This window comes from Chelonia mydas, chromosome 5 (assembly GCF_015237465.2).
Source record: "Chelonia mydas isolate rCheMyd1 chromosome 5, rCheMyd1.pri.v2, whole genome shotgun sequence".
Lineage (NCBI taxonomy): Eukaryota > Metazoa > Chordata > Testudines > Cheloniidae > Chelonia > Chelonia mydas.
The window spans coordinates 4,370,041-4,923,918 of record NC_051245.2 but is presented as its reverse complement, the minus strand read 5'-3'; the positions used below and the strand labels follow the sequence as shown (position 1 = coordinate 4,923,918).

Here is a 553,878-nt window from a genome sequence, read left to right as displayed (position 1 = left end):
AACTCCTCAGGTGTACATTCTTATACACAGGTACAAACAAATTACACATCACTCCTGACGTATTGAGGTGCAGGCCCTCTACGTAACAAGGTACAACCCCTCTGTGTGTTGGGGTGCTGCCTCTCTCCTGGTACATGTTGGTTTGAACAAACGAGTCTGTCCATCATATTATCCTTTTGACGCTGTCTTTTAGGATGGGTCATCCCTTTCCTCGTGATCTCTGTGGAATGTGTTTGTACCGGACTGTTCTGGTGCCATCCTTGTCCATGTTTATCCTATTAGTTGGTGAGCGGACAGCAGGACAGCTAGCATGGAGAGCAGCGTGGGTGGTTGGCAGAGAGGAGCGGACAACAGGGCATCTGATGGAGGGGCGTGGCTGGTGGTGAAGACTTCAGCAGAACCCTGTGGAGAGGCATAGCACTTGGCCGTCGACCTGAGAGCATGCCCCCCATACCTCCTTCCACTTCCACCCAGGCTGGGAGGTAAACTCTGCAGATAAACTCTGGTGGGCTGCACGGACCAAAGACAGAAACTGTGTGTGTAGGGGGGTGGGGGTGACAATTGGGTTGCTGACTTAAGGCCCTGAGGGGAAAAGGACATTGCTAAATTTACTTGGGGGTGGGTCTTTTGCTCATGGTTGGTGTTATGAATCCTGCTTGTGGTGTTTCCCCAACATAATGCCGCATTGTTTCCCTCCTTTATTAAAAGGCTTTTGCTACACTCAGACTCTGTGTTTGCGAGAGGGGAAGTATTGCCTCTTGGAGGCGCCCAGGGGGGTGGTATGTAATGGTCCCAGGTCACTGGGTGGGGGATCGAGCTGGTTTTGCATTGTGTTATTGAAACTGAACCCTTAGATACTGAACCTGGCCCTTGTTGCTGCCAACTCTGACGGGCAGAAGGGTTACACGTGTTTTTCCAGTCTGGTGTTGTACTCTGGCTCTTTTAGTTTGGTGACACAGATAGAAACACACTCCTAGTAGGGCAATTGCAGATATCACCTGTATCATCATTAGCAGTAGGCTGAGTGTTTTGAAATACTGGGTTAGGCATTGTTCTAGTGTGTTCCACAGTATTATGTATATGAGAAGTAAAACAGAAATTTCGAGTAGTGACACTACAAATGGGGCCTTTATATAGAAACGTCTTGTAATTAGTTAGTACCCAGTACTGTGCTTTCATGTTATGGGTTACCCTTACTGCTGATTGTCACCCTCTGGTAAGCCTTGCTGGGCAGGAAACAGGAGCGGCTAGCTTCTCTGTCCCATGGATTGCATGGCCCCATGATACACCAGTAGTTGATGTAGATCCAGTTGTTTTTATGGATGTTGTTTCTCAGAAAACCTACTGAATGGACAGTTACCAATGTATCCAGTATTGCTGTGTCAGGATTTAGTGTTGGTACCCAGCCACGGAACAGAATTGTTTTGAATAACATGTGCCTCAGTTAGGATGCAGTGTTACTGACCCCAAATTGTGACCAGTACTAACAGGGAATTTATATACCTAATTTGTAGTTACTGTGTAACAATTTTTTTTTTAACCGATTTGTTTCTCCTTGCCTTCATGCTGTTCGCTGCCAGTCATTTGCTGATTTGTACCTGTGTGTGTGTTAAGCAGTTTAGCAAGGCTCTGCACATGGTAAGTGTTGTCCAGCAGTAACACAATACAGCAATAATACAACAGTACAATGATAATTCCGTTATTTTTACACCGTAACCGAGTTGAAATTAAGTAAGAACATAAGAATGGCCAGACTGGGTCAGACCAAAGGTCCCTCCAGCCCAGTGTCCTGTCCTCTGACAGTGGCCAATGGCAGGTGCCCCAAAGGGAATTGTCAGACAGGTAATCATCAAGTGATCCATGCCCTGTCACCCAGTCCCAGCTTCTGGCCAACAGAGGCTAGGGACACCATTCCTGCCCGTCCTGGCTAATAGCCATCGATGGACCTATCCTCCATGAATCTATCTAGTTCCCTTTTGAACCCCGTTATAGTCTTGGCCTTCACAACACCCTCTGGCAAGGAGTTCCAGAGGTGGACAGTGCGTTGTGTAAAAAAATACTTTCCTATGTTTGTTTTAAACCTGCTACCTATTAATTTCATTTGGTGGCCCCTTGTTCTTGTATTATGATAAGGAGTAAATAACACTTCCTTATTTACTTTCTCCATACCACTCATGATTTTATAGACCTCTATCATATGCCCCCTTAGTCGCCTCTCTTCCAAGCTGAAAAGTCCCAGTCTTATTCATCTCTCTTCAGACGGAAGCCGTTCTATACCCCTAATCATTTTTGTTGCTCTTTTCTGAACCTTTTCCAATTCCAATATATCTTTTTTGAGATGGGGCGACCACATCTGCACACAGTATTCAAGGTGTGCATGCACCATGGATTTATACAGAGGCAACGTGATATTTTCTGTCTTATTATCTCTCCCTTTCTTGATGATTCCCAACATTCTGTTTGCTTTTTGGCAGATTATGACAGTTTATCCTGGTCCAGCTAGTGGTTTTTAGCTGATTGTTAACTTAATTGTCCATATATGGTAGATAGAGGTGTATTTGACCAGTCTCTTATTTATAAAGCACTTCATTTTTCTTTTCTTGATGCTTGGGGGGTTTCTTCACTGTATACTGATATTTTTCTGGTGTCTTTGGTCTGTGGGATGCAACTTAAACAACTTTTGTTAGTTAACATAGTAAAGTTTTTTGTTTTTGTTTTTTATTTTCAGTAACCCAAACTTAATACAAAGTTTAACTTAGTTTGTTTACAATGTAAGAGGGACAATATAATAAGGACCGAGTCTTTTATAACACCGGCTATGCTTTTGCAATTGTTGTATAGACATTCATTTTCACTTGAGGTGCATTACTAATATTTTATACTAAATGTAATGCGGTTTGAGCACTGGCCAGCTAAACCCCGGGTTGTGAGTTCAATCCTTGAGGGGGCCACTTAGGGATCTGGGGCAAAAATTGGGGCTTGGTCCTGCTTTGAGCAGGGAGTTGGACTAGATGACCTCCTGAGGTCCCTTCCAACCCTGATATTCTATGATTTTATGATTCTAATGCTTAACTGCTAAAATAAATGCTCACAATCTTCTGTGAGAAGGTGTATTGCTTTTTTTCCCCCTGCTGAACATTCTGTGTTAGCAAGAGAGTCAATAACATAATTTTTACCAAGCTTTTTAGAGTTAATTTGCTTGTGATACCACTTTCACGCTTGTTAACTGTTTAGAAGCACAAACTTTAACAACCACTGCTTCCCATTAACATAACATAACAAAAGAAAAGCATATAAAATTAAACCAACTGTACAAAATAAGGCAAACAAAAATAAAAAGGGTTAAACATTTGAACAAACAAGTTATTACCTTATTTAAAACTTTTAACAAAAATTGATAAAAAATATATTAATATTTGCCAAATGTATTGTATTAATTTGGTAACAAGGAATTTTGCATTACTTTATATTTAACATGATTTTAAAACTCTGCTGTACGGAAGTAAGAAAAGCCCATGGTTCAAATATGAGTGAGTGGTTCGGATTAGAAGCAGAGTGTGCATTTCTGTTGCTTGGCAACCATATCTTCAAGAAAGTTAGGAATAATTCCAGCTGTTGCATTCCTGAAGGGTTAAAATAATTAATTTACTGGATTTATTTAAAGTTTTTACCTTGTTTTCTTTTTGTTTCTTGTTTTGTTCTGTTTTCAATTGCTTTATCTTTTGGAGGTTTCTATAAAAACTATAAGTTAACTTTTAACACAGAGAAAGAGTTGAAGTGAGGAGAGGCAGGGAAAAAGGGGTAGGGGGAGGTGAAGAGCTACCTAGGAAGGTAGTGAGACTTGAGCCAAGAGAGACTAACTCTTAAGGTATCATTGACTATTCCATCACTGGGCTAGATGGACCTTTGGTCTGACCCAGTATGGCCATTCTTATGTTCTTATATCTTATCCATCTTGGGTATTTTACAGCCACAATTACCACAGGGTCTGAGAATGCATCACAGTCTTAATATATTTCTCCTCACAATCCCCCCATGAGGCAGTACAGTGCTGTGATGCCCCACTTCACAGATGGAGAACTGAGTCACAGAGTGATTAAGTGACTTGACCAAGGTCAAACAACATCTGTGACAGAGCAGGGAACTAAACCCTTGAATCACAGCGATAGCCACTGGACTATACTTCCTCTCTGTTGGGTGCTCTCGTTTCTCAAACTGCTTTTGGTACTAGCTAGAGTCCGATATATCACAGGAAGGTGATTCCACCGCACCCTAATGCACCAGACCAACTGTGCATGCCTCAGAGAGGTTGCAGGAAACCTTCCTGCAATCAGCTCCAGAACTCTATCATAGCTGAAGGTCACTGCAGATGTTCTTCTCCATTCAGAGATCTAGAGCTTTCTGAGTCTTGCAAATATGATATGACAGCAAAAGGAGACAAGCTGAATTTGGAGCTGCACATGCAGAGACATCAGTGACACCAGGCAAAGAGGGAACAGTCCCTCTGGAGCAGGGAGCGAAATGTTTCTCTCCATGTCCAATACTTAGAAAATGTTAGGCCCTGAAAGCATTTGCACTGACCTGCCCAGGATACATCTGGCCTGGGTGTACACTCACTTAGTGCGTATGACCAGGACTTCCTCTAATGTTTGGCTCGGATCAAGGATAAAAGCCTGGTACTTACATACGCTTACAGGAGAACTATTGTAGCTCATTTGATAAGGGGGAATGTTTTTGATGCTGAAGGTCCTGGGGTCTTTCCCTGCCAATCACGATACCGTCTGTATATCCAAGGCCATGCATTCATTACACTTTGCACATATATAATATAACGAGCCTTAAAATCACATACGTCTAATCACAATTTCCCCCCTCTCCACGTCAGTTTGGATGTGATTTGAGCCGCTCGAAGTGGCAGAGTTAGAGATTAAAGGCCTGGTTTTCAGGAAACAGGTGTGTCCACATGTATGAGTGTGTCCATGTGTGCAACTGCAAGCCTGAGTGCATTTCCATACAGGGACTAGTGGGGGTGTCTCCAGACGTGCCCATACAAAGCAGGCACAGCTACATTGCAGACCTCACAGCTGGACAAACCATTGGAAAGATGAAACACTAAGCTTCCAGTCCAGTTACACTTCTCATTTCCAGCAGTGACAATTCATGGAGAGACACTGGCCCGTAGAACTTTCACTGGCCTCTCACCTGGCACTGCTCCAGGACAGAATAGAGCAAGTCCTAGACCAAATACCTGAGAGCATTAAACTGCTTCAAACAGAAAGTTCCACGAGAGGCCCAGAAAAACAAGTTTAACATAAAGCTCGGCTATTGTTAGGGCTTTCCAGAAAGCTGACTGTTCCTATTCCTCTCCTACCCCAGAAAGGAACTTTGTCACCCTGTGTCATGTCTCCGTCATCTTAGTTCTTACTCACACATGCAGCACTGTTTAGTCGGGAAATACCTATACAGAATAATTCTGCTGCCAAGTTAGTTTATTCTGTTGTAAGAAGCTAGCTTGTTTGCAGCAGGGCCCAGTGGATAGGGCCTCTTTTAACAGGCCCTTTTCCACAGCACTTCCTGGGCTATTTCCCCAGCACTATAGGTGGAAAAACACACTCCAAATCTGACCTCTCCCAAACCAATCAACAGAGCTTGCATTATATAGTCCTGTGATCACCCGAACACCGTCACATATTCCATGGTCTGCCCACCCATCAGTCCCTCTAGACATCTCCCACAATGCCCTTGTCCTGGGTACCAGGACCTGGCTGTGACTGGACTACAAGCTCCTTTAAAGGGCCAGTGTACACCCAGCTACACTTTTTAACCCACCATAAGGAAGGGCACAAACCCAGGTTTTTAACATTCCTTTGCGGGTCTCATTCTCAGCTGCTATAAAAGATCAAGTGCACTGAACTCTCTTGGAAAGCAGAAAACCTAGGGCTAAATCTCGGTCTCCATTGACTTCACTGGAGTTACAGCACTGATGACCACTGTCTATGAAGTCAGTGGAGTTGCATGGAGGATGAAGTTGGCCCATTATCATAGAATCATAGAATATCAGGGTTGGAAGGGACCTCAGGAGGTCATCTAGTCCAACCCCCTGCTCAAACCAGGACCAACACCAACTAAATCATCCCAGCCAGGGCTTTGTCAAGCCTGACCTTAAAAACCTCAAAGAAAGGAGATTCCACCACCTCCCTAGGTAACGCATTCCAGTGCTTCACCACCCTCCTAGTGAAAAGTTTTTCCTAATATCCAACCGAAACCTCCTCCACTGCAACTTGAAACCATTACTCCTTGTTCTGTCATCTGCCACCACTGAGAACAGTCTAGATCCATCCTCTTTGGAACCCCCTTTCAGGTAGTTGAAAGCAGCTATCAAATCCCCCCTCATTCTTTTCTTCCGCAGACTAAACAATCCCAGTTCCCTCAGCCTCTCCCCATAAGTCATGTGTTCCAGTCCCCTAATCATTTTTGTTGCCCTCTGCTGGACGCTTTCCAATTTTTTCACTTCCTTCTTGTAGTGTGGGTCCCAAAACTGGACACAGTACTCCAGATGAGGCCTCACCAATGTCGAATAGAGGGGAACGATCATGTCCCTGGATCTGCTGGCAATGCCCCTACTTATACATCCCAAAATGCCATTGGCCTTCTTGGCAACGGGGGCACACTGTTGACTCATATCCAGCTTCTCGTCCACTGTAACCCCTAGGTTTTTTTCTGCAGAACTGCTACCTAGCCATTCGGTCCCTAGTCTGTAGCGGTGCATTGGATTCTTCTGTCCTAAGTGCAGGGCTCTGCGCTTGTTCTTGTTGAACCTCATCAGATTTCTTTTGGCCCAAACCTCTAATTTGTCTAGGACCCTCTGTATCCTATCCCTACCCTCCGGTGTATCTACCACTCCTCCCAGTTTAGGGTCATCTGCAAACTTGCTGAGGGTGCAATCTATGCCATCCTCTAGATCATTCATGAAGATATTGAACAAAACCGGCCCCAGGACCGACCCTTGGGGCGCTCCACTTGATACTGGCTGCCAACTAGACATGGAGCCATTGATCACTACCCGTTGAGCCCGACAATCTCGCCAACTTCTATCCACCTTATAGTCCATTCATCCAGCCCATATGTATTTATTACAGACACATCACAGGCCAGAACATAATAGAGGTCCACTAAACGTGCAGTATCAGAGAGTCTAAGCTGGGGGGAGAGGTAGATATGCTGGAGGGTAGGGATAGGGTCCAGAGTGACCTAGAGGTTTGTAAGGCCCGGCTTGACAAAGCCCTGGCTGGGATGATTTAGTTGGTGTTGGTCCTGCTTTGAGCAGGGGATTGGACTAGCTGACCTCCTGAGGTCTCTTCCAACCCTAATGTTCTATGATTCTATGATTATGTAATACCTTTCAGCCAAGGCTCTCAAAGCATTTTTCATTCATTGTACCTTTCAACACCCCTGTAAAGGAAACCAGTTATTTTTAAACCCATTTTATAGATGGAATACTGAGGCTCTGTGGGGTTATGTGATTTGCCCAAGGTAACACAGAAAATGAGTGGCAGGGCTGAGGATGGACCATAGGTGTCCTTATTCCTGTGACTGTCGGTTTCAGCACCCCAGGAGGGCGTTGTGTTGGGCGTGCTTGACTCAGCAAGGGCATTCCTGTTCAGCTTGCTTGTGCAGTTGAATTTAGCTTTCAATACACAGCTTTCTTATTTTCCTCTTTGTGTTCACTCTCATTTGGAAGCCTAACAATAACCACTGTATGTAGGGTGAGGAGTCCTAGTCTCCCCCTCCCAGATCGCTGAGTCTCAGTCTCTCCTCCTCCCGACACCCAATCCCAGGCTTCTTGCCCCGCCCGTCCCAGCTCCCCCTCCCAGATCCTCAGCTGATCTGTCTCTCTCCTACTCTCCCCGCCAGCTCCCAGGCCCAGTCTCTCTTTTCCCAGGCTCCTCGTACAATCTCAGTCTCCTACTCTCTATACTTGGCTCCTTGTCCCGGTCTTTTTGCCCAGCCACTCCCAGTTCTCCCCCCACACCCTTGATCTTGGTCAGATCTGTCACCTATTCCCCACTAGTTCCTTGTCCCAGTCTCCTGGTCCAGCCAATCCCAGTATTCCCCCTGTCCATCTCCTCGTCTGATTTCAGTGCCCCCCCCCCCCCATGCTGATGAACATTGTTTTCTGAATAAGCCATTCCACGAAGTCTTGTTTCCCTCAGTGCTGATTACTGGCTTGCTTGGCTGAAGAGGTAACCAGATTGTCCAGGTGCTAGCATTGGGCTGGCTACACATGTGGGCAGGTAACAATTCTTTTATGAGTGACATGTTTGTTTTCTTTTATGTGGTACCTCTAGAGAATTGGAACTGCTTGATTTCCCCGCTCCCTGCCATTTAATTATTTCCAAACCAAGGCCCCAATCCTGCAATCAGATCATGGCGTGGGATCCTTCTATCTACACAGAGCCACATTCACAATTCAAAGTGAGATAGTGCCTGGAATTTTTTCCCCCCAGCTTTCCCTACATGTCTGTTCAGACAGTCATTGTCTGTAGCCGGTTACACAAAACTATCCATGGGCCTTGACCACCCCGAGAAACCTCTCCCAGGCCACAAGAGAATATTAAATCAAATCACTTCAGGGTGGAAATGCTTGCCTAGTGCTGCCATCTACTGGATGTTAGAGAGACGGCAAAAATGGAACCGCCATGGCTTCAGTGCACAATCATTAATTGTTATGCCCTTGATCCAAGGTGAAACTGCGTGCTGTTGTGAAATGCTCACTGATGTCCAGAGCAGGCTATGGCCTTATGGATGGATGTTTATCAGGGCTGCTGCAAGAGTCCTAGGTTCTGGGATTTTCTCTGTATTTGCTGACTTTGTTTGCAGGACACACCAACTCAAAACAGCAGCAGATCCTGCCGGAACAACAGATGCAAACCCCAGAGACTGATTTCCGCTGCTACAATGATCAATATCACCACCACATGCCTTTCAAGGTCCAGGGGTCCCACATGTGCCTGTCACAACATGTGGTGTACCTCATTCCGGGCACTAAATGTGGGTGAAACCAGACAATCGCTAAGCTCTCAAATGAACTCACCCAGTAAAATGATCAAAAACAACCACACGTCATCCAGGTGCGAACACTTTTCACAAAGCGATCACTCCATAGCTGACCTCTCAGTCCTCATCCTCAAAGGAAACCTGCACAACGCCTTCAAAAGATGAGCCCAGGAATTTCAATTCATAACTCTGCTGGACACTAAAAGCCACGGACTCAACAGGGACACTGGTTTTACAGCTCATTACAGCAATTTGTAACTCACCCCACTGCCTGCTAACCCTCAATTGGCCGCTTTATTTTAAATGGTCTCCTGCAGAGTGTGTGAATCCCTGATACTTAACTGTCTGCCCCCCTTGTATTTAGCTCAGACATTCTGCTTTCCTTCCCCAACCTGCAGAAAATGGACAAATTGCAGAGAGTCCAGCGGAGGGCAATGAAAATGATTAGGAGTCTGGGGCACATGACTTATGAGGGAGGCTGGGGGAACTGGGGTTATTTAGTCTGCAGAAGAGAAGAGTGAGGGGGGATTTGATAGCAGCCTTCAACAACCTGAAGGGGGGCTCCAAAGAGGCTGGCGCTCTGCTGTTCTCAGTGGTGGCAGATGACAGAACAAGGAGCGATGGTCTCAGGTTGCAGTGGGGGAGGTCTAGGTTGGATATTAGGAAAAAAGATTTCACTAGGAGAGTGGTGAAGCACTGGAATGGGTTTCCTAGGGAGGTGGTGGAATCTCCATCCTTAGAGGTTTTTAAGGCCCAGCTTGACAAAGCCCTGGCTGGGATGATTTAGTTGGGGTTGGTCCTGCTTTGAGCAGGGGATTGGACTAGATGATCATAGAATCATAGAAGATTAGGGTTGGAAGAGACCTCAGGAGGTCATCTAGTCCAACCCCCTGCTCAAAGCAGGACCAAACCCCAATTTTTGCCCCAGATCCCAAATGGCCCCCTCAAGGATTGAACTCACAACCCTGGGTTTAGCATGCCAATGCTCCAACCACTGAGCTATCCCTCCCCCCCGGGTCTTCTATGATTCTATGAAAAGCTCTGTGAAGCTCCAAAGCTTGTAATTCCTATCAACAGAATTTGGTTCAATAAAAGATATTACCTCTCCCCATGTTGTCCCTTTGATTACTTAGACTTGTGGGGATTGTGGATGAGTGGGAGGGCAAGGCTGTGTCTCGGACCCTCGGATCATTTGTACCCATCAGCCCTTCTGTCGCATGTCTGCACAGTGCCTAGCACATTGGAGCCCCGAGCTTGACTGGGGCCGTGAGGCGCTTCTGTAATATGAACAACCAGATGAAAAGCATAACTTTCTTTGCCCTCTAGACCTGGTAAGCAGGTAGTCGCTTTCCCATGTATCTCCCTGTCTTCTTAGAGAGGATCCAGACTCTCCTTCCATTGGCCTGAAACTTCCCCAGCTCGGTTTAGATTAAGCAAGACTGGCATTTATCAGCAGTTTCCAGAGGGAAAACAGAAATCAAAAGGCTTGTTAGAGAATACACTGCACATGAAAGGGCTACGAAAGGCACCTTCAGACTGGCTGTGAAGTTCAAGGGACAGAAGAAGGCCAGTATTTTCAGACATGGGCACCTAAATCCATATTTTACCACCTAAGTGGATTTAATTGCTCAACTGTAGGCAGAGGTGACGCATGTGTGTGTGGGTCACATGGGGTCAAGTGCCCCCTCACCCCCCCAGATTTTCTGCTTGGCTTGTAGCGAGCAGGCTCACATGTACGGAGCATGCTCAGTAACATCTGCTGAAGCTGCTGGCCCCCCCCCCCCACTATCGGCAGGTACTGTCATCTCTGACTTTCAGCACCCAAGTGGATCATTTTGCTTGCACGGAATATTTTCCCTTGGCCTGCATGGAGCAGGGATCTCTTCACGGCCCAGCAGCCAAGGCTGTGTGTCCCCCTGCTGAAATTGCAGTCTCTCTCCCAAAGGTGTCCCTCCCAGCAAGAACGTGGGTGTCACTCTCCAGTTACTCCTGGTGACTGAGTTTACAGAACAAAGGTTCTGCTCTCCCTGAGTGACACCCGGCATGAGGGGCAGAGACACAACTGCTCGTCATCTTTGTTTTCAGCCATCTGACCTTTTGAAATCGTCCAATATCCAGCCCTGTGGCAAGCTCACCAATGCTCGTGGGTGGCACGTATCATAGGCTGGGGGCGACTGTGCCTCCCTAAACATCCCAGCGTGGCCCCGCCCCCGCGCCACCTGGAAGGCCCCCTCCTGCTTGCCCTTGGCCCCAGCTAGGGTTGCCAGCTCTGACGGAAGCTATTCCGGGAGATTTCTTTTCCTCCCAACATGACGTATTGTCATTTTCTTAATATATCCTACCAAAATCTCCTGGATTGCTTTCAGTAGTCACCGGGAGATCGATGGCGATTCCGGGAGACTCCAAGCCAATCCTGGAGGGTTGGCAACCCTAGCCCCAGCCCTGGCAGGCTGGCAGCTCCTCTTCAGGGAAGCATGCTGGGGCTGGGGCTAGGGCTAGTGTAGCTGTGGCTGGCCTGTGGCTGGGACTTGGGGCAGCTGGGGCTGCCCAGTGCTGGGGGGTCCCCGGGTGCTGGGGTTGTACCACCTGGCCAATTGGGGGCAGGGGCTGCCGATGCTGGGCCTGCCCACCCTGTGTTGGGAGGGGTTGGGGGCACTGGGGGGGCTGCATGCCACCCACCCGGCATGCTGTGGCGGGGGGGAGACTCTGGTGGGGTCAGGGGCGGGAGGGGCAGGGCCAGCTGGGGGCGAGCATCCCCAAACCGACGGGTCAACCACCGCCCATGTCAATGCTGGTTCAAAGTGCTTATTAAGGGCCAGATTCAGCCCCGCTGTGAGCTCTGTTGGCTTCAGTGACATCTCACCTGCTCGTGGCAGGGCTAGATTTGGGCTGATCATTTCCTATTACTGGTGGATACTAACCTGATTCATTCCCTCCATCTCTGTCTCATTTAAGACAAACCTTTTGCTAACCCTGCTCCAGGCAGGAAAAACAAACCAACCTTCTGGAAATCAGGACCAACCAAACTTGGGCCATCTGTAGGTCGTCACTAGCTCCCTGTACCAGCCCTCAGCATATAACCTGGGTAAAGAAACTTGTGTCTCCAAAGAGAGCTCTGGAGGAGGGGGGAAGTGGGACAGAAGCAGGATATTTTCATGCACTGATATCCGCCCCCCACGAGCAGGGTCTGGATAGATTTAAAACTGGCATGTCCACAGGACCCTGTGGTTTATGCAGCTGTCCCTTCTATTGCTGTTTCACTCTATTGTTTGGGAGGGATCTAGTGCAGCACCCAGACATAGGAATGGCCAGGCTGGATCAGACCTGAGGTCCATTTAGCCCAGTATCCTGTATCCAACAGTGGCAGCTCCAGAAGCTTCAAGGGAAGGTGAACGAAACCCAACAGCAGGCAGATATGGGTCAATCTGCTTCTCATTCAGATCTCATCCTAATCCCTAATGTCCTGAGACTGGTTTAAACCCAGAAGCATGAGGAGCTGAAGTCTTTCAAGGGGACCAGTCCTATACTATTTTAGATACTACCAGGAAAGCCATGGATCACTCTCCTAGGAGAATAGGCAGCGAAGTGTGGAGAGTGGGTATCCCTGAGCAGCCGAGCTGTGGTGTCTTGCTGCGGTTTTCAAGGACAGCTCTGTAGAAGTAGATTCTCCAGTTAGATTTGTTTCCAACTGTTTACTCCTGGGGGAATTCTGCTTCATTGCGCATGCACAGAATTCATGGCCCCACAGATTTTTTTTTGCTTACCTGCAGAAAAATGACTTCTGATGGGGAAGCAAAGGGAATCATAGAATATCAGGGTTGGAAGGGACCTCAGGAGGTCATCTAGTCCAACCCCCTGCTCAGAGCAGGACCAATCCCCAACTAAATCATCCCATCCAGGGCTTTGTCAAGCCTGACCTTAAAAACTTCTAAGGAAGGAGATTCCACCACCTCCCTAGGAAGCCGCAAGAGCAGTGCAGACAGGTCCGTTTGGGCACGCAGAGTAACCGGTAGAGAAGTAAATCACCTCCTGGTGTGTGTGTGTGTGTGTGGTGTGTGTGTGTGTGGGGGGGTGGGGGCTGGGTAGTCATGTGTGTGAGAGACACATTCTGTCCCTCTCACTTGCTTTTGCGGCACTCTCGGCATGGAGGGGCAGGGCTTTGGGGGTATTTCTGAAGAGGTAGGCATGGAGCAGGCTCTGTTCCCTCAGGCAGAGCAGAGTGTAGCAGCCTGCCTGCTTAGTGAATTGTTTCCATTGCTCTTAGTGAATTCCCCCAGGAGTATAAAAGAGGTGTAAAAATTTTAAGGCTCCTTTACATTGCCAGAGTGGTGTAAAGGAGCCTTATTGTAAAGAACAGTATGGCCTTATAAACTGCTTATGCTGCTTTAGTGATTAGAACTGGTCTAAATTTTTGAACTGAAAACATTTCCTATCAAAATGTGCTCCATGAACTGTTTACTGCTGACCTTTTCGGAGACGGTCAGTAGCCAGTATAAAATTGTGAGTTTGAGTCCCCAGCCGGCACTTGCTGTTCAGTTGCCTATGATTTAACACTGAACATATAGCTACATATATTTGCTCACTAATAACTAGAAGTAAAGGGTCAATACTAGCTACATTCCTATTAGACAGAGGGGGTTTGGTGATTTCCTCCAATGCTCCCCACTCCCATTCTCCATCCATTGTATTGTAGTTTAAATAAATTACCAAAATCATTGAAACTAGCTGGATTATATTGCATTATTTTGACAAAAAATATGCAGAATTTTAAAATATTGTGCACACAATTTTTAACTTTTTGGTGCAGAATTTTTAATTTTTTCGTGCAGAATTCCCCCCTGGAGTAAGTTGCCAGCTGACTGACATCACAGATCAGATCCATTTTGCTTCCTGACCTTATTTCTCATTATGGCGGGAGCCCAGACTGCTGACCTGAATTCAAAGCTTCCTGAATGAAGAGCCTGTTTGTTTGTTGTTTTTTATGGTCTGCCTTTCTTCCAACCAGTTTGACACAATGTCTGCTGGGGCCTGAAACTCCCTTCCTTTCTTCTTTTGTGCTGTGAAGCTGGTTTATTTCGGCTCTTCATCTTTTCATGACATCTTCAAAGGACCAGCCATCTCAGCCTCCCAGATCCTTGATGGCAAAGAATATACGGGGTGTTCTGAGCTGGGGTGATGGACACCAGTTAAAACATGATTAGAGCAACGACTGCCCTGCAGCTCAGCCAAAAACTCACTCAGCTGATTTTGCAGTGAGCCCTCCGTCCTGATGCAACTCAAGCGCTGCTTTGATGAGGGCCAGGATCTCGTGAAGCCCAGCACTGCTCACTCCTCCACTTTGTAAGCTGTAACAATACTGCAGTAGGTGGACCTACTTCGGAGCATCAGGACTGAATTCAATCCCCTAGTGTTTGCTAGGGCACTGGGCTGCTGGAAGTTGTGCTGGTCAATCAGCCAGTGATGCTTTTTCCTCTCTGCCACTTGCTTCTAGACGGTGCTGTGCATCGGGAAGGGATGTCAGCGATTCAGCCGGCAGGGAGTGGTCTATCCTGGATGCACCCCAGCAGTAGCTGAGATTGGTATTGGGAGATGCAGTGCTGCCGGAAGTGCCATCATTCAGGTGAGATGTTAAAAGTCAGTCTGGACCATTTGCAGCAGTGGCCAGAACTGGGGGAAGATGTTGGTTTTGCAATTCCTTGTGAAGCGGGTTTTGGACTGGGAAGAAAGTTCTGTTCCCAAAAAGCAATGGTTGAAGGGCATTTGGAGGACTCAGGGGCTTGATAAAGGGATATCCAGCCTTCCCACTCTAGGATGCCAGATCAAATCCAACCTAGGTCTGTAGGGATCAGGACCAAAAGTCACATCCAGCTGATGGCTGTTAAGTGTTCTCTGTGAACCGAGCTGGTGGTGTCAGTCTAAGTATCCACATCACAACGTGGCAAATTGCACCTGGCTGAGAGTCTGGGCAGAGAGGCCAAGGACAGCACGTCCAGGGAGCCTGAATTCCCATTTCCCATCTGGGTATAGCAGCAATCACTGTAGACAGCAGTGAAGCACATTGGTAGGGAGGTAGTGGAAGCAGGCACTGCCACTCCTGTTATCCCTGTTCTGGACGGACACAGGTCTGAATCTCTAGTGCTGTTGATCAGGCACATCTTTCGAGCACTGAGTTTTCTTGGAGAGGTCTGAGAGGAACAAGAAATCTCACAGCGTTCTGCTAGGAAGGGGCACAGCTCCGTTGAAGACAACCCTGCTACTTAGTAGCTGCATGGGGACACTGCGGGGAATGGTTAGTTAATGCTCACACACTGCTTTGAAATTGCAGAGCGCTCCATAAGTGCTGCGTATTGTTATTAACAGAGAGGCAGGTGTCCTTGTTCTCTGTCCTTATAGAACAGAGAGAGTCCTTGAGAATGTCTCTGCACCCTCTGTATCCACCCTATGATTTATTGCTCATGTGAAGCGCGTGGTCTTTGTAGCCTGGCAGCATCCCTTGGGATAAACTTGGCTTTCCCCCCATCCCTAGTGATCACGGATACTTATTTTATCATGTCAGCTATACACACAGGAAAGAGACTGGTGAAGAAACATGCTCCCAAATCCTTTCAATAATAAATCCCATAACATGAAGTTACGTGCCAGCCATAGCTACCTGATTTGCCAGACTGCTGTGGAAAAGTATATATGCTTTTGGCTATACTTTATATTAAGGTTCCATCTAGCACTAGTTGATAAATGGCTAATAAATTAGTAATAGCTGTTTTAATAAATGATAAATTAATTGTTATAGAGTCCAACAGACTAATAGTTTTCTTATAGCCATCTATAGCACCTCCTAGTGGAGTGTTTCCATCTATCCGGTCAGTGCTCTGTATCTAATCTGGTTATGAGGAAGTCTGAAAGATCAGCCCAGACTGTGATCCCAGAAGGAAGGGTTTGTTGCTTTGGACACCTCCCGACTGGGAGGAAGACTATGACCCACCAAACTTATTTCACTTGCACCAAGTAGCCATCAGAGCAACCGCCTGTTTGGTCACTGCCAGCCGGGGTTGGATTGGAACCAGTGGCCTCTCACCATCACCATTCTTTAACTGGTTAATGTTTGCAAGGTCCTTTGGGATGCTGAATGGAAGGGAGCATGTGTAGTTGGTCCTGCTGCTGTCCAAGCCTGTTGGTTCAAAAGGTGCCGAGTCTGTGCTCTGAGCTTCAGCATCTCTCCTTCTCCCCTCCTTCCTCTACTGCCCTGGAACTGGAGGATGGATTCCGGCAGCTGCTACAGGAAACTGCCAGCCAACCGAGACATCCCACCCATGACACCAGGACAGCAGCAGCTTGGAGAGAGCTGGCGTCCGGATCCCCGCTGACAGATGGGCACAGCTGCTGCGGGGAGATTGTCTGGGCTGTCATATGCCATGGTTGGCGCTGTCAGGATGGAAGAGGGATGGGCCCATTTGCTGTCCCCAGCAGAGCTCTCCAGCAGCTGCCCCGCGCCCCCCCTCCCTGCTGGCACGGAAAGCCTTTCGGAAGGTTTCAAGGACACAGAAATAGGGCAAATTGCAAACTCCCAGGGCGGAGGCTGATCTTTCCAATGCCAGCCCTAAGGAACAAAGGCCACTCAGGAGAAATCAGGATTGAGGGTGGAGGATGGCGCTAGGCAGACCCACAGTACAGATGTAAGCTGTGACATTTCCAGCTTGGGACCTGCCCCGGGCTCCTTCATGCACCTTGGGTCTGATTCTGATTCCATGTGCTCTGGTGCAAATCAGGAGAACCAGTGACTCCATTCACATCAATGAAGCTGCACCTGGCAAATCAGGCGCATTGTCTCTTTCTCGCTACTCCCCTCCCCACTACTCCCTCTTGCTTCCCACCTTCCTCCTTTTCCAAGAGATCCTGCTGCTGGTTCGAGAACCTCTCCTGATACAGCTCCCACCATCACCTTGATAACTAAATTGTGCTACTCACTGAGAACTGCAGGGGGCAGTGTGGAGCCACATGCAGCAGGCGCTTCTGTGACATTGTGCCCCTGGGACTATGGGGCCTGCTGCCCCAAGGATCCTGTGCCTTGCCCCCTGCCCCCACCAGGAGGGAGGGCACTGTAAGGCTGGGGTGTGAGAAGAGATGATTGAAAAGTGGAAGGGAAAAAATGTAATTGGAAATTGTGAAACATTTGTTCTGCAGGTTTTGAAAGGGGGACAAGTTTTCACTCAAAGTTTTATTGAAAACTAGTTTTGAAATTCTTCATCCCCCCCCCCTTTTTCTTTTCCCCCTTTCCCCGCTTCCCATTTCTCATCCCTTTTCCACTTTGCCACCGAAAATGGGAGGAAAGTGCATTAAAAAAAAAAAGGTGAACAGAAAAAATTAAAAAAAAGATCTTATTAAAACCACAGCACATCGTTTAGGTCACTGGGAAGCTGATCTGATGGATAGTGAAATGACCGATTGATGGCATTTTTAATGGACCTTCAAGCCGCTTAGCATTACTCTGTTGAGATTCTGATGTCATTAGGAACGACGGAAAAACACTTTGAGACACTTGTTGCGTAGCTTGATGGTCAAGCTTATTGCCTTTTCCCACCATCACCCACAAGATGTTTCTGAGGACTTGCTTCTTAACCAGACCTTCGCAAGCTGCGTTGGTAGGTCTCTTTGGAAGTCTTGTTTTGTTTTGTTCCTTTATCAATAAATTTGACAAAACATTTAAAAGGCAATAAGATAGATTTGATTTCTAAAACTCATCAGTTTTTACACAGATCAGTGAAAGTTAACCACTTAGGCCCATATCCTCAAAGGTGTTTAGGTTCCTAAACCCCACTGATTTCACAGATCCTCTCAACTGACTGAGATGATTTCACCAGAGCAAAGTAAGGGTGTGGTTTGGTGTCAGAGCACTGGACTGGGATTTAGGAAACCTGGAGTCTATTCCTAGCTGATTTGCACTGCAGTGACCAGCCGGGTATCCTTTGCTAAGTCCCTTCCCTTCTCTGTGCTTCATTGAGTATGTCTACACTGCAATTAGACACCCGCGCCTGGCCTGTGCCAGTTGACTTGGGCTTGCAGGGCTCGAGCTAAGGAGCTTGACAGTGTAGACGTCTGGGCTTGGGTATCATGTTCAGTCTTAAGAACAGCGAGAGGATATCTCACAGTCTTCAAATATGTTGAGGGCTGTTATAAAGAGATCAGTTGTTCTCCGTGTCCACAGAAGGCAGGACAAGAAGGAATGGGCTTAATGTGCAGCAAGGGAGATGTAGGTTAGATATTAGGAAATCTTTCTAACTCTAAGGGTAGCTGCACTCTGGAATAGGCTTCCAAGGGAGGTTGTAGAATCTCCATCATTGGAGGTTTTTAAGAGCTATTGGGACAAACCCCTGTCAGGGATGGTCTAGGCCAGGGTTTCTCAGCCCATGGATCGGGACCCAAAATTGGGTCACCAGAATGGTTCAAAGGGTGGCATGGCAGCTCCTGCGGCTCCTGTTGCATGGGGTGGCTGGGCTCGCCTCCCTGATCCAGGCACTGCAACCTCTGGGGTCCCAGCGCCACTCAGGTTTAGCCCAGGTGTCATGACGACGAGAGTCTGGGTAGGCCAAATTTGAGTGAGTGGCCCTGCAACCCCGTGAGCCAGGTCACAACTCCACTCACAAAATGTGGTCCAGTCAGGGCGTGTGTGGCCAAACCTGAGCGGTGCTGCAAACCCAGAGGTTGCAACACCCGGAGCGGAGAGCCAAGCCCAGCCAGCCCCACAGCACAGAAGCTGCAGAAGCCGCCACTGTGGGGTGAGTGACGTGCAGGATCAACCCCCGCAGGAGACAAGATCCGACCAAAACCACCCAAGGGCTTCCACCGCCAGACTAGTTACTGGGTTGTGAAAGGCCATAAACATTGACAAATGGGTCCTGAGCCCAAAAAGATTGAGAACCACTCGTCTAGGTTTACTTGGTCCTGTCTCAGTGCAGGGGGCAGGACTAGATGACCTCTCGAGGGCCCTTCCAGCCCGACATTTCTATGATGAACACGTTCCTTCTATTACGGCAATCCCAGTTAAAACCCCAAGTACGCTTTTGCCAGAAATCTTCCCTCCCACACTGCTCTCCTTCGAGGTTTCTGCCAAACCCTCTTTCCACTGACAGGGGGACGCACTCTCCCCTCGACCCCAGTGACTGCACCTTTTTTCACTTACCCTGGTGTAAACTGGGAGCCACTCCCCTGCAGCTAGTGGAGCTGTGCTAGTGTGAACGAATGGAGACCTGCCTCCAGCGCTGATGGAGAAGGAGACACCCTCCGGCGCTGGCAGAGCCATACGCCACTCGATGCCTACGGGGCTGACCGTGCCGGCCCCACCTGCAATTCAGCCAATCAGCAAACTGAATCTGCCCTCTGCGAACTCTCAGGCTGATGGACCTGATCTGTTCATGTCCTACAACCAACCTGCTTAAGTGCTTTGCTGAATCAGGGCCTACATGGTGAGGCTATAAATAGCTCTCTCGCGGGAGCTTGCTCCTTCCTATTTTAGCAGCTTAATGGCATTCAGTGAGCGATGTGCAGACAGACAATTAACCTCCATGCCATTAGATGGCTGTGATTACCAGGTCCCCTCAGAAATGAGGCATCACTTCTTTGTAACTGAGCCAGGGAAGTGGATGCCTAGCTGCCAGCATGCTCACATTTACTACAGCATGAGGGCAGAGAGATACGGGCAGGGTGGGGAAAATGCATCCAGGAATCTTCTTGACCAAAAGACAAGAAGCCAGAGATCATTGCGGAGCTGCGAGCCTGCATTCTCTGCTAACTGCCCTTGTTTCTCCGCAGAGCCCTGTCCGCTTCTCCCCAGTGCTCTTGCTTTGTCTCATCCCCTCCTCCCAGCTTGGCTGAGCTGAGCCACATTGCAGCCAAGAGCTCATGGGAACCTTGGCATACCCATGTCTGAGAGCATGGTATTATAATAACCCTCGCTCAGCTGCCAGTGAACAGATTGTACCAGACTGGAGCAGAACTGCAAGTGAAAGCAGAGGGAGTCTTCACCGGAGCTACAAGAGGGATGATTTGGTCCATTAGCTGGATTCATTTAGTTGATATTTGTAACATTTCACCCCTGTGCTGTGTCAGGGATCAGTGCTGGAGGACTGAATGGGTTTGGAGAGGACACTCTGACTGACTGATTCTCCTGTTTGTATTTCTCCTTGATGAACCAGAGAAGAACAACACAGTAAGAAACAAAGCTCCTGGCCACAAGGGCTTTAGGGGCTAATGGAAAATCAGCCCTTTCATCGTTTAAGAAAGAACAGGAGCTCTGAAAAGGGGAATGCCATGGGAACACGCCTGCCTGACAGCTTCACCCCAGTGAACCCGAAGCCGTCCAAGGAGCTGAAGCCAATGATCGGTGCAATAGTCGTCGGGCTCATCTTGTTCATTGCGGCGGTGGTGGCTTGGTGCTACTACACGGCGTCTCTCAGGAAGGCGGAGCGGCTAAAGACAGAATTGATGGACCTGAGGAAGGATGGGTTCATCATCAAAAACCACAACGGGGAGGTGGTCTTCAGACTGGCCTTTCAGTCGGGCACCCTCGATCTGGAGTCCTGCTCGAAAGAAGGGGAGATTTTAAGCTGCACCAGATCAGACAGAGGGAAGCTGAATTTCTTCATTCAGACAGTCAAGCCCAAGGACACGGTTATGTGCTACCGCGTCCGCTGGGAGGAGTTTGTGGTAGACACGGTGGTCGAGCACACCATGTTTTGGGAGGACGCTCATTGGTACGGGGGCTGTGAAATGAGCGTCCAGCACTGGCCAATCAGACTCCCAGGGTACCAGGAGCCCATGCCCTTTGTGACGAGCGACGTGTATTCCTTCAGGGGCAGCTTTGGAGGCATCTTGGAAAGATACTGGCTGTCCTCGAAAGCGGCGGCTATAAAAATCAACGACTCGGTGCCCTTCCACCTGGGGTTTAACGCCAGTGAACGGTCGCTCTTCTTTCAGGCCAGGTATAAGGATTCTCCCTACAGACCTCCCCTTGGGCAGCAGCCTTTCCCGGAGCTAAGCTACCGTGTCTGCGTCGGCTCGGATGTGACCTCCATTCACAAATACATGGTGCGCAGGTACTTTAACAAGCCTTCTAAGATCCCATCAGAAAACGCCTTCCGGTACCCCATCTGGTCTACATGGGCTCTGTACAAAAATCAGATTGACCAGGATAAACTTCTAGATTTTGCAGAAAAGATTAAAAAGTACCGGTTTAATTGCAGCCATATTGAAATTGATGACATGTACACACAGACTTATGGCGATTTTGACTTTGATCCGGTAAAGTTCCCTAATGTGACAGAAATGTTCAAAACGCTGAAAGAAGAGGGATTTAAAGTTACCCTGTGGACGCATCCCTTTATAAACTACAATTCGTCCAATTTTGGAGTGGGGATAGAGCAGCAGCTCTTTATCAAGGAGCCGACAGGGAAACTCCCCGCGATGGTGAAGTGGTGGAACGGCATTGGGGCCATATTGGATTTTACCAATCCCACAGCCAGGGAGTGGTTTCAGAGCCACCTGAAACAACTGCGGTCAAAGTACGGCATAGCGTCCTTTAAATTTGACGCTGGTGAGGTAAGCTACCTTCCAAAGCAGTTCAGCACCTTCAGGCCCTTGTCGGATCCCAGCATCTGGTCCAGACGGTACACGGAAATGGCCATTCCGTTCTACGAGCTCGCCGAAGTCAGGGTCGGCTACCAGTCCCAAAACATCTCGTGCTTCTTCCGCATCATCGACCGCGACTCGGTTTGGGGATATGAGCTTGGCCTCAAGTCCTTGATCCCTACCGTGCTCACCATTAGCATGCTGGGCTACCCTTTCATATTACCAGACATGATTGGAGGAAACTTTCTGCCAAACAAGACGGAAGGTGCTGTTGAAATCCCGGACCAGGAGCTGTACATCCGCTGGCTGGAGCTGTCGGCCTTCATGCCCTCCATGCAGTTCTCCATACCCCCCTGGCTCTACGACAAGTCAGTGATTGAGATTGCACAGAAATTCACAGAGCTGCATGAGTCCCTGGTTGCCCCTCTCCTGTTGGAGCTGGCTGGGAAGGTCACCGACACGGGAGACCCCATCATACGGCCCATCTGGTGGATTTCTCCCAGGGATGAATTCGCTCACAAGCTCGACTCCCAGTTCCTCATTGGGGACACCCTCATGGTGGCCCCTGTCCTGGAGCTGGGCAAGCAAGAGCGAGATGTGTACCTCCCGGCCGGCAAATGGCGCAGTTACAAAGGGGAGCTGTTTGAGAAGACCCCAGTCCTGTTAACAGACTATCCCGTTGACTTGGACGAAGTTGCTTATTTTCTTTGGGTATCATAACAAAGGTAGCCATCAGTTTTAAGCTTTGTGAATGGGTGGTAGATTGAAAAAATTAGGCAGCTCTGAGTTCCTGAGATAAATATGCCTCTCTGGGACGTTGTAAATAATGATCATGATTCCAATTGCACAGAACCATTTTTGTGGATTAATAAACAGGACATTTAAAATATCTTTGTATACATTTCATCCTTTAAAAGGTCCAGTTCCAAAGCTTGACTACTTGGTTGTGGTATTATTTATAGATCTAAGGTATAGAAACACAGAGTCCACTAGGGTTTTTCCCCCCAGTCCTATATGACACTGATGCTCTTTTTTGAAAGGGTACTTTAGATGGTTTTCTTTATTCCACACTGATTCTGTTGTTCCCATACCTGTATTTTATTTTAAAATTGCTTTGTCATTGGCTGAGGAATTGTTCACTTTTAAAGGACTACACTGCTGTGAGCCAGTGACACTCCTGTGGAGACTGGGGCCTTCAAGTTCTTGCCACCACCAGATGCGATGGCATTTGATGCAGTAGCAAAGGGTGGTAACAATCTGCTGCAGACTGATTTAGCAGAAGAAGCAAAAATGAATGTTGACACTCAGTAACATTATGGCAATAATTCTCCCCGCCCCCGGGAAATATTAGTGACTGTTACAGATACTAAAACTAAGCTAGCATACCTCTGGCCCCAGTTCAGCAAAGCACTTAAGCACACGCTTAAATCCCGTTGATGTCAAAGATTAAATCCCGAAGCCAATGCCGTGCTTAAGTGCTTTGTGGAATAGGAGCTTTTATTATTATGCAGTCTTTTTATATGGGATAGAGCACTGGATTGGAACTCAGGAAACTGAGGTTCTATTCCTGGATTAGCCACTGGCCTGCTGGGTGACCCTGGCAAGTCACTTCTCTTCCTCGTGCCTCAGGTTCTCCATCTGTAAAAGGGGGATAATGATCTGAACCCCTAAGGGCCAGGACTTAATATTATTAAAAAGTAATATACCACTCCCCTTTCCAATAACTTTGGCAGTACTCATTTAACTTCCCATTCACCACTGAGAATATCCCTCAGGAAACAAACAGACCACCTCCCCCACCCGCCAAGCCCCACTCCTGGTTTGGCTGAGCACGTAGCAGGAGGCCAAGCATCTCTTGGAAGCTCCGTCTCCAGCAGCTACGGAGCTTCTCACCTGTCCTCCCCACACTTAATCCAGCTTAATGAGTCCGTTTTATTGAGGTGCTGTGTAGGCAGGACCTCCCTGGAGTCCATTTAGTTCTGCTTCTGCCTTTTGCAATAGCTGGTTCATGCAGCAAAGTCCTCCGTCTGCAACATCTCTCACCTAAGCTTCCATGGGAGGGGAGTGAAGAACCTTAGAACCCATCAGCAAAGCCCTGCTTGCTTAGAAATCTATTCCTCACTACAAAGTAAAAGCTCTGTCCACTCTCCCAGCCTGCCTGGGAGGCGCCTACCTCCCAAGATCCAGGTTTACGTGTAGTTATGGTGAGCTCCCAACGAAGTGTCACTGGAGGAATTGGGTTGTGGGTAGGTAGCCTATGCAAATAAAGCTTTGTATGGCAGCACTTTCCCCTTTTCACCAACAGAGGGAGTAGAGAGCTCTTTCTCCTTTGGGGCTTCTGACCACATAGACTATTCACAGGCGTTGGCTACATTGATACGTTCGCAGTGTCATGGCCCTTTTCTGTTTTACACTTCAGTTTTGTTATTCCTGAAAAAATAGTAAGCAGAATGTATTGTTACAAAAGTGATGCAGGGTTTTGAACTCACCCGGTAAAGAAACAGTGTGATCTATCTATGCTACATGCCTGGCCTTCTCACCTCAGTGCCTGAGCACCTCTCAGTCTTTCGTGTATTCATCCTCACACCCGCCCAGTCTGCGAGATAGGGCCGCCTATTGTCAGCCACACAGGGAGAGGAAAGATGGTCTTGGTGGCTGGGGCATTCGCTAGGGGCTTGGGAGATCTGGGTTCGATTCCCTGTTCTGGCACAGAGCCCCTGTGTGACCTGGGGCAAGTCCTGTAATTGCTCTGTGCCTCAGTTTCCCCCCATAGAAAGGGGATAATAGCACAGCCCTTCCTCATGGGGCAGGGGGCTGTGTGTGGATAAATACATTAAAGGTTGTGAGGTGATGGTGGCCATATAAGTTCCGCAGATGGACTAATTCCTGCTCTGCCCCAGACTATCTCAACTGGGTGTCCCCCAGTCCAGGCTAGCACTCTAACCTCTGAACCAGCCTTCCTCTCCTAACACAAAAGATGAGCAGCACAGCCCTTCTCCTGCGTGATTCCCCACGCATGTGGGCCACACAGCGCTGGGGGCTGGCAGAGGAGCACGACTGATGAAATGAGCTCCGGGCTTTACAGCTAGCAGCGCCTGGTGCCTGTGTGGGTGAACGCACCTCCACAGTCTCAACCCAGGGCCGAGTTAGCGAGGTCACCCCATCGGGCAGCTCTGAGCTGCCTGCCATCAGGCCAAAGAAACCCCTGGGTGATGCCTCTTGCAACCTGCCCACTCCTCGCAAAAACCCAGAACATGCACCCCTCCCCCGTCACTGCCCCAACCCCATTCCAGCCTCTCTGTCTCCTCTCTACGCTGCTCCCACCAACCCCAGGAGAAATTCTGCCGCTCTCAAGGGCTGTTGGTCTGTCCACGCCCCTTGCCAGTGTGCCAGAAGGGGGTCTGCCTTAGCCCAGCGCCCCGCTTTTTAAGTGTGAGCAGCAAGCCTCGTAGCCACTGACGGGCTGCGTCTGACCCCGAGCCTCCTGGCTGAGTGATGCCCGGACCAGGACAAGCCCGGCCAGCTGGGGCAGTGCCTTGTGCATCGCTGCCGACTTCTGCCGCTGGTGGTGGGATTTGGGCTGGGGTCTGGGGTCTTGTCTCCCAGTGACATGGGGCAGTTGGAGCTCTCTGATTGGTTAGCTGCCCCGGTTGCTCTCTCTCCCTGCTCCCCCTTCCCAAAGCCATTCATTCTCATGGAGGGTGGGTGGGGAGGAGGCAGCTAGAGAGCCCAGCAGCTGTTCTGCCCCCCACTTCTGCTCCCCTCCTGTGAGCAATCGGGACAGGATAGTGACCCTGATCTCCCCCCCTCTCCCCTTGCAGGACCTAGCCTGGGAATGGCTGGTGGGGATGAAAAGCCTCTGGAGCTGCCCCCTGAGCCTGGAAGGGGCAGAGGAGACCCCACTGCAATCCCTTCAGGCCTGTGTGGGTCGCGTGAAGAACCCCAGGAGGACCAGAGGTGAGGCTGGGAAGGGTGCACCTGATGGGGGGCTCGGGGTGCTGAACTGATGGGGGGACTGGGCAGATGTGGGGTGGGGGGATGTACAGAACTGATGTGGGGCAGAATGATGAGGGGGCTGGGTGAGGGCTGTGAGGGGAACTGGGGGACAGGATTGACGGGAGACAGAATTAATTGCTGGGCAGGGGATGGGCAGAGGTAGACAGTGGGCAACACTAATTCTCTCTCTCTCTCTCTCACACACACACACACACACACACACACACGATGGACAGGGCAGTTCAAAAACCAAGACAGGCCAAAAACCACAGTATGATCTTTTAAAAAAATTGTATGATTTTTGGAGCCAGATTTTGGCAGAATCTGATGATTTTTGCTCTCTTGAGGGTGGCATTTCTGCAGTTCTGAACTATAGTTTGTCCCACCTCTCCTCCAGACCAGGCTCCTAAATCAAATCACCCCTTTGGACTGCCCGCCCCTCCAGCACCTTGACCGTGGGTAGCCATCACCTTGGAGGTGCCGTCTCGAGCCACTCAGATGGCAGCATGCGCCCGTGTGAGCATCTGAAAATGTTGGCCTAAAGGGGCCAGAGCAAGTCACTGTGATTGCTGGGTTTAGAACAGGGGTGGGCAAACTTTTTGGCCTGAGGGCCACATCTGGGTGGGGAAATTGCTTGCAGGGCCATGAATGTAGGGTTGGGGTGTGGGAGGGGGTTTGGTGTGCAGGAAGGGGCTCAGGACAAGGGGCTGGGGCAGAGGAGGGGTGTGGGGTGTATGAGGGGGCTCAGGGAAGGGGGTTGGGGTGCAGGAGGGGGTGCACAGTGCTGGAGGGGGATCAGGGCAGTGGTGCAGGGAGGGGTGCGGAGTGCAGGAGGGGGCTCAGGGAAGGGGTTTGGGTTTAGGGAGGGGTGCGGAGTGCAGGAGGGGGCTCAGGGAAGGGGATTGGGGTGCAGGAGGGGTGCACAGTGCTGGAGGGGGCTCAGGGCAGTGGTGCAGGGAGGGTGCGGAGTGTGGGAGGGGGCTCAGGGAAGGGGTTGGGGTGCAGGGAGGGGTGCGGAGTGCAGGAGGGGGCTCAGGGAAGGGGGTTGGGGTGCAGCAGGGGTGCACAGTGCCGGAGGGGGCTCAGGGGAGTGGTGCAGGGAGGGGTGCACAGTGCAGGAGGGGGCTCAGGGAAGAGGGTTGGGGTGCAGGAGGGGTGCACAGTGCCGGAGGGGGCTCAGGCCAGTGGTGCAGGGAGGGTGCGGAGTGCAGGAGGGGGCTCAGGGAAGGGGTTTGGGTTTAGGGAGGGGTGCGGAGTGCGGGAGGGGGCTCAGGGAAGGGGGTTGGGGTGCAGGAGGGGTGCACAGTGCCGGAGGGGGCTCAGGGCAGTGGTGCAGGGAGGGGTGCGGAGTGCGGGAGGGGGCTCAGGGAAGGGGGTTGGGGCGCAGGAGGGGTGCGGAGTGCAAGAGGGGGCTCAGGGAAGAGGGTTGGGGTGCAGGAGGGGTGCACAGTGCCGGAGGGGGCTCAGGCCAGTGGTGCAGGGAGGGGTGCGGAGTGCAGGAGGGGGCTCAGGGAAGGGGTTTGGGTTTAGGGAGGGGTGCGGAGTGCGGGAGGGGGCTCAGGGAAGGGGATTGGGGTGCAGGAGGGGTGCACAGTGCCGGAGGGGGCTCAGGGCAGTGGTGCAGGGAGGGGTGCGGAGTGCGGGAGGGGGCTCAGGGAAGGGGGTTGGGGTGCAGGAGGGGTGCGGAGTGCAAGAGGGGGCTCAGGGAAGAGGGTTGGGGTGCAGGAGGGGTGCACAGTGCCGGAGGGGGCTCAGGGTAGTGGTGCAGGGAGGGGTGCGGAGTGCAGGAGGGGGCTCAGGGAAGAGGGTTGGGGTGCAGGAGGGGTGCACAGTGCCAGAGGGGGCTCAGGGCAGTGGTGCAGGGAGGGGTGCGGAGTGCGGGAGGGGGCTCAGGGAAGGGGGCTGGGGTGCAGGAGGGGTGTGAGGTGAAGCAGGGAGCTCAGGACAAGAGGTTGGGGGGCGGGGTACAGGAGGGGTTCAGGCTCTGGCTCAGCACCACTTAGCTGGAGCGGCTCTGGGGTGGCAGCGGCTCCCGGCCTGCCCCGGCCCCCCGCTGCTCCGGGAAGTGGCCGGTGCCACGTCCCTGAGGCCCCAGGGGGAGCGGGGAAGAGGGCTCCGGGCGCTGGGTACCTCCCCCAAAGCCCCCATTGCCCCCGTTCCCTGTTCCTGGCCAATGGGCGCTGCGGGGGGAGGTACCCACAGGCGAGGGCAGCGTGCAGAGCCCTCTGCCCCCCTACCCAGGGGCCACAGGGACGTGGTGCCGGCCACTTTTCGGAGCGCCGTGGGGGTGGCAATCCCATGGGCCAGATCCAAAGCCCTGAGGGGCCAGATCCGGCCCACGGGCCGTAGTTTCCCACCCCTGGTTTAGAACCCTCTCTGCTGTCCATCCCCTGCGCATCTCTGTGGTACCTGGCTCCCTCAGCCCCTACACACCATGCTCCTCTCTCCTGTCCTACAAACTACCAACCTCTCCCAGGGGCCACCTCCCAGGGGTCTCAAACTCAAGCCAGGGTGCCGGACCGGGGGGACCCACTTTTAACAAGGGTCAGCAATGGGAGGAGGGGTCAGAGAGGAGTCAGAGGGGAGTGGGGTTTGGGGGGAAGGGCGGTGCGAGGGCAGGGCCTCAGGGGGAACGGGCAGTGGGAGGGCAGGGGCTCAGGGAGAATGGGTGGTGCAGGGCCTGGGGGACGGCATGGCTTGCGGGGGCGGGGCCACAGTTTGGGCACCTGTGGTGTCCCCACCCCACTTTTAAGGTGCTTCTGCCTCTCCTTACTCAGGCTTTGCATTAATTGCTTACAGCCAGCGGGAAAGCAGTCCGAGCCCCACTCGCTGACAAAAGGGCCAGCTAGGGACGAGGATGCGGATGCGGTATTATTTGTATTGCGGTAGTGTCTAGGGGCCGTGGACCAGCCCCCGTTACGCTAGGCACTGTACAAACACCGCCGTGTTGCGTGTTGGGGTTGGAAAGGGCAGCACAGAGCCAAGGGCAAAACATTTTTTTTCTGGGCATCGATTAAAAACAACCCTGAGCCAATTGCACACGCAGCGGGGGGAGAGGGGGGGAAATACCGAGCGAGGCCTTTTATCTGCGACCATGAAAGAAAAGCAATTCTACATAACAGAGCGAAGCTCAGGGCTAAATATAGTTCCTGTGCGTTTGATACCTACTGGACAAAGAAGGGGCTCCTACCCGCACTGCTTGAGAGGGGAATGAGGAGATATACTTCTCTTAACCCCTTTGTTGCAGGCAGCTGCGTCTGGGGGCAGAGGCTTTCCCAGCAGTAGCGTTTCTCAGGACTGGCCATTCAAGTGCAGGGAACACCAGGGGGTATCAGCTGTGCTTGGCAGGGCTAAAGGGGGGGAGCAGGATTAGGGGGATGTTTCAGTCACATGAAAGTGGTTTAAGTGGAAACCTGCGGTGTAACCCTTCTGCCAGTGGGAGTGGGCAGCAAGAAAGGCCAGGTTCATTATCTCAGGAACAATATACCCAAAACCGGCTCAGGCCCCCACCCACTAACCTGGGAAAATTTCACTTTCCCCTCTGAGCACCTCTAAGAGGCAATACTTCCCCTCTCGCAAGCACAGGGGCTGAGGTAGAAAGAGTTTCTTTAATAAAAGTAACCGAGCATTAATCTGAGCCAACAGCCCAAGCCGTATTCATAAACATAAAAGCATGAGTGCAACACACCCTCCCCAGAGTACGCTGGGCAGTGGCCTTTGCTTCAGCTTCTTGAGTCCAACACCCAAGTTCTTGAGGCGTGCCGCCCCGCAACTCGCTGTGGCTGTGCCTTGTCAGCACAGAGCCAGCGTCCATAGGTACAGCTGCAGGAATTCTCCTTGGTTGGTGCCGAGCGGCTCCGACTCACGCATGCTTGGGGCAGGCTGCATGTTGGGGGAGCAGGAGGCCAGGTGTTTGGGTGTGTGGCCAGGTATATCTGCATCTCTGGGCTCAGCACAAAGCAAAGAGAATTTTACATACCCGTGTGCATGTAGCATGAAACGGGCTCCCAGGTGCAGAGTCCCCACCCCACCAGTCACCTCCTCCCCTCTCCCACACGCACCAATGCACCAAGGCCCTCTACTCGCTGCGTCCAGGCATTTCTCCTCCCCCCATTCCATCCATCCTCTCTTCTTGCTGAGGCTCCCTGTCTCCGGGCTCCCCCATCCCAGCAGATTAGGTTGGGCTGAGCAGGCTCTACCTGCTGCTGCTGCTTCTCTCACCTTGCCCTGGGTTCCTCCCCCTGCACCCGCTGGGTACCTCACTGGAAAGTTGCGGGGAGGGCAGGTGCTGCCTGGGGGTCAGTCAGGAGCCTTAGCCCATCTCCCCATGCCCTGCCTGAATGCCAAGAAAGCTGGAGTCTCCTTGGGGAGGCCTGAAATCCAGAGTCTTTAGCCCAAAGCTGCCACAGGTTAGGCAGGTGTGCAATCAGGGCACCTTCCCTGGGCACTGCGCTAGTGCCCAGAGCCTGGGGGGACCTTTTCGAAGGGGCAGCGAGTGCGGCCGTTGAAGTATCCAGCATCCCCAGCAGCATCATGTCTGTCTCTTCCCTATGCAGTGTATCACCTGCGGCCACTCCCATGCAGGTGCCCCATCCCGCTCACCACACCTCTGTTTGTGGGTGTGGAGTGCTGGGGCAGCCTCCCGCGTGAGTGCCACCCCCTTTATGGGCTGCAGCATGAAGAATCGGGCAGTCGCTTCTCAGCCAAAGCCCCACAGATCTTTACCTTGTGAGTGATTATAATAAATCAGGATGCAAACGGAGACAACACCCTTCTAAACCCAATAGCCCTAAGATTTAACCTTCCCCTGAGTTTCCCACAGGTAAGGTGTGTTATTATTTCTGTTATCATAGCTCTTAGGTGCCCTACTTATTGACTTAGCCCTCCACTGTGCTCTATAGCCCATACCCCAAAGAGCTTACAATTTGAGTATAAGGACAGCGACAACAGCCGGGCAATAGCAGCTGGCAGCACGGACCAATCGGAGGCGGGAGCTGATATTTCAATACTGAGTAAGAGATCATGTCCATGTCACTTTGATGTCAATTTATAAATTACTTGCTGCATGGACTGGGTCTTCTTCCCTGCTCCGCGCCATACTGTAGGTGTCTCACAAACTATGAGGCTCAGCCATAGAAACAGTGACGTTTTGGATGGGAAAGCAGCCCTCTGATAGCCAGCCACTAGAGAAGGGATGGTCCCGTGGTTGGAGTGATACCTGCCACCCTAGGAGACCTGGCTTCAAGTCCCTGCTCCACCAAACTTCCTCGGGTGACTCACTTAAGAATTTCTGTTCCGGGGTCCCCATCTGCAAATTGAAGCTGAGGGCACTGTCCCACCTCGTAGTGGTGTTCAAAGGGAAATACTAGGTGAGGTGCTCTGATACCCTTTGGGACAACAGGGGCCATATAAGCACCTTTGATTGATAGTTCTCCCTCTCCTCTGGGTGTCAAGGCAGGATCATTCCCTCTTGGGCATTTAGTTTTAAGTCTCTCAAGCGATGAGGTTTCCACCCCCTCCGCAGGGAGACTGTTTCACAGCTTATGTCTCACCCCCAGAAGGGCTTTCCCTTGATACTCCACCTACATTTTCCCTTTCCTAACCTAGAATCATAGAATATCAGGGTTGGAAGGGACCTCAGGAAGTCATCTAGTCCAACCCCCTGCTCAAAGCAGGACCAATCCCCAATTTTTGCCCCATATACCTAAATGGCCCCCTCAAGGATTGAACTCACAACTGTGGGTTTAGCAGGCCAAAGCTCAAACCACTGAGCTATCCCTCCCCCCAACCTAATCCTGTTGCTTCCAGTCAGATGCCCCTGTAACAACCTCAGCGATTCCCATTCTTCTACAACCTTTGCAGCCTTCAAATATTCACCGATGATGATCATCTCCCACCCCCACTGGGCCCAGCCTCGCAGGTCTCACTCACAGGAGTGCTCCGACTGAAGTCAATGGATGATGCAGGGGAACAAGAGCTGCTGAATCAAGGCTTTAATCACCATCTCTGAGCCAAGATATATGTATTCAGCCCTTCCAACCTTTCCTCACGAGTCATTTCATTCAGCCACCGCTGTCTTTTGCTTTGCTATGCCCAAATTCCTTTCAGGTACAGTTAATGAGGTGCCCATAACAGAAGAGATGGCTGGGGCTATGGAGTAGGGCACTGGATTGGGATTTGGGAGATCTGGATTTTGTTATCAGCTCTGCTACTGTCCTATTGGGTGACCACCGGCAAGACACTATACCTCTGTGTGCCCACTCTTTGCCTGCCTCATCATTCAGCCTGTCAGCTCTTTGGGGAAGGGACCATTTCTCACTATCTACATTTGTACAGCACAATACCCCCGCACCTGGGGGCCCTATGTGCTATTGTAATACAGTAACTCCTGACTTAAAGTCATCCTGGTTATTAGCATTGTTTCGTTGCTGATCAATTAGGGAACATGCTCATTTAAAGTTACGCAATGCTCCCTTATAACGTTGTTTGGCAGCCGCCTGCTTTGTCCACTGCTTGCAGAAAGAGCAGCCCGTTGGAGCCAGCTGGTGGGGGCTTGGAACCAGGGTGGGCCGGCAGCCCCCCATCAGCTCCCCGCTCCCCAAAGTTCCCTGTGCGGCAGCCACCCAGAAGGCTATCAATTGCCGGGCAGTTCAGCTGTCCATGGGGCGGGGTGGGGAGAGACACAACAGGGCTCAGGACGGAGAGAGCTTGCTGATAGCAGCTGCTGTCTCAGCTTCCTGATCTACTTAAAAAGGCAGTGTACTTAGAGTGTGGTCAGCGTACTTAAAGGGGCAATGCGCATCTCTCTGCCTTGTCTAGTGTGAGGCTACATTAACAACAATGAGTTAACCCTTGGGGGCTCAGCCGAGCTAGTTCATCATTTAGCAGTAAGGCATTCCCTGGGAAATATCCCCCCTCTGACTTCACCTCAACCAAGCTTCACAATCATCATTGCTGTGTACAGTATTAAATTGTTTAAAACTTATACTGTATATATATATATATAATATAGTCTTTTGTCTGGTGAAAAAAATTTCCCTGGAACCTAATCCCTCCTATTTACATTAATTCTTATGGGGAAATTGGATTAGCTGAACATCATTTCGCTTAAAGTCACATTTTTCAGGAACATAACTATAATGTTAAGCGAGGAGTTACTGTCCAAAGAGAAGGTCTAGCTATACCAGATCCAGATAGAGTAGAACTTACTCCCAGCTCTGTACCATATACACAGCCCCAAATGACACCCCTCTATTCTGCAGCCACCTCATCCTTCAAACCCATCTGTAATTTACCACCCACTCTCAGCCCTGCGTCTCTTTCAGCTCCATTGCTTTCCAAGCTCATGCTTCCCATTGAAGAGCTCCAGTCTGGAGCTTGCATGGGGGTTTGTGTAACACAGACAGCTGGCTGCAGCTTTACCCTTTTCAATATAATGGCAGTTGTTCTTGGTGTACGGTGCCTCTCACACTGAAGGAAGGAGGCGAAGCAAAGGGGTTGAAAGTATCTTTTATTCAAAATGAATAGTTTGAAACATGATACATCAGTGATCATGTGACCCTCCCCCTCCAAAAAAATTAATGTTAAACAAAATGCAAACATTCCCCTCTGGTTTTGGTTAGTGGGAGTGATGTCCATTTGGAAAAAGGCAGGGCCAAGTTTCATACACACAGAAATAAGAGAAGTCAGGAGAGAAACGCTATTTGCAGCAAAGGAGCTCTGCCCAGGTTCTTAAATTAAAGTTTAATCATCATCTACTCTTCACGTAGATAGCAGTTTTGAAATTTGACAGCCAGCGTTGCAGCAGAAACATGGACTGGGGCTGGATTGGTGGCATAAGTGAATTGTGTTGTTTTGCCCCAGGTGTATGCCATGTTTTTTCCCCAGCACTCAGCTGTAAGTGAAACCTGTCATGTTAAAATAGAAAATGCACCCAGCGCTGTAAATAAGCAAGTGGTCAGGGCCCCAAGTGATTTTCTGGACTGTTATTGTGAATCAGAGAAAGAGCCTTTCTTCTTGCTTGACCAAAAATATGGCCCTCAACCGAGTAAGGTACTTCAGCCTTGGGCCTAGCTTTAAGCCAATAAATAGTCCCATTAAAGACAAGTGCATGCTTTGATACCTTGCTAAATCCTGGGCATGGTGCATTCTCTGGGCTACATTCTGTTCTCACTTTCACCAGTGCTGAATAACTCCAGCGTCAGCTGGGCTATTCCCTAGTCACACAATGGAACTGGGAGCAAAACTGCCTCTTCTTTCCCTTCGCTCTGTTGATCTTCCAAAAGAAAATGGCACAGGGAACTTCCCCTTATCCTGTGGAAGAAGGATCGTCTATAGGCCAGCCCTAAAGGTACATCTTTCCTTGTCTGCAGAGCTCACGAAGGAACAAAACCCTCCAACAAACCAAACAGATCCATGTTTTACGACGGACCATTTATACATCAAGCCCTGACCCCTGAGAAATTAGATGGGGGTGTACGGTAGGGTGGGAAGGAAAACGAGCCTGATTCTCTGAGGTTTTTACATTTTAAAAAGAGCAATTAAAAAGGCCTTGTGACTCAGATTTAATTTTATAGAACATCAGGTGTGAAAGTAACCTACAACCTACATTCATCACTGGTGATGCAATTGTTCCCACGAAGTTGTTGCAGACGGACCTAGGTAGTTAAAATTCCCTTTATCCTCCCGAAGCTGTTTCAGTTAACAGGAGTGTTGCGTTGTTTCTTCAGTAATTAAGAGAGTTAGAAAACTGGTTAAAATGAACAATAGAATCTGACTTGCAAAGGCATGTGCAGATTTATAGCATTGTGCAAAACCAATACAGTAGTGCAGGATTAAAATAAAATTATAATACAAACATAATCTGAGCCACCCCTGCATCAGGCCCAACTGCAGCTCAGCCACTCCCAGAAGTAGGGCTAGACAGACATTTGGGTGGCAAATCTGAACCAGTCCACCCAACTCCATCTCAACAGGTATTTCCTTGACCCTGGGTTTTGTGCAGTTACCCACCTTACAAGCCAAGAACAATCTATGTCACTTCATCCCTTTTAGTGGTACAGTAAGTAGAATTCAAGCTACGGGACATTCCAGTGTGGAACCCTTGCATTCGGAAAGGATCTGAATCAATCCATTCCCAGTCCCTCCTAGTTCAGAGCAGGGAAGTGGAACTTCAAGACAGACACCTTTTTGGTCCCGTTTCCTTCCCCCCCATCAGGTTGCTCGGTATCATTAAGGAGCTGAGCCACTTCCCATTTTGTTTTCGGGAGGTAGGAGAAGGCCGGCTGAGAAACGAGTTCTACGTAGCAATGCTGACGCTCCTCCGAACGCCAGTTCTGCACCGGGCGGAGGTTGCCACAGAACCTGGGGAGGTATTTGTGCTGCTGTCCAGCTGCCTGCAACACGTGTTCAACCGCTTCTTCTGTAGCTTCCTGACAGCTATTTCACTTGGTCTCCCAGCCGCTGTGGCATTTGGTGGAGAAATAAGGATGCTCTCATGTTACTAACATTTCTTCCTAATCAGTTAAATTACATAGTTCAACTTTCAATAATAAAATTCTTTCCTTTGAAGGGGAGGATGTGTCTTTAGGGAACTTGGATGTACCTAAGCTGTGATGAGTTTTCTGGCTGAGTTCCTTTGTGGCCTTCACAACAGTGACCCAGTTAAGCGTCTAAAACCATCTTTGCACAACCACTAGGATCCAGCTCCATTAAACAGACTTCACATACTATTGCTCACATTCTCACTCCCTAGTCAACCTCTACACAGCGAAGAGGAAGTTATAAAGTACCCTGGAATTCCAGCTGCTAGTTATTTCTGGGTGTTCTACCTTGAGGAGCAGCCTGTGGTTAATTGAGGTATCTGGTGACACAGGGGCCATGGTTCTACGTTTGGTCTCATTTCTGCAGCCCCATTGCTTCAATGGTGGCAGGAAACGAAAAGTGCAATAATCTTATGGAGAGGTTCAAATGTTTCCTGCCACCACGCATGAAAACTTTTCACTGAAGAGTTCCCCAGCCAGCTGGAATCTCTGGAACAGGGATTTGTGCAGCTGAAGTCTTCAGGCTCACACTGAAAGCACAGCCAGGCACGTTCTCCCCCTTTAGGATTCCCTCCCCCACCCATACCCCAGATTTTCTGCACTGGAGACAGCTGGTTTGTAGGGACACTGTCATGTCTATCACTCCTCTTGGATAAAGGGAGGGTTGGGTCATTTCACCAGTCAATATAGCCAAACCCCATGCTAGCAGAGGATGCCAAGGGATTAATGGTGCAAGGCTGCTCTGGTCAATTTGTACACAGAGACCTTATGCCCTGTACTCAGGATCTCTGATCTTATATAGATGCTGCAGCAAAGCTGCCCTCCCAAGAATCCTTCCCCAAAACTATGCATACGTCTAACCAAAGGAAACCCCCCCACAAGAGTTGAAAATGAGGCACAGTTAGGAGTCCTCCAAGACATAGCCTTGACATATTTTCAGTGCTTAAATCAGTTTGTTACGTTTCAAGTCGCACCATCAAGGAGTGGGTCTAACCTGGGGCATCCAAACTATGCAAGAGCAAGCTGCTAATGTAGCCTTTGGGATGAGCTCAGGCCGAGCACCTACATTGCACATTTAAGCTTAAACCACTTGAATTAGAGACAGAGCACACAGCATTCGTTTGCACCTGCATCTTCCTTGATAGGAGACTAGAACAAGGTGGCTGCTGGAATTCACCAGCAGCAACTCAGCTCTTGCCTTGCAGTCCCAGGGCCAAATCCTGCGAAGGATGAACTCAGGAGCCATAACTCCCATTGACTTCAATGGTGCAAGATCAAGCCCCTAGGACAACAGTGGCTGCTATCTCAGCCAACCCCCGGCACTGAACTGGGGACTTCCAGAGCTAACACCACAAGTCTCTACAGCGTGAGACAGAGAGCTAGGCTTCATAGGAGGGGCAGCGGTAGACTCACATCCTCTGTGGCTCAGGTACAGAGGACAAAGGGTAACACTCATTCACAGGTCGGTTAGAATTGCATTTTACCTTCGGGCCAAAACTTCAGATTTCCTACTTCGAGAGTGACATGGGGCCAAGTTTTCCAAAGTGCTCAGCTCTCAACGGCTTCCACTGAGCCACTTCGTTTAGGTGCCTACATGGGAGCTAGTGAGCGTTGGGCTTTTTAAAAATAGCAACAAACAGAAAAACTGACCCAAGAAACTTTAGACAAAATGGAGACCGTTAGAAGAGACTGTCCATGCAATATGAGCTTAATCGGACTAGGAATACCACAACCTTTGCTTGGAAACAATGGAGAAGCCCGATCGGCACAGCCCTGTTCAGTGCAAACGTCATTGCTTTTCACATGGATACGTAGGTCGGCAGCAAAAGTGGTGGATCTGTTTGTGTGCGGCGGGCAGGCACCTGCAGTCTCAGGGGAGTGTCACATGCACCTTTCGAGAGGTTATTTTGCTTCTGGCCATTCCTCTGACAAATAACCAAGCTGCAAGCACATCTTTAAAAGGGGAAAGAGAAGTATCGGCAGGATAGGTGTGTAACAAAGAAATCCATCTTACTCCCTTGAAAGAAAATACACCGTGTGAACGTTGTTGCTCTATGGGGAACAGTGTTAACAGCAGAGACGGTGCTCTAGGAGGAGATCCTTCCAGTAGATATTAGCAACGGGCTAGGACGCAATAATGTAGCCTGCCCGGTGAAGTAACATACAGTTAAAATACTTGCAGGTAAATCGAGTAGCCGGGCCCGCCGGGTACTCGAGAGAGTAGGGGGGTTGGGCATTTGAGTCCAGACCAATGCTGGACTAAGGAATAAAATATATAGTTTGATTTATCTTCTTAAAAAAGTCATTTTTAAATAATATTTGCCACATTATAAAATGTAAGGCTAGTTGTGCTATAGTAACCCATTGCTTCCCATGTTCTAATCTTTCCCTGTTCCCTTCCAACATTGCTTTCACCCCTGGGATCAGAGCTGTCCTCCCTTTGTTCAGCTGCAGGCCATCTTGGCAACTTGCAACAACTCCAGGACTGCATTTCACTCGCATTAAAACTGAGCCGACTGCAGCTGCCCTCGCGTTGGGGAGAGGCATGGCCCAGGAACTACGGGCCCCAGCATGCACTGCTTCCTGTTGAAGCATGCAGCCTTTCATTGAGCTCAAGATGGAGCATTGCACTATGGGATTTGGATTCATAGGCTGCACCTAGAAGAGGGGGGCCTTTGGCAAACATTGTAGGCCCCCCAGGGGCCACGTTTCTAAAGGAGAAATAAAATAATTAAAAAATACCAAAACAAATACATGCTGCACAGCTAAAAACCCAGGGGTGCGTTGACCTCTTGAACTCAGAGATTTGAAAAGGCCTCGGCTTCCTGTATGCATCTTGTGATGCTATGATTCCTCCTGCATTTATATATACACCATAGCCCAAACTGGAGCGCGTCTCATTGACAAAATAGAGGAGATTTAAAAAACAAAAGTCCTGTTAGTTTCCCATTCCCCTACAGCACCCCCCCAAAGAAACGCACTGTGCATTTAGAATTATTTGTTTTAAGATCCTAAAGTAAGGCATGGTTACCACAAAGATTAGAGTGGACGGAGGAGTCTGTTAAGATACCCAGAGGAAATAAGCAACTTCGTCCAAGTCAACGGGATAGTCTGTTAACAGGACTGGGGTCTTCTCAAACAGCTCCCCTTTGTAACTGCGCCATTTGCCGGCCGGGAGGTACACATCTCGCTCTTGCTTGCCCAGCTCCAGGACAGGGGCCACCATGAGGGTGTCCCCAATGAGGAACTGGGAGTCGATCTTGTGAGCAAATTCATCCCTGGGAGAAATCCACCAGATGGGCCGTATGATGGGGTCTCCCGTGTCGGTAACCTCCCCAGCCAGCTCCAACAGGAGAGGGGCAACCAGGGACTCATGCAGCTCTGTGAATTTCTGTGCAATCTCAATCACTGACTTGTCGTAGAGCCAGGGGGGTATGGAAAACTGCATGGAGGGCATGAAGGCCGACAGTTCCAGCCAGCGGATGTACAGCTCCTGGTCCGGGATTTCAACAGCACCTTCCGTCTTGTTGGGGAAAAAATTCCCACCGATCATGTCAGCTGAAATGAAAGGGTACCCCAGCATGCTAATGGTGAGCACGGTAGGGATCAAGGACTTGAGGCCAAGCTCATATCCCCAAACCGAGTCGCGGTCGATGATGCGGAAGAAGCACGAGATGTTTTGGGACTGGTAGCCGACCCTGACTTCGGCGAGCTCGTAGAACGGAATGGCCATTTCCGTGTACCGTCTGGACCAGATGCTGGGATCCGACAAGGGCCTGAAGGTGCTGAACTGCTTTGGAAGGTAGCTTACCTCACCAGCGTCAAATTTAAAGGACGCTATGCCGTACTTTGACCGCAGTTGTTTCAGGTGGCTCTGAAACCACTCCCTGGCTGTGGGATTGGTAAAATCCAATATGGCCCCAATGCCATTCCACCACTTCACCATCGCGGGGAGTTTCCCTGTCGGCTCCTTGATAAAGAGCTGCTGCTCTATCCCCACTCCAAAATTGGAGGAATTGTAGTTTATAAAGGGATGCGTCCACAGGGTAACTTTAAATCCCTCTTCTTTCAGCGTTTTGAACATTTCTGTCACATTAGGGAACTTTACCGGATCAAAGTCAAAATCGCCATAAGTCTGTGTGTACATGTCATCAATTTCAATATGGCTGCAATTAAACCAGTACTTTTTAATCTTTTCTGCAAAATCTAAAAGTTTATCCTGGTCAATATGATTTTTGTACAGAGCCCATGTAGACCAGATGGGGTACCGGAAGGCGTTTTCTGATGGGATCTTAGAAGGCTTGTTAAAGTACCTGCGCACCATGTATTTGTGAATGGAGGTCACATCCGAGCCGACGCAGACACGGTAGCTTAGTTCCGGGAAAGGCTGCTGCCCAAGGGGAGGTCTGTAGGGAGAATCCTTATACCTGGCCTGAAAGAAGAGCGACCGTTCACTGGCGTTAAACCCCAGGTGGAAGGGCACCGAGTCGTTGATCTTTATAGCCACCGCTTTCGAGGACAGCCAGTACCTTTCCAAGATGCCTCCAAAGCTGCCCCTGTTGGAATACACATCGCTCGTCACAAAGGGCATGGGCTCCTGGTACCCTGGGAGTCTGATTGGCCAGTGCTGGACGCTCATTTCACAGCCCCCGTACCAATGAGCGTCCTCCCAAAACATGGTGTGCTCGACCACCGTGTCTACCACAAACTCCTCCCAGCGGACGCGGTAGCACATCACCGTGTCCTTGGGCTTGACTGTCTGAATGAAGAAATTCAGCTTCCCTCTGTCTGATCTGGTGCAGCTTAAAATCTCCCCTTCTTTCGAGCAGGACTCCAGATCGAGGGTGCCCGACTGAAAGGCCAGTCTGAAGACCACCTCCCCGTTGTGGTTTTTGATGATGAACCCATCCTTCCTCAGGTCCATCAATTCCGTCTTTAGCCGCTCCGCCTTCCTGAGAGACGCCGTGTAGTAGCACCAAGCCACCACCGCCGCAATGAACAAGATGAGCCCGACGACTATTGCACCAATCATTGGCTTCAGCTCCTTGGACGGCTTCGGCTTCACCAGGTTGAAGTTTTCCGGCAGGAATGTGTACATGATGCTATTCTTTCTGAAGTGCTCGCTCCTAAACAACAACAAGACGGCTGATTTTAACAAAGCCGAAAACGCTTAGTTACTTCTGGTAGAGTCCTTGTCAGGCTTTCAAAAAAAGGAAAGGAACAGTGGTGTATGCAGCTGTGATTTCTTCTCCAGATCCCTTCAACCCCTGAACAGTGGTGTCTGAAACAGAAGGGGAAAAAATACATATAAGCATCCTCTAAGTCAGGTGTGGGCAAACTTTTTGGCCCGAGGGCCACATCGGCGTTGCAAAACTGTATGGAGGGCCAGGTAGGGAAGGCTGTGCCTCCCCAAACAGCCTGGCCCCTGCCCCCTATCCACCCCCTCCAACTTACCGACCCCTGACTGCCCCCCTCAGAACCCCTGACCCATCCAACCCCCTTGCTCCTTGTCCCCTGACTGCTCCCTCCTGGGACCCCCCACCTCTAACCGCCCCCTGGGACCCCACCCCGCCCAACCCCTCCCCCCCCCCCCCCCCCGCTCCCTGTCCCCTGACTGCCGCGCTCCCTATCCACACCCCCGCCTCCTGACAGGCCGTCCGGGACTTCCATGCCTAACCACACCCCCGCTGCTCCCTGTCCCCTGACCGCCCCGACCCATATCCAAACCCCTGCCCCTGACAGGGCCCCTGGGACACCCGCGCCTATCCAACCCCACCCCATTCCCCGTCCCATGACTGCTCCCTGCATCCAACTGCTCCCTGCCCCCTTACCATGCCAGAGCCGGCCACGCTGCCCGGCAGGAGTGGTGGGCCAGGGCACTGGCGGCGCGGCGCACTGAGGCTGCGGGGGAGGGGGGACAGCAGGGGAGGGGCCAGGGGCTAGCCTCCCCGGCCGGGAGCTCAGGAGCTGGGCAGGATGGTCCCGCGGGCCGGATGTAGCCCGTGGGCCATAGATCAGAGGTGGGTAAACTAAGTCAAATATATTACAGTAGAACGTAAAGATCAAGCAATAATGGGGCCCGTTTGCGCCAGGCACTGTACAAATGGAGTAGGAGGCAGTCCCTGTCCTGAAGAGCTAACAATCTAAAACAGACAAGGGTGGCGAAGGAGGAGAACCATCCAAGCAGAGTCAACAACGTGATGGAAGCAAATGGCATGTTAATGACACGGAGAGAGAGAGAGAGAGTGAGTGTGTGTGTGTATGTGTGTGTTTAGTTAGGAGGGGGATCAGCTAAGTGGAAAGCAAAGCGCATGGAGAGGGGACATTGAAGGAAAAGGGGGACAGGGCTGGGGAGAAGAGGGTAAGAGGGTAGATGTGGAGTGAAGTAGAGGTGAAAAGACTCTGTGGAAGGCAGAAAGGATGAGCATACAGCCAAATCAGCACAGGGCAGAGGAAGTCCCGTCAAAACTTTAGAAAATGTGCTGGATGTCCCAAGGTCCCTGCTTTGGCTGCTTCTGCTCCTACTGGCTAAAGCGGTGGTCCCCAAACTGTGGGGGTGCAGAGGAACATTTGTGGGGGGAGCATGGTGGGGCCTGGGCCAGCCCCCATGGGTGGCAGGGAGGGAGCACCACCAGCCCTGCTCCAACCCCAGCTCCTGGTTATGGCTCTGCTCCTGGCCCCGTCCCCAGCCCTGACCCCAGGCCCAGCCCCGGCTGCGGCTCCGCACCGGCTGTGGCCCTGGCTGCCGGCTTGGCCTCAGCTTCCTTCCAGCTGCGGCCCCAGCTCCACTCCCGCTCCCAGCCCTGCCCCCAGCTGCGGCCAGCCCAGGTCTCAACCTTTGGCTCCCGGCCTGGCTGCGACTCCAGCCCCAGCCTTGGCCCCCGGCCCTGACCCTGCTCCCAGCCACGGCCCCAGCCCCAGCTGTGGCCACACTTCCCAGTCCTGGGGGGCGTGAGGTAAAAAGTTTGGGAACACTGCCAAAGGCAAATGCAGTTTTCATGTCAAACTGACTCAAAACTGACCACCGCATTTCCATTCGGTTTAGCAGACCAAAACAATCTTTCGATTCGGGACTGTCAAAACATTTACCAAAAACATTACCAACGTTTCTTTTTACCAAAAATTGTCAAAACATTACCAAATATTTTTGATTCAGAAGTTTCCATTGAAATACCAATTTCTTTCATTCAATGATTCCATCCAGTTTGGGATTAAAACAAATGTTGAAACACCAGAATTTCCTGTAAAACAAAAATTCTGATTTTTGTTTAGCGGTAGCCAGACTGCATGTGTGTTGAAGGGAAGACGTTAATCAGAGAAACACGGCACTAGGCCTTTCTAGTTTTAAAGGTCTGGATTAAGGGATTAGCTTGCCTAAAACTAGAGGCCAAACTGAAAAGTTTACACACCTTTATTGGGCAGTGCTAATTAACAGCCACAGAAGAGTAAGCAGGTGATGATCTCCAAGCAACCAAACTTAATTTTATCTACGTCTAAGGGCATGGCTACACTTGCAGATGTAGAGCGCTTTGAGTTAAACCCACCTTCGGAGAGCGCAGTAGGAAAAGCGCTGCAGTCTGTCCACACTGACAGCTGCAAACACACTGGCGTGGCCACATTTGCGGCATTTGGAGTGGTGCATTATGGGCAGCTATCCCACAGAGCACCTCTTCCCATTGTGGCGCTGTGGCTTGTGGGAAGGGGGCAGGGGGTGCAAGGCATTCTGGGTCCTGTCCCAAAGCCCCATGATGCATCAGTTTGCATCCCAGCAACCCCTCTTCTTCCGTTCACAATTGGCGCCATCTTTCAACGTTTTTTGTACCATGAGCGCTGTCTTCCCTTTCGGTCTGCGGGAATGGAGCCCGAACTGCTGAGGAGTCTGCTGACGAGTCTTGCCAGCATGTCACGTTTGGCAGTTGAGTTATTCCTTAGGATCCAAAGTGACAGTGAGGACTCAGACGATGATATCGACGTGAGTAACGCATAGGACACGAGATTGCTTGTGGCATTCACGGACGTGCTCACCACCATGGAATGCCACGTTTGGGCTCGGGAAACGAGCCCTGAGTGGTGGGATCACGTCGTCAGGCAAATCTGGGATAACGAGCAGTGGCTGCAGAACTTTCGGATGAGAAAAGCCACTTTCATGGGGCTGTGTGAGGAGCTCGCCCCCACCCTGCGGCGCAAGGACACGAGATTGAGAGCTGCCCTGACAGTGGAGAAGCAGGTGGCTATTGCAATCTGGAAGCTGGCAACTCCAGACAGCTACCGATCGGTCGCTAACCAGTTTGGAGTGGGGAAGTCAACCGTTGGAATCGTATTGATGCAAGTTTGCAGGGCCATTAATTGCATCCTGCTCAAAAGAACTGTGACTCCGGGTAACGTGCATGACATTGTGGCCGGCTTTGCACCAATGGATTTCCCTAACTGCGGAGGGGCGACAGATGGGACGCATATTCCAATTCTGGCACCAGCCCGCCTAGCCTCCGAGTACGTTAATCGGAAGGGGTATTTCTCGATGGTTCTCCAGGCGCTTGTGGATCACCATGGGCATTTCATGGACATTAACACAGGCTGGCCTGGAAAGGTGCCTGACGCACGCATCTTTCGGAACACTGGCCTGTTCAGGAAGCTGCAAGCCAGGACTTTTTTCCCCGGACCAGAAGATCACCGTAGGAGAATGCCCATTGTGATCCTTGGAGACCCCGCTTACCCTTTAATGCCGTGGCTCATGAAACCCTACACAGGGAGCCTTGACAGCAGCAAGGAGCAGTTCAACAACTGGCTGAGCCGGTGCAGGATGACTGTGGAGTGTGCTTTTGGTCGTTTAAAGGGTCGCTGGTGCTCTCTGTATGGGAAGTTGGTCCTGGCTGATAACAGCATCTCTGCGGTTATATCCGCGTGCTGTACCCTCCATAACATTTGTGAAGAGAAGGGTGAAAGATTCACTCAGGCATGGAAATCGCAGATTCAACACCTGGAGGCTGAATTTGAACAGCCAGAGAGCAGAGCTACTAGAGGGGCCCAGCGCGGGGCTGCAAGGATTAGGGATGCCTTGAGGGAGCAATTTGAGGCTGAAAGCCACCAGTAATGTCTGGCGCCCTGCACGAGAGTGAAGTGCAGTGGTTCCAATGTTCGTAGGAATCTGTGTTTGCTACTCTGACTTGCAGTGCCTGTTGCTTTCCTGGGCTAAGGTATCTTTTACGTTATGCAATAATAAAGAAATTTTCAAAGCAAAAAAATCCATTTAATGAAAAGAAACAGAACTGCTTGGGAAACAGGAAAGGGCAAGGGGGTGGGGTGGGGAACGGTACAATCACAGATTTGCATATGGAGTGCTGTGCAATGCGTGCTGCACTTCAGGATGGCTATACTGCCTGGTGATGGGGGTCGAGTGCAGTGGGTAAGGGTTGTAGTTTTCAGGGCTGGGTGGTGAAGCTACAGGTGTTGAAGTCAGCTGGTGGTGGTAAGAACCCGGATGTTGGGGAAAGTGGGTTGGAGGTGACACGGGGGCACAAGGGAAAGAGTTTTGGGACAAGGGCTGCAGGGGCGGGCGGGTGCGGCAGTGCTCCACCTGCATGGCTACGAGCGCCTGGATCGAGTCCGCTTGGTGCTCCATGATGCTTATCAGCCGCTCTGTGCTTTGGTGCCAGCAATCCGTATTCTACTGGCAGACCCTCCTTTCACTCTCCCGCCACTCCTGCACTTTTTGAATTTCATTACTTGAATGCTGCATGACTTCATGCATCATGTCCTCTTTGCTTCTGCGTGGCCTCTTCCTGATTCTTTGCAGCCTCTCAGCCGGTGATAACACGGATGACTGAGATCTCTAGGTTTCATCTGTAAAGGCAAAATGCAACACTTAGCAGAGGCAGCATTGTTCACACCAGACAGAGCAATGATTCCCCCGTACTTAAGGGCAAGCACAGTCTACACAGTAGCATAATTTGCCCACCCCAAAGCAAACGCACATAACCATGGGAGCCCCAAAATGGTGAGTAAGCACAGGGTCAAGGGGGACTGATTCTTTCATGGCTGGGGTTCTATGCCTTGGGGAGAGCCAACAGCGGCAGGGGGCCCCCTATACTGAACACTGTCCCCACATTTTCCACAGGAGTTCATCCTGGAAGATATCTCACTGCTGAGGGTGACCTGGGAAGCAAGGGAGGGTCTTCTACTGCCCTGTGGCTTCTGCCCTGGCCCATATGCAGCTTGCCTGTGTGCAGCAATGGTCCCCCCCTCCCTCACGGCACAGTGGTGCGGACAAGTTAGCCTTACTGGGACAAGGACCACAGTGGCTCTCCCGAGAAACCTGCACAAGTGCATTGCCCAAGTTCTCACTGAGACCTTTGAAGAGATCATGGAGGTCGACTACTGCGATGTGAGAGAGCACATCAACGCCCTATTCCGCATCTGGGCATGCATGCAGCCCTAACTCTCCTCACCCCAAGAGCCCACACCAAATAACTTCCTTCCCAAAATAAAAACCGCTTACTGGGAACCTCCTCTGATGTTTGTCCTTCCCCAAACACTGGCCGCCGTGACTGGCCACCTTCCTCCTAGCTTGAGGACAGCTCCTGGCTGCATGCATCTAGGGATGCCAGGGTGTATTCCTCCTCCGGAGCACTCTTGCTCCCACTTTGCTCCTCCTCCTGCCTTGTTGGACTGGGCTCTGAAGTGTCCATGGTGGTACTCGGAGTGGAGGTGGGGTCGCCCCAAGTATCACGTCCAGCTCTTTGTAGAAACGGCAGGTTGCAGGGGCAGCACCGGAGCGGCTGTTTGCCTCATGGGCTTTGCGGTACGCATTCCGCAGCTCCTTCATTTTAATCCTGCACTGCTGTGCGTCCTGATCATGGCCCCTTTCCATCATGTCCCTTGATATCTGCCTGAAGGTATTGCAATTCCTACGGCTGGAGCGCAGCTGGGACTGGACTGCTTCCTCCCCCCAAACACTGATGGGGGTCCAGCACCTTGCCATTGCTCCATACTGGGGATCGCCTGGTGCGTGGAGGCATGGTCACGTGGAAAGATTTGCTGAAAGCGCTCCATGCCTGGCTGAGCAAACAGGAAAGGGATTTTCAAAATTCCCAGAGAATTTAAAGGGTGGCTCTGACGGTTGGTCACCTGAGGGCAGGGCAGTAGAGTTCAAAGTGATGACCAGAGTGGCTAGAACAGGCATTGTGGGACACTTCTGGAGGCCGATCAGAGCGCATTAACAGACCAGGGCGTCCACACTGGTGCCGCGGCGCTCCAGCGGGGTGCACAAAACGTTATTCCACTCGCCGAGGTGGAGTACCAGCAGCGCTCTAGCCACGGAGCCTTGCCAGTGTGGACGCGTCGTGAGTTAGAGCGCCCTGGGCTGCTTTAATGCGCTGTAACTCGCAAGTGTAGCCAAGCCCTAAGTCTTCGCCACACAGTTAACTCAAGTTATCTTCACTCAGTTAACAATGGTAGCATGAGAACAGCCTCACTGTGGAACACCACTCAAACCGCACAGAGTGGCTGGACTGTCAGCTAACAAATAGTGCTAACTGAAGCATTAGCCGATTCCCTCTCACCCACCTCTTGCATTCTCTCTAATGCAGCTTGAGTTCTTTGGGGCGCAGACTGCTGTCCATTACATATCTGTACAACACTTAGCACTCTGGAGCCCTGCTCCTTGATTAAGATTCCTAGGTACAGTAGAATATGAATGGTTTAGAGTAAAGGGTTCTGTTTCCAGACCGGGTTGCCCCTTGGCTGGATCTGTTGCTTTTATTTTTAGCTGCTTTGTGAGTTGCATTTTTATTATGCCAATTGCACAAGTCTGAGCCTTTATATTGGCTTTTTAGCCACCAGAAGGTCCATTTGAACTGGGATTGTGGTCCTCAAATCCTACGGACACCTTGTCAGTCTAATATCCCATCGCTCACAGCTGCTGCATGGCACGCTGCACGGGCCAGTGTCTCATTAAAGCAAAGAGAGAGATGCCAGATCTTCTGCAACAAACACTGCTGCCTACTAGAAAGGTTTCTAATGGGACTTAACTGGAGGATATAGATTTGCTGCTCTCATGTTTGAGGCTGATGGGGTGGTTACGTTGCCCACACACAAAGAGCAAATGCAGATTCTTGGGCAGATTTTCTTTTTAAGATTAAGGGGAAATTGCTTTTTTCCTTGTTTCATAGCACTTGCTCATGGAAATAATGGGAGCCCCTCTGTTACACGCTGCATGCCTTCAACGCCTACGGAGGGACAGCAATGGTTACAAGCCCCTAGTGACAATACTGCAATGGAAAGCAAGGATTCTGCATGCACTACAAGGATATGCATAAAAGCTGTAGCGGGAAGCCAGGGAGGATGTGGCAAGATTCTAGGCAGAAGCTCTACAGTGAAAGAGGAAGGCTAAGCTTGTGGCTAACACTGTGTCCCCCATTGTATGCAGTGTTGTAGCCATGTTGGTCCCAGGACATTAGAGAGACAAGGTGGGTGAGGTAATAGCTTTTATTGGACCAACTTCTGTTGGAAAGAGAGACAAGCTGCCGAGCTACACAGAGCTCTTCCTCTGGGAATGGGTCTGGGAAAGGGTCTGGGAAAGGCACTCAGTGTCACAGCCACATACAAGGTTGAACAGGTAGTTTAGCAGAAGCACATATTCTAAGGGATCATTCAACGTGAAGTGCCCAGTTAACACCCCTGTAGTCATAGGACAAAAAGGGGGATACAGATTTCATGAGTGAGCACTTTTTATTGGCGGTTAGCTAATCCCCATCCTCTTAACTGTAACCCTTATCATAGAATATCAGGGTTGGAAGGGACCCCAGAAGGTCATCTAGTCCAACCCCCTGCTCAAAGCAGGACCAATCCCCAATTAAATCATCCCAGCCAGGGCTTTGTCAAGCCTGACCTTAAAAACTTCAAAGGAAGGAGATTCCACCACCTCCCTAGGTAACGCATTCCAGTGTTTCACCACCCTCCTAGTGAAAAAGTTTTTCCTAATATCCAACCTAAACCTCCCCCACTGCAACTTGAGACCATTACTCCTTGTTCTGTCATCTGCCACCACTGAGAACAGTCTAGATCCCTCCTCTTTGGAACGCCCTTTCAGGTAGTTGAAAGCAGCTATCAAATCCCCCCTCATTCTTCTCTTCCGCAGACTATACAATCCCAGTTCCCTCAGCATCTCCTCATAAGTCATGTGCTCCAGTCCCCTAATCATTTTTGTTGCCCTCCGCTGGACGCTTTCCAATTTTTCCACATCCTTCTTGTAGTGTGGGGCCCAAAAGTGGACACAGTACTCCAGATGAAGGCTCACCAATGTCGAATAGAGGGGAACGATCACGTCCCTCGATCTGCTGGCCGTGCCCCTACGTATACATCCCAAAATGCCATTGGCCTTCTTGGCAACAAGGGCACACTGTAGACTCATATCCAGCTTCTCGTCCACTGTCACCCCTAGGTCCTTTTCTGCAGAACTGCTGCTGAGCCATTCGGTCCCTAGTCTGTAGCGGTGCATGGGATTCTTCCGTTCTAAGTGCAGGACTCTGCACTTGTCCTTCTTGAACTTCATCAGATTTCTTTTGGCCCAATCCTCTAATTTGTCTAGGGCCCTCTGTATCCTATCCCTACCCTCCAGCGCATCTACCTCTCCTCCCAGTTTAGTGTCATCTGCAAACTTGCTGAGGGTTACAGAAGTTGGTTCAATAAAATGTATTACCTCACCCACCTTGTCTCTCCTCTGTGTTCCTTATTCTAACAAAGCTCCTTGTTCAGAGATAGAAGAAAGCAAAGCTGTGTGTGATTCCTCTGCATTATAGCTAAGGCTACGATTTCGTCACAGGTATTTTTAGTAAAAGTCACGGACAGGTCACAGTCAATAACCAAAAAGTCAGGGCCAGTGATCTGTCCATGAGTTTTATGAAAAATACTCCTAACTAACTCTTACCTACTGATGGTAGTGGGGCGGTGCCCCCGCAGACGCTGCTGCTCCTGGAGGTGGGGGGTGGCCAGGGGTCCTGCCTCTGCGGCTGCTCCTGGAGGGAGGGCTGGCCCGTGGCCCCACTGCCGCTCCCCTGGGTGGGGGTGGCCCGGGGCCCTGCTGCTGCTCCTGGACCGCTGCTCCGGGGCAGCACCCAGGACCAGTTGCTTGGGGCAGTCCTGGGGTCAGCTGCACCAGCCACTGCAGCTGCAGAAATCACGGAGGTCCTGGAAAGTCACGGAATCCGTGACCTCCGTGAAAGATTCAAAGCCTTAATTATACCCTGACATACCCCATAAGGGTTACAGTTAAAAGGATGGAGGATAAGCCCCATGGAGCCAGCAGTAGAATAAGCTTCCAGGAGAAGACCAGGTGAATTCAGGGTCTGACCATCTCTAGGAAACTCTGCAAAATCTTCCTCTTCGAAACAGTTTTACCGCCACTGAATGACACCTGCAACACTGATCCCTACCCTGTCTATTCAATAAACCCTATTCAACAAAAATTTTAAACAAACAAAACCATTACTCTCAAAAGGGGGAGACGTACCAGAAACTCCATGAAATCCACTGCTGTGAAACGTGCACTTTTATCAATTTTGATATCACACCAAATGATGCTAGCATTTTATATTACCGTGCATAGATTAAAGTGTGGGAGGAAGTGATACTTTGGGAAGGAGATGGGGGTAGAGGTATCAGGGGGTGACCAAGCCACGACTGCTTTTTATAATCAGTTTAATAGATCAGGTTTTCACTTCTTCAGGAAACTTCAGAACTCCCCTCCCCCCAAATTTTCTGGTATCAACGGAAAACCAGAAACCCACACTTTTTGTAAACTCCCCCCCCCCCCCCCCCCGAAGCAACATAATTTTTAACCAACAAACAAGTGTTCAGTTTCCCATTTTTACATCAAAATACAGAATTTCAGTTTTGCTTAAACAAATAAAATGACAAGTTCTACCGGATAATAAAGACCCATGATTTTAATGTCTCACTTTCCATGCTGCTACCTAGGCATTGAGTTCCCTCATTAATTAAAATACCAGAAATCTTTGCTTTTGTTCAAGGCCTTGCTAAAAATCTTCTCTCTTTTCAACCATTATTCCCTTACTAATCACCTCAGCCTCTGCTCACAACACCCATGCCTTTGCTGTAACACTTGCTGAAAAACCAAAAGTTTTCTGTCTTAAAACTAGAACCAACAGGACTTGTGGGGAAACCTGAATATCTAACTCCATGAACTCTTATCTCAGACTTCACCTGCATTCCATCTCTGTCTGTTGGTGCTCTGACTTTGCAAGCACATTTTAAACTCTCTAGCATTGAATTCAGAGGACTACGTGTGTGTGCAAATTTCTGCCTGCCTGCAGGATTAGGGACTTGGACAGAATTCTTATCAGTGCTTAGTAAACAGTACTCCTGTAAAGCACCCTGCATACCCTTGAGCCTACGTGAACAATAGCACGCATGCAGCTAACTTGTGATGCTAAAAGCCACTTTGTAACCCTTGGCACCAACACACTCCAGCAGGAAGAAATAGCAAGTTTCCTCCTGGGGGAATTCTGTGCCAAAAAAATTAAATATTTTAAAATTCTGCTGCGCAACTGGGGTTGTCGGGTTCGGGCTGCCGTGTGTGGGGCTGATGGCTCAAGCCCGGCCATGCATGGGACTGACAGTGGGAGATCACAAATTCTGCAGGGGTAAAAATTAAATTTTGTGGGGAACATAAATTCTGCACCGTGCAGTGATGCAGAATTCCCCCCAAGAGTACAAGTTGCCATGCCTCAAATGGCGAAGGTGCCTAAAGAAGATAGGGGTTTGCTTTAGCAGCTCTGACCATTACCTGTTACTTTCCAGTCCTAATTCCTGCAATGGCCAATGTTTGCCACTTCAGAGGGAGCAGAGAAATCTCCATGTTACTCTCCTAGGAACCCATCCTACAATGACCAGGACCCACTAGGAGTGGGGCCCTGTCAGGGTTCCTTCCCCACTCTGAACTCTAGGGTACAGATGTGGGGACCCGCATGAAAGACCCCCTAAACCTTTTACCAGTTTAGGTTAAAAACTTCCTCAAGGTACAAACTTTGCCTTGGCCTTGAACAGTATGCTGCCACCACCAAGCGTGTTAAACAAAGAACAGGGAAAGAGCCCACTTGGAGACGTCTTTCCCCAAAATATCCCCCCCCCCCCCAAGCCCTATACCCCCTTTCCTGGGGAGGCTTGAGAATAATATCCTAACCAATTGGTTACAAAATCATCAAAGACCCAAACCCCTGGATCTTGGAACAATGGAAAAATCAGTCAGGTTATTAAAAGAAAGATTTTATTAAAAAAAAGAAAGGTAAAAATCACGTCTGTAAAATCAGGATGGAAAATACTTTACAGGGTATCCAGATTCAAAACACAGAGGATCCCCCTCTGGGCAAAACCTTAAAGTTACAGAAAACAGGATAAACCTTCCTCTTAACACAGGGAAAATTCACATAAAATAAAAGAAACTAATCCGCCTTGCCTGGCTTACTTACCTCTACTGGTTGCAATATTGGAGACTTGGATTAGGATGGGTTGGAGAAGATGGATTTCTGCCTGGCCTCTCTCAGTCCCAAGAGAGAACAAACACGTAAACAAAGAGCACAAACAAAAGCCTCCCCCCCACCCAAGATTTGAAAGTATCTTGTTCCCTTATTGGTCCTTAGGGTCAGGTGCCAGCCAGGTTAGCTGAGCTTCTTAACCCTTTACAGGTAACAGGATGTTGCCTCTGGCCAGGAGGGATTTTATAGCACTGTACACAGAAAGGTGGTTACCCTTCCCTTTATTTATGACAGGCCCTAATCAGGTGTGCAACGCTGTAGCGAACGGGATCCCATCCTGACTTCCTGCAGAATGAGCAATTCAGGGGTTAAACTGCAGAGACTGAAGTGCAACCACCTGATGATACAAAGCCACTTTCCACTTACCATCATCCTCGAGCCCGGGAATGAGGGAACCCAGGGCTCTGTGGCATTTGGCTGCTGTACAGCTCACTTAATTAAACCTATCGCCCATGTGGGCTAATCACCCCTTAATTCCACAACGATCCCATTATTTAAAGCAACTGAAAGGCTAGAAAGCTAAAGGCCTCTGACTGAGGGGTGAAGAGATTTGTCCAGTCCAGACTTTACAGGTGTTTTTCTCTTCATTCCGTCTCCGAATAGCAGTCGTGTCCTTTCACTTTCTCTCAAACCTCAGGTTCCCTCCAGCTCCTGACTCATTCAGTTTCTCTCTTGCTGCGTCTCAGCTCTCAGTCGCTGCTGACTCACAGAATCTCTGTGCAGTGGTGTTCTGATTGTTTCCATGAGCTGGCAGTGCCCGTGTGACTGCACTGCTAATGTGACAGGGAGATGGGATCATAGCCCATAAGGAGGGGGAAATGGGACATATACAGAATGAAAGGGCAGCGTGGGAGGGAGCATAGCATAGTGGACAGAACCAGCCTAGGCAGGTTGAACTGCCTACCTGGGTGACCGTGCACAAGTCGTTTAAGCTCCCCTGGGCCTCAGTTTCCCTTCTGAAAACAGAGCTAAAATTTCCCTACCTCACATAATCCATTAATAATTATGAGGGGCTTAGAAAACTGCAGGGAGGAGAGCCATGGAAATAGATAAAATCTATTGTGACACTGTCTCCTGCAGCCTTTGCGTTTTTAAAATCTTTTGAGCCTCTCCAAACTCTATAAACACAAATTCAGCCTCAGACAGGCCACTGACCTGGTCTCTAGTGCCCAAGGGTTTAACTTCAGCTCAGTGCAGGTGTGCTCCAGGAAAGGCTAAAACTCTTCACTTGGGAGGGCTGGGATCAGCCCAGGAGCACAGAACTAGTTAGAACTCCAGGCTCAGTAGTTCTTTATTCACTCCTTCATGTCTTGTTGGAAATGCTATTTCCTTAAGGGCTGACCGTGGCTGTGTTCTGTTTTCTCAGTTAAGTCGTCTGACCACTTTGCAGTCTCTACCTCCCTGGAAAATGGATATGTTTGGGTTCATCCTGTTTTAGAGATGGGGAAACTGAGGCATGGGAAGGGGAAATGACTTGTCCAAAGTCACACAGCAGGTCAGTGGCAGAGCAGGAAATAAAACCCAGGGGTCCGGGCTCACAAGCACTTGTGCTAGCCATTAGGCAACATTTCTCCCCTCAAACACATGAGGACCAAACTGATGAAGTGCAACTCTCCTCTGGCTGGCTGTGAAGGAGCTAATAATGAAAGCCAGAACTGATGATGACTGAAGGAATTCTTCATTGCCTATCTAGACGGGACGCCCACAGACCAGAGCACGGGTGAGCGGTGAAAATCCACGTAGATGCACTCAATCCAAGTTATCACAAGCACGACATTGCTGGAATGAAATTTTGTCCCCACTGAAGTTAAGGTCAAAACTCCCGCTGATTCCAATGGGGCCACGATTTCACCCCTGGAACTTGCAGCCTACTTGTTCAACTGAGCTGGGGCTCACCCTGGAAGCAAAACAATGGGGTCAGGCTGGAGCCTCTTGACTCAAAATAGCAGAGCTCCGAGCATCTGTGTTGGAGGCAGAACTCCCTGTAGGCTTCGGAGCTAAGGAAAAGCAGGTGGGACGCTACCCAGTAGACTCACAAGAACCCATAGGGCAAAACCCTGCTGAATTTCAAAAGCCTGCGGTAAACAGCAAAGACGTTAGAGCTGTTGTATTCATTTAGACAGAATAAGTGGTAACATATCCCAGAAACTGTGCAACATTAGACAGTGTTAAACAAAGTTTGGGGTTTGGTACACAGAGATCTCTGCCTATTTAGCACCATGGCAAACACACCAGGAAACATCCTTTTATTAAAAATAAGGAAAAGAAGGACAAACAATGAAAGCCTTTGAAATGTAAGGCATTAAATGAGGCTTTCACTTTAACAACTTTCCTTCCCTTTAGTTGTAGAGAGTTTTTTAGAAGGGAGGGGGGAAAAAAAAAACAATCACCTTGTTTGACAGACTCTCAGATGTATCAGAGATTGTCATACCTTGTCCTTGTTGGGGAAAAAGAGAAGTTAGTTGAGATGGGCTGGTGTCACGGTTGTTACAGGTTGATCCCATTTCAACCCAGGTGGTGCTGATGAAGCCAGTAGAGGTGGCGATGATGTCTGGGTCCCTCTCTCTGGCTCGGTCTGGTCAGGGAATCTCTCAGGATTAGGACAAAGAAGGTCCTGGGAGACAGTGAGGGTGGCAGCCATGATGGTGAAACTTGCTAATTTTAATCCTCTAAAGTCTCTTTCTTTAAGGACCCACAAAAAGAGTGATGGGTGGAATAGCCCATCCCCTCATTATTTTGTCCACCCGTGAGGCCTAGTTTCCAACACACCAATTTGGGTTAAGTTCTGGTTCCACTTTTCTTGTTTACAAGGCATGATATTAACACAGTCCTTGAGGTATCAGGCAGCTTTTTGGTTTGGACTCATTCAGTCTGTCTCCTGTCTGTACCTTTTCCCTTCGTCCCGCCCCTTCTCTGCTCCCCGCCCGCTGCTTGCTCCTCTCCACTCCCTTCTGGAACAGGGGGGTCGCCGTGGGGCCATGACCCCATCACTTTTTCCTGCCTTTAGCAAGCAACGGGGAGAGATGGGTAAGACAGAAAGGAGCAAGTGGAGGGTAGGGGGAGGTCTTGGGGGAAGAGGCGGAGCGGTGGCGGGAAGAGGCGGAGCGGGGGGCGGGGTCTCGGGGGAAGGGGTGGAGCAAAGCACAGGCAAGGCCATGGTCCGGGCACTGGTGGCCCCCCCCTCGCCTTCTATGGAGCTTCACTTCCGGTGCTCCAAAGGCAGTGGTGGGCCGGGATGCCTCCGGAGGGGAGCCTGCCACATCCACGGCCTTTCCCCCCTGCATGGCTGGCCTTTGGGGAGGGAGGCTTAGCCTTCCCTGGCCTCTTCAACACGCCGCCCATGAGGGGCGGGTTAGTAGAGAATCAGTGCAAGGGAGGAAAACAGTAATAGAAACAGTTCTGTAGGCTAGCTTGCAGCGGGCGAAGGTGTTTTGTCCTGCACACTAATTCTTTACCTCTCCAGAAATCATTCCAAACACTATTTATTCAGTAGAGCTGGTGGAGAGGGGGAAGTATATTTCACAAGTAACTTCCAAAAAAGCGCGTGCGTCTTTTCTGAAGTTTTCAATGGAAAAAACTTTATTCCCGGGTCAGGGAAGCAAAGAACACTCTGACTTTACATTATCACCCCACCCCCCTGCGCCCTCCCCCAGGGGGTGAAGTGAGCTGGGGAATGTTGTATTTTTCTGACCAAAACTAAACAAACAAACTCACCCCTTTTGATTTTTTTCAAAAAATGTTTGAACAAAAACTGAAATCTTGTGAGAACTTCTAATTTTGTTAATCACAAAAACTTAAAAACAAACAAACAAACAAAAAAAAACCCCACCCACCCAAACCCTGCTTTGTTGGAAAACATTTTGATTAACTCTAATGGTCAAAGAAAGATCTTCTCAGATGAGATTTGCAAAGAGACAGAGGGACACAGGGAGGGAGAGAAATATATAGGCAGATGCTTGACCATTAGGCATGTAAACTGATGGCTGCCCGGTTTCTATGGGGCCTCTTTTTCCTTGTGCTCATCTCTTGCCATTCTTGTGCTGCCTTCCAACGTTCTCTCGCCCTCTCTGCTCCCTCTCCTGTTCTTGCTTTGCGCTTTCTAGTCGTACACCCCCTGGCTGAGCCAGGCAAGCAGGCGGCCAAGTGAAAGCCGCTAGGATCTTGGCATATCCATGCTTCAAAACAGGATTATAATAACCCTCACTTGCCTGTTGCTGCCTAGAACATAACTGGCAGGAGCAGCATAGATGGGCTTTTGCCAGTTAGAAAAAGCCTTTGGTAGGGTCACTAGAACTCATTAGCAAAAAACCAAACAATCCCCCCCGTGTGTGTGTCTTTTTGTCCAAATCTAATGACTTTGCAGTGTCTCATAAGCTGCCCACTAATTATGACTAAGGCTGCGTGTCTGTCACGGAAGTCACAGATTCCATGCCTTTCTGTGACCTCCGTGACTTCTGCAGTAGCTGGCTCAGGGGCTGCTCAAGCCAAGCAGCTCTTAGGCCAGCAGCAGTTTGGGTGTGGGAGGGGGCTCAGAGCTGGAGCAGAGGGTTGGGGTGCAGGGCAGTGCTTACATCGGTGGGGGGCTCCCCAGCTCCCACCGGCATGTCCTTGCACCTCCCTAGGTGGAGGGGCCAAAGGACTTGCCAGCGCCTGCAGGCACTGCCCCCAAAGCTCCCATTGGCTGCGGTTCCCAGCCAATGGGAGCTGCGGAGCCAGCGCTTGTGGCAGGAGCAGCATGCGGAGCACCCCGGTCGCCCCTCCCCCTAGGAGCTGCAGGGACATGCTGGTCGGAGCCAGGTGGGGAGCTTGCCAGCCCCGCCGCCCAGCCTCCCTCCCCAAGCACCAGCAGGCGTCCCAGGTCATTTGCCGCCACCCGGCCCCCTCCGCCTCAGCACCAGCAGGGGTCCCAGGCTGCATGTCTCCACCCGTCCTCCCCCCCTCAGCACCAGCAAGGGTCCCAGGCCGCGCGCCGCAGCCCGCCCACCACAGCCCGCCCCCTCTCACCCCAACCAGCGCCAATAGGGGTCCCGCCCCCCTCCCCCCCAAGCACCTGCGGCTCCTCGGCCCAAGTTTTAGTTAGGGGTATATAGTAAAAAGTCATGGACAGGTCACGGGCCATGAATTTTTGTTTACTGCCCATGACCTGTCCATGACTTTTACTAAAAATACCTGAGACTAAAACTTAGCCTTACCTGTGAGACTTATCTTTCTTGTCTTCACTGCAGTTAACTCTAGTTCCATCTGTCACAATTCAGGGTAACTGCACCTGTATTCCCCCTTCAGGGTCCAGCCAGGACACTCACTCTCAGGCTTCTGGCTCCCAGCTGTCACCTTTCTTGCCTGGACACCTGCATCTCTCTCTTTCTCCTGACCATAGTATTTCTAGGCTGCACAGTTCCTTGTCTGCACTGTGAATTCCCCAGCACAATCAGATTGCCTAAGCAGACCTGCTGTACTTTTCTCCTCATAAGAGAACAGTGTAATTGCCAGAGTTATAAGTTACCACACAGCTCTTTCTAAGCAAGTACATTTATTCTTAAAGTGAAAGCGTTACTGAGAAAACGCATTAAAAACGATAATAGAAGGTACACTCATGCTAATAAGCTTACCAAAGATCACTCCAACAAGGCCTGTGGCCAGTGAACTGTTCTTAAAACAATTCTTAATACATGGGCTTCCCCTTAAGCCTGGACCAGTTTCCTCAGATGACCTTCATCTTCTTGGCATTCCAGTTGTTTCCAGCATAGGTTGGGGAGGAGAAAGGCAAAGACATGCTGTCCTTATTTTATACCCTCAATCCATATGCCTGAGACACTTGCCCAGACATGTCCTGGTGAACTTTGAGTCACAGTGATCAAGTAAACCCTCATTGTGTGGACTTGGGCAGCTGTCATTTAAATGTAAACCCCTTGATTACAAGACCCCTGCTGATGAATGGTCATGGAGCACCCTCCTGGGTGGGGATCCTTTGTATGTAATGAGCAAACTTACAGCACATTTCAGGAACAACCATAAAGCAAAAACTTCATACGCACTAATGATCTACATATTTGGACAGAACAATGGGTTTCAGCAGATCATGACCTTTCATATGGTATCTCACATCACATGCTTTGTATGGAATATCACAACCATATAGAAATGATGAATATGGGGGTTACAGGGTGCCATTCTGAGGTACGGTGTGTCATTTGCAGTCTCCTTTTCCTAAGTATTTCCTAGGACAGCCACTCAACTGAAAGTTCACTCTTGTCTGGCTTGTTATTTTAAGAGTCCTTTGAAGCTCATAACACTTTCCAGGGTTTACCTTAGTCTTGTCTTCCCCTTAAATAAATTACATACAATCCCCCAGTAACATATAAACATTTGCATTGTTAAATACAATGAACTCCCAAGATACTTAAACTTAATTCAGTAAGATTTATCCAGGATATTGCCATATCTGCCACACCATCCACACACACAAACCCTTAACTGAAGTGTGGTGCTGCTTTTAACTCCAGCTGGCTGGCCAGTCACTGGAGGCGAATGTGGTAACAATAAGATGAATAGAAATAAGCAGGGAAGAAAACTTTACACTCAAGACAGATGCAAGAGGTAATGCTCTCTGCAGGCCTTAGGCATGGGGTGGCCAGATAGCAAGTGTAAAAATTTGGGACAAGGGGTGGGGAGTAATAGGTGCCTATATAAGAAAAAGCCCCCCAAATCAGGACTGTTCCTATAAAATCGGGACATCTGGTCACCCTACTTAAGCATGGATTTCATAGATTCCAAGGCCAGAAGGGACCACTGTGATCACCTATTCTGACGTCCTGTATAACGCAGGCCATAGACCTTCCCCAAAATAATTCGTAGAGCAGATCTTTTAGAAAAAAAACATTCAGCATTGATTTAAAAATTGTCAGTGACAGAGAATCCACCACAACCCTTGGTTGATCCGCATAAGTTCATGCTATTAACCCAGCTCTCATATTAAGAGATCCTTGGGATTCTAGCAACAAACGAACGCAATAGAGCGTGAATGTAACTCCCAAAGCCAGAGAGCTCATGTGGTTTACACAGTGTGTCTTTTGATGAGGAAGTTTTTTGGGGAAGAGGGGGGATGAGTTTAAACTCAGTCTTGTCTGGTTTTCAAAATAGCACAGATCTGGGCAATTTACTTTATATTTCAGTTCACTTCTAACCTACCAGAGAGGACAAGTACTGTAGCCGGGGTGAAGACATTTGTCATAAGCATTTACACAGCATTTTCCAAATCACCTTCCCACTAAATTGGTTGTCACCAGAAGTGGGCACCTGCAAAACAAACAAAGCACACATGCAGTAGCCCTCCGAAGGGAAAGTGTCGAATGCGATGCAGGGAGATTTGGCCACACAAACCCGACAGCAGCAGTGTTTGTTAGGCCAAAAACGTACACTACCTCTGGAGGAGGAGTTTGAAATCTACACAGATGGCACTATGAAAGTGGCCAAGCGTACGGAGCACTGCAATAGCAGTCATCAGTTCCCATATGGATAGGGTGTACACCACTCCGTCTGCAATTTAGCTCTGTTCCATTAACGTTAACATCGGATTGAAAGCAAAGCCTTTGTCTTTTGCAGCACTGAGTCTCTGGCTGGCACTTATCTGTCAATAGAGGGAAGGCTTCTCAAAAGCGCTCAGTGTTAGCCTAACTCTACTCCTATGGAAATCACTGGGATTTTTACCACCAATGTCACTGGGAGCAGAGTTAGACCAATGGTGAGGGCTTTTCCGGAGCCCGCCCCATACAAACAGTCATCTGTTTTGGAGAACACATGTTTTAACATTGCAAGAGTCCCTCTGCATTCCAGCATTTGCAACCCTTTGTCTAGTTCCTTAAACGGAGATACTCATATCCTGATTTGCCAAGAGTGCCGAGTACCCAGTAGCTCCCACCAGTTTATAGATTCATAGATACTAAGGTCAGAAGGGACCATTATGATCATCTAGTCCGACCTCCTGCACAACACAGGCCACAGAATCTCACCCACCCACTCCTGCGAAAAGCCTCTGACCTATGTCTGAGCTACTGAAGTCCTCAAATCATGATTTAAAGACTTCAAGGAGTAGAGAATCCTCCAGCAAGTGACCTGTGCCCCATGCTACAGAGGAAGGTAAAAAACCTCCAGGGCCTCTTCCAATCTGCCTTGGAGGAAAATTCCTTCCCGACCCCAAATATGGCGATCAGCTAAACCCTGAGCATATGGGCAAGATTTGCCAGCCAGATACTACAGAAAATTCTTTCCTGGGTAACTCAGATCCCACCCCATCTAACATCCCATCACAGGCCATTAGGTCTATTTACCATGAATATTTAAAGATCAATTAATTACCAAAATCATGTTGTTATCCCATCATACCATCTCCTCCATAAACTTATCGAGTTTAATCTTAAAGCCAGATAGATCTTTTGCCTCCACTGCTTCCCTTGGAAGGCTATTCCAAAATTTCACTCCTCTGATGGTTAGAAACCTTCATCTAATTTCAAGTCTAAACTTCCCGATGGCCAGTTTATATCCATTTGTTCTTGTGTCCACATTGGTACTGAGCTTAAATAATTCCTGTCCCTCTCCGGTATTTATCCCTCTAATATATTTAGAGAGAGCAATCCTATCTCCCCTCAACCAGTTCGGCCGTCTATCTGAAAGCCTAGAGTTAGCCTCCTATTCATGGGAATTCTGGCCCTTGCATCCAAGCAGCGGATGCTTCTAACGTTATTTTGGATTGCCACGAACAGCGACACAACTGCCATTTACCCCCTACCCGTCACCTACTAAAGAGTCTTAGAACACTGCATGCCCTACCTCTCTGGGAAGATTTTAAAAAAACATGATCTTCCCAGAAGTAGTCTTGTTTCCTGATTCTAGACCAAGTATAGGGTTGCTCTGTATATGGAAGAAAACAACAACAGACTTTTGCAAACACGTCAGATACTCTCTATTGGGACGCAGTTTATGGGCCATCACAGTTTGCTTTGATCCTGCCAGAAAGTTTAGTTTAGTCTCCAACAATAGCATAGCACCCATTTATTTGTGACTGGATCCAAACAAAACAAACCCATAAAAAAACCTACACAAAGCCTTCCTGACTGAGGTATTTCTGTCACAGATCAAAGATGTGCTTTATATTTGTCTGATCTTAGCCTTAGCCAACACTTTGTATCTATTGGTCACAGGTAAGACCTGGACTAGATTTCTTCTGCCTGAAGTGGGATCTACCTAGAGCTCGTTGGAAAATTTTAATCAGAATAGTTTTCTCTGGAAAAACGCCAACGTATTTTGCAAAATTGTATTTGATAAAATTTCATGTGAAACTTTTTTCAATTTTTTTTTTTAAAAAGTGTCAGAACATCCCATTTTTCCACAAAGATTTGAGTTTTGTTTCAAATGTACTTATACAATTTTTTAAAGAAGGGTTGAAATCAAAATGAAACATTTTGAATTTATTCAAACAAAAATATTTTGCTCAAACTGAAATCGAGTTTTGCGAAAAGTTTTGGCTTTTCATCCGTCCTTGGAACAAAAAAATAATTTAGAAATCTCAAGATTTTTTCACAGGACAGAAAAAAAAAAAAATCTGATTTCTGATAGTTCTTTGATGAATAGAATAACCACAGCAGCAGTGCTAGCTACACTGTAGTTTTGTAATTAGGTCATTTTAAAGAGAAATTTAAAAGATGCAATTTATCTTTATCAGCAAGGTAGGATAAATCAGGTCTAAACTGCTCAGCAGACAGGGATCTCGTTTTTACATAACAGACCAGCGAGGCAACCCAGAATTCCATCCCAGGACTATGTCGCAATAGTTACACTTAAGCTACACAAAGCTTCAACAACAAATCGGCAAGTGAACTCCACCGAGTTTACGGCCAGCTTGTAAAAGTCCAGACATTTGAAACGGTAAAGGCTCATGCCCGTTAATTCAGGTGAAATGATCCCGGTGTGGAGGACCAGCCCCGAAAAGTCTGCACCACTTAAGCGCTCAAAACGTAAGCTGTGCGAATTTCACCTTAAGTGATGAGATAACCTGCTGCAGTCGATGCATGAGAAGTGTCGCCTAGGAGCTGAAGCACCGATTTGCAGGAACCAAAAGGACCCTAAGTTGGTAAGCTATTATTCCGATCTGCTCGACTGCACACGCGCTCACCTCTGCTAAGGTCACGAGGGTTAGCAGGGATGACTGGAGGACCTCAGCCTCTGGTGACCAGACGTCCCGATACTTAGTTGTTTGTCCCGTGTCCCGACTGATGTACGGTCGGGACGCCATTTGTCCCAATATTTTGCTTCGGCGGCCCAGCAGCTTTTTTTTTTTTTTTTGCTTGGGGCGGCAAAAAACCTAGAGCCGGCCCTGGTGGGGGGGTAAGCCTGTGGCTGCCCCATCATGTGTCCTGATATTTTGTTCTTGTCATCTGGCCACCCTACCTCAGCCTCACAGCTAAAAGCCACAGCCACTTGAGGTAAAGGAGCAGCTCGTTAACAGTGAATAACTATCAAACTGGGGCCAGCCACTAGAGGGAGATGTGATTGTTTGGACCAAGCCAGTGAATCACACTTGGACCTTCTGATTTCCCACAAGCACCGTCTGGTACAACTTCACAGACTGATCAGCATGGAGCCCTTCCAAGTTACCTGCAACAATCCTGATTATATTTGCATCAGGTTAGGCTCTGGTTTATCAGCTGGCCAAGACTCCCTATCCAGCAGGAATGTTGTGGGGGAAGAGGGGTTCGTCGGTCCAGTACCCTCCAGAACCTCTCTCTTATGTGCAGTGGTATCTCCCTCCCAGGTCTGCAGCTGCCAAAGTCACCAGCCAGACAAATTAGCCCACTGGTGGCTTGGTGCTGTGGAAGCCAGCTTTCCGCAGTGCCCAGCTGCTGGAGCGGAGGAAGAGGTCATGGCTCCTTCTGCCAATGGAGCACCTGGTGGCATCTCCCAGAAAGCCGGCACAGGAAGCTGGCACTTCCTCCCCACAGTCAGTGCGGTTGCACCTATGTGCAGCCGCAAGGGAGTCAGCAAATTTCTGGGGAGAGTGGTTTTGATGTGGTTATGCTGGTTTCCAGGCACCAGCCAAGTAGCGGCTGCTTCGTGCATTCTGCAGAAACACCTCTTTTGTCGAACTTTGTTGAACTTGTCGTTAACCGGCCCCTGAGCCCACGGCCCCATACAGATTGCCCCAGCCTTTCTGGCATAGCTTCACCTCACCTCCTGCGTGCATGCTGGGCTCCCTTGCACTGTGGTCCCTGGATCCAGCAGCTGCCGTAGCCACCTCCTCCTGCTGTTTTTGCCACAAGGGTCCTGGCAACATCTCACTCTCCCCATGAAACTGTAGCATGAGCCACCCAGCTTAGTACCCGCCCTTTAAAAACCTCCCCATAACTTGTCGAGCCTAGTGGTGACCCTGTCTCCACATTTCTGTGTCTGTATATTTTAAACCAGTTCAAAAATAAGCCCGGCTAAGATTCCACTTCACAGCTTAGAAAGGAATATTTCCATAAAGGAACGCAGTACTTTGCCCGGGCACATTTGACACTTCCAGCGTCTCATCTTTCTGATCACTGATTAAGCGGATGTGCTCCACTGCTACGTACTGGCAGAATCCCAAGCAAGACTATAGCAGATCCCAGTACCAGCAGAGAACATGTACTGGGAAGAGAGGAGAGACAGGTCCCTTTGCATCGGCCTATTGGGACATTAGCTTATTTTCAGGGTACGGCACCTTTAAGTTTCTTCAGACAGACAGCCTCCTGGAGACAAGCTGCCATTTTGCAAGGCAAAGCTGATCCAGCATGTTTGGGAAGGTCACAAGCCTCCTGCACTCCCAGGAAGACTTGGTTTATTCTCTTCTCCTTTCCCATACATAATGAGAATCTAAATGACAGTGTGTGTTGCCAGCTCTTGCGGTATTGGGTGTTTTTGGTAAAGCCCCAGCTCCTGCAGTCATGTGGTTATGTGAGAATCTCAGCTTTCATTTAAAAGAACAAAACCACAAATCTAGCTCTCACGGGTTTGAAGAAAAACATGCCGGGGGAAAGTCCCCAAAGGCTCAAAAATCAGAAGGCAACTCAAGAGAAGTGTTTGTAAAACTCTTACCACTTTGGGGGCCCGACTCCTGATTTTTTGAGCTCTAGAGGTTAGCAATACAGAGCTTGTGGAAATGTTGGGTGTCTGGGAAATAAGAACTTGCCACGGTGCCGGCCAGTTACTAAACAGGGACAACGTACACAGTGCTAAATAAAGACACGGAAGCCAGCAGCCATGTCCTGTAGAGGCCCATCCAAACGCCCTTTCCTTCCAGGTCTCTGCTGGCACTTGAATAAATCTGCACAAACAGACTACATATTGAAACTCTGCAGAGTTCTCTCCCAGCATAAAACCCATATCCTAGGAATTAGTGTGAACTTTATAGTCTAATCTTGCACCTCTCTAAAGGCTATTCTATGATTTGATCAAGTTTGGAATGTCCTTTTACATTACAGTCATGCCCAGACACTTGATCAGTTATGTAAGGAGTCAACTCTGCAATGGCAGAACTTGAAGGGAAATTGTCAGGTATATATATATATATATATATATATACACACATACATATATATAAATACAGGACTTCCTTATTTGAGTTCCTAACAGCACTCAGACTTACTAAAACTGAGTTTTCAAGACCGATTATGCTGTTCTCCAATAAATGCCACAGGCAGTGTTGTTGCCAACTTCCAGCATTTTAACAGGAGTCTCATAGTTTTTCTTACACCCTTATGTCCTGCAGAGATGCTATTTGAGCATTTCAGTTTTCACTGACAGCTAGTTCTAGCCCTTCTGATTGCAGCGCAAAACTTGAAAACAGGACTCCGAGAGGCTCAAGCCAGAAAGAAAAACAGCCCAAATTATGACGACTTTTTAAGTGTAATAATAACATTTAAGCAAATCTCATAGTTTTTGAATGCTTGCGGTTGGCAATACTGCCATTGACCAAGATTGAGCAAAGTACAAAAATTCGGTGTAAATGGTCACATTTACCTATTTTTAGGCCAGTTGCTCGTGAGTTTCCCTTAGCAGGGAACGGCAGATAACGCCGGGAGATGTTATTTTCCCCACTGCCTCCACATACACCCCCTTTTGTGAGACTCTCAACAGAAGCATTTCTATTGATGATCAGGTTTTATAAGGCCCTGACTGTGTCCCTTTAAGCCTCTGCCAAAGGGCAAAAAAACATTACCGTATGATTGCAATCGCCTCTCGTTGCATCTCAATCGCCTCTTTCGCTATTGCCAATTTGTCACCGAATCTGGCACCACGTGTTCTCGAGAACGATCATCCTAGATAAAACCCTTTGATGCTGATAGCAGGGTTACACTAGAAGCTTGCCAGCGTAGTAATGGCGGATAGAAATGTTGCCAAAAAGCCACACCCCTATTCCAGCAAACGTCCTAGTGGAGCTTGGAAAAAAAGACAGCTTATTTCATTCAGGGAACCAGTATAAACTACACCAGCAAAAGCACACGTTTGCCAGTATAAGCAGCATCTCCACAGGAAGGTTTGATGGTATCAGTACACCCGTCTTCAGATTTTTACGGTTGCTGTGTACTGTATACCTGGGTAGCCATATTGGCAAGACTTTGCTAGGTGAGACGTGGCCTTAGGGCAAGTTAGAGCCAGGCACGTACCAGGTGGAGCAAGCAGCCCTTCCCTCTCCCCTTCTCCAGGGGCATCACATAGGCAGTAGCTACAGCTGAGCTGCAGGGTACGGTCCAGCCAACGCTTCTGGAGGGGCGCGCCCTGCCAAGGATGTACCTACGGCCCCACCACTGCAGAACAGTATGGGAGACATACCAGGCAGGAGCTGGGAAAGCAGGATGAGGGCATGGTTTTTCTGGGAATGAAGCGGGACCTGCTTCCCAGCAGGCTCGCTAGTGCCTTCCCTAGGCATAACCCCTCCTGGCATAGCATCTCCTGGCTTGCCCCAGCACAGTCCTGCTTTGGAGAAGGCAGAGTTTTGCCCTTCAGCTATTCCAAACTGGTTCCTCGACTTCCGATGTTCCCAGTCCCGCGGGACTGGCGTTGCCAGTTCTAATAGGAGCCTGGCACAAAGGTTAGGGAAAGACCCCAAACTTCCAAGCCAGCCTTTCTCCAGTAGGCACAGCTGTCACCCAGGACAAGGGGATGGCCTGTTCTTGCCCCTGCAGCACTGTGCATTGGTGTAGAAGGAAACAGCATCACCGGCATTCTAACTGGTCATGGGAACATGGGAACTGGCTGCGGGGAGGGATAGCTCAGTGGTTTGAGCATTGGCCTACAAACCCAGGGTTGTGAGTTCAATCCTTTAGGGGGCCATTTAGGGATCTGAGGCAAAAATTGGGGATTGGTCCTGCTTTGAACAGAGGGTTGGACTAGATCACCTCCTGAGGTCCCTTCCAACCCTGATCTTCTCTGAACCTTCTAGGCTCGGACACTGAGAACCTGTCTCAACTGCACTTCAGACGTGCTTGGGCTAAGGCGCTCAGTGACTTACCATGAAACCATGCGGCTAGAGTCCTGTCCAAGAAACGCCAGTGCCTGGTTTTCAGTTCAAACGTCTTCAGCAACAGCCACGTCAGCTTGAGCGGTCAGATGCCACATTGCCAGCTAGCCTGGGAGCAAGCCAAGTGAGGGATTGGATGGGACACCACCAAAGTCAACAGAGCAAAGAATGGGGCTGGCGACTCAATTGGGAGCATCCTTTCCTCAAGGCAAGTCCTGCCCCCAGTGCTCCAGTCTGGTGTTTGGGGTGCTGTGTTTCAGCGATTCTGACCCCACAGATCCTTAAAGATCCCATAACCTTTGCCACAAGAGTAAGGTGTAATGACCTCTTGAGGGCTGGTCAAATTCAAGCTTGGGTAACGACAGTCTGGCTCCCTAAATCCTCCCTGCAGTTTTCATTGGCCCTAGCATCCTCCTTCACTTTCCTGTCATCAGCTGCTTTTTTTTTTTTTTATTGTTGCTCTGCACCATTATGAAGATGCCACACTTCGCCTCAGAGGTGGCTGCATTTTGATGGTAGGTGAAGTTAGCCCTGTGTAAAATAGCAGTGACTTAGGGCAAAATGGGGCCCAGGGCCACCAACACCTTCTGTCTCATCCCAGTCCCCAACAGTCTCTTTTCCCCAGCATTCCAGCTGGTCTTTGCCCTTGCCCATCCCCATTGAATTCTTGATCTTCTGAGGGAGGCAGCCCTACCTAACCCACCCACCCACCCACCTGCAAAGCCTGGCCGTGCTCCCATCTCATCTCCCCAGACAGCCCACTTCTGATCATGGCGCCAAGATTCCCAAGGGGCTTGCTCCAAGGTCTCCCACTGGTGTCTCATTTGCACTGAAGTGCTTTGCTCTCCATCTGCCTGAGATTTTTCAGAAGGGCTCAGCTCCCAGAGCAGGTACCAGAATGTAAGGAGAGCGGAACTCGCATTCCAGCACCTAATAAGTAGCCTGGTTTTCCAGAGAGCTCAGCATGCTGCCTGCCGAGCAATTCTGAAATCCGAGCCCCCATGAATACTGGGGGGAGAGGGGGCGTGATGTGGTGCCGCATCTGGTTCAGGGTTCCTAAGCTGAGTCTTCCACATTTAATTCTGCTGTCTTGCTCGCTGCAGCGGAGTCTCCGAGAAGTTCAGGAACGTTCTAGCTTCCAAGAACGATGAATCACACCCAAAGAGCAAGGCAGGGCACTGGCTTAAGGCCTGATGGCCACAGCACCACCGCTTCCAGTCGAGACGCTGAGGACTCGTTAAAATCCTCACTGGGACACCAAAGAGTTCAGCAGGCAGGTCTGCAGCTTGCTCATATAAAGGCGTTGGGATGGATATTAGGAATACATTCCCCTTATTCCCGCCCATCTAGAGACCTGGGTTGGCACCTACCTGCCTCCTGGCTCGTGAGCCGAGATGGCACAAAAGGCAGCCTTAAAACTGAAGAGTAAATTGGAACGCGGGGGGGGGGGAGGGTTGGTGGGGGGGAAGAAGAAAGATTCTTGTGTCTCATAAAGCTTCCATGGCTCCAAGGAGCACTTACACCTGCAGACAAGGTGATTAGCTACAAGCCAGCTACTCTTAGGCCAAACATTCACTGCTGCATAATCACATTGCCAGCTAATGTTGTCATTGCACAACATGTGTATACAGCGCTGCCAGCCCCCGCTGCTCTGCCTAAACAGACGGGGGCACATTCCCTGACCCCAGGAGTTCATGGTCCAAAGAAGATTAGCTATCAGTCATAGCTGCATGGAAAATTAGCACAGCTCCATTTAACAACTCAGAAGGATTATACACCAAGGTTGCAGACTCAATCCCCCCCCCCCCCCCCCCCCCACCAAATTCACACATACATGCTATTTCGTAAAGGACCTCACAACTACCCAGGTGTCTTTAATGCTCCCATCTCTATGACAGGTTTCAGAGTAGCAGCCATGTTAGTCTGTATCCGCAAAAAGAAAAGGGGTACTTGTGGCACCTTAGAGACCAACCAATTTATTTGAGCATAAGCTTTCGTGAGCTACAGCTCACTTCATCGGATGCATTCAGTGGAAAATACAGTGAGGAGATTTATATACACACAGAACATAACATGAAAAAATGGGTGTTACCGTACACCCATTTTTTCCATGTTCTGTGTGTATATAAATCTCCTCACTGTATTTTCCACTGAATGCATCCGATGAAGTGAGCTGTAGCTCACGAAAGCTTATGCTCAGATAAATTGGTTGGTCTCTAAGGTGCCACAAGTCCTCCTTTCCCATCTCTATGGTAGCCAAGCACAACTCACTGGCATTAGCATTTTCAATGGTCCATTAAGGGTTCCCTAATATTGCAAAGCTAGTAACAAACCAGTTCATGCTAACTCTCCCAACTCCAGATTAAGTATATTGCAGGGCAGCGAACTGGGTTTCTGCTCTCCTTCCACCCTTCAGCTGATGTGTGTGTGTTTTATAGCCCACTTATTTGGTAATTATAGTCCTAAAATGACAGCTGGTTAGTAACACGCCAGGTGCAGGGTACATCTGGAAGAGGCAGCTTGGCTTGAGGGATTAGAGGTTTCCCTGTAGTGCATCCATCCCACCCATCAAAAGTTATTATAGTAATTAAACTCTCAAGCACCGGGCCAGACAAAGAGCCCTGAGCCCGAAAGCCGTTAGTTCTAGAGTCCTGTATAAAAGACACCTGACTTGAGTGCTTTCTCCCCCATTCATAATGTTACTGCATTCCTTTATGGATCCCCTTGTCCCCACACATCAGGGTCTTTTGACTCAGCCTGGTAAATCTGAGCTGCAAACTCCAGTCCAGCCCCAGAGCTTACATTTATTTCAGGGCTCAACTCTACCAAGCACCGTTTTCCATATGATTTTTTGTTGTTGTTCACTGTTTAAAACACACTATTGTGAAGGAGCCCGTCTCCCTGAGCTCCCCAGGCACAGAATTCAGAACCCGCCCGTGAAGAATTTCAGGGCACTCTCTGTTGACCAAGGAGTCCACAGCTTCTGCTGGTGCCTGGGGGGTCGAGCCAGGAAACTTAAAGGAGCTGCCGGTTAGCCAGCAGAGCGCGGACAACGCACACGGCGAGCAGGGGGGGAACTCCCCGCCCGACTCCCCCCGTGCAGAGGCAGGATTTGGTCTTGTTTGCAACGCTTTGTGGAGGGGAGGCGGCTGCAGGCAGAGGTCTCCAACGCCACGGACGCCCGCCGTTAGACAGGGCGCCTTGCTATGAGCCAGCAAGAACAAGCCCCAGAAAAGTGTCACAAGGGGTGGGGGGGGGGGGGGTACACACTAGTACACACTGGAAAATGCAGATCCCGCAGAGGGGAGATGGCGCAGATCCCTGGCTGATTAGTCCTTGATCTCCCGCAGCCGGGCTCTCTGCAACGCGGCTTGTCCCAGCCAGGGATGGGGCTCGCCGCCTGGCAAAGCCGCGGCCGGGCAGGTGGCCCCCTCGCCAGCCGCACTGTGGGGGGGGACCCCCTTCCTTATGTGGCTGGGGTTTCCCCCTCTCCCCCAGCCCCATTTGGCCAAGGGAGAGGGACCCAGGAGAGGCGAGCGCCCTGGATCCCACAGCCCCCCTCCCCGCCCAGGACCCTCCACCCCCACGCCCAGAAACTCACCTTGGCTCAGCACCGTCCCCAGCGCGCCCCGGTGTCACTGGGGCAGGAAGCGCCGCCTGGCATTTGGGGCTGCGCTGCTTGGTTCCTCATTGGCTCTTCAGGTGTGTGTGTGCGGGGGGCGGGGGGGGGGAGGCACTGTGGGGCCGGCGGGATGCTGGGAGATGTAGTTTGCAGGCCCGGATTGGAGGGGCCGGGCGGGGGGCGCCGGGGCGGGCGGTGCGTCTCGGGGGCGCTCGGTCCTGCGCCCCGGGGAGCGGCCAGGCTGCAGCGGGCGCTCGGGGAGGGGCGCAGCCACGTCCCAGAGCCTGAGAGTCCGGGAGGGGGCAGGAGCCTTCCCTGCAGGGCACTGCCTAAGGCTGGCAAAGCCCCCCCCCCCCGCCGCCCCTCTCCCCTTGGCAGGCTGGCCACAGCCCACTGGGGAGCGACGGGGCGGGAGTGAAGCTGCCCCAAGCCCAGTCTTATAAGGCAGGCTGGGGGTCCCAGCCCGCTCACCGCTAGGCAAGTGAAATAATCCGGGGTAAACTGAGTATAGCACTGGGGAGGCAGTGGGGTAAACTGGGCCCTTGTGTGGGAGGGCATCAGAGCTTGCTCGGCTGTGTGTCACAAGCCCTCTACTGCTCACGGCGAAGGGAGGTTCTCCTTTAGCTCACGCAGGAGTAGGGTGACCAGAGAGCAACTGTGAAAAAACAGGACAGGGGGTGGGGGGTAATAGGCGCCTAGATAAGAAAAAGTCCCCCCAAAACAGGACTTTCCGTTTAAAAACGGGGCATCTGGTCACCCTACACAGAAGGTGCTTTGGAAACAGAAGGCCCCCGCCGTTGCTGGGGGTGGGGTGGGGGGCTACACGGTCTGCAGTTCTAGTAGTGGCTGAAGGCCTAGATGGTTGTGAGTTTTTTATGGGGGCAGATGGGGGTCGGGTTGAGGAAGTGGAAGAGCCACGGGATGAGGTCACTGCAGAGGAGAGTGTGGGAAGTGAATTTGCAGGCGGGGCCAGATGACTCCTGTTCTGGGTGCTGGACGTTTTATGGCCATGATACGAGGCCCCTCTGCCCAGCCCACTGGAGGGTGGCATGGAGCCCCCCTTTCCTCCCAGAGAGCTGCAGCAGTGCCATGGGGTCCCTCTCTCCCCTCCAGGAATGGCAGCAAGAACCCTCCCAGCGCTTATTCCAGCAGCCCGGGTGTCTCTGCTTGACAAGGGTGGGCTGCTGTACTTTTCTCCTCAGAGTCGCCTGTTCGGGTGGGCTTGGCAGGGTCCCCAGAGCCGTGTTGGTTGGCGATATCAGCCCATAGAGATGAATGGGCCAATTCACCCCTCTGAGGGGGATGGTGTCTGACTCCCTGCAAACTTCAGCAGCTTTCGCTGTGTCTGTTACGCTCCCCCATCTCAGAGCCATTGTTCCAGGCTCTCTACAGACCCAAGCATCAGTAACAGCCAGGTCACATTTTTGAGTTTTTCCTCCCACTAGGGTGACCAGACAGCAAGTGTGAAAAATCGGGACGGGGGTGGGGGGGTCATAGGAGCCTATATAAGAAAAAGCCCCAAATATTGGGACTGTCCTTCTAAAATCGGGACACCTGGTCACTCTACCTCCCACTCACTAGGGGGAGAAACTATTCCCCCCCCCCACTGCAGGAAACCTGAGATTCTGAAGTAATCCCAGGACTCCAGGACCTGGCGCCCTAGGCCTGAGTCTGTAGCTCAGTGTTGCCCTGTGTTGAAATTAAGGCACATTTAAGCTTGGACTCCATTGGTTCTATCTTCCAGTTTAGTGTTCTTGTGTACTTGGAGGCATGATCCCAACCAAGCATGCTTAGACATGGCCCTGGTCAGCACATCTGTAGACAGCCACGCAGCCTTCAGCCACTGATGTCTCTGCCAGCCTGTTTCTGAAGGACCAGATCCACTAAGGATGGGGAGTACAGAAGGGAGGGATAAGGGAACACGTGTCCTTTGCAGGAAGGCAGGGGAAGTTGCTTCCCAGCCTCGGGAAGTGATTAAAAGGTGCAAATAACTCAGAAAGCCTGAGTTAAACATTACCCCGTATAACCCGTTGGCCTAGACCGAAAGGCAGGGCAGCAACAGGAATGGGAACAGGCCCGGTATAAATATGCTGGAGTGACTGAAGCCCCAATTTCACTAACAGGGCTGCCTCCTGTTACATAGCTCTGTACACCCCACAGGGCCGCTCTGCCATGGTGTGAGTCGCTGACAAGTGACTAAATGGAGCTCCGGGTGATACAGTAACGCCCCCCTGACTTCCTCTTATGTGCCAGATAATCCCAACGCGGCTGCCAAACCAACAGGCTTCCTGCACTGAAAACACGTTTGAAACACGGTGGAACTGGGGCCTTTTTCATAGTTAGCTGCGCGGGATGTACTGAGAACGGGATTCATGGGCAGAGCTCTGCACCGATAGCATAGATAATGTCACCCTGGCATTTGCAGTATTCCCTGCGCCAAGGATCGGAATTACAGCAAATCCCAGGAAAACACTGAGCCACACAGACTGACCCAGTGTGTGTGTGTGTGGGGGGGGTTTCATGGATGTTCAGGGGTCTGCCCACAGGGACCGTATCAATTCATAGATTCATAGATATTTAGGTCAGAAGGGACCATTATGATCATCTAGTCTGACCTCCTGCACAACGCAGGCCATGGAATCTCACCCACCCACTCCTGCGAAAAACCTCTCACCTATATCTGAGCTACTGAAGTCCTCAAATCGTGGTTTAAAGACTTCAAGGAGCAGAGAATCCTCCAGCAAGTGACCCGTGCCCCATGCTACAGGGGAAGGCGAAAAACCTCCAGGGCCTCTTCCAATCTGCCCTGGAGGAAAATTCCTTCCCGACCCCAAATATGGCAATCAGCTAAACCCTGAGCATATGGGCAAGATTCATCAGCCAGATACTACAGAAAATTCTTTCCTGGGTAACTCAGATACCCCCCCATGTAATATCCCATCACAGGCCATTGGCCCTATTTACCATGAATATTTAACTTCCAAAACCATGTTATCCCATCATACCATCTCCTCCATAAACTTATCGAGTTTAATCTTAAAGCCAGATAGATCTTTTGCCCCCACTGCTTCCCTTGGAAGGCTGTTCCGAAACTTCACTCCTCTGATGGTTAATTGGAAAGCTTGAAGAATGACTGGGCGTGTGTTGTATGATTTCCTCTATTTTATTATTATTATTGGAGTATCAACAGAGTGCCCAGTGCTGCATACGGATCCAGTCCTGCAAAGACCCATGCACAGGCTCAGTGATCAATGGAATTGATGGTACAGTGCATAAAGGCAAGCCTGGGCTTAGGTCTTCATGGGACTGGGGCCACGATACAAAGAAAAAGACAGTCCCTACCCTAAAAAGCTTACGGTCTGCCCGCCAGAAACAGAAGAGGCAGGATGCAGTGGGACCCCTGAGGAGGGAACGCACGAGAGTGGGATTTGAAGAATTATTGTTATAATGGGCCAGATCTTTAGCCAATCAGTGTCAGAGTCAATGGCGCGAAGTCAGGGGAGCTGGGATGCTTTAGGCTAGCTGAGGATCTGGCCCAGTGACTCCAGTTGAGCTATGCCAATTTATACCAGCTGAAGCTCTGGCCCAGTGATCCCAAAGCAGCTACACCAATTGAGGCCACCTGGTCCATTGACTTCTATGAAGCTATGCTGGTTTATGTCAGCTGAGGATCTGGTCCAGGGATTGGACTGGTTCATTCCCTGAACATTGCAAAGCAGTGAAGGAGGGACTTTAATGTAGGGAGGGTGGTGGCACAAGTGTCTGAATAAATATTGTTGTGATACACTCTCCTGAAAATACTCTTGCATCAATTGCAGGCTTCACGCTGCCCTCTCCACTGGGCCACACTGCCTCTCATTAAAGGTTCCAGTTCCACAATAGCTAAATACATTTTCCGTGGGGGCAACACATTGTGTGACCACTATTAAAAATACTTCTTCCCTGCCGGGTTCCAGGACTGCCCATGCAGCCCAGCAGAGCAGGGGTCCCTGTGTGCATTCGCAACGAGCATTTGTAAGAGAACAGCTCGTTGAATACATTAATGTGTGCGCACCGAGGTTGCTGAAGCATTTTGCAGGCATCAGTCGTTCCTATAAATGGACATGTTGATTTCCCAACGGGAAGTGGGCAGCTGAGTGTGCAACAAATCCATGGTGATCAGAGGACAGGTAACCTGTGGTTAAAGCACCCTACGGTCAAATCCTGGCTCTGCCACAGGCTCCCTCTAGTTGACCTTGGAGCAGGCAAAGCTGATCAGCTGCAGCTGTGGGTTTTGTAAATTACCGGTAAACTCAATCAGGAATCGATTGCTACCCGGCTATTCCTGGAGACAGAAGGAAATGCTGAGACCGCTGCCTATCATGCTGACTCTTGTCTCATTCTTTGCTTGTACTCCCCCATCGGTCCGTCTGGATCCCTCTGTTGTCTCCTCTCTTAAATTGAAAGCTCTTTGGGGCCTGGCACAATGGGGGTCTGGTCCAGGCCTGGGGCTCCTAGGTGATACAGTAATACAAACAAATATCCAGGTCACCGCAGGGAGGACTGCTTTCCTGGCTGGTGGCTGCCTAATGAAGTGTGGAACCTGGGCGAGGACTGAGATCTTCGTGGCCAATAGGAAACGTCACTGTACAAGCAATTTTGATAGTTGTGAGTTTATTTAAATTGATGCAAATTACACACATGCAGATTAGGCGCCTGATCTGGAGAGGTGCAGAGCACCTGCAACTCCCATTAAAATGTGAGGGAGTGGCTGGTGCTGGGCACCTAGCAGGATCAGCCTGTGGGTCACACCCAAGGGAAGTTGTTACTACACTTCTGACTGTAGGGCTATAGGTGTGCGTGGTAACAAGACCCAGTCTTTCCTCTGAAGAACTTACTGTCCAAGGGCCTGATGGTGCCAGGATCATGTGAAGGTCTTTCAACACCTTGCAGGATCAGACCCTTCATTAAAAGCTGTGATTCTGTTCACGTTGATTTCAGTGGGAGCAGGCCAGAAGGTGACGACGCTGCCCTCCATACTGCGAGGTCGGCGTGGCTGGGAGAGAGCTCCCAGGGTCACTGATACATGCTCACTGTCCCCGTTGCTTCAGAGCAGAGTCGCATCCCGCCATTTGGTCTCCCTGAGCCGGTCCTGGAGGATGGTATCCTGCTCCCCAGGTAAACACGCCATCATACACACTGCCTGAGTGCTAACAGCCGGTGTCGCTCACACAGGGAGTCCAATAGCACACAGCGTGATGGAGACGCAGAAGGAGCCTGCCAGTGGCCATAAGAAATGTAGCCTGCCGGACATTAACACTTGGATGTTGCTAGGCATCTGGCCCTGAAAATCCACAATGAATGAACATCTTTATAGGATGTTCTCCAGCTTCACAGGCAGGGAGCAGAGGCCACAGCACAGCAGATGGAAATCTGACCTGTAGTCAAGTCTGTGGGCTGCCCCACAGCTCCAAATGTAGTGAAATTGTTTACCACTGAGAAGGGATGCACCTCTGTTATGCTAGGATGTAGAGGCTCTGTGGAAATAGACACAGCTCTGCCCTTCATCCAGCCCAGGGCAAACTATAAGGCACAAAAGAGACAATGCTGCTTTGTTTATTACTGTTTATGCAACGAGTCCAATATGAAGAAACTACACCAACACGGTTGCATCCCAAATAATGGTGTTTACTAAATATACAAGACATCCAAGGCCTGGGAACATACATACACTAGCTCCTGGGTGGTTTCTGGTGGCTTCTAAATCATAGACCATCGTGAGCACCATGAGTCTGCTCACCAGCTATTTAAAGGGTGACCGCTCTATTCCTATAAATTGCACACACACAAATCGCTTTCAGCCGTGTCAGACTAATACTCTTCATCGCAAGTGAATGCGTCTTTAAATGTGAAAGCCGGAAATCCACCAAAGGTTCTGTCAGTGACTGACAGTCTTGGCCTAATGGTTGGTGCAACAGTCAGGCCTACCAGTTGGAGCTGAATCCAGATGGGGTGGTGTCAAGGCTGATTCCCCACTCTGGCACTTCGAGTGCGGAAGGGGGTGGGGCCCGCAAGGATTCTAGAAATTAATGCTGGCCACTCCAGTACTGTATTAAACTCCCAAGGTCACAGCTTCTCTCTGACCTTGGATGGGTAGATGCTGCCACCACCCAAGTCCAAAAAACCCCTTTGAAACCAGAAAGGCACACTTGGGAATTCCTGCCTGTGGGGTACCCTCAAGCCCTTTCACCCCCCGCCCCCCCCGGGGGAAGAGCTGAGAAAGAAAAACAAAGGAAATCAGCTGTTGCCATCAGCTAATTAAACAACCTGTGCACAAACCTCTTAGGACACCAAAAATCCAATCCTGTTCTTAAAAAAGGTAAATTTTATTAAAAACAAAAAGAAAGAAAATACATCTGGAACTTGGGCTTTTGCAAAAATTAAGCATCAAGGTTTAGCTTGAGGTTCAGCTTAAAGGTTACAAGCAAAACAAAAGCATTTGGGATTAGCACAGAGGAGTCCACAAGCCAATAAGAAATAAAAGAAATAACCCTAATCGTGTCTTCCTAGACATTCCCTGATTTGCTTACATATTTGGGGTTGTAGATAAATCTCTGCATTAAGCATCTTCACATAACTGTGTATCATTTTCGTATGACTTTGTATTATGCCTCTTCATATAACCTTGTATTAAGTCTTTCCATATACAACCTCTATTTTCATACAACTTTGTATCAAGTCTTTTGATATAGGAACTTTGTATCAAATCCTTATATAGACACTTTGTATTGAGCCTTGGTATAATGTTATAGCCCCTAAGGATAGTTAAAGTAGAAGAAAAATGTCTTTTCGCTAGGAGTAGAATAAGATCTCCCCCCTTTTAGTCAATTGCCCTGTTGAATGAACGAGGTGTGAGCGAGTAAGGCGTGGAAGGCAAGCACCTCCGGACAGCTGCAACAGTTGGAGAAGGGATGGAAGCCAAACCCAAGAACAATAAAACTTATCAAGTGGGCTCATTAAAGAAGATTAGACATATTGATGGCCTTGGGAGTTAGAAGCGAGCACCTTCTTTTGAAAACACCCTCTTTTAAAATAAATGTGGCAGCATTAAGACACCGCTCAGAAGGAAGCGCCACAGACGACCAGCTGACTCAGACACAGATTTTGCATCCGGTTTAGATTTGCATGAGAGGGAAGCGGCTATAAATGTGAGGTGTCTTGCAGAGGATCCCGGGTCTTGTCTTGTCAACATCAGAGCATCGAGCCGGGTCGGCAGAAGCCCGGCTCCACCTCTCCCCCATCTAACTCACCTGGCAGGTGAAGTTAAGGGGAGCCACTAGTTGGTAACAACAACAAGACAGAGTGTGCTTGTGTGTGTGTGTGTGTGAGTGCATGAGTGTAATATAGATCATACGCGTATGACACAGTGTTGGTTGATACATGTATTGCCAATAAATGTGGCGTTTTGCCTTATCCCCTCTGAACAGATCCTGTGCAGTACTTTAGGTCCATCAGGGTTTTAGATAAGTAGGTCTGAGGTGTGATTTGATGCTTTTTCATACCTGGTTTTAAAGCTGCTTACACATTGCTGCTCTGTGTCTCCGGAGAACAACAACAGACACAAAGGGAAAGTTTTCCCCCCATTTTTAAATGTTTTAGCCTTCCCATTGGCTCTTTTGGTCAGGTGCCCACTCCCTTCCTTTTACCTGGGGGACTTTTAAAACCCCTTACAGGTAAAGCAAGCAGAGAACAGCCACCAGGAGGGACTTTATAGCTAACTGACTGGCTGGGTGTCCATGAAAGGGAGCTCCCCCTCGCCCTTCATTTATCACGGGCAGATTCCTGGAGCAAAGGTCAGCATCAGGAGTCAGGAGCCAAAGCCTAAGCCGAAGGGAAAGCCGGGATCGTGATCAGGAGGTGTAGCTGAGGGTCAGAGCCGGGAGTCAGAAGGCAGGACGGAGCTGGGTGCTGGGGCAGGAACAGGTACAGCTAAGACAGGGACTGGAGCAGGACTAGAGAGAGCGGAGGCCGGGACAGTACCAAGTGCAGCTGCTGGCAAGGAGCCCGTGGAGCAGCCACTGGCCACTGGACTGCTGCTGTTACTGAGCGTAAGTATCCGCCGGCCGGTCAGACCGTGCCGTCAATCAGACGCTGCGCTCCTCAGGTTGCCAGGAGACTGGCTCCATGGCAGGCTGGCCCCTGGTACAGACAGACGTCTGACGCCTTCAAAAGCAAACGCCTCCGGAAAAGACGAGCGGGTGAGTGGAATGAAGTGATAACAAATGCCGAGATTTGCCAGCCCGTGCAGCAATCCCTCATCTCTAAAGTTCCCCAGAAGAGAGCACGGCAGCGTCTGGGATGTGGTCAGACTGAAGCTAGAGTATCTGGCTGGGCAGGGGTTTCATTGGGCCACTGGAGCAGGGTGACCAGGTGTCCCGATTTTATAGGGACAGTCCTGATTTTTGGGTCTTTTTCTTATATAGACTCCTATGATCCCCCACCCCATGTCCCAATTTTTCACATTTGCTGTCTGGTCACCCTACGCTGGAGCAACACACCAACAGGGACGACTGAAAGAATTGCTCCATCACACTGTCCTCAAAGAGGGAAAAGGTCTGGGACCTAACAACATAGAGGACATGTAACAAGCTGCCCAAGATATCCAGGGCCTTGTTTGGGTCCTATGTGATGCCAGATGATGTGGGAAGGATTCAGTCTCATCTTCATGATTCACCATTCCCCAAATCCTTGAATTGCAGTAATGACAGCAAGACACGAGGCAGCAGCGGAAGGGAGTCAATCGCGGGTTTAAGGGGAGGGATGAATGAGGCAGGTTATTTATAGAATCAAGACCCTGTTGGCATGAGAGCTTTTAGGGCCAAAACCAAAGCCCATTAGACTCTGCAAAAAGACTCCCATAGCCTTCAATGGGCTTCAGTTTAGGTCCTTAATGAAGAGCACGATAGCCCGGTGCACTCTGGGAGATCATAGAAGATCAGGGTTGGAAGGGACCTCAGGTGGTCATCTAGTCCAACCCCCTTCTCAAAGCAGGACCAATCCCCAAGTAAATCATCCCAGCCAGGGCTTTGTCAAGCCTGACCTTAAAAACCTCAAATGAAGGAGATTCCACCACCTCCCTAGGTAACCCATTCCAGTGCTTCACCACCCTCCTAGCAAAAAAGTTTTTCCTAATATCCAACCTAAACCTCCCCCACTGCAACTTGAGACCATTACTCCTCGTTCTGTCATCTGCTACCACCGAGACCAGTCTAGATCCATCCTCTTTGGAACCCCCTTTTAGGTAGTTGAAAGCAGCTATCAAATCCCCCCTCATTCTTCTCTTCCGTAGACTAAACATCCCAGTTCCCTCAGCCTCTCCTCATAAGTCATGTGCTCCAGTCCCCTAATCATTTTTGTTGCCCTCTGCTGGACGCTTTCCAATTTTTCCACATCCTTCTTGTAGTGTGGGGCCCCAAACTGGACACAGTACTCCAGATGAGGCCTCACCAATGCCGAATAGAGGGGAATGATCATTTCCCTCGATCTGCTGGCAATGCCCCTACTTATACAGGCCAAAATGCTGTTAGCCTTCTTGGCAACAAGGGCACACTGTTGACTCATATCCAGCTTCTCGTCCACTGTAACCCCTAGGTCCTTTTCTGCAGAACTGCTGCCAAGCCATTCGGTCCCTAGTCTGTAGCAGTGCACGGGATTCTTCCGTCCTAAGTGCAGGACTCTGCACTTGTTGAACCTCATTTGTCTAGGTCCCTTGGTATCCTATCTCTACCCTCCAGCGTATCTACCTCTCCTCCCAGTTTAGTCATCTGCAAACTTGCTGAGGGTACAATCCACGCCATCCGCCAGATCATTTATGAAGATATTGAACAAAACCGGCCCCAGGATTGACCCTTGGGGCACTCCGCTTGATACCGGCTGCCAACTAGACATGGAGCCATTGATCACTACCCGTTGAGCCTGACAATCTAGCCAGCTTTCTATTCACCTTATAGTCCATTCATCCAGCCCATACTTCTTTAACTTGCTGGCAAGGATACTGTGGGAGACCGTATCAAAAGCTTTGCTAAAGTCAAGGAATAACACATCCACCGCTTTCCCCTCATCCACAGAGCCAGTTATCTCGTCACAGAAGGGAATTAGGTTAGTCAGGCATGACTTGCCCTTGGTGAATCCATGCTGACTGTTCCTGATCACTTTCCTCTCCTCTAAGTGCTTCAGAATTGATTCCTTGAGGACCTGCTCCATGATTTTTCCAGGGACTGAGGTGGGGCTGACTGGCCTGTAGATCCCAGGATCCTCCTTCTTCCCTCTTTTAAAGATGGGCACTACATTAGCCTTTTTCCAGTCGTCCGGGACTTCCCCCGATCGCCATGAGTTTTCAAAGATAATGGCCAGTGGCTCTGCAATCACAGCCGCCCACTCCTTTAGCACTCTCGGATGCAGTGCATCCGGCCCCATGGACTTGTGCTCATCCAGTTTTTCTAAATAGTCCCGAACCACTTCTTTCTCCACAGAGGGCTGGTCACCTCCTCCCCATGCTGTCCTGCCCAGTGCAGTAGTCTAGGAGCTGACCTTGTTCGTGAAGACAGAGGCAAACAAAGCATGGAGTATATTAGCTTTTTCCACATCCTCTGTCACTAGATTTCCTCCCTCATTCAGTAAGGGGCCCACACTTTCCTTGGCTTTCTTCTTGTTGCTAACATACCTGAAGAAACTCTTCTTGTTACTCTTAACATCTCTTGCTAGCTGCAACTCCAGGTGTGATTTGGCCTTCCTGATTTCACTCCTGCATGCCCGAGCAATTTTCTATACCCCTCCCTGGTCATTTGCCCAATCTTGCACTTCTTGTAAGCTTCTTTTTTGTGTTTAAGATCAGCAAGGATTTCACTGTTAAGCCAAGCTGGTCGCCTGCCATATTTCTTGTTAATGTGCTGGTCGCCTGCCACTATTCTTTCTACATATCAGGATGGTTTGTTCCTGCAACCTCAATAAGGATTCTTTAAAATACAGCCAGCTCTCCTGGACTCCTTTCCCCCTAATGTTATTCTCCCAGAGGATCCTGCCCATCAGTTCCCTGAGGGAGTCAAAGTCTGCTTTTCTGAAGTCCAGGGTCCGTATTCTGCTGCTCTCCTTTCTTCCTTGTGTCAGGATCCTGAACTCAACCATCTCATGGTCACTGCCTCCCATGTTCCCATCCACTTTTGCTTCCCCTACTAATTCTTCCCGGTTTGTGAGCAGCAGGTCAAGAAGAGCTCTGCCCCAGTTCGTTCCTCCAGCACTTACACCTGGAAATTGTCCCCTACACTTTCCAAAAACTTCCTGGATTGTCAAAGATGTAGTTCAGCAGGCCTCTGAGATCCACTCCCTCAGAAAAATTTCTGAAGCAGATTTTGCCTTGGGACTGTCACAGGAAAGGCTGCAAAATGCTTCCTGCCCTCTCCTGCCTCACTATGCACTGCATATGTGTATTGACTTATGTTCCTATGTGATTGATACTGCGCTCCTGTCTGGTGCTCTCTAGTTATAGGATCGGGGAAGGTTTCCAGTAGCTACTATTTTGGGGAAGTTGATCATTTTAGCTGTTTAATAACATCAAAGCATTCCCTGTTGCACCTTGGCCTCCAGCTCTTGGCTTAGAAGAGCTTTTTTCCTTACTCCATTTCAGTTGTTCGGTTCTTAGAGGCTAACTTGGCAAAAGCCAGTGAGTTATAAACAGCCCTGACTGTAAGTGACAAACGTGTTTATTGCCGGTTGGGCCGGTATCATTATCACGTCTATTTCTGGCTGGGTTAATGTGCTGTGCTCCAGGCATGTTCTTTTGCAGCCTCCTCTAGAGACCTTTGCTTGCAAAAGGTGCCAGGCTAAAGCCCCAGAAGGTGCAGTGGGTTTGCTACAGAACAGGTGCAGCCTGGGTCAGCAGCAGCATACACGAAGGGAGCCAGTGATTCTTTTACTGCCACAGTCTGCTTGCACCTTCAAACCTTTAATGTATTCTTCCTTACAATACCCTGTGAGGTACAGGATCCCCGTTTATGGGGAACTGAGGCTCAAGAGACTGAGGCCCAGATTTTAAATGTTAGGCGTTGCTCTGCTCAGCACCGGAAGGCCTTTAGGCAGCTAAATCCCATTTCCAAAAGCAACTTAAGCAACCAGGAGCCTAAGTCACTTCTAATAATGGGCCTTCGCTATCTGAGTCACGCAGACCTCGCAACACTGAATGGAGCAACGGCAAAACACCTTTAAAAATCTGGGCGTAAGTGACTTGCCCAACATAATGCGGGCAGTTTGCAACGGAACTGAATTCAGATCTCCCAAGTCGCAGGCTTTCACTTTAACCACTGGGCAATCTTCCCACCCTACATGAGCCATCAGGACTGACCCTGGGAGCGTGGAGACGGGGATGGGTCGGGGTTGGATGCTTGCTCTGCGGTTCCGTGTGCTGCGCCTGTTCTGTGGATACAGACAGCACTTCAGATGCCAGGGCTGGTAAATCCACTGTGGGGAACATACTGGCCCATGATCAGGTCAAAATTCATATTCTGCAGGCAGGCCACGGTTCCCTCCTTTGTGGAATTTCCATTATCACTGATCACGGCTTCAGAAATGTAATGTAAGAATGCTCCGATTGTCTTTGTATCAGCCGCTGCCGAGCAACCCTGGCCTGTGCCGCCCACGTCTAATTAGCAAACACTGGAGATCTTCAGAGCCACGCTGGTATTTTCCAAAAGCCCTAATTGGTGGCTCTGTACCCAGTGTTGGGGCTAGCACATTGGGGGAATATTTTTCCCCCCAACACATAATAAAAAGCAAATGGGGGGGGCCCTTTAGCTGCCCGGGGCCCCACTCAATTGCTTAGTCTGCTTATGCCTCACACCGGCTCTGAATGTACCTTTAAAAGACAGCATGGTAGAGCTCGTCTGAATCCCCTCCTTTGGGAGTGCATCAGAGGGGCTGGGAGAGACCCCTTGTGTGGCCCTATAATGAAGGCTTGTATGGGCGTGGTTCTGATCCTGCACGTGCCCTGGTCCAGCATGGAGCGGGTGCGGCCATGTGAAGAGGTCTGCAGGACCCTTGTCTGCTTGTCCTTTGGCTTCTGCCTGATGCGAGGGGCTGAGTGTATTTAAACTCCACTGGCTGCCCTCCACATGACCTCCCAGGAGCAGAAGCCCAAGCAGGGCTGCTTCTCTCGCTTCATCACAAAGTTCCCTCTGTGGCGGTCCCGTCTCAGAGCAATCGGCCAGTGAGACGCGTCAGTGCTGGAGCCCGAGCTTAGCCAATTTCCTCACATTCGTTCCCACCCCGGCTGCCTGGAACCCCAGAAGAGACGTGCTGTCTGCCCATAAAAACACCAGAGGGGCCTTGCGCATTCCTTTAATGTTTTCATGTTCCCTTAAGGACTTTATGCTGAGAGCTCTCCATGTTACTCCCCCCAGCTCCACTGGCTGATGAGGGTGCTCAGCCCCTGGCTGAATCAAGCGCTTAATAAGCAGGTATATTAACCAACCCCTTTTAGTTGCTCATCCCTGACACAGCAGGTTGATCTGAATGCTGGGCTGGGGGGTCAGGACTCCCGAGTGCCATTCCTGATAGTCCTGGACTAGTTGCTCCCCTGGCTGCACGTCTCAGTTCAATGGAATTAATACCACCCTAACTCACAATGGGCTTGGAGTAAGTGTCTTTTATGCAGAGGAAGGGGCTGTGTGGGTGTGAGGTATGAAGAAGCAGAACGTAGGCAGGGATTCTGGGGCACAGTTAAGGTTGGCTTAGCAAAGGATGACTCAGGCAACCCTGGGGCCTTCGTCAGAGCCACTTAATTGGCTGGCTCCCAGCTGCACCTTCCCCTATTCTGCACCAGCCTGGGGCTGCTGGTGCGGGGGGGGGGGGGGGGGGGGGGGGCAACCGGTTGGTGGTGTGTGGGGAATGGGAATGTATCTGGATTGCTGTGTGGGTGGAGAAAGGGAGTTAGGGACACAGTGGATGGGATTTTCCTGTTCATCCGGTGTGGGAAGCAATCTGTGATGTGCCCCAGCCAGGCCTGGGTTAAAGGGGGGAAATGCCTGATTCTCCCAGGGACAGTAACTCTGTGTATTGGAGGGGGGCGGGGACTCTTGGGGGGGCTGGGTAAAAATGAGCCTTCTACAGGCAACACACTTGTGCATTTCTAATCTGTTACTGAAATGGAGGGAGCTGGTTAATTTCAGCAAACAGCACAGAACATTTGACAGATCCCAGCAACACGAACTCAAGTCTGGTCCACATTTATCCTCAGTGCAATTTTGTTTCCCGCAGTGAAGTTACACCAGGGTTGACTTTGGCTCATTATATTTAATCTTTATTATCTGAGACCAAGATCCACCTGTTAAAGGATTGGGCCATCTGCTGAGACTTGGCCAGTCCGTTCCAGACAAGCCTACAATTCCAGAGCTAGCTTTTCTTTTCTTCCTAATTTGGAATAAATGAAGGGAGCTCTGGATCAAATGTAGACTGGCTCTGCTAGTCTGGGGTTTGGGGAGGGGAGGGGAGAGGGAAAGGAAGATACAAGCAGGGAGACTCATTTTTCAAGTTGGGTACAAACCACATATTGTCTTTTGGCATGGCTGTTACTGAATGGATTCTCATCACACTAATATTCAAGCAGTGAAAAGTAAAATGCAGTCATGAGCTGGCAAGACTGTCTGTGAACTTACCACTGTTCCCTTCTGAATGGAATCAGCACTGCTCAGCGGTGTGTCATATGCCCTGTATTGCAAACATGAAGATTCTCTTTTACCTCAAGCAGCATGGGGCCTGTACTCTCAACCTTGTTGCCATGAAATTCCAAGTGGTTATGGAGTGTGGCACAGGGATGGCTGTGAAGTTCTCACTAGGTGGCCAGCAAGTTGTTACAATATGTATCTAGCACTGCAATTGCAGCAGGATAGGGAAGGTTTAATGAGATAAAGCCATTAGCGAATCCATCACCAAATACATCTGCTGCAGGCTGGCTTGGCAACCTTGGACCTGGGGCGGGGCGGTGTGCGGGGGGAACTGGGGTTTCCTTTCCCAGATTCCCCTGGGATGTCAGTAAGCTCATCGCTGCAGGGCAGGGAGTGGCTTGTGTTCCACAGCCCCACCTTCCAGAGAACTAGACAGACTCCAAAGACAGCTCATTCGTCTGGAAGGAAGAAGGCTGCAAACTCTGGGGCTTGACAGGAGATCGAAGGGGGAGCTGGCGCCTCTGGCCTCCCTCAGGCAAGGGGAAGATCCTAATCCCTTTTCCTGCCCAACCATCTTGAGCAGCAAAGTTGCCAGCCATGCAGAGGCTTGCGGGAGGGCTCAGGGCAGCTGCACAGCAAAGTAGGTTTCCACCCTCCTCTTATCTCCCTTTGCCCCTTGTCCGATGCTGCCGCGGGGAAGGTGGGGGGGTGGATGGGTGGAGATGTTTCACAGATGGCAAGGAACGAACATGCGAAGGTTGGCAAGACCCATTTTAATGGAAGCCTGACTCTCCTCTCTACCAGCACGGCGAAGTGGGGTAGGACTCCGACACAAACTCGGGATGGATGACATAGTTATCCTTTTGCGGCCCGCCGGCCTTCTGGAAGTGACTCGTGTCCCACCTGGGAAAGGAGGAAAAACCAATGGATCGTAAGCCTCACACCCGCAGGAGGGTCCTTGGTAAACCACTTCCTGCTGGTGCTTATTAGGAGATTCCAAGGAGATTGCCAAGGGCAAGCTTTGGGAGCCCTTCTCTTTGCTGATTAACTGCAGTGATGCTTCCACATGCTCACCGTTTTTCTGCCCCGTATCAAATGCCTGGTCCTGGGATTTGGGGAGGGAGGTGGCCCGGTCAGTGGGATCTCTGGCAGATGGGTGTGGCAGGTTAGAGACAAGTGGCTAAGAGGTGCATAGAAGCCAGTGGGAGGGACGTGACATGCTCTGGGGTTATGGGAAAACCCGAGAGAATACATCTCTGCATAGCTAACTAGCCGTGCTGGTGTGTATCTTTTGTCTGCAGTGAGGCGAATACAAACAGCAGGCAGATGAAATAAAGCAGTGGTGGGCAACCTGTGGCCCACCAGGGTAATCCGCTGGTGGGCCGTGAGACAGTGTTTACATTGACTGTCTGCAGGTATGGCCACCTGCAGCATCCAATGGCTGTGGTTTGCCGTTCCCGGCCAATGGGAGCTGCGGGAAGTGGTGGCCAGCATGTCCCTGCAGCTCGCAACGCTTCCTGCAGCTCCCATTGGCCGGGAACAGTGAACTGCAGCCATTGGGAGCTGCGGGCAGCCGTGCCTGCGGATGGTCAATGTAACACTGTCTCGCGGCCCAAGAGCGGATTACCCGGATGGGCTACATGTGGCCCATGGGCTGCAGGTTGCCCACCACCGAACTAAAAGTTTGTTCTACCTTAGCCAGCTTCGGAAAACGATTTTCAATCCCAATTTTAGCTCAAATGATTCTTCCCCACCCATGTGAACACTGTTGCTAATGCGTGCACTATTTTGGTGTTTTCCTTAAAGCCCCAGCTCCTGGAGCCATGTGATTACATGAGAATCTCAGCTTTCATTTTTTAAAAATAAGTCAGTTTCTAGCCCTCCTGGTTGCAGAGAGAAGTTTGAAAATGTGACCTGAGTGGATTTGACATCAGAATGCAAATAAGAACATTTATGATTTTTTAAAAAAAATCTCACAATTTTGGGGGCCTGACCCCTGATTTTGGGCTACTTGGGGTTGAATAGAGCCAGGGGTGAAAGTAATTTAAACGATTTACCGGTACGCTGGAGTCCTGAGTGGGGGCGTGGCCTCAACAGGAAGAGGTGTGGCCTCAACCGGAAGAGGTGATTTAAAGGCCCTGGGGCTCTGGCTGGGAGCCCTGGGGCCTTTAAATCACGCCACTGCAGAGGCGGCTGGGAGCCCCGGGGCTCAGGGGTGAATTAAAGGGCCCGGGGCTCCGGCCGCCGCAGAGCTCTGGGCATTTTAAATCCCTGCTGGAGCCCTGGGGCTCCAGCAGCTCGGCTCAGGCGGGGATTTAAAGGGCCTGGTGCTCCAGCCACTGTGGGGAGACCCCGCCCGAGCCCCGCTGGCAGAGCTCCAGAGGCGCTTTAAAGGGGCTGGGGCTCCCCGCAGTGGCAGGGGAGCCCTGGGCCCTTTAAAGCGCCACCCGAGCCCCGTTGCCAAGTGAGGTGCCTATGAAAAGGTTGTGATTTGCTGGTTATGATTATGCTGTCTGTATGCACGTATCATTTTTGTATGTGAAGTTATAAGTGTTGGCTCTATGCTTGGATTTCAAATGTTTGCTCCTGGGGTAACGTCCACAAGGTAGCTCCCAGCACATCTTGGAGGGACTATTCAAATGAAGTGGCTCATCCAGAAACACTTGGCTGACAATGGATCAAGGGAGACGCCCATCTATACTGAGTGGACTGTCCTGTAAACGTACTTTCTGGAGTGTAGGTAATGGCTTCCTGCAATGACTGAGGGAAACGGGGCATGAACATGTGACTTGCCCATGTGCCTCCAAACTCCATCTTGTTGCTTTAATTTTCCACAGTAAGAACAATGGGATGCCCTCCACATGGCAAATGTTATAAAAGGCCCTGGAAACACCTCCATTTGGTCTTCAGTCCTGCTTCTTACCTCTGGAGGAACCTTGCTACAAACTGAAGTTCTGAACAAAGGACTGAATGACCCATCCCAGCAGTGGATATACTCCAGAGACTTGACTTAAGCCCGCAGTTTATTTCATCACTGCTGCAAGCCTGCACCAAGAACTTTGCCATCACTGTATGTCATTGATTCCTTCAACCAATTCTAACTCTCATCTTTCTTTTTATAAATAAACCTTTAGATTTTAGCTACTAAAGGATTGGCACCAGCATGATTTTGGGGTAAGATCTAAGTTATGTATTGACCTGAGTGTGTGGCTGGTCCTTTGGGATCAGAAGAACCTGTTATCTGATGAGAGTGGTTATAAAGAACCACTCATCTCTGAATCCTGTGGTTTTGGTGGTGATATGAGAACTGGAACACCTGAGGAAACTGTCTTTATGCTTTCCTGTTAGCCAGTGTGGGGAAACAGCAGTTTACTTTTGTGGTTGGTTCGGTCTATCTTATAAAAGAATAACCACCAGTTTTGGGTTGTGTTTGCCCTATTTCTCAGCAGTTCGTCCTGAATTTGGCATCCTCTACTGTGACCCACGGTTACACTGTGGAAACAGGGACACCGGATAACTAGGGCTCTGGGCAGATGATGATAACAAAAGCTACTGTCACAAAGGCTAGACATGGAAACCTGTTAAAAATGGCACAAAAAATAATCCCAAGCGATAGCCGCCCTACCTCAGTAGTGTTGTGAGTCTGCAGGAGTTTCAAATACTTACGTGGGGCTTTATGATTTCAAAGCACAATAGAGACATTAACTATAAATAAAGCCTCACACCCCTGCCCAGGTCGAGAAGGCTACCAGGCAGTGGCTACCCCTGTTTTGCAGGTGGGGAACTGGGGAGGTGAAGCATTGCAGCAAAAAGGGAACCAATCCATCTACGCACCTGTTTTTAGGTCTCCTTTAAACACTCCTAGTCACATTTATAGTTCTGGGGAATTGCTCTTCTGGTCCTGGGCCCGAGTCACCATCCCAGGCTCCTGGCCTCTTGCAGGTTTTGTTTTACATCAAGGTGGCCTCTTGCGACCCTTTTGGTAACAGCTTCTCTTACCCTCAGGCCAGTACCCCAGGGTGAGCAGAGCAAACACCCCTCCTTTGTTTGGTCCCTTACAGTCCTTCATTATTTTGTACCATGAATAAAAGCATGGTGCTGTCCCTTAAAAATAAGCTCCCCCACTGCAATCTCTGCCACTTGCTCTGTGACCTTTGGCAAGTCACTTGAGCTCTCTGTATTCCAGGGGTTACCATAATACATGCAGCCATTTGTCATGATTCACTTGAAACCCAAATGAGGAAAGATCTAGCCTCTGGAAAAGTCCAGGGCTGTTGCGAGGTTCCTGTTCTCCCCAGTGTAAACCATGATTTTTTAGAGCCACTGTGCCCTTCCCCCGCCACTGAACCCGGCTTTAACTTTCTTACTTAAGGTTCATATACGGGAAAGATTGCGGCGGGTTGTGCAAAGGTGCATAGCCCATCGTCTCTTGGCTGCAGTCGCAGTATGGGATATTCCTGAAACAAACGCAAGGGGTATGGTTAGCCATAGCAACAGGCTGCCGGGCTCACTCATCTCTGTTCCCTCTCGTTCTGGTGGTCAGCGAGCTTACGTGGGAAAGATCCTTCCTGTCTCCCCACAAGTGGGGCACGGTGGTGGCATCAACAGGGTCAGAGACGCAAGTGGTGGTGGTAGGAGTCTGGGATGGAGCAGTGATAACAGGGAGAGGACTGTCCGCAGCACAGGGACTAACGTCCTAAGGGCAGGTTTTAGAGGGGCCGAGCACCAGACACAGACTGCTGCTCCTGTGACCCGGGAGGCAAGGCAGGGCTGGGGCTTTGGGATGGTCTGCACACAGGAGCAGCAGACTGTGTATCGGCCGCTCTCAAGTCGGTTTGAGACCAGCTGCCCCCGGAGATTGCAGGGGTGGCATGAACCAGGTTCAGAAACCCGCTTAGTAAAAACTGTAATTTCTGTGTGGCTGGACCCCATGGGTGATGGGCACTTTATAAACACCGAGAGAGAGACAGCCCAAGCTCTGGAGTGGGTTCCTCTGTGCAGCCTCCCTGATCCAAAGCAAAATAACACCCAGAGCTGCTACTGCAACCTCTCCGCCTGCCCTTCAGTCACTAACTCCATGCTCAATGCTTTTTTTGCCTCTGTTTTCACTAACAAGGTCAGCTCCCAGACTGCTGCGCTGGGCATCACAAAATGGGGAAGAGATGGCCAGCCCTCTGTGGAGATAGAGGTGGTTAGGGACTATTTAGAAAAGCTGGACGTGCACAAGTCCATGGGGCCGGACGAGTTGCATCCGAGAGTGCTGAAGGAATTGGCTGCTGTGATTGCAGAGCCCTTGGCCATTATCTTTGAAAACTCGTGGCGAACGGGGGAAGTCCCGGATGACTGGAAAAAGGCTAATGTAGTGCCAATCTTTAAAAAAGGGAAGAAGGAGGATCCTGGGAACTACAGGCCAGTCAGCCTCACCTCAGTCCCTGGAAAAATCATGGAGCAGGTCCTCAAAGAATCAATCCTGAAGCACTTACATGAGAGGAAAGTGATCAGGAACAGTCAGCATGGATTCACCAAGGGAAGGTCATGCCTGACTAATCTAATCGCCTTTTATGATGAGATTACTGGTTCTGTGGATGAAGGGAAAGCAGTGGATGTATTGTTTCTTGACTTTAGCAAAGCTTTTGACATGGTCTCCCACAGTATTCTTGTCAGCAAGTTAAGGAAGTCTGGGCTGGATGAATGCACTATAAGGTGGGTAGAAAGCTGGCTAGATTGTCGGGCTCAACGGGTAGTGATCAATGGCTCCATGTCTAGTTGGCAGCCGGTGTCAAGTGGAGTGCCCCAGGGGTCGGTCCTGGGGCCCGTTTTGTTCAATATCTTCATAAATGATCTGGAGGATGGTGTGGATTGCACTCTCAGCAAATTTGCGGATGATACTAAACTGGGAGGAGTGGTAGATACGCTGGAGGGGAGGGATAGGATACAGAAGGACCTAGACAAATTGGAGGTTTGGGCCAAAAGAAATCTGATGAGGTTCAATAAGGATAAGTGCAGGGTCCTGCACTTAGGACGGAAGAATCCAATGCACCGCTACAGACTAGGGACCGAATGGCTAGGCAGCAGTTCTGCGGAAAAGGACCTAGGGGTGACAGTGGACGAGAAGCTGGATATGAGTCAGCAGTGTGCCCTTGTTGCCAAGAAGGCCAATGGCATTTTGGGATGTATAAGTAGGGGCATAGCGAGCAGATCGAGGGACGTGATCGTTCCCCTCTATTCGACACTGGTGAGGCCTCATCTGGAGTACTGTGTCCAGTTTTGGGCCCCACACTACAAGAAGGATGTGGATAAATTGGAGAGAGTCCAGCGAAGGGCAACAAAAATGATTAGGGGTCTAGAGCACATGACTTATGAGGAGAGGCTGAGGGAGCTGGGATTGTTTAGTCTGCAGAAGAGAAGAATGAGGGGGGATTTGATAGTTGCTTTCAACTACCTGAAAGGGGGTTCCAAAGAGGGTGGCTCTAGACTGTTCTCAATGGTAGCAGATGACAGAACGAGGAGTAATGGTCTCAAGTTGCAATGGGGGAGGTTTAGATTGGATATTAGGAAAAACTTTTTCACTAAGAGGGTGGTGAAACACTGGAATGCGTTACCTAGGGAGGTGGTAGAATCTCCTTCCTTAGAGGTTTTTAAGGTCAGGCTTGACAAAGCCCTGGCTGGGATGATTTAACTGGGACTTGGTCCTGCTTCGAGCAGGGGGTTGGACTAGATGACCTTCTGGGGTCCCTTCCAACCCTGATATTCTATGATTCTATGATTCTATGATTCCATGGGTCAGTCCTCTTCACGTTGCCCATTGCTCCAGCACCCTCTGCTGCCCCACAAGGACCCAGAGCTTTGAATATTTGGGTTTCCTGGCATGTATTTGCCAGGATTGCTCTCATCTCCTGTACGGAAGGTCCCACCCTTGGCTCACCCTGTAGCCACTTTCCGGTCACTGCCCCTGCCTCTGTGGCTACAGAGCTCCCGGCCAGGCTTGTGTATATACCGTATATATCCCTCTTTACGGTATTACCCTTACCTCTGCGGTGCCAGAGGGGATGTACCTGGCTCACAGCTCTGTCTTGGGGAGCTGCAGGGCTGCTGCTGGCTACTCAAACAAAGAGTTCTAGTGACTTCAGCTGGGCTCGCTGACAACTGCTCCCGCCATTGGGTGGAGAGGGAGGAGAGCATTGGGGTGTGTGTGGGGGGGAAGGGGCAGCGCACCAGTGGGAAGGAAAAAGGAGGACAAGAGAGCTGGGAAAGTGAGGGTGGGGGAGGCGGAGAGAGCAGGGAGGCAAAGGGGAATGAGAAATGAAAACACCCCCAGGGAAAACCCAACGGACTGAGAAAGGGGACAGGCGCCAGAGTGTTGCCAACTCTCATGGTTTTGTCATGAGTCTCAGGATAATTACTGGGTTCCTTAAAGCCCCAGCTCCTGGAGCTAGGTGGATATGTGATGACTTCAGCCTTCATTCTTAAAGAAAAAGTAAGGGCTGCGGAGAAAGCATCAACATGTGATCCCAGTGCACCCCAAAGGCTCAAAAGCAGAAGGCAAATCAACAGGACACCCAAGCTCTTCTTTTTACATCATCTCACGACTAAAAATCTGATTTTTGGTGAGCCTGACTCATGATGTTTGAACATTTGGAGGTGGCAATACGGGGAGACGAACGAGTGAGATGGGGATCTTACCCCGGGGCCGGATGGGAGGGGATGGGGGTGTGTGCCTGGAGGTGGCGGGGGGGGAAGGTGTTGATCCTTTGCAAAGGGGCGTGGAAGGGCTCTGCTTTCTCTGCACTGATCCCCACCTCAGCCTCCCCTCCTACACGCCCTGGCCTCTCCTGCTCATCTCTCATGACGTTCAGTCATCTGGGCCCAGGGTGACAGTGAAGGCGGGGGCTGAGAACACCCATGTTTCCCTGAGCGCTGCCTTTCCTTTCCCCTTGCCCCGCAATGCCCATCTGCTGGGAACAAGGGCCCGATCCTGCATGCCAAACTCTCCTTCCACCCAGGGGAGCTCTGGGTGTGACGGGCAGGATCGGGGCCGGAGTTCTGACCCCCCCGTGAGCCCTGCAGGAGCAACGAGGAAGGACGGGGCTGGATTATGCGTCCCGTAGAGCAGCTGCCCCGCGAGGGAAGTGTTATGTGTGCACTGCGTAACCCTCCGAACCTTACAATCTTCTCCACTAGCTGGTTGAGCTGCCTCTCGTTGCAGGGGGCTCCGTCCACGTAGTAATCCATCCCACGCACGCAGTAGTGGCGGCCGGTGCAGGGGCTGTAGTAGCCTTGGAAGGGCTTTCTCCCGGGGAGGGTAGACTCGTGCCGGACGGAGGGGAGCTGGCTGCGGGATAAGCTGTTCAGCATGTTGACCACCACTTCCCTTTCTGAAACAAGAGGAGCCAAAGGGTTTGGGGAAACCCCACGGCGTTGAAATCTGGACATTCGCTGCCCTGGACGGAGACCCTGGCCCTCAAGCGTCCTGGGTACAGAGCCCGTGGCAACTAGGGGAAAACCATAGCAACCAAGGTCCAAATGGGGGGTGGGGGAAGGGAGGGTGTGTGGGCTAGTGGCTAGAGCAAGTATCCCCTGCATGTGTGTGTGTGTGTCTCCCTCTCGTGGCCACATGCAGGACAACAATCTACTACTGCTGCCAGCTACTGAATTGCTTCTTTAGCTCTAGCTGCAGAGGTTTGTGCTTTGGTGCAGAAGGGCCCCGCTGGTGACCTGGGCAGGTGGGTCAACGCACAAGGGCGTGGGAGCCCTCCACAACATTTCCCAAGGGGAGTGTCCCTTTAAGAAAGCCCCCAACATCCTCCAGGATGAAGAGACTCAGCAGTACCATAAGTTACCAGTGGCAGGGATCAAGCAAGCCCACCGTGCCCCACTCCCAGCAGCCCAGGGAGGAGACACCTTCACAACCTCAGGAAGCCTGGTAACCTCAGGGGTTTCTGACCCGTGAGCTGCCTTGTGGGGTTGGTGAGTAGGGGAAGGGAGGTAGCTGAGTTGGGGGCAGTTAATCGGCAAGTCCTGGCACCATCTTCACAGCCCCAGATGACATCAACAGCAGAGCTTATGCTCCAGAATGGCTCAAGGGACTTCCTGGCCTTTTGCAGCTGAAGGGACCCGAAATGCTGCCTATAAAAACCTCCCAAGGAACTATCTCCCTGCTGCGCATTGCAGGACGCCTTGTGTTTCCAGCCCGCGAGGTGTTGCGTGGATTAAAGACTCCCCCACTGGCTCTTCTGGAATCTTTGCTCTCTCGAGGTAAGGTTATAGGAGGATCCAGTACAAGTACCGTAATTATTGAGCCGGTCGGGTTTCGGCGGGTATTGCATGGGCATCCCACGGAGAATGGTCTCCATCCCTGCTTCCTGCAAGGAAAGATTTCAGAGCCTTCATGTATGTTCAGCAAACTTGCAAAGCCCCCTGTTTGTCCCTGGATCAGGAAAGCGCAAGCCTCCCTCACCCTGCCCTGCCCTTGCCCGTGGGCGGTGAGGGCAGGCGCCATCCTTTCCTTGGCCTCTCTGCTGAGACCGCCAGTGTCGATGCTGCTTAGTGAGCCGGTGGCTTTTCTGACGTGGCGGACGCTTGCCCACTGGGAACTGGGCCAACACCGGAGTCATTCCCTAGACTCCAGCGAACCTAGAGTTACCTTGGCCGTATCCTTCTGCTTCTACTGCACAGAACTACACAGCACACGTGCCATGAAAATGCCACAGCCACGGATCCACAGGCAGCGTGGGACTCCTCCATTTGGGGAGGCTGCATGTGCCCGGACTGTGGCCCTGCCCCGAGGCCCTCACCTGATCAGTCTCCTCCCCCCGAAGCCATGTCCATGCCCCACTCGGGCACCTCCCAAAGGCCCCCCCCCCCACTGCTTGTACCTGTTCGCCCCCTCCCCCAAACCCCCATGCCTGCCCACCAGTCGGCCACCTGAGTCGGCTGGTTGCCCACCGCTTGTGTGCACCTCTTCACCCTCTCCCACGAGGCCCCCATGGGGGCAGCATGGGGATGGGAAGAGGCGGAGCTTCCGGGGAAAGTGACAAGTGGGAACAGGGCCTCGGGGCGGAGCGCAGGCTGGGCCCCGGCTGGGGCGCCCGCCCTTCCAATGGTGGCATGCTCCAAAGACAGTGGGCGGGCTGGTTGGCAAAGCTTAGCCTCCCCTGGCCTCTTATACCCACCGCGTTTGCACAGATCCTAGCTACAGCTATTTGCTGTGTCTGAAACCCTGTCTCTGAAAACACAGCTCTGCCTGCGGAGTGGGGAAAGTCTTCTTGTAGCTGGAGCGGCATCTCGCTTCCTTCGGGAGGATGGTCTAGAGCCAGACGAAGACAGGACTTCGCTTAGCGTGCAGGGGGACTGACTCCATTTTGCAGTGTTGAGCGGTTGGAGATGCCCTGCAGGAAGGCGCTAGGCAAGTGCAAAGAAGTATTACGCTGGATTTTGACCTGGGTTACTAAGGGTGAAATTTGCAAAGCAAAGAGTGGAGCGGGAGCTAGCTGTACAATTCTTATTTGAGAATAGGAGGAGACAAGGACGGACGTCCCACAGGCCGCTTTGAAAGCATAGCCCCTTCCCTGATCGTCCGCCACAACCTGCCTAGGGACGAGAAGCAGGCGCGTTCTGGAGGTCCAGGATTTACCTTTGGAAGCCTGGGGAGGTAGGTGGTATATTTATTCCACCCCGCGCTGTTGTAGGGGCCTGTCCTCCACGTTGCATACTTGTCTCCACTGACAAAAGCTGGATTGTACTTTTCTGAAATGTAAATGGACAAACAGACAAACATTTCCTACCAGGGAGGAAGAACAACGGGATTCGCAGAGTCCTAGATGGCAAGGCCAAAAAAGACACTTAGACCATCTAGTCTGACCTCCTCTATTACATGGGCCGGAGAATTTCACCCAGTTCCCCCTGTATTGAGCCCAACAACTTAAAGCATCTCTTCCAGAAAGGCGCCCGTCTTTAGGGTGACCAGACAGCAAGTGTGAAAAATCGGGACGGGGTGGGGGGTAATAGGAGCCCATATAAAAAAAAGCCCCAAATATCTGGACTGTCCCTGTAAAATCGGGACATCTGGTCACCCTACCCGTCTTGATCGGAAGACATCAAGGAATGGAGAACCCACCCCTACCCTTGATAGTTTGTGCCAGTGGTTAATCACCATCACTGTCAAAAAGTGTCATTTCTAATTGGAATTTGTCTGGCTTTAACTTCCAGCTGCTGAGGCTTGTTCTGCCTGACTCTGCTAGATTAAAGAGCCCTTGAGGGCCGGATATTTTCTCCCAATGAAGGTGCTTAGACACGGTAAATCAAGTCACCTCTTCATCTTCTTTTCAATAAGCTAAGCAGACTGAGCTTTCTCAGTGTCTCACAGTCAGGCTTCCTCCCCCTCCACCCCCCGAATCATTTTTGTGACTTTTTGCAGCACCTTGTCTGAGTTTTCAAAACCCTTTGCACCATGTGGGCACCAGAGCTGGACCTATGCTCCAATACTGGTCTCACCAATGCTGTAAACCCAGGGCAAATCACCGCCTTTCCCCTACTCACTCCTCGCACGTTTATGCGGCCCAGGATCACATTCGTCCTTTTGTCCCCTGCAAACTGATTACCGTGTAGCTAGCCAAAAGCTTCTGGGTGCGGGCTGGGTTCCTTAACAAAATCCAAGGCAAACAGCCCCGCCATCCAGACTAACTCAGCTCCAGCCTGTCCAGTGTGCGCCGTGGAATCTCAGAATGCTGGAGGGACCGGTGCTGGTGACTTCGTAGGTGCCACCGTCCCCACATGAATTAGACATTAACCAGTTCCACACCATGGTGCAAGGGATTCAGCGATGCTGGAGGTGCTCTCTTTTGGATGCAACATACAGCTGAGACCCTGACCCCTCATGGTCTTTAACGAGCCTCTGGCACTGTTTACAAGAGAAAGGATGCTAACCCCAGTGTCCTGGCTAAATTACAGCTCAGGGAGTGAATCCTGCCCACCTGAAGTCTCTCTTCAGTGTCAAGTAGATTCTTCCTCACTTCCCATCCTCCACTGTGGTCTAGTATCCCCGTACATTGTTACACAGTTGCCGTGTTCCTCACCAGAGGTGGCTGCTGTGCAGTGGTGGGTTAAGTGAGCTCTGGGCAGAATTTGTGCATCAGGTGGTTACACTGGGGGCTGGAAGGCACTACAAAAATAGACAGTGGGGCACCAGCTAATGCTGCACTTATTTCTTATTCTAAATAACTGCAGTCTCTCTGGTACCGCTGTGTGAGAACTGAGTCCAATGTGGACTTCTGAACAGCACGTGCTCTGCAGCCCCGCAGCACGGTGGGCCTTCCACTCAACAGCAGGCTTCAAGAACAGCAGCGGACAGTGCCGCTGTCCGAGGGTTGCTGTGGTGAGCAGGGCTGGAGAAACTAGAGCAAGATTTGCAACAATAGGGGCCTAGCATCAGCCTCCGAGGGCCTTATTTAGGCATGTAAGTCAGTGGCGGGAAGCTGACGTCAGTGGGAACCCAGCACTTCGGAAAAGCAGGAGCTTAAATAAGGATTTAGGAGCCTAGCATTGAGCTCCTGTGGTGGAAACTCTTGGCCTAGGTGCAACAGCAACATCCAACAACCTTGTGCTTTAGAACAGCCCTTTTGGTGCGTCAGCAGCTGGGGTGAGGAACCAAGGGAGCCTACCAGGGAGCCATGAACTGCACCTCTCCAGGGTGTTGCTGGCCTGGCCGTGAGGGCCAGAGGGAGAGAGGAACCATGCTGGGTTTTTTCAAATCAGCTTCCCTCCCTCCCCACTAGCCCTTTGCTTCTCTTCCCATTTCTAGGACGAAGATGGACCTCCCAAGCCGGGGGACGCAGCACTGACCCAGCACCTGCAGAAGCCAGGGAAGTGCAGTCCATGGTGGGGCCCCCGCCTGCCACACTGCGGGGGCCAGGGAGCCGCGCCCCGGCTGCCCAGCAAATAGGTCAAACCTGGACGCGGCAGGAAGTGAAAATGGCCATAGCCTATCTCCGCCCGGCGCAGGATTGCTCTCCGGCCACTGGGCTCCGGGGCTATGCCCAGTTCAGTTGGCAATGAGGGTCCCACTCTTCCCCTGGGAGACGATTCCACACCTTGGTATGTCTCTACCTCTGGAGGCTTTTCCTGCTGTTCGGCCTCAATCCTCCTTCAGGTAATTTCGTCCCATCGTTTTCAGTTAGACCCACTGCCCCAGCGAGCCCTTCCCGGCTGCTTGATGGTTATACCCTTCAAGTACATGCAGGTGGCTGTCCCTTCTCTGTACCCCTCGGGTGGCAGGAGCAGGCGTACAGGTGCCCACAGACAGTCCCATTTGCCCTTCCCTCCTGGGGGCAGAGTGAAGGGCCAGCTGGGAGGAGAGCAGAGGCAAGTGGACCAGCCCGGGGCTCTTCAGAGAGAACAGGGGAGCCTAGCTAGCCAGCTTGACTCCATGCCAGCTGGGGTGCTGGCTAGCCCCAGGTGAGCTCCCCTTCCCTGTCCCCTCCCACCCTGAGCCATAGTAATAGGGAGGCAGAAGGTGGGGGTGGGGGGAGGAGGGGAGTTTGCAATCAGGTAGATGGGGAAGGGGAGCACCGTGCAATGGGTATGCACCATGGGGAGGGGCAGGCCTCAGAGGAACGGGTGCAACCTCAGTGTGGGTTTTGAGGTTCCTGGAATCTAGGGCTGAGACTTTCCAAACCACCCATGGAGGTCTGGACGCTGGAATCCCATTTATTCTCATGGGAACTGGGTGTCCAAATCCTTTGGCCAGCTTGGAATATCCCGGCCTCTGCACCTGGAATCTGGGCACTGAGGCCAGCTGGCCCAGGATCCAGGGGAGGCTGGATGCATCCTGGACTGACTTGTGAATGGTCTGTGGCTGGGCCAGACCGGCCACGCCTGCTCCCTCAACGAGGTACCTGGATCTCAGCATCAGAGAACCACACAGGGAGCCCAGCCGTGAGAGAGCTGCTTCCCCACCGTCAGTGCTGAGCCAAGAGCCTGGGTCTCTGCACTGGGGAGGAAGGGTCTGTATGAAGGGAAACTGGACTGGGAAGGGTTTCTTGCAGGAGCAAAGGTCGGGATACAAAGGGTGGGGGACTGTGCTTGCTCCCGGCTGCCTTTGCTTGTACCACAGCCTCCTGGCCTGCAGCAATGGGGGGAGGGATTGCTCAGTGGTTTGAGCATTGGCCTGCTAAACCCAGGGTTGTGAGTTCAATCCTTGAGGGGGCCATTTAGGGATCTGGGGCAAAAATTGGGGATTGGTCCTGCTTTGAGCAAGGCGGTTGGACTAGATGATCTGCTGAGGTCCCTTCCAACCCTGATAGTCTATGATTCTATGAACCCAGGCAATCTGCCCCTGTTCGATAGCTTGAGGCCCACTCTTCTTTAGGAACCCCTGGGCTCTGAGTGCAGTTCTCGTCACCGGGTGGGAGCACGCTATGGACGAGCTGGAAGAAGCGGGACAGGGAGCTGGGCTGTGAGGCAGGTGGTTTAAACAATCCCGCAATACCTTCGGGTCTGGTTAACCAATACTTTTCTGGCCTATAGGCTGTTGGTTCTATCGTGTTCTTATAGGAATATTCCTGCACCGCATGCTTAATCATCTTCTCCAGATGAGCTTGGTTCACCTGATTTTCCACTCGGGGCACCGTTAACCCCTAAAGGCAACAGAAAGTTGGGAATGAAATCAGTTAAATGTTGCAATGATACCAGCTTGCCCTTTGCAAATTCCTCTGTGTTTGGGATAAAGCCAACTAAATGCAAGGCTGCAGTGAAGGGGGACAGTCCATGGGCATCAAGGCGTGTCATGGCTGTTAATATGCTCATCACCATGGCCACCCAGAATGTCACAACAAGATCAGGGCTAGAGCTGAAAACCTCATTCTCCGAAAGCCCCTGCACTTGAGTAAAAGGCAACTCACCTTCCGTAGTTAGTCATATAGGGCCTATGACACACAGCTGAGCAGTTTTGGTTACAGCCAGTAGAAGGTAGCTGTGTCCTATACCTGTTAGCTAGTTCAGTATGCAAATCTGAATGCTCTTCTTCTTCAAAGTATATAATGGCAACACCTGACGCTAACATGGTGCTTTTATCCATAGGTATCAAAGTGCTTTGTAGAGGTAGGTTCCCTACTTTTATTTTTGCAGGTGATGGAATTGGAGCCAAAAACCAAAGGAGGAATCAGTGTACTGCCAGGATTAACGTTTAGAAACTCCTAGCTTCCAGGCTTACCACTAGACCAATAGTCACATGGGCAGAAAACAGCCCCACTACCATTCACTCATGGATTCCCAGTGGCACCGTCCATGCACACAGGAATGCTTGTTCATTTGTCATATGCACATGAACGTGTACAAGAACCAGTGCCTGCAAACAGGAAGTTTAAAAGCTCACTAGAACTCAGCCACTGCCCTGGCTTGTTCTGGATATTTTTGGGCTACTCTGGGATGCCGTGGGTTAATGCTTATCGGTGTGTGTGAAGGGGAATCATAGGTACTGCTTTGGCATCCCACAACGCATGATGCTGCATCAAAATATTGTCCCGTAACAATGGAGCCTGGTGTCATTTCACCATCTCTGGAAGTGATGTAAGAACATGTGAATGTCTCCTCTGTAGGGAAGGTAGTGTGGCCTACTGGATAGGCACCAAACTAGGCTTTAGAAGAGCTGGTTCAAACCCCAGCTGTACATAAGTTCATGTCTATTTCCCTTCCCACCTTTGGGCTGTCCTGTTTATTGAGCTCTTTGAGGCAGGGATTGTCTCTTTGTCCATAACTCAGCACAAGGGGGCCTCTACATGCCAGGAAAATGTAAATAGGAATAAAAGCACTGACCTCGTAAGCAGGGTGATCTCAGAAATACCAAGTCGCACAGCAACCACAAGGATGTCGCCCACTGCACACGCAAAATGACCACCCACGCCCTCCCTCTTAAGTGCCCAGAAATGCCCCTTTAACTAAAGCCCCTGCAGTGAGTGCAGGAATAGCCCTTGTAGCTTTCCCCGGCGACACGCTCAGCTCTCTCCTAACCCACTTCGCTGAAGCTTTTCAACCATAATCCACTAAAAACATGCACAGACACGCACCACACTGCACAGCAGGCTGCCCAGGGAACGGCGGTTTGAACCGGATTGGCTGGGTCTTATTTGCATTGCATGCTGTCTGGACCCGGTACAGTGGGCCCCATCCTGCCACCACTGGGAGACTCAACATTGGCTTCAACAGAATGTCAAAAATCTCTAAACTCGTGACTGGTGTGGAGAAAGTGAATAGGGAAGTGTGATTTACCCCTTCTCATACCACAAGAACCAGGGTCACCAATTGAAATGAATAGGCAGCAGGTTTAAAACAAACAAAAGGAAGTATTTTTTCACACAACGCACAGTCAACCTGTGGAACTCCTTGCCAGAGGATGTTGTGCAGGCCAAAACTATAACAGGGTTCAAAAAAGAACTAGATAAGTTCCTGGAGGACAGGTCCATCAATCGCTATTAGCCAAGATGGTCAGGGACACAAACCCATGTCCCTAAACCTCTGACTGACAGAAGCTGGGAATGGACGACAGGGGATGGATCACTTGATAGTTGCTTATTCTGTTCATCCCCTCTGAAGCACCTGACACTGGCCACTGTCGGAAGACGGGATACTGGGCTAGACGGACCATTGGTCTGACCTATTATGGCCCTTATGTAACACAATCAGGCCCTCTAGCCTTTCAGTGCTTGTAAAGAGCTGAGTACCCCCGATCAGTAAATAAGGATGTACTTAGACACACCACCTTTACAAAAACAATTGCAGAGATTTTACAATCTCCTTTGAACTGTGGCACTGGGCACCTCAGCAGACCCTTCCTTTGGGGAGCAATTTATTAACCCTCAAGGCAGGTCATTATTATTAGCCCCACTTTACAGATGGAAAACTGAGGCACAGTGAGGGTAAATGACTTACCCAAAGTCAAACAGCAAGTCAGCAACCGAGCTGTTTAGAGAAACCAATTGTCCTGAGTGCATAGTCCCCTGCTCTGCTCACTGGAGAGCTCCCATGAATAGAACCCAGGCGTCCTGACTCAAAGTCTCCTGCTCTACTCTCTAGACAATACTGCCAGACTCCGCCTGAAAATCTCCAACTTGTTCTGTAGCGAATGAGGACGGGCAGCAGCACCAGGGTGCATCAGCAGGAATTCATGCACACCTGGATAACCTGCTCCATAGGTGGGAGGGCTTAAAGCTGATTGGTATAGCTAATCCTGTAACCAACAGCTATATGCAAACCTTTCCTTCCCTCTGCCAGTCCCCTGCCATCAAACCCCTCCCCTCTCCAAATCAACAAGGGTGGGAATCCCACACAGGAGCAATGCACAATCAAAAATAAATAACTGCAAGTCAGGCCCAGAACAAAGCAGGGTCAGGGGAACAGCTGAGGCAAGTCAAGTCGGGACCCATTTCTGCAGGCTGCAGCCTCTCTATTGTGGCCACATACGTGAGCTCGAACACTCCCCAACCCAGAAAATACTTGCCAGCCTTTCAAGGAGACATGAGGGTGATGGACAACTTTAGGAGGGGGAGCTCCTGGGAGGTGTGACCTGCAGTTCCCTAGGTTTCTTTTTAATACCAATAGGGCAGATGCTTTAATTTCACTGCAAGATCACCGCATGCCTAGCTTGCTGTGCATTCAATGGCAAAAAAGCAGAGGATCAGATATACAGCCTGGCTGGAAATGTACGAATGAGCATCAAAGTTGATGACATTTAATTCAGCACACAGTTTAATGAATGAATGCTTATCGCGCTTCGGGAGGTAGGGGTGGCGCTATGTAGCAGGGAAGTGATGCTACTATTATCGTTGTAAGATCTGGGTGCCTTCAGACACATCTGGGGCCAGAGCCACCATACCACCATGCCAAGTGGGGCTCAGAAGTCTGCTGGCTGTCAGAGAGGCAGGAAACAAATGGAGTTTGCAGGTCTTTCCCTGGGTCCGGATTTGCGCAATGCTCAGCTAGAGGGCTGCAAATGCATCGGACAGTCTGGGGGTTTGCACTCTCAGGCTGTTCAACATTTTAAAAGCAACCTTCTTGTGAGAGGGTCACCACCAAAGTGCCCCCTCATGGCATGGGTGATCCTGCAGCAGCCCTGCCTCAGTTTCCCCTCAGTGATTAGCCCTCCCGCCCATGCTCAGCTAAGCCATTAACAATAAGTCCACCCCTTCCAGGGTATACAAGCCCAAAACCAAACACAGAGTCTTCACACCAGTTTCAAATGGGGCCCGATCCCACTTTCAAAGGGGCTAGTCCATCTTCAGTAGCTCAGATGCTCTCCTGCCCGTGCTCTGGGCTCAGCTTTCATCCTTCCAGGGCTCTCTTTCATCTCTCCCACCAGCCCTTCCTGGGCTCACTGCTCCCTCCTCCCATGCCTTCTGTCTTGGAGTCTTTCCCTGCTTTGGCAGGCCATTTCCAGCCCTACCTAGCTGGAGTCTCCCCCCAGTGTCACAAGGTCTCCTACCTCCCTGCAGACCTCTGCAGACACCTCCATCTCCCCCTGCCTAGTCTTCTCCCTCATCTATCCCACAGGGCTGGTCAACTCACATGCCCCATTTTCCCCACCTGGGGAAGTGAGTTGGTGTCACAGCTGGGAACTGAGAGACCCACCCCCACTGTTAAAGGACCAGTCACCCTGTGACCTCCCAGATAGGCAGGGGAACCATCTCTCCATGTTAAGGTCCTGTCTGCCCTGCTCCTTCTGCAGCAGCGAGCACTGTGGGTAAGAGGTGCCCCAGAAAGCAGACTGCATTGCTGTGATACCGCAGTGCTTCCTGAAGGCTGGAGGAGTCGGGCAGGGCCCATATGGGTGAGGTGTGGAAAAGGCTTTCGGCTTGGGGACCGCAGGCTACGTCCAACCACAGGGCCCATGAGATCCGTACCACTGCCCGTTTTTTCAGTTTCAGTCTGGTCCCTTGCTCTGGGCCCTGTGGCTCTGTTTCCTTTGGGGGCTGTCGTGTGTGAGCACTGGTCGGAGGAGGGGGTGGGCCAGTGGTCTCGGAGAAGATGAATCCAGGCAGCTCTCAGCCAGCATTTATTTATTATGCTTTGTACTGTCAGACAAAGCACTCCCACCCCAGGCTCTTTAAAATAAAGAGCAGCCATTAAATAGACAGACACCCTTCATTGACACCAGTGCACAATACCCCAAGTCCCATCGAAGACCTCCCCCCAGTAAATCCACCAAGAGCCTCCATGCACCACCCCACCTGGCAAAGAGCCCTGCAAGCCAGGGACCAAAGACGGGCCTGGCCACAAAGGCATAAAAAGCACAATGCAAGAGAGTCAGCCAGCCAGCCGTGTCTGCTGTGTAGAATTCAGGCAAGAAAGGGAGGAATTGCTGGTCTGTTACTCGGAACAGCAGACAAGTCACGAGGCCAACAGATGTGTGTTTCCAGTGCCGCTTGCTGGATGGACCTGGGCCCATGTATGTGGCTATCATTCCTTCTTGTGCCTTAAGATCCACAGAAGATACAGGCCCAGATCCTCAAAGATATGTAGGTTCTTAACTCCCTGGGAATTAGGTACCTAAATATCTTGGAGGATCAGGGCCATGAGCCCTAGCAGATTCATCGATTTAAAGGCCAGAAGGGCTCACTGTGACCATTTAGGCTGGTCTTGTGCACAGTACAGGCCAGAGAATCTCCCCCGCTGATTCCTACATCAAGCCCATAACTTCTGGTTGAGCTACAGCATATCTTTTAGAAAGAGACACCCAGTCTTGATTTAAAGGCTTCAAGTGGTGGTGAATCCATCCAGTAAATAGTGCTACGTTCTCCTTTAACTAGGGTGTAAGAGACCTGAGCTGTAACCAAAGGTCCTGGGGTTTGTCCCTCTGTGGGGTGAGCTGCCCACAGGTGTGTCTATTGTACAATGGTGACCCCAACAGACAGGAAGGTGAAAGAGGGTCAGATCCCTCCCAGTGCCCAGGAGGAGAGAAAAAAGAGATCTGTCAATCTGAAGGGAGAGGGTGTGAATTGGCCTAAGGACAGGGGCTTGGTGAATGGAAGAATATGATACTTAGCTTATATAAAGCATTTTTCAATGGTAGATCTCAGAGTGGTTTACAAAGGACGGGAGTCTCATCCCCTTTTGCAGATGATGAGGATAGATTTTAGCTCAATTTTGACCCAGTTTAAGGGAAGCGAGTCAACCCACCTCCCAGGGAGCCTCTGGGTTGTGGAAAGGCAGGTAGGATTTAATCACAGGTGCCACTGAAAATGTGACCATGCCAAAGCATCCCCCTTCTTCCCTCCCCACAACACCCAAACATTATCAGCGTGGCGGGGGAATCTTTGCAAAGCACCGGACACGCTTCACCAGCGGACCCCCCCCACTTCCGCCAGGGCTGAGAGCAGCAGCCTTTAAACAATACAAAACAGCCGTGCGCAGCAGTTCACCACAAGCGGAATCCCGGCTCCACCTGCAGCTGCAGGGGGAATGAGTGGGAAGAAGGGGTGTAGCGGCGGTGTCAGGGATGATATCCTCCGACTTGTACCATGGGATCTTCAATCACCACAGATGGATTGACGACGATGATGATGATATTTTGCTTTGCAGGAGCGTCTAGAGGCCGCAGTGCTCTAGGTGTTAGTACACGCCCACAGTAAGAAAAGTCCCTGACCCCCAGTTTGCAGCCTAAAAGCCCCACAGCAGCCTGTGGTAAAGGGATTCGGATGCAAGCCTCGTTGGAAAGCGTACCCCGGCCACCCTCCTTCTGCACTTGCTCAACTTTCCCGCTAAGGGAAAACCCACAAAATAACCCCCCGGCCTGCAGCACTCTTCAAAATGTTTGGAAGTCTCCTGTCCCACTCCCAGCTTAGCCCAAAGCTGCTGAGTTTATGTCAGTGGTCCCCAAATTTTTCAGCTTTGCGCCCCCCACTTTACCCCTGTCCATGCCCCCTAGGACATGGACAGGGGTAAGGGGGCTGGGGGGCCACAGCTAGGGGTGGGGCTGGGGCCAAGAGTGGGGCCAGGGCTGGGGGCAGAAGCTGAGGCCATGGCTGGGGGCAGGGCTGGGACCAGGAGCGGGACCTGGTGCGGGGCCGGGGCTGGAGCAGAGCTGGGAGTGGAGTGGGGCTGGGTGTTGCTCCCTCTCCGCCCCCCATGCGGGCTGGCCTGGGACCTGCCGTGCCCCCCCCCAACATTCCTCTCTGCCCCCCTAGGGGGGCGCGCCCCACAATTTGGGGGCCTTTGGCTTATGTCATCTGACGCAGTCCGAGCCCTGGGTGCCACACTCACAGACCATCGGGAACCCATCCTTCAGCTAACAGAGCCGTAGATTAGCAGGCTTAGAAGTGGGAGATTTACCTCTGTAATAAACTTGTTTTCATCCCACAACGTAAAAGAACGTTCCCTGTACGACTGTTTCACGGTAGACGGCGACCGGTAAGATTCTGTATAGGTGCTGATGGGCGTCTTTGTTTTATGAGCAAAGAGGAACATCTCTCAAATGGGCTCTTGGAAAGGATTCCACCTTCAGTCTAAACTACGTCTCAACTGATCCCCAGTAGCCAGCAAGGGCTTTATGCCGGAAGTTAATTTCTGGAGTCTGCCACAAGCCACACTGCGGGGTGAGACTATGAAAAAGGCTCTCTGTACTATGGTAGCAAATTAAAAGTCTGTCTCCCAAATCTGACCGCCTCCCCCAGTCACCAGCCCTGCTTGCATCACCAGTGATGTCACAGTCGGTTGGGTCAACCGCATTGTAGCTAAAATGTAAAAGTGAGATCCCTGTGGATCCAGCCCCTCAGGCGGGTAGATTGTATCAAAACAGGGTCCTTTGGCAGGTGGGAAACAATTGCCCATCATATCAAAGGCAACCCCCTGGCACAGAGGTGCCGACTTTCTGATCTGAAGTGGGGTGCTTGACCCCCACTCTGCCCTAGGTCCTGCCCCTACTCTACCCCTTCTCCCACGGCCCCACCCCGCCTGCCTCTTCCTGCCCCCTCACTCTGCCCCGCCCTGCCTCTTCCCGCCCCATTCCACCTCCTCCCTCGAGCCTTCTCCTCCCTCGCTCCTCTCCTTCCCCCCAGAGCCTCCTGCATGCTGCTGAACAGCTGATCACTGGCGGGCAGGAGGCGTTGAGGGGGATGGGTGGGAGATGATTGGCGGGGCTGCAGCCCCAGAGCACCCACAGAGTCGGCGCCTATCGCCTGGCATTTTTCATCTGCCACCGTCAGTGATTTCCTAGCCACCTCCAAATCCAAGTCAAAATTGCTCCCTCTGTCTCTCTCTCTCTCCATCGACCTGGGGCTATCACTGTGGTCTATGCGAGCCCCCTGAGATAACATCTTTCACCTTTGCCCCATTACCTGCCAGGTGCTAGCTGGCATGGTATCTAGGTACCCAGGCCACCTCCTGGCTGGCTGGGGAGAAAGGCCCCGGGTCTAGTGTGCAGACAGATTGACTGGGATTCTGGTGATGGCATTTAGGATCAGACTCCCTGGGCACCATGCAACCCTACCAGTCGTCACCCCATCACAGTTCCTAACCTCTGAGCTGAGCAGAGCCTCAGGCCAGCCTGTGGAGGGGCCTAGCCATGAGGGCAGCTTAAGCAGAGACTGAGATGTGAGGGTCACATCAGAGGAGCTGGCGGAGTGTGGGGTGACTGGAGACCAAGGCGGTGGGAGGCATGAGGCACGCAGGAGTGAGCAGGGGCATCTCAGTGAGAGGGGCCCAGGATGTGAGCTGGGGCGTAGGGGTTAGGGTGGCATGAGGGAAACCTGGGTCATGAGGGGAGTAGATTGGACTATGATGCATATAGACATGTACCGATTTAATAACAAGTGCAGTAATACAGAAATAATACAACACATCGGCTGTCGGGCATTTAAATGGAGGCAGATAGGGGACAGTCAGGTACCATGGTAATCAGCAGGGTACACGGGCTGGCTGGAGAGAGAGGCAGGGTCGTTAGGAGAGATAGAGACACATCCCCATAGAACCTAGTGTGACCCCCTGCCTAGGACGTTGGCAGCAGCAATCCGACCTGAGCCTTTTAGAGCTAAAAATCCCAGCTCTAGCCCCTGGCAGGCTCCAGCAGACTGATAAACCTCTGTGTGGCCTGCCCACCCGAGGCAGACAGAGCACCGTGCTGCATTAGTAGGGGTTACAGAAATGACCCCCGCTTCTTCCATTGCCAGGTCTCCAGCATCCTTTGGAGCTCTCTCCTCCCCACCGCGGCGTCCATCCAAGGGGACGGCTTCTCGCATCTTTCTGACCATGACTGCCTAAGCGGGCTGCACAGCCTCTCCTCAGCATCTCTGTTGCAGTCTTTGCTATGTTCAGTTCATGACCAGTGGCTCCCTCCCACTAATTAGAGTGATTTGATTCTTGGCAATGGGAAGTGGATTAGATAACGAATAATTAGCTGCTGCTGGCAGTGCCTCCTGGAGTACAGCATGTCTTTCCTCCTCAGCCTGCAGCAAGCTTCAGTTGCAGTGAGCTGGCTGGCGTATGCATGCAATGCTGTCCCCATCTAGATAGCACCAGAGCTGCTTAGCTGTGTGTCATACACCCCATACGGCTAAGTGCCCAGGCTGAGCCTGCATTGCCCCGAAAGAGCCTCTCTGTGATTGTTTAGCCTCCCTTTTTTGGATGCTCTCGCTCTGCACCTCAGCTCTAAAACATTTTCTAATGGTCATTCACCAGTTCTGCCACAATCTGTACAGCAGAGGGTGCTGGGTACCATAGTCCAAGCCAAAGGACAGATGCATAGAGGGATGTAGTGGAAAGTTCATGCACAGAGAAAGAAGCTGGCTGGCTGCTCAGATACCCTGTCTGTGGGGAACATTGTGAACCTGGAGGTAGGGGAACTTTTGTATATTATGTTCAGTGTTACCCGCTGGCAAAAATTCATCATACATTTGCCTATAAGCTGTTCTGCAGGGTTTTCATCCCCAGATCTAACTCACATGGCATGTTTCAAAATCTCTCATGACAAAATTACTGTGATGAATTGTGCAGGCCTCTGCAGCTGGGAACCCTGCAACAGGCCAGTTCTAGCTTGGCCAATGCACAGAGCCTCAGACCCAAGGAGACTAACCAGGATCCACTGAAAGACATGGCAAGAGAGGCCAGTCTGTGATCTCTGGAGTGTCTTTACAAAAGTGCCCCCAAATTTTGGCAACTAATTTGGATAAAACTATGGTCCATAGAGACCATAGGGCCCAGCATGCAATGTCAGATTGAAATCTAAATGGACAGGACATATTGCATTACAGTCAACTTGTGGAACGTGTTGCCAGGGGATGTTGTGAAGGCCAAAAGAATAAAGGGTTCAGAAAAGAATTAAATAAGTTCATGGAGTCCATCAATGGCTATTAGCCAAGATAGTCAGGGACACAAGCTCATGCTCCAGCTGTCCCTAAATCTCCAGCTGCCAGAAGCTGGGAGTAGACGACAGGGGGTGGATCACTCTGTAATTGCCATTTGTTCATTCCCTCTGAAGCATCTGGAACCGGCCACTGTCAGTGACAGGATCCTGGGCTAGATGGACCATTGGTCTGACCCAGTGTGGCCGAATTTATGTTGTGACCTATATTCTCCATGGACCATCTCTGTGTATTATTTTACAGCACCTACAGCAGGTGCTTCACAGAGCTAACAATGAAATCCCTGCCCTTTAAGAGCGATGGCTGGCCCGAAGGACACTATGACTTCAGTACAGACTGTTGTTAGTGAAAACTTTCCATTTGGGACTGGCATGCAGCTCTTCTTGCACAGAGGAACATGAACAAATAAAAATATGGCCTACTGGCTCAGGCAGTAGACTGGGCCTCTGGAGACACGGGTTCTGTTCCTTTCTCTGCCACTGACCTTGGTCAAATCACTTCCCCTTGCCGTGCCTCAGTTTCCCCATCTTAAAATGGGGAGAACGATACTGGCCTCTTATGAAAAGTGCTATATAAGCACTACAGAGGCTGCATTTATTATGCCCCTCCCACAGCAGTAGTGACCAGCGCTCATTTATAAACGAGGACAATAACAGACTGTCTCTCGCTCACCAGCTGCACTTTTAGGTAGTTTAAAGCGATACCGTACCCACCAGACTGGCACGGCTGCACAATCAAACCGCTAAGTGGAAAGGGGAGACCCACATTTTATGAAGACACCCAAACCGTCATAAAAATCAGCATCTGAAGGGCTCATGGGGCTCCTCAGAAGCTGAGATGAAGAGGAACCCCATGGTGGCAGAGCTTAGGAGCACTACAGAAGCTGAGATCCTGCCTCTGATAACACCGCCTACTGGGTGAGGGGCTGGGGGGAGGGGATTTACCTCCGTCACAAACTTATTCTCGCTCCACAGAGTCATCGGAGGTTCCTGGAAGGTTTTTCTCATGCTATTCGGTGCTCTGTAGGAGTCCGTGTAGGTGCTGATGGGGGTCTTGGTTTTACGGGCGAAGAGGAACATCTTGAAACACACCCGTGCGGGGGAATCCTTCTTCAAATACACTCAGTGACTCCACAGGTCAACTTCATCGGCCAAGGGGTCTTGTGCCTCAACGTCATTAGATTAGGATTCCCCACCCCCTCAAACGTCTGTGGCTGGTGGGGAAGGGAGAGGGGCTCTGCATGCTGGGGTGTTCCTTGAATGTGACAGCCTCTCCCACTCACCAGCCCTGCTTGCATCACTGGTGATGTCACAGTAAATGAGCAGGGAGACTTCATCACCTCCACAGTCAACGCCTCTGCACTTGCTCCAAGTTCCAACCTATATGTAACATGCTCTTCTGCTATTAACACGAGGAACCAGAAAATCCACATGCCTTTTCCCAATGGTTGCCACGTTCTCCAGTGGCATTCTGTTCCGGGGGACACCATTTTGCTGTATGTCTTCTGCTCCCTTGTCCAAGCAGGAGCCATGCTATCTTATTAAGGTTATTTGGTACATGCCAGCAATGTTCTTGGTCCCACTCCAGGCATAAATGAAAACGTCTCTTGCACTAAGAAGCTTGCAATGTAAGGGCCTGATTATGCAAACTTCTCTGCGTGGGTGGAGCCTGCATCCATGTGAGCAGGTTGCAGGATCGGGGCCTTAGGGTATGTTTACCCTGCAATGTAAGCCCAGAGTTAAGAGAACTCGAGTTAGCAGACCTGGGTTTGTTAACCTAGGGCTTGAATGTCTACACTCATCTGTAACTCCAGGTTAGGAATTGTTGAACCCTGGGTCCCAACCTGGAGGTTCAGCATCTGCCCTGCATTATGCAGGCCTGAGTCCAACCACCCATATCCCAGACTTCCTAGCGCCTTCCTAAAATACTTCCCACCACAGCCCGGGCTCCCTGGGTGGCTCTTATCATGGCCCAGCTCCGGGTTCCAGTGTGGCCAGGGGTCGGGGCCATGGGGGAAGAGGAGGAGCAGGAGGAGGCATGACAGAGGAGGGTGGGGCTCCTGCATGTGTCCTGTTTTTGCATTTTGAAAAGGCGGTCACCCAAGGGCCCACACTGCACCCAGGCAGTGGGCAGACCGCTATGTTATTTGAGTTAGCAACCGCAGGTCTTGATGTTAAAGATCCCCAAAGCATGGGTGCACCCCCTGGCCGGCCCACCCTCCCTTCTCCGAGGCCTGGAGACACTCTGGGGTGACACCCCCATTTTACGTCCCTGTGCTGCTTGTGGGATCCTGAATCGCTGGAGAGGAGGGGCTGGGATGATCGAAGGGAGCTTCTGGTTATCTGGGGGTCATTTAGTTATCACTGTTTATCCCTGGTTCCTTCCTAGTCCCCTTTATATTTAGCCCTATCCTTTCCCCTTGTAGACGGACTGGTCTCTGCTTGCCATGTGCAGGTGCTGGGTTCCTTTCAGATTGTTAGATGCGGCCCATTGTCTTCAACAGAGCAACGCTGATTGAGGCCAGCTGAGGATCTGGCCCCGTGGGTTTACACTGTTGGTGAAATTCACCCCTTTGCAGAGGGCCAGTGCATGGTGTCTGCATCACACAAGTCCACGCTTAAGTGGTGCATAGCCCTTGTGCTGGCTGTGTGCACAGAGGCGAATTTCACCCATGCTGAGGCGGGTCTCACAGAGATGGGTGGGTGAGCTGGGGAATTCAGCGGGTTGCTGTTGGTGATATTCGGGAGGGAGATGTCACCTCGCCACAGTCAGGTGGGGTTTGGAATGGGTCTGCGGTGACTAAAACCAGAATGTGCTAAATAGGGGTAAAAGGAGGTGGTTGTGTTGGCTGGTTTGGAGGATGTATGTGCTTTGCAGCGTCCCGGGGAAGAACGGATGCCCAAGTTACCCACTGCCCAAGGGAGAAAGCAGGCATTGAGCTCAGGAACTGCATATGTGCACAGGGCGCCGAGCTGTTGCTTGTGTTGATGTCTGGCCCTGGGAGGGGCAAAGGAAGGGGCTGAGCCAATGAGCTGATAAGTGGGGCAAGGTGCAGAAGCTATAAAACGTCTGCAGAAAGAAAAGGAGTACTTGTGACACCTTAGAGACTAACAAACCTATAAAATGTCTCAGATTAACAAGAAACACTGGAGTTGTGAGACCAAGAGCCAGGCCAGAAACGGAACGGGAGACCAGACGAGACGGAGATTAGTGGGAACCAGCATGAGCCACTGACTGAGCTGGGAATCTGAATGGGGCAAGTAAGTGAATGTGCTGTAGTTATCCAGGGGGTAAGAGCAGAAGCTGCTACAAGAGAGGTGGGGCCCCATGTCCTCAGGCCAGCCAGCCGGAGGTCCCCAGGCTGAGAGGGTCTTGCCAGGGCTAAAATGGCTATGAGCATTTCCAAGGCCATTGCTGGAGGCAGCCATCTTGCTAGAATAGCGATGTGTCTTCCTTGGGTCGATGGGGAGGTGTGATGGAGGCCTTACGTTCCTACTGATGACACCAGCAATGTCAGTGTCATGATAAGGGCGGAGTATGGAGGAGCTGGAGGGTTGAGGGGTCTGGTTGTAACATACAGCGCCTTTCCCCTCCGGGGGTCCAATCCGAGTGAGCAGCAGAGTGTGGAGGAGGCCACTCACAAGGTATCAACCACCGAGCGATGAGCATTTCTAAGGGGAAGAAGGGATTAAAAACAGAACTAGTCAGAGCCAACAGCCACTCTGAACCCAAACTCCCTCAGGGGACACAGAAGGCCACCAGCTATGTCCAGCTGGTTCTCTCCTGCTCCATCTGCCGGGCTCTCTTCCCTCCTCGGCACGCCCGGATGGGGTTCTCCACCTGAGGGAAGGACTCTGGGGTCTTCTAACCATGAGGGGCCTTTGGAGTCTCACATGGACAGCCACCATGTGCCAGAGCCCTCCTCTGCGTCCTCTCAGCGAGTCCTGCCGTTAGCTATAGCCCTTAGAGTATCAATGATCAGAAACAGATTAGACAAGTAATAGCCAGGTGCCGTTTATGGTGTCTTGTACAACGTGGCGGATGATTATGTGATTTGGAACAGATAATTGGGTGACTGATTCATGAAAAACAAATCAGTGGCCTGCAGGAGTCCTGGCTGGCCGTCTGTCACCAGGGCAGGGTGACTCCACGGCTCAGTGAAGGACGGCCAACATTAGGTCACGTACCCAGTGCTCAAATGGTGGCTGACGATCCTTCTAACATCCAAACAAACATGGCGTGGTGGTACCTTGGGAGGAGGCACTGAAGGGCACAGCTGGACATGGACCCCGACCTAAACACTGTCCCCCATATAACTGTGTCTTAAGATGAACCATCCGATGGCCAAGGCCTGAGGCTGCGGCCAGGGGGAGTTTTGCCTGCCTGGGTCCTGCAGGAGTGGGCACTTGTTGATGGCGTTGAGTTGACATTAGGTCTCTCAGATGCACAACCCTCTCTGCCCAATTAACAGTCTGTTTCCTTAGGATGGCAACATGCCCGAAGCCATGGCCGGTTGCTGCATTCGGGAGTACCGAGTTGCGAGGCGGCGAGGAGCTTGTTTGTGGCCGGCAGGCGCGAGCATGTCCCTAAGAGCTACCCTGCGTATGCTGACGCTCCCACGGGCTCACCTGCTCCTCCTGGGTGTGCGCCTCGCGCTGTTCCTGAGCTCCGGCTCCCTCCTCCTTTCTCTGCTGGCTGCCCCTGTCCTCTTAGCTGCAGGCTGGCTTCTGATGGACTCTTACTATGTTCAGTACATAAAGCGGTGTCTCAGGGAGGACCTGTGGGACATACAGAAAACCTACATGGAGAGGGAAGATTCCCATTTCTGGGTGGCTGAGTCTGAAGGGGAAGTGGTGACCATTGTATCTGCCAAGCCCCCTCCCGTTATATAGATGGCGACTGCACGCTGGAACTGGCACGGCTGTCGGTCAGACGGAGCCATCGGAACCGGGGCATTGCCAGAGCTCTGTCCAGGACAGACCTTAGCTTCGCCCAGCAGCGTGGCTACAAGGCGGTGATCCTGGATGTTAGCACGGTGAATCTGGCGGGCCAGAGGCTGTACCGGAGCCTGGGGTTCACAGAGATCTACCTTTTCTCTTCCAAAAAGCTAGTGGGAAAGATATGCGAGGATATTACTCTTTGTTATAGATATGACATCCCAGCAGGGAGCAGCTGAGTCAATGCGGGGTCAGGTGGACGTATGCCGGAGAACGTCACTTATTCAAGATTCACTTTAGAAAAGTGTGTGTGTGTGTGTGTAGTGTGGGAAATCTGGATTTTTGCAGGGGTAGATTTCATCTTTATGCCAACAAATTTATTCATCTGGCTCTATGAATCCATCGCTGCAGCATCTGAGCACCTCCCTGGCCTCTGTGGGTTCATCCTCCCAGGCCCCCCCATGTGCCAAGGAAATTCTGTCATCCCCATGGGACAAATGAAGACTGGGAGGCCCGGTGATACCACAGTGAGGAGAATGGGATATCACCTCTACAAAATAGAGATTAAGTGACGAGGGTGTGCAAGAAATCAGTGGCATGGCTAGGAATCCAAACCCAGATCTCCTGAGCCGCAGTTCAGTGCCATAATCTTATTGTCCCATTGTTTCTTTGTACTCCCCCATCTGTCAGCCCGTGTCCATCTGTTGTCTTGTGTTTTAGACTGTGAACTCTTTGGGACAGAGACCGTCTTTTTGTTGTATGTTTGTACAGCACCTAGCGCAAGGGGGTGCTGGCCTCCTGAGTGCTACGCTACCACAACTAACTATTCAGAATAAGCAAGCACACCACCAGCCTTCCTCCATCTGAGACTCCTTCTTGCTGCTGACCGGCAGGAGGGTGGGAGCGGCACCTAAACAGAGGGTGGGCTGGGAGGAATGGTGGGGCAGGCTGCAGCGTCAGTAGGAACATTGCACTCTTGTGCTGAGATCTTCAGTGGCTGATGAAGGGGTTAACAGCCGTCCAGGAATTGCAGGAAATGGAGAAAATCTCTGCTGATCTGAAACAGTTTGTGCTTCAATCTGCACTGGATATACTGCAAACAGGCCCCCGGGGAGCAGATTTCAGAGTTAATACATTCCTGACACACTCAGCAAGGAAAATGGCTGATTGAAGACTTCAGTTAATTCAGGCTGCATTGATTTCCCACCTGAATGATCATCTCCTCTCTAACCTTAGGATCAAGGCGTTGGGGGGGAAGTATGCACCTGGGGGAGGACGGCACTGGGACACAGATGCTTTTTGTGTTTTTGTTACCTTTTCCTTCCACGTATACATGTCAGGTGGAGGGTCTGGGGCTCTCCACAGTGGTCCAGGCTCCCTGGGCAGCTCTTACCAGGGCCCTGCTCTGGCTTCTGGCCTGGCCAGGGGGCGGGACCTTGGGGAGAAGAGGAGGAGCAGGGGGCGGGGCCTCGGGGGAAGAGGAGGAGCTGCGCACTTCTACACAGGTTCTCACGCTCCTGTGGGGGCCTGCAAATTGCCTGGGGCCCCTGGGCACAAGCCCCATGGGCCTGTGTGTTAATTCACCACTGCCTCTATCTATATCTTAACTCCCGTTGGTGGTGATAGGAGCTGTGATTGCTTAGGCAAGGGCTGAATTTGGCCTTCATGTTTCCTGTAGGAATTGGACTTGTTATCGCCATGTATCTGTTTGTTCTTGTGCTTTGTGGATTCGTCTGTTTTGCCTTTTGGCCACGTTAATCCAAGTGTAATAAAAAGAAGTGTAGCCCTTCTGCCAGGTGGAGCCGGCAGCAACCAGGGCTAGGTTCAATATCGAGGGGTTCCTTTCCATTGATACAACACAGAACCGGCTGGAGATCCCACCCAGTAACCTGAGAAAATTACACATAATCCCTGGGCGCCTCAAAGAGGCAATACTTCCCTTCTTGCAAGCACAGAGTCTGAGTGTAGAAAAGAAACTTTTAATGAAAGGAGAGAAGGCACTTGACATTAATTAGGGAAAATGACGCAAGCAGGATTCAAAATCATAAAACTGTGAGCAGAAGGCCACTGTGAGCAGAAGGCCGGAGTACATTGGGCCACATCTTTTGCCTCAGGTTCTTGAGTCCAACAACCAAAAGTTCCTTTACTGTGCCCCTCCCTTCTCCCTCCACCACACACCACTCACCGTAGTTGTCCTTGGTCAGTGAAGACCTGGGAGTTCAGAGGTGCATCTGCATGAGTTCCCCTCCCACCCTGGGGGACAAGGGGAGAAGGCACCTGGCTTGTTCCGCCGTCCGAGTGCTTGCTCTGGTGTTGCTGCCTGGCTGGCCAGCCACTGCGCCGCTCTGCTGGCCACCCTGGCAGTCACTCGCTGTTCCGCAAGCTGCTCTTCCAGCCGCTCGCCGTTGCACGCCGAGGCCACCCTGCCGGCCGTCACCAATGCACACCGTCACCTTCTGCTGCTCCACGGTGACCGCTGCGGATCGGTCTCTTGAGGTTCCATCCAGCCCTCCGTGGTTTTCAGCTCTCAGTGGGGAAACTTCCCTGCTGAAGCAGGCTGGGCAGAAACGCTGCCCCGCCACAGGTGATTTCAGCTCTAGCGATCACTTAAGAAAACAAAAAGAGTCCTAATAAAGCCTTAATGAGCTCTGTCTTTGAACGGTGGGGAGGGGCAGGTTAAACGATGCCTAGGACTCTTAGGCAGGTCCCCAGCCCCTCTTACCCTTCACTGGGGTCTGGCATCCGAGCCTCCTGCTTAGCGAGTTTAGTTCAGTTTAGGATGACTCCCTCAGTCAGGACAGGCTAAGCCCAGTTCTGCTGCCCTTTACTCCTACAATAAGGATAACAACACTCTATACTATAGTGATTTGTAACCCAGCACCAGCCAAAGTCGATCACTTGGACAACACAGCTCTGTCTGCTCATACCTAGGCCGAGTGGCTGCGTTCATGTAAATACTATCTGGTCCTGAAGCCTTTCCCCCTCCCCAGCTCATCACTAGCTGTCAGGGGAGAGCTCATCCAGACTCTGCTTACAGAAGAAAAAGCAGAGTTGGGCAAGACCTATAAGTCACCTGCTGGCCTGAAGCACACAGTGCTGGAGTATCTAAACAAGTCATTTAATTGTCGCTTTGGAGCAGCTGTCCTGTATCCTTCTGCCTTTTCCACTCTTGCTCTCGGTTCAGGTCTCAGCCGAAAACATCCAGCTTCTCCTTTGCTCGTGTGCCTCTTCCTCACCCCCTGACTGTGCTCTCTGTATCAGTCAACTCTTCAAAGCATTAGGGGACACAGTCTGTATGAAAGATACCCTACAAAAGAAAGTTGTATCACCTTATGTGTAGTGCTGGGGAGGAAACGGTGGTCGTGGTACGTGTAGGTACCAGTGACATAGGGAAGGACAGGAGAGAGGTCCTGGAGGCCAGATTTAGGCTTCTGGGTAAGAGATTAAAGTCCAGGACTTCCACGATAGCATTCTCTGAAATGCTTCCAGTTCCAAGCACAGGGCCAGTTAGACAGGCAGGACTGCAGGGTCTCCAATGCATGGATGAGACGATGGTGTTGGGAGGAGGGGTTCAGATTTATTAGGAACTGGGGAACCTTTTGGGAAAGGGGGAGCCTATACCGGAAGGATGGGCTCCACCTAAACCAAAATGGAACCAGATTGCTGGCACTTAAAATTAAAAACAACGTAGAACAGTTTTTAAACTAAGGGCTGGGGGAAAGTCGGCAGGTGCAGAGGAGCATGTGGTTTGGACAGAGACATCCCTTGGGGAGGATCTATTAATGGAGATTCTCTATGTCCTAGTAAAGAAGAGAGGATGGAGGATAAAATATGGATAGGGTCTCATGAGAAACAATCAAATGAAAGAGTCCCATTCAATTACATCACGTAATAAGAGACAGCTGAAAAGTGACAGTTTTTTAAAAGAGCGTACATACAAATGCTAGAAGTCTAAATAATAAGATGGGTGAACTAGAGTGCCTCGCATGAAATGAGAATATTGATATAACAGGCATCACAGAAATTTGGTGGAATGAGGATAATCAATGGGCCACAGTAATACCGGGGTACAAAATATATCGGAAAGACAGAACAGGTCAGGCTGGTGGGGGAGTGGCACTATATGTGAAAGAAAGCGTAGAATCAAATGAAGTAAAAATTGTAAGTGAACCAAACTGTACCATAGAATCTCTATGGATAGTAATTCCATGCTCGGATAACAAGAATATAACAGTAGGGATATATTACCGACCACCTGACCAGGAAGGTGATAGTGACTGTGAAATGCTCAGGAAGATTAGAGAGGCTATAAAAGTAAAAAACTCAATAATAAAGTGGGATTTCAACTATCCCCCTATTGACTGGATACATGTCACCTCAGGACGGGATGCAGAGACGAAGTTTCCTGACACCTTAAATGACTGCTTCTTGGAGCAGCTAGTCCTGGAACCCACAAGAGGAGAGGCAATTCTTGATTTAGTCCTAAGTGGAGCACAGAATCTGGTCCAAGAGGTGAATATAACTGAACCGCTTGGTAATAGTGACCATAACATTATTAGATTTAATATCTCTGTGGTGGGAAGAACACCATAGCAGCGCGACATGGTAGCGTTTAATTTCAGAAAGGGGAACTACACAAAAATGAGGAAGTTAGTTAAACAGAAATTAAAAGGTACAGCGCCAAAAGTGAAATCCTGCAAGCTGTGTGGAAACTTTTTAAAGACACCATAATAAAGGCTCAACTTAAATGTAAAGCCCAAATTAAAAAACAGAGTAAGAGAACTAAAGAAGTGCCACCGTAGCTAAACAACAAAGTAAAAGACGCAGTAAGAGGCAAAAAGGCATCCTTTGAAAAGTGGAAGTTAAATCCTACTGAGGAAAATTGAAAGGAGCATAAACTCCGGCAAATGAAGTATCAAAATATAAGCAGGGAGGCCAAAAAAGAATCTGAAGGACAGCTAAGCAAAGACTCACAAAGTAATAGCAATTTTTTTTTAAAGTACATCATAAGCCAGAAGCCAGCTAAACAACCAGTGGGGTCACTGGATGATTGAGGTGCTAAAGGAGCACTCAAGGACGATAAGGCCATTGCAGAGATACAAATGAATTCTTTGCATTGGTCTTCATGACTGAGGATGTGAAGGAGATTCCCAAACCTAAGCCATTCTTTTTAAATGACATATCTGAGGAACTGTCCCAGATTGAGGTATCATTAGAGGTTTTGGAACAAATTGATAAACTAAACAGTAATAAGTCACCAGGACCAGATGGTATCTCCTGAGAGTTCTGAAGGAACTCAGATGTGAAATTGCAGAATTATTAACTGTGGTTTGTAACCTGTCATTTAAATCAGCTTCTGTACCAGATGACTAGAGGGTCGCTAATGTGACACCAATTTTTGAAAGAGGCTCCAGAGGTGATCCCGGCGATTACAGGCCGGCAAGTCTGAGTTCAATACTGGGCAAACTGGTTGAAACTATAGTAAAGAATCGGAGTACTTGTGGCACCTTAGAGACTAACCAATTTATTTGAGCATAAGCTTTCGTGAGCTACAGCTCACTTCCGATGAAGTGAGCTGTAGCTCACGAAAGCTTATGCTCAAATAAATTGGTTAGTCTCTAAGGTGCCACAAGTACTCCCTTTCTTTTTGCGAATACAGACTAACATGGCTGATACTCTGAAACCTATAGTAAAGAATGGAATTATCAGACACAGAGATTAACATGATTTGTTGGGGAAGAGTCAACTTGGTTTTTGTGAAGGGAAAATCATGCCTCACCAATCTACTAGAATTCTTTGAGTGGGTCAACAAACATGTGGACAAGGGGGATCCAGTGGATATAACGTACTTAGATTTTCAGAAAGCTTTTTACAAGGTCCCTCACCAAAGGCTTTTAAGCAAAGTAAGCTGCCATGGGATAAGAGGGAAGATCCTCTCATGGATCAGTAACTTGTTAAAAGATAGGAAACAAAGAGTAGGAATAAACGGTCAGTTTTCAGAATGGAGAGAGGTAAATAGTGGTGTCCCCCAGGGGTCCGTACTGGGACCAGTATTCAACATATTCAGAAATGATCTGGAAAAAGGGGTAAACAGTGAGGTGGCAAAATTTGCAGATGCTACAAAACTACTGAAGATAGTTATGTTCCAGACAGACTGCAAAGAATTACAAAGGGATCTCACAAAACTGGGTGAGTGGGAAAACATAATTAGAAAACATAATTCCAACTATACATATAAAATGTTGGGGTCTAAATTAGCTGTTACCACTCAAGAAAGAGATCTTGGAGTCACTGTGGATAGTTCTCTGAAAACATCCACTCAATGTGCAGCAGCAGTCAAAAAAGCGAACAGAATGTTGGAAATCATTAAGAAAGAGATAGATAATAAGACATAAAATTTCATATTGCCTCTATATAAATCCATGGTACGCCCACATCTTGAATACTGCGTGCAGATGTGGTCGTCCCATCTCAAAAAAGATATATTGGAATAGGAAAAGGTACAGAAAAGGGCAATAAAAATGACTAGGGATATGGAACAGCTTCCGTATGAGGAGAGATTAATAAGACTGGGACTTTTCAGCTTGGAAGAGACGACTAAGGGGGGATATGGCAGAGGTCTATAAAATCATGACTGCATGGAGAAAGTAAATAAGGAAATGTTATTTACTCCTCAAAACACAAGAACTAGGGCTCACCAAATGAAAGTAATAGGCAGCAGGTTTAATACAAACAAAAGGAAGTATTTTTTCTCCCAACGCACAGTCAACCTGTGGAACTCCTTGCCAGAGGATGTTGTGAAGGCCAAGACTATAACAGGGTTCAAAAAAGAACTAGAGAATTTAATGGAGGATAGGTCCATCAATGGCTATTAGCCAAGATGGGCAGGGATGGTGTCCTTAGCCTCTGTTTGCCAGAACCTGGAAATGGGCAACAGGGGATGGATCACTTGATGATTACCTGTTCTGTTTATTCCCTCTGAAGCACCTTCTGAAGCCACTGTCAGAAGACAGGACACTGGGCTCGATGGACCTTTGGTCTGACCCAGTATGGCCGTTCTTAGGTTCTTATGTCTCAAGCCAATCCCCCAGCTCTGTACAAGTTTATTCTCCACAGCTTTATCCAGGGTAACTTTAAGAGATGTAAGCAGTTTGGCTCCCATCCCTTCCATTCCCCTCACCATAATAATGTTTGAGTCTAATTTTTCCTTTGCTTAATTTCACACCTGGGTTCCTAGTTGGGCCACTTTACATAGTTTCTCTCAATCCAGGAAAGAGAGGAGTACGGTGGGAATGATGTGATATGCTACATGGGGCTGGGCTGAGTCCTGGGCCACACCCAGCCTCCCTCAGGGGCAGATGCAAACTCCTATGCTGGGTTTAGCTTCGGACGGCGGAGGTGAGAATGAAATAATGGGTGAAAGTTAAGTTCCTTACGTGCGGTTTTCACCATTTTAAGATGTGCCCAGCACTCATAAGAAAGGAGCGTTGGCTGGTCAATGGAGCAGATTGGTTAGAAATTCTTCAGAGGTTCTTCATTATTCAGCTCACATTTCTCTGTTGCGGGTCCCTGGCATTTTCAATCACCCTCTGTGCTCCATTATACCTGTCACAAGTCTTCACACGCGCATCGCTTGTTAACAGCAGGTTTTTTGTAGGCGTCTCATTAAAGAGATTGGAATTCTGCATGTCTTCAATCCCAAGGCTTCCTGAGGTCAGCCAGAACAGTGCTTTCATGTGCCTGGAGTTTATAAGAGCTGAGGAAACCTGTAATCACAAAGCCCGTTACTCCAGTATAAAAGCTTATGGGCCTGGCGTGAGCGAGCCATTAATGGCTGGAAATACGCGTATTCCGCAGCAGATACACAACATCTGCCTGGTGAAAGAGGCCTTAGATTAGGAACTATTTCCTCATCCTAAAGTATGAATGCTGCTTCTGGGAGACCTAAAGCCACCAAAACATTGTAGTGCTTTGCACTGAAAACACACAATGACATTTAATCAAAGATCCTACAAGTTAAGAGTGAAATCCTGGCCCCATGGAAGTCAGTGGGAAAACTCCCATTAATTTCAGTGGGGTCAGGATTTCACTTGAAGAGAGGAAAAAGTCCTAGTAGCTCATCTAGTGCATCTTCCTTCTAGCCTGAGGTTGTCTCCTACCGTTTATTCTCCAGGGCTCTGGCCCAAACTACTTTCAAATGGTTCCACCAGCAGTAGCTCATTTTATCCGCCCCGCCTTCTCGAGTTTGGACGTGGAGCATGGGTCTCTCACCTAACCCCTTTGCTTTCATTATGTAAGGTCCCGTTCCAGCACGGTGTTGGTGGCCCAGTTACAATATGGACCAGGTTCAACACAGATCCAGCTTTGTTAGGGCCTGGGATGTGAGTGATCTGGCCCAACGGTCAGGCCCCATGTCGGAGCAGCAGTCAGGAGCTGGGAAATGGAACCAGAGTCAGAGGCTGGATGCCAGCGTTGGGGTCAAGTCAGAGTCAGGGATCAGAGCCGAAGGTCAGAACTGGAGTCAGAGGCTGAATGTCAGAACTGAAGGTCATACCAGAATCAGAGCCAGGAACTGGAGCCGAGGGCTACAGCTGGGTTATCTGGAGTCAGGGAAGGCAGGAGCAGGGCTGGGTCCAAGGTAGGAGCAAGGCTGGGACAAAGCAGGAGCAGAAACTAACACAGCCACAGGCTAATGCTTTGAGCAACCAGCGCCATGCTGCTGGCTTTAAGAGCAGGTTGCATGATCCCTTCAACCAATTGGGCAGTTTGGCCAATCAGGGGGCTCACCTGGGGCCCAGGTGTGCTCATCAGACTGCCTGAGGGTTAAGCTAGCAGGTAAGCAGGCTAGGTGCGGGTCCAACTCCTCACAGGCTTGCAGCATCCGTATCCAAGGACAGGGTCTAATTGTCAAAGGTGCTGAGACCCTGCCGCTAAGACAGTGGGGTCCTGGCAACCCAGGATGGGCCCTGATTCTGCAAGGTATGTCAGCTCCTAACTTCCATTGATGTCTAAAACCCAGCGCCCGCAAAGTGGGGCGCACAAAATCACAGGCCACTTTGGAAAGTGCTGAGGACCTTTGAGTTAGGCACCCAGAAGTGGAGTCCACTGCCATGGTGGGTCAATGCAGAAACGCCTGGCTTTCTCAAGCGCTGGGCAACGCGGTCAGCCTCCCTCATCTCCAGCCACCTGTGGTAAGTGCCCTGGTCTATAGCACTACCCCAGGGCCCGTAAACTCTTATTGGCTTTTTATTCCATCCTCCTGGGAAGATCAGGTGAGTGGCTTGATACCTGGCCTGGTAGCGTTCATGGCCATGCAGCCAGACTGAGCTAAGAGCAGACGCCTTGTGAATACCCAATCATTCAAAGGCCCCATGGGGGGTGAGTGAGCGAGGGCCATTCAGAGCCCTTCCCAGCCATTCAGTGGCTGACGCTGTGTCTCTGGGGAGCTGAGATCGAGGGAGGCCGACAGGGACCAATGCAGGATCTTCCTTCCAAATGGACTTGCCCTGTCACCTCTCCTTGCCCTACAGGGACACCAGGCTGTTGCTAGGTTTCTGAGATACCATTCGGGTTTTGTGACTAAAAGCACCCACTCCAACCCCTTCCAGGGCAGGGATCCGCAGGTCCCCTTCCAGTGGGGTGCCAGGCTGCAGGGTGCAGACCAAGGTGGAGGGCTGCCAGGATGCGTTTCTCCCTCTGACACTGGTAGCAGCATTGAAGGACAATAGTAGGGCTGCCGAGATCTAGCAGCTGGAGGGCGGGATGGCAGAACCTGTTCACATCTTTCGCAAGCTGAAAACCCCAACGTACCCCTTCCCACCGCCACTACTGCAAAGTATCGGAAAAGGACGGTACAAAACCCAGCTCCCGGGTATAACCTGAGCTAGATGCAGAGCTGCACCAACCGGTGCACTCCTGAGGGGTGCGGACACCGACTAACCCAGGCTGAGGGGCTGGCACAGGACAGCCGCTGTGCTCTGCTAGGGCTGCCTTTATGGTGCCGCCTTTCTCATGCCGTCTCCTATCCTACTGACTTTAGGGTAGCGGAGAGCAATGGCGGGATCCCTCCAGACTGAAAACAGGAGCGATCAGTTCATTGGTGGCAGGGGCGTGGGTGGAGGCTGGGGCCTGGGTTGGAGGGGACTCAAGAACGGGGTTCGAATTCAGTCAAGGCCAGAAGCAACAGTCCGCACCAGTGTCACGCTGGAGGATCGGGTCGAGCCACAGTGAGCTGGAGCCAAGTGAGCCAGTCAAAGTAGGGCTCGTGGAACAGTCAGGCAAAGAAGTCAGGGGCGGGGCAAGGGACGAGTAACCGAGGCAGGGCAAGGCATCAGGGTCAGGGCAGGGGACCAGCAACCGAGGCAGAGTGAGGCATCAGGAGCAGAGCAAGGGCCCTGAAAGCAGGCCCAGGCGTGAGGCCAGGTATCAGGAGCAGGGCTGGAGTCAGGCAGCTGCCATACTGCTGAGGCGGACAGACTGGAGGAGAGCTGCGGCTGTAGACAGTGTAGGTGAGTTATTTCACCCTCACCCCACTGGTATTTCCAAGCAGCTTTGCTGCTCACTGGCGAATAGTTGGAGGTGGGTTCTCCAGGGCTCTGTGAGTGCACAGAGCTGTCAGGATGTTTTGGGGGGACATTTAAACCTATTTCTGTTGCCCCACCTCATGTGTACGCCCCCGCAGCCTGCAGCTCACAGATCGGCTGCTCTGGCTGCACTTTTCATCTGTCCACAGGACATAACCAGTCCACTTACGCAGCAGCTTCATCAGCGTTGCCTGCGTGGTGGGGAGAGTAGCTCTTTCAGGTATAACGTTACCGGTTATTTTTATTGTGCACCCAAATGGAAGCGGTCTGGAAGCTGGCCCATCCTGCCGCAGGTCAGCATGGCTCCGCCCACTGTGACATTGCCATTCAGGATCCTCCTACGTTCTTAACGAGGTCCTGCAGCAAAGTCCCTCCCACTTAAAGAAGAGGGCGGGACTCTGAGGCAGTCTTCACCACAGAGAAACAAACACAAGAGCAAACGTATCTTCCGCACGCAGCCATTCACCTTTGATACAGAGTCATCGTTGCTAGTTAAGCGCTGAGATGGTGCTTAGCACTGTACGAGTCACAAGGAGAAAGACAGGCCCTGCCTCAAATAGTGTACCGTCTAAAAGACAGAATGTGCTGGGAGACCTAGAGTGGATAGCTAACCCATACCGGCTTGGAGTGGCACTTTGTCCCCCTCTATGGCAGCTAGACCAGCTAGAGGTCGATGAATCTGCTAGAGCCTTCACTAAGAGAGAAGTGTCTTTTAGCTCATACAGTAGAAACTCCTGCATTAGGCTCCAGAGATCCCGGGTCTGTTGGTGTTACAGATACAAAAGACAAAATCTTCAGCTGGTGTAAATTGGGACAGTTCCACTGACTTCTGGGAATTTGATGATATGGCCCATAAATTTAAAAATTTACCTACTGACTGGCTCCTAATGGGCCTTACAGCAAAAATGGGGTTTTAGGAACCACTTGCATGAGGAAAGGCAGCAAACAGGATTGGGGAGGTCCCTCCATCGGGGCCATTGCAGGAGAAAGCAGGGGGACCAGAGTGGAAGGAATTAATGGTGAATGGAGGTCGGTATTGATCTGTGTGCATTCATTTCAGGCTGCCAGTGCCCTGTGATCCAGCGGGGCCTCTCTCCCTTATCATGATGACCGAATATTTATCGTCCTCGTCCAACCCTCTTTGCACACATACGCTAGGGCATCATTAACACAGTGGCTGTTAGAAGTGAAGTGGCAGAAGGAAAGGCTTCCCCAGGCAGAGTGGCGGAGGTGTCTACTTATGGAAAGGGCCCTGTGATCAGGGTGACCAGTCTTACAGACTGAGTCTCCAGTCTGCCAGGAGATGGGCTTGGGTTATGAACTGTCTCCATCAGGTCCCATTGAGAGAGGAGGGGAAAGGACCTAGTGCTGAGTTTCTTCTCCCTCTGGTCCCAGGCAGGGTGAGGCAGTGGGCGCAGGAGAGGCAAAGATTGCGTAGGATGCAGGGATGAGGCTGTGCTGGTCTGTGCGGAGAGGGGACGGTGGCACAGCTAAGTTCCATTCTCTCTCTCTCTCTGTGGCTGCTGATGGCTGCAGGAGGCGGTGCGCAGCAGAGCTGTTTTCTTTGTCTTCCTCTGTGGAAAATTTTGCTTTTTTAGCAGAAATCTGAATACCAACTTTTTTTTGGCTCCAAACCCAAAATGCCACCAGGATGCATCAAGGGAGATGTAGGTCAGGCACCTCGCATGCCCATTCTCCTCTGTAGGCCCGGTCCTCTAGTTGGACATCTCCTCCCACGGTGCATCAGAGTCTCCCCTCAGAGTAGCAGAGCTGGGGGGCAGTGCCAGGCCTGGCTTGCTCAGGGCTGGAGGTCAGGACTGACCCCTAGCTCTCTCTGTGAGAGAGAAGCCAGCTGGTTAACATCTGGCTTCAGCCTCCTTTCATGAGCTGGAAATGAGTTAAAATGCCCAGGTCTGGGTTTGCTCTTTGCAGCCTCTCTCGCTGCCATGGGCTCGGACTCTGCTCCGGGGCTCCCCTGGCAATTTACTGGTGTTTGGAGGCACCCTCAGTCGACAGCACAGGCCCAAGGCTGGCACACTGCTGGGACCTGCGGCACACACAGCTCTCACACCAGGTTCTTGTATCGGCACCACGTGCCGGGGTGTCCAAGGTGCCCGCTTTCCTGGGTGCTGGCTCACAGTCACCCGGGGGCTGCTGGACAAGATCTGAATTTACAGAAAAGGAAGAGCTGAAATAAAGAGACACATGCGTTTCCCCCTCCATCTGCTTGAGCAGCAGAGAGTACCGTCCTGTAGACGCCTCACCAATGCCCCAGGCACTCAGCCTTCCTTCTCCGCTTGCCCCGGCACTGGTTCTCTTTCCCCACAAGCAGTCAGCCGACAGCGAGAGACTCGGACCTTCGTACGACTTACAGGTTCCAGCCTCACTCAGCTTGGGCTACAGCAAGTCACCTGCCGCACAGAACAGAGGGCTGGGGCAGAGTGCCCACCCACAGTCATGGCATCTCCGACGGGCCAGATACCCAGCGCTCTTAGCAATGAGCTAATCTGCACCAGCCTGCTGCATTAAAGGGGGAATTCATAGGCTCTGGGGATTGCTTTTGTACCCCCGAGCCCACGTGCAGCACCACACAAATCAGCTGTGCCAGCCCCAGCATAAGCGGGTTTAACTGTCTCAGGGTTTGCACTGCTGCCCATCATCTTAGCATCTCATCAACTTCCATGTAAAAGGGACAGGCAACAACAGCGTCCTCAGTGGACTTCATGGCATCTCTGGCTCGTCTCTTGTATCAGGTAATAGGCAGCTCTCTTTGGGCACTTTTTAGCGGAAGGGGAGGTTGAGTGGAGGAAGAAGGTGACGGTAAACTTATCTCAACTCCTACTGCCTGTGATAGGAGCTGGGCTTAGAATCATGGAATCATCAGGCTGGAAGGGACCTCAAGACACCATCAAGTCCAGTCCCCTGCACTCATGGCAGGACTAAGTATTATCTAGGCCATCCCTGGCAGGTGTTTGTCTCACCTGCTCTTTAAAATCTCCAACAATGGAGATGCCACAACCGCCCTAGGTTTCTTAGGTAAGGGCTGAATTTGGCCTTCACGTTTCCAACAGGAACCAGGGTTTGTTCTCCCCACATCGGTGTGTTCTCATGCTCTGTGGATTTGTCCAGTTTGGCCCCGCTAATCCAAGTGTAATACAAAGAAGAAAAAGTAGAGCTGGGCCAGACAGTGTAAGTCACCTACCGGCCTTGCTGTGGGTGTTCCTGATGCCATGACACTGGAGCATTTAAGCTCGGGCCCGAGTCATTCTGGTACAGCCATCCTCTATCCTCCAGCCTTATCCACCCTCAGTTCTGAAAGCCTCCAGCTCCTCCCTGGTCTCTATTGTGACAGACAGAAGCTAGATTGAACCGGGCAGGGGAAGCCAGGGTGGCGAGGAAGGTTGGAGATGCTAGTTGAGGCCACAGGAGCCAGGTGCATGGGGCCAGGTCAGTAATGCTACTCACCTTGAGGAACAATGGCAAATTGGTGCCATTCCCCAGCGGGGCAGAAGCCAGTCTGCTTTGGTAACAGTTTAAAAGTAAAACTCATCCTATAAAGTTGCATCCCCACCCCTCCAAACACACACACGTGTCTGCTGTTATGTAGGGAGCAGAGTGATAACGTCACTATCCTTGTTCAGGAATATGCTGCCCACTTTTGCTTCCAGTTTATACCAGACTCACCAAAATAGGGATTTGGAGAAAACCCTCCAAATACACACAACAGATACACACAACAGCTAAACAGATCCTACAGCATTTCATCCTTCTCCTCACCCCATTACCCCTCCCTTGTGGGGCACACGTCACACACGGATCTCCCTGGCAGCGTGAGGGCCAGGCAGACCAGTCCTGGGGGGAGGAAGGTGGAGGTACAAAAAGCGGGAGTGATCGCCCATCGCCAAGCGTGGCCTTGGCAGCCACAGGGCTTCCAGGGGCGGGTGGTCTGTTTCATTCTGCTGAAGGGAGGGACGGAGCAGGAGCAAGCTGCAGGTTTCCTTCCAATCTGGTCTTGGGGCCGGCTCAGGAGCTGCTCAGTCATCACAGGAGCCCGGGGCGAGGGGACCCTCCAAAATGCAATGCCCCAGATGTAACAATGTGGGATTTATCGGGTGTGTGCATGTAGTGTGAGCTGCTTAGGCCCAAGGCTGTGCCTGATTTAATCAATAGTCCTCAGTTCTTCCTGGGCCCAGGCCTTACAGTCCTTTGCGGCTGCGGCGGGAATGACAGGAATTAGCACAATCAGCAGCATTCTTTTATGAAAGCCAGACGCAGCCTCAGCTGCAGGATGCTTTCAGAGGCACGACTATTTGAGCGTGTGCTCATGCGCCGCTGAGGCATCGTTTCAATGCAAAGGGCTGGCTTCCAAAATAAACCGTAATACATTAATGGCTATTACCTCCTGCCCTGCCGGGGCTAGCAGGAAGTGCTCTGCCTGTTAAGCAGCCATCACAGAGCTATGGGGCAGGGTTTCCAAGGAGACAGATAGTTCACCCCACTCGTGTCTCTGCCGCCACCACCCTTTCATCACTCCCTGTTCCTGTCCCATTTCAGTTGCCCTATCTAAACATATCTGTCCCAGGTGTCTTCCTAGCCCTCCTCTTCTCCCCGCTCTGTGCTCTCATTCACCCCCACCTTCTCCACACTCCCAAAATTGACAACTCCAGCCTAATTACGCAGAAAATACAGGCACGCAGGAGCCAAAGGCTATTTTTCTGGTTGCACCTTGGGAGCACACACCCTCACCTCTAGGGAGGCCCCCCTGCTTAAATGTGGGGTTATGGGGGGGGGGGGGACTTTGTCCCTGGCGCCCTCTACAGGGCTCTCGCTTGGACCTGCGATGGCCTCTCTCAGCCTGTGTCTTCTCCTGATTCTCCTGCTGCGTGTTCTGTGGCTTGGCCTTCCAGCCAAATCACAGAAGTCTGAACCCCTTGAGTAGCAGCACGAACAAGTGCAAATAAAAGTTCATACCAGCCTTCCACTCCCCTTAGGCTTCACTATAGTTCCCTTGTTGGCCCTACCTCAGGGCCTAACCCGCTCCTGTAGTGTTTCCCTTGTCGTATCCTGCCTGTTAAACTCTAGCCCAGGGCTGCTGTCTGGTAGAGAGACCTGTCTCCTCTGCAGTCTCTCCCAGCTGAGCTCCCTCTGTCTGGCAATTAGTTCTAGCAGAAGATGGGTGAGGTTCTGTGGCCTGTGATGTGCAGGTCAGACTCAATGATCATGGTGGTCCATTCTGGCTTTAAAGTCTATGAGTTAATCACCCCCCGCGGTGTGAAGCATGACTAACCTGGGTTCTTTCCCCTATGTTGCAGGAGATGGGGGTTAAACCCTGTCACACACCTGCCTTCTTCCCACTTGCTTATTAGTTAGCAAGTTAAATGTCCCGTCTAACCCAGGATTGTGAGCTCTGTGTCAAACTTCCCAGCGAGTCCCATAACTCGCTGGCCTACTAGGTGCTATCTCCTTCTAATGGCTGGCACCTGCAACTACAGTAGAAGGCCTACAAAAGGGAAGTCCAGCGTGTTACTTCCTTAGCTCAAGTTGGAGCTCTTTTGCTCTTTGGTGCTTACGAGCCCTTTTGTCTGACCCAGTAGGGCCATTCTTATGTTCTTATGACCCCGTGTTTAATCCGCACTGAGGAATTCTCTCTCTGATCATTACTGACCATGGTATGCCTCAAGGATAGTTGAACGACAGTGCTGTATTAAGTGTTTAACATTAACAGAGATTCCAACGTCCACCCGAACTGAGGAAGAAGAGTGGGTCCATGGGAAGGAGTGCGACTTACTCTTAGGCAGTGCAAGTTTAACTTTAAAGCTAGATCATCCCCTCTGGGTCTTACCTCAGTGCTTTGCTTCAGATGCTGGGAAGAAAGCTGGAGTCGGTGGTATTGATACAATATTAATGGATGTTAGCCTGGCCCTATCCAGTGCTGGGCTGACTGCAGACCTCTTCCATTTATCACTGTTGGCTTCTAAACCATCCGTTAATGAGTGGAAACAAAATGTTTGTACCAAGCAATCCAAGCAAGAGGAAATTGAGAAGGAAATGCAATAATTATCGACTCATTTTCAGGCTGCTCTCTACTTCCACCAAGGTTTTAGACAAATCCATGACGACTGACTTGAGTTTGCTAATGCAAATTGACGGCATTTTAATGAGTGCTTGAGCTAAATTTCACCCTAAGCACTTTTAGTGCCTGTGAAAGGTAGCAGAATAATAACTCGCCAGCCTGAAGTCCTCTATTTAAGACTCAGTAGGACCTTGTCCAGACAGTTGCGCTGTCAGCTTCCCTGACATATGCCTCCTCCCTGACCTAGTCTGACCACTTCTATGGATGAGAAGGAAGGTCAGGCTCTGTGTTGCTGACGAGGGGGTCAGTTCATGCCAATTCTGATGGTGCTTCCTGTGATCTAGTCACTCGTTCGCGGGGAAATGGGCTTAGACCTACCAATTTGTTCTACATAAGCCTTCAGATAGCCATGAGACAGCAGGAACTTCCAGTCAGGGCTGGGAATACACTGGTAGGCCCTTCCAAACTACAGCTTTCACATGTTATTCATTAGTTTGCTCCACCCGATCATTTGCTATGGATATCGGGACCATTAATTGTTAGTTTGCTGGGGTGTAAGATTAGTTTGGGTTTCTCCTGCCAATAGCAATAAGATTAAATATTACCTTAACGAGGGAAACAAATTATTTTACTAATCAGAATAATCTAAGAGCCCATCAACACCACCCCAACACTAGCCCCATTGGCTGATTCCACAACATTCCAATTTCCTGCAGCTGCCTAAATCCTATTTACTTTCAATGAGCTTGAGGCTCTTAAGTGTTTAAGTCCCTTTAGAAAGTGGGACCTGGACACTTTTGAAAATTCCACCCTAGGATTTAGAACCTAACCCAGGTCTTTGCATGGCACTGAAAAGGACTCTAACCACTAGGCCATCAGGAGTGCTGGCGAGTCACATATTAATGATCTCCATGATGCAGAGTTTCGCTTTCCCAGTGCAAAAAGTTCTTGGAGGTAGTGCAAACAATGACGCCTCCTGCAGGTGCTGAGGGGTTAGCCTGCTTTGGACTCGTAAGAACAGTCACTTGTCGTATATTCAACCGGATTACACGGTGTTTAGAGAGACAACGTAGGTAAGGTAATATCATTTATTGGAAGATATTCCCCTATCAACCGTGTCTCTCTTACATCCTGGGACCTGCATGGCTACAACAACACCGCAAACAGAGATTAGGGCAACTCTAAGATTGAGTTGGGATTGGTCCTGCTTTGAGCAGGGGGTTGGACTAGATGACCTCCTGAGGTCTCTTCCAACCCTGATCTTCTAGGATTCTATGAACACTGCTCTAGTTGTTTTATTTCTGTGCCCAAAGTAGGGGCCAATTTGGGACATGAAGCGAAGACAACTAGTCCTATCCCTGTTTTAAACCAGGACTTGGACTACTAAGGAAATGTATCCACCTATCCTTTCTAGGGGGAGAGAGTGTATTTTGCTGGAAATGTACCAAGTGATGGTTGCTGACTCAGCAAATGTATCCTGCCCATGAGATAGATGAGCAGTGACTACCCCTGCTGGGCCAAACTTCTTAATAAACACCACAAAGAAAAATTGTGTCTGTGTGGAAAAGAAAACGACAGGGTGGATTTTCTTCTCCAGAGAGAGAGCCTGTGAAGAGAAGCACTGAACACCCCCAAAGCTCTCAACCTAGGGTGACCAGACAGCAAATGTGAAAAATCGGGACGGGGTGAGGGGTAATACGAGCCTATATAAGAAAAAGACCCAAAAATCAGGACCGTCCCTATAAAATCGGGACATCTGGTCACCCTATCTCAACCAATCAGGAAACTGATCACGAGACAGACCCACTGGATCCCAAACGTGGATTCTCACTCAGTGCTTCGGAAGAAAGTGAAAATTCTGTGGTCCCTGCCAATATATCCCTGGGGGAAGTTCCTTCTTGAGCCAGAGTCTGGAGACCAGATGAATTTGTGAGTGAGCATTTCCATGGTTAGATATCTAATCCCATTTCAATCCCATTGTTCAATTCCCTCTTCTAACTCTGTCAGTAGCTCCTGGGGCAGAACACTCTGGAGAATGCTCTAACTACAGCTTTTATGGTCTGAGTTGTCTTTAGAGGCCTAAGTCTTTATTATGAGTTCTGGGTTCTCAGCACCATCAAAATCAGGCTCTAGTCATTGCTAGTGGTAGTGGGCACAACTGATATGTTTAGATACTGGGAAGCTAATGTTGTTTTAAAGAAACATATATGTCATTACCACTGTTGCTATCCTCTCACCTCTTCCAACAGCCAGCACGGTTATTTCCAATGAAGGACGCAGGTTTCATATGTATGCTTTTTAATATCGTTAATTCTGTTACACTACACACAACCAGTAACAATGATAAATACTGCAATGGAAATGTTAAAAAAATATTATACACGTTTCATGTTTTCCAAAAAACACATTTTAAAATAAATTAATGCATAAAACTGACCGTAAAAAAAAAAAAAAAAAATCACAACACAACGGATCTGTTTAAGGCAATACTCTACACAGACGGGAGTGGAAATACACCAGTGTGCTACAGGTTCTGAACAGGAAAGGAAAATTAAAACCCATTCTTTAGAAGATTCGGGCTGACACTTCCAGAGTGGAAATAAACCAAAACTAGAAAGAAACCAAATTGCCAAGTGAAGTGTGGCATTAATATGCCTGGCTGTGCCAAATGACTAGCAGTTTCTTAACGTGGAACAAGGCCAAGCTATGAAAATCATCTCTTCTTCCTAATTAATGATTGGTTAGGCTGAACCCTATACTTAATGCCATTTTGTATTTGGCAGTTTCAGCGACATTTCACTACACCCGAGAGCCAGACAGGGATGGATATTCATCTCTTGGTCTGAGACCAACGGAGAGGTCAGGAGTTCTCTCCATGAGAAGGAAATTCCATTTAACTGATCCAAAAAAGAGCTCAATTCCAGTGACCCACAAACACCTCCTGTCGTCCGCTGCCTCAGACTTCATGCAGTGAATTGATATCTTGGGAATGCTTTGACACGGTTTTTAATGCAGAGCACAAGGTTTACCTTCAGGATGGGTCTAGACACAGTAAAGAGTTGAGCTCTCCTATACTTCTGTACTCATAAACAATGGAGATCAATACAACACTGCTGAAAGCAGAGGCCTGTTTAATTCCACAGAAGGAAAAAAAACACCACTACAAACCACTGTACTTTGTGACCCATTGTATAGATACAGCCAAGGTATTTGCCATTTTGATGAATGCAAAGGCTACACACCTGCCTGGGTAGGACTCTGCCACATCAGATTAATCCTGGGTATTAATGAACCCTGCAAGTTGGCCATTTTGAGGTTAACAAATAATCTTAGTGCAAAAAAATTCCCCTCTCCTGCCACAAAATAAAAAGGAACAGTAGCCACTTTCTGCCAGCTTCTATGGGTGGATCCTCGTCAACTGTAGCATATGCAAAAAGGGCAATGCCAGATCTCACCTATATCGACCAAATACATTTTTAGTAAGGTGCATGTCCACAAGGTGCCGGTGGGCCTTCTGGAAGATGGCAAGAGACTTCTACACTACCCCTTTAAAGTACTTGAAGATGATTACCTATATATATGTGTGTGTGTGTGTGCGCGCGCGTGTGTATTCAGATAAAGAAGCTTAAAAATAGAGGGGAGAAAAAAACCCAATGAATAAACTAAAACTAGTGACGGTCAACAATTTTTTGCCGCTCAACTATCTTTGCCATCTTGGATTTGGGTGGGAAAGGAGGCAGAACTGATCTGAGAGTCATTTGGATACAACAATCTATGTCATTCATCACTAGTTCATATGAAGAAAACAAGGAGAGGTGTGAATGGAGGGTGTGTGCAATATAACAAGGCTTGCAATTCTAGAGCTAACCACTGGACACGGATACCAAAGTTTACTGGTTACAACTAGTTATATGTTTACAGTTGCTGCTGCTGTTTTCACCCCTTCTGCCCCGTTCCTTGGCTGATTCTCTGGTTTTGGGAAGCTGTAGCTGTTTCACACGATGGTCAGCATCATATCTCCTGCCCCACCCCGTCACACAGAGCACAAGGTGACTCATCTACAGTATGTACAATGAGATTTGCAAGTTGCATGTTACCGCACAGAAAGACATTGCATGCAAGATGACTCCTGCTTTCAGAATTCTTTAGAATGCTATTAAAATGGCGGTTCGTTTCCTTCTTTAAAAGGCTCAGTAATCCCTGCGCAAGGAGTAAAAATGGTTAAAAATGTGCAAAAAAACCTTTCCACTTCTTCTCCTTTATAGAGACTTAAGAGTTTTCATGAGAGCCTTCTAACCACGAAACTACAACCTTATCCAGAAGTCTGCTTTCCTTGCAGGGCACATCAAGACGGGTTATGACACAGCATAGCAAGTGGCTAATTGGTTGACCATTCACCATGCATCTCCATCATGGGACCTACGAATCCATGTGAATACCACCTGTGCTACTGAGAGAGGTAGGTCTGACTCCTGGAGTTCAGATCCGTGGTCAAACTTCCTCTGAATCCAAAGGGCTTTGGATCCTGTGCTCTGGTTCAGATCTGTCTCTAGTATTGCTTAAGAGAAAGCAACACCCCTCATTTGCACAGCAGCATCCTAAAAGTTGAAAGGCTTTTTGTGCATTTAATTTAAGGTCTCGATTAAAATCAGCATTTCAGAGCTGCCGGCTGCTACGCTGCAGAAAAGTAACCTCATCTGTGACTGGAACAATGTAAGGCCTCGATGGCCGGTAGGAGCCAGCTGCCAATATTGGTTGCTTAGTTTGATTCTTTAACCTTCTGCAGATGTTAGCTAACTCCTGCTTGGAACCTGCACTTGGGACTTTGCTCATGAGCCGGCAGTGCCTGGGCCAGCTGGATAGCACACAGCGCCCAGGGGAGGAAGCTCCCTGTATCACTCTAGTGACGTCTCGGATTTACTCCATGAACAGCCTGGAAGGGAGAGATGTACATCTCTTCTGCCCAAAGGGTGTTCTCATGACTCAGCCTTTGGGGCTGAGAGGAAAGGGAAAAATGAGTAGGAAACATCTCCCCTGCAGAGGAAAAACCTTAGCATTAAGGAAGGATGACAACTGCTTGTAATCCAACGTTCATTTTTTCCACCGCCTTCATAGCGAGAAATTCATTATCACATGAAAGTAATAATGACATGAGCCCACACCAAGAGCCGGATCCAAATCTCCCTGAACTCTGCGAAGTCTGGGTCTGGATCAGAACTTTGAAGGTTGGACCCATCTAACACAGAGCACAAACTTGGAATGCCAAGCCAAGTGGCTGCAGCAGCCGTTCATGGGAGAGGCGAGCAGGGTCCGTTTTAATGCTGTGCTTCTTTTATACATGGGGAAGTCAGACATGAAAGAACCACCAGCCTGAAACTCAAGGCCCTTTTATGCCTTGTATTTCGATTGGATCCTCTGCTTCTATAAAGCCAGTGGTGACTCTGCCTTACTCCATGGATGGGAGAGACCGATGTTCAGTTAGCCATTGTAACCATCACAACACATTACACAGGAGACATCCCCAGGGGACTGAGTTTGCTGGACGGAAATCAAACCTGGTTCCTGCCACTCCACCATCAATTTGTTTGTAGGCTCTCCCTATGGCCTAATGCCCACTTTGATTTGCCTTGATTTGCCAACTGCCAGGACTGACTACACCCCCACAAGGTATTGGATGTCAATGCACCTTGGCCATTATCTGTGTGAGCTTTTCAATACAAGTAATTTGCGATAGGTTGAGCAGAGACAGCTGGGAGGTGGGGGATGCTAAAAGCCCAAATGCACGTCAGCTGGAAAGTAACTGGTAAAAATTGATTCCTTTATCCTTTTGGAAGGAGTAGGGAGACTGAGGTGACTGGGATAGAGAGCAGGAATTCCAGTTAAATACAGTCTGGGCATCAGAACAATGCAGTATCAGGAAGAGCAGAATCAAATGAGTAACCATGGAACAAACGTCCCTATAGGGAATGGGACTTATCTCACCGCTGCACCTCCTGGGTGCTTTTGTTTTTCTGGTTTCCTGTTGTGGTGGTTTCCAGTGACATGTCTGAGACAGCCGCACTGCAATAAAGGCTGCATTGTACCTTCCCCTCGCTTGATGTAATTCCACTGCTTAGATCATAATTTGTTACTATGGAAATAGCTGCGTCACAGACCAGGGACTATCAGCAACACACACTTGTTCCAAACGCAAACCCATCTTACACTAAGGCATGTCACTAGAGGAAAAGATGGAATCGGACCTGTCACTAGCTCCCACAGGTAAATCCAACTGGATTGGGAAGATCCTGGGAGCAACTGCCACCTGCGACTGCAGGGGAAGGCTGCGACACACGTTGATGGCAAGGTGGCCAAAAGGAGCAGCCAAAATGCAGCCTGCAGCCCCCAAAGTTGCGGTGTTCTACGACTACCTTCCCTTTCGTACAAAAGTGCAGCTCCCAGGAAATCCCAGAAGTCCCCGAGTGCAATGTTCCAGCCCAATGTGATACTCTTTAGTTCGACTCATGCTGAGATCCTGCAGTCTGCACAGGCCATTGCAATCTCCTTCACTTAATCCCAATCAGCTGGCAGGCCTTTGGCCCCCCAGCAAGCGACGTTCTCAGTTGGACACAGTTCGGGTGCTGCTGTCCGATGGATGTTACAGACTCCGAGATACCAAAGAGATGGGTGCAGAGGAGAGACGCTGACACCCAGGCCTAAGGATGGTTCACTACTCTGTGTCAGCTGTGCGTGTTAGGCCTGACAAACTCACCACACCTAACACACTGTTGTCACAATCTGTATCTAAAAGTTGACATCTAAGTATACAAACTGGTAACATGCTGGTCCTGAAAATCACTGTGTGGTGTACGCACAGTAAACCCACAAAGGGCTTTATAAGACATGTGCCACAAAAGTGTTCTGAATATGTATTTGGCCTGCGGTGTTTGAGCCACGCCTGTTCCAGACAAAGGACTGTGGTTCCACTTACTTGAATGTGTCTCCAATGTCATTTAGGCAAGATGTGACCAAAGACAAGGAAAAGGACATTTACAGACAAGGTAAATAAAGCGCTCAGGAGAGCAAGTTGGACAAGATGACACTTAATCTCAACATGGGGTTGAGACAGCACCCTCCAGGAAGCCTTCCTGCCTCTTGAAGCAGGATGAATGAACTGTGGGATGACAGCCTAGCATCTACACCACGGCAGGAGAGAGAAGCTTGGGCTGCGCTGACTTTTCAAAGAACACATTTCAAAGGTTTACTGGGGCTATAAAGACAGGGTGGGTGAACTTCAAACAATAAGTAATTGAAGGAACTGATTGGGTATAATATCATTGTATTGTAAAAGTGTAGCAAGCAAGGTCTTTCAGGAAAGCCTGTGACACACTGGTGATTAATATCAGTGTGAAATGTATTCATTAGCACTACATGAGGGATTATGGATATTCACTGCCATTATCCTTTAAAGTCTGGGACCAAACACAGGGAGAAACAGGTTTTCTCCCGGACAGGAGGGAAGGTATCTGCCTGTTTCCAATGCAAATTAAGTATTATAGAATCAAAACAATGGAAGTCCTATTTACATTTGAATCAGAGACGGCATGGGAAGTCAACTGGAAGGGAAGACCAGCATGGAGAAAGCAGCAGAAACAGGAAGCCATCCTGGTAGCCACCACAGAATGTTGGATCCTTCAACCAAAGCAGCTGAAGTCCCCGAGAAACCTGCTTAGGGAAAGACTGTAACTTGCTGAAGTTCATTTTCAGTCTCAGAAGCACATTTTTACTTTCGTTTGCTTGTAACACTGAAAACTATGACTTTTTGTTTAATACACGTGTTTTACTTCTACTATAAATCCAGTTTAGTGCTGTGATTGAAAGAAGAGTGTTTGTGAAACCCCAATGAAATCGATGGGCTGCTCTTTAAAGGAGCAATGAACAATAACATCTGTGTGTCCACTGAGAGGGCTGGACACTGCAGGGGAACGTCTCTAGGGAACTCGGGAGCTGGGGTTTGCTGTTGTTACCTGCAAGGCCAGGTTTGGACTGGCAGAGTCCTGAAGAGTTTGCTGGCAAGGCAGACAAGCTGGTGTGTCAGTTGTCACACAGCTTAGCAGTAGGCAGACTCACACTTGTGGAGGCTGAGAGGGGTATCACAGTAACTCATAATTCTGGGGACCCCAGCAAATTGCCACCCTGGCGTAGTGGACACTACTGGGCAGACAATGTGGGGAACATTTGGGACTGGAGGGTGTTGGGGGGTCACCCTGCAAAAAGTAGCTGGGCACTGGAAGCCAGGGTATAACCTGCAAGCTTGTAGGCTGGCTGTTGGGATCAGGGTTGTCAAACACAGCTTTGAAGGCACCCAGCGTCGCAGGGCAGATGGTGACATAACCCGCCCCCAGAGACGTGGTTTCACATTTTTTGGAAACTGCCTTTATCACTGCAACTTACCTTACACAACACAAAGGAATGGGCTTAACGTTTGAGCTTCAGGTACCAGCTGCGCACACAGAGCCCCACAGGAAAGAGCAGATGCCCGTATCCTGTCTGTGGGAGATGCTCCCCTGTTAGTTTGTTGTAGACTGTTCCAGTTCACAGTGCTTTTAGGCTAAGCCACTGGCCTTTCTGGGTCTGGATTTGTCTGGTTATGAATGCTGTCCCTGCTGTGCTCACATTCGCCGTTCTGGGAACACAGGCCTGCTTGCCTGATGAGACACAGTTCAGAGTCTGAAGCAAACCCTCAGACGCAGGGAACCACGGCGTGAAAGAGGCCGTGCTTTCAGGGAAGGCGAGCAACAGAGTCGTTATCTCCCAGTGCCACTACGCCCTCCCACGAGGGGCACACACAGGCCTCAGCACCAGCAACTGACTGACTTCGATAGGAGTTATGGACTCGGCACTGCGTGAGCTTGTAACGTACCACACCACACCCGCACCCCAGGGGACCTTTACAGTTACTACCCTCCACTAGGCTCCTATATCACAAAAATCTAAACAATGTAACCCATACCGCCCTCCCCAAGGCCCTGCCTGGGAATCTCCATACACTGCTCTATTTATACAGGGGCCAACGGCAGGAGAAAGAAAAGCACCCTCCTGAATCCTGGTGTCCGCTCTGAAGGGAAGTCAGGGGTGGCGCAAGGATGAGTTAACTTTGAGTCAAATGCCGGGCATACGGCGATGGCCCGTATGTGCTGCAACAAGCAATGCTCAGATGAGAAGGCAAATTGACTTCTGCGTAGCAGCAGCCATATTCAGTGCGGGTTTGGAGGAAGAATGGAAGGTGAAGGGAGTGCCCAGAGAGCGAGAGCGAGCAAGCCTGAAAGCCAAGAGAGGGAGGAAAGTTTTAATTTATACTTTAAATTGTTACGTGCACAGAAAAAACAACACAGGAAGCTTCCCACGGAAACTCCCTCACAGATCTGATCTGCTGCTGTGCTGCTCATTTCCACCATTTGGTCAATTCATCCAACTTGATCTCCCCCACGCCGGTACATCCACGTGCCCTCTTCCGCGCCTTCATCCTGCTGACGATGGACCGCGCTGCCGGGCTCTCAGACATGCTCCCACGTTCCACACAGCTGGAGCAGCAGTAGCCAAGGCCTGGGCAGCCAGCTGCGCGAGTGCCAGCTGCTCCATAACCAGGAAAGGCACCCCTGCCAAACGGCTCTCCCCAGTGTGGTTTTATCTCGATTAGCCTCCACCCTGAGGCCTTCTGGCACATTGCAACATCAGAAGCCGCTACATAAAGGGACGGGGAGCTGCACCGCTGCTCTTTGTGGATTTGGATTTTTAAAAGAAATCTGACAGTTTTAAATTCACCTGTCATCTCTAGCACCTTTCGCCAAAGGATCCTAAAGCACCCGACAACGATAAATGCAGCCTCGCCACCCCTGTGAGATAGAATTATAGCCCTGGACAGAGGCAAGGTCACAGCAAGTGCGTAGCAGAGGTCAGGACACCACTCTGCTCATTAAGATTATTAGTGGATTTTCTGTAGTTAGCATCTTTCATCCCCCGTTGGCTTTCGGGTTGGTTTCCGGTGCGTGCGCAGCAAGCAAGATTTGCATCGTGCCTGTAACAGCCCCTTACTGAAGCAGATTAGTTTGGACAACCAGGACCTGCCCTAAGCTAAGAAGGCACTTGGCAGCACCCCCAATCACTGCCTCCTTTTCTCCTCCCACCAACCCAGCTGGCGCTCATCTGGGTCCTGTCCTCTTTCAAAAGCTTCTTCCTCGTTTCCGGTCAGTCATGTACAGCAGCAGCTTATTTATCAAACCTCCCAGACTCCTTTGCACTAGTGGAAATGGACCTCAGAACAGGTGCCACAACCACCATGACACAAGGATTCTGGGGAGCAACTGAGCTATGAAGGTGCAAGCCGGGATGCAGCTGAAGAGAAGCCAACACCCCCTCTGGGATGGGGGAGTTGGAGGGCAGATACAGAAGCTGAAGAGAAGCAGTCTGGCCTACCCTGTGGGTAAGCCCAACTAGCCCAGTGCTATTCTGGCAAGTCCAGTCAGTGGGGACACTGCTTCACTGCTACCCCTGCCAGACCTATTTATTCAGGCTCTAGGCAGGAACAGACAAGACAGCCAAAGTAGCACATCAGACCCAAAGGCACGTGGGCTGACAGAATAAATACGCTGGCAAAAAGGGCAGAGGAAGAGATTACAGAGACGAACCTAGCTGGAGGATACTACATCTAAAATACAATCCAGATAAGTAATGGGGCAAGCAACATACGTCAGAGAAGGACTCGGCGGGTTCTCCCTCCATGAGGATTGGCTTCATAGCTGGGAAAACATCTCATCAGACAAGCTTAGGGCCAGTGGCCTAGTTAGATGACATCAAGCTTCCTTCCTTCCAAAGATCTCCATACACGTACCTGCAATATGGAAAAAGGGCACCAGGAGGACTGAAGCAGGGCTACTGGCTACTGGACCAGGAAGCCCCCTCCGCTCCATTTTCCAGTGTGCAGTGCTAAGTTAGTGCAGTGGTTGAGAAGCTTGTGAGCCAAGCTCATTACAAGATGACAGCAGTTTGTCAATCAGCTAAGATTCCCTCTCTCCCCCCACAGCTCAACTTGACTCCCCTGCCCTCCCTTCCTGACTCAAAAACATTTCTCCACCTTTTTACTTCTTCTAAAAACCCTAAGACTTCCTGTCACACCCCCTCTTCCTTTTGAGATGGTATTTGGCTCCTCTCCAGAGCTTCATAATGCTGCTCTGATCAATAGCCTCTACAGTGCTCCTAGACCCTGATGGTCCAGGGCACTGGACATGGAGATCCTCAGAATAGGATTGCCAACTCTGACTGAAGCTATTCCAGGAGATTCCACCCTCCCCCCCGAACCTGAAAATGTCATTTTCTTAAAATATCCAATTAAAATCTCCCAAATTGTTTTCAGTAGTCACTGGGCAATTGATGCCGATTCCAGGCCAATCCTGGAAGGTTGGCAACCCTACTTCAGACTATGTGACAGTTCAGTGCATCAACTGAATTCTTCTACATGATCACTTTTGGTGACATTTAAGTGGAAGAAGAGTCAGACTAGAATGAATCTGAATCATCCCATTTTGGACACTATATTGCAAGACATTGTGCTAATGCAAGATAACTTGGTCCCAACCGGCCCTGCATCCAGTCACATACTAGGATATACAGGTGCTTAGATACAAGGATGATCAGTATAGGTGACTCACAAATACTGAGGGTAGACAGAACTTTACAGTGGGTTGGTTGAGTATATATTCCTTCAAAGGGAGCAACGCACCACACACAGACTGTTACTCGCTCATCCCAGTGTGGCAGAAATGTAGAGATTCCCTATTTATGGTGTTAATCTTCGGAAACGGGGCAGTCTTCATCCCAGACGGCGAGCCAAATCTGTACGCTGAGGCCTCACATACTCGAGTCAATATGGAAGTTAACACCTGATAGACAGGAAGGGTTGTGATCAAATTCCGTTGTTTTATGGTGACAAATTAAGAATCCCAATATGCATCAAGCAGAGGGGCTTTGATTTTAGAGGCATCAAGTGGACATAAATTTGTGGGGCCCAAGAGACAATATAAGAGAATTTTCCAAATTGTCAGGCAAACAGCATCTGTGTGATAATTTCAGCAAATGGGGACACAGGCTTTCGCCCTGTGTGGAGTTGTAATGTGGCCCTCGAGGGTTTGGGATTGGAAGATGGGACTTTTGATAAAGTCAGACTCTTCTTTAGAATGCCAGGTGGTTTAGTGGGACTAGTCACCTTGAAATAAGGGATGCATTGGGATATCAAGTGCTCTCGTTCAAGCAGTCTGCTGGCACGAGAACACTCTGGCAGGTTTATGAATATGTTCTCCAGCTGAAGTGGAAAGTGAGGGACATCCTCCTGTTTCTTCCCTCGTCTCCTGGGGCTGAGAAACAGCACCACAGAATCACCAGGTACATTGCCAGGAACTGTTGGCATAGTTTAATCCCATTTGAGTGGCATGAGATAAGAGAAACCATCCACTGAACCCAAAGTCTGGGACATGAGGCCATGTAGGGAGAGCCAGGCTTAACTAGCTATTTTTCAGATTAATACCCCTCCCCAACCTTCCACCATAGTTTTTCTTTTTTTCTTTTTTTAAAGCAACAAGTTCATATTCTGCACAAGAAACTGTAGTGGAGCAGGATTATTGGTCAACTTTCTATAATAGCCACGTGTGCATTTTCTCAATGCATTTCCTGAATCCAACCCTACATTGATAACTGCTTTTCTTTCTACCCTGTCTAGTTTATCCCCCTGGTGAAATACATGGACACAAAGCAGAGAGTGAGGAGAAGCCAAAAGTTTCCATTTTATGGATCTGTACTGATCATGCTAAGCCAGCTGTTTGTGCAACCAAACCCCTTTGCGAATGGGGAATGAAACAAACTCAGCATGTGATTTCCTTACATCTGTAGAAAGCACCCGTCATGTAGCATGGTTTGTAGATCCCATGAAAGTACTTGTAGTGTAATTAATATTTAAACATAGTCTTCACCTCCCTCCTATCTTCCCCAAACACTGAGCATCTCTCTCACGCAGATCCTAAAGGGTTAAACTGGCTTATTTCACAGCCTAAAAGGTGGTGTGCGTGTGTGTGTGTGTGTGTGTGTGTGCTGGGGGTGGAGTGGGGTGGACATTTGGGGCGGGAGGCTGAAAAAAATTTAAACCAGAAGAAATAAAAGCATTTGTTCCTGCTAACTTGGGGCAATAGTCATCACATCAGCAGGTGAAGTCTCTTCTTTAATATGGTGGGGCAGCCTAAGAAGACTATTAATCCCAGCATGCAGTGCTCCATCTTGATCTGCATACAAGCTCACGCTCGGTACAAGGACAGGGGCTTTGCATGCTGGGACCTGTAGTCTGGCACAGGCCATGTCATTGTATTTAAATACAAAGTAGGTGCAGAGCTCTGGGGCACCAGACCCCTTACAGGCAATGCTCCCAGTTGGGCAAAGTTTGAGCAGCTGTGCTTGACATGATGAACACTGCCCCAGAGGATGAATATGATGAAGATGTTGGTGTTCGTATGAATACTACACTATGTAGTCCCAGTCTATAAAGTTTTAGTCAGCAGTCTGAAAGCCTGTATTAATATAGCCCTTTAAAGGGACACTGTCAAATAATTTTAGTTCAGAATTTTACCTTTTTTTTTTTTTTTGGGTAAGATTTAGCCACATTCCCCACTCACTACGCCCAAGAATCAAAAGCCAGCTTGTCTCTACACATATTGTTTTGTGAGAGCTCCTCTACACATATTGTTTTGTGAGAGCTCCTCTTCTGCCTAGTTATTCCCAAAGTGGAGCATCATTTCTGCTGGCATCATAGATGAAATGGGCACACAACAGCTGACTATTTGTGCTTCTCTAGAAACGTTTGGGAAAACTTCCACCTCAATAGTTGCCAAGTGATTAAAAAGGGCTAGATCAATAGGGGAATATTTGGTTTCCAAAAGTCTCGGAGGATTTGCAAAGGGCAGTTAGCACTTACAGATGTAAAGTGCTATAAACAACTGCAACTTATCCTCACAATGTCCTGTGAGGTAGGTAAGTATTCTGCCATTTTACAGATTGGGAAAACACAGTTTAAGTGATTTGCTCAAGGCCACCCCAGCGAGTGGTGGAGCTGGGATCTAGAACCTAGGAGCCCCTGTGCTCTAATCCTGTGCTCTGACCACTAGATTATGCGGCATCTTGCCATACACAGAGTAAAAGCCAACAACGATTAAAGCTATTAAAAGCAGCTGACAGTGTCCTTTTAAAGATTCAGTTGACTGCATCTAACTTTTACGCAAGGATTTTATATACTCCAGGAAGATGAAATTTAAGCATATGTGTTGCATTCTGAAGGAATCCCCAGAAGAAGTTTAAACTGGAAAATGGTTTCGTTTTCCTCCAATATTTTCATCACCAAAACCTGAAGCAAGCACTAAAAGCAAGGCTGGTAGTCTCTGTCCCTCCTGACAAAGCGGAAGAATATGCAGTTTCCTGAACACGTACAGCGTTGTGCAAAGACAACTGTTCCTTCATTACTGGCACCACCGTAACACAAGCTACGGCTGGCTCAGAATAGGGCAGAGGTGGGATGACAGCAGTTTCCCTTGTGCGTCTCATGATGGGAACCTGCTCAATCCTCTTGTTGCTGGAAATTGCCTATCCTGCTAACATATGGCAACACTAAATGCACAGACGTACAGTGTCGGTAAATCTCTTCTGTAGGAACTAAGAGGCTCAAAGTCAAGATAACATGAACCTCTGTGTACTGTAAAAACCATGTGCTTTCTTCAACTCGCTTTTTTGGTACGGACGTTAAGACTGTATCATTATGATTCTTCTTAGGTATATACATATTTTTTACTAAAATGGACAAGGACTGTGATTTTTGCCAGCAGCTGGGCCCCAAAAATTCCCCTTAAACATTGGAGACAAAACCCAATAAATATGACTGGATTGAATTAATGGATATGGTATGTTTACTCCTGGGAGTAAAATGAATCCAGGAGGGGCATGGATGGATTGTGAACAGAATTGTATCTGTTTGGTGCTAATCTCATATGGAAATAACAGTAGGTTACATCAGATCTGTGACATGACAGTCCAAGTAAAGTTTGGTATTAACCCAGAATGAAATGCCACTTACATGTTCTGTTTGTGTGTAACTGATTCCTAGGGTATATTAATCCTTGCCAGCAGCACTGCCATAGTCTAGAATACTCCACTCTGTTCCTATTCATGTACAATTTTGGTTGGCACAAACTGATCAGTTTCAGTGAATGAATTAAAAATTGACCTTTCCCCAGGTTAGAAAGACCTTACATCTTAGACTCAGTTGAACTCACAGTTGGATTAGTTGTGACGGATAGGATTAACTGCAGCCACATCTGATCCTTCTCAATCCAGTACATCCACCTTACAAACCATACCCAGAGCCTGCCCAGACCCAGGGATCACTGGACCCGTTTGCATTAGCTTCCCAGACCAGCCGATTGCTCAGGCTCCAGCATGGCACTTGGAGCAGCTTATGTCTGTTAACCATAGCTTAAAATAACTCATCAATCAATCATAAAATGGAGTTTTGGTTTCTCCTGGCTCCATGAACACAAAAAGAGGTGCACGTCCTACCATAGGAGGAAGCAATGGCTGTTAAGTTTTACAGTTATAGTGGAAAGCACTGATCACTGCCTGCCGTCCTCATTACTGGATGTGGCAGGCGGTGGAGGAGGTGGCTTGGCAGCACATGCAGGTGGGGTTGACTGATTTAGGGGGGATTAGGTCGAGGTCCTCATCGTCTGGGATCTCATCTAACCGATAGCCATCCTTTAGCAGCTGGATGTTCAAGTCTTGGTTGATCTGCTGCAGACAAAGAGACAAACAGTCAAATACTTGAGACTCCCCGCCCCCCAATGGTGCAGAATGGGAGGATGTTTCCTGAACATGTGACATATTTGCCTTTCATTCCCAGCTGCCAAACATCCCAGCAGTGAAAAATATCCCACCAGAGTCACAGCTGCATCCCCAGGTGCCACACCCTTTCAATTCCCTCTCAACTCAAACAAGAGGCCTGGAACGCTTCCAAATGCCCTCCTCTCACCACCACTGGATCAAAGCAGACTTCCTTCCCAGCTGTCAGGAGTTCAATTCCAGACCCCTTTTCTGCTGCTGAAAGCCTCTCGCTTTCCCTGCCTCACCGGGTACGCCTACACTGGAGTGGGAGTGTGATTCCCAGCTGGGGCAGATATACACATACTAGCTTTGATCGAGGGAGGGTGCTAAAGACAACAGTGTAGCCACAGCAGCACGACTGGTGGCTTGGTTAGCTGCCCGAGTACGTTCTCTAGGGTCTTGGACAGGATTATACGCGGGTGGCTAGCCCATGCTGCTGCCGCTACGCTGCTATTTTTAGTGTGCTAGCTCGATCATCAAAGCCGTGCATATATGTCTCCTCGAGCTGAAAATCACTCCAGCAGCTGCAGCGTAGAGGTAGTCAGAGGCTATGTCTACACTACCGCCAGATCGATGCTCCGGCGATCGATGCACCGGGGGTTGATTTAGCAGGTCTAGTGAAAACTCGCCAAATCGACCGCAGATTGCTCTCTGGTCAACACCGGTACTCCACTACGAACGAGAAGAGTAAGGGAAGTCGACAGGAGAGTGTCTCCCATCGACCCAGTGCAGTGTAGACACCGCAGTAAGTTGACCTAAGTTACGTAGCTGGAGTAGTGTAACTTAGGTCAACTTACTGTGGTAGTGTAGACATAGCCAGAGTGATAAGTGGCCACGTGAACTTATCAAGTCTCGTGCATTACTTTAAGAGCTCCTGAGCTTCGAACTTCAAACGTGGGCCCCAGCACAGGGCTGGCTGCCTGGCAAACTGCATGGCCAGGGCAGGGAGTTCTGCACAACGAGAGAGCTGCTAATTGAGGCTGCACGATGCCACTGTATATTTTTTTCTTGGAGGAAGGGAAAAAAAGGATGAGAGGGAGGATGGCTGCCAGTGGAAAGAACTCTACTCAGTGCAATTCTGGTCCACCTGTTGGCAAGGGGGTTGCCCCCTCTGGTTCGTTAGTGCAAAGTTTAATTCTAAAATGTACCATTAAAATAAGAGTTTCCGAGGGAGATGTCCTCCTAACCCTGCTTTTAACAAAAGTTTTTTTTATTTAAAAAAGGGGGGGCTTATTGCTCAGAGCTTGCCAAGTATGAACCGAGAGTGAGTCCCTGAAGCCAACATGCGTACACGACGAGTACTGTCTCACAAGTACACCACTCTTTAGAAGAGTATGTTTGAGTTTCTCATGCAGCAATAAGGAGCCAATATTTATACTGCACCTTTCTCAAATAGTTACATGAACTATGCACAGGGGTTTATTGCAGCCATCTCTACGTGCAGCCATGTTGTGGGACAAACCGCTCTTCTTTACCAATGCACAAAAGCAACGTACAGCAGCTTAGGCCAGCAAGTGAAGAATATTGTATCGAACTGAAACTCCAGGAGATGCTTGCAATAAGGAGAGCTGGAATTGGGCCAGGACACCAGGACTCAATCCTCACCTCTTTAAGAGAGTGCGGGGGAGACCTTGTTTTTTACATCTCAGATCTTGACTATGCAGGGAAATTGATTGAAACAGCTCCCAATGTGGAGACGCCGATTCCGAACCAAGAGTGTCCACATGATTCCAGAACAGCTATAGTGCTTTAAATTCGCACCCTACGTTATTCCAGAATAACTTCCCTGTGCAGACAAGACCTTGTTTAAAAAAAGAACCTCAAGCAGCACAGCACCTCACACCAAGCAGGGGCATTGTGTTAGCATTGATCCAGAAGGAAGAGCTACTGAAATCACCACCACTACCCGTGGTCCATAGGTGTTCCTTTGAGGTCTCCCGATTCAAATACTGATCTGGCCTGGCCTTGCTTCGCTGACCAGATCTGATTGCACGACTGTAACAGTGTGCTTTGTTTGGGGACCCAGATACATTCCAGATTTCTTGACTTGACCCTAGCTCCCAGCTGTCTCTTGAAGGTTTGATTTTGGTTTGCCCAAAGAAAGGATTGAAGGAGAAGCAGTTTCCAGTGGCCTCCATGTGAAAATGGGCTGCCCAACACTCTAAGCGTAATTTGATTCTTTGGTTGGGGAAAATATGGACCAGTGGCTGAGCAATTGATTCACTACAGATGTTTGAAATGTAGTAGGAAATAATGTTGAAGAATCAACAATACTGAACTCTCAGTCTTTTCCAAAAAGGAAGAGATAGCAAGAACTTCTCTACAGGTTCTTCTTGGAATTTCCCTTGCCCCAGTTTTGTGGGGGCCTGATCACAATGCACAAAGTGACCTGACATTCACAGCACACGTCAACATTCCTCTTATATAGACAGCTCTGAACAACCACTACTGTGGCATCCCAGGGACTTCCTGCACTTGTACTCGTCAGTGGATGGCCATCAAGTCTGCCACTGCCTCCAATCTAACACGTTTGCATCTGTTGTGCCACGGCACCGTATATTGGAGGTCTGCCAGCATGGAATGCAAATTCTGACAACTATGGGATAAAACTTCAGCAGTGCTAAGATCACACGTGAGACCATCCCGTGGGGAAAATTATGCCTATCTCAAATGGATGAGTGGAGAAAGCCAGTTAGCTCAGCTAGGGGAGAAGCATCTGCCATCTTAAAAAAAAAAATGAACCTTGGAATAAAGTGTTGCTACTAAATTCTTTGCCCAGCTCCATTTTGGAGTTTCTTGCTTCGATAATTAATATCTATGGCAAGGCAGGCAGAAAAGATTGTAACTCACCTCAGCTGAAGAATATCCTGAAGAGGAATATCTGGACATGTCAAAGTCATCATCACTGTGGGGAAGACAAGATACAGCAAGGGGAAGGAAACAGTTAAAGAGCCTTGTTCTCTCTTTAGCATCTTGCCTTTCTATATTTTGTCCCTATCGTGAATCTTAACTCCAAGCACAGAGAAGTTTATATACGTATGTAGCAGCTTTCATCAACACATCTCAAAGTACTCCACCTGCCCCAGTTTTAAAAAGTCTGAAAATGAATATTTGCACACCCATTTCACATCTATGGAGACAGGCAGACAGGTTAAGAGACTTACCCAAGGTCACAGTAAGTCGGTAGAAGAACGAGCGCGAGCGGTGCAAGCAGGGGCCTGGCAGCTCAGGACTCCTGAGTTTCAACACTACACTCCTTGCAAGAAACAATGCAAGATACTGATATACAATCTAGCTGTTAATTAACACTTTTCATACCTGTCTGTATCCAGTGCTACCAGTGGCTTTTCATCTGGGCTCTGATCTAACGATGAATAGCCTTTATTGGGAACAACCAGCCTGAAAGAAGTAAAATTTTCCATTAAGCACAAAATTAAACTCAGAACCATTTAACACTTGAGAGAAAGTCCGAATGTAGCTAGGCTATTGAAGAGACCGTTCTCATTCCACAGAACGTCATTTTCTTTGAACAATCCTGTCTTGTTCATGAAGTTGTTTAGATTGAGAGTGGTAGAAAGAAATAATAGATATGCCAGTAACTCATTTTTTACCGTGAAATGGAACCAAGGTTTGTCTCTAGTTAGCTGCCAGGCCAGTTTTCGCAGACGACTGAGCTAGCCGTGTCTTGGAAGTGCACTCCTCCCACACGGAAGGATACAGCTGGTACTTTCTCGTGTTTCACTAGGATTGCTTGTGATGTACAAATGCTTTTTGGTAGCAGTAAAGGGATTTCATTAGCCAATAAGCAAATGTAATGAGGAGCCCTCAGAAGGCAGTGGCCGTCAGTACCCCTAATATTTGAAATGGGTGACTCTCTGGCCTTATGGAACTTAGCCCTTGTCCACCTGAAATGGAGATGTTTACATGAGGAAATCATTAGATAAAACCCAGGAGATTTACCAGGCCATTCATAGTAATTAATCTGCCAGGGGTTTAAGAGTTCGTATACCAACATTCAGAAACTGTCCTAGGACAATAATCCAATACTGGCCAGCAGTTTGGCAAGATATACAGGAGGGACACCTGGGGGGGAAAGATGGGTTTTAAGGCTTGGTCTGAAGGAGAGAGGTTTCTGATGGACAAGTGGAAGGCTGCTCCAAATGTTGAGGGAAGAACAAAAGGAGTAGAGATGGAACTGGAATAAGGAGACACCTAGAAACTGCTCCTTTTCACAGTGATTTTCCTTAAAACTGTTTCTTTTAGCATAATAATTAAATTGATACCATAATAATTAAATTGATTGTAGTGTAAGAACCCAAACAGACTAGAATATTTTACATTTCATTATTTTATAGTGGCTTTTGGGATCATCAGATATTTCATGAAGACTGAATACAAGTCAATATTGTTAATCAACATGAGATTTAAATAACAGAATGTAGATTCAAGATCTTCCTGGAAAGAAAGCTGGTTAATTTCCTTGGGGACTTACTGCACACAACACACAAACCACCACTCTTCTGCATAACTGAACTGCAGAACCTCGGCCTTCGTTTAAAAAACACGGCATTGCTAGCCATGCAATTGAATAGAAAATCTTAAAAAACACTGACCAAATTAAACTAATGGAGCAATAGCAATGTATGCAGAGGGCAGAAACAGGAATAGAGGTGTGAGCTGTCCCCCTTCTTTTCAGTGGTGAAACTCCGTGTTTCCTCAAGGGTGTATAAATGAAGACAGGTAGGCTTTTAACTACACATGCTGCAACTGTAGGATGGGGCCCAAGATTAGTTCAATTTTCCTGAAACGTCCAGCTTTCAAGAGTTTGGGAGGTGCAGGGTTAATCTGAGCCTAAAGAGGATAGTTAATTCTACCGGTACAAAAAGCTCCAGCTGCAAATGTTCCAGCTTCCCTCCTGGCAATTTTTTACAAAGCATGTATGGCATTGGGAATACAAATGTCTGCCATGCGCTGAAGATTGACAAAGACAGGGAAGAGTATAATACATTCTGCAAGTTTGTATCAAAGCATGCATGTGGAATCCCACACGGATTGTATTATTCATTTTCTTCCTGAATTCATTAAGAACCCCCCATTTAAAAAAAAAAAATTAATTAAAAGTTGCGCCAGAATTTCCAGTCTGCTGCACCAGTGAGCTGCAGAAAACAAGGGACCCTGGCCCTGCTGCAGGATTTAGGTCTTGTTTCCATAGCACACAAGGGGCCTTTCTACTCCTGAAAAATGTTGGAGGTAGAAGAAGCGATGATGCTTAAGGTCACTAACTGATCCTACAATCAGCTAGAGAGTCTAACTGAGCCTCAGGAAGGAGCAGAGAGAAAAGAAAGCCACGCAAATGAAACAGGAGAAAGAGAGTGTGGAAGATGGCCTGACTGAGGCAAAGGAATGAACAATCTTGACAGAAAGAGGATGACTGGATAGTGCAGGAGACTGTTTACTGGATACAGAGTACCAAAGAAATCACTTTAAGTTGTTACCATCTGATGGTTTGTTGGCCTAGGTTAAGCAAGTTGGTATTTTCAGTCCAGTCCTTAGTGGACAGATGCTTGCCACAGGGAAAACCAACCACCACTCAGCACCAGTGGTGAGCTGGAGCCGATTCGCACTGGTTCACGCGAACCGGTTGTTAAATTTTGAAGCTGGTTTAGAACCGGTTGTTAAAGGCGTGGTGAAGCTCAGGCGGGACGGACAGGATGTGGCCCGCGGGACCGTCCTATCCGTCCCGCCTGAGCTCTTGGCTGGGGAGGCTCCCATGTGAATTTTTACTTACCTGGCGCCACTCTGAGCCTTCAGCGGCACTTCGGCGGCAGGTCCTTCAATTGCTCCAGGTCTTTGGCGGCATTTCGGCGGCGGGTCCTTCAGTGCCGCCGAAGACCCGGAGGGACTGAAGGACGTGCTGCCGAAGACCCGGAGCGAGTGAAGGAACCGGTTCTTGAGCTTCTGGCAGCTCATCACTGCTCAGCACCCTTGCCAAGTCTCAGAGAGGCAAAGGCCTGACAAGACTCAATTACCCTTTCGTCCACAAAGGAGGGCTGAGACAGGGTGGTGAGGGGAGATCAAGTGTTTATAACATTCTTAAGGAAGAATAAGAAACACAGAAGAGTGAAAAGTTATAATGTGGATAAAGCAAAAGAGAAAAAAACGACTAGGTCAGGAGCAGGAGATTTGATAAAAGGGAAAAAAAATTACACCAGTCAGCAGAGAGCAACATAATCTTTTTCAGTATTTGCACTCCGCTGAGACTGAAGCAAGTTCACAGAAGAGTTAAGGAATTGTTAGACACTGGATATGGAGCAATAGCTGCAGTAAGATCATAACAGACATTAATGCAATTTTTAGCGAAAATAAGCTACTTTAACCATTTCACAGGCATTTTATGTTCCTAGGGCTTGAGTCATCAGGGCAAGGTGTGGGAAGGTAGCTCCCTGGTGGGGCTGCTGATCTTAGGGCTTTGTTCCTCAAGATCCCACAGAGTGAAGTAAGTGGAGGGGTGTGCGAGACGTAGACTAGCCGGACTGCAGGACACTGCGGCAGATGTCTGGGAGGGATAGAGTTTTCCTTGAATAGTTTCCAACGCGTCTGTCAGTAGCTGGCCCCAAACAGTTGCCCTCCCTCTCAATTTGCAGCTTTTTTGCACACTGAAGCAACCACCCACCCTGACAACATGAGTCACTAATACTACATATAGGTCCCTATGTCTGCCACCTCCCCCATCCAACCTTCCTCACTTCCAGTTTAAATCCTGACTCCAGTGCTCCATATTCTCATTTTTTTCTTAAATTTGGCAAGCAACAGGGCTTCCACCACATCCTCAGGGAAGCTAATCCACAGTCTAATATTTCAAAGTACAGGCGAGTTGCATCTTACGCAGGGGGTTAGGTTCTAAAGTCAACGCGTAAGGAGAAAATTGCATATAGTCAAAATTACCCTTGAAAATCCCTTAAATCACCCACACAGTACAGTACAGTATACTGTACATGGTTTTGTGTATGCTGTACAACCCTGTACAGCAGGGGTTGGCAACCTGCGGCACGCGAGCTGATTTTTGGCGGCACTTCGCTGCCAGCCGGGGTCCCGGCCGCCGGCCCCACTCAGCTCGCTGCCGGCCTGGGTGAACGGAACCCAGGGCCGGCAGTGGGCGGAGCGGTCCTGGCCGCTGGCGCTGCTCAGCCCGCTGCCAGTCTCGGGTTCCGGTCGCTGGCCAGTGTAAATGTAAAATGTATTATTGGCATGCCAAACCTTAAATTAATGAAGACTTGGCACGCCACTTCTCAAAGGTTGCTGACCCCTGCACTAGAATCCACTCAGCGTGGTAAGATGCTCACACTATGGGTGTGACTACACTACCCGCCGGACTGGCGGGCAGCGATCGATCCAGAGGGGATCGATTTATCGCAACTAGTCTAGACGCAATAAATCGACCCCTGAGCGCTCTCCGGTCGACTCCTGTACTCCACCGCCAGGAGAGGTACGCGGGAACGGAGACCGATTGAGGGAACAGCAGATTCACGTCTCCCATCTCACGCTCACTCCGGGACATATGCTCATTGAGTGGAATGGTGGGCGGAATTGTTCTTTTTTTTCAATTTTATTTATTTTTCTTTTTTTTGCCAAGCGCGTATAGTTGAATTTGCATAAGTTAAATGTGCGTATGATGCGACTCGCATGTAGCAGTTTTTCCCGATATCCAGCCTTGACTTGGGAAATGCTCGGATACTATGATGAAGGGTGTATAGAGACAACCCAAGTTAACTTTTCCTACATTCCATTCCACCCTAGTTACATTTGCTGCATCTCTTGCTAGCAACGAAGGGCTTTGAGACTTCTATACAGTTTTGAGCTTCCAAACAAACTAGAAACAATGTGATATGTTCTGCAGCCATCAAAGTTACTTAAAAATAAAACTCTGGCGTGATTTACAATTGCCGCTGCGGGTGCTTGAGATTTTTTTCAGCAAAGACAGGTTTCAGAGTAGCAGCCGTGTTAGTCTGTATCCGCAAAAAGAAAAGGAGGACTTGTGGCACCTTAGAGACTAACACATTTATTTGAGCATAAGCTTTCGTGAGCTACAGCTCACTTCATCAGGGTAGCTCACGAAAGCTTATGCTCAAATAAATGTGTTAGTCTCTAAGGTGCCACAAGTCCTCCTTTTCTTTTTTCAGCAAAGAATCTCTCATCAGGTGGATGTGTAGCACAGAGAGAGGATCTAACCTAAGGTTTCCATTCTATTCAACATATGGTGAACTAGACAACGTTCTCATCTGCCAGTAAGCATCCAGGTTTCACCAACATTCTGAAGTTGTCTTCACTGTAATTCTACGCTGATGATTGGCTAGGTATAAACGGCACCCTTCTGGTGGCACTCAAACTCTTCCCCTCAATGACTGTCCCCCTCCCTGATACTCAGTGGTGTTCCAACTCATTAATACTCACTGAGTGAGGTTCTACTGTACTGGACCTTGGACAGACAAAACAAAATGGGATCCAAGAAAATATACAATCATGAACTTTTTTTTTTTCCAGTTGACTAGTGCCAGCAACACAAACTAAATATTGTCAGTTATCTGTGAGCGTGAGCAGCTCTGAGAAAGTTTGGTCATGCTGTTTAGAGCCCAGAGGAAATATATGGCAAAACGCACACAGACGGGCAATTCACAGGCCTTTGTTAAGTCAACCGATATTTGGAAGCATTTGAATTCAAAAAGAGCAGCAAAATTACTGGGATAAAACCAGCCATGTCAGAGATAAGCCCTAAATCAGGGTGATGTTCTTTTGAAGCAGTACTGTGCAATCTCCTATTCATAGGATTACAAGGTGTTTTGGATTACCAGGAACATTGCAGTCAATCAGACTGGACCTCGGGTTTAGTCCTGCTTTCAATAAAGACCACCCAGTCTGCCAAGGTACCCCAGCAGCTCTCCTGGATGGCTGTACCTTGACTCTGACTCCCCAAAGCAGCACACAGAGTCTGTGGCTTGCCAGACCCTGAGAGAGCCATCATTACTGTTGTGTGAAGTCAGCTCCGCATGATGACAGTGCCAGTCCCCAGGGAAGTACACCGGGGATGGGTGGTGCACTGCATACATACTTGAACATTATGAAATCCTCTACCTTGTTCGAGCCATCACATTGTTCTTCTTGGGCTGCTGATTAACTGGGCTTCCCATGTTGCCGTTCTTCAGGGACCCCTTACGAGCTAACTCCCTCTGCTTCTCTGTATAAGGAACACAAAGGGGAAAACAAAGTTAGTAACATTATTTTCCTGGCTACCATGCAGCCGCTGAAACTGAATTCTGAGCTGGTGAAAGGTGTGGCGAGGATTAGAAGCCAGAGAGCGAAGTTCTTGATCTCCAAAGCATGGACAGCTCAAGGAACGTGACAGTTCTGTCCCTATTCTACCCCGCTCTATAAGATGCCTCATGCCTTACTCCGGTGTTGGAGTGGGGGAAGGGGCAGCTAGCCCATGAAAGCTTTGACTCTGTTGGGACTGCCAGGAAGGGGTTCAAGTCGGCACTCTCAGAAGCTGAAAATGGCAAAGAGTCTGCCACCAATGCAGGACGTTGTGCATAGTACTGGTTTTAGTGCTTGGTCCAATCTAGTTTTTGACCATTTTCCTGGGAGACAATCCCACAACCTAATAGTTTCCACTTCCTGAAGGATTATTACCTTCAAGCTCCTTTCAGTTCTAGACTGATTATTATCGTGTCCCCAGGGGTACGATCACATTCTTCCCCACACTGAATCTCATTGTTCTTTTCTGTCCTTACCCCTCATTTCTTGAGATAATTGTTTAAATGTTGATCTTTGAGCATTTTGCATGATTTTCAAACCGTACTTTAGTTTGCTCAAGGTTCTAGTGGCCAATGAGCTGGAACCTTAAAAATGCAACAGCCGGAGGATTTTTCGGAATTATAAGTGGGGATCAAAATCAGCTTTAATTAGGAAGAGACTACGACCTCTCCCTAATAAACTGCTCACCCCCAGAGCTAGGATTAGAACCCAGCTCCACAAACTTGCCTCCTTGCAGAATGAGTCCTAGGTAGGTCCTTAAGACAGTCTATGCATTATTCCTATAGCAGTAGTGACCAGAGACTCCAATAAGGATGGGAGCCCATTACACTAGGTGCTGTAGAGCCATACAGGAAGACATGATCTCAATCCAAACAAGCTAGGCATCTAATATTAGACAAAAGGCAATAAGTGGGTGCAACAAACAAGAGGGGGAAATGTGGGAAAGACAATGAAAATAACAGCAGAGGAAAACAGTCAGCCAAAAAGAAGAATTCTGCTTTCAGTAATAGAACCACCTTATGTTCGAAGGGGCAATCAGCCAACAGCGGTATTCAGATATTAAGGTGATGGGCTCTGAAACTATATAGAACAGAACATACGCAAACTGTGCACAAGTTCTTATCCCACTGACGTCAATGGTGAATAAGCTCCCATTGACATCTATAGGAACAAGATTGGGCCCATAATTCTCACTGGTATGTGCTAGAGGGAGGCAGACATTGGACAGGAGTCAACATTTCAAATCAGGGTGATTTTTCATGACGTAACCCAAACATGGATTGGTCATCTCCCCTTCAGACATCTGGTATATCTCAGTTTTCCTTGCCAAAGACATATGGGGATACAACAGGGCATTGTGGTAGAAGCTGGTTGCAACCTTGACTGCAAAAAGGCAACTGCCTCTCTGTAATGTAACGGAGGCCTCTGGCTGTGCATTCAAATGTACAGACAATACCAGCCTTGGAAAAGCATTGGCAGCTCAAAGAGGTTTCATAATTCGTAAAAGGCACCTGACTCCACATAGCTTCCGAACGCAAATAGGGAATGGCAGTGCTGTTCTGCCAGGCAAGTGTGTGGGTTGGAGTGAGCCAATGTCTCCTGTATGGCCCCTTCTCTTCCTATTTCGTGACTTGGGGTAAAATTTTCAAGAGTGCTTAATATGACACTTAGAGCATGCCTGCACTGCAAGCAGAGGGGAGACTACGGCACGTGTAGACAGACTCAGGGTAGCTTTGAACTCGCTAGCTTGAATAACCGTAGCAGCGAAGCCATGGCAGCATGGCTGGGACACTGGGTATGTAATTGAATAGCGAGCCCATGCTCCAGCAACTTCACTTCTCTGGTTGTTTGGGCTAGCGAGATTAAAGCTAGCTCGGGTATGTCGACACTTGCTGCAGTCACACCTCTGAGTTCAGCGTCGACAGACCTGCAAGTGCATATTTACAAAAAGCTGTTAGAGCACAAGTTAAAATTAAATTACTCACTATGGATAGTTTTGATCAGAGCCACCGATGCGGCCACCAAGCGTATCAGCCGCCACAGGAAGGAGCAAGACGAAGTAAGTGACCTGACGCTAAACTAGTTCAGTAAATAGCATCGTCCTGTGAAGTCTGTCAACTGTTGGCTCCATTGTGCCACCGACTGATGCAAATTCCAAAGCCACAGGCCCTCGACTGAACAAGGTCTGCTAGCAGCCCAGTAGAGTTCAGTACCACGAACCATCAGCCAGCGCAATTTTAATAGTCACAATTGTGTATAAAAGTAAAAGAATATTACTCTGAAAACCGTGGTCCCAGAACATCCAGTCCACTAGCGCAAGTATTCCCCCAAACACTGCTGCTGATAGTCACACTTCCTAAAAGGGACTGTCACCACCACCACCTGAAATCTCGTTTTAAGCTAGAGCACATCATTTTCTGAAACTCTGAAAATGTTCACCCTCGGGCAGACACTCAGCCTGGAAAATGTCATCCTGAAAGGCGAATGTTCAGCTTAAGAAGCAATGGGAACAGGCCCTACAGAATGGAAATGCTTAGGCAAGCTAAGGGAGATAGGGCAGTCTTGAAGTTAAGGCACTGGGCTTGGAAGATGGAGATCTGGGTTCTATCTCCAGCTCTAACAGGGACTTCCTCTGTGACCTCAGGCAAGTCACTCTGCCTTAGTTCCCATCTGTGAGTCAGGCAGTCATGCCTTGCCTCATCTCAAAGGCTGGGGAGAGGACGGATTAATTAACGTTTGTGCTCAGTCACTGCAGTGACAAGTACCATATTGAAGGCTACAGCTAACCTTAACTGCAGCAGCCACCACGTGTTCCAGCTACACAACAACTTCTACACAGCCAACATTCACCCAGTCAGGGTTGAGACTAGAACAGGGGATGTATTGAACAATGCACAACACAACAGTCTAGGACAGAAAGAAATGAACAGAATAATCAGCAAACCGCAAGGTGAATTCTGGTAGGCACAATACAATTACCCATGGTTGAATCTGACCAGCACACGAAAGGGCCACTTTTATAAAGAGCCATAAAACCTCCAGTCACCATTAAGGACGTTTTGTGTTTCATCCAAGAGTTGGCAGCTCCTGTATTAATATCAGAGGGAGGCAATGGCTTTAGTACTGTCAGTGGGAAGAGTTTGACCTATTGAGTTCCCTGTTTACTTGCTTGAGTTTACCCTCCAAGGACTCATCCAGATTGTTTCTGCTTAGTTTGTGAAATCTAATGGGATCATAGCAAAAGATGGTAGGGGCATAGCCTGTCCTTCATTTTTTGGTCTTACCGCTGTTGGATGCTACAAGGCTCTTCCTCTCACCCCATCCAGGACTGATCACACTGCATGTAGCATTCCCAGTACATGCAATGAACTTCTCAGGATGCAAAGCAACTTGATAGAAAATCGATCACAGCTCATAAGGAGCCGAGGCCATCAAAACCGCCAAGTGTTGAACAACTCTCAAGTGTCCGAAAACTTGGGAATTTAAGTTAATGGGAGTTCCTGATTATGTTCAGTGAGGCAAGAAGAAATCCTGAAGAAATGGGATTTCAAGAAATTTCACAGGAACAAAGGAGGAAACAGCTCACAATGAATTACAGAAAGCCATTTCCAATCTTTTATGTCTGGTGTTTTTGCTGTAGTAAAAAGCTTATGCCTCAGAAACCCAAGAGAAGATGCAAGGTTGGGGAAGACAAGACAAAACAGGGCTGTTCAGCTTTTTCTGAAATGTCACAAACAATTCAGCATAAGGACAGAATAATGATGAAATCCCACCCAAACCATGGCTACCTTGGAAGCCATTACCTAGTGTTTGAAAGGAGTCATTTAGCTTCTGCTTCACTTAGGGCTTGGCTACACTTGCGAGTTAGAGTGCATTAAAGCAGCCCCGGGCGCCCTAGCTCACTACCTGTCCACACTGGCAAGGCACGTAGAGCGCTCTGACTCCACGGCTAGAGTGCTCCTGGTACTCCACCTCGGCGAGAAGATTAATGCTTGTTGCGTAGCGGCTGAAACGCCCGGGCGTCAGTGTGAATGAGGTGTTGCATTACTGCGCTCTGATCAGCCCCCGGAAACGTCCCATAATCCCCTTAAGTGGCCACTCTTGTCATTGCTTTTGAATCGCTGCAGGAATGCGGATATGCCCTTTGAAAGCTCCGTTTCTGACAGCCGGCTGCTTATCTGCTCCGAGACAAAGCAACCATTAGTGTGGAATGCTGTGTGTGAGAGAGGGAGGCGGCGGGGAGAGGAGGGTCTGCTGTTGTCTGAACTTACGAGACAGCACGCTGACATGTTTTCAGCCCCCCAAAAACCCACCCTCTCTCCCCCCACATACACACGACACACTCCCTGTCACACTCCAACCCCCACTTGAAAAGCACGCTGCAGTCACTGGCATGCTGGGATAGCTGCCCATAATGCACCGCTCCCAATGCCGCTGCAAGTGCTGCAAATGTGGCTACGCCAGTGCGCTTGCAGCTTTCAGTGTGGACAGACTGCAGCACTTTCCCTACTGCGCTCTCCGAAGGCGGGTTTAACTCAAAGAACTCTACATCTGCAAGTGTAGCCATGCCCTTAGTTGTCATCACCTTTTTTATTTAAATGCACGTTTACAGCAGTCAGGTTTATTGTCCCATTTCCAAAACGTGACTCTGGAAGACTAGATATGTGCAATATGAACACACACGTTACACTAGGAGGAGAGCTCAACTTTGCTTAATCCCATGTTCATGCCACACTTAGGTACTTCTGCGGAAAAGCAGAATGGGCAAGTGGAGAGGGTGTGAAGTAGCCTGCTTGTGCCAATTACCATTGAGGGACCTGCTGCTGCGGATGCCCGATTAGGATTTTGAAGCTCCCGTCTCATCTTTAATAGATTATGTAGTGTTCAGCATAACGCACAAGGATCCACACTTGAGTGGATGCAAGCAGCAGTTTGGTTTCCGTTTCGGCAGATGGATCAGTGAACACAGATGGGGATATGTTTCCAGCCCAGTGCACAGGGGAATTTAGCTGCACCACTTCCATTTATGCTAATCACTGACATTATACAGGAAGGAAAACATGTAGGGCAGTGTGCACAAAAGAGGAGAGGGAGCTGGCTGCCTGTAATGCTGCAGAGCAGGTCTGAACGGCCCTGGGAAAGGGAAAGCTAGAACAGGGCCTGCCACATCATTGCACTAGCTCTCACGTTTTCTCCTTTCTTTACTGCACTATCTGGTTTCTTCAGTCTCTGCAGCATTTTAATCTTATTCACATCACATGTAGATATTTTATTAAAAAGGGTGGGCTGCACAAACAGTAGAAAAATGTGGGTAACTTACGAATAAAACCGACAATTGGCTTTTAAGGGTTTTCTCCTTGAAGCCCTAACACTTGACACTGGTTAGCCAGCTGGTGCACTGAGACGGCTGCTTACTACGCTGTCCATTAGTGTCACTGTTCTCTTTTGCGCCCCCACCCCCTCTCTCTGTGTCATACGCATCTGTTGTATCATCTCAAGTTTAGATTGCAAGCTTTGAAACCATCTCTGTGAGATGTTTGTACAGTGCCTATCACTATGTAGCCCTGGCCTATAGGCACTACTGCAATACAAATAATAATAAATCATAATAATAATGCAAACAGCATAGAGAAAGGGAGAAATTCAGCACAATGTCTCCCCTCCCCATCTCCCACGGTGAAGATCTTCATTTCTTGCTCCAAGTGCTACCCCAACAAGCACTTTGCTTGAGACAAGATAACCAATTCAGAAGCTCGCAGATATATAAGCTATAAATGATGTTGAATTAATTTATTTGGCATAAAGAAGCATAGAATAATGGGAGTTGCCAGACTGATCAAAGCTATGGTCCATCTAATCCAGGATCCTTGCAGTGATCTTTATGTATATTACAGTAGTGCCCAGAGATCTTAATCAAGATCATACCCCATCATACTAAGAGCTGAACAAAATAAATAGGAAGACAGTACCTGCCCCAAAATGCTTACATCTGGCCAGCTCCTGATGCTTTCAAGGAAGGCGCAAGAAACCTCACAGTGGACAATTACCTGCCCACAGGGGAAGTTTCTACCTAATCCTCATCAATTAATGAAGGGTTTAGGTCCTTTTTAAAAAAGACAACCCCCCCTCCCAAATACTCGCTAATGTAACTGTGGATGTTCTCATTATCCACATCAATATCTACTTTACTGAATCCAACCAAGCTCACTGCCTCAATGGAATACTGTGGCAATGAGTTCCACAGATTAGCTGCACATTGAGTAAAAAGTACTTTCTTCTGTCATTTTGAAACAGTTACCTTTCAATTTTGTTGACTGTTCCCTTGTTCTTGTATTACAAGAGAGGATGAATAAATATAGCAGATGAGCAGGTGAAATTTCCAATTTATAAAATTGGAGTTAGAAAAAAAATCTTCAGCGCTATTCCCAGTGATTTATTTCAGTCTGTTAAAAAAATCATAACCCATTTCAATGTGCTCCTGCCCTTTTTACAATGATAACACTGAACGAATAAATGTTTGTGCTTTGTTGCACTCTATAATTAAATCAGTTTTGTATGTCTTTCCTATGGTTAGTATTCAGTTTGCTTAGCATTCTGCTCAAAAAAGGCGCAGTCCTCTACAGAACTGTTGTCTTTGCAAACATGAGGCAAAACATGCAGAGTTTAAGCAGGGTGGACATCAGTTCAGGCTATGCTGAAGAGCAACACTTAAGGTTCAAATCCTACCCAATATTATTTCCTCCAAGTCCTACAATACTGCCTGTAGCTACCGAGAGATTATGCTCTGCTATAGGGAACAATCCTGCACTGGTTCATAGGATCTGAAGGATGGGGAAAGAAAGGGAAATTAGTTGCATGTGACATAGAGATAGAAAAAGACGTATTAAGTTCTATGAAATGAGATGATCAGAGATGTTTGGCTCTGTGCAGCCCCATCCCCGACCATTGCCGAGTATGGGATGAATTCCACGTCCTGATGAATTCCTACCTTCTTGGGGAAGCAGAAAATATAAATTATACAGGAAATAAAATTTCTCTGTCCATTTGCATTCTGCTGAATGATCAATGGAGTCTTGGGCGAGACTGGGAAAAAAGAGTGAAATGCTGATCACAACTCCTACTTCAGAACCAAGCCCCAGCATTACCCTCCCTCCTGTAATGCAGCTGAGGGACATTAGCATGCATCCAGCCAATAGAAAACCTTCACTAACTTTCAGCTCTGACAGAGGGTCTCCCTCAGTCAGGACTGTCGCGTCTTTACGGTACATTTTCCCTTGCAATGTGCACATCAGTGAGAGCTTTGCATGTGCACCAAACATGGGCGTATGGCAGAGCAGTAAACCAATCCACCTGTTGTGTAGCAGCACTCAGCAGAACGGTAAATTGTAACAACTGCTTTTTCTGATGAGACCTGGAAAAGGTATTGAAACCACAGGCCTGGCATTCACACTGTAAAGTGAGGCACGACTGGGCCTTTGCATGTTAGAAGCCAGGTGGCCTAGGAATGCTGCCTGCGTTGAAGAGGAAGATTAGAAATGAAAATCTTTGTCCTCAGGTAGCTCTGTTCCAGGGACGTGGGGCAGGGATTAAAGTTCATATGCCACAAAATACAACCTTGATTATTCAAAACAATATTACCTGAAACCAGGTTATGCTCCCGCCTCCTCAGTACTGTTGTGCCAGATCAGCCGCGACAGATAAATGCGCTTTAGGTAACTGAGCCATCCAGTGTCCAAGATGGGTTGGTCGGCTCAGGTCTTTTTGGCTAAAGCACCTTAAGTTTTCCTGACCTAACAAGCTACAGGTAATTGTGAGAATTGACCAGCGGTAGCATGTTCATAAATCTGCACTCAAAGGTCCTTGCTGGACCAGGGTTTTATGAATCCAGATATCTCCAGAAAAAGTCAGCTACGTTTCCTTATGAACTCCGGCTGCTGTTTCATCCCCTGGGGACTGCTAATAGCTGGCCTAACCAGGAGCAAGCTTCAGGCTGCTATCAGCTACTCAAGAGGCCTGCCAGTCAGAGCTGGCCTGTGATCTGGGGAGCACAGATGCCTTAGCTTCTAATTAAGAACCTACTGCAACAGGAAGTTTATGCTTTATATACGTGATACAGAGCTAATCCTAGATTAACCAATGGACCAAGAGTCCCCTCCTCCAAAATGCTAACCTGGAGAGGTTTCTGAAAGGTCTTTTCACCATCAGCCTGATAATACTGTTTCCTACTTTCCTTTGACTTTCAGCCAGTGGGAAGAGGTGAGTCTCTTTCAGAATAAAGAAAAGGAGTACTTGTGGCACCTTAGAGACTAACAAATTTATTTGAGCACAAGCTTTCGTGAGCTACAGCTCACTTCATCGGATCTGATGAAGTGAGCTGTAGCTCACGAAAGCTTGTGCTCACATAAATTTGTTAGTCTCTAAGGTGCCACAAGTACTCCTTTTCTTTTTGAGAATACAGACTAATATGGCTGCTACTCTGAAATCTTTCAGAATGATAGCTATTTTTGGTCATCAGATGATAATTCAGTTACCTGTGTGAAATCTAGGAGATAAGACTAAGCCACAAAATTCATATAGGGAAGTAAACTTCCCCACAACTTGGGGGTGTTTAGACCTTATAAATATGCAGGTTTTTTTTAAGTATCGGGAAGCATTCCACAATAGCAGAACAGATGGTGAAGGAAGCCTGTGGTTATGAACGTGAGAGAATAAAAGGAATGAAACTAACACTTAGCATCTATATCTATCTACATAGCATTTTGCTTTTTCACAACACTGTACAAGTCTGAACTTATCCTCACCAGCCTTGTGAATCTAGAATCCACATTTTGCTGATGGGAAACCAGTTAATTGATTTCCCCCAAGGCCACATCATGTATCTGTGGCAGCACTGAGATTCAAAATCTGGAGCTCTTGGCTCCCAGTCCTGTGCTTGCTCCAAGAAGGAGCTTCTGGCTGTGGTACAAGATATCAGAGCTAGTTTAGTAACCACTGGTTCTCTGACTGCCTAACGGTAGACAGCAATGATATCCCTACACTTTACTCTGCAACACCCTATCTCCATGAGCTCCTCGTATCTAGGCACCACTAATACCAATCCCATAAACACAAAGGAACCTTGCTGGAAGTCATTCTCCTCTAATTTCCCTCTTCGATGTTTAGTTAAGTTTGAGGTTTTTATTTTTAGTAACTGAGGGTACGTCTACACTGCAGTTAGGTATCTAGAGCTGGCCCGTGCCAGCTGACTCGGGATTGCGGGGCTCAGGCTAAGGGGCTGTTTAACTGTGGTGTAGATGTTTGGGCCTGAGCTGCAGTTTAGGCTTTAGGACCCTGCGAGGTGGGCCAGCTGCCGGTGTCTAATTGCAGTGTAGACATACTCTGGGTGTCACACAGTAGTTGCCCCCTTAAGAGGAGAGGAGTGTCAGTGTACCTGTGACAAGCTTAACTCATCTCCCCAGGTGGGCAGGATGAAGGTCATGTGACTGGTAGGCCAGGTGACCCAATCAGACCTGCTGTAGAAAAGAAAGAGGCCTGGACAGAAAAGGAATGGCACGTAAGTGTTGGCAGATGCCTGCAGAGAGCAAGAAGGCTTGTGCAGGGCCCTAAGTCAGCAGGGAGAAGGTCTATAGACATTGCCAAATTCCAGGCAAGAAGTGCTGGGAGAGCAGGAAGACGGACCCATAGGAAGGAGGGGCTGTGCCCAGCTGGGAACTGCGGTGAAGGAAAGGAACTTTAAAGAGAGGACAGATCCTCAGGGAGAAGGGGCCGGGCCCAGATGAAACTTTGAAAGATTTTGTGCAGGATTTCATAAATAGGACCCCAGAATGTTGGAACCAGTGAAGCTGGTAAGGAGTATTAATGTGTTTGTGGACTAAATAAATTGGATCCCCTTCCAGGAGGGGAATGTTTTTTTAAAACGATATGGACTGGGTGAGATATTGAGGAGACTTATAAGAATCGAGTTTAAAATGTTGAAGATTTATATTCTCACTTGCACAGCCCCAGATGAAAACAGTTTCAATTTATAACCTTGACTCTGCAGACCACTCATCCCTAATTTAGAGACTCGCTCTGTTCCCTGACACATTTTAAAAGTGAACAAAAACTGCAGTTTCACCTGGAAGCAATTTCTGCATGAGCACACATCATTTTCAACTGAAAGTTAAAGGTTATGGACAGACTCTGCCTGGCTCAGCTCTGTTGTAGCGTATCAGATAAAAAGGCACACACTATGGATAACCGCATCTCTCTCTTCATTTAAAGTGCCATGCACACTGATGGTGGAACAGTAATCTATCAGGTATATAGATTTTACATTAGTATGTGCATCACCGTTAAGTTATACGGTAGGTCCTGATGGGCTATAAAGAAATACTTAGGTTCAGTAACGCATGTAGCAAAGTTTAATATGGTGTATATTTTATTAGGACAAGTGATGCTTGTAAAGGAAAAACCTGCTTACCCTAAAGGTAGTAGGAGACATCCAGAGCTTTCAGCTGCATAGTGCCCATTGATAGCAAGAGTGTTTGAATGGAGCTTTGGGTAACTAGGTTTGCACTATGGTTGAATGTATATAATCTTACATACTTGTATGAGTCTAAAAATATGTGCTAAGTGACCACTATAAGGGGGAAAAGTATACATTTTATAACCTACAAAAGGTTTGTATTTCATTTGCTTTTAAAAGTTTATGGCTGTGAGAAAATTTAATTTGCTGGCTAGTGGCACCACTGCTGTCTGGAATATCTGAACTACTCATGTGTTATTAGATTTCCCTGTAGTAGCTAAAGCAAATAGAGGATAAAAGCTCCAATATTACTGACAGCTAATGAAGAGTATCCTTTGCCTCAAGTGGTGCTTTTGGAGCAGATCTTTGGACCTAGTATTGCCCAGACAGTATGTGGGTAGCTTAGCTGACAATCATGGATGTGTTTGTGGCCTCTGATAGAAAAGTTCGAAATATTCACTGCATTGAGTTTTACCTCCAATAGTCAGCGTGAGAATGGCATCTTCGACTCAGAGTTCCACATCAGCTGTTGATTTGTGTTCCACAACCTTAGCATTAAAACCATGAGCTTTTTGTACTTAATCAAATGAAGGGAGATGGAATAATCCAGCTAGAAGTGATTAGTGCTCATTCCAGCTGAATGGATGCTCTTCACTTTTCAATCCTTTGACAACTAGCTACTGTAGATAGATTGCCTGGGGCTTTAACACCTTCTGTATTTTCCCTGGGCAAGGAAAAAGATTGTTGCATAGCTTTTGGGTGCAGCCCTATAGACATTTTGCTGGAACAGAGCTGCTAGAACAGGGGTCAGCAACCTGCAGTACGCGAGCCGATTTTTATACGGGCACGCTGCTGCCTGCCGGAGTCCCGGCCACTGCCCCCGCCCAGCTCGCTGAGTGAACGGAACCCCAGGCTGGCAGAGGGCTGAGCGAGGCTGGTGGCCGGGACCCCGGCGGGCAGGAACTGCCGGTCTGAGGCGCTCAGCCCGCCGCCGGTCTGGGGTTCCGTCCGCTGGCGTAGTGTACTAAATCTTTCCCCGTAGGAATGTGCTACTTGCGGAGAACCAGGACTGGCCGCCGTAACTAGTACACCGTAACTAGCGCATTCCTACGGGGAGAAATTTAATGCACTACACTGGGGTAGGGAAGGCTCTGCCTCCCCAAACAGCTGGCCCACTTCCCGCCCCTGACCCATCCAACCCTGCCCCCGCCCCTTGCCCCCTGACCACCCCCTGCCCCCCAGAACCCTCCACCCATCCAAACCTCCCTGCTCCTTGTCTCCTGACCTCCCCCTCTTGGGACGCCCCACCCCTGTCCGACGCCCCCCTGAGACCCCACCCCCACCATCCAAGCCCCCTGGCTCCCTGTCCCCTGACTGCCCCGACCCCTATCCACACCTCCAACCCCCGACAGGCCCCTGGGACTCCCATGCCTATCCAACCACCCCTGTTCCCCATCCCCTTATCATGACGCTCAGAGCATCAGGACTAGCACCCGTAAGTAAGTAGCACATTCCTATAGGGAGTAATTTAATACACGACACCCAGCCCCGCACAGCCTGCTGACGGTCTGGAGTTCTTACAATATATTCTCTCACCCCTTATCAAAAATTAAACTACAATTAGCTTAAAAACTTGAAAATTTAAAAACATAATTTGTATATTACAGTAATCGTTAAAAAAATGTATAATGTTAATAAATACATAGGTTGGATGAAACAAAGTAGTTGTACTTATGTGCCCATGCTTAATTTGTGTTTTCCATGATTTACCTTCTAAAAAAATTTTTTTATTAGGACAAGGACAAAACAAAACCTCGCATGTCTCGCATTTTTTTAGACATGCGAGATTTATTAGGACAAAAATTTTTTATTAGGACAAGTGATGCTTGTAAAGGAAAAACCTACTTACCCTAAAGGTAGTAGGAGACATCCAGAGCTTTCAGCTGCATAGTGCCCATTGATAACAAGAGTGTTTGAAAAAAATCTCGCATGTCTCGCACCCCCAGAAAGGGCATCTTGCACCCCCAGGGGGTGCGTGCACCCCAGGTTAAGAACCACTGCACTAACCTGATAAGATCTGCATTTTAATTTAATTTTAAATGAAGCTTCCTAAACATTTTACAAACCTTGTTTACTTTACATACAACAACAGTTTAGTTGCATAATATAGACTTATAGAGAAAGATCTTCTAAAGACGTTAAAATGTATGACTGGCATATGAAACCTTAAATTAGAGTGAATAAATGAAGACTCGGCACACCACTTCTGAAAAGCTGCCGACCCCTGTGCTAGAAGATCCTTTCACAAGATGGATTGTCTGTTTACTATGAATCTTTCGCAGGGCGATGGGTAAACATCCTCCCCATAAAAAGACAAAAAGCAGGGGCATGTAGTAGGAAGAGAGCCTGAGACATAAGCCGTTGTATCAGAGGCCTGGGCTAAAGTAGTAGTCAAAGCTTTACTGATATAAAGCAAAAACAAACTGTAAGCAAGAGGCAGAACCTGCTCACAGAATCAGGCAAGAACAGGGCTGATATTGCAGAAATACACATTCCTAAGAAGTGCTAGACACAGAGTGACTTCACTTTGGAGTCCTTTCTATTAAATGCAAAGGTTCTGTATTATTGTGGGCCTGGATGACTGTTAATGTGGCAGACACAAATAGAATTCCTGGGAAATATTTAGGGGAGGTAAATGCAAATACCCTCCACGGGTTATTCAAAAACCCAACCTTTAGAAGCTACACCCTGAGGAGAGAACCACTGTCTGCTAGGGTTGACAACCCTCCCAATTTGGCCAGGAGTCTCCCGCAATCGGGCTCGATCTCCCAGAGACTACTGAAGCCAATCTGGGAGATTTTAGGCTGCTAGAAGTCCGGCAGCGCAGCGGAGCTAAGGCAGGCTCCCTACTGCTCCCGGAAGTGGCCGGCATATCCCTGCGGCCCCTAGGCGAAGGGGGGACCAAGGGATCTCTGCGCACTGCCCCCACCCTGAACGCCGACTCCGCAGCTCCCATTGGCGGGAATGGGGAATCGCGGCGAATGAGAACTACAGGTGCGGTGCCTGCAGATGGGGGCAGCGCACAGAGACCCCTGGCTGCCCCTGAGCCAAGGAACCGCTGCCAGACACGCGGCCGCTTCTAGGAGCTGCCTGAGGTAAGCACCTCCCGGCTGGAGCCTGCACCCAAATCCCCTCCTGGACCCCAGCCCCTTGCCCTGTCTCTTCCTGCACCCAAACTCCCTCCCAGAGTCCATACCCCTCACCCCCTCCTGCACCCAACCGCCTGCCCCAGCCCAGTGAAAGTGAGTGAATGACTGAGGGAGGAGGGTTGGAGTAAGCAGGAGGCGGGGCCTCAGAGAAGGGGCAGGACAGGGGCATGGCCTTGGGGAAGGGGTGGAGCAAAGGGTTTGTGCGATTAGACAGTTGGCAACCCTACTGTCTGCTGCTTACCTGTTCCTGCCGGTTACAAATGAAAACCCCAAGCTGTATAAAGCCACAGGTTGATCTGCACTCTGGGTGCTTGTTCTGAGCTGTTCTTGTCGCCCAGAAAAAACCCGTTATTGTTTGAAGAAGGAGTGATTCCTGCCAGAGCTCCTGCTGGAACTGGAGCGGTGGTGATGCGGGTGTGATCTCTGGTAAGCTTATTAACATGCATGGAGCCTCTATTCTTGTTTTAATAATTTTTCCTCTAATGCTTTCACCGTAAGAAGAAACGAGTTTGCTGTGTAGTAACAACTGTGGGCAGTGACCCTGTTCATAGGCACTGAAGAGAAAGCAAAGCACAGATGCTGCTCGGTTTAGGCAATCTGGCTTGCTGGGAATAACACAATGCAGGCAAGGAACAGGGCAACCTGGAAAAACGCTGGTCAGGAGGGAGAGAGACCTGGGTGAGAGACCAAGAGAGGTGATGGCTGAGGAGCTGGGAGCCTATAGTGGGTGCTCTTGCTGGATCACAGAGGGGAAATAGGGGGGCAGCGGCCCCGAATTGTGACACTTAGCAAAAAAAATTTGCCCAAAGAAGAATTAATCTGACCCATCCTGTAGAAACCAGTACTTATAGGTAAAGTTAAATATTGCTCTTTAAAAAAATATAAGTCTGATGTCAAAGGTGAGAAACAGTTTTACTACTCTTAATACACATGGGCTCCAAATCCTATGCAGGATTCCTTATTCGGTCACCTTTTATCAGGACCATGCAATTAAAGAACCGTGCCAAGAGGTGAACTCTGCTAATACAGGTAGAGTCGGCCGCTGGAGTGTCCCCCTAAGGCTGCTTCTACGCCTCAGCACGGTCACACCATGGGTCATAGACGTCCAAAGTGGCAGCAGCAATCTTCCAGCTCTAAACACAGCAGATGACCCCACTCGACAGAGCAGAACCAGGGCTAAAGCCACATCTACAGTCCAGGTGCTGCTGCGGTAAAGCTACCGCATTGCAGCTGTGTTGCTTACGACAGCGATGGAAGGGGCTCTCCCGTTGCTGTAGGCGATCCACCTCCCCGAGCAGCTGCAGCTAGGTCAGTGGAAGAATTCTCCTGTCCACCTAGCTGCGTCTACACTGCAGGTTAGGTCAGGTCAGCAGGGGTGAGAGAATTTTTCACACCCCTGAGTACCATTGCTATGTCGACCTAACTATTAAGTGTAGACCAGCTCTAAGCTCCGCAGCTGGTCTAAGCAAGGATGTGTCGTATTGCTTTGTGGGGGCTGACATCCTCTCTCCTTTGTGTAAGCAAGTCTGGGTAGGGGACAGAAGACTGCGGAAAAGGTATAAACAGAGTCTGAGGTTTGGTCACTCTGCCGCTGCTAGGGAGCCCGTGATTACACTGCAAGGACACAGCTGGCCTCCCGGCTTTAGGAAGCTTCTTGTGCATAGCCTCAGTTAGTGTCCTGATGAGAGCCCATTGACTGGCAAATCAGTCCACCTCCTCCGAACAGCAGGGCGGGGAGATTTCTGAAAATGCCTCCCAGCAGCATGCACGCTCCAGGACAGCATTAAATGAGAGCTGAGAACACTGCAGCCAGCTGCTGCTGCGGCCTGAGCCCTCATCTAAACAACCTAGTGAGGCAGAAATTCTGTCAGCCTGACATTTCTGCCACCCTCTTCCTCCCTCCTCATGGCTGGCTCTGTTCACCAAAAGGAAAGAAATTAAATCTGGATTTGCTTTTCCAGAGACCTTCTAAGAATTTTCAGCAGTGTTCCTATGATAAAGGAGGGAGAGAAGGAAATCACTCTGGGGATTATCATCATTTCCATTATGATAGCACCCAAAGTCCCCAATCAGGATTGAAGCCTCACTAGGCTGGATGCTGTGCACGCAGGCACACCCAAGAACGTAGGCTCTAAGAGATATGAGCAAAGGAATACAGTGAATAGCACAGGTTAGTTCTGTGCATTGTTGGATTTTGTAAACTGGGGGGAGGGGAATGGTAGGAAAACAGGAGTTGGTAAGAGTAAGGAAAAGAGGAGCAGTCACAGTGCATCACCTCCCTACCAGCAGGCAGCAAGCAAGGTTTCATTACCATCACTCATTCAATGTGCATGATGCTGTATACACGACACGGTCCCTGACCTGAAGAGACAATGTACAGACCATCTGTGTAGAAAGAGAAACCTAAACTTGTAAGTGCTGCAGTAAGGCATGTTTCTTGTTGGTTCCAGTTTTACTTGAAGTTACATTTCTATATGTAAATATTAATAAGACTTGGATTTGTAAGAGACTTCGCTTTGAGAAGTGGATGGCTAGAGGTGAAGAAATGCTGATGGAGTATAATGATGCAAGGGCACACAGGAACAGGGTACTGCTGGTCAGAAAACTGACACCCTCCTGGAAAACTTCACCTTTGTGTTTTTCTGGCCAAAAAACTTTCCTGTTGAAAATTGTCAACTTTCCACAAAAGCCATTTATTTATTAGTCAAACGCCCAATTTTCAGTTAAAGGTTTTGATGGAAAATTTCCAACTGGACCCATAGCAGGAACCCTATTCCAGACACAATGGGCAGTGTGGAAAGATGAGTGGGAGTAGGATCGGGGAAGGATGGTCCTGGAATGCAAGGAACTGCCAGAGTAAAGAACACAAGCGAGACTATAGTAGGAAGTGAAGGCACAGAGATAACTGGAGAAGAACTTAAGTTTGCAGAGCATAGGCTACAGAAGAATAGATCTGGAGCCAAGAACTGGTATCTTAAAAATAGGGAGATACTCTGGGGAAAAAAAGAACGTGAGATGGTAGTTAAAGAGCAGTTTGTGTAGAAAATGTTTAATTTTTCTCAAAAATGTTAGTTTTGATTGTTTATAAGTTATTTTGTATTAAAGACACAAAATTTCCCTTTACTAACCAATAGCAGGCAGGTCTAATACTGTTGAAATTTACCTCATTTAACAAATCCCCTTTCCTCTTATGTTTTTCTCTATAAAAACATCAGCAGCTTTAATGATATTGCACCTCCAGTTATTCCGGGAAAGGAGAGAAAAAGTAACAGCATCTTGGAGACTACTTCGGTATGAAGCAACATTAGATATTCTCTCTGAACCAAGAGGCTGCAGGTCTTTCCAGGAGAGTGGGGAGCAGAAGCTTAAGAAGCTCAGGCAAATGCAAGGAAGAAGAAACAGCATGGATATTTCCCTCTGCCTGGTACTTCTCTCTCAGGACTCAGATCCCTTTTTCACACACTCAATACTCTACTTACGTCAAGTCTCACATAGAAATGGTCTGAACACTGAGATTTCCTGTGGCAAAGAGTTTCCCCTGGTGACGCCAGCTCACAGAACACAAAAAAGAGTGGGAAAATCTGAGAGCGGAGAAGAGGGTGGAGGAAAATGCTCTGCTCTTTCAACAGTCCTGCGTGGCTGGTAACAGCTACAGTTGTGAGGTGAACGGAAGGGCAATAATGGGCTTCAGGGAATAACTAGACCTTTTACTTATCTCCAATTCAGCCTCAGTAAAAGGCTGGTGAAAGCCCAAGGATTGAAGGCCTCTATGCCTTTTGACATGGTGTGGTCCGTAAAGATTTTTGCATGTTGGAGATGGATTTTGTGGATCTGCCTTCATTAAACATCTCTTACTTAGGAGAGAATCACGATTTTTTTAATAGCCTGATGCAAAATGCACCAGGTCTAATGCTACGAGCCGGAACTCCAATATGCCTAGCATTGGGAAAGTCTGAAAAATAACTCAAGCCGGCATTTCTCTGTTCCATGTATCCACTCCCCATGCACCCTCAAGTCATATCTGCTCACTTCACAGGAGCCAATATCCCTATGGGAGAGTGATCTGGATTCTGCACTTCCGCCTGCATTGAAAAAGCTCTCAGTGGAGTTCTGAGTGCAGAACCTTTCTTACTGGCGATGGCAGGGAGAGGCAGTGGGACTGCTTTGATTTTCAGATCCCACGGGACGTTTTCAGCATCAGCAGGTCGAAAAAAGGCTTTTCACTTGTGAACGAAGTCAATCACACGTGAGAATCACCAAGCTGGAATAAAGATGGACCCTCACAAGGTTTCAGCAGTCCCTTTTCCAAACACAGCCCTACTTCGAAGAAGCGTGTGCCCTGCTACTTTGTGCTGATCCAGTCATTTAGCAGGACTAATGCTTTAAAATTCAGATGCTAATAAATGACTACATGTTTCCTGTGACTGGTCATCTGGGTAAGAGCAAGAGTAATACTGACAGGAATAATTAGGGTTCTAAAATACCTCCCAAACATCAGTTTTCTCAGATGGACTGAGTCACTACAATAATGAACATGCGGGTTCTCTCTCCTTACTGGATATGCTAACACACAAGTTCATCTAATTTGGTCAGCCCTACAAAAATCAATATTTAGTGCTCAGCCCTGGCTCCACAGCCGAGATCACTGTCTAGTCCCCAGGCTCGTGCTGGCACTGTTTGGCTGATGAGCTGAGTGAAATACAACTGTATACGACTCCAGCCACTAGGAGCAGAAGCAGCAAAAGCAAGAACTGTGGGGGTGGGGGGGGAGTATGAGGATAAAATAGGGCTCAACTGGGGCCACCACAGCCCCCAGCACCCGGGACTAAGAACTGAGAAGGGCAGACCCCCTCCCTTCCACTCTAGGATTAGGACCCAAGAATAAACAGGTCCATTTCAGCTAAGAAAGAATAATAAATATAGTTTATTCATGTTATAGTTCCAAATGTTGTCATGCTCTGCTTAATTTCCTAGAATGCTTTGTTCTGTGATGTCAAACACTAGGCAGTCCCACTGCTCTGCAGAGAGGGCCTATAAAGTCTGGAGAGTTGTATTTTTTGTTTTGTGGTGTACTTGAGAAGTTTTAGACCTATTCCGTAACCTTGTTACATATAAAATAAAACCCTCTGAAAGCTGTTCTTCTTTCAGAACCCCAACAGCATGAAAGAGGATTTGTTCCTCTGCATTTGCTATGCATCAGTGTTCTATTTTCCCCAGGAAAACCTCTACCTCTCTGATGGAGCCCTGAGAACTGCTCATTGTTCCTACTCCTGCCCTAAATTCCTAAGCAGAGGATCCAAACAATAATTTTCAAAGCTATTCAGTATTAGACTTCTCACCCTCCAGGGATGTTACATTAATTTTCACTTATTTTGGCTTAAAATCCGTCCCTCCTATCCTAGCCACTGACTGTACAGAATAGCAACTAATGCAGGTGCAAAAACACAAATTACAAAGGACAAATATATTTTGCAATGAACTCTTCTCTCACCATCCGTCGGTTTGGCCACTTATTTGACTGTCCTACCATCCACCTTCTTCACATCCTCCTTTCCCTCTCTTTATCCTTCATTACCTGTTGTGCATGGACTTGAGGATAGCAGACACTGTTCCAGGTTCAGACTAGGACTTATTCTAATCTTGTCTAGCAGCTGTGCTTTAGCAATCTAAATTACAGCAGACAACTCCCTCTCCACCAACCTCTGTGATTTAAATAACTTTCAGGAGGCTACCTGAACCAGTGCACGAGCCCGTAAAGAGGTCTCATTGCCTGAAGGAAGCACAAGTAAGCTGTGCAAATACTGTACATACGTCTTAAGCCTGCGTTTGTGGCTGTTGCTAATAAATCAGCTTGCTGAGATTGTCTTGGGTTTGTCTTCCTTGCCCAGGTTCCTTTGTAACAGGCTCTTGTTTGGGAGGGAAAGTAGTGAGGGGGCGGGTATAGACAGCAACCTGCTGTACGCATCCCGATTGCTGAGAATTTTTAGACAGTGGCAGGTGGTTAAAGCAACCAACAAGGAAACGCATCTTTACAAAGGAACAAATTCTGCCCTCTGGGGAATGCACAGGGCTCCACTGCAGTTAATGGGAGGTGTATCCAGCAACTAAACTTTGCTTTATAGCATGTGGATTTAGATCTCTTTACAAACAAGGAATCGGGGGGTTGTACATGTGAAGGAGATATTGCTCACTGTTGCTCTGTGTTAAATCCTAACAGTAACAGGTTTAAGATGCAGAGAAAAGTGGAATAATAGAACTGAGCTTCCATTGTTTTAAAACCATTGTTTTAATGGTTAGGGCAGGGAACTAGGAGAGAGGACTTTTATTCCCTGGAGCCTGGGTTCTAGCCCAAACCTGGACGTCACCACGGCAACTAAACAGCCCCCCAGCCCGTGAGCCCGAGTCAGCTGGCAGCGGGTTTTTAATTGCAGCACAGACATGCCCGGAGAGACCCAGCTCAAGCCAGGGAGGGACTGCAAAGCTCTCCAGGCCAGGGGGTCTGGCAGGAGGAAGAGAAACCTTGAGTTGTGTGGACTTATAAATTAACTTGGTTTTGGTGTTTGGAGTTTTATTTACAGTTCATTTTAGATTATTAAACCCAGTCCCCTCAAAGGGGTATTTTAGACCAAGAAAAAGCCTGAAGTTTTTTTGAACCATCCAAGATGGAAAACTGCAGTGTGACTCTACGCCATGAGGGGGCACCTGGGAGGCAGCTGGCCCAATTATAAAAGACATAATGCTCCCCTCTCTAATAGCCATTATAGAAAGAAAAGGAAATCTGAAAACTAACTAAAGACACAATGCAGGGTTGAGCTTGAGTTTGTATTTCTTCAGGAAAGCATAAGAATCCTTCCACTGTGCATCAGGGAAACCAATCAATAGATTGGCATTTGGGGAAGTTAAGATGTTCAATTTCACTTCATGCTTACTGCTTTTTAATTAACCACCCCAGTTAACCTGGTAAAAAAGCCACTTTCAGAAGGGATTTAGCAGAGTTCTTTCATTTTCTCCCAAACGGGTTAGGCTTTCAGAAGCTGTTCAGTCATTTGTTAGGCTGGTGTGAAGAATTCTGACAGTTTTACAACCTTGGTTTTAGCACTCCAGTAGCCTGCAGAACACGGTGCTAGATGCAATGCTCCAGCATTTCTACTGCCTCGGGGAAGCCAAGGGTCCACACAGGAGGATTCAGTCCTCAATATCTGGAAAGTAAAATATTTTACTTTGACTTGAACCTATCTAAAAGAAACGCAAATCAATAGGGAGGAGAAACAGGCTGGGACCAGTGGGGGTGAAATGACCAGTATGGGCTGCAGAAGGGAGCTTGCTGTCAACCCAGCTGTCATTCAGCATAGTTGGGCTCTATTACACACTTGGAAGTACTGACAAAGTAGTCCTTCCACTCTCCTTAACCTTCACGCTCTCCTCTGCTGGGAGGCTTATCAGATCCTGCCAGCTGACCCTGCCAAGGCAGGTGATGAGCTGACACTGTCCCCTTTCCTCTTCATTCCTTCTTGTCCACTACTCCTTCCTGCAATTCATCCATCCCTGCCCCCATTTAGACTGTAAGGTCTCTGGTGCAGAGACTTTTAATTTATATATACATATACATACATACATATATGCATACACACACACACAGCACCTAGCACAATGGGCCCCAATTCCCTCTTAGGGCCTCTAGGTGCTACAATACAAATAAAGCAAGCCACCAGTTTAAAAAGCCTTTGCAACCACCACACCTAATAAAACTGAGCTAGACAAGGCCAGGTACATTTGTAAGTTATACCTCACCTGGTCTACCCTTAATTTGCTTGTGCGTCTCCATTTGTAAGCTTTTTCCAGAACAATGGCGGCATAGCGCCCAGTACAATGGGGGCCCTGATCTTAACTGGGGTAGGGGAAATGAGTGGGCTAACTAGAAGTTTGACAGCCTGCTAGCAAAGGTGTTTGTTTTGTCCGGTGTGTAGCCAACTTGCAGGAGAGAGAACTCCATGGTGCCTAGCACAATGGAGCCCTGGGCCGTGACTAGTGCTCCGAGGCGCTACCATAAAAAAATAAAATAGATAAGTAAATAAATTAATTAAATAAAAATAATAAGAAGGAAGCCCTGGGGTAACTTCAAGCAACCCCACCACCAATTATAAATCTCTAAATCAGGTTTCTTGTTGTGTGAATACAGAGCTCCTGAAAGTGAGAAATTAGTAATCTTTAAATCAAGATTGGAGGTCTCTCTCCAAATGAGGGATGCTGTAGTTCAACCACAAATTTGGCCTGGTCCAGGAATTACTGGGGGGAAGTTCTACAGCCTATGACACGCAGGCAAGACCAGATGATGATAATGGTCCCGTCTGGCTTTGAACATCTACAGCACTGGCTAGAAGCAGGAATAATGCAGATAAAGGTCCAAGTTCCCCAACCATGTACCACTGTCAATTCAGCACCCTCGTGGCCCTAATATTTCAACCCAGAGCTGCTTCTATTCACGGAGCCCCAACAGCAGTGAGGTGTGCCGTATTGTCTCATTTTATGACGCAGCTAACCATCAGCTTGCAGGACCCAGGTCCCACACCTGCTGTGCTGGGGAGAGAACACACCTATCGCCTGTATCGTGAACCAGGTCTCTGGCAGTGAAAGGCTTCCACATTAACTTACTTCTCCCCCGGTTGCCTTTCTGGGAATGCTATCTGTGATTTCTCTCCTTTCCAATGAATGGATACAGGAGGAAAATGATTTTTAGCCAACTGATTTCGTAAAGGCGTCCCAGAAGTAAAAGGCTAGGGCTGCAGGGCAAATGAATCTTCTCTGGTGCTGGTGACCCTTTTAAGGAATTAGAAGAGAAATCTATCACATTTACTCCTCATTGGATGGGGTCGAATAGCCAGACATGGCAGATTAATTTGATCCAAACATTATGAACACCTCAACTCTGGAAAAAAAAAATCTTAGAAAAGGAAATATTGTATCAAACAAGTAATTTAAAACAAAAAAGGACAAGGATGAGAAGCTAAGACTTAATCTGGCCACATGAGAGTCTTTGGAACATGAATCTCAAGGCATACAGAACAGTGCAGACAGATGACTTTTAGCAGAGGAAGTGTTACCTTTCTTCATTTGTTATTTCCATTATCTACTTTGGCTTTACCTGACACAGTCTTCCTGCAAAAGTAACAGTTGCATCAACAAATATTTCTGCACAAGTGACAAGTAGAGCGTTAGCCCACAAATGGACCTCATCATCCTTTTTCCATTCCAACATGCATACGTTACCTCACAGGCAGAAAATGTAATTGCTTCAAGGAAATATTTGAGCATTCCTTGACATTACAGCTGTTGGGACTTTATGCACGCCAAGTGCATTCTTTGAACTGGCCGATTTGTAGTACAGAGCGTTTTTCTCTTATACAGCAATGTTAGTTATGGGATTTGGAGCCACAGAAGGCCAATGTCAGAAACAAGAAAAGTACAGTAGTGTCTCTCCTGCTTTAATTTTGGTTCAGAAATCTTACAGAGGACTTCAGGGTTTAAAACAAACATTTTATTTAAAGAGACACTTCCAAGACAAAAAGCATTAATATTGTTAGAAGCCATCTTATATGCTACTAGCATTAGCAAAGATTATAGCAAAAGGATTTTTGAAGCTTTACTTTACTCTTCACCATTTCCCTATGGGGATGAGCATAATATAAAAAACCCCTATTGGTTCATACCTTTTAACCATTTTGCACTTCACTCAGCTCAGACAATGAAATTAAAACTAGCCAATATTACTTTTGTTTAGCTGGTTACACATTCAAATTCCCATGTGCTGCCACAGTGCTGTTGGATTAGGTTTCCAAGACTGCATGTGAATGTTTAAATCCTGAGATATCTGCTTTCATTTAAAGGTGGTTATTAATTTTTAAAAGAGAGAATGTTCCTTTATCTACAGTAAATTTTAAAAAGCAACTTCACTTTTGAACTCAAGCAACCAGTACTTGACAGTGTCCCTTTAAATACAAGATGTATTCTTATCTTGGGGTCATTCAATATGTCAGACATCATGTCTTAGATAGACCCGCACAGCGTACAACTGCTTGAACTTTCGGCTTTTTCTCACACATTGCAATTCCAAGCCAATATCTACTGACTGGAATGTAAACCCCATAATTTAAAAGTCAGCTCTTCCTACTTTCAGCTCCAGCACTGAAGCGAGGAGGAGAGATGAAGTTCCAGTCTCTAGATCAAAGGCTCTCACCTTGCAACAAAGTGGCAGCCAGCAGCAGGAAGCTCCAGGATGCCCGATGTGATTGAAGCCTATTTTCAAATACGGCTCACAGTGTATTCATGGCAGGAAATACTTTTTACTCTGAACTGCAGATGACTAAGCTAGATGGGGAGAACTGTACTATTCCTTCACGAGACATCAACACTAGCTGACTTAACTGTGCCCATTTCATACAGGTGAGCAAAAACAATGCTATGGGTGAGACTATTATTGTAGGATGTACAGTTAAAGCAGCAATTATTTCAAATTTAGAACAAGAAAGAGCAAGCTTAGAAGTAAACAAAGGGGCAGGTAAAATAGGATGCTTTTTAGATAAACAATAGGCATGTTTTAGAAGATTCAAGAGGGTTTATTTATATAATGCTTCGAACAGTGCTGCTTTACAAGACAGATAGTTTAGACAATTTCCTGCCCAGAGAAGCTTAATCTATATTGATTCAGGCTGTTTTCAGAGTAGGAGACAACATGAGAAAAAGGCATGGAGTTAAGAATGGGTCCGAGGACAAAGATTACAGAAAAAGGACAGGACCGAATGCTGGGCTAGGAGGGACAGTAGGAGGAAAAACCGGGCTGAGATGTAGGTACCTACTGAGCTGTGCAGAGCCTTAAAGCAAAGGATGAATAATTTTACTCTTGTGGAAGGTAGGAGGGAGCCAATGAAGGGATCTGAAAGAGGGAATGAAATACATGGGCAGGGTGGAGGAGAAGGCTTTTAAAACTGTACCATTTTGTACAGGTTAGAGGCAGGGAGGAGTAGATGGCATTGGTTACAGTAGAAGTGAGAGAAAACCAATGCACGGTCACAGTTTTAGCAATGGGGACAGAGAAAAGGATTAGTTTTAGAGACTGTTGGTATTTTCCCCATGACCTGGGACACCAAACAGGATTTATTTGTATTTTGAGTTCACTCTTTAACCCATGTGTGTCCCCGCAACCCTAAGATAACCTAGCCAAGTTCTGAGGGAAGGGAAAAGAAACACTGTCCATCAGGTGGGTTCTTCCTAGACATCTGTTTAAAACCCAAGATCTGGAAAATATTGTTCACAATGAGAGCCTTGAGAAATTACCTATTATTTTGGCTCATCAAAGCAAAGGTTAAACAGTGACTTGATCAAACAGTCTGTATGTACATACGCAGGCAGAAGATATCAGAGCTGTTTAATCTAGTAAACAGGGGTATAAAGAGATCCAATGGTTGGAAGTTGAAGCTACAAGAAGTCAAATTGGAAATAAGGCACAGGTTTTTAACAGTGAACCTGCAAGCAGCTTAGCAACAAGTGACACGGGTCCTTCCTCCCTTGAAGCCTTTAAACAAGTCTGGATAATTTTCTAAGAGATATATTATAGTTCAGTCAGACATTATAGGGACCAGCAAAGGAATTGTCAGGTGAATTTCTATGGCTTGTGTTATGTAGTGGTCAGATTAGATGATTGTTAAAGCCAGGAGGGACCATTAAGTCTATTAATCAATTATGTCAAACCATAAGAAACAGTCAAAAGCCATGAGTCCTGCATAAACACCGAAACTACAAGGCAACCCAGAACAACTGACCTCATTGTGCCCAGGTACTGAAAGATCATCTGCTCTTCCTAAATCCTTTGCAAAACATCCAGGAGGGAAGAACAGACTGAAAACACTACCTCGGACCACACTAGCCCAGTGCAGTCATCACTTTGCAGACCACAGTGCAAATGCTTGGGGCTTAGCTGAAAAGTAAATGCTGAAGAGATGGCAAAGTAGAGTCAGAGACTGACTGGGAAAGGGCAGGCCCCTCACAGAGAACGAACTAGGAGTGTGAGAAGTATGATGCATTGTCACCAGAATAGCAACCTTCCTGTAGGAAAGCTGCACTTGGTTTTGGCACATGTGCCCTTCTGCTCAGTGGTCAATCACAACACCAAAATAGAAGTCCCATCTCGTCCATGATCTGACCCAATGAGATTTTGGGCAGAAAGTCCTGTCTGTTGGTTAACATGCTAATGAAGGAGGATCCCACGTACTTATAACGGATGAAGCTACTTCTACTGGTTGTTTGGAAGCCGTTATTACAAGACTTTATGATGCTCTCTTTTGGCCTGGTGTTTGATCATTTCTGATTGTTCCCTTTGGAAAGGGGGTGTGTGCGCAAGCGCACGCAAATGAACCTAGAGCTATTTTGCATTGTCCCGACCTGTGATGTGTCATTTTCTATGAATGACGTAATAAACACGTTCCATCAGCACAAGCTATTCAGCCTTGACCCAGATAGTAAGTGGAACCTCTTGAGAGAGCTGTGATTAACAACTTGAGGAATGGATTAATTGAGCTGAAGACTGTCCAATTACTGCAGTGATTTTATCGCTCTTTTACAAATCGTATCTCTGGTAAATATGTGGCATCCATAAGTGCTTTATTTTCTTTCAACAAGACCCAGTTCATAAAAAATTATGCCAGCTAGAAAAAAACCCCAGAGCTTTGCAAAAAGTTTGCAAGGTAGGAAAGGAAAGAAGGGAAGTAGCCAGATGGCTCACGGCTTGCACTGGCATAAAATGACTGCAGCCTATGCAGGCTGCAACAATTCTCAGACTGTGGTCCTAAGAGCTGCTTCTGTTCAATGGTAAAGCATCTGTCCATGCCTGACAGATACTTTGTTAGTCCAAGACACTTCAGTGTCCAGAGGCTTCTTTGTGTAAATGACGAACACCCCACCACCTCACTTTTTGCCCCCTGCGTGGCTGCTTCATTTCTTCTTAAATCAGTGATAAAATTTCTGATCCCAAGATTGGAGGGTGAGTAGCACACAGAAGGGCTGGACAGGACTGCAAAGTGGCCTGGAGACAGCATAGCAGAGGCAGATGCTGGCTAAAAGGAGAGAATGCAGTTCTTAGGCGCGTCTGTAATACAAATAAATAATTAAGAAGTGGTCCACCATATGAAAGGGTTAGTGCCGCTGTGACCTTGTGTAATGGCAGCTGGCTTATATCACACCTCCTTCATTTTCAGCCCAGACTAGGTACATAGGATCCTTTATGATTTCAGAGGGAGGACATGAATGTTTCTAGGGTACTGTCAGCATCGTCTTTGCCTGGGAATGGTAGTCAAGAGTCAAGAATAACAATTTCCTTTCTTTGACAAGTGCATATTATTCCTACTCAATGCAACCCTTATCTGCTGGCCCAGCATTTTGGCACCAACAGCGATGAGGGGTCGCAGGCTGCTAATAACTGAATATGCGACGTAGAGAAGGAAAAAGGAGAGAACAAATCTGATCAACTGTCAGATAGACAAAGTTTAAGACTCATCTCTCATGAACGAAATGCAGAAAACGTTTGCACTGAACAACTGAGGGTCTGCAGATGCTGTGGTCTGTTCTGGTGCCAGCTTATGTTAATTACACACAGTTCTACTGGTCTCCCTCGAGTGGTACTACTGAGAAGCTCACCTACCTAGGAAGACATTAGAAATAACACTAAGTTTACAACAGAGAAATAACAACGTCTGGTCAATTCAGGCTAAGGGGGAAACATTCCCCACGGGTGGGCTATGCAAATGTGTTGGTGCATCCTGCTTCCAAGGGAGCTCAGACCACAGAAGACAGAACAATTGGCGCTAATTTTCCCCTTCCTCCTTTTTTGTGGCAGTCTCAGCAAAGGCGCCATGGATTGAATTAAATAAATTCTCCCATCAACCCAGCTAGAGCTGCCCCTCTCCAAGTCATTGTTGATGTATACTGGGGGGAAGCCCCCGTTAAGTCTCTCCAGGATGTTTCAGCAACATTACATTTACTATATGGAAAAAAAGTAATGAGGGTAAAATAAGCCACATTACCTGCACGCTGGGTATAACTGGCATTCCTGCTCGCTACTTCTGCAGTGCTGCCAGTGGTGTTTAGTTTTCCATAGATGTGGTAAGTTTCCTCCTTGTCTGCGATTTTAATTATACTTTGCAATTATGACACCACCTTCCAGTCCTCTGCTTTAACCATTAATTAATCATTTAATTTCCTTAAGTAAAAATATATATTCCTCTACCCCGATATAACACGAATTCGGATATAACGTGGTAAAGCAGTGCTCTGGTGGGCGGGGCTGCGCGCTCTGGTGGATCAGCACATCAGGCTCCGACACGCTGCTCTGAGCGGCGTTAAGGGTGCCGGGCCAGGGCTGAGGGGTTGGATAAGGGGCAGAGGGTCTCAGGGAGCGGTCAGGGGACGGGGGGGGGGGGTTGGATGGTTCGGAGGCTCTGGGTGTGGGGTGGTCAGGGGATGGTGCGTTGGATAGGTTGTGGGAGTCCCGGGGTGGCCTGTCAGGGGGCGGGGGTGTGGATAGGGGTCAGGGAGCAGGGGGGTTGGGTAGGGGGTGGGGTCCTGGGGGTGATTAGGGATGGAGGGGGCGGTCAAGGGACAAGGAGCAGGGGGGGTTGGATGGGTCAGGGGTTCTGAGGGGTCAGTCAGGGGCCGGGAAGTGACTATTAATACCTGAAATGCTCGAGGCCAAAGAAAGTTTGATATAACGTGGTGTCACCTCTAATACGGTAAGATTTTTTGGCTCCTGAGGACCGCGTTATATCGGGGTAGAGGCGTATTTGGCTTCTCTGATTAATTTCCAAGAGTACTTGTGTAAAAAAAGGGGATTTTATGAGTGTCTTCTCCTGTGCCTGGCACATTTTTGTTCACTTGAGTCTGTGACCAACACTAAACTCCACTCACCTCCTCTTTGCTCCCCTTTATTGCTTCCTTCCAGTCTCTCCTCTCCAAGTACCCTGCAAGAGTTCTTGCATCACCACTACATTTGGAAGTGGCCTCTTTTTACCATCATATCCCCATGGTGCCAGCACGAGGCCCACTGTCCCAAAATCTATAGAGCTTTACATTCTCCCCCTCCCCACAAAGAGTCTTGAGATACTTTGCAAGAAGGATGCTACAATAAATTGTATGCACAATTTGTTACAACTGGAAAAAGTAACAACACATGAAATTATGTTTAAATAAATTCCTCTCATGCCCAGGAGGCCTCCAAGTGGGAGACTGCACTTTTATCATCATGAAGACAATCAATCGCAGTGCTATATTGCCACTTGCTTCTGCTTCCGCATTACTCATTCCCCCAGCACACAGTACAGACACAATCGGAAAGGAAATGGGAACTCCCAAGGGAAGAAAATAGCTTTGTGCACTTAAAGTAATGATGTCACTTGAGGTCACAATGCAAATGGTTACGGATATGAGATCCGCAGTTTTCTCAATAGAGCTGGAACCTTGGGAGCTAGCAGAAGAGTTGCAATTTCTTTGTTAAAAGTGCTCTTTTAATCCACCTATACAGTTTGTTCCCAGAAACAACAGCTGCTCTACCTAATTAGCATGAATCGCCCTGTCTCAGAAGAACAATTGGGAATAATACAGTATTTGAGGTACTGACAAAAGGATACATTAATGGTATTGATTTGTTCAGCCACTTACAACCTTTGCTTATTATTCTATTATCTGTATGAAGTATTTGGATCATGGAGTTCTTTTGTATAAAAAGCCAGGCAAGAGGCATCAAGGAAAAGGGACAAACAACAACAGGGTTGTACTGGCACATTCAGCTCCACAAAAGAAGTTGGATTCATAGTTAATATGCAGATGTGCCTGTTACAAACAACATATCCCAGAATGCAATTCTCCCTCTTGATCTGAGAAGGGAATGGTCAGGTGGGGACCTCGCAGTCTCTCCGTGTTGCAAATAGGGGCTGCTGCCGTTGGCCCTATTTTACATAATTTAGCTGTGACTCTTAAACTTGTGGCAAGCTGCCATGGCAACCCACAGCTGAGCAAAATTTGGACACCTGTCCTCAGTCATTACGTCCGACCCTGTGTAGAGAGTGCTGTGTCCTTGAATGCTGTCAGCAATGGGATTACGCTATTGTATGCTCTCTGTGGCTGCTCAATGCAGCGGTTTTCAAAACAATCCCACACCCACTGCATTTCCTTCGAAAAGTAAAATTAAACTGGCTATCGAAAAAGAAAAATCAGAATTTCAGGAGCACTATGGAGAGAAAGGAAGGCTACCCTCTATTGGGGCAGGGGTTAGATTGGAAATGCACAGATTTTGTTATCTTGAATGCTGAAGGCTCTGTCGTTCTCAACCAATATTGATTAGTGTTTCCTATACCTTTCCTTCCCAGCAGCAGAGCAATGCAATATCTGTCATGAATCAATGTCATTCAAGAGCTAGGCAGTAGGAGCTAATACCACGGCGTGTGCGGTCAGCCTGCCCTCTTTCCTCAATTGGATTAGTTCCTCAATTAACTTTGCTCTCCACCAAGCCACAGCCTGGAATCTAAATCCATCCTTAAAGCCAGCTCTCTAAGACGGGCTTAATGCTACCACATCAGGGGGAACATCATGCTGCATCAGCCTTGCGATGGGAATTCTGCATTAAACTGCTAGTCTTAGATCACTGGCAGAACTACATGCTCTAAATAAAGTTTATTCCGGAGAGTTGCTTGTGGTTTACAGGAATCCTGCCTGTTGGCTTACAGATGTTAATATGATAGCACAAATAAAGTTTAAGTGTTTTCTGCATTTTGAAGTAGACAACCTAAGTAACGTCTACACAGAAACCCACAAAATCAGACAGATCGGAAGGAAACAGGAAGTCTGAGTTCCTCCCTAGTAGCACAGAATAAAATCTCAGGACTCTTGTGCACAAAACAATCTAGTGGCAGAAACAAAGATGAACAATTAGCACGAGGCAGAGGTTGGGCCAGTAGCCAACAGGCCATTTTTTACATGGCCACATGAAACTCTGATTTGACTGCCTGTCCCACTCTCATTCCCTGCGTGCGACCGCTGTAGCTTGCTCAGTGGTCTCTGGAGATCATGAAAGAGTTCCCCCCCTTTGCTACTCAACCGTGAGCCCGCCGGCAGATTTAAGCAGCAGCACAGCCTCCAGCAGAGTAACATCTAGTCCTGGTCAACATCTCAGGAGAGGTGGGATTAGCAGAGGGGAAAGTGGGAGGAGAGGAGAGTCCTTAGAGATCTAACCAGGTTACTACATTTAATACAGAACATCATCAATATTTTGTCAGGGGACAGCTCCTCTCCCCCCATCTCTCTCCTTCAAATCCCACTTTTTCCCCGTGTCCCTTCTGCAGTTCAGTATCTCTTGCCTGCCCATGGTGTTGCTGTGTTTTGGGCCAGGGAAAGTGAGGCAGAGAGGGTGCCACCAGAAAGGCAGGGATGGAGTGTGGGGGCATTCATGCCTAACTTATAAATGCCCCCAGGCTCCAGGACAGGAGAATTTCCTCCCCAACAATAGACCTGCTCAAAGAGTAAACCATACAATATTTCACAGAGAAGAACAAGAAATCTCCTGAAATGCAGTTGCCAGCAGGACGGTGCTAATTAATTAATTAATTAATTCATTAATTAATTAACCCAATTAATTCATGAAATAGCTCTGCTGTTACTAGTACTAGGATGGCTCCTTGCTTCAAGAAGCAAGGACCATTTCTGACTGTGTTAGGAGATGATATAATTGAACTACTGTAGCTCACATCAAAGGCTGCTTTGTGACACTTGCTTCTCCTTATGGGGCTGTCTAGCATCAGCCACTGTATGTTTTAGAATTAAGAGAAATGTCAGCATGAGATCTAAGCTTGGAGGGAAAACAATTGCAACTAGGACAGTAGATAATTTATTTGGTGCTGCTGCAATTGAGGTCACTTCTACCATGCAGTCTTGCACTAAAAATCCGAACAAAACCAAAACCCCTCAAGACTGCACCACTGCGCACATGGATCTCCATCTGATCATCTGACACTAGGAAAACCTCTGGATTTAGCTCATTGCATCCAAATGTCTAAATGAGGGAGACTCTAAAGGGAAAAGGTTACCTGCTAAGGGAAGTGAAAAAAAGGTCTTAATTAATTACACCATCTAAGTCTCCATTAGCTTGACTTCTAAGTTTGATTCAGAGAACATACATTTTCACACCCAGAGAAATCTTTCTTATTCTAGAACCTACAGCTTCGTATATACATGTCTCCGCTCTAGGCTTCACTAAAAACTGTCGAGACATCCTCATAGCAGATCAAATTCAGAGGTCTATAGTCATCGCCCGTAATTCTGATATAGTGAAGCCTTAATAGCTGGCAGAGAATTCTATAGTACATTACTGCAACTGTGGGCTGTATCTTTGGGGACCATATTGTGTTAAGTATATGGGATAGTTTATGGATGCAACTCCAGGTAGGGAGGATTGCCACAGCTCCGCCAGAAACTAAGAATAGTGTGCTTGTGTGGGGTGATTATGGGGAAATCACTCAACTTGCAAACCATGCCCCCAGCCCTCCTGGGAGGTACCACCCCTGGGGAGGCTCGCATATGGTGGCTCAAATTGAGACCAACAGATGAAGAAAGGACTTTTGATATAAGAAGGCTGGGATTAAACTGAGTCAGGGCCTTCCTTCTAATCCAGGAAATGGACAGGCCTTTTCGTTCAAGGGGGCTCCTGACCCTTGCAGAAGGGGTTGAAAAGACTTTGGCCTACTAAGGCCTTGTAAGACTGATGGCCTCTGGAAAGCTTTCATCATGCATACAGGAACTTTTATCGTTTATCAGTTTTCGCTGTAATGCTTTTACCTTAAGAATAAAGGTGCTTGCTGAGAAAAAGCTGTATGGTAACTTGTACCTCTGTCATAGCCCTTGGAGAGACAGCAAGGCACAGGTGCTGGCCTTTAGGCAGACTGGACACAGGTGACAGCTGGAGACATGACACCTGACTGGGCACTCCTGGAGTAGACTGTAGGGGCAGTGGGTAGGAATACAGGAGCAGTTACCCTGAAACTGTGACCATTACCATCCAGTCCCTAGATGTGATGACAATTCCTAGCCAAGTATGAAATTCTGCATACCTTAACTTTTGCTTCCTTGTGGTAAGGTCGAGAGCAGGTGAAAGAAAATTTCTAAACCCTATTACATGCTCCAAATCACAACCACCAGGTGGGTGAAGGAAACCAGGGTGTATTGGAGTCAGCAAGACTCCTGTGATCTCTCACCTACCTACCTAAAGTTCCATCTTGGAACGCAAATAACTAGCTCCATTGCTAAATTTTACACAAATGCTCTATTATTTACACAACCATTTTATCTGAAACGTGGGCAGGACAAACCTAAGATACTGATGAAGATTTCAGCACAGAAAAAAGGAATTAGAAATGGGAAGTAGGTGGCCTAAGCATCATTAAAACAATACAGAATCTTGTGGGAATCACATAGGGCACTGCTCTCTTCCAATGGATATCAAACTTTGAGATTTAACCTTTGGGATTACTTTGTTCTCCTTTTTCCACCTTATCAAAGCCCTGTCTTGTTCTCATAGGCTTGAGGTACCAGCTCCATTTGTTATAGTTTCTGGTGAGGATGAGCTGGAAATACCCTATGAACGCTTAGGTGCACATACATTGACAGCAGTGTTGAAGAACACCTCATTATCAAGTTATTTACAAATAAGAGGCAAAGTCCCTGCACCGAGGAATTTACAGTCTGACACAGTGATAAAAACACAAAAGGAGCATCAGAATATATGTCAAGCAAATATAGTAGAATTAAAATCATATCAAGGCTATAATTTCATTAAGGGGTCAGGGTAATAAATCATAAGTAAATGCTTGTGGTTTGTTACCAGAACCAGGTGATAGTATTTCCACAGAACTAACTACAGCACATTTGTGTGTGTTTTTTAAAATATGGTCCCACAGTATTTTTACTTGAGAAAAAGCTAAACGTTTTACTGCACTAGCTATGTTCAAGCCAACCCCTGACTCTGAGGAATTATCGAAAACTCCAGTGCAACCAGGAGGCTCTTCCTATTTTTAACACCCATTCCTGAGCACCTACATTCCAGCTACCATGCTTCTGTCACAAGACATAATGGGACACCCTTCCAAATATGGAGGACATTCAGTGGCTGGACAGGTTAATGATTTTGAATACAATCCTGTCCCAGGATGTAGCATTCTACCCATGCAGCATTCCCAACCACTGCTCGCTTGGGAAGTAAAAGTTGTGTTCATGCTGAGTTGATATTTTAACTGAGCTCATTTGAACCAGGATTCCCAGAATGGCACGTGGTTACTATATGTCTGAATATCCATAGAGAAAACAGACAATGGATTAGTCTACTGTCAGATCAAGGGACCGAGTTTGACATTAGAATAACTGACTATGCTTTAACAACGTTAAAAAAAAAAAATTAATGCCACTATCCTTTTGCCACATCTGCAACAGGACTAGAACCCTGACCTCTAAATGGCCCATGCTGTGCGAGGACAGCTACTGAATATTTATATAGCACTATAACTTTGCCCAGAGCATTGAAAAGATTAAAAAGACAGTCCCTGCCCTGAAGAGTTCAAGACCTACACCAGTCAGAAAATGAAGGAGAGACAAGAGAAGCAGCAGGGGAATGAGGGTTGAAACAAAAAGAGGTGAGCCACACTGAACTGTGAGTACATCTTGTGAGTCTGACAGTTTTTAAAAGTAGCGGCAGTTGACAAGGATGAACAAACAGCTCCAATGGCTCAGGACATCAAGTTAGTCCCATTCTGCCCCATGTCAATTAACGTTCCTCCTAAAATTCTTGGCACAGCCAGAAGCAAAGATTGGAGTCCAAACATATGTGTTAGATAGATATAGATATCTATCTATCTATGACGGACTGTATTTCTACCAAAAAGAAAAGGGGTACTTGTGGCACCTTAGAGACTAACAAATTTATTTGAACATAAGCGTTCGTGAGCTACAGCTCACTTCATAGCTCACGAACGCTTATGTTCAAATAAATTTGTTAGTCTCTAAGGTGCCACAAGTACCCCTTTTCTTTTTGCGAATACAGACTAACACGGCTGCTACTCTGAAACCTGTATTTCTACCAAAACTCTGGTGGGAGTTCTCCTCAAATCTCTCTCAATTAGTGTGTCCGATGTGCCTGCTTAGTTAATACTCAAACTTAAGTTGTGGGAGTCCCTCCCTCTTGACCTACCAGAAAGGATGGTGTCACTTTTTGGCTCTGCAGAGTTGTATCAAGGTGAGATAAGTATTTCATGCTGATAAAATGCTATGCTTATGAAAGTCATTGGGGATGAAATCCGGCTGCTGTCTTGAACTAAGCTGATGCTTTAGCTGAACAGTGCATTCGTTTGCATATATGAACGAGCCCACCAGACACATACTTGCTTAACTAAGCAGGAACAGCGACTACTCTAGTTAAGAGCTATGTCTGAGGAGAAATTCCGCCAGAGTTATGGTAGAAATATGATCGTCAGACTTGTCAAGCGAATGCACTGCTGAGCTAAAGCCTCAGCTTAGCTCAGGACAACAGCTGGATTTCACCTCAATGACTTTTACAAGCCTAGCATTTTATCAGCACTAAATATTTATCTCATCTTGATGCACCTCTTCAGAGACAAAGGTGACACCATCCTTTTTGGAATGTCTTCTCAAGAGGGAGGGACTCCCCTAGCTTCCCTTTTAGAAGCCCCAGTGCAGTAGAAAGGAGGTCCCTCTTAAGCAACAGGTTGTCTGGGGCATGGGCAGATTTGTCAACTGTTTAACAAGTTGTCTTAACTGATTGGAGTGCTCCGGGTAGTAACAGACATGAGTGTCACAGCACAGAATCCCATAGCATACTGCACTCCTTTGGCAAGCTTTCATTTTAAAAAAAAATCATCATTCTGTGTTAACGCAGAGACTCACCTAGTTTCACTTGAAGTGGGGATGGTTTATAGTTCATGGCTACAGTCTCTCCCTCCCTTGTATCACAGTCTCTGTCTGAGATAGATGCAGCGGTTGGATCCTGTTAAAAAAAACAACCAAACAACCAACCATCAGACACGGCTTAGCACACACAGATATGCAGTCATTTCTCTAATTCGCTGCTGGTTGAGTCCACCAGCATCCAAGTTTGGTAGGACAGAGGCACAGCTTTGTGTTTTAGATCATTTAAACCCAGAGACTCTACAGAACTGTGGAAACCATTTAATAAGTTTAGGGCACTATTTGAAAAAAATCCGTTTTTAACACGCTTAGATGATAGATCGTCCAAGATAATATGGAGATTTTCTGTCACCAGTTCAAATCCAGCCCAGGTTGGTAGTAACCCAAAGTCATTACCATTTGATGGTTGTTTGGTGACCTGTGTGAAATGCCGTGGTCGTTTCAGTCAAGTTCGTAGGTGACATGTCCGTATTCATGACTAGCACTCTGGTGGCACACCCCAGGAAGGCCAAGGATTGACTGGACATGGAGGTTGAACTGCTGGTCCCTGCATGACAGGGCGTCAAGAAACCCTTACTGCCTGTGTTGTACCCATTTTGCAGACAATTGAGTAGGTCAGTCTTCAGCATCTTGCAGCTGCACTGAAATTCTCTTGGAGAACCCTGGATGTCCCATCCACCAGGCCCATTTGCAGAAAATCCAGGCGGTATTGTATGGTATAGTCTTTCCGCAAACCCCTCTAACATACAGGTTGCTTATTTGCACAATCCCAGCACTAACAAAAGATCTAAAATCCATTCACTGCAAACTTCAAAGCTGTTGAAATCATCTTTGTAGCAAAAATTGCTTTCAATAAGGTCAATTTCTTCCCATCTAGGAGCTAGAAACTAAGCTGAAGACGTATGAAAATTCCAATTTACAACAGACAGAATTACATGGGAAAACATGTGCTTAATATTAAATTCAAATATTCCAGGGATACTAAATACTGGAATATGCCATTTCAGATAAGATAGTTATTTTCATACTCTCCACTTCTTGAAATTTGCATTACGAAGTTTTGGGTTTTGTTAACCAACCCTCCCCCAAACAAAAAACCCTGCATAATTTGGCACTTTGGGGAGACTGTCAGTGGCAAAGAAAGAGGCTGGTATACTCTGCCAACAATAAAAGAAGATCCTTTAGTGAACAATTCCTTGACGCAACGGCAATAGCACTGAGCTGAATACCCACCCTTCAGCACGAGGTCTCCCTCACTGTGCGCCGAGTATGTTTTGCCTTCTGAATAAAGCACACTCATGAAATAAAAGTATGTCAGTCCATTCAGGATCAGTCTTAATAGAACTGGGACCTTCTACAAAATTTAAGGTGGCAATATTTTACCAAGACACTATTTATTTGTGTTCTCTCAGCTATCATTGCTTTTTACTACTACTAGTATTTTATGCTTACAGTACTTTTCACCCAAGGATTTCAAAATACTTTACAAATAAAGCTGTAGAACACAACTCATTTTACCTTCTGCTAATGCCACCACATCTGGGAAGGAACGTAGCAGCTGTTTAACAGCCCACAACAACAGTTTAGGACAGATAGTGAAGAAAATATTGTCTCCGGTTTAGTTAGAAATATCCAAGTGGATTTTGGGAATGACATGAAGGTTGAAAGTTCTACTCCTATGAAGAAAGACGACAGCTCTTTAATAACCTTAACTGGTCCGGGCCTGTTTTACAATCACAACTAAAAGGCCGATTATCTAGATAACTTTATAAAATAGAATTGGTCTTTAAAATCCACCTACCTACTTAATTTGGTCATGTTACAATGGAAGTTGTGTGGCAGGTCATTGACTGGAACACATGGGTTATAAAGATTACTTTTTCACAAGTCAGTTTTCCAGTGGTACTAAAAACCTATGCAAAAGGGAACATATGACAAGGGTTCTGATGAAACATTTAGATTTGTAAAGCTGCTGGAGAGTGATAGCAAATTTTTTTACATTAAAAGCAGCACCTGATCTGCTCAGCATAGAAATTAACATGCTGAGGGTGCAGGAGTTCCCCATGCGCAACCAACAACCAGTTTGCCGTTGCCACCTTGGCCTCCCCCTGGTGGAGGCTAACACTGGAAATTAGCTACCCAGCATCAAACTGGGAGGGCCACACGAGGAAATCAGTTCACAGCATGGACAAACTAAGGCTTAGACTGAAAACTTTTCCATTTGCAGTGTTTTAAGATTAGTAGGTCAATGGTAGATTGAGAAGAAAACAGGCTTATGTTATGGGGCTCTCTGTCTGAACAACAGTCACTGTCAACATCAACAGCCTCAAAGCACACGTCCAGCCTTCTCCTCTCTAAACCTAAAACTTAAGGAAAACAGTCAAAACAAGAGATAATTTTCCTAATGCGTGCGTGTGTCCAGGGCTTGTGAGAACAGAAGCATTTTAGCATTTGCATATCATTTTATACACTTTGTGCAGCAACACACAAGACACCATAGTAACAAACTGTACTAAAACCATGAAGGACTCTTCCTGGTATTTCTGTTGGAATTGTCTCTACATAAAATGGAATGCTCTGCTACTGTGCATTTTGAACAGATTACTCCATACAGCCAGAGAAGCACTGACTGGATTAATTAGCCCTTTGCTCAACAAAATACCTGCAAGCACACTGAAATACTACCACATGCATTTGCTATTCTAATGGATTTCAGGTGTGTTTGTTTTTTTACAGAATTCTATAGATCGAGACAAACATTCTATACTCCGATTTTGAAATTACAGCTATGTTGTGTAACTGATTGTAGGTCTCATGATATTATTTCGGTTTGCTGATTGAGCACAATACTTCTAAGAAGAAGGAAAACTTGAAGCCATGGCAAGAATTGTTGGCTAGTAGCAGAATTTAATTTGAAGTTTTCTCACCACACTCTCACAACATAATTGTGCGCGCATACAATTGCAGTAGCCTAATTGCGGGGTCAGATTCTTGTGAGGTTTGTTTGTTTACTTCTCTGGCAATGGGGAGGATTAGGAACCTTATCCTCTTGCTAAACTAAGCTCTGTCCTAGCCTTACAAAATATGCCATTTCTGGTTAAAAATTCATTTTGCAAGCTTTTGCGCGAGTAACCATTGCTTGAACATTCACTGAGCGCAAATACAGAAGGGGCAATGAGACTGGCTGAAACAAAGCTTTTTTCAGGTTTTTAAGGAATGCTCAGGGTTCTCTCCCCCCTCCCCAGTATTTAACCAGCTTTACTAAGAATGCAAGCTCTGCCATATCAGACCAGACCAATGATCCATTTAATGTGACATTCTGCCTCTTACTGTGGCCAATATGGAATGCTTCCGTGGGAGCTGGAGAAAAGAACTGATGAACCTCACAAATTGTGCAATCTTGTATATGGGACAACAGAACTGTGCCATGGGCATTAATATGCTATTAGGATACCTTGTAAAGTGCATTCTCCTTTCCCTCTCCTCCTCCCTTGACATCCTGCAGGCCTGAATGTCTCTCCTACCATCCAACCCATGACACCTTCAGGGGAGAGCCAGCCCGCTTTGAACGGCCCCTGCACACGGATATTAACTCCATTTGGCTGACAGAGTTCCCATCACGTTTAGCTGTCCACTTCAAATGCTGCTAACTTGTGTTTTATTTCACTTAACACTATATTTAGCTCTGTCTGCTCACGCACTCCAATCCTAAGAAGCAGCCCTATTTAAGACAGTCGAAAATGTAAACATTTCCTCGCTCTGCTCCCTTTGGTAAATATTTTGAACAATTGGGAATTTTTGATTTTGATGAGAAGATGGGGAGAACTCTCCCACCCTCAAATGATAAAGAAAGGAGTGATATGCACAGCTTTACCAATTACTTTACTCAGCAATTCAAAGATGCTAGTTTGATAATCAGAGGCTGATTCATTGTGACCCAGTTGCTTATTAATGTCACGCAGATCGTTTCCACCTAAAAATAGCTGGATGTGCTTGCATACAAGACACTCTGCCAGCATATTGTAAGCAATTTCACATTTGTTTCCATGAGCGACCAGTGAAACAGAGAGCCTCTTTGCTTCCAAAGGCTGTTCTCCTGGGCTCATACACTCTGAAAACACACACAAGGAGGGACAGGTGAACACATTTTGCTTAGCTTTAAAACCATTCAAACACAGAGTCTGAAAATTCAGCAGATGTTATCAGCTCCTGGCTCTTTGTTTAGGAGAGAATGAAAAAATGGGCAGAATGGCAAAGAAAAAAACCCAGTATGTACCCCATATACAGGGTGCCCACTTATGCCAGCTCAGGTTTCAACAAGCAAAGGAGTTTCTGCCATACTGATTGTCTCACACAAGGTTCTTTTGAGCTAGAAAATAACCCCCCTATGAACATCTGTGCCTTCTGCTATTCTGCTCCGTATGCTTAGAATGCCCTTCCCAAACTCATTTGCTAAGCACCCACCCATGCAACTTTCAAATCCTCCTAAAAATCAATTTCTGCAGCATTATATGGAAAGCTCTTTGGGGGCAGAGACTCTTCGGGGTGTGTGCACACATATGGATAGTGCTTCACACAATGCGCCTCTCAGTATTACTGCAATACCAGTATCAAATGTATTGAAAAACGGAGCGTTCACACTGTAAGAACTCCGGACCTACCATGATGTACATCTGTCTAAATGAATAACTTCCCTTCCTGAGGCAGGTTACCTCTTTTCTTGCTTGTCAAGTCTGCCATTTAGATTTTAAGTACTTTGGGACAAAGAAAAGAACTGTCTGTTTTCTGTGAAGCACCTAGTACACGTGGGGCAATAACCCCCCCCAAATAACTTATCCTTAGAAACAACCATGGGATTAAGTGACAGGAAAAAGATTCAAGAATTCATGCTATAAATTTGTGAAGCCAAGTTCTAGCTTTAAAAAGCTTCTCAAACCATAGGCAATTCACTAATCTCCACTAGCAAGTGTTCAAACCGTCATATACTCTCAGGCAGGGGTAATCTATTTTTTGTCAAGGTCCAGATTTCTTGGTCAAGGTATTGTCAAGGTCCAAACTCCAGAGAAAATAATACAAAAACAATAATAATACTGATAATAAGTAGTAAATAAAAAGATGTTTTGGTCCATTCAAAAGCATCTGGCCTTCCAGATTTGGCCCACAAGCTGCCTATTGACTATCCCTGCTCTGGGGAATCACAAGCAAATACTTCCTGGCCAAGAGACAAGCCTTCCACCTCTAACCAAATGAAATCCAGATCAGGCCAGCAATTTCTGTAAGCCTGTGACATCAGGCAGTCTGTCTGGTTTGAAGTGAACAGACATTCAAACGATTAACCAACTGGCACTCTTGTTGGCGGAGTCAGGCGTGCCACAGAAATGCCTCAGAGCACGGGAGGTATTGGCAGGGTGGAGTCAAGAAAGCGTGAACTGCAAAGGCCCATGCTGTGGGTAAAGAAAGGACTTCAGCTTTCAGAGCTTCTCCACCTGGCAGGTTTCAAATTCTTTTGTATAAATATCAAGTGGATGATACTGGCCAGGATATTAGGGTTACCCCAGAGCTTGGAAAAAAAATTCAACACTGGCCTTAAGGCTAAGCCTACGAGCTCAGGTGAAGGCAGTCATGCTGCAATGCCTCTTCCTCCTCCCTGTGCTTATTTAAGTTTACATTGGTACATCTTGACTTCCTCCTAAAAACCAAACTCTGCCCCCAATTAATGCTCCTTCAACTCCCCAATACATCTATTAATGCTGAGTTTCTCTACTGCTGTTGCCCCTGCTATCCCCCTTGAACCCTGCTCCTCTTCATGCACCCAGCTCCATTCCTCATTCCCAGCCTGTGAAAACAGCAACAACCCTGGGATGCTCTGTAATGCCCCCAGCCACTGTTCCCTCTTTGCCCCACTCCAGAAAGAGCCAATGGCTCCTAGCTCTACTCACCCAAGCAAAATTTCAGCTTACCCTGGGACAGTCAAGTTTTTCAAACCCTGCATTAACCTCCTGTAGCGAGGTAGAGTGGCCACTACACTCCCCTAGGTGGGCAGAGTTAAATCTGTCCCCCCCTCACTGGAAGTCCTGGGGCAGGACAGGAAGTATAAAAGGAGTGCCAGGAGCTCAGTTAGGGCTGAAGCACTGGAGGGAGCAGATGTCTCTTCCAGGGAGTTGGGATCTCAACAGGATCCTGGACTAGAGACTGAGTGGAGCTGCACCCTGTGGCTGGGGAAGACAGACGAGTACCCCGAGGAGCTGCCGGGACCGCCGTCAGACGAATGCCCTGAGGAGATGTGGGGACTGCCAGCAGCCGAGGAGATGGAGGACCTTTGGACTACATGGCCCTGCACACAGACTGCGGTAGGAAGTAGCCCAGGGGAATCAGACTCTGGTCCAGTTCTGCTGCTGGAGCGCGAGTCCGAGTACTGCGGTGGGATTCTCCGCTGACCCAGTGCCTGAACACTCCTCCTCTGTTAGGGCCCTGGGCTGGGGCGCGGTGGAACTGGCTGGGCCCGGGTCCCCCTACCACCTCACCCCTGGGGTGGCAGCCTTCCTACCTGTCAGCTCAGAGGTCTGCATTTGTCGACTGTCTGCTAGAGTAAGGGCGCCTGACTGTTTGGTCCCTCCCCTGCCTAAGTGTCCGGGCCCCCAAAACTTCTTTGCTGCTCTACCCTGATAGCTGGCCAGATCCCTAAACTGTTTGGTGCCCCACCCCGCCTGAAGGTGCTCGGCTATCGACTGTTTGTGCTGTGCCCCACCCAGAGGGCTAGAGCTCCCTTATAGACCGTTAATTACTGTTGGCCCCTGCCTGAAAGTGCTGGACTATCCACTGATTGTGCTCTGCAGAGGGCCAGAGTTTCCCCTGCAAACTGTGACCTGCAGTCTGCCTGTAGTGAGGCGCAGTGGCCTCCCTCCCCACTACACCTCCATACATATATTTTCAGTCAGTGCCACTGGTGTTTAACTCCCGCCTGGATGACCTAACAGAGATAGACGGGATCTTGGCTTAAAGTCTTTTGTGTTCTGATGCTTGACTATACGTCACTCTAGAATCCCAAGGAGACCTATGATCTGACTGCTGTTTCCTCATTTGTTGTTCCCCAGTTCAGTGGCCCCTCCAGTCTTTGAGGGGGGAAAACTGTTATCTTTAGATGCTGTAATAAATATAAAGGGAAGGGTAACCACTTTTCTGTATACAGTGCTATAAAATCCCTCCTGGCCAGAGGCAAAGTCGTTTTACCTGTAAAGGGTTAATAAGCTCAGGTAACCTGGCTGGCACCTGACCCAAAATGACCAATGGGGGGACAAGATACTTTCAAATCTGGAGTTGGGGGGAAAGGCTTCTGTCTGTCTGTGTGATACCTTTGCCGGGAACAGATCAACGATGCAAGCCCTCCAGCTCCAGTAAAGTTAGGAAGTAATCTAGCAAGAAAATGCATTAGGTTTTCTTTGTTTTGGCTTGTGAAATTCGCTGTGCGGGAGGAAATGTGTATTCCTGTTTTTGAGTCTTTTTGTAACTTAAGGTTTTGGCTAGAGGGATTCTCTATGTTTTGAATCTGACTGCCTGTAAGATTATCTTCCATTCTGATCTTACAGAGTTGTCCTCTTATCTTTTTTTGTTCTTCTAATAAAGTTCTCTTTTTTAAGAATCTTGTTAGAGAGCTTATTCCTTCACTCTCCCACTTCCCTGGTCCTTCTCGCATGAACAGAGAGCAACAATACCTGAAGTCCGAAGGTGAAAACAATTCGATGTTTATTGGGGTGAACTTCCAGCAAGCTTAAATACACGTTCCTTTTTCCTTATTTTCGAATCCCAACTTACTTCCTGTTTGCCCCTAATTTATATAGTAATATTCTTAGCTATACCTTAACCAATCATTCTACTGAAATTTAACTAACCAATCCTAACATATTGTAACATGATTAACAAACCAATTATATCCCACCACCTTAATTAGTTTACACCCAGCAAAATTAATTATACAGCAGACAGAATCAATCACAGAACCAGACAGAGACCATGCCAATAAAACAATAGCAAAGTGGGAACTATAATGACAAAACAATACAGAAGTGAGGATTTCACAACTACATCTATAAAGACATAAGAGTTTCCCAGCTGTGTCTATTGATAGGTGAGTTCTTACCAGACAGAAAACTATCAACCGCAATTTCCTTTTACATCTTCTAGGCACTTCCCTTTCTCTGGAGGTGATAGGCATTATCAGGACAGGATTGTATTCCTAACAGCCCAATAGCACCTTCTTTCAATGTGACTACTTTGGAATGTGAGGATGTGACCGGTCGCTTCCCAGCTTATGGCTGCCTCTGTCGCTTAGCCAAAGGCCTTAGCCTAAGAACAGGGCCTCAGACTGTCACAGTAAGAGAAGGACCTTACACTGGCAGACAGTGATTTTGATTCTTTCTTTTATACCTCTATAACTAGCCAAGTGATAAGAATACACCTAAATTCTTAAAGTACAGGCCTTTGCAGACAGGCCTGAATATCTATATCCTAACAAATCTGATTGGTTTTTTTGGGTCTTAAAAATCGAAGGCTGGTTTGTGCTCATCTTGTTTATTCTCAAGCCTCCCCAGGAAAGGGGCTGTAAGGGCTTGGGGGGATATTTTGGGGAAACAGGAACTCCAAGTGGTCCTTTCCCTGATTGTTAAATCACTTGGTGGTGGCAGCGTTTACCTAATCCAAGGACAAACACTTTGTGCCTTGGGGAAGTTTTAACCTAAGCTGGTAGAAATAAGCTTAGGGGGTCTTTCATGCGGGTCCCCACATCTGTACCCAGAGTTCAGAGTGGGGAAGGAACCCTGACAGGTAAAAGGATTTTGCCTCTGGCCAGGAGAGATTTTTTATAGCACTGTATATAGAAAGGTGGTTACCTTTCCCTTTATATTTATGACAGATGTGCTTTGCCTCGGGACATCAAACAAGCTAGAGTTACAACGAGACTGAGCCAGAAGCAGAGCCAGGGATATATCATCCGTACATTTTACCAACATACACGCACTGAAAAGCCATTACAGCATCTACTCCTCGCTCCTTACTTCAGGAAAAATAAGCAGCAGTTTGGTGACACAGTCACTGTTGCACAGAAATACAACCTGACCGGTAGTGACACAAGCCAAAATTTCAAAAAGCAATAAACAACAGCTGTTTACTGACTTTCCACCAGCTCCCAGAGCCTCCTACACACAGCTCTGCCAATGCACCTTTGTTCTAACACTGCTTCCACAGTTCTGGGCATCCCTTGAGCAGATCTCATTTAACAAATGTAACAAATTAGGCCTATGATATCCACTACAGAGTCTAAGTTGAGACCAAACTCATTTATAACCATAAGCCAATGAGTTTTGAAGACAGCCCCCTGAAGGATGAAAAGCCAGTCCTGGACCCAGGCCTTATGTCTTACCAAATAAAGAGAACAAAAATGGAATAGTATACAAAGGTGTTGAAAAGAATACAGGAAGAAGAGATCCTGCAGCATGTGTAGCTTAGATCACAGGCAGATAAGCTTTTTTGCTTTGTTTAAAGCAAGATAAGTAACAATGTTTTATACATTTATAGATCATGTTGAGATGATTTGTATTCAGACAGACATTCTCTTGATGTAATCACTCCTCTGGGCTAGTGCATGAGACCCCGAAAGTGAATACAGATTAGTTTATTTCTACTGTTCAAGCCAAGCAAAATGCATAAGTTAAAAAAAATGGTGAAAAGTGAATGACAGATTCAGACTTTTCCATTTTCCTAGTCCAAGGATGTTCATAGCACACAAAATTACTTTTTTAAAAAATACAATGTACGATTTAACTTAAATGTCCAAGATAAAGAGTTTGAATCATGCATACCAGTAACTTGGGAAAATGAGTGAAGGACAAAGAAACAGCAAGAAAAATAGAAGCAATTACAAAATTCCTACCAGATTCCCTTCAGAGGAACAAGCAATGCTAGCAGCCCTTTGCCCCTCTCTTCCCCACTTTGATAGAGTATATTTAACAATATTCGCCCTTGGGGCTTTTTTCCTGCACACAGGTTCAGCCATTATTAATATTAGTACAGACATCTATAAAGGCTGTATCTGCACACACTTCGCCTGGCGTAAATGCGGTCACTAACACTGCAGATGAGAGGAACGCCACACCATGCTCCCTGCAGGGCTTTGACAGGCCTGAAAGGGACAGCGGCTGTTGTGCAATAAACTGTTTAAAACCAACCACTGAAACCCGGTTGTGGAGAACCTCAGCAAAGAAGCTTTTTGTTATTTTAACGGGTGTCAATCGGAGCAACACACATTTCTTTTTCACCTCTCTAATTCTGCAGCAAAATCCCTTAGTCTGACATGAAGCACATGTCTTTCAGGTGATAAATCCTGACATGGAATTCCTAACAGTTGTAATAACAATATCATCTAGTATCTGACATCACAGCACCTTTCCATTCTAGAATCTCCAACAATTTTACAACCGGTCTTTAATCTCGACACCCCCATGAGTGAGGATATTCTAAAAATGGTTAAACACGGATGCTGAGGCAAGCTAAGTGCCAGGCCCAAGGTCGCAATGAATTAGTACCAGAGCCAGGAACAGTCGTGTACTCTAACCATTTCCTGATAAAACTAACTTGACCCTTCCCATGCTCAGCTCTGTATGGACTGAGTCCTACGCAGACCAAACATCCCACGTGCCCTGTAAGTTCGCAGTGGCCACACAGTTTGTATGAGGTGTAATGTGGGGAATATATTTTTGGAATCACTGAACTTGGGAGGAATGATGTTAAAGAGACTGTAAGATGGAACAGAACAGCCTCTGGTAGTATTTACAGTTTAAAAAGATGAATCAGATTTTGGCTCCTAGAGGCCTTAAAGAGAGGGTGGGTCACCATGTACAAAATCCTGCCCCTTTCTTCACGGGGATTTCCCAAATCAGTGAAAATGGTGAAGGGATCTTCAGTGCAGGGGACAGGAAATGGAGGACCCCACCTAGGGAGGTCCGTACCCTAGCACTAGAAAGATAGGCTGGGGAAAGGCAGGGGAAGTGGTTCCATCACTGTACAGATCCTCTGGTCACTGAGCCCAATGATGTGGAGGGGCAGCTAAGGCTGAAGTAACCACTACAGGGTGGCTCTGTTGATGTTGTTCCCCTCCTGCCCCCCACAGAACTCCCTGCACAAAACCAGGCTGCTATGGCTTTGTTGAGGGATTGGGATTTAGTCAGATGGCTGAAAGGAACGCTGAAGGAACTGAGGACTGCACAGGACATTTCTTGCAGGTTTTATACTTTGTAGGAATTCTGTATTCTGATTAAACACACAACACAATGGCAAAAGGATCATCTTGCATTAAAACAAGCTCTCTCCAATCCCCTGGAGGTAGGATAACTGCTTTGGATGGACCACTGATCTGATCCAGTATGACAAAACCTTACCTTCCTATGCCTTCCCCCCTTGAGTAATAAGAAAAATGACAGGAAGAGTCATGGACAGCTTCACATTTATCGTTTTCAGTGGGCTGATACGTGCATCAGTGGCTCAATGTCACAAATATTACCGGTCAGCTCTGGAGCCATCCATTCATTTACAGCTAGCAATCATGACCATCTAAAAAGGAAGGTCAGCTGATTTTTTGTAATTTGAACTCGCATTCCCTGCTAGATCAATTAGGTCTTGCTTCTTGCACCTAGTCTGCTCTGCTGGCTTTGTTAATCCACCCACACACATCTTTTTTTAAAGCTATTTTAATTGCTCCTCCTGCTCACTCCTACTCTATCAATTATCCTCTATTCTGCATTTCTTCCGCCCTATGTAAATCCTCCACTTTTCTTTATTTCCAGAGAGCAGGAGTCTCTTGCTCTGCAAGCTCTTTGAGGTCTGAAGTTAACTGTGGTTCCCAAAGCTCAAGTTCTCTTTCAGTCCCCAATTCAGTGTAAGACACATCTGGAATTAAAATTATATATGTGAAAAGCATAACACTTATTTTGTTTAACTTCTGGGTTCTTGGCCGAGTCCTGATCCTTCTCCTCCATTGTGTACCTGCTCGGCATCTACCAGACCCACCATCCTTCTAGCTAAGGAACACTGGGTGGGATTCCAGGTGGAACCAGTTAATGTTGCTGCTTAGACAGATGTTGCTTTGGAGCGTTTCCAATTTGATGCTGCACACTCTTACCATTAAGGTCATGGGGACAGATCATGAGATGTTTCACTTCACTGCACAGCAGGCAGTCATGTCATTTTCCCATTAACCATTAAAATGAAATTGGCTCAGAAAATCCAAACAACCCCACCCCCAAACAACAACAACAAAAAAACCTGGCAGGGAAGGTGGAAATTCTGCAGATGCACATTCAATCTAGTGGAGGGTGAAGGCAAGAGCACACAAGAGCTTTTATTACTCAAAACCTCCTCTACCCAGTTAAGGAGCAGTACCAATGGGATGCTAAGAGCCGTGTTGGGACCACTTTGGCTGGAAGAATGGTGGCCATAAAGGAGGCTACAAGCTGGTGTGGCAGGAGTTGGAATGTGGAATACCATCACCAAGGTTTAGAGATTCTTCAGTAACAATGAAATCCCAGCTGCAATAAAGACTGTTTAACAAACAGAAAACTAAATTCAGACTCTTCAAGGCAAAGTAAAATACTAAATGTCTCCCTTGAGCTCCCTTCCCTACAATATGAGGCCTCTCCTACATCACACAGATGATGTCTATTGCAACACGTGTTGCCCCCTCACACTCTGGGGATAATGCAAACGTTTTGGGAATATAAATCCAAGGATAAGGTAGCAAGAGTTTAGAAAAGTCCACGCATGACTCAAACACCTATGTTAACCTCCTCAAACTTGTTTCCAGAGCCGCACAGATAGGTTGTGGGTATTTACTCATGAATGTAGGTGGAAGCATCCTTTGGATACCACTGACGACCTTTTGATGGTGGCACAATGGAGACAGTAAGGCTTTGTTCTCTTACTGGGAGGTGAGTGCATCACCCTGCAGTACGCCCAGATCAAGGTTTAGAAGCCAGAATCTAATTCAGGTCTATGGCATGGTAGCCCTGAGCAGGGCCTCAGTGCCACTGAAGGACAGCTTACCATTCTGCAGAGGAAGACATCATCAAGTGCATGAAGACTTTAAGAACATAAGAATGGCCGTACAGGGTCAGACCAATGGTCCATCTAGCCCAGAATTCTATCTTCCAACAGCAGCCAATGCCAGATGCTTCAAGGGAATGAACAGAACAGGGCAATTATTAACTGATCCATCCTGTTGTCCAGTCCCAGCTTCTGGGTTGCATCCCTGACCATATTGCCTAAAAGTCATCCATGGACCTATCCCTCCATGAACTTATCTAGTTCTTTTTTGAATCTAGTTATAGTTTTGGCCTTCACAACATCCCTTGGCAATGAGTTCCACAGGTTGAATGTGCATTGTGTGAGGAAGTACTTTTTTGTTTGTTTTAAACCTGCTGCCTATTAATTGCATTGGGTGACCCCTAGTTCTTGGGTTCTGTGAAGGGGTAAATAACACTTCCTTATTCACTTTCTCCACACGATTCATATCCCCCCTTAGTTGTCTCTTTTCTTAGATGAACAATCCCAGTCTTTTTAATCTCTCCTTGTATGGAAGCTGTTCCATCCCCCTCATCATTTTTGTTGCCCTTTTCTGTTTTTCCCAATTGTAATATATCTGTTTTGAGATGGGGAGACCAGAACTGCAGACAGTATTCAAGGTGGGGGTGTATCATGGATTTATATAGCAGCATTATATTTTCTGTTTTATTTTTTCTCTTTCCTAACGGTTCCTAACATTAGCTTTTTTGACGGCTGCTGCACATTGAGCAGATGTTTTCAGAGAACCATCCACGATGACTCCAAGATCTCTTTCTTGAGTGGTAACAGCTAATTCAGACTCCATCATTTTGAATGTATAGTTGAAATTATGTTTTTCCAATGTGCATAACTTTATGTTTATCAACATTGAATTTCATCTGTCATTTTGTTGCCCAGTTACCCAGTTTTGTGAGATCCCATTATAACTCTTCACAGTCAGTTAGCTATCTTCAGTAATTTTACATCATCTGCAATCTTTGACACCTCACTGTTTACCCCTTTTTCCAGGTCATTTATGAATATGCGGAACAGCACTGGTCCCAGTACAGATCCTTGGGGGACCCCACTATTTACCTCTCTCCACTGTGAAAACGGACCATTTATTCCTACCTTTTTCCTCTTTCGCAAAAATCTTTACATCTAGTCCCAGGAAATGGAGTAGTCAATCATCAGATTTCCATATTTATAAGAACTGGGTTTCTGTTTAGCCAAGCCTGTGACAGGAATAACCCAGTAAATAGCAGAACAGCAAGGCAAACTCGCCAGAGTGAAGGGGAGGTGAAAGCCACAGTGAGAGTTCACGTAGCATTACGGTTCGAGAACACAAGAGACATTTGCAAGAAATTGTGATGGCTCAATTCATTTAAATGAGCCTTTAGGATACCATGTTCTTGTGTGTATCCCTGGCACTTCCTATTGCTCCACCAGATCTGTGTGTGTATTGCTCATTAGCATGCAGTGTGACACAGGTATCCTTTGATATTCCACTATTTGGCTTGCTTTTCCCTGGTACACGTGTATTAGAAATGTCCTCATTATGTGACTAATCAGGGAAGTTGGCAGGGAAACAGATCAACTGACTTAAACGGAAACAACTTATGAATTGCTTGTTAAAAAAAGTCTAATAGAGTTGGAGACTCCATCCTGCACTCCCTCCCTCCCACCCACCCTCCAAAAAAGGGCAAAATTAGGAATCTTGGAGGAGGTCCTCTTTTTATTCATGGAATAGGCAGCATCTAGTCTTTCCTTACCCATCTCAGCCAACCACAAGCAGGACAGCAGTGGACCGTGTCCCTCCCCTCATCAATTTGGGCAACATTTTACTATAGTCTGTTTAAATTCTTTTTACTCTGAATAATGAACACACTCCTGACCCTAACCCTAAATGACCACCATGTAAGAGGGCAGTAGCACCATTTACTAGATCACATATCAGTATCTCAGGTTCAAGGAGGAAAGGAGTCGGCCATCAAGTACTCGGGGAGAGAGAAAATCAGAGAGGAAGCCTGGCAGTTCATAAACACCAGAGGCAAGAGGTCACGGTGGCATTTTCCCTGGCTGGAGATAGTTGAGGATGGACAGGCTGTAGCCGCCAGAGAGAAGAGGACTGGGAGAAATTCCACCCAGATAGAAGTTTCCACTTGATACCAGGACCTCAATGTGGAAACTGTGGAAGACACCTCTCATGGCACCAGCTGGTCCTAGGGCAGAGATGACCCGTGCCTGCCAATAGTGGAGGGGCAGAGTGAGGGTAGCCAGCTTCAGCAGTGTTATTGAGCATGCTCAGTACAAGCCAAGCAGCAAATGGGGGGCGGGGGGGTAATGTGACCCTGCATGTCTCCCTATGTGTCACCTCTGTCCAACAGAATGGAGAGATGTTTGGTACAATACCTGTGAATGGCAGCTCAGCCCAAGCTGTAAGAAAATCAAGCTTGTCCACAAAAAGTTCTCCAACCATCCAAGGAAGACAGATGATCCTTGTAGGGGATTCAATACTCAGAAGAATCGAAAGAACATTCTGCAGTGCGTAGGAGGACAACAGGATGGTATGCTACCTTCCCGGAGCCAAGACAGAAGATGTCACTCTAAGATCACACAGGCTTTCGACGTCAATGGGAAAGGATCCACTGGTGATGGTTCATATCAGCACCAATGACACTGCATCGTGGGATATCTAGGAGACGGCAGATGACTTCAAGGAACTCAGAAGCATGTTGAAGAAGAAGAATATCCAAGTGATCTTCTCTGAGATCCTTCCTCTCCCCCAAGCAAAGGAAGTCAGAAAGCAGAAGATTCTGGAAGTGAATGGATGGCTAGGTAAGTGGTGTTGGCGTCTGGATTTGTAGAACACCGGTCCACCTTCTAATTTGGATGGCCTCTACCTCAGTATAATGTGGACCAATCTTCTCAGGCACAGGATGGTTAGAGTAGCGAGGAGGGAGTCAAACAAAAAACAGAAGGGCAGTGTAAAAAGGACGATATGAGCGCTCAACACAAAATTGAGATATGTTGAGAACAAAATTAATCAAGGAACCAAAGGGAATGGAGAAGACATTCTTTAATTGCCTGTACACCCATGCTAGGAGCCTGGGTAACAAAGAGGAGGAACTGGAGTTTCTCATTCATGAGAATTAATTTGATCTAGTTGGTATTACTGAAACCTGGTGGGATGATCCCAATGGCTGGAATGTTAAAAATCAATGGTTATCACCTATTTAGGAAGAATTGAGTAGACAAAATGAGTAGGGGAGTGGCACTCTGTCAAAAATGGCATTACCTGTTTCCGAGTCACTGATAACTTGGAAGAAAATGATCCCAAATGCTTATTGGTCAATGTCTTACCAGATAAAGCACAAGACTGCATATTAGTTGGTGTCTGCTACAGACCATTAAATCACACTAGGGAACAGGATGACAGGTTCCTTATGTACTTATTTACAATGTGTAGGGAAAAATACTACCTGATAATGGGGGACTTCAATTTGAATGACATGCGCTGGAGGTCTCATGCTATCAATTTTAAAAACATCCTTGGAATTTCTAAATATATAGGTGACAATTTTCTAATTCAAGAGGTGTTGCATCCAGCAGGGGGGAATTTTGTATTAGATCTCATCTTGACAGATAAAGACAAATGGATCACAGAATTAAAAATTAATGGTAATCTAGGTACCAAGTGATCATGACTTGATCACATTTATAATGTGCAAGCAGAACAAAGTACAGACCAATGATATATATACTTGGTGCTTTAAGAGAGCCAATTTCACAAAGCTGAAAACAATTATGAGCCAAATCAGCTAGAAGAACGAATTTAATCAGAAAAATGTGAATTATAATTGGGATGTGTTTAAGAACATTTTCTAGATGCCCCAAAAGCTACAATCCCACAATTGAGGAAGAAGGATATATTGGTTAAAAACACAGCCTGGTTTAAAGGGGAAGTGAAGGCAGCTATAAAAAATAATATAACAAATGGAAGAAAGGGGAAATTGATAGTAATAAATACAAATCAGAAGCTAGGAACTGTAGAAAATTGATAAAGGAAGCAAAAGGGACACAAGGAGATATCAACGGCTAGCAGAGTTAAGGACAATAAGGAGTTTTTAAAGTATGTTAGGAACAAAAAGAACCCTAACAAGGGTATTGGTCCATTACTAGATGGAGACAGTAGAATTATCAATAATAATGTAGAAACGGCGTTATTCAATAACTATTTCTGTTCTGTATTTAGGGGAAAAACAGATGGTATAGTCATATGATATGAAAACATTCTTCCCAGCCCACGAGTATCTAAGAAGGATATTAAACAGAAGCTACTAAAGTTAGACATTTTTAAATCAGCAGGTCTGGGTAACTGGCATCCAAGAGTTTTAAAAGAGCTGGCTGAAGAGCTCGCTGGACCATTAGTGTTGATTTTCAATAAGTCTTGGAACACCAGTGAAGTTTCAGAAGTCTGGAACAATGCTAATGTTGTGCCAACATTTTAAAAGGGTAACCAGGATGACCTGGGTAATTACAGGCCTGTCAATCTCACACTGATCCTGGGCAAGATAATGGAGCGGCTGATACAGGATTCGATTAATAGAATTAAAGGAAAGTCATATAATTAATGCCAATGAACATGGGTTTATGGAAAATAGATCCTGTCAAACTAACTTGATATAATTTTTTGGTGAGATTACAAATTTGGTTGATAAAGACTATAGCATTGACATAACATATTTAGACTTCTGTAAGGCATTTGACATTTTGATTAAAAACCCTAGAAAACTGTAAAATGAACATGGCACACATTAAATTGATTAAAAGCTGGCTAACTGATAGGTCTCAATATGTAATTATAAACGGGGAATCAGCATCAAATGGGTTTCTAGTGGGATCCTACAATGATCGGTTCTTAGCTCTATGTTAGTTAACATTTTTATTAATGATCTGGAAGAAAACCTAAAATCATCACTAGTAAAGTTTGCAGATGACAAACCAATTGGGGGAGTGGTAAATAACGAAGCGGTCACTGATTCAGAGCGATCTGGATCACTTGGTCAACTGGACAAGAGCAAACAAACAATGTGAGTCTTAATATGACTAAATGAAAATGTAGGAACAAATCTATATTCTTTGTTCCTAAATCTAGGAAAAAAGAATATAACCCATACTTACAGGCTGGGAGACACCAGCCTGGGAAGCAGTGATTCTGAAAAAGATTTGGGGGTGATGGTGGATTATTAGCTGAACATGAGCTCCCATGCAATGCTATGGCCCAAAGGGCTAATGCAGTCCTTGGCTGCATTAACAGGGGAACCCTAAGCAGAAGTAGAGATGATATTTTACCTCTATATTTGGCACTGATTGACTGCAGCTGGAACACTATGTCCAGTTTTGATGTCAACAGTTCAAGAATGATGTTGATAAACTGGAGAAGAGCCACAAGAATAATTAAAGGATTAGGAAAACATGACTTATAATGAGAGATGCAAGGACTTTATTCTATTTAGCTTAACAAAGAGAAGGTTAGGGATGACAATTATGGTCTGTAAGTCCCTGCCTAGGAAATAAATATTTAGTAATGGGCTCTTCAATCTAGCAGAGAAAGTTGTAATATGAGCCGATGGCTGGAAGTTGAAGCTAGACAAATTCTGATGGGAAATCAGGGTTAAATTTGTAATGGTGAGAGAAATGGAACAACTTACCAAGGTCATGGTAGATTCTCTGTCATTGACCATTTTAAAATCAAGATTGGATGTTTGTCTAAAATAATATCTGCTCTAGGAATTATTTGGGGGAATTCTCTGGCCCAGGCTATACAGGAGGTCAGACTAGATGATCGCAATGGTCCCTTATAGCCTTGCAATTTATGAATCTCTGAACATCAGTGCGTCTCAGGCAATTAGATACTGCTTGGCACCCCACTAGAGAACAAAAGAATTTTTGAAGGAAATTTTGTGCATAGAGTTATTTCTTTCCCTTTTTCCTCCCCCAGTGAAGTCAGACACTGTCATAGCTAATACACCTCCAGTCAAGAACAGTTGAATTTACCTATTCAACTACGCACCAAGTGCCTCAATGATACGAAGCCAAACAGCTTAATCATCAATTCTGATAGTGCATCTACTTTATCAGCCTAAATCAGATAATCTGTCCCCAGACTGTCTCTGTGGAAATGCAGTAGAATATCAACAAGATGAGGAAACACTATAAGAATGTAGAAACAAGGGAGGCCAAGAAAGACCACAGAGTCCCTTCCTCCCCACAAAAAAAATCAGATCACCTTTGTCACTGTGCTAGAGAGTAAGGCAGAGTATTCATTTTCTCTGAATAGGACAGAAATGGGAAATTATTACAATTCACCATCCCTGGGTAGACTCGATACACTAAGATGCTAGGTAAATATCTTGCTAACTCTTTATATTCAGTCTGCAATGGAAATTCTATACTGCTGCTTCTTCTACAATGAGAGTACAAACCACTGGTAGTGTACCTGGATTTAGCTTTTCCTGTAGTTCCAATATGGCATTATAAACCTGACTGGGATCTGTGGGTGCTACTATGCCTATGGGGGGGGGGGTGTCCTGGTAGCCCCACCTATTATTAAGGTTGCCTAACATTTCCCACTATAAGAGCTTCTTTCAGTGGTTTATAACCCTGCCAGACTAACTGTATGGGCTGGTATTTTTCATGCCAGATATCTGCTTCAGGCTGAATTTTTGGGGAAAATTTCAGCGGAAAAGTTTCTGAGAATGAGATTAGAGAAAAACCCACATTTTTCAAGGTAATGATTCTGGGGAGCTTCGAGCAGTTCTAGCACTCCCATGCTTTGGAGCAAGACAGGTGGGTGCCCTGGGTGTCAGGGATGAGCCTTTTGCCATCCCCTTGAAAATCTGCACAAATTTGGCTAATCATAAGCCTTAAAAAAAAAAAAAAAAAAAAAGTTTGCACATGCTCTGTACAGACATGCTAGATCCTAACAGCTAAAATCTCCAAAGATTTGGTCCTTACGGCGCACGCGTCAGCCTCTCAGAGGTCCTAGTGCTGCCCAGAGTGCGCATGCGCCATCCCAACAGACAGAGACTGAGAATGCTCCATTCCAGCATGACAGGGGCAACGTTGAACTTTCCCTGTAATAGCTGATCCAGGCCAGGGTAGGGCCAGAACTGACAGCAGGGAGCCTCGCTCTCAATTATCCCTTTTCCTCCTCCACACTGCCTGGGTACCAGCAGCCACCTGACTTAAATGCAGAGATAAGAGCTAGACCAGGGGGAAGGAAAGGAGTGAATTGGGACAAGGAGTCTGGTGAGACTGGGACTGAAGGGGGGTGAATTAGAAGAGAGAAACTGACTGGAACTTGGGGGCAGAGGAAAAGAGACAGACTGGCTGGGCCAGGAGACTGGGAACCAGTGATGGGGAAATGGGATGTGGGTGAGAGAAGACAGATCTGACAAAGAGCTGCAGTGCAGGGTGAGAACTCGGAGTAGCTGGGCAAAAGACTCTGGGACAAGGATCCAGGGAGGGGAAGACAACCAGAGGCCAGAAGGGGAGAGGAGAGACCGATCAGATGAGTAGCCACGAGGAGGAAACTGGGAATGGTTGGACAAATGAGACAGGGGACAAAGGGGTTGGGAGAACTGGGACTGGTAGAGGGAAGATGAGAGATTCGGAATTGGGAGTCGGGGGAGGGAGACTGGGCCAGGGTAAGCAAGGACAATGGAACTGGGACAGGTAGGGGAAAGAGAGACGGGACTGGGACAGCTACGGGTTGGAGGGGTATGATCACTAGAGCACAGTCCCCTCCAGAACTGGGATGGAACCTAGGGTTCCTGAGTCTCACGAGTCCTCTGCTGCCAGCAAACATCTATGAAACCCACAGGCACGGGTAACCTTAATTCTGACATTCAATAATTAGAGGTTGGGTCAAGTTCTGAAGTGTGAGGACTTCCATAACAGTCTGCTTCTAATTTACTGTCACTCTGGATAGTCTTGTTATCTATATAACTGCCCAATCCCTTTTTGAGTCCTGCTAAGGTTTGAGCTTCAATGACATCTTGTGCCAATGAGCTCCACAGGTTAACCGAGTGTTACTGTGATTTTCTTTTAATCAGTTTTGGATTTGCGACCTTTCAAATTCATTGAATGCCCCTATTTTCTTGTACTAGGAATTGCATACAGAAGTTCTTGATCTACCTTCTCTCTCATATTCATTCTTTAGCATACTTTTATCATGACTCCTCTTATTCGTTTCCTCTCTAAGCGAAACGATCCATTTTTTTCACTCCCTCTGAGCATTTTTCCATGCCCCTAATCGTTCTTATCACACTTCTCTGAACCCCCTCTAATTTTCTGCTATATCCTTTTTAAGATGGGGTGATCAGAACTGAATGCGGTATTCCAAATGAGAACACACCATTGATCTATACCAGCGTGGCATTTTCTGTATTCTCCACCCCATCTCCTATCAGCCTCACATTCTGTTTGCTTTTTTGACCATTGCTGCAAACTGATGAGACAACTTCAGCGAGTTCTGTACAGTGAAGCCAAGTGCTCATTCCTGAGTTGATGTAGTTAATTTAGAACCAAATAAGGTGTAGGGTCAATTTCAATACCAGGTAGCAGAAAATTTAATGATTATACTTCAAACTACACTGCAGGGGAAAAAATTACTTCAAACTTCACTGCAGGGAATATACTTCAAACTACACTTCAGGGAAAAAAACAGCAATTCCAAGGCTACATTACAGTGCCAAAAAATAGTCCCTTCCTGCAAGTGTTTGATGTTAAGCATAAAATTGAACAATCAAACAAAAGCCTCACAGATCATAATTGTTCCTGTGGCATTTTAAAGGTCTGGGCTAAGCATACTGTCTTGTTCCTTTTAATCCCTTCTTCCTTTCCTAGCAAAACCTTCCTCCAGGTATCTGCCTTGTGCATCCTTCATGCTCTTTACTGATTAGCTTTCCCAGGAACTTCCTCCCCAATCATTATGGCCCACAACCCAAGTGCAGGAGTTCTGGTGGAGTTCCGACTGCACTTGCTCCCAAATGTTTACCACAGACACCTGATCAATGTAAAATGTCCCCTTCTTTATTAAGCTGTCATAATTCTGACAGTTTCTAATCCTTCCTGAAGCCCCACTTTTGTGAGGTGCCCACAAAATAAAAGTGCAAGGCATACACATTACCTAAAAGGCACATTCCTCTGCTTCTTCTCACTCTATCTTCTAGAGTGAGAATTTGGAAGGTAGGGTCAATCTTCCTATTCGCTCATCTTTTATAGCATTGTCAGTGCTAAGCCAATGAGGAAAAGCAGCCAGCAAAAAATAAATTCGATCTTTAAAATGCTTTCAATTAAAAAAAAAAATCTGTAGAATTAATATGAGGAAAGTAGTACAAACAATATGTTCATTGCAATGGGAGCCTTTTACATTTAAGGAGCATGGGTTAGGAAACATATGCAGTCTGCTATGCTGGAGATGTTTCGCACAAAGTTACCACCACCAAAGTAAAGGAGGACCAAGGACTCTTTCAACTCCTCAAAGGGGAGTCCCCATGAGCCCTGCTGCTACCTCTCTCTTCTTACAGCCATTAATTAACACTGCAGGAGGTCCCAGAAACACTTCCAGCTCATTATTCCCTTTTTAAAGTATCCATGGACATAAGATATTTAGCTGAACTAGTCTTCTATAAGTTTCCAAGGCTTCCACTGGTATTAAGTCAACAAGCATGGGAAAGAAAGGTGCTGTTTACTTTGCACAGAAGTGTCATCTTCAGCAGTTCACAAGCAGCATTGCTTACTAATTTAAGGTTTGTTACATGTGTAGAAAAGTTATATAAAAGAATAAAGCAATAAGATTTAAGCTGAACACGTGCACTTGTTATGGAGACATGAATTAGGATTGCTACCTGCTCTAATATCCAGAAGTCACCAGAAGAAATAAAAAAATGAATATATTGGAGTCTCTGTGGATGACAGGTTTCAGAGTGGCAGCCGTGTTAAGTCTGTATCAGCATAAACAACGAGGAGTCCTTGTGGCACCTTAAATACTAACAAATTTATTTGGGCATACGCTTTCGTGGGCTAAAACCCACTTCATCAGATGCATGGAGTGAAAAATACAGTAAGTAGAATATATATTCTAGCACTCCCATCTTTTCATGTTCTAGAATATATATTCTGCTTACTGTATTTTTCACTCCATACATCTGATGAAGTGGGTAATAGCCCACAAAAGCTTATGCCCAAATAAATGTTTTGTCTCTAAGGTGTCACAAGGACTCCTCATTGTTTTTTCTGTGGATGATGATGACGATCATCATCGTTATCTGGCTGCAGCAGATTGTTAGAACAACCATTGAAGAAAGCTTGCCATTAGTTATTAATTGAAGGCACTTTCACAAAGTGCTCCTTAAATCTTGAATGATATAGTATCTTTCTAACCAGTACCTAATAATCTGTGTGTAAGAGCTGCATTAAAGCAGTCTCATCAATCTTTGCTCCTGCTACTACAGCTCAAAGAGAGAACATGACGACTTAGATGAAATTAACTTTTTAAAAGGCTCATCTACATTCAGGCAAGGCCATATTTTCAACATACTGTATTGCATGCAGATCTACCTCCGTTATTCATACTTGCACAAACGCAAGACACCTAAATGTGTAGCAGAGACCTCCAAACCAGATAGAGGAAAAGGTTGCAAGTGCCCTGCCCATGATGTATCATCACATAATATATCAAAGACACAAATTGTAATGATTATCCTGTAAGCTAGGTGCAGCTGTTTTATTACGAGGTTAAGCTCCTCTGCTCTTTTCTAATTACTCCTCCTTCACATTCACCCCTCCCTTTCCACTCAGCCACTTCCTCTTCTTGCCTCTCCCTAGTCCCAACCCTCTTATTTTCACTGTTGCAGAGCACATTGTCCATCCACATTTGGTAGCCCACTAAAATTAATCTTTACAAGGTTCACCTGTCAAGATAAAAATTCATTCCACAGTTACATCCCTTGCTTGTGTTCGCACCATCACCACAGTATACTAAGCTTGGCAAAATTTTAGACCTTCCATTGACTTTTCATTGCTTTGCTTACATGTCACACACACTGTTCTAAGCTGTGTGCGTGTGCGCCCGCACACAGATCCTAAACCCTGTGCACACAGTGAAACACCACGCGCACAAAAATTTGCACAGAAGAAATTTTTTGCGCACACCCCCTGTCAAAAATTAGAGGGAACGTCGGTTACAAATTTAAAATAGTCTCTGTCTCTGGCAGTGATTGTACTGAAATAAAAAACAAACAAAACAAAAACAAAGGAACGCACTCCTACATTTTTGACCTAAATTACTTGATCGTATAGTCCCTTGAAATTATGCTTTGTCACAAGAAGTTGCACAAAGAGCCTGCAGAGAGTTATCGGGCCTGGGCATCCTTTCATACTGCAGAGAACAATGATTTGTTTCCAGATGGTATTTCATCGTCTACAGCCAATGAGTTACATATTATATTCTCAAAACGATTAGGGTAAAGCTTCTCTGAATCTCCTGTCTCTTTACACGCATTACGGAAGCGGAGAGTCATTCATTTCTTGGTTGCAAGAAAACCATGTGAAGTAAAACAAAACGCCTACTGCTGAATATGCATCTGTGCTCTCTGACAAACGAATTTCAAGCCCTTCCACACACCCCCATCACTTCGTAGTGATCAGGAAGCTTTGGATTACTTCCCTTGTGAAAGAAAAGTTAGCAGATTCTGACAGAGGATTACGAAGTTGTTATCCTCTTACATTATGTAAAGTCCCTGCAGCCTAATTCTGAGCAGAAATGGATATTCAATTGCACAAACAGGAGAGTTTTTAGCTTCATCTACTACAACAGCTCCCAGGGCTTCTTAGGAACAAATCTCAGACAGTTATAATGGAACCTGACTCCGACAATTCGTAACTGCTTCTTAGTTTTCAAAAATAGCTATCGGACTGAACTGCAGCTTAAGTCAGCGTGTTTTCAGCTCAAGCTTTTCACCTCAAAGGAATTATGCAGGTAGCTTAGCCTGCTGCCTCTATGCCCACAATTACACTGACGCATGGAAAATGACCCTCTCTCAAATGGACAGTATATGCCATCTTAATTACTGGGTATTGGACCAAGTTGATTTTCAGTTACAACAAGCCACTGGGCACATAATTCAGATGTTCCTTACCATCTTGTATAAGTATTTTAGGAATCATATACCTATGAGTGTTACTGTACAGGATTAATTTTTTTAAATCTAAAATTAAAGTACAAAAAGTGTAATGGAGGGGATTATGGAGAAGTATACCAGAAATACCACTCTCTGTTCACCATTGCACTGGTACCATAGTGATGCTAATGCTGTAATAATAATTTAGAGAGATTTAACTCCTCATTGTGTCCAGCGACTACCATCTTTTTCAGCAACAGCTGTTTATCTTAAAATGTACTTATGGAGTAGAAGGGATCAAGAACACAAAACAATAGCAAAGGCTAGTCTGGGCAGTACAGAATATGGGGAGTAAATATGAAAATGAAGGATCACTCTTTGGGAAGAATCCATTCTACCGAAGACCCAAGGAATAGCGCTTCTTATGGAGTCACTTTTACAGAAGAGGAGCTGCTTTTTGTGTCAGTGAGCCTTCTGGAGCCTGATAAGTGGAGATTTCATTAAAAGGTAAAGCATATAAAAGCATTAGGAAGGGCTATTACTGTCACAGACCAAGCAGCCTAGAGCAGCAGGTAATCTCAGGTGGTTACCCTTCCAAGTAACAGGCGAACCCATACCTGCTTAATGTAAATTGAGATCATGGGTATTCAGATGACTCTCTTAAGTATCAAGGCATTGCCCCTTCAATTTCACCTACCTGCTACACTGATAATTTATCCATCCCAGGATGCACATGGACATTTACAATATCATGCTTTTGAGTTTGCTACACCATTGAGGAAACTATGATACCATGGTGATGGGAGGGGTTTAAGAACTTAGCTACCTTTACATTTTTATTAAAGCATTTCATGTGACAGCCATTACCATTGACATGCAAAAAAACAAAGGATTTTCAGGTGTACTCAAAGTCCCAGCCTCGTTAAAAGGTATATAAACTTGTGCAATAATTAAGGAGCACCTCATGTGTATGTTGCCAAACACGAGTGTAAAGATTGTTCCCAATTTCAGAAACTAAGGAAGTAAAGTGTAGTGGACTGAACATGCTATTTTCAAAATATTTATTTTACAAAACCAAGGTAGTTTTGGTTTTTTGTTTTTAAAACAAAGCTTTCCTCATTCACAAACAAGGGACATATTTTAAGTCCTAAAGCAAGAATCTTTCAGTTGTCCAAGCACACCACACATCAGAAAACCAGATCACAGCTGGAAGAACTTTTTGTTTACGTCCAGATCTCTTTTACAGAACTAGCTGCTTCAGGGCTGAGAGCAATACATTTCAAGCCTTCATTCTGTATTCTTGGGGCAGGGGATTAGAACAGAGATGGCTTCTCAGTCTCAACTGCAGAATTGCCAAGGCAACATTACAAGAATACATTCATGAAAATTACAAGGACCTTTGTATCCACATGAAGGTAGCCAGTTTTAAGGCTGCCAAACAAGGTGGAATAGGGTGGAGGATGCTACTTGCATTCCACTTGGTCAGGGAGCCATCTGTTAAAAGATTAACTTGTGTTCTTCAGGTGACAATTCCACAGATGTTCTCCAAAAGATCAAAACAAAACCTTGTCCAAAAATAACTCACCTAAGGCAATAACACTTTCCCCAGGAGGGTCAGCGAGGGTACGGTTTCTAAACTAAAGGAAAAAATGTATGAGGAAGATACCATCAGTATACTTTCTGCTAAGGCAGATCATAGTAAGTCCAAATGTAAACAGTGAGGCTTGTGTCTTTCATAATCCAAGTAATTTTGTTTCATTTAGTGCCATACTTATTGGATCTCTAAACAGAGTGCACAAGAATCACAATAAGGTATTGATCCCTCCCCTCAGAAGACCCCCAAAGGAAACCATGCTTTCAAGTGGATTCATTCAGAGCTTAAGACTCTGCATTATTAAATATTGGCTGTGAACAGAGGTTAAAGGAAGGAGGAGCAGGGCGGGGTGTTAAAAGCAAAGAAATCCTCCCTGCCCCCCGCTTTCCGGTTTGGGTGAGTAGTGTCTCTTCAAAGTTCCTCGTCCTCCTTGGCTGAGGCAGTGAAAGCACTCACTCCTGTTTCAGTCTACTTTAATGGCTGCAAACTATAGTCTAGTCAAATCTCAAACTCAGCAGGGTGGGGCTGGATCAGTACTTGAATGGGAGACCTGTAGGCAAAACCTAACGATACAAGAAGTGTGTTAATGATTTAGGAGGTGGCAGCTTTTCCCATTCAATCAGGACTGATCCAGTGGTGCCAAGGCACTGTGCTGGAGGACGTAGTCTTTCAAATGCTGTAAAACCAAGGTTCTGACCACTTGTGACTCCTTGGCACTTCAAGAGTAGAGAGGTTAGCGTCAGTGTCCTACCAACTTGGGGTATTACTGGGTCCCTAAACATCCCGCTATAGTTCCAACTAGATACACCATTCTTAACTTCCTGTGCCAATTTGGAACACTGCTGTGCACAGTGAAACAGCTGCTACGTTCCACCCCAAAGACTGCTACATTTCAGTGGAGGGTGAAAGTTAGGGTGACCAGATGTCCTGATTTTATAGGGACAGTGCCAATTTTGGGGTCTTTTTCTTATATAGGCTCCTATGACCCCCCACCCCCGTCCCGATTTTTCACACTTGCTGTCTGGTCACCCTAGTGAAAGTGTAACCACACACTTCAGTTTCTACACTCAGTAAATTTTGCAAAGCACTTGGAGATCCCTAAGATTAAATACAAAGTTATATAGCAAGACCATCAACACTTGCCTTCAATTAGGCAAGAGTTCCAAGCACCAGCTTAGAAGCACCTGAATAGAAAAACACTCCAAATGGCAGCTACCATTATTTTTCCCTACACAAGAAGTCTGCATCTCTTTTACCCAGCAGGTGACAAAAATCTCGACAAACTAATTAACGGTAAGTAACCCTTTTTAGAAGCATTGCCTAATGCACCTCGCTAAGACAGAGATAAATTACTATTGCCCTTCTATACCAGACTGCTTAACTTAAAGCCGTGTAGGAAAACAGAATCAGGACTTTCAATTTTTTTAAACAAACAAACAAACCTAAACTTCCCTTGTTCTAATAGACTGCACTCTCACTTTAAAGGGCTCAGCAACACATTACTAGCTGCTCAGGATGGACAGTATCAGGCAAGAAACTGTGTGATTAAGGCCATTGCCCCAGGCTAACTAATTTTCCACTGGATAGGTCTAGTTCACAGTTGACCTATTTATTGTACTGGGAAACCTAATTGTAGCAAGTACATTCTCAGACTGGTCAAGTCATAATAAAGACACATTTAGCTTAGGAAGGCAGCTTTCATTTTCTAATTAGAAACACTTACTATTTCAGCTGGCCTTCTTTAACGTGTTTGTAAGTTTCCCATTCTATCATTCCATGCTGCTTGTACAAAATCAGCCACGCTGACAGACAGACTGCGGTCAAGTCACAGCAATAATAAAGAACAGGACAAAGACAAACCAGTTAGGCAGAGTTTTGGTGACTCCTAGACCTGGGAGGATCTGCCCATGCGTAAGTGGGTATTTTACTGAGGCAGCGTTTCTATGGGTTAGATCTGTGAACTGCAAAGAGGACTCCTGGGTTCTATTCCCCGCTGGCCCTGGATCACTAGGTGACCCTGGAAATCGGCCTGAGTTTCCCCACAAGGAAAATGGAAATTCTACCTACTTCGCAGGAAGAGAGGATCTGAGGAACGGATTTCAGGATTAAAAGGCATATGCAAGAGCTAAGCATCCACCATGCTGCAACAGAAGATGCATAGACTAGCACTCACCAGTAAAGGTTCTTCCTCAGTCCTTCAAAAGCCACAACTAAACATGATTCTTCTGACCATTTAGAGTTGCCAGCAGCCATCCCATTTTCTCTGAGGAAAAATGACAGACAGCTATGTTCTTAGCACTGGGTGGGAAAAGGAAGACATCCCTGAAGAGCCCCGCAACCCTTCCAAATGCTAAATGCCAAATGCTAAATACTTTGAAAACCAAATTATTGCTGGCACAAAGTGACAGATTTCCATCCGATGAAGTGGGCTGTAGCTCACGAAAGCTTGTGCTCAAATAAATGTGTTAGTCTCTAAGGTGCCACAAGTCCTCCTTTTCTTTTTGCGGATACAGACTAACACAGCTGCTACTCTGAAACCTGTCCTGGAGACTGTCCCAACACTGCTTCCCTGCCAGTGTTGCTGAATTCTGTCCCCAGGGGAACACAAAGATGACAGGATGAAGACTGTTTTAGGGTGGGTTGTGTTTTTTTTTTTTTTTTTTTTTTTTAAGAACAGGGACTCCTGTCCTCCGGAAATTGGTCCACATGAAAGATAGTTGTTCTTAGTCTAGCCTGGATCTGAAATGGCAGCTTAGAGATGAAAGGTTTTGGATCCTATCATCAGTCACCTGAGTCACACAATCTTCATTTCTAGAGTATTTTGAATGGCATTTGGGGAAGTAAGGGACAAGAAGGTTGCGAGTGAAAGGTCCTAGCTGCTTGGTTGTTTCAGGATAGAGGAAGGGGAAAGAGTGGGAAGATAAAATGGAAAGATGAGACATGTCTTGAGTAGTGAGTTTTGGGCCTCTTTTAAGACTTACTATGTTTTTCTGACTGCATCTAAACTGAACATTAAGAGGCAATGGGCCCAGGATGGCAAGCCTTTCAGAGTGCTATGGTTTTTTGTCTGCCAACTTTGGGGACCTTGTTTTTACGGTTCACAACCTTGCTACAACATTCCATAATAATCCTTAAAAGGCAAATAATGTTATCTGTTCTTAAAAAAATCTGGCCATGCACATTAGTAGAGTTTCTGTTTCACTACCAGGATCCCAGGCTGTACTGGTCGCAGTTAGTGAAACATGGCCTTAAAAAGATGTTGTTATCTAACACAGTGAAAGATGCAGTGAAAGCCAAGTCACGAATCTTTAAAAAAAAAGAACCTAAAGCTAACAACAAATGGAATTCGCTCCCTTTTGCAGCTGAATTCTCTTGCTGCATCACCAGAAGCCACAATATCCTACATTCTTCCCCAGATGTCAGCCAAACACACACATGCAGCAATGGGAACAGAACTCAGGACAGCGATACACATTCACACGAGTCAGATTCCCCCCCCCCCCCCCGCAGATCCTATAGCAAAGAGATATATATCTATATATATCTATATTTTTGCTGCTGTCTGGATACTCTTTCTAAAAAAGACACGTAGGTCACTGATGGGTGGTTCATTAGCTACGCTTAGTGTGTAGAAGTTTCATGCTTAATACACAATGGAAGACCGCAGATCAATCTCTGCTCAGTCACACCTGTGGAAATCTGGAGAAATGCCAACATTTTAATGGTGATATTTCAGATTTACACTCATGTAAAGTCCAAGATGGCCCTATTTTGCTTCGGCAGATCTAGCTGCAGCAGCAGCTGCCGCTGCCCATTTAAGAACGGTTATCACAGTCAAAGCAAAATTAAGGACGATAAAAGAATGCAACAGCTAAGATTAAGTTTATTCTTTTAGAGCTAAACATTGACACATGCACATCTGCATATAAGGAACATACGAAATATAAACAATTTATTGTCTTTTTAAAAATATTTTTCGATTAGATTTCCTAGCTAAGAGGTCTGTTTAAACACACCAGGCATTAAAGCCAGCAATCTCAATTCTTAAACCTGAAATACTCATGTTTGTGAGAGGAAGCAAGGAAAGTTCTTGACATGGTCTGAGAAAAAGTTAGCAATAACCTAAGGAAATTACACTTCTTGGAAACAGTTGATCAGAGATGTTTAACAAACCGTTAGATGAGATTACAAATGAAATTCATCTGAGTTTAAACTTAAACAGAGGAACTAGGGCAGCTACACAGGAAACGCTATGAATCTCCCACCAATCAGGCTGCAGAAAGGAATAGGGTTGGAGAGAAGAGAGAAATCTTCACCACAGGAGTAAGTCCCTGTAAGCAACAGCACCCATCTCCAGCTAAACATGATAGATTCTCTAGCATTTCCTGGATGACTGAAGATACTCTAGAATATAGTCTGTTGTCGTCTATGCAGACTTTCACAAACATCTATAGTTGACCCCACCTATTTAAAAACATCTGGTTTGTAGATAACTAGCTAAAGCTGGAAACTGTGTGGCCAGTATGCACGGCTTTACACACATATATTATACTGCTGTCCCATCTGCAATGTACACCAGTTGCATGGCCTGCAATGTAGGATTCAATAGCAACAGGACTGAATTTCAGAGATCTTCTTCCAGAGTTTAGATACATAATGTTCCTCAGGACACATTCTGAATTGTAACTGGCTAGCCAGCCATCATTATCTGTGATATGGGGATAAGGTCAATTAGCATTTCTCTAGCAATATTATGGGGGAGAGGGAGGATTAGCTAAATGATTTGTACTTTGCATAAATCACTCACAGTGTTCAAATTCTATTATAGTAGAAAATGACCACCATCACTCTGAGGATCACCACCATCCTTTACAATGGAAATAAAGGATGAGTGGTGCAGTGATTAATGTAACTGGCTGTGACATTCCCAGGGTGCAATCTGGACTGATGGACAGCGGTGTCCCCTCAATTCTCCAACCTGGGGTGTCTTTTACACTGCGAGAGCAACCACTCCTGGTCTGCCCACACACAGCCTCCAGCATTTAAATCAATCCCAGATCTGAGTGCTATGCCAGGCACTCACGAATCACACTGTGGGCAACACCAGCCAACTCTCAGTCCCAGACTTTCCCCCCAAAATGTGCATCTTGTACTGCACAGCAACCTCCTGGACAATCCCAGCTCATATAAAAAGTCTGTTTCATTACTAGAAAATGATACGCACAAACTGTTCTCTCAAATGGAGTTTCCCAAATACGTCAGTCTAAACACACTGGCTTAGCTGAAACACTAACACAAGTTTATTCACTACAGAAAGTTAGATTTTAAGTGTTTGCAAGTAGTGAGGCATAAAAGTCAGAATTAGTTACAAAGAAATAAAAGATAAAATGCAAAATAATACCTAACTTAACAAGCTAAGTGAATTCAAAGCAAAAAGTTTCTCTTCACATGATCTAGGAGTCTCACAGCCAGGAACTCTCCCCCTGTTCTCTGTTCATTTCCTTTTCCTTCAGTTGTTGTTGAAGGCGTGAATAGAGATGAAGGGAGAGATATTTTGGGGTCTGTATTCTTCTTTCTTATAGCCCGCTTTCTTTGAAAAGCGGCTCCAACTGAGGTTCAGGAGACAGCCAGTCTGTGGAGACGGGAACCTCCAGCTGCTCGTTGCCAAGATGTAAATTTCTCACTCATACCCTTTTTCCTGTCAAAGAATGGCCGCTTAGCCAGGTGATAGTCCATTTGATTCTCTTGACAGCTGGGTGAGGCATCAGTTTGCCTTTTGTCTCCGAGGAGCTGATTTGTGACTGTTTCCCCAAATTTAGAATACGTCTTAGTAACATCACACAGTATAATGTTATAACATTACATACGTTGCCACACATTACCAGGTCAATAATGATCAGCACATTATGAGTTTTCAAACGATACCTCACAAGCATACTTTGTACAAAATCTATCAGTTTTTTTTAAAGGGTGAGCATAGGGATACAGACTGTCACAGTGGTCTGTTTTACAAAGGCATTTATTTCAAATGTAATGGTTGCCATATTAAAAAGTTAGCTTTTACCAACAGTAATTGCTCATATCCCTTGATTATTACCACTTCCCCCATACTAGGAATAGGAGATAACCGCTGAAGTGCTTGGCAAGGGTTAACTTTAATGGTTTCTACCATAAATTAGCTAACGCTGGGTCAGTTTCCTGCATTTTTGGGTAATTGATAACAACATCTTTCCTTTTAGTAGGTTAGTTTATGACCTCTTCGCTTCCACTGCTGGTTTTATGATGTGCTACTAGCATACTCTCCTTTCAGTTCATCTCAGTCCACAAGATATTTTCCACTCCTTGCTCTGGCCATGGTGCTGAATCATCAAGCCATCACATTTAGGCCCATCTGTGCTGGAAAACCGAGGGCATTCTAAAGCAGTTTATTGAAGTTCTCACTGAGCTTATCCAAGGCTCTAAGTGCATTATAAATCGTATATGAGAAGATACAACTTTAAAACACTAATATTAAAGGGATGCTGATAAAATTATGCTGGCTGACGACACCCAGTGAGAAGTCATTGTAACTCTCAAACCATTCCTTGGAAGTCATTTATGACAAGGTCACTGCCTTGCCTTGCCAAGGGTTTTCAAGAATAATTTTAAAAGATATGCCCCATTCACAATGGTTGGCATCAGCCATGCAATCATGTGATCGGCAATCACAGACAGTTAAGGTAGTTTTTGGGGGAAGCGACCAATTGGGTGTGATCTTTTTCTTTTGAGCTGACAGCATCTTTATTAGGATCCCCATGACCGGGGCAGAGTAAAAGAATGGCAGGTAAGCGAAAACAAAAAACTAGTGATAAGCCAATTTTAGAATCAGTCACACACTCTTTGCATGCATGAGGAGAGTGACCTTTGCATTATTCCTAGCTAGGATGGGATTCTAATGCAGATTAATAGGCAGAAATGGGTTCACTTTTCGAACAGTCTGTTTAATAGGGGTTTTTTTGCACATGCAGTCCTCATCCTTTACATTCTTTCCTCACATGCCTTCCCACTTCAGTGCATCTAGACCAGTACAATGGTTTTCTAAAAGTGGATAGGCCCATCAGTTCACTTTAGCCTATGAAGACTCAAGAAAACGCTTTATTTTGTGAGGGGGAAAGGGAAGGGAGAGTTCTCATCCATAACGTGCATTCTGCAACAGACATTTCTGCTTAGGCAGCACAGCAAGACAATCACTCACAATCAGAACTTTGCCCCATGTTTGCTCTGACCCTTTTAACAGTTGAGGATTTTGCAGATTAAACTAAGAAAAATGGAGTCCAATCACTATATTAGTTACAGGCATACAGTTTCCACTGAAATCAACAGCAGTTGCACATGCAATTGACTGGATAACCAGGTTTGTGATTTTAACTGGCCAGAACCTGAATTCAGACTTCTGAGTTTTTTTCTGTAACAGCTGATCACTACAGCAGGGAGTTGCATTACATTTCCAAATCATTGGCTCCAAAATGTAACTGGATATAGGTTCTCGGAGAGTAATCTATATAAGGAGCCAGTTGGTAACTTTCAATTCTTGCTTGAGAGCTGTAGTAAGTGTGGCTGTACTGTATCATATGCAGGTGGGAAAGACCTACCTCACCTAATTGAAAGTAGTAACGGTGACTTTGCGTTTATACAGTTCCTTTCATGTCAATGTGCTTTACAATTAAGAGAGATCACTTTTATGAGAGGTGGCTGCTTTCCAGTGGTAGTGAAACCTCGTGTTAGTGTGTTACTTGGTGCTATTTATACCAACAGTTTAAGACATGAAGCATAGGTTATCTAATCCATAAGAAATTGTATGAGAAATTTAACTGGACAAAATGAAGTTTACTAGGACATCAGCATTAACTCCTCTATTGTTGACAATAAAATCCCACTGTATTAACTGCTATTTTGGAAACTAAAAAAAAAAGTCATCAAGATTATACAGAGATTAAATTTTAGACTAGAAATCTGTCAGTATAACCTGTTGATTTTTTGGATTACATCAGAAATTTCCTCTTTCCAGGAGGGAAAAAGGTGAGCCTCATGTGAGTGACCCCTTCATCACTTGGAACAAATGCAGGGTTGCAGCCCCATGTGCCCCCAAACTGCTCTACACTGAAGCACTGAACTGCCTCTGACTGGTGTCTCACAGCTTGCCCGCCCACTGGGGTCCTTAGTTTACTTCCCCTTTTTGGTTCAGAACAGTAAATTATTGCTGCCTTGTGCCGGCCTAATGCTGTTACCTGTTAGTCCATGTCAACAGGAGCAAACTAAAGCAGGCAACTGAACGCTTGCTGAGAGTTTCTACAGTGGCAGAAGTGCTGTGCAGAGGTCACATGTGAAAACTTCTGCGGCAGCGTTGAGAACAGCAAGCCTAGTTCATACTAGGTCTAGCTTTTTTTCTTTTAGCTTCTTCTCCCATAAGCATCTTTTTGGTGTAGAGAAGTCATTTAGCTAGCTAGGGAAAACAGCCAAGAATGTTTCCCTGCAGGTTACAACCATAGCACAAATTCTTAATTAAGTTAAAACTCATTGACAAAAGGCTCATTAGCATTGGTTAGGATGACTACATAAGATCAAACATTTGACTGGAAAGTGACCAGACTAAAATATCCATGGCAGATTTGCCTCTTCCACATTTTACTTTTTTTCCTTTTGTGAATTCTCTTCTTGTATAATAACGTTCTCACTGTGTCAAGCTTCAGTAGGAAGAGTCTACCCTGCAGAAGGTGAAATGTTTCATAGTTTTACCTATTTAATAGTGAGGGAAGTTTTTTTAACCTGTTGTGTGTCAGGGTGTTCTGGGCTCATACCAAAGGTTTTGCTGTCTAAAACAACACCTGATGGGTCCTGACTCCCTTAAACAGGCAGCAGCTCACCTGCAAAATGCTTGGGCAAAGACTTAAAAAATTAATTGTGTTCATCTAGCTGATCTGTCAAACCCCAGTTTCTTTTACAAGATTAACCCTTGAGTCTGGATGGTAAAGAGATTACACAGTCTTTCACCTTTAGATCACTGGTTTGAATTGTAGAACGTATTAGTAATCACTTAAATAAGCTTACGAAAAATGAACTCGTGAGTCTCAGTCCAATTGGTAGCGGACAGGTGAGCACATCAGAAAACAGACGTAAGCACCCTTTACCACAGTCTCGCAATGGCCAAGGACACAGCGGTATTGATACTCTATGCCCTTGCACCCTTTTTCAATAGGGGACTAAGACTTCAGAAGAAGTTTACTGACGCATCAGTGGTCAGGAGGAAGTTTTCCATAGTGAGAGAAGGGATCTACTCTACACCATCACTTCCTGTAATATCTAAGCTTTCATGTACAAGGTAATGAAGGCTTTAACTCTTACAACCATAGTGAAAGTTCTCTGAACGTGAGCTCAGGCAATGCTGCCTGCCCAAGTCTACAGAGAGCCCCAGGGCCTCTGCTGCTGCGGTTCATGTTTTCTCCAGCTACAGCTTAGTAACATTAATCACACTTGTTACCTTTCAATTTTACTATTCAGAACACTAGGGTTAGCAGGAAAACTGAAAAGAATCTGATCAGTTTCACTCTGCTGCTTTAGGAGCAGTCTGATCAACAAAAGTCAAGCGCTAGGGAAGAGGACCCACAACAGACTGGGAGGTTGCTATTCTACTTAAGACCCTTCCCTTTGTAGCACTCATATGGGCTTGGCTTTGAAGAGGTAAATGCTTCTCCCCAGGAATGACATCAGTTAAGAGCTCCAATTCAGGCATCTAATTTCTTACTGGTCACTGGCTAGACCAGGGGGCGGGGCAAACTTTTTGGCCTGAGGGCCACATCAGGTTTCCAAAATTGTGTGGACGGTGGGTTAGGGGAGACTGTGCCTCCCCAAATACCCAGGTGTGGCCCGGCCCCCAATCTGACCCCCCTGCTTCTCGCCCCCTGAGAGACTTCTACCCCATCCAAACCCCCCCATACCCTGTCCCCTGATGGCCCCACCGGGACTCCTGCCCCATCCACCACTCCCTGCTCCCTGTCCCCTGACTGCCCCCCACCACCCCATCCACCCCCCCTCCTTCCTGACTGCCCTCCTGGGACCCCTGCCCCCATTCAACCCCGGTTTCCTGCCCTCTGACCGCCCCGACCCCTATCCACATCCCTGGCCCCGACCATCACTCCCGAACTCCCCTGCCCGCTGTCCAACCCCCCCCCCCCCCCCGCTCCCTTACTGCGCTGCCTAGAGCATGGGTGGGTCAGGCCGGGGCTCTGCAGCTGTGCTGCCCCAGGCGCTCGCAGCCCCCCGTCCAGAGCATTGTGCTAGTGGCACTGCAGTGAGCTGAGGCTGCAGGGGAGGGGCTGGGGGCGAGCCTCCCAGGCCGGGAGCCGGGCAGGAGGGTCCCGTGGGCCGTAGTTTGCCCACCTCTGGGCTAGATGGAGCCCCTGAGCATGATAAAGGGACAACACAAGAATCACAGCACTTTCTCCTTCCCCGCAGCAGACAGGCGATGGGGTTTCTCACATGTATGCTGCCTATACATGACACACTGCCATTCCCTCCATTTTTTTGTACTGACCTTTGGAGAGTCGGTGTCTGGTACATTTTTCAAACCCTGTATGAGCCCAACAGATGTTACACAACACCTTGGGCTTTAATGCTACGCCTCTTGGGAGATGAATGTTTCCTCTCTCCAGGGCTAGACGAAGGAGAGATCTAACCATAGGTAGAAAACAGAACTTCTGGGGCAAACGAGCCAACTGCATTGTTCTTGAGTGACCCTCACCTCCAGCCAGCCTAGGGTGTTCTGCATCAGCCTGACTTCACAAGGGAGCTAAATGGAGCGAGTATATGGCCAGCCCTAGGGAGAGCAATGACGTACATGACACCTGCATGAAATCAGTTTAGTATGAATTGTATTGCAATGTTACACTAGAATAACTCTGCCTTCTACCAATAATTTAGATTTCAGTCTTAACTGAAACACTACCTTCCTGGACAGAGAGAAACAAGCAATTAGTGGTTAGCTACACTTTTCCTAGAGCAGCAGGTCTGGAGGCCCTCACTGGGCTATGGGGAGAGATCAGGCTGCCTGTATAAGGACAAATGCAGTGCACTGAAATGCTTTCCTTGCAGAAGTGGCTGAACAAGTCAGGCTTCCAGAGCACTGCAGCCCAGTCTGTTACATAACTGAGGAAGTGTTGTGTGCAGAGCTCAGTAACCAGGTTTATTCTGCCTCATTACCATCTCCTTCAATGCCCTCCCCCTTCTCTACTTTAACGGCTGTCAGCTGCCTTTGCAGCAGATTTCCGAAGGAGAACACCTGGGATTCCTGTTACCTACTATAGGAGAATGGGCTTGCAGGGAGAATACCTGGTGTGGTAAACATGTTAAAAATGGTTACACAACATTGGTATGCTGAATGGTCTATGTTTACACTGATTTTGCTTCAGCGTCAGCCCCTGCCTTTCTGCTCCTAATTACAGGGCTGATGGGGACTGATCTCTAAGGTCACAGTGCATACACCTCCACAACCAAATGAGATAAGGGATGTCTTTGTACAAGGACATTCTACAGATCGCTGTCCAAGTATCAGATCTGTATGCGTGAATGAATGTTTATTTTGATTTAGGCTTTGAGACAGAAGCAGCAAAACACAGAATACCTCTAATGAAGATGGAGCAGGAGCACTGACTTGTAGTCTTATCTCGTCTAGTGCCTACAATGATGTAGGAGATAGCGAATATAATTTTAAAGGACCAGAGTCACTAGTGCAGCTTTCTGCTATAAATAAGGCCTTCAGGGAGAAGGGGATTTTCTCCCATGTCAAGGTCTCCGGTCAACTGAGATGTGTGTTGGAGCAGGTGGAAACTGCCAACTTCCCAACCGTCAAACCTCTCTTTGCCATTGCAACATAGAATCATAGAATATCAGGGTTGGAAGGGACCTCAGGAGGTCATCTAGTCCAACCCCCTGCTCAAAGCAGGACCAATCCCCAATTTTTGCCCCAGATCCCTAAACGGCCCCCTCAAGGATTGAACTCACAACCCTGGGTTTAGCAGGCCAATGCTCAAACCACTGAGCTATCCCTCCCACTATTCCACTTCAGAGAAACTTTTCGGTATCTTTAATGTTAAGGAAGCCACGATCAGTCATTCATACTGCAGCACTGCATAGCTGAATGGAAGAACTAGGGTCGCAGCTGTTGAAGACTAGAGGCGGAGAAGAAAGGCCAGAAGCCCCCAAAAGGGACAAAAACAAATTGATCCATAATTTTAAGAGGGACTGCTGTTTGAACACAGTCAATGGTGCCAGCAACTGGTTCTTTTTACACGTTTGCCCTACGGTAATTCATTGTGTCTGTTATAAATGGACACTCTGGCAGGCTGTTAGAAGATCTATTCCCTAAAATAAACCCTTCTGATTTTCCTTAAGAAAAAGCAGAGTGATGGATATGGTACCTTCAGTCCTACAACTGTCTTGCAACAGTTATATGTGGCTAACATTTAGCTAGACAGTTGAATGATTTCTTTTAGGAGAGGTGATACTGCACTTTTGAGTGCATCCCTCATAGAATTAGAAAAGATTAGAAGTTTCCTTGGTTCAGCTTTCTTTTATTTCCATTCTAGAGCGGTAGTGCTCCCACCAAGATTTTGGTAGCCTAGATTTCTGAATGTCTTTATCCACAGCACAAACAACGGTCATACAAGATTCAGAGTAGCAGCCATGTTAGTCTGTAGTGGCAAAAAGAACAGGAGTACTAGTGGCACCTTAGAGGCCAACAAATTTATTTATGCTCAAATAAATTTGTTAGTCTCTAAGGTGCCACAAGTACTCCTGTTCTTTTTGTCATACAAGAGTTTCTCAACTCTAAATGAATTGATTAGCTACAGAAGTACTTTCTCCAATTCATCTAAGGTATTTATAATCCATCCGTGGTACTCACTCCAGGATTTATGTGCCACACAGAAGTTGAAGTGTGGGTCTACTTCAAAAATTTACTCTAAAAATGTCATTGAATGAATCAGTGAACCCAGATCAAAGTGTGTGCTTAGTTTTCTAAGAACGTTTTTTTCTGACTAGTAGCCCTGCAAAATGAACCTGGGATCTCTCTCCTTTTCATATATTACCAGTAATAAACATGTTGCAGAGTTACAGTTACATCTGTGCAACCATGTTGAAGATTCATGGTCATAACTGGAAGACAACAGGGCTATAGGTGTCAATGAGGGCACAATCTGGCAGTATGTCTACAGAGTAATTAAACACCTGCAGCTGGCCTGGGTCAGCTGATTTGGGATTGGGCCGTGGGGCTGTAAAATTCCTGTGAAGATGTTGGGCTCAGGCTGCAACCCAAGCTCTGGGACCCTACTCGGTATCCCATGGTCATTGTCCCACTGCTAGGCTCTATGATGGGATTTTTCTTGCAATGCACTGTGGGATACCTATCAGAAGCCACTGGAATTCCGGGACTTCAAACTAACAAATTCCCATGACTTGTCTTTCTTGTGAGCCAGCACCATTTTCAAGCTGCTGTCAGCCAGCATGGATGGAACAAAGCAGCATGCATTGACACTTAATAGAGAGACTGCTGCAGCTGCATTTGCAGTTGTGCAGCTGGATGACTTTGGGAGTCAGCTGCCTCACTGCTAAATCTATCTGGATAGAGAGGGATGAAATCTAGCACTTAATTGTGGATGATTTTTTCCTGGAGAAGTTTCATGCAGCGGAGAGCTGTTTCTGGACTTGGGGAAACTAGCACTGAACGGTGGGAAGGGAACGATGCAGATGTGGGATGGCTAGCAGGGGCAGCAGAATTTCAGGATGACAAAGGCCACTTTCGTAGAGATCTGTGCAGAACTCACCCAAGGCAGAACACCAACATCAGAGCTCCCCTCAGTGTGGAGAAGTGAGTGGCCATCACCATCTAGAAGCTTACCATGCCTGATCAGCTTGGTGCTGAGAGATCAACTGTCGGGGTTGTTGTCATACAGGTGCACGCTGCTATAGAGAATGGCGATGCCCTGTGTCAGAAAGCTTGGCAAAGCACAGGCAAGCAATGATTTGCATGGTTGCGGTTCCTAAATTGTAACAAGGCCCTTGATGGGACCCATATGTCTCTCCTTTATCCCCCACACCAAGCCTCAGAGTTCAACAGAAAAGGGGTATTGCCTCATGTCTCCAAGGCCTGGTCAATCCCTGTGGTATATTAATGTTTGGTGGCCTTGAAAGGGTCCATGGTGCCAAGACCTTTAGAAATTTAGGCGTGTTTTCCTCAGCGAGAAAGGGAATGTCTGCTCCCATGACCATTATGGACATTCCTTCCAGGAGACCCAGCTTACCCTGTTTTCCTGGCTTCTGAAGCCTTTTTACTGGATACTTGGATAAGAGAAAGGACTGTTCAACTTGTCCACGGAGTAGCTGCGGAATGACAGGGGAGTGTGCATTTGGAAGGCTGAAAGGGAGATGGAGATGCCAGAGGACAAGGCTGGAGGCTGTTTGTGTGAAAATTACTTGATGCATTTGGCACAAAATCTGTGAGAGCAAGGGACAGAGCTTCATCAATGGGTGGCAGATGGAGGTGCAGAGAATTCTGGAAGGTTATGAACAGCCAGAGAGGCTGCCTCTGCAAACAGCAGCAAGCAACGAGAGCCACAAGCTCAGGCATACCTTGTGCTTCTATTTAGAGGCTAGGAGCTAAAATACAGAAATGACATTTTATTGTGCATTACATAAGGATTTCATTAGTCTGTAAGGATTTTATGAAATGGAAATTTGATGCTTTGTGCAATGACTTTATGAATGAGCATTTTATTATGTTTATTGCAGGTCTAATTTTATGAAGCCATTGAACCCTTTTGTCAATAGCAGCCTTTACTGAACATCAAATAGTGCAAATAATAAAACTTTTATTGAACGCAGTGCAAACTTCAAAGCAATAGGACATAAAACACATAAAACAGTGAAAACTTTATGGAACATAATAGTACTGATGTGACACACATGCCTAAATGCTTAATACACATATCTGTGCTATTTTGGTCACAAACATGGGTTGGACCAGGGTTTAACTGCTGTCCTTGCCGTAAGATGTAGAATGGCAAGAAAATAATCCATCACTTGTAGCTGGGGTGAAGGTAGGGTTCCAGTATTCACTGATCTCCCTGACTTGGGGTGTGGAGAGAGGTGCCTGTGGCTGAAACTTCGGGAAGGATACCACTGTTCTCAGTATGCATTGCTCTCAGTGGGCTGCAGGACATGGCTGGGTTGGCGTGGAGGTGCAGATACTGGGCAGGAACAATTGTACTACAATGTTCTCTAGCAGGACTGCCTACTTCTGCATCAACTCCATCAGCTGTTTCTGCATCTCCCGACTGCCCTCAATACGGTCCATTGTCAATGCTTTCTCCTCTCTTTGCAAGGAGACCTTTCCTCCACTCCCTTGTTCTTCTCCCTCTTCCAGGAGGCACAAGCAAGATTCTCACATATATTATCTTCCTTTTCTTCTCCCAGAGATCTGTCAGACATTCCGAGGCTGGTAATAATCCTGTTCGTAAGGGCAACAGCACATCAGGCACAGAGCCGAGAAACAGAACAAATTATTGTATTAATTCCTGTCTCCAGGAAACGAATACTAAAATGTTACTTTTCCCCTCAATTTGAGAATTCCATTCCCACAGTCTCTTCCCAGTCTGGGGTGAGCCTGGAGATAGAAGTTTCCCTTTGCATAAGGCCCCCGTACCATTCTGGATCGGTGGTGGGCCGCAGGGGACTGGGTAGTAATTGCTTGTGTACTTCTGCAGGTTGTTCTTACTTCAGAGGACGTTACCCAGAGGCATATCAAGAGGCAGAGAAGGGTCTTGTTCAAAAAGGCAATGGGCAAACCAGCAAGATAAGCAGCAATGCTGTTCACCAGAATGCTTCCCCCCACTCCCTACCCCAAGATGCTGCAGGACTGGAAGGACAATGGTACCTATACGGCTGCAATGCACCTGCAGAGCAGGACAAAGTGCACTGCAAAATTAATAGACTTCTACAGAGACTGTTCTGAACCCAGAAGGTTAACAGAGCTGTGGGTGATTAAAACTAGCCGAGTACCTTATAACCAATGCATTTGTAAATGTCACACACTGGGAAATATACCTTAACATGCAACGGCAGCGAAAAGCTCAGGGCATTGCTCCAACTGTGAAGCAAAGTACTTTTTATATTGAGTTCTCTTTCTGTATCTGCCACTTCAATAAAACATGCCTGCATTACAAGAGGTTTGGGTTTTAGCCCTTGCAGCCCCACCAGCCTCGAATAGGGAGGGGAAAGGAGAGTAGGGGAACAGTGGTGGAGCAGGAGGGACTATTTCAGAGAAGTGAGTGCTGTGTAGTTCACATTCTAATGACAAGGACACTTGACCAGCATGGGTTGCAGTCGGTTGGGCGGGAGAGGGATGGTTACATGGAACGGGTAAAGGAGCCTAGGGTGCCATTATGGTCAATGGCTGTGGGACATGAAAGTTTTACAAAAATAGCTGCTGGAGAGCTTAAGCTGTCCAGTGCAGACATCATTTTAATCATGGCGGGAGTGGGAGGGGGCTATAAAAGCTGAGCAGGCTCGGAAAGGTTCCTAGTTCACATCTGCCCAAAATGGCAGTGGCCATTGGGTAGCCATAACAAAAGTTTTTAAGAAACCCGTCTAGGAGTTGTGCTGTAACACAGCACACAGTGCTCACGGAAAGACATTTGCCTGGTTTTGGGAACCATCTCTTCCTCAGGCTTTTGCATGGGAAGGAGATCTTGACTTTCCAGGGAAATCTCATCAGGAGTCCTGGTTGGGATCCGTGGCCTCTTGGCTGCAGTCCACAAAACCACAGGGTTTGGTGGTGCCTCACTGGCAGAAATCCATTTCAGCTTGTGATAGATGGGGCAGGTGCTAGGAGCTAGCTAGAGGGTCTTGTTGCTGTCCTCGAGTTTTTGCTTTAATATTCTGCTAGAGCATCTTTCCTTTGTTATACCCCCGGAACTTGTCACTCCCAGGAGATATACACTCATATCTTTGCATTCTGTGGGCTGCTGTTAAGACAGGACCCGACAATCTCCTCTCTACAGATAAAGGAAACCCATGATCTCTGCGTAGCTGCATGAGGCGTGGCTGCTGTAGGGTTGAGAAGAACATGCAACCCCAGGGATTCCTAATTGCAAATGGGGCCCATCTGATTGCATGTCAGCATTTAAACAGGCAAGTAGCATCAGTTCAACATGACCCCAGAGCAGCAGAGGGCATACAGGTCAATCCATGTGTTAAGCAATACAGTGTGGGATAACCGTGGAAGGTAGAGGCAGAAGAGTTAATTCATCATTCAAATTCACCCAAACTTTTTCCTGGGCCTAGCTCATCCTGAAATTGACTCAATCCTCTTTTCAGAGTGGCCAGATAACTTAAAAAAAAATAATTGCGTTGTGTGGACGCAATGCATTATAATCCAAATCCAAAAGTTAATGCCAAAAAACTGTTTAGACAAGCCTTAAGTCTCTGCTGAACACAGTATTCTAGACAGTTTGAATACGGAAAGGTGATCTCATGTAACCTGTTTCTCAACCACTGAGGTTCTTAAAGAGCAGAACCAGGACACCAATCAGAAAGTGAACTAGTAGCTAGCATATGAGCTGGCTATGTCCTTTGTGGTTATTCCCACTCCGATAGAAGTTTGAGTTTGGCCTCGACTGACAACATGAGACAGAATAATCCTGTCACCAATACTGACTTTTTACCTCAGGACAGCTTGTTTTCCAAATGTGGAATTGTGCCAGGAGTGCCAACATTAGAAACATCTGTTTTAACATATACGTTTACCATATTTGATATGGAGGTTATTAAGCAACTATAGATGATCAAGATGTGATTCCCCCGCCCCATAACTGCTTCTCTTTAATCAACCTTTGTAAGTATTAGGATACTGGATCTTTCAGGGGATGTGGAAAGTGATATGGATACCCATATTTATGGATTACTTGTTATGAGGCCAACAGGTAGTGACAGCGGTTATCAGGTGGGCAACAAGAAGCTCTTTTTAGGGCAGGGACCATAGCTTCCTATGTGTTCTTTGAGCTTAGTTCATTTTAGGCCAATGGAAAAAAAGAGTACACATCACCCAATATCATACAACCATCACTACTAACCCCAGGCTGTACACCAGGGGTGGGCAAACTTTTTGGCCTGAAGGCCACATCGGGTTTCCGAAACCTGTATGGAGGGCCGGTTATGGGAGGCTGTGCCTCCCCAAACAGCCAGGCGTGCCCCCCCCCCCCGCTTCTTGCCCCCTGCCCCATCCAACCCCTCCTTGTCCCCTGACAAACCCCGGACCCCCTGCCCCTGACTGCCCCCCGCCGCCCCATCCAACCCCTCTTCTCATTCCTGTCTGACCCCTGGGACTCCTGCCCCATCCAACCACCCTTTCTCCCTGACCGCTCCCGGAACCCCTGCCCCTGACTGCCCCCCATCCAACCCCCCCCACCCCCTGACCACCGCCCTGAACACCCCCTGCTCCCTTACCGTGCTGCCTGGAGCACAGTGGCTGGTGGCGCTACAACCGTGCCGCCCAGAGCACCAGGACAGGCAGCCGGGCCGGAGCCGGCCACAGCACCGTGCAGCACAGAGCACCGGGTCAGACCGCGGCTCTGCAGCTGCGCTGCCCGGCAAGAGCTCGCAGCCCTGCCCCCCAGAGCATTGGGCCAGTGGCACAGTTAGCTGAGGCTGCGGGGGAGGGAGGAACAACAGGGGAGGGGCCGGGGGCTAGCCTCCCGGGCCAGGAGCCAGGCAGGAGGGTCCTGCAGGCCGGATGTGGCCCGCGGGCCGTAGTTTGCCCACCTCTGCTGTAGACTCATTTGAGACATGATTACTGGAACAAAGTACCAAAGGGTGTGGTGGATTCTCCATCACTGTAATCTTTAAATCAGGATTGGATGATTTTCTAAAATACATGCTGTGACATTGGTAAATCAAGTCCCAGCTCTGGCCAAAGCCGTAGGCATTAGCTAAAAACTGACAAACTCATAGCTGGAAACCAAACCAAGCTAATGCCTACAGCCTGGCCAGAGCTGGCACTAGGTTTCCCAGCGCCATAGCATGTATTTTAGAAAATCATCCAATCTTGACTTCAAGATTGCAGTGACGGAGAATCCACCACACCCTTTGGTACGTTGTTCCAGTTACATCTCAAATGAGTCTTCAGGCTGGGGTTAGTAGTGATGGCTGTAGTGATGTGTTAGTTTTGTTCAAAACAGGTATTAGTCTTATAAAAAATGTATTGTGTTTAGACTCTCTGAAATGCTTGTTAGTTGCTGCATGCATTAATCTTACTTGTAATGTCTGTATTCCATGCTATATGCAAGTTTTACTTTACAACTTCAAAAATGTTTGCTCTGAACTTGCAAATCCAGGCATCATCCCTCCCTCCCCCACCAATCCAGGAGGACTATCAAAAATTAAGTGGGCCATTGTAAGACGGAAGCTTTGTTAATTGCCCCATCCACCCAGAAGGCCTCTCCCCATCCGTCTGAATGCTGGAAGTGGTGGTGGTGGGGGAAATCGCTGACATGAAGATTTTTCATCTCTTTGAACTCTCACAGTACCAGAGAAATTAAATTAAGGCAGAATTCACCAGGGATTACCCCTAGATCCGATCTGAAAGAAATTTTCAATTGACAGATTACCACATCACTGTCATCTTTAGGAACCGTAGATGGTAACTCATTTGTGTGTATATGTTTGCTTGCTTTAACCTGTAAATAACTTGTTTCTTTTTCCTAGTTAATAAACATTGAGACAGTTTATTACAGGATTGGCTACAGGTGTTGACTCTGGTGTAAAATCTAGGGTACCAATTGATTTGGAGTAAGTGACTGATCTCTTGGGACTGGAAGCAACTTGAATATTTTGTAATTTTTGGTGTAAGTGACCATTTATCCCTAAGTCCAACTTGCCTGGGTGGCAAGATAGACTGGAGAGTCTAAGGGGACGGTCTGTGACTCCATGGTAACACTGTTACAACTAATCCAGAAGTGCACTCTGTTACTGGGTTGTGAAATCTAACTGTAGAACATGCCACCAGGTTGGGGTGTCTGCCCTGTTTTTGACAGTATGCCGTAACATAGGCACTCATGGTTGTGAGCCACTGCAGACAGAGTGACACGCTCTAGTTCAAAACAGGAATTACTCCAGGAAAGTTCTCTGGCCTGTGTTCTACAGGAGGGCAGACTAGTTGATCACAATGGTCCCTTCTGGCCTTGGAATCTACAAATCTATGGTTGGCTTATGGGTAAGACACGAATAACAGAGGGCATGGTTACTTGCATTCCCATGCCCATTCTATTTGAGGACTGCAGTCTTATATTCCAACTACTATTATGTCAGGTATCAGAGGGGTAGGCGTATTAGTCTGGATCTGTAAAAGCGGCAAAGAGTCCTGTGGCACCTTATAGACTAAGGGACGTATTGGAGCATGAGCTTTCGTGGGTGAATACCCACTTCGTCGGACGCATGTCACTCATGTATCCGACAACGTGGGTATTCACCCACGAAAGCTCATGCTCCAATACGTCCCTTAGTCTATAAGATGCCACAGGACTCTTTGCCGCAACTACTATTAGGTTTTTCCTTAGAAAAGGAAACAAAAACTATTTTAAATTTAATATATTCCCTGCCTGGTGCAGAAGAGCTCATCCTGCATACACTGCAGCACAACTTTGGTCTCTGGACCACAGTGCAACTAACTCAAGCAGCAGAAAGAATGCAAAGATGAAAATGTCTGGCTGCACATCAGCTGTTACTAGAGCAGGAGCTGCTTTTACATCAAGGTACATTTGGCTTTAATTTAAGGAAAGGAAAGGAAATCAAAGGAAATTTAGGACTGGGAACATGAAAACAATTAAATATGAATCACCGTACAGCAAGCCTCACAACTCAGCTGTGTGTTTGTCAAAGTCTTGCCCTGTCTACAAGCAATTCTTTTTTCTATCTTGCTCAATCGTGTTTTTTTAAAGCCTGCCTGTAAAGCCACCAAAACTTCATGAAATAACTTTTCAAGTCAGAATCCACTTTAGCAAGGTCAGAGTACAGGAGGTGGCTGAGTGTTGCAGGTTTGAGATTACAGGGACAGTTTCCCCCAAAGACTCTGGAGACCGACTCTAATTTGGGAACTGATTGCACGCTGCTTTGCATGGCTAGTGAAGATTAGAAATGTTCTATACAAAAGTCATGTGGCCTCCAAAGGATGCTTGGAAATGGAGTTAAAGTTTCGTTTGGGAGCAGCCCTGATAGCGATTAGAAGACTGCTAAAGCGAAACCCAGTTGCTTTCTTGAAGTCTACAGGAAGAAAAAAAGATTCCAAAACTCAATTACCTCCTGAAAGTGCCCTCTGGGAACCACCAAATTCTATGAAAACATTTGAGTGTCTAGGAGTTAAGATATTTCTTAACTTACTGGGATTGGTGTGAATCCATTAATAAGAGACCTACCTGCATTAAGTCATCTAATTTATCCCCCTCCATGAACAATGCAGGATGCTTCCCCCGCTTCCTGAAGGACTATTTCACATGGCTAAAAAAAGTTTAATGCTTGGATGGAATGAAGACTAAGATGATTTTAGGAAGGACCAGTAATGAGGGCTATCTAACAGTGGACAGTAGTAGATGCTTCAATGGAAAAAAAAGTGTTTAAACCCATTAAGTGAATAACTCTAGCCTGCCCTTAGGGAAAAGTTGCTTACCAATCCCCATCAGGTAGTTGTATGTATGAGTGTAGTGGCTGACTCATCCCCTGAAGCATGAGGGCTTATATCCCTTATAGAAATAATTTTTAAACGCTATCTAACATGCATGTGGATGTTATTGTCCTTACACAAGTTTAATCAGTTTTGGAAGCCTACTAAGGCTTTAATGCTTGCCTGTTAAGACCTGGTGTCTAACCTCCATTTTGCAGAAAGGGACCAAGCTGATGGTGGTTATTCAAATCCAAGTGCATTTGGACAATGACTTCTTGGGAAAGTTTTAATCCAATAGGCTGGTTCTGACCTTTCCAAGAGGGCTGCTAGCTAATTCCTGACCAATGGGAGATTTAAAGACAAAAATCTCATCACAGCACCAGTCCCTGGAGCAATCCTGAAACACAAACATCTCTAACTGTGGTATCTTAAAATAAACTAATGTTTGTAAATAACTAAGTATGTTGCTAGGGCAGGATTAACTTTTCCTTGGGGCGGGACATCTGGGAATCTTCACTACTCAAGGGAAGTTGTCATGTTTTTGCTGGATTCCAAAAGAGTCAACAAGAAAAGTCTGTTCATTTAGTTTCTTTTCTGCCTGAGCTGGCTTGTCGACTTTTCCCCAAGGAAGGAGGCTCGGACTACTCTAGGGAGGCCACTGGGCTCCCATCCAGTTTGAGATACATTGGGATAGCACAATATCACTGGTCACCCTTAAAGACATGACACAGGCTAACGAAGCATTGAGTGTTCGAATGTGTATTCCTCCAGACAATCTAGGAAGTGAAGGAAAAGAAGTCTTACTAAATAGAAAAGATTTTCCACAAATGATTTTGTGATTCAGATCAGATCAAAAATTTAAAATAAATCACTTGAAAATAAAAGTCTGAATTCCTGATCTTGTTAGTATCGCTGCATATTTACTGGGCTGTCAAAGCTCTCTTCATCCATGGGAAGAAACCTTGTTTCCAGCAGAAACACACTAGAAAACATTAAATATAAATCTAAGTAGTATTCCGTGAATTTGCAATGCTGGTTGCCTATAGCAACGTGAGGGCAATGCTGTCTGGCTCTGCTTAATCAAAAGTGCAATTTTAATCAATATTAATAACAGAGCGTATCCAAATACAGAAACTCTTTGCTAACATACACCTGACACTTAAGTAAAAGAATCTGTTCAGGAGGTATTTTTAAAAATCAGACCTGGTTACTAGAGAACACTTAGAGAGACAATGTAATGTTCCCAATAGTGCTGCTCATAGACAAGTTGCTCAAGGTTCTCAACGCCATTCCCCCACACTAAAATGAGCCTTCCAAAAAAAAAAAAAAAAAAAGTTGTAAACTAGACAACTTGTCTGTCTCCTCTCTGCAAAGCAGTCGCAGCAGCTGCCTTCACAGGTTTTCCACGTGCCCAATAGTGAAGAACTACAGGATCCTCAGCGTCCTCCCAGAGAGGGATGGAAGGATTTTTCTGGTTGTTTCATTAAAATGGGACAACTTACATGATGGAGAGGTACATATCAGCCGAACAGCAAACACCCCTGGATCTTGCTCAAGTTCCCAGGCACGGGGAGGCAGAACAGAACCCCTCCTTGCCTGAAAATTCTCTTCAAATAGTACAATCCATAGAGCCATTAGGATTAGGGTGACCAGATGTCTGTTTTTAAAGTGACAGTCCCATATTTAAGCCCTCCTGTAGGTGTTCTGACTTTCTTAAAAACAGGCGAATTGTCCAGTATTTTCTGTCTCCTCCGCATCAGTACTTGTGGGTCCTACTGCTGGCCAGATCCCTGCTCACCAGCCACCCGTCCACTGACAGTGATTCCGATAGGGGGCGGGGGGGGGCACTAGTGGCAGACAATGGGGGTAGGTGTGCAAGGCAGGTGGTGGGGTGGCTCTCCCTGCTGGTCTGTCTGCATAGCCCCTGCTGCATGCGGGCTCTTGGCCAGCAGGGCCCTGCCCCCTGTCCCATTTCCGGACAGCACCGGCTGCGCACCGCGGTAGCTGGTGCGTGTGGGCAGGCGCCAGGTGGCAGCCAATTACATGTTGCCTCTGCTGCTCCCCCTCTTGCTGTCCTCTCTTGCTTTGCCCCTTCACTCCCGCACAGCCCCACTGCTTCTCCAGATCCCCCACGGTGGGGTGCGTTCCGCTTCCAGGGCTGTATGGAGAACCAGCCCCTGGCTGGAGCGCTCAGCTCACCAACAGCCTGGCTGGCAGGCTCCTTCCTTTCCCCACTGCCTCTGGCAGGGCCGGTGCCCCAGGAAAGCCCAAGACCCTCTGGCCTGGAACACTGGTCAGGAGGAGCCAAGCCCTGCATGTGCCAAAGCCCCGCACAACGCTGGCATGGGGCAGCCTCTGCGCCGCTCAGCTCAGCTCTGGAGTGATGGGGGGGGGGGGGGGGAAAGCGATTTCCAACCTGTTTGCGCCCTGACCCGGCAGGTTCCACGACAGCCCCATTATGCAGGGGTTTAGCATCCTCTTCACCTGCCGCCCACCACCCTGGGTCCTGCCCCCAAGGAGTGCGGGGCTGCTCCACCCCCTAGGCGCCTTCCTCTGCTGAGCCACCTCTCTGGCCAGGTTTGCTGAAGCCCCTGCAATCAGGTTCCCTAGACCCTGGTACACAATGCATCCTTAGGACTTAACCCCTTCCTGCCCGTGCTGTAGCCGGGGGACAGGAGGCAGCTGGGTTATGTCAGTCACCAGCAGCAAGCTGGAGGTGTTAGCTGTCTTTCGACACTGTGCGGGCAGGAAGGGGCAGGCTTCTTCCAGCCACAGGGGAGCAGGAGAGAGGGGAGGGGAAGATGAGTGCTGCAAAGACATAGGCCAAGTCATCTGTGTCCCCCCTCACCCCCGTGGCTGGAAACAGCTCCCGTCCCTTTCCTCCCGTAGAGTGCGGAAAGGCTGCTGCTAGCCACATTCCGGTGTGAACCCTGGCAGAAATCTGAGGGGGGTATGTGACCCTGCGTGCCCCCAGACGTGTTGCCTTGGGATGATGCAGCGCCAGGTATCCAGAGAGGCGGGTCCATCCCGGGGGCCTAGCCAAGCATAGAAGGCGGAGAGTGCCTGGCAGGGACGGTTGGGTTAGTTGGTCACCACCTTCTGTGAAAGAGGTGTACGGGAGTGTGTGTGTCACCCCTCCTCGTGTGTGCGCGCGGGGGTGGGCTGTGTGTGTCACCTCTCTCTGTGTAAATCCTAAATCCTTAAAGATAAGAAGATAAATAAAAAGAATCCAACTATTCAGTATTTCTTTTTAACAGGGGCTCAGTCAACTTGATGTTAATTAGAATATTTGTGCTGCACAGTTCTGATTGCCATTGAACTTGCATGAATATGAGTAATTTTACCAGGTGTCCCGTATTCAGCATAGGGAAATATGATCACTGTAATTAGGATAGTCTGGGTCTGCAGACTGCTTTGGGACGAAATTAGGCCTCCATGACGAGCAGAAAAGGAACACTCCTCCAATTTGAGAGCCCCCTCCCCAGCCATTGAGACATGATCCTCAGTCAGAATAAATTCACCGGACGTAGAAGGAAAAAAATAGTAGAGTGATTAAATCTAGAGTGATTAAAATCCTCACTTACTGCACAACAGGCTGACTGGCAACAGTTCTATCCTTTATCAGATCAGCAGAGAACCTTTCCCCAGGGGAGAAAGGATCTATGGACGCTTTTGACTTCATGAAAGAAAATGTGAGTAAGCATGGAGAAGCGTGTAAGGCTTAAAGCTCGTGACACTTGAGCAGGTCTGACATGCCCAGCAGAGCACTGCGGATTAGGCTTCTCCATGGTGAGTTTACCCCAATCTGTTCTGGCTAAATTCCTAGGGACAGATTTTTCATTTCAGCCAAAGACAGCAAACCTTTTTGCGGAGAGGAGAGAGGCATGCAGCCAGGGGCTCACACCTGGGTTCACATACTGAACCCCAAGGTGGACCAGCTCACTTGGTACATCTATTGTTAGTGCAACCATCAAATTTGTTAGTGCAAGGAAAAGCCTGTGGTGCTAAGTCTCAGAGCCTGAGTCAACTGACCAACCTTCAGGCTATTGTACTAAAAATAGCAGCAGGGAGGTTCGGGCTTGGGCTGGAGCTCCGGCTAGGAGACCCTGCCCCCCCCTTGCCGCGTTTCAGAGCCCAGGTGCCAGCCCAAATGTCTATATTGCCATGTTTAGCCCCACAGCCTCAGCCCCATGTACCCCAGTCGATTTACCCTTCTCCGAGACTTGGTGCCGCGGGTTTTTCTTTGTGCTGTAGATAGACCCTCACAGGTCAGCAGTTAACACATCCCCCTTGCTACAAAATGTTCTCCCAGATAGTTATCCAAATGGCACACCTGGAAGCGAGCAATACACAATGGTATATACTCCATTGCGCTGAACACTTTTATGCAGTTTAATTTCTCAAGTCTAAATATCAACTCCTGAAAGCTGACATTTTTCTCTCTCCAGAGGATATTAGGAGTCCAGAAGGGAGCTGTTTGCATAGGAAAATAGGATGTGTCAGATATTAAGCAACCAGTGCAGAAAAAGCTAGGGGAAAGCTTTTGACGCAAACACACAAACCAAATTGAATTTGCCTTTTTACTTCTATTAGCTGGCTTTTGCATAGGAGGGTCAGAGGGCATTCAAGTACATTGAAAGCTACCCTCTGGTAGAAATCAGTTCATGAGAATTGCTGATCCAGCAGTACATGCACGTTCGGCTACATCAAAAAAACCCTTCTGCCTCAGCCATCTGCAGGGGATGTGGACTTCAAAAGGCAGCTTCTCTGGAGATCAGAAAGAATCCTTACTAGTTGTTTCACTGGAAATTCTTAATGTAGGAATCTGCATTCGCTTTTGGAAAACTACTCGTATTTCACAGGGCTGATCTCCCACTCTGACACCTCAGTCTCCCTGTTTTCCCCATCTCTCCTGGTACGCAGCCACAACGACCCTGTTTCTTGCTAAAGAGTTCTTGGAGAAGGTTAGTTGACTTAGTGATTAAATTGTTTTGATTTTAGCAGAATCCATTTGTACTGTAATTTATTTTAGGTACTTCAGAGTAAACCTCACAGTTACATATTTATCCTCACTAGAAACACCCTTGTGAGGAAGGGAAGAACTGAGGCACATAGCGCCAGGGCAAAGATCACACAAGATCTCTGTGGCTGAGCAGAAACTCAAACCAACGTCACCCAAGCCCCAGGCTAGTGCCCTAACTACTGGACTATCTTTCCTCTCAAACAACGAGCAAAAGAAAGATTTTACTAGCAAGAGATAAGCAAATACGAGTACTAACTCCAACTAAAAGGGGCACAAGATTAAAATTCTCCTATGCTAACAACTGACCATAGTAGCTTTTAGCTAAGGATCCCTACCATTCCTCTCAAATTAGCAAGGGTGCAGCACTGATCTCAAGAAACACTGGCTGGGTGTCCCTCAAACCTATCAGCCGTGCCCTGCAAGAACACAGAAGATTCATGTTTGACTTTTTGTCTCAGTCTCTTGCTCTCCCCTGAAGACAGGGGAAGAAAGTGACCTGCATCACTCAACAGTGACCCCTCTAGCTAATCAGGGTGGTATCAACACCAAAGGGAGACCTGTCAGTCTTGCTCCTTAGGAAGCAGAGTAACTAAAATGGTTCCTTGGCGGGTGCAAGGGAGGATAAGTCTAAGGACTCCAAATATGATGACAAACACTCAAACAAGCAAGCAGAACCTTGCTGTGGTAACAAACCAGTCTAGAAGTCCCAAGAGATAGACAGATGTCCCAACCACACAGTTTTATGACCCCACACCTGAAACCATTTACTATTAATAGGAGGAAAGAGATGCCAAGTATTTTCAAGGTGATCACTACAATCTGGAGCAGTCAGGACAGGTTGTGATAATATCCTGCATTTCCATAGTGCCCTTCCCCCAGAAAGATCTCAAGGGACTTGAGATGCCATCTAACACAAAGCGACCATGCTCCTGATTGGGACCTCCGGTGCTGCAGCAACTACAAGCACACAACTATAGGTAGTAATTGTCACCCAGCAGGGAAGCGCAAATCACCTCTGGAGTGGAACACAGTAACTGGGAAAGCACTGCAGCACTACAGAGCAGTATAGGTATAACCAGACCTACAGTCAAAGTGGCGGTAACACACTGCTGTTTGGTCAAGAAACCAGGTTAACAATTTTTCTTGTGAAAAGCATCACGGGACCTTTAAAAACTGGGCTTTAGCCCATGAAAGCTTATGCTCAAATAAATGTATTAGTCTCTAAGGTGCCACAAGTACTCCTCGTTCTTTCTGCTGATACAGACTAACATGGCTGCCACTCTGAAATCTAAAAATTGTAAGACATCAACCATGGTTTGAGATCTTTGAGAACTCCTGGAAGACGGCAGAGGTCCCAGAGGACTGGAGAAAGGCAAAACATAGTACCTATCTTCAAAAAGGCGAACAAGGAGGACTCAGGGAATTATAGACCAGTCAGCCTAACTTCAATGCCTGGAGAGATATTGGGGCATATGATTAAACAATCCATTTGTAAGCACGTGGAGAATAGAGTTAAAAGGAATAGTCAGCACAGATTTGTTAAATTAAGTTGGTATGGCATGATTTGTTCTTCTTTCTTTGATAGCGTTCCTGACCTAGTGGATGCGGGGAAGCAGTAGGCATGATATTTGGTTTCAGGAAGGCTTTTGACACAATGTCCACATGACATTCTCATAAGCAAACTAGGGAAGTGTGATCCAGATTAAATTGTTATAAACTGGGTGCACAATTGTTTGGAAGACCATAATCAAAGGGTAGGTATCAATTGTTTGCTGTCAAATTGGGAGGGCATATCTAGTGAGGTCCCACAGGGCCAGTCCTGGGTCCAGTACTATTCAATATTTTCATTAATGACTTGGATAATGCAGTGGAGAGTATGCTTTTGCAGATGACACCAAGGTGGGAAGGATTGCAAACACTTTGGAGGGTATCTTAAAATTCAAGATGACCTTGACAAATTTAAGAATTGGTCTGAATTTGACAAGATGAAATTCAATAAAGACACGTGCAAAGTACTTCACTTAGAAAGGAAAATCAAATGCACAACTACAAAATGGGGACTAACTGTATAGTTGGTAGTACTGCTGAAAAGGAGCAAGGGGTTATAGTGGACCACAAACTGAATATGAATCAATAATATGATGCAGTTACAGAAATGGCTAATGATTCTGGAATGCAAAAAAAAAAAAAAAAAAAAGTGTTGTAACACAGACATAGGAGATAACTGTCCCTCTCTACTCAGCACTGTTGAGGCTACTGCTGAAATACTGTGTCCAAATCTGGACACCACGCTTAAGGAAAGAGGTGAACTGAAGAGTCTCCACAGGACAGCTGTAAAAATGATCAAAGATTTAGAAAACCTGACCTATGAAGAAAGGTTAAAAAAAAAACCCAACAACTGGGCATGTTTAGTCTTGAGAAAAGAGGACGGATGGGGAACCTGGTAACAGTCTTCCAATGCTGTTATACACAGGATAGTGATCAACTGTTCTCCATGTCCACTGAAGGTAGGACAAGAAGTAATTAGCTTAATCTGCAACAAGGGAGATTTGGGTTAGATACTAGGAAAAACTTTCTAAATATAAAGGTTGTTAAGCTCTGGAATAGGCTTCCAAGTGAGGTCATGGAGTCCCCATCATCACAAGCTTTTAGGAACAAGTTGGACAAATGCCTGTTAGGGATGGTCTAGGTTTACTTGGCGCTGTCACAGCGCAGAGGGTTGGACTTGACTTTTTGAGGTCCCTGCCAGTCCTACATTTCTATGATTCTATGGTTGTCACATCCAAAAGATGGAACCGGCAGCATCAGAACTAGGGGATTAGTTCAGTAGCGGTTCAGAATAAAGAATGTTACTCTGAATCTTAAACTGCAGCAACCGAACCCATCTCTACAGCAACTGGGTTTTCCCTGGTGACATCTTAGCCCAGTTTCACCCTGCTTAGCTAGAGAGATCTGACAAGGTAAGAGACCCAGATACATAAAGCTGCAGATTTATTTTAATTGCACAACCACTTTTATACTCCAGGCAGAGTCATAACAAGGCCACAATATTTTCAAATAAAGTCAGATTTAAATCCATCTCTGGGGATCTCAGAGTGAAACCTCAGCCTCTCCTCACCCCACTGCAGCAAAATAAATGATACCATAATACTTTACACTTATCCCACACTTCTCCTTCATAGATCTCAAAGCACTTTACAAAGCTTAGCATTTTAAGCAAGAAAGACTGCATCCTTGCTTCTTCCTCCTGCCCCCACAGATATTTGAATTTCTATTGAAAATGTTTTAATTTGCAAGGATTTCATCTTTTGAAAGGAAAGAATTTTGGGGCTAAGCAGCAATGAAATCAGAGAACTTGTTACCCAAGTTGGCCAAAATCAAAGCTAGACTTCAATACTACCTCTCCATGCTCATTTCAGCTAGCAGCTATATAAAGTGCCCAGGACAGAGTGTTGGCAGTAGTGTGGATCTCCTTTCAAAGCTCTGCAACAAAATTGAACAGGAAACTCAAGGACTGTGATGCCTCTCTTGATGAGGCCCAAATACCTGTCATGGTGTTTTGCAGATTCAAAACTGTTAATCCCCCTGCACTGACTCTTAATTATACTTAGCACTTAGAGGCAACACAGTCTACGATAGCGTGTGTGAGCACAGAGGTCTCTGGAGAGTACGTTGACAGAGTCCCTGAAGAAATTCTGCAACTACGTTAATTAAACCAGTGGTGACAAGTCAGGTGTGTATCCTAAACCAAGAGTCACGCTTCAGGTACACAATATTGCAAGAACTGCATCCACCTTTCCTTTCCAGTCTTTCTGATCAGATCTTCCTTCTCCCCCTCCCCGCTTTACTTTCCCAAATCTGCTTTAAGTTCAAATTCACCCTCCTCACCTTTAAAACTCTCTCCACACATCATCTGCTCTCCCTAGTCTCTTTCATTCCTTTTATGTCACCTGCTATTTGCCCAGAACAATTTCCCAGCTGAAGTGTTTGCCAAGCTCCTTCCTGTTCCTTTCAGGAAGGCGTCTAAAAACCCTCCTATCCCAAGAAGGATCACCACTATATGGACAACTTCGCTTATTCTTTGATTGGAAGCTCCTCAGTTCAGAGACATGCCTGTCTGTGACAGTTCACTTATTGTTCAGCACTGTTACGAGATCACAGCTAAACCTCTTATCTACAATGACCCAGAAGTATGGCCTTTTCCAGTGTGTGGTTCCTCCAGTCAGCGAGTACATACAGACAGCTCATACAAGTCTTCATCTGCCTGCAAAGGCAGAGTAGGGGGATCCTGATATAGGTTATTTGAAAACCATGATTATCTGCCTGGCCAGATATGGAGGTGTAACCCACAGATGTATAGTGCCAGCAAGCATTGCTGCATCTTGTTCCAAGTGGCCTCACTCCTCATGTCAAAGTAAGTCACTTGCATACTAGTCCACAGTGACCACACCTCTGTACAGAAAGAGAAGACTGTCTTGACTTAGAATTAGCACATTATGGTCCACAGTTGTCACTCAGCACCCTGGCACTAGATGAAGTTTCAGTCATTTCCAAGTCCACTCCCAAGGTGGGCTTCAACAAAGCAGAGATTCAAGTAAGGAGACGTTAAGCACAAGCATCCATTAGACACAGCTGGCAGACTTCATCTTGCTTGGTCAACCTGAAAAAAAACGACTTACAGAGCCACTTGCCACTCTTCAGCAGGCATTAAATAATTTTACTAGATCCCAGTTGTCTGTCAGTCCTTTTGCCATATTCCCTTTCCCATTAACCTGAAGCATTACCAAGATATCTGCACACAAACATTATCCTGAATCAGACAGGAGCCACAGACATACTTAGGCAGAATGGTTGAATGACCTGGTAAACATCAGCAACGAAAATTCTGTTTTTCAAGACAAAAAAACAGAATTAAGTTTCAAGTTATACAAAAAGCAGTTTTGCAAAAAAAGTCTGAAAACTTAAAAGGTGACCTGTACAGAAAAAAAACTGGGTTTGTGGCCTTTATATATAAAGGCAGCCTGAGTTGTTTATTCCTTACTTTTTTCTTCTTGCTTTGCACTAATAGTTCAGATCTTGCTTTACTAAGAGAACTCTGGACAAAAACAGACAACTGGAGAAACAATAAGGATGACATCGGATGTCAAGGAACTGAAACCTGAACAACCGAAAGAGGAGATTTTAAATCAGGGAGTTGAAATGCTCTTAACACCTACCCTACTTCAACTTCTGCCAAACATTTTGAAGGAGCGAGCAGAGAAAAGATTCAGTCACCCTTCCTATTAAGGGCTGAAAAAGTCCTCCAAGTTCTGCTCTCCGAGGAATGCTCCATTAACAAAGTCAAAAAAGTGCCAAAGTGTAAGTAAAACAAGTAATTTAAAACCTTTCAGTTCTTTACAAGATAAAATAGTGAATAAGGGCACAAACCTCATTTCTCCCCTATAAAACTGGCTTCTAACTTGAACAGGTTCTATCACTTAGTGCATCCATCATGACTGGATCTCTAGTCCATGGTCCAGCATGTTGCTTCATCTAGGGCCGAGCTAAGCTTTAAACAGTGTTTCCATACAACACACTGTAGCAGTGGCAGAAGCTCAGGGTGCTCTTTGAAGGCAGTGGGTGCTCAACAGCCAAAGACTTTATTTGCAAGCTAGCTAACAGCCAGCTTTGAAAAAAACTGAGACCGTGATCTTGACGAGCCAGCGGCACCATGCCATCTGCAGACGGACAATCTGGACAAACACTTCTGTACATACAGTACTAATCTTGAAGTTTGGGGGAATATTTGGGGGGGATTTCAATGCTAAATAGACTCCATAATTATATTCAATATCACCACAATGAAGTATGTGACATTACAATGTGCCACAGAAGCATCTGTATCACTGAGCAACAGGCCGAGATAGACAGTAAAAAGCCTCTATACCAGCGGTCCCCACACTTTTCAGGGTCATGCCTCCCTTATCCCTGTCCACTCCCCAACCACCTCCCCCAGGAGCCAGGGCCGGGAGCGGGGCCATGACTTCGGGGAAGTGGGGTGGGGCGCAGACAGGGGGGAGGGGACAGAGGCCGGGGCCGCAGCCAGAGGCCGAGGCTGGGAGCGGGGCCAGGAGCGGAGCCGCAGCTGGGGGAAGAGACTGGGGCTGGGTGCAGAGCCGCACCTGGGGGCTGAGGCTGGGGGTGGAAGCTGCGACCGGGCGGTAGTCGGGGGACAAGACCAAGGGCAAGGCTGCAGCCAGAGGCAGAGCTGGGTTGGGTGGCGCTCCTGTCCTGCTCCCTGTGGAGGCTGCCCAGGCCCTGCCGTGGCTCCACCCCCACCAAAAATTCCTCCGCACCCCCGTAGTGGGAGGCTCCCCAGAGTTTGGGGACCTCTGCTCTACACAGCCATAGCTTGCTAATCACTCAGCCATGAGAAAATGCAGGAAGGGGCTACTGCAGTTACTTTAAAATGAGATTTCTGATAAAACCCAGTACATTTGGTAAGATTTACCAGATGGGGCAATGGCTGTTTAAGATAATTACCAGTGACCAATCAACTGAATTAAAGAAAAGAACGGATGTCCCAGTAATGACCCAGGGAGAACAGCATTACTATGCTAGCATAATGAAAGCAATGCACCCTTTTAAGCCTTGAAAAATAAAAAGGATTCATTATATTTCAGTTAAAATTAGAGCCTGGAATGCAATTTCCATACCTACTAAGGGGAAATTCATCAGTGTCTGAAAAAACCAATACAAAGCAAGACAACCCCAAAAGCAAGGAAACAACACCCTGGAAAGGGTGTAACGCTTCAGAAGGTCATGCTTAGACGAGTGCTTAATAGGACTGTACAATCATGGCTGCCTAGCTTCTTTGCATGTCATCATGAAAGGCTTATCACCACTGGAACGAATTGCAACAGAACCTACTAGGGGACTTTATATATATTCAAAACCCATTAATATGACAGGGAATTACTGGCTGTTTCTATCAGACTAGTTACAAACAGGGAGTGCCAATGGCCTAAACCAGTCGTTCTCAACCGGAGGTGTAGGGCTCCTGGGGGGGGGGGGGCACGAGCAGGTTTCAGGGGGTCCGCCATGCAGGGCTGGCATCAGACTTGCTGAGACCCAGGGCAAAAAACCCAAGCCCCACCGCATGGGGCTGAAGCCGAAGCCTGAGCAACTTAGCTTCGCGATGCCCACTGTGGCATGAGGCCCCAGGCAACTGCCCTGCTCCCCCCTAACACTGGTCCTGGCTTTTATATGCAGAAAACCAGTTGTTGTGGCACAGGTAGACCAAGGAGTTTTTATAGCGGGGAGGATGGGGGGGGGGGGGGGGGAGAGAAGAGGAGAATCTTCAGAAAGAAGAAAGGTCGAGAACCCCTGACCTAAACCATCTAACTCTACCCTAAGTTATTCACAAGGGGGAAAAACCAGACCTAGGTAATCTGTGTCTGCTTACAAGTTCTTGTTTAAGAAAAAGTGACACTAAAAAGGCTTCAGATTAGGAATCAACAGAACAGAACTCAGTGTTTGTATAGCACTTTCAAAGACGTTGAAAAACACAATACTGCATATGCTTATAAAGACAAAATGAAGGGTGAAACACCTGGATTAAATACATAACACATGAACTGATTAAGGAGATGTGACAGGACCTTTGTGCTTTACAGGGAGCGTGACCCCATGATAAATCTTTTGCCAGATATTTGTTTGGATAATTTCAGAGGTTTGGGAATTTTAACAGTGAACACTTCTACTGAACGTAGGAGAATAACCTACAACCACTTGCATTATGCTAACAATAAAAGTTTCCTTCTAGATGAGAATTTAAAGATGACGACTCAATGTAACTGACATCCAGAGTTTGGGATTAGTAAAACTTGTTTTTACAAAAGACTATCCTGAGAAGAATTGATCATGTTTTTTAAAAAAAACTAATTCCAATGACATTTTTAAATCTAACCCTTTTCCTGCAATGTAGGCGACTCAGTTTACTTAGGGCCTAGATATCACACCGGTTGTGCTTGTTACAAAATTAAGGATTCTCGTTTACATTTAACCAAAGAGGATTGGGGTTTTAATAATGTAGTGCCTAGACACCTCAGTCAGGATTGGGGCCCCAGTATATGAGGCATTGTGAAACCCACAGCAGACAGTCACCTGCTCCAGAGAGTTTACAATATAGACGGTCGTGACTAGTCTAATGTGTTCATTACAGAGCTGGGAATAGAACCCACAGCTCCTGATTCTCTCTGGCTCTGCTGGCATTTTACTTCCATTTCACATCCAGACTGCTCAGCAGCTGACAAAAGCCATTTGCTTGCTAAAATGCATCGTTATATGCCTTCCTTTTGTCAATTTATGAACCCTACACAACCCCCATGCATTTATCAAGTCGTAAGTTCTACAGACTTAGCACTCCTGAAAAATCAGACAGAGCATTTGCAATTCCCATTGGCTTCAACTCGAGTTATAGGTGCTTAGCAAGTCTGGAAGAGGGAAAACAAAAAAAAAACAAAAAACAAACAAACAAACAAAAAATCAGACACTAATCCTTAGTTCACTGTTCTCTGAAACTTCCTTTTTTCAAACTTAGTTAAAAAGTCTCAGATTCTAGACACTCAATGTGAAATTCTTATAACAAGCTCATTCCCAGAAGCTCAATGTAATTCCCTTTGGAGTATGCAAAAACTCCCTTTCTTCTGCAGAAAGGGAGAAGTTCTGTGCCTATTCAAGTCACAGACAGACTGGTATTCCAAATCAAGCACTCTCCCATCCCCTAAGTAATTTCTTTAGACCAGAGGTTTACTTTCACAGCATGGACTGTCTCAGATTCTCAGAGGTCCCTTCATTGCCCTAATTTCTGTAATTCAAAGCAACTGCTTCCATGGAAAGCAACATGTGGAAAGTATTTTCACTGAAGAGTTCAGGTATCCATAGAAGCAGGTGAAAATGAGAAGTCACCCTGTGATCTTCCATCTCTCAGGACCACCAGCAAGAACTCTGCAAAGCACTAATGAGCCATAGACCACAGTTTGCTTTGAACTATAAATGCAAAAGCCTCAAGTTCAAGAGTTAACCCACGGTATGGGACTTCACAATACAGCAAGTTTTTCAGAAGTTCAGTGGAGTGTGACACTTTGCCACAACCAACCATTCTACTTGTTCTTGTAGTAGGATTTCAAGTTCCAATCTTGGTCAAGTTCTGAAGGATATTTGCAAAAAAATAATTCGTGATCAACCAGATCTTCTGGTGTCCTTTATAGACTTTTTAGCAGCTACAGGTCTTGCTCATTAGCATGCATTGGATGCAAATGAGTCTTCAGCTCTTCTAATGCATTGTGAAAGCTATCGAGACAGTCTAGCTGACCAAAATGCAAATGTGATCTCTAAACACGGATTCCAGAGAAATGCCTGTGGAAATGCACAAATTCCAAAAGCCCTGGTTCCTGTAATAACTGGCTTTAGAGGCAGAAGAAACAGTGAGGATAAAAAGCTAAACAAAAAGACGACAGATTAGACTAATTTAGCGGTGACAATGGGTGAATTTTGAGATGGATAAGTTTCCAGACCCCAGTGTTCCAGCCACATATGACAAAAAGGGTATTTCAGTCCTGGAAACCAATATAGCTGCAGTCATGGCAATTCATGACTGAGACCAGGTAGTAACGGCCCTGAAAACCACATCTGTAGGATACAAATTGCATTGAAGCAATGAGTAAAATGCACTTAGTTTGGAAAAGACTAAAGCATCCTGTGAACTCTTTTGTTGAGATAAGCTAGTGTCCAAGCAAAACACAGTCCGGGCTAATCTTGCAACTGAAGTGGTGGTGGCCTCGGGTGTTCCAAGGAATGAGATTTAACTAGACACTCAAGATATAGTAGAGAGAGAAAGGGAAAAGTGTGGCCAGAAGTGAGCAAGATGATGATCAGTGCTCAGAACTGCACAGAGGAAAGCTGTGGGAATATTACACATTTGACAAGGAGATGTAGATCACCAAAGCTTCAGAGGTGAAGGCTACTCAACCTCCTAAGACCCATAGAAATTGCACCTCACATGGACAAGAGCTCTAGTGTAAACAGTTCTACTTGCAAAAAATCCTTTTGCTGAGATAGTATTTCTATTCTGGGAGCTGGTTCAAGCTATAATGGCAAGCTATAATGGCTATATGATCTTTTGCCAGTATAAAGCTCCATTTCCACTAGGAGGTTTGCTGGTACAGCTCTACAGGCAAACCCTTTAAGTGTAGACAAGACCATAACATTTCACCAAGTACCAACATGCTTCTCATGACCCAGCTCATTTCATTCAGCTGGGAGAGGGGAAAATAAAATGGCACATAGGAAAGTTCACACTTTTTCACTCTGAGAAAATTAGCATGCACAGCAGGTGTGTGCAGGAATAAGTGCCCCTCTAAAGTGGCATTAAGAGTCCTGCAGATATGGAAGATGGAGAGCGCCATCATGACAATCATTTAATACACTTGCTGATGTCTTAGGGACAAGAAAGGGACCTAATTCACAAGCAGCTGACTGACAGTAAAAAAAAAAAATCACAATTTGTTAGGACACAAGGACTAGTAGAGGCCAACAGAAAAGTAACCATGTCCATCCCATAGGCTCTTCCAAAGTCTGCAGCAAGCTGTTAAGAAGCCAGTGATCAAGCTACTTGCTCTCACCATGACAATACAGTGCATGACATTACAGAAGTTTATACTGACCTGGGGCAGGAAACAATGATCATGTTCTCTGCTGGAACGTACAAATAAACCAGCCAGGATCTAACGAGTATGTAACTGTAACCCTAAGAACTCCGCAATGCCAGCTGGAAAACAGTAACTCACAGAATCACAGGGTTAGAAGGGACCACAAGGGTCATCTAGTCTAACCCGCTGCCAAGATGCAGGATTTGTTGTGTCTAAACCATCCAAAACAGATGGCTATCCAGTCTCCTTCTGAAAGCCTCCAGTGAAGAAGTTTCCACAACCTCCCTAGGCAGTCTGTTCCACTGTTCTTACAGTCAGGAAGTTTATCCTGAGATTTTAGATTAAATCTGCTATGCTGTAGTTTGAACCCATTCCCTCTTGTCCTGCCCTCTGTGGCAAGAGAGAACAACTTTTCTCCATCTTTTTTATAGCAGCCTTTCAAGTATTTGAAGACCGCTATCATGTCCTCCCTTAATTTTCTCTTTTCCGAACAAAACATGCTTAGTTCCTTCAGCCTTTGCTCATATGGCTTGCCTTCCACCCCTTTGATCATCTCTGTTGCTTGCCTCTGGATCCCTTCCAGTTTCCCTACCTCCTTTCTATATATTGGTGACCAAAACTGGACACAGTATGCTAGCTGAGGCCTAACCAGTGCTGAGTAGTGTGGTACTATCACCTCCCATGACTTGCATTCTATGCCTCTGTTAATACAACCTAAAATTGCATTTGGTTTTTTTGCAACAGCATCACATTACTGACTCATGTTGAGATTATGATCCACCACAACTCCCAGATCCTTTCTCAGCAGTGCTGCTGCCAAGCCAGTTATACCCCATTCTGTATTTGTTCATTTGTTTTTTCTGTATTTGTGCATTGGTTTTTCTTCCCTACATTTGTCTTTGTTGAATTTTATTTTGTCGGCTGTAGTCCAGTTCTTGAATTTTTCAAGATCCCTCTGAATTTTAGCTCTATCCTCCAAAGTACTGGCAACCCCCCGCCCCCACGTCATCTGCAAATTTGACTAGTCTGCTATCTATACCTACATCCAGGTCATTAATAAAGATGTTTAACATTAGACCCACGACAGATCCCTGTGAAGCCCCACTTGAGACCTCCTGCCAATCTGACATTCCACTAGTTGTTACTCTTTGCTTGCAGTTATTTAGCTAGTTATGTATCCATTTAATGGTAGTTCCGCCGAGCCCTCATTTCTCCAGCTAACTGATCAGAATGTCACGTGCGACTGCGTCAAAAGCCTTGCTGAAGGCCAGGCATGTTATGCCCACTGCATTCCCCCATCCACCAAGCTAGTTATCCTGTCAACGAAGGAAATCAAGCAGGTTTGGCATGATTTGCTCTTCGTAAATACATGCTGGCTGCTAGTGATTACCCCTTCAGCATCCAGGTGTTCGCAAGTTGAATGTTTTATGCATTGCTCTAGTAGCTTCCCAGGTATCAAAGTCAGGCTGACTGGTCTATAGCTCCCTGGCTCCTCCTTTTTACAGATGAGTCATACGTTAGCCCTTCTCCAGTTTTCCAGGACCTCTCCTGCTGTCCATGAGTTTGCAAATATTATTGCCAGTGGCTCTGAGATTTCTTCAGCTAATTCCTTCAGTACCCTTGGGGGAATAGCATCAGGCCCCACTGAGTTGAATTCATTCAAATTGGTCAGAAGATCTCTGATGTGTACTTAACTTATCCCAATCTGCATCCCTTCTCCTTTATCGTCTATGGTAACTTTGCCAGTCGTGTTATTTTTTGTAAGAAGACTGAAGCAAAGTAGGCATTGAGCAGCTCTGCCTTTCTATCATCTTCCATTACCAGCTCACCTCTCCATTCAGCAGTGGACCCACACCATCCCTGATCTTTTTTTCCCCGACGGGCCTGACCAACTCACTCCACCTAAAACACTGCTTTCATAGTATATGTCCAAAGAGGGTCACGTGAGGCTCTTATAAAATCTTATGTCACACTGATCCTCAAATCACTGAGAGATGTTTGAACGGATGCTATTTAAGGAGTAGTGTATATGTACTAAAATGTGTTTCAAAGTCCGCATCCAAGACAGGATTGATACACAGGTTTTGCAGGCAAATTCCCGTCTGTCTTGGTGCACGTATAAATTAAGCACGGTAAGCCAACACCAGGGAAGCTGTTTGCAATGAAGTGAACAGGAGGATGTGAAATCAACATAAAGTCAACATACCAGGGAATAAACCCTGGAGAAAGAGCGGGGGAGGGAGGGGAGTCATCTGGATTCTGGGGACCAACAATGAATTTGGGGGGGGGAAAATATAAGGTAGCGGCAAAATAACACTCATGTTGCACCTTCAGAAATAATCAGGCAGTATGATTACATTGTGATTACAAACAGGATGCCAACCTATTCCATCTGGAAGCTCTGGAAAGGACATTTGGGTGAGAAGAATGCTTTTGGACCAGAGGTTCTCAAACTGAAGTGGGCCATGACCCAGTCTTAATGGGGTCACCAGGGCTGGTGTTAGACTTACTGGGACCCGGCCCTGAAGCCAAAGCCCGAGCCCCACCACCATGGCTGGAAGCTGAAGCCCCAGGGCTTCAGCCCTGGGAAGTGGGACCCAGGCTTCAGCTTAAGCCCTGGGTGGCAGGGCTCAGGTTGCAGGCCCCCCCACCCTGCCCCAGGGTGGTGGGGCTTGAGCTTTGACTTTGCCCCCACCCCGCCCCCCCAACCTGGGGTGGAGGGACTCAGGCAGGCTCAGGCTTTGGTCCCCGTCCTGGGGTTGTGTAGTAATTTCTGTTGTCAGAAGGGGTTGCGGTGCAATGAAGTTTGAAGACTGCTGGTTTAGACAGATGGTTAGTCTATTAAGTATCATCTCTAGAAAGCATATTATACTTTGGTTTTATATGTAACCTTTTGTTCCTATTATCCTTACTCATCTCTAAAATCTTAATCTTCGATAATAAACCTATAATTATTTTCATTATAAATAAAGCTCAGTGCTGTGATGTCATATAGGAGCTGATCCTCACTTGAATGAAAGAAGCGGATGTGTGCACTGTTCCTTTGGGGACAGTTTACCTGATATGACTGAACAGCCAGTGACAGGATCAGGATTTTGCAGGGGAATGCTTCAAAGTGGGTTTGAGGACTGGGATGCACCTATTGTTAACCTGCAAAGCAAGACGAGGGCCCTGAAGAGATTGTTTGGGTGCCTAAATCGACTAGTGGTATCAGGGAGATGACACCTAACTAAGCACAAGCAAGTCTCTCTCTTCCTGGAGGCAGGGGAAAGAAGGTGACACCCACCCAGTCATGGGCACCATGAGAACCAGCACAGTAACTAATTTTAGTGTCAAAGTACATTGAAATGCACAAGCTGTGCTCCCATTTGCACCATGTACAGAATGCCAGGCACAAGACGAACTGCCACTCTGCTAGGATTCTCAGAAAAGACAAGACTCTACTGGATTTATTAGAATGAACCCTGGAGAGACAAAGGTTAATCTGTTCATATTAACCTAGACCATAGTTAGAGAGGGAAGCTACAGGAACGCAGAGCTAGACACTTGCAGACAAGTGCCCGGAACCCTGGATGACGACACCCTGCTCACACATCCAGGGCTTAGGGTTTCACCCATGAGGTGGGGGCAAACATGCTCAGTTTGGGGTAGGTATATTGAGGGAAGACAAAGAATTTAGGAATACAACTCCCATCCTGGCCTTTTTTTTATTATTATTTATTTATTTTTAAAGAAAATTGACAAGCAATGTTCCCTCTAACTTTTGACAGGCTGTGTGCGCAAAAAATTTCTTCTGTGCAAATTTTTGTACTTTTGTATAAATTTTTGTGCACGCGGTGTTTTGCCGTGTGCACGGGGTTTAGGATCTGCATGAGCACGCACACACGCACAGCTTAGAGGGAACAGTGTTGACAAGTAAAAGTTATTGACAAGTAGTGAGGACTGTTTTAAATGTCTCTGGGCCACAGCTTAAAGCACCAGGATGTTAGAGAAGAAGGAAAAAATAGAAGTGTACATCAACAGAACTTAGAAGCACACACTGCATGCATCTGGCCAAGCAACCTAAACCTTCCTTCGGAAAGGTCAAGGGAAAACTCAAACAGCTGATCCAAAGCCGTTTCAACTGCTTTAGCCCAGATTCTTTCGAATAGGTTGAGCACAGAACTGGGGGCCAACTGAAACTGGCAAGAGGTTTACTAGTTGCCAAATTAATATCTTAGTGGTCACTGTACGAGGTTAGTCAGAGAATACAGACTGGGTCACACATGGGCTTTATATATGAAGTGGCGGCAGGTTATATAAAGAACTCAGAAGTTAGGAAGTGTTAGCACACAGCACCCCTGCCTACCCTGCATGTTTTTATGTAGATTACCCTCACCACACAAAACTGTGAATTTTTAACTACCTAGATATTTATATTGTGCTAATCACTTTACAAGCAATATATTTAAGCCTTAAATGCCACACGAGACAGCCATGTGAACCCCATTTTAGAGGCAGAGAGACTGAAGTGATTTACCCAAGGTCCTAGAAAGCCTGTGGAAGAAGAAGAAAGTGCCAATTTCTACCCCCAGTCCTGTGCTTTAGCCACTCAGTTCCCGCAAACAAGGTTCGTAAATATTTTCCCTTGCATCTTCACCCCCTCACCTTCCAGATGGAAAATAATAACAGCATCTTCTTCTGTTCACAACCTACAACAGCTTCAATCCTCAAGATATTAATTAGACTTGAATAGAGTGAGGTCTTGAATTAATTCGTTTTGGAGGCAAGAAAGATGCATGTCTGGGGAAACCATACACAACCCCGACCAACTGGTTAAATAACTGAATTCCAACTCTGAATGTGAATTTCATTCAAAAGAAGTTTTTTCCCCAGGCTGATTGTACTCCAGTTGAGGCCTAGTGTCCAATTCTGGGTGCCACATTTCAGGAAAGATGTGGACAAATGGGAGACAGTCCAGAGAAGAGCAACAAAAATGATTAAAGGTCTAGAAAACCATAACCTTTTACGGAAGACTGAAAAAATTGGGTTTGTTTAGTCTGGAGAAGAGAAGACTGAGAGGGGACATGATACCAGTTTTTAAGTATATAAAAGATTGTTAACAGGAGGATGGTGAAAAAATTGTTTTGTTAGCCTCTGAGGACAGGACAAGAAGCAATGGGCTTAAATTGCAGCAAGGGAGGTTTAGGTTGGACATTAGGAAAAGCTTCCTGTCAGGGTGGTTAAGCACTGGAATAAATTGCCTCAGGAGGTTGTGGAATGGCCACCATTGGAGATTTTTAAGAGCAGGTTGGATAAACACCCGTCAGGGATGGTCTAGATCAGTGCTACTCAAAGTGGTGGTCCATGGACCGGTGCTGGTCCGCGAGCCATTGGCTGCCGGCCTGCGCGCACATTGGAAAAAAACTGCCGGTCCCACACATCAGATCGCTTGAGAAGTACTGGGCTAGATAATACTTAGTCCTGCCATGAGTGCAGGGGACTGGACTAGATGACCTCTAGAAGTCCCTTCCAGTCTTATGATTTCAACTCCTATTTCTCCACAGACACCTCTATCCTGGAGATGGGAGGCAAAAGGTACACCCACAAAAATCTATCCCCGCAACAAATATTTGTTCCTATAAATTTCTGAAAATGTTAGGATGATCTTCCTAATCAAAGACTTCCTACCTTTGGTTTATCTATAAGAACTAATAAACCAACATAAGTACTCATCTCACTGATTGCTCACCATCTGAAAATCTGCCAGTTACTATTTCTGTATCAAATTCATACTACATGAGAAGCAGAAAAGACAGACAGACATAGTAACATAGGATGGGAGCAAGTATTGCTAAATGCAGGAAGGGAGGACTTCTTTGTACTTCTAGCGTGTAAGGTGGTGTACAAAAGCCATGTGTAACAGGAGGTTTAGTGAAGGACAGAAAAATCCACTCACCCACAGGGAGCTTTCTCTGGAGAGCTGAGAGACCATATTCTAGTATAGCAGAATTTAGTCTTTCACTTCAAAAAAAAAAAAAAAAAAAAAAAAAAAATCAAGTTCCTACCCCATATGAATGCAAAGCCCACCTTCCCAATGAAAGTCAATGCAGTATTGTCCTCCTGAATCTAAAAATATTTCCAGTGCCTCTGCTGCAACACATCGTTTTGCCAAGAACTGAATCAGAAGAGCAAAAGACTCCTAGGGTTTTATTCTGCAACCTGTTAACACAGTATCTGAGCACGTTCCACACAAAAATCTATAGCAGTAGCAAGGTCCCCAGCGTATTTCGTGGAGTCTCTGGCACTTCTCCATTTCTGGTGTAAAAACTCTGCATGGGTAGGGTTTGAGTTCAGGGTTTGTTAATTAATGTACTTTCCCCTCATGTTAATTTGTTTCGGGGTAATTTTTTATTGGTTGGGGTTTTTTGGGGGGGACTCACGGAGAGAGAGAAGGGCAGGGAGTCAATGTTGCACGTATCATTGGTATACTGGAAAGGACTTTCTGAAGACTGGTCGGTTTCACAGCTACTAGTGAGAACCCCATCAGTAGTAGTGAAATCCATCAATCATGTCAGTTTCGAATTGCTGGTGGGGATCTCTGAATAGATCAGAAGAAAAGTACTGCACCTGAACCCAACTCCTTCCTCTCCCCTCCGTATAAATGGCAAAGATAAGTTAGGACTTGATTCAGAGCCCATTGACTTCAGGAGCAAAGGGCCTTAAAAAGCAACAACTGGCAGACATCCAAGAGTTCTGAAGGAAGTGAAGTGCTGAGCTAACAAAAAATATGAAGTCTCACTAAAATCAGCTATTCTACCAGAGGACCCCCACAAACCTCCCCAAAAGTGATAAACCTGTCTTAAAAGGAGCACTGGGCTGATCCTGGGAATCACAAACCAGTGAACTTTATTTCGTTACCAGGAAACTGCTGACCTTTTGCATTTGTCACTTCATAATTATACAAGCAAACAATTTGTACTGTAAACAATTGTTTTATACAACTCTGTTTTCAGTTATTAGCTTTTTATTGAACATTCATCTCAACACATCATAGGTGCAAACTAGTGCACCTTCTGTAGAGGAAGACCTCTCTCTAATCTACTGGAATTGTAAAGCATGCCCACAAAACAGTGGATAGAAGAGAACTGGCTGACAGCATATTTGGATTTTCAAAAAAAAAAAGAAGCTATTAGAAACAGTAATCCCAGGGCAAGATAAAGTACTGTCAAGGAATAGAAATTGGCTACGAAAATGAAGAGCAGGAACAATTGGTCAGTTTTCAACATGACAAGAGGTTAACCTCGGGGCACACCAAGGTTCTGTACTAGGATTAATGGATTATATACACATCTCAATGATCTGGAAAAGGGTTTACAGAAGTAGGGTGTCAGATGAGAAAGTTACGCTGGTTAGTCAAGATCACGAAAGACTGAGAAAAACTTCAGAGGGACCTAAACAAAGTTAAGCGAATGGGCAGTTTGATAGATGAAATTCAGAATTGACAAATGAGGTAACTCATATTGGAAGGAATAGACTGAACTATTGAGACACACTGCTGGATTCCACATTAATTGTAACCTCTCAGGAAAGGGACCTGGACATGACTGCGAACAGTGAACGAGACTTATCAGCATCGAGATGCTGAGGTAACCAGACAAGTCAGTATTCTGCAGAGGTTTGAACTGGGGACAGATTGTTTCTTTCAGTTGTGAGTGCATTAGAGTGGGGAAGGCATATTATAAAGATTGGTCGAGGTAAACAAGACTCCCAGGAGAACCATTTAAAATCTGACTCTTCATAGTGCCTTATCTACAAAGATCACAAGCTACAGTTGTGACATAAAAACAGTCATACTGGGTCAGATCAATGGTCCATCTAGCCCAGTATCCTGTCTTCCAACAGTGGCCAATGCCAGGTGCTTCAGAGGGAATGAACAGAACACGTAAAACATCAAGTGGTCCATCTCCTGTCACCGATTCCCAGCTTCTGGCAAATGAAATGCAGCCACCTCTGAAGTAGAGACCAAAAGCCTCCAAAGCACAACATTAAGAGGAAATTTTGTTAAGTGTATCAGAACAAATCCCCAGTTTTGGGAGAAGTACCAAGGGAGTGTTTATAACCACAGGTGGTCAGAAGTCTTCTCCTTCCTCCCCGACTATCCAACAGGAACAGACCCATATCATAGTATCAAAACCTACAGTAAGTTACTCTCTAAGTAGGACAGTCTGAAGAGACTGCTAGATATTTTGTAAGAACAGAGATATGGCAACAACAGGAAGGGAGAAAGGGGGCTGTTGAAGGGAAACAGGCTTGCTAGAATATTAGGGCCTCTCCTCTGCACCCCTACCTTAACATTTCCTTGTGTCTTTGCTTGACAATACTGAGAATGCTGCCACACAATCCCGTCTTGCACATCTGCTTATACTTAACAAAACTACTGGCCATTGTCCACCTCTCTTTCTCGGTCTCTTCCCTATTTTAATTGCTCCCCACTGTACCTAGCTTGAATTCTAAACTTAATTCTTTTTCTTGGTGTGCAACAGTATTCTGCAGTTCTCATCTTATAAATGCATATCTGTAGATAAGGTCAAACATGGTCAAGAGAGTCTGCAGAATTCACATGGCGCTCCTCCACACTAAACAGAGGAGAGGAGGATTCCCCATGATCTGATTGCATGGCAGTCTAAATGGGGATTCATTCTGGGATTCTATGACAGGGCTGGCCAGAGTACAGCCTGTGGGCCAAATTCTGTTGCTCTGCAACAAGTCCCGCAACTACCCTCATTGTTAATAAGCAACTGCCCATAGTGACTACAGATCCCAGCAGGCAATGCCCCACCTTGCTCACAGCAGACAGGGACTGCTGGAGCGGATTTCATTTTATATTAATTAGGTGCAGCCCTTGAGCTTCCGTCAAGTTGCCAACACAACCTGTGGTTGGGCAAGGTTTGGTCCTCTCAGCTATATGCTCAATAATTAGACAGATTATTTTTTTAAACCTTCAGTGTAAATGGAAGTTATTTCAGGAAAACAAAATGGACGTGTCGGTCCCTCAGTCCCTGCTCAACAGTTACAGTTCCAGCTATTGTCAAGCTCGACAGTCAGAGGGCAAGAGACAGCATACGACAGCCCCACAGACAGGTGATAATTAAGCTTCAGAATCAACTTCAGTTTTGGAGTGTGCACTGGCTGGAAAGGTTTCAGACAACTTTCTAAGAACAGCCATTTTTTTTAAAAGCCTTTAAATGCTACACCTGCCTCCTAATTTCACATCAGACTGGAGACGCAGGCCAATAAACTGTCAAGCTAAGTTGAATTAGTTTTTAGGTAGAACTGTGGCAGCCATTCTGTGGCTCAATCTGAAGAGATGGAGCTGCAAATACACTGTAACTGTCTTCTCTCAAAGGAGATGATTTTCAGAAGTCCAGAAATCAGCATGTTTGACAAAAACTCTACAGTAGAGAGGAACATTTTCAGTGGATTTCAAGAGGGAGCAGAAAGGCAGACAGCCCTCCTACCGTCAAGGTTCTCAATGCTCACATCAGGTATTGGTCACTGCCAGAGGCATGATACCCCCACTTGACTTGCTACCCATTTGATCCAGAAGGCAGTTTATGTACAGCAGATATTTTGCTTGGTCCATTTGTTTTTGTTTTTAATTTGGGGGAGGGGAGGAAAGGAGAGCTAGTGCAATAGGAGGAAGGGGCAGAGTTGTTCTCTTCTCACATTCAAGGTTTGCACAAAGAGCTTGAATTTGATGTGCAAACGAAGGGCAACATGATCTGGGCTGTGAGGGGAAAAATCTCTGCATCAGCTTGCGAATTGCTTGAAGGGAAGATACAAGGAGCAGGTTTCTAAGGTACCTTCCTGGTTTTAAAAGCGGTAATGCAGCCTTGCAGGTGGACCTCGGAGTCAGGAAGATAGTGTTCTATTCTCAGCTCTCCTACTGACTCACTGTATGAACTTGGGCAAGTCATTCCACATCTACGCCTTCATTCTCTCTTCTGGAAAGTGAGCATACCTCAAAGAAAGACCTTTGGAGAAAATACTTTACCTTGATGCAGACCCTACAAGTCAATTGTTTCAGCTAAAATACGCAACTTCAAGGTTCTGAAAAGCTTTCAGGATGTGAGCAATACTCCATGGCCATAAACATATAAAAGAACCAGGGTCAATAGCGTTAGAAAATATTTTAATGTTCACAATGAGCCAAAAACCAGGTCTTTCAGAATTGATCACTTCCTACTTAGAAAGCTTTTAAGCCCTGACTTGCCAGCCCTCCTCGTATCCAATTTAAAAACCCTGGGGAGCAGTTATCTGCCAGATCAAGAAAGGAAAACATCCTAGGAGTTCGGTGCGGTCATGAGTGTATAATAACTATCCACCAGTGCATAGGTATGAATTGGCTTAGAATCTACTGCTGTATGGGTCACAACCCATCCCTTGCTATTTCATTTTCACATGAAATTCTGCAACCAACCAACCAGGTGGCACCCCACCTATTTCTACATAACAGCCTGCAAAAATGTGAACAATTAGATGGTACAGGGAAGGTATTTCACTATAAAACGTTATTCTCTTTACTTGGATTTCATCCCCACTCCTGACAAGAGGAAGGAAAACTCTTCTAAAGGTCCTTCTCTTGGACTGAGTTGTTCCTAACGCTCATCTGATTCTTGTTTTATTTGTATGTTTTTCAAGAGATGAAAGTGAACAAACAAGGAACTAAGAAGTGGTGCTTTTTACCAATTTGGATTTGGTACAGGATACGGCCAAACGTTATTGCCATACAGTAGTTTGTGGCTTCCAGGTAAAGCAAGTGGGCAGTCTCAGTGCAGTTCCTACTGAACAGATATCCCCATGACAGAGCCACCGCAAGTGCTTCGCTCTTTAGCAGTTTCATCAGAGAAGCCATAGATGATATAGGCTAGGTGGACTTAAGTCACAGGTCAGGGCTGACACATTATCAGGGTGATGCATGGAGGAAGCTTGCAATGCTGCCACAGCTTCTGTGACTGAGCAGAACACTTCAGCCTGCTGGGCTGTTTAAGTAGGCCAGCACCTTCCACTGCCATGACACTGAATATTTCTGAAGAGTGTGGCAGCCATGTCAGTCCCAGAATATTAGACAGACACGGTGGGTGAGTAATATCTTTTATTGAATGAACTTCAGATCACCTGAAGAAGAGCTCTGTGTAGCTTGAAGGCTTGTCTCACCAACAGAAGTTCGCCCAGTAAAAGATATTACTTCATTCACCTGGTCTCTTCATTTCTGAAAGAGGCAATATAACCCAGGAATTACAAAACTAATGGCATGTACTGGGCGGAGACTGATTCAAATGCAGAAGGGAGCCCTTGCCCATCAGTGGTGTCCAAGGGTAATGCCATGGTGAGAAACCTAGTCTGTTCCTGAGCTGCTGGGATTCCAACCAAGGTGCAGTCTATGGCTCTCGCTCCCTCTCTCACATCAGGTCACTAGCTAGTAAGTGCAAAAGATATTAAGCCACCCCGAGCCTAGGAACAGCTCCATACTGGAACAGACCTGAGGTCCAAGTAGTCCAGTACCCTTTTTCTGACAGTGACGAGTAGCAGCTGCTTCAGAGGAAGGTGCACAAACCCTGCAGTAGGCAGATGTGGAGTAATTTGCCCCACATGCTAGACCTCATCCTGGCCTCTAACAGTTAGAGGTTGGCATAAGCCCTGAAGCATGCTGTTTAACATCCCTTCCAAAATGTATAATTATGATTACTTGGGATAGTCTTAATATTCATAAGTGTACAATCCATTTTTGAAACTTGCTAAATTCTTGGCCTCAAAGCTGGGTGCCGAAAGGGAGAAATTAGCTCTCGTTTATCCATTCCCCATCACTGTAAAACCTCTTAGCTACTGTGTGTGTAGTCTGCTTTTCTACCTTTATCCCAGCTTCTGCGTTTAGAGCCATGTTCCCACCCCACCTCGAGCCAGTTAAATTTTAGACCGTTTCTCTGGTACTGCCAATAGTTTTTACAAACTTGTTAATTTCGCTACTAAGCAAAAGGTGATGGGAGTGCAGGTGAACAGCCTTGTCAGTTTCACTCTGCCACTGATGATGCCCAAGCTGGTTCTTTCAAACACTGGTACAAGCGTCTTCATTTAAAAATAAATAAGTCCATCGGCAGTTATTTATGTTTTCTGAATCATCTTGTAACATACTGGGTGCAATAAGAAATTATTCAGAAGTAAGGTGGGGTGTCTTTAGCTCTAAACAAGAAGTCTGTCCCACTAAAAATTTTAGTATTGAACATCTTCAGTGCTAAAGTGAACCCTGTCAATAAGTCCACAACCAACTACTGTTAAGGAGACTTGTAGAAGTTATTTTCAGCTCTTCTCAAACATTTCAGACTGGGATCTCATGCAATTAGATACCAGAGATGGCTTTCACATACTGGGCCAGTGGGAATCAGAATTCTCAGTGAGTCAGTTAGTTAGCAAGTCTCCACTTTAATATCAACGTGAAATTTATTGCTGGATCCCTTGAGGTCCCGGGGGGGGGGGGGGGTCACCCATAACACACAGAAAGCACCCCTAAGCAAAGAAAACAAAAAGCCCTGTAAACATGAGACAGGCACAAATGAGAGGAAGATAGAGTGCTCGTGTCTGAGAGAACCAGTCTTTCCAGGTGCAGAGAAAACTGGGCAAACACATTCAAGTGTTTTGCACTGTGCAGCTGGAGAGCAAGGATCGCAAATGAGCCTTGCTTATCAAAACAACTGCAGTATGAGGCTGTATGATGGGCTCACAAAATGAAAGGCAGGTTTGGAATTGTTTTATGAGAGACCAGGCACTGTCACTGCAAGCTAAACACCTTTCCCTACCATTCTGAAACTCAAAGCCACTAGCAAGTTTTACTTTACACATTTAAGCAAACATCAAACCATGGTGGCCTGTATTCCTCAGTCTACAGAAACTCTTGTATCTCTTCCTATGCTGTAGCCATCATTTCAGTTGTCTTTGTTTACATAATCACACCTGAATTTTGGAGTTAAAGTGTCTTTTCCACTTCCAGTAGCTATAGAAATAAACCATGCAAACAGTAAAAATGCACTGTATGCAAACAAAGCAGTTTTTTGATAAAGAAGGTGTATTTGTACAGTACCTAGATTCTTCAGGCAAACAATTGCCTAAATGCAAATTTACCCAGAGAATGACCATTAAATTTAATATGGAGCATAATCTGCAGATTCATAGCATGAACTGTGTTGTATACAAATATCCTATTTAAGATACATTCCTGTCAGTCTCCAATATCATTCATTAGCTCATCTAACTCTAAAGGTTTCCAAGACAGACCATTGACCAATGGTCATCCAGAGAATGGGTTGTTCACCTCATACCAACACTTTGTTTCCAGCTTGTTGATCATATTAAAAGAAAGCTACAAATACAGTAAGTTATTTCTTTTTACTTTTCAACATATTTAACTGCGATACCTGCACAGGGATGTTATATGATCACAACTGGGAAGGAAGTTGGAGCATATATCTGATTTGAAGGGGAAGTATGCCACAAGGCCATCTGTCTAGTAAGATGTGGTCAATGCCATGAAAGTTTGAAGACATCCGCTCTAGTCCAGGCCTTCCCAAAGCTCCACTGCCAAGTTTTGCAGTTTTACAATCACATATTTCTGCTTTTAAGGTGTGTTTCTCTACCTGTTGCTGTACTGAAGATCCACAAAAGTATCAGGGGAACTGGCTGACTGAAGAAAGTGGCAAGACAGGCTATCCAAAGCACAAAATCCTGATCACCTTAATGGGATGCTTGTAGAATACGTAAACATTTAAAAAAGCAGTGACTTTAATCTGACCAGATCATTCCAAGTACTAAAGGATTTATTCTAGATGCGTATACAACTAAGTCAAAATAAAGAAGACAGACACTGCTAAACATAATTGTGCCTTTGCCCCAATATGTCAAACAGTAGTGAAATACTGCCAAATGTATGCCTGTACATAGTATTAGTTTCAGGATATCATAATCAGAGTCTCTTGAACAGGGGGAGGGTAAGAGGAGATGTACATGTAATAACTAGGATTTCTGGTTCCAGGGATGACACAGCAGCTGCTGTTAAACACATGCGGTGCTGGTAAATGCAAAGACGACACTCAAGCATGTTAAAAGTCCATTTTAATTTTTAAAAACTTAAGTCATTAAAGGAAAGAATCCTTATACCATGATATAGAAATATACGTAAATGAAGTCACACCTCTGAGTAAAATCTATGAGTCAGAACAATCACGTTAAGGCTCCTTACTGTGATTTAAGTGCTCAGAGGTAGAAATACACCTCCTCTACATTCGGTAAATATACAAGAGCACCCAGCAAGATCCATGCAAGATCCAGGCACCGGATTCAAGTTTTAAGAAATAATAAATCTTGTTTTGCCTTTAGCATATAAGCATAGGGATGTACGATCATTTAGGGGCAAGGAAAAGAAAACTATCCCCACTATTGTGTAAGAAACAGTCACTGAAGCAACCACAATTCCTGCTCAGAGAAAAGAAACATCTCCTCATGGAATAACATGGAAGTCACTCTGGGGTACACCGGAGCACTTAAGACTCGGACTTATCCTCAGAGCACAGTGACAGGGATGGACAGGTAACTTGAAAAGCAGCACCCTGGTGATCAATTATCTGCAGCTCACTAACAGGTGGGGCGGCAAGCAAGGAGCCCCCAGGCTTGCCACAGTCTAACAACGGCAAAATGTCAGTGTGTGTGTGTGGGGGGGGGGGTCCTGTCCTGAGCCAGCAGCTGCGGCCACAGCAGGCCCTGGGAGCGCCCACCCCAAGCGCACAGGTCCCACCACCACAGCGGTCCTGTCCCCCCCCACAAGACGTTACACAGCAGCCAGGTTTTTCTTACCTCCGCCCAAAGCCAGCCAGAAACCGGGGCAGGGAGAAAGGGGCAACCACAGCAAGCGGCCCATACTGGCCCCCCCGCCCCCTGTCGCGCCTGAGAGATCGGGGAGAGCTGAACGACGACACGCACACACACACGCACACACACACACGGGGGCACAACCAGGGGTCGTCGCCAGCGCGGCCCCCACCCTGCGGGCCCACAGGCAGCTGACAGAGCGGTGACATCATCGGCCAGGCGGGCATCGGGGACCCCCCAGTCCCGTTAGCAGCCCTGCCCCTGCGCCCCCCCCGGGGACAGGCGGAGCCCCCCAGCCCTGCCTCCCCCCCCCACCCCGAGGGGATAGGCGGGGGCCGGCGCTCAGAGCCCGGGGGCAGCTGCGGAGGGTGGTGGGGGGGACACACTCCGGGAGCCCCCTCCCACGGGAAGTGCAGCGGATGCCGATGGGTGGCCCCTCTGCCCCCATGGGTGGGGGCCAGGAAAAGCCACGCCCCCGGGGGGGGGAGACAGCCGCGCGCCCCCCCTGGCCTCACGCCTCCTCACGACAGGGGGACCCCCCCTTTCCCGCTGAGTTCCAGGGGCTCCCCCCGCCTGCAGGGCCCCCTCCCCCCGGGGTGACAGCGCTGCCCAGGGCGGGGTCCCCCCTCCCCAGGACAGGCGTGAGGCGGCGGCGGCGGCAGCCCCCGCCCGGCTCGCCCCGGCCCCGCCGCCCGCCCCTCACCAGCGGCTGCATCTCGGCGCGCACGGTGGGCACCTGGAACCGGTCTATCTCCTCCATCATGGTGCCGGCGGGGCGGGGGCGCGCCGGGGCCGGGGTCGGGCGCCTCAGTGTCGCAGGGACGCGCCCGCCGCTCGCTGCTGCTGCTGCGGCTGCTCCTGCGGCTGCCTCATCCCAGCCAGCCGCGCTGCCGGGGTGACTCAGCCGCTCCGCTTCCGGGTCCGGGACCCGCCGCCCCGCCCCGCTATGCGTTATTCATGAGGGGGCGGGGGAGGGGGGCAATTTTATGAATAATTCATGAGCCGGTCCGGGAGCCCGGATGGGAAGAACGCCCCGCCCCTCCCTCCGTTGGGGACTTCCCTTCCGGCGGGGTGGGACGTACCATTCTCTCCCCGCGGGGGGCGGGGAGCAGCCCAAATCCCATTCTGAATTTGCGAAAAGAAAAGGAGGACTTGTGGCACCTTAGAGACTAACCAATTTATTTGAGCGTAAGCTTTCCTGAGCTACAGCTCACTTCGTCGGATTTGGATTGGCAGAGAGGGACTTCCGGCCCGTTGCCATAGATACCAGCGTCAACTTCCGGCAGCTGGTTGCCCCCGGGGAAAGGAGCGAGCGAGGAGGAGTGGGAGACTTGGAGCCCGGGGGACTGTTGCCGCTGCCGCCATGCCGCCTAAGGTGCCCTACAAGAGCCAGAAGGTAAGGGCCAGTCCGCGGGGTAACGTGTCCCGGCATGACATCATCACCCCGTAGCATGACATCACTGCTTTGCCCCCTGACGTCACCTCACCATCACCCCGCAGCATGACATCATCACTCTGGCCCCTGACGTCACCTCACCATCCTGCCGCAGCAGGACATCACTGGTCTATGCCATGACATTGGTACACTGCATCACATGACATCCCTGTTCAGTCACACCACCATGACATGCCCTGCAATGAGAGAAGGATATCATGGTGTATCTGCATAATTATTCCTCACCATTAAATCTCAGAGCGACAGCCTAGTTCCTCAATTGTCATCAGACGAAGACTTTCTGCCTTCACACCATTAACGATATGTCTACACTACCACTTATGTCTCTCAGGGGTATGAATAAACCAGCTGAGCAACATAAATTACACCAACATAAGCGCCGGAGAGGTTCTCCCTCCAACATAGCAACTGCTGCTCGTTGTGGGTGGAGACAGGAGAACGCTCTCCCGTCAGCTTAGAGTGGTTACTGTTGCAACTGTGCTGCTGTATTCTCTAGTGTAGACATAGCCTAAGTCACTGTGCTGAAGCATGACATCCTGCTCCATACATTTACATCAGCGCACTGCATCATGAGCTCTGTGCCAGAGAATGACACCACCATTCCAGAGACAAGGCGGGTGAGATAATATCTTTTATTGGACCAACTTTTGTTGGTAGAAAAGACGAGCTTTCCAGCTTTGCAGATGTCTTCTTGAGGCCTGGGAAAGCTTGTCTTTTCTACCAACAGAAGTTGGTCCAATAAAAGATAGTACCTCACCCGCCTTGTCTCTCATATCATGGAATATATCATGGGGGAGGTTTAGATTGGATATTAGGAAAAACTTTTTCACTAAGAGGGTGGTGAAACACTGGAATGCATTACCTAGGGAGGTGGTAGAATCTCCTTCCTTACAGGTTTTTAAGGTCAGGCTTGACAAAGCCCTGGCTGGGATGATTTAACTGGGACTTGGTCCTGCTTTGAGCAGGGGGTTGGACTAGATGACCTTCTGGGGTCCCTTCCAACCCTGATATTCTATGATTCTATGATTCTATGAATCCTAGAATATCAGGGTTGGAAGGGACCCCAGAAGGTCATCTAGTCCAACCCCCTGCTCAAAGCAGGGCCGATCCCCAACTAAATCATCCCAGCCAGGGCTTTGTCAAGCCTGACCTTAAAAACTTCAAAGGAAGGAGATTCCACTACCTCCCTAGGTAACACATTCCAGTGTTTCACCACCCTCCTAGTGAAACAGTGTTTCCTAATATCCAACCTAAACCTCCCGCACTGCAGCTTGAGACCATTGCTCCCTCAGCCTCTCCTCATAAATCATGTGTTCCAGTCCCCTAATCATTTTTGTTGCCCTCCGCTGGATGTTTTCCAATTTTTCCACATCCTTCTTGTAGTGTGGGGCCCAAAACTGGACTACAGTACTCCAGATGAGGCCTCACCAATGTCGAATAGAGGGGAACGATCACATCCCTAGATCTGTTGGCGATGCCCCTACTTATACATCCCAAAATGCCATTGGCCTTCTTGGCAACAAGGGCACACTGTTGACTCATATCCAGCTTCTCGTCCACTGTAACCCCTAGGTCCTTTTCTGCAGAACTGCTGCCGAGCCATTCGGTCCCTAGTCTGTAGTCTGTAGCGGTGCATGGGATTCTTCCGTCCTAAGTACAGGACTCTGCACTTGTCCTTGTTGAACCTCATCCTCTAATTTGTCTAAGGCCCTCTGTATCCTATCCTTACCCTCCAGGGTATCTACCTCTCCTCCCAGTTTAGTGTCATCTGCAAACTTGCTGAGGGTGCAATCCACACCATCCTCCATATCATTAATGAAGATATTGAACAAAACCGTCCCGAGGACCGACCCTTGGGGCACTCCACTTGATACCGGCTGCCAACTAGACATGGAGCCATTGATCACTACCCATTGAGCCCGACAATCTAGCCAGCTTTCTATCCACCTTACAGTCCATTCATCCAGCCCATACTTCTTTAACTTACTGGCAAGAATACTGTGGGAGACAGCATCAAAAGCTTTGTTAAAGTCAAGGAACAACACGTCCACCGTTTTCCCCTCATCCACAGAGCCAGTTATCTCGTCATAGAAGGCAATTAGATTAGTCAGGCATGACTTGCCCTTGGTGAATCCACGCTGACTGTTCCTGATCACTTTCCTCTCCTCTAAGTGCTTCAGAATTGATTCCTTGAGGACCTGCTCCATGATTTTTCCAGGGACTGAGGTGAGGCTGACTGGCCTGTAGTTCCCCGGATCCTCCTCCTTCCCTTTTTTTAAAGATGGGCACTATATTAGCCTTTTTCCAGTCGTCCGGGACCTCCCCCGATCGCCATGAGTTTTCAAAGATAATGGCCAATGGCTCTGCAATCACATCCACCAACTCCTTTAGCACTCTCGGATGCAGCGCATCCGGCCCCATGGACTTGTGCTTGTCCAGCTTTTCTAAATAGTCCCAAACCACTTCTTTCTCCACAGAGGGCTGGTCACCTTCTCCCCATGCTGTGCTGCCCAGTATAGCAGTCTGGGAGCTGACCTTGTTCGTGAAGACAGAGGCAAAAAAAGCATTGAGTACATTAGCTTTTTCCACATCCTCTGTCATTAGGTTGCTTCCCTCACTCAGTAAGGGGCCCACACTTTCCTTGGCTTTCTTCTTGTTGCTAACATACCTGAAGAAACCCTTCTTGTTACTCTTAACATCTCTTGCTAGCTGCACCTTCAGGTGTGATTTGACCATCCTGATTTCACTCCTGTATGCCCGAGCAATATTTTTATACTCTTCCCTGGTCACTTGTCCAATCTTCCACTTCTTGTAAGCTTCTTTTTTTTGTTTAAGATCAGCAAGGATTTCACTGTTAAGCCAAGCTGGTCGCCTGCCATATTTACTATTCTTTCTGTACATCGGGATGGTTTGTCCCTGTAACCTCAATAAGGATTCTTTAAAATACAGCCAGGTCTCCTGGACTCCTTTCCCCCTCATGTTATTCTCCCAGGGGATCCTGCCCATCAGTTCCCTGAGGTTGTCAAAGGCTGCTTTTCTGAAGTGCAGGGCCTGCATTCTGCTGCTCTCCTTTCTTCCCTGTGTCAGGATCCTGAACTCGACCATCTCATGGTCACTGCCTCCCAGGTTCCCATCCACTTTAGCTTCCCCTACTAATTCTTCCTGGTTTGTGAGCAGCAGGTCAAGAAGAGCTCTGCCCCTAGTTGGTTTCTCCAGCACTTACACCAGGAAATTGTCACCTACACTTTCCAAAAACTTCCTGGATTGTCTGTGCACCGCTGTATTGTTTTTCCAGCAGATATCAGGGTGATTGAAGTCTCCCATGAGAACCAGGGCGTGCAATCTAGTAACTTCTGCGAGTTGCCGGAAGAAAGCCTCGTCCACCTCATCCCCCTGGTCCGGTGGTCTATAGTAGACTCCCACCACGACATCACCCTTGTTGCTCACACTTCTAAACTTAATCCAGAGACTCTCAGGTTTTTCTGCAGTTTCATACTTGAGCTCTGAGCAGTCATACTGATCTCTTACATACAGTGCAACTCCCCCACCTTTTCTGCCCTGCCTGTCCTTCCTGAACAGCTTATATCCATCCATGACAGTACTCCAGTCATGTGAGTTATCCCACCATGTCTCTGTTATTCCAATCACATCAAAATTCCTTGACTGTGCCAAGACTTCCAGTTCTCCCTGCTTGTTTCCCAGGCTTCGTGCATTTGTATATAGGCACTTGAAATAACTCGCTGATCGCCCCTCTTTCTCAGTATTAGGCAGGAGCCCTCCCCTCTCACGTGCTCCTGCTCGTGCTTCCTCCCGGTATCCCACTTCCCCGCTTACCTCAGGGCTTTGGTCTCCTTCCCGCGGTGAACCTAGTTTAAAGCTCTCCTCACTAGGTTAGCCAGCCTGCTTGCGAAGATGCTCTTCCCTCTCTTCGTTAGGTGGAGCCTGTCTCTGCCTAGCACGCACTCCTCCTTCTTGGAACACCATCCCATGGTCAAAGAATCCAAAGCCTTCTCTCCGACACCACCTGCGTAGCCATTCGTTGACTTCCACGATTCGACGGTCTCTACCCAGGCCTTTTCCTTCCACGGGGAGGATGGACGAGAACACCACTTGTGCCTCAAACTCCTTTATCCTTCTTCCCAAAGCCACGTAGTCCGCAGAGATCTGCTCAAGGTCATTCTTGGCAGTATCATTGGTGCCCACGTGGAGAAGCAGGAAGGGGTAGCGATCCGAGGGCTTGATGAGTCTCGGCAATCTGGGACTCGCATGGCTTTGTTCATTGCAGTCAGTCACATCGTGTTACTGTGCCATTACACTGCTGCACGGTTACAATGGTGCATTATTAGTGATGCATCGTAGCACCATTTCATTCTCTTGCCATGCTGTTTTATCACTGCACCATGCTGTTACAACGCAGTGACACATTACATTGCCATGTAATTACATAACAGCCCTGTATGTTAAAATTACCATGCCACAGCCTACCATGATCATGCTTTGCCATTATACCATTGAACAGTACAGCCTTACACTGCATTATTATATCACAGTGCCACAGCGTGACATCACCACACCTTGTTATGTCACTGCACCATTGCCTCATTGTGCAGCGCCATAACATCAAAGGGTAGCCCTGCAACATCACCAAGCTGTGCTATTGCATCGCTGTGCCTCTTCGTTACGTCATCACGTCACACTGTTACAGCCTTGTGCACAGCATTACGTAAGCATGCCTTTAAACATTCTTTTCAGCTCACCTTTAAAGTGCCCTTAAGGTACACCTAGTAATCGGAGTATTTTAGTGTAGTCAATTCAAGGGACATTCTATTGACAGGTTAAAGAATCTTTTTTTTTTTTTAAAGTTTCATTTCCTGCTACCACCACTATGTAATATTAAAACAGATGGATTTTTAAGATCATACTTAGCCATTATTATTTATGCCTTCATTTATTTGCCCTTCCCTCAGCTTAGACGTGAAATGAGGCTGGTCAGGGTTTTTTTGGTTTGTTTGTTTTTGTATTTTGCTTTAAGGCTCTGATCCTACCTTGTGATCCCTGGGAGTGGACTGCTGCACTGATATGGAGCCCCATGGGCATCAGTGGAGCTCTGCCTGGGTATGGCAGTTTGCCTGCATGGATCACAATGCAGGATAAAAGCCTTACTCAGGTTCACTTCCTGGCTATCAGACATTAGTACGGTGTTGCAATGTTTGTGTGGAAAACACTGTGGGTGAACGATCAGACCAAATAATTTTCATTGACATCACAACAATATTATATTTTGTAAGTTTTCTTTGTTTTAAAATATTTAAATTTTGGTCTCATCTCAACTTTCAGCAACTCACTCCTGGGAGTTGCTAAATAGGGAAGAGACAGATTTATTGGGATAAGCGTATCAGAACAAGGGCATGAAAACTTTATAAAAATGAGCTACAAGAACAATAGCAGCAGCCCAGTCAATGCAGATTTTGCAATCCTGCAAGTTGCTCAGCTCTTGCGTCTCCCATAGAAGTTATTGAGAGTTGAAGGCATTCTCTCCTCCCAGAGCTGGAAGGTTTAACTTAAAAGCCAGCTGAAGGTACTGAGAGGAGTTAATACTTCTGAGTGGCACAAACTGGTTGTTCTTGTCCATACAATGTTGGCTCCTCACCACAAGGAACACCCTGAATCAGCTTCTTTAAAAAAAACAAAAACAAAAAAAACAAACACAGGTGTTTTTTCTCTCAAGGGTAGAATAAAAATTGTTCTGGTCCTCACCTGAGCTGGAAGTGGATTTTAGCAAAACATTCCAAAACACAAAACACGGAAACCTTAAGTTACAATTCATGTTCCCCAGCCAGCAGTCCACCAAGGTTTTAGCCTCTGCATATGTAACTTAACTGCGAGTATTCAGTAATTTAGAGAGAGAAGGTGGATAAAGTAATATCTTTTATTGGATCAACTTCTGTTGGAGAGAGACAGAAGTTGGGCCAATAAAAATATTACTTTACCCACCTTGTCTCTCTAATATCTTAGGATCCACATGGCTACAACTACAAGGCATACAGTATTCAGGAATAGGCAATCAATAGCTTCCAACATTTGAACTTCCATTGTTGTATTCAGCGTTATTGTAGCCCTGTACGACTTTTTGTCCTATGACTACAGGTGTGTTAACAGGCCACTGCACTTCGAATGGTCCCTTAGAATACGGGCTAACTACTTATGCTAAACTATCTGTTCAACTTTGTATTTAGCTGTGACACTTTCCCTAGTACCTTTCCCAGACCTGATGAAGAACTCTGTGTAGTTCAAAAGTGTGTCTCTCTCACCAACAGAAGTCACTCTAATAAAAGATGTTACCTCACCCACCTTGTCTCTCTGACATTTTAACTGTCATCCTCCCAAATAGGGGAGAGCTGTTTTTGTCTGCTCCCTCTCTGGTATTGATTGGCCCCACACTCTGCTTTCTTCAGAGGCCAGGTGAGGCTTGTTGGGGATTAAACCTGGACAATGGAAATTAGGAGCCTAAATACCTTTGAGGATCTGGGCCTTAGCTCTTATCTTTTCTGGCCAATTAGTGGTAAGGCAACTCAACTGATTCCCAGGTGTCAAGAATCTCTAATGCTCCTCTGCTTCTCAAAACAGAGCGAGAAAGGAATTCAAACCAACCTTGCAGCACAGACAGACAAAGGAGAGATACTGTAATCACTATGCTCTCCAATGAACCTGCACAGAAAAATGATAAGACAAAAACATCATATCACCTGTGGGTGAACACTTTTCACAAGCTATAACCTCTATAGCTGACCTCTCTGTCCTGATTCTCAAAGGAAATCTGCAGGACACCTTCAAAAGATGAGTTTGGGAGCTTAAATTCATAACTTTGCTAACAAATTTATTAGAGCATAAGCTTTCGTGGGCTACAGCCCACTTCATCGGATGTATCGGATGCTGTAGCCCACGAAAGCTTATGCTCAAATAAATTGGTTAGTCTCTAAGGTGCCACAAGTACTCCTGTTCTTCTTGCGGATACAGACTAACATGGCTGCTACTCTGAAACCTGTCATAACTTTGCTAGATATTAAAAATCACAGACTGAATAGAAACACTAGATTTATGACAGGTTTCAGAGTAGCAGCCGTGTTAGTCTGTATCCGCAAGAAGAACAGGAGTACTTGTGGCACCTTAGAGACTAACCAATTTATTTGAGCATAAGCTTTCGTGAGCTACAGCTAACAATCTGTAACCAACTAACAATGCCCTCCGGCCAAGCTGCTCCCCTCTCCCTCTTCCTTTCCTCCCTATGACTGGAGAGTTGTTAATGGACCACTTCACCTTGAATGGATCCTTGAAATACCTATTAAGTGAACTACTTATGCCAGGTTTCAGAGTAACAGCCGTGTTAGTCTGTATTCGCAAAAAGAAAAGGAGTACTTGTGGCACCTTAGAGACTAACCAATTTATTTGAGCATGAGCTTTCGTGAGCTACAGCTCACTTCATCGGATGCATCCGATGAAGTGAGCTGTAGCTCACGAAAGCTCATGCTCAAATAAATTGGTTAGTCTCTAAAGTGCCACAAGTACTCCTTTTCTTTTTACTTATGCCAAACAACCTGCTCCGCCTTGTATTTAGCTGTGACACTGAGTAACTTTCCCAGACCTGAAGAAGAGCTCTGTGCAAGCTCAAAAGCTTTTGTCTCTCACCAATAAAGTTGGTTCAAAAAGATTTTACCTTACCCACCTTGTGGGTGTCACAATATTGTAATTGTTTTAAATGTTTTGAAATGTACAGTTTTAGATTCATATTGTATTTGAAAAGCCTAGGAAATGTGCTGAAGTGAAATTAATTTTATCTTGGGGTTCTTGGATATCATAAACGGCTTAAGCTCTTCTGGTTTTTATGTCTCAAGCAACCTCCAGGAGCATCTTGATTAGTCTGTCCTATAGAGGCCGCATGCTTATGAATTTTGATGGCCATTGCACATGCTTCTGCCAGGAATATCCTTATTGTGAGGGAGCTGGATGGCTCAGATGACTGTTTCTGGAATAAAGAGATCTTCTAGTCTGATGGCTCAAATCCAGCTCATGTCAGTAGTGACTAGGGCCATGGTTCTGGAGTGAGCTCCATGTGGGTGAACACCTGTGCCTGTGCAGAACTCACCACAGTAACAGGCCCAGATTAATTACTAGCTGAAGACTGGTGGCCTATGTGAAATGAGGTTGTGGGTCAAGGTCTAATTCCCAGTTCGTGTCAATTAATTTCTATTGAATACAAATGGGCAAGCTCCTGAGCCTCCAAATCCTCTCATGTCCCCTTAACCAGAAAGCAAGGCTGCCTGCTAACCTGTATTCCTGCCTCCTGATGCTGTGTCTTCATTCCATCTGCTGCCTCCATGTGGACCACTTCTCCTGAAAACTCACTGCTGTCCCTTCATCTCAGAAGTTCCATCTTCTCCCTATCACCTTAACCAGCCTAACCCCTCTGATTTTTCATCGTTGACTACGCTGTCCTTGTTACACTTTCCTTTTGGGCCCATTCCCTCAGCTCAGATAAACCCCTTCATTGTCAGGTTCTTCCTCTTCCCCTCATGCCATTTCGAGACCCTCCTTCACTCTCCCATATCTGCTCTACCTTACAAAAGGCACATGATCAACTTTTCTCTCCCTGCAGGTGGCAGTTAGCTACCATTCCTCTGGCCCCATCCTCGCTCTGCCTTCTTTTCTGACTTTTGTGCCTGGCTCTTCCTCTCCCTTTATCTCCTCATCCTGATGACTCCAACGTTTCTTCTGTCACCTTCTCCTTGAGTCTCTGGCTCTGGACGGATTGGATTGGATACTCTCTTGAATTGGATTGTGATTCCAATGGCCAGTTTGTCATCAGGCATACAAGCAACGGGCTTCAATGTGAACCATTTGACTTGGTCTTAGTCCAAATTAAAAATGCCTTTAGGCCATTCTCTTTGTATGTGTTTTCTTTAATAGGGGTGTGTACGTGAGTGTGTTCCAAATTTGTTAGAAATCATTGTGAATGGGTAGAGTGTTGTGCTCTTAATGCACTTTTGTTAATAATAATAAAATATACTATATACGTCTATAACCTCCTCAGGGGATCCCAAAGTGCCCTACAAACTGTTACATCTCACAACACCCCTGTCTTGTGAGCTACAGTAGGTAATATTGAACCCATTTTACAGATGGGGACAGAGAGTCATAAAAAGGTTAATGCCAACTTCACCCACAACCCTAACTGAAGTCAGCAGAAGTGTCAGGCACCCAGCATCTGAAAATCAGGCCCTAAGCTTCTCAAGTGAGACCCAAAATTAGAGCACACTTTTGAAAATGTTGACCTATGTGACACATAACAAGTCGACCTATGTGACATATAACAACAAATCAATCTATGTGACACATAACAAGTGGCAGAACTAGGATTAGAACCAAGTGGTCTCTAATACCAATCCTTTGCAGAGTCCATTTTAAAAAGTGGCCCAAATTTCTCAGATTCATAAAAGTTTATTTAAAAAATGGAAATCAGATAATTAAAAGAAAGATGGAAAATAGGTCTAGATTGCTCATTCATAGAATCGTAGGACTGGAAGAGACCTTGAGAGGTCATCTGGTCCTGTCCTCTGCACTCAAGGCAGGACTAAGTATTATCTAGATGATCCCTGACAGGTGATAGTTAAACAACAAAGAAAAAGAAGCAGTGAGAGGCAAAAAAGCATCCTTTAAAAAGTGGAAGTTACATCCTATTGAGGAAAATAGAAAGGAGTATAAACTCTGGCAAGTGAAGTGTAAAAATAGAATTAGGAAGGCCAAAAAAGAATTTGAAGAATAGCCAGCCAAAGACTCAAAAAGTAATAAAAATTTTTTTAAGTACATCAGAAGCAGGAAGACTGCTAAACAACCAGTGGGGTCACCGGACGATAGAGATGCTAAAGGACCACCTGCAGGGCTGCGTGGTGGTGAGAAATCTCTAATGCTACCCAGGAAGTCGGGTAGGAGTGCACATCCCCATGGACGCACTGTAAGTGAATTCGGGATCCTGCTGGTTCGAGATCCAGGATCAGTTCGCTCCAGATGAGGGTCTGACTACATCCAGAGTCAATAAGGGCCACAGGGCACAAGGACTCCACGCTTCCCAGGTGCTTTCTTCCGGGCTCGAGGGCTAGCTACCCACAGTTGTCCATAGTTACAATCCATTTAGGGGCAATCTCGTCATCAGTGCCCCTCTTGATTGCACTCATAACAGCATTTGTGCGCCTCGCCAGCCAGCAAATCTTCCTTCATTAGCCTGGTTCCTGCCCGAGGATCTTCTTCCCGTTGGGGTGAAACTAGGTGGTCATCATCCTCAGAGTCGGGCCTGGGAGGTGGTTCAGGGTCTCGGACCGGCGTAGAGAACCTCATGGCTAGGTAAATCGTAGTGGGAGGCTGCGAGGTAGGGCGCTGCCATTGGACCCCGTTGGGTTGGTGGCCGGACTGCCCCCTGGTCGTAATAAAGCCATCTGTTGCCCAAGCCTCTCCTGCTGGTCTTGCTGCTGGGTGACCAGTTCACGCATCATCTGCTGTTGTTTATTGGCGATTTGCTGTTGCTGGCGTTCCAGGAGCCACTTCAAAACCTTGTCTGATTCCATCTTGTGGTCTGATAATTTATTGGGCAGTGAAGTACCACTACCTGTCGAGGGAAAACCCATTCCCTCCTACCGGGGATTTAGGTATGGGCCTCTCGACAAGTCCTGATCACTACCCACATTCTCCACCATGTGTGACGGGGTGGGGAAAACCCCATCCAGTGCGGGATGAGTTCACCCCATCCTTCAAGTTGCCCTCAGTCTCCAGGCCATGAGACGTAAGGGCAGGAGTCCATACAGATGCACTGATCCGCAGGGCTTTAAGGCCCACTAGCCAAAGTCTATGGAATCGCCTTGCTCCACAGGGCAATACGGTCATGTGACCCAAGTCCGGTGGGTAGCCCTTCTCTGCCAGGCAGTAAGGCTTAGCGGCCAGAGTCCATAGAGGTACCCTGGGGTTTGCAAGGCAGTAAGGCCCAATGGGCAAAGTCAATGGAGATACCCTGGGTCTGCAGGGCAGTAAGGCCTAGCGGCCAGAGTCATTAATGATCCACTGGGTTCATCAGCAGTCAGGTATAGTGGCCCGAGTTGATGGAGATACCCCTGCAGGCGTGGCTGTATGGCCTAGTGGCCGGAGCCAGCAGAGTCACCTTCTGCGCGCGGCTGTGTGTCCTAGTGGCCAGAATTAATAGGGTAGCCCTCTGGGTGGGACTGCATGGTCTAGCAGCCGGAGCCAATAGGGTCACCGTCTGGGCGGGACTGCATGGGCTAGCGGCCGGAGCCAATACAGTTGCCCTCTGGGCGGGACTGTATGGTCAGGCGGCTGCTTGGAAGGGCGGAGTTTGGGCCGTCACCTGGGGGCAGCAGCCAGGTAGGGGGACCCGGGCCCTCCCTGCTCCACCGGGTCCCAGCCCAGGACCCTTGCAGTGGCAAGTGAGTCTGCCACTGGGTCAGTGGGGATCTGTCTGCAACATGCTGACCAGCCTCGGGACAATGGCTTTGTCCCCCGCCCAGGCTACTTGCTACCTTGTCACTCCAGTGTGATCTGTGCTTCTTTGGGGTCTCTGGGTTCTTCGGCCAGTGCAACTCCATGTAGCTTGGAGCTCACTGTGGTGTCCACAGGTAGCTGGGTGTCCGTGCGGGTCTCGGCGCCTCTGGCTTCTGAGGTCTAGGGCTCTAGTGATTCCTGGGCAGGAGCCAGCAAGGAGTGTCCTTCCTCTCCAGCAGTCAGCTCAGACTGAGCCGGGACGCTCCCTCTTATACTGCTGCTTGTTAGGGGGCTTATTCCTTCCCTGGTCCTTCTCGCATGACCAGAGAGCAACAATACCTGAAGTCCAAAGGTGCAAACAATTCGATGTTTATTGGGGTGAACTTCCAGCAAGCATGATTCCAGTTTCCTTCCTTAGTGTCCCCCTTTCCAGCTCTGACACCACAGAGCCTTACCTGTGTCCCTGTTCCCATTCCCCCCCTTAGCAAAACATGATTCCAATTTCCCCACCCCCTTTCCCTGTTCCCATTCCCCCCCGTTACTTCCTGATTGACTGCAGACTATATAGTAAAACTTGAATTCTGCTTAGCTATACCTTAACCAATTATTTTCCTGAAATTTAACTAACCAATCCTAACATATTGTAACATGATTATTTAACCAATTATATCCCACCACCTTAATTAGTTTACACCTAGCAAAATTAATTATACAGCAGACAGAAACAATCACAGAACCAGACAGAGATTATACAGACAAACAATAGGGAAATGGGGACTACAATGATAGAACAACACAGAAATGAGGATTTCACATCCCAGCTATTGATAAATGAGTTCTTGCCAGACAGGATGCTATCAAACTAAGTTTCCTTTTACATCTTCTAGGCGCATCCTTTTCTCTGGAGGCGATAGGATACAATCCTGTCCTGATAATGCCTAACAGCCCAATAGCAGTTTATTTCAATGAGACTAGGTTGGAATGCGAGGAGGTGACCGGTCGCTTCCCAGCTTATGGCTGCCTCTGTTGCTTAGCCAAAGGCCTTAGCCTAAGCACAGGGCCTCAGACTGTCACAGTGAGAGAAGGCCCTTACACCGGCAGAGAGTGATTTTGATTCTCTCTTTTATACCTCTAGAACTAGCCAAGTGATAAGAATACACCTAAATTCTTAGAGTATAGGCCTTTACAGACAGGCCTGAATATCTATATCCTAACATTGCTACACCTGGAGCATGCCCAGTAGGAATGTGGGGGTGACGCTTTCTCTACCCACAGTGAGGAGTTAACCCTTCCCTGTCAAGTGCGGAGTGAGTTCACCCCGTCACAGGCCATCTTACTTTTTCGTTTACACTTTCATGCCCCATTTGTTCCTTAGTTTGCACATTCCCTCATACGATTGATGGACAGATTTTATTTTTTAATTGTTTTTATTTTTTTATAGCGGACCTGGGAATGTTAGGCCTGGGACCATGACTGAGGCATGAGGTGTCGAGTTGTGCTTTGCTAACCTGAGGGTGGTGTGAGTTTAGTACCATCGCGGTTGTATTTCCCTAGTTTGTTTATGAGAAGGTTATGTGAGACAACATCAAAAGCCTTACAGAAGTCAAGATATCCAACATCTACCGCTTCTCCCCTATCCACAACACTTGTTACCTTGTTAAAGAAAGCTATCAGGTTGGTTTGAGATGATTTGTTCTTGACAAATTCACGTTGACTGTTATATATCGCCTTATTATCTTCAGGGTGTTTGCAAATTGATTGTTTATTTGCTCCATTATCTTTCTGGGTACCGAAGTTAAGATGACTGGTCTATAATTCCTTGGGTTATCCCTATTCCCCTTTTTATAGATTGGCACTATATTTGCCCTTTTTCAGTCCTCTGGAATCTCTCCCGTCTTCCATGACTTTTCAAAGATAATCACTAATGGCTCAGATATCTCCTCAGTCAGCAACTTGAGTTTTCTAGGATGTTTTTCATCAGGCCCTGTCAATTTGAAGACATCTAACTTGTCTCATTGACAGGATATTAACAGGCACTCTGGTGTGACCTTTGCCAGATCCAGAAACCTCTCAGCTTTGTGATTCTAGCATCCTATAGCCTTGTCTTTTATTGTGAAATGCACCCATTGCTGACAAATATACATGTTGATGATCTGGCCCTGATTAAAAGCAAGATTTAACCAGTTTCTTAACTGGTGCTGGAGACAGTTTTTCTTTGTCTGCACTTACAGCTAAACTGAATTCTGAACCAGTTCAGCTGCACTTTTTGTCAACATCTGATGTCAGTAATGGGTAATATTCCCAATGTAGGCAAGGCTTATGAGTTTGGACAGAAAGACGTTTCTCATTACCCTAGAGGCACAGGCTTGTGCCCATTGATGTGTAAGTGTTTTTTTTTTTTTCTATCCAAGTAAATTGTCAATGAGAAACTAAAAGAGTTTTTCCACAAAACACAAGCAACACTCAAACATGTTTTCTTTTGTTCCCTGCAGAAGTGCCTCTTGGCTCGAAAGGTGCACTCAGCCATTCTTGTTATGTAAAATGAACTCTCAGGTTAGCGTTTCTCAAAGAGCAGATTAAAAAAAACTAGTTTGCAAATAGCTGTTAAATTGGCATCCATATCGTGTGTAAATTGATGTCTGCTGCAGAGAAAACCAGAAGTGGCCTTGCCTCCCTTTGCTTTATTTCAGTGCTCCTTGTATCACACAGTCCTTCATTATGGAGGCTGCTGACATTCAAAACAAGAATAAGATGCTAGTAGGAAATTACTAGATGGCTTTGCTGAAACATCAACCTCAGCTCCCATTAACTGCCTCCTTGCCGAAAGCTGCCAATGATTTGTTCATCTGTTATGTCAGATTACATGCTAACCTGTGTGCTCTGCTGCAGGGAAAGCAGGAATGATAGTGTCTGTGCTCTGGAAGAGAAAGTAAATTTAGCAGGAGTCATATTTGGATTGCTGAATTGTGACATCTGATCACCTAGTGCTTGAGAATGAGTGTGTGTGTGTGTGGGGGCGGGGGGGGTGCAGGCATATCTTATAATGATCTTAAAGAAAGGCTGGGTCTGGCATTACCCTCTGATGGCTGTTTCATTAGTTCATGAGCAATTTCCAGCACCTGCAAAGCTTGTTTAGAGTAGCTGGCAACACGACCAACCTGCCTAAGCCTCACTCCAACTACTCTGGTATTTTAGGCTGGCTCTGCAACCCAGCCCACTTTAGGCCTTGGGCACAGCACAGGGAGGAACTTTACCCTGCTCAAGGGTTAGCAATGCTCCCGAGGCGATGTGATCAACAGATTAGGGGTGTGTCTAGTGTCTATGCTGTGGTCAGCAGCAAGAGCTACCCTGTGTCAAGAAATATTTTGCTCAGGGTAACTGTCAGGTGCACCCCCCAGCATAGGCTACTGTAGGCAGTCTTGCCCTGGCTGATGGGATGGGACCTTCTAGGACATCACTGCACCCTCTCACTTGGACAGTCAGGGCAAGATTTTGTCCTGAATGTCAAGGATGGACACTTTTCTTTTTGAAAAGTCTGTGCAGCTGCCTCCTTTCCTGTGAGCCACGAGTCAGTGTTGGGTTTGAGCGAATGCTATCCCTGTGAGCAGATCTCTGCTTTTTAGGACACAGCAAAGGATCTACCCACTACCACCATCACCAGTAATAACCAATAAGAGGTGATCTGCAGGTGGGGATAAACAGTTTACAAGCAAAAAACAGGAACATAAAAAAGCCAGTATTGTCAGTTGTTGGCTGCTCGATCTGTGTTCTCCCTGCATGCAGTGCATGCCGCACTGGCTCTGGCCAGATAGCCTCTACAGCAGGTTCCAGTCATATTGCCCAAGAAGACCACAGGCTCCGGTCAGTAGCGAAGGCCCTTGGCCAGGTTTATTGCTGACAAAGCATAGTACTAGCTCCCCGGCTCAATGTCTACAGGGGCTGGAGCACTCACAGGGAAAAATTAGTGGGTGCTCTGAAACCACTGGCAGCCAAGCTCCCCACCCCCTAGCTTCACCTCACCTTCGCCTCTACCTCCTCCCCTGAGCGCACTGCATCCCCGCTTCTCCCCCTAGTTCCCAGCACTTGCCTCTGTGAAACAGCTGTTTTGTGGCGTAACAGGCTCTGGGAGGGAGTGGGGAGGAGCAGGAACACCCTCGCTCAGGGGAGGAGGTGGGGAAGAGGCGGGGCTGGGGCGGGGATTTGGGGAAGGAGACCAATGGGGCAGGGAGGGGGTGGAGTTGGGGCGGGGACTTTGGGGAAGGGGTTGGAATGGGGCAGGGCTGGGGTGGAGTCGGGCTGGGGCGAGAGGCAGGTCGAGCGCCCACCGGCACCAGTGGCAGTTGGCGCCTGTGCCTACAGGTACGCTAGCACATGTATGCCCGTGACAATTGACCAGCTCAGTGAACGCTGGTACTTTGCATTCCCCCCTCAGCTGGACAGAGGCACCCCCTTTGCGACCCCTCTTTTATACACTGATACAAACAAGCTATGTATCTCCCCTCTGATGTGGTTTGTTACCATCCTTTACCTTGTACCTGTTGGTTCGATCAACACATCTCTATCCATCACCCTGTCATCCTGACCTTATCCTTAGGAGGGGTCACTGTGTTCCTGTATCATCTTTGGGAAGTGTGTTTATACCATAAACTTGTATTGGGCTGTTCTGGCATTACCTTTGTGGAATGTGTTTACATGAATACTTAGTGCCTAGGCGTGCTTGTGTTTTTGCAACAGCAGCCCTGTTCTTGCCACGTTCATGTATTTGAGAGTAAGCCTGCAAGCAGGCATGGGCTTTTGTAACTGGCTTTTGCTCACAGCTTGACTCGTGCTAACTTTGCTTTATCTCAGCAGGGCCTGACTTTAGGTCAGGCCTCAGGCCTCATACCAGGCCCCATATACCAGGTCTCATGTCTCCGGCTCTCTCTTTCTACTACAGGCAGTACTGGGTCAGACCAATGGTCCATCAAGCTCAGTATCCTGTCTTCCAACAGTGGCTAGTGCCAGATACTTCAGAGGGAATGAACAGAAGAGGGAGGTAACAGCGATTAAAAAAAATAAATCAGTTTAGACCAGTGATGGGCAACCTGTGGCATGCGGCCCATCAGGATAATTTGATTGCAGGCCGTGAGACATTTTGCCGACTTTGACTGTCCGCAGGCATGGTCCCCCACAGCTCCCAGTGGCCGCAATTTGCCGTTCCTGGCCAATGGGAGCTGCGGGAAGAGGTGGCCAGCACGTCCCTGCAGCCGGTTGCTTCCTGCAGCTCCCATTAGCCAGGAACGGCACACCATGGCCACTGGGAGCTTAGATATATTGATTTAGATACATACCAAATCTTGATTTTAGTAAGGCTTTCGATACTGTCTTGCATGACCATCTCATAAATTAGGGAAATCTAGCCTAGATGAAGCTTCTATAAGTTTTGGGGGGACAACTGGTTGGAAAACTGTTCCTAGAGAGTAGTTATCAGTGGTTTACAGTCAAGCTGGAAGGGCATATTGAGTGGGGTCCCGCAGGTATTGGTCCTGAGTCTGGTTCTGTTCAATATCTTCATAAATGATTTAGATCAGGGATTGGCAACCTTTGGCATGCGGCCTGCCTGGGAAAGCCCCTGGTGGGCCAGGCTGGTTTGTTTACCTGCCACGTCTGCAGGTTCGGCCGATCACAGTTTCCACTGGCCGTGGTTCACTGCTCCAGGCCAATGGGGGCTGCGGGAAGGGTGGCCAGCACATTCCTTGGCCTGCGCCACTTCCCGCAGCCCCCATTGGTCTGGAGCGGCAAACCGCGGCCAGTGGAAGCTGCGATCGGCTGAACCTGCGGACACGGCAGGTAAACAAACCGGCCCGGCCCGCCATGGGCTTTCCCTAGTGGGCTGCATGCCAAAGGTTGCCGATCCCTGATCTAGATAATGGCATAGAGAGTACACTTTTAAAGTTTGAGGATGATACCAAGCTGGGAGGGGTTGCAAGGGCTTTGGAGGACAGGATTAAAATGCAAAATGATCTGGACAAACTGGAGAAATGGTCTGAAGTAAATAGGATGAAATTCAATGAAGACAAATGCAAAGTACTCCACTTAGGAAGGAACAATCAGTTGCACACACACAAACTGGGAAATGACTGCCTAGGAAGCAGGGTAACTGCACCTGTATTCCCCCTTCGTGATTGCTTGACGGCACGAGCTTCAGGGTTTTCTGCTCCCAGCTGTCTCACCAGGGCAGAGACCCACATTTTACTCCCTTCTGACCAGGAGTTTTAAGGCTGTACACTTACCTGATCTACACTGTGATTTCCTCAGCAAGCCAATCTGCTGTGTTTTGTTGTCTCTCCAAGGGCTATGACCAGTGTGCTGCCAGCAGTTACAAGTTACCACCGAGCTCCTTCTAAACAAGCCCATTTGTTCTTAAGGTAAAAGCGTTACAGAGAAAGCATCTAAAACAATAAAAGAACCTATATGCATGCTAAAAAGCTTAGAGATCAGTCCCCCAACTCCAACATAGGGCTCTGGTAGCTGTCAGTCCTTCAAACCCCACAACTGGGTTTTCCCTGTGGTTACAAGTTCATATCAGCCTTTCGATCAGGAATCAGCATGAAGGCCCTGAATCACTTTAAACTTGGGCTATTTATCCAAAAGTCATTTCTTTGTCTGTTCCTGGCCCACAATGATACATAAACCATTCAGAAAAGGAGTACTTGTGGCACCTTAGAGACTAACAAATTTATTTGAGCATAAGCTTTCGTGAGCTACTGCTCACTTCATCGGATGCATTCTGTGGAAAATACAGTGGGAAGATTTATATACATAGAGAACATGAAACAATGGGTATTACTATACACACTGTAATGAGAGCGATCACTTAAGGTGAGCAATTACCAGCAGGAGAGCTGGGGGGCAGGGGGGGGGGGAGGGCGGAAGAAAACCTTTTGTAGTGATAATCAAGGTGGGCCATTTCCAGCAGTTGACAAGAACATCTGAGGAACAGTGGGGGGCGGAGGGGGTGGGGAAATAAACATGGGGAAATAAACATGGGGAAATAGTTTTACTTTGCGTAATGACCCATCCACTCCCAGTCTTTATTCAAGCCTAAGTTAATTGTATCCAGTTTGCAAATTAATTCCAATTCAGCAGTCTCTCGTTCTTTTACGTAGAGAATCAGCCACACTATCAGAGGCTCGTTCACCTGCACATCTACCAATGTGATATATGCCATCATGTGCTAGCAATGCCCCTCTGCCATGTACATTGGTCAAACTGGACAGTTTCTATGTAACAGAATAAATGGACACAAATCAAACGTCAAGAATTATAACATTCAAAAACCAGTCGGAGAACACTTTAGTCTCTTTGGTCACTCGATTACAGACCTAAAAGTGGCAATTCTTCAACAAAAATACTTCAAAAACAGACCCCAACAAGAGACTTCTGAACTGGAATTAATTTGCAAACTGGATACAATTAACTTAGGCTTGAATAAAGACTGGGAGTGGATGTGTCATTACACAAAGTAAAACTATTTCCCCATGTTTATTCCCACTGCCACCACCAAATGTTTATCTGGGTTTATTTCTTAGGGAAGCGTTGTTTAGAAACTTCTTTCCCCCCCAAATCCTCCCAACCCTTGCACCCCACTTCCTGGGGAAGGTTTGGTAAAAATCCTCACCAATTTGCATAGGTGACCACAGACCCAAACCCTTGGATCTTAAGAACAATGAAAAAGCATTCAGTTTCTGAAAAGAAGGATTTCAGTAGAAGTAAAAAGTAAAAAAGAATCACCTCTGTAAAATCAGGATGGTAAATACCTTACAGGATAATTAGATTCAAAACATAGAGAATCCCTCTAGGCAAAACCTTAAGTTACAAAAAGACACACAGACAAGAATATCCATTCTATTCAGCACAGCTTAATTTCTCAGCCATTTAAAGAAATCATAATCTAATGCATATCTAGCTAGATTACTTACTAAGTTCTAAGACTCCATTCCTGTTCTGTCCCCAGCAAAAGCATCACACAGACAGACACAGACCCTTTGTTTTTCTCCCTCCTCCCAGCTTTTGAAAGTATCTTGTCTCCTCATTGGTCATTTTGGTCAGGTGCCAGCGAGGTTATCCTAGCTTCTTAACCCTTTACAGGTGAAAGGATTTTTCCTCTGGCCAGGAGGGATTTTAAAGGTGTTTACCCTTCCCTTTATATTTATGACAGGGGTTTTATTTTTTCTCATGCTTCTTTGGGCCAAATTCCACTACCCTCACTCATAATAGTACTGTACCTTATTCTGTGAATAGTCTACGTGGCTTCAGTGGCACTACTCATGAGTAAGGCTATCAGAATCTGGTTCCTTGTGAGAGTTTATAAATTTCCTGGAGCTTAAGGACAGACCACATGGAGGAGAAGCCATAAGCACAGCAGACTAGGTCAGGAAGAGAATTCCAGGTGTAGGGAACCTCATAGAAAATAGCTTGGAGGTGAGAATGGGAGAATAACATGAAGGGGCTAATTATGGTATTTTTAAAAAAGTTAAAGGTTGACATATGCATAGTGCAATTAGCAGAAGGTCATGGGTTTCAAAGGGAGTTTGTGCTGCTATATCGTCCCTAATTCCCCCCCACCCCCACCCCCCGTGACATGTAGGATTACCCACTGTCCTGCAATCCCTTCATTACCTGGGGAATCATGACTGGGAGGGTGCAGGGAGGGGACAGTGTTTGCTCCAGTTTCTTTTTGCTTCTGATGAAGTCAGGTTCTTGCTTTTCTTCAGCCTCGCTTTTCATTTTTAATATAGTTACAGATTTTTTTCACTGATTGCTCTTTATGCTGTGTTAATTGAAATATGCCCAACTGCCAGAAACAATTACCTTCAGATTGCCTTGTCAATGCCTTTACTGCCAGATAAATGTATTTACAGACTCATTTACAGGGGGGATAGTAGGTAGGGTTGGTTTCCTATTTAAAGCGAGGAGTTTGATTTTGAATTGGGTCTAAATTAAATTGTGCTCCGGAAATCTGTTTTAAATTTTGTTGCTTAAGTCACATTAAATTAACGTTCAGCGTGTTCCTTTTAAAATAGAATGTCTACATCAGCTACTGCTGCTGGATTGAAACACTATAGAAGAGTAGTATTGTCTAATGGTTTGAGTAGAGACCTGGGAGCCAGGATTCCTGGGTCCTTTTCTCTGCTCAGCTACTGACTTCAGTGTGTGACCTTTGGGAAATCTTTTAACCTTTCTGTGTTCTCTCCATATGTGAAGTGGATAATAACAATTCCTATCTCACGGGGTATAGTGAGACCCAGTTAATATTTCATGAAACGCTGTGGGATTGGCAGGTGTAAGGTGCTATGTGCCATGTTATTATTATTTTATTATTATTATTCATTTGTTTTATTAGAATGTTAGTTGGGTTTTCTGAGGACACTTGCAAAGTTCTTTTATATCTGTAGTTATTTGAATCCTATCAGCGTTTGGCAGGCATGCTAAAAAGTAAAGTCAGACAATGGTACTTTGGGATTTTTAAAAGAACAGTATCCCAGTAATTTAAAATTAAATGTAAAATATGCTGTTAGGTGACATATTGTGGTTGAGATCTTAATCATGCCAAAGCCAGGAAACCGAAAGTTAAGGTGTCACATCAATCATAGCTTGGCCCCTTCGCACGTAATGGAGTCAAAACAATTATTTTTTTGGAATATGATTAAATTTAAAGTTGTTGAATTGTCACTGATTAAACAAGGGTGTAAATGCCTGTGACACTTTCTCGAGGTGTCCAGAACTGTAAATCAACGTATTTGCCTCTGCCTCAGCATAAAAGAGATCCGCTGATGCTAAACTGAATGGCAACTCCCAGTCACTCCAGTTTGTTTGCCAGCCCCACAGATTCCTCATGATTCTACTAGTTCTAACAGTGCCTTGAAGGTTAACCCTTGATGTATTTCAGTTCCCAACTCTCTAGAAGTGTCTCCCTGCACCATCCAGCCGTTGACACTGGACACCCACAGAAATGACCAAGTCTGCTGTCTCTAAAGAGACAATGTGCACAGCAGCTTGCTTGATTTAGTCAGGAATTCACACTCTGCTTAGTATAATAGTGCCATGATAGTCTTATGATAAAAGAAAGAGAAGTTTATTAACCAAGATCTAAGTGATACTAAGCAAGAATAATAGAGACAGAAATGGTTCCAAATAAAATGAAAGTAGAACACACTTTTAAGTGACTAAAACTTACCGGGCTACAATCCTTGATGACGATGAGTTTCTTACGTAAAGCAACCTTTCATAGATATTAAGGTCAGAAGGGACCATTATGATCATCTAGTCTGACTTCCTGCACAATGCAGGCCACAGAATCTCACCCACCCACTCCTGCGATGAACCTCTCACCTACGTCTGAGCTATTGAAGTCCTCAAACAATGGCATCACAGAAGTAAAGAGATGGAAGAAACCTATTGCAATAGTTCCTGTCCAGCCCATTTTCTCTTGGTCAAGACAGACTTCTTTCCTACAGCATGTTTCAAAAGGCGCAAGCAACGGAACTGCCAACACTTCTGTAGAGACTATTCCACAGCCCTATACATCTCCCAGTCAATTCTTCCTCATATACAGCCTAAGGTTACCTAATTTGATCCCAACATTCTTAGCTGAACTCTGGACCACACAAAATTCCATACCCTCAGTGTTTAGACCATTCAGATATTTGCAGATTTATGTCCGCTTCCCCAAGGCACTGCTTAACCAAGCTACACATATTTAGCTCTTTTAATCTTCCCTCAAATCAAGATCTCCAGCTGTCTGATCATTTTGTTGCCACTCTAAACTCCATGTGATAGATAAATAATTTCTGGAAATGAGGAGCTGGGAGCTGAATGCAATATTCTGGATATGGTCACACAGCAGCAGCAAAGAGAGGGTCTTACTTCCCTGCTCATGAGTCCTGCAAACACAACCCAAGACTACAACGGCCCCTCTTGCTTATAAGAAAACTTGAATCTAGACTGCTGCCTATTCACCCCAGTCTCTCTCAGGCTTTGCTGCTCCCTGGGTTTTGGATTGTTTTCCCTCAGTGGTCTAGCTGCATTTTCCTCTCTGGAATCTTAGTTTGTTATGTTCAGCCCATGTTTCAATTCTCTCTAGGTCTCTTGGGATTATTTCTGTACTTACTGATATTTGCAACTCCTCCCTCTTAATTTAGTATCAACTGCAAATTTTGGAATGTCCTGTTTACCTCTTCTTCCAACTAATTAAGACTATAATTAAAATCTGTTCTAAAACAGATTCCTGCTGCACCCTACTAGACAACTCCTCCCAGCACATATGGTTTATCATTACTCATTATTTACAGTCCTTCAGTGAGTTTTCAATCAATGTCATATCCAATCCAGTCAGAACTCTTTTTCCACGTATGATTGTGTGATAGCAAAATCCTTTACTAAAATACAGATTTCCATCTCCTTTCCCTTCATCCAATTTTGTAATACTACTAAAAAGCACCAAGTTTCTCTGCCAAGATCTGTTCTTCATAACCCTTAAAACTGCAGGCTGTTCGTGGTTCTATTACCCTCTAACTGTTCAGCACTTCTGGCGAGCCCTCCATTCCATTGCTTTACTAGGGATATAAGTTAGACTTATTAATTGCCATAATCAGTGCTCTTTCCTTTAGTTAAATTCAGTACCACTTTCCTTTCCACAGGTCACAAGCACCTCATTGGATCACAATAACCGTCGCCCAAACAATTCTATGATCTTGATTTGAGCCCTCTATTCTCATGTCCAGAGCAATTGCCTCAGGAAGGAAGCCACATTTTCATCATCCAACCAACCATACCTAAAGCATCACCCACCCACATGGCAGGGGATCCACCTTTCAAAGTTAGAAAGAGCGCTGACCTCTTTGTCCCCTAAGTGAGGGAAAACCAACATGTCTTTTTGTTGTTCCATGTATTCCTGAAAGTTTATTGTCTTTGTCACGAGAGTCAGGATGAACTCCTGGGAATCAGACTCCAGTATCTTCCCATGCTGATTTCACATTTTCTTGCTAATTTGTTCCTCCTATTTACCTCGGATGAAAATGAACTGCCCATTGTCTCTGGAATCACAATGCTCAATTTACGTTAGAGACAGGGAGCTAACTATCCTCCCTCTTGTCTGGAAGAAAACTTGCTTCTCCCTTTGCTTGGTTACAGACTTCAAAGCATAATGTCAGTGAGTATCCACAATTCCTCATATAGTGTTAATACATATATTTCACAATGATAATAATTATTGATTAGTGTGTCACCAGCTTGCATTTTATATCGCACACAGTATTCTTGACAGAGAAATACTGTGACAGTAATGTGTTAGGTAAAGTGAGTTTTTCCAGCCCGCCAAGAGTTGCTGATACAGAGTAGTGAGCCGCCAGTGGGACTCTGTGTCATGACTCCCCATTTTCTGAACAGAAGGAATGTATAGATCGGCCCCTACGTTATAGTTCTGAGATGCCCTTTTCCAGAATAAACTTCCCTGAGACCTTTCTAGTGTTGGTAGCATCTTATCCTGTGGGAAGGGCAAACAACACTGAAAGTTTCAGGAGAAAACCTTGGTCTGGTATAATCTGTGCTACCACATGTGTCATCATGTAAAATGATTTGTCTGCAGAATTCCTACTCTAGAGGCCTAACAAATAACGGAATTATAGATATAAGAGATGAGAAAGTCGTATTAGAGTCATGTCCATCTTCCTGCCAAACAGGATGTATTCTGTTCCCTAGATACATTCAGTATACTTTTTAAAATGGCATTTTTTGGCCATTATGGATCCTATGGCATATTTTTTGAAAGAGCAGGAATAACAGCACTGATGACCTGGCTAAATTTCATAATTACGTTCTCCAGGCTTAAATTTGTCCTTTGGTTTCAATTTCATATGGAATTGTTCAGTTTCTGTTCTGAACTGTCACGTCGTCTTCCTGCATGCTATTAAATTTCTGGTTTGTTATAGTCCAGAAGTGAATGCTTTTCAGTGGGGGGGTGAAATGATTCATATATAGAGTTCTGAATCAGTTTGTAGAATGTACTGGGATCTTTGGATGAAGATGCTATAGAAACATTAGTCATTATTGTAACAAACCTTGGTGGGCTTGTCTCGGTTCTTATTTCTGCTTGGGTTATATCAGGAAAGTGGTTATAAACTTCTACATTGGTTTTACATTTTGTGTGTATTTGTTTTAGAGCCAAGGGGGACAAATAGGACCAGCAGTTAAGCCGGTACAATCAAGGACTGCCAAAAGCATCTCAAAAAAACGGGTAAGAGTCACAACTTGTCACTAAATGCCAAACTTTCTGAGTGACTGCATTTCTCGACATCCATGAGTAGCAAAGTAGATTCCATTTCAATAATGGCCAACTTGATATAACTGGTGACATTTAAATTTATTTAGCAATAGAGGGTTGTTCTAGACTCTCATTAAGAAGGGAATTACATCAGCAAATTAGAGTATAAAATGGAAATTAAAACTAAAGCACATTTAAGACCCTCCACCCAGTCTGCCCTATTTCATTTCCCTTTCCTTTCAAGAAAACTAGAATGTGCAAACAGTGAATTTCCTTGGTACATGGAATGTAGCCAACATAGCATTACCTGGCCATGCTCATTGGGCCCCACAGTTATCATCAGTCATCGCTAGGTACATGTAGATATTGTACAGTGCTTTGTACTCTTATGGTGTTGTCCAAATAACAATCTTGTACTGAGGCAGCAACTCCCAGAAACCGTAACACTGCATCATGAGGATTTTACACTGTGATTATATTTTGGCTAGCAGTGTCAAACGGAACTGGGGAGTTTGTGTGAGTGTTCCCTTCTCACTGAAGCATTGTCATGGCTGTTTGGAGGGATGGGGCAGGATCCAAGGGTCTTTGTTTAGTTTGCTGAGCATTCCCCTTACTGCCTTGTGTGGCAGGCAGCATTCGTATGATCATTATTGCAGTCAATCTGCTGGAGACCTGGCATGCATGAGAAGTTTAGACTCTGTACATTGCTTTAAGGCCACAGGTTGCACATCTCTGGACTAAGAGATGTAAAGTTTAATAGAACTGAGGCAACTATATTTAAAAGAAAGATGGATTTATTTTAAATTCAACTCATTAGACATTCCAATTTAAGGGGGAAAAACTGCTCCGAACTGTTATACCCTTTAATCAGTGACTTGGTGCTCTGCAAGTATAATGGTAATGAAAAGGAATGTAAATTAATCCCTACAGTGATCAGTTTTCTATTAGTGATGTAACATAATGACACCATCAAGCACCACACCCCAGTGAAAGCATCTCTCTGTGCTATGGCCGTGCAGCTAGGATGTTTGCTTGTACTGTGGTGTAACGCCTGCTGACCTTTACAAGAAAACGGTTAACATTGCTCTGCCTAAAATATGATCCCTAAATCTTTATATCTGAAATAATTTCTAGGTGTAGCTTATGTAACAACATTTTAGAAATAACTGCTGGTCCTTTACTGAGCCATTGAGCAGTCTCAGTTTAGAGCATCAATGTAATATGTTCTGCATTATGGCTCTCTTAGAGATTGGGTGTAATATGAGCAAGAGAACTAGAGTCGTCATCTTTTAAATTGTGAAGATTAAATGAAAAAACTGCTGCTCTTGTTTTGAAAAGGGAAAGAAATGATCTTCAGACATGATGGGCAATTTTGACAATAACCAAGGGCCTGATCATGGTTCAAAAAAGAACTAGATAAGTTCATGGAGGATAGGTCCATCAATGGCTATTAGCCATGATGGGCAGGGATGGTGTCCCTAGCCTCTGTTTGTCAGAAGCTGGGAATGAGTGACAGGGGATGGGTCACTTGATGATGACCTGTTCTGTTCATTCCCTCTGCGGTACCTTGTTACCCAGGGTTATCAGAACCCCCAATAGGGGCAATTTCAGTCCAGGTGGTGTAAGGAATAAATCAACAGGAACTCAGCGATTCTGTCAGATCAAGGAGAAATGCAAGTAAGCATGCTTTTGTCTAACACTTATTAGTTATTAGATTTAAGCACACACAGACATAAGCACTAGATTTAGAACATCCCAGATATTTACCTATATTCTGAGATGGTATTGAGTAATCAACGACAGGTCAGTGCTGGCCAAACGCCTTCCTGCCAGGGAGTACATATGTCAGGAAAGCGCTGATTAGCAAAACTGCCAGTAGTTATGACCTTGCTTCTGAAAGTCTGTCTCCAAATTAACCCTCAACTATGTGGTGTTCTCTTTCATTAATTCACAGTGACCGTGTGCACATAATATAATTGCAATTAGCTTGATCACATTCTGGGGTATATACACCCCTCAAATCCAGGGCAACAACCTGGCATTGGCCACTTTTGGAAGACAGGATACTGGGCTAGATGGACATTTGGTCTGATCCAGTATGGCTGTTCTTATGTTCTTAATGATCCTGAGCACCTTGTAGGTTCATTCAGTGGCAGCTATGGCAACTCAGCACCTTTTGAGGCCCACAAGGTCTGTGTTAGCTAAGTCTGGCCAAAGCTTCATTTAGAGAGGTCAGACTGAGATCAGCTGCTTCCCTACTTTCATCCCCTCACACCTCTGGAACCGTCCCCATCTCAGTGCATTAATGGGTTTGTTGCTCCTGTGCTAGGATGAAGATGCATCCACTGAAGTGGGAGAGGGGGCAGATGAATGGACACAGTCAAAAACTCTACTCAAACCCCCGGACCAACTGGAGTTGACCGAAGCTGTGAGTAAAAGCGTATTTGGGGTTTTCATGAGTTTTTTACACAAAAGCAGAATCCCTGCTTTTGATAGAGTTTCTGTTATAGCAAACACTTCACTGAGTTTTTAGTGCACTGCTTCTGCTGTTTAAAACAAAATTGCCTTCAGCAGTACAAGCTGGAGAGCATTACCTGAAGGAACCTTCTGGGGCCAATGGGCTAGAAGAGAGAAAATGTCCTTGAGGAGAAGATTTCTCCCCTGTTCTTCCATTGGGGTGGTGGAACAGGGTTTCCCCTGGTGGAACAGCCCATAAGGTCCACCAACAAGCTCTGAGCATCCCAGGGACCAGCAGGATTCTGCGGCCTTTTGTGTTGAGGGTCCTAGAGCTCTGGCCTTGCTCCTTGGCAGCATGGCTCCAATGGAACCACAGAGCCAGGGACATCCCTGTCCACAGCTGCCTCCAGATTCTCCGCTCAAAGGGGGATCCCCGCTGCAAATGGTAGGCCATATAAAAGTGACACAGCCTTAGGCTATTCATACTTTGTACTTGTGATCTCCGTAGGGTCAACAGAGGAAAGATGTGTGTCCTCCCCAAGTCCTCCTACTCTATATAAATGGTGCTGTTATTAACCAAGGGGCCAATGCTGCAAACACTTGCTACTGAGCTTAGTGCTTACAACTTGTTTTGGATTGCACGCTCTTCAAGGCAGAGTCTGTGTATGGAAAGCGCCTACCACTTTGTGGGTGCTACTACTGTCTAAATATCTCATAATACTAAAGAATCTATGGGTATGCCTACACTTTGAGATGGAGGGCTAATTTCGCGCTTGAGGAGACACATCCCCACTAGCTCTGATTATGTTAGCATGTTAAAAGCGGTGGTGGTACGGGCAGCAGAAGTGGCTAGCTGCCCTGAATAAGTATACATCCGAGACGCTAGGCATGTAGTCAGGCGGTTAGCCTGTCCCACCACCATAGCTACTGCAGCTATGCTCTATTATTAGCATGCAAGCTTGATCAGAGCTAGCGCAGGTTTGTCTCCTCAAGCTGGAATTGAAACCTCCAGCTTGAAGGGTAGACTTGCTCTCAGTAATCCCTTTGAAGTGAATGGAGCTACCCATGATAGTAAGCATTATGCCCAGTAGTGGTTGCAAGATGGGGCCCTAACGTGACACATTCTGAACTAACTTTGCCACAGCCATTGTTCCCCCTGGAAGCAAAAGCTTTTGCTGAGATGTCCATTGCAGTTTGAACACAAGGGAAATGAGCTTGAGGAACCTTTTTATACTATATGCTCCATTCTATGCGTCCGATGAAGTAGGCTTTATACTATATGTTACAGTTCCAGCTTTAAGAGCGGGCTTGTATTTATGGCTCTGTTTTTCCATTCCAAAGGAATTAAAAGAGGAAGTTACACGCATCCTGACAGCCAATAATCCACATGCTCCCCAGAATATCGTCCGATACAGCTTTAGGGTAAGTGCCGAATGGTCTGTAAATCCAGGTTCTGGTGGCAGACATTTGCTGATTTGTGCTTAACTCAATTTATAACAAGGTAACATGTATTTTAGTGTGGATTTACTTTATTTACCATATACTACTAGCAGTTCCTCAAGGGCTTTTGCAGAGGATAAAAGTCTATAAACATTAATATAATTGAGATGGCAGTTACTCAACAAGTTCTGAAAGTGAATGTAATTCGTGCAGCTAATCTCATCTGATAAATTATTCCATCCAGTAGTGGTGAGAGGAGAGAAAGGATTCTTTACAGTCAGTAGTACATTTATAACTCAGTATCTTCATAGCATGTTCCAGTCTCATGAAAATATATGAGAGTTCAAAAATATGTTTTGTGCAATCAATGCCAATTCAGGGCCAAAGTGGGGAAATTAGTCACCAGCCTGAGTTGCAGAGACCCATGGGGAAGCTCCAGGAAGGATTGTGCCTTATGAAGTCCAATTCCTCCTCTCAGCTTTCCAGTGCAGAAGGTGCATGCACAACTCTTCATCCATGTGGAGCTTCCTACTCCCCCAGCATGTTCAACTAGCTCTGTGGGTTCTAGAAGGGGAGGGAGGAGCCATGGCTGTGCCTCCTCTTCTCCCTCCTTGGGTGGTTTGCACCCCCTGGGGCATGTGGAGGGAGCAGTCCCCACAGTGTCCCAGCTGCAGTACTTCGATTGTCCCTAGCCCTTGAGTAGGGAGCTCAAAGGCTTGGGAAGGCACTTTGTTCTCTGGCCTCATTCCTGTGCGCCTGCGCAAGGGCCAGGGATAATTTGGCCATGTATTTACTCTATCTAAGAAAAGAAATTTAACTAGTGAGAGGAGAATCTGGCCCACAGGGAGCAGATATGGGGCCACATCTTCCTCTCCATTACATTGGCATGATTTCACTGACTCCAGTTTTGTGGCTGTGTGTACCAGAGAGGAGAATGTGACCCAGGGGAATGAGTTATTCATGCCTTCAGGACCTTCTCAATGACTGCAATGGGCTCGATGTGGGGCTGTGAGACTTCCCTTGAAGCTGTAGTCCAATTAGCTCAGAATAAAGCAGTGTTTGTTTTAAGGAGCATTGTTACATTAGCACTTTGAGTCTGCAATGTCTTCCTGTTGCTTTTGGGTGCCACTGAAGGTGTTGATATTGATCTACAGAGCCCTATATGGTTTGAGTCTTAGGGTATGTTATGAAGGTGCAATTGTCGCCAGCGGAGACATAGCCGTGCTAGCTTTAATCTAGCTATCCTGGGTAACAACAGTAGAGTAGACACGGCAGCATGGGCTTAAGCACAGGTTAGCGATATGTTACACCCCCCACATTAATAGGTATTATGTGCATTGTATTAATATTGTATATATTGTATTAAATATGAACAGTTATCCTAAGTGAGACGTATTATGCTCTTCCCACAATTCTGTTAACTTATGTCAAGATATCTATGTCTATATCTATGTCTATATCCCTCAATACTCTGCAAAGCTAAACATAGCTTTTGGCATGAGCAAATATGAAACCTGTTAAAAGCTAGATTCATGAAGGATGTGTCCTAGTACAGGTTGGGTTGTGCTTTCATGGCTCTTAGCACTTGAAATGTGGGATCCAAACCTAAAGAGAAGAAATATATGTCATGGGATAAGAAGAACATGGTAAAAAGTTGATGGGTGAATTTGAGTCTTGGGTGATGTATAGAGAGTGCTTTTAGCTCGTAAAGAACCATGCTATAAATACGGCTGGGTTTGAATGCATATTTGGGAGCACACCTGCTGTGTAAGGTGAACTGCACACTTCAAGAAAACTGCTTCCCGGAAGGAGTGGTACGTATGTCTCCTTTCTGCATTGTACTACTTTGTCTTTAGACAATAAATGGGCTAAGTTTGGTTATTTGGTGTTGAACATTTTTACTAATAAACTGCAAGTGTAGTCAAGCAATTGGGTGTATTTTAGACAACAAGACTATGTACGCAGGCTCCCTAGCAGGCTTGCACTCTGGTTGCTAGCTTGTGCTGATGCCCATGCCACCACATCTTCACTACTATTGTTACCTGTGCTAGCTAGATTAAAGCTAGAGTGGGTACGCCTACCTGTGCTACAATCAGACCTTCACTTGCAGTGTAGATGTACCCCGAGACTTTGCATCATTGCAACAGCTGAAGTTAGCTGGTGTGCTGCTCTTGCTGACAGCCACAGATTTGGCCATCTGGTAGAGGGCCCTGTCATGGGGGAAACCATCCCTTTAAGAAGGAAGAGGCCAATGCACCTGTGACTTATTAGCTGCCTCCCAGTTGGGGTGAAAAGAAAACACTTGAGCCATATAAATGGGGGAGAGATTGAGACAGTGGAAGGTTTAGTCAGGAAAAGGGCAAGTGAGAGCTGCATGGGAGTGAAAGACTGGCCGGTGAAAGCTGCCAGAGACCAGGAGACTGGAGATTCCTGAAGGAAGCTGTAGTTGGTTGCCCGGGGAAGGCTAACAGCAGGAGAGCAGCAGAGAGATCTGGCTGACCTCCTCAAGCCAGAGAGCCAGTCCTGGTAGAAGGAAAGGAGAGAGCCCAGGTGTGGTGGAAGATGCCAGTGTGTGGTATGTGCTACGTCTGTGGACTAGATGTTGTTGTATTTTAAGGACGATCTGCACAGTGGGTGATAAATGGACTATGGTTTTGGACTTCTGTTATATATAAAAGCACTATGTTTTCGTATAAACAAGCCCGAAGGAGAGGTATTATTGAGGCAGGTTAACAGGCCAGAGGGAGTGAGGGATGCCCCCCTGGTGGGGGTGAACTTCCAGCAGAGAGGCTGTTAGGGTCCCCACTGGGAAGTGTGAGGTTGCACTCCACCTGGAAGGGCTGAGGTGACTGTCCCGGTAAAAGGACAGGAGAAGACACAGTCGAAGCGCCCAGGTGTGGTGGAAGATGCTGGCGTGTGGTATGGGCTATCTTGGTGTGGACTAGAGGATGTGGGATTTTAAGGACTGTATACACTGGGTGTGAGAAATGGACTATGTTTGGACTCTTATTATGGAGTATTTGAACATATTTTGGTAACAAACTGGCCCAAAGAGGAGCATTACTGAGGCAAGAAAGTTAGTGTGGAGTTCCTGTGAGTCTGAGGGAGGGAAACTGAGGCAGGTGCACCTGTTCTGCTGCAGCCTGCTGCTGAAGGGTGCTCCACATGGGTCTGCCTTATTACAAGCCTTTACTTGGGAACATGCTCCACCATAGGTCAGACAAGTTGCCTTTCAGAGCACGAATTTTACACCAGTGTAAGTCACAGGAGAATCAGGCCCCGGGTGTGTTTTCCACACGTCCTAGCCGTTTTGTGTGCTGGTGACAGTGATGGTGTTGGGGAAGGTGTTACCATTGCCAGCACCATCTAATCCAACGTTGTGATGGAAGACTGATTTGTTCCCAACAAAGAATGCGTCTTGCGTTGTTGGGGGTTTTTTTGGTTCCATATTGTTACTGACTATGAAGCAGCAGAGAATTTGGCATAATCTTCAGATATTAATTTGAGCCTGTTGTACTGGCAGTTGGAAGATCTTGTTCTAGCCTATAAACTGAGCATGAGGGATGTGAAAGCCACTGACAGTGTTTGCATTAGGGAAAAAAGGTGACAGGATGCACCCTGAAAGGGACAGCATCCCCCAACTTTTACTCCACAGGTTTCAATTGGCAACACTGATTAACTGGCATAACTGGCCCAGGGATTTGATCCAAAACTCACTGAAGTCAGTGGAATCAGACCTAAATCCCTCCAATTTGAACATGGATGAACTTCCTTGAAATGTCCCTGATTTTTCCCTCTCCCGCTTGCCTACCCCAACCTGGCCCCTCATATTGTTTATTTGTGGTCCTGTATACCTTGAGGCTGTCATAAATACAAAGGGAAGGGTAAACACCTTTAAATCCCTCCTGGCCAGAGGCAAAACCCTTTCACCTGTAAAGGGTTAAGAAGCTAAGATAACCTCGCTGGCACCTTACCAAAATGACCAATGAGGAGACAAGATACTTTCAAAGCTGGAGCGGGGGGGGAAGGGTTCTCTCTGTCTGTCTGATGCTTTTGCCGGGACCAGAACAGGAATGCAGGTCAGAACTCCTGTAAAGAGTTAATAAGCAATCTAGTTAGACGTGCATTAGATTCTGTTTTGTTTAAATGGCTGATAAAATAAGCTGTGCTGAATGGAATGTATATTCCTGTTTTTGTGTCTTTTTGTAACTTAAGGTTTTGCCTAGAGGGCTTCTCTCTGTTTTGAATCTGATTACCCTGTAAGGTATTTACCATCCTGATTTTAGAGAGGTGATTCTTTTACTTTTTCTTTAATTAAAATTCTTCTTTTAAGAATCTGATAGCTTTTTCATTGTTCTTAAGATCCAAGGGTTTGGGTCTGTGTTCACCTATGCAAATTGGTGAGGATTTTTATGAAGCCTTCCCCAGGAAAGGGGGTGTGTAGGGCTTGGGGGGATTTGGGCGGGAAAGACGTTTCCTAGCGGGCTCTTTCCCTGTTATTTTTGTTAAATGCTTGGTGGTGGCAGCAATAAGGTCCAGCGACAAAAGGTAAAATAATTTGTACCTTGGGGAAGTTTTAACCTAAGCTGGTAAAAATAAGCTTATGGGGTTTTTCATGCAGGTCCCCACATCTGTACCCTAGAGTTCGGAGCGGGGAAGGAACCTTGACAGAGGCATAAACAGCAGTCTCAGGTTCCTGTTGGCTTGGAACCTGCAGTGAAAACAAATGTGAATAACAAATGCACCCGTTTTATCAATATACAATCTGGTCAGCTTTACTGTCTACAGGCAAAGATTGTTCCCGATAAAATCATTAGTCTGTCCAGATTTGATTTTTTTGTCTTCCTCCTCTGTAGGAACGAGCATACAAGCCAATAAGCTATGTGGACCAACTGGCTATTCACTTCTCCTTAGATGGGAACCTGTTACTCAGAGACTCAGATGAAGGCAGACGGCAGAGTGCCAGAGTATGCTTGGAACCAGGTAGGTTTATGGGACACTGATTCAGTAAGCGCTGGTGTAGCTTATTCTGTGTGTGACAGTGAGCACGCTGCAATCTGAGGCCTGGGAATGGAGCAGCACTTATTTCTGCTAGCAGTCTTCTTTGCAGAAAAATACTGTTTAAAACACAAACTGTGTATTTGCCACTTCTGACAGTCTGCAAGCCAGGTCTGCGCTAATACAAGGAGCTAAGATTTTCAAAGCACTCTAGAGGATTTAGACAATCTTCCACCCAAATTAATGGGAGATACGTGTCTAAACGCTTAGGCCTTGTCTACACTACACAGTTTTGTTAGCAAAAGCTGCCTTTTGCTGACAAAACAGTGGAGGTGAGCACATGACAAAGCTGCTTTTGGTGGCAAAACTCTGCTGTTTTGCCTACAAAATAAAACCACCTCAGCAAGAGGCATAAAGCTTTTCTGTGGCAATATTAAAGCGACAAAGCCGTCAGTGTAGATGCAGCTGTTCATTATGTCGACATAACTGGCCTCCCCCAGTATCCCACAATGCCTGCCGTCACCGCTCTGCTCGCTATTTTGAACTCTGCTGCCCTGCATCTAGCTACACAGGCATGTGCCACTCCCCTTTTAAAGCTCCGGGAAGCTTTGACATATCTCAGCGTGAAGAACTCACAGCTGAGGAGGCTGTGGGAGAACTCGGGAGGGAATCACAGAACCATTAATGTGGAATGTTGCTCTCCCCTGGCAGGCAGGCAGAGTGGCTGCTGCTGGGGGGCAGGGGTGCGGGTGGAGAGACTGCTCAAGCTACTGTCTGAACTTAAAGAGACAGCATGCTGACACACTCTTCCCCCAACACACACGTCCCCAACACACGCTGTGTTTCTGTCTCTTCCCCTCCCCACACACACACTCTCCCCACCACACACACTTCAGTTGAGAAGTGGTTGGCAATCTAGTAGGATGCCCGTGGAATGATGAGATAGAGAAACCTATGATGCTGTACCTGCCCCATGAGGCATTGCAAACCCTTCCCAAAGCCCCCTGCGGCCAGTTGCACAGTGGGATAGCTACCCACAGTGCACTGCTCTCTGTGTTGATGCAAGAGCTGCTAGTGTGGACGTGCTCTGCCAACACAAGGAACATAGTGTGTACCTGCAACAGCAGTTTAATTACAGCGCTTTAAGCATAACTTTTGTCGACAAAACTCTGTAGTGTAGACATAGCCTTACATTCCTTTGAAAATCTCATTCACAAAGTTGGAGTGGTACCGTAATTCAGGGTCTCAAAAAGTATGCCACCAAGTAGTTCTGCATTCATGTTCCATGCTGGGCAATGGAATCTTTTAGGGAGACCCTAGCATTCCTGCTGCCTCTTAAAATTGTCTGATCAGTGGAATAGAGGACTGCTGATGGTGAGAATTAACTGAAAGACTGGAACTGGCCATGGATTTGTGCCCTTCTAATGTGGCAGCTGCTAGGCCCAAGGGCACCATCTTACAAGCTCCTGAGAATTTTAGTTACCTATGGGTCTCTGGGGTTTATGCTCCTTTCTTTGCACCAGTGTTGAAATCTCTACCAGGATTTAAAGTAAATCTGTATGTAAACGGAATCGTCAATGCATTGAGTGTGTTCATCCCCTCAGTTGATAGCAGCACATTCGGGATGTCAGATAAGGCTCTAAGAGTCTGTTTGGAAGAGGAATAGGTTGTTGGATGGATAGTCTTATTAGATATGGAAACCATGGTCTCCACAACCAGTGAGAGTTCAGATGGATAGAGCTAGATACCTGGACTAAGACATGCTTCTCTAACATGCTTATTACATTTTTTTTTCCTGTCCACACGTGACCCTTATTAACATAATTTGGCCACAGCCATTCTTCAGAGCCATGTTTAAACATAGTCATTTTTGTGGGGTAGACAAAGTGTTTCCTAAAAAGGATGCAGCCCAAATCAGAATGTTGAGTGAGATGTGATCTGAATTCAGCCAGGGAATTGGAACCGCTGCAACCTCTTTCTAGCGTGGCCCTGACTCTCTCTGTGGCTTTGAACAAGCCGAGTCGCCTCATTAGGTCAGTCCTCTGTAAACTGGGGACAGTAATACTGACTGACTTGGCTGGCAGGGTACTGTGACGACTAATAAGCTAGGGTTTGTAAAGTGTTTTGGAGATAAAAGGATGCAGTATCTTTGTATTCATGTTGTGGAAGATGGAAAGTGTCTGCAACACATAAAGGTGTGTATTAGCCAGAGATGATTAACATACTTGTGTTGTTGTCAGAACTGGCTCCTGTTGAGTCCACAGTGATAGAAGTTGAAGAGGCAGAGGTTAAAGAAGAAGGAAGCAAAGAAGATATTCCGGTAATGCTTCACAGCTAACTGCGAGCTGTCAATATGATTTTTAAATATTAGATTCTGAGATCAGTTTGTATGTGTCTTTTGGCATAAGCAGCATCACCAGAGGAAACTCCATGCTTGCTTACTTTATCTCTGCTTAATACATGTAGGTCGCATCAAGGTGGTCTGCAGCCAACCTATTCTTTAATATGGAGGTGCTGCTCGTGGAGATGACAGATGCCCACATACCATGCTTTATGTTGAGCCAGATGCGCCATCCAGATGAAGCATGGTTTGCTGGGACACGTCTCTGTGGACAGCACTTCTGTATTCAAGCTGGAAAGCAGTTGTAATCAGTTCCATTTTGTACACATGAAGTGTGGCCCCTGGGTTACTAGCCAACTGCTGATGTGAATCAGAGCTGAGCAAAGTTTGGAGATCATTGGTTTCTACTACCACAATACTTTTTTGTTTCATCCATTTATAAGGTGCCTATTATAAGGTATATAAGTGCTGTGCAATGAAAAATAATACAAATTCATACAAATAAAATGACATAAGAACCAGACAGCCATATAAAATAGAGGCCAAATCCTGTAAACCAGGTAAACCACCTGCAACAGGATCATTTTCTAGCTTCATGAGAGAAACAGAAACAGTGTAACTGAGGCAAAAACAAAGCATGAAGATGTGAAAGGATCAAACATAAGACAGCTGAAATAACTGAGATTGGGGCGTGACCTCAAAAGGCAGCCAATGAGGAAGGGACAATACAGTAGGAAGTTCACTCCTTCCCCAGTAAGTATTGAACCTAGGAACCAAGAGAGGACTAATTTCAGGTGACTTTAAATGCCTGAGAGGGGGATACAGGCAATTATGGAAGTACTAGGAAGCTAGGATTATAAAGAGCTAAATATATGAGATCAAAGGCCTTTGAACTATGTCACTGGGTGTCCAATAGCCAGTGCAGATCACAAGGAGTGGATGTAACTAACTCACTATTCTATTCAAAAGAGCAGGCGAGTAGTCACTTTCTGCAACTGTTAAAACCTCTAGATCAGATTCAGATGGATCCTAATTAGGAGAGCATTACAGTAGCCCACCTAAGATTTGACAAATCCATGATGATCATGGAGATGGCCATAGGTAGGAGAGTTGTGTGGACTTTTCCAAATGAGTTAGTGGTGATAACAACCACACTCAACCGTTCTTGCATCTTGGATCTCTGTGTTTAGAGAGTGGCTGAGGGTGATCTCCAAATCCCATACCCATGTCACCAATGGTGGCCTAGACCCTGAGTAACAGGTTTCTTCTGCTAAGTACCAGAAGTCCAGCAGTCCAAGGGATAGGCATTTTGAAGTTGAAGAAAGATCTCTGATCCACTTCAGTTCTCAATTAAGCATTGCTTTATTCTTCTCTAGGCTGTATCAACAGAAGAAGCAGCTGAAGGGGAAGAACCTCCTCCCCCTTTGATGAAGGAACAGAAGCTCACCAACCAGTTCAACTTTTGTGAGAGAGCTTCACAGACTTTAAACAATCCCGTGCGGGTATGCTGCCAATCCTGTCTCTTTCGATGATACACAAGCATGTGTTAGTAAAATCCTTCCTTTGTGACTGGAGTCCAGATTATTTGTCTGTATGTCTTCTCCTGCAATCACTGCCAATATTAGCGGGGAAAAGAACCTTAACTAGTCGTACCTAAAACATTTGGGATGGGGAAGATGGTGACACAGAGTAATGTTCACAAGATGGATTCTCTTATGTTCTGTCAGAGGGGTCTGGGGCCTTTGCAAATCTAGGTAGTAAAATTTCAGCCTCACACACATGCTTGGGTGTAACATTTTTGTACTTGTTTCCCTAATACCAGAAAAGGAAGGATGGTCCAGTAGTTTTGGCACTAGCCTAGGCCTTGGGAGATCTGGGTTCAAGTCCCCTTTACCCCACAGACTTCCTGTGTGACCTTGTGCCTTGATTTTTCATCTGTAAACTAGGGACAAAAAAGCACTTCCCTCCTCTCTGGTGTGTTGGGGGAGCTAAATACATTAAAGTTGGTGAGGTGCTCAGATACTTTGCTAATGTGAGCTATTTAAGAATGACAGATGTTCTCTGCTGCTGCTTTACATAAGCTCTCCCCCTATCCCCACAGTGCATGTGTTTGCTCTTGCCATGACAGAAGATCAATACAGATTTGAGTCCTAAGGTTCTGAAATGCCTTTTGTGCTGAGGCCACAGTCTTTCCCAATGGGTGTGTCTCTAAGGGTATGTCCAGCTCAGATCGACGTATGCATGCAAACTTTGACTAGTAGCACACTAAAGTAGAAGTGTAGCTGCAAAAAAACCCAAACAAACAAAAAAACGTAGCCATGGTGGGCAGGCAGAATGGACTAGATGCGTGAGTAGATGTTCAGGTGGACTGTGCTCAGGGTGGTTAGCCCATCCCACCACCTGTGCTGTTGCGGCTACACTTCTCTTTTTAGCACACTAACTCAATCACAGCTAGCATGTGTATGTCTACCTGAGCTGGAATTACACCTCCAGCTTGCGTGTAAATGTGCCCACAGAACCCTCCCTAGCTGATCACCATGCATGTGGTGCTGGACCCAGTGAGGAGGTCAAACCAAACCTTCCCCTGAGTCCAAGATATTTGTTGCAGGGAGAAAATTCCCTCGCTTTCCCTGCAGTCACATAGCCAAGTATCCATCACTTCTTCAAAGAGCCAGAGTTCCTGCAGCCTTTCCAGCTAAGGTGTGTTCCCTTTAGATCTCATTGGTCTCCCAACCTGGCCTAGCTAATGAGAAAAATCAAGGTGCTGCAGCAATTAGTGCTGATGATTTGGGTCATGCTCTTTCCTCGGAGCCAGTACTGAACTGATGCTCTAGGACAGTGCTAAGGGGTCTTGCGATGCTGGACATGCTGCCTTTCAAAAGCAATGTCAACCCAAGTTCCTGACCACTTGTGGTTATTGAAGATCTCATGACATGTTTTAAAAGAGGAGGGGTGTTAACTCTTGTGTCTTGGCTCACTTGAGTAATTGTATTCTCCCGAACTAAAATGCCCCGTAGTTTTACATGAACACAGAATTCTTTACGTTTTGTTTTAGAACCAAATTCTGTTCTCAGCTATGTATGTGGAGTTCGACTGATAATAATGGGATTTGCTTGGGTGTATTTAAAAGCAACACATGGCTCTTAAACCATTGTGTAGTGTTGCTGTTAAAGATGTGCAGCATTCCATCCCAGAGACTGCTGCACCTCAGAGGTCAGTGAAGTGATACGTATATGGAGTTGTTCAAACATTTTCCGACTGAACGGTTTTCCGCCAGAGAATGTTGATTTGATGAAATTGAAATGTTTTGTGGGAATGTACCAATTTCATTGAAATGTTTGATGGGGGAATGATCACAACATTTTGTTTGGACTTTGACTTTATATTTTGTCATTTATAATATTAAAATACAAAGGTTGAAACACTTCAACTTTTATAAAATATAATAGTCAAAAAGAGAAAGTTGGAATGAAATACTTTGACCTTAACAAAATATTTGTAAGGTCAAAATGAAAAATTTCAGACTATTTAATTTTGTGAAAAATTCCAAGATTTCATCCCAATTTGGGACAAAACCAAACTTCAAAATCTTGGAATCTCCCACAGAATGGGAAGTCCGTGTTCTACCGAGCTCTCTCTCTATTGTTGGAATCATCATTTAGTAGTATTTATATAGCACTTTGGGATCCATTTGGATGACAGTTGCTATAAAAATGCAACACCAGGATCACTCCCTCTGCTTGGTAAATGAAAAACTCTAGGCTGCTTCCACAGCTGGACTCTTCTAGGGAACCATGCTTCTGCTAAAGGAGATGGGGATTTTCACCACTGTCGTCACTTACAGATTCACTTTCATTTATATTATTTTTTAGGAAAGGGAATGTCAAATGGAGCCTCCACCTAGAGCAACCTTTTCTGCCACTGCTAACCAGGTAAACCTTTTTCCTTTTGTTGTATGCTGCGTAGCAGTAGCTGTGTCAGTCCCAGGCTATCAAGTTGGTCCAATAAAAGATAGTACCTCCCCCACCTTATCCCTTTTCCTTTTTGTAAGTTTTTGCTGTATCTTTAAGGGGAGTGGGATAAGGGTCTGGAGAGGAAAACATGGTGATGTAAGTAATCCTGTATATGTTTTTAACAGTGGAAGGCACTCAGATACTACAGTGGTGGCTCCAGGTCTGGAACGAAGACCTAACAGAATAGAATTATTAATATACCCGAGAGTGGCACTGTAATAGGAAACAAAATGAGGTTGTGAGGGGCCTAATGCGGGTTGTCTCCAACTGAAGACAAATTGAGAGAGGTTAGGCTGGTATTGATATGTCCACTGGAGATCTGAAAACTGCATTGGGAGGATGGCCCTTGCAATGATCTCAGGTGGAAGATGACCAAGGGGGAGGCCAAAGACATGGTACCTGGACTAGATATCAGCAGATCTTAAAGAGTCCAATTTGCACAACAGCCAGGCATATGATTATGAGTTTTGGAAGAAGGCTATAGAAGTTGCTGATACCAAATAGGGAAGTGGCAAAAAAAAAGAAGTGTGGCACTGTTAACCCAAAAAGAAAAGGAGTACTTGTGGCACCTTAGAGACTAACCACCACAAGTACTCCTTTTCTTTTTACGAATACAGACTAACACGGCTGTTACTCTGAAAACTGTTAACCCAGGCTCTTGTCTCCTGAATTACTCCTAAAGAGTGAAGGTCTATTCTCCCGAAGAGCAAGTCTCAGAGGTTCTATGTCCAACTAGTTATCACCCCACTTATCAACTATGAGCCAGCCTCTCCTCCAGTAAGTCTTAAAGGAACATCTAGTGTATGGAACCGCCAAAGATTTGCTTCCTATTCCGGGGAGTTTTCCATGGAGTTTACAAATATTTGCAAAGTGCAAGATTGTGGGTGTTTTCCATCCATTGTCTAAACCATCTAGGAGAGGAAGCAACAATTTTTTGTAATGCCTGGAGCCAAATGCAGTAAGAAATGTAGTAAAAAACACCTCTGTCTCTTTAAAAAACTTTTTGAAAAAATAAATATTAAGCTAACACTTTTTACACCTGAAATTCACCAATGCTTTGGCTGAGTATGGAATCCAGCCAGTTTCGCTGATTGTTTCATAGAAGCTTAATGGTCTATTTGTGATTGTTACTGATATCTGACAGTTAGCCCAGTTTGTGCTGATTTGTCCATTGTACTGGAGACACAACAGTGCACAGGAAAAAGTATTAATTTGACTACATTAACTGAAAAAACCTCTAATGTAGCAATGTGATATGGGAAAGGGAAAATGTACCTTTATTATGCTGAAAAACATTGCCCCAGATTATTCCTTAACTGGAGATCAGAGCATATAATTAGCGTGATGTACAAAGTTCTCGTCTGTTACAGGCTGGAGGAGTTCTCTTCTGACCATTTTCTGATAATACGACTGCTTGGGAGATTGAGAGAACAGAACTGTCAAATTAATCAAACCACAGCTGAGATTTTAGATTAAGATGCTGAAAATTAGGGGGAGAAGTTTCTGCTTAATTTTTCTAACCTCTTGTGAAATGAAATGGATTTGAACTACTCACTTTCTCAGTTCTTCTTTCTTCCTTTTGCTCTCTATCCTCTCTTAACTATTCCTTTCTTTCCCCTCTCCTGCTCTTGCCTTCACATGACTTTCTATACAGCCCCAAAGATTTGGAATATCCTCCAACTTCTTCCCCTCCCTTCCCCCACACCCTCTCTTCCTTCCAACCCCTGACTAATATACATTCTGCTGCCCATCTTCATTCCGATGTTGTCTCCTCCATTTTGTGTTTGAAGTATTATCCATCTATCCATTTGGTCTGTCTGAATTAGATTGTAAGCATATCAGGGCAGGAATCTTGCCTTTCAAATGATCATAAAGTCACATATCTTCTATACAGCACTCCATGAATAGACCCAAGCAGAAAAAAGTGTCCTCCTGGGTCCATTTGGAGAAGACATTCTGTGCTTGTGGGGCAGCAGGGCATGGCAGAAGGTGTGAAGCCATTTGCATGTTTTACCTGGCTATTGCCTGCAGGGTCAGGCTCCAAGTTGCAGGGTGCTAAGCGGTTACAATTGAGTTTTTTAATGCAACACTATAAATTACCTCAGAAGTAGCAGCTTAATGTGCTTGTTCCATCTATTAAACACTGGTGAGTTATCCCAAACTGGGGTGACAGAGGAAATCCTGGGGAAGCAGGGCTTTAAAGATCCTGGGGCTCAATCCTGCAGTCTGAATACAGGCAAAATGCCCATTGACTTCAAACTGATTTCGGTGGGAGTGTTTCTGGTGTAAAGACTGGTATCTTTGTGAACGTATTGATGTCCGGCATACTTGTCTATGTTTGTTTGCTGGAGTGTAATGAAGTCACCTATTAGATTAGTCCGGAAGTCCTGACTCTTGTTCTTCCTCTCTCAGTGGGAGATCTATGATGCCTATGTGGAGGAGCTTCAGAAACTGGAAAAGTCAAAGGAGAAAGAGAAGCAAAAACCCCAAGTTGCAAAGAAAGAAGACAAGCAGAGGGGAAGAAAGTTAACCTCTCTAGAGTCTCAGGTACATGCCATATGTGTAATTTATGATTCTGGGCAGAATCAAGGGTGCATATAAAACTCCAACCTGGCTGAATGTTAGCAGCTCAAACTTGCCGGGGGGTTAGCCATCTCTGAGAGCAAATAGTGACGCAATGAGAAATTCAGAAATTGTTTTTTGCATATGCACAGTGTGAAATTTCCATTTTCAGGTTGCTGTACTCTTTATGGGAATGTAAAAAATGCCAAACCAGAACACTGATGTGAATTCTGTTCTGTGAGTGAGGTTTCTGCCTCCGTGTTACAGTGCAGTTCTGTCACTGTGTAAGTTGTTAGACAATGCAAATATGGAAGAACAGGATGAAATCAGTAGAAATATTGGTTGAGATTTGCAAAACATGTTAAAGGGATTTGGGGTAAAAATTTCAAAATTGAATTCAGGCTGCAAGTCACTCAGGTGCTTTTGAAAATGTTACCAGTTGTCCATTAAAGTTACATTACATCCTTGACAGGTTTCAGAGTAGCAGTCGTGTTAGTCTGTATCCGCAAAAAGAAAAGGAGTAGTTGTGGCACCTTGGAGACTAAGGGTATGTCTACACTACAAAATTAGGTCGAATTTATTGAAGTCAGTTTTTTAGAAATCGTTTTTATATAGTTGATTGTGTGTGTCCCCACACAAAATGCTCTAAGTGCATTAACTCGGCAGAGTGCTTCCAGAATACTGAGGCTAGCATCGACTTCCGGAGCGTTGCACTGTGGGTAGCTATCTCACAGTTCCAGCAGTCTCCACCGCCCATTGGAATTCTGGGTTGAGATTCCAATGCCGAATGGGGCAAAAACATTGTCATGGGTGGTTCTGGGTACATGTCGTCAGGCCCTCCCTCCCTCCATGAGGGCAAAAGCAGACAATCGTTTCACGCCTTATTTCCTGAGTTACCTGTGCAGACACCATACCACGGCAAGCATGGAGCCCGCTCAGCTCACTGTCACCGTATATCTCCTGGGTGCTGGCAGACGCAGTACTGCATTGCTACACAGCAGCAGCTCATTGCCTTATGGCAGCAGACGGTGCAATAGGCCTGATAACCATCCTTATCATGTCCGAGGTGCTCCTGGCCACCTCGGTAAGGTTGGTCAGGAGCGCCTGGGCAGACATGGGCGCAGGGACTGAAATAGGAGTGACTCGACCAGGTCATTCTCTTTAGTCCTGCTGGCAGTCCTACTGCACTGTCTTCTGTCAAGCAGCCAGGAGATGAGGATGGCTAGCAGTCCTACTGCACCATCTGCTGCCAGCCAAAGATGTAAAAGATGGATGGAGTGGATCAAAACAAGAAATAGACCAGATTTGTTTTGTATTCATTTGCTCCCCCTCCCTCCCTCTGTGAAATCAACGTCTGATAGTCGTTTCGATGATGTCTGTCAGGGGCACCTTGAAAAGTTTAATGGAGATTCAGTCCTGCCTGAAATACCTGGGGGAGGGATAGCTCAGTGGGTTGAGCATTGGGTTGTGCATTAGCCTGCTAAACCCAGGGTTTTGAGTTCAATCCTTGAGGGGGACATTCTGTGTGACAGTTGTTTTTGTTTCTCCTTGATGTAAAGCCACCCCCTTTGTTGATTTTAATTCCCTGTAAGCGAACCCTGTAAGCCATGTCATCGGTCACCCCTCCCTCCGTCAGAGCAACGGCAGACAATCGTTCCACACCTTCTTTCTGTGAAGACGCCATACCACGGCAAGCATGGAGCCCGCTCAAATCACTTTGGCAATTAGGAGCACATTAAACACCACACACATCATCCAGCAGTATATGTAGCACCAGAACCTGGCAAAGCGAAACCGGGCGAGTAGGCGACGTCAGCATGGTGACAAGAGTGATGAGGACATGGACACAGAGCACAGGCCCTGGCAATGTGGGCATCATGGTGCTAATGGGGCAGGTTCATGCCATGGAATGCCGATTCTGGGCCTGGGAAACAAGCACAGACTAGTGGGACCGCATAGTGTTGCAGGTCTGGGATGATTCCCAGTGGCATAAGGGCACTTTCATGGAACTTTGTGACTTGCTTTCCCCTGCCCTGAGGCGCAAGAATACCAGGATGAGAGCAGTCCTCACAGTTGAGAAGTGAGTGGCAATAGCCCTGTGGAAGCTTGCAAAGCCAGACAGCTACCGGTCAGTCAGGAATCAATTTGGAGTGGGCAAATCTACTGTGGGCGCTGCTGTGATGCAAGTAGCCAATGCAATCAAAGATCTGCTGATATCAAGGGTAGTGACCCTGGGAAATGTGCAGGTCATAGTGGATTGCTTTGCTGCAATGGGATTCCCTAACTGTGGTGGGGCGATAGATGGAACCCATATCCCTATCTTGGCACTGGAGCACCAAGCCGGCGAGTACATAAACTGCAAAGGGTACTTTTCAATAGTGCTGCAAGCACTGGTGGATCACAAGGGACATTTCACCAACATCAACGTGGGATGGCCGGGAAAGGTACATGACGCTCGCATCTTCAGGAACTCTGGTCTGTTTCAAAAGCTGCAGGCAGGGACTTTATTCCCAGACCAGAAAATAACCGTTGGGGATGTTGAAATGCCTATAGTTATCCTTGGGGACCCAGTCTACCCCTTAATGCCATGGCTCATGAAGCCATACACAGGCAGCCTGGACAGTAGTCAGGAGCTGTTCAACTACAGGCTGAGCAAGTGCAGAATGGTGGTAGAATGTGCATTTGGACATTTAAAAGCGCGCTGGTGCAGTTTACTGACTTGGTTAGACCTCAGCGAAACCAATATTCCCACTGTTATTACTGCTTGCTGTGCGCTCCACAATATCTGTGAGAGTAAGGGGGAGACGTTTATGGCAGGGTGGGAGGTTGAGGCAAATTGTCTGACTGCTGGTTACGCGCAGCCAGACACCAGGGCGGTGAGTAGAGCACAGGAGCATGCAGTGCGCATCAGAGAAGCTTTGAAAACCAGTTTCATGACTGGCCAGGCTACGGTATGAAAGTTCTGTTTGTTTCTCCTTGATGAAAGGCCCCCATTCCCCCCCGGTTCACTCTACTTCCCTGTAAGCTAACCACCCTCCCCTCTCCCCTTCGATCACCGCTTGCAGAGGCAATAAAGTCATTGTTGCTTCACATTCATGCATTCTTTATTAATTCATCACACAAATAGGGGGATAACTGCCAAGGTAGCCCGGAAGGGGTGGTGGAGAAGGGAAGCACCAGGAGGGGTGGTGGAGGAGGGAAGGACAAGGCCACAAAGCACTTAAAAGTTTAAAACTTTAAAACTTATTGAATGCCAGCCTTGTTGCTTGGGCAATCCTCTGGGGTGGAGTGGCTGGGTGGCCGGAGGCCCCCCCACCGCGTTCTTGGGAGTCTGGGTGAGGAGGCTATGGAACTTGGGGAGGAGGGCAGTTGGTTACACAGGGGCTGTAGCAGTGGTCTGTGCTCCAGCTGCCTTTCCTGCAGCTCAGCCATATGCTGGAGCATATTAGTTTGATCCTCCAGCAGCCTCAGCATTGAATCCTGCCTCCTCTCATCATGCTGCCGCCACCTTTCAGCTTCAGCCCTCTCTTCAGCCCACCACTTACTCTCTTCAGCCTGCCACCTCTCCTCCCGGTCATTTTGTGCTTTTCTGCGCTCTGACATTTTCTGCCTCCACACATTCATCTGTGCTCTGTCAGTGTGGGAGGACAGCATGACGTCAGAAAACATTTCATTGTGAGTGCATTTTTTCGCCTTCTAATCTTTGCTAGCCTCTTGGAAAGAGAAGATCCTGTGATCCTTGAAACACATGTAGCTGGTGGAGGAAAAAAAAAGGGACTGGTATTTAAAAAGACACGATTTATAGAACAATGGGTACACTCTTTCGCGGTAAATCTTGCTGTTAACATTACATACATAGCACATGTGCTTTCATTACAAGGTCGCATTTTGCCTTCCCCCACCGCGTGGCTAATCCCTCACCACTCCCCGCTCCCCGTAGCTAACAGCAGGGAACATTTTTGTTCAGCCATAGGCAAACAGCCCAGCAGGAACGGGCACCTCTGAATGTCCCCTTAAGAAAAGCACCCTATTTTAGCCAGGTGACCATGAATGATATCACTCTCCTGAGGATAACACAGAGAGATAAAGAACTGATGTTGTTTGAATGCCAGCAAACATACACTGCAATGCTTTGTTCTGCAATGATTCCCGACTACGTGCTACTGGCCTGGCGTAGTAAAGTGTCCTACCATGGTGGATGGAATAAGGCTGCCCTCCCCAGAAGCCTTTTGCAAAGGCTTTGGGAGTACATCCAGGAGCGCTTTATGGAGATGTCCCTGGAGGATTTCCGCTCCATCCCCAGACACGTTAACAGACTTTTCCAGTAGCTGTACTGGCCGCGAATGCCAGGGCAAATTAATCATTAAACACGCTTGCTTTTAAACCATATATACTATTTAAAAAGGTACACTCACCAGAGGTCCCTTTTCCGCCTGGCGGGTCTGGGAGGCAGCTTTGGGTGGGTTCCGGGGGGTACTGGCTCCAGGTCCAGGGCGAGAAACAGTTCCTGGCTGTCAGGAAAACCGGTTTCTCCGCTTGCTTGCTGTGAGTTATCTACAACCTCATCATCATCATCTTCCTCGTTCCCCAAACCTACTTCCGTGTTGCCTCCCTCTCCATTGAAGGAGTCAAAGCACATGGTTAGGGTAGTGGTGGCTGAACCCCCTAAAATGGCATAGAAACGGCATGTTTGGGACTCTGACCCGGAGCGGCAGTTTGCCTCTCTGGTTTTCTGGTAGGCTTGCCTCAGCTCCTTAAGTTTCACGCGGCACTGCTTTGGGTTCCTGTTACGGCCTCTGTCCTTCATGCCCTGGGAGATTTTGACAAATGTTTTGGCATTTCGAAAACTGGAACGGAGTTCTGATAGCACGGATTCCTCTCCCCATACAGCGATCAGATCCCATACCTCCCGTTCGGTCCATGCTGGAGCTCTTTTGCGATTCTGGGACTCCATCATGGTCACCTCTGCTGATGAGCTCTGCATGGTCATCTCTGCTGATGAGCTCTGCACTCACCTGCAGCTTGCCATGCTGCCAAAGAGGAAATGAAATTCAAAAGTTTGCGGGCCTTTTCCTGTCTACCTGGTCAGTGCATCTGAGTTGAGAGTGCTGTCCAGAGCGGTCACAATGGAGCACTCTGGGATAGCTCCCGAAGGCCAATACCGTCGAATTGTGTCCACAGTACCCCAAATTCGACCCGGCAAGGCCGATTTCAGTGCTAATCCCCTTGTCGGGGGTGGAGTAAAGAAATCGATTTTAAGAGCCCTTTAAGTCGAAAAAAAGGGCTTCATAGTGTGGACGGGTACAGGGTTAAATCGATTTAATGCTGCTAAATTCGACCTCAACTCCTAGTGTAGACCAGGGCTAACAAATTTATTTGAGCATAAGCTTTCGTGAGCTACAGCTGTAGCTCACGAAAGCTTATGCTCAAATAAGTTTGTTAGTCTCTAAGGTGCCACAAGTCCTCCTTTACTTATTACATCCTTGGGGTTTTTTAATTTAATATTTTTGTATTGTTAAAAATATACACCTACATTTTCAAGCCTGACTTCTGATTTGGATTGCCTCAGTTTGGGCGTATTGAATTTGAGCTCCATTATTTATTTAAATGTAGAATTATAGAAGAGAGACCTACCCACAGGCTTGTCTAAACTCTACAGTGCCACTGTAGCACTTCCGTGTAGACACTACCTACGCCAACGGAAGGGATTCTTCTGTTGTCATAGGTAATCCACCTCCCCAAGAAGCAGTAGCTAAATCTACACGGAGATTTAGGTCAGTTTACCTACACCGCTCAGGGGTGTGGATTTTTCACACCCCTGACTGACATAGTTAAACCAACCTAATTTTCTAGCACACTCACTAATTATACAATAGATTAAAATCCCAGCAGCAGCAAAATGATCATTCCAATGGGAGCGCAGCCAGAGCCAGACAGCTAACTATAAAGGGTCCATTATACCCGTTGTCATTAGGGAAGCATAATCTCAGCCCTCTCTGAAACCTGGTCAGACAGATGTATTTTGCAGCATCCCCAGAGAGTCGCCACATTTGGGCTGTTTCAGACCTCAGGGAGCAAGTTCCAGTATCCCAGAGCCCTCGCAGAGAATGCCCTGCCAGCCACCCCTTCTCTTTTATAACAAAGGAAATCCAGCTCAAGCAACTCTGTTGATAGCTGTGCCATTATGGCCTGGGGAGAGTGGGAGGCCCCTCAAGTACGCTAGTCCATAGGTGCTGAGTTTTCTTTTCCCCCGGGGGTGCTCTACCCCCACTCTGCCCCAAGGCCCTGTCCCAACTCCAGCCCCTCTCCCAAGGCCCCGCCCTCGCTCCGCCTCTTCCGGCCCCCCTCCAACCCTTTCCCCAAGGCCCTGCGTACCTGCCGTCCCCAAGCATCTCCCCCAGCTGCCAAACAGCTGATCAGCAGCTGCTGCCAAACAGTGGTGGCAGGTGGGTGCTAAGTACCCCCCTTTTTTTTCCCATGGGTGCTCCAGCCCTGGAGCACCCATGGAGTTGGCACCTATCCACTAGTCCCAGGACACTTAGGGCTTTATAGGTCATTACCAACACCTAAACTCCACCTGTAGATCAATAAGCAGCCAGTGCTGGGGTCATGTGCTCCCTGTGAGATGTCCTGTTCAATAAGTGAGCTGCTACATTCTGCACCAGCTTCAGTATCTGAGGCCAGGTCTACCCTACAGACTTATATTGGTGTAACTCTGTCACTCAGGGGTATGAAAAATCCACCACCCTGAGTGACATAGTTATATCGACCAAACCCCCGGTGTACACAGCGCTGTGTCGGTGGGAAACTTCTCCCGTCGGCATAACTACCGCCTCTAGAGGATTAACTACACTGACGAGAGACACTCTCCTGTTGGGGAAGGAGCATCTTCACTTAAGTGCTACAGCAACGTAGCTGCATCGATGCACCTGCACTGATGCAGTGTTTTAAGTGTAGACCTGCCCTGAGTGGTTTAAAGTGTTGTCCCTTGTAGAGCACATTGCAATAGGCTGACCTTGAGGTGACAAAAGCGTGGATAACAGTGGCAAGGTTTGCATCTGAAAGAAAAGGTTGCAACCTCCAGGCCACACGCAGATGGTGAAAAGCTGACTGAGTTACGGTTATAATATGATTGTCAAGCAGGATCTGGGATCTAAAATCACCCCTAAATTGTGAGCTCTAGCAACTAATGGCAGACATAATCCCTAAGGTGAAGGGGCTTGTATTACCTCAACCGTCTCCTCCAGCTGCTTCTCCTGACCCATCATCATCTCATTCGTCTCTGGGTTAAGCGTCTGTCAGCCTGCTCTCAGCCATGCCCTAATGAGAAGGACCTGATTTTACAAAGTACTGAGCGTCCATCCTTTGTAAAATCAGGTCTCTTCCACCTGTCTTAGGTTGGGCACCCAAAAATTGAAGCATCTGTAAATGATGAAAAGGTATAACGAAAGAAAATGATCTGGGTTGATCCACTATTTGTAGGCTTTGCGGTAGAAGTGACTTACAAAGGAGAAAAAATTGGGGTTCCACCCATATTTGCTCCGTTATGATGCATAAAGAAAGCCTGACAGATTTGTGTCAAAAAGACAGGAGGCAAGCGGGGATTTTCTGCTTGGTTTGTACATTAGCGATTCAGGTCCCATCTTGGCTGAAAGACTCTGGTGGCTAGAATACAAATGAAGTGATGACATCACATGAGTCAGGAGAGTGAAAATCAAGCATTTGAGAGAATACACTGTACCCCTGGGTGGGCTGTCAGCAGTGGGGATTGAACCTGGTACTTCAATACACATGAGCTACTACTGCCCGAGCTAGAAGACCAATCTCTGTTAGCTAAGGCTATAGCAGGCTCATCAACCTGTATGTGTGACCCAGTCAGCCCCGAGTGTGTTACAAGAGCAGTAGGGATTTTTAATCAGACTGTTTAAAACTTAGGGTCGGGGGTTGTGAATTCCTATTTAATGTCAATGTTTCATGAACCCTTGGGAAAGAGGAAGTCTGTACACCAGTGATCTCCAACCTTTTTACGCACAAGATCACTTTTTGAATTTAAGTGCAACCCAGGATCTACCCTGCCACTTCTCTGAGGTCCCGCCCCTTTCCCAAAGCTCTGCCCCGCTCCCTCCAGTCCCCCCTCCCTCCATTGCTTACTCTCCCCCACCCTCACTCATTTTCACCAGGTGGGGGCAGGAGGTTGGGGTTCGGGAGGGGGTGTGGGCTCTGGGCTGGGGCCAAGGGGTTCAGAGTGTGGGAGGGGGCTCTGGGCTGACCCTGGGACAGGGTGGTGGAGGGGGTGAGGGGTGCAGGCTCTGGGAGGGAGTTTGGGTGCAGGAGGGGTCTCTGGGCTGGGGAAGAATGTTGGGGTGCAGGAGGGGGTACAAGGTGCTGGCTCCAGGAGGGGGGTCAGGGATGGGGCAGGAGGTTCGGAATGTGGGAAGGGGGTTGGGGTGCAGGAGAGGGTATGAGGTGCTGGCTCCGGAAGGGGGCTCAGGTCTGGGGGTTGGGGTGTGGGCTCCCACTGGGCGACACTTACCTTTGGTGGCTCCCAATTGGTGGTGCAGCAAGAGTAAGGCAGGCTCCCTGCCTGCCCTGGCCCCGCACCACTCCCGGAAGTGGCCAGCATGCCCCTGTGGCCCCGGGGGCAGGCACGTGGCTCCATTCACTGCTCCTTCCTGCAAGCACGACCCTCGCAGCTCCCATAGGCCGCAGCTCCCCATTCCCAGCCAATGGGAGCTGCAGCGGCAGGGCTTGCAGGCAGGAGCAGTGTGCGGAGACTCCTGCCTCTCCCAGGGGCTGAGCGGGAGTACTGGCCATTTCTGGGACCAGCGTGGGGCTGGGGCAGGCAGGGAGCCTGCCTTAGCCCTGCTGTGCCACCAGACTTCTTGCGGCCAGAGATCACGATTGACTGGCAGAGGGTCCAAGATCGACCAGTCGATTGCGATCTACGGGTTGATGACCACTGCTATACACAAACGTGCACCAGTTTAACTAAAGGTGTATTTTAAAACTCATTTAGTTAAACTGGAGCAATCCCTGTGTAGACATTCTTATTTTGGTTTAAAAGTGACTTCTTTGGTTTAGATTTCTCCCCCCACCCCCGAATTAAGCTAATTGAAAGTAAGACACTCAGAGCAAAATAAGAGCATCTACACAGGGTTTTGCATCAGGTTTACTAAATGGGTTTAGACACTGATTTAACTTAAACTGGTGCAACTTCTGTGTGTAGGCAAGGCCTTTGTTAAAGATGTGATACCTTCACGTTTTGAGTTAAGGTGTGAGACCTGTCAGTCAAAATCCTTTGAGACCACCAATCAGTCCTCCAGTAAACTAGATCAGACATGTCTGATATTTCGAAGGTATCATTATTATTTATTACTGGTGTAGCATCACCACTGTTGATGACGCTTTAAATAAACACATACACACCAATCCTGCAGGATCAAAGATTGATGACACACAGAAAGCTAGCAGGATTGGGCTGTTGGTTTAGCCATGTACCTGTCTCATATGGTGCACCGTGTAAGGGGCTGGTTCTGCAATGCTTATGTACGTGAGTTGTCCCATTGAAATCCATGGGATTTTTAGTTTGAGTAAGGACTACTTGCATGAGTAAATGGGGCAGAATCAGGCCTAAAGTCAACAATATCATTATTTGCTTGGAACTATGGGACTGCCAAAAGCAGATCATTAAACTGAAATAGAAATGAAGTTACATTACACCAAACTGCTGCATGCTTCATTGACGACAGTGGGAAGTTTTAAATTGACACTTTGATGATCCCCTTGGCCTTTTCCTTTTCACTATTAGCTCTTTCCAGAGGTGACTCCCGGAAAACTAAAAGGGCAGTATGTTCTGAGCAAGTGAAAGGAAATGCTGCTTCCTGCAAAACAGTCAGCCTGCAGAATTCAGAGCCACGGGGGGACATTGAGTCACATTCTTGGGTGTCAAATAAAGCATAGAGAATTTCCTGATTGCTAACTCTGGCGCTGTGCAAACTGAAATGGTCAACTGAAATAATTCAGGACTAGAATCTTTTATGTTTACTCCTGGTGAGCAGTATCATACTCCATGAGTGAGCCCACTGAAGTTAAAGTATCAAGGGTATCAGAATCTGGAACTTGGGGTGTATAGTATTGTGCCCTTGGCTAAATGCATCCTGAATAGGTTTTTTCAGACTCCTCAAAAGCAGAGCTGGTCAAACACTTAAAGAAAAACAACAACAACAAGGATTAGGGAATATTTGTATACATAAAAGTGCTGATTTCAGTTCACTGTAATTAATGGGGCTATAGCTGTAATCTGGAAGCACCTGGATGACTGCTGGGTATTTGTGAAAATGTTTGCAAATCCTGAATGTTAGCAAATGGTTCAGCTGAAAATTCAACCCAGAAAGTGTGTGGTTTGTTAATCACTCGCTATTCTCAGTTCTGCTGTTTTAAAATGAATCCATTATCCAGCCCAGTGACAGTAACTGTCCCATGTTCATTAGGTGACCAAGGACACCGCACAAACAGCTAAACCCTGGTCTACACTACGAGTTTAGGTCAAATTTAGCCGCGTTAGGTCAATTTAACCCTGCACCCGTCCACACAACGAAGCCATTTTTGTCGACTTAAAGGGCTCTTAACATCAATTTTTGTACTCCTCCCCGACGAGGGGATTAGCGCTAAAATCGACATCGCTGGGTAAAATTTAGGGTAGTGTGGACGCAATTTGACAGCATTGGCCTCTGGAAGCTATCCCAGAGTGCTCCATTGTAGCCGCTCTGGATAGCACTTTCAACTCAGATGCACTAGTCAGGTACACACGAAACGCCCCGGGAGCTTTTGAATTTCATTTCCTGTTTGGCCAGCGTGGCAAACTCATCAGCACAGGTGACCATGCAGTCCCAGAATCACAAAAGAGCTCCAGCATGGACCGAATGGGAGGAACTGGATCTGATTGCTGTATGGGGAGACGAATCCGTGCTATCAGAACTCTGTTCCAAAAGACGTAATGCCAATGTATATGCCAAAATCTCCAAGGGCAAATGCGAGGTGTTTACAATGCTCACAACTGCAGTGGTGATCAGAGCGGGCTCCCGCTTGCAGTGCTATGGCGTACGTGTGGGCAATCCAGGAAAAAGGGCGAGAAATGATTATCTGCTGTTGCTTTCACGGAGGGAGGGAGGGAATGGTCACCGATGACATGTACCCAAAATCACCTGTGGCTACCTTGTCCGTTATCTCAATTTTTTTTAATTAATAAAGAAAGAATGCATGGTTTCAAAACAATAGTTACTTTATTTCAAAGGGGGGAGGGCGGTTGGCTTACAGGGAATTAAAATCAACAAAGCGGGCAGGTTTGCATCAAGGAGAAACACACACAACTGTCACACCATAGCCTGGCCAGTCATGAAACTGGTTTTCAAAGTCTCTGTGATGCGCAGCGCACCTTGCTGTGCTCTTCTAATCAGTGTCTGGCTGCTCAAAATCGGACGCCAGGCGATTTGCCTCAAACCCCACTCCCCCCTCCCCTGCCATAAACGTCTTCCCCTTACTCTCACAGATATTATGGAGCACACAGCAAGGAGCAATAACAATGGGAATGTTGGTTGCACTGAGGTCTGACCTAGTCAGCAAATAGTGCCAGCGAGCTTTTAAACGTCCAAAGGCACATTCTACCACCATTCTGCACTTGCTCAGCCTGTAGTTGAACTGCTCCTTACTACTGTCCAGGCTTCATGAGCCATGGGAGCAAGGGGTAGGCTGGGGTGGGCGCGACCGCGCGGTGCTGCCGGCTGGGAGAGCAGCCTGAGGCAGAAGCCTCCAGCTCGCAGGAGATCAGGATAGCAGAGTTGCAACGGAAGCAGTGGAGTGAGCAAAACACCGTTGATGAGGACGGCTCGCAGTCCTACTGCACCGTCTGCTGCAGAGTTGCCGCAGATCAGGATAGCAGAGTTGCAGCGGAATCGGTGGAGCCGTTCACCCTTGATGCGAAGGCACCCAGGAGCTCCTGCTGTGTGGCCCAGGCAAAAGAGCAAGAGCCCTGGAGCTGTTACATGTGGAATGTGCGGCTGCAAGGGCAGAAATATGATGCACCTAAAATCTAAAAAGGCCCGCACATTTCCCAGAGTCGCTACCCTTGATAACAGAACGTCAATGATTGCATTGGCTACTTGGATCACAGCAGCCCCCACGGTAGACTTGCCCACAACAGCAGTGGTGACGGTGAGCTGAGCGGGCTCCCGCTTGCAGTGCTGTGGTGTCTGTGCGGTTAACCCAGGAAAAAAGCCACGAAACAATTGTCTGCCGTTGCTTTCGTGGAGGGAGGAAGGAAGGGAGGGAGAGAGGAGCGACATGTACATGTACCCAAAACCACCCACGACAATGTTTTTGCCCCTTCAGGCATTGGGAGCTCAACCCAGAATTCCAATGGGCAGCGGAGACTGCGGGAACTGTGGGATAGCCACCCACAGTGCACTGCTCTGAAAGTCGATGCTAGCTACGGTACTGTGGACGTACTCCGCCGACTTACTGCGCTGAGTGGGGACGCACGCAATGGACTGTATAAAACCGCTTCCGAAAAATCGACTTCTGTAAAATCGACCTAATTTCATAGTGTAGACATACCCTAAGAGTGAAAACGAACAGTTCATGGACAATCTGTCATCTGAAATGATTTACCCTTTGTGACTGTCTTTAGCACTTTGCTTGTTTGGGATGGCGTGTTTGCAGGAAACTGGGCTGGCATGAGGGCCTTGGCTGTCTTAAACCCTATTGTGGAGCTAGTGCCAATATTTCCTTCCTATGTGTTCAAAGTTCCTTTGAAAGCAGGGAAGACGTGTAGCTCTAATGTGTTATTTGGTGGTGGTGCAGAAGTTACAGGTTTGGCATCAGGGGGATTTATGTGTTCTGGATATTTTATTACACATCAGCAGAACCCTTGTTTCTAAGGAAGTAGCGGAGTTTTACATTGTGACTGGCCTGCTGCTGAAATGTAAACACGAAGCATTTATCAAAAAGGGATATCAATGACAGGTCAAGCCATTTATTTTCAAATCCCTAGTCCATTATCCAGTCCTAACATGATTCCATTCACCTTATTGCTGTTCTGTAAAATAGTATACTTCAAAAAACCAAACAAAATATTTAGTTAGCTGGTGAGCTTGTGTTTAGAGTCAGAGCCAGGCCAGGAGTGGCTTACAGAGGAAAAATCAATTTCAAATGGACCTTTAAAAAAAATTTGGCCTATCAAGTCCATTGAAGATTAATTTTAATAAGATACAGAATTAATCAAACCTGAAAGAGAAAGTAACCCAATTAGAAAATAGCTTACTTTGATTTATATTCATGCCATATGGGGGTTTATTCATGGTTACATTACTGAAGAGTTACAGCCTAATGGGCTAATAAGAAAACTGACATATGACTTTTCCACTTCTTCTAGACAGAATTTAATTGGCGCACACTCAGTTCCTGTAAACAAAGACTTTTTAAAAAGTCAGTCTATTTCATACTCACCAAATTAAAACAGACGATCATCTTTAAGGCAGGGTCTAGCATTCATAGAATCATAGAATATCAGGGTTGGAAGGGACCTCAGGAGGTCATCTAGTCCAACCCCCTGCTCAAAGCAGGACCAATCACCAACTAAATCATCCCAGCCAGGGCTTTGTCAAGCCTGACCTTAAAAACCTCTAAGGAAGGAAATTCCACTACCTCCATAGGTAACGCATTTCACCCTCCTAGTGAAAAAGTTTTTCCTAATATCCAACCTACACCTCCCCCACTGCAACTTGAGACCATTACTCCTTGTTCTGTCATCTGCTACCACTGAGAACAGTCTAGAGCCATCCTCTTTGGAACCCCCTTTCAGGTAGTTGAAAGCAGCTATCAAATCCCCCCTCATTCTTCTCTTCCGCAGACTAAACAATCCCAGTTCCCTCAGCCTCTCCTCATAAGTCATGTGTTCCAGTCCCCTAATCATTTTTGTTGCCCTCCGCTGGACGTTTTCCAATTTTTCCACATCTTTCTTGTAGTGTGGGGCCCAAAACTGGACACAGTACTCCAGATGAGGCCTCACCAATGTCGAATAGAGGGGAACAATCATGTCCCTCGATCTGCTGGCAATGCCCCTACTTATACATCCCAAAATGCTATTGGCCTTCTTGGCAACAAGGGCATACTGTTGTCTCATATCCAGCGTCTCGTCCACTGTAACCCCTAGGTCCTTTTCTGCGGAACTGCTGCCGAGCCATTCGGTCCCTAGTCTGTAGCGGTGCCTGGGATTCTTCCGTCCTAAGTGCAGGACTCTGCACTTGTCCTTCTTGAACCTCATCAGATTTCTTTTGGCCCAATCCTCTAATTTGTCTAAGGCCCTCTGTATCCTATCCCTACCCTCCAGCGTATCTACCTCTCCTCCCAGTTTAGTGTCATCTGCAAACTTGCTGAGGGTGCAATCCACTCCATCCTCCAGATCATTTATGAAGATATTGAAGAAAACCGGACCAAGGACTGACCCTTGGGGCACTCCACTTGATACTGGCTGCCAACTAGACATGGAGCCATTGATCACTACCCGTTGAGCCTGACAATCTCGCCAACTTTCTACCCACCTTATAGTCCATCTTTGAGAGTGTAACTCTCCTGGGTGCTGCTTTGGTACAATAGAGTAAGTATTCTCTGCTGATCTTCACTTCAAGGTGCAATCTCAGACATGAAGTTGAGAAGCCTAGGGGTGAGAGTGAGAGGAACACGGGCCATATTCCTGCTGATCTCTGTGGGGATCAGCAGGGACATTGCTCCTTATCCTGGTACAGCAGTACTTACGTGGTAAGGGGCATTACAGGGAGAAGAATTGAATTCTTTTGAAGCAGTGAATACTGGCCTCTGCTGAAGGCTGAGTTTAACAGAGTTGGCGGACCAATGAAGATCCAATATGGCCTATCTTATGTTTGTCACACACTGGTGGCATATGAATTTGTTTAATTGCTCACTTCTTTCAAACATATCTTCATCTTGCCAGCATTTTAACCACTGTATCCATTAGACTTCTTCTGTGCAAGATGCCGATGGCAGCCAAGGACAGGTCTAAACTTGGGTTCCCAATGTTGGTAATGCTGTTGGAGCTGAACAAGAGGTAGCAAAGGTGGGGAATTGTGAGGAAATGTCTCTAGTGTCGACAGAGAAAAAGACATTGCAGGAGCTGAGAAAAGGAAATTGGTGCAATTGAGGGGGGAGTGATTTTTATTCAGACCTTTTACATTTTTGTTAACACCCATTTAATTCCAATTGCTAATGCGTGTTTTGGAGAAAGGCAGTCTTCGTTAGAAATCCATCACCATCACCCTGCTTTGCCACCACCTCTAATAAATTGTGAGACTACCAATATACATACTGTGAAATTTCCAAGCAGACTTCTAGCAAAATCTAAGGAAGAGCACAGTTGGTATTGCTAAGGTACAAGCAGGAAAATCCCAGCAAGAAAAAAGGGTTCATTTTTAATGTATCATAAAGAGATAAGTAAAGGGGATATGCTAAAAAAAGGAAGGATAGAATGTGGAGCTGACAGGCCCCAAGCCCCCAGTCACCCAACATCTTTGTCCCTCCTGTCTCTGGCCGAGGCCCTGAAACCCCTCTCTCCTCCTCTCTGTCCCCTACCTTACCACTCATCTCCATCTCTCTCCCTTCCCCTATCTCCCCCTACTCCTCTGTCCCCCAGTCCGCCCCTTCCACCATCCCAACCCCCACATTCCCTGCACTGCTCTAACCCCTCACCACCTTCCCCGTTGCTCCATATTTCCTAGCTCTGCACCAAAAAAATTATAAGAATCTGACAATATTATGAGCAGTTCATGTTAGGAATCCCTTATCCAGTTGAACTAGTTTTCCTTTCATCACACTCAGATCCATTGTTCAGGAAAGGGGATTTACATTAACCTTCCTGCTTATTCGAATCTTTCGTCTTCCCTCTGTTTGTTTAATGCTAGCTTCCTTTGACAATACTTCGAAAGTAAAATCTCAGTTGGCAGATGGATTTTAGGGCACTTTATCCCTCTTCAACCAGAAATTATGGTGTCGGGACAACATTTCCAAAAGGAGCCCCTGCAAAATGCAAGGAATATGCAAAAGACACATCCTCTGCAAACTGCTAAGGGTGGAACTCAAACTCTCAGGGGATGGATGCAGCTCAGGTTCAATGACCTCCGCATGTCACCTTGAACCTCATAGTTACTGTGAGAACAGATTGCATGGAAACCCGCTTGCTTCCTCAGAACCCTGAGCCAGAAGAAAACATAAAATCATCACTGATAAAGTTTGCAGATGACATAAAAATTTGGGGAAGGGGTAAATAATGAAGATGACAGGTCACTGATACCGAGCAATCTGGATTGCTAAGTAAGCTGGCTGCAAGCAACTAATATGTGTTTTAATACAGTTAAATGTAAATGAATACATCTAGGAACAAAGAATGTAGGCCATGCTTACAGGAGGGTGGACTCTATCCTGGAAAGCAGTGACTCTGAAAAAGATTTAAGGGATAATTAGCTGAACATGAGGTCCCAGTGGCCAAAGGGGCTAATTCAAAATAGGTGAATCTAGTGTAGGAGTAAAAAGCTTATTTTATCTCTGTATTTGTGCGACCACTGCTGAAATCCTGGGTCCAGGTCTGGTGCCCACAAGTCAAGACAGATGTTGATAAATTGGAGAAGGTTCAGAGAAGAGCCATGAGAATGAATAAAGGATTAGAAAACTTGCCTTACAATGATAGACTCAAAGAGCTACATCTATTTAGTTTAACAAAGAGAAGATTAAGGGGTGACGTTATTACAGTCTTAGTATCTACATGGGGAACTAATATGTAATAATGGGCTCTTCGATCAAGCAGAGAAAGGTCTAACATGATCCAATGGCTGAAAGTTGAAGCTAGACAAATTCAGACTGGAAATAAGGCATACATTTTTAACAGTGAGGGTAATTAACCATTGGAACAATTTACCGAGGGTCATCTGGATTCTCCATCCCTGGCAATTTTAAATCAAGGTTAGATGTTTTTCTAAAAGCTCTGCTCTAGGAATTGTTTGGAGGAAGTTCTTTGGCCTGTGCTCTACAGGAAATCAGATTCGATAATCACAATGGTCCCTGCTGGCCTTGGAATCTATCAGTCGAGTCTTGCTGCACATGTGCATGTCACTCTGAGGAATGTCAGTTTGGCATGTGCCGATCTGTAGCTATGAACTGTACCCTTAACTAGGTGACCATATTTCCCAAAGGGAAAACGGGATACTGCATGCCTGGGGCTAGCCCGACCCTTCCTCCCTCCCCCCCCGCCCCCGGCCGCGCAGCTGGCATTGCTGCTTGACTAGCCCTACCTCCCCTGTCACGAGGCTGGGGCTGGCGTCACTGCTCACTTGAGCCCTGCCTGCCCCCTGCCGGAGCCCTGACTCCCCCCCTGCATGAGGCTGGCATCACCACGCACTCCCCCCCCCCGCACGTTCCTCTGCACCCCACTTTTGTCAAAAATGTGGGCATTTATCCCATTTGCTCTTGCCAACTTGATCAGACAAATGCCCACTTTTGCCAAAAAAGTCGGGATGGCTGGGACAGGGCTTAAAAAAGGGGATTGCCCTGGCCAAAATGGGACGTACGGTCATCCTACCTTTAACAACTTGTTCTCTGTTACTTCCCTAAAGTGGCAGTGGGTGCTGTGTATTAGCTGAGATCAATCCCAAGTGACTGAGAGCAGTTTGGGGAGGACCAGAGGCATAGTGTGAGCCCAACAAGTTGAAAGATGTAGATGATTTTGTAAAATGCTAGTGTTTTTGTGGGGGAGGGGCTAGGGAATCCCTTGCTCAAATGGCCCCAAATTTGGATCACTAATCCTACTCTGCATCCCCATAAGGCACAGCAAATTTCAACACAACCAAAGTCGTCATGTGGATTTTAGAGCACTTAGAATAGTCCACCTTTAAACAGACGGTGATGCTCAACTTGAACTGGAGAGTTAGTGCCCCGTTATAATACAAGATTTTGAAAAGTGGGTGTCCAAAATGAGTCTCCTAAGTCGCTATTTAGGCACCTAAACAAATGGCCTGACTGACAGTTGCACTGAAGGCAATGTAACAGACTGGCAGCGTTTGCCTTAAGTGTCCCACCCTGTTAGCAGGGCCTGATCCTGCTGGGAAAGCGTAAAGTGGGTTCCACTGAAACACTGTGACACCTGCCTCCCTGGATAGAAGGGAGGTTGGAGTGGTTGTCTGAGAGAGAGGATTTGGGCTGAGTCTTAAGGGTAAAACTCTTGGAACAGCCAAGCCTGGGGAGAAGGTTGGAACTGAATGTTGGTTAGTCCAAGATTTCTTTGTTAATAGAACCAAACCTTTGGAAAGGGGTGAGTTTGGACTCCACCTAGCCTGTGGATTGTGCATAGGGAATATGCCTGCTCACAGGAATCACTCTTGGATCACCTGGATTAAATGTGGAATGTAAAGCCCGGATAGCAGGAAAAACCACATCCCGTGTGACTTTAGATGATGTTTTTCAAGGCGCTTTGGAGATGCCAGCTGATCAGCAATGTGGAGGACATTTACTGCAGTGGCAGTGAAGGAGGAGGAGAAGTCAGGGTAACTTCTTCTCCTGCCTTCTTCCCCTGTGATTTGCAGAAAGAGCTGGTGCCAGTTTCACACAGTGCCTGTCATTCAGAGTGGGGGGAGATGGGGGCTGAGCTGGGCTGCAGTGCGCTCAACTCAGCACCCTCCTTTCCTCGAACGGAAAAGGGAGAGATCTCCATTCCCCCTCTTTTATATGGGAAAGAAAACGGTAAATCAGGTAAACATCTTACATGAAACAAACTGTACCATCGAATCTCTCCGGATAGGAATTCCATGCTTGAATAATAAGAATATAGCAGTCAGAATATCCTACTGACCACCTGACCAGGATGGTGACAGTGACTGTGAAATGCTAAGGGAGGTTAAAGAGGCAACAAAAGCAGAAAGCGCAACGTTTAAGGGTGTTTTCAGCTATACTTGTATTGTCTGGGTACATGTCACCACAGGACATTATGCAGAGATAAAATTTCTAGACACCATCAGTGACTGCTTCTTGGAGCAGCTAGGCCTATCCCTCAAGGGGAGAGGCAATTCTTGATTTGGTTCTAAGTGGAGCACAGGATTTGGTCCAAGAGGTGAATAGAGCTAAATTGCTTGGTAATAGTGACCACGATGTAATTAAATGTAACATTCCTGTAGGGGGGATAATACTAAAAAAGCCCACCATGGTAAGATTTAACTTTAAAAAGGGGAACTGTATGAAAATGAGGATGCTTGTTAGAGGGAAGTTAAAAGCAGCTGTCATAAGGGTTAAATACCTGAAAGCAGCATGGCAACTATTTAAAAACACCATAATAGAGGCTCAGACTAAATATATACCCCAAATTAGAAAAGAAAGTAAGAGCACCAAAGGAATGCCGCCATGGATAGCCAGCAGATTAACAGAGGCCATTATAGGCAAAAGGCATCCTTTAAAATTGGGAAGTCAAATCCTAAGTGCACAAACTCTGGCAGATTAAGTGTAAAAGTATCATAAGACAGGCCAAGAAAGAATGTAAGAAGCAACTTGCTAAAGATGCACGAACTAACAGTAAGAATTTTTTTAAGTACTTCAGAAGCAGCAAGCCTGAGAAGCAGACAGTGGGGTCTACACTGCAATAAAAAACCCGCAGCATGAGGCTCAGGGCCTGAGTCAATAGACTTGGGCTGCGGGGCTGAAAATTGCAGTATAGATGTTCCGGCTCAGGCTGGAGCCCAAGCTCTGAGACCCTCTCCCCTGGTGGGGTCTCAGAGTCCAGCCTCCAGCCCGAGGTCAAATGTCTACACTTCAGTTCTTATCTCCACAGCCTGAGCCCTTTGAGCCTGCATCAGCTGACCCAGGCCAGCCATGACTATGCCGCAGGTCTTTTATTGCAGTGACCAAGCTGCTAAAGGAGCACTCAATGAAGATAAGGCCATTGCCCAAATAAATTTGTTAGTCTCTAAGGTGCCGCAAGGACTCCTCGTTGTTATTGCAGAGAAGCTAAATGATAAACACTAATAAGTCACCAGGTCCAATGGGTTTCAGAGTAGCAGCCGTGTTAGTCTGTATTCGCAAAAAGAAAAGGAGTACTTGTGGCACCTTAGAGACTAACCAATTTATTTGAGCATAAGCTTTCGTGAGCTACAGCTCACTTCATCGGATGCATACTGTGGAAAGTATAGAAGATCTTTTTATACACACAAAGCATGAAAAAATACCTCCCCCCACCCCACTCTCCTGCTGGTAATAGCTTATCTAAAGTGATCACTCTCCTTACAATGTGTATGATAATCAAGTTGGGCCATTTCCAGCACAAATCCAGGTTTTCACCCCCCCCCACACACAAACCCACTCTCCTGCTGGTAATAGCTTATCTAAAGTGACCACTCTCCTTACAATGTGTATGATAATCAAGGTGGGCCATTTCCAGCACAAATCCAGGGTTTAACAAGAACGTCTGGGGGGGGGAGGGTAGGAAAAAACAAGGGGAAATAGGTTACCTTGCATAATGACTTAGCCACTCCCAGTCTCTATTCAAGCCTAGGTTAATTGTATCCAATTTGCAAATGAATTCCAATTCAACAGTTTCTCGCTGGAGTCTGGATTTGAAGTTTTTTTGTTGTAATATCGCAACTTTCATGCCTGTAATCGCGTGACCAGAGAGATTGAAGTGTTCTCCGACTGGTTTATGAATGTTATAATTCTCAAGAGCATATATCTATATTGAGCATATATCTAATCTATTGAGCATATATCTAATCTATATATAATTCTCAAGAATTATAACATTCATAAACCAGTCGGAGAACACTTCAATCTCTCTGGTCACGCGATTACAGGCATGAAAGTTGCGATATTACAACAAAAAAACTTCAAATCCAGACTCCAGCGAGAAACTGTTGAATTGGAATTCATTTGCAAATTGGATACAATTAACCTAGGCTTGAATAGAGACTGGGAGTGGCTAAGTCATTATGCAAGGTAACCTATTTCCCCTTGTTTTTTCCTACCCTCCCCCCCCCCCAGACGTTCTTGTTAAACCCTGGATTTGTGCTGGAAATGGCCAACCTTGATTATCATACACATTGTAAGGAGAGTGGTCAGTTTAGATAAGCTATTACCAGCAGGAGAGTGGGTTTGTGTGTGGGGGGGGGGGGCGGGGTGAGAAAACCTGGATTTGTGCTGGAAATGGCCCAACTTGATTATCATACACATTGTAAGGAGAGTGATCACTTTAGATAAGCTATTACCAGCAGGAGAGTGGGGTGGGGGGAGGTATTTTTTCATGCTTTGTGTGTATAAAAAGATCTTCTACACTTTCCACAGTATGCATCCGATGAAGTGAACTGTAGCTCACGAAAGCTTATGCTCAAATAAATTGGTTAGTCTCTAAGGTGCCACAAGTCCTCCTTTTCTTTTTGCAGGTCCAGATGGTATCACCCAAGAGTTCTGAAGGAACTCAAATATGAAATGGCAGAACTACTAACTGTGGTATGTGCCTTGGCATGTAGGAGAATGGCCAGGCGTATCTGTGATCTAGCAGAGGTGGAAGGTTAGGAACATTGGTGTGCACTGTCGGGGGAGTCAAAGCGTCGACCATTCATAGGATACCTGACATTAGATATATGCTCAATATGAAGGCAGTGTAGACTGAAGGAAGGAGCACTGGTTTGGGAGCCAGGCATTCCTGTGTTGTATTCCTGGCTCTGCCACTGACTCTCTGTGTGGCCTTTGGCAAGTTATGCCACCTTTCTGTCTGTTTCTCCATCTGTAAAAGGGGGGTGATGATACTTGCCAGGGGTGCTGTGAGGATTAATTAGTGTCTTTACATGAAATAAAGCCCTATATAAATGCCAGGTCTTAGTATGCCTATGAAATGGAGTGAAGTCAGGGTAAGGCTAGTGGCCGAGCATGCGTATGCCCTGATGTTGGCCTTCAAAGCCTAGCAGTGTTTTGATGATGGAAGTCTTTGAGGTGTTGACAGGGCTTTGATGGGGTATGGTCATACAAATAATAAAGATAATAATGGCGGTTCACTTAGGATGTGTGGATGCAGGACTTTGAAACAGCAAAATATGAAAGCTCAGTGCCCCTGGCTTTGAGTTCTCCACACATGGGGAGAACCCTCTGACTCCCTAGCATGGGTATAAACAGCAGTGTAGACAGTGAGGCACTGCTTAGGTGAGTAGAGTACAGACACAGTGAAAGACTCCGGCAGGGGAAGGCAGTGGGGAAAGGCTCCGACTCCCCCTGCCGGAGCCTTTCCCTGCTGCCACCCTCTGCCAGAGCCTTTCGCTGCTGGATGTAGCTGCACACCACAGTATGGGTGCAGCCTGCTTTTCACTGCCATGTGTGGCTACACATACCCCACATGCTGCTACCAGAGATGTGCAGTGTAGACATACCTCGAGGTATTTCAGTGTAACCCTGGAATGCCTGGGAGGGACCTGGAGGCAGACCTGAACTGCAGGGTTTGGACTTCCCCAGAGTTCAGAGGAGGAAGGTGTTTGGATTTGTGCCCATCACTGGAATTCCCATTAGGACACAGAGACAAAGAGGGGCACATCCCTCCTCAGGCTACCCAGGGTTGAATGTTGTGCAGGGCTCTATCAGTGTTCGTCAATGCATAGTAGACCCAGGAGTGACGGAAGGTCCCTAAACGTGGGGGGCCACCAGTGTCCGAACTGTGGCCCCGCCCCCCCCGTGCCACCCCTCCCCCCTGAGGCCCTGCTCCCTCAGCGCCCCTCCCCCACTAGCTCCCGGCCTGTGCCGCCCATTCCCCCAACACCCCACCCTCATGCTACCCCTTTTCCCCGAGACCCAGCTCCTGTGCCGCCTCTTCCCCCCAGACCCTACCCTCTTCCCCATTGCTCACCCTTGTGGCCAGTAAAAAGTGGGAGGGAATAGCCTCCCGCTTTTAAAAGTATGTGGGGGGGGGCATGGCCCTCTGGCCCCCCCCGTTCCGATGCCACTGGTAGCACCACACTGGCAAGATGGAATTTTCCACTGTGCTAAGCCAGCAAGGAGCCTAATTCTCAGGCGAAGGGCAACAAAAATGATCAGGGGTCTGGAACACATGACTTATGAGGAGAGGCTGAGGGAACTGGGATTGTTTAGTCTGCAGAAGAGAAGAATGAGGGGGGATTTGATAGCTGCTTTCAACTACCTGAGAGGTGGTTCCAGAGAGGATGGTTCTAGACTATTCTCAGTGGTAGAAGAGGACAGGACAAGGAGTAATGGTCTCAAGTTGCAGTGGGGGAGGTTTAGGTTGGATATTAGGAAAAACTTTTTCACTAAGAGGGTGGTGAAACACTGGAATGCGTTACCTAGGGAGGTGGTAGAATCTCCTTCCTTGGAAGTTTTTAAGGTCAGGCTTGACAAAGCCTTGGCTGGGATGATTTAATTGGGGATTGGTCCTGCTTTGAGCAGGGGGTTGGACTAGATGACCTCCTGAGGTCCCTTCCAACCCTGATATTCTATGATTCTATGATTCATTGACTTTCATAGGCAAGTGGACACAAAGCTGCTTTGGGTGCCTTTGAAAATCTCCCCCACGGTGTGACTGATTCCGTTAGCTATGTGCTGTATGATACTGTTGATCTGCATACAACTTAAAGTCGAGTTCCCAGAGATTTATTGAAACCCTCTGAACTTTGCTTGTCCATGTGAGACCCTGAAACCCCTTAGTCCAGAGGTCCAACAGGAGAGGCGGGCTCTTTGCTAATTTTCAGGGAACCACGGCACAGGAAGTAATTTCCCTTTCTTTCAACATGTTGGTTGTAAAATTTCTCCTCATTGTTTTACTCTTTGGCAGAGTGATGATGTAACCAAGGTGACCAAGGCAGCTAAAATAGTGGAGCGGATGGTCAATCAGAATACCTTTGATGACATTGCACAAGGTACGGGACTTTCATTCACACTCAGATGTCAGTTCTGCGGAAGAGACCGGCACACCGTTGTGATGAGGGTGGTGAAAGCTCCTTTGAGAATGCAGGCTGTGGGTTTTCAAAGCAGCCTAGGAAAGTTCTATTCAGTGGTATTTGAGTGCCTAACACTCTGACTCCATGGGAAAGCCCAGCCGTAATCAATTACAATTGACCAGTCTGTGCATCAAGTCCTTGATCAGTACCATGTTGCTGATCACTTCCTTAGAGAAGTCAGAGGCTACTCACCGTTATCAACTCTGTGGCCACACCTGACATAATGACTCCCATGGAATCATCACCTGTGCATGGAGAGGAAGAGGATTGGTGAGATATGTAACTGAGAAGAATCCCTGTTTGCTCTTCAGGATGGCTGTGCAATGTGGATCCTTTCCAGGGTCACCATGACAAAGTGCAATAGTTCATGGAATGTTACTTCAAGCCATGTCAGTCCATGTAACAGAGAAATCTGCATGAAAGGCCACCTCTGATAGGCTGCCCTTTTGCCCTAAGTGACCACTTTAAGTGGCCCAAAGGTTGCCAATACTGTACCGTTTTGGTCGCTCCTTATTTAAAATCCACAAGCTAGATTCAGCCCAAGATGAGACAGACCCCCTTCAGCTGACAGAAGCCAGGACACAGCCCTCCCAGTAATGGAAAATCTGCGTCGGGGAGTATGAGGGCAGCATAAGACACCCACAGTATTACTTCCACAGGCGTGGGCACAGCCAGCCCACATAGTCCCCAGCATAGCACTGCCCTGGGAAGGTTTATGGCCAGGACACGTGGAGAATTTACTGGTTCTATATATACCCCATGTAGCCTCTCCTTTGGAGCCCTGAGGTCAATTTAAAGCTTCCCCTCCCTAGCAGAGACCCCAAGTGAGGGCATTTTATTCTAATGCCTAATGGTTAGGCAGGGAGATGTGAGTCCGGACTCCTGGGTTTTATTTCTAGCTCTGCCGGTGAACAATTTGGTGACCTTGGGCAAATTGCTTACCTGTCCAGAGCCTCAATTCCACCATCAGGAAAGTGAGGCTAATCATATTTCTCTGCCTCCCAGGGATACTGTGAGGACAGATTTATTAGTGAGAGTTTGTAAAAGGCTCTGTGATCCTCAGTGCGAAAGCACCTCAGAAGTGCCAAGGATTATTATGTATTCGTACCGCAAGTAAAACATTGCAATATGCAGGTGTTACATCTTCATAACCCTAGAAAGATTACAACAGGGAATCTGGGGAAGCATTTTCTGGTGGAGTTAAATTTTGTCTTGATTCAAAGAGGAGACCTGCTGCTAACAGGAGGGTGATATCGATATAGTGGGCCAGATTCTCAGCTGGTGTAACTCACCAGAGCTTCATTGACTTCTATGGAGGCACAGCTGAGGATCCCGCCCATTGCCTTGCTGATCACTGTAGGCTCTCCTACATGTCCCTGTGGCGTGGGGAGTTCTGTGCATGTAGGTATTGGGAGAGCACTCCACAATTTACTGTTGCTGTCTACCCACCTCCAAAGTGACCTGCATATAGTAATGATACCTAGCTTTTATACAGTGCTTGTTATCAGCAGATCTCAAAGTGCTTTTACAAAGGAGGTCAGTATAATTATCCTCATTTTACAGATGGGTAAACTGAGGCACAGAGGTGCAATGACTTGCCCAAGGTCAGCCAATGGTAGAGCCAGGAGCAGAACCCAGGGCTCCCGAGTCCCAGGTTGACACTAACCAGGGGGCATGCACGGTGCTTCACAAGATGCAGGAAGGCAAGATCACAGCCCAAAGATGCTTGCTATGTAAGGGCCCAGTTCTGTGTGTTCAGTGGGAGATGAGAATACTTAGCAGCTCACAGAATTGGGCCCTAAGTTAGACAGAGTCAGCACAGTGTTTAAGGACCAGGCTGAGGAAGGCAGCAGAGTGCCAGAATAGAGGTGGAAAGCTAGGTGAAAGAACTGAGGTGTTTGGTACTGTGGTCATGGGCCTGTATAAAAGAAGGTGGCAGAGAGAGGCTCCAGACATAAATGTGCCATGAAAAAAGGCACAAAGTCCCAACAGAGAGTACGGGATCTTTAAGGAGCGAGAAGTGGGCCGAGTGCAGGCCGCAGAAGAAGGATGTCAGATCAGAGAAATGAGATGTAGGCAGGAGCAGATCTGGGAACTTGCAGAAAGGAAACAGCCCAGCCAAGTCTATTCATTTATAGGGCACGCGCTGCTCCAAGCAGGCTGGGACTTAGGCAGCCATTCAGCAGGCACTGGGTTGTTTGACCCGCACTGGAATATGTCCCATGCTTTGCGTCGAGTTCCCTGAACAGGTGAGTTTCCTTTCATGGTGCAGGCACTGACAGTCTGAGCTGCCTGTACAAAGCAGCTGTACAAGCCCATCCACTATGCCTACTTACAACAGGGAACAGAGGCCACTGGGACAGATTCCACACCTTGTCCATTCTAACAGTGCCCCTCTCTCTTCCCACTCAAATCACTCCTCAAACCGCCCATCTGTAGGGTGACACTCACAAGAATGGTGTTGGCGGATGTGGGATGGCGTTAATAGAACTTGCATTATCAGGACATGGCTGATCAGCACCTGCGCACCTTATTTGGTGGTGGTTCTCCTTTTCCACAAATAAATAACAAAATATTAGTCTGTGTCGCCAAATTCCCGATGAGATCATCGATGGCTCTACAGTTTCCAAAAGAAAATGAGCCAGTGTGACCCAGGGCCTGAGCCACTGTACTTGCAACTTAGGAGACCAGGCTCTATTCCCAGCTCTGCCACTGACCTGCTATGGGACCTTGAGCAAACCATTTCCCCTCCCACCCTTTATTAGGGTTGCCAACTTTCTAATCACACAAAACTGAACAGCCTTGCCCTGCCTCTTCCCCATGGCCCCGCCCCTACCCCACCCCTTATCTGAGGCCTCGCCCACACTCACTCCATCCTTCCTCCCTCCATCGTTTGCTCTCCCCCACCCTCACTTACGTTCACCGGGCTGGGGCAGGGGGTTGGGGTGTGGGGTGTATGTCTGTAGAGTGCGGGCTCTGAGAGGGAGTTTGGGTGTGGCAGGGGGCTCAGGGTTGGGGCAGGGGGTTGGGATGCAGGAGGGGGTGCAGGCTTTGGGAGGGAGTTAGGGTGTGGGAGGAGGTTCCGACCTGGGGCAGGGCGTTCAGAGTTTACCTCAGGTGGCTCCCGACAGTGGCCAGCATGTCTGGCTCCTAGCTGGAGGGGGCAGGGGGCTCTGTGCGCTGCCTGCACCCGCAGACACCACGCCCGCGGCTCCCATTGGCCGGGAATTGCAGCCAATGGGAGCTGTGGAGCTGGCAGTCAGGGCGGGGGCAGTGTGCAGAGTCCCCGTGGCCACCCCTGTGCCTAGGAGCTGGACATACTGGCTGCTTCCAGGAGCCACATAGAGCTAGGGCAGGCAGGGAGCCTGCATTAGCCCTACTGCACCGCTGACCGCACTTTTAGCGGCTTGGTCAGCAGTGCTGACCAGAGCCCCCAGGATCCCTTTTCGACCGGGCAGGGACCATCTCTTGCTCTGTGTGCGTATAGCGTCTAGCACTGTGTGGCCCTGACCTCACTTAGGGACTCTAGGCACGACGGGGATACAAATAATAAATCTCGGGCATGAGCAGTGCCTTTGGCACAAGCTCTGAACATGGCGGTGCCTACCCTTTAGCTAGGGGAGAGGAATGATCTTATACTCCACCCGCAGGCACTGGTTACAGGCAGACCCCTTTTGAATGCGCTGGTATTCGTTTCCTCTCCTTTTAGATTTTAAATATTTTGAGGATCCCGCGGATGAATACAGAGACCAGGAGGGGACTCTCCTTCCACTGTGGAAGTTTCAGTATGACAAAGCCAAGAGGCTTGCAGTTACTGCCATCTGCTGGTGAGTTTATTTGTTGCAGATTTTATCTCCTAAATCCCTGGGCAAGAATGGAATGAAATGACATGCGATCTTGCAAGCCAGCGTCCCTGTGAATTGTCATAACGTGGAAGTGTAGCTCCGTTATTATGGCAAGAAGCCCAACATTTTGTATAAAAACATTCTGAATGCTTTCTGTGGGAACACTGTTTGTTTGGAATAATTCAATTCAACGATTATTCGTTGGTGGTAGATAACCATGCCAGGTGCTTATGGGCAGCTGGCACCTGCTGTGGTACTGAATGTGCCAGACACATGCTCGGATTCCATTGCCCTTCAGTGGAAGATGAGTACACTGCTGACTTAGTGTGGAGCACCAGGGCAAAGAGGTTAAATAAATGGAACAAATAAGAGTCCCTTCCCCTGAGAATCATAAAACCAGATTGGACAGATCTCTGGAGAATGTACAGGAAGAGTCAGTCCTGCACTGGCCTAGGGAGAGGTAGGAAAAGAACTATATGAAGGCAGAGGCTTTGGTCTGTGCACAGAAAAAAAAGAGCAGGATGAAGTGCCGATGCAATTGCATGTTCCAGTTAGGTAACTGCATGTGCAAAAGGATAAGTGAGACACTTAGGATATGTCTACACTGCAGTTAAAAACCCACAGTTGGCCTGTGCAGATGACTTGGGTTTGCAGAACTCAGGCTAAGGAGCTGTTCAATCGCAGTGTAGACAGTCAGGCTCGGGCTGGAGCCCAGACTCTAGGACCCTGCAAGGTGGGAGGGTCCCAGAGCTCAGGCTGCAGCCTGAGCCTAAACATCTACTCTGCAGTTAAACAGCCCCTTAGCCTGAGCGCTCCCCCTCCCCAACGCCCCGAGCCTGAGTCAGTGGGCATGTGCCTAATTGCAGGATAGACCAACCCTCTGTCTCTGTTCCAGGCCAGCACTTTTAAGCAGATATTGTACATTAAGCATGTATTTTAAGCACGGTCCTGAGTAGAGATGCTTTCCTGAATCGGAGCCCTAAGTAGCTATTTGTATAGGTAATGGTTGTAGTTGTACATCGCAGAGGGCCTGACCCAATCTAGCATTGGGCCCTGTTGCTGTCTCAGTTTACCTTCTTCCTTGTCAGTCCAAAACATCACCACTGATAGTTTCAGATCTTTCCCTTTCTGGGGTCTCATTTATTGACATACAATAATATTCAGCTTCTCTTCCCCAGGCCTAATTCATCTTTTTAATTGATAACAGGTGTCAGCCTACACATAGCCTCCCTCTGTGCTCAAAAGTCTTTAGAATCCTTTACCAGGGCTTCACCTTCAGTAAATACTAAGTAAGAGAGAACAATAGACTTGTAAGATATGTCCCAGGTATGGATTTGTGTTTTTCAAATCTTTTGTAGTGACAGTGGATCTAATGGTTAGAGCAGGGAAGTCTGGATCCTGGGTTTTATTCCTAAAGAGTGCAAATTATCATTTACTGTCATTATTATGAGTCAAAATGGAGAGATAAAGAAAGAAGCATTAAAAGGCAACTAATACTAAAAGGATAAGAAAACGTGATTTAACTGTATATAAAATTAACCTGTGGAATTCACTGCCACATGACATAATTGAGGCAAATAGCTTAGTAAATTGCAAAGAAGGATTAGTTATTAAAGCTTTCTATATCAAAAAGTATAGTATTGGCAGGTCAGTCCTCATGCTTCAGGGAATAAACTGATCACTAACTGGGACAGGAAGGAACTTCCCTCTCTGGTCTGTGTGTATGATCTTTGTGGACTTGAAGAAGGCATATGATCGTGTTCCAAGAGAATTTGTTTGGTGGAGTTTGTGACAGAGAGGTGTGCTGGAAGGATAGGTCTATCTTATGCAGGTATATATCATGGAATGTCTACTGTAGTTAAAACCAAATGGGGCTACAGCAGAGGATTTCTAGTAAACATTGCCTTGCACCCGGGGTCAGCATTGAGCTCTTTTTTGTTTGCAGCTGGCTTGGATGTGATTAGGGAGAATATACGAAGGGAGCTGCCTTGGAATATGCTGCTCCGTGATGCCATAGTGATATGTGCAAAGATTATGAGACCCTGCAAGCCAACTCTGAAGAGTGGCAAGACAGTTTTGCGCACCTGGGACTCAAGAGTGAATGTTGGTAAGCCTGAGGCTTTGATAACTGAAGGAGCAGGACCCACTATAAAGGATATTACAGGCAGAGAGCTTAGAATGGTGAAAAAATGTAAATACCTAGGCTCAGTGGTTGGTGACAATGGTGCCCTTCTGAGTGATGCCTGACAGCATACCAAAGCTGCTTGGTGCAAATGGTGGGAGCTGATCTCAGTTTTCTATGATTAAAAAGGTGCCAATAAAGTTAAAAGGGAGAATGTATCAAACTGTAATTTGACCCATCCTAATGTACAGAACAGAGACTTGGCCAGCCACGAGACGAGAAACCAGTGTGCTCTCCACCATGGAAATGAAGATATTGAACTGGTCAAATGGTTGGACACTCTGTGACAGGAAACAAAATGAGGTTGTGTGGAGCGTAATGCGGGTTGCCCCAATTGGAGACAAGTTGATGGAGGCTAGGCTACATGGCCAGGGGCAAGTCCAGCAGAGATATGAGAGCTATTTTGGAAGGATGGCTCTTGCAATGATCGTGGATGGAAAACAAGCAAGGGGGAGGCCAAAGACTCGGTACATGGACCAGATATCAACGGTCCGCACACAGACCAATTTGCATGACAGCCTGGCATACAATCATGAGTTTTGGAAGAAGGCTGTAAAAGTCACTGAGCCCGAATAGGCAAGTGGCAAAGAAGACAAAATCTGTGTGAATGATCTTACGTTATGGAACTTATGTGCCTTCCTCTGAATCACCCATCATTGGCCAATGCCGGACAAGATAAGTGAGTGGGTGGACCCTTGTTCTGATATGGTTTGGCAGTTCCTATGCTCCTGTATCCACAATGGTGGAAACTGAGACTTCTTCTCTCTTCCTCTAAGATATAGGGTTTTTTAAAAAGTATATTTTCAGTGACTGTGAAATGTACAAGGCAGGGAGCCCTGGAGACTGAAATCTTATTGTTGTCATCTTTGACGTAGCCCTTCCTTATCCACTCCATGTGTTGCCATCATCCTCTGTTGTCTGAGTCCACGCATAGGTCTTGATCCTGTGAAAAATTAGGCACATGCAAAGCTTTAGTCACATGCGTAAGTGTTTGCAGGATCAAGCCATAGACTGTCGGCTCTTTTGGGCGGTAATCTGGCTTTATTCTGTGAAGCCCATGCACATCTGTTGAGTTAGATAATTAATAATTCATACTCTGTTACATTTACTTTCTTGTTACAGGAATCCGAAGTACAAGGATCTGTTTGCAGTGGGACATGGCTCTTGTAAGTTACAAATTAAACAATATAATTCAGCGACCTAAAAGGGACATTTCCAGGTTAAATAAGAAGATATAATTTAAAAATATTGCACTACTATAGATGTGTTTACCACGATTGCCCACACCATCATGATGGTTAGAAATCTGGAATGCTGGCCCCAATTTTCTCATTCCTGTGTTACTAGCCTCACTTTAGATCATAAAAAGAAAAGGAGTACTTGTGGCACCTTAGAGACTAACAAAGAATACAGACTAACACAGCTGCTAGTCTGAAACCTGACTTTAGATCATGCAAATCTAATTTTTTTTTAAAAATCAAACAAGTTCAAGCCATTTTGCTGCTCTTTTATTGTTTGCATTTCATTCAATTTGTACAACAAAAGTAGGCTGGTCAGTTTCCCTTTTGTTTTAGCAGACTTTTTAGTCAGTTTCACAAATTGGTTTTCATGCACTAGCACACTCATGCCCCAGTCTGCACTGTTCGTGTTGCAAACACCCTAGAGAATGCCAGAAACCAAACAGAAGTCTGTTTTAATTGAAATGGCTGCGGTGCAGTTGTTATCTACAATAGGGTAGCAGCTTAAAACAAAGCTATTGTGAACAAATGTTGCCCTCTAAACAGTTCCCTGAGGGTGCCATGCTGTTATCTTTGAATAACCCCACTATCTGTATCAGTAGCCTTGCATGATGATTAGGTTTTCCTCCTTCATGTTAACTCTCTGTCATTGAAAAAGAAACAACCCCCTCTCTGCTGTGTTTTGAAATTCTATTGACTTGTACTCTGCTTCTCTCGGGTAGTAAATAGGCGGACAGGGGGCCAAATCCAGATCGCCAGATGCTTTTGAATGGACCCCAAAATCTTTTTATTTACTTATTATTATTATCATCATCATTATTTATTATTATTTTCTCTGGAATCTAGACCATAACTAGACCTTGCCCAAGAAATTTGGGTCTTGCCAAAAAATAATTGACTGCCCTGTCTGGGCTGGGTGATGCTGCTGCTGAAGAGTCTCTATAGAAATATCCTCTTCCACCCTGCCACCCACCCACTCCTCCAGCTTGAACTTGAATTCTTACTATAGCAAACAGCTCTTTCATTCTGCATGGAATTCTCACAGGCCAGGGTCAGGTCTTTCCATAGAAATACTGGCCAAAAGGAGTTCCTGGGTGTAGCAGGAGCCCTACACTAGTTTTCCTGGGATCATTCTGTGAGGCATGAATCTGTGACTCACGAGACACCTGATTCTGGGAAATGGCTCTGGGAGGTTCCTCTAATGCAGAATGGTCAGCAGTGTAACCCAGAACCCTGCAAGTGCTGGCTTTGAAGTCCTCTGTGGGTCTGCTTCTTTCCCTTGCAGCATGGTTTCAGTATAGCCATGGTGCCACAGCTCCTGCCCTGGCTTGTCAGGGAGGGATAGCTCAGTGGTTTGAGCATTGGCCTGCTAAACCCAGGGTTGTGAGTTCAATCCTTGAGGGGGCCATTTAGAGATCTGGGGCCAAAATTGGGGATTGGTCCTGCTTTCAGCAGGGGGTTGGACAAGATGATCTCCTGAGGTCCCTTCCAACCCTGATATTCTATGATTCTAAGAGAAGAGTGGTGCCCACAGCAGGAGGGGAAGTCAGAAGATCCAGTGCATTTCCGAACTAGTTGTTTTTGTTTTTCCAGAGAGCTGGGGGGAGGGTGTGCCAGACAACACAAGAATGTCCCTCTAGCCCCACTCCTGGCATCCCTCCTGCCCTTGGTCTGCTCCTTCCCTATCCACTGATCTCTGACTCTGCAGAGGGGCTGGGATAAGGAGAACAAAGCCCATCCCCTCACTGCAGGAAGAGGGAAGTTTGCATCATGGGACCCTTCACACTGATACTGTGGATGAGGTGATCTGGTTCAGTTTGTATCCTGCTGGAGCTGCCAAAAGATTCCTCCCATCTCCTCTCGATCTAGATATTTTTTCTCTCCTTTCTCACTATTTTTATTTATATATTTGTTTGTTTTTAAATTTAAAAAGCTGATTGTACAGTAGGGCATTACCAGCTCTCCATTCGGCTTTGGAAACAAACAAACAAAAAATTAAACTAAAAGTGGCAGCTGCTACTGAAGTTAAACACTATCTGGAAATTACAGATGGCAGGGATAGTAATTGCAGGTTTTGGAAAGTGAAACAGAATTCACAGGTGTAGTGACCTAGCTACAAATACCACGTCTGTGACTGCCTGCCACTTCATTTGCTAAATACGGCCTTGTAAATTTAAGCCGTATCTGTAAATGTTGACAGTGTAATTCAGGCTGATGAAGTTAGAATCCATTGTGAACATTCTTTGCTGATGAAACAGGGTTTGTTTCAGTTGGACAGACACAAATCAGTTAAGAATCATATTGTGACGCTCTGTACCTTCGGGGAACACCCCCATTTTCATCTTTATAAAATGATTGTGTGATATCCAATGCAAGGTTTGTCATGTTGGGTGTCTTCGGAAGGCTCATGATGCACTGAGCATGGTTGTTATAGTGAAGTTATAATAATTGTTACAGTAATGTTATAGGCTATAACTTCATGTATATAATTATGAGGCTGAAAATGTATCCTCGTGGCTTAAAGCAAGCCCATGCAAAAATTCTCCAAGAACAGAGAGGCAGTTCACACCTCGTCAGGGCACGGATGGGACAAACCCAGCCCAGCCTCACAGGAACAAAAGACGCTGGCCTAGGTGGCAACAAAAGAATCTGTTAGGCTCTCGAGTGAGACACCCCCTTCCTTTGGGCAGTCTGGGACTGTGATGAGGTAATGCTCACCTGACTCTGAAGGGTGGGGGGCAAAGCCAAGAGGGAAGAAAGGACATGTTAAAAGGGAGAGATGTTTGCCATGCTCTTCCTCTCTCTTCCACCTCCATCTTCAGACACCACACCAAACGACTGAAGCGCTGATCAAAGGGGAGAGCCTGGCAAAAAGCAACCAGCCAGCCTGTGGTGAGAAGCATCTAAGTTTGTAAGATCAGCTTAGAATGCGTTTTGCTTTTATTTCATTTCGCCAAATCTGACTTGTTAGGGTTTGACTTATAATCACTTAAAATTTATCTTTATAGTTAATAAATCTGTTTGTTTATTCTACCTGAAGCAGTGCGTTTGGTTTGAAGCCTGTCAGAGACTCTCCTTGGGATAATGAGCCTGGTACATATCAATTTCTTTGTTAAATTGAGGAACTCATATAAGTTTGCAGCGTCCAGTGGGCATAACTGGACACTGCAAGACGGAGGTTCCTAGAGTTGTGTCTGGGACGGCAGATATTGGCTAGTGTCATTTGGTTGCAAGTAGCTGGGAGCATTGCATTCCAAAACCTGTGCGTGAACAGTGGGGTTCTCACAGCAGAGCAGGGTAAGGCTGGCTCCCAGAGTCAAGGATTGGAGAGACCTAGCAGATCACCGGTCCAGATAACACCAGAGGGGAATGTCACACATATATTAAATTTAAGGCTCCCTTATCTTATTAATACTACATTGGATTAATAAAACTGAAAGAATCTGACAGTCTGATTTACTTTATGCTACTTCTTCTCTTAGTTTTAATCCTGTACTTCCCACAGGTCTGACAACAGACCAGTCAGTTTCTCTGAATTTCACATTCTGTTTCTCCTGTGCTAGCAGGGCAGTGCCAACACAGCAGGGGAATATTTTTCCTTTAAAAAGAAGCTCTGTCTATTAAAAGCCATGGAAATGATCCTCTTGCCGTTGGTTTGCGCAGAAGCCCAAAGAGACCTGACAAGATCTCTTTAATTCAGCAAGTACCAGCTCACATGTTAAAGGTCAGATGGGGACCAGCCTTTGCAAAAAGGTGGGTGGGTAGGAGTGGATAAAGAGACTGCTCCCCTTGCACGACCAGCACAAGAGCCTGTCATGATCATAGTCCCTGTGCTCAGAGGAGTGCAGGGACTCACAGCTACCAAGGTACGCTCCCAGCCATAGGCGCCGCCTTTCTAATGTGCTGGGGGTACTTTCCCTGGCTCCACCCCATGCCCTGCCCCCACTCCACCCCTTCCCTCAAGGCAGATCACTTATACGGAGGACAGATCACTGATAGAGAGCGTTAGGGATTGCTTGGTAAGCTGGCCATGAGCCGACAATGTGCATTTGGATATGGACAAGTGTAAAAGTATACATCTAGGAACAAAGTATGTTGGCTATGCTTTTAGGAGACGGAACCCTGACATGGGAAGAAGTAATTCTCAAAAAGGATTTAGTGGTCAGAAGGGACAAGCAAGTGAACCTGAGCTCCCAGAGCGATCCTGTGGCAAAAAGGGCTATTGTGATACTTGGATGTATAAACAGGAATGTTGAGTAGGAGTAGAGAGATTTACCTCTTTATTTGGCACTGGTGCAACTGCTGCTGGAATACTGTGTCCAGTTCTGGTGCCCACACTTCAAGAAGAGCATTGAAAATTGGAGAGGGTTCAGAGAAGAGCCACAAGAATGAATAAAGGATTAGGAAACATCTCTTACAGTGTGAGACTCATGGAGCTTAAACTATTCAGTTTATTGCAGAGAAGGTTAATGGGTGACTTGATCATAGTGTCTAAGTACTCACATGGGAAACAGAAATTTAATAGCATAATAGAAATGTAGGGCTGGAAGGGACCTTGAGAGGTCATCTAGTCCAGCCTCTGTGCTGAGACAGGATCAAGTATATCTAGACCATCCATGAAGATGTTTTGTCTAACTTGTTCTAAAGATGATGGGAATTCCACAACCTCCCTTGGAAGCGTATTCGAGAGCTTAACTACCCTTAGAGTTAAATAGTTTTTCCTAATATCTAACCTAATTCTCCCTTTTTGCAGATTAAGCCCATTACTTGCCCTGCCTTCAGAGGATACATACAACAATGGAACTCTGACCTCTTTTATAACATCCCTTAACATATTTGAAGAGTGTTATCAGGTCCCCCTTCAGTCTTCTTTTCTCAAGACTAAACACGACCAGTTTTTTTTAAACCTTTCCTCAGAGGTCCGGTTTTCTAAATCTTTGATCATTTGTGTTGCTCTCCTCTGGACTCTGTTCAGTTTATCCACATCTTTCTTAAAGTGCGGCACCCAGAACTGGACACAGTGCTCCAGCTGAGGCCTCACCATTGCCAAATAGAGAGGAATAATTACCTCCCATGTGTAACTGCATCACATTGTTGACTCATTTTCAGTTTGTGATCCACTCTAACCCCCAGATCCTCTATTCCCCATCTTGTAGTTGTGCATTTGATTTTTTCTTCCTAAGTGTAGTTCTTTACACTTGTCTTTATTAAATTTCATCTTGTTGATTTCAGTCCAGTTCTTCAATTTGTCAAGGTAGTTTGAATTCTAATTCTGTCCTCCAAAGTGCTTTCAGCCCCTCCCAGCTAGGGCATCATTCAAATTTTATAAGCATACACTCCACTCCATTATACAAGCAATTAATGAAACTGGACCTAGAATAGACCCCTGTGGGACCTCACTAGATACGCCCTCCCAGTTTTCCAGAAAACCCTTGATAACTACCCTTTGAGTATGGTCTTTCAACCAGTTGTGCACCCACATTATAGTAAATTCATCGAGATCACATTTCCCTTGTTCGCTTATGAGAATGTCATGTGGGTCTATGTCAAAAGCCTTGCAACAATCAAGATATATCACATCTGCAGCTTCCCCCCCTCAGTGAAGCCAGTAACCCTGTATGATAATAGAGTGCTCTACATTCTAACAAAGGTAACACAAGATCCAGTTGCTGGACATGGAATCTAGGCAAATTCAGACTAAAAATAAGGTGCAAATTTTTAACAGTGAGGGCAGTTAACCATTGCAGCAACTTACCAAGGGTTGTAATGGATTCTTCATCTCTGGAATTTCTTAAATCAAGATCAAATGTTTTTCTAAAAGATCTGGTATAGTTTAACCTCAGTGACTGACGTAGGAATTAATACAGGGAAATCCTATGGTTTGTGTTATACAGAAGCTCAGATTAGATCATCACAATGGTCCCTTCTGGCCTTAAAAGTCTATGAATTAATTTCTCTCATGCAGCTTTCAGAACCTTGTTGGGAAGAATGCTGATGGGAACCTCTGTCCTGACCATCTCAGGTGGAAGGATGGGCAAGGTGGCACCTTCCAGGGGGAGAAATGTAGGGGATTTTGCAAGATGTGTCTCTTCCTTCCCCAAGTTAATTCATGCAGTTGGAGGATCTTATGGGTAGAGCTGAGCAAACAATTTTGCATGCATTGTTGTAGCTGTGTTGGTTCCAGCGTATTAAAGAGACAAGTGGGTGAGGTAATATCTTTTATTGGACCAACTTGTTTTGGTGAGAGAGGCAAGCTTTTGAGCTTGCACAGAGCTCTTCTTCAGATCTGGAAAATGTACTCAGGGCTTGTCTACCCTTAAAACTCTGCAGCGGCACAGATGCACCAGCACTTCAATGAGGATGCTACCTACACTGATCGGAGAGCCTCTCCCACTGGCGCAAGAATTCCATCTTCCCAAGAGCCAGTAGTCAGGTCGATGGGAGTGTTTTTCCAGTGACCTAGTGCTGTCTACATTGGGGGTTAGGTCTGTTTAAATGCGTCGCTCAAGGGGATGGATTTTTCATATCCCCGAGTGATGCAGTTGTACCAACTTAATTTCCTGGTGTAGAGCAGTCGTCAGAGTGTCACAGCTAAACACAAGGTGGAACAGATTTAACAAATATTTCAAGGGACCAGTCCAGGTGAAGTGGCCAGTCTGATCAGAGTTCACCTTGACTGATCCCTTGAAATGTGTGGTAACTACTTAAGCTAAACAATCTGTTCCACCGTGTATTTAGCTGTGACGCTCTGAGTACATTTCCCAGACCTGAAGAAGAGCTTTGTGTAAGCCCAAAAGTTTGTCTCTCTCACAAATAATTTTAAGCAAATAATTTATTTATTTCCTCTAGCTTCTTTATGGCTGGTGGGTGCCCACTCTAGTGGAAGAAGCCTGGAGACTCACTCGCAGCGCCTGTAGATCCACTGATTTCAATGGGAGTTAAGTGCCTACCAGTGAGGATCTGGGCCAAAGTGCTCCCCTAGGAAATAGCAAGCCTATTGGAAAGTTTTCTCAGCTAGGTACTGCTGCAGCAATGATAGCAAACAGTGGAAGACAACTAGAAGCATTATTAGAATAAACAATACAAAATGATGACAAAGAGGCAAAGGAAAGTTGAAGGAAATCTGTCTTGTGTATCAAGGCAGTACTAGGAATATTGCAAGACAAGCAGAAACTAAATGAGCACTGAGATTTCAAAGATTTCAATCATGTCAGAACACCAGATTAAAGACAGAGCTTGCTGATGTGTTCTGATGGTGGCAGAGCTGTCATTTTGAAAGGATTAAGTTTCCCATTGTTTTCCTGATGGTATTTGGTCACTGTGTAAAACATACCAAAAGCAGCTCCCAGCGGAGATGATGGCTCCTGCTAACTCAGCTGGGGAAAGGTTCCCCTTTCACTCATCTAGTTGAGTGCCTCCTGTGGGCCATTAAGATTTGCCGTTGGTTGTGATATAGATCATACCCCTGAGTTCAGCCATGTGGATGGTAAACTCAGCCGACTGGTTAAGTCAGATCTACTGTCTACCTTGCTGTTTGAAGTGATTAATCAGCCCAATACCTACTGAAATTTAAGAGCTTTAAAATCCTTGATTACAATGTAGAGTTGTGGTTAATTTCTCATTGCTATAGAACTGTGGCTGCTGTGGGGGAGTTTGTTCTCACAAACCTCTTGATCATTGTACCAAAGTCATCTGTCCTGGATTCTGCTATGGATTTCTTCACTGATAACAATTGCATGCTTAGATATGAACACGTGATCTGCATCTTTCATTTACAGTCTCAATCTTTGGAGCTACAGGAACTACTTTAAATGTGAATCCTTTTGTGAAACCCACAATTTGGTAAGCAGTAATTCCCTGGAAAGAAAGGACTATTTTTTGCTATGGAAAGCATTTGTATTTCAATCCTGAGATATGGAGTGTGCTGCAGGAATTCTTAATGAGCCCATTGCAGAGGCTCGATAGATGTATCAGTTTGAAATGAAATGTGGTATCTTTCAGCCCTAATGCTTTAGCACTCAAAAACTTGCTGTCCCAATCAGTTTGCTTGTGTTCGATTACTCTCTGTTGTGACAATACTTTCTTATCTTTGCTCTAAGAGTAAATCATCTGCCTGGGGTCTGATTCTATTGGAGGAAAAGATATCACAAAACATAAAGGGCTAAGGGCCTGATCCAAAGCCCACTGAAATAAATGGGCTGATTTCCTTTTATTCAAATGGACTTTGGATCAGGTGTGTGTTCAGGGATAATATAAACAGTGGTGCAAACATAGAAGGCATTGTGGCCAATGGCCTAGGTCTTGGCTGTGGACTTCAGAGACCTGGGTTTCAGTTTTGGGTCTGGCACTTAATTTGCTATGGATTTAGGTGCTCTGATACCAAGGTGATGGGTGCAGTATAAGCACCTAGGGAGTGTAAACTACATACCAATAAATTGGCATAAATCAGCATGGACTGGTGTGAGTCATGTACACATTCTAGGGTGGGGCTCTGGCATGAAAAACAACCCACGGGCATGTGTGAGATAAAATATGGGGTCAGTGTTTCTGTATCTTCTGCGAGATGCTTCTTCTGATTGCACCTCAGCTGCACATGGTGACTACTCTCAAATGCAAGCCCACATTCTATACTAGAAATCAGCACTGTTATGCATTCCTTCTGTGAAACAGAATCTACAGTATTTTTCTCAGGAAACAGCAGTTACAAGCACTTTACCCAAAAAAGTAATTCTGTTGATTGACAAATGTATTAACTGATAGCATTTTCCTTTTAACAGCATCCCTTCAAGGAAAATATTTAGATTAAAAAACCAAATTTGGGGTCAGAATTAAGATGGTTGCACTGTGATGAAATCTACATGATAGGAAGAATGTATTAACGTTTGTTTTGTGGCCAGTGTAAAGATTTCTGATGTGCTTAGGCATGAATATGGAGAACAAGAACACACACTTAGAATAGTTAATGCTAAAAGAGTATTGGAAGGGATAATAAATCTCATGTTTCAGGGCGTAAGGCAACCTCTGGCTACTGGGGGTTAGGAGGAAACTTTTCCTGGGGCTGCCAATGCATGCAAGAGCTCAAAAATCACAAGGCAGGCTCCCATAATCATGAGATTTTTTTTTTTAATGATGGGTTTTGGCTAATTTTTATTTGTCTTCTGTGCCTTTCGGGCACAGTTGCTTCATGTTTTCAGGCTTTTCCTCACAACCACAAGGGCTAGGGGCTTTAAGAAAACCTGCACATAGTGTGAGACTCGTGATAGAACTGCAAGGCTTGGCAACGTTGTCACAGGTGCCTTTCTTGTACCTTCCTCTGAAGCAGCTGGTGCTGCCCATTATCAGAGTCAGGCCACTAAGCTATATGGACCATGGGTCTGAATCCAGTTCGGTCATTCCTGTGTTCCTAACTATTCATTCCTTTGCTTTAAAGTTCTTCAGTACAGTGAAGATATTTCATAGATTCATAGCACAGATCAGCCACATGACAGGCAGGAACCCAGGAACCCCTTACAGGCTCGAGTGCCTTTACACCTTGTCACAGACATATAGAATATGCCTTTAAAACTCATCAACTAGATTGGACCAAAATCCCCCTCCTAGGGAAAAAGAGCCTCAGGGGAAAACCCTGCTAGGAAGATGCTTTTTGAGTGTCCACTGCCACTCAACCCGCTGCCGGTCTGGGGTTCGTCTGCCGGCTCCTGCCAGCCAGGGTCCTGGCTGCCGCTCACTCAGCCTGCTGCTGGTCTGGGATCCCGGCCCTGCCCACACAGAGTGGGTACCTACCTTCTCCCTGGCTCTAGCCCATTCTCTTCCTCTCTCTCTCTCTCTCTGCACTGAGATGAGGGTGGGAGTGTGCTGAGAACAGGGCTGGGGGTGAAGGAGCAGGCGGGGGTGCAGGGTCTGGCCAGGAAACAGAATGAGGGAGGGGGCACAGGGTTGGGGCAGGAGGTTTGGGTGTGGAGCGCTTACCTGGGCAGCTCCCATTTGGTGCGAGGGGTGCAGGTGGGAATGTGGGGTGTGTGTGGAAGAGCTCCCGTTTGGTGCGCAGGGTGGGGGTTGGAATGTGGGGGGTGCAAGAGTCAGGGTAGGGGGCTGGAGGTGTTTGAGGGGGGTGCAGGAGTCAGGGGATGGGGTGTGGGGGGCTGGGTATGTGTGGGGGTGCTGGAGTCAGGGCTGGGGTCGTGGGGGGGTGCAGGGGTCAGGGCAGAGGGCTGGGTGTGTGTGAGGGGGGTGCAGGGATCAGGGCACAGGGCTGGGAGTGTGTGGGGGGGTGCAGGGGTCAGGGCAGAGGGCTGGGGTGTGGGTAGTAAGGGTCAGGGCAGAGGGCTGGAGGTGTGGGCTGGGGTCGTGGGGGTGCTCCCAGCCCCCTGCCCAGAGTGGCTCGCGGCAGGGGGCTGGAAGGGATATGCCCTGATTCCACCCCCCTTCCCCAAGGCCCTGTCCCCACCTCTTCTCTACCTCCTCCCCAGAGCACTGAGCGTGCTGCGGCTGGGCTCCGCTTCTCCCCCTCCTCTCAAGGGCCATCAGCTGATGGGCGGCACCGAGGGAGAGGAGGAGGGGCAGGAACCCAGCACGCTGGGGGAAGAGGCGGGGGTGGGGGGACCTTGCCTGCCCTGCAGCAGCAGCCGGCAGGACCAAGCTTCTTCACCCTGCCCCTGCGTGGGGGGGAGGCGGGGGCCGAGAAGAGCGGGCAGGATTTTTAATGGCATGGGTTCGGCCGTGGGCTGAGCAGGGCCGGCAGCTGGGACCCAGCAGGCCGCAGCATGCCATTAAAAATCGGCTCGCGTGCCGTCTTTGGCACGCCTGCCATAGGTTGCTGACCCCTGCTGTAGCAACTGAGTGTGTCACCAAGTTTTGTATATCTTCACATCATGCCCATGAGGAAGGGAATTTTTATCATCCCCATTTTACAGGTGGGGAACTGAGGCATGGAGAGACTAGGTGGCCTGCTCATGGTCACCCAGGAAGTCTGTGATGGAGTTCATAGTACTCCTTACTCATGGCCAAGGGGCCTTTGCGGGACCTCTTCTTTCCAGAGCTACTTTTGCAATGGATTCTGCAGAGGTATAGATGTGAGGAAGGCTCCTGTGGAACTCAGCCGGTATCCTTCTGGCTCTGCCATTACTAGGACTCATTTTCCATAGTGGTTGCTCAATGTGGAGTTCTACTTTTCCAGGCCAGTCTCCTCCTTTTGGATATTGTTCCCTTGGGAGGTTTGGCTTATCATCCCCCTGTGGAGAACAGGAAACCTGACTGCTTTTGCAGCTGGGATCTGATCTAAGTGCTTTGGTTGTGTTGGCAGCCTCCTGAAGGACTGATTTGGTAGGAAGGCCTACTCTTCTGCAGTTCTTATTTAAGAACTACTAATTACAAGGACTTATGAGTTGCTGCTCCCTCCTTACTAAGGTAGTCCCCTGATTCTAGCATACTTTGAGGGAAAGAAGAGATTTCTTGAGACCATTAGGGGAGGACAGGAGGTTGCAAGGTACTCTTGAAGGGCCTCTAATATGATATATAAGATGTATTGACTAACTGCAGAATAGTGGGCAGGAGAAGGGAGGGAATACTGCAATTTTACAGAGCACTGGTGAGACCACTACTGGAATACTGTGTCCAGCTCTGGTGTCCACACTTCGAGAAGATTGTCGAAAGATGGAGAGTGTTCAGAGAAGAGCCAGGAGAATGATTCAAGGTCTGGAAAACCTGGCTTACAGTGAGAGACTTATGGCTTGTCTACACTGGCAAGTTTCTGCACAGTAAAGCAGCTTTTTGCACTCAAACTGCAGACGTGTACACACTGCCAAGCCCCTTCGGGTGCAGAAACTCCTCAGTTGCAGTGCTGCAAAGAAACCACCTCGACGAGAGTCGAAAGGCTATTTGCATAGAGACTCCAGCTCTCTATTGCCAGTGTAGACACTTGATTGCTTTCTGTGCTGTAATTGGCCTCCGGAGCTGTCCCATAATGCCTCAAGTGACCGCTCTGCTCATTGTTTTGAACTCGGCTGCCCTGGAGACATGCGCCCCCCCACTTTCACAGCACTGTTTCTGACAGCTGTTGTGTGCTGTGCTGATCTGCTCTGGGACACAAAGCAAACCATTAATGTGAAATGCTTGTGCTGTTGAACACAGAGGCACCGGTGCGATGGAGAGGGAGAGCTGTGCAGAGAGCCCAGGGAGGGAGATGGGGACTGATGTCAGGGTTTCCTCCTCCCCCAGGACTGGTTGCTTCCTCCCACTGTCTAAACTTACAAGACAGCATGCTGACACGGTCCCCCAAAACACACTGTCTCTCTCCCCCCCTCCCCACACACACACACACTCCCTGTCACACATCTCCCCCCCCCCTTCTGTTGAAAAGCAGCTGGCAATGTAGTAGGATGCCCATGGAACAATGGGATTGGGAAACCTGCATCACGTTACGTTGTGCCTGCCCCATGAAGCATTGCAAACCCTTCCCAAAGCACCCTTGGCCAGTTGCACAGTGGGATAGCTACCACAATGCACTGCTCTCTTTGCCGTTACAAGAGCTGCTAATGCAGATGTGCTCCAGCGTCTCAAGGAGTACCGGGTGGACACTCAACAGCGGTTTAATTCCAGCGTTTTAATAAAAGTGGTATCACTTGTGGCGCAGAAACTTGCCAGTGTAGACAAACCCTTAAAGAGCTCAATCCAGTTAAGTTTATAACAGAAAAAAAAAAAAGAGATGCAATTTGATCATTGTCTATAGATATCTATGCAGGGAGGAGATATCTAGCACTAGGGGGCTCTTCAGCGTAGCAGACAAAGGCAAAACAACAAAATCCAATGGCTGGAAGTGGAAGTTAGCAAAGTTCAGAGTGGAAACAAGTTGCAAGTTTTTAACACAGTAATATCGATCACTGGAACAGCTCACCAGTCCTGATGATCATAGTGATCCCCTGTGGCCTTGAACTCTATGAATCTGTGTTGGATTTCAGTCTGTTATTACTTGTAGTATTTTCTTGCATGAGTAAACTGGATTGTAAACGCTGGGGGGGAGGGGATTTTGTCATTATCTCTAGGGCATTTTAGGAAGGAATTATACAGAGAAAATGTACAAAAAACATTAAACAATCTTTTCCCTAAAGACTTTCCTCCCCTTCCTTCACCTCTGGAAGTGAGTAAGGATCATCTTTGAACAGAGAGCATTTGTAAACCTCTAAAGAAAATCTGTGCAATATATTGTTTTCAGCAGAGCTGAAGCTCATGGTATCTTCAAGCCCTGTTTTGCTCTGACCTTCGTCCGTCATCACAGCTCAACAGAAACATAACATTTTCTCTGTAGATCCCCACTTTGAGAGCTCAATGTCTCAGCCTGCCACTGGCCATTCCAGGTTTGGGAGGAGACTCCCTAATCTGTTGACCCATCAGAATATGCCCAAAGGAGTGTCTTGCTTTCACCCTTTGCTAACTGTTATAATATGAACAGTCTAGGTTGGGGACCCCCTCTGAGATACTTCAAGACTTCCGGTCTTTGGAAAGTAGAAAGAACCTAGAATATTAGTCTCCAGAAGCTTTAGAAATCCTGGAGAAATAAAAGCATTAGGATGCTTGCAGGTCACTGTCCATTATAAAGGCAATGGCTTATCATTACTATTTATTGTGCCCGAAGGAAATGAGCCATCACTGATTGGCAGAAATTGACTACAGTTTAAATCAGGCTGGAGCACCATGCTTCATGAGTTGAATCTGGTGGAAGATGTAATGAACATATGTATTTAATATGCAATGACAAAGATGCAGATGGCTGAAAATGCAGTTACCAAATTGTTAGAATCTTGTCCTGTCGCTTCTGCATTGTGGGAACCTGTAGAAAGACAATCAGAAGAATTGCCAAAGCAGAGAATAACTTACCCTGTGGAGTTTAGTGAGTGTGATGCACAGATGTGTGTGCATCTGCAAAGATGGCGGAAGTGGAAGAATTTGTGGGAACTGTAAAGTCCTTATAAACCCCAGGTTGGAGACGGATCAATATCCAACCTCAGACCTTCAGATTTATTTGCTAAACTGGCAAGAGAGTTCAAGTTCACAGACCTTGACCTGTCCCAAGCACATTATCAGGTAACGAGGGAAATTTCTTACTATGAACACACACAGGGCTGCTTAGGTATGGAAGTTACCATAGGGCATAGCCAATGCACAAGTGTTATTTCAACAAAAATGGATTGGGTGCTTTGGGGTTAAGTTGCGCCATCTGTTACTTACATGATAGGTAGATAACTGGGCAAGATACAGAGCAACATATATGATACCCCAAAGAAGTCAAACATTTTAAAAATCTCTCCAAAGAATGTTGTGGGGGCTGATATATGGGGAGAAACTTCCTTCCACATCCCATGGGAATGTCAGAAGTTAGACAAAATTGAGGTGTGTATCCTGGATGTAATCTCTGATAAGAATGGATCCAGATTGCCCATGGGCCCTTTAGTGATACTTCTGGAAATAGTACAGTGTTTCAGTGTAGATCCATAGCTCCTTAAATATCATCCATCCATCTCGCAATGACCAAGACAACCAGTGCATTACATGCCACCATTTGACGCACACTATTATGTAGATAGACCCAGAGAAGGAGGTCACACTCAGACTTTAAGGTCAGAAGGGACCATTGTGATCATTAGCCTGTCCTGCACATCACAGGCCACAGAACCTCACCCACTCCTGAAATAGACCCCTAACCTCTGGCTGAGTTACTGAAATCCTCAAATCATGATTTAAAGACTTTGAGTTACAAAGAATTCACCATTTACACTACTTTAAATCTGCAAGTGACCCATGCCCTATACTGCAGAGGAAGGCGAGCCCCCGTCTCTGCCAATCTGACTTGTAATTTCATGTGCAAGTTCCTTTAATATTCATGGATGCAGATTATCCAGGCCCCCCGATGTAATCGTATTAAGTTGTTTGACTTTTACTGTTAGGGGGGCTTATTCCTTCACCCACTTACTTCCCTGGTCCTTCTCGCATGACCAGAGAGCAACAATACCCGAAGTCCAAAGGTGCAAACAATTCGATGTTTATTGGGGTGAACTTCCAGCAAGCATGATTCCAGTTTCCTTCCTTAGTATCTCCCTTCCCAGCTCTGACACCACAGTGCCTTACACCTGTGTCCCTGTTCCCATTCCTGCCCTTAGCCAAACATGATTCCAGTTTCCCCACCCCCATTCCCTGTTCCCATTCCCTCCTTTAGCAAAACATGATTCCAATTGCCCACCCCTATTCCCTGTTTCCATTTCCCCTCCACACACCCACCCACTTCCTGATTGACTGCAGACTATATAGTAAAACTTGAGTTCGGCTTAGCTATACCTTAACCAATCATTTTCCTGAAATTTAACTAACCAATCCTAACATATCGTAAATGATTATGTAACCAATTATATCCCACCACCTTAATTAGTTTACACCCAGCAAAATTAATTTTACAGCAGACAGGAACAATCACAGAACCAGACAGAGATTATACAGACAAACAATGGGGAAATGGGGACTACAGTGATAGAACAAACACAGAAATGAGGATTTCACATCCCAGCTATTGATAAGTGAGTTCTTGCCAGACAGGATGCTATCAAACTAAGTTTCCTTTTACATCTTCTAGGTGCATCGTTTTCTCTGGAGGCGATAGGCATTATCAGGACAGGATTGTATCCTAACAGCCCAATAGCACCTTCTTTCAATGTGACTAGTTTGAAATGTGAGGATGTGACCGGTCGCTTCCCAGTTTATGGCTGCCTCTGTTGCTTAGCCAAAGGCCTTAGCCTAAGAACAGGGCCTCAGACTGTCACAGTGAGAGAAGGCCCTTACACCGGCAGAGAGTGATTTTGATTCTCTCTTTTATACCTCTATAACTAGCCAAGTGATAAGAATACACCTAAATTCTTAGAGTATAGGCCTTTACAGACAGGCCTGAATATATATATCCTAACTTTTACTTCCACCTTGGATGTGGTTATTTCTACCTCCATATTCTCATTGCCATTGGCCATGCTGCCACTACCCCCAAAGTCTTCATTAGCTTCATTAAAAACTGAGGCAAAGTATTTGTTTAGGTGTTGGTCCATGTCTAGATAATCTTTAATCTTCACCCCATCCTCAGTGTTTAGTAGTCCCACTTCTTTCCTTGTTTTCTTCTTATTTATATGGCTAGAGAACCTTTTACTATTGGTTTTAATTCCCTTTGCAAGGTCCAACTCTGCTTGGCTTTTGGCAGTTCTCACTTTATCCCAGCACTTTCTGATCTCCAAGAGCTAGCTTTCCTTGCTGATCCCTCCCATCTTCCAGTCCTTGTAGGCTCTCTCTTAATCACCTGTTTGAGATGCTTGCTCATCCAGCTTGGTCTGGAACTCTTTCCTTTGAATTGTTTCCCCTTGTTTGGGATGCAGGCTTCAGATAACATCTGCAACTTTGACTTAAAGTAATTCCAAGCCTCCTCCACATTCAGATCCTTGAGTTCTTCAATCCAGTCCACTTCTCTAATTAATTCCCTTCATTTTTTAAGGTTAACTCTTTTGAAATCAAGGACACTTGTTGCAGATCTATTTTTGTTTATCCTTCCGTTTAGTTTAAATGGAATTAACTCATGATCATTCAAACCAAGGTTGTTTTCTACAACCAGTTCTTCCAAGGTCATCCACTACTCACCAATATCAAAGTCTAAAATGGCATCACCTCTTGTTAGTTCAGCAACTATTTGGAGAAGAAATCTGTCAGCTATCGCATCCAGGAAAATCTGGGCCCCACTATTATTAATAGCAGTTGTCCTCCAATCTATATCTGGGAAGTTAAAGTCTCCCATAATCACCCAATTCCTAGTAGTATTTATTTCATTAAAAATATTAAAAAGGTCTCTATCCATATCCAAATCGGATCCTGGTGGTCTGTAGCACACCCCAAGCATTATATCAGGAGAACCTCTAGTAGCTTTCTTCCCCAAAGTGATTTTGGCCAAAAGAGACTCTTATCCATTCCATCACTAATAATTTATTTACAGTCCACCTTATAATTAATATATAATGCTACTCTACCACCTTTGTCTTTATTTCAATCTTTCCTGAACAGCACATACTCTTCAATACCTGTACTCCAGTCATGACTTCTGTTCCACCATGTTTCTGTTATCACTATAATATCTGGTTTCACTTCCTGCACCAGAAGTTCCAGTTGCTCCATTTTGTTACCCAGGCTCCTTGCATTGGTGTACGAACGTCTTAACTGTTGCTGCTTGGCTCTGCCCACATTCCTTGCCTGATTGGATACAGTCATTCTACTACCAGTATCACCTATTTGACTGGGCATTAAGAGGAAGGATAGTGCTGATACCATTCTCCTACCCACTGCTGTTCCTTTCTCCATTGCTGTACTTGATTTTCCTCCCTCTCAATGTTAAAATCAGGCATGGAGAATACATGAGCATCTCCCAAGGGTCTCCCCTGAGTTCCTAGTTTAAAGCTCTTTTAATTAGTTGTGCCAACCTTCATCCCAGAAGTCTATTCCCCTCCCTACTCAGGTGGAATCCATTCTACAAGAACCCTCCTCTGTCTGTGAATGCCTCCCAATCGGGAAACATCCCAAAGCCCTCCCAATAGCACCCCTGCCAGAGCTATCTGTTGATCATCATACTCTTATCTCACCTTCATTCTCCTCCTCTAGAGACAGGCAGAATCCCACTGAAGATAACCTGAGCCTCTGTTTCCTTAAGCATCTTCCCCAACCTGGCATAGTCTCCTTTGATATGTTCCAGGAGAATCTAGTTGTGTCATTTATTCCCACGTGATGGATAGTCAGTGGATTCTTTCCTGCTCCCATTAGGATCCTCTTCAACCTCAGGTCCACAGCCCATATCTTAGCTCCTGGCAGACAGAAGACCCTTCTGTTCTCTGGATCAGCTCTGGTGACAGGCCTCTCTGTCCTTATACACAAAACAGAAAAAAACACAAAACAAACAGAAGAAACCTCACTCACCATCCCTAAGGACCAGGGGCTTGCCTCCTCCCTTCTCCTCCAGCAGAACTCTCACTCAAACTCCCCTGTTCACAGCTCTGTTTGCTGGCTGTTGTGGGTTATTGTTGTTTGGCATTCAGCTCTTCCCCACCCTTTGCCAAATCTTCACTCTTACCCCAAGGCTTATCTAAGTTCAGGCCCAGCAGCCAGCCAGGAGCTCTTCCTCACTGCCCTGGTCCTCACCGGTCCTGAGCTGTCCATGGTGCAGTTTCCTTTGGTCAGCCAGGAGCACCATCTGCACTCCTCTGACACCAAAGAGAAATGGATTATTTCTAGGTTTGCAGCTCCTTTTATATGGCTCTCCTGGGCCCCGACTGGCTGCTTTCTGCAGCCTCTGTGATTGGTTGCTTCCCCTGTAGCCACTCTAGGCTGCTTGGAGGACTCTTCTACTGCTCCTTTTCTGGGATGGGTGTGGTAAGACTCTGAGGCCTCCATCAAAGGGTCTCTGGCCCTAGTCCACCCCATCTCACACATACACAAAGTCTGCCCTCCCTTCTCCCCCCCACCCCACCCAGAAGTGCTGTGTCACCAGGCATCCATCTGCTTCCAAGAGGCCACAAAGTCAAATTAAAAACACTAAAAATTCGTGAACTTTGGAAAGCATCAGCTCACTGCTCATTCAGGGTTCCTTGAACACATCAGAAATCTTAAAACGTAGGCAGCACGGATTTATCTGCAATAATAGCATGCAGATATGGTTATACAAGATAGGCACTTTTATAGATATCCAGTATCTACCACCACCAGACTGATACCTGGAATTGTAGAATGAAGCTTGCATGCTAGAAAACAATCTGGAGCTAACAAACACTTGACCACTTGATGGCACTGTTAAATATTTTGTCGGCCAAGAACGCAAAGCAAATGTGCCAGATTCTCGGCACAGTGACTGAGGACAGAAACCCACAAGTCCAGCAGGTATTGAATACTACTATCAAGAGTCTAACTTAAGCTGAGTAAAATAAGGGGAGGCAGGAGCAAGAGTGCAGTTTTAATGCCTCTCATTGTGCCTAGTTGCTGGTTTTGAATGTGTAATAATAATACTTGGCATTTGTCTAATTATTCATTTCTCCAGAGTGTTCTGCAAATATTATTTAGTCCTCACCTGGCCTGTGTGGTAGATGAGAAGGGTATTTTTTAATGTAAGTGGGGGAAAAATAGAATCAAAAGCTGCAAAAGAATTCTACCTAAACTGGTTCCGTGGTGGTAGATTGGCTTGCAATGCTGCTGTGATAATCTGGGGGCCAGGGCGTAGGGCTAGAATGGGGTTCTCTGGACAAATTCTTTGGTGGCCTCAGACTGCAGCCATCAGCTCTTGCTGCACTCTCATACTTTTTCCTAAAATACTTAATTAGTTTTGGGGAAACAAATAAATATGCACATATACATATTCAGATCATTATAATTTTATTTATTGCTAGCTAGTAAGTCTGTTGTGAAAAGTGGTATTAACAAACATAAAAGTATCACTATTCACAGCAGACTTACTCAGCCCCAGAAAACCTGGGGACAAATTAAACCCTGGATGAGGCGGGGCGGGGATTGGGGAAGGCAGCAGGGGGACAGAGCCCGAAGCCACGTGGTCGCAGCCTGGGGCCCACCACACTAGGGCTGAAGCCTAAAGCCTCAGTGAGCCCCACCATCCCTGGGAAGGTGGGGAACTCACCAGCTGCCTGCTCTTCCAGCATTGTGCCCCAGGTGTCTCCGGAGCGGGGTAGGGCCCAACCCCTGCTGGCAGCCCCAGCAATCAACACCAAGACAGTGCATCCAGGAGCATGAGGGAGGAGGAAGGGCTGCTTTGCCCCCTCTCTCCTCCAATCATAGCCCAGGAGGCTGTGGCTAAGAAAAGCCCTAGGTGGCCGCATTTGAGAAATGCTGGGCTAGATGCTGCACCCATTGTAGTCAATGGCAAAAGTCTAACTTTGGTGGTGCGGGATGTCCCTTAATAGGGTCTGATACTGCCTGAGTGTGCAGTGGGGTCAGGGGTACAGGTTCCAGGCGTGGCTTACCTCAAGTAGCTCCCAGAAGCAGCGGCATGTTCCCCCTCCCACTCCTACGCGGAGGAGTGGCCAGGCAGCTCTGCGTGCTGCCCCATCCACAGGTGCCGCCCCTGTAGCAGAGCGAGGAGCCTCCCTGCAGCCCGGTATTAGGCACCTGTCTCTGAGAGAAGGGCAGGGCATAGCACACAGCCCTGTTGTCGTCATTGCCCATTGGCTGGCTTAGGCGGCTCCCGTTGGCTAGCGTGCTGGCTTTTGTGGTTCGCATTTTTAGTCACCTGTCTCTCCCCATTCATTGTATGAACAGCCCAGGTGCCTAACTCAGCTTTGTGGATTGCAGTGTTGTTCCTGGCTTTTAGGTGCCTAAAAGTTAGGCACTGTCACACTCAGCATTGCAAAGCCGAAGCCCTTTCATGGAGCCCGCCCTTGGTGTTTGTTGGCCCTCTATGAATGATAATACCTCACAGGAGTGTTAGTGATTAGTTAATCCGTGTGTGCAGTGCTTTATTCTTAATCATTTCTTGAGTGCTTACACCGTGCTCTGCACTGTACAGAACATGCAGTGAGATGCAGTCCCTGCCCTATAAAAGTCACATGGAAGAATGCATAGAGGGCAGGGTGAGGTGAGTCTAAAAGAGGTGTGGCCAGGCACAAGGTATTGGCACTATGAGGTGAACAGAGAGTGAAGTATAAGAGAGGAGGTCAAAGATGCAGGAGGAATGGAGCCTTGAATCAGGACAAGGTGATGGGGAAGTCTGTAAAGGGATTCAGGGAGGCAAGTGACATGGACAAAGTGGGGGCTAGGAAGATGAACTTAAGAGCAGGATTTTGGAAAGGCTTCAGAGAAGAGATGCAGCAGTGAGGGTGGCCAGAGAGGAGAAGGTTGAAGCAGCTGGGATGAGAGAGTTTCACCACTTGGAAAAGGATTTTAATGAAAGAAACAGAAAGGAAGGCATGGAGTTTTTAGAAGTGTTGGACAGCAGAAAGCAACAGGATTTGGCCACAACTTGTATGGGGGTGGGCAGAGAGGTTGAAAAGTACACCAAGGTCATAGCAGAAGAGATAAGGAACACAAGAACATAAAAATGGCCATATTGGGTCAGACCAAAGGTCCATCTAGCCCAGTATCCTGTCTTCCGACAGTGGCCGGTGCCAGGGCAATAGCCCAGAGGGAATGAACAGAATAGCCTGATGGCAGTAGTAGTGTAGCCATGTTGGTCCCAGGATATGAGACAGACCAGGTGAGTAAGGTAATATCTTTTATTGGACCAATTTCTGTAGGTGAAAGAGACACGCTTTCAAGCTCCACAGGACTCTTCTTCACGTCTGGGAAAGGTAATCCCAGAGTTGAAGAAGACCTCTGTGAAGCTCAAAAGTTTGTCTTTCACCAACAGAAGTTGGTCCAATAAAAGATATTACCTCACCCACCTGGTCTGTAAAAGATATAATTGCACTGAGCTCATTGGTATGAGCACAAAATGTTTCTCAAGGAATCCAGGAGAGTTTTGACTGCTTGTTTGAATTCCATACAGGTGTTTGACTCTAAGGTTGTAGATTTACTTCTCATTGTTCCAGGTAATCATCAAATGATCCATCCCCTGCCACCCATACCTAGCTTCTGGCAAACAGAGATAGTAGAGTTGTCAGTGATGACCAAGAAAGGAGGGAGAAGAGAGGAGATGTTTTGGGGGAAGGTAACTCACAACGTGCCATATCCAGTTTGTGTTGGCTTTGCTAAGTATTATCTGAGTCCACAATGGGAGGTCATTTGGTCACGGTTTCTCTGACAGCTGGTAGTGTTCATAATGGCATGTCCATGGTTGTGTGCACATATCATAATGGTGGTGGAACTACTACCATTGTTATTGTCAAGTAACAGTTTTTAAAAATAGCTTTTTAAAAAAGCAGATCAAAAAAGGGGCTTTCCATTCCCTCCGCCGTCCCGTCCCATCCCCCCCCAAAGAAAAGCCTGTTCAGTTTAAGAAAAAGGCCAGTTCTGACATACAGCCTAGCAGACTCAGCCCTGTAACATATTCCTTCTCCCTTTCTGGTTTTCAGCCTTGATTCCTAATTAGACATAGATCTCATTTTTATGTCCTGGGAGTGTAACTCCAGAACAAGACAGGCATTCCCACGGAGCAGTCACTGTTTTCAGGAGTGTACTTTTTTAGCCCTTTTTGCCTCTGTCCTTCTCTACCTCTGAACCTCTCCTCTTGAATACAATGACAAATGTTTGCCGTTCCAAACATTACCTAGCTCTCTCATTTCCCTTGCCCCTGCTGGATCGATGTCTCCTATGTTCATTTGCCAGCCAACATTTAGAGTATGAAGCATGGTTCCTTGACAGGTTGTTTCTTTAAAAGTAGGTTTTATATATCGATCCACATGATTTAGGTGGGTGGCCTCTGATGTGTGGCAGAGCCCATGGCAGAATTATTAGGTCTATTGGAGAACTCAGGAGATGCATAAATTACATCCTGACATGTGAGCTGTCAGTTTTTTCTCTTTTGAAATGTCCAAAGCACTAACAAATTCCTGTTTCCCCCTCTCCTGCATCACAACTACAGGTTCTGTGCTTTCTAAACAGAGTCACTGACAATAACCTTCATTTGATGAGAAAGACCAGGAATTAAAGCCCAGGCGGAGTGTTAAATTATGATATTCAAACATCTGAATTAGCATAATATAAAACAACCCAGAGTTTGTCTACAGCAAATTGATTTGATGCATCAGAGTTTGCGGTTCTTTCAATGCCACATTTTACTGACTAGAATGCACGAGCATTTTCTGATAATGGGAAGTATTCATGCTCTGTGAATTCCACTCATAGTCAGAGGGCCCTAACCGTGAGATGTAATGGCTAAACCCTTTCCAAACTAGCAGATTTCAAAAAGTAGTCAACAACAAGGAATTGCCATTGAAGGAGGGAGTTTCTAGTAATGTTCCATGAAGATCGGTACTAGACCCAATGCTATTCAATATTTGTATCAGTCATCTGGAAGTATGTAAAAAAATCACTGCTTATAAAATTTGCAGATGACACAGAGATTGGCAGAGTGGTAAATAAGGATGCCAGGCTGGTCATAGAGAGTGATCGGAATCTCTTGGTAAACTTGGCCTATTCAAATAAAATAAGTTTTAATTCCACCAAATGCAAATGTATACACCTAGGAAGAGGAGTGAAGCTCATGCCTACAGAATTGGGGACTGTATCCTAGAAAGCAGTGACTCTGAAAAGGACATAGGAATCATTATGGACAAGCATCTTAACATGAGCTCCCAGTGTGATGCTGTGACAAAAAGAGCCACTGCAATAGTTGGATGTATGAACAAAGGAGTAGAGAGTAGGAGTAGGAAAGGGATTTTACCTCTGTGTTTGCTATTAGTGAGACCAGTACTGGAATAGTGCATCCAGTTCTGGTGTGCACATTTTCTAGGATATTGAAAAATTGGAGTGGGGCAGAAAAGAGCCATACAAGTGATTCCAGGGCTCGAAAAAAATGCCTTACAGTGGGAGATTTAGAGAGCTCAATCTGTTTAGACGGCGAGGTGATGTGATTATGGTGCGTAAGGACCTTCCCAGGGAGAAAATACTAGGTACTAAAGGTTCTTTAACTTAGCAGAGAAAGGCGTAACCAGAACCAATGCCTGGAAGCTGAAGCCAGGCAAATTAGAAGTTAGACACAAATTTTTAGCAGTGAATTTGATTAACAACTAGAACAACCAACCCAAGGAAGTGGTTGATTCTCCATCTCTTGACATCTTCAAATGAAGGCTGCATGCCTTTCTGAAAGGTATGCTTACATCAAACACAAGTTATTGGACTCAGTACAGGGAAATTCTCTGGCCTGCACTATACAGGAAGTCAGACTAGATGATCTCATGGTATCTTCTGGCCGTAAACCCTGACTTTATGAATTACCAAGTATGGAGTTTTTTTGAAAATTCTGGCATTAGTTTTGCTTGGCTATGGTACGTACTGCATGTACACAGATCCAGGAACCACAATTATCCATTAAGGCTTGTGTCACCTTGGCATAGTGCTTCTGTTCTGGTCGGTGGGACAGAAGCACACAGTGGGCATGTGAGTTCTAACAGTGGCTCCTGTTTAAATCTCTCTCTCTCTCTCTCCTGGGACACTGGCCATCTTGTTCACATATCACTGGGATGCTCTGTTAGGCAGAGCATAGTGGAGGAATGAGCGTTCAGGAGAGCTGAGCTTTCTTCATTTAACTCCCTGTGTGGTCTTGTGCAAGTCACTTCACGTTTCCTTTCTCGGTTTCATCATCTGTAAGAACATGATAATACTCAACCTACCGTCCTTCAGGGGGTGCTGTGAGGATTAACTAGTTTAGAGTCTGTGCATGCTCAAAGTACTGTAAAACATTATAAAACTGCTGATTATTATTATTTCAGCAACCCTTGAAAATGAGCTCAGCACACTGCCAAACTTCCTGCACTCCTCGGAAAGAGTCATTCTTTTCCAAATCTTTTGGGGCAATTGGACTACAGCAAACTCCATAATGCTGGCCAGTTCCTTTCTTAGGTGCTTCTGCACTCACAATGCTTCTAGCACTAGGTGATGTTTTGTTCATTTGGGGGAAATGTGTAGGCATTCACCTAACTTCTATTGTCAAAGTAGTTTTAAGGCAAGTATAAATCTCAATCACTCATAGGGGCACCATAAACTTCTGACTTTTGAACTGATCCTGCTGGTAAGTAACCTGGGTTGCCCTTGCCGTACCTCTCAAGCACATACAATAGCTTAATCCTTTGGCTTTTGAAGAAACAAAGCTTACAGGACTAAACACCAGCAAACAGAGTCATCAAAGAGTGAACACATCTAAGGCAAAAAGAAAGGGCGTACTTGTGGCACCTTAGAGATTAACCAATTTATTTAAGCATAAGCTTTCGTGAGCTACAGCATCCGATGAAGTGAGCTGTAGCTCACAAAAGCTTATGCTCAAATAAATTGGTTAGTCTCTAAGGTGCCACAAGTACTCCTTTTCTTTTTGCGAATACAGACTAACACAGCTGCTACTCTGAAACACATCTAAGGCAGACAACATAAGTAAAATATTCATGGGCAGCTGAGAGCTCAGACACAAGCAGCTGTTTACAAATGTGCTTCCCTGTGTTGGTTTTCTTTTTAGATTGGATTTGGGGGGGCTGGAAAGGGCAGATTTTCAGCAATAGCCAGGATGTTTTGAAGTAGCTTGGAGATTTGTTGTGCCATGTTGACGGGAAAGCTTTTTCTCTTGCTTTCATATGATTGGTGCATGGTGTGTCTTGGATCAGAGTAGGCAGAGTGTGAGATGTAAGGGTATAATATTCTGGATTATTGAGCCCTAGAAAGAGAGGATGATGGATGGACTTATCACACTAGGAACCATACAACTGGGTTATTAATTCAGGAATCTCTTCCTTGCCTCAGGGACAATAGAGACCATTCTTTGAAAATCTCTGCTTTGATGCAAGATTCATCCCCAAGCACCATTATTTCTGTCTAAAAGATATACTGTTGGCAGTGGTAGTGTAGCCATGTTGGTCCCAGGATATGAGACAGACCAGGTGGGTGAGGTAATATCTTTTATTGGACCAATTTCTGTAGGTGAAAGAGACATGCTTTCAAGCTCCACAGGACTCTTCTTCACGTCTGGGAAAGGTAATCCCAGAGTTGAAGAAGACCTCTGTGAAGCTCAAAAGTTTGTCTTTCACCAACAGAAGTTGGTCCAATAAAAGATATTCCCTCACCCACCTGGTCTGTGAAAGATATAATTGCACTGAGCTCATTGGTATGAGCACAAAATGTTTCTCAAGGAATCCAGGAGAGTTTTGACTGCTTGTTTGAATTCCATACAGGTGTTTGACTCTAAGGTTGTAGATTTACTTCTCATTTTTGGAAAAACTCAGATTCTCGTGAGAACTCTTAGCATTTATAAGGACGCCTTTATGCAGTGGCAATGAATGCGTTAGAAATGCCTGTATGTCATATGCAGGGTTGTTGTACTAGCCTTGGTCCCAGGCTATTAGAAAGACAGGCTGGGTGAGGTTATCTTCTATTGGACTAACTACTGTTGGTGAGAGGGACAAGCTTTGGAGCTTACACAGAGCTCTTCTTCAGGTCGCAGAGTACATTTCCCAGACCTGAAGAAGACCTCTGTGTAAGCTGGAAAGCTTGTCTCTCTCCCCAACAAAAGTTGGTCCAATAAAGATGTTACCTCCCATCTTGTCATTTTAGAAATACCTACACAGACAAATGTTTCAGACAGCAGCAGCAGTTGTTTCTGAAAGCTAGTTCTGATTGTAATGTTATGGGTTCACAGGAGAACTTTGGGTTTAGATAGACCCTTTAAAAGTGAAACAAGATAAACATTACTCAGACCCTGATCACTCTTCTTTTCCTTCTGTCCATTCTCTTAAATGATTCAGTGGCTTTCATTACGCCTTTGGTTTTCTATGTAGGATCTTGTGGCTTCCATCACCATTATTTCTGGGTGCCTTGTAATGAAGGCTACCTCACAAACTGAAGCAGTGTAGTGCCACTCTAGCTTGTTCCAGGGGATGGGCTCTGGGTTTGTTGTTCTGACTGTGAAGTAATTGAGACATATAATATCATTGGTTGCTGTCAAGTTATTATTTTTTGAGCCACCAGAATGTGCCACTGTGTATTGAGTTGGATTTCAAAGCATCAAGAGCTTCAGTCTTCATATTGGGCACTGACACCTGCATATGACTGCTTCCAGACTCTTAGCTGTCAAGTCCCCATATCTACTCTAGTCTTTAAGGTGCCACCGGACTCCTCGTTGTTTTTGTGGATACAGACTAACACAGCTACCACTCTGATACAAAGCCCATTTGCATACCATTCCCTGAGGTACAGCACCATTGAAAGGAATGTTGCATGTTTAGTAGATTAATATATATTTGCAATACTAGTACTTATTTGTAATAGTTTTATCAATGAATGGGTGGCTTCACTTATTCTTCAGATGTGTAGAGAAATCTATACAACATAATCTCAGAACTTTGCCCCCTCCCTCAATGTGGAGGAAGATATGCACAACTTGCCCCCCCCCCCCCCAGTTAGAAATTGCATGAACTGGGCTTAATAATAAACAAAACAAGTTTATTAACTGTAAAAGGCAGATTTTAAGTGATTATGAGGGATAGCAAACAGAACAAAGCAGATTACCAAGCAAATAAAACAAAACACACATACTAAGCTTAAGATCTTAAAGAGACTGGTTGCAAGAAATAATTTCTCACCCTAAATGTTGTTTTAGGCAAGTTACAGAGTTTCTGTAGTTTAGAGTTCCAGTTATGTCTCTTTACAGACTAGACGCCTGTCTTAGTCTGGACTCAGCCCTTGCCTTTCCCACCACCACTCAGTTCCTTTGTCTCTTCAGGTACTTTCAGCAGTCTTTGTTCTTGGGCAGGAAGGCAATGGAGAAGAGTCCTGTTTGCCTTACTCCCCAGCCTTAAATAAGATTTTCATAAGGTGGGAATCTTTTGTTTCCCAGTGTTGACCTCCCCCTCCTTTTAGTGGAAAATTACTAGAAGTTCAAGATGGTGTTTAGTACCAGGTGACAGGACCACCTGCCCTAGTAGTGTCACAGCTACGTCCCAGGACACCTCTCAGGAAGGAGAGAGATTAGTATCTTCAAAGTCTTATTGTTTCTTCCTAATGGCCCATCAAGGCTGGTGACCTGTTGTCTGGTGGGTGTCTCCCAAATACACACACAGTTGTAACTGTGACATAGTCAATATTCCTAACTGTAGATACAGAAATGATACATGCCTACAAATTGGATAATCATATTCAGTAAAATATAACCTTTCTGATGATACCTTGCAAGACCCATCTTGCATAAAATAGATCTCAGTTATGCTATATCCATATCATAAGCATATTTCCATAAAGAATATGGGGTGTAATGTCACACTCACATCATGGTGTGGATCTTCCTTTCTCTAGATGACTTCATGAAGCAGAGCCGGGGCATGCTCCTTCTGTACACCATGAAGAACCCCACCTTCCCTGAGTACATCTTCAGCAGTGAGAGTGGCATCATGTGCCTCGACATCCACAGTGACCATCCCTATCTTCTTGTCGTGGGCTTCTACGATGGCAACGTGGCCATCTACAACCTGAAAAAGTCGCACTCGCAGCCAGGCTACAAGAGCTCTGCCAAGTCAGGGAAGCACACAGACCCCGTGTGGCAGGTGGGTGCCCCAGCGGGGGTCGTTCATTTCCTTTTACCTGCTGCGATGTTCCGTTAGATCAAGTTCAAACAGCACAGTGGCAAGCCTGGGATGGAGGGACAGATGCTTTGGCCCTGTATGCGTGGTAATATTAGCTACTGATTGGTAACTTTCGGGGAGCATCATAAATCCTATTGCAATGTACAGAAGTCCGTAGGAATTGGAGGAAATAATGAGCCAGAATAGCACCAAAACTTTGATTAAATAATTAGTTTTCTTTCACTTTATTTGAGATTAGGGACCAACTTCTCTTACTAGGAGCAGCCAATCTCCTTTGTATATCATCAATGTCATGCTGACATCCTGCATGTAAGGCTATTTATCTTCTAAAGGTAAAGGCAGAGGACCGGATTCTGGCAGGCACCAGGAAGTGGGCAGGATGTACAGAGTGATTAATCAACAGTGAGTGACAGCTGTATTCTGGCAAGATCAGCCCAGTGACAGCCCGTTGTGCAACTGACTCTCACTGAGACCAGCAATACACTGCATTGGGGCTGAACATAAAGGTTTTTGCTGGGTCATTGATCACGACAAGCGGGCCATGCCCTCTCACTTTAGGCAGTGCCCCATAACAACCCTCCATGGCAAAGGGTCTGCACAGTGGGTGATGTTTTATTGGGGCCAAGATGGGTGCGGTTGATCCTGTGTTAGAATTCTGGCATGTACCAGACAGAATTTAACCCACAAGTAATGGTTCCATGTTATTACTGCTTCCATTGAATAAAGTCCAAGAAGCGAGGGATCTAACTGCAGGGTATTCCCAAAGAGCATGCTTTTCTGTACAGCAAGTCACATTTATGTATTATTATTGTGTATTATTTCAGTTAATGCATCATACAGAAAGTATGGAATTTTAAAGTCACTTAAAAATGTTCCTGTAGCAAATGTATTTAGTGATCTCTGGACCGGTTTATGTGGGGGCCCTTTGCCATTAACCCTTGGCACCGCATTGCACCTACTCCACAGACAGAGTGGGAGAACGTTCCCCATCACCATCTCCTTCCTGCTGCTATTGGAACTCGCCGTTACCACAACAACAACTGAGCCAAAGTAAAATAATACTCTTCTCAGAATGATTGACAGGCTCCCTCCCGGTGAAGGCTTCCTATAAAGGGCTGAGAGAGCTCAGTTGGAGGAGAGCTACAGGAAGCAAGCTGGCTCTTGTGGTGGGTCCTGGAGCAGTGGGGAAGAAGCAAGGGAGAAAGGCATCTGGGCCCCCGCTGCCTGCTTTGATCAGAGGACTAACTTTGTGTTACACCACGAGTTTTGTATTTGAAGACTAAAAGTGTGCTCTGAATCGGGTGACCAGATGTCCCAATTTTATAGGGACTGTCCCAACTTTTGGGTCTTTTTCTTATATAGGCTCCTATTACCCCCCACCCTTGTCCCGATTTTTCACATTTGCTGTCTGGTCACCCTAGCTCTGAAGGAAGGGTCTGTACAGACTTTTGGGCCTGGACTAACCTTCCTGGGCTGGGGAGACACGCCAGCAGCCTGCTTTCTTGTTACTGTGTTTCCAAAGTGCAAAGGGCCATTTCAGTATGTCCCCCTCTGCTGAAGAGTATCTGTATTCTTGGAGTAGGACTTGGCAGAGTGAGTAACTGCATTATAAAGACAAGTGAGGTGCTAGCTTATTGCACAGCCATCAGGAGAATGGATTGTGTGCACACTGGAGACAGGAGACTCTGAACTGCAGACATGTATCAGTGGCAATGTTATCTCCTCATTGGAGAGAAAGGGAGCCATTAAGTCCCCTTTGATCTGAGTGAAGCACTTGTTGCTTAATCCTCCTTCAGCACTAAAAGGTATTATCATTTCGCCAGTGTAATTTAAGGACACCCGTGTTCCTCTAAAAAGCCTTTAGCTAGGTTGGGCACCATTTCTCTGTTTGGCCCAAATCCTGCAGTCCTTACTGAGGCATTACTCTTGGCAGGGACTGCAGAGTTTGGCCCATGACTTTTAAATAAGCATTAGAAAGGCAATGGGGAATTCTGCCAAAAAATTAAGATGCGCTGTTCTGATCCTCTGCTCTGAGCTGACTGGCTCTTTCTTTTTGAAACAATGCCTGTATTTAGCAATAGAGGGAGAAAGTGGAAAGTGAATGTTCTTTGGAGTAGAATACAAAGTCTGACAGTTCTCTCATTTTTATCACTTAGTCTTCAGGGAATTAGTATCATCGTAGGAATCACAAGCATTTTCATAAAACAAAGCTAGTGTTAACATATCACATTATTACATGCAAAAATCTATGGCTAAAATTTTCTGACTCTGTTGCTTAAGATGACAAAATACAGACTCGCTTGCTTAACATCAGGTCCCTACGCTTCTGGTGTGTACAGTAATGGCTTCCTTTATATTGAGAAAGACTCTTCCATGTATTGAGCTCTATCTACGCCAATATAAATGAGAAAGTTCTGGTTTATGTCAATGCGATGTTCAGGTTACACGTTCAGTCACAAAGGCCAGTAACATATTAGGCCACTGATTTATCACCATAAACAGGGATTGAAAACACATATACCTATAGACATACAGAATATCTATGCAGTGCAGCCAAATTAACATAGCTGTTGGAACCTTGGCTCTTATATGTCCTGACTCATTGTGATTCTAACTTTGCAATGTTGCAGTAACTTCTGCTATCCTGACAGGTGTCAGAGTAGCAGCCGTGTTAGTCTGTATTCGCAAAAAGAAAAGGAGTACTTGTGGCACCTTAGAGACTAACCAGTTTATTTGAGCATAAGCTTTCGTGAGCTACAGCTCACTTCATCGAAAGCTTATGCTCAAATAAATTGGTTAGTCTCTAAGGTGCCACGAGTACTCCTTTTCTTTCTGCTATCCTAAGACACAAGGCAAAAATCGCCCATTCATAGGAGGTTAATATAGTTCTTTGTGTTTAACTTGCTAGTCTCTTCCTTAAAAAGGGAGAGAAGAAGATTGCCTATGTTTGATAATGGTATTTAATGTTAATTAGACCTTGAGGCTCACATCTTATGTGAGGTGAATGGGTTGGGTGGGTGAGGGACAAGGCCACTAATTACCCATCTTTATTGGTGTTATTGTTTGGCTTGAGAGAGTATGCAGGAGTCGTGACTGGAGGGCAGACGCCTAAAGAGAAAATGCACCTTGGAGCAGGATTAGGGGCAAAAAACCCATTTAAATGGCAATAATGATCCAAGAGGTCAACACCCTTGTGTGTATCCAGTTCAGGGCTAGTTCCGGGGGGCTTGTCTTTGCCTGAGCTCTCTAAGGAGTATGCATCCCCCTTTACTCAAGCCTGTGGGTAAGTGCCACAGTCTGGTCCCTAAATGCACAATCTGTGATGCAGAAGTGGTGTAGGTTCTATAGGCTGAGCTAACCATCTCTGCAGATGCCCTCTGAGCACCCTCCCCAAGCAGTACTGTCACCCCACCAAGAGGATGTTCTCCTTGGCAAGGACTCTCTCTCCTCATGCAGTTTCAGACTTCAGCCGTTTTTACTTTGGCCCTGGCTTTTTAAAAAGATGATGGCTATACTTTTTTATAGTGGGTAAAAAGTGTGGTTTTGTCACTTTCCCGTCCCTGCAAAGCAGTTAAATGGACTTTGCTCAAACCTTCCAGAAAAATTCACCTTTAGGCGCACATCACTCATGGACATGTTCAGCTCCAAAGGTTTGGAAAGTTTGGAATCTTGAGCGTGCGAAAAAGGGGTTGATCTTAGAAGCTGTTTGCAACTGCAAAGTGTATTTCTACTGTGCAAAATGGCTTGTAATACAGCTTCACACTCAGCAGAGCTGCCACCTGTGTATGGCTCTAATCATACGTTAGCATCAGAACCAAGGTTTTAGTACTACTCCTGGTAACAATGCAGAGCCAGCACCGTTGTGGCAGCTGGTCTCTGACTCTGCTTTGCTCGTCAACACAATTGTTAACCAAGTTCCAGTTGCGGAATGTTGACCCCACGCTGCAGAAAGGTGGACACTTCAATCAACTGTGTTTATGGTACGTCTCAATGGGGGCTCACTAGGTCGACAGAGCACAGCTGAATTTTTGGACCCAGTTTGAGTTTCCAGAGCTGCCAGTTAAAAAAACCACTTCACATATTAAATCTGATGAGGGCTCAGTGAGGCAGCCTAAACACAGGAGCCCAGCCACTCTTCAGGGGAAAGATATGTACTTTAACTACTGCAGGTGTGATGCCGGCTTTATAATATGTCACACATACCATTCCATTTAAACTAGATACTAATACTTAGGAGGGGAAAGGACAAGGCAAACTCTTAACTGCATGAAATCTGCCAAAGGAAAATGTGGGCAGAGTATCAGGGAAAATGGCCTAACTCTCAGGTGTAGGAGCTTGTGCAGTAGTGTCTCCAGAGGAATTGTGGAAGCCCCATCTTTTAGGACTCTGAAATAAAACACACTTGAGATTATTATAGGGAAAAGTTCAGATCCTCAGTGATATTTAGGCATCAACTCTCTTTGAAATCAATAGGAAGTAGGTGCCTAAATACCTTTGACGTTCTGGGCCAAAGTTCCTACAGTGACAATGACAAAGACAAGAAGATCTAAAAGGGCTTTTGCATCTCTAGTTTCTATGCTCTGTCTTGGTTCTTGCATGATTCTATAATGAATCTTGTGTCTCACCAAGCCATTCCCAGTCCCGTTTAAAAAGATGTTCACTCTTATTTCACTGATGTCAATACATTGGTTCAGTTACAAAACAGGATCACAATCAGCATGTGCCATTGTTCCCCTTTCCTCTCCCCCTGCCTCCCACTGAGCACAGCTGCACAATAACAACCTTCCTTAGAGCCGGTTGTGTTAACTGTGCTTAAGAGTAGGATAGGTGCTTCATCAATAACCCACTGTCGCACCAAGTAACCGTTACCCTTCTGATGACTGGCAATTTCCTTCTAAATCTGTCACATTAAAACCCAGTCAGACAAATGGCCGCTGTGGCTGGTTTCTGTTTATGAGGTAGGATCCGAAGCAGCAGAGTAATTTGCTCCTTCAGCTTCAGGCTCAGGAGGAGTTTGGTGGGAAAACAGAAGGAAAGAAGGAAAGGTTAGAAGGTTGGCAGCACGGTGAATAGATAAAGGTTAGCATTCTGGGAACGGTCTCAGCTCTCCCCCAGGTGCACTTGCAGTTAATAGAGCTGTTTATAGGTTCTCCATGGTTACTTTGCAGACATATCGAGCCACAGTAACCTTTGTATATATTTAACTGCCACCTTCAAAGCTTAGTGTTACTAGGGGGTCTTTACTGAATAGGGCGAGACCTGTGCAGACAGTAATTTGGAGAGGAGGGGAGAGTATGAGAGATCTGAAATCAGTAAAGCCGGAAAGAACAGTAAGCTGGAGTTCAAGCAGACAGGACTTCTTGGGTGGGCTTTAAAGCTGGCAGATAGGTGGATGTAAACAGGTGGGATGAGGGAGCAGGGCCAGCAGCAGGCGGTAAGGACTGTTCAGCGGGAGAGAGTCCGCATAAACAAATCAGAGTAAGATATGCAAAAAGAACATCAGACTAGGATTTATCTCAGAGCTCCCACTGGGAGTCCTGCTTTCCCCTTCCTCTCTCTTCAGCAGCTTTTCTTACAGCCCTAGCCTTGAACACCTGGTCAAAGAAGGGGGAAAGAGAAGCTGGAGTTAACCCCTTGTGTACTGGGGACCAGGTAGTGCCCCTGTATCGTGTCACAGAGATTTTGCTGGCATGTGCATAAAACTGCTGAAGAATGAGGAGAGCATTCACATGCTAAAGGAGGGTGGTCTTGGGGCTAAGGCACTAGGGGCTAAGGGTGTCAGGAAATCAGTGTTCAAGTCCTGGCTCTCCTGTTGACTGGCTGTGCACTAAAGCCATTCACAGCAGCACTGCTCATAACAGTAAGTGCTACCTCCAGTACTAATTAGCTATTCTATTCTATACAGGTTTGTATACTGCCCCATAGAATCTGGGTGCCCTCCAGTAGTGCATTAAGCAACATGGCTGAGAGAGAAGTGTGCACAGGGGAGCGTTTTGGTTTTGAAGGTACACACACACACATGCGCACAGCTGTATGTCTGTGTTAGAAAAGGCAGGTCTTGGAGCATAAGGTGGGGAAGATTGGAATGAACCTCAGAGAGCTCATGCCACAGTCTCGGAGCAGCCCCTGAGAAAGTTCCATCTCCCACACAGATGAGCTTTACCTTGTTGTAGAGTGTTCCGCTGGGCCAGAGGAGTGAAGTTGTTGACCATCCCAGCGCTTCAGTCTATCTTTTAAATACCCTGGGCCTAGGACGTAGAGCACTTTAAAGATAAGGACTGAGACCTTGAACTTGATTCAATGTTCTATGGGAAGCCAGTGTAGAGAGCAGAGGACAGGTCTGATGTGTTCACAGGAGCCTGGGTTGCTGAGGAGATGCGCTGCAACATCCCGTACCAGCTGGAGTTCCCTAAGGCTTCGTGGCCAGGTATCTCATTGTTACAGCCCAGCCGAGAGGTGACAAAGGAATATGAGGTAATCATTCACCATGTTGGGATGAAGTGTCCTAGCCAACCAGAGATGACAGAAAAAGCTGGACATGAATAGATAGAACCTTTCGAGAAAAACTTTGCGGCATTTTGATTTAAAAATTTTCTTCCCTTTAAGCACTTTTGGACCCATTTCACTCGAAGGTTAAATGAGGTAAAGTGCCAGAATTTTTCTCCTAAGTGTCTTTGCTGTTAATGAACAGGATCCCTGAGCTTTAGCTCGGATGTTGTATTTTCTCAAGGCAGTGTGAGGCCGTAGCTCCTGGAGATTTAGATTTTGTACTTGGTACAGTAGCTTTTTTTTAAACCACAACTTGGATACACATTCTGTCAAGTGTGAATTCTCTTGTAAAGCACCATAACTCTTCCTGGAACATGATGTAACATTTATCTGAAAAGGGAGTTCTGTTCTGATGGGTTTTTTCCCTCTCTACTTGCATACAAATGCTGGGCTTTCTGTCCTTCTTCTAGTCTGGCTACTGCTGGATCAATAGATTTTTGTTTTGTGCTGCTTTGTCTCCCTGTCCATTCTGACTTAAGACCTAAAGTACAGATAATTATCAGATTGTGGCTTTTTCAAGCTTGGGTTTCTTTATGAATGTTCATGTTCTAGGTGTAAGATTTTTCCCTTCACTTAGTAGTTGTAGTAACATTTCTGGAGGCTCTGATTTTCAAAGCCCCTTCAGGGATTGAGATGCTGGAAAATCTCACCCTGAAAGTTTAAGGTGACAGGGGAAGAGGTGACTCATTCATTTGATTATAAGGAAGGATGTTTGGAATCCTGAATTTAGGACCGCTCCTATCTAAAACTCTGGAAGTGGATACCGGGGGGTCAGATTCTAGGAGCTTGCATAGAGATTCTCCTGAGTCATGCTGGCAGTCAGACCAGGTGGGTCTTAATAGCACCAACCTAGGATGCAAAAAGTTTTGCATGTTTCTCTGAGAGAGGGAAGTCAAGGCAGGGACAGAGGAATCCTGTAGGGAACCCAGCTAAGTGCAAGCTTTGGCAGAAACTTTGTTATATAAAATTAACAATAAAAGAACCCTCAGGAAGGGATTAAGTTTGAACTTTACCCAGAGCACGCATGTGTGTCTTTTACAAATAAGATGGGAGTGTGACCTGCTTGCAGTGCTTTCTAGATACAATAACAAAACAGGACAGCCAAACTGGCTGGGCCAGATCCTCAGCTGGTGTGAAACTCCACGCAGTCTGTGGATGCTAGTGCAGCTGCACCCCCCAACCTCTCTCGAACCGCAAGACAACCTTTGCCCTGCCAGAATCCTGTGAGGTGCTGAAGAGCCTCCACTTGGTGCTGTGCCGGTGGCACAACGCGGCACCTGGCAGGCCAGCCACCTGCCTCCCCCGGCTGGTGATGCAAATCTGGAGGGTTCTGCTACGGTCGGGGCTTTCTGTCAAACCCATTAAAGACCCCGCCTCTGATTTCCATAGCACCAGCCATCCCCAGGATTTGGATGCAAGCCTTCCCCGCTGTGCGCCGTGTGCAATCCCTACACACGGAGGGTGAAACTTAATATTTGGCCTGTAAATTGGAACTCCTGTTTGTTGAGCAGAGCCAGAACAGGGCGTGCGAGCCAGGAATTGCAATTGGTTAAATACATAAGAGCAGTGCTGGCCTCTGTTGTACAGGATGTCAGCTGCATATCATATCTAGGATGCCATAAGTGCCCCAACCACTGATAAGGGCAAATAAGTGAGAACATAGTTTCCAGTTTCCTTGCTGTTCCTGCTCCTTGGCTACTAATAAGCCAAGCCAGTACAATAGGAAGTGCGGTGTGCTAGGAGGGGATAAGCAAATAGGCTCTTAATAATATACTGTGCACTCACAAACCAGAACATCCAAATCCCAGCAGGAAGAAAACAAACTGAAAGTGGGGTCCACCTTATCTCGCTCTGTTTGTAGCTGAGCCACTGCTTCCCTTAGATAAATCACAGTTTTGCAAGCTTAAGGGTTGCCTGGGCCCTGAGCTTGCTGTTTGCAGAGGGGTGAATGTCACCCTCTCAAGAACACCCTGATTCTCTCTATTCAATTCAGTGCCACTTCCCTGTGTGTTAGTCCAATATCACTGGCCTGAAAGCTACGTTCTCTGTCAGAGAGGGAACACTATTTCATTGCTGTCATGGGTGGCAGGTATAATAGGCTGGAGCTGCTGCAAGGGGATGCCGGGTTGCTGGTTTTTGCTTATTATTATGTGCTATGCAGATTCCAGGGCAGCTGAGGTGGAAGTATCTGCTATGCAGCTTCCAGGGTTCTTCAGTATCTCCCTGAACTCCAGAGAGATTACTGATGAACCCAGGAAGCTGAGTAGCAAATACTACCTCCTCAGCTGCCCCAGAACCTGCATGGCATATATAAAAAGATCAGTGTTCTTCTGCTGGTAGAGGGAGGCAGGGGCGCAGTGTTTCCCGTTCTCCAGCCCGGGGCTGGGGTCAGCGGGCTGGCCGGCGCGGCTGGGGTTGGCCGGCGGCTGGAGCTGGGGTTGACCAGCGGGGGCTGCTTGGGCAGGCCCTGGGCTGGGATCAGCCGGCCAGCTGGTGTGGCTGCGACTGCTTGGGCAGGCCCTGGGCTGGAGTCGGCCGGCTGGCTGGAGTTGCTAGGGCTGCTCAGCCAGGGCTCGGGTCGGTCAGCTGTCTGGGGCCAGCCTGGGGCTCCTCTGGCAGCGGTGGGGGGCAACTTGGGGTTGCGTCCGGCCTGGGGCTTCTCCGGCCATGGGGGAACAGCAGTACAGGAGGGATCAGAGCTCCTGCCATGGGGGGTGGGGTCTTGTGCGAAAGGGGTGGGGCTGCAGGGCTAGCTTCCCCGAAGTGGAGGTCCACCCGCCACCCTTAATTCTTGTCCTTTTCCCATCAAAAATGTATGTGCTGCATGTGAATATACCCATGCTGTGGGGCTGATTCTGCCCTAGCTTCTGCGGGTCTTATACCATCATTACTTGGTGTGATGGGGAGTACAAACATCACACAGGGCAACAAGGGGTTATGGGATTATTTGGGGCTCAGCCAACCTTGCCCTGCCACACCTGCAACAAATGCTCCATCTACTGGAGGAATTAAAAGGTTGGTAATTGCTCATGTGGGTGGCAGAGCTGGAGGTGAGCAAACTAGCAGCCCACAGCTCCAGCAGCGGGAAGTCTAAAGGCTCTGACATAGCTGCCCCGAAGAAGCGGGCCTCCCTGAGGAAAGGGAGGACCCACCCGAGTGATAACCAGAGTGGGAAGTATCCTGTGGACCTTGGACATTGGTAACTCTTATTTCTTTTGGTTTGGATTTCCCCACCAGGTGGACTAAGCGGGGGCAGGATGAGAGGAAGAGGCCCAGGGAGGACAGCCTTAAGCAGCCTTGGTTGCCAGACTACTGGTAGCCCAAAGGGTCCTGGGTTGGAGCCTGATGGAGTGGGAGGGCCTGGGCTCCCCTCCCCACAACAACCTTGGCAGTCAGGGCTTGCTCCCCAACCAGACCCTGAGTGAGGACCATTAATCTTGGTTTCAGGTTACTCCTGGGGTGCGAGAGACGAGGATCAGTCTCTGTGACTCTCAGAACGATGCAGCCAGTGAAGAATCCACTGGTGCTACCACTGAGAGAGAAGTATTCTTTGAAGAAACGTTCTCCTCAAGCTAACGGTGACAATGGCATTCACTCCACCCTGAGTCCTCAAAATAACCCCCTGGAACAATCTCAGTACTGGTGTCCTCTTTTAAGCACCCCGCCTTGGCCACGGCTGAGCTGGCAGAGCAGAGGTCTGTGCTACCTTTCTTGCTGGCTGGCAGAGAGCTTGCAAGAGCTGCAGAGAAGCAAACAGCTGAAAGGCTTGTAGCAGAGCCTTTCTGCTGCCTGATACTGAAACCAGCGGCGGCATTTGTAATTTAGTGTCCGTGCGAGGGGCTGCTGCCCTCTGACACCAGCTGAGCTTGAGAAAGGAGAAAACACTGGCTGCCTCTACGTGAGACTAAACCCATCGAAGAACGCCATGCTCAGCAACCAAACAGCTGACAGCCTCAGTAAGACAGCTGGTGACAGATCTCCCACTGGGACACAGTGGTTCCTCTTCATTCTCAGCTCCTGCTCCTTTTCTGCTTCTCCATAGCTTAGTGCTGGTACCTCAGGCTATTGAAGCAGCATGCTGAAAATCTCCCCCTCCTGGTTCTAGGGTTGCCAACTTTCTAATCACACAACACTGAACACCCCTGCCCATGCCCCACCCCTCCTCCGAGGCCCCATCCCCCGCTCGTTCCAGTTCCCCCTCCCTCCATTGCTCACTCTACCCCACCCTGACTCACTTTCACCGGGGTGTGGGAGGGGGTATGGACTCTGGGCTGGGGGTGCAGGCTCTGGGGTGGGACCGGTGATGAGGGGTTTGGGATGTAGGAGAGGGCTCTGGCAGGCATTTGGGGTGAGGGCTCCATCTGGGAGTGGGGCTGGGGATGAGGGGTTTGGGGTGCAGGAGGGGACTCCGGGCTGGGCCAGGGGGGCGAGTATGTGTATGTGCGGGTTCCCAGTGGCGATTACTGCGGCTCCGAGGAAACGGCCACCAGGTCTCTGTGGCCACTAGGCGCATGGGCGGCCAGGTGACTCTGCGCAGTGCATGCTGCCTTTGTGCTCACAGGCACTGCCCCCCACATGTCCCATTGGTCGCGGTTCCTGGCCAATGGGAGCTGCAGAGCCGGAACTCGGGGCGAGGGCAGTGCGTGGAGCTTCCCTGGCCACTGCAGTGCGTAGGGGCCACAGGGACCTGGTGGCCACTTCTGGGAGCCACACAGAGCTAGGGCAGATAGGGAGCCTGCCTTAGCCCTAGGCCCCTGCTCCACCACCAACCGGACTTTTAATGGGCCGGGCACCGGTGCCAAGCGGAGCCACCAGGGTCCCTTTTCAACCGGGCATTCCGGTCGAAAACTGGATGCCTAGCAAACCTACCTGGCTCCCTGCTTTGCTGGCTGGACTCCTAGCACGCTCTGCCCAGCCTCCTTTTGAGCTTCATTCATCTTAGTGCCCACCCTTACAGTGGAGTAGAGCATAAATTCACCAAGCCAGAGAAATTCAAAGATAACGGCTGAAACCATGTCCTTACTGTGTCCTCCACATTGCGTAGGTATTGCACAACCCTGAGAGGGCAGTTGGTTCCGACTTCAGCCTTTTGAATTCCATATAGTCATCCAATTTTACCACCCTATTCCACCACTGCAGCTTAGGGTTGCCAGGTGTCCAGTGTTCACCGGGAAGTCCGGTCAAAAGTGGACCTGTGCAGTGTCCAGTCAGTACTGCTGACTGGACACCAAAAATCCGGTCACCACAGTAACTGGCCTCCACCGGCAGGAGGGCAGGAAGAGCAGCAGCTGCTGGAGGAGCTCGGCTGCTGGAGAGAAGATTAATGTGAGGAACTGGCTCCTGGCTCCGGTGGTGAGGCAGGTACCGGTGCCACCAGGGGGAGGGATTCTGACAGTGTGCAACGTTTGAGGAGCAGAGCCGGTGGCTGGACTCGCTGCCCGTGATGGCCTGGTGGGGTTTCTCAGCCTCCCGGGGCCCTGTCTCTCTACGGCCCCTTGCTCCAGGGATCAACCCCCACCCTCTGCTCTCTGTGCCACGACTGGGCAGGCAGGCTCTGTGTCAGCTCCTCCCAGCCTGGCTCTGTAGGCAGCAGCTGAGTCCTGGGGGATCGCCGGGGGGGGGGGGGGCAAGGTGAGGGAGCAACAATGGAAAGGGGGAATGAGTGGCAGGGTGGCATGTAGTATCTGTTTTTGAAAAATTGGAAAGGTCGCAACCCCACATGCCCACTGCACCAATTCACCACTCTCTCCAAAGGCCAGGTGCTCTTGTGTCCCTTTACCAAACCCATGAGCCACCCTGGCCCTCTTTATCTGGGATGTTTATGACAAGGAAAGCCATGGATGCAAAGGACATCTGTTAAGGACAAGACATTTGAATGAGTTCCTAAACGTACTTTAGATAGCATTGGACCTTTGGATCTCAAAGGGGTGTATTAAACCTGCTAGACAGATGAAGAAAGCACAAGTTGACTGGGAGATAATAAGACCTTTGGATGTTTGTGCATTCATCAAGAAGTAGAGAGGAAAGATAAGTAAATTCTGGAGTCTAAAGCTGGTTCATATAGTGGAAGAGGCATTCACAGCAGACAGCCTCTGTTGAATGGTTACTAAAGTGGGGGAATGTTTACTTTATAAACACACTGAGTGGATCCATTCTGTCATGTCTCTTAATTTTACAGTAAACCATTAATGTGTGCTTCGATAAACGACGGCAGCGCATCCGAGAATTCTGCTCTGCCAATCTGTTCTCTCATCTGCGGATTAATGTCATAGCTGAAAACATTTGCATTTAAAAGGGTATCTAGATTTTCACTGTAGGATTATTTTCCATTGCATATGTTTTTGGAGTTATGTAAATCAGATTAATTATTTATATATGCATCGCTCCATCAGTCTCCATTCAGAGTCATAAGACCTATTTACTGTACAAAGAAGTCTATTGAAGTCTAGTCTAGTGAATGAACAAAGCAGTCACAATGTGGTTAAACATGATACGAGGCAATTCATGCTAGGTTAAACCAAATTTTACATTGGATAAAACATCCATTTCTGAAGCTAGGAAACTTTATTTTCTGAGGCCCAAAGGTAGGGACAAAGAATGAGGTAGCTTAAAAATATCAGACTTCCATTAGGGACACTTGTGAACAAATTCAAGTCAGTTTTATTTGCAGAGGTTTCATGGCCAATACCTGGTTGTGGCTACATTAGCCATTATATTTCATCTGCTTTTGTTCATACTGCCTATACCATGACCTGACAGGGTTCCTACCTCCAAAACCACATGTAGTAGTGGGGATGATACTCTGAGTAATGATGTGACCCAGCCATCTCTCTGAGACTTAATGACCTAATGTTGTGGGATTAGAAATCTTCAATAAACTATCACAGCATTTTAAAGTCTTTCCTTAGGTTCAGAGTCAAAATGAGACAGTTGGTCTCATCACAGCCTTTTCCTTTATCCCAAACCCACTGTGTAACGTGTCTCATAGCGAGGCATGTCCCTCATTTTAGCCCCAAACTTAACCTAAATTTGGTACCCTCTCACTTCTACTGTTGAAAATTTACAGCAGAAATAAAGACTTATGAAGCTGAGCATATAGAGAAGGAATGAGCATAGGAAGGAATGGCACAGCATTTTAGATTTCCTGCATGAATAATCTTTGTTTTCCTCAGTGTGTTCCCGTCACGCATTGTCCTACAGTTAGGGCCTTGGCAGGTCAAGAGGCATGCCACACAGATTGTAATGATCGCAAAGTTCTGCGAGAGAGGTTCATGTCTGTAACAGGTGTTCTCCTAGAGACTGAGGGGCATTGGCAGAACTGTGGAGGGGAAGTATCACAGTGGCTGCCTGCAAAGGATTGAAGTCAGACATACCAGGGAAAAATGTGGCCAATTATGTTTTAATGAAGCTAGCAGCAAACATCCTTAAATTTAACAAATGCTAAACTTGCTCACCATTCCTTGTAAAGGGACACTGTCAGGATGATAGGAATTTTCATACCGGTTCAGACAAGTGGTCTACCTAGTCTGGTATCCTGTCTCCAGAAGTAGCCAATAGCAGCTTCTTCAGAGGAAGGTGCTAGTATCCTTCTAATAGATTAGAGAATAATCTGTTTATAGGGGAAGTGACTTGCTAACCTTGGTGAGGATGAAGGTTTATACCCTCTATTTTCCTTTTATCCTATCAAATGTAACTTTTGATATTCTCATTATCTGTATAAATATTCAGTCCTTTTGGAATTCTGGTAAGCTCTTGCCTCAACTGCAGCTTGTGGCAATAAGTTCCACAGACTATTTATGCATTGCTCAAAAATAGGTTGAAGAGCACGTTAAAAAGAAAAAACAAACACGTTTCCTTGCTTCTGTTACTAATAACATCTTACTCAGTAATGCTGAATAATTTTAAAAATCTCATCAACTCTTGTGCATTTATTCTAGTGGTTTACTCAACACTTTGCATTTCTTTGAGCTGCCTGTTCAGTTTTGGTTTTGTTTACGGTCAGGTTTTAGGCAATTTCACGCTCAAGTTCTCCTGAACAGTCTGGGTTGAAAACAAGGGGAAGTTTTAAAAGATACAAAAGTGAACCCCAAAATCATTTTAAAGGGTGAAAGATTTGGAGAGGTCACAGTACAAATGTCTCCATTTCTTCTCTCTGCCCCAAACCAGACATTGTTTTTATTATGAATTACTTTAAAAATACTTCGCAAAAAGAAAAGGAGTACTTGTGGCACCTTAGAGACTAACTAATTTATTTGAGCATAAGCTTTTGTGAGCTACAGCTCACTGTATCCATTTACATAAATAAGGAAAAAAAGCAATAAATCCTTGATGAAATTTGTACAAAATGGATGTGTTTTTTACAGCGCCCAGCACAGTGAGGGGCTGGTGCACAACAAGGGCTCCCAGGTGCTACCATAATGCAAATTATCGTGATTTTTATCTCAGGAGGCAAATTTTTTTGCATGTGGTAGCAAAGAATTCTGCAAACACTTCAGATGTGGTTCTTCCTTGTTACCTATGTCGTAAGTGAACCTTTGTGTATATTATCATGCTGCCAAAATCCTGGATCGTTATCACATGCTTATATAAGGAATTAACTTCTCGGCACATACCTAGACACCTTGTGTGCTAGTAAAATGATTGCTATGACACACCCAGCAGGGATGCAGCTAATGAAAGGAAGTTTATCTCATATTCACAAACCCCCGGCAAAAGAGGGGACAGACAGGCAATTTTGTTCGAGAATCATGAAGGCTGTAAATGAAACTGGCAAAAGTTTGTGGGATTCCGGGAGCAGCAATACCTCCTCCCCCTGCCAAAACCAGTGAAGGTTGTGACAAGATGGCCGATGGTCCTGCGCTTTTCTTGGGGAGTGGGCTAAGATGCCACCCCTTGCTCCTGCTCTTGGGTGCCAAGGGCCCCGCTAGTGGCCCGGGAAGGTGGTAGAGGAGGGAAGTGGGGGAGGAGTCTGGGTTTGCTTCTCTCTCTGAATCCCAGCCCCTCTCAACCCCTGTGGGTTTCTTACCCTCATCCCCCTTAGGTGGGGTTACCCTCAGTCTTTAGACGCTCCCTGTCCTGCTGGGGCAGGGTCTCTCTTACTTTAGTTCTCAGGTCTTCCAAATCTCACAACTCACTTCCAAGCTCCAGTTCGTTCGTTCGTTCGTTCGTTCGTTCGTTCGTTCGTTCGTTTTTTCTTTTTCTTTTTCTTTTTCTTTTTCTTTTTCTTTTTCTCCTTCTCCTTCTCCTTCTCCTTCTCCCTCCTCTGACTGCCTGAAGCAGGTGGTTTTATTAGGTTCCTGATAGGGATTAATTGATTACAGGTGCTCCAATTAACCTGTAGCAACCCTCCCTAGTCTACAGGGAAGCACGCCTTAATTAGCCTAGGGTTTATATAGTTCACCTCTACCACTGATCTCTGGCCCTCCTGTATCAAAAGGTGTTGAAGGGATTGAGTGATGAAGGAAGATTAAAAGAGCTAAGTGCCAAATTCTGCTTTCCAAAATTCTGACGAGCTTCAGTGGGAGGTGCTGGTGCTCATCTGAGGACAGAATTTGGCCCTCCATATGCAGACTTTGGCCCAACAGTATTCAAAGTGTGCAAACACTAGGGCCGGTGCAATGTTGTATAGGTTGGGGCAAGGGGTTACAGCTTGAAATAATGGAAGGAAATTGAACTGTTGGTCAGCTCCAGATTGGACTATGTACAGTGCACAAATAGCTAGGGCTGTGGCTGGAGACTCCATGAAACTTCAGCTAGTGCGTAATGTAGCTGCTCCCTTGCTCGGGCCATGTCTACACTTAAAACACTACAGCAGCTGCGCTGCTGTAGCACTTCATTGTCGATACTCACTGTGGTATGGGAGGGGTTTTCCTCTCACTGTAGTTAATCCATCTCCCCTAGAGGCAGTAGTTAGGTTAACGGAAGAATTCTTCCATTGAACTAGTGCTGCCTCAACTGGGAGTTAGGGTAGCTTAGCTACATTAAGCCAATGTAGCTGGGTCAACCTAACTTTTCAGTGTAGACCAGCTTGTCTACACAGGGATACTTCGAAAAGTCAATCTGAATTAACTAAAGCTGCGAATTTAAAGTGGATTCATTAAACCCCTATCTGGGTGCTCTTTTTCAGAATTAAAGTGGCCTTAATTTGGTTTAACTAATCCACTTGAAAAGTTAATTCAGGTTAACTTTTCTGAGCAACCCCCTATAGACAAGTCGTTAGTGCTGATTCTTGTAAGGAGCACAACACATCTGTGATCTGCACTTTACTTCCAGATACAATTCAAGTTGTTTTTGATCTACAAATTCTAACTGTTTTTCATCTTGGCTACCTTAGAAACCATTCTCTCCCAGTGTGATCCTGCACCGAGGCTCTGGAGCGAACGACCCCCTTGTTTAGGCCGTAGTACTTTGGTGGCAGGTATTTTTGATGAGGAGATCTCGACTCAGGATGTTGCTTCCCCTACTTTGATCCGAGTCAATTGGCCTTAAAGGCTTATTTGTTTTCCCAGGCCTTTGAGGAGGAGATGGGTTGAAGAAGGTGTACATGAGTTAAGGGGGAAGGGGGATTACCCCAATGGGTTGGACAAATGAAGAAGAGCTTGTTATATGATGATAAGTTAAAGCTTAGGCTCCATTTTCAAAAGCAGCCTTTAATTTGGGATACCTCCATTTTAGGTGCCCAACTTTAGATACCTTGGACCTGATTCTTTTTTTTAAGGCTGTCAGCAACCAGCTTGCCTTGCCACCCCTTCACTAATTCAGAGAACAGCTTAGCTGCTTACATAGACGAAGCCACCATGACAGAGAGCGTGACAGAGACCAGGTAGAACGTACTCTCAATCACACTTCCTGTAACAGTGTTGACAATGGAGCTGGCTCATCTTCCTTAGCATCAGATGAAGGGGTCTAACAAAGGGAGTATCCAACGCTGACAACCATTGTCATCCAAGGGTGCTGCCCTAGGCAGATGGATCTGAAATGGATGCTCTCAGCAATTTTTATGCCTTGCAAAACAGCACGGTCGGTACATGCCACTGAAAAGAAGTGACGCTAACGTAATTAGCACTTTTATTTTTGGGTACATCACAGTGTGCCATTCCATTGATGCAAGCTAGAACAGAGCAGCGCTGGCACGTACTGCCTGTGGCCTGTAATAATTGCTGCTCATACGATAGCCCTTCTGGTCCAAGGGAGTTATAAGCCTGCTACTCAGTTTTCAATCACATCTCATGGCCATACAGGGAGCATATCAAAATATGCTCAAACGGATTTCCTCAACTTTCATTTTCAGTTCCTCAGAACAGAGTGTTTTTCACTTGAGGATTAATTTCTCTTCAGTGAGTCTCTTGCTTAGTTTTCTTGCTCTATAGGGCTTCATAATACAAACAACTTTTTTTTTTCCACAGGATCAACACTTTTTCCCCCAAGGGAGCAATACCAAAAAACCAAGTACCCATAATTACAAGATTGAGAATACAGCTTCCTTTTTGGAAATAGATGCCACGTACATAGATTGTCATAGAAAGTATTTGGTATGCTCTGCGATAAGCAGATTAATTTTTAATGCATGATGTTTAGAGAAATAGATCGACTGTGGTACTTGGACAGAGACAAATACACCATTGAAATCACAGGAGCAATCTTTGTCAGTTATGGTGCCCTTGCTCTGCTGATAGATGCCCACAGAACTGTATGCGGGCAGATATTGTGACAGGTCATCCTTTACTCTTCAGTCTTATTGGATTTCAGGATCAGAAAATTGGATCAATCTTGGTGCTTTTGGTCTTACTGAAATGTCTCTTATAAATCTCAAAACATTTATCCTTGTTCTAATCTCTGTCACTGAGCAGTCACATTCAAAAGGCAAATCTTCTTAAGAGGCAGATAAATGCTCTGAAGTAGTGGAGGGAATTTACCCTTTTTTTGAAGGGTGAAATTTCCTCTAGCGCAAGGCTTAGGCACCACTTATGCCCCATGGGTCCCCCTGCTGGCCCTCTGCACAGGGCTGACTCCCATTCCATGAATACAAATGTCCCAGTAGACACCACACAGGGCCCCATCCTGTTTTCATTGACATCTATTGCAATGCTCCTATTGACTTCAACAGGAGCTGCAGCCAGCCCATCAACAGCAATACACTGTTACCAGTACCAATAATTTGAACCTCCTGCCATACACTGAAAGATGTCTTGATTCTTACATGTATTTCTTGAACTTGAACTTAATGCTTGCAAAGCGGCCCAGGCACTGAAGTCCTCCCACCCAGGTACAGGTAGAGCAAGGGCAGTAACGCAAGGAAAAGCTCCAGATAAATCAGCCGTGGTGTTTGTGCATCGTGGGACATTTGAATAGTGAGCAGGGGCTGGTGAGGATGCTAATCCTTGGGCTACAAGTGATGAGGGAGCTCCTCCCCCTCCAGCTGTTTTCGGTGAGCTCTTGTGCAGGACCCGGTCTGGTAAGCTGGTTTAGCGCACGCCTACTGGCCCAGGCCCCGCAGGTGAGCTGAGCAGAGGAATGCCTGTGTTCCCCTGGACTGGGCATCACTCTGAGGTTTAGGTGCCCGGGTGACTGGCGGGGGGTTTCAGTGTACATGCACAGAAGCAGAAACTTGGGCACCTGCAGAACCTTTACTGCAAAAATTCAGGCACTAAGGCAGTTTAGACACCTCCAGCATCTGGGGGCAGCTGAGCGGGGGTTTTGTGGGGACTGATTCTGCGATTTAGGCACCTGAAGTGGCAATTAGGTGCCTAACTCCTTTTGTGACTCTAGCCCTAGAATTTTTCCATAATTTTATGAAATTGTGGCTGTGTCCAAAACCTGCTGCTGATAGGTTCTGTAGAGATGTAGACAGCACAGGCCATATCCTGGTGGGCTTATAAGCAAAGCGCCTGATTGTTCAAGCAGATCTAAAACACCAGCGCTTTCTTAACAATCCCTTAGGCCCCCGCCCTGCAGTTTAAGCTGTACAGGCGGACGCCTGCATCCCATTGACTTCAGCTGGATTCTGTGGGGGTGTAAAAGGTTGTCCACATGGAGTCCCATTGAAATCAACAGAGCCTCACATGGGCGCAGGGCTCTGTCTGCATGGATTGGATCGCAGGGTTGGGACCGTGCTCTGCAACGCACTGCAGAGGGGAAGAGTGGCAGAGGGTTTCAGTGTGCAGAAGAACCTCTTCTGTATCACTTCTGTGGCAAGTCTGATCTAGATGACTAGAGTCTTCCTCTGATGTCACAGCTGAAAGAACTAGCCGCAAGAGTGACAGAGAGAGAGAGGGGCTGCTAAAAAGTTTGAAATACTGTATGATGTTGGCTGCTCATAAACTTGTCTAGGAAAAACAGGTGAGTGTAAATAGAGCCAAAGTCCACACCATCAGGCTCCCTTTAACCTCTTCATCCCCAAGTCATCTGCAGGAGGGGTGCCAGTGGGGGTAGTGCTAAATGTGGAGTGCTTCAACTGAAAGGAAACGCATTCATTTGAAACGTCTATTTTACCAAGTGCTCTGTAGTTATCCCCTGCTGAGTGCTTCCATGCCAACCATAGGTGTTGTGTTTGGGCTTTTTTAGGTCAAATGGCAGAAGGATGACCTGGACAATAATTTGAACTTCTTCTCCATCTCTTCAGATGGGCGGATTGTATCATGGACTTTAGTTAAGGTAAATGTTATGCTGTGATATTTTCTCCCTTGCCGAATTGAAGCAAATTATTTGTAAAGTTCAATAGTGCACTTGATATATTGTTGCTTATGACCTCAGCCACCTTGTCTCTCTCATTATTATATCTTTTATTGGACCAACTTCTGTTGGGAAGACCCAGACATGAAGAAGAGCTCTGCATAGGTTGAAAACTTCTCTCTCACCAACAGAAGTTGGTCCAAGGAAAGATATTACCTCCCCCACCTTGTCTCTTTCATGTTCTGAGACCAACACGGCTGCATCAACACTGCAAACAACAGTGTTATAATAATGAGTTAGGCATAAAAAGAAGAGGTTGTTAATGATCAACAGTGTAATAGTTCCAGTGTGAGCTTTTAACTTGTCATTGGGTTTTAGTATTAAACTACTTGAAGTGAACAGGGACAGCCCACACCTCTCTGAGCACCAAACCCTGGGTCCTGCATGCAGCATTGGTAAGCAGGCTGTGTGCAGATCAGTGGTCTCTTAGGGGGAGGGGTTGTCTTCCACCAGGTTGCTTTGAAGCTGCCAGAATCTAGTGTGATTCTTTGCACAGAACACCCACTGTTAATGAGAGAGCTCACTGTAAAATGGACCTAGCCCGTCTCTTTCAATTTTTCCCTCCACTACAAAAAAAAATCACCCTTTCAGGAAATGATCAGCTAAAGAGTTCAGATTTGTGAAATCCAGGAAGTGATTGGGAAGGGTCTCAACTTGCTCAGCAACTCAACTAATTTTTCCTTTGAGGGTGCAATTTAGGAAAAGAGGTTTGGCAGTTTGTCCCAAAACCTCAATACTTCTCTTCGCGTTGGCACAAAATAAAAAATGGCTTCTTGCTTGAGGATTTCAGTGTCTTTCATTTCACAGTCAACTGGATAGCCTTAAGGTACATAGAAGCTTAAAGCTTTAGAGCTACATCCTCAGGGAAGGAAAGAAATTTCTTTATAAGGGTCCTCCTGAGTCTCATCTGTAAAATGGGGATAATGGTACTTCCCTCCTTTAAGGGAAGCATTTGAGGCTTACTTCACTAATGATTGTGAAGTGCTCTAAGATTATTAAATTAACATACTACTGTTGTTGGGTATTCCTGGAAGTGCATTGGACAGAGACTGTCAACAGTTTCTTTTCCCTGTGGAATTTCTGAATGGCTTATGCAATGAACAAGCTCCAGGAATATATTGTCAGGGACCGCAGGTCTCAAACCTCAATCCACAGGGTGCTTAAGAGCTTGTAAATTCCAACCTGCCACCCCATGATGGGCTATTAATCACCAAAACTAGAAGCTTGACTCCAACCTAGGACTTCAGTCCTGGGATCTGATTGGTGGAGCTCTGAGGGTTCTGATGGGTTCCTTGCTTCTATTTAAAGCAAGCATAGGAACAGGAAGTTGCCCATGCAACTAGGTTTACCCTGCTTAGGACTGCTTCCCTTGCGCTACATGCTGCTACTGCCTGTTTCTGATATCCTGGTAACCTGACCCTTCCTGACACCTGCCTCAGTCTGCCCTCTGGTCTGTCTTGAACTCTGATCTCCTAGTATCTGACCCAGCCTGTCTCCCGACCCCTGCTCCAACCACTAGGTCAGACTGCCAACAATCTGGCCATGACCATTTGCATGGACCACTTAGCTCACAGGAGTGAGCCTGGAGCTGGTCACAGCAGAATGGACCTGGCTAACCCTTCAGGAGCACTGGGCCCACTTGAGTGGTCCGCCCGCCTTCAGGTGGACAACCAAGCCCTGCAGGCCCAGGTCATCCGGCTGACCTCGCATAACCAGCTATTGCAGGAGCAAGTCAGACAGTTGCATGCTGAAAAAGCTGCACTCAAGACATGGCTCACGCAGCCCTGTTACACGATGCATCTGCCAGAAAAGTTTGGTGATAATTACCAGCGACGCCGGAGTTTTACAAACCAGTGCCGCCTCCTGTCCATGATGCCTGTCTCAGTTCCACACTACTGGTTATAGAAAGGTGATTCTGGTTATCAGCCTGCCGTCCGGCCAAGCATTAGACTGGGCCCTTGGACACTCCTTCTCAATCTTGTGCAGCACTTTACCGGAGAATTACCGGAATCCAACAAATTTACAACAGTCTTGACAGTAGAGGGCTACTTTACCAAAATGGCCCACTTCATCCCCTGCACAGGCTTCCTTTCTGTTGAAGAGACAGCCCAGCTACGGATTAGCGATCCCGTCTGCCTCCACGGCCTTTCAGAGCGCATCACCTCCAACCAAGGGTGTCAGTTCACGGCCTGGTTCTGGCGCAAGGCCTTGTGCCTGCTGGGGGTCCGCACATGTCTTTTCTGCACTTACCATCCCCAGTCAAATCCTCAAGCAGTATCCGTGACATTACATCACTCATTGCCAGTATAATTGGTCCTCACGTCTCCCTTACCCAGAGGTTGCATAGCCACATGGTCTGCATTGTTGTAGGGTCAAAGCTCCATTTTTTACCAACTATGGGTATCACTGCCGATTCCACCTGCAATTACCCCCATCCTCTCCCAACCCAGTTGTCTCAGCCCTAGTACAGTGGATTTCTCGGGCTCAGAAACAAGTGAAAGAACAGCTGGTCAAAGCAAGAGCAGACTGTATGCAGACCAGTATTGATACCAAGGGCCCATCTGATCAGTGGGACAAAAGGTATGGTTCTCCACAGAGCATATCTACACAGACAGATATGCTCTCAAGCTGGACTTTTGGTTCCTTGGCCCTTTTAGGATCCTGTGACATGTTAATCCAGTCACGTTTGTATTTCAATTACCTCACTCTCTGAAGATTCACCCTGTGTTTCATGTATTGCTTTTGAAACTTACACGGAAAACCCTTTCCCTCACAGGACACAGCCACCTCTTCCACCAGTACAGGGTCAGGGCCGTGAGGAAGATGCCCCAGTGGGAAATCTAAACATTGCATGAAAACATCCAACCTCAGGCCTTGGTGCTCACTAATTTAAACTTTAATTCCTTGTTCTTTTTATCACACCCCCCCCCACTCCCACCCCAATGTATTCTCATTCATTACGAGCTCTCATTATGCAGAAATATTTGAATTCCTGAATAGACTCTAACAGATTGTTGCACTATCTCATTGTTTCATTATTATTTTTTCTTTCCTTGTATTCCCCCCGTCTGTCTGTCTGTCTCATGTGTTGTCTCTTCTCTTATACCCAGATAGTTCCTACCCTAAAGAGTTTACAGTTCTTTTGTTCTGTGTTTGTACAGAACACAGTGTGGTCCTGATCTGAATAGAGCTCCTAGACACTATGATAATACAAACAAAAATATATGTAGCATTTATTTCGGAGGGGGAAACACCTACCTGTGTGTTGCTGACACTTGGTTCTCAAACTGTGAATGTTAAGCTGCATGTTACCTTGATGATAACAGGGAAATTTTAAAGCACAGCCAAGGTGCTAACAGGGCCGGATTAACCTTTTGTGGGCCCGGCACCAAACATATTTGTGGGCCCCCCTGGGGGCAGTGGAGCATGGCGCTGGGAGATCAGTCCCCTGAGCGAAGGGCCAGCCAGGGCAATGGGGCATGGCATGGTGGGGGCGGCCCTGTTCTGCACAGCCCAGCGCGAGGGCACTGTTTACAAACTGGCAGTCACCAGATGCAGGGGCGGCGAGTTATATGGGCCCGTGGTCCCCGTGCTCCAGGAATATTCAGGGTCCGGAGGCCTGGCTCCACCAATGTTCGGGGCCAGGTGTCTCTCCTGGCCCCGCCTGTTTCCCCTGCGCACCTCCCCATGAACATCTCCTGGCCCCGGCTGCTGCCCCAGGGTGAATTAAAAGGGCCCAGGGGCCCCGGCCGCAGCCACCACCACCGGTAGTGCGGTGGAGCTAAGGCAGCTTCCTGCCAGCCCTTGCTCCACACCGCTCCTGGAAGCGGCTGGCACATCCCTGTGGCCCTGGGTGGGGTGTCTCCGTGCGCTGCCCCCACCGTGAGCACCAACTCCATAGCTCCCATTGGCCGGGAATTGCAGCCAATGGGTGCTGCGGGGGTGGTACCTGTGGGCAGCAGCACGGAGACCCCCCACTGCCCCCCACCTAGGAGCCACTGCAAGAGGGGTGTGCAGGTCGCTTTTGGGAGCTGCCCGAGGTAAGCACCGCACTCCTCACCCTCTCCTGCATCCCAACTCCATGCCCCAACCCAGAGCTTTAACCCAGCACCCAAACTCCCTCCCAGAGCCTTAAGCAGGTGAGTGTGGTGGGGGCGGGACTTGGACCTGTTCTGGGCACCACCAAAATTATACAAACCTGCTGCCCCAGGGCAGATGCACACTGGCCTGCCTGGCCTTATGCTGCCAGAGGGCCCCTTCCCCTCAGGGGCAGGACCATGCCACACCATGCAACCCCCCACCCAACTCCCCCGACTCTGTATGCCCAGTGCCCCACAGATTGCCTCACCACAAATGCACAGCGCCCTGCACACCACCATCCCTGACTACCACCCCTGCCCAAATCCCACCACAACTTCCCAGCATCAGACCCAGAACTCCCCCCGCAGTGCCCCAACACACACAAACCTCCCCCACTGCCCAGCTCCTCCCACCCCCTCACAGACCCACTCCCCCACACCCTGCCCCCCAGCCACACTCACTGGCACTGCTGAGCCAGCACAGAGCAGGGATCCCCGCTCCCAGCACAGTGCTAGGAGGCAGGACAGCTGAAGCCCAGAAGCACAGAGCAGCCCCATCTGCCACGGCCCCACCCAGCCCTCCCTGCCTGGCACTGGCGGTGCCCGCAGTGGAGGGAGCATTTCCTTGCAGGGTCGGGGAGGGACGACAGCCACCAACTTTCCCAGCCTGCCACTTCCACAGAGCGGCCGTCGAGGCAGGCCCCACTCCTGGGGAGCCCAAAGCAGACCGGCCGGAGGGCAGAGGCTGAGGGCTCCCCTCCACCCCAATCACTGGCACTGCCTGCCAGTCAGCAGCCTGCCAGTGACAGGGGTGGAGAGGAGCCCTCGGCCAGCCGGCCGCCGGCCGAGAGGAGTGAGCAGTGGGTGGGGGAGAGGGACCAGGGGGTGGAGAGAAGCCCTGGGCCAGCAGGCCAGCTGAGAGGAGCTAGCAGTGGGGAGGGAGGGGTCAGGGGGTGGAGAGGAGCCAGTGGCTCAGAGTGCAGCCCAAGTGGAGCGGGCTTGGTGGGGGCCCCTTTTGAACGTGGGCCCGGCACCGGTGCCCTTTTAAACCCGGTACTGGGTGCTAATTCATAGGCTTTAACAATCACAGCATTAATATGGTGTTATACAAACAATGGCCCAAGTTCTACTCCCCACTACACTGGTGTGACACAAAGCAGAAGTTGATCTTGCCAAGTACAGTAGAATCTCAGAGTTACGAACACCAGCGTTACAAACTGACCAGGCAGCAACACACCTCACCTTGAACCAGAAGTGGGCAATCAGGCAGCAGCAGAGACAAAAGGGGGGAGAAAAAGCAAATCCAGTGCAGTACTGTGTTAAATGTAAACTACTAAAAAAATAAAGGGAAAGCAGCATTTTCCTTCGGCATAGTTAAGTTTCAAAGCTGCGTTAAGTCAATGTTCAGTTGTAAACATTTGAAAGAACAACCATCACGTTTTGTTCAGGGTTACGAACATTTCAGAGTTACGAACAACCTCCATTCCCAAGGTGGTCGTAACTCTGAGGTTCTACTGTAAATATTAGTATTATCCTCATGTTACTGATGGAGAAACTGATGCAGACTTTAATGGCTAGATAGATTACAGCTTTCATTTCGTAAACCTTTTGCTCACACTGAGTGCCTCTCTTCTTGAACTGGGGGGTGAGAAGGAACGTGCCCAACCTGAAATACCATCAGTCTGTTTTTGAGAGATACTGAAGTCAACAAGAGCTACAGGTGATCAGGATTTCTGCAAAAAATCAGGCCACTTAATAGGTGCCTAAATGATGTAGTTGCCTAGCCCAAGTTTGAAAATTTTGACCCAAGAAACCAGGGTGTGTGTGTAACCTGGGTGTGTGCACATGGGTGTCCTGCTGTGATAAGGTCCCAATACAGTCCATGAGTGGTAGAGGCTCTCTATCCTGGGGAAGGGAAGCAAAGCTCACAGTAAGTAAAACACAGCTTTCACAAGCTGCCGGCTGCTGGCACGAAATGACAAATACTTTTATGTTCAGCTTTTTAAAATTCTTCAAGAAAATGTGCCATTTCCAAGCAATGACAGTCTCTGTATTGTCACCACAAAGACACTTATTAATCTGAAGTCTCCTCTGCCTGCAGAATGAGCTGGTTCATTCAGATGTCATCAAGCTGTCAGTAGAGGGAACAACGATGGAAGGGCCAGAGGGACTGCAGCTGCAAACAATTGGTATGAGCCCAAGTTCTCACCATCCTGATAATTAGTGACATCAAACCTCTAATCACTCATGCATAGAAATTAAAGCAGAGAGCTCTCCAGGTGTGAGGTGATGGCGAGAGAGACTCTTAAAGAATCCTAGGACCTAATCACATCAGCCACACTATCAGAGGCTCGTTCACCTGCGCATCTACCAATGTGATATATGCCATCATGTGCCAGCAATGCCCTTCTGCCATGTACATTGGCCAAACCGGACAGTCTCTGTGTAAAAGAATAAATGGACAAGTCAAGGTTCCTTCCCCACTCTGAACTCTAGAGTACAGATGTGGGGACCTGCATGAAAGACCCCCTAAGCGTATTCTTACCAGCTTAGGTTAAAAACTTTCCCAAGGTACAAACTTTGCCTTGTCCTTGAAGAGTATGCTGCCACCATCACACGTTTTAAACAAAGAACAGAGAAAGATCCCATTTGGAGACGTCTTCCCCCAAAATATGCCCCCAAGCTCCCTTTCCTGGGGAAGGCTTGATAAGAATCCTCACCAATTGGTACAGGTGAACACAGATCCAAACCCTTGGATCTTAAGAACAATGAAAAATCAAGCAGGTTCTTAAAAGAAGAATTTTAATTAAAGAAAAGGTAAAAGAATCACCTTTGTAAAATCAGGATGGTAAATACTTTACAGGGTAATCAGATTCAAAACACAGAGAATCCCTCTAGGCAAAATCTTAAGTTACAAAAAGACACAAAAACAGGAATATACATGCCCTCCAGCACAGCTTATTTTACAAGCCATTAAACAAAAGAAAATGTAACACATTTCTAGCTAGATTACTTACTAACTTTACACGAGTTGTAAGGCTGCATTCCTGATCTGTTCCTGGCAAAAGCATCACACAGACAGACAAACCCTTTGTTTCCCCCCCCACTCCAGATCTGAAAGAATCTTGTCTCCTCATTGGCCATTTGGGGTCAGGTGCCAGCGGGGTTACCTTAGCTTCTTAACCCTTTACATGTGAAAGAATTTTGCCTCTGGCCAGGAGGGATTTTAGAGCACTGTATACAGAAAGGTGGTTACCCTTCCCTTTATATTTATGACAGGACACAAATCAGATGTCAAGAATTATAACATTCAAAAACCAGTTGGAGAACACTTCAATCTCCCCAGTCACTCAATTGCAGACCTAAGAGTCACAATATTACAACAAAAAAAACTTCAAAAACAGACTCCAACGAGAGACTGCTGAATTGGAATTAATTTGCACACTGGACACCATTAAATTAGGCTTGAATAAAGACTGGGAGTGGATGGATCATTACACAAAGTAAAATATTTCCCCATGTTTATTTCCACCCCCCCCCCCACTGTTACTCTCACCTTCTTGTCAACTATTGGAAATGGGCCATCCTGATTATCACTACAAAAGGTTTTTTTCTCCTGCTGCTAATAGCTCATCTTAATTGATCACTCTCGTTATAGTGTGTATGGCAACACACATTTTTTCATGTTTTCTGTGTATATATGTATCTTCTTACTGTATTTTCCACTGCATGCATCCGATGAAGTGGGTTTTAGCCCACGAAAGCTTATGCTCAAATAAATTTGTTAGTCTCTAAGGTGCCACGAGTACTCCTTGTTCTTAAAGAAAGGTTACTCCTCTTGGCTGTTAGCAGATCTAAGTCAGAGTCTCTGTGGAGATGATGGTCGCTAACCTGGGAGAAGGTTTGACTCTCAGGCTACGTCTTTACTGCATGTGAAGCTGTGATTGTAGGGTACGCATGCCCACTCTAGCTTAAATCTAGCTAGCTCATGGGAACATAAGAGTTGCCACCCTGGGTCAGACCAATGGTCCATCTTGCCCAGTATCCTGTCTTCCGACAGTGGCCCGTACCAGAGCTTCAGGTGGAGTGTTCAGAACAGGGCGTTTTTTGAGTGATTCTCTGTCTTTTCTCCTGGCTTCCGGCAATCAGAAATTTAGGGTTGTCCTGAGCTTGGGGTTGCATCCCGTCCAACTTGATTAATTTCCGTTGATGGATCTGACCTCCAATAACTTAACTTGGTTTTTTTCAACCTAGACATGATTTTAGCCTTCACTACAGCCAAAGGCAATGAGTTTCACAGGTTAGCTATGTGTTGTGTGAAAAAGTACTTCCTAATGTTTGTATTAAACCTGATGTCCATTAATTTCATCAGGTGACCCCTCATTTTTGTATTGTGGGAAGGGGTAAATAACAATTCTCTAGTCACTTTTTCCACACATTTCTTGACTTTATAGACCTCTATGATATCTCCCTTTCTCTAAGATGCACAGTCCTAATTTTTTTGTTCTCCCCTCGTATGAAAGCCATTCCATGCTCTTGATCATCTTTGTTGCCCTTCTCTGAACATTTTCCAGTTCCATTGTATTTTTTTTGAGTTGGGGTGATCAGAACAGGACACAAAGTATTCAGGATGTGGGTGCACCAGGGATTTATATAGAGGCATTCTGATATTTTCTGTTTTATTATCTATCCCTTTCCTAATTGTTTCTCACATTCTATTAGTGGTTTTGACCTATTCTGTGCATTGAGCTAAAGTTTTCAGAGAAGTGACCATGGCAACTCCATAATCTCTTTCTTGAGTGGTAACAGCTAATTTAGAACTCACCATTACATATGTAGAGTTGGGATTATGTTGTCCAATGTGCATTATTTTGCACTTATCAATATTGAATTTCACCTGCCATTTTGTTGCCCAGTCACCTAGTTTTGTGAGATCCCTTTGTTGCACTTAACAATCAAATATGGATTTAATGATTTTGAAGAATTTTTTTATCATCTGCAGATTTTGACACTTCACTGTTCACTCTCTTTTCCAGATCATTAAAGAATATGTTAAACAGTACAGGTCCCAATGCAGATCCATGGGTGGGATCCCGCTGTTTACCTCTCTCCATTGTGAAAACTGACCATTTATTCCTACCCTTTGTTTCCTGTCTTTCAGTTACTGATCCATGACAGGACCTTCCCTCTTATCCCATGACTACTTAGAGTTTAAGAACCTTTGGTGAGGAACCTTTTCAAAGGCTTTCTGAAAATCCAAGTGCAATATATCTAGTGGCTCACCCTTATCCACATTTGTTGACCACCTCAAAGGCATGATTTCCCTTTACAAAAGCTTTGTTGACTCTTCCCCAATAAATCGTGTTCATCTGTGTGTCTGATAATTCTCTGATACTACAGTTAGACTCACTAGCCTGTAATTGCCAGAATTGCCTCTGGAGCCCTTTTTAAAAATTGGTGTTACATTAGCTATCCTCCAGTCATCTGGTGCAGAGGTTGATTTCAGGGATAGGTTACAAACTATAGTTAGTAGTTCTGCAATTTCCTATCTGAGTTCCTTCAGGCTAGCTGCCTAAGTACTTACCCAGGGTCCCAGGCAGGCTTGTGTAGCCCATGCTGAAGCCCATGTTGTTGTGACTTCATTGCTCTTGGTACCTGAACTATCTAGATTAAAGCTAGCATGGATATGCCTACATGTGCTGCAATCACATCTCCGATTGCAGTCAAAGCAATGGTCGTTTCTATCTAGATGTAGCTAGTCAAGATCAACAATGTTATCCATCTCCCTCTCACCTAAGGTTAACCTCAACTAGCTACAACAAGGTATAAACTATCAGTTCCTTGCCTCCGTCACACCAAAAGAGAACATAACAATCGCCATATTGGGTCAAACCAAAGGTCCATCTAGCCCAGCACCCTGTCTTCCGACAGTGGCCAATGCCAGGTGCCTCAGAGGGAATGAACAGAACAGATAATCATCAAGTGATCCATCCCCTGTCGCCCATTTCCAGCTTCTGGCAAACAGAGGCTAGGGACACTATCCCTGCCCATCCTGGCTAATAGCTATTGATAGACCTATTCTCCATGAACTTATCTAGTTCTTTTTTGAACCCTGTTATAGTCTTAGCCTTCACAACATCCCCTGGAAGGAGTTCCACAGGTTGTCTGTGCGCTGAGTGAAGAAATACTTCATTTTGTTTGTTTTAAACCTGCTGCCTATTAGTTTCATTTGGTGACCCCTAGTTCTTCTGTTATGAGAAGGAGTAAATAACACTTCCTTATCTACTTTCTGAGTCATGACTTTATAAACCTCTATCATATCCTGCCTTAGTCATCTCGTTTCCAAGCTGAAAAGTCCCAGTCTTATTAATCTTTCCTCATAAGAGCTAAGCCGGGTTAGCTGTCTTGCTGTAAAAACATGCCTATTTTGGGAGAGAAGATATAGCCTTACAGAGCTTGCAGAAGGAAATTCCCTTTGCATAGAAGAATGTTTCAGAGTTAGCAATTTGTAGAGAGTGTAATATATTTGTGAGAGGGAATTACTTTGATACATGCTGATGGTGAGTCACAATATAGGATCTCCAAGGAATGAGGGAGGGAACTGGGACTGGCTGAGTAAGGAGATTGGGAGTCGGGATGTAGGGGGACTGGGAGTGTGGAGGGAGGAGACTTCGCCTTTTGGGGCAATGGGACTGGGATAGAAACCTAAGGAGTGGAGACTGGGACTAGCAAAGTGAGCAGAATGGACTGGGGTAAGGAACCAGTGGTGGGGCAGGGGTTTGGGGGGGGACAGACAGAACAGGGACCGATTGTATGGGGTTGGGTAGAGAAGTCTGTGCCTAGAGCACACTCCCATTCAGATCCTGGACTGGGACCCTAGATTCCTGACTCGCCTTCCTCTGCTGTCAGCAAATATTTGTGAAACCCAATGGTAAAGTGTCTCGTCCCTTTCTAGGGTTGGGCCACATAGACGATAACAACCTACTACTGCTATCAGTTACTTTGTTAACTCAAGTGACAGGGGTCTGTGTGGTGGATCTAAAGGTTCCAACCCTTCTGATATACCATGTAGGTGTCAATATGATGCTTACATGATGGAATTTCATGGGTCGGGGGAAGGAATTCCAAATGTTTAAAAAAACTCTAGGAACTTACACACAAACTATATTAAAAGAACGTTATTAAAGTTGCAAAGTCGAGCACTCAAGAGTTAGGAAATGCCAGAATTAAGGTTGCAGTGCAATTTGGATTCACCCTGCAATGTGTGTACGAATTATGAATGGAGCCCTACCAAATTCATGGTCCATTTTCATCAATTTCATGGTACTAGGATTTTTAAAATAGTAAGGTTTCAGAGTAACAGCCGTGTTAGTCTGTATTCGTAAAAAGAAAAGGAGTACTTGTGGCACCTTAGAGACTAACCAGTTTATTTGAGCATGAGCTTTCGTGAGCTCAGATGTTTACATCTGAAGTTTCATGGTGTTATAACTGTGAGGGTCCCGACCCAAAAGAGTGTTGTGGGAGGTTGCAAAGCTATTGTAGGGGGGGTCATCACTTTTGGGGGGGTGCAAGGCTGGCCTTACAGGTGGGTGATTGTCCAGGGCCCCATGGTTAGAAGGGTGCTGTGGTCCATCCCTCCCCCCATAGCCAGCCCAAGGCCACTTTAACTCCTGAGCACTGGGCCCAGAGTTGGGGAGGGGCAGGGCTGGGAGCACCCCAGCTGGGGGTTCCTATTGTGCGCTGGGCTCCAGCTGCTAGTCCCGGTAGGGCTGGGGAAGGACAGGACTCCCTCTTCCCTGGGGTGGGTCATACCCATCTCTGGGAACCTCCCCTGGCTGCAGGAAGCTCCATGGCTGTGCTGCCTTTGGAGCTGGAGCTTTCTGCAGCCAGGAGAGGTTCCCGAAGGTGGGTCGGATCTCCCCCGTGCTGCTGGGGGCACCACAGCTGGGGGCTCCTACTGTGCGCCAGGCTCCAGCTGCTAGTCCCAGTCAGGCTGGTGAGGGACAGGACTTTCTCTTCTCTTATAGGAGCCACTCCTCAGACTGGGCCAGACCCACCTCTGGGAACCTCCCCAAGCTGAACTGGGACAGGGTCAGGCAGCAGCTATTCAATATTTTGTTGTCTCCACATTGTTCAATGTGTGGCTCCAGGCCTTATTTACTGCCCACTAGTCAAACCCTGCCCTGAAGACATAATTATTAATTTCCTCCACAGGCTTTTCTGTGGGCCCCATCACTATAATATCTGAGAGCTTCACAGACATTAACAAAGGACACAACATCCTTGGATCCAGAGATGCCAAGGTGGGGCTGGAGAGAGAGGACTTATTCTCTTTCCTTCTTTAAGGTCATCCTGGGGAAGGATCTGTTCTTGAAACAGTGCAGGTCTGGTCCATTTAGGTTCTGATACTATGCCCATTGCCATGCTGAGTGCCTTCCAGAAATAAGAACTGAGATTTGGCAAATTTGATGAGATGTTCTGTGGGAACATAGCGGAGTGCAGGGAAAGAACATCTTTGATATACTGTGCTGCTGAGGAGGGGAGAGGCCACCATCTAATGCTGCCCTGAATCAGAGGCTCCGAATTAGCAGGTGCTTAGCACCCACCGGCAGCCAATATGAAAAAATATTTTTTCAAAACCTTCATTGATGGAATTTGTGCAATAACAAAGAAACCTATGCTTGATATCATGGCCGTCTTTCTGACTGACAGCTCTCCCTCTCTCTCTCTCAAATAGGTTGTGGAACTTCCTTTGATTTTCACAAGAAGATAGATTATTTATTTCTCGTTGGCACTGAAGAAGGGAAAATCTACAAGGTAAAAACCATTTCAGGGAAACCTCTTTTACCTCTCATCACTGCTGTCTATTTTATAGAGTTGTCATCTTAGTCATTTCCCGAGAATATGTAATAAAATGCAACTTCGGTCCTTCAATCAGATCTCCATGGGTGGACTCCGATGCCCATGGGAAGCCCTGGTAGGTTGCTGGAATATGCCTGAGCAGAGCCAATTGCCACTGGGGTCTAAAAGAACCTCTATAGAATAGAATCTTGTATAAAGATTTTTTTGTACAAACTGCATCCCAGAATACAGAATGCAACTGCAGAACTAAATAAGAAGGGAGTGAGAGAAATGAAGAGGGATACAGCCCGTGCCTCTGAGCCCATGCCCTCATGACTATGAAATGGCAGGAATAATTTAATCTGCTTTTTATTAAATCACAGGACTTTCTAGCCCTCTCTTTTGTAGAGAGTCTTGAAAATGCAAACTGTAACCAGTGGTAGCTCGAGAGGGAAGTCTGTTCCCTGTCCCGCTCCCATTGCACGCAGCGTTCCCCTGGCCCTTCTTTTGGGGTCTATTAAAATTATAGCCACAGGGCCTTCAGTTTGGGTGAGGACCTTTAGCCTGTATATGGCTGGTGGGGCAGAGCTGCCCAGAACACAGCTATGGCCGCCGCAAGCTCCTTCACAGCCGACTGCCTTCAGCAGACTCCTCTGCTGAGCTGGAGGATATTCTGATGTGGCTCTCCCTCACTCCCCTGCTGAAGTTGCTCCACTCTGAGCCTGCCTACTGGAGCAGACCCCGCATGCAAATAGGTCCATGGATCACTCTAGGGCTTAGACCAGAGATAAGAGCCTGGACACCAAGAGTGGGGCAACAGTGCGCATGCTCAGACGCAGAAATTTGGGACCCTAGGGAACTTTTGCTGCAAAAATTTAGGTGCTGAGTGAGGTTAGGCTGCAGCTGAGTGGGGGGCTTGTGGGTGTCAGTGGAGCCCAAAACGGACTTTGGCACCTAGGTACCTATGTGGGTCTGGGCCCTCATGTTTCCACATTGTAAAATGAAGACATTGATCCCAGCCTCACTGGGAAGGTATGGTGATAAAGGCCTTGATCTAGCAAAGCACTTGAAACCTGTGCTTTCATGCTTTGCTGGATTTGGGGAGGAAGTCTTTAAAGTCTGTACAATGCTAATCTCTGCCAGAGCACGTACACAGCCTTGGGGCAGATGGGGACATAGCAGCCCACGACCTCCAGCTTATCTAGGCAGTTAGTTCTTGCAGAACTCTCAGAAATGTTGGCAAGTGTCCAGAAGTGCTCATTCCCTTTGCCACCATAGTGTTAATTAGAAAGACGGGTCTAACTTCAAATATTCGAGAAGAATGAAGAATCAAGGGTAAACTCCTATCTGGCTGGACATGCCTATAGACTATTTGTTAAACTGTTTTAAAAAGTGAGTTTCTGAAAGCTTTTATTTTTCCAAGGGGTGAAAACTTCCTAACAATCAGCAGGATAATATGTTAATTTTTTAGCTGCAGAACAATTACAGAGAATTTCAGAAAATAGTGTGATTAATAGCATTTCTGAAGCCAAGAAATCATTATCTTAATTACACACTGGTCTATCTACTGCCCTTTTACATAGAGGACAAACTGTTTCTGCATTAATATGAACATATAATGGAAAACAGCCTCTTTACATATTATCCACTGGTTTGTAACTTGTTCAGACCTGTGTATTGAAAGGAAAGTTGCAGTTACACGAACCCTGCAAATTCAGATCACGTCTTTTAAAGTGATATTAATTATGAGATCGAGTCTTGGGATAGAATCAGTGCTCAGCCACTGTGCGTGTGTCCAGAGACACTGCAGTGACACCGTTAGACTATGTCGGAGAAAGAGAGAGATCTAGCCAAAGTCTTTGCTTGGGTTCTACTTAGCCCTTTCTGAAAGAGTTGGCCTGAGAAAGGACTAAAAAAAAGCTAACTTAGCACCTCAGGATCTGGCTCATAATAAGTAACAGCAACAACTTTAAACCCTTTTTGATTTTTTTCAGTGGTTTCTAACGAGATCTGAATTTTCTCAGTCCTAATCTGCCTGAGGCTGTCAAGATGGTTGCTGCCTATTTGATTTGTACTTTTTGTTCCCCATTATAAGCCCCCTTTGAAAAAATTGTTTCTTATATTACCTTGATACATAGCGTTTCTGTAAGTAAACTAAAGAAACCCAACAGGATTCTGAAGACGCCCCTAACTGTCCACGTGTGTAGGGAGAAATTGAAGAGTTCTGTGTCAGGCCAAGGTGTTTAGTGCAAGCTGCAATGCTGCTAGCTAACGTTACAAACAAATGCTGTAACCTCTATGAATTCGTTTTCCTTCTCCATATTCTACAGCAATGTCTTGTAACCCTATGGCCAGCTGTTTTATCACAATATTCCTTTACTGGTGTTAACAGATTCTTTGTTTTACCATCACAACTTAATAATAGTACTAACTTCCTGAGAACACACCTATCATCAGCTACATAGGAGAAAAACTTACTAAGCAAATCTGGGACAACAGTCTGGAAGATGAAACAGATTCTGCACATTCTTGGTTTGGGTCTAATCATCCTTTTCCTCGTCTTCAAAACTTTCACGCTGAAGGTCAGACTTCACATTTTTCAGTAGTGTTTGATTCTGAAATGTGTCATAAGCAGCCTCAGCGAACAGGAGAGTGAGGGGAAATATTTGCCGACTTCTTTCAGTTCCAGACAGCTTAGAAGTTCTTTGTAACTTCAGTAGGTAACAATTTCAGACAGAAATCTCATTTGTTTTTCAAATTGGAAATAAGGCACACATTTTTAACATTGAGGGTGATTGACGATAGGAACAAAAATTCACTGAAGAGATGCTTTAGTCAGATACAAGTTACTGGGCTCAATACAGGGGTAGCTGGGTGAAAGTTAACAGCCTGTGATATACAGCAGGTAAGATTAGATGATTTAATGGCCTCTTCTGACCTTAAACTCGAAGCAGCTCTGGAAATGATTCCTTACCTGACCCCACACCCCATTTATATCTGAACTTTCAAGATACCAAGCACCTCTCAAGATACCAAGCACCATAACTCCCTTGGAATCAGTGGGAGCTGAGAGCGTACAGTGCCTTTCACAGTCAGGCCATGTTTCCTATCCTTGCAAGGAGAGTGGGTCTTTTCCGTCTCTAAGTTCTATGAGCCTGTCATCTTAGTTAAGAGTAAAACTGGCAAGCATTGTAATGAATGTCCGACAGAAGCAGCCAGATCAGAGGGGGTAGACATACCACACACTAGAGCACGGAGGTAGGTGCTTATTTTCTGCAGAAGTCTGGCAGGGTTCTGCCCTGCCCCGGCCTGTTTTGGCTGCCAGTTGGAGAAAGAGTTTTTCCACGTGGCCTCAGCCAGGCATGTGTGGAGAAGGGTCTCTGAAAGGGAAGGAGAATGGCCCAGGGAGCAGTAGAGGCAGAGCCTGCTAGAGCCAGCCTGGCTGAGATGCCAGGAGAGCCTGGGGAATGAGCTGCTCCATCTCTGCCTGACCTCTGCACTCTGTGATGGCCAGGGCCAGTGCTACAAGACTGCTTGGTTTCTTGTTTACAAGAACTGGAAGGAGCCTGCCAGGGGTATGGCCATGGACTCCTTCCAACAACCCAAATCTGAGGGAAACAGGAGTTTCTTAAAGAGGCGGATTTATAATTAGAGGCTGAAGCCTTAATGAGACAGCCTTTTCTTTGGGCATTTTGCCTTTCTCATATGAGCCTGATGCTACAGGCCTAGACCAGTCTCGCATACCCCATCAAACAACCTGGTAGGCCAAGACACCACTGACTCCCAAAACCGCCTCCCAAAGCGATGACTATGTTGTTCCTTTGATCAAAACTGTATCAGCTTCTGTCTAGACAGAATCTCCAAAAATATTCCCCTGAATATTAATTTTCCATGGGATTCAGACAGCCCTAGGTCAAGACTCTTGTTGATTAAAAGTCTGAGACATTAAGGGTCTTTCAAATCAATAACATGTGGTGAGAGTTGAATAAAGTAACTTCCCTCACCTTTCATAGAATCATAGAATATTGGGGTTGGAAGGGACCTCACGAGGTCATCTAGTCCAACCCCCTGCTCAAAGCAGGACCAATCCCCAACTAAATCATCCCAGCCAGGGCTTTGTCAAGCCTGACCTTAAAAATATCTAAGGAAGGAGATTCCACCACCTCCCTAGGTAACCCATTCCAGTGTTTCACAACCCTCCGAGTGAAAAACTTTTTCCTAATATCCAACCTAAACCTCCCCCTTTCAAATTATCCAGGTCCTATTTGTCTCTTCACAGCAGAGTAACTTTCAAAAACAAACCAAATACAAATCCCCCTTATGAGTGAATGTAAAAAAGCATGAAGCATTGATACTGCATGTACCATTAAAGCAAATTCCAGCAATATAACAAAATGCAGAACTAGCAGCTCAGTGACAGAGTATCTGTACACCATCATATTAGCAAACTTCGGATGACACTGACTGATAAACTGAGGTAACCCAATGATGATCATGCTCCTGAATTTAGGAATATCTCTCTGGGGCAAGTGCTGTGTTTTTGGGTGGCCAGCGTCTAACACAATGGGACCTCAGTCAGGGTTTGAGCCTTAGGAGCTACTGCAATACGAATATTTAATAAGAATTAGTCTTGTCCCTTTTCTGATATGTGAAGATGCTGGAAGTGCAGAAAAGTTTGAGTATCCAAACGGTGAATGTGACTTTGTAAGAAACTGAGTTAAGCCTTGTAATTTTGATTAATTGGAGTCTTTGGAGTGCAAGAATTATATTCCCATAACACTTTAGCAAGCCTCCTGTTCTAATCTGAATGCATTCAGCATTTGTTATGGTAGTGATGTGCATTATGAGCCTTATTGGTGGCATACTGGGCCGTATTTGCAAACATGGGATCCTAAATTGAACCTAGAAAATATGCACACTTGTTACAAATACAGTTAAGTGTTTTGCACATGCAGACAAGAATGATGATGATTTTAGTTTCCATAGAAAGATCTCAGGTGTTAATGAAATAAGCCTTCCGGGGTGTGTGTGTGTGTGTGTGTGTGTGTGTGTGTGTGTGTGTGTGTGTGTGTGTGTGTGTGTGTGTGTGTGTGTGTGTGTGTACACACTATTATCTCAATTTTTCAGATGAGGAAACTGGTACTCGGAAGTCCGCTGAGTGACTATTCCAAGGATCTCACAGAAAGACCAAGGCAGTGTTGGGAGTGGAACCTAGTCCACTGTGCTAAGCGATGCTGCCCTTTACCACATGCAGTTGGAGGCTTAGTGTGTGCAACACTTGGGCAAATGTTGCTTGCACAATGGCACATACACTTGACAATGGCTGTTATCATAACTGAAGGTTCTAAATAAATTCAGCAATAGTCAACAGATGAAACATTGCATGGATTTAGTTACACTTCCTCATGAAAACAAATATATTTGCAGCTTTGCATCAGCGGAACAGAAATGGCCCCTGGCCCCTCTTTTTGAATGTCAGCTTAAAAACCAGGACGTTAGCTGGTGTAATTCCAGTGGGCATTAGTTGTTTCGATAAGACGACGGAATATGAACGAATCTTTGGCCAGGGTTGTAACTTCAGGCACCCCCTGGGTACTAGGCAGAGCTCAGGGCTGAGCGGCTCAGGGCCCACTGAGGGAGCGCGTGCAGCAGCCGTGTCGCAGCTGCTTCGGAAAGGTGCAGCGTGTGCTCACCAGCACTGGTTCTGAGATGCCAGCAGGGTGGAGGGGGGCTGGCCATCCTTACTGGCCATCTTCCTTGCAGCCACGTCATGCTGTTAGCCATGCTGGCTAGTGCTTGGGAGAGTGCTAGACTTGTCCTGTGTCCAGCTCCTGCACTGGTGCAATAGGGAGGAGGCACCCAGCAGCCTTTCGTTCACCCAGTGCAGGGGCTGGCAGAATTTGGCCCTTTGTCTCAGAGTACGTGGAAATGACCAGACAGTGGGGAACATTAACTTTGAAAGCCATAGGCGCTGACTCCGTGGGTGCCCCGAGGCTGGAGCACTCATGGTAAAAAAAAAGGGGGTGCTCAGCACTCACCAGCCACAGCTGTTTGGTGGCGCCCCCGATTAGCCGATTGGAGGTGCCGCCAAACAGCTGTTTGATGGCTGGGGGAGGGGCTTGGGGGAGAGCGGAGAGCAGCCTGTGAGCAGGGGCCTCAGGGAGGAGTGGAGCAGGGCCTCGGGGGAAGAGGGTGGAGCAAGGGCAGTGATTTGTGGGAGGGGGCAGAGCAGGGGCAGGGTGAGGCAGAGTGAGGGCGGGGCCTTGGGTAGGGGGTGGAGTGGAGGCGGGGCATCGGGGCAGAGGCGGGGTGGAGTGCCCCTGGGGAAAAAAAAAATCTCAGTGCCTATATTGGAAGCCAAAGCTCAGCCTGTCTGTTTAGGGGCTTGTCTACACTTGAAATGCTACAGTAACACAGCGGCTCCACTGTAGTGCTTCAGTTAGACATTACCTACACTGATGTGAGGGGTTCTCCCGTCAGAGTAGGTAATCCACCTCTTTCGTCAACCTAGTGCTGCCTACACTGGGGGTGAGGTCGGCTTAACTCCACCGCCCAAGGGGTGTGGGTTTTCACACCCCTGAGCAACATAGTGAAGCCGACAATTTTCTAGTGTAGACTAGGCCTAGAAAAGTAGCAGCATAGAACTTCTGCACTTTGCAGCCTGTCGTTCACAAGATAACTGCTGACCTGGAGTTGTTTGGCATTTATGGTCCATCTAACCGTGAAGTAGAATAGCTGATGAGAATGCCTGTGGGTAAACAGCCTCCCACGCAGATATCACTCAACTTGTGTTCAAAGGCTCTACCATGCCTGTCCTCAACGAGGACCTTGCCAGCAGGAACTGGCTGGCTGGCTCACTCATTCTTGCAGTGTCTAGCTTGTGTACATGCCAACATTGTGCAATAGGTCTGCACGTTGCATTACAACCATGCGGGTACCTATGGATTCTTGGGCTGCTGATGCCCATGGTGGGAACAAGGGCTTTGGGGGAAAATGTCCAGATGTGAAGCTCTGCCATGTGAAATGTGGTTGGGAGGGACCATCCAACCAGTGGTTTCTTGCAATGCTTTTTGTTTCGTGCAGACAGGCCCAAAGATCGACCACCTCTGAGGAAGGGCTATTTGTGAAGGACTTTCTTTTTGCTTTAAGTGATTCTTCTTCTTTACGACCCTCATATATTGGTGCCTTTGAACCGGTGCCCACAGCAGCAGTCACTGAAAGCTAAAGTCCACCTCTGCCAGTGGCTCTCCTTTACCTGGGGTGGTAATCTCGCATTGCCGCTGCAGACCTCAGAGTGATCCCTTCATGTACTAAGCAGCTGGCAGTTCTATGTAATAATTCATCATTTTGTGCTTTTGGCATCAGAGATCTAGTCACTGAGTCTGCGGTATGTGAATGTGTGTCAGCTCAAGGCGGCTAGAGCAATTTGCAAATGTGTCCTCGCTGGTCCTGCCGTAGCGTTAAGGAGCTGGTGCTCTTGTTCAAATGATTCCTCCCTGTTTTAGCTTTTCGAATCCATGGACGTTTGGAAAGACAGCTTCTTTCTCCCGTGATATCCAGACCTATCCCTAGCAGTAAAAGGATAACTAATTAGCAATATATCACATTTCTATAGCACGTTACAAACTGTACCTAATCTATCCCCACAATCCCCTGTAAGATGGGGCAGGGTGATTGTTCCTGTGGGTTTAGAGCCAACATCTTCAAACTTGTGGCCTTAAAGTTTACCCTAAATCCATATTTTGGAAACAAAATCACCTCCGCTGATCTTAGAGGTGCTGACTGCCAACAGCTGCCATTGACTTAACTGCAGTCACCTGTGTTTGAATATTTAGGCTTAGGTGAGTTAAGTAGTTCCCCCAAGACCACCCAGTGTACACAGCACAGCAGGGACTAAGACTTGTCCTTCAAACTTCCAATCCAGGGCTTGATCCTCTTGTTTAATAAATGATGAACCTGTCACTACCTGACCATAATAAAACGTGGGAGCTGCCACACTCTGTTTAAAGGCACATTGATGGGGCAGGGAAGGGTTTCTGTACTAGTCAGTAGGAGCAAAGTAGATACCAAAGTGTCGGCCAGCCAGGAATGCCCCAAAGCGCAGGAGAGTCTGAGTGCTGATCAATGGCAGGCTTGCTAGACCCAGATGTTTACAAATCAGAGGACAAGCCATAAGCTTTATTCCACCCAGAACTACTCCCAAACCCTGTTCCCAAGGCAAACAAGCCCATCTCTCCATGTGCATTATGGCACCATAGCTTACCTTACCTGATCACTCTTGTTACATGTGTATGGTAACACCCATTGTTTCATGTTCTCTGTGTATATAAATCTCCCCACTGTATTTTCGACTGCATGCATCCGATGAAGTCAGCTGTAGCTCATGAAAGCTTATGCTCAAATAAATTTGTTAGTCTCTAAGGTGCCACAAGTACTCCTTTTCTTTTTGCGGATACAGACTAACACGGCTGCTACTCTGAAACCATAGCTCCTGTCACTAAAAGAGCCGGGATTGGATGGTTATGACCCTGCTCTCACACACACACTCAGATAATAACACTGACTTGGATGGATTTGTCGCAGTGTATCCAGCAAGGCAGAAATTTCAAGTCTGAGCTAAAATGCGTGGCTGCTCAAACCACCTTTTAAAAATACCAGCGCATTCCCATTCGGGTTAACTTCGCTGACGGAGCTAGAATCATGGTAGAGAGTTGGAAATTGTGACACTCAGAAGGGCTCAGTGTTCCATGCCAAAGGAGAGAAACATGTTTTAAATGAAGCTTAGATCCGATAGAAAAGGTCACAACTCCTGCCCCCCTAGAGAAGCTGCTCGGGGGTACCTCCAGGGTGGAGAACCACCCTTCTAGAGCAGCCAAATGATTCTTATTGCCGATCCCTGGTTCCTTTGCAGTGTTCAAAATCCTATTCAAGCCAGTTTCTGGACATCTTTGATGCTCACCACATGGCTGTTGACGCAGTGAGCTGGAATCCCTACCACATGAAAGTCTTCATTTCCTGCAGCTCTGACTGGACTGTCAAGATCTGGGACCACACCATAAAGTAAGTCTTGCTGTGTCCTGGCCTTGGCAGCTGGAGAGTGTGATTTATGCTCTCACAGTATAAACATGCAGCGTGCAGCTAGCTTTGTCTGCCAAAATCTGTGGTTACAGTTTCACCATTAAGTGGATTTATTGCTTATTATTCTCTCTTATCCTCCTCGTTTGCTTTTTCCTGAGCGTAGCCGTTCCTTCAGTAATAAGAGCAGGTACAGCCCAGGATTGCTGCCTGTGTAAGTGTATCTAGGACGAGGGTGAGATGCCCTGCAGTCCATGATTTAAAAACTTTAACAGAGCTACACCAGGTACCAGCCCTCTGGCTTGGATCCAGGCCACACAGGTCAAAACAGGGCACTGCAGTTCAAGGTGGCTGCCCTGATGTTTCAAAGCCCTGCATGGCATTGGACCCGGCTACCTGAGAGATCCGCTCTCCCTCTGCAACCTGGACTTCTCATCACAGCTGTGTCCCACTGGAGGAATGATACTGTTAGCCAACCTTCATGGGAGCCAAACAGAGACTAGCAAACTCGCTGTAGGCAGAGATGACTGACCACTAATCTCACCTCGTTCAAACATTCACTCAAACTTTCCCATAATAGCTCCCTCATTCTCTCAAACAGAAAATCCCCTAACCCTGCTTCTTGGCAGCACGGGAGAGAGAAGGAGGGCACTGTCAGCTGTGAACTCCTGCGGGGTTGTCATCTGTGACAATCCAGTGCAACATGGATGAGGGCTCAGCTGCTCTGACCAGCACAGGCTGCCTGGGGTATAGCATCAGAGTGTTTCATCTTGAAAGTCTTCTTCAGGAGTGACATGTAATTGGACAAGATCTTCTTCACCCTGGGCCTTTCTTTCCAGGACCCCGATGTTCGTCTTTGACCTGAATTCTGCTGTGGGGGACGTTGCCTGGGCCCCTTACTCCTCCACTGTCTTTGCTGCAGTCACCACGGACGGGAAGGTAAGAGGCTTTAGTTTAACGGGGAGGGGATTAAGGAATCTAATGTCCTGGACAGAGACGTGGCAGCACAGCTGACAGCAGCTGGCCAGCTGCTGGTGGGGTGAGCTGCGCGGCTTCCTTTGGGATTCTGAGGAGTCAGAATCTGGCCTGCGAGTTAGTCTGGGGGCTGGGGGCCTGGCATGGAAGGGGGCTGTGTCCAGGGAGAGGAGGAACATTTTGGTGGATATTGGCCCTGTGCAGCCTTAATCTGTCCCTTCCCACCCCCGACTCCATAGCACACTGGTGTCTTAAAGCAACAGTGCTGTAGAAGGCGGGGGCAGCGACCTTCCCATCCTTTCCCAAGCACCTCAACTCCCTTTCCATAGCACGCTCACTCGGGCCAGAAATCTTTAGCAGACATCCAAGGTTTCTGCCCAGCAGTGCAAACTCCTTAGCTGGTCTTAAACGGAAGCCAAGAGCCCTTTGGGGACATTAAGGATCAGCTGCATAACTCGATGTGGCCACGCCAAACTCATTGGGATAAAACCGGCATGTGAGTGTCTCTCTCTGTATACAACGTGTACGGACTGACATGGACAGGAGGGGAGTTCCCTCGCCATTGCGTGGCATTCCTAGCCCTCTCTGCGGGGTATTCAGTGGATGTGCAAGATCAGCATGGTGTATACTTCTTAGGGGACCAAACCCAGCCCCTGGCGTAAGCAATCGCAGCTCTATTGAAGCCAAGGACATTACGCCCTCTTAATCCAGGGATGAATGGAGCCCTTTGAGCACTGGGGATAATGCAGTGCAAGGTAAACCAGAGGGGTGAGCAGACTGCTTTCTTGTACACTGTCCTCTCAGTTACTTTTCCTGCTTTCTCTTACAGCCACTGGGCATGTAATTCACTCACTTTGAATCCTACTGAACGCCACATTGATACCAGTACACTGCCTCTTACGTCCTCTTCCTGACCAATTTCTAACCACCTCACACCCAGTTCTGTTCCCACTGAATTGAGCCCAGTGGCTTCCATGGGAGCCACACTTACTTACACTAGATCTGAAACTGGCTCATTAACTAATCCTCACAGCAGTCCTGTGGGTAGATGCTATTATGCCCATTCTACAGATGGGAAAACCTCATACAGCTGTCATCAGATCATTATTGATCAGAGCTTCCAGGACACAGGGAAGCAATACAGTAAAGTTAACAACAACAAAAATCAATTATAGTCACGTGCCCAGAGCTGGCCAATGCAGCTTTGCTATAATGAAATGGTATGAAATTAGTATTTTTCCACATCCTGCTCAGGAGTGGATGTCTCCAAGAATAATGACTTGATAACAAAGTACTTAGAACAATCCTAATGTTGAGTTGATGGGAGATATATTTTTGCCCCAACCATCCATCTAGTCTCTTACAGTTAATTCAGTCCTGGCAGACTGCCTGCAACACTTAGCTAGCCATCATTCATTAGTGCTTCTATATTACTTTAAGACCCCATTGCTTTAAAGCTGTGGGCCAGATTCTCTGCTGGTGTCAGTTGGCAGAGTACTATAGAAAGTCAGTTGGGCTCCATCAGATTGCACCAGCAGAGAACTTGGCTCTATGATTTCTCGGCTGCTATCATCAAGTCGGCATTAGCAGTGATTTCATTGCAATTTAACCTTTCAATTGTAGAAGAAAAATCAATATCACTGATATATTGGTGAAGCCTAGAAGCCCTGCCACTGTACCAGCTGAGGCTGAGGACTTGTACATCTCACAGGCTAGGCAATGTCAAATATAGTCCATACTGAAGCAGCTGCCAAGGAAAACCCAAGATGCTGTAGCCTTCAGGAAATGGTGCTGTTACTAAAGACCCCCTGGCCTTTTCCCTGAGAGGTGTGTGAGCCCCAGAGGCCTGGCCGCATTCCAGTCTGGGTACCTACTTCAGCCTGAATGCTGGCACAAACTGAATACACAGTGGATGCCTGTGAGGACAAAGCAGCGCTGTTTTGCCACGTGACCTTTAGCGACGAGATGTAGATGTCTCCGGATGACTGAAGCTGAGTGACAGAGATACGCCAAGGGCAGTGTTCTAATAGGAAGAGAGTGCAACACCAGATCTTGGCTCTCTTCAGCTTCTTGTTCATGCTATCTCCAGAGGGGTTTAATCCTCACAGATTGTGTCAGATTCTCTGTCAGAGCCCTACCAGTTGTTCCTTATATTTAGCTACATGTTGGTGCCACAAGATCTTTCCATCAAACTTTCCCCTGCTGCCTGCTCATCCCCTGACCTGATGGATTCATTTCCCAGATCTCTGCAAATGTGACGATTTGAGTTATGCTGCTCAACTTCATGGCCGCGGGCTCGTTCCTGCCAGCACTTAGTCACCCAGACCATCCCACTGCAGTCAGTCAACTACTCATGCGATGGAGGGCTGCGGCATCAGGTTCCCAGGCAGGCAGGGCACAAACTACTGTCAGCTTTGTATTACTGCAATAAGCAATTTGAAAAACCCTGATCTCTGGAGCCTGCAGCTCTCGGGCACTGCAGTCTGCAGATTGTCCTCGTCTGAAACGGAATAAACGGCCAAGTGATTCGATCACAGATAGAATTAGAAATTGTCTGTGGGGGAACAACACAGACTGGGTCAAGGTGGCTGGGTCACAGGCCAAGATGCTGTGGTACAAGCGTAGGTAATGCTACGTTAACGCAAGCCGCCCCTCTGCAGAGCTCTTCCCCAACCAGTTACCTTGTGTAGGCCACCGTGCCAGCCCCCTCCCCCACCTATCACTTACTTCCTCTGTGTGGATCCCTGCCCCAGAAGTCAGGCACCTATAGTCAGCCACCTGCCTCTCCACTGCACTCAGACACCTACTTTAAATGCTGACCTGATCCTTGGTGACGCACGGTGCTGGTGGTAGGTGGAGGAGGAACCAGCCAGCCCAGCAGCCTTCTCTGTGAGGGGGAAGGAGAGGCCTTTCAGGTTAAGAGCCTTGTGCCAGGGTGCAGGGTCCCCAGTATACAAAGGGTTAACTACAGTTCCCTTTGCCCCCCCCCCCAGGCACAGATGTTAGGGGATAGGCAATGAGCAGGAAGGGGGAGAATGCCTAGGGCCTGGCTCTCTACCAGCCTCAGGGAGAGGACTTGCAGCGGCCCAGTCTCCAGGCAGCTTAGGACTCTGAGCACAGCTGAGCCACAGTAGGGCTGCTTGATTGACCACTCCACCTGACAGGCCAAGGAAGTCAGCAGTGACTGACCTCAGACTGCTCAATGCACATGCCTGCAGCTTCAATTCCCAGCCTTCTTGCCCTGCTCCAGTCTGCTCCAGCCCTGCTTGGTTCCTGACTCTTGACCCTGGGTCTGAATCCTGCTTCTGGCTCTCACTCCTTGGGCATAGATACTGGCTTCCTGGCTCCCGCCCTGACCAGTAGGCCTGACTGCTCACACCCTGATTTGTGACAAATGAGACTCTGGGTTGATCCATAGCCTCCTACTCTCTTTGCTTGTCTTACCCTGTGTGGTTTGCGTCTGTTCAGAATCTCCTGCTGGAGTGACCTCCCTGCTTGCTGCTGGGGTCGGATTGAGCTCAGTCAGCCAGCCAGCCAGCTTAAACCTACATTCATACCTAGTCTGTACAGACCATTTATTAGAGAAGCCGGATGCTCTTATTCCCCCCAGCACGCTGGGCCAGTCTTCCGCTGACACAGTACTGTATTTTGAAACATGCAGTAGGCAAAAATTACAGCAGACACTTGGGGGATCCTTCTGTACCCGATGTAGAATGGGATTGTTATGTTATATTAGCAAATTTTGAGGTACTGTATTAGCATATAACATTGGTAGTAGATCACTGTACCATGATCCTGTATAGAAGCAAATAGTTACATTTGCAAATTATTAGTGTTAATATTTATTATCATCAAGCAAGTGCTAGGATGAGAGCGTGGCTGCCACATCCACCAACGCTTCACTGCCGGGGGCACGGGGACAGCCACTCTCCGCTTTCGGGGCAACGTGCCTCACGTGCTGCTTCTCCATCCACCGTGAGCTATCTTGGCCTGCAGTGTTAGGATGGCTTCGGGAACATACGGACATCCACAGCCTCTCCACACACATCTCTTCCCTGATACCCCATCCTCTTCCCTCCCCTGCCCGCCCCGATACCTCACTTGGTTCCCAACTGCCAAGAGCAGGATTTTGCTCTGAGGAAATGGTCTGTTCATGCCACGTGTACAGACTCCATCCCCAGCCAAATGATCGCCAGCTCTGAGCCTAACGCTGCACTCTGTCCAACTGGCGCTTGTGGTTCTCAGCTGCATCTCAAGCTCTCAGCTTTGACCAGCTAATCAGGAAATTATATGCCTCCCTTATTAGCCAGGGCTGGTCTTGGTTTTGTGAGCCTCTAGTAGATTTCTGTAATCCAGGTAGCACATCTGAGGGTTGGATTGGCAGCTAGGGGGCCAGGGGTACATCTGGCTGGAGGAGCTAGTGATGAAGGAGACATAGGAGGTTGCTGGCAGGTGGGGGCAAGGGTACAGTCGTGTGTGTTTCTCGGTGCTTTCATGGCGGGTAGGATTTCAAAGGGAAGGTGCAGCACTTGGGGACCAGCATAAAGGCAGGAACCTAATTAATCTTACAAGGTGTATGTAGGTCGTGGCTGTGGGTGGGGGAGGCATTGGGTGCATGCAGTGAAGGGGATCTAACAGAGTGACACCCCCAAAAGTGCAGCCACGTTTGTGGGGCTGGGTATCTTTACTGCTTAGGTTGCAATCCAGCGTTGACTATTGCTGATATAAGTTAGCTTTACCGTAGCTCATTAATTACTGAATGGTCCAGGGCCCATTGCAAAATCCAATTACAGGGGCTTATTGCTTTATTGCAGTTCAAGGTAGTGATCTACACAGAGACCAGGCTCTGCCTCAAATGATCACTCCTGATTGGTGTAGTTAGTGTGTATCTACTGTGAAAAAGATGTATTCAACCATACCAAAACAAGTAATGACAGATTTGAAATATATTCCATGAATCACTCTTTGATCCTGTGGGCCCGATTTACCATTGCTCTGTGCCTGATCTTGCCATTTACATCAGAGCAAAGGGGAGGAAAATACTGCTCAGCCAGAATGTAGCATTTTCCAGAAGCTGGGACTGCCCAGCAGGAGATGGATCCCTCAGTGAATTGCCCTGTTCTGTTCATTCCCTCGGAAACACCTGGCACTGGCCACTGTCAGAAGACAGGATATTGGTGTGACCCAATATGGCCGTTTTTATGTACTCTCTCTGATGTAAATGGTGACTCAACAAAGGTGGATCTGACCTTCTCTGTTCATGCCATGCTCATCAGGGTGGTGTGGCATCGGAGTCTCTCTTAATGCCAGTCAGTTTGGCACCTATGGCCAAAATGTATTTTACAAAACGTGGCCTGTGGATCTTGTCATTCCGATTTGTCTTTGATGCGGTGACAAAGCAGAATTTCTGACCTGATGTGGGCCCTGAGGTTGTTCCACAGCCTAAAGTCGAAAGTTGCTCTGCAGGCAGGGGAGCTGCAGGCTGAGGCCTTGTTAAATTAAGCAGCATTTTGAACTCCGTAACCTAAGTGAACCTTTGAGCGAATACAGCCTGGCCCTCTGGCACCACACTGAGGTGCTGCTTTTGAGGTGACTTCTGAAGTCAGCACCCTCCTGGGTTGTAAGGCCTGAAAGAACTTTTATTATCATCTACTGTGACTTCCTGTACAAAAGGCCAGAGAATGCCACCAGGGATTGTCACATCAAGCCCAGTTGTCTAGTTAAACTAGGGCTTTGGTCTGTTTGTATCCATCTTTAGTCTCTTGTTTTATCCTTACATCGTAAGCTCCCTGGGGCAGGGACTGTCTCTTTGCTCTGTTTGTACAGCGCCTAGCACAGTGGGGACCTGGTACATGACTGGGGCTGCCAGGTGCTACGGTGATACAAATCATAAATACTAATACATTTAGAGAGACATCTGGTCTTGATGTAAAGACTCCAAATGATGGAGAATCTACCACATCCCTTGGTAGATTCAGTGTTTAATTGCTTCCAGACATTGGATCTCATTCTTCTTCTTCTTTGAGTAGCATCCCTATGGGTGGTCCACTCTAGGTGTATTTGCTTCCCTGTATCCTGTATCTTGGAAATTTTAGGTAGCAGTGTCTGGTTGGTCCACACATGCACTCTCCCCATCTTGTGCCCTGCCTCAGGGCTATATAATGATGTGTATGCAAACCGCCCTCGGTTTCTTCTCAGTCGCCTTTGGCCTGAGATGGAGTCTCAGCAGCGTTCAATTTGAGAATTCCTCATCCATATCTTACTTTCTGTTTTGAGTTAATAGTGCTAGTTCATAGAGTTTCCGTTAGTTAGTATTTATACTTGCTTTCTTTTCCTTTTTCCCCCTCAAATTTTTCCCTTTATTTTGTTTTTAGAATAGTCAACTCCCTGTCCTTAGTTAGTTCTTCCTTGTTCATTCCGGTATTGCAGGCATTTCATTTTTCTAAAGACTTACTTGTCTCAGAGACATCTGATCCTCCCCTACTCGACACTGACACGATCTCGTTACCTGCCACATCTCAGTCCCCTGACATACATGCAGTCCCTCAGCATCCCTGACTGCTCCATCTTTGTCAAGCGATGATGAAGATGATGATGACGATTTATCTTCAGTCTCTGTGGAAGGTTGCCCGTTCCAATACCAAGGAGCAAGTCATCCCAAAACCTCTACAGAACCAGTTTACCACCACGAGAGATGCAGCCCACCCAGTTGGCATAGACACCTTCGGTGTCCCCACCCATGCTTTTTGCACCACCTCAGTGGCCATACTGGGACCCATGAGCAGCCTATAGGCACCAATTCTCGAGGCCCCCTAGTGTCGCTCATTGGGATAGGGGAAGGCAATCTCCTTCAGCTTCTCTATCCAGACCTGCTGACCCACAAGAGGAGATGTTTTGGGGAACAGGAAGCAAGACTAGATAAAGAGATTACTCCAACAACTAACATCTCTTCATCCTCTTCTGATGAACCATTATGCCTCCCCTACCAATCCTGGCAGACAACGTCAAACAGTTTCAAGATCTCATTAAGAGAGTAGTAGAATCGCTACATATTCTGCTTGGAGAAGTGAAGGAGTCCCAATACAAGCTGCTTGACATCCTACATACTTCATCATCAGCTCACATTGTTCTCCCTATCAGACGTCAGCCACAATACCTCCCACGTGCAAGAGAATGGACAAAAATATTATGTTCCCTCTAAGGACCTGGACTTTTTATTTTCCTACCCATCCTCAAAGGCCCTTGTCAACACTGTAAATGAATATGGCAGACAGCACCATGCTAAATTGACACCCTATGACAAGGACTGGAAATCACTGGATTTATTTGGCTTGGGGAACAAGAAGCGAGACTAGACAAAGAGATTACTCCAACAAGACGTCACCGAGATCCCAGCCTTCTCAATGGCCTTCTCCCCACTGGCATTATGAATCCGAACGGAAGAGACAATGACTACAGAATCGGAGAACAGCTTCCCCATAGTCATCAACATCACAGCTGTCTGCATCTAAACACCAGTTCTGATGTGTTGGTCGAGGGCTAGAGTTACCACCCCCATTTTTATTTGCTGCAACAATCCAAACATCTCCACCCATTCAGCGACCACCTTACTCTTTTTTGTCAAAACTGGGAATGTATAACCACAAACAAGTGGGTATTGGAGATCATCTCCACAGGATATTCAATCCTTTTTACCTCCCTCCCCCTGCCCACCCTCCTTTCCTCTCCCTCTGCAGGGACCCTTCTCACAAGCACCTTTTACATCAGGAAACAAACTATGTTCTGAACCTAGGTGCTATAGAACCAGTTCCCACTCCACACAGAGGAAAGGGCTTCTATTCCAAATATTTCCTGATATTGAAAAAGAACAGCGGTCTTAGACCCATTCTGGATCATTCAATAGATTCGCAAAGTTACAACGCTTCAAAATGGTTATTCTGGCAGCAATAATCCCATCTCTGGACCCGGGGGACTGGTTCTTGGCCCTCGATGGTTACTGTCATATCACAATCCACCCATCCCAAAGGAGGTTTCTGAGTTTCACTCTAGATCAAGATCACTGTCAATATAAGGTGCTCCCATTCGGAGTATTGTCAGCACCTAGAGTGTTCTGGAAGGTCCTTTCTGTGGTAGCACTGCACCGTCATAAACAAGAAATTTTGATATTCCTGTATCTAGAAAATTTTCTGCTCAAAGCACATTCTTTTGATGCCTTGAGAGCCACACAAAAGACTATGGACCTGGTCTTACAGCTGGGACTACAACTAAATGTCCAAAAGTCCACTTTAACTCCAGGACAACATTGGAATTTGTAGGGGCCTTCCTAGATGCAGTCTTCCTCCCCCCGCACAGCTTCAACACCTTAGACAACTTAATCTCGACAGTCCAGACCTCGACCAGAAACTGTCTTCAACTACCAGGATACATGGCAGCAGGCACCTTTGTAATAAGTCACGCGAGACTCCACAGGCGCTGCCATCAAGGGTGGCTGAGAACAGTATATGTACCAAGCAGCCGCAGCTTAAATAAACTTCTAATCATGCCTTCGACGGTCAAAACCCCCTCGACTGGTGGAAAGATCCTCACAATGTCTGTGCAGGGGTTCCCATCACTCAACCACCCCCAGTGTTAATATTGATGACAGACACATCTGTATTGGGATGGGGAGCCCACTTGGACACCCACACTGTTCAAGGCAAATGGTCCCCTTTCGAATCCACACTGCATATCAACTTACTAGCGCTCAGAGCAGTCAGGAATACCACTGATCAGAGACAAGCATATAGAGATTATGATAGACAACATCTCTTGTATGTTTTACATACATCTCCAGGGAGGAGCAAGATCACCTTCCCTTTGTGCCGAGGCAGCAAACTCTGGAATTGGGGCATTCACCACCACATCAGCGTCTCAGCAGCCTACCTCCGGGGCATACAGAACACTACGGCGGACACTCTCAGCAGAAACTTTTCCCAGGATCACAAATGGAAATAGAAATATGCTGTGGAGAATGGAGAGGCCTATGTTGGGGATTCCCAAAGATAGATTTATTTGCCACTGCCAGAAACAAGAAATGCTCCCAGTTCTGCTCCTGCGTGGGCCTGGTTCATTACTGTGTAGGAGACACCTTTCTCCTATACTGGAACACGCACCTCTATGCCTTTCCTCCAATTCCTCTAATATCAAAGGTCCTGCTCAAGATAAGAAAAGAAAGAGCCAGGGTTATTCTTATAGTTTCCACGTGACCAAGACAATGTGATTTCCGTTATTTACTCAACTGGTGATTTGTCTGCTAATCACTCTTCAGCCCACTCTTCATCTTCTCTCTCAGGATGCTGGCCAGATCCGTCACCCCGATCTACCGGTTCTCCAACTCAAGGAGTGACTCCTCGATGGTTCCAAAGCTTAGAAATGACCCGCTCTGAAGATGTAAAGGCGATGCTGCTACATAGCAGGAAACAAACTACTTGTCATGTGTATATTCAAAAGTGGAAGAGATTCCAGCTCTAGTGTGACTCAAGACCTATTACACCTACATCCTCTCCAGTACTGCTTCTGTTAGACTACATCCTAGAACTAAAAACATCAGGATTATCTCTAAGCTTCGTAAAGGTGCATCCTGCAGCCATCACTGCCTTCCATCATAAGATAGATGGTTACTCTTGTCAAGGTTCCTTCCCCACTCTGAACTCTAGGGTACAGATGTGGGGACCTGCATGAAAGACCCCCTGAGCTTATTCTTACCAGCTTAGGTTAAAAACTTCCCCAAGGTACAAACTTTGCCTTGGCCTTGAACAGTATGCTGCCACCACCAAGCGATTTAAACAAAGAACAGGGAAAGAGCCCACTTGGAGACGTCTTCCCCCAAAGTATCCCCCCAAGCCTTACACCCCCTTTGTTGGGGAAGGCTTGATAATAATATCCTCACCAATTGGTACAGGTAAACACAGACCCAAACCCTTGGATCTTAAGAACAATGAAAAATCAATCAGGTTCTTAAAAGAAGAATTTTATTGGAAGAAAAGGTAAAAGAATCACCTCTGTAAAATCAGGATGGTAAATACTTTACAGGGTAATCAGATTCAAAACATAGAGAATCCCTTTAGGCAAAACCTTAAGTTACAAAAAGACACAAAACAGGAATACACATTCCTTCCAGCACAGCAAATTTTACAAGCCATTAAACAAAAGAAAATCTAATGGATTTTCTAGCTAGATTACTTACTAATTTTACAGGAGTTGGAAGGCTTGCATCCTTGATCTGTTCCCGGCAAAGGTCTCACACAGACAGACAAAACCCTTTGTCCCCCCATTCCAGATTTGAAAGAATCTTGTCCCCTCATTGGCCATTTGGGGTCAGGTGCCAGCGGGGTTACCTTAGCTTCTTAACCCTTTACATGTGAAAGGATTTTGCCTCTGGTCAGGAGGGATTTTATAGCACTGTATACAGAAAGGTGGTTACCCTTCCCTTTATATTTATAACAACTCTGTTTTCACTTATCCTACAACAAGAAGTTTTCTCAAGGGTGTGGGTAACCTCTTCCCACAAATCAGATGCCCTACACAGGCATGGGACCTCAATCTTGTCCTCAAGTGCCTTACAAGGCCTCCCTTCAAACCCATTGGCCACCTGTTCTCTTCTACACCTCTCTATGAAAACCACATTCCTAGTGGCCATTACCTCTGCTTGGAGAGTAGGAGAGAGAAGGGCTCTAATGGTGTACCCTCCCCCCACTTTACAATCTTTTTAAAAGACAGGGTTACATTACAACCACACCCCAAATTCCTATCAAGAATATCTTCAGAATTCCACATAAATTAGCTTATCCACCTCCCTGCTTTCTTTCCCAAACTGCACTAGGACAAACAGGAGGCAACATTACTCACGATGTCAGGAGAGCACTAGCCTTCTATTTGGCTAGGACTCCTCAGCCTTTCAGAAAATCTCCCAGACTATTTCTCTCCATTGCAGACAGATCTAAGGGATCCCCAGTCTCTAAACAAAGAGGGCTGGAGGATTGTAGTCTAGTCATCCTAACTTCAATACCTGGAGACATACTGGAAAAACTATTAACAATCAATTTGTAAGCACTTAGAGGATAATAGGGTGATAAGGAATAGCCAGCATGGATTTACCAAGAACAAACCATGCAGGACCAACCTAATTTCCTTCTTTGACAGGGTTGCTGGGTTAGTGGATTATGGAACAGCTGTAGACATGATGTATCTTCATTTTAGTAAGGCTTTTGACACAGTTCTACAGGACATAAGCAAACTAGGGAAATGAAGTCTAGCTGAAATTATCTAAAAGGTAGGTGCATAACTCTATGAAAGACCATTCTCAAAGAGAACAGGAGTACTTGTGGCACCTTAGAGACTAACAAATTTATTAGAGCATAAGCTTTCATGGGCTACAGCCCACTTCATCGGATGCATAGAATGGAACATATAGTAAGATTATATATATATACACATACAGATAAGTTGGAAGTTACCATACAAACTGTGAAAGGCTAATTAGTTAAGATGAGCTATTATCAGCAGGAGAAAAAAACTTTTGTAGTGATAATCAAGATGGCCCATTTAGACAGTTGACATTCTCAAAGAGTAATTACCAATGGTTCACTGTCATACTAGGGGGCCATATCTTGTGGGCCCCTCAGGGTCTGTCCTGGTTCCAGTACTAGTTATTATTTTCATTAAAGTCTTGGAAAATGGAGGGGCAAGTATGTGTGTAAAATTTTCAGATGACACCAAGCTGGGAAGGGCTACAAGCATTTTGGAGACCAGGATATGAATTCAAAACAACCTTGACAAATTGGAGAATCTTTCTGAAAGCAACAAGATTACATTCAATAAAGACAAGAGGAAAGTACTACACTCAGGAAGGAAAAATCAAAAACACAGCTACACAGTGGGGAATAACTGGCTGGGTGGTAGTACTGCTGAAAAGACTTGGAGGGTTACAGTGGGTTACAGTGGATCACAAATTAAGCTCTGGGCCAATAATTTGATGCAGTTGCAGAAAAGGCTAATATCATTCTGGGGCGTATTAACGGGAGCGTAGTATCGGGAAGTAATTGTCCCGCTCTACTTGGCACTGGTGAGCCCTCAGCTGGAGTACACTTTAGGAAAGATGCGGAGAAACTGGAGAGAGTCCCCAGAAGAGCAACAAAAATGACAAAAGATTTAGAGAAACTGACCTATGAGGAAAGGTTAAAAAAACTGGTGGTGTAGTCTTGAGAAAAGACTGAGTGGGGTCCTGATAACAGTCTTCAAATATGGTAAGTGCTGTTATGAAGAGGACAGTGATCAATTGTTCTCTGTGTCCCCTGAAGGCAGGACAAGAAGGAATGGGCTTAATCTGCAGCAGGGAAGATTTTAATTAGATATTAGGAATAACCTTCTAACTCTAAGGGTAGTTAAGCTCTGGAATGGGCTTCCAAGGGAGGCTGTGGAATCCCCACCATTGGAGGTTTTTAAGAACAGGTTTCACAAACACCTGTGTCAGGGATGATCTAGGTTTACTTGGTCCTGCCTCAGCTCAGAGGCTAGGCTGGATGACTTCTCAAGGCCCCTTTCAGCCCTATATTTCTATGGTTAACTCCCTCAGAATCTCCTTTGAAGCTGCTCGTGCTGCCAATACTGAAGCGTAGCCTTCCATATGGATGACTCCTGGCTCCACAAATCTATGGGGCCCCTTCCCCATGTCCCCATTGATTTTCCAGGATATGTGCAATTAGAAGGCCCCATCTCCTGCCTTTACTATGAAGCACACTGCCTTGATAGAGCACAGTGTGTTTTAGGCATTGCTAAATCATGGCTTGCTTTTTCTTTTAACCTTTTGTATTTCACATCAGTGTAGTAGAGCTTTTACAGGTCATGTTTTCAAGGTTTACTTTGCAACAATGAGCACCAGACTCTATTTTTAAAATAAAAGCTGAGATTTTGCTCTAATCACATGACTCCTGGACCTTTAAGAAAAACAAAATATTGTGAGATTTGTGATAGATCAGGAGAGTTGGCAACCCAGCTGTGTCATAGACAGCACCTCAGTTAATTAAAACGGAAAGAACTTTAAAAAAGCAAGTTTGCATTTTCTGTGGTTTGGACTGTGAAAATAGACTACTCAAGTGTTTCCCTTTTGTTTGTAGTCAGTTTCTAGGTCATGAGACTTAGAAAATTACCTATCTTCGGCGCAGCGGGTCAGAAATAGTGGAAGGGAAGGCTTGTGTTGAAAAACAAACAAGATTGTTTGCAGTGGAATTCAAATAAAATAAAAATTATCCCAGAGAGAGACACATTCAGGCCAACATTGTGTTAACTCTAGCTCCTAAATCAGTACTTCGGTGTCTAAATAAATGACCCGACTTTCAAAAGTGCTGAGCAGCCAGCAACTCTTATTGATGTTAGTTTCTGTCGAATTGTCTCACAAGTTGAGTGAACTCAGTTCCTTTTGTTTTTCCTCATCAGTTTTCTAGGTGTGATGATTTGGGGGCTCTGTCTATGTACAACTTGCGAGTTCTGGTTGACTCTATAAATTATTGTCTTTGAATACCTCAGCAGGAGGTGGAGTCAGATGTCTGCTCTTAGACTGGTGTCCTGATCCTCCCACACCAGGGACAATGGAAAATCTTTAACATGAACTGCTCCCATTAACATGGAAGTACCGTCAGACAATGGGCTTCAGATGAAGTCTAGGGAAGCCGGTATGACCACATCTGTCTGCAGGGGTGGGAGGCTGGAAAAAGGCAAATATAGTGCCCATCTTTAAGAAAGGGAAGAAGGAGAATCTGGGGAACCACAGACCGGTCAGCCTCACCTCAGTCCCTGGAAAAATCATGGAGCAGGTCCTCAAGGAATCAATTTTGAAGCACTTGGAAGAGAGGAAGGTGACCAGGAACAGTCAACATGGATTCACCACCCAGGGCAAGTCATGCCTGACCATGATTGCCTTCTATGATGAGATAACTGGCTCTGTGGATATGGGGAAAGTGGTGGACGTGACATACCTTCACTTTAGGAAAGCTTTTGGTATGGTCTCCCACAGTATTCTTGCCAGCAAGTTAAAAAAGTATGGATTAGATTAATGGACTATAAGGTGAATAGAAAGCTATCTAGATTGTCAGGCTAAATGGATAGTGATCAATGGCTTGATGTCTAGTTGGCAGCCAGTATCAGGCGGAGTGCCCCAGGGGTCTGTCCCTGGGCTGGTTTTGTTAACATCTTAATTAATGATCTGGTTGATGGGATGGATTGCACCCTCAGCAAGTTAGCAGATGACACTAAACTGGGAGGAGTGTAGATATGCTGGAGGGTAGGGATAGGGTCCATAGTGACCTAGACAAATTGGAGGATTGGGCCAAAAGAAATCTGATGAGGTTCAACAAGGACAAGTGCAGAGTCCTGCACTTAGGACGGAAGAATCCCATGCACCACAACAGGCTGGGGACCAACTGGCTAAGCGGCAGTTCTGCAGAAAAGGACCTGGGGATTACAGTGGACGAGAAGCTGGATATGAGTCAACAGTGTGCCCTTGTTGCCAAGAAGGCTGACGGCATATAGGGCTGCATTAGTAGGAGCATTGCCAGCAGATCGAGGGAAGTGATTATTCCCCTCTATTTGGCACTAGTGAGGCCACATCTGGATTATTGCATCCAGTTTTGGGCCCCCATTACAGAAGGGATGTGGACAAATTGGAGAGAGTCCAGCGGAGGGCAACGAAAATGATTAGGGGGCTGGGGCACATGACTTACGAGGAGAGGCTGAGGGAACTGAGCTTATTTAGTCTGCAGAAAAGAAGAGTGAGGGGGATTTGATAGCAGCTTTCAAATCCCCCCTCAGCAACTACCTGAATGGGTGTTCCAAAGAGGATGGCGCTCGGCTGTTCTCAGTGGTGGCAGATGACCGAACAAGGAGCAATAGTCTCAAGTTGCAGTGGGGGAGGTCTAGGTTGGATATTAGGAAACACTATTTCACTAGGAGGGTGGTGAAACACTGGAATGGGTTACCTTGGGAAGTGGTGGAATCTCCATCCTTAGAGGTTTTTAAGGCCCGGCTTGACAAAGCCCTGGCTGGGATGATTTAGTTGGTGTTGGTTCTGCTTTGAGCAGGGGGTTGGACTAGATGACCTCCTGAGGTCCTTTCCAACCCTGATATTCTATGATTAAGGTCTGGGAAAGGTACTCACAGTGTCATAGCTAAGCACAAGGTCAAACAGCTAGTTTAGCATAAGTAGTTAGCACGTATTTCAAGGGACCATTCAAGGTAAAGTGGCCCGTTAACACCTCATTTCTGTATCAAAGCAGGTTCTCTCTGGGTATTTGGGTGGCAGAACATGCTTCACTACAGAAATAAAAACCCCTCCAACTGCACACCCCTAGTTGTCACCTGTCACCCCACACTAGTACCCATGTGAGGTATCATCAAACAACTACAACCCGTATTCAATGGGGATCCCATCCTGAAAAATCTCTCCTGAGCCCCCTCTTCTAGCCTGCAACCAAGCCCCCCCAACCTCTCCGAGCTTACTGCCAGAAGCAAGCTCCCTACAGACCAACTCAAAGCGGTGCCAGACCCTGCCAAAACAACAGATGCAGACATAGCTCCACTACTACAGTGATCATCACCCCCCACAACACGCCTTTCAAGAACCATGGGTCCTACGCATGCATCACAACATATGGTGCACCTCGTCTAGTGCACTAAATGACCAAATAACAGCTGTGGGTGAAACCAGACAATCACTACACTCTTGAATGAACTCACACAGGAAAACAAGACAAAAACAACTTATCGCATGTGGGTGAGCACTTTTCACAAAGCGATCTCTCTGCATCTGACCTCTCAGTCCCCATCCTCAAAGGAAACCTGCACACCACCTTCAAAAGATGAGCCTGGAAGCTTTAAATTCATAACTTGGCTAAAAAATCATGGTTTTAATAAAAACATTGGATTTATGGCTTATTACAACAATCCGTAATCCACTTAAACTCCCTTTTTGTCCTGTATTTAGCTGTGACACTGAGTACCTTTCCCAGATCTGAAGAAGAGCTCTGCAGCTCGCAAGCTTGTCTCTCTCACCAATGGAAGTTGGTCCAGTAAAATATATTACCTCTCCCACCTTGTCTCTCCAATATCCTGGGACCACCACAGCAACAGCAACACTGCACACACTAGTTGTGTTGCATTTCTTTTGCAAGGTAACTGCATTTCAGTTTGTGCTTATTTTCTATGAAGAGCCCACAATGGTTCCTTTTAAACAGACATGTGGACTAACATTTTTATTTTAAATCTGAATTCTCCAACTCACTTGTATTTCCAGATCTTCAGCTCAGTTGTGCCCATGCTATGTCACACTGCAGATGAACATTGGGGTGGAGATACTAATGTGATTAGCACTTGAAATACAGCTAGCTAGAGGTCATTTGCAGCTTTAGGTTACAGATAATAGAACCCTGGCCGAGGAAATCTGAGGGCTTGTCTAGATGACAAAATAGTGCACAGCAAGCTGGGGTGTAAATCTACCCTGCACTAACCTGCTGTGCCCTGTGTGTCTGTGTGGACACGGCTGCTGCACACTATCGGTTCCCAAGTGCACTTTGATCTACTCCTGTTTCAAAGCAGGAGCTTTTAGTGCACGGCAGCAGTGTTCACAGGGACAGTTAGTGTGCGGCAGGTGAGCGTAGAGTAGGTTTACACCCTAGCTTGCTGTGCACTATTTGACTAGAAACACTCCTAGGTTGCATGAGAGATGTGCTTACGGTGCAGAATGTGGTTCTGGATTTCAGTTTAGAAGACACTGACGTTCAGGAAAGCCTGGATCTGGGGGTTTGGCTCAGATCATTGCAAGGATAGTGGCCAGTTGCAAAGTTCAAAGCTTTACTGGGTTTGGATTTCAATCTCCCCAGTGTTCAGCAGTGTTTGGATCTGGGGTTTTGCTGCAGGCCCATCTTGAACTTTTACTTTAAAAAAAAATACCTGAAATTTCCCATTTTGAGAATTATTTGTGGAGGGTCCAGCAGAACATAAATATCTCACCCACTAACTGGGAGCTCACCGGCAGGCTCACAGAGCTCAAGAGGTGGCCTGGTTTTGATGTAGTTCAAGGAAAACCATTTTAAAATCCAATTTTGACTTGCAATAAATTAGCCTAAATCTGCCAAAATAAACCACAAACCCTGAGTCTAGACAAGCAAGAAACACCCATAAGAATCCATTTCTCAAGCTGGATAAAATTTCAGTATTTGAGAATTCCATTAGGAGCAGCAGAACAGATGGAAACATATTGCAAAAAGTCATCTAGAGATCTCTTCCAACCTTGCTGAAGGTTTAATTGCAAAAGAAGATTAAGATGCACCTGTCACTCTCACAACTTAACATTAGAAAGAAAACTAAATGGAAAATAATGATGTAACCTTTAAGAGGTTAGTCTGTTAGCATCCCATGCACTCTAGATAATCTCCAAGAGAAGAAAGCAAAGCAATTCCCTGGTCGCATTGAAAGAAGTGGAGAAATCTCATTTAAAAAAAATAAATAATTAATTAAGCCCCAACAACCCATAACCTGGATCTTGGAACAAGTGAAGCAATGTAGTTCATTAAGGACAAGGATATTTGCTTTCATGTTTTTGTGGCTTAGCTACTTCCTGATGCTAATGCAGTGAAGGCACAGTGGTATTACACCTGTCTCCTGTAAATAATGATGGCCTCAAGATAAATGGCATCCTACTGCATATGCTTTGCAAAGAACACTTCTTATGCTGATGCTCCCAGGGCATTTTTCCCCATTACTAAAGGTATTGACCTTTCAAGATATGAAATATTTTAAACGACACAATCTTCTGAAAATCAACTAATACTTCCTGACACTTTACAAGCGAGTTTGCCCTTTTCTGCCTTTGTAAACATACTTTACTGAACAATTATTTTGTGTAACAAATCTCAAAGATCAGGTTCCTTGTGTATCTTACAGTGAAGCATTCCCTGAGATGCTGATAGGCAGGGTTTATAATCCATTATGGTGCCTGTCCTTTCCTGGGCCTGGTGATGAATACTGGCTTTAGCTGGCATGTGTATTTATTTTGGAAACCATTTTAAGGCAGCTGTTACCCACTTAAGATTAATCAGAGGCAAACACTGGTGTCTGTGATTAAAGGTATGAAGGGTTTATCAGGTTAAGGTTTCAGAGGCTTTCTAGCTTTGCAAACATTTACTGGGTGTGTTAGACCCAATCCTGCAACTGCTATTCATGCAAGTATCACATTGGGCTTGATTCTGAAAGGTAACAAGCAAGCTCAACTCTCATTCACTTCAGCAGATGTTGGTGCTCAGCACTGCTTGTGGGAGAGAATGTGGCAGGCTGGGATGCTCTATGCTCTAGGACTTATTTGGGGGCAGTTCTCTGGCCTGTGTTATACAGGAGGTCAGACTAGATAATCACAGTGATCCCTTCTGGCCTTGGGATCTATGACTCTGTATGTATGTCTTGTACACATCTTCCTGCATGGTGCTGAATGTTTACACTGGAAAGAGCAAAGTCAGTCCAAAATGCTGCTGCCAAAAATTATCCTTCCCTTTACACATCCTGCATTCTGAATCCATTGATTGGCTCCCCATCACCCTACGTGCCAAGTTCAAAGCCCTGCACCTTTCGTCTTTGGCCTATAGCTTTGATCTTGAACTCTGGAAATGTCTTGATGTCCTCATTCGTTTTGATCTCCCCTTCTGCCTTAGTGCTTTTTCTGTACTGCCTATCACAGTGGGTATGTCCTCCCCATTCTGCTCAACCCACCACCACACTCTCTTCAGTCAAATCATTCAGTCAAGCTTAACTTCAGTACCTGGAATGATAAGGGAGCAAATAATCAAGCAATCAATTTGCAAACACCTAGGAGATAATAAGGTGATAAGTAACAGTCAGAATGGATTTGTCAAGAACAAATTATGCCAACCCACTCTAATAGCTTTTTTCGACAGGTAACAAGCCTTGTGGATGGGGGGAAGCAGTAGATGTGGTATATCTTGACTTCAGTAAAGTTTTTGATGCTGTCTCGTATGACCTTCTCATAAACAAACTAGGGAAATGCAACCTAGATGGAGCTACTATAAGCTGGGTGCATAACTGGTTGGAAAACTGTGCCCAGAGCGTCGTTATCAGTGGTTCACAGTCAAGCTGGACAGGCCTATCGAGTGGGGTCCCGCAGGGCCTGGTCCTGGGTCTAGTTCTGTTCAATATAGGGCCCAGCACATTTTTGGGGTGTGAAAATAGTAACAAATAAAGGGCTCTGTCCTCCTGCTGCACCTGCCCCCGGCACGTTTGGCCCCTGTCCCTGGCAGCCAGGCCTGGGCGGGGAGAGGGATGAAGCTTGCTGAGCGTGGCCACTCTGGTTCGCTGCTCTGTGCATGGTGGCTGCCTGTCAGAGCCCGGCTGGGGAGGTGATGGCGGAACGCCCCCACTGCCCCCTGCCAGGGCCCGGTTGCCAGGAACAGGGGCCGAGGAAGCTGGACCCCCCATCTTTCTCCCCCGGCACATTTTCTGGAGCGGCCACCCTCAGCTGGCATGAGAAGCAGCTCCATCCTGCTCCCTGCCCGTGCCCGGCTGCCATGGAGAGTGGCCGAGCGAGCCGGAAATGTGCCAGGGGAGGCATAGCGGGAGAGGGACAGAGCCCCCCTTCAGGCTGAGGCGGGGAGAGCATGCCGGCCCCAGGTTGGGTGCAGGCTGGGGGGTTGCTGGGGAAGATGCCAGGAGCAGGTTCCCTGGCCTCTGTTAAGCTGGAGGTAGGGGCATTGCCCACATCCTCTGCCTTCCCTGCTGAGGTGTTTGCGAGCTCCAGGGAGACACTGGTGCTGTGAGTCTCCCTGGGTCCCCAGGCAGGCCCAGAGGCACGTGCTCCCCACTCCTGTGGCCCCAGCCGCCCAGGAGCTGGTGGGATTGGTGGCCCTGGCCCAGGGAGGTGGGGCTGGAAGTTCCTCCCAGAGGCGACATGTTGTACGGTCACGTCCCCCCCTTTACATTGTGCCCCCCTCTCCCCGAATATCAGGAAGAACAAGTCATCTATGCCTGAGTCAGAAGGTCTGCTTAGTGCAGCGTGGCGGTGAGACCTGGGTCCAGCAGTTCTAAACCCAGTTTACCGCACATGGGCTTGGAAACACCGGGTCCGCAAGCGTGGGTCCCACAGACCCGGGTTTACAATGCGGTGAAGACAAACCCTCTGAGACTAGCTTGGACTCCCTTGGCCAATACGCTTTTGGAGCAGAAGCCTGTTTTTAAACTAGGGGCTGTGGCTCGTGATAACTCAAGGCCATGCTTGCTGGACAGAACGAAGAGACAGAGCAGAGTATTATGAGTTCAGGATTAGGGTATGGCAGCTGGAGTATTAAGGTCAAGGCTCCATCCCTTGGGTTAATGCTGCCCTGGGTTATACCCACACAGCTCTCTGCGTCCAGTGCACTCGCTTTTATCATAGCACCTGCTCCGGACTCCACAAGCTTTGGGCCCCCTCCCAGTGGTCAGACACTGAAATTCTCTCCCCCTCAGCAGATGGCTCCTTGGGGAGGAGGCTGGGAAGACTCTAGTTCTTTAGGCAGAGTCCAGACCTAACATCTGTGGCTCTGCCTGTCTACACCTGACATGCTCTGATGAATCTTGCTGCAGACATCATCAAAGCAGTGCCCCATCCCTGCTCCAGAAAGGGGCGGTGAAACCGGTGATACTACTTTAAGATAGGTCAGAATGCTGTAAATCAATGAAAAGTTAGGGGGTTAGCGAGCAGCAGGAAAATGTTACATGCTAGGTCCTCAGCTGAGTCATTGAGCTCTGACTTCTGTGGCATTACAAGGGTTTACCACAGCTCAGAATCTGCCTCCAGAAGTCTACAATGCTGCACCGGGGCTGAGAAAAGCCACCCTTTGCTTTATACTAATGGTATGTCTACACTGCATTGTATTCCACGTCTGGAGACCTGGGCTTATGGATTCAGTGTTTCCAAGCCTGTGTTTGAGTGTCCACACTGCAGTTTAAACCTGGGTTTACTGTTGCTGGACCCAAGTCTCACAGCCACACTAGCAGATCCATACTGCACTACACCCACTTTCTGATTCTGGTCTGTGCCTTGAGCTGCGTCCACACTGCAAAGTGACAGGGCTTGGACCCAAGTCACAGTCAGACTTGGGCTCTGACCCACCCTCCCCACAGCAGAGTCCAAGGACTTGGGTCCTGAGTGCTCGCTGACCCAAGTCAGACTGATTTGTGTGTGGATAGAAGGGGGACTTGGGCTCAAACCTGAGTCAGAACCCAGGCTTAGTGGGCAGTGTAGACATAGCCAGTCAGAGCTCTGTTTAGATACTAGCAGGAGCTGCTTGGAAACCTCATTTTTCATGAAGGAGCCTTCCTCTGATGAGCTGTTTTTAATGATGAATGGCACAAGTCACGTCAAAACGATTTTGCACTGATGTAGGTTTTGAAGTGGTGGTTCAACAATGTACTTAGATTTACTTTCAGTCCTACCCGTTCTTCCATTTTCCTTCCCTGAATCCTTGCTTCATTGCATATCCCATCTGACAGTCTAATGGAACAAAATTATGTCCTTAACAAAAATGTAGGGACACCATGTATATTTCTGAGACTACTTTTAAATATATATATATTTAGACTGATTCATACATATATATATATATATGAGAAATCAGTTTGCCTTCCACATCCTCTGGGGGCTGACAGGCAACGAACTCAATTTAGTACTGAACTGTAAGGCAAGCAGGAATCTGTTAGTGAAGAGATGTGTGAAAAATATGAACTTACCATTAATGGTAACACATCTTATTCCAAAGCATGTTGCAAATGTAACAAACTGTTTTACAGATAACCTGTAAGAATCAGTCTAACCTGTAAGAATCAATTTAGCAAACTGGACTCTAGCCATCTCTGGGGTGGAAAACAGCAGCTATTTTAACAGCACACAACAACACGACAGGTTAGGACCGTGAAGTGAAGGGGAATCCCATACGGATTTGAAATGTCAGGGAGAAATCAGATTGGCAGAAATTAGTTACTCAAGCTGGAAATTGGCCAAAATAAACAACCATATTCTTGAGGGGAAAAAAAACATATCTGGGATCTTTAAAGAATACAAGCAATCAGGATCTCAGTTCCTCATCCTGTCCGAATGAGACTGCTGAGACAGCATCTCCGCTGGGGTATTGGCTTGGTACTGACTCACTGGGTCTGATTCTAATCTCACTTGCACAGGTGTAAAGCAGGGGAATTCAATGGAGTTACACTGGGGTGCCATGTGAGATCAGAATCCAGCCTAGAGAGAAGCACGGCTTACTGAGCCACCATCATCACCTGCTGCAGCACTCAGGGGTGGCAAGTTATATGGGCCCGTGATGCCCGTGCTCCAAGAATATTCACGGCCTGGGGGCCCAGCTCCACCAATGTACGGGCCCGGGTCTCTCCCCCGGCCCCACCTGCCGCCCCCGCGCACTTCTCCCAGAGCGATTCCTGGCCCCGCCTGCCATGCCCGGGTGATTTAAAAGGGCCAGGGGGCCCCTGGCTGCCACTGCCACCACCGGCAGCGCAGCGGGGCTAAGGCAGCTTCCTGCCTGCCCTCGCTCTGTGCCACTCCTGGAAGCGGCCGGCACATCCCTGCAGCCTGGGTCGGAGGGTGTCTCTGTGCGCCGTCCCTGCTCACTGCCCCCACCCTGAGTGCAGACTCCGCAGCTCCCATTGGCCGGGAACTATGGCCAATGGGAGCTGTGGGGGCGGTGCCTGCGGGCAGCGGCACACAGAGATCCCTCGGCCCCCCCGCTTAGGAGCCGCTGCCAGAGGGGCATGCGGGTCGCTTTCGGGAGCTGCCCGATGTAAGTGCAGCACCCCTCACCCTTTCCCGCACCCCAACCTGCTGCCCTAGCCCAGAGCCTGCACCCCACACCCAAACTTCCTCCCAGAGCTCGCACCCCTCCTTCACCCCAACCCCCTGCCCCAGCCCAGAGCCCACACCCCGTACCCAAAGTCACTTCCAGAGCCCGCACCCCTCCCACACCCAAACTCACTTCCAGAGCCCAACCCCTCACCCACTCCCACACCCAAACTCCCTCTCAGAGCCCAACCCCTCACCCCCTCACCCCCTCCTGCACCCAAACCCCCTTCCCCAGACCAGAGCCTGCACCCAGCACCCAAACTCCCTCCAAGATCCTGCACCCCCCCACCCAAACTCCCTCCCAGAGCCCGCCCTCCCCACATCCCAACCCCCTGCCCCAGCCCATAGCCTGCACGCAGCACCCAAACTCCCTCCAGGAGCCCGCACCCTTCCCGCACCCAAACTCCCTCTCAGAGCCTTAGGCAGTTATAAAAAGAACAGGAGTACTTGTGGCATCTTAGAGACTAACAAATTTATTTGAGCATAAGCTTTCGTGGGCAGGTGTGTGTGTTTGAGTGTGTGTGGGGGGGGCGGACTTGGACTAAAAATTATACAAATATTTGGCCAAGGCGAGTGACATTCAGAAGGGGAACTGGCTGAAAAGCCCATTTGAGTTTTAAAATGCACAGACAGCGTCTAGCGGTTACATGCACAGTCAGTTGCTAAATTTATTGCATCTCTGATCTGTCGCCTGTGCTGATTTGAAATCCTCCTTGGATTTGTCAGAGTTCTGGTTCAGTGTAGGAGATGTAAAAAAAAATATCCATCACAGGGTGGTGGCAGCTGGGCAGTAAGAGATATGTCGAGACATAAAGGGCAGCTCGGCATTAAATCAGTCTTCACCTTTCATTTCTGTACCGATTTCATTCTTTGTTGCCGAGTTACCAGCTAGCTGCTTTGTTCCTGTAGCTTATCTCCCTGCTTATCCTTGACCCTTATTGAGCTGACAGAAGAGCTGACAGCACAAGTATTGCGTAAACCATGGTTAGAGATCTTAGGTTCTCAAGTCCTGAAGAAAACCAGCTTTTCTCAAAGCTGCACTTCAGGACAGCAGAGGCTGCATGCGTTGCAGATCATGGGCCAAGCCCTTTTCTCAGTTACACCTTGCTGCCTCATTGGTGTCCATAGGGATGCATAGGTATAAGTGAGAGCAAACCTTGGCCCCATTGCTCTGCAATGGAGGGACTGGGGAAAGTCTGCCACCTTTTTAAAGCATGACCTTCCACCTCTTAAAGAAGATGAGTTCACTTTGCAGTTCCAGGGCCTTAAGATGCAGTAGAAAATGCCAGCCACTTCAAGGGAGGGTGAGAAGGTTGAAAATAGAACAGAAGATGTTTGATATAAAAGAGAGTGATTTCTGAAGATATATTGGAATTGGAAAAGGTGCAGAGAAAGGCAACAAAATGATTAAGGGTATAGAACAGCTTCCATGTGAGGAGAGATTAAAAGGACTGGAATTTTCCGCTTGGAAAAGAGATGACTAAGGGGGGATATGATAGAGGTCTATAAAATCATGACCAGTGTGGAGAAAGTAAATAAGGAAGTGTTATTTACTCTTTCAAATAACACAAGATCTAGGGGTCACCAAATGAAATTAACAGGCAGCAGGTTTAACACAAACAAAAGGAAGTATTTCTTCACATAATGCACAGTGAACCTGTGGAACTCCTTGCCAGAGGATGTTAGACTCATAGACTTCAAGGACAAAAGGGACCAACATGATCATCTAGTCTGACCTCCTCATATCGCAGGCCACAGAACTCACCCACCTACTCCTGTAATTGACCCCTAACTTCTGGCTGAGTTACTGACATCCTCAAATCATGATTTAAAGACTTGAAGCTACAGAGAATCCACCATTTACACTACTTTAAACCTGCAAGTGACCCGTGCCTTATGCTGCAGAAGAAGGCAAACCCCACTCCCAGGTCTCGGCCTATCCTACCCAGGGGGAAATTCCTTCCTGACCCCAAATATGGCAATCAGTTAGACCCTAAGCATGTGAGCAAGACTGAACAGCCAGACATCTGGAAAGAATTCTCTGTAGTAACTCAGAGCTCTCCCCATCTAGTTTTCCATCACCAGCCGTTGGAGATATTTGCTTCTAGCAGTTGCAGATCAGCTACATGCCATTGTAGGCAATCTTGTCATACCATACCATCCCCTCCATAAACTTATCAAGCTCAGTCTTGAAACAAGTTAGGTTTTTCTCCCACTGCTCCCCTTGGAAGGCTGTTCCAGAACTTCAGTTCTCTGATAATTAGAAACCTTTGTCTAATTTCAAGCCTAAACTTGTTGAGGGACAGTTTATATCCATTTGTTCTTGTGTCCATATTGACATTTAACTTGAATAACTCCTCTCCCTCCCTGGTAGTTATCCCTCTGATGTGAGGATGAAAACTATAACAGGGTTCAAAAAGGAATTTGATAAGTTCATGGAGGATAGGTCCATCAATGGCTATTAGCTAGGATGGTCAAGGATGCAACCCTATCCTCTGGGTGTCCCTAGCCTCTGACTGTCAGAATCTGGAAACTGACAGCAGGGGATGGATCACTCAATGATTCCCTGTTCTGTTTGTTCCCTCTGAAGCAAATGGCACTGGCCACTGTCAGAAGACAGGATACTGGGCTAGATGGACCATTGGTCTGATCCAGTATGGCCATTCTGATGTTCTTATGACCTACTCCAGCTATTTGTGTTTCTGGACACGAAATCATGTCTGAAATAATTTCCCTTTAAAGCTATTTACTGGATCCCAGTCTCTCACAGGGCTAGATGAATTTGTTAGTTTATGCTGATGCCAGCTTGAGAATAGAATGTATTTCAGTTTCCATGTTCTCCACAGCTCAGTTTTAGGTAGTGACTAGGCAAAACCGGCACCTTCTTACTTAGCAGTTCTACTTCCTGTGCATATCAGAGTCAGATCTGCTGATTTGAGTGACAAAAATGACTTCTCTTTCTTCCTGAGAGCCCTGCAGAGCCAGCATAGCTCTGGGAGAGTGAGCTGCTGTCTATTATTTCTTGTACATCAGTAACAGAATTGTTTACTAAGTTCCAAGGGGTTAGATTCGTGCAACTCTGGTAAAAGCAGTGGGATTGCACAGACGTCACTGAAGACAGATTTGGAAGACAGTGGGTTCTCATAGGGTCTACAGAATCTTTATTGCCAACGATGATCGTTGATAAGGCAAGAACCACCCTTGACTCCCAAATGCCAGGGTAAGTCTGCAGAGCTGGCTGGCAGTGAGAACAAAATATCTTAAGTGCTGAGTTAATATGCCTAACTTCAGAAACAGCAATGATACATGCATACAGATAGGATAATCATATTCAGTAAATCAGAACCTTTCCCATGATACCTCCCATCTTGCATAAACCACATCTTAGTTATGCCAAAATCATATTAAAACAATATTTCTATGAAGAATATGGGGTGTAGTGTCACAATTGTCACTTGTCCCATAGTGTTAATTCAAGATGGGCCTGAACTCCCTGTTTCCCCCCATGTGCTGAGCATTCATAGACTCATAGAATTTAAAGTCAGAAGGGACCATTCTGATCATCTTGTCCGACCTCCTGCACAACGCAGGCCACAGAATCTCACCCACCCACTCCTGTAACAGACTCCTGACCTATGTCCTCAAATTGTGGTTTAAAGACTTCAAGGTGCAGAGAATCCTCCAGCAAGTGACCCATGCCCCATGCTGCAGAGGAAGGTGAAAACCCCCTGGGCCTCTTCCAATCTGCCCTGGAGGAAAATTCCTTCCCGACCCCAAATATGGCGATCAGCTGAACCCTGAGCATATGAACAAGACTCACCAGCCAGAAACGCAGGAAAGAATTCTCTGTAGTAACTCAGATCCCACCCCATCAAACATCCCATCCCAGGCCATTGGGCATATTTACCGCTAACAGTCAAAGATCAATTAATTGCCAAAATTCCTGCTGGGGCTCATGGTTCAGCCTGTTATAGTGATTGGTAAGGCTACGTTTTAGTCACGGGTATTTTGAGTAAAAGTCATGGACAGGTCACGGGCCAAAACCAAAAATTCATGACCCATGACCTCTCCATGACTTTTACTAAAAATACCCGTTGTGACTAAAACTTGGGCGGGGGTGCTGCAGGTGCTGGGGGAGGTGGCCCGGGACCCCCGCTAATGCTGGGGGAGAGGGGGAAACCTGGGACCCCCGCTGATGCTGGGGGAGAGGGCTGGCAGGGGCTTCCTACCCAGCTCCATGTCCCTGCAGCTCCTAGGCAGTGGAGGCAGGGACTCCGCTGCTCCTGCCACAAGCACTGTCTGCCGTAGTTCCCATTGGCCGGGAACCACAGCCAATGGGAGCTGTGGGGGCGGGGCCTGCAGAGGAGGGCAATTCGCAGTGTGGAGTCCTCCCTGCCCCTCCGCTGCCTAGGAGCTGCAGGGGGGCCATGCCAGTAGGAGCCAGGGAGCCCCCCACCACAGGTAAGCGCCCCCCCCACTCCCCAATCTCCTGCCCTTAATCCTGAGCCCCCGCCCACACACGCAAACTGCTGCTGCTGGCCCAGGGCAGCCCCTGAGCCAGCACCAGCCGCTGCAGAAGTCATGGAGGTCACACAAAGTCACAGAATCCGTGACTTCTGTGACCTCCATGACAGACTTGCAGCCTTAGAGGTCGGAGAGTGTGTCCTTTCTGGCTGGTCCCACCATTAAGATCCTGCTCCTGTCCCTGATTATCTTTTGCCTCACCTTCTCCGTGGAGTCCTGCCCTCTTAGCCCCCGCCCCAAATCTGTCTATCCAAAATTCTCTTGCTAAAATCCTGTCTCACCTGCCACTTCATCTGCTCTTCAGACCCCTCCACTTTCTGCCTTTCACTTCCTGTATCAAATCCAAGTGCCTTGTTCTCACCTTCAAACCTAGCCCCTGCCAGCCTGTCTGCTGGCCTTCTCACTTCTGCCTCACCCCCTCCACTCCACTCCACCTGCACTGCGTGATTTATCCCTCCCTGCTCCTGAGTCATGCCTATGGCCCCTCAAGTGAGGTCCTGTAATTTTGACTGTTCTCATTTCCAACCCTATTAAAGCAGCCAAGGGAGGTGTGGGCAGGGGGGATCCCTTGTGTTTCTGCTTCAAACCCTCCTGCTTTCATCTGCCACGTTTAGCATGTGACCAGTTGCTTTAGCAGTGCATTCAGTAACTGGTCTTGGAGAATAACTATTTCCCCTGCTGTTATTGTTAACATGAAGGGTTGAATTCTGCTGTCACACCAGTGTAAATCCAGAGTAACTTCATTATTAAGGTTATTCCAGATTTGCACTGGTGTGATCGGGAGAAGAATGGTACTTGCTTGTTATCTTGAGCCAAATTAATCTGGTGTAACTCCATAGATGTCATTGGTGTTTCATCCTTAGACTGCAAATACATCTCGCTTGAGAATATTGCTATGTTTTTTATTAGACCCCCATTATTCAATGCTGGCTTTTTGAACTGCAGGCCTTAATTCATTAATTGGGTATTATATGGTTCCAATCCCCAAGAGGCAGTGTGGGATATTAGACTGAGTATGGCACACTGCCTCTTGGGGATTGGAACCAGATAATACCCAATTAATGAATTAATGAAAGGGATCTAAGGACGTCCTGAGTTCTAATTAAGGCTGTGCCTCTGATTTACTTTGTAACCTTGGGCAAGTCACTTAAACTCCCTGTATGTAGGTTTTCCTATTAGTAAGATGGGAATAGTGCGAGTTATCTGTTTTCCAGGAGAGTTATGAGGGTTAACTTAATTGTTAGGTGCTGCGTGAGTAATAAATATAATTTTATTAAACTGTTGCTGGATATCACGCTCCATGGTAATGAGTGAGGAATTAATGCCTACATAGATAGAAGCAGGCCTGGATTTTGACTAGTGGGAACACAGGAAGGTGTAACTCATTCTATGATGGCAAGTGTATTAATGAAGAGCAATGCTGCCACACAGAATGAAATGTTACACCGAACATCAGTTCTCGGCTGCAAAACGATACAGCGACAGCTGTCTGACAAAATGTCCGGGTAGCTTTTATCACCTCATTGATAGATTGTAGCTTTTGGCAGACCTCATTGTGCAGTAAGTGGGCATCAATTTTAATATTAAATGACAATGAAATTCCTCTGTCAGTCGTCCGGACAGCCACATTTAGAGTCAGTGCGTACATACTGGTTAAGGATACCACAGTGGGTACTTGAGCAATTTATAGAAGCCACTGGACGCAGAGTTTTATCATTGCTGGCAAAGAGAAAGTAGCACATATTTTTGTGATGGGTTACACTGTAGCAGTCAAACTTTGCCTGGTTAAGGGCCATGTTGGCAACTTGTCATGAGTTCAAACATCAGACCTACTTTGCATAAAATAGTCAATTGCAGTCACCCTACCCCTTACCAGAGAGGAGCAGGCTGTTGAGCATACATTCAGCAAAGTGTTGGTTGGGATAGTCACTGCAGCCTGCTGGTCTGCTTCAAAGAGGAACATGGCTATTGACTGCTTTGGGGTACGCCGTGGCTGTTCTGGGACACCCTTTTGGACTGAACCAAAGATTCTAACAACAGAACAAACTATTTCAGCCATTGTGGGTTTATGGAGATAGAAGGCCAGAGTCTGATCACACACAACTATGTGACTCCATTGAAGTCAGTGGAGTTACTCCTGATTTACACCAGGGTGAGAGCAGAAGGAGGCCTAGAGTTTCTGGGTTCAGGCCTAAGAGAGAATGATGTGCTACATCCACTATTTGAGCAACAAACTGCTGGCTGGTATGATCAGGAACAGCTGCCTTTGTGTTAGAGAGAATAGCTGAGTGCTAATGCAGAGTATCTCTATGTTCATGAAATAAATTTGTAGCCTGCTCATGTAACCCGCATCAATATGCAAACAGAACTACTGATACAATAAATGGAACTAGTTGCATAGTTGTAGGGCCAAACTCTTAAATTCCTTGGGTAAAGGGACCTGCCTAAACCATGCGGCCAAGTGCTCAGCTGGTGTAAAAATTCTTATCTCCATTAACTTGTGGCGCTATACTGATTTGTACCAGCTGAGGATCTGATCTCATGTGTTTTGTAAGGCACTGTGTAGCTTTAAGAAGCTGTAGAAGTATCTGTGACAGTACTCTGTGGTTGCCCTGGGAATGCTTGGGGACTTCTGTGCTGATACTGTTAAAAATAAAATCGTTTTAATAAAAATGCTTTCTGCCCACTCAGACCACACACTGCAGAATGACTGCCAGCTGCATGTGCGATTGACATTTATAGCAGAAGAACTGAAATAGCTCTTTCTTTTCCACAGCCGCACTGACAAATGAAAACTAGCCCTGTGTTTGGGAGCTCGCATAAGTTGGTCTTTATAGTTGGAAAGTTCATAGCCTTGTTTACATTCGACCTGCTTCACATGTCCAACATTCTTCAGTGCTTGTCCCAGGCATTTTGCTCGTGCATTTGCAACATTCTGCTTGGGGTAACCAGAATTGTGAGCTCCTGCGTTACCCCTCTCAGCCTCAGCAAGAGAGAGTTTTGTGGCTGTTGTGCTGTGTCAGCTCCTGACACATAGCTTGTCTGCCTTGCCAGCAAACTCTTCGGGACTCTGTTACCCCAAACCTTGCCTTGTAGGTAACAATCAGGGACCCCCAATTCCTGAGTTCCCTAGCGATGTCTTCCTGCTGTGTCCAATCCCTCTCACTGGGCACTCACAGAAGTTATTAAGTTTGCTGCTCCAGAAGGAGAGAACATGTGCGAAAGCCTTTGGGTCGTGGAGGACTGACCCCCACCCCCCCCCCCCCCAGTTTAATACACTGCACTGAGATAGTTTTGTAACAAAACAAGAATGAGTTTATTTACAAAGAACAGAGATGTAAGTGATAGTAAGTATGAAGGGAAGACAGGTGTGGTTACAAACTAAACACTCTTTCTAGAGACTAAACCTTAATTTCAGCAAGTTACAATCTCTGTCTAAACAGATTTCTCACTTACATTAAGTCTCCACAAACTCTTGTCTTTCAGGGAAAGAAGATCCAGCTTTCATAGGCTCAATGGTGCTGTCCCCTTATTAAAAGGTCTTTTTTCTCTTCTATATTACTCAAAATCCATTGTCTCTGCCTCAAGAGTCAGGAAGCCTTCCTAGGGTGAAGATTCTGTCCCCTGGCATGACTCTTAAACGGTCTTCTCTCCCTCTCATTTAGCTTGATGGCTGTGTTTACCTTATATGTAAATGTACTTCTATTGTCTTCTGCCTGCAACTAAGCTGCTCAGACAGGTAAATACACATTCCTTTGTCTAGGGCAGGCTGGGTTCATGCTCTGCCTCCCAAGCATATTTTAAGAACATATTTCCAGCGCACATTTATAACCCTTTGTACACAGTGATTTTTTAGGACCAGTGTGTCACCAGTTTACATATGATACCTTACATGGCACCTTTAAGACACATATTGTGACAGTGGAGTGTTGGGACAATGACTGTGTCAGGCCTGATGTTTGCTACAGTATGGTGGGCCCTCTGCCAGTCGGCACTGATTAAAAAGTTTGTAAGCACCTGGAGGAAAATAGGGTTATAAAGAATAGTCAGCATGTATTTGTCAAGAACAATTCATGCCAAACCAACCTAATTTCCTTCATTGACAGGATTACTAGTAGATGGGGGGAAGCAATAAATTTGATATATCTTGTTTTTTGTAAGGCTTTTGACAGTCCCACATGGCATTCTGATAAGCAAACCAGGAAAATGTGTTGTAGATTAAATTATTGTAAGGTGGGTGCACAACTGGTTGAAAGACCAGACTCAGTATCAATGGGTCACTATGAAACTAGGAGGGTGTAACTAGTTGGGTCCGCAGGGATCAGTCCTGGGTCTGGTACTCGTTAATATTTTCATGAATGACTTGGATAATGGAATAGAGAGAGTGGTTTTCAAACTTGCAGATGACACCAAGTTGGGAGGGGTTGTGAGCACTTTGGAGGACAGGATTAGAATCCAGAACAACTTTGACAAATTGGAGAATTGGTTTGAATGCAGCAAGATGAAATTCAATAAAGACAAATGCAAACTACTTCACTTAGGAAGGAAAAATCAAATGCACAACTACAAAATGGAGACTAACTGTCTAGTTGGTAGAACTGCTGAAAAGGATCTGGGGATTATAGTGGATCAGAAACTGAATGAGTCAACAATATGATGCAGCTGCGAAAAAGGCGAATATACTGGGTGTATGAACAAGTGTGTTGTATGTAAGACTCGGGAGGTCATTGTCCCACCCTCCTCAGCACTGGTGAGGCCTCAGCTGGGGCACTGTGACCAATTCTGGCTGCCAGACTTTGGGAGAGCTGTGGACAAATTGGAGAGAGTCCAGAGGAAAGCAACAAAATGGATCAAAGGTTTAGAAAACCTGACCTATGAGAAAAGATTAAAAAAAAAGTGGGCATGCTTAGTCTTGAGAAGAGCAGACTGATTGCGGGGATCTGATAACAGTCTTCAAATATGTTAAGGGCTGTTATGAAAAGGACAGTGATCAATTGTTCTCCATGTCCACAGAAGGAAGGACAAGAAGGAATGGGCTTAATCTGCAGCAAGGGAGATTTAGGTTAGATATTAGGAAAAGCTTTCTACCTATAAGAGGAGTTAAATTCTGGAATAGGCTTCCAAGGGAGGTAGTGGAATCCCTGCCATTGGCGGCTTTTAATAACACGTTGGACAAACACCTGTCACGGATGGTCTAGGTTTACTTGGTCCTGAGACAGCGCAGTGGGCTGCCGGACGTGATAAGTTCTCAAGGTCCCATCCAGCCCTACTTTTCTATGATTCTATGAGTGACGATGAGTGGCTGTGAAGAACATTAGACCACCTCAGATATAAAATGTAGGGAAGCTATCTATCACAGGCATAGATAGAACGCAGCCCATCTTTTGTGTATGTAGGTGATGAACACATACTGCAAGTTAATACAAAGCTTTCCAGACCATTTAGAATAATTATTTATATTCTACTGCAGTCTAACTTTAGGCAATTTAATTCTTAGATTCAGATTCTGCCCATGAACGTGACACAATGCTGAAATAATATATGGATCACGCACACAGCTTCTATAGTTTGGTCACAGTTTCCCCCTATATTCCCTCTGTGTTCATTAGCTTCAAATGTTCCATTTTTTATTTTGCTTAAGGCAAAAAAATAAAAAGCACAGGTTGAGTCTTGCGGTCGTGGATTATGGCCAAGAATCCTGCCTATGGTGAGACCACTCATAACCTCTACAAACAGTGAGGATGAGAGTTAATTGCCATTATTGGGAGATAATGTCGAGTTAACACCAGGTCTTGAGTAACGGCCATTGTTCCCACTGGAGTTACTGTGAAATAGACATTATCTTGCAATTAACTATGCAATGAACGTGTGTCACAACTTGATTAACATCATACATTTCTGGCCCAATCCCGAGGCTTTTAGTCCTTGCTCAGGCAGCATTCCTAATGCCGCCAATGGGAGTCGTTACGTGAGTAAGGTCTGTAGGATCTGGTCTTTCCTGTGTTCTCTTCCTCCCTGTCTAGGAGAGTTCACTTCGTCTTTGTACAGGTGCACCACTGAGAGGAGAGTCCAAGCAGCCTTCTCCATCCCTTGCTCCCAATATTTAGGAGTCAGACACCTTTGTAGTCCCTGCGCTCACCTGAATATGGACTGCTCCCTCCTAGCAGGGAGGGAAGGAAGAGGGGCTAGGACCTCCTCCCCCACACCATCCAACAGCTGGCCAGCTGCAGAGGAGAGCACCCACTGTTCCCCGCCAGGAGAGTGGCAGTGGGTTCACTCACACACAGTGGTACTATCCCTGCAATAGTGTGGCTCTGCTCAACCCGCACACAGCCTACGCCTTCGTGGTACAATCCATCCCTCTGGTAGAACAGACTGTCTTGTGTTTTCCAGGGGTCAGCCACTCCTGTTCTTTGCTCAGCAGGTAGCTCCCTCCCTGTTGCTGCTCTGTCCAACTTTTTTTAGTAATCACCCATTCCCCAAATTGGTTTGGTTTGGCCCTCTGTGATATCCAGCTTCTCCTTCAGATGGTTATGGCAGAGGTGGTGGAGAAATGAAGCTAATGATGTGCTGAAATAACATAGCTAAGGATTCTTCTAGATAAGGAAGAGAGGATGGAGTTAGCTAACACATGAGAGCTAATCCTCATACACTGAGAGCTAATCCTGACCTAACCATGATCTTTGATCCAGATGCAGGTTAACACCTTTTACCTGGAGTTAGCTGGTTGTGGTTTTCATTGTGGTGTTTGGGATTGGTTCCCAGCTCTGCCAGGCTCCCCGTGTGACATTGGCAAATCACTTTCTCTCTGTCTCTTAACATCCCACGCTGTGGCCCGAAGGCTTAATGTGATCCTGGGATGCGTCAACAGGGGAATCTCAAGTAGGAACAGAGACGTTATTTTACCTCTGTACTTGGCACTGGTGTTACTGCTGCTGGAATCCTGCGTCCAGTTCTGGTGCACGTTGATAAATGGGAGGGTTCAAAGAACAGCCACGGGAATGATTAAAGGATTTGAAAACAAGCCTGATAGTGGCAGTCTCAAGGAACTCAATCTGTTTAGCTTAACAAAGAGAAAGTTAAGGGGTAATTTGTTGACAGTCTGTGATACTTACATGAGGAACAAATATTTAATAATGGGCTCTTCCATCTAGCAGAGAAAGGCTAGAAGTTGCAGCTAGATAAATTCAGCCTGAAAATAAGGTGTACGTTTAACAGTGAGGGGAATTAACCACTGGAACAATTTACCAAGGATCGTGGTGGATTCTCCATCACTGACCATTTTTAAATCAAGATGGGATGTTTTTCTAAAGGATCTGCTCTAGGAATTATTGTAGGGCGGTTCTATGACCTGTGTTCTACAGGAGGTCAGACTAGATCGGGGTAGCCAAATGTACTGACCCTCTGAGCTGCATAGAATTATCTTCAGAAGTTCGAGAGCCAGGTGTGCCAGCTGGGACTTGGGGCTTCTGCCCCACATGGGAGGCACCTGCCCCACTACTGCTGAAGCCCCCAGCCCCAGCAGGTACTCCCTGCTGGCTGAAGCCTGGAGAACCCCTCCCTGCTGGGCAGAAGCCTCTAGCCCCACCACCCCACTGCAGGGCAGAAGCCCTGAGCTTCCCACCCCCCACCAGTCTGGTAGGCGGAGAATGGGAGGGGACCGGGGGGGACTCCACGAGCTGCACTTTAACCGTAAAAGAGCTGCATGTGGCTCGCGAGCTGTGGTTTGGCCACCCCTGGACTAGATGATCACAATGGTCCCTTGCCTTGGAATCTGTGGATCTGTAAAGTGGGCGAATAGTCCATTCTTCCTCCCACCCTTTGTCTCTCCGGTCTATTTTGATTGTAAGCTCTTTGGGGCAGCGGCTGTCTATCACTGGGTACGCCTCCACGATGGAGTTGAGTTACTACACAAGAGTGTCTCCACTGGAGCCAAGGCTAGCTCAAGTGAGAGTCTCCACACAGCACAGGATCACTCAAACCAGACTTGAGTTACTGCATGCACAGGGGCTCTAGGCTTTCCGCGGTCACATCCCTTGGTTCTGAGCGCTGCACTAGTGGGAGCTGCTCTGTGAAATCCTTCACAGGTTATTGTCTGTCCTTTCTCAGCATGAGGGCAGGAGTGGCGTTAGCCTGGCAGCTCCTTACTCTGCACCACAGGGTAATGTCTGTGTTCTGGCATAAAGGCATGGATCTCACGCACAACAATGACCTGTACGAAACCTCGATATTTGTGGAGTTCTCATTTTGGGAACAGGAGGGAGCTATAGGGTCTGAGATGTGGTGGAGGGCCTTTGGGGCAGCAATTTGCTTTGCTAAGGAGATCACGGCGGCTGCATCGTGATGGGGGAGTGGAGACAGCTCATGCAGATTTTCGTGGCTGAGGAATCTCCTATCCTGGCTGGCAGTTCTGGAGCAGGGCCATTAGCACTCAGTGGTGGGACTGCATTGCCACATAGACGAGGAAGGACAAGCAGTGGGTCCAGAACTTTTGCCTGAGTAAGGCCAACTTCCTGGAACTGTCAGAGGAGCTGGCCCCAGCCCTTCAATGCCAGGATATGCAGATAAGACAGGCCATATCAGTCCAGAAGCAGGTTCCTATTGCTATCTGGAAGCTGGCCACCCCAGGCTGTGACAGGTTGGCGGCTATTCAGTTTGGCATTAGGAAGTCAACTGTTGGTGCTGTGGTGATGGAGGTTGTCATAAACATAGAGGGAAGGGTAACAGCCTTTATGTATGCAGAAGCATAAAATCCCTCCTTGGCAGCTATATTAAATCACCTTACCTGGAAGGCAGTAGTTCTCAAACTTTTGTACTGGTGACCCCTTTCACATAGCAAACATCTGAGTGTGACCCCCCTTATAAATTAAAAACACTTTTTTATATATTTAACACCATTATAAATGCTGGATGAAAAGCAGGGTTTAGGGTAGAGGCTGACAGCTCGCGACCCCCCATGTAATAACCTCATGACCCCCTGAGGGGTCCCAACCCCCAGTTTGAGAACCCCTGCAGAAAGGGGTTAATCAGCTCAAATAACCTAATTGGCACCTGACCAGAAGGACCAGTGAGAAATGAAGATACTTTCAAATCTGCCGGGGGGAGGATTTGTTTGTGGCTCTCTTTATTTGTTCCCTCTCTGGATGGAGAGAGAGACCACTCAGGTACAACATCTCCTGAAAATATACCTGGAATGGATTCATCTAAAATTACAAAAATTGTAAGTAGGGCAAAGAAATGCATTAGATTATCTTTTGTTTGGGCTTGTGAATTTTCCTATGCTACCAAGGTAGTTTTATTCCTGTTTTTGTAACTGTGAAGCTGAGCCCAAAGGGGAATCCTCTGTGGTTTAAATCTTTTTATTACCCTGTAAAGTTACCTTCCATCCTGATTTTGCAGGTGTGATTCTTTTATTTTGTTCTTTCTAAATAAAGTTCTTCTTTTAAGAACCCCTAATTGATTTTCAATGTCCTAAAGACAAAGGGTCTGGTCTGTGCTCACATTGTTAACCAATTGGTTGGTATATTATTCTCAAGCCTCCCCAGGAAAGGGGGTGAAGAGTCTTGGGGGGATATTTTGTGGGGATAGGGATTCCAAGTGACCCGTCCCTGAATTTTTGTGTAAATCACTTGGTGGTGGCAGCAATACCATCCAAGGACAACAAAAGGAATTTGTGCATTGGGGACATTTTAACCTAAGCTGGTAGAATATAAACATAGGGGGTCTTTCATGTGGGTCCCCACATCTGTACCCCAGAGTTCAGAGTGGGGGGGGGGACACCCTGACAGAGGTTTCTGAGCAATTAAAGTTTTGCTTCACACACAGATGGTTAAGATTGGAACTGTCCATAAGAACGGCCATACTGGGTCAGACCAATGGTTTATCTAGCCCAGTATCCTGTCTTCCAACAGTGATCGTTGCCAGATACTTCAGAGGCAGTTTCCCTGTCCGGTGGGCGTACCATGGATTTATACAGAAGCATTATGATTTTTTCTTTTTATCTATCCCTTTCCTAATGGTTCCTAACATTCTGTTACCTTTTTTCACTGCCACTGAACACTGAACAGATGTTTTCAGAGAAATATCCACAGTGATGCCAAGATCTTTCTTGAGTGGTAACGGCTAATTTAAACCCCTTCATTTTGTATGTATAGTCATATATATGTGTGTATTACTTCGCATTTATCAACATTGAATTTAATATGCCATTTTGTTGCCCAATCACTCAGTTTTGTGAGATTCCTTTGTAACTCTTCTCAGTCTGATTTGGACTTAACTATCTTGAATAATTTTGTATTATCTGCAAACTTTGCCACTTCTCTGTTTATCCCCTTTTTGCCAGATCATTTATGAATATGTTGAACAGCACTGGTCCCAGTACAGATCCTTTGGGGCACCCAGCTATTTACCTCTCAATTTTGTGAAAACTGACCATTTATTCCTACCCTTTTACTATCTTTTAACCGATTACTGATCCATAAGAGGACCTTCCCTCTTATACCAAAACTCCTTATTTTGCTTAAGAGCCTTTGGTGAGGGACCTTGTCAAAATCATTCTGAAAGTCCAAGTGCATTATATCCACTGGGTCACCCTTCTCTGCATGTTTGTTAACTCCTCAAATAATTCTAATAGACTAGTGAGGCATGATTTCCCTTTACAAAAACCGTGTTGACTCTTCCCCAACACATTGTGTTCTTCTCTGTGTCTGACAATTCTGTTCTTTACTATAGTTTCAACTAGTTTGCCCGGTACTGAAGGTAAGTTTACCAGTCTGTAGTTGTCAAGATCACCTTTGGAGCCTTTTGTAAAAATCAGCATTGTATTAGCTATCTGCCAGTCGTTTGGTACAGAGTCTGATTTCAGCAATGGGTTATATACCATAGTTATTAGTTCTGCCATTTCACATTTGAGTTCCTTCAGAACTCTTGGGTGAATCCCATCTGGTCCTGGTGACTTATTGCTATTTAATTTATCGAATTGTTACAAAACCTCCTCTATTGACAGCTCAATCTGGGACAGTTCCTCAGATGTGTCACCTAAAATAATGGCTCAGGTGTGGGAATCTCCCTCACATCCTCAGCTGTGAAGATCGATGCAAAGAATTCATTTAGCTTCTCCACAATAGTCTTGTCTTCCTTGAGTGCTTCTTTAGCACCTTGACCGTCCAGTGGCCCCACTGATTCTTTGGCAGGCTTCCTGCTTCTGCTTCCTTAAAAATTGCTGTTGTTGTCTAGTTGCTCTTCAAATTCTTTTTTGGCCTACCTAATTATACTTTTACACTTGACTTGCTAGAGTTTCTGCTTCTTTCGATTTTCCTCAGTAGGATTTGACCTTCAATTTTTAAAGGATGCCTTGTTGTCTCCAGCAGCTTCTTTTATTCAGCTGTGTAAGCCATGATGGCATTTTTTGGGTCCTCTTACTGTTTTTTTTATTTGGGGTATACATTTAGTTTGACCCTGCATTATGTTGTTTTTAAAAAGTTTCCATGCAGCTTGCAGGTATTTCACTGTTGTAACTGTTCCTTTTAATTTCCTTTTAACTAGCTTCCTCATTTTTGTGTAGTTCACCTCTTTGAATCTGTGGTGGATTTCTTTGGTATTTTCCCCTGTACAAGGATACTTAATTTAATTATATTATGGTCGCTGTTACCGAGCGATTCAGTTACATTCATCCGTTGAACCACTTAGAACTAACTCTGAAATTGGTCGCCCCTTGTGGATTCCAGGACTAGCTGCTCCAAGAAGCAGACACTAACTGTATCTAGAAATTCTATCTCTGCATCCCGTCCTGAGGTGACATGTACCCAGTCAATATGAGGATAGTTGAAATCCCCCATTATTATTGCGTTTTCTGTTTTTGTAGCCTCTCTAATCTGCCTGAGCATTTCACAGTCCCCGTCGCCATCCTGGTCAGATGGTCAGTATCATATTCCTACTGCTATACTTTTATTAATCAAGACTGGAATTTCTAGCCATAATGATTCTGATACAGGGTGAATCATTTTAAGATTTTTACTATATTTGATTCTATGCTTTCTTTCACATATAGTGCCACTCCCCCGCCAGCACAACCTACTCTGTCATTCCTGGTATTACCGTGTCCCACTGATTATCATTGTTCCCCCAAGTTTCTGTGATGCCTGTCATATCAATATCCTCATTTAATACCAGGTACTCAAGTTCATCCATCTTAGTATTTAGACATCTAGCATTTGTATACAAGCATTTATAAAATTTGTCAGTATTTAGCTGTCTGTCTTCATGTGATGTATTTGAATATGACTTTTTCATCTGATTGTTTCTCTTCAGTTTCTACCTCTACCTTATCAACGTCTATCCTCTCCTCTTTACTCGGAGATAGAGAATCCCCATTAATAGACCCTCCTCCAAGGGATGTGTCTGTCTGAAGCATGTGCTGCTCTGCGCTTGTTGGCTTCACCCCAGTCCTTAGTTTAAAAACTCCTCTGTGACCTTTTTAATTTGACATGCCAGCAATCTGGTTCTGTTTTGGTTTAGGTGGAGCCCATCCTTCCTGTATAGGCTCCTCCTTTCCCAAAAAGTTCCCTAGTTTCTAAATCCCTCCTCTGAACACCATCATCTCAGCCACACATTGAGACCCTGCCATTCTGCCTGCCAAACTGGCCCTGCACGTGGAACTGGGAGCATGTCAGAGAATGCTCCCATGGAGGTCCTGGACTTTAATCTCTTACCCAGCAGCCTAAATTTGGCCTCCAGAACCTCTATCCTACCTCTCCCTATCTCACTGGTACCTACACGTACCACGACCACGGGCTTCTCCCCAGCACTGCACATAAGACTATCTAGATATCTTGAGAGGTCCGCAACCTTCGTACCCAGCAAACAATTAACCAGGCAGTTCTCTCGATCATCACAAACCCAACTATAGATATTCTAATAATCAAATGCCCCATTACTATTTCCTGTCTCTTCCTAGTAACAGAGGAGTATCCTCAGTGCAAGAGGATATCATGACATTATCTGGAAGGAGGGTCCCAACTATGGGATCAATTCACTCCGCTCCAGCTTTATGCTTTCCTTCCCTGAGACTTCCATCTTCCTCAAGCAGCACAGAAGCTGTCAGACTGGGAGTGCGGGGGAGGTTTATTGGCCTAAGGTTAGAGAATATTTGTTAGGTGTGTCTGTCTGTCTCTCTTCCTCTCTAAACTCCCTTGCAAAACTCCGCCGTTTGCTAGCTCCCTGGGAGTGCTCAACCCCCACGCCCTGCCCCAGGCTCCGCCCCTACCAGCCCCAAGCCCCCAAACCCCCATCCCTTCCCCGCCTCTTCCCGCCCCCACTCCGCACCAGGCCCTGCCCCCACTCCACCCCTTCCCCCAAGCCCCCATACCTGCCACACCTCTTCCTGCCCAGTTCTGACCCCTCCCCTGAGCGCGCCCCATTCCCGCTCCTCCTCTTCCACACTAGAGCCTCCCGCACGCCATGGAACAGCTGATTGTGACAGGAGGGAGGTGCTGGGAGCGAGGGGGAGGAGTTGATCAGCGGGGCCACAGGCAGGCGAGAGGCACTGGTGGGGGAGGGGGGCAGCTGGCTGCTGGTGGGTGCTAAGCACCCACTAATTATTTTCTTCTGTGTTGGTTCAGCGCCAAGCACAATGGGACCTGATCTATGACTGGGGCAGCTAGGCCCTACTGCAATCCAAATAATACATAAGAATGGTGCAGGTTTGGTGACGTCTAAAGCAACAGGGTTCCTGCTAGGGGTTTGGGTTTAAACAGTTTTATAATGTGTATTTCAGTTTCAGTTCCAATGAAATATTCATTAGTATACTGTGCTTGTTCACATAATTTTCCTATTAATTAGTGTTTCATCTCTTTTTTATTGTGTTATTAAGGCCCTAAATATTGGAAAGCACTGCAGTAAAAGATAATCAGCATATTGGAAAACATTCCGGGGCTTGTGCATTACTCTGAGTACTAATCTGGGTTAGAATCTGATTGCCTTGTTACTTCAAATGTTTGAGCTGGGGATTAAAGGCCTATGAGGCTGGTAACAAAAGGTCCAGGCTGTTCAAGTCAATTGGAGCTTTGCCATGGACTCCAGGGAAGGACCCCATCCGTGGTCTGTCTGCCAGAGAAAGTGATCAGAGCCCCTACACGCGTTATTTTCCAGGGCCTTGCCCTGTTTTAAATGGACTGTAGGAAGCAATCTTACCCTTGGCCCCAGCAGATGGATTTAGATGGGACCTAATAGATCCTTTGTCTTTCTGTGATTCTCTGATTCTTGTTTTTTGCAGAACGGATGTATTCGCTTGATTAATCCCTTTTGTGTTTTCTGCCTTTGTTTCCCCAGGCCCATGTGTTTGATCTGAGCATTAATAAATACGAAGCTATCTGCAACCAGCCTGTTGTGGCCAAGAAGAAAAACAAAATCACCCATATCCAGTTTAACCCTATCTACCCCATTATCATTATCGGAGACGACCGAGGCCACGTCACCTGCCTGAAACTCTCCCCCAACCTGCGCAAGATGCCTAAGGTAAGCAAGTGGTTAATTCCTCTAAATTTAAAGCACCGCATCGCAGTTCATAGGACACAGGAGACATAGGGTCTAGTCCTAGATCTGACGCTGCCTTGTTGTGTGGCCATACGCAGTACGATAAATCTCTGATAAATGGAGATTACTCACTTCTCAGTTGTGGAGTATGACATTTAGAGTAGGTTAGTTTACCCACTTATTTTTTCCCCACTGCACCACTGTCCTTATGCAGGTCACTTCCTCTCTCTGTACCTCAACTTCCCCATCTGTAAAATGGGGATAATGTTACTGAGCCTTTTTTGTAGAACACATTGAGATCTACAGATGGGAAATTCTATATATGTGCTAAGTATTAACTAATGACGGTTGGGGAGTCGAGTCCCTGCTCTCTGTTACTGTAGGAGGAAGAGAGTTCAAATCCCTTTATGACAGTTGGAAGGATGCTTCATTTTACAAGGCAATAATCTCATGTGAGCAGGTGATTTCCTCACTCTGCTCCAAACACAGGCTACATACACCCGTAGCACTTCAAAACCAACCTGCTTCCTGAGGTTTTGGTTTTATTCACAAATACTCAAACTGAGACAAAATAAAATCTGGTCTAAGCATGGCTGCTCCCAGGGATCCTCCCAGAGGATTGCACAGCCCAAACCCTATGTCCTCTCTCTCTAGAGAGCCATTCCACCTCACTTATATCCAGATGAGGCAACAAAGTACCTGCCCTCCATGAATCAGTAAAACCCACGTAACCCTTTCTCAGCAGGATCAATACCAGCTAATAGTGCAGGGTCCAGCAGGCAAACACTGCCAACTCTTATTAGAATAAATCCCTGAGTTTCAGGTGTGTAATCCGTCCAGTCAGGTCCTGGGCTGCCTTATACAGCACAGTCCTTCTCTGTCAACCCCCTACAATAATAGAACCCTATTGTCTGTCTTTTAATGGAGAGTTTTTTCCTTAGTCTCAGGTTTAGCAAAACAGACTCAAGAAAGCAATTTTGTTTACTAATGATGGTTTTACATTTATAAAGCACCTTTCTTCCATATGGATCCCAAAAGGCTTTACATATTTTACTAACTGATTGTACTAATGACAGTCTGTGGCACATCCTGATGTCACGAGAGTAAATGCAGAGTAATCTGATTGACTTTACTGGACTTCCCTGGACACTGGTGTAAATTAGATCAGAATCTCTTCCTACACTAACATAACATCAAGAAAAATAGCAAAGTAGCAGTTCTTCTGGTGGCAAACATTATCAGGCGTCTGTGTGTCTAATATATGTGATGCTACCACAGAGAGAGACAAACCACAACCCCAGAACATAACATCTGAGAGCTGCAATTCGGCTGGGCCCAGGTCCTCAAAGGTATTTAGACACCTAACTCCCACAGCTTTCTCCAGGAGTTAGGCATCTAAATATCTTTGAGACTTTGGGCCCTCGTTCACAGCAAGTTTTTTACCTCCGGCTCCTCCTTTGCTGATTTGTTAGTTCTTCATTTGTAAACCATTGTTTCTATTGCTGACGGGGTCTCCAAGATTGTTGTAAAATTCCACCATACCATCAGCAGTGTGGGCTAGTGGAAATACCTCAAGCAGAGGCCACGCCGCAAAGAGCACGTGCACGCACACGCGCAAATTAATCGTTTAATTGCTTTGCGTACCACTGAAATGCAGCCAACTCTGGGGTTAAATGTGGCAGCCATTTAGCAGCGCACAGCAACACTATGGCGCAATTTGGAATGGAATCAAATGCCTGATTGTTCTAGCAACCAGCAGCATCCTTGTGTGCAGGTATTAATATTGAAAATGGCCTTTTTAAATCCTCCTTCTTTCTTGCTTTTCTTGTTCCAAATCAGCTTTCACAAAATCTGATTGTATGTCTCTTGCTAAATCTGATTTGTGGCATTTCATGGCCAGTTACTGCTGACTGAGGAATGAAAAGCACCATTTTTCAGGCAGTCTGGGGTAGGACATAAGCAATGGACTCCTTTTTATAAGCTGTGATGTTATTAAGCTAGCCGTCTGCCACTTTACTTGCCTTGTTATATTTGAAGGGACATATAACACTGAATGAAATGTTTCTCCAAATATGAAGAGGAAAGAGTTTTATCAGGCATGATTTACAGGCAAGTACAATAGTTGATTTATTCACGTCCTCTGTCTAAAGCCAGCTCTTAATTTAAAAGGATGAAATCCCGAATAACTAATGACACTCAGATTGAAATTCCTAATAACTAATGGCTACTGCAGATTAGGGTTGCCAATTTTCTAATCGCACAAAACCGAACACTTGTCCTGCCCCTTCCCTTAGGCCCCACCGCCCGCTCACTTCTTCCCCCTCCCTCTGTTGCTCGCCCTTCTGCACCCTCACTCCCTTGCTCATTTTCACTGGGCTGGGGCAGGGGTTTGGGGTGGAGGAGGAGGTGAGGGCTCTGGCTGGGGAGTGCAAGTTCCGGGGTAGTCCAGAACTGAGGGGTTCAGAGTGCAGGAGGGGACTCCGAGCTGGGGCAGGGGATTGATGGACCTCTCCTCCAGGAACTTATCTAATTCTTTTTTGAACCAAATTATAGTTTTGACCTTCACAGCATCCCCTGGCAAGGAGTTCCACAGGTTGACTGTGCGTTGTGTGAATAAGTACTTCTTTTTCTTTGTTTTAAACCTGCTGCCTAATTAATTTCATTGGGGCACCCCTATTGCTTGTGTTATGTTGTGTCCAATGGGAAACACACCATTAAAGATCTTTTTAATCTTTTATTAAAAATACAGAAAAAAGGAAAAACAGCTGAAGCATTTGAAATGTAAAATATCAAGTCAGGCTTTTATTTTAACAACATCTCTTATTCCCTTTTCCTTTAACTATAGAGTTTTTATGAGGAAAACTTCCTGTCTGATCGTCTCATTGATTGTATTGAAGATGGTAATAGCTGTCCTATTTAGGGAAATGCTTAGTTGAAAAGAGTCTGGAGCCCATGTTATTGTTGTTTTGCTGCTGTTGTAGTCTGATCCCATTTCCTAGAAGACAAAACACGTTCTTTGTTTACCAGACGTGATCTTAACATGCTCCTTGAGTTATATCAGTAGGTCTTTTTGTCCATTCAGTCCTTCTGTCTCCCATTTGTCCTTTTTGCTATTTACAGTCATTGTTACAGATTATTGTGACATTTTATGAACCTTTACACACATTTCAGCAATTGAGCTTACAACTGAGGGAGATCTCGGCTATCACAATAGGTCTTTTAAGAGTGCTAAGAACCATAAAATGAACTGAGGAATCCTGACCCTCAAACATCTGCTGTAGCCTCTAGTCCATCTTCTTGCCAGTCCAGTGCCTTGCTCTGTGCTTGGTTTCTGGTCCTGCTGCTGAAGTCATCAGTTTATTCTCCTAATTCAGACACTCCCTGTGCATGACTACCTCAAAACCCTATTGAAAAAACTCCTTGAAACTTATTTTGAAAAGGACATTACAAATAAGGCCCGCATCTCGTGTAGTAGCTGCATTCTGAAAGCATCCTGTAGTTTCTGCATTGACATGTCTGCCTCACTGGCCTTCCATCCGTTCACCTAGAAATCAGAGCATGCATTTTGATGGTGTTCCTTGTCTTTCTGTTCTGTTCTGTTCTGTTCTGTTCTGTCAGAAACAACTGACTTCGGCTCTCCTGTGTATATGTTGGTGTCCCTCTCCCTCTTGCTGGTCTTTGTGTGCACATGCAAGGTGGCAAAAGGGGGTTTGCGCTGACGTTTCTATTTAGAAGAGCAACAAAAATGATTAAAGGTCTAGAAAACATGACCTCTGAGGGAAGTCTGAAAAATCTGGATTTGTTTAGTCTGGAGAAGAGAAGAGAAGACTGAGAGGGCACATGATAGCAGTTTTCAACTACATAAAAGGTTGTTACAAGGAGGAAGGAGAAAAATTGTTCTCCTTAACCTCTGAGGACAGGACAAGAAGTAATGGGCTTAAATTGCAGCAAGGGCAGTTTAGGTTGAACATGAGGGAAAACTTCCTAACTGTCAGGGTGGTGAAGCACTGGAATAAATTGCCCAGGGAGGTTGTGGAATCTCCATCATTGGAGATTTTTAAGAGCAGGTTAGACAAACACCTGTCAGGGACGGTCTAGATAATACTTAGTCCTGCCATGAGTGCAGGGGACTGGACTAGATGACCCCTCGAGGTCCCTTCCAGTCCTATGATTCCCACACAGCTGGGACGTGTGCTCTTGATAGATAAGATTGGCAGCCTAACCATTTCTTTTTACAGATAATTCTTAATAGCCACAAGTCATTCCAAAACCTCTATTTTTCTCTAAAAATAGTCTCATCACTATCTGTTCCCCAGGCAGGGCTTGTATGATTTGGGAGGTTTTTTAGCCGTGTAGTATAGTTGGATTTCCAGGATGGAGACAACGGGGAGACACTGAGCAAAATTTAGCCCAGCTCCATTGAAGTCAAGGTTGAATTTAATCCAGTTTGTCTAATAATTAAAGCTAGAGCAGGGGACAGGAAGTCAGGACTCCTGGGTTCTTCTCCCAGCTCTGCAATTGTCTCCCTGTGTGTCCTTGAGCTCATGTTGCCAGCTTCCCTATCTGTAATCTAAAATACAGGAGCGGTGTGCAGCTTAATTCATGTTTGAAAAACACTTTGAGATCCTCCGGGGAGAAATATTATTTATTGCTCCAGATTTTGCTCTCAGTAACATTAGCGCAGGTCCATTTATTAGCACTTTGCAGAACAAATAAGCAATGGGGTGAAATTTTCAAAAGCTCCTAAACCCCATTTTTAAAAGTGACTTTCATGAGACTTGGGGTACAATTTTAAAAAATATCCAAGTGACTTAGGAGCCCAAGTCTCATTGATTTTCAATTAGACCTAGGCTCCTAAATCACTTGGGTGTATTTGAAAATTTTGCCCAGGCTTCTATAACATGAAGCATTTAATGTACCATCTGGTGTAAATGAAGCATGCCATGGATGGAAAGGGCCCTGCACGGCCACTGGTATCCAGTGTGCTAGAAAAATCACTGAGCCAATTCACCCAGTGTCTGTAGTAAGAGGCACTGGAAAGTATTTCGTGCATGGAAAATCCCTCTAGAACTGAATAGGGATGAAACCAAGAGAGTTTGATAGAAATATAGTGGAGTCCTGTAGGAGATATGTTCAAAACTGATGGAATTTAATAAAAATTATATTCTTCATATAGACAGGTTTCAGAGTAGCAGCCGTGTTAGTCTGTATTCGCAAAAAGAAAAGGAGTACTTGTGGCACCTTAGAGACTAACAAATTTATTTGAGCATAAGCTTTCGTGAGCTACAGCTCACTTCATCAGATGCATTCAGTGGAAAAAAAAACCACTGAATGCATCCGATGAAGTGAGCTGTAGCTCACGAAAGCTTATGCTCAAATAAATTTGTTAGTCTCTAAGGTGCCACAAGTACTCCTATTCTTCATATAGGATTTTTGAGCCATATATAGCAGGATATAATTGTCCAGTCCATTCCGCAGGATGGTTAAATGATAAGGTTTACCATTTTCTGTTAAAATCTGTAGGATGTGTCCATATGGCTTAGCTCTGATTATCTTATCCATTTATTTTCTGTGTATTGCACCGTAATTTGCTAAGGATTGTACTGTCTGCAGGGGCACAGGGCTGGCTTTACCATGAGGCGAACTGAGGCGGCCGCCTAAGGTGCCAGACTGTGGAGGGATGCCACTAGGACCCAGAGTGTAGAAAATTGTGTCTGCTGCTGGTGCATATGTATTCTCTCTGCTCGAGATGCACCGAGATGGTGGAGTGCTGCGCTGGAGGAAGGAGGGCACAAGAGACATAAGAGGCAGGCAGGAGAAAAGGTGAGAGGGAATAACAGAAAGCAGCAGGAGCTGCAGGGAGAGAGAGGAGGAGGAGCATCTTATGTACCTCTCTAACACCCTCAGGAGCCTGGACTTATTAACACCAGCTTCTCAGGGAGCTTCCTGTTTCCTGTTGCTTCCCTGCACCCACTTGAGGAGAACAGGCAGTCAACTGAAGTAGTACGAGCCAGTTAGGCCCTTAAGATGCTGATATCTTCTCTCACTCAGGCCCTGCTACCAGCCTGCTTGTTGGTCCCCTTTCACTGAGTGTTGAGAGCCACTATAGCTGGCACAGAACAGCAGTCATGAGTGAAAGAAGAAAACGCCCCTCTGGGACAGCATTCAGAAAAAGAAAGCAAGCAAAGGAAGCTTTTCTATTTAAGCAGGAAGGAGCTCTCCTGAGATACAAAGACACAAATGTTCGCAGTGAGCCTTCCGGCCCCAGTAAGGATGTGAATGGTGAGGAGATGCCTGATCTTCCAGTTAGTCAGCGTGCAGGTGACCTGGCAGCTACTGCAGCATCCACATCTCCATCTCAGATGGATGTAACCATGCACATTCCTGAAGAAAAGGGTAGATCAGAGAAGGGTGTGGTGGAGGTGCAAGAAACAGCTGCTGCTGAGTTTAGTTCCTTAAGACTAGATGATCCAGGATTGTGGACCCACTTGAGCAGTAGCCTGAGGGACTTCCTTGTACTGCATGGGCCACAGCAAGTGAAAAACTTCATGTTCCCCAAAGACAATGAAAATAGAAGTTTCCATCCAACACATTACTGGCATGAAATCCCCAATGGTGACAAAGTGGAGAGGCCATGGCTTATGGCAATTAATTGATCTTTAAATATTCATGGTAAATAGGCCCAATGGCCTGTGATGGGATGTTAGATGGGGTGGGATCTGAGTTACTACAGAGAATTCTTTCCTGGGTATCTGGCTGGTGAATTTTGCCCATATGCTCAGGGTTCAGCTGATTGCCATATTTGGGGTCGGGAAGGAATTTTCCTCCAGGGCAGTTTGGAAGAGGCCCTGGAGGTTTTTCGCCTTCCTCTGTAGCATGGGGCACGGGTCACTTGCTGGAGGATTCTCTGCTCCTTGAAGTCTTTAAACCATGATTTGAGGACTTCAGTAGCTCAGACATAGGTGAGAGGTTTATCGCAGGAGTGGGTGGGTGAGATTCTGTGGCCTGCATTGTGCAGGAGGTCAGACTAGATGATCATAGTGGTCCCTTCTGACCTTGATATCTATGAATTTATTAATCTTATGTACTCAAAAACCCAGAATGCTGCATACTGTTTTTGTTGCAAACTCTTCCAGTCTAATGTTCCAGACACATAGGGTTCTATAGGAACAAAGGACTGGAAAAATCTGGCTAGAAATCCGGCATGCCATGAGAAGGTAGCAAATCATGAGAGAGCATTACACAGGTGGAAAGAGCTTGAGATGAGACTAAGGTTAAAGGCCACCATAGATGATCAGCATCAAGAGAAGATTGCATCAGAGTCTCTTTACTGGCAAAATGTTCTGAAAAGGCTCATTGCCATTGTGAGAATGCTTGCTACCCAAAACCATAGCACTGCGCGGCACTTCAGCTGTCTGTGCCAAACAATGGAAACTTCCTTAAAATTCAGAGGGGTAGCCGTGTTAGTCTGGATCTGTAAAAGTGGCAAAGAGTCCTGTGGCACCTTATAGATTAACAGATGTATTGGAGCATGAGCTTTCGGGGGGTATTATTCACCCATGAAAGCTTATGCTCCAATACGTCTGTTAGTCTATAAAGTGCCACAGGACTCTTTGCTGCTTTTCCTTAAAATTGTGGAGCTGATGGCTGAGTTTGATGCTGTTCTCCAGGAGCATCTAAGAAGAGTCACCACCCAAGAAATGTACACACACCACTACCTTGGAAAAAAATTCAAAATGTGATCATGCAGTTACTGGCAACAAAAGTCAAACAGAAGATTGTGGCAGATCTGAAGTCAGCAAGATATTACTCTGTTATTCTGGACTGCACACCTGACATCAGCCATACGGAACAAATTACTTTAATGGTGCGTTTTGTAACAACAGCAGAACCTAGTGAAAATGTCCCTGCAATGGTGACTGTCAGAGCATCTTCTAGAATTTATTGACATTGATGATACTACAGGAGCTGGTATGACAAATGTGCTTCTTAAAAAGCTGGAAGATACGGGAATTGTGATAGCTGATATGAGAGGTCAGGGCTACGATAATGGTGCCAACATGAGAGGAAAGAACAGAGGAGTGCAGACACGGATCCGAGAGTTAAACCCTCAAGCTTTTTTTGTCCCATGCAGTTCTCATTCATTGAACTTGGTGGTTAGTGATGCAGCATCAGCTTCTAGTGAGGCTGCTGAATTTTTTAATGTAATTCAAAGCATCGATGTATTTTTCTCTGCATCGACTCATCGATGGCAAATTTTGAAGCAACATCTGGGAACATCCTCTCTGACACTGAAACCACGGGGTGCCATATGATGGGAAAGTCGAGTGGAGGCGATAAAGCCTATCAAACACCAAACTGGGAAGATAGATGATGCCATAGTTGCCATTATGGAGGCTATGACAGGAACTGTTCGTGGGAGAACAGTGGCAGAGGGAAATGGAATCATCAGAAACTTCAAATTTCTGTGTGGCTTAGTGTTGTGGCATGACATACTGTTTGAAATAAATGTTGTAAGCAAGAAACTCCAAGGTGTTGACCTTGATATATCTGGAGCAATGGAACAACTGGACAAAGCAAAGTCATACCTACAGTCTTACCGGTCAGATGAGGGATTTCAAAACATTCTGTAGAGTGCACAGAAGTTGGCAGAGGAACTTCACACTGAAGCTATTTTCCCACTCATTCAAGAATACAAGAGTCACCGAAGAAGAAGACATTTTGATTACGAGGCACAGGATAATCCCATAAGAGACCCCAAACAACATTTCAAAGTTGAATTCTTTAACCAGGTGCTAGATTGTGCAATACAGTCAGTTGAAGAACGTTTCATGCAGCTCAGGGAACACAGCAGTATATTTGGGATGTTGTCTGATATTCCAAAACTCCTCACTATACCTGAAGAAGACCTACACCAGCAATGCAGGGCACTAGAGACAGTGTTGACTCATGATGACATGCGCGATATTGATGCGGGTGATTTAGGTGATGAACTGAAAGCCCTTTCAAGATATATTTAATCAGGATCAACTCCAAAGGCTGTTCTGGAATATATGTGCACAAAGAAGGTGACCACCCTCTTTCCAAATGCTTTTGTTGCTCTGCGTATACTTCTAACACCTCCTGTAACAGTTGCCAGTGGCGAACGCAGCTTCTCCAAGCTGAAGTTAATAAAAACACATCTACGCTCCACAATGACACAGGAGAGGCTGGTTGGCCTTGCAACCATCTCAGTAGAGCATGAGCTTGCCCAGACTGTGGACCTTCAGCAGGAAGCAGTTCAAATCTTTGCAACCAAGAAGGCATGGAAAGCACCACTTTGAGTATTCAAACAGATAAAAATGCCAGTGTTTACTATGCAGACAGGAAAAGTTACATTTGCTGTTCAGGCATCTGAAAGTTAAGTGTTACTTAAAATTTGTGAACAAGGCATTTTAAGTTGTTCGTTCTCCTTTATTGGGGTAGGTAGCAGAGCAGTACCATGAGAGGAGTAGAACAGGAAGAAGGCAGAATTGAGACCTTTCAAAGTTTTGGCCCAAGCGAGGGGGCATGAGGGTGTCATTTGAGCTCCCCGCCTCAGGTGCCAAAATGTTGTGGGCCGGCCGAGCAGGGGCAGGAAGCCATTTTGCATTCAGTGCAGACTCCTTCCAGAGGATACACATGCTGCATGCTCTGCCGTGGAGACCACTCTGGCTTACCTAGATAATCATCTTTGATCTGAAAATCTAAAAAGAATCCTACATTAAAAAAGGAAACTAAGTCAAATTATGAACAATGAATATAAAAACACAAGCATTTAGGGATAAAATAAGAAAGGCAAAGGCACAAAATGAGATTAAATTAGCTATAGAAATAAAGGGTACATAAGAACATAAGAACAGCCAAACTGGGTCAAACCAAAGGTCCATCTAGCACAGTATCCTGTCTTCTGACATTGGCCAATACCATGTGCCCCAGAGGAAATGATCAAAACAGGTAATCATCAAGTGATCCATCCCCTGTTGCCCATTTCCAGCTTCTGGCAAACAGAGGCTAAAGACACCATCCCTGCCCATCCTGGCTAATAGCCATTGATGGACCTATCCTCCATGAACTTATCTAGTTCTTTTTTGAACCCTGTTATAGTCTTGGCCTTCACAACATCCTCTGGCAAGGAGTTCCACAGGTTGACTGTGCGTTGTGTGAAAAAATACTTCGTTTTGTTTGTTTGTTTTTGTTGGGTAACAAGAAAACAGTCTACAAATACATTAGAAGCAAGAGGAAGACCAAGGAGAAGGTAGGCCTATTACTCAATGAGAGGTGAAAGACAATAACAGAAAATGTGGAAATGGCAGAAGTGCTAAATGCCTTTTTTTTTCAGTTTTCACCAGAAAGGTTGGTAGCAATTGGACATCTAACATAGTGAACACCAGTGAAAATGAGGTAGGATCTGAGGCTAAAATAGGGACGGAACAAGTTAAAATTACTTAGATAAAAGTTAGAGGTCTTCAAGTCGCCCGGGCCTGATGAACTACAGCCTAGAATCCTCAGGGAGCTGACTGAGGAGATATCTGAGCTATTAGCGATTATTTTATCAAACTCATGGAAGACGGGAGAGATCCCAGAAGACTGGAAGAGGGCAAATGTAGTACCCGTCTATAAAAGGGGAATAAGGACAACCAGGGAATTACAGACCAGTTGGTTTAACTTCAATACCCAGAAAGATAATGCAGCAAATAATCACACAATCAGTTTGCAAATGTCTTGAACATAAGATGATAAGTAACAGTCAACATGGATTTGTGAAAAAAAATCGTGTCAAACAACATAATAGCTTTCTTTGACAGAGTAACAAGCCTAGTGGATAGGGAGAAGGAATATATTTGGTGTATCTTGACTTTAGTAAGGCTTTTTATACTGTTTTGCATGACTATCTCATAAACAAACTAGGGAAATACAACCTAGATGGAGCTACTATAAGGTGGGTGAATAACTGGTTGGAAAACAGTTCCCAGAGAGTCGTTATCAGTGGTTCACAGTCAAGCTGGAAGGGCATATTGAGCGGAGTCCTGCAGGGACTGGTCCTGTTTCCGGTTCTGTTCAATATCTTTATAAATGATTTAGATACTGGCATAGAGAGTATACTTATAAAGTTTGCAGATGATACCTAGCTTGGGGCTGGGGGAGGATTGCAAGTGCTTTGGAGGATAGGATTAAAATTCAAAATAATCTGGACAAACTAAGGACAAATGCAAAATACTCCACTTAGGAAGAAACTATCAATTGCATCCATACACAATGGGAAATGACTGCCTAGGGAGGAGTACTGCGGAAAGGGATCACAAGCTAAATATGAGTCAGCAGTGTAACTCTGAGATGTATTAGCTGGAGTGTTGTGAGCAAGACACGAGAAGTAATTCTTCCGCTCTACTCCACGCTGATTAGGCCTCAACTAGAGTACTGTGTCCAGTTCTGGGCCCCACGTTTCATGAAAGATGTGGACAAATTGGAGAAAGTCCAGAGAAGAACAAGAAAAATGATGGAAGGTCTAGAAAACATGACCTGTGAGGGAAGATTGAAAAACTTGGGTTTGTTTAGTGTGCCAAAGAGAAGACTGAGAGGGCACATGATACCAGCTTTCAAGATTAAGGAGGAGGGAGAAAAATTGTTCTGTCTAACCTCTGAGGCTAGGACAAGAAGCAATGGGCTTAAATTGCAGCAAGGGTAGTTTAGGTTGGACATTAGGAAAAATTTCCTATCTGTCAGGGTGGCTAAGCACTGGAATGAATTGCCTAGGGAGGTTGTGGAATCTCCATCACTGGAGATTTTTAAAAGCAGGTTAGACAGACACCTGTCAGGAATGGTTTTGTCGTGTCTTGAGAGCAGAGGACTAGACTAGAAGACCTGTCGAGCTCCCTTCCAGTCCTACACGTCTATGATTCTACTATTGTTCTCTGCATTTATTCTCCTAACCTAAATTGTAGGTACGTCAGACCGAAAGGAGCTTTTTGCTCCTTGCCTCTGGAAAAGCATATCCAGCCAGTAGGCCACCAGTGCAGCCACAAAGTGGGTAGCGCTGGCCAAGGAGCGAGCATGCTTACAGAGGCTGTGGGATGTACTGAAACCCCTGGGGTACCACCACCTGCCGTTCCTCGGTTGAATTCCCCCCTGGAGAGTAGCCAACCATGCTGACTGGGGGAGGTTTAATGTACATGTCTCTGCACTATCAGGAATGATCTTGCTTTAGAGTCACTCACATCACTTATATATTTGAGTCTTCCTGGATGACCAGGTTTAAGTATGTTGAGACCTTCCCACTTGAGCTCAGATTCATTCTTATAAGGCCTGATCTGAGGCCCATTGACATTATCGGGAGTCTTTCACTTCAGTGGGCTTTGGATCAGGCCAATAGTTAGTGGATTTTTAGCACACCAGATCTTCTGGCGAAATGTTTTGCATCTTCTCCCATTGAAGACAAGGGCAACTTTGCCATTGACACCAGTGGAAGTCTAATATTAGCATAACAGTGTTAAAAGAGAATTGCTGTGGAAAATGAAAGTTCAGCCTTTTCGAGGATCTTCCATTAGACTAGCTGCCCCACTGCAAACTAGAGGAGTTGTTCTTCATTGTGTGAACCATGTACTATATGTTATTTCTATTAGAGTAGCTCCTAAAATGCGCTTGGTGCTGTACAAATACATGGGTGGGCACAGGCCTTTACAGATAATACAACCCAATGCCCTGATCCTGCAAAGAGCTCCGTGGAAGTGGGCCCATTCTCCCGTGAAGACTCCCATTGAATCTTCTTGGGCTCAGGAGGCCACTGACGTGGAGCTCAGTGAAGTATTGAGGAAGTGTAAAGAGCTCTTTGTTGTCATGGACACACTGGGCTTTTGGGCTGTGAGCCACACTTACATATTTACTGGTACTTCGAAAGGAATCACTTCACCAGGAGTATAGGGTTCTGAATCTGAACTAAACTCAGGTTGATTTTGCTTGGGGGAAATGCTGAAAGGAATCTGGTTTCAGTCGGGTGAACATTTCTGACTTCTTTTCCTATCTAGTGGATGAAGAAATTAAAGAATTTTGTCACCATAAGCACAAGAATGTAGGTGTTTAAAAAATAAACACAGCTCCTAAAATGGCCCTTTGCCTGACACTTCAGACAAATTGGAGAAAATAAAAGAAGCGGAAAGAACATTTTAAAATGAAATCAAGTGGGAAGTAAGAAAGGAAAGCGCGTTTGCTGTCCTCTAGAGGAATTGCATTCTCTGGGCCAGGCCTTGAGGGATGACAGAGGAGAAAGGGCAGCTATACTGCTAATATGTCTAGCGTTGAGGTCTCATGGCGGACACCCGTTCCCGGCGCTGGCGTTCTTTACACTGTAACATACAAAAAGTCATTCTTCCCTCCAGAGGAAGAGACAGAAACAAGCTAATCAACTGGCTAATGAATGCCTGTGTTAACAGCACCATTATTGGGCCAGGCTAGCAGGGCCGGCTGAGCTGTGTTTGGTATAGGAACGGGTGAGGGTGCCAAAGAGGCAAAACCATCCCCTCAGACACTAGGCTGCTGGTGTGCTGAAAAAGCTGTTTATCATGCTGGTCAGTATTGTCTCATTATTTTCCTATGCTCCTCCGTCTGTTTGTTGCATTGACCTGTTGTCTCTTGTCTTAGGCCAGTCCTACACTAAAAAGTTAGGTTGACCCAGCTATGTTGCTCAGGGGTGTAAAATCCACATCCCTGAGATGTGTAGTTAAGCCCGGGTGCAGACAGTGGCTAGGTCGACCTAGCTGCCACCATTCAGGGAGGTGGATGAACTGCAGCGACGATTGCTACTCTTGTCGCTGTAGGGTCTTCACTGAAGCGCTCCAGCGGCTTAGCTATAGTGGTTTAAGTGTGGAGAGAGCCTTATACTTAGATTGTCAGCTGTTTGGAGCAGGGACCATCTCTTTATTCTGTGTGGGTCCAGCACCTAGCACAATGGGGGCCTAGTCCATGACTGGCTCCTTGATGCCATGATAATACAAATAATTTACAATAATAATAATTTGTTCTGTGTTTGTACATAGCACAGGGATGCTCTGAGCCTAGAGTGAGGCCCTTAGGGGTACCACAACGCAGATAATACAGACCAATGGGGAAACGTTGCACATGCAGCTTGGGTAGTTGAGTACCTCTGCTCAGCTGCAGATTCAATTATCCAATTTGCAAATGTCGTCCCGAAGGTAACTGTTTTTCATGCCACTGACCTTAGATGCACATACATTTTGCAGTGATCTAGGGTCATCCGAGTTGAACCTATACCTGCCAGAGTTATGAACCAATAGATTGTTTCTATTCTTTTCCCCTTTCTTCAGTCACATGAGGTCTGTGGGAAGCTGCTAAAGCTGCACGGAGCTGCAGCAAGAAAACCTGCTCTCTGTTTCCTGAGATACAATCCATTATTGTCTGTGGCTGACTGCACGCACAAAAGGAAGTGGAGTAGATTCAATAGATGCTCCAGCATCATAGGATCTCTGTTTGGCAATCAGTGTAGAACTGGGTGAAAATGTATTTTGTGTACATTGACTTTTAAACATCAATCAAGCTATGTTGCTCTCATTGTTTTCCTCCAGCATGTTTCACTCAAGCTGTTTTTTCTGGATTGCTCAAGAGTCCTGTATTTGCTAGTTTTACCCAGGACTCTTATTTGTATCAAGAGTTCCATACAGTAATTTCTCTCTAGCATGACCATGGCTGAGCTGAGTTTTATGTCTCCTCAGCACTGACTGATTGCTTGGTGACCCAAATGCACAGAACTCTATAGCAGCTGACTTGAGGAATTCCAGCAGCAGAGGCCAGTGGTACATCATGTTCCTTTCAAATGTCAAGTATTCTTTCAATCATGCATTGTCTTTCCCAGAAGATGCCCAGGCCTGTAATAAGTAGTGACACAAATTGGTTTGGATCAAATATAAACTGACCTAAAATGTGAACTCAGCACTTTGAGGTTTGAAAACGTTTGGCTGACTTCCATGACTATCACCCAGTCCCACCCCCATAAGGTTTTTTATTTTTGTTGTCTCTCTCCTATTAGAGAAGAAGCGTGGTCTAATGTTTAAGGGGCTAGACTGAGACTCAGGAGACCCAGGTTCCATTCCCTGCTCTGCTATAGACTTCCTTGTGACCTTGGGCAAGTCACTTAGTCTCTCTGTACCTCCATTCCCTGTCCATGAAATGGGGATAATAGCATAGCCCTACCTCACAGGGCTGTTGTAAGGATAAATACATTACAGGTTGTGAGGTGCTCAGATACAGTGGTAATGGGGGGAATTGTAAGTACCAACAACAGAGAGATTTGGAGTTCCAGCTGGCCTGGAATGAAGAAATGCCAGAAATTTCCCAAGAGATCAGGTTCCCAGTCCACTTTTTCAGATTCCATGAGGTTTTGGTAGTCTGGATCATCCTCTGGGCTTTTAGGTATTTATCTGAACTGAATCCCCATCCTGGTGAGGTTTGTATGTCGCAGGACAGAGCTGTAATTTACAAGTCATAGATGTCAACTGCCATATTCTGGAAGCCGGCAATCTGCAGTTTAAGGACTAGGCTATGCTGGAAACGTGCAGCTTGGAGACCCACAGGAGGCCCTGCAGAGAAGGATGTGCAAATGCTAGTTCCAGCAATGATGCTGGTGCCTTCTTTGGGGATGAAGAAAGTGCCCAAATCATGATTTCTATCTTCTCCTCCCAAAGCTGACCATACTCTGTACAGATTGCTCCTCTGTGAGGAGCCTGGACATCTTTATAAAAGCTGTCACAAGGCTGCTGAGTGGTTCCACTTCATTGTCATTCTCTCACCACTGTGCTTCCTATGCTCGGTGACACATACGCCTCTCTGTCTATAACCATTGTTCTCCATGTGAAAGTAGCATATGGCCAATCTGGTATCCCTGGCTGGCTGTTAGGTTCTGGGTCCTGCTCCTCTGGTTTTCATTCTCTGCTGTTTCAGCACGACTTAAGCTCATATCAGAAGGAGAGGAATGCCACCAGTCTCTGTTTTTTGCCTCTGCTAATTCTAGTATGAATGGAAGGCATTAGCAGCAGGGCATGCAGGTCCGGATTGGGTACAACTCGTCAGTGTGTAAGGAACATCATACATCTCCTTCAACCTTTTTGGTAGGAAGAGTTGTTGAATCGTAAGTAGTCAGTGACTTTGGTTGGAAGGAGGATCAAGATGTATTGAAGCAAAAGGTAAATACTGACCCTGGCAAAAATGACTCCCCTACCTCTCCCCCAGTGCTCCCTACTCCTCCCCTCCCACCGGCTACCCTGGAACCCCTCCCCCTCCCCCGCGGACCAGGCAATCCCATGCAAACCCTCACAGTTAACCTCCCCGCTCCCTGCCCGAGCTCCCACTGAAGCCTTCCCCACCATGAATATTCTGAAAAAAAAATTGAAAGTGAAGTGCTAACAGTCATAGAAGGTGTCTAGAGGAGACGCCAGATCGAAAGTTTGCCGTGTGACAGATGCCAGCAGAGAGCTAACATTTCATGCAGTAGAAAGGCAAAACCGCTAAAAGCATGACAAAAATAGATATAAAAGGTCTGATTCTTCTCTCATTTACACCAGCTTTGCCATAATTGGAATGAAGTTACCCCTGATTTGCACCAATAGAAGTTAGAGGAGAAGCAGGCCTCCAGGTTGGTGCAGTGGGCAATATCCATGCTCTTACGGAGGTAGAAAACTTCTTTTTTTCTTTACTTTTCTTCTCCCTTGGCCTCACATCACCTCAAACCTTATTTCTGTTGTCTAATATCAGTTTCGTTGACCTTTTTTTTTTTTTGGTCAGTCAGCAAAGAGACACAGCATCAGTTGTATTTGTGGGTTATTTTAAGCTGAAGTAGATTCCCAGTGGTCTGGACAAAGTGCATTAGTATGTGAAATAGAAACACCGGTGGTTTGAGCAGGGAAAGGTTCCATTTCCCCTGGATTTTAAGAGAATTCAGTAGTTCTTATAAATTATTTCCAAAGCATGCGCCCGATCTTGTGACATGCCGCTATTTGGAGACACTGAGTTCCTTCAATGCCCATTGGAGTCAATAGAATTATGTTAGGGCTGAATTTGACTTGTTAATTTCGTCCTTATTGCTGAATTAGAGATATATGAAATAAAGCACCATTTCACCTTAAAATGCAATCAATACGTGCCAGGAGTTTAGGGGATTTGGAGAAGAGACTTGGGGAGAAAAAGATTTCTGCGTTTATTTATATGAACAAAAAATCAGTTACTGAACTCTGCTGTCATATATACTGCTACAAATCCACAGCACGTCCATTGACCTTGGTGGTGTTCTGCTTTTACAGTGGTGTATCTGAGGGCAGAATGTGGCCATTGGAATGTGTTGATTAGGAGATATGGGTGAAAGCTTGATCCCACTACAGTAAATGGCCAAACTCCCATTGACTTCAGAGGGGCCAGGATTTGGCTTTGGATCATCTGATTCATTTTCACGTCTTTCTCCTGGACTAACAGCTTGAGCTGGGAAAGCAATTGGCAAGTTTAAGCAGCCCCGCAGCATCATGGGCATTTCGGCTGGTGCTATAAGGCATCCAGGGCAGTTCCTTGTGGGTAGTCTGCGTACACACCTTTTGACCAATATTTGGCATCCATGACCCTTTTTAGGAGCCCTGGGTGAACTGATCCAGGGAAATACCCACAAACCACTTGTAGTTTTGCCTCCGGAATGGCCTTTCTCTGTTTGTTTTGCCTGCAGACAGCAGAACTGGACATGCAGCCTCTTTTCACAATCTGCCCCCTCTCCGCCCACCAACCCATCTGTGTCCTCAAGGCCTGTTCTTATACAAGCGCAATATGAGACAGTAAGAGGTCCTGCTGGATTTCTTCAAACTGCTTTTTTTCAGATAGATCTGAGATCTGGCTTACAAAAGTCAGAGTCTCTTTCCTTTCTCCAGACACTCAGTAGGAAGCTAGTCAACAGTTGAGAAATGGGCACTGCTGGAGAATGACTAGCATTTTGAAAGAGAGGAATAGTACAGGATAAGCATTGTGCCTTCCCATCCTTTGATTTTCCTGCTTATAATCACTGCCCTCTGTGGATTCATTCGTATCCACATGACTGAAACTCTTCCCCGAAAAATTTAAGAACCTTACAAATCTTTGCTCTTTGAGCAACGAACAGCAGGGGGAAAAAAAGCCTGCAAAATGTATATCAAACTAAAATCTGTGTGAGTGGGATAGCTTTAAAATCATTGTACCTGTGACTAAAGGCTGCAAGGAATCTGGAATAGTTGGGAGATGGACTGGGGATTTTAACTCATGAGGATTTCTGCATCATTCTTCTCCAGCAAAAATGATCTAATAAAGTCTAGATTGGCTTATCCGTTCCATACGTGGCATATGAGAGGTTCCAGGACAGGTGTTTGTACCGTTATGCATGTGCACAGACACCCTGCTCTTGCACTAACCAGGATGGGATGTATTGAAATTCACAATGCATGAGTTGAGCATCCCTTGGGTAGAGTATGGATTTGAGAGAGGCTGCACGGTGGCTCAAAAAGGGTTTGATTGATGGCGTAGATTTCCTGTCTCTATAAAAACATGTTTTTCAGCTGACAGCTTCTTTCTGCGAGACTGCCACTCTCCAGATAGTTTATGGTTATATTTACACTGCAGTCAAAAAAACCCCAACCCTGCCAGTCTGCGTCAAACCTGTTCTGGAGGGGCTATTCAGTCCTGGGCCTCTGTGCTGAAACTGACGATCACCTGTTAGTGACAGTGGTAATGTGGAGACCTGTCCACAGGGAACTGCACTGGGACTGCCCATTCTTTCTGCATAGCCGCTGAACAGCTGCCAGGAGCCAGTGACTCTTGGCCTTTACTGACCGGGGGGAGAAAAGCATTGCAGCTTATTTCCCTCAGTCCATACATTTTATTTAATTGAGGGGTGAGATTACTTTTAATTCCAAAAACTCTGAGCATGGTCATGGGGAGACAGTGTGGCCCAGTGAGAATGAGATTGGGACTCAGGAGACCTGGGTTGTATTCCCACCGCTGCCCTGTTAGGTGACTTTAGGCAAGTCATTCCACCTCTCTCTGCCTCAGTTTCTCCATCTGCAACAACCTAGAACCACGCCCCTCTAATTCTGAGCCTTTTTCAGTTCTGTTGTGGATATTTCCCACTCCTCTGCTTTTGACGTTTATCTGTCATTGCTAATTACCTATCACGTGACTGTTGAGCTAATTGTCATTGAGGCTATTTAAATCCCATTTTATCATTAATTTCCTCACAGTAATAGTCTTATCAAACAGGTAACAGCCATGGCCAGCTTTAAATTGTTCCACTCTGCTGAATGCTTAGATTCCCGGCTGGAATGTCAGCATGAAGTGACACTGGATCATTGATAGTAGTGAGCAGAACGGCAGTGGTCTCTGACTGGAAATACAGTAGCAGAGTTCAGATCAACACATGCTGAACACACATGTGTAGGCTTCTAACAGAATGGAAATGACTGCACCTTGGAGTTGTCGCTGCTTGGTGGGATTGGTTTTTGTTTTTCTTCTGAAGTGTGTTTTAATGATGGACTCTGGCTGAATAGGGATGGTGCTGAGATGTGGTTTGGGCTGATTGAACACTCACTTCAATGGCACTTCCCTATATGTCTGTAACACAATCCCTTTTTTTAGGCCACTTTTCGGCTCCTCAGTTCTTAGCCTGACTTTTCCCAAGGCAGCGTACTCGCCATTCCCAATTAACTCAATAATTGTGCGAGGTCCCGAGCTCCCTCAACTCTGTGTGACTTCTCTATGACCTGAGGGTGCTCAGCTCCTGCAGGATCAGGCCCTAAATAGGGAGGATGTGAGGAAGGGAATCCTATGGAACCAAAGCATCCAGGGCCTGACAATTCCCCTTCTGTCCTTCGGGTGAAGGAGAGCACAGGCTGAGGTAATGGGGGTGGGGGGATTGCTTGGGTCAGAAGTGGATGTGCTGGGCTGATAGGTCAGGTGGCCACTCACGCATTCCCGGAACACCGGCCATTCGGGTACTTCTGGGAATGGCGTGGGACTGCCCCTACCTGTGTGACCCTGCCCCCGCCTACATGACCTTGCACGCACCATGCGGGTGAGGTCACGACACACAAAGGATGCCGTTTTGAAGAGCGCACTGCTCAGCCCCCTCTGGCATGACATCGCACCACGCATGTGAGGTCATGCTAGTGGGGGCAGAGCAGGGTGCTCTTCAAAATGGCATTCCCCGTTCGATACTGGACAGAACCACGCCCGGTTTTATCTCACTACCGGACAGGAGACAAACTTTAGAACAGCAGGCCAGGCCTGTTGACAGGGGTGGAGCCAGTGGACGAGCCACTCTCCCGGGCATGCTCCCCTGCTTGATGGAGACCCGGTGGTTAGTCATGCGGGACTGAGTGCTGTTAACCCCTGCTGAGTGCCTGCCCTCTGCAAGAGCTGTGTGCTGCCAGGGTAGAGGGGGAGTCAGGGGAACACCATAATGGGGGCTCGCCCCATACACAGAGGCTCAGAAATCCATAGGACATGCCCCATGGCCAGCCAGGCCCATGGGTTTTAGAGATCTCTTTCTCTGCATCCTGCACAGGGCCTCACTGCTCCAGTGGGCAGCATGCGCCATAAACCCTGGGAGTCTGGCATGTCCTGCAGGCTATTTCCACATGCGGGCAGGATTTGGCCTCATTTTCCATTGTTTACGTGCCTCAGCTAGAAAAATGTAACTAATTCTGGTCAGGCTGTGATTATTCTGTACGCCGGAGGCGCTTTCTCCAGAGACATTGTTCAGGCAGGGAAGATAAACGATTGGTTGGTCTTTTAATTTGCAAGGACCTTCAATGTCACATGTTTGCTGTTCCTCACTAAGCTGTTAGCAAGCTGCAATGATTCCTGGAGCGAGGGTAGAGTCAGCAAAGTTATTTCTGCACGGCAGCCGGCACCTCTTCAGGCCTCTCTGCTTTTCCTTGCCTGGAACTTTTGCATAACTAATCCCTGTGCACATCTTACTTTCTCTGGGGTAGATTCACCCCAGAGTCTGCTTAGGCCCCTGTTGGTGCAGACCTTGGTGGAGGGCCCCTGGCAATGGAACCCTGTTGTAGCGCAGAGGCAGTGGCAACAGGAAGGAGAAAGACATCCCCAAAGTGGGCACGGCTAGCTGGGGAGGGGGTGTGCCTAGAACAGACAGAGGGGGATGCTTGGAATTGGCACGCCCCTTTGACTCCTATTTAACTGCTACAGGAGATTACAGCAGCCTTCCCTGCTGGGTCCTCTCTGGAGTACAAGGGACCAGGCTGGCTTAAGGAGATGCAATTTGTAACTCCCTTTCCCAGTGGCGGTGTGTCTGTCGGCAGAGGACAGTTATCCCAGACGCCCCTGGTATGTTTTCTGTATCCTGTGGTCATCTAAATTTGCAGACATCCCTGACCCTGAACATCTTAGAATCACAGAAATGTAGGCCTGGGAGAGACCTCATGAGGTCATCTGATCCGTCCCCTGTGCTGAGGCAGGACCAAGTAAACCTAGAGATAGGTGCTGACTCGGTGGGTGCTCCAGGGCTGGAAAAGAATAGTGGGTGCTCAGCACCCATCAGCCACCCGCCAAACAGCTGTTCGGCGGGCCCTGCTGATCAGCACCGCCCCCTCCCTCCCAGTACTTTCTGCCCACCACCAATCAGGTGTTCGGCAGCGGGCGGGAGGCACTGGGGGAGACGGGAAGGAGCAGGGGTGAGAAGAGGCGGAGCGAGGGCGGGGCATGCTCAGGGGAGGGGTTAGAGTGGGGGCAGCAAGGGGTGGGGCGGAGCCTTGTGGGAGCAGGTGGCACAGGGGCAGGAAGAAGCGGGGTGAGGGTGGGGCCTTGGGGTAAGGGACAGAGTGGGGGCGGAGCCTCCCCGGAGACAGCTGAAAGTCAGCACCTGTGAACCTAGACCATCCCTGACAGGTGTCTATCCCAAAGCTTCATTTCATACTGTCATTTTAAACACACACTGTGTGTGTGTGTGTGTGTGTGAGTGTGAGAGAGAGAGAGAGAGAGAGAGAGATACACCAGTCTCCTCTCAAAGAAAAACCAGTTAAAGACACCTGTGCTGGCAGGCTGTCCACATAAATGTCTTTTGCTCAAATTAGTTTGATGGGCTCAATGGGGAATTGTTCAAATGAGACAAGGGAAGGAATCACAGATGAATAAAATGGCTTGCTGATCACAGTGATGGAACTGACGCAAAAGGATTATTTTTACCCTCCAGAGCAGACTAGAGGTGGGTCTGTGAAGTTGCTGCCCATTGAGTTAGGAGTTCTACAGCAGCCTGCCAGATCGATGCGTCTCAGCAATACGAAGCATTTCCTGGTACACTCCGTTTTGCTAAGAAAGCAGCATTTGTCTCAGTGGGACTGGCTGCTGTCCTGCAGCACCTGCTGAGACTCCAAAACGCTCTTCTTTAGCTCCTATTTCTGATCTTAGAGCAATGAATGTTATCCCCACGGCTTCACATCCAGCTTGGGCCACATTCACAGGGGCCGGTCCAGTGAATTGCCAAGGTCCCTCTACTCCCATTAAAATCCATCGCAGATCCTAGGCCCTGGTTCCAGTCCCCACTGTGCTGCTCTGGCAATGCAAAGAACTGAGAGAACTGCCCTAATAGTGCAGCCATAAAGTCCTCCTACTGTAGGGGGAATTCCCAGGTGTAGCCAGCTGTATGCCACCCACTCCCTTCCTGCATGTGTAGGGGCCTTTTGAGGTGGACTGATGACACGTGGGGGTAGAGCTGGAGTGCAGTGCACTGCAGCAATCCCAGCAAGTGGAATGGTTCCTAGGGGGCTGCCCTAACTGGCATAACTTAGAGCAGGCCAGAGTCTGCTCTGAGTTTAGCTGTGGAAAGGGTCAAGAGTCAGGGAAGGGGGAAAAGGTAGCTTAGAGCTTAGCTAGACCCAGGGATCTTCAGTGGGAGATGTGGATGCTCAGCACCTCTGAAAATCTGGCCATATTTAGTTGCCTGAATCTGGATTTCAGGGCCTAATTTCAGGCACCTAATTTGGAACATTTTTGCTTAAGTGTCCAAAGTTGGGCACCCCGAAATGGAATCACTGGAAACCCCCTTTGAAAAGCTAGCCCCTGCGGTGTAAGGGTGCTCAGCATCTGCCCTGTACCGGTCCGGAACCCTCAGCCCCCATCAAAGAGCCCATGTGTTGGGGTTTTAAAGAAACTTGTTGAGTAGGGACAAGCTGCCACAATCTCCTTTTGTGTGGCACAGGCAGATGCGAGATCCTCCCACAGGAGAGGATTAATAATTCAGACTCGTTGCCTCATTAAATAACAGCCTGGGTGGCTGAGTAGTTACAGTTCATAACCGAGGAGAACCTGGGCCCGAAAGGCAGTGCTGACTAACGCTTTTCAATTAAACCGGCTTGCTGAAGGAGAAAAGCTGCACTGTTAAAGCACTGCAACTGAGAGCTCCCACAGCTTGAGGGAGATTGGGATACTTGAGCTGAAAATTACAACATACGCTCAGCCTTGAAAGCGTGCCCGCTTATCCTTCAGTCAGAGCCGCACCTGGATCAGGAGCTGGATGGGGGGCGATGTTTGTTGGGTCACTGCAAAGGGGCAAACGGGAAAGGATTTAGCAGATCTGCACGCACACCCAAGACTTTTGGTCTATGTCCAGAGCTCAGCAGGGGTGATATCAAGGGGAACTTGGGAGGGTGTTGGTGCTACCACTCCCAACCAAGAGAAGCTCAGAGAGGCAGCCAAAGTCTGAAGCTTATATGTAAGACAAATCGGAGTGAAATCTCAGGAGATCCAGCTTTCTGGTGGGATCTCTGGTACTTCCTGCTTTCAGTCTATTTATAGCATGCCCATCACTGTGACATCTGGGCTTGAACAGAAATGAAGGGGAGCAAAGCCACCCGAAGGGCTGTATTCTCCACTCCCATGTATAATATACTGCTTGAGTGTGCACAGAAAGGTTTGTTTTTAAACCTATTTTCTTCCTGATTATCTCCAGGGAAGCGTGACCTGGCTATATTTCTGAGGATGCTATTGCAGGAAGGCTTGTGTAAGCAAATGCATCTTAATTTTCACTTCAGAAGCCATGAGGTCAGGTTGGGTTGTAAATATCGAGACAGGAGGGTTCTGACTGATAGTACTGAAGTGGATCTGCCTGCCAGATCAAATGTGGGTAATGCAGACCTTAGGAATAGATTAGAGATGGGACAGATTCAAGTCCTATATACGCGGAAGGGGAATAATGAGATTCATGGTGGCTAAAGTCAGGGAGGGTGCAGTAAGTGAGGCTGGGGTTACCTGAAGCACAAATAAGTGTCTACCCTGCAGGCCAGATTTGTTTAGCTGTTGCGGAGAAAGAGCAGGCAGTGTTTGGGAATAGCATGGATGTGTGCGGAGGAGAGCGAGGGGTCAAAAGCGAGATGAAGGTTGTCAGCTGGCTGCCAGGATCGGCAAAAGACGATCAGACTTGTGGGGAAAAGGTGTTGTTGGGCTTTTGCCATGTTGAGCTTGAGATGGTGGCAGGGCTCCCAGGGGGAGAGGCCCAAAATACAGACAGGAGGGGAAAGGTCAAAGGCGGAGAGGTGAGCTGGAGAATCATGGGCACAGGAGTGACAGCAGAAACCACGTGGGCAGACCACCAGATGAGGTTGCCCAGGGAGGAGGTGTAGAGAGAAGTGGGGACGAAGAACATGCATTGTGTAGGCTCCACCAATCCTGCCTCTCCAGGGCAGTGTGACGGCAGCAGCTCTGTTGTGGCTGTGGATGGTCAAGGAGGAGGGAGAAGGATTACCCGCTAGTGTAGTTTTGGACCAGAAAGGAAATGGGGAGGCTGCCTCATGATTAGCGCAGGGAATTGGGTTCTATTCCCAACTCTGATACTGAAGCACCGTGCAACGCCTTGGTTGAGTCACATAACCACTCCGTGCCTCAGTTTCCTCTTCTGTAAAACAAATATAACAATCTCTACCTCGTGGGGACCTGTTGTTTCCCAAAACTAGGTGAGACAATACACTAGTGTCGCCCTTCCTGAGCAACCCTGGGGTTGGAATTCTGCTGCTGACATTTGTAGGAAGTGCACTATGGTTATCTGCATTGTAAACCCTGGTGGTTATCTGCATTGTAACCCCGGGTTTATACTTTTAAAAACATACGGAAGAGTATGCTCTGGTGGAAGCCAACCAACATAACTAATCTATGGCTCCACTTGAATTAAAACAGTTTGTAAAGGGCTTTGACAACCTTGGCTGGAAGATGTTATATAAGTGAAACCATTTGTATTATGTGATTAGGGGAATTATAGGAAACCTAAACACTCATCCATCCTAGCCCTCTTTCTTGCTTTGGAATGAATTATTTATCTACATGAGGCCCCTTTAACACCATTCCATTCACTCCTGTCCTCTTGCTCTCTTCACAGACCTTCAGCCTGAGTTTACAACTGATGCTTAAATCAGTCCCATAATAATACATGGCAAGACATAGTCTAGAAAAACGGTTCCATCAGGGCATTGTATGGGTGAGGTTCTAATCATAGAATCATAGAATCATAGAATATCAGGGTTGGAAGGGACCCCAGAAGGTCATCTAGTCCAACCCCCTGCTCGAAGCAGGACCAAGTCCCAGTTAAATCATCCCAGCCAGGGCTTTGTCAAGCCTGACCTTAAAAACCTCTAAGGAAGGAGATTCTACCACCTCCCTAGGTAACGCATTCCAGTGTTTCACCACCCTCTTAGTGAAAAAGTTTTTCCTAATATCCAATCTAAACCTCCTCCATTGCAACTTGAGACCATTACTCCTCGTTCTGTCATCTGCTACCATTGAGACTTATTTAAAAAATAAGTATGTATTAAAAACGTTAGCACTATACGTAATCAATCTAGCTCCTATTAAATGGATTAAACACTGCTTAGCTGATAGATCTCAAAAAGTAATTGCAAATGGGGAATCCTCATCTAGTGATGGAGTTTCTTGTGGAGTCCTACGGAGACCTGTTCTAGGTGGGCCCAATGCTATTCAATGTCTCTAGCAATGATCTGGAAGAAAATACAGGATCGTTGCTGGTAAAATTTGCAGATGACCCAAAAACTGGTGGAGTGGTAGGTACATAATGATGGGGACAAGTCAGTTATACTGGCTGACCCAGCTTGCTTGGTAAGACTGGTCTCATTTGAACAACATCTGTTTTAACACAGCCAAATGCAAGATTATCCGGGAACAAAGAATACAGGTCATGCTTACTGTCCCCATGGAATGCAATGATCTTGAAAAGGATTAAGGGTAACAGTGGTCAAGCAATTCAACATGAGATTCCAGTGAAATGCTGTAGCTATAAGGATAACATGAACCTTGGATACATTTTCAGGGCAACATCAAGTAGGAGGAAGGAGATGGTATTACCTCTGTATATGGCATTAGTGCAATCGTTACTGGAATTCTGTGCACAGTTCTGGTGTCCACACTTCAAAAAGGAAGTTGACAAATTGGAAAGAGTTCAAAAAAGAGCTTCAGGAATGATTGGAAGCTTGGATGACCTGCCTTATAGTGAGAGACTTAGGTCATGTCTACATTACAAACTTGCCAATGCAAGTTGCATCAGCATAAAGCTGCCACAGTTAGTATATTCCTTGTGCAGATACATCTGTGATGCATGGCTAGAAAGGGTTAAACATCCTGCAAAATAAATAACCCTCATAAGACATGTGGGGAGATAATGTTTGGGTTTTTGTGTATTTACATATGTATGAGTAGGGTGGACAATGTAATCAATAGTCCCTGTCTATGTTGTATTCTGATCATTCAGAGGACAAAAGAACATCCTATCTCAAAAAGAAAAGGAGTACTTGTGGCACCTTAGAGACTAACCAATTTATTTGAGCATAAGCTTTCGTGAGCTACAGCTCACTGCATCCGATGAAGTGAGCTGTAGCTCAGGAAAGCTTATGCTCAAATAAATTGGTTAGTCTCTAAGGTGCCACAAGTACTCCTTTTCTTTTTGCGAATACAGACTAACACGGCTGTTACTCTGAATCCTATCTCAAGTTATCTCAAGTGCCTATACACAAATGCAAGACCTGCTGCTCACAAACTGGGAAGAATTAGTAGGGGAAGCAAAAGTGGACGGGAACCTGGGAGCAGTGACCATGAGATAGTCGAGTTCAGGATCCTGACACAAGGAAGAAAGGGGAGCAGCAGAATACGGACCCTGGACATCAGAAAAGCAGACTTTGACTCCCTCAGGGAACTGATGGGCAGGATCCCCTGGGAGAATAACATGAGGGGGAAAGGAGTCCAGGAGAGCTGGCTGTATTTTAAAGAATCCTTATTGAGGTTACAGGGACAAACCATCCCGATGTATAAAAAGATTAGTAAATATGGCAGGTGACCAGCTTGGCTTAACAGTGAAATCCTTGCTGATCTTAAACACAAAAAAGAAGCTTACAAGAAGTGGAAGATTGGACAAATGACCAGGGAAGAGAATAAAAATATTGCACAGGCATGCAGGAGTGAAATCAGGAAGGCCAAATCACACCTGGAGGTGCAGCTAGCAAGAGATGTTAAGAGTAACAAGAAGGGTTTCTTCAGGTATGTTAGCAACAAGAAGAAAGTCAAGAAAAGTATGGGTCCCTTACTGAATGAGGGAGGCAACCTAGTGACAGAGGGTGTGGAAAAAGCTAATGTACTCAATGCTTTTATTGCTTCTGTCTTCACGAACCAGGTCAGCTCTCAGACTACTGCACTGGGCAGCACAGCATGGGGTGGAGGTGACCAGCCCTCTGTGGAGAAAGAAGTGGTTCGGGACTACTTAGAAAAGCTGGACAAGCACAAGTCCATGGGGCTGGATGCCCTGCATTCGAGAGTGCTAAAGGAGTTGGTGGATGTGATTGCAGGGCCATTGGCCATTATCTTTGAAAACTCATGGCGATCGGGGGAGGTCCCGGATGACTGGAAAAAGGCTAATGTAGTGCCCATCTTTAAAAAAGGGAAGAAGGAGGATCTGGGGAACTACAGGCCAGTCAGCCTCACCTCAGTCCCTGGAAAAATCATGGAGCAGGTCCTCAAGGAATCAATTCTGAAGCACTTAGAGGAGAGGAAAGTGACAAGGAACAGTCAGCATGGATTCACCAAGGGCAAGTCATGCTTGACTAATCTAATTACCTTCTATGACGAGATAACTGGCTCTGTGGATGAGGGGAAAGCAGTGGACATGTTATTCCTTGACTTTAGCAAAGCTTTTGACAAGGTCTCCCACAGTATTCTTGCCAGTAAGTTAAAGAAGTGTGGGCTGGATGAATGGACGATAAGGTGGATAGAAAGCTGGCTAGATTGTTGGGCTCAATGGGTAGTGATCAATGGCTCCATGTCTAGTTGGCATCCGGTATCAATTGGAGTGCCCCAAGGGTCGGTCCTGGGGCCGGTTTTGTTCAATGTCTTCATTAATGATCTGGCGGATGGCGTGGACTGCACCCTCAGCAAGTTTGCAGATGACACTAAACTGGGAGGAGAGGTAGATATGTTGGAGGGTAGGGATAGGATATAGAGGGCCCTAGACAAATTAGAGGATTGGGCCGAAAGAAATCTGATGAGGTTCAACAAGGACTGAGCTGATGGCTTTATGTAATCAGCGTTTGGGAAGGCAAGTTTAGTGGAACGTGAGTATCCCTACACCTTACCTGTTACCAGTGTGGAGAATTTTGACAGTGAAGGAAATGTTCCTGTATCTGTTAGGGGTAAGGACCCCAATCTCCAAGCAATTGTCCATGAACAGCCATGTGTGCTGGGACAAAGGAAAGGATATCCCAAGCTGTCTGTTAAAGGGGAATGTTTCTCCAGCTCTTTTCTGTCTGTAAAGCAGACAGAAGAAGCCTGTCAGCCTGTGATGGTTGACAATGTATCAGTTGACTCCGAGTTCATTCTGGATACAACTAAAGCCCAGGAAGGAAGTGGTCCTGAATTTGTGTCTGCTATGGATGATGACATTGCAACTAGGTTGCATCCAGTTAATGTCATAAATAGCTACCAGAGACCAAGCGATTCTGGTGCTTCTATTTTGCCTGTTACTAGCATGTTGCTGGGTAAAGATATGACAGCGTTGTCTGATCAGGGTGATATCATAGCCAGGGCACAAGTAAAGCATGAAGCTGATTTGACTGTTACCCACAGACAGTGTGGAAACTTGTAACAAGGAAAAGAATGCTTCTAATCTTTTAACTATGAAGTCTAGCAGTTTACCTGAAAAGGGGTTTTGTGAAAATCCTCCTGATGGGACAGAGGTGATTCTGGATTTAAGTGAACCCCAGAAAGAGTCTGTTGTTGCTCAGGAAAATATTCCTTTAGAGCAGTGGTTCTTAACCTTTATTGCATCTTGCACACCTTTGGTTCTCAAAATATGTTCTCGCACGCCTTATCAAAAATCAAAATATGTTCTCGCATCCCTTATTGTTGGATCCAAAAATTGTTGAAGTAGGTCAGTTCTTTAAACCTAGATATATTTTTGTTTGTATATTACAGTAATCAGTACGTGCCTGTGCTTAATTTGTTTTTTCGATGATTTACCTTCTAAAAAAATCTGGCATGTCTCGCACCCGCAGAAAGGGCATCTTGCCCCCCCCCCCCCGAAGGTGCGTGCGCCCCAGGTTAAGAACCACTGGTTTAGAGCAAGCCCTAGGTGAAAAGGGTACGGGCAGAATTTCTGTGAAAAATGGGTTGTTGCTTAGAAAGATTCCTGAAGAGAAAAATCTTCAGGGTAGTTTTTGCAAGCAGGTCGCTGCAACTGATGGGTGTGGAAGTGATTTAATTGAGTTAACTCAGGGTGAATCACTGTATAGAGAAAACAGCAGTTTGTTTGGGAAACTTGCTTCAGTTCCTAACTGCCAGAGTCTTTCTGAGATGTATAGGTCCACTGATTTTGCTTTAGAAAGACCCAGTGTGGATAGGTTTGAAAAGGTTTCAAATGAAAGAAAAATTGTTAGGGAACTTAACAGCCCTACAAGCTTAACCAGCTTGTTGGGGAGACAATGTTGTTGGAACATGAATGTCTCCATGTTGGTTCTTTAAGTAAGCAGTATGTGATTCAGGAACTGAGGAAAGATCGGGTTACTGGGTTACAAGGGTGCAGGGGAGAGCAGGCAAACTCTCATCTTTAGATATTTTGGATATGACTTGTAGTCTCTTAGTGGACTTGACATCTGATTCCAGGTGGAAGCAGAGCTTGGTAAGGGAAGGAGAAAAGAACCTTGAGTCTAACATGCTAGTGAAAATGGATGGTGTCTCTTTAAGACAGAGTCCAGCCTTGGAATTGGTAAAGCTTGAGGGATTTGAAACCTAGTAAACAGGCTAGTGTCTGTGTTGATGCAAATTACCTGACTGACTGGGGGAAGAAAGACTTGCCTGTAGCTGTTAGCAAAAAGGACACACCCAGCCAGCCAATGGATTCTGTTAATCAAAAGAGTTCAGATTTTGACCCACTGGATAGGGAGGAAGGGAAGGATTAAACCTTGCAAAAAAAGCCACAGGTTAACCCTAAAATACCAAAACCCAAAGGAAGTGGTTAAACTCAAAGCTTATGTTAAGGAAGACCCTGAGGTCAAGAAAAAGCTACAAAGATTCAAAGGGATATTGAACAATCTGACCCAAAGAATGATTTGTCTAAACCAAAGGCTTGGCATGACAAAAATAAGTGTAAATGTACACTTGTGCTAAAACTGATGTTATTGCTAATGACTTCTGAGTAACCAGTAAGGTAATAAAGAAGCTGTTTTAAGCTGGCTTGGTGATTCTAAGTATTGGAATATCCACCAGCTTTCTGGGGATTGTCTGCCCCATTCTTTGCAGTTCAGCCTAATTGAGTGACAACAGCTGGCTCCCCACTAGGACCCCGGTCACAACATCCTTGGCTCTTTGTATCAGCACTACACCTATTCACCAGGAGTGTTTGTTTTGATGCATAGTGTGGTGCACCGTTGGTAGATATCCCAGTGTACAGCTCACCACCATCCAACACACTGTATTTTGGGAAGTTCTGGCAATGGATAGTGGGGCAGAAACAAGTCACGCAAGGGGTGACAGGCATCGTGGGGTCAAGTTCCCATCATGCAGTTTTTTCATCCCCATAATGGAATCTCTATCCCATAATTTTCACGCCTATCTTGAAAATCCCATGAACCCGCACGGGACTTGCCTCTGACCACCATCTCTGACCGAAGCCGGGAGCGATTTCCTGGAGGGCAGATTGCTGAGGGACATAGTGAGAACCAGTTCAAAGTTGTTGGTAATGTTCATGGAGCAGCTGCAGAAGGTGGAGTGCCACTTCTGGGCCTAAGAAACAAGCACTGAGTGGTGGGATTGCATGGTAAAGCAGGCTTGGGATGACAAACGGTGGCTGCAGAACTTTCAGATGTGCAAGGCCACATTCCTGGATCTGTGTGCCGAGCTTGCCCCAACCCTTCAGCACGGGGACTCCAGAAGGAGAGTTGCCCTGACAGTGGAGAAACAAGTGGTGATCGCACTGTGGAAACTTGCAGTGACGGATTGCTACTGTGACCAGGGCCCCGGGGTGGGGTGCGGGGCGCCACACTGAGATAGCTCAATCAGGACAGACCCCAAAGAATGGGGCAGACAATCCCCAAAACTGGTAATTATTCTAACACTTAGAGTCACCAAGCCAGCAACAAAACAGCTTCTACAAGACCTTACTAGTTACCCAGAAGCCAAAACCACAGCTCCCTTAAAGCAACTCAGTCTTGGGCTCCCCCCCAGACCGCCAAGTCAGATATGAGGAGGATTACTAAAAATCTTGTTCATCATATAAAAAGTCCTACCAATCCCAAAGGATCGGACACATTACCCATCAAGTTAATAAATATCTCAGATCTTTCCCGAATACACACTTACAGCAAATTCTTATTAACTAAACTAAAAATTATTTAAAAAGAAAAGAAAGAGAATATTGGTTAAAAGATCATTATACATACAGATATCAATAGAGTTCTTAGGTCAGTTTCATAGTAGAGATGGTGAGCTTTAGAGTTGCAAAGAGTTCTTTCAAGATTAGTTCCATAGGTCATAGTCCAATGTCTGGGTGACCCAGTCTGGAACTGGGGACCTTAGTCTTGCAACTCAGACTTCCCCAATGAAGCTTAAGCAGATCTGAGATACAGGATCAGGGCCCTAGAGTTCTTTTCTAGATCACTGGCAGGCTATGATAGCCTCTTGACAGCAGCTATTCCTTGGGTGAAGAATAGTGGCTTTGAAGTAGAATGACCTAATTCTTATGTATACACAGGTAGCTAGTTGCATTCATCAGCATAAGGTAATTATCTATTAAGCTGTTCATAGATAGTTTACTACAAACTTCAAAGAGAAATGTAGACAATGACATTATTAGACCCAAATTTCATCTAATCGTTAATATGCCCTTTTGATTTCTGAATCAATAGATAATACAACAGTTAGGAACAGTATGTTTACATGGTTAACATCTAACAAGATATACGTAAACACATACAATTAGTATTGCCTCTAATTCTCTAACAATACAGGTTTGCATTTCAAAGCTGTAGTCTATTTAACATGGCTATGTTAGCTATTTATAAGGAATAGCCCTAATTACCATTTATATACTTTTCTAATATGCCTTTAAAGGTTGCATTTGGGTCATTAAGCCTGCTAGTTGCTTAACCCTTTCTGGCTCAACGTCACAGCTACCAATCAGTGGGAAATCATTTTGGAGTTGGAAAATCCACTGCGGGGACCAGTGTCATGCAAGTGCGCAGGGCCATTAATTGTCTCCTGCTACGCAAGACTGTGACTCTCAGCAATGTGCAGGACATAGTGGATGGATTTGCAGCAATGTGGTTCCTGAACTGCAGTGGAGCAATAGGTGGCATGCAGCTCACCTTGCCACAGACCACATCAACAGAAAGGGCTATTTTTCTATGGTTATGCAAGCGTTGGTGGATCACTAGGGATGCTTCACCGACATCAGTGTTGGCTGGTCAGGGAAAATGCAAGACACTCACATCTTTAAGAACAGAGAACGGCTCAGAAAGCTACAAGCAGGGATTTCTTTCCTGACTGGTGGATTACCACTGGCGATGTTGAAATGCCAATAATGATCCTGAAGGACCCAGTCTACCCCTGACTCCCCTGGCTCGTGAAGCTGTACACTGGCCACCTTGACAGCACCAAGAAAAGATTCAGCTGACAGCTCAGCAGGTGCAGAATGACAGTTGAATGCGTTTTTAGTAGATTGAAAGGGTGCCGGCATCGTTCACTCACAAGATTGGATCTCAGTGAGAAAAAGATCCCAGTGGTTATCGCTGCCTGCTGTGTCCTGCATAATATCTGTGAAGCAGAGCGGGGAAAGTTGCCACCACAGTGGAGGGTGGAGGTGGAGTGGCTGTTTGTTGAGTTTGAACAGACAAACACAAGCACTTTCAGAACGGCTACACACAGAGCTGTCAAGCTCAGGGAGCCTTTGGAAGGTCACTTTAGCAGCGAGCCACAGTAATGCATTATGGTGTATTGTGTGCTCTACCTGGCCCTGAAGTTTGGGGGCCTGTTAGGAATGGTGTGAATATATGAATATAAATATTACACTGGCAAAGCACCTATTAATTTTGTGCTGCTCGTTGTACATTTATGATTATTACACTGTGTTTGTCACTGATCCTATGAGTTGTGCCACAGTGTACGACAGCAAGTGGGTGCTTTAAATACTGCCAGGCATTCGGCAACATATGTTGGGAACTATTAAAGATGAATTATTTTCCAAACTGTACAGTTTATTGAGTAACAAAATCACTTAAAAATTCTGTTCAAGTTAAAAGTAAATATATTAAAAACTTAAATGTATGGAACAGAGCTTAAAGAAGGGGAAGGAACATTTATGTCCATTTTAGCTACACATATGTCAGCTCTGGCTCACACAGGTCAATGTATGGGAAGCTGTGGTTGTCCTTAATGTCCCCTCAGGAGGCGTGGTAGGGGTAGGGATGGAGCCCCTGAAACCACATGGAATGTTCCGGGGTGTGTAGGGAGGTGCTTTCCTGGGGCTCTCCATGGACTGCAAAGAGAGGCGAGCCTGTGTTTGTTGAACCTCAAGGACCACAAGAGTCTGCAGCATCTGTGTTTGCTGCTGGAGAAGCCCCATTATGTCCTGGTGTATCTCCCTCTCCTTTTCCTGCACCTTTGTCCTGTCTGCTCTTTCCTTCTCTGCACAGTCTGCAGTATTCATCCTCCAGGCCCTCTGTTCATGGTCTGATGCAGCACTGGCTTGCAGGATCTCATGGAACATGTCTTCTTTCTCCTCCTTATCTGGCTCAGATGTTCTGTGGGTGTGGATGGGGAACTCCTCCAGGACGAAACAGCAGCAGCTACGGATAAAACACACAGAGGTACTGTTGTCAGTCTAGTCACAATGGAAAGTGAAAGTTAAGTTTCATAACTTCCTTCCCGTGCTCTTCTAAAGTTTCAAACAAGACATGCTTATAGACACTTCTGCTTCGGAGAGCTTGTGCATAGCCCCAGTCACAAGCACCAGCCAGGGTGAGTGTGGCCCACAAGGACTGAGGGAAATGAGGAGGGAGTTTGCTCAGTTGCAAGAAACTATGAGCATAGGGCAGTGGCTAAATACTAGCACCCTTTTCCACAGGTGGTGGCGGTTTTAGCTGGTATCTCACTCCTGAGGGTAACAAAGGCACAGAGAGCACAGCTGCTTCTGGTGTCCCGAAGCTGCTAAGCTCCGTATGCTGCTAGCTTGTATGCTACAATGGTGCTGGCTTGAGTTATCACTGAGTGGGGTGGGAAAGTGTCCTACGACGGAGGAAGAAATAAGGCTGCCATCCCTAGAAGCCCTCGGCAGAGGATTGCAGAGTACCTCCATGAGAGATCTCGATGAAACTTTCATGGAGGATTCAAGGGACATCCCTGTGCGTATGAACAAACAGCTCTGCCTGGGCCCCGCTGCCTGCCGCTTTTTGTTGTACCACTTCATGTACAACACATGTTTGAGATACAAGTACCCAGCCAATCATCCTAACTCCCGGTACCAAGAGGATACGTGCATATAAACAGGATAATCATACTTAGCAAGTCGTAACTTTTCCATCGATACCTTACATGACATACTTTGCACAAGACTTAGAGAAATTGAATAACAGTGATATAAATGGTCACATTTCTTATACACAGCACCAGAATAGGGGCAGGGGAACTTCCAGTCTCCGTGGCCCCTGGGCAGTAGAGTTCACAATAGTGACCAGAGTGGTCAGTGTCGGGCATTGTGAGACAACTGCTGGAGGACTATTAGGGTTGACATAGGAAATGCAGTGTCTATATTTATGATGCATAGACTTCTGTACATCAACCATGACACAATGCCACTCGGGGAGGTGATGTTACTATGTCAACATAATGGATACCTAACCTCGGTCAGAGACAAATATAAAAGTAGACATACGCACAAGGCGGCTCATGTCGATCTAACTTTGTAGTAAAAAGAACAGGAGTACTTGTGGCACCTTAGAGACTAACAAATTTATTTGAGCATACTTCCACTGCCACCACCAAACGTTTATCTGGGTTTATTTTTATTAGGAAAGCGTTGTTTGGAAACATCTTTCCCCCCAAAATCCTCCCAACCCTTGCACCCCACTTCCTGGGGAAGGTTTGGTAAAAATCCTCACCAATTTGCATAGGTGACCACAGACCCAAACCCTTGGATCTTAAGAACAATGAAAAAAAGCATTCAGTTCCTGAAAAGAAGAATTTTAATAGAAGTAACAGTAAAAAAGAAGTAACAATAAAAAGAATCACCTCTGTGAAATCAGGATGGTAAATACCTTACAGGGTAATTAGATTCAAAACATAGAGAATCCCTCTAGGTAAAACCTTAAGTTACAAAAAGACACAAAAACAGGAATATACATTCCATTCAGCACAGCTTAATTTCTCAGCCATTTAAATAAATCATAATCTAACGCATATCTAGCTAGATTACTTACTAAGTTCTAAGACTCCATTCCTGTTCTGTCCCCAGCAAAAGCATCACTACTCTGAAACCTAACTTTGTAGTGTAGACCAGGCCGTAATCTCATTCTATTTAGTTTTTCTAAGACAAGGTTAAGAGGTGACTTGATCACTGTCTATAAGTGCCTACATGGGGAGCAGATAGCCCTTTAAAATAGCAAAAAAAGGCAGAACAAGATCCAGTGGGTGGAAGCTGAAGCTAGACAAATTCACACTCGAAATAAGACACACTTTTGCCTGTGAGGATAATTAGCCATTGGAACAACTTCCTTAGGAATGTGGTGGATTCATCATCACTTGAAGTCTTTAAATCTAGACTGAATGGTTTTCTAAAAGATACGCTGGAGTGCAAACAGAAATTATGGGCTTGATGCGTTTTCCAAGTGGGAGGCTCTGGCCTGTATTACGCAGAAGGTCACAATGGATGAGCGTAATGGTCCCTTTGGCCTTAAAATTTATGAATCTATTTCTGCCTTGGGAAATCCTTGAAAGGACATCGAAGAGGAGATCAGGCAGCTGTATATGTACCTTCTGCAGTTTGCCTCTCCAGCTTTGTTGCCAGAAATGTTCTCAACACAGTACACACACACAATGAGTTATTGTCCAAACACCCCCTGTCCATTTCCTGGGGAAGTTTCCTTTATTCTTAACTTGTATCAACTCTAGCCTGTTCTCTTTAAATGGCTGTTCCTATGGTTTCTCCTTACAGGATCTTCTTCTCTGCCTCATATAGAGTCACAATCTTTTAAACTCATTAATTGGATCTAATGAGATCTTCCTGGTCAGGCTGCCAGAGGGGGTCAGCAGAATAGCTCTGTACCTCCACACATAGTCCTAGAGTTTGGCACCTGGTCACAGTTACTTTGGTTCCCTTGCACTTGAGCAAATCTCACAGTTACTGCCGTAGGCTAATTGTGACTCAAAGTGTCTACACTGAGGCTGTGAGGGGGTGGGCATAGGAGCCAGCTGAGAACTCCCTCACACTGGGTTGATTTTCACCAGGTCTGACCAGGTTCCAGAAGCACAAAGGAGTCAGAATAGAGGTGGGAATCTGCCTCGTAGTATGGACCTCACCCTAACATTGAGGCACCAGATAATCATATATGGGAACATTGCATTTGCTGACAGTTTGGTCAGGGGAGTTCAGACTAAACCAGCAATGTTTCAGGCTCTGCATAGGCGCTGATTCCGTGGGTGCTCTGGGACTGGAGCACCCATGGGGAAAAAAAGGGTGCTCAGCACCCACCAGCCACAGCTGTTCTGAGGCAGTGGTAATCAGCTGTTTGGCGGCACCCCTGATTAGCTAATTTGGGGCACCACCAAATAGCTGATCGGCAGCTGCTGCCAAATGGCTGTTTGGCATCTCGGGGAGGGGCTTGGGGGAGGGTGGAGAGCAGCGAATGGTGGGTGGGTGGGGGCCTCGGGGAGGGGGTGGAGCAGAGACTGGAAGAGGACCGAGTGAGAGCAGGACCTTGGGGAGGGTGTGGAGTGAGGGCATGGCTTCGGGGGTGGGGGTGGAGTGGGGGCAGGAAGAGATGGAGCGAGGGCGGAGCCTTGAGGAAGGAACAGAGTATGGGTGGGGCCTCGGGGCAGAGCGGGGATGGAGCACCCCTGGGGAAAACTAAAAGTCGGCACCTGTGAGGCTCTGTATATCATCTGCTAGATCTCCAGCTGCTCAGCTCACTCCAAGGGCTTAGTGTTGAAAATAAAATAGGAAGCAATAACTATGCCAGTGAGCCAGCCGCCAAAGGATTTTATAGTCTGGAAAAATATCCAGCAGCATTTCCCAAATTAGCTTCCTTTGCACAGTCTAAACGATTGTAATTTTCATGTGGAGATTTTAATACTCAATCATGCATCTTTGATGCAAATAGGATGTTACCGTAACTTATCTGGAGGAGTCGAATGAATGTATAATTGCAGGCTTTAAATTGGGGTTAAAGTTCCTCAGGGGTAAAATTCCTCCTCTCTGACTGTCTTTTCTTTCTCTACTCAGTGTCCAGATACAAAAATGTCTCTTTGGAGCCCCATTTTCACCGTAAAAAGCTCCTGCATTGCAGGACACAGTTCCAACAAGCTAGGGCGATTAAACACGCTGCGTTTCCTGTAGCGTAGACGTGACTGAACTAGGTTTTAAATCATGTCGAGGCCTCAAGTACCCTGCACAACAATGAGAGAGGCGGGGGAATGTTCACTGACATGTTCGGGGAAGGTGCTGTGTCTTCCTATGTGTTTTTTACAGAGCCTAGCTCAGTGGGGGCCCGATCCAACCTGGGTCCTTTGGCGGTTACTTTAATAACACATATCAGATAATAAGCATTCCATTACAATAATGATGCACTTTCATTGTAGAGGTTGTGATTTTTCTGTCTGTTTCCTCGATTGGCATTTTCCATTGCAGAGTTACGATAGACGACAGCTGTTTTAGTCCCATCAGTTGCTTAAATGCCTTTGTCTGTATCCAGCATGTGCTTCCACTGTTCACTGCGTCTGTTCTGCATTGACAGAAAAGAACAATATATTGCTGAGACCTCTTAAAACATCCCCTGCTTCTCAGTTATGCTTTCTTGCTTCCTTCATTGACTTTCAGACTTAGCTAACAGTTTGGGATTTCAGACAAGTATTACGCATTATGGAAGAGCCCTAAAGAATTTAATAGAAATGGAGTCATTAGGGTCCTGTGGAACTTAATAGAGGATGATCTCCTTCCTATTGGTTTTGTGACCCACCCTATAGAACACTATAGCCGGGATAGAAACCCATATTTAGAACGGTGCTCAAGCCTATCCCTAGCTTTAAACAAAAGAGCACTGGCATTCACATTAAACAGGGAGGGTGATTGGCCATTGGAACAGACTACCAAGGGAAGGGGTAGATTTGCCAGCTCTCAATCTTCAGAGGATGACTAGCTGGCTTTTTGGAAGGTCACTTTTGTCAAACACACATTACTGGGGCCAATATAGAAATAACTGGATGAAATTCTTTGGCTGGACACACAGGAGGGCAGAGTAGATAATCTAATGGTGCTTTCTGGCTTTAAAATCTATGAAACTGAAATCAATGGACTAATTAATGAGACTAAAGATAGGCACATACTTAAGTACCTCGCAGAAACAGGGCCCTACTTGCTAAATTACATAGGATGGATCACAAATCTTGTAGAAAGGAGATAACTTCCCACTTTGATCCTATGGAACTTCTCCACAAGGGGAAGTTTAGTTTACAAAGTTTTGGGGAAGGTGTTATAAATGAGCTGTAGTATTTCCACATGGATTCTCCTCCCCCAGTTGAAGTGTTTAGCCTGTATCCTCCTCCTCCCTCTTAACACTTCCATAGCGCTGTCCATCCAAAGATCTCAGGGGGGGATAGAAATGTTCAGTCATTTAGCCTCACAACTTTCCTGTGGATATCATTATCTCCATTTTACAGCTAGAGGTTAAAGCCAATATTCTCAAATTTGGGTGCCTGGACTTAGGCCCTTAAATACATATTTAGGCACCCAAATAAGTAGCCTGATTTTCACAGAAACTGAGCACTTGGTACTGCTACTGAAGCCTGTACAACCTTAATTCTGCCCATTTGTGCGTGTGCATTACAATGCATTCTGATTTTTCTGCAGGGCCTCTGCTTCTTTCAATGTACAGGGTGGATGGCGAATGAGACTGGGTTGTGTAATCATAGAATCGTAGAACTGGAAAGGACCTCGAGAGGTCATCTGGTCCAGGGGCTCTCAACCTTTCCCGGCTACTGTATCCCTTTAAGGAGTCTGATTTGTCTTGTTACCCCCAAAGTTTCACCTCACGTAAAAACCACTCGTTTACAAAATCAGACATAAAAATACAAAAGTGTCACAGCACATTATTACTGAAAAATTACTTATGTTCTCATTTTTACCATGTATTTATAAAATAAATCAATTGGAATATAAATATTGTACTTACATTTCAGTGTATAGTGTATAGAGCAGTATAAACAAGTCATTGTCTGTATGAAACTATAGCTTGTACTAACTTCGCTAGTGCTTTTTATGTAGCCTTTTGGAAAACCAGGCAAATATCTAGATGAGTTGCTGTGCCCCCTGGAAGACCTCTGCGTACCCCCAGGGTTACGTATACACCTGGTTGAGAACCACTGATCTAGTCCAGTCCTCTGCACTCATGGCAGGACTATTTCTAGACCATCCCTGACAGGTGTTTGTCCAACCTGCTCTTAAAAATCTCCAATAATGGAGATTCCACAATCTCCCTAGGCAATTTATTCCAGGGCTTAACTACCCTGACAGTTAGGAAGTTTTTCCTAATGTCCAATCTAAACTGCTCTTGCTGAAATTTAAGTCCTCAGAAGTTAAGGAGAAAATTTTTTCTCCTTCCTTCTTGTAACAACCTGTTATGTAGTTGAAAACTGTTATAATGTCCCCGCTCAGTCTTCTCTTCTCCAGACTAAACAAACCCAGTTTTTTTCAATCTTCCCTCATAGGTCATGTTTTCTAGACCTTTAATCATTTTTGTTGCTCTTCTCTGGACTTTCTCCAATTTGTCCACATCTTTCATGAAATGTGGCACCCAGAACTGGACACAATATTCCAGCTGAGACCATATCAGCACGGAGTAGAGCGGAAGAATTACTTCCCGTGTCTTGCTTACAACTCTCCGCTAATACAGCCCAGCATGATGTTTGCTTTTTTTGCACGAGTGTTACACTGTTGACTAATATTTAGCTTGTGATCCACTATGACCCCCAGATCCTTCTGCAGTACTCCTTCCTAGGCAGTCATTTCCCATTTTCTGTGTTTGCAATTGATTGTTCCTTCCTAAGTGGAGTGCTTTGCATTTGTCCTTGTTGAATATCATCCTATTTACTTTAGACCGTTGGTCCAGTTTTCGACTGAATCGGTCTGGGTTCCTGAGCACCCTGTCTCATTCACTACACGAGTGGGATGTGTGTCATGGGTGAGGTTGTTGATTTCTCCAGCATCCTCCCCTCATTCACTGCCCATAGTTATATATTTACCAAGCGAGTTATATTGCTGAAAAAGTAAGGATGGTTATGCGGTTAAGGCAGTGGCCGGTGGCCCAGGACACCTGGGTTCTGTTCCTTTCTATGCTTCAGATTTCGTGTGTGATCTTGGGCAAGTTGCTTAATCTCTGTGGGCCACAGTTCTCCATCTGCACCACGGGGATAATGCCACATCCTGACCTCCCAGGGAGTTGGAGGATACATTCCTCAAGGCGTGTGAGGTGCAGAGATAGTTCAGTGTGATTGCCATCGAAGAGTTTAGAAAGAGAGAACAATGCCTTTCTCAGAGTGGGGCTGGCCTGGTGTGTGGCAAATGAGACAGAGCCACAGTGAACAAGCGGAAACAAAGATTGGCCAGGTGCCTCCTTCACTGAGCCCTCTCCTTCCTGGGCCAGGAATGAGGCTGGGGCTCTGCAGAAGACTAGCTTGTGATCATGTCATAAAAGACTACGGGCTAGATGCTGAGCTGCAGCTGTCAATTGGCACAGCTCAGGTGGAGCAGGCTGCAAAGGAGCCATTTGGGCCCTCCTCTTTCTGCTGTGTGCCAATTCCGCTCTTTGTGTTGGCTCCCAAAGGCCTCCAGGGGCCAGTGTGGCAGCTGGGGGACAGGGCTGCCCTGACTATGCCCCCTTTCCCAAGCACACTGGAGACAGGAGTGATGCAAAGCTCCGCAGTCCGGCTAAGGATCTGGCCTGGGATGATAATGCACCAAGGGGCAGCTATTAAGGGTGCAAGTCCACCTTAACTATTGCCTGATTTGGGAGTGCTTTGCTTGACATCACTAATGTTCTTTTGTCTGGCTTTTATTATGTACATGCACCAGCTTCTATTAACCTCTGCTAATAGCTTCTCTCTTGTACATGAATGTAACAGTTAGCTAATTGTCAGATATCTGCTCCATGTAGCTTGCCCTCTGTCTTATTGGAACTGAAATAAAGTGTTGCTGGTTTCTGCTAGCTCCATGGGTGGAAATGGTGGAGCACAGAGATGAAGAGATTAACTTGGGAAAGCACTTGCCTTTAGAAGCTTAATGAGTTCCACACTGGTTTCTTTGCAGCCAGTCTTTATTTTGAAATACTCGATTGAAAAGAAGCTCCATTAATTTTAACCGCCAGCCACGCAGATGGATTTAACTGGTCTTTGACACTAAAGTAATTATGTTTCAGTACAACAGAGAGACGGCAATAAACACAGAGAATTAATTCAGGTGCAACAGTCTGGTCAGCAATTCAAAGCTAAGCCAGAACGGTACAGCAAAGCCGTTCTCAGATGTGTCATCACCACTTTCTGTTGTCACTCCAGATGGTTAATGAGAATATGTCTCGTTGGTTTCATACAGTGGTGTTGGATGGGCCTTTTTAAGTTCCTAATGCCCGATTCCTTCCTCCGATATACATCATTACCAGAGAGATTGATTATTAGCCACACACTCTCAGCTGCTTCTGTTCAAATTAAAAATGCAATATAAGCACGGACCAATTAGATTTTAATAATGCATTTCTAAACAGGATGTCAAGGAGCTTAGTACAAAGATTTGGGATGGAGCCAGATTGGCAACCTACGACCGGATTGTTTTAAAAATTACTGCATCCCAGCTGAACTGCTTAGTTAGAATGTAAAGTTTAAATCTGCTTTTCAGCAGCACTGTGTCTCAACTTCCTCTATAGACAGTTCCCATCATACCTCCACACTCCTGCATCTCGTAAGAGTTTGAAATTTGCAAACCCTTGCCAACTGGACAAGAGATGTCAGATGCCATCTGGAAGCACATGTTCAGAGTTGTCAGATGCCATTTCTTGCTGAGGTTTTCATTGATAGTGACCTATGAAATCTGGGACTCCTAGCCAACCAAACAGGAATTTCTCCAGGCACTGGGTCCACTTCTTCAGTCCACTATAGTACAGTTGCCCTTTGACCCCAGTGGTTAGCCAATATTTGGGGCCCTGCTGAGCTGTTTCCATTAGGAGGGGAAATTGATGATCTGAGTCAGGTATTTCTTTAGTGTTAGTTTTAAAAGAATATTCACAAAGTCCCATTTCCCTGAACACAGCAGGAACAAACAACAGGAGGCAGTTTCCTCACTCACAAATCCAAGCCTGCTTTCCTGCCATCCATCTCTCTCTTGTCTTCCTCCCAGGGCCACACTCACCAGTGCTTCTCAGGTTTCTTCTCCTGTCTGCTTCTGTCACGTGCAGCTCTACCTGTGAGTGCCCCAGCCTCAGCATTTGTAATCAGTCCCAGGGAAACTCCTCTTATTCTCCCTGGTTCTTGTGCAGGCCTTGCCATGCAATCTGGTGCCTTGGACTGTGGCTTCTATTGTTTCAGCTCTCACTAAACAAAGTGGCATTTAACGGCTCCCTTGCTTAACCTGAATGAAAGGTGGATAGCATGCCCATCAGCTTCAGTGAGGGCTGTGATGGCCTACAGATCAAAGACACATTTGTGGCAGCTACCAACACCCTCCAGCATAACAGCATCCTCACAAAGCGACTGTAAAACTAGCTTCACCATTGACCGGGAATGGCGAACTGCTGCCACTGGGAGCTGCGGGGGACCAGGCCTGCAGACGGTCAATGTCAGCCAAATGTCTCACGGCCCGCAATCAGATTACCCTGATGGGCTGCATGCAGCCTGCGACCACAGGTTGCCCACCACTGGTCTAGATTTACCTAGTTCTGCCTCAGAGCAGAGGGCTGAACTAGATGACCTCTCAAGGTCCCTTCCAGCCCTACATTTCTATTATTCTATGAAGTGCAGTCTTAGAGACCAATAAAGTAATATTTAGCATCTGGGAGCACACGTTCATTTTTATGTCTGTTTATAGCACAGCTCAGTTTCCAATACGCCCGTATTTGTCCAGTTCGGAGTATACCAATCACTTTCACATCAATAGCAAACAAGGATAAAATCGACACACAAATTCTTCCATTCATTATATTTTATAAAAGCAGTTTTTAAAAGTATTTACAAAGTACTTCCAGTATGCAGAGGAACGTAATAGTTGAACTTTATTAAGACAATTAAAGGATAAATCACAAGAAAGATTCATACTGGCAACTCGCAAAATATTACTTTTAAAAAACATACTGTTCATGCAACACTAAGGGTATTTCCCTATGAAATGGCTGGTGAGATACGTGGTTGTTGGAGGTGTATCTCTCCAAGTCAAACCAAAAGTAACATGGTAAATTTGACAACAGTGATTTATTATGCATTTATTACAATATAATTAGTAAAGATACACTGGGTCATGGAAATAGTGAAAATATGAAAGAATACAAAAATTAAAATATACTACACATGGTTAGCAAAAATAAATACTTTCGGATGCCACACTGTACTATGAGTAAGGTTAAGATTTTGTCACAGTTATTTTTGGTAAAAGTCAGGGAGAGGTCACAGGCAATAAATAAAAATTCATTGAAGCCCATGACCTGCCCCTGACTTTTACTAAAAATAACCGTGACAAAATGGGGCTGACGGGGTGATAAGAGCCTGAACCCTGCTGTGGGAGGGGAAGGGGGGGTCCAGCACCTGCTGGTGCTGCAGCTGACAGCTCCAGGGTCCCCCCAGCCCCGCTGCCTGCGGCAGCTGAGAACTCCAGGGCCAGCAGCTCTGAGCTCTTGGTCCCCCCTTGTGGCATCTGCACCAGCTGAGAACTGTGGGGACCCCACCGCCCCAGGCAGCTCAGAGCTCTGGGGCCAGTAGCTCGGAGCTTTGGGTCCCCTGCCACCTGCAGTGGCAGATCAGTGCAGGCAGAGGCTACTTTTATTCTCAGCAGTCGCCTAATGAAGAGTTCGTTAGAGACATCTTGAGACTCATTTATCACTATTTCTGGAGAGCATTTGAATGTCTTTGGTGCTTTCTGTAGCTCATCTGTCATTGATACTTATGAGAAATTATCAGTGGGTTAAAATAGTATCAATCTGTTTTAGGGTTTTAGGCTTGCACCTTTCACTGTAGTGTCTGATCTGAAAAAGAGAGAGGCACAACCTAGTGATCTGAACACACAGTTAACACTCCTGAGTTCTAATCCCAAACTCTGACATTTACTTCACCTGTGTCCTTGGTCTAGTCACTTTGTTCACTAAACTGGTGATCTGAGTGTGAAAGGTTCTGACGTTTGCTTTGAAGTCAATAGGAGCAGCAAGAATACAGCACGTCTGGAAGTCAAGCCACTTGTTTAGGTGCCTACATATAGATCTAAGGGCCTAACACTGGGCACCCTTTAGAACTTTAGAAAATGTTGGCCACTCTGTCTGTTTCCCCTCTGCAGAATGGAGATGATCTGTCCTATTTGCACAATGTTAACGTGAGGTTAATTAGTTAATGTTTGATGAAGAGAGGTGTTAAGTGTGCAGTATTATTGGTATATTTATATTACCCTTAGTAAGGAAATCCTGTGCAATTCTGCAAAGAGTTCTTGTCAGTTTCAGGTGATCAGAATCACAACACAACACATCTGTACAGCGATCCCCCCCACCCCCAATTCTCCTCATTTTATTACCTCTTGCAACTATTTCCTTTAGAAAGATTTTGCAGCTGTTGATAGACCAGGAAGTCCTGATAGCACAATTTGCCACAGCAATGTTCAGATGCTCACTGCTCAATGCATCCTGGGCTTATTAATCAGGTTCTATACATATCCAGTCGCTGCCCAACTGCCGTTCACACACTGGGTTTCTGTTTAGTGTCGAGGAGCGGGACACAAGCAAGACGTGCTAAATCAGACTGAGCCAAACTCCTCCCCGGTGTAACCCTGCTGGAAACAATGGAGACGCACCGGTGAAGACATTGGCTCACTGTGTGGGTGAATCTACACTGTAGCCGGGAGTGAGCGTCCCAGCCTGGGTAGACAGACTCCCATTAGCCAGGCTTGAGCTAGCAGGCTAAAAATAGCAGAATATACATTGTGTCTCAGGCTGAAGCTTGGGCTGTCAAGCCTAGAGGGTCAGATGGGCTTGAGAGCTGGCGCTCCAGCACGAATCTGTCTATGCAGCTGCAGTATAGACCTACCCTGTCTGTACACTGTGTAGACACTGGGGCGGTTAACTGTCCCTTGGGTAGACGTATGGAGAGCTTGGGTGTGGTTACGGTGCTTTCACCCCTGTCCTCTCTGCAGGATGGTACAGAGTAAGCTAATGCCCCTTACTCCCACATAGCCACTGGCCATGATTTAGCACCTTGTTAGTATGCAGTGCAGGGGTGAAAGTAATTTAAGGGACTTACCGGTATGCAGGGCCACGGTCCTGAGCAAGGGGGGGGCTCAACTGGAAGGGGTGGGGCCTCAGGTGGAAGGAGCAGGGCCTTTAAATCCCCGGGCCCTTTAAATCGCCGCTGCTACCCCGGGACTCCGGCAGCAATTTAAAGGGCCCAGGGCTCCGGCAGCGGCAGCCAGGAGCCCTGGGCCCTTAAAATCACTGCCGGAGCCCCATAGTAGCAACAGTGGCAGCTCGGAGCCCCGGTGCGCTGGCGATGATTTAAAGGGCCAGGGTCTCTGGCCGCTGCCAGGAACCCCGGGCCCTTTAAATTGCTGCCAGAGCCCCGGGTCTCCCAGCCACCCCCAGGGCTCGGCCACCCCCCAGGGCTCCAGCAGCGGGGCTCTGGCGGCGATTTAAAGGGCCCGGGGCTCCAGCTGCAGTAGCGGTGGCCAGGAGCCCCGGGCACTTTTAAATAGCAGCCTGGGGAAGCTGCCGCCTGCCGGTATGGTAGGCTGTGTACCGGCTCTTACCGGTCCGCCGGACTGGACCGGACCGGCTTACTTTCACCTCTGATGCAGTGTAGTTGTAGCTGTGTCAGTCCCAGGAGGTTAGAGACGTAGTAGTCAGTTATTACTGCTGTTGCCATTGCAAGTAGGCCTTTCTGTCTCGTCTGGGCATTTCTCGGGCACCCATCACCACCGTACTCTCCAACCTGGGATCTGTAGCGCAGAGTCTGGAGAAAGCGTGTCCAGGTCTCCAAACCCTTGCACTGAGGAATGCTCATCTGGGTTATGCACTTCCCAGTCACCAGATCCCCCTTTCCCTTTGAGGACTGGATACGGAGAAAGAAGCTTCTCCTTTTCTGTGCAGTGCCAAAGCCTCTGATAATGTTTTACATTGCTCTCGCCCAGCCAGTGGTCGGTGGAGCACTTGCTGGTGGTCCACTGACAGCTGGCTGCTCTGGTGGTGGTTTCTCTCCTTGTTTTCAGCTGCTTCACCCAGCTCTTCTTAGCAACAAAGCGTCTGCAAGCCTGTGAAATCAGCTCTCGGAACTGCTAAGATTCATGCAGCTCCATGCCTGATATTTCTCAACCATGAGGCATAGAGCAAGGTCACACACAGAGTCCGTGTTAGAGCTGGGAACGGAACCCAGGAGTCCTGAATTTCAGCCCTGTGCCTTGACCTCTAGGTAACGTTTCCTCACGTAAGCCACTTAACCTCTCAGCATCAGTAGCCCTATCTGTAACAGCGGGCAAATACTGTTTACTCTGCTCAAGATGTGGTGACTTTTGGTCAGCTAGTGGGACTAAAAGTGCTAAGGTCATCAGTACCATCTTTCCCACAGTGCACCATGGGTGGCTCTTCTGGTGTGAGATACTGTGTGCGGTCCCTAGGATGTCTAAAGGGCGAAAGTATCCATCAGCCCTTTGGGGTTTTCTGCAGATATAATTCCACAGTAGTAAAATGTCTCCTGCATCATTTATTTCCAAATAGTGGCAAAATTAATCTAACTATAGTAAAAGCCGTGTTATCCTGCACTTTATCAATCGGGAAGCTCTATTATCCGGCATTTCTGGTATCTCCCAATACAAATCTAGTAACCGGGACTCTAGTTTTATGCAAAAGAGGCAGAAGACAAGTAAGCAAGCTGATAGCAAGGGTTTATTCAAAAAAGCAGCTTCCAGGGTGTGTCAGAGGGTCATTACAGATTCAGCTCAATCTCCTACACCATCTACATCTACAATGATAACTGATGTTGATAATGATGACTCTGAGGCACTGCAAGATCCTGAAGTGCCTTCTGAATCATCAAAGAAAAATTAAATTGTGTTCAGTATAGTTTAGTGTTACATGTGTTTTTCGTGATCGGGGTGGACGCCATGCACTGCCCATAGTGACATGTAGTGTCATAAGATAACCTATTGTATAGAAAACTTTACCTGTATACACCTAAGTGCTTCAAGAAACCAACCACTCTGCAGTGCAGCACTACTGCGGGATTGGTGAGTGCCTGTATACTCTGCTACTGTGCTTTGTACTTTATTCATTTGATAGTATTCTAATTCTTTGAAAATTGGTATTCCATTGGTAAGTCTGACTCTGAGTTAACCGGAATATTTGATTAACTGATTAACTAATCCATTGTTCCCCCAGCCTGTCAGATAACGAATCACCCTTCCATTGGCTATCTTCCTGTGGGCCAGAAACAGAGCTGTCAAATACCACTGCTAGTTTGACTCTAGGCTTTCTCCTTTTTCGATAAGCACATCGGAGCTGCGTGTAATTCAGGTTCTTTAAAGTCTCACGAACATTCCTGAATACAAACGTAGTTTCAGAGTTGGTGGTGGCCCAGCCTTGTTTTCTTTGCTGGGTATCACATACTGTAGAGTACGTTAGCACCAGGTTTGCCGGAAGTATAGCCGCATAAACTGCATGTGAAACTTGGCTGTGTGAGTCTGGGACTGTATCAAAGATCCAGAGTGCGCTGCTTCTGTTTGAGTTCTACTTGGTCAGTTTCCCATGGCGCGTAAGAGAAAATCTTGCTTTATACCTAGACAAGCAGGATTGCTGCCCCCTGGAGCTCACCATAGCAATGGGCTCGTCTCTCCAGAGGATATCCAGAAAACCATCTTCTTTCTCTTAATTTGTCTAACCTTTGATGCCCGATGTTGCCATGTGCTGATGCCTGGGTATGCAGCAACCGTGGGGGCTCTGGGTCCTGGATCCTGAGCACTGCATAGCAGGGAGCAGGGGAGAGGTGTCCCAGGGCAGGAGTGAGCAGAGACTGCTCATGGGGGCAAGCAAAGGGAAGCACCCAAGTGACTTCAGAGCTCAAGTCCTATTTTCAAAAGTGATTTAGGTCAGGATTACAAAGAGATTTAGGTGCCTTAAAATGCGCCTAGGGGATTTTCAAAAACATCTAAGCAGTGCTTCACTCCCACTGCAAGTTAATGGGAGGCACCTAGGCACTTTATAAAACCCCACTAGGCACCTACCTGCATCTTTTGGCTCCTAAATCCCATTGTAAATCTGGCCCTAAGTGCTGATATCTCTTTTGTAAATGCCACCCTACGTCTCACCCTCTGCGGTCAGCCACCCTGCATGTCTCTAAATTACTTTCAGGCATTCCAGAAGGGTTCAGTGGGGTCTACTTCCCATTCCCCCTCGTGCACAGCCCTTTGCCCAGGAATGAAGTGAATAGACAGTCTCATAGTTTAAGTCCAAATCCAACACCCAGCCACGTCGACGGGGATCTTTCCACTGACTTCAGTGCAAGCTGGAGCAGGCCCTTAATGCTTTAACACATCACCACACTTTGTTTTGCTTAATCCAGAGCTTGCATCAGATGTGTTATGATTGTTTCACCAAGGAAAAGAGGGGGCTGCTGCAGAATGTCATTGTCTTCATATCACGAGAAAGCTCATTTACTTTGTGTTTCACTGTTCCCAGGGAGCGACTATATCAGCAATAAAAGCACCGAGCCTGGGGAAAGGAAGTTCCTCATCTGGCCACTAAATTCATTACGTTTCAGTTTGTGGGATGGTGTGGTGGGAGGCTCGGTGCCAAGCAAGAGGTTTAAAGATAAAGAAGCTGGCTTCTTCTAACCATACCCCCATCATCTGTCCCAACCTTTGACCCTTTGACCCCCACAATCATGCCAAACTCCCCCTCCCCATTACACACAACCTCACCCTGTGTTCGCTAAGAGTCCCAAAGCTTGTGAGCAACCCCTGGGCCCCTTTGTACGTTTCATATTATAACCAGATGAAATGAGGTGGTTTTGACTAAGCTTCCCTTGAGCGTTGGGTTTGTTTGCAACACCAAGCGAAGCTCAGTGATCTGACCTGTGCTGCCCAGAACCAAAGAAAATGTCAGTACAAGACCCTTGGCACCTCTTGCTAGAGGAGACGTGTCAGTCCTGCTCTCTGGCCAGTCTGGAACTTAGTTCATTACATTCTGCCTAGGAAGATTCCACTGGAGTCTGAATCGGATGCAGTATTCTTCGCATCCTGTCCTACACTGGTGTGCAGTGGTGCCATCCGCTGTTAGAACACCTGCTGGGCTTTGCTCCAGCAGTGGCTGTGTTTCGGCGACGGTTGAAGTGCACTGACAGTGCATTGTTTGTACATAGGGTGACCAGACAGCAAGTGTGAAAAATCGGGACGGGGGTGGGGGGTCATAGGAGCCTATATAAGAAAAAGACCCCAAAATCAGGACTGTTCCTATAAAATCGGGACATCTGGTCACCCTATTTGTGTAGCAATCAGCAGAGCACTTGGGGATCTTTTGGGATGAAAGACGCATGCTGCCTTCTGCTGCACAGTGCAGCAGGGAGCAAAATATAGCAAACTAGAGACCTGGCTATGGAGGGTTTGAGGGCACAGAAGCAGCTTGGCTGTATGATCATCCTGGCATCCACACACACTTCCCCAGGGCAGGGCTCTGCCAGGAGCCAGGGAACAGCCACTCTCTGTGCCTTGTCCCTTTGGGTCTGGGTGGGTTTCCAAGTGGATACTTGCCCCCCTCCCTGTTCCAATGTGAGGTTTCATGTAGGAAGCCTGTGGCCTTGTTACTGTGGGCCAGATTCAGTTGTTCTTTTCCCCACTGAGTAATACTCCACTCCGAGTGTAACTCCACTGAAGTCAATGTGAGCAAAAGTGGCAGACTCTGAGTCTGTATAGAGATGTTATTGCTTCCACTTTTCCTTCCCAAGGGCTTTTCCTTGCACTCTCCTCCGTATAATTTCAGCTTGAAGCATGTCACACTGCTAAGGACACTGTTAAAAGAAAATCAATATTAATAAACTGTTTACCCAGTCTGATGAGATCTGCTGCATTAATTTAGATGGAATGTATGGGCCCAAAGGATTGAAAGTGTTGACATGACCCTAAACTGTGCAACACTAAACAGAGTCAAACAAGATTTGGGATTTTGTAGACAGAGACCTCAGCCTGCTTAGCATCACAGCAAACACACCATTAAACATTCTTTTAACCCTTTGTTAGAGATACATAAGAGAAGGAAAAATCATTAAAGCACTAGAAGTGTCAAGTATTAAGTCAGGCTTTCATTTTAAGAGCATCCGTGGTTCCCTTTCCCTTTAGCTGGAGAGTTTTTGGAAGGAGAAAACCCCCTTGTCTGACAGTTTCTGAGATGGTACCAAAGATGGTTATAACTCTCCTGGGGAAGAGCAAAGAAGATAGGGGAGATGGGCTGGTGCTGGCATTGTTGCTGCTGCTAAGTTCCAACCCGTTTCCTAGAGGACAAAACAAGACAAACACACCGGCCTGGGGACAGAAAAGAACAGCAAAGAGAGAAAATGCAGCTTCTGTCATTGGTGCTGATGTTTACTCGCACTCTGCATGCTGGGCAAACACAGGCACAGCACCCGGCCTTATCAGCCGTTCTGAGACCTGGCAAACTTGTACCAGCATTGGGCTGCTTAGGGCGTTGCTTCTAGTGGCCTGTTTTGGGTCACAGGCTTACAGCACTGTTGCAAAATATACAGTCTTGATCAGCTGAGCCAGAATCTCATTAGACAGAAGGAAAAACAGGAGAGGAAAGAGAAGAAATAAGGCAGGGAAGGAAAAGGACACACGAAGGGGTAACGTCTTACATCCCAACTGCTGGTCAGGATTTAGCCAGAGCCAGTAGAGGTGGCAATGTCATCTGGGTCCCTCTCTGTGGCCTGGTCAGGATATATCTCAGGGTTAGGGTGAAGAAGGCCTGGGATCCTGGGAAACCGGAGGGGTTGGCACTCACTCCTTCCCCTTCTCCTGTTGTTCAGTCAGCCAGCATCCTGGTAGCCAGCTTTTCCCCTCTCTTAATTTTCACACCCCCTGCAAAGTCTTTCTGTCTGATTTTTTTTGTACTTTTGTTATTATCGGTTATTGTGACACTTTATAAACTTTCATTCACTTTTTACAGCTGAACTCACAATTAGGGTAAATTTGGAGGCCCAATTATCAAAACCAAACCTTTTGGAGGTTCTTCCTGTGTATGCTCAGACCTATTGCTGAGACAAGGCAGGAGAGGTAATATCTTTTATTGGACCAACTTCAGCTATTACCTCACCGCCCCTTGTCTCTCCAGTATCCTGGGACCAACACAGCTACAACACTGCATATCGACCTCCTGTCAGTGACATGGATGGGAAAGGATGCCAGTGCAAATGCCTCTTGGATTCGTTTGCACCATTGTGAACATTGTTTGAAAGCTGCAGGAGCAGAGATGTCTCGTTTGATGCCTGGGCAACGAAACCCAGCCATTTCAACCAGCACTGATCCCTCTGGTAACTTACCCCTGGCATACATACCCATGAGTCAGGAGAGTGTCAAAAGCCAGTGCCCTGTTGCGTGTTCAGTGGGCAGCCCTAATTTCCAGAATAGTTCCTGACACCAAAACCCGATCAGCATCCCCAAAGCCAGCTGCTTCTTTTGTCTGCAAGGCTGTTGCACTTCGGCCTCCCATGGCGGCCCATTCAAATGATCAAGGAATGGTGTGGGCGCAGGGGGCGCCACCCGCCGTGTTGCAAACAAAGTCAGCAGCTGGTGCTGATGCTGGAAGGTGACGGAGCCCGTTATTAAAGCAAGGAGAAAGCAGGTGGAGGGAGTAGAGGCACTTGCTCCGGTAATTTTCGTGATGAGGAAATAGTGGTTCATTCACTGAACTCAAGAGAGCTGAATGATTGCTGTAGCATTCAAGGAAATCACAAATGACTCTGCTTCACTCGGAGACGTTCCGCCTTCTCAAAGGCCAAATGAAATTGAATCTCATTGAGTTTTATTGAGCCGATACATCCACTGAAATGGAGAACCCACGGTGTTACGTGCTCAGTTACTACAAACCAACATGCATCAGCCTCATTGCATTTACCGTCAGGGAGCAACCTCTGCTTTTAAATGTGGATATGGATGGGAAGCAAAGATTTCTTCCTGTGTAATGAGTGCTCCTGCGAAGGAAATTGTAGTTTTCATTTTCAGTGCTTGCAGCCCCTCTGGTTATTCGGCATTAAATTGCAGGCTCTGGTTCAGTATAACTCATTATTGGTTGCCTTATTACAGTGCATCAAGGGTGATAAAACGCAGCCGAGAACAAATTGTAAATAAAACAGGTTATTTGAAATGAGTTGGTGGGTCTTAGCCCGATTCCTTGCTTCTGCGTGGTAAAACCAGCAACGCTCAGATACCAGGGTGACAGGCACTAGATAAAAACCCAGATACATAGACTGTTGGTGGCACCCCATTGAAATTCTCCACTGAATGGCCAATGAAAACAAACCACTCTCTCACCATAGAGGTAGTTTCACCGTGTCAGGATTCAGGAACACTTGTGTAGGTGGCCTGGGGGCTCACTGGACCAGAGTTTACCTTTTGTTCTCTACCAATTTTGGACTGCTGAATGAAGGAGTTGCTATTGCTTTTACCAGGGAGGGCAAAATTAACCGTTGAATGCTTGAGTTTAAGATAATATGCTCTTCTGTCACCTAGAAATTTCCAGCTATACCAGGAGAACATTACGGTTCCATTTCAGACCGAGCTGTAGCTGGGTTAGAGAAACCATTACATTCCCATAAGAGTCTGGATCAAGTCTTTATCTGAATGGTGTTGCTTATAGAGATGCCTTGACTGTGTCTCGGGCAATAAACATCAGTTTTTCCTGACACATCCTAACCTAGTAGTGCCCATGCGGTGTTCTTCAGTCAAATGAATTAGCTAGCCACAAAACAAAGCTACTTAGATGGTTATAATTGAGTCCATCCAACTGCATGAACAATACTTCATGTAGAGGGAGGCAGTTGATAGGAATTCTCTGCAGCAGGAATGTGCTAAGTAAACTAAGGAGCAAAGTGTAGAAGATCATAATTAGGCCAACCATGGTGTCTGAGTCAGAGTGCTGGCCAGCGAGGAAGAGAGAACAACTCCTTTGCACTGCCGAAAGCTCAGCTGGATGCTGGGTAAGATGAGAGCCGATAGGCTACACAGTGCAATGGCATGAGCCATGATGCAGGTAGTCCTCATAAAAAGCTGAGGGAGTATTGACTGAGGTGGCTGGGTCATGTGAGATGATGAGTTGTGGGATATGTTGTCCAGAAGGTACAAGAGTGAGTAGTCACGTGACAAAGACCACAAGGAAGACCTGGAAAAAGGTGGTTTGAGATGCTGAAGGCAGGCATGAAGAAGGTTGGTGTCAGCTTGGAAGATGAACTTGGCAAGAAGGCTTGGAGCTGAAGGACAAGCGCTGCTGACCCTTATTGATGGGACAAGGCAAAAGTGAAGAAATTAATTCCATCAATAAATAAAAATTGTCCCTGCATCTCTCCAGAGCTTAACTTGCATCTGGAGGAAGCACTGAAAGAATCGTACAATTTGATTTCTTCAAATGTCAAGTGTTTTCAAACTTCATGTTTCAAACAGGGCCTTCTTTCATTTGCAGATTGATGTATTTGTCGATTGTGGCAAAAGCCCTGAATTCTCAACACTCATGAAAAGGACTGTGTATGTGAGAAAGAGAGACAGAGAGATTCTCATGTACATAACTAGAATCCAGTAATCACATCGCCCATGACTTTCTATCATATGCTTCATCTTTTGGAGAATAGCTTCAAAAGGCTTGTTAATCCGTAGATTTAATGAACATGATAACCTTTGTATTCATGCAGCTCTGCTTTTCCGCCTGTGCCTCTGAGCCATCTCATGTACAAACGGCAAAGAGTCCTGTTGCACCTCATAGACTAACAGACGTATTGGAGCATAAGCTTTCATGGGTGAATACTCACTTCGTCGGATGCATGTAGTGGAAATTTCCAGAGGCAGGTATAAATATGTAAGCCAGAATCAGGGTAGGGATAACGAGGTTAGTTCAATCAGGGAGAATGAGGCCCTCTTCTAGCAGTTGAGGTGTGAACCCCAAGGGAGGAGAAACTGCTTTTGGAGTTGGCGAGCCATTCACAGTCTGTGTTTAATCCTGAGCTGACGGTGTCAAATTTGCAAATGAACTGAAGCTTAGCAGTTTCCCTTTGAAGTCTGGTCCTGAAGTCTTTTTGCTGCAGGATGGCCACATTTAAATCTGCTAGTGTGTGTCCAGGGAGGTTGAAGTGTTCTCCTACAGGTTTTTGTATATTGCCGTTCCTAATATCTGATTTGTGTCCATTTATCCTTTTACGTGGGGACTGTCCAGTTTGGCCGATGTACATAGCAGAGGGGCATTGCTGGCACATGATGGCGTATATTACATTGGTGGACGTGCAGGTGAATGAACTGGTGATGGTGTGGCTGATCTGTGGTCCTGTGATGGTGTCGCTGGTGTAGATATGTGGGCAGAGTTGGCATCGAGGTTTGCTACATGGATTGGTTCCTGAGTTAGAGTTACTATGGTGCGGTGTTTAGTTGCTGGTAACAATATGCTTCAGGTTGGCAGGTTGTCTGTGGGGGAGGACTGGTCTGCCTCCCAAGGCCTGTGAAAGTGAGGGATTGTTGTCCAGGAGGGTTGTAGATCACTGATGATGCGTTGGAGAGGTTTTAGCTGAGGACTGTATGTGATGGCCAGTGGAGTTCTGTTGGTTTCTTTCTTGGGCTTGTCTCGCAGCAGGAGGCTTCTGGGTATACGTCTGGCTCTGTTGATCTGTTTCCTTATTTCCTCGTGCGGGTATCGTAGTTTTGAAAATGCTTAGTGAAGATCTTGTAGGTGTCGGTCTCTGTCTGAGGGGTTGGAACAAATGCGGTTGTACCTCAGTGCTTGGCTGTAGACAATGGATCGTTTGGTGTGTCAGGGATGGAAGCTGGAGGCATGAAGGTAGGCATAGCAGTCGGTGGGTTTTCGGTATAGGGTGGTGTTAACATGACCGTCACTTATTTGCACCGTGGTGTCTAGGAAGTGGACCTCCCGTGTAGATTGGTCCAGGCTGAGGTTGATGGTGGGGTGGAAGCTGTTGAAATCATGGTGGAATTCTTCCAGGGTTTCCTTCCCATGGGTCCAGATGATGAAGATGTCATCAATGTAGCGTAGGTAGAGAAGGGGCGTGAGTGGATGAGAGCTGAAGAAGTGTTGTTCCAGGTCAGCCATAAAGATGTTGGCATATTGTGGGGCCATGCAGGTGCCCATAGCAGTGCCACTGGTCTGGAGGTACATATTGTCACCAAATTTGAAATAATTGTGCCTGAGGATAAAGTCATAGAGCTCAGCAACCAGTTGTGCTGTGGCATCATCAGGGATACTGTTTCTGACAGCTTGTATTCCATCTGTGTGTGGGATGTTTGTGTAGAGAGCCTCTACATCCATGGTGGCTAGGATGGTGTTTTCTGGAAGATCACCAATGCATTGCAGTTTTCTCAGGAAGTCAGTGGTGTCACGGAGATAGCTGGGAGTGCTGGTGTCGTAGGGTCTGAGTAGAGAGTCCACATATCCAGACAGTCCTTCAGTGAGAGTGCCAATGCCTGAGATGATGGGGCGTCCAGGGTTTCCGGGTTTATGGATCTTGGGTAGTAGATAGAATAACCGTGGTCGGGGCTCGAAGGGTATTTTGATTTGTTCCTGTGTTAGTGTAGGGAGTGTCCTGAGTAGATGGTGCAGTACAAAGGCTTCTTCCAGCCTGTCTGCTTCCAGATTCATTCTGAGCACTTTGTTCTTCACTACCACATCACTCTTGGGAAGGGGAGGTATACGCACGTATGCGCATGCAAGTGAATACACGAGTGGACGCATGCACACATGAATAATCCTCTGCACTGTGATGCTGAAAATATTTGAAAGGGGAGCAGCAGTCCATTCCACGGCAGAACTCCCATTGACTTCACTGGAACAAGGATTCGGGCAGGCAGATCTTCTGATTGGGTAACATGCCACTTCCATTGTAAGCATCCTTCTCAGACACCTTTTCTTTTGCTTTGCCAAAGGGAGAAAGAAACTATGTTTACACCTCGGATCGAGTCCCTTCTTTGCCTGCAGAGCTCTTAGACAAGCAGATCTCAATTAGAGGAGAATTGATTTTTGTCCCAGCAGGAGAGTAAAAGGGTATTAAGCTTCTTCTACCTGTTTATAGATCATTTCTTCTTGCACTTCACATCAGACCCCCCTAGTGAATCAGTCATGAGGAGAACGCACTTCAGGGTGATCCACTGATGCAGCAGATTGCCACGAAGCCGGGATTCAAGGAGCAGGCAGAGTGGCTCTCAGCCAGCTGCATCAAAGCTTTAACAAAGTCCATTCGCGACTTATTTGGCTGAGTTTTCCTGAGCGACCCTGGGACACAGCAAGCCTCCATGGCAGTCTGCTGTAACCCCAGGCTCAGGAGCTGCTTTGTTAAACTTCACAGTTACCAGAGGTGCATAGAAACTTCAGCTGGCCTGCTGCAAAGCAGCTGCTTTTCTGAAATGACCATGGCAGATCAGGGACCAGCCAAAGAGGATCTTTCATTTGAAATTTCACATTTCCTGAGCAGGGTCCCTGTCCTGCCCCTCCCCATGCCCATCCGCACACACTATCCCAGGCACAGCCATCCAGCAGAAGGCACTGCACTGAACAGGGGACAGTCAGGCTAGTAAGATCTGCATGCCCTGCACAACACACAGCTGTGCAGTACAGGGGCTCCTCCTGCAGCCTGTGTATGTAGATCCATTGGCCAAGCCACTCTCTCTGCCTAAAGGAGGCTAGGAGCAGCCAGTGGGCCTGTAGCCCATGGGCCGTACTAGTGAGTGTAGAGTGGAGGAAGGATGCTGTCCCACACCCAAACTCACTGCGAACCCCTGTGCAAAACTTGGGGCCAACTGGCCTCTAAATTCCTGTGCCCAACTTGAGACACCCGGGGCCTGATTTTCAGAGGTGCTGAGCAATTGAAGTCAGTGGGAGCAGTGAGTGCTCGGCCGCTCTGAAAACCAGGTGCATGGTGTCTCGAGTTAGGGTCCCCAAACCAGAAACCACCAAAAGCAGTAGCTGCTCTGCGCAGCAGAGCTGCTTGGGCTCGGCTGCAGGTACGGCCTTTCACTCCTGCACACTGGAGCTGGCCTCATGGTGGCTTCACCCCTCTGACAGTTTGCAGCATCTCATGCCATTTTATTCCTGTCTGTTCCCCTGTTTTGAATGCACTTCTGTGGGGTTTTCCTTTCCCTTCTTCATCTGATTTCTCCAGGCGAGGTTCTCTATTAGTTCCCTTTTTGTTACTTCTGTGCATAACTTCTGGGGCTATCAGTGTGCTCAGCTCTCCAGCTCACCACTCATACGCCCATGCCCTGGGCTTGGGTCGCTGGAAAGCTACCTGGGGATGAACTTAACAGTAGTATTATGCCATTGCATTAGCAGATGATGACACTGGATAATGCTAAATTGGCAAATTCTCTGCCAGGGAAGGCCTATTATGGTTCACTTTAAAGGCATATTCTGCTAGAAGGAGGCTGCTAATGGAAGTGAGAACCATTTTATACAGTGTTAAAGTGTTGGTGCTTTATGAACAGAGTAGCTGAATATTTAATGGTGGTTCCTCTCCACACCCTGTTTTCTTGCTAAAACGATCCATTTCCAGCCAGCACGGACTACAAGAGCACTTGTCCGGAAAGTAACAGCTGGTGCCGTTCACCTCTGTCCATGTAGACTAGCACATTCTGCTTCATTCTGCCGCTGTAATGAGAAAGCACTCTTGCTGGCCCAGTGAGGATTAGATCTGTGAGATTGCTCTGCTGTGGCTTACCCACATTTGTTAATTTCTTTGTGGTTGCTCCTCGGACCAGATATGTGCAGGATCTAAGCAGCATTTCATTATTATTTTTTTTACATGACTAACCTGCTCACAAACAGCATAGCACCATTGGGGAAGGAATAGAAGCATCTAATTAAAGAAAAAATGCACAGCGTTTGAAATTCATCGGATCTGACAGCATCTGAGCCACAACCTGCACTGAGATGAAGTCTTCCAGACATTTCAAGAAATCCTGTTCTATAAACCAGAGATAGAAGTGTTTGTGTTACCTAAACACACAGGACTTGAATTGCAGAAGTGAAGAAAAGTATTATTTATGTAGAGCTAAATTTTCAAAAGTAGCTACATGACTTAGGGAGACAAAGTCCCCTTGGCTTTTGTGATGGGGTTTGACTCACCACCGTGGCGCCTCCTGCTGGCTGACCTGGGAATTAGCTCTCATTTCGCCTTCCGGGGAACCCGACAGTCCTCAGTCCAGCCACTTGCCTCAGTGGCAAACTGCAGTGTCTGGTCTAGCCACTCACCTCAGTGGCAAACTGCAGTCCATGCACTGGCCACTCCCCTTGGTGGCGGGGGGGAGATAAAGGGAGGGCACCCAGGCCTGCCTGCAACTCCAGGTCCCGGCCCAGGGACCCTATCGCCGGCAGCCACATACTACCCCTCCTTCTACTCCACATCTGTTTCCCTAGGCCACTTCCCCGCAGCCCTAGCACCTCCTCCTTTGTATCAGGGCCTCAGTCTGGTAGCCCTCAGGTAGCCCAGCACTGCTCTGTCCGTGGTGCTGTCTCTCTCAACTCTCCTACAGGGCAGCCAGTGATCCTCCCTTGGCCTCCAGGGAGAGATTCCTTCTGTTCTGCTCAGCAGCCCTTCTTATATAGGTCAGCCTGGTCCTGATTGACTTTCAATGGGATTGAATTTCCTAATCATTTAGGCACTATTGAAAATGCTACCCCTAGATTCAGACTCCAAGGCCAGAAGGGACCACTATCATAATGTAATCTGACCTCCTGCATATAACACAGGCCATAGAACGTTCCCAAAATAATCCCTAGAGCAGAGCTTTTAGAAAAACATCCAATCTTGATTTAAAAATTGTCAGTAATAGAGAATCTACCATGACTCTTGGTAAGTTGTTCCAATGATTAATTACTCTCACCATTAAAAATGTATGCCTTATTTCCAATCTGCATTTGTCTTTCATTAGATCATTCTAATCTTTTAATAATTCTCGTGGCACTTGCCTGATCCCTCTCCAATTTATCAACATCCTTCCTGAATTGTGGGCATCAGAACTGGACCCAGGATTCCAGCAGCGGTCACCCTAGTGCCAACTACAGAGGTAAAATCACCTCTCTGCTCCTACTCGAGATTCCCCTGTTGAGGCATCCCAGCATCGCATTAGCCCTTTTGGCTACTGCATCACACTGGGAACTCATGTTCAGCTGCTTATCCACTGTGACCCCCAAATCTTTTCCAGAGTCACTGCTTCCCAGGAGAGCGTCCCCATGACCTACATTCTTTGTTCCTAGATGTATACATTTGCATGTAGTAATATTAAAGAGCACATTGTTTGCTTGTGCCCTGCTTAGCAAGCAATCCAGATTGTTCTGTTTCAGTGACCTGCCCTCTTCATTATTTACTACTCCCAGAGTTTTTGTGTCAACTGCAAACTTTATCAGTGATGATTTTATGTTTTCTTCCAGGTCATTAATAAAAATTTTAAATAGGGAAGGGCCAAGAACTGATCCCTGCGGGACTCCGCTAGAAACACACCCATTTGATGATGATTCCCCGTTTATAATTATATATTGAGACCCCTCAGTTAGCCAGATTTTAATTAATTTAAAGTGTGCCATGTTAATGTTATATCTTTCTAGTGTTTTAATCAAAATGTCCTTTGGTACCAAGTTCAATGCCTTAGAAAAGTCTGAGTCTGTTCCATCAACACTGTTACCTTTTCAGCCAAACTTGTAATCTCAAAAAAAAAAAAAAGATATCAAGTTAATTTCACAGCATCTATTTTCCATAAACACATGTTGATTGACATTAGTTACATTATCCTTCTTTAATTATCAGCTGCTCCATTATCTTGCCTGGAATTAGTATCAGACTGATGTGCCTATAATGACCTGGGTCATCCTGTTTTCCCTTTTTTAAATATTGGCACAACATGAGCTTTCTTCTAGAACTTTCCCAGTGTTCCAAGACTTATTGAAAATCAACATTAACAAGCCAGCGAGCTCTCAGCCAGCTCTTTTAAACTCTTGGATGAAAGTTATCCAGACCTACCGATTTAAAAATGCCCCTAGTGCACTTTACAAGTGGATACAGACGAGGGGCCAGATCCTCAAAGGTAGTTAGGCACCTAAATACCTTTGAGGATCTGGGCTAAGGTCCCTCCCTTGAGCTTACAGTCTTAGGGCCGAAATCTGCAAGGTGGTGAGTGCCCTGAATTCCTAGAGAAGTCTCTCAGTGATGAGAGCACTTGGCATCATGCAGGATTAAGTCAATAATACAACGAAAATACCACAAGATCTTAGCGCGTAGAAGGGAAAGTGGGAAAGGACATTTTCAAACACAGTACAGAGATTGCCCTTGTACTGCATTGCAGCCACTAGTGATTCACGAAGCTCCAATGAACTTTATTTAAAAATGTCCCACTGCACTTAATTACTAAAGTTCACGGGTGCTGCTGAGATTTGTGTTATACATTACACTACAATATTGTCCCAACCAGTAAACTCGCTGGGACAAACACCATTCTGGAATAAATTAGCTCACTATGGGGACCAAAGAACAGACGAGAGGGGATCAAGAAGTGGGCATGAGTCTCTGCCAGAGAAGGATTTTTCCCTCTGTCTTGGGCCTACAAGGTGTACAGATCTCTGGTCTAAGTACTTTTACTGGTCATCTTGGAAAAGCAATGGCAGTTTTCACTAGTGAAAAACCAGCCTTCACCACAGATAACAATCAGTTGCAAACATCCATTTTTTTCAAAACTCTAGCTAAGATGTGATTATTTTTCTCCCTGCCGGTTTCCCACTGGGGCTATCTCCCACCCTCTAACTGTTATATTCTTTACTATGGGACAGGGTTTATACTTGAGTGAGATTTGCCTTAGGACTCAGCTACCATACAGCGAGAACCATGTTATAAATTGGTTAGTCGCTAAGGTGCCACAAGTACTCCTTTCCTTTTTTCTTTTTGCGAATACAGACTAACACAGCTGCTACTCTGAAACCATGTTATAGGTAACCAAGCTCTGACTCACTCGTTACATCTGTACAGCCACTCAGCAGCACCTTTCCCAGCACAACTCTGTGTCCACTGCATTGACCTGGCCCTACCATGTGACCCAGCTGCGTTGGTGTAGTGCACTCTGGGAAAATCTGGGCTGCCTCAATTGCAGGTGCCAATGGAGTGGCCTGTGGGTGTCTCTCACGTGGTGCAATGAATTGTGTGAGGACAGCCTACAAAGAGGCATGGGATGCAGGAAGACTGATTGACCCAGTTGCACAGAGGTGATCAGGGTGTCCCAGTGCCACATCCAGAACCATGCTAAAACCCAGTCTGACAAGCATGTTGCAACCCTGTCCGTGTACACGTGATTGGGGGTGATGTTTTAGCGATGTGCGTATGGTCACAGACTGTGCAGAGTCAACCTGATTACAAAGGGTCAAATTCTGACAGGTGCTGAGCATCTGAACGGAGTCAGTGCATGTTGCAGATGCACCAGCACCTCTCAGGAGTCATCCCGGACGTGGTTACATTCTGTGGGACCGACAGCCCCGTACTCTGTTTCACTGGATTATTTGCTGGGATGGTGGTGACTGCTGCGCGTCTTGGACACGATACTCCAGCTTCTGCATGTGAGGAACTCCCATTGAAGTTGGCCAGAGCTCTGCCCAGGGTTTAAATGAGACTTCAGTGATTCATAGAGTGTAAAGCCAGAGGGAACCATTAGATCATCTATTCTGACTTCCTGTATATTATAGGCCAGCAAATTTTGCCCAGTTACCCCTGTATTGAGCCCAATTATTTGTTTTTGATGAACGCATCTTCTAGAAATGCATCCAGTTGGATCTGAAGACTTCAGGAGACAGAGACTCTGCCACTTCCCTTAGGAGTATGCTCCAATAGTCACCTTTGCTGTTAAAAAATTGTGCTTTATTTCCTGTTAGAATTTGTCTGGCTTCAGCATCCAGCCACTGGTTCTTGTTATTCCTTTCTTCACAAGACTGAAGAGTCATTTATTGCCTGACATTCTCTCCTCCTGAAGGTACATACACGCTGTAATCAAGGCACCTCTCAGTCTTCTTTCTGATCAAATAAACAGATTGAGCTCTTTAGGTCTCTCAATGTAAGGCCTTTTCTCCAGCCCTTAAATTGCTTTTGTGGCTCTTCTCTGCACCCTCTGCAAGTTTTCATCATCCTTTCTGAAATTGCACCAGACCTGGACAAAGTATTGCAGTGGTGCATTGGCCTTTTGCTGGCGCCCAGCACAGGGGTGAATGTCATTTGTGGAGGGACTTTAGAATCTGCTCCCTCTTTGTGTCAATAAGGCACAGGACAGCTTCCCAGTTTGAGATGTGCAGTCCTACGGTGCATATCAGAGAATCAGTGCTTGTGTGCAATGGGAAAGGAATTAGGGCCAGATCTGTAAAGTTATTTAGGTGCCTAACTCCCATAGACCTTTAAAGATATGCCCCTTAATAACTAGGGGAAACGCCCATTTGGCTCTTGGGTGGGCAGGGGGAGTGTGATACGATGCACAGGCTTGGGAACTGGGCCAGCTAGAAGGAATTCTGCAGAAGTAAGACATCCCTCCTCGGAGTGAAGAAAATTCAGTTCATTCCCATTCAGCTCAGACCCAGCTCCGTCTGTTATCAGATTAAGCTAGAACACCAAGAATTTCACAAGCCAAGCATTCCTTCCCCAAGATTGAGTATTGCTTTTAAAAAACTCTCCTCCTCAGCACCTGTTCCGGTTGTTTTAATTTGTTCTCCATGACACTCATTGGTTTCATCAGGGCAGAGCACCGGTTTGCCCAAAGGACCCCAAAGCATTTTGCACTTTCCAGTGCAGTCCCTTTGTACTACTGGAGAGCTGGTGTAGTTGGCCCTGGGGGGAATCACCCCAGTGCAAGGGAGGTCTTCCAGGAAAGGAGAGTTAGCGTAGAGGCTCCAATTAGCATCTTCAGCTCCCGCAGGAGGTGTGGCCAGAGGAAGGTGGTGCGGTTGAAGGCCTCTGCAGTGCACCAGTCCTGAGCTGTGGTTTCAGCCCCTTGGTGCTGTTAGTAGGCAGCATAAATTAGAGCAGTCTGGGGGCTTCTCTACTTATACTTCCCACCGTGGCAGAAGGATAGGGAGAACAGAGGTGAGCTTTACACCACCTTGGCACCCCCTGCCCCCACACAGCAGTGTGTGCTCCTCAGCTGCAGCCAAGTATCTGATCCTGTGTGTAGAGCAGTGACCTCATCACTGAAATGCAGCCATTTCTGGGGTGGAGGATAGCACCCAGGTTGCAAATCAGTGAGAGAAGGGGATGTTTTTGGCTAGACACTGCTACAAATCAAAACATGCGGTGAAACATTTAAGGTGAAATGTGCAGTTGCTAGAGGTCTTGGTGTGTGTGAAAAAATGTCTGTGCAATTGCATGGCTGCAGCTGTGCACAGTTACCGCATTTGTGTGTGCAATTTCCTAACGGTCTCTGGAAAGCCCAGACCCAGTCTCCCCCCTTCACAGTAACCACAGTGCACTAAACTGACCAGGTATTCAAACACAGGCAGGGCACTTCTCCCAAGCCGTTATTGTGGGGCTGAATCAGCTAGGCTCATCCTCAGCCCCTCTGCCCGGCGGCTGTGCTCAGTCGCTCCGGTCAGAGCCTACTCGGGAGACTGCAGCAGCCCAGGTCTCCCACTCTGCCCCTGTTGCTAGCAGCATTTCTGATTGGCACCGTTCAGGATGTCTGTGCTGCCCCCAGCCTCCCCAGACAGAAAACCTGACCATTGCCCAGGCTGCACTTCTCCTGGCCAAGGAGCCTTTCCCCAGCTGGCTATGTAACACCGACAGACCCCCCCCCCCCCCCACCATTTTGGCAGGCGGGATCGAACCTGGGGCCTCTGGAGCTTAGTGCATGAGCTTCTACTGCATGAGCTGAAAGCCAACTGCGTGTAGAGCAGACTCATTCATCTCTCTCTCAGTGGTCTCGGTGCCACTAAATGGACAGAGCACCACGCCCAGGAGGTGTGTGGATTACAGGCATTCTTATCTGGTTTTAGTGCATCAATTGCTGTGTCCATTGGAAGGAAGCTGAATGCACTGTCTCCTTTTGCTCTTCATTTCATGGCCCCGTCGGATCTGTTCCGCTCCTTATCCCTGCTCCCCTGAATGTGCTCTCCTGACTTCAGCTTCCCTTCTCCTTTATCCATGATTCCCAGCCAGCTGGCCGCCATCTCCCACAGAACTGGCCGTTCCAAATCACAGAATGAATGGCTGTCATTTATAAACCTCAGCACTGAAGACCTGTGACACTGCCCCCGTGATCTGCCAGCTGTTTGTGCAGTTCACAGAGGAGCAGATTTGGAAGGACAAATAACGGGATGCTCTGACTTGCCCCCCTCCAAAAAAGACCCGTTGGACAGTTTCATTCCTTCACTGTTACTGGGGAGCTGTCACTTCTCATACTGAGGAAACCCCTGAGGTGCCCACCCTTGGGTTTGCTCTAGTGGCTGCAGAGAGCTGTAATGACCGGTCATCAGTTCCCCTCTGTTTGCATTTTGGAGCGATGAAGGTGTAGGCACGGGGACCTGTCCATGCGGCCTGAGCAGCAGCAGCCTTGGCCCTTGCGTAATGAGGAGGGAGCGGGGATCTTTGCCGTGAGTCTCAGAATGCATCACGGTTCGCCCCGTGCTAGTGTCAGGCGTCAGGCTGTGAAAGCTGAACCTCCACCTGAGCTCAGCTTCAGCAACACACTCACTTATCACCTCTGAGCACAGAAGGGAAACAAACACCTGCATTGCCAGCTTAGATCTCGCCTGCCATTGCTAGGAAAGGTCAATTTCCTTTCTCAGTTTGCCCCATAGGATGATGTCCCTTCCTGCGGCTCTCACATCCAGCACTGCTGAGCTGATTAAAGCATGGGCATGTGCATGCATGCCACTGCCATCTAGATGGAATCAGATTAGTTCAGCTACGTGTTATAGGCCCAATACTGCTATTAATGAAGTGCCATGTGCCATGACGCTGGGCTATTCCCTAGGCAGTTTTTCCAGAGAAGGAGAGAAAGAATCCTTCCCTATGGAAAGACCTCAGAACAGCAGAGCAGGAGTTGTCTTCATGCCTTACCCCCCATGTGGACACTACGGCAGATGAGCTCTGTCTTTTCCATGCATGCGTTCCCTGGCCATACCCCCCCACCACTAGCTAACAACCCAGAGGCAGTCATGGGAGCCAGAGGGAGGGAAGTCCCTGGTACTTTGCCGACATTTGCTGTAGAATCATTCTTGACGCTGGGACTTGCTGCCCTTAATAAACAGGTCATAAAGTCCATCTTGACAAAGATAACACATTGTGGCTACTCCCATCATAAGCTAACTTCCATCAATTGTTGTAACGTCTAGGCACCCAGGACAGGAGATGGTAAGCTTCATTGTGGGCCTAGTTAGGTCTATGTTCACTGTCCCATCTTCAGAGTGGGGACTGTAGTCACAGGGCCTGATTCACCACTACATTTCTCCATCTCCATCTTGGTCTATCGCTGTTGGAATCAGTGGCGTTATGGAAACAAAACTGCAGTGACAAAGTGGTGATCAGGCCTGGACTTTTGTGGCTACGGCTGCCACCTCTACTGAGCGACAGCAGGTGCAAACAGATGCCTCTTGCCTTGCGGCCTAATGGATCTCTTGAGTCTAATGGTGCGTGTGACCCGTGGGCTGGTGTACCAGCCAGCATGGCCTGAAAGCGGAATTTCAGTTTCTGTCTCCTGGGTCTTTTGTATTTGAGAAACACTACAGTGTCAACTGAACCCAAATTTTCACACACTGTGTAGTTCCGTCCTGAAACCCAGGACCTGCTGCCTGGCCTTTCTCAGTTGAGGTTTGCACCCCTATTCCCCGCAGCTGTGTCCTATCCGACCTTCCACCTGGCCCTGACTTTGGGTCTCTCACTGAGCAGGCTCCCTCTTACAGGAAACGCTGCCTCTGAGCTGTCACGTGATCCTTGGTCACCTGACTCAGGTGGTCAGCCAGAGCCTTGAAATAGGGTACTGGACGGCATGCATCTGTCCTAGGACCAAGGCTCAGTACAGTTCTATAGCTGGGTTCTCTTCCCCAATAATAGCTTGTCCTCAGCTCCATCGAGCTTTGTTCTGGGTCCCAACAGCTGCATTGTTCCTGTGTGATCAGTGTTCTGGGGCTGATGGAGAGAGTGAGATGGCCTAACGTGTAATTGGGCCCTAGCTCACTGACAGCTTTGAAGATGGGGACCAGAACCATGAACTGTATCTGGCATGGAATGGGGAGCCAGTGTGGGGAATGGTGTACTGCTTTCACGCCTACCTGTTCTGCTTGACCTGGTTGTTCTTGACCGGCTGCATTTTCTCTGTCTGCCACCATTAGTGGAGGGCACAACATGACTCAAGATTTGCAGTAAAAAGGGTGTGATCTTTATGGGTAGGAAAGAGGGGGCAGGGTTCTTGGCAGCTGCAGGTGGAAAAAGGTATTTCTGGCTACTGCAGCAGCTTGGGTAGCCAGGTGTAGCACAGAGTCTGGTGCGACTCTGACAGTCAGTGCATGGATGTCACCAAAACACGGAGCCATCCTGGATTCTGCAACCCTTTCATCTCAGCCCTGCAACTCGTGTTGAGTTTGAGCCAGCTGCTGGTCACGCAGCTGCTTACTTCTTCTGCAAGGTGAGCTAGCCGGGCAAAGGTGTTATCTGTCTCAGATGAGAACTATATGGATATCTGCATCTCGTTAGTACATGGCTGGCTGTTGAGGTGGAAACATCTCAGTGTCTCCTAATGGTATAGACCATGCCTTAGCCATACTACGTCTGACCACACCAATGTAAATAATAAAAAGAGGACTTGTGGCACCTTAGAGACTAAGCAATTTATTAGAGCATAAGCTTTCGTGAGCTACAGCTCACTTCATCGGATGCATTCAGTGGAAAATGTAGTAAATAATGCGAGCAACCTGGATGGGAGGCTGTGATGGTATTTCCCCTGTACTCTCTGTATGCGGGTTATTCTCCGTTCGGTACACGCTGCCACTGACACTTAATCCTGAGGCAGCATGCAGGCGTCTTTGGAGTCTAATCTAGCAGTAACTACAGAAAATCCCATCAGTACAAACAAAATCTGCACTCGGGGGAATTTATTTATTCCTCACACACAAAAAAGAGATAATAGAGTTTGACATTTAGTGCTGAGCCATCTCTCCTCCTCTGCCACCCTCCCTCTCCCGACGTTTATCTTTTTGTCAAAACCGGGGAAATGACAGAGGCATCTGCTCGTTTGCTCAAATTACATCCCAGGCGCCCGTTAAATTGCTGTTCCGGGGAATCACTCCTGACAGTGTGTAATCCATGCCACAGAGTAAATTTGCTCCGTGAGTCAGCTGAAATCTGTGACATCCAATTGGGCGGGAGGATTATGGAAGAGGACGGCGCTAGGCCCATCACGTGTCGTTTCCCTGGGTCAGCCATGCTCTCGTCAGCGTATGACGTGCAGGCAAATAGAGCCGTTTTTAAAAGGTAATCGCTCCCTTTTCTTCCCACTGATGTTAACTTGCTTTGAACTGGCAAACGGCCCTGTCTGAGCGTTTTATTTTTAACAGGAGAGGAGAGCTGGCAGCTGGCTCCTGCTCCTTCCTAATTGCCGCTGTGTCTAGACTCGAGAAGACTGTGACAGCTCCGGCACTTGGTGCAGGGGGGCGCCTTTTCTTAGACTCCATTAGACAGAGCACATGCTACCACCACTGTCCTCGGAACCGTGCATGGGAGAGAGTGCCTGGGTATTGTTTATCCCTGCTGGGCCAGCAGCGAGCTGGCTGGTGAAACGAACCATCACTGCTGAGCTAGGAGGTCCAAAGGAGCCAGCCCCAGCGTAGAGCCAAGTTTTGTCGTGCAGCTCCAGCCCCCGCATGCTGCAAGCCCCATCGATCTCTTATGCTAAGCAGTGTGCGGGTGTATTGGTTGGTAGCTGGAAGGGAGACCCGCAAGGAAATCCCGATCGCAGGAAGTTGCTTTGGTGCATTAGCCGTGAACAACACCCCGGCGGCGTGGGGCTCAGGGGCACTGTGTGGGGGTGGTATCGTCTTTCAGATGAGCTGACATCCCAACGGGTAAAGATTCCAAAGCGCGTCTTGCAAGAGAATAGTTATTAATAATTTTTAGCATCCAAAAGTTTGCCTGGCACGTTCCACATACACAGACTCTGCCTTGCAGAGATTCAAATATAGATTTTAGACCTCACACCGCTAGTGAGGTCAATATACATAAGCTGGGGAGGAGTAGGGTTAAGACAAGAGGCTAATAATAAGCTCACCTGGTCACTCAATTTTGACAAGGGACGTGCGTTTCAGTCTAACGGTCTTTAATGAGTGTGTATGATCACTCGTGGCTCGTCGGCAACATGGCGGCAGTGCGCCGGAGGGTTTCGAATGAGGAAGGCGACTGGGAAGGTATTCCTTACCTACACTAGTAGGTGGTGCGGAAGGAGGCACGTAGGTGGGAATGGGTGAAGAAAACAAGGGGTCTGTGTGGCTGCAAAACGTTAGCCATGATCCCAGCCCGGTGCTCGCACTTGGTTGAACAGTGCCCCCTTCCCCAACCTGACCCCCACCTATCCCCCTTCCCCCATTGCTAGTTTGATGCGCTATTTTTTGACTTCCTTCCCTAAACTGTTGTGCGGCACTCAGGTGAGCTGCACGTCCCAGCTGGGGAAGCGAGTCCCCGGGTGTAGTTTTGGAAGGTGGCTCTTGGAGCCGTTGGGGTGGAATGTGCCATAGGAATAGCCAGCCATTGCCCGGTTCTGTCTGCTGGATGCACCCTTCACATCCCTGGACGGAGAGCACCAGGGAGATGGGCTGTGCAGACAGCATTTGTCGCCCATGTCACTGTGTGCAGCCACAGAGATGGATTTGGTGGCAGGGCCCCGGGAGAGGCAGGTTGGGGCCACTGGATTTACTGTCCTTGGCTTACTCCCCACGCACTAGCTAAGCAGTGGGTGAGAATGCAATAACCCTACTGAATAGCCTGATTCAGCACCCCCACTTAGCCCTGCAGGGCCCCACCCACCCAAAGCCTGGCTGTTTGGGCTTGATGTGGGGGATGAAGGAGGGGGGATCAGCCTCAATGGACCTCCCGCTGTCGCATTCTCTGCGATCAACTTCCTGGCTCAGCAAGGCCAAGAGGCCCTGCTCCCTCACTGGCCCCGCTGGCCAGCCTGTTCTCGGTGAGTCAGTGGGGTCCTTTCCACTAACAGCTGGGACTTGTTTTCTCTCTAGGAAAAGAAAGGCCAAGAGATTCAGAAGGGCCCTGAGGTGGAGATTGCGAAGCTAGACAAGCTGCTAAACCTGGTGAGGGAACCGGCCAACAAGCCCGCGAAGTGAGAGAGAGGAAGGAAGCCCAGCCCGCTCCCAGCTGCACATTGGCTCCTCTCCGTCCACGTGCCAGGAAGCACCAGGCTCTGCAAACAGGTTCTCCTTTGACAGGCTCCTGTTAACCGTGCAAGTAGCATCCCTCTGAGCCTCCTGTCTCATACGCAGCAGGAACACTTGGCTTCTGCATCCAAATAAACGCGTTGAAAGGAGGTTAGTCTGCAGAGCTGTCACTCGGGCTGCGCTGGCTTCTTCCTACCTGTAGGCTGTAGGGAGGAGATGGCCACCCTCTGAGACCATGGCGTATCACACAGCCAAGGCCCCATCCTGCAGTCCTTAGGCAAAGTTGCCCGTGACTCCACTAAGAGCTGTGTCTGCTTGGGGACTGCAGGATCAGGCCCCGACCTGAGTGCTGTGCCACCATCTCACACCTGTGTCCTGGTGGGCTGCTGCATTGCTGAGCGGTGCCCCCCACTGGAGTCAGTGTTCCCAGATCGGGTCTGGGGTACCAGAACAAAGGGGTCGGCATTGTGCAGCCGCTCCCCCCTTCTCTTACATGAGAGCACTTACATGAGCACTTACATGAGAGGAAAGTGATCAGGAACAGTCAGCATGGATTCACCAAGGGAAGGTCATGCCTGACTAATCTAATAGCCTTTTATGATGAGATTACTGGTTCTGTGGATGAAGGGAAAGCCGTGGATGTATTGTTTCTTGACTTTAGCAAAGCTTTTGACACGGTCTCCCACAGTATTCTTGTCAGCAAGTTAAGGAAGTATGGGCTGGATGAATGCACTATAAGGTGGGTAGAAAGCTGGCTAGATTGTCGGGCTCAACGGGTAGTGATCAATGGCTCCATGTCTAGTTGGCAGCCGGTGTCAAGTGGAGTGCCCCAGGGGTCGGTCCTGGGGCCGGTTTTGTTCAATATCTTCATAAATGATCTGGAGGATGGTGTGGATTGCACTCTCAGCAAATTTGCGGATGATACTAAACTGGGAGGAGTGGTAGATACGCTGGAGGGGAGGGATAGGATACAGAAGGACCTAGACAAATTGGAGGTTTGGGCCAAAAGAAATCTGATGAGGTTCAATAAGGATAAGTGCAGGGTCCTGCACTTAGGATGGAAGAATCCAATGCACCGCTACAGACTAGGGACCGAATGGCTAGGCAGCAGTTCTGCGGAAAAGGACCTAGGGGTGACAGTGGACGAGAAGCTGGATATGAGTCAGCAGTGTGCCCTTGTTGCCAAGAAGGCCAATGGCATTTTGGGATGTATAAGTAGGGGCATAGCGAGCAGATCGAGGGACGTGATCGTTCCCCTCTATTCGACACTGGTGAGGCCTCATCTGGAGTACTGTGTCCAGTTTTGGGCCCCACACTACAAGAAGGATGTGGATAAATTGGAGAGAGTCCAGCGAAGGGCAACAAAAATGATTAGGGGTCTAGAGCACATGACTTATGAGGAGAGGCTGAGGGAGCTGGGATTGTTTAGTCTGCAGAAGAGAAGAATGAGGGGGGATTTGATAGCTGCTTTCAACTACCTGAAAGGGGGTTCCAAAGAGGATGGCTCTAGACTGTTCTCAATGGTAGCAGATGACAGAACGAGGAGTAATGGTCTCAAGTTGCAGTGGGGGAGGTTTAGATTGGATATTAGGAAAAACTTTTTCACTAAGAGGGTGGTGAAACACTGGAATGCGTTACCTAGGGAGGTGGTAGAATCTCCTTCCTTAGAGGTTTTTAAGGTCAGGCTTGACAAAGCCCTGGCTGGGATGATTTAACTGGGACTTGGTCCTGCTTCGAGCAGGGGGTTGGACTAGATGACTTTCTGGGGTCCCTTCCAACCCTGATATTCTATGATTCTATGATTCTATGATTCTCCACCCCGTGTCCTGCACACACCCTTCCTCATTGGCAGAAACGCCACCATCTTCCACATGCACTGGTACAGACCTGGTGGGCGATGGCATCTGTCTCCGGTCAGGGAAGCGGTACAGGGAGCAAGGGCCACCTGCCGTTCCTTCCATCCATGCCTGATTCCGCGCGGCTTTTGCAATCCTCGGCCTCGTGTGCTAAAAAGGAAACTGCTCTGTAGCTGCTCCTGGGCGGGTGGGAAGGAGGGTTGGACCCTCTGGGTGTCCGGTGACAGGTTGGGGCTGACTGGGAGGTGTTGGCTGCCTAGCCTCCAGCATATCATTCTCAGCCGGCAAGGTGAAGGGCTTGGAATTCATGGGGAGGGAGGTGCTGACTGCACAAGCTAGGGAGTATCTCAGCCCTGGGGTTCATGGAGAGAAAGGGGGCTGCCTCGCTGTGTGGCTGACCAACTGATGGACGTAACGGGCTTGCTCTTCGTCAGTGGAGAGGAGGCTGGAGGGCAGCACAGCCTCTGCTGGTGGAAGAAAGGGGAGTAGTAGTACCCTATAGGGGCATCCACACTGGGAAACACCCCCATAATCCCCCATCACTGCACACGACAAAAGCTTCTGCTCCCTTTCTACACTAAGAGCTTCCACGAGTGGAGACTGAACATACCCAGTGCGGATGTGTCCCCAGGGGCTGGGGAAAGAAGGAACAAATCCCCAGATGCCCGTGTAACCCATACACCTCCTGGGTGTGGGGTTCTGTCCCATCTAGTGGCACCGAGACCACTTAGAGAGAGAGATTAATGAGTCTGCTCTACAGCCTTAGCTAACACCCATATGGCTTTCAGCTCGTGCAGTAGAGGCTCATGCACTAAACTCCAGAGGTCCCAGGTTCGATCCCACCTGACGACGACCAGGGCCTGTCGGTGTTACACCTGGACATGTGCCCTCATGGAGTAATGTCATGGGGTGAGGCTGGGGGGGTGGGTCTATGGAACCAACAAAGAGCTGTGCTTGCTTCACTAAGTGCTGGTCTCTTCCTGGAAAGGGGCAGACACCCGGGCTTGGAGCCCAGCTCTTTCCTGAACATCCTGCTACGAACTGGGGGAGAGAGGGAGCAGAGAGGGGGAGGAGCAGACACGGCCTCTGATGTGGCTGGTACGGTCCTAGCCCAGCACCAGCTCAATAAAGAATAAAAAAGGGCCACAAAAATGATTCGAGGGCTAGAAAAAATTCCACATGGTGAGAGACTTAAAGAGCTCAAGCTGCGTAGTGCAAAAAGAAGATCAAAAGGCGACTTGCTTGAGATATCTAAGTACCTTTATGGGGAGAAAATCCCAAATACCAACGTGCTTTTTAATCTAGTGCCAAAAGGCAGAACCAGAACCAACGGCTCAAAGTTAAAGCCAGACAAATCCAAATGAGCAATAAGGCGAAGATTTTTAACAAGTGTGGGCGGTTGACCATTGGAACAAGCTCCCAAGAGCAGTGGTGAATTCTCCATCTCTGCAAGTCTTTAAATCCAACCTGGCCACATTTCTGGAGGATGCGTTAGACAAACACAAGTTATTAGGCTCAAGGCAGCTGGTCAGACTAGGTGATCTAATGGGTCCTTTTAGCCTTAAAATCCCAAATCTAAATCTGACCATCAGTAGCTGACTGTAGCAAGGCTTGGTGCAGTCTTGGCCCAGACATGACTCAGGTAGGTTCTTTCCTTTATTTCTTGGCTTGTGCCTGTTTCTCCTCTCTCTAGCTGAAATAAAATGTCTGGAGTAAATGCAACGAGACGTCAGCTGTGATTGTTAATACTGATCCTGGGAGGCAAGGAGGGGGCTCTGTGCTTCAAGGAGAAAGAGCAAAGAGATGGGGACTTAGGCCCAGACCTTCACATTGTGGTTTGCAGTGTTCTGGTAGCTGTGTTGGTTCCAGGACATGAGAGAGACAAGGGAGGAGAGGTAATTTGCTTTATTGGACCAACTTCTGTTGGTGGAAGGGACAAGCTTTGGCACTCCTCAGTTCTGTGTAGCTTGGAAGCTTGTGCCTCCCACCAACAGAATTTGATCCAATAAAAAATATCACCTCCCCACCTTGTCTTTCTCAGATCTTCAAAGGTATTTAGGCTCCCAGCTTCCAGTGAAGTCAAGGAGAGTTAGGAGCCTAAGTACCTTTTATGGGGTGCTGGAACATGGGGGTCCAAGGGGCCTGGCCCATCCACTTTTTGCCCGGCCTCCTGTCCCTCCTCTTCCCCCTGAGGCCCCGCCCCCGGCCAGGCCGGAAGCTGGAGTCTGGCCCAGGTAAGAACAGCCCAGGGAGCCTGGGCAGCTGTGGGGAGCTGCAGACCCTCCACCTGCCCTGGTTGGGGAGTCCGGGGGACGGGGACATGGGTCAGGGGCTGCTCTTGGGGCCCCCCTACCCCAGCCAGGTGGAGGGTCCATGGCTCCCTGACCAGACTGCGCCTTCCAGCTTGGCCAGGGAGCATGGCCTTGGGGAGAAGAGGGGGGGCCATGGAGGGGGTGGGGCTTCATGCCCCCCCACTTTTAGGAAGACTCCGTTGCCCCTGACCGGGGCTCAGTGACTGTCAGGTCCCCACGGCCATACAGATGAGGAGCTGAGTGCCCCAGTCACAGATGACAGAGCAGGGTTCAGGTTGGGACAGAGGCTCTGGGGGCCGACAGCTTGGCTGTTACAGTTGCACACACAAAGGAAAACCGAGTCATGTTTGACACGAGTGAAACGCCACTGACTCAAGAACTACCCCAGCGATGGATTTGGCCCAGTTCATCCAAAAGGCTGTTGGGACCATAGTGTGTTCCCAGAGCTGGGAGAGGGGGGAGCCGGCAGCACCCACGCATCCTGCTTTGTCTCCGATTCCCCACTGCCAGCACGGCTGCAGCAAGGAGCAGGGTCAGCTTACGCCAGGGGCACAGGCTCACTCTTCGATTCCACTGGTGTGGCACTTGGAAACGGCGGCGAGCTGCAAGGCTGCCTCCACTGCCAAGTTCAGCTCAGGACCCACGCCCTGAATACCCCAAGGTCTAGGGGCGATTCAGGCCCATCTCTGGACTGGGCAGAGTCCCCAGTCATTAGGGGACCAGAGACCTAACGGGTGGAAATAATCTTCCAACAAGGCTGCTTGGCAATACACAGAGCAAGGAAATCCCGACCCACAAGAGCACAGGGCGCTGATGGCAAATATGGATGTCCTCCTCGCAATCCCTGGGGTCCCTGCAGGTCCTCAGCCATTCATACACAGACCAGCACATTGAACCAGCCCAGGTTTCACACATTCATTCTCTCCTGTGGATCACAACCCCTGGCTAGAGAGGGAGGCGCCCCTCAAACAGGCCTTACTCATGTCACTCCACCCACCGGCGCTGATTCACTCAGGGCTTTATTTAGCCCAGCTTAATAGTATGTCTCTGAGAGGTCTGAGTAATGCCTGGCCTTGTCATTCCTGCACGCTTCAGGGCATCACCGAAGCACAGCAGGCTGCTCCTCCAGCCCTCTGGAGAACGCTGCCCTAAACAAATGCGTTTTAAAGCCTTCCACTGGGCCAGTCTTTCAAACAGCAGCCTAGAGGAGCAGACTCATCCGCGGTGATGGAGGGTCCCTTCTGTGTAAGGAGGGGTTTTCAAAGGCACAAAGTGGAATTAGATCCCGTTGGCTTTCCGTGGGAGTGAGGGGCCTAGAGCTGCCTCTTAGCCTCTGGAAAATCACCCCCTTAACCAGGACTTGTTCCCTCCTCGTACAGTCCAGAATTGCCCCGTGGCTTTGGCCCAGCCCAACAGCACCTGCGTCCCTCAGCGCTCATCCTCATGTCCTCTGCTAGCTGGCCTCTGGGCTGCTCTCTGGCCTTTCCTGCTGAGTCTCTTCTCTGGAGGGCTCGAGCACGTCGTCACGGCATGCTCTTTCTACCGATGTTCACCCCCTGGCTGTCTCCCAAGGGTGTCCTGAAAAGACAGGACCCGTGTCACTGAGCAGTGAGACTTTCTGCCTGTATTTAACCACGGCACCTCCAGTCTCTCCTCCATCCTCTGTGCTCTAGCAGGGCCCCACTGCAAACAGGGCAGCACCCAGAGCCACGCAGGGGGTGGCTCTCCCAGCACTGGCCAAACTACGGCTGGGCTGGGCTGGGCACGCCAGCCGTACTGGGCATCAGACAGCGGGCAAATAGAAACAGAGAATCATAGAACTGGAAGGGACCTCGAGAGGTCATCTAGTCCAGTCCCCTGTACTCATGGCAGGACTAAGTATTATCTAGACCGGGGTGGGGAAAATATGGCTCACGGGCCGAATCTGGCCCACCTCACATTTCTGTCTGGCCCGCCAGGCTCTTTGGCTGCCCCCTTGCAATCTCCTGGCCGCTAAAAGTCCCACGGTGCAGCGGGGCACTCAGGCCAATGGGAGCTGTGCGGGGAGGGGGTTTGGGGGTGCGGGCAGCGTACAGAGACCCGCTGTCCCCCTCCCCCCAAGGGGCATGCAGAAACGTGCTACAGTGCCAGCAGCCGGCTGCTTCTGGGAGCGGCATGCGACCACGGCATGCAGGCAGCCTGCTTGAGCCCTGCTGTGACGCCAGCTGGGAGCTGCCTGTGGTAAGTACTTCCCGGCCGGAGCCTGCACCTTGCACCCCGGTCTGCACCCCAACCCCCTGCCCCAGGTCAGAACCCACTCCTGCACCCAAACTCCCTCCCAGACCCCGCCCCCACCCCCCCCCGCACTCCAAATCCCTTCCCCTGCCTGGCGCCCCCTCCTGCACCCAAACTCCCTCCCAGACCCCGCCCCCGCCCCCCCGGCCCCAAACTCCCTCCCAGACCCCGCCCCCCGCGCACTCCAATCCCCTGCCCCAGCCTGGCGCCCCCTCCTGCACCCAAACTCCCTCCCAGACCCCGACCCCGCCCCCCCGCACCCAAACTCCCTCCCAGACCCCGCCCCCGCCCCCCCCCGCACTCCAATCCCCTGCCCCAGCCTGGCGCCCCCTCCTGCACCCAAACTCCCTCCCAGACCCCGACCCCGCCCCCCCGCACCCAAACTCCCTCCCAGACCCCGCCCCCGCCCCCCCCGCACTCCAATCCCCTGCCCCAGCCTGGCGCCCCCTCCTGCACCCAAACTCCCTCCCAGACCCCGACCCCGCCCCCCCGCACCCAAACTCCCTCCCAGACCCCGCCCCCGCCCCCCCCCGCACTCCAATCCCCTGCCCCAGCCTGGCGCCCCCTCCTGCACCCAAACTCCCTCCCAGACCCCGACCCCGCCCCCCCCGCACCCAAACTCCCTCCCAGACCCCGACCCCGCCCCCCCCGCACTCCAATCCCCTGCCCCAGCCTGGCGCCCCCTCCTGCACCCAAACTCCCTCCCAGACCCCGACCCCGCACCCCCGCACCCAAACTCCCTCCCAGACCCCGCCCCCGCCCCCCCCGCACTCCAATCCCCTGCCCAGCCTGGCGCCCCCTCCTGCACCCAAACTCCCTCCCAGACCCCGACCCCGCACCCAAACTCCCTCCCAGACCCCGCCCCCGCCCCCCCCCCGCACTCCAATCCCCTGCCCCAGCCTGGCGCCCCCTCCTGCACCCAAACTCCCTCCCAGACCCCGACCCCGCACCCCCGCACCCAAACTCCCTCCCAGACCCCGACCCCGCCCCCCCCCGCACTCCAATCCCCTGCCCCAGCCTGGCGCCCCCTCCTGCAACCAAACTCCCTCCCAGACCCCGACCCCGCACCCCCGCACCCAAACTCCCTCCCAGACCCCGCCCCCGCCCCCCCCCGCACTCCAATCCCCTGCCCAGCCTGGCGCCCCCTCCTGCACCCAAACTCCCTCCCAGACCCCGACCCCGCACCCCCGCACCCAAACTCCCTCCCAGACCCCGACCCCGCCCCCCACCGCACTCCAATCCCCTGCCCCAGCCTGGCGCCCCCTCCTGCACCCAAACTCCCTCCCAGACCCCGATCCCGCCCCCCACCGCACTCCAATCCCCTGCCCCAGCCTGGCACCCCCTCCTGCACCCAAACTCCCTCCCAGACCCCGATCCCGCCCCCCCACCCCACTCCAATCCCCTGCCCCAGCCTGGCGCCCCCTCCTGCACCCAAACTCCCTCCCGGACCCCGCCTCTGCCCCCCCGCCCTCCAAATCCCTTCCCCTGCCTGGCGCCCCCTCCTGCACCCAAACTCCCTCCCAGACCCCGACCCCCCCCCCCCCGCACTCCAATCCCCTTCCCCAGCCTGGTGCCCCCCTCCTGCACCCAAACTGCCTCCCAGACCCCGACCCCCACCGCACTCCAATCCCCTGCCCCAGCCTTGTGCCCCCTCCTGCACCCAAACTCCCTCCCAGACCCCGCACCCCCTCCATTTATATAGTAGAAATGTGCAGCCTGTGACGACTTACCAAAATTTGTGGAGTGGCCCCTCTGCGAAAATTATTGCCCACCCCGAGCTAGACCATCCCTGACAGGTGGCAGTCTAACCTGCTCTTAAAAATCAACAATAACGGAGATTTCACAACTTCCCGAGGCAATTTATTCCAGTGCTTCACCACCCTGGCAGTTAGGAAGTTTTTCCTAATGTCCAACCTAAACCACCCTTGCTGCAATTTAAGCCCATTGCTTCTTCCCCCTCCTCAGAGGTTAAGGAGAACATTTTACTCCCTCCTCCTTGTAACAGCCTTTTATGTACTTGAAAACTGGTATCATGTCCCCTCTCCGTCTTCTCTTCTCCAGACTAAACAAACCCAGTTTTTTCAATCTTCCCTCCTAGGTCATGTTTTCTAGACCTTTATAAACATTTTTGTTGTGCTTCTCTGGACTTTCTCCAATTTGTCCACATCTTTCCTGAAATGTGACACCCAGTACTGGACACAACACTCCAGCTGTGGCCTTATCAGCGTGGAGGAGAGCGGAAGAATTACTTCTCATGTCTTGCTTTCAACACTCCTGCTAATACAGCCCCGAAGGATGTTTGCTTTTTTTGCAACAGTGTTACACAGTGACTCATATTTAGCTTGTGATCCACTGTGACCCCCAGATTCCTTTCTGCAGGACTCCTTCCTAGGCAGTCATTTCCCAGTTTGTGTGTGTGCAACTGATTGCTCCTTCCTAAGTGGAGTGCTTTGCATTTGTCCTTATTGAAGTTCATCCTATTTACTTCCAACCATTGCTCCAAATAAAGCAGAAAATCAGCCAATGACAAGCCCCCAATCAGAGGCTGGACTTCCAGTCCACTGAAAAGACTTGGAGAGTTCACAGTGTCAATCCCTCTCCCTGTCCCCTGCCCCATACATGCTGTCATTTCCACTCACATGCCTGTGAGCCTTGCCAATGTGTCAATGGGCCCCAGGTGTGTCTGAACCAGGTACACTCAGGCTTTGCTCACCAGCGTCCATATGTCATCACAGTCCAGGCCCGATCCAGCCGAGGGCTGGGCTGTAGTATGAGGCCACGTATGCCGTCTCCCTCCTTTCGCCCAGGGGCAGTGTGGCCTCGTTGTTTGCTGAAAGGTCTGCGCACATCTGAGAAGCTGATGCAATCCTTTTCTTGCCCTCCCTCCTCTATGTGGAACACTGGAGTGAGCAGGTCTCCAGCCTTTGGGCACATTGTCTGCATAAAGCCCCTCTCTGGGTTTGGCCCGCCTTGTGCCACTCAGTGTCCCACGTCCAGTTTGTGGTCACTGCTTGTCTTTGGGGAGTGTCTGCCGTGACTGGGGCACAGTACTTGCTGGCACGATCCTTGCTGCTTGGAAGGTTTTGTTGGCTTTTTGTGTTCATTTGTTTTTGCTACTGAGCAAAGATTTGTATGCTGGGATGGGGCTTTCATTTGCATATCCTTTTAGCTGCTTCCCTGCTTTGGGGCAGAGGGATTATTATTTGCTGCTTTGGTTGAGCTAGCACCAGAAGCGGAATATTCCTGTCTGCATGTTGATTAGCGGGGGGAACAAGGCCCGGTCTGCTCTGCAGCTGTGACTGCCAGCATCCTGTGGGCCTTTGGGGGGGAGCGGTGCTTTTGGGGGTGGGTGGGGCGGGGGTTGCTGAACGTCCGCCGTGAAGGGGTCCATTGGGGTTTTGTTTTAACAAATGTAACTGACTATTAAAGTTGGGTCCCAAATTTCCCTCCCGTTTCCGAGAATGGGCTGACCGGTACGGCTGAATTGCTTTAGTACTAATTCTATTGGGGCACTGTCTGGTCGTTCCTGTAGAGCTTGGGAGGCCCACAGAGCTTGGTCTTTAACTCTTATAGCCCGTCGGAAACTCCCCGAGCATTTATTATGAGGCCCAGAGATGTTGCAGTCAGGCTGCGTTCAAATCTCCACAGCCCACTGACAACATTGTCATCGGTTAGGTGTTTGTTTCTGAACTACCAGAACTGGTTTTCTCCAGGTTGGCATGTCAGCTCCATGTCGGGTCCCTGTACTCATGCCAGGCCCATGTCAGCCCCATGTATCCTGTCAGCCCCATGCTCACACACACCCTGACTGCATGCCCACAACCACATCTGCACCCACATCCCTGCACAGGAGCATGTGCCCGCACACCCTCTCGTCTGTGCCCCATGAATGGCACGGCGGCTGCCAGCCAGCCCTGCCGATCTGGGCTGCTGCTCCCCGAGGAGCTGAACGCCCCGGCGCGCCGGCTCCGTGCTCATGCCTGACTCAGCTCGACTCCGCGCAGGAGCTGCACGCAAAGCTCTTACCACTGCAGCCTCTCTTAGAGCTGCTGCCTTCTCAGCCTTGGCTGACTCCAGGGCTTAGCCTGTCCGTTTTCCCCTCCTTAGCCTGGCCTTGACCCAGCAGGGTGCTGATTGCCACCTGAGCACCGTCAGCTCCCCCTGCGTTCAGTGAGTGCTCAGCACCAGAGTGGATCGGACCCTCTACATGACTGGTACTTGGCCTTCCCGGCTGCCACTCGCATGCATTTACCTGGCTGAGGACAGCCCACAGGCTGGGCCTCAGCAAGGGGCCGTAGCTGGTCACAGCACAGACCCATTGGACCCCACATTCCCTGCCAGCCCCACTCACACAACCCTGGCCTGCTTGCTAAGAGCCAGATTTAGGACAGGGGTGAAGCAGCGGTATTCCAGCGTCTCTGAGCCACCCAGCACCCCCAGTCCTAGAGCAGCAGCGTCCTGTCTTAAAGACCCTGAGAGCCCACCCTCCTTGGGGCCGCAGCATGGGATGGAAGGTAGGGAGATGAGCCAGCTCTAATAGACCTTGCTCCATCACTGTGGTAACTACAATCACATTCCTCCTGAAGGCCAGACCCTGTAACTGTAATATGTGAGCCTGTAACTGCGAGCGATGCCTACCCCATGCATCCAAAAACCCAGCCCCAGCTCTCACGGCTAGATGACCCTTCCTCGCCCTGTACCCTCTGCCTGCAGAGCTCGGGAGCACGGTCCCCTGGAAATCTTGCCCTAGATTTCCTCTGGCTCAGTGACAAAATCAAAGCAGAGCACAAAGCAGCTTCCTATTTACTATGATAGTTTTATTAGTCTAGTAAAAACACAACCGCAAAGGGACGTTACACCTGACGGCGCGTCATTACCATGAGAAGCCAAAAGGAAACATAGTCACGCTGCCTCTTAGCAAGTGAAAGAACAAAAGCCACCTGGGTGAGGAGCACAGATCCTGCCCCAGGGGACCCTGCTGGCAACCCAGCTGTGTTGGGCATACAACCCAGACCCCCCCCCACACACACATACAAGCGTGCTTATTGCAACAGCTGTGCTGACTCGGGGGAAGGGGGAGAAGAGTTGATGACTGCACCAAAGACCCCTGCGAAGGCCTTTGTCTGATGAGCATCGACCTATTGCTTGGCTGTAAACTAGGCTGCAGGTGATTTACTGAGGCTCTGATAATGCAGAGTGCTAAGTGAGGGCAGGGGATGGATGGGGGTGGGCACTGGGGGCTGTGCGGGCCTGTGAACGCTGATGCTCTCAGGGGCAAGTGCCTGTAATCAGCAACATGGTGATGTGCCGGACCACAGGGACTGGTTTGCTGTGAAGTCCGTTCATCACCCCTTAGCATCAGTACTGGCTGCTGCCTGAATTGCATTGGGTTGGAAGATCCTTTCATTTATTCTCCTAGGTATCTCAGGACTCCTGGCCCAGGACCTGCAGCGACTGCGTGTTCCCCGTGCCCACCCCAGTAGAAAGCAGAGCGGCACCTCTAGCTGGCATGGCTGAAGCTGGCAGCGGCCGGGTGGGAAGCTCTGATGACAGGCCCATGATGATCTGCGGGGTTGATTCCTGTCCAACATTTCAGGGCTGCCCAGGGAGCCCCCAGCTGCCAAGCGTGCCAGAGACAACGTGATTGCGGGGACACACAGGTACAGGGCCAGGCACAAAGCGCCTGGCACACGTTCCAGGTGCAGCCAGGCAGCCCAGGGGCAGGGACACGCTCCCCTTTCAGAAGTTTACACTTGATGGTGAATTGCCGTAACCCTAACGCCTGCGTGTGACATCACAAAGGGCTGGCAAGGCGACACGTGTGACGTCACAGCGCCTGGCGCCTGACCTGGAGCCCAGCGCGTGCGGATGCAACGCCAGGCTCCCAGGCTGCAGCAGACCTCCCTAGGACCGAGGAACCCAGTGGGTGGGATTGGCTGGAAGCAGGAGGAGAGCCTGCCATGGGGCTGAGGGTACAACCCTCAGGAGGGGGCGGAAGGGCCGAGACAGGGGAAAAAGGAGCCGCGTGCTCCTAAAAGGTCACTTACAGGAACAGCCTCAGGCCTCCCAGCAGGAATGCCCTGGCAGCCAGCAGGTCTGCTCCCAGCAAGGCTGGGCCTTTACACAAAGGAAGGGGGCAGAGGGACCCCAGGACAGGGGGGCACCAGCACCACTAAGGCTCCCAGCTATCCCCGTGGCAGAAATCCTCATCGCCTTTGACCGACCGCACAGCCGCTGCAGCTACTCTGGGCGCTCGCGGGGCTCTGAGCAGGCCTGGCCCTCCGGCACAGGGAAACAAAGACACACTGACTACAGAGGGGGCACCCTTCTCCTCCCAGCCAGCTGGCCAGCTTTCCCCACTCCCTCCTGGACTGTCTCTACCCCAAGGGACCAGCCGGGAACAGCCAAGTCACGCAGGTCCCTCAGCGGGGCAGGGGCTAAGTTCATGGCGTTCAGTGCAAATGACAGGACTGTAACAAGGAGAGATGGGGGATGCAGGCTGGGCTTGCCCAACCCCCAGACTGCGCAGAGCCCAGGGGTGCTTGGTAGCCAGTGCGAGCGCGTTGGGCTGGAAGCACCCCTGCTGCGGCTGGTAACTGGGTGTGCCTGGCTCCGGGGGCCGAGAGAAGGGGTGGGATGGACACAGCTGAGCCAGGCTACTCCGAGACCCTGGGGCTGCCTCCGACCCCGAGGAGAGTTCTGAGGGGAATAGCGGGGCGTGGGAAGGGGCCAGCAGCTCTCCCCAGCTACAGCATCTCATTGATTTCAGTGGGAATTAGGCACCTAAATAGCTTTGGGGATCGTGCCCAAACCATCTGACTCCAGAGCGCTCTCAAGCCAGGCAAAGCCCCAAACGAACCCATCCAGCCCCCTCGTCTATATTTAACAATCACAAGCTGCCTGCTCCCGGCTGGCCGGCCACACAGGGTTTGTCAGCACACAGACTCTAGCGGCTGTTTATCGTGACGTTCACACTGGCGACGGCATCCGGCTCACCGTGCCCCACGGGCTGGGGAAGCCAAGCCTTACGGGTGGTCCCTGCAGCTGCTAGCGCCTCAGAGGACACCACCCCAAGCAAACAGAACGGCCTGAAGGCAGCTCTCCCTGCCAGCTAGATGAGGCTTTGGAGAGAACTTGCTTGCCAGGGAGCACGTCCTGCCCTGGAGGCTCGCCTGCCCGTGCCCCCGCTCATCGGGGGTTTGTTTGCAACCCAGGCAGTGCAATGGGAGAGGGGCTGGACGACCCCCGAGAATGAGAGTTCCTTTATGCAGCCTCACTAGCCCTTTGCGAGGGGCTCAGCCAGCCACAACCAGGACCGAGTCCAGCACAGGTGGCCCCGCGGCAGAGGGGTCCAGCGAGCGCGAGTCCTTTGGTGAAAGGCCCAGCCTGCCTCCCACACTCCCCCCCGAGTCCCGCTCAGTCTCCTCTTCATTTTGAGTCACTTCCCCCTGAGCGTCCGTTCTGCAGAGCCCCCTCATCAGGGCAGCCCCCACCCGGACACACGCTCCCTTCTCCCTCGGGTGACTGTGAGGGAACTGATGCCGGCCGGCCTGGCCGCTCAAACTCCTCAGTCAGGTCCAAGGCAGGACAAGCTGCTTCCTGAACGCAGGCCTGGGGGTCTCTGTGTGGTCTGGCTTACAAGCTAGTTGGTGGGAAGAGCCCATGAGACAAGCTATCAATCCTTCCTTCAAACCCTCAGCACCCCAGCTGTCCTGGGACGTGGAGCGACTCAAGGCTGGAGCAGATATTTCTCCTCATTCTTCGTCTCATCCACGTCCGGGCTCTTCTTGGGGCAGGACGGGGTCCTGCAGGCCTTGCACAGGATCAGGAAGAGGATGAGGATCAGCAAAGCGATGACGCAGTTAAAGGAAATCGCAACTACTGCTCCGGTGGACAGCCCTGACCCCATCGCCGCTCCCCAGGGAGGCAGTCAAGGGCGAGGCCGCTCACTCCCCTGGGAAAGACAGGCCTCCCCTCTGCCCATCGACCCTGGGGCCTCTGCCTGCTCTGGGAGAGACGCCTGGCTCAAAGACGGAGACGGCTGTGCCCACCCCAAATGCATTGGCAGGGGAGGAGGTGAACGGCTGGGTCTAGAAGTGGTCTTGAAGCCCCAGCTCCAGGCAAGCCCCAGACGTTTTCTGCCCTAAGTCCCAAGAATCTCTCATTCCAGAGGAGGTTAGCAGGGGGGTCGCCTGCGGAGGGGCTTTCCCCTGGTGGGGGGATGAGGCGGGTGTTGGCAATCTCTGTCTCCTCCCAGTGGGGGGCTGCTTTAGATCCCAACCACCCTCTCCTTCACCATGAAACGTGTGATACGGCACTGCCCCCTCCAGCGATCCGCTCGCCCTGGGGCCGCAGGCGGTGGCAGCGGCCGGATCTCCGCTACGCTCTTGCGTCAGGGGGGGGCCGGAGTCCCAGAGAGCTGGGAGCGGAGAAGAGCGGCCCAGATCAGGAGACGCGGCAGCCACGGAGCAGCTGGGCGGGACGTCGGCTGCTGTTACTCCTCAGCTGCTCCCTGAGCTGGAGGACAGTCAAGGCCGGCTCCCCTAGGACTTCCACCATCCCGTCGCCAGCAGCTTCGGTCCCGGCTGTGACAGGCTGTGTCCCCGATGTCTCACCCACGCGCCTGGGACGGTAAAGACAAGGGCAGTGTCATTAACTGGGCAAGTGGACGCCTGGCTCACTGGATGACCAGCATTGGCGGGTGTCAGGCTGGCTCCCTGCAGACTGAGCCCCATGGCGACAGCACCCACAGCCACAGCCGGCCCTGCTGTTGGGACCGACAGCAGCCCCAACTCCCTGCTGGCCCTTGAATGCGCCTGGCTCTGGGGGTGAACGGGATTCATTGGCTAGAGCTGCCTGCCTGGCACCCGGCACCAGCATTCATTGACAAGGGGAGGCAGGCCCTGGAGACCATCTCTCCAGCTCGCCCTCATTCCCCCCAGGACAGCCGGGGCAATGCCCCGGTGGCTCATAGCCCTGCATCACCACGGCGGTGTGCCCCCTGTCAATCAGGTGCATCAGCACCCTGAAGCCAGTCAGGTCACTGGGGCTCCTCCCAGGTCTCACCTCTCAGACTGATCCCCCCACGCTGCGGCCATCCGTTCCTCGTCCTGCCGTGTGCCCTGGCGGGGCGAGCAGAGGTCGCGCTCTCCCTGTGGACCTGAGCCAGCCCACGCAGCAGGAGGCAAACGCAATTTTTATTACTTCCAAGGCAGGTCAGTGAGCATGGTGTACTTGGAGGGGCAGGGAAGGAGGACAGGGTGAGATATTGCCAAACAGGGTAAAGCAGGGGTGGGCAAACTACAGCCCGTGGGTGGGCTCGCAAGCTGCACCACGCAGCTCTGCCCCACTCTAGTGCTCCGGCCGGGGCACTGGGTTGGGGCCACACCGCACAGGGGTGGTGCCTGCGGACAGGGCAGGGTGGAGAGCCGCCTGGCTGCGCCTCCACATAGGAGCCGGAGAGGAGACATGCCACTGCTTCTGGGAGCCGCTTGAGGTAAGTGCTGCTTGGAGCCTGCACCCTCTGAGCCTCTCCCCACGCCCCAACTCCCTGCCCCAGCCCGGAGCACCCTCCTGCACCTCAAACCTCTCACCACAACCCCATGCTAGAGCCCGCACCCCCAGCCGGAACTTACACCCCTTTCCCAGCCCTGATCCCCCTCCTGCCCTCTGAACCCCTCGGTCCCAGCCCAGAGCACCCTCCTACACCCCAAACTCCTCATCCCCAGCCCCACCCCAGAGCCCTCACCCCCGCGCACCTCACCCCTAATTTTGTGAGCATTCATGGCCCGCCATACAATTTCTTTCCCCAATGTGGCCCTCGGGCCAAAAAGTTTATCCCAGAGGTGAGCAAAGTCATCTCCCCAAACACGGCCGGCCAAAGACGTGGGCTAAGCCACAGGGACGGTTACATGCACCCAGCAGAATGGGGAGAAAGGCATATTCCAGGGGCCTCCACCCTGCTCTGCCGAGACCCTGTACCGAACGTGTCTCCACTGGAACACTTCCCCCTGCTCCCCACGCTCTGCCCTCCCCTGTCTTGGCTGCGTGGGATTAACCACGGGGCTGGAAACGGGGCATTGGGCCATCCTAGTCACAGGGACCCAGAAGCAGTCACCACCTTCTGGCTGTTTGGTAGCCCTTGTTTAAACTGATTTGGGTGGGTATCCTTTGAATTCCCATGGACAGGTCCCTACAAAACCTGCCGCCACAGCTAGCCCTAACCAGCCCCTGTGTTGATGCAGGAAGGAGGCCACATGGAGGTAGGAGACTGAACTGAAGTGGGAAATCTGTAATTCAGGGGTGAAGCACACTGGTGGGAGAGCGCATGGAAGGGGGGCTTGCGCTGTCTCTGCCTGAGTGATCCCTGTTGACACAAAACATTCTGGAAGGGAGATTAAACCTGGCACTTCAGGAAGGTGGCCGATCGCGAACGATGAAAGACCAAGGTGAGACCTGTAAGGGGCAGATGATCTCACATCTGTAGGGACCCTACCAAATTCAAGGCTGTGAAAAACGCACCATGGACCATGACATCTGATCTCCCCTGTGAAATGTGGCTATTGTAGGGGAGGGTCAGGGCTGGGGGCGCCCCAGCCGGGGTCTCCTCCTGTGCACCAGGCTCCTGCTGCTAGTCCCGCCCCGGGCTGGGGAGGGACAGGATCCCTCTTCCCCTGCAGGGGCCTGGAGCTGGGTCAGACCCACCTCCGGGAACCTCGCCCGGCTACGGGAAGCTCTTCAGCTGCTGGCTGGGAGCCCAGCTCTGAAGGCAGCACAGAAGCGATGGTGGCCGTCAGCCCCCGACCCGGGTGGGAGGCTGTGGCCCCAGCTGTCAGCCCCAGACCCAGGCAGGAGGCTGCTGGAAAAACCCGGACGGACGGTAACTCACCCTCCCGTACCCTATGGCCCTCACTTCTGCACTGCTGCTGGCGGTGGTGCTGGTTTTAGAACCGGGCGTCCGGCCAGCAGCCGCTGCTCTCCGGCCGCCCAGCTCTGAAGACAGGGCCCCTGCTAGCAGCGGTGCAGAAATAAGGGTGATAATCCCACAACCCTCCCCCGAAAACTCCCTTTTGGCTCGCGACCCCCACGGCTGCAATACCATGAATTTTCAGATGTAAACACCTGAAACTGTGAAACCATTTTAAAAATCCTATAACCGTGAAATTGACAAAAATCAGCCGTGAATTTGGTAGGGCCCTACACATCTGCTACTGTGGGGTTCTCACACCTTCCTCTCAAGCACCTGCTGCTGCTGGACCAGGGGTCTGAGCCAGTCTGGCAGTTCCTGTGCTCTATCTCCAATCCAACAGCCTTTGCCCAGCACTAAGTCCACCTGAAACAGACTGTCTGATGTTTAAACCCATTCCCATGAGCTAGGACAGGCAGGAGTCATTCGCTTAGCTGCTGAATGCCTCAGCCGGAGGTTCTGCACAGAGCGATGGGGGAACATTTGAGAGTTCACAGTGATCGCCCAGGAAACCTCGGGGCGCTGCTGCCATTCATCAGAGGAGCCTTTTCATGTTACCATGAGAGTCCTGCACCGTGCTCCACAATCCAGTCTCTGTTCCTCTCACAGCGGCACAGACCTAATCCTGCAGGGTGCTGATTGCCTCCTGGGAAGGGCCGAGCGTCCTCAGAGCCTTGCAGAGCTGGACGGGACAGCTCCCCAGGTAGGTGCACACTGGACGCAAACTGAGCCCTTTGAGGTCTGCAGAGAGGAGCTCTGCCAGAATCAGAGAGATGCCTCCACCTGGCTAGACGGAGGGGAATCCCGAGGGGCCGCTCTCAGCTGGGAATCATTCCTACACCCAGATACCATGGGGGCAGGGGGAAGGACAACTAGAATTTCTGCAGCACATCGATCAAAGCTTGCATGGCCGAGCTCAGGCTGCCCACTTGGCTCCCTGCCCCACCACAGAGAGGAGACAACTGTCCAGAACTTGGAGTATTGGGGGGAAACTGAGCCACGGGACATTTCAGGTGAAACTTTGGAAACATTCCCCCAGCGGGGAGATCAGGGAGGGTGTGGAGCTGTCCCGTCCAGGGCAGCGGGAGGGGCGCAGGACAGAGGTGTCTGCACAAACACTGCATCCCAGGCCAGTACCCAGGACCGATGGGAAAGGGAGAGAGAACAGGACCGAACTCCGCTCCGGTCTCGCATGCACAATGAGGAAGCTTCTTGGAACTGCCTTCTTTCCCACCCCAGCCGTTTGACCTGCAGTAACCCATTGCCAGCCTCCTTACGTAAGCAAAACCATGTCCCCAGGCTGCAGATCAGAGCTCCCTCACCCACGGCTGGCTTTGAATAGCCCCGGCTCAGTGTAGAAAATCTATTCCGCACCGGTCTAGCTCCCTCTGCCCCTGCAAGGACACTGCGCCACCTCCCGCCCCACATAAACATCAACCTCATTCGGCTCTGAAATGATCTGGGCTCCGGGGGCAGCAAAACGAACTCTGGAGTAAAAGGGTCAAGCTGCCCGATGCAGTGCTTCCACCATGCATTCATTCGCACTGTGCCCGCAGCTAGGAGGCAGGGGGGCAGGGAAGGGGCAGCCCAACCCTCCCATCCCTCATCTGAAGCCAAGGAACAATTTCTCCACTCACATGTAACAAAGAGTGGTGTGTGAAATCTTAAAGGGCCGCCGGCCAAGTGCGATGTGTGCATTCTTCAAGGGACACGGCCAGCATCCAGAGCCTCTGACTACACATCAAAGCGCACATTTCCTTCCTTGTTGTTGCTAACAAAGCTCCGGATGATTCAAAATGGGACATTTTGCTTAAAACTAACACCCTCTCTGCTCTTTCAGTTTCCTCGTGCCACAGCACAAGCCTGCAATGTCCGGGGTGCAAATGCCCCAGCACCACGGACGAGTTTGTTCTGGGTTTTTTTAGAAGTGATCACTGGAACTAACAGTAGAAACAAGTTTTCATGATTTTTTTGCTCTTAAAAAAAAAATTCCTAAATTTGGGGCTAAGGACCAGAGAATTGGAGGTGGTCAGCAAATGTCCACATTTAGAAATTCAATGTGAAGTTTCCTTTCTCAATCTGAAATGACCTTTTGTTTTGAAAGTTTAGTTTATACTTTTAAAAAGTTTTTAAAAATAAAAAAGTCCGCATCACAACACAACGTTGCAGGTGATCCGAGCTGAACCAAAAATGTTTTGGATTATCGGCTTGGGAACATTTCTGAGATTTCGACTTCTCATCAGTTGGGTATGGGATTTTTTTTTTTTAAATCTCAGAAATTTCCTAGGATGGGGACAGCATTTAGTGCCCAGCCCTACTGAGAAGGGCAGGGACCCCCACCCTGTACGTATAAAACTTTCTGCATCGGCATTTGCTCTGAGAGTGACCAACATGATCTGGAATTAATTCCTAGTGCCTGGCAGGACACTTACAATGGGAGGAATCTGACACCTTTTCTTTGCCACTGTAATCACCGAGTGAGACCTTAGCTACTTTCTGCCTTTTCCCACCATATCCCAGCATCCTGCTGCAACAACTGGTAGATAAGGGATCCCCCGGGGTTTCAGAGGACACAGCAGCTCCCAAAGCATATCATTCTCAACCTCATGTAACATGAGCAGGCCAAAACATCCCTGGCGAGATGCCATCAGGGCGTTACAGCAGGGATGGATTTGGCTCAGTGCGTTTGATGAGATGCGCCCACCTCCCGTCACAATTTAAGGGCTTTCTGCTGCACCTCCCCATCCCAAACCCCGTAACAGCAAGCTCACCCTGAAAATTCCTTGTGTGGAAGGAAGAAGGTGGGGAAGGGGATGGGTGGGGGGTCATTCCCCCACTCCCCAAACGAAGATGCCACAGGGGGGAGGGAAACCTGAGCAGTCACTTTCCACCGTCCCATAACCAGGGGGTCTGCACGGATGTTAACAGCCAACACGCTTGGAACACAGGAAAGGGGGCGCTCCCTTACCAGGTGTGTTCATGCTCCGGGAGTCTCGGAGGCCAGTGCTGGGGCTGGCACTCAATAAAGAGACTCAAACACCGGAGTTACCCACAGAGGTAAAGTGCGCCAGCAACGGGGCTCAGCCAGACATTCTGTTCCCACCTGCCGCTGCTCACACCCATACCCAACCAAGGGCATCATCAGGGGTGGGAGAGTCGCCTTCCTCTGAACCGTCACGGACTGGGCACTGCCAAAGGCAGGATGCCAGACTAGACAGCCCGCGCCAACGTCATGCGCCCCACGCCCTTGGTGGAGGGTGCACAGAACTTGCTGACAACACAGCAAGTCCCCGTCTGAAGCTGGGTCCCGGGGCTGCTTTTGGGCCGACAGACACGCTGCACCCGGGGCAGAGCGTGGGAGGTGCCGAGTGCCCCCAGCGGAGAACCCCAATGGGAGCGGCCTGCAGGACAAGGCCCCAGGAAAGCTGGGTGCAGGAACGCCCCTTAGGTTCTCCATCTGCAGCCTGTTTGGGGCTCTCTGTTGCTTGTGTCAAACATCTGACTGCTGATGTCTCCTATCTGCCTCCCCTTTGCCCCCGTACGCTGCAGTTGGACAGCCTCTCTGGTGAAGACGGCAGCAGTGCCGGGCCTGTTAGAACCACCCTGACAACCCAGCAACAACACCCATCCCTCCCCATAGGGCCCGTGCATCCCCAGGGGCCCTTTGGGGATCAGCCAGCTGCACCTCTGTACAGAGAGGAGCGACAAGGCACCTGTGGAGTGCGCTCACAGGACCCTGCAGTTTATTGCAAAGGTGCAGGCAACCAGATCTGGGGACACTTATGGAAAAGGAGGAGAGCAAAACAACCAAATCAGCTCCGCTGCGAGGGTGGGGTGGAGGGAGCCTGGGTCAAGAGCAGCGGGAAAACCCAATCCACCCCCCTCCCCGTGGTCCCTTATGCAACTTTTCAAGAACAGTGAAACTTGGAGAGGACCCATCTTGCAGCCCCCGAACTAACTGCAGGGTCAAAACAGCACCAAACGCTCTCTCAAACCTGATTCAAAATCTAAGCCAGTGTGTTAGTGTGCCTGCAAAGCGTCTGTGGGTCTGGGTGCGTCCCCACAGCGTGTGCATGCAAATGGGGGGTGCGTGTGCAAAGGAAGGGGGGATCTCACTGTGTGCATCCGGGGGGGGGTGTGCATTCCGAACGGGGGTGTTTGTGTGTGTGCAAACGGGGGGGTGCGTGTGCAAAGGAAAGAGGTGCCTGTATGTGTCTGTGTGCGTGCAAAGGGGGTGCCTGTGTGCGTGCAAAGAAGGGGGGGTAGCGGAGCACGGAGGCTGGCCGGGTCCAGCCCAGGAAGGGGGGGCATTACCTGGCTCAGCGCGGCAGGTGCTCCGGGTCTGGTCGCGGAGGCAGCGGCGGCTCAGTCCCCGGGTGCGGGCCCCCTGGCTCGGCGGGGAAGAGCCCTTGGGGCGGAGGCGGCTCCGGAGGAAAGAAGCAGGGAATCGCAGCAGAGACTTCGGAGCAGCGGCGGCGGCGGGGGAGGGAGCCGGGGAGGCGGCGATCTCGCGGCTGCCTCCATGGCCAGGGCACCCCCCGGGGGAGGAGCCCGCTCCCCGCTCCTCCTCCTCAGCCGGCCAGGCGCTGCCCCATCAGTGCCGGGGCTCCCACGCGCGCCCCCGGCCAGCAGCCCCGCCTCGGGGGGCAGCCGAGCAGAGGGACCCCCCCCAGCCTAGACCCCACCCCCCGGGCAGGGAGAGCGGGGGAGGGGGCTGCTCCCGCTGCAGAACTTGCAGGCAGTTTTGCTCCTGGATCCCACGCGAGTTTTCACTTCCACAACTTTCCACTCGCCTCCCGGGAGCCCCCGGCGCGGGCTGCCCCCCCCCCGTTCTCCGGCACGGCGAGGGGGGGCCAGGGGCTCAGGAGAGGGTCCCTCGCCGTGGGTGGGGGGCGGGGGGTCAGCGTTCACCTCCTTTCCACGGCGATGGGGGCTCGTCCCCCGACAGGGCTCGCCTGCGGGCAGGGCCCACGCGTGTCGCGGGGCTCGGACCCCGCTTCCTCGGGCAGCTGCGGGGGCCTCTGCAGCCGGCGCCTCCTCCCGCGGTTCCCCAAACTCCGCCCCAGCGCGCGCGGGGCCCCTTGCCCCCCCCCGCGCAGGGTGGGGGTGGGGGGGGACACTGGGCGGAGCGGCCCCTGCGCGGGAGCGGAGCCAGGCGGGCGCTGCGCCGCCGGCTCCCAAACAATTCATCCCACTGCCGCCCCCCTCGCCCAATTCCAGCTGTCTGCGCCGGGGCGGGGCTTCCAGCGCCACGCCTCCGCCTCCCTCCCCACCCATTGGCGGCCTGGCACCCGCCGGGCTCCTCATTGGCCTGGCACCGGCCGGGCCCCGCCCCCTGGTGGGAGGGGGGGTCTCCCCCATCAGCTGGCTGGCCCCGCCGTGCGGGGCGCAGTGTGGGATGGTGGCCTCTGGGCGGGGGTGGGTCGCTCTGCGGGGCCCCACTTCTTCCCAGCTGCAGGGAAAGGTCCTGCCAGGGCCCCCCCCCCCCGCAGCAGCAGCATCTGGAGGGCAACAGCTGGGCTGCGGTCACCCAGAAGGCGTTATAATTGTATGATTGCCATAACAAAGGCTTTCGGGGCCCGGCTTCGAGCTGCCCAGCGGCGCCTACAACAGAGAGTAGAGAGCAGAAGAGTTTCCCCCACCAGCCCCACTTCCCTTCGGGGGTTGCCTGGTCTCTTACACTGGCATCTGAAGAAGTGGGGTTGTTTTGCCCACGCAAGCTTATGCCCAAGTAAATCTGTTAGTCTTTAAGGTGCCACCGGACTCGTTGTTTTTCCTGGCAATGCAGAGTCTTTCTTTCCTGCATTTCCCCCGGATGAATTTTGGGAGCCCCCCCCCAACCCTCCGCCATGTACATACAAAAACCCCGTTTGAGCCTGCTTGAGACGTACACGCCAGAGGCCTTCGACTGAGGCCCAGGTGCCTGGCCGGCTGTTTTGTAGCAGGACGTTTGTATGTTGCTTTTAAATTCTGCGTGTATTTAGCGCTGACAAAAGGGGTCAGGATGGAAGCGGGTAAAAACAAAGCCCCCACCCAGGGGCAGTGCAGGCAGCAGGCAGGCAAGTGTCCTTCACGTACACACACTGACTGGGGATGTGTGACGCTGGCTAGCCCGGGGCCAGCTCATGCCAAGTCCCCATGTCTCCACTGAACCCTGACAAACACCAAGCTGGGACCGGTCTGGCTCACCGGGTGTT

General features: G+C 47.3%; 5 protein-coding genes, 2 long non-coding RNA genes and 1 pseudogene across 17 annotated transcripts; 3 read left to right on the top strand and 5 right to left on the bottom strand.

Moving 5' to 3' along the window:
- Window positions 1–20,021: 20,021 nt before the first annotated feature.
- LOC102936288 (myogenesis-regulating glycosidase) lies at window positions 20,022–22,555 on the top strand. Its single transcript, XM_007063291.4, has one exon. The coding sequence runs from the start codon at window positions 20,302–20,304 to the stop codon at window positions 22,396–22,398; it is 2,097 nt and encodes a 698-aa protein (XP_007063353.3). The 5' UTR covers window positions 20,022–20,301; the 3' UTR covers window positions 22,399–22,555.
- An 11,142-nt stretch (window positions 22,556–33,697) lies between these two features.
- On the bottom strand, window positions 33,698–70,172 carry MYORG (myogenesis regulating glycosidase (putative)). 4 transcript variants are annotated; one of them, XM_043547270.1, is made up of 4 exons: window positions 69,904–70,008; window positions 66,294–66,411; window positions 58,955–59,062; window positions 33,698–40,497 (listed from the first exon to the last, which is right to left on the bottom strand). In XM_043547270.1, the coding sequence occupies exon 4, from the start codon at window positions 40,312–40,314 to the stop codon at window positions 38,278–38,280; it is 2,037 nt and encodes a 678-aa protein (XP_043403205.1). In that variant the 5' UTR covers window positions 40,315–40,497; window positions 58,955–59,062; window positions 66,294–66,411; window positions 69,904–70,008; the 3' UTR covers window positions 33,698–38,277. The 4 variants fall into 4 exon arrangements, with proteins under 4 accessions (XP_043403205.1, XP_043403204.1, XP_043403203.1 ...); XM_043547269.1 differs by lacking the exon at window positions 66,294–66,411; XM_043547268.1 differs by lacking the exons at window positions 58,955–59,062; window positions 66,294–66,411 and adding an exon at window positions 54,198–54,380.
- A 15,227-nt stretch (window positions 70,173–85,399) lies between these two features.
- C5H9orf24 (chromosome 5 C9orf24 homolog) lies at window positions 85,400–110,218 on the bottom strand. The gene is made up of 7 exons (XM_037902669.1): window positions 109,906–110,218; window positions 99,103–99,250; window positions 95,251–95,363; window positions 93,904–93,979; window positions 92,779–92,992; window positions 88,985–89,074; window positions 85,400–85,520 (listed from the first exon to the last, which is right to left on the bottom strand). Exons 1-7 carry the CDS (start codon window positions 110,038–110,040, stop codon window positions 85,415–85,417), a joined length of 882 nt encoding a protein of 293 aa, XP_037758597.1. The 5' UTR covers window positions 110,041–110,218; the 3' UTR covers window positions 85,400–85,414.
- Window positions 110,219–113,541: 3,323 nt separating this feature from the next.
- Window positions 113,542–114,137, top strand: LOC102930290 (annotated as a pseudogene).
- Window positions 114,138–132,835: 18,698 nt separating this feature from the next.
- On the bottom strand, window positions 132,836–271,684 carry FAM219A (family with sequence similarity 219 member A). 8 transcript variants are annotated; one of them, XR_005225847.2, is made up of 7 exons: window positions 271,458–271,684; window positions 191,509–191,608; window positions 155,629–155,731; window positions 149,818–149,898; window positions 149,350–149,404; window positions 146,179–146,409; window positions 132,836–142,472 (listed from the first exon to the last, which is right to left on the bottom strand). XR_005225847.2 is itself a non-coding variant. In XM_037902201.2 (6 exons), the coding sequence occupies exons 1-6, from the start codon at window positions 271,515–271,517 to the stop codon at window positions 146,251–146,253; spliced, it is 558 nt and encodes a 185-aa protein (XP_037758129.1). In that variant the 5' UTR covers window positions 271,518–271,684; the 3' UTR covers window positions 132,836–146,250. The 8 variants fall into 8 exon arrangements, 4 of the variants coding, with proteins under 4 accessions (XP_037758129.1, XP_037758131.1, XP_043403593.1 ...); XR_005225848.2 differs by having other exon boundaries at window positions 132,836–141,424; XR_006291304.1 differs by having other exon boundaries at window positions 146,179–146,406.
- Window positions 233,281–264,606, bottom strand: LOC119566598. Its single transcript, XR_005225851.2, has 2 exons — window positions 261,795–264,606; window positions 233,281–233,938 (listed from the first exon to the last, which is right to left on the bottom strand). It is a non-coding gene; the product is annotated as an uncharacterized LOC119566598 (long non-coding RNA).
- A 268-nt stretch (window positions 271,685–271,952) lies between the features above and the next one.
- Window positions 271,953–530,416, top strand: DNAI1 (dynein axonemal intermediate chain 1; the record flags this gene model as incomplete). The annotated part of the gene is made up of 20 exons (XM_037902893.2): window positions 271,953–272,150; window positions 296,953–297,027; window positions 299,384–299,482; window positions 300,853–300,933; window positions 305,808–305,934; window positions 308,190–308,269; window positions 309,667–309,792; window positions 312,163–312,222; window positions 314,716–314,850; window positions 338,732–338,816; window positions 342,607–342,724; window positions 346,047–346,090; window positions 374,159–374,406; window positions 394,558–394,647; window positions 400,906–400,993; window positions 407,542–407,621; window positions 416,557–416,705; window positions 417,560–417,659; window positions 459,469–459,654; window positions 530,118–530,416. Coding segments are annotated over 20 exons (2,274 nt in total), but the record flags the coding sequence as incomplete, so codon positions are not given.
- Window positions 530,417–541,511: 11,095 nt separating this feature from the next.
- Window positions 541,512–552,940, bottom strand: LOC122466077. Its single transcript, XR_006291303.1, has 2 exons — window positions 551,996–552,940; window positions 541,512–545,338 (listed from the first exon to the last, which is right to left on the bottom strand). It is a non-coding gene; the product is annotated as an uncharacterized LOC122466077 (long non-coding RNA).
- Window positions 552,941–553,878: the final 938 nt, after the last annotated feature.

What these genes read in the sequence shown, in the direction of transcription:
- LOC102936288 (XM_007063291.4), top strand. Translation starts at nt 20,302, where the DNA reads ATGGAAAATCAGCCCTTTCATCGTTTAAGAAAGAACAGGAGCTCTGAA.
- C5H9orf24 (XM_037902669.1), bottom strand. Translation starts at nt 110,040, where the DNA reads ATGTTCCTCTTCGCCCGTAAAACCAAGACCCCCATCAGCACCTACACG. An exon ending in TTGGTTAACCAGACCCGAAG is followed by an intron (nt 95,364 to 99,102) that starts GTATTGCGGGAT and finishes TTTACATTTCAG; the next exon opens with AAAAGTACAATCCAGCTTTT. An exon ending in ACCTCCCCAGGCTTCCAAAG is followed by an intron (nt 93,980 to 95,250) that starts GTAAATCCTGGA and finishes CTTTCCTTGCAG; the next exon opens with GAAGCAGGGATGGAGACCAT.
- FAM219A (XM_037902201.2), bottom strand. Translation starts at nt 271,517, where the DNA reads ATGATGGAGGAGATAGACCGGTTCCAGGTGCCCACCGTGCGCGCCGAG. An exon ending in AATGTGATGGCTCGAACAAG is followed by an intron (nt 149,899 to 155,628) that starts GTAGAGGATTTC and finishes TACTTCTTTCAG; the next exon opens with GCTGGTTGTTCCCAATAAAG. An exon ending in GTAGCACTGGATACAGACAG is followed by an intron (nt 149,405 to 149,817) that starts GTATGAAAAGTG and finishes TCTTCCCCACAG; the next exon opens with TGATGATGACTTTGACATGT.
- MYORG (XM_037902780.2), bottom strand. Translation starts at nt 40,314, where the DNA reads ATGTACACATTCCTGCCGGAAAACTTCAACCTGGTGAAGCCGAAGCCG.